The 576716-nt window shown below is 40.1% G+C and overlaps 5 protein-coding genes and 5 long non-coding RNA genes across 53 annotated transcripts; 6 read left to right on the forward strand and 4 right to left on the reverse strand.

Annotated features, from left to right (window-relative positions):
• The first annotated feature begins 45997 nt into the window (after positions 1 to 45997).
• On the forward strand, positions 45998 to 60747 carry LOC101157897 (uncharacterized). 2 transcript variants are annotated; one of them, XR_002292759.3, is made up of 7 exons: positions 45998 to 48591; positions 49112 to 49213; positions 54249 to 54305; positions 55680 to 55759; positions 57533 to 57625; positions 58131 to 58316; positions 59339 to 60747. XR_002292759.3 is itself a non-coding variant. In XM_004081662.5 (6 exons), the coding sequence occupies exons 1-6, from the start codon at positions 46252 to 46254 to the stop codon at positions 59465 to 59467; spliced, it is 2907 nt and encodes a 968-aa protein (XP_004081710.2). In that variant the 5' UTR covers positions 45998 to 46251; the 3' UTR covers positions 59468 to 60747. The 2 variants fall into 2 exon arrangements, 1 of the variants encoding a protein (XP_004081710.2); XM_004081662.5 differs by lacking the exon at positions 55680 to 55759.
• Positions 60709 to 123060, reverse strand: obsl1b (obscurin like cytoskeletal adaptor 1b). Of its 30 annotated transcripts, none has more exons than XR_013652638.1 (36): positions 122682 to 123060; positions 112134 to 113250; positions 109386 to 109655; positions 106240 to 106500; positions 105799 to 106110; positions 105444 to 105710; positions 104990 to 105265; positions 104559 to 104834; positions 104065 to 104340; positions 103131 to 103388; positions 101143 to 101409; positions 100966 to 101040; positions 99086 to 100336; positions 98388 to 98669; positions 97603 to 97878; positions 95726 to 96004; positions 95292 to 95567; positions 94789 to 95064; positions 82458 to 82733; positions 82088 to 82360; positions 81717 to 81992; positions 81360 to 81635; positions 79924 to 80199; positions 79563 to 79838; positions 76811 to 77080; positions 76454 to 76720; positions 76108 to 76377; positions 74277 to 74543; positions 73136 to 73402; positions 71910 to 72000; positions 71681 to 71834; positions 69773 to 69934; positions 69568 to 69672; positions 66871 to 67137; positions 63923 to 64192; positions 60709 to 61565 (listed from the first exon to the last, which is right to left on the reverse strand). XR_013652638.1 is itself a non-coding variant. In XM_020713079.3 (36 exons), exons 2-36 carry the CDS (start codon positions 113146 to 113148, stop codon positions 61555 to 61557), a joined length of 10269 nt encoding a protein of 3422 aa, XP_020568738.1. In that variant the 5' UTR covers positions 113149 to 113250; positions 122682 to 123060; the 3' UTR covers positions 60709 to 61554. The 30 variants fall into 30 exon arrangements, 26 of the variants coding, with proteins under 26 accessions (XP_020568738.1, XP_078795445.1, XP_078795454.1 ...); XM_020713079.3 differs by having other exon boundaries at positions 71910 to 72022; XR_013652636.1 differs by lacking the exon at positions 63923 to 64192 and adding an exon at positions 66104 to 66241 and having other exon boundaries at positions 61432 to 61565; positions 71910 to 72022.
• A 24981-nt stretch (positions 123061 to 148041) lies between these two features.
• Positions 148042 to 268421, forward strand: col18a1a (collagen type XVIII alpha 1 chain a). Of its 6 annotated transcripts, XM_023950666.2 has the most exons (43): positions 148042 to 148214; positions 148291 to 148355; positions 212845 to 213386; positions 215139 to 215222; positions 220907 to 220978; positions 230257 to 230341; positions 231960 to 232022; positions 234073 to 234203; positions 236266 to 236292; positions 236462 to 236659; positions 236766 to 236792; positions 237195 to 237257; positions 237365 to 237442; positions 238395 to 238445; positions 238549 to 238671; positions 238795 to 238848; positions 245030 to 245074; positions 246045 to 246176; positions 246570 to 246638; positions 246945 to 246971; positions 247130 to 247228; positions 247691 to 247726; positions 248139 to 248228; positions 248347 to 248379; positions 248957 to 248992; positions 249694 to 249753; positions 249839 to 249916; positions 250012 to 250047; positions 250139 to 250192; positions 250315 to 250380; positions 253468 to 253542; positions 253664 to 253694; positions 254650 to 254691; positions 254763 to 254797; positions 254885 to 255004; positions 256677 to 256836; positions 256945 to 257009; positions 257092 to 257220; positions 261168 to 261200; positions 261290 to 261595; positions 264361 to 264558; positions 266933 to 267048; positions 267148 to 268421. In XM_023950666.2, exons 1-43 carry the CDS (start codon positions 148210 to 148212, stop codon positions 267356 to 267358), a joined length of 4050 nt encoding a protein of 1349 aa, XP_023806434.1. In that variant the 5' UTR covers positions 148042 to 148209; the 3' UTR covers positions 267359 to 268421. The 6 variants fall into 6 exon arrangements, with proteins under 6 accessions (XP_023806434.1, XP_078795472.1, XP_078795469.1 ...); XM_078939346.1 differs by lacking the exon at positions 231960 to 232022; XM_078939343.1 differs by lacking the exons at positions 148042 to 148214; positions 148291 to 148355 and adding an exon at positions 203973 to 204449.
• Positions 268422 to 286713: 18292 nt separating this feature from the next.
• pcbp3 (poly(rC) binding protein 3) lies at positions 286714 to 423993 on the forward strand. 9 transcript variants are annotated; one of them, XM_078939349.1, is made up of 15 exons: positions 286714 to 287099; positions 342006 to 342126; positions 378679 to 378835; positions 381079 to 381102; positions 381196 to 381228; positions 382104 to 382220; positions 382424 to 382555; positions 386624 to 386752; positions 407457 to 407531; positions 410153 to 410194; positions 411710 to 411788; positions 419115 to 419167; positions 419972 to 420141; positions 422259 to 422329; positions 423830 to 423993. In XM_078939349.1, exons 3-14 carry the CDS (start codon positions 378761 to 378763, stop codon positions 422311 to 422313), a joined length of 984 nt encoding a protein of 327 aa, XP_078795475.1. In that variant the 5' UTR covers positions 286714 to 287099; positions 342006 to 342126; positions 378679 to 378760; the 3' UTR covers positions 422314 to 422329; positions 423830 to 423993. The 9 variants fall into 9 exon arrangements, with proteins under 9 accessions (XP_078795475.1, XP_011487856.1, XP_078795477.1 ...); XM_011489554.3 differs by having other exon boundaries at positions 422259 to 423993; XM_078939351.1 differs by lacking the exon at positions 422259 to 422329.
• LOC144988672 (uncharacterized) lies at positions 288364 to 291037 on the reverse strand. The gene is made up of 2 exons (XR_013652643.1): positions 290868 to 291037; positions 288364 to 290767 (listed from the first exon to the last, which is right to left on the reverse strand). It is a non-coding gene; the product is annotated as an uncharacterized LOC144988672 (long non-coding RNA).
• On the reverse strand, positions 375254 to 378413 carry LOC144988671 (uncharacterized). The gene is made up of 4 exons (XR_013652642.1): positions 377734 to 378413; positions 376425 to 376574; positions 376252 to 376344; positions 375254 to 376147 (listed from the first exon to the last, which is right to left on the reverse strand). It is a non-coding gene; the product is annotated as an uncharacterized LOC144988671 (long non-coding RNA).
• An 8386-nt stretch (positions 423994 to 432379) lies between the features above and the next one.
• On the forward strand, positions 432380 to 433349 carry LOC101171884 (uncharacterized). Its single transcript, XR_013652644.1, has 3 exons — positions 432380 to 432580; positions 432647 to 432760; positions 432856 to 433349. It is a non-coding gene; the product is annotated as an uncharacterized LOC101171884 (long non-coding RNA).
• Positions 433350 to 462961: 29612 nt separating this feature from the next.
• On the reverse strand, positions 462962 to 464102 carry LOC144988673 (uncharacterized). Its single transcript, XR_013652645.1, has 2 exons — positions 463964 to 464102; positions 462962 to 463539 (listed from the first exon to the last, which is right to left on the reverse strand). It is a non-coding gene; the product is annotated as an uncharacterized LOC144988673 (long non-coding RNA).
• An 11516-nt stretch (positions 464103 to 475618) lies between these two features.
• On the forward strand, positions 475619 to 480523 carry LOC110017403 (uncharacterized). The gene is made up of 4 exons (XR_002872567.2): positions 475619 to 476654; positions 477244 to 477392; positions 477810 to 477899; positions 479871 to 480523. It is a non-coding gene; the product is annotated as an uncharacterized LOC110017403 (long non-coding RNA).
• Positions 480524 to 519563: 39040 nt separating this feature from the next.
• On the forward strand, positions 519564 to 522816 carry lrrc3 (leucine rich repeat containing 3). Its single transcript, XM_011489561.4, has 2 exons — positions 519564 to 519734; positions 520946 to 522816. Exon 2 carries the CDS (start codon positions 521238 to 521240, stop codon positions 522072 to 522074), a length of 837 nt encoding a protein of 278 aa, XP_011487863.1. The 5' UTR covers positions 519564 to 519734; positions 520946 to 521237; the 3' UTR covers positions 522075 to 522816.
• The last annotated feature ends 53900 nt before the right edge of the window (positions 522817 to 576716 follow it).

Genomic DNA, 576716 nt, shown 5'->3' on the forward strand with positions numbered 1-576716 from the left:
AAAACAACACTTTTTTGAACTACAAATGAGATCTTTGCCTTTTGAGTGCGTTTTGAGGCAAACAATCATTTTGTCACTCAAAAGTGCTAAAAGTGTCAAAAAAAACATTTTGGCTAAAATTCTGATTGTTTTGACTGTACAACTTTAAACCTGACCAAAAAAACAACCCTTTTTTCAACCAAAGATGAGATCTTTGCCTTTTGAGTGCGTTTTGAGGCCAACAATCATTTTGTCACTCAAAAGTGCTAAAAGTGTCAAAAAAACATTTTGGCTCAAGATCTCACAGTTTTGACTGTTCAACTTGAAATGTGACCAAAAAACAACACTTTTTTGAAATACAGATGAGATCTTTGCCTTTTGAGTGCGTTTTGTGGCCAAAAATCCTTTTGTCACTCAAAAGTGCTAAAAGTGTCAAAAAAACATTTTGGCTCAAGATCTTACAGTTTTGACTGTTCAACTTGAAATGTGAACAAAAAAACAACCCTTTTTTTTAAATACTAATGAGATCTTAGCCTTTTGAGTGTTTTTTGTGGCCAAGGTCATTTTGTCACTCAAAAGTGCAAAAACTGTCAAAAAAGAATTTTGGCTCAAATTCTCACTGTTTTGATTGTTAAACTTGAAATGTGACCAAAAAAACAACAACACTTTTTTAACTACTAATGAGATCTTTGCCTTTTGAGTGTTTTTTGTGGCCAAAAATCCTTTTGTCACTCAAAAGTGCTAAAAGTGTCAAAAAGCATTTTGGCTCAAATTCTGACTGTTTTGACTCTTCAACTTGAAGTGTGACCAAAAGAACAACACTTTTTTGAACCACAGATGAGATCTCTGCCTTTTGAGTCCGTTTTGTGGCCAAAAATCCTTTTGTCACTCAAAGGGCTAAAGGTTATAAGAGAGCATCATGGCTCAAATTCTGATTGTTTTGACTGTACAACTTTAAACGTGACCAAAAAAACAACACTTTTTTAAACTACAAATGAGATCTTTGCCTTTAGAGTGCGTTTTGTGCTCAAAAATCCTTTTGTCACTAAAAAGTGATAAAAGTGTCAAAAAAGCATTTTGGCTCAAGATCTAACAGTTTTGAATGTTCAACCTGAAATGTGACCAAGGAAAAACACTTTTTTGAACTAGAGATGAGATCTTTGCCTTTTGAGTGCGTTTTGTGGCCAACAATTATTTTGTCACTCAAAGGGCTAAAGGTGTAAAGGAGCATTTTGGCTCAAATTCTGACTATTTTGACTGTACAACTTGAAACGTGACCAAAAAAACAACACTTTTTTAAACTACAAATGAGATTTTTGCCTTTAGAGTGCGTTTTGTGCTCAAAAATCCTTTTGTCACTCAAAAGTGCTAAAAGTTTCAAAAAAATATTTTGGCTCAAGATCTAACAGTTTTGAATGTTCAACCTGAAATGTGCCAAGGAAAAACACTTTTTTGAACCAGAGATGAGATCTTTGCCTTTTGAGTGCGTTTTGTGGCCAACAATTATTTTGTCACTCAAAGGGCTAAAGGTGTAAAGGAGCATTTTGGCTCAAATTCTGACTATTTTGACTGTACAACTTGAAACGTGACCAAAAAACAACACTTTTTTAAACTACAAATGAGATGTTTGCCTTTTGAATTTCTTTGTGCTCAAAAATCCTTTTGTCACTCAAAAGTGCTAAAAGTGTCAAAAAAACATTTTGGCTCAAGATCTTACAGTTTTGACTGTTCAACTTGAAATGTGAACAAAAAAACAACCCTTTTTTTTAAATACTAATGAGATCTTAGCCTTTTAAGTGTTTTTTGTGGCCAAGGTCATTTTGTCACTCAAAAGTGCAAAAAGTGTCAAAAAATAATTTTGGTTCAAATTCTCACTGTTTTGACTGTACAACTTGAAACGTGACCAAAAAACAACACTTTTTTGAACTACAAATGAGATCTTTGCCCTTTGAATTTCTTTGTGCTCAAAAATCCTTTTGTCACTCAAAAGTGCTAAAAGTGTCAAAAGAGCATTTTGGCTCAAATTCTGACAGTTCTGACTCTTCAACTTCAAATGTGACCAAGAAAAACAACACTTTTTTGAACTACAAATGAGATCTTTGCCTTTTGAGTGCGTTTTGAGGCAAACAATCATTTTGTCACTCAAAAGTGCTAAAAGTGTCAAAAAAAACATTTTGGCTAAAATTCTGATTGTTTTGACTGTACAACTTTAAACCTGACCAAAAAAACAACCCTTTTTTCAACCAAAGATGAGATCTTTGCCTTTTGAGTGCGTTTTGAGGCCAACAATCATTTTGTCACTCAAAAGTGCTAAAAGTGTCAAAAAAAAAACATTTTGGCTCAAGATCTCACAGTTTTGACTGTTCAACTTGAAATGTGACCAAAAAACAACACTTTTTTGAAATACAGATGAGATCTTTGCCTTTTGAGTGCGTTTTGTGGCCAAAAATCCTTTTGTCACTCAAAAGTGCTAAAAGTGTCAAAAAAACATTTTGGCTCAAGATCTTACAGTTTTGACTGTTCAACTTGAAATGTGAACAAAAAAACAACCCTTTTTTTTAAATACTAATGAGATCTTAGCCTTTTGAGTGTTTTTTGTGGCCAAGGTCATTTTGTCACTCAAAAGTGCAAAAAGTGTCAAAAAAGAATTTTGGTTCAAATTCTCACTGTTTTGACTGTACAACTTGAAACGTGACCAAAAAACAACACTTTTTTGAACTACAAATGAGATCTTTGCCCTTTGAATTTCTTTGTGCTCAAAAATCCTTTTGTCACTCAAAAGTGCTAAAAGTGTCAAAAGAGCATTTTGGCTCAAATTCTGACAGTTCTGACTCTTCAACTTGAAATGTGACCAAGAAAAACAACACTTTTTTGAACTACAAATGAGATCTTTGCCTTTTGAGTGCGTTTTGAGGCAAACAATCATTTTGTCACTCAAAAGTGCTAAAAGTGTCAAAAAAAACATTTTGGCTAAAATTCTGATTGTTTTGACTGTACAACTTTAAACCTGACCAAAAAAACAACCCTTTTTTCAACCAAAGATGAGATCTTTGCCTTTTGAGTGCGTTTTGAGGCCAACAATCATTTTGTCACTCAAAAGTGCTAAAATTGTCAAAAAAAAAACATTTTGGCTCAAGATCTCACAGTTTTGACTGTTCAACTTGAAATGTGACCAAAAAACAACACTTTTTTGAAATACAGATGAGATCTTTGCCTTTTGAGTGCGTTTTGTGGCCAAAAATCCTTTTGTCACTCAAAAGTGCTAAAAGTGTCAAAAAAGCATTCTGGCTCAAATTCTGACTGTTTTGACTCTTCAACTAGAAGTGTGACCAAAAAAAAAAAAAACACTTTTTTGAACCACAGATGAATTCTCTGCCTTTAGAGTGCGTTTTGTGGCCAAAAATCCTTTTGTCACTCAAAAGTGCTAAAAGTGTCAAAAAAACATTTTGGCTCAAGATCTCACAGTTTTGACTGTTCAACTTGAAATGTGAACAAAAAAACAACACTTTTTTTTTTAATTACTAATGAGATCTTAGCCTTTTGAGTGTTTTTTGTGGCCAAGGTCATTTTGTCACTCAAAAGTGCAAAAAGTGTCAAAAAAGCATTTTGGCTCAAATTCTGACTATTTTGACTGTACAACTTTAAACCTGACCCAAAAACAACACGTTTTTGAACCAAAGATGAGATATTTTGCCTTTTTAGTGCGTTTTGAGGCCAACAATCATTTTGTCACTCAAAAGTGCTAAAAGTGTCAAAAAAACATTTTGGCTCAAATTCTCACTGTTTTGATTGTTCAACTTGAAATGTGACCAAAAAAACACTTTTTTTTAACTACTAATGAGATCTTTGCCTTTTGAGTGCGTTTTGTGGCCAAAAATCGTTTTGTCACTCAAAAGTGCTAAAAGTGTCAAAAAGCATTTTGGCTCAAATTCTGACTGTTTTGACTCTTCAACTAGAAGTGTGACCAAAAAAGAAAAAAACACTTTTTTGAACCACAGATGAAATCTCTGCCTTTTGAGTCCGTTTTGTGGCCAAAAATCCTTTTGTCACTCAAAGGGCTAAAGGTTATAAAAGAGCTTTATGGCTCAAATTCTGATTGTTTTAACTGTACAACTTGAAACGTGACCAAAAAACAACACTTTTTGAAACTACAAATGAGATCTTTGCCTTTAGAGTGCGTTTTGTGCTCAAAAATCCTTTTGTCACTCAAAAGTGCTAAAAGTGTCAAAAAAATTTTTTGGCTCAAGATCTCACAGTTTTGACTGTTCAACTTGAAATGTGAACAAAAAAACAACACTTTTTTTAACTACTAATGAGATCTTTGCCTTTAGAGTGTTTTTTGTGGCCAAGGTCATTTTGTCACTCAAAAGTGCAAAAACTGTCAAAAAAGAATTTTGGCTCAAATTCAAACTGTTTTGATTGTTAAACTTGAAATGTGACCAAAAAAACAACAACACTTTTTTAAACTACAAATGATATCTTTGCCTTTAGAGTGTGTTTTGTGCTCAATCTACTTTTGTCACTCAAAAGTGCTAAAAGTGTCAAAAAAAACATTTTGGCTCAAGATCTAACAGTTTTGAATGTTCAACCTGAAATGTGACCAAGGAAAAACACTTTTTTGAACTAGAGATGAGATCTTTACCTTTTGAGTGCGTTTTGTGGCCAACAATTATTTTGTCACTCAAAGGGCTAAAAGTGTAAAGGAGCATTTTGGCTAAAATTCTGACTGTTTTGACTGTACAACTTGAAACGTGAACAAAAAAACAACACTTTTTTAAACTACAAATGAGATCTTTAACTGTAGAGTGCGTTTTGTGCTCAAAAATCCTTTTGTCACTCAAAAGTGCTAAAAGTGTCAAAAAAACATTTTGGCTCAAGATCTCACAGTTTTGACTGTTCAACTTGAAATGTGAACAAAAAAACAACACTTTTTTGAACTACAAATGAGATCTTTGCCCTTTGAATGCGTTTTGTGGCCAAAAATCCTTTTGTCACTCAAAAGTGCTAAAAGTGTCAAAAGAGCATTTTGGCTAAAATTCTGATTGTTTTGACTGTACAACTTTAAACGTGACCAAAAAACCACCCTTTTTTCAACCAAAGATGTGATCTTTGCCTTTTGAGTGCGTTTTGAGGCCAACAATCATTTTGTCACTCAAAAGTGCTAAAAGTGTCAAAAAAGCATTTTGGCTCAAGATCTAACAGTTTTGAATGTTCAACCTGAGATGTGACCAAGGAAAAACACTTCTTTTAACCACAGATGAGATCTTTGCCTTTTGAGTCCGTTTTGTGGCCAAAAATCCTTTTGTCACTCAAAGGGCTGAATGTTATAAAAGAACTTTATGGCTCGAATTCTAATTGTTTTGACTGTACAACTTTAAACGTGACCAAAAAAACAACACTTTTTTAAACTACAAATGAGATCTTTGCCTTTAGAGTGCGTTTTGTGCTCAAAAATCCTTTTGTCACTCAAAAGTGCTAAAAGTGTCAAAAAAGCATTTTGGCTAAAATTCTGATTGTTTTGACTGTACAACTTTAAACGTGACCAAAAAACAACACTTTTTTAAACTACAAATGAGATCTTTGCCTTTAGAGTGCGTTTTGTGCTCAAAAATCCTTTTGTCACTAAAAAGTGATAAAAGTGTCAAAAAAGCATTTTGGCTCAAGATCTAACAGTTTTGAATGTTCAACCTGAAATGTGACCAAGGAAAAACACTTTTTTGAACTAGAGATGAGATCTTTGCCTTTTGAGTGCGTTTTGTGGCCAACAATTATTTTGTCACTCAAAGGGCTAAAGGTGTAAAGGAGCATTTTGGCTCAAATTCTGACTATTTTGACTGTACAACTTGAAACGTGACCAAAAAAACAACACTTTTTTAAACTACAAATGAGATTTTTGCCTTTAGAGTGCGTTTTGTGCTCAAAAATCCTTTTGTCACTCAAAAGTGCTAAAAGTTTCAAAAAAATATTTTGGCTCAAGATCTAACAGTTTTGAATGTTCAACCTGAAATGTGCCAAGGAAAAACACTTTTTTGAACCAGAGATGAGATCTTTGCCTTTTGAGTGCGTTTTGTGGCCAACAATTATTTTGTCACTCAAAGGGCTAAAGGTGTAAAGGAGCATTTTGGCTCAAATTCTGACTATTTTGACTGTACAACTTGAAATGTGACCAAAAAACAACACTTTTTTAAACTACAAATGAGATGTTTGCCTTTTGAATTTCTTTGTGCTCAAAAATCCTTTTGTCACTCAAAAGTGCTAAAAGTGTCAAAAAAACATTTTGGCTCAAGATCTTACAGTTTTGACTGTTCAACTTGAAATGTGAACAAAAAAAACAACCCTTTTTTTTAAATACTAATGAGATCTTAGCCTTTTAAGTGTTTTTTGTGGCCAAGGTCATTTTGTCACTCAAAAGTGCAAAAAGTGTCAAAAAATAATTTTGGTTCAAATTCTCACTGTTTTGACTGTACAACTTGAAACGTGACCAAAAAACAACACTTTTTTGAACTACAAATGAGATCTTTGCCCTTTGAATTTCTTTGTGCTCAAAAATCCTTTTGTCACTCAAAAGTGCTAAAAGTGTCAAAAGAGCATTTTGGCTCAAATTCTGACAGTTCTGACTCTTCAACTTCAAATGTGACCAAGAAAAACAACACTTTTTTGAACTACAAATGAGATCTTTGCCTTTTGAGTGCGTTTTGAGGCAAACAATCATTTTGTCACTCAAAAGTGCTAAAAGTGTCAAAAAAAACATTTTGGCTAAAATTCTGATTGTTTTGACTGTACAACTTTAAACCTGACCAAAAAAACAACCCTTTTTTCAACCAAAGATGAGATCTTTGCCTTTTGAGTGCGTTTTGAGGCCAACAATCATTTTGTCACTCAAAAGTGCTAAAAGTGTCAAAAAAACATTTTGGCTCAAGATCTCACAGTTTTGACTGTTCAACTTGAAATGTGACCAAAAAACAACACTTTTTTGAAATACAGATGAGATCTTTGCCTTTTGAGTGCGTTTTGTGGCCAAAAATCCTTTTGTCACTCAAAAGTGCTAAAAGTGTCAAAAAAACATTTTGGCTCAAGATCTTACAGTTTTGACTGTTCAACTTGAAATGTGAACAAAAAAACAACCCTTTTTTTTAAATACTAATGAGATCTTAGCCTTTTGAGTGTTTTTTGTGGCCAAGGTCATTTTGTCACTCAAAAGTGCAAAAAGTGTCAAAAAAGAATTTTGGTTCAAATTCTCACTGTTTTGATTGTTAAACTTGAAATGTGACCAAAAAAACAACAACACTTTTTTAACTACTAATGAGATCTTTGCCTTTTGAGTGTTTTTTGTGGCCAAAAATCCTTTTGTCACTCAAAAGTGCTAAAAGTGTCAAAAAGCATTTTGGCTCAAATTCTGACTGTTTTGACTCTTCAACTTGAAGTGTGACCAAAAGAACAACACTTTTTTGAACCACAGATGAGATCTCTGCCTTTTGAGTCCGTTTTGTGGCCAAAAATCCTTTTGTCACTCAAAGGGCTAAAGGTTATAAGAGAGCATCATGGCTCAAATTCTGATTGTTTTGACTGTACAACTTTAAACGTGACCAAAAAACAACACTTTTTTAAACTACAAATGAGATCTTTGCCTTTAGAGTGCGTTTTGTGCTCAAAAATCCTTTTGTCACTAAAAAGTGATAAAAGTGTCAAAAAAGCATTTTGGCTCAAGATCTAACAGTTTTGAATGTTCAACCTGAAATGTGACCAAGGAAAAACACTTTTTTGAACTAGAGATGAGATCTTTGCCTTTTGAGTGCGTTTTGTGGCCAACAATTATTTTGTCACTCAAAGGGCTAAAGGTGTAAAGGAGCATTTTGGCTCAAATTCTGACTATTTTGACTGTACAACTTGAAACGTGACCAAAAAAACAACACTTTTTTAAACTACAAATGAGATTTTTGCCTTTAGAGTGCGTTTTGTGCTCAAAAATCCTTTTGTCACTCAAAAGTGCTAAAAGTTTCAAAAAAATATTTTGGCTCAAGATCTAACAGTTTTGAATGTTCAACCTGAAATGTGCCAAGGAAAAACACTTTTTTGAACCAGAGATGAGATCTTTGCCTTTTGAGTGCGTTTTGTGGCCAACAATTATTTTGTCACTCAAAGGGCTAAAGGTGTAAAGGAGCATTTTGGCTCAAATTCTGACTATTTTGACTGTACAACTTGAAACGTGACCAAAAAACAACACTTTTTTAAACTACAAATGAGATGTTTGCCTTTTGAATTTCTTTGTGCTCAAAAATCCTTTTGTCACTCAAAAGTGCTAAAAGTGTCAAAAAAACATTTTGGCTCAAGATCTTACAGTTTTGACTGTTCAACTTGAAATGTGAACAAAAAAACAACCCTTTTTTTTAAATACTAATGAGATCTTAGCCTTTTAAGTGTTTTTTGTGGCCAAGGTCATTTTGTCACTCAAAAGTGCAAAAAGTGTCAAAAAATAATTTTGGTTCAAATTCTCACTGTTTTGACTGTACAACTTGAAACGTGACCAAAAAACAACACTTTTTTGAACTACAAATGAGATCTTTGCCCTTTGAATTTCTTTGTGCTCAAAAATCCTTTTGTCACTCAAAAGTGCTAAAAGTGTCAAAAGAGCATTTTGGCTCAAATTCTGACAGTTCTGACTCTTCAACTTCAAATGTGACCAAGAAAAACAACACTTTTTTGAACTACAAATGAGATCTTTGCCTTTTGAGTGCGTTTTGAGGCAAACAATCATTTTGTCACTCAAAAGTGCTAAAAGTGTCAAAAAAAACATTTTGGCTAAAATTCTGATTGTTTTGACTGTACAACTTTAAACCTGACCAAAAAAACAACCCTTTTTTCAACCAAAGATGAGATCTTTGCCTTTTGAGTGCGTTTTGAGGCCAACAATCATTTTGTCACTCAAAAGTGCTAAAAGTGTCAAAAAAAAAACATTTTGGCTCAAGATCTCACAGTTTTGACTGTTCAACTTGAAATGTGACCAAAAAACAACACTTTTTTGAAATACAGATGAGATCTTTGCCTTTTGAGTGCGTTTTGTGGCCAAAAATCCTTTTGTCACTCAAAAGTGCTAAAAGTGTCAAAAAAACATTTTGGCTCAAGATCTTACAGTTTTGACTGTTCAACTTGAAATGTGAACAAAAAAAACAACCCTTTTTTTTAAATACTAATGAGATCTTAGCCTTTTGAGTGTTTTTTGTGGCCAAGGTCATTTTGTCACTCAAAAGTGCAAAAAGTGTCAAAAAAGAATTTTGGTTCAAATTCTCACTGTTTTGACTGTACAACTTGAAACGTGACCAAAAAACAACACTTTTTTGAACTACAAATGAGATCTTTGCCCTTTGAATTTCTTTGTGCTCAAAAATCCTTTTGTCACTCAAAAGTGCTAAAAGTGTCAAAAGAGCATTTTGGCTCAAATTCTGACAGTTCTGACTCTTCAACTTGAAATGTGACCAAGAAAAACAACACTTTTTTGAACTACAAATGAGATCTTTGCCTTTTGAGTGCGTTTTGAGGCAAACAATCATTTTGTCACTCAAAAGTGCTAAAAGTGTCAAAAAAAACATTTTGGCTAAAATTCTGATTGTTTTGACTGTACAACTTTAAACCTGACCAAAAAAACAACCCTTTTTTCAACCAAAGATGAGATCTTTGCCTTTTGAGTGCGTTTTGAGGCCAACAATCATTTTGTCACTCAAAAGTGCTAAAATTGTCAAAAAAAAAACATTTTGGCTCAAGATCTCACAGTTTTGACTGTTCAACTTGAAATGTGACCAAAAAACAACACTTTTTTGAAATACAGATGAGATCTTTGCCTTTTGAGTGCGTTTTGTGGCCAAAAATCCTTTTGTCACTCAAAAGTGCTAAAAGTGTCAAAAAAGCATTCTGGCTCAAATTCTGACTGTTTTGACTCTTCAACTAGAAGTGTGACCAAAAAAAAAAAAACACTTTTTTGAACCACAGATGAATTCTCTGCCTTTAGAGTGCGTTTTGTGGCCAAAAATCCTTTTGTCACTCAAAAGTGCTAAAAGTGTCAAAAAAACATTTTGGCTCAAGATCTCACAGTTTTGACTGTTCAACTTGAAATGTGAACAAAAAAACAACACTTTTTTTTTTAATTACTAATGAGATCTTAGCCTTTTGAGTGTTTTTTGTGGCCAAGGTCATTTTGTCACTCAAAAGTGCAAAAAGTGTCAAAAAAGCATTTTGGCTCAAATTCTGACTATTTTGACTGTACAACTTTAAACCTGACCCAAAAACAACACGTTTTTGAACCAAAGATGATATATTTTGCCTTTTTAGTGCGTTTTGAGGCCAACAATCATTTTGTCACTCAAAAGTGCTAAAAGTGTCAAAAAAACATTTTGGCTCAAATTCTCACTGTTTTGATTGTTCAACTTGAAATGTGACCAAAAAAACACTTTTTTTTAACTACTAATGAGATCTTTGCCTTTTGAGTGCGTTTTGTGGCCAAAAATCGTTTTGTCACTCAAAAGTGCTAAAAGTGTCAAAAAGCATTTTGGCTCAAATTCTGACTGTTTTGACTCTTCAACTAGAAGTGTGACCAAAAAAGAAAAAAACACTTTTTTGAACCACAGATGAAATCTCTGCCTTTTGAGTCCGTTTTGTGGCCAAAAATCCTTTTGTCACTCAAAGGGCTAAAGGTTATAAAAGAGCTTTATGGCTCAAATTCTGATTGTTTTAACTGTACAACTTGAAACGTGACCAAAAAACAACACTTTTTGAAACTACAAATGAGATCTTTGCCTTTAGAGTGCGTTTTGTGCTCAAAAATCCTTTTGTCACTCAAAAGTGCTAAAAGTGTCAAAAAAATTTTTTGGCTCAAGATCTCACAGTTTTGACTGTTCAACTTGAAATGTGAACAAAAAAACAACACTTTTTTTAACTACTAATGAGATCTTTGCCTTTAGAGTGTTTTTTGTGGCCAAGGTCATTTTGTCACTCAAAAGTGCAAAAACTGTCAAAAAAGAATTTTGGCTCAAATTCAAACTGTTTTGATTGTTAAACTTGAAATGTGACCAAAAAAACAACAACACTTTTTTAAACTACAAATGAGATCTTTGCCTTTAGAGTGTGTTTTGTGCTCAATCTACTTTTGTCACTCAAAAGTGCTAAAAGTGTCAAAAAAAACATTTTGGCTCAAGATCTAACAGTTTTGAATGTTCAACCTGAAATGTGACCAAGGAAAAACACTTTTTTGAACTAGAGATGAGATCTTTACCTTTTGAGTGCGTTTTGTGGCCAACAATTATTTTGTCACTCAAAGGGCTAAAAGTGTAAAGGAGCATTTTGGCTAAAATTCTGACTGTTTTGACTGTACAACTTGAAACGTGAACAAAAAAACAACACTTTTTTAAACTACAAATGAGATCTTTAACTGTAGAGTGCGTTTTGTGCTCAAAAATCCTTTTGTCACTCAAAAGTGCTAAAAGTGTCAAAAAACATTTTGGCTCAAGATCTCACAGTTTTGACTGTTCAACTTGAAATGTGAACAAAAAAACAACACTTTTTTGAACTACAAATGAGATCTTTGCCCTTTGAATGCGTTTTGTGGCCAAAAATCCTTTTGTCACTCAAAAGTGCTAAAAGTGTCAAAAGAGCATTTTGGCTAAAATTCTGATTGTTTTGACTGTACAACTTTAAACGTGACCAAAAAACCACCCTTTTTTCAACCAAAGATGTGATCTTTGCCTTTTGAGTGCGTTTTGAGGCCAACAATCATTTTGTCACTCAAAAGTGCTAAAAGTGTCAAAAAAGCATTTTGGCTCAAGATCTAACAGTTTTGAATGTTCAACCTGAGATGTGACCAAGGAAAAACACTTCTTTTAACCACAGATGAGATCTTTGCCTTTTGAGTCCGTTTTGTGGCCAAAAATCCTTTTGTCACTCAAAGGGCTGAAGGTTATAAAAGAACTTTATGGCTCGAATTCTAATTGTTTTGACTGTACAACTTTAAACGTGACCAAAAAAACAACACTTTTTTAAACTACAAATGAGATCTTTGCCTTTAGAGTGCGTTTTGTGCTCAAAAATCCTTTTGTCACTCAAAAGTGCTAAAAGTGTCAAAAAAGCATTTTGGCTAAAATTCTGATTGTTTTGACTGTACAACTTTAAACGTGACCAAAAAACAACACTTTTTTAAACTACAAATGAGATCTTTGCCTTTAGAGTGCGTTTTGTGCTCAAAAATCCTTTTGTCACTAAAAAGTGATAAAAGTGTCAAAAAAGCATTTTGGCTCAAGATCTAACAGTTTTGAATGTTCAACCTGAAATGTGACCAAGGAAAAACACTTTTTTGAACTAGAGATGAGATCTTTGCCTTTTGAGTGCGTTTTGTGGCCAACAATTATTTTGTCACTCAAAGGGCTAAAGGTGTAAAGGAGCATTTTGGCTCAAATTCTGACTATTTTGACTGTACAACTTGAAACGTGACCAAAAAAACAACACTTTTTTAAACTACAAATGAGATTTTTGCCTTTAGAGTGCGTTTTGTGCTCAAAAATCCTTTTGTCACTCAAAAGTGCTAAAAGTTTCAAAAAAATATTTTGGCTCAAGATCTAACAGTTTTGAATGTTCAACCTGAAATGTGCCAAGGAAAAACACTTTTTTGAACCAGAGATGAGATCTTTGCCTTTTGAGTGCGTTTTGTGGCCAACAATTATTTTGTCACTCAAAGGGCTAAAGGTGTAAAGGAGCATTTTGGCTCAAATTCTGACTATTTTGACTGTACAACTTGAAATGTGACCAAAAAACAACACTTTTTTAAACTACAAATGAGATGTTTGCCTTTTGAATTTCTTTGTGCTCAAAAATCCTTTTGTCACTCAAAAGTGCTAAAAGTGTCAAAAAAACATTTTGGCTCAAGATCTTACAGTTTTGACTGTTCAACTTGAAATGTGAACAAAAAAAACAACCCTTTTTTTTAAATACTAATGAGATCTTAGCCTTTTAAGTGTTTTTTGTGGCCAAGGTCATTTTGTCACTCAAAAGTGCAAAAAGTGTCAAAAAATAATTTTGGTTCAAATTCTCACTGTTTTGACTGTACAACTTGAAACGTGACCAAAAAACAACACTTTTTTGAACTACAAATGAGATCTTTGCCCTTTGAATTTCTTTGTGCTCAAAAATCCTTTTGTCACTCAAAAGTGCTAAAAGTGTCAAAAGAGCATTTTGGCTCAAATTCTGACAGTTCTGACTCTTCAACTTCAAATGTGACCAAGAAAAACAACACTTTTTTGAACTACAAATGAGATCTTTGCCTTTTGAGTGCGTTTTGAGGCAAACAATCATTTTGTCACTCAAAAGTGCTAAAAGTGTCAAAAAAAACATTTTGGCTAAAATTCTGATTGTTTTGACTGTACAACTTTAAACCTGACCAAAAAAACAACCCTTTTTTCAACCAAAGATGAGATCTTTGCCTTTTGAGTGCGTTTTGAGGCCAACAATCATTTTGTCACTCAAAAGTGCTAAAAGTGTCAAAAAAACATTTTGGCTCAAGATCTCACAGTTTTGACTGTTCAACTTGAAATGTGACCAAAAAACAACACTTTTTTGAAATACAGATGAGATCTTTGCCTTTTGAGTGCGTTTTGTGGCCAAAAATCCTTTTGTCACTCAAAAGTGCTAAAAGTGTCAAAAAAACATTTTGGCTCAAGATCTTACAGTTTTGACTGTTCAACTTGAAATGTGAACAAAAAAACAACCCTTTTTTTTAAATACTAATGAGATCTTAGCCTTTTGAGTGTTTTTTGTGGCCAAGGTCATTTTGTCACTCAAAAGTGCAAAAACTGTCAAAAAAGAATTTTGGCTCAAATTCTCACTGTTTTGATTGTTAAACTTGAAATGTGACCAAAAAAACAACAACACTTTTTTAACTACTAATGAGATCTTTGCCTTTTGAGTGTTTTTTGTGGCCAAAAATCCTTTTGTCACTCAAAAGTGCTAAAAGTGTCAAAAAGCATTTTGGCTCAAATTCTGACTGTTTTGACTCTTCAACTTGAAGTGTGACCAAAAGAACAACACTTTTTTGAACCACAGATGAGATCTCTGCCTTTTGAGTCCGTTTTGTGGCCAAAAATCCTTTTGTCACTCAAAGGGCTAAATGTTATAAGAGAGCATCATGGCTCAAATTCTGATTGTTTTGACTGTACAACTTTAAACGTGACCAAAAAACAACACTTTTTTAAACTACAAATGAGATCTTTGCCTTTAGAGTGCGTTTTGTGCTCAAAAATCCTTTTGTCACTAAAAAGTGATAAAAGTGTCAAAAAAGCATTTTGGCTCAAGATCTAACAGTTTTGAATGTTCAACCTGAAATGTGACCAAGGAAAAACACTTTTTTGAACTAGAGATGAGATCTTTGCCTTTTGAGTGCGTTTTGTGGCCAACAATTATTTTGTCACTCAAAGGGCTAAAGGTGTAAAGGAGCATTTTGGCTCAAATTCTGACTATTTTGACTGTACAACTTGAAACGTGACCAAAAAAACAACACTTTTTTAAACTACAAATGAGATTTTTGCCTTTAGAGTGCGTTTTGTGCTCAAAAATCCTTTTGTCACTCAAAAGTGCTAAAAGTGTCAAAAAAATTTTTTGGCTCAAGATCTAACAGTTTTGAATGTTCAACCTGAAATGTGCCAAGGAAAAACACTTTTTTGAACCAGAGATGAGATCTTTGCCTTTTGAGTGCGTTTTGTGGCCAACAATTATTTTGTCACTCAAAGGGCTAAAGGTGTAAAGGAGCATTTCAGTCAGACAACTCTTGCAGAAGAACATTTATTTCACGACATCTTTAGGTTTTCACAACATCTTTAGGATGACATTCACAATTTGATTCACAACTTCGTTTTGGCATAAGGCTCCGTTCAATTCCTTGAGACAATTATTTTTCCATACACTTTCGGGTAACAACCCCCGTAACGGAGCCCACAGGTGGAAGCCGGGGAGGAGGGAGGGGCAAAGAATGAGCGCTGAAGGTAAGAGAGAATGAACAATTGTACACCTGACTTAAATAGGACGCTAAGCAGGTGGGTTAATTAACAGACCCGCCCTATGGGAGTAACCTGCAATTCTGCCGAGTGTCTGCCCGAAATGCGACGTGTCGCTTATTTCAGTCAGACAACTCTTGCAGAAGAACATTTATTTCACGACATCTTTAGGTTTTCACAACATCTTTAGGATGACATTCACAATTTGATTCACAACTTCGTTTTGGCATAAGGCTCCGTTCAATTCCTTGAGACAATTATTTTTCCATACACTTTCGGGTAACAACCCCCAACACCAAGATCATCCAGAAGAAGAAGAAAATGTGAATGTATAATGTATAATCAGTGTGTAAATAAGATGAGGTGTGTTTTCGGCAGCATTCCATTTTCACTTCATTTCATTTCATTTCATTTCATTTCATTTTCCAGTATGACTGCTATGTGTTTACCCGGCACCATTGACCGTTTGGCCGCTCCCTTCGAGAACCACTCTACGAAGGGAACATGCTATCTAGTGTATCTGCTATGTGTTTACCCGGCACCATTAACCGTTTGGCCGCTCCCTTCGAGAACCACTCTACGAAGGGAACATACTATCTAGTGTATCTGCTATGTGTTTACCCGGCACCATTGACCGTTTGGCCGCTCCCTTCGAGAACCACTCTACGAAGGGAACATGCTATCTAGTGTATCTGCTATGTGTTTACCCGGCACCATTGACCGTTTGGCCGCTCCCTTCGAGAACCACTCTACGAAGGGAACATGCTATCTAGTGTATCTGCTATGTGTTTACCCGGCACCATTGACCGTTTGGCCGCTCCCTTCGAGAACCACTCTACGAAGGGAACATTCTATCTAGTGTATCTGCTATGTGTTTACCCGGCACCATTGACCGTTTGGCCGCTCCCTTCGAGAACCACTCTACGAAGGGAACATGCTATCTAGTGTATCTGCTATGTGTTTACCCGGCACCATTGACCGTTTGGCCGCTCCCTTCGAGAACCACTCTACGAAGGGAAAATGCTATCTAGTGTATCTGCTATGTGTTTACCCGGCACCATTGACCGTTGGGCCGCTCCCGTTCACCAGGGGAGCATACTATCTGAAGAGAGAAAGAGAAAAAGAAGACTGGAGGGGAGCCAACAAGATTACACAACCTGATTCAATTTAAACACCATGCATTTTATACTCATCATTCGCGGCTTCTACTTGAGGGAGGACTTCTCTTAAGATAATTATTTTCCTTACGCTTTAGGGTAACAAAAACCCCCAACGCCAAGATCATCCAGAAGAAGAAAATGTGAATGTATAATCAGTGTGTAAATAAGATGAGGTGTGTTTTTGGCTGCATTCCATTTTCACTTCATTTCATTTCATTTTCCAGTATGACTGCTATGTGTTTACCCGGTACCATTGACCGTTGGGCCGCTCCCTCCGAGAACCACTCTACGAAGGGAACATGCTATCTAGTGTATCTGCTATGTGTTTACCCGGCACCATTGACCGTTTGGCCGATCCCTTCGAGAACCACTCTACGAAGGGAACATGGTATCTAGTGTATCTGCTATGTGTTTACCCGGCACCATTGACCGTTTGGGTCGCTCCCTTCGAGAACCACTCTACGAAGGGAACATGCTATCTAGTGTATCTGCTATGTGTTTACCCCGGCACCATTGACCGTTGGGCCGCTCCCATTCACCAGGGGAGCATACTACCTCAAAGAGAGGGGGAAAGAAATGAAATGGGAGCCGACATAAGAAGTACTCCTACCTGATCTTAGAACGTAAAGCCCTCGCCCGCAAAACGCTGTGCGGAACTATAATTCTAGCCGCCATGGACGACCCTAGGATGACACAAACTTACATCCAATACAATGCTCCCGATGACATCCTATGCCATGAATGAAATAACCCCATATTTTAAGCTTCCATCACATACTATGACGGGTTAACGGCCATAAACATTTCATCTGGCATAATATTCACACAAGCTTAGTAAAATCCATTATTCTAAGCTGCCATCACACTATGACGGGCTCGACGCCATTATATACACATTATGCATGCTACTCACGCAGGCTTAATAACTTCCATTATTACGAACTCCAACGACAATACCACAACGAGCTTAACGGCCACAAAGTTTTCTCCCATTTGGCATACCAATTAAAATGATTGAATTGATACAACTTAGAGCAACCTAAATTTTGAGGCTTCCACCTGACAAATAATTTTCTTTCAACATTCATAATCCAAGAATTTCACACTCATTCTGCAGCTGACATAGATTGATTCAAGCCAGAAGTGTCCTTGGAACGCAGAGGAGGTCCACCACCCCTTCACTTTCAGTGCAGCAATAGGTACGTTGAGCAGTCATCGTTGCAGCACCAGATCAGGGAATGCATGGGTGACATCATTTCCTGGAAACGGAGAAGCTGATCGGGGCGTGAGGGTTCGCAGGCTCAGGATGCGATGCATAGATAAAAAAACAAAGCAGTATTAGTCTTGACAAGAATATATAAATAACCCAGAAACTGATCAGTTTCAAAATGATTGAGATAAATTAAATAACAGTGCTTTTAAAAACAAATCTTAGAAAGTGAAATTTAATAGATAGTTAAGGTAAAGACCCATTGTGGATTTATCGCACCCTAGAAACCACCATAATTACAAATTCCAACAGTGAAATAATAGTGAAATATATGACCTGCACGAAATCTTAACACCAATTTTTTTTTTTTTTTATATATTCCAATGATAAAAGTAACCTTTGACAGTTTCAGAGGGACGCACCTTCAGGAGGCCATCGAGGAGTAGGAGTAGTAGATGGGAAGAGTAGCCAAGGAGATTTGTAGATGAGGAAGGTCAACATCCCACGTAGCAGAGGATTACAGCTCGGCTGGATTTGATGCCTTGTATATGATATTAATGGTTCTCAAATTTTTTATTTAGCCAAGGGCGACTGGATACTGCAAAAGAGAACTTGAGAGCCATGAGGGATCATAGGTTTTGATATTATTTTTTTTGCTAGACTGAACCTTAATCATTCAGAGGCGGAGTATAACAAGCCTCCAAATGGGGATGCATCTAGCAGAGTGCCATCTGCTTAGAAAAGGCAGACCGAAGACTGACTTGTGGACACAAGATTTAACTCTTGAACTAAGCTTGAGAGCGCAAGTGATATATTTCCTATGGTCAGGGTAGAAGTTGCTCAAAGTGTTAATTAACCAAGTCAACCGATGACACAATACTATCATTCAATATTGAAACAGCCTTAATATAATCTCCAAGGATGAAATAACCGGACGACCCCTTAAGAACCATCAGAGCTGTAGATTCTGGCGGCCGGTCAAACACAAACCACTCTTCTTAAATCCTTTTCCCCCAGACCAGAAGGCGCAGACACAGGAGAAAAAGTGGAGGAAGCCTGAAGACACAACAGTCATCACAAAACCACTCCAGGCATAGAGAGGGAAAGATCAAACGCAAAACACGAAAATCCAGAACAGGAACACGCGGCCCAGGATCGAACTACCCCCAGCCGAGAAAACAAGGCCGCGACGAGACCGACACACTCACTAATGCGGCCGACGCAAGTCCCTGAGGACAGGGCAGGACCCACTGGGGTACACAGAGCAGGGAAAAAACAGGCGGAGCAGAACGTGCGGGGGCAATGAATGAGGATCGCTGAGTGAATAAAATGAGCCATAGACGCTGCATAAGAGAGACCAATCATAAGGGAAAATGTCCATAGAGCAGAGACGGGTCCAAGAGACACTGATTCACATTCCAACTAACCAGCAGCTACAACAACGAAGAAAACAAACAGAAGAACCGCCATAATAATAAAGCCAGCATCAAATTAAAGACAATCAAGATTTACACACAGCTCCCAAAGAACAAAACAGCAATAGAAAACAAATGCTAAAAGCCACGATAAATTCAGCCAGCATGAGAAACCTGTCCAAACGAAGTCTGCCAGCCTTCACAACCACAGAAAGGACCCCACAACCCCTGCAAAAAAAAAAATAAAACAACCGGACGACGCAGAACAACGCAGCAGAAAAAGAATCAGAAGCGCATCATAAAGGACCCGGAAAAAACTACAATTCCCAGGGTCCTTAGGGGCGTGACGTCACCGAAGTAAACAGGAAGTGAGACGCAGCCATAGAAAACTACACGGGAAAAGTTCCGCATGAAGCTCACCGTGGATAATTGGGGTGACCACGGCAGACGAGAAGACCCGACTACTCCTGATCGGGGGGGGGCACGGACATCCCGAACATTGCGGAAAGCACACCCCCTGCAGATGCACGCGACCGCGGCGAAACGAACGCGCTGTGCGCCGTCAGCCGCCCGCGGATCGTCAGCCGCCCGCGGATCGTCAGCCGCCCGCGGATCGGAGGAGAAATTAAGGAGAGCAGACGCGGCGAAACCAAAACCCCACATCAGAAAGATGGGGATCATCCTTCCCAAGGACGGGGGAACACGGCAAGACGCCGAAAGAGAAGGAGACCCGCGGGCTCGGAGACCGGCAAAGAATGAGCGCTGAAGGTAAGAGAGAATGAACAATTGTACACCTGACTTAAATAGGACGCTAAGCAGGTGGGTTAATTAACAGACCCGCCCTATGGGAGTAACCTGCAATTCTGCCGAGTGTCTGCCCGAAATGCGACGTGTCGCTTATTTTGGCTCAAATTCTGACTATTTTGACTGTACAACTTGAAACGTGACCAAAAAACAACACTTTTTTAAACTACAAATGAGATGTTTGCCTTTTGAATTTCTTTGTGCTCAAAAATCCTTTTGTCACTCAAAAGTGCTAAAAGTGTCAAAAAAACATTTTGGCTCAAGATCTTACAGTTTTGACTGTTCAACTTGAAATGTGAACAAAAAAACAACCCTTTTTTTTAAATACTAATGAGATCTTAGCCTTTTAAGTGTTTTTTGTGGCCAAGGTCATTTTGTCACTCAAAAGTGCAAAAAGTGTCAAAAAATAATTTTGGTTCAAATTCTCACTGTTTTGACTGTACAACTTGAAACGTGACCAAAAAACAACACTTTTTTGAACTACAAATGAGATCTTTGCCCTTTGAATTTCTTTGTGCTCAAAAATCCTTTTGTCACTCAAAAGTGCTAAAAGTGTCAAAAGAGCATTTTGGCTCAAATTCTGACAGTTCTGACTCTTCAACTTCAAATGTGACCAAGAAAAACAACACTTTTTTGAACTACAAATGAGATCTTTGCCTTTTGAGTGCGTTTTGAGGCAAACAATCATTTTGTCACTCAAAAGTGCTAAAAGTGTCAAAAAAAACATTTTGGCTAAAATTCTGATTGTTTTGACTGTACAACTTTAAACCTGACCAAAAAAACAACCCTTTTTTCAACCAAAGATGAGATCTTTGCCTTTTGAGTGCGTTTTGAGGCCAACAATCATTTTGTCACTCAAAAGTGCTAAAAGTGTCAAAAAAAAAACATTTTGGCTCAAGATCTCACAGTTTTGACTGTTCAACTTGAAATGTGACCAAAAAACAACACTTTTTTGAACTACAAATGAGATCTTTGCCCTTTGAATTTCTTTGTGCTCAAAAATCCTTTTGTCACTCAAAAGTGCTAAAAGTGTCAAAAGAGCATTTTGGCTCAAATTCTGACAGTTCTGACTCTTCAACTTGAAATGTGACCAAGAAAAACAACACTTTTTTGAACTACAAATGAGATCTTTGCCTTTTGAGTGCGTTTTGAGGCAAACAATCATTTTGTCACTCAAAAGTGCTAAAAGTGTCAAAAAAAACATTTTGGCTAAAATTCTGATTGTTTTGACTGTACAACTTTAAACCTGACCAAAAAAACAACCCTTTTTTCAACCAAAGATGAGATCTTTGCCTTTTGAGTGCGTTTTGAGGCCAACAATCATTTTGTCACTCAAAAGTGCTAAAAGTGTCAAAAAAAAAACATTTTGGCTCAAGATCTCACAGTTTTGACTGTTCAACTTGAAATGTGACCAAAAAACAACACTTTTTTGAAATACAGATGAGATCTTTGCCTTTTGAGTGCGTTTTGTGGCCAAAAATCCTTTTGTCACTCAAAAGTGCTAAAAGTGTCAAAAAAACATTTTGGCTCAAGATCTTACAGTTTTGACTGTTCAACTTGAAATGTGAACAAAAAAAACAACCCTTTTTTTTAAATACTAATGAGATCTTAGCCTTTTGAGTGTTTTTTGTGGCCAAGGTCATTTTGTCACTCAAAAGTGCAAAAAGTGTCAAAAAAGAATTTTGGTTCAAATTCTCACTGTTTTGACTGTACAACTTGAAACGTGACCAAAAAACAACACTTTTTTGAACTACAAATGAGATCTTTGCCCTTTGAATTTCTTTGTGCTCAAAAATCCTTTTGTCACTCAAAAGTGCTAAAAGTGTCAAAAGAGCATTTTGGCTCAAATTCTGACAGTTCTGACTCTTCAACTTGAAATGTGACCAAGAAAAACAACACTTTTTTGAACTACAAATGAGATCTTTGCCTTTTGAGTGCGTTTTGAGGCAAACAATCATTTTGTCACTCAAAAGTGCTAAAAGTGTCAAAAAAAACATTTTGGCTAAAATTCTGATTGTTTTGACTGTACAACTTTAAACCTGACCAAAAAAACAACCCTTTTTTCAACCAAAGATGAGATCTTTGCCTTTTGAGTGCGTTTTGAGGCCAACAATCATTTTGTCACTCAAAAGTGCTAAAATTGTCAAAAAAAAAACATTTTGGCTCAAGATCTCACAGTTTTGACTGTTCAACTTGAAATGTGACCAAAAAACAACACTTTTTTGAAATACAGATGAGATCTTTGCCTTTTGAGTGCGTTTTGTGGCCAAAAATCCTTTTGTCACTCAAAAGTGCTAAAAGTGTCAAAAAAGCATTCTGGCTCAAATTCTGACTGTTTTGACTCTTCAACTAGAAGTGTGACCAAAAAAAAAAAAAACACTTTTTTGAACCACAGATGAATTCTCTGCCTTTAGAGTGCGTTTTGTGGCCAAAAATCCTTTTGTCACTCAAAAGTGCTAAAAGTGTCAAAAAAACATTTTGGCTCAAGATCTCACAGTTTTGACTGTTCAACTTGAAATGTGAACAAAAAAACAACACTTTTTTTTTAATTACTAATGAGATCTTAGCCTTTTGAGTGTTTTTTGTGGCCAAGGTCATTTTGTCACTCAAAAGTGCAAAAAGTGTCAAAAAAGCATTTTGGCTCAAATTCTGACTATTTTGACTGTACAACTTTAAACCTGACCCAAAAACAACACGTTTTTGAACCAAAGATGAGATATTTTGCCTTTTTAGTGCGTTTTGAGGCCAACAATCATTTTGTCACTCAAAAGTGCTAAAAGTGTCAAAAAAACATTTTGGCTCAAATTCTCACTGTTTTGATTGTTCAACTTGAAATGTGACCAAAAAAACACTTTTTTTTAACTACTAATGAGATCTTTGCCTTTTGAGTGCGTTTTGTGGCCAAAAATCGTTTTGTCACTCAAAAGTGCTAAAAGTGTCAAAAAGCATTTTGGCTCAAATTCTGACTGTTTTGACTCTTCAACTAGAAGTGTGACCAAAAAAGAAAAAAACACTTTTTTGAACCACAGATGAAATCTCTGCCTTTTGAGTCCGTTTTGTGGCCAAAAATCCTTTTGTCACTCAAAGGGCTAAAGGTTATAAAAGAGCTTTATGGCTCAAATTCTGATTGTTTTAACTGTACAACTTGAAACGTGACCAAAAAACAACACTTTTTGAAACTACAAATGAGATCTTTGCCTTTAGAGTGCGTTTTGTGCTCAAAAATCCTTTTGTCACTCAAAAGTGCTAAAAGTGTCAAAAAAATTTTTTGGCTCAAGATCTCACAGTTTTGACTGTTCAACTTGAAATGTGAACAAAAAAACAACACTTTTTTTAACTACTAATGAGGTCTTTGCCTTTAGAGTGTTTTTTGTGGCCAAGGTCATTTTGTCACTCAAAAGTGCAAAAACTGTCAAAAAAGAATTTTGGCTCAAATTCAAACTGTTTTGATTGTTAAACTTGAAATGTGACCAAAAAAACAACAACACTTTTTTAAACTACAAATGAGATCTTTGCCTTTAGAGTGTGTTTTGTGCTCAATCTACTTTTGTCACTCAAAAGTGCTAAAAGTGTCAAAAAAAACATTTTGGCTCAAGATCTAACAGTTTTGAATGTTCAACCTGAAATGTGACCAAGGAAAAACACTTTTTTGAACTAGAGATGAGATCTTTACCTTTTGAGTGCGTTTTGTGGCCAACAATTATTTTGTCACTCAAAGGGCTAAAAGTGTAAAGGAGCATTTTGGCTAAAATTCTGACTGTTTTGACTGTACAACTTGAAACGTGAACAAAAAAACAACACTTTTTTAAACTACAAATGAGATCTTTAACTGTAGAGTGCGTTTTGTGCTCAAAAATCCTTTTGTCACTCAAAAGTGCTAAAAGTGTCAAAAAAACATTTTGGCTCAAGATCTCACAGTTTTGACTGTTCAACTTGAAATGTGAACAAAAAAACAACACTTTTTTGAACTACAAATGAGATCTTTGCCCTTTGAATGCGTTTTGTGGCCAAAAATCCTTTTGTCACTCAAAAGTGCTAAAAGTGTCAAAAGAGCATTTTGGCTAAAATTCTGATTGTTTTGACTGTACAACTTTAAACGTGACCAAAAAACCACCCTTTTTTCAACCAAAGATGTGATCTTTGCCTTTTGAGTGCGTTTTGAGGCCAACAATCATTTTGTCACTCAAAAGTGCTAAAAGTGTCAAAAAAGCATTTTGGCTCAAGATCTAACAGTTTTGAATGTTCAACCTGAGATGTGACCAAGGAAAAACACTTCTTTTAACCACAGATGAGATCTTTGCCTTTTGAGTCCGTTTTGTGGCCAAAAATCCTTTTGTCACTCAAAGGGCTGAAGGTTATAAAAGAACTTTATGGCTCGAATTCTAATTGTTTTGACTGTACAACTTTAAACGTGACCAAAAAAACAACACTTTTTTAAACTACAAATGAGATCTTTGCCTTTAGAGTGCGTTTTGTGCTCAAAAATCCTTTTGTCACTCAAAAGTGCTAAAAGTGTCAAAAAAGCATTTTGGCTAAAATTCTGATTGTTTTGACTGTACAACTTTAAACGTGACCAAAAAACAACACTTTTTTAAACTACAAATGAGATCTTTGCCTTTAGAGTGCGTTTTGTGCTCAAAAATCCTTTTGTCACTAAAAAGTGATAAAAGTGTCAAAAAAGCATTTTGGCTCAAGATCTAACAGTTTTGAATGTTCAACCTGAAATGTGACCAAGGAAAAACACTTTTTTGAACTAGAGATGAGATCTTTGCCTTTTGAGTGCGTTTTGTGGCCAACAATTATTTTGTCACTCAAAGGGCTAAAGGTGTAAAGGAGCATTTTGGCTCAAATTCTGACTATTTTGACTGTACAACTTGAAACGTGACCAAAAAAACAACACTTTTTTAAACTACAAATGAGATTTTTGCCTTTAGAGTGCGTTTTGTGCTCAAAAATCCTTTTGTCACTCAAAAGTGCTAAAAGTTTCAAAAAAATATTTTGGCTCAAGATCTAACAGTTTTGAATGTTCAACCTGAAATGTGCCAAGGAAAAACACTTTTTTGAACCAGAGATGAGATCTTTGCCTTTTGAGTGCGTTTTGTGGCCAACAATTATTTTGTCACTCAAAGGGCTAAAGGTGTAAAGGAGCATTTTGGCTCAAATTCTGACTATTTTGACTGTACAACTTGAAATGTGACCAAAAAACAACACTTTTTTAAACTACAAATGAGATGTTTGCCTTTTGAATTTCTTTGTGCTCAAAAATCCTTTTGTCACTCAAAAGTGCTAAAAGTGTCAAAAAAACATTTTGGCTCAAGATCTTACAGTTTTGACTGTTCAACTTGAAATGTGAACAAAAAAAACAACCCTTTTTTTTAAATACTAATGAGATCTTAGCCTTTTAAGTGTTTTTTGTGGCCAAGGTCATTTTGTCACTCAAAAGTGCAAAAAGTGTCAAAAAATAATTTTGGTTCAAATTCTCACTGTTTTGACTGTACAACTTGAAACGTGACCAAAAAACAACACTTTTTTGAACTACAAATGAGATCTTTGCCCTTTGAATTTCTTTGTGCTCAAAAATCCTTTTGTCACTCAAAAGTGCTAAAAGTGTCAAAAGAGCATTTTGGCTCAAATTCTGACAGTTCTGACTCTTCAACTTCAAATGTGACCAAGAAAAACAACACTTTTTGAACTACAAATGAGATCTTTGCCTTTTGAGTGCGTTTTGAGGCAAACAATCATTTTGTCACTCAAAAGTGCTAAAAGTGTCAAAAAAAACATTTTGGCTAAAATTCTGATTGTTTTGACTGTACAACTTTAAACCTGACCAAAAAAACAACCCTTTTTTCAACCAAAGATGAGATCTTTGCCTTTTGAGTGCGTTTTGAGGCCAACAATCATTTTGTCACTCAAAAGTGCTAAAAGTGTCAAAAAAACATTTTGGCTCAAGATCTCACAGTTTTGACTGTTCAACTTGAAATGTGACCAAAAAACAACACTTTTTTGAAATACAGATGAGATCTTTGCCTTTTGAGTGCGTTTTGTGGCCAAAAATCCTTTTGTCACTCAAAAGTGCTAAAAGTGTCAAAAAAACATTTTGGCTCAAGATCTTACAGTTTTGACTGTTCAACTTGAAATGTGAACAAAAAAACAACCCTTTTTTTTAAATACTAATGAGATCTTAGCCTTTTGAGTGTTTTTTGTGGCCAAGGTCATTTTGTCACTCAAAAGTGCAAAAACTGTCAAAAAAGAATTTTGGCTCAAATTCTCACTGTTTTGATTGTTAAACTTGAAATGTGACCAAAAAAACAACAACACTTTTTTAACTACTAATGAGATCTTTGCCTTTTGAGTGTTTTTTGTGGCCAAAAATCCTTTTGTCACTCAAAAGTGCTAAAAGTGTCAAAAAGCATTTTGGCTCAAATTCTGACTGTTTTGACTCTTCAACTTGAAGTGTGACCAAAAGAACAACACTTTTTTGAACCACAGATGAGATCTCTGCCTTTTGAGTCCGTTTTGTGGCCAAAAATCCTTTTGTCACTCAAAGGGCTAAAGGTTATAAGAGAGCATCATGGCTCAAATTCTGATTGTTTTGACTGTACAACTTTAAACGTGACCAAAAAACAACACTTTTTTAAACTACAAATGAGATCTTTGCCTTTAGAGTGCGTTTTGTGCTCAAAAATCCTTTTGTCACTAAAAAGTGATAAAAGTGTCAAAAAAGCATTTTGGCTCAAGATCTAACAGTTTTGAATGTTCAACCTGAAATGTGACCAAGGAAAAACACTTTTTTGAACTAGAGATGAGATCTTTGCCTTTTGAGTGCGTTTTGTGGCCAACAATTATTTTGTCACTCAAAGGGCTAAAGGTGTAAAGGAGCATTTTGGCTCAAATTCTGACTATTTTGACTGTACAACTTGAAACGTGACCAAAAAAACAACACTTTTTTAAACTACAAATGAGATTTTTGCCTTTAGAGTGCGTTTTGTGCTCAAAAATCCTTTTGTCACTCAAAAGTGCTAAAAGTTTCAAAAAAATATTTTGGCTCAAGATCTAACAGTTTTGAATGTTCAACCTGAAATGTGCCAAGGAAAAACACTTTTTTGAACCAGAGATGAGATCTTTGCCTTTTGAGTGCGTTTTGTGGCCAACAATTATTTTGTCACTCAAAGGGCTAAAGGTGTAAAGGAGCATTTTGGCTCAAATTCTGACTATTTTGACTGTACAACTTGAAACGTGACCAAAAAACAACACTTTTTTAAACTACAAATGAGATGTTTGCCTTTTGAATTTCTTTGTGCTCAAAAATCCTTTTGTCACTCAAAAGTGCTAAAAGTGTCAAAAAAACATTTTGGCTCAAGATCTTACAGTTTTGACTGTTCAACTTGAAATGTGAACAAAAAAACAACCCTTTTTTTTAAATACTAATGAGATCTTAGCCTTTTAAGTGTTTTTTGTGGCCAAGGTCATTTTGTCACTCAAAAGTGCAAAAAGTGTCAAAAAATAATTTTGGTTCAAATTCTCACTGTTTTGACTGTACAACTTGAAACGTGACCAAAAAACAACACTTTTTTGAACTACAAATGAGATCTTTGCCCTTTGAATTTCTTTGTGCTCAAAAATCCTTTTGTCACTCAAAAGTGCTAAAAGTGTCAAAAGAGCATTTTGGCTCAAATTCTGACAGTTCTGACTCTTCAACTTCAAATGTGACCAAGAAAAACAACACTTTTTTGAACTACAAATGAGATCTTTGCCTTTTGAGTGCGTTTTGAGGCAAACAATCATTTTGTCACTCAAAAGTGCTAAAAGTGTCAAAAAAAACATTTTGGCTAAAATTCTGATTGTTTTGACTGTACAACTTTAAACCTGACCAAAAAAACAACCCTTTTTTCAACCAAAGATGAGATCTTTGCCTTTTGAGTGCGTTTTGAGGCCAACAATCATTTTGTCACTCAAAAGTGCTAAAATTGTCAAAAAAAAAACATTTTGGCTCAAGATCTCACAGTTTTGACTGTTCAACTTGAAATGTGACCAAAAAACAACACTTTTTTGAAATACAGATGAGATCTTTGCCTTTTGAGTGCGTTTTGTGGCCAAAAATCCTTTTGTCACTCAAAAGTGCTAAAAGTGTCAAAAAAGCATTCTGGCTCAAATTCTGACTGTTTTGACTGTATAACTTTAAACGTGACTAAAAAAAAACACTTCTTTAAACCACAGATGAGATCTTTGCCTTTTGAGTGCGTTATGTTTCCCAAAATCATTTTGTCACTCAAAGGGCTAAAGGTGTAAAGGAAAATTTTGGCTCAAATTCTAACTGTTTTGACTGTACAACTTTAAACGTGACCAAAAAACCACACTTTTTTAAACTACATATGAGATCTTTGCCTTTAGAGTGCGTTTTGTGCTCAAAAATCCTTTTGTCATTCAAAAGTGCTAAGAGTGTCAAAAAAAGCATTTTGACTCAAGATCTAACAGTTTTGAATGTTCAACCTGAAATGTGACCAAGGAAAAACACTTTTTTGAACTAGAGATGAGATCTTTACCTTTTGAGTGCGTTTTGTGGCCAACAATTATTTTGTAACTCAAAGGGCTAAAGGTTATAAAAGAGCATTATGGCTCAAATTCTGATTGTTTTGACTGTACAACTTTAAACGTGACTAAAAAACAACACTTCTTTGAACCACAGATGAGATCTTTGCCTTTTGAGTGCGTTTTGTTTCCAAAAATATTTTTGTCACTCAAAGGGCTAAAGGTGTCAAAATAGCATTTTCCCTCAATTTCAGACTGTTTTGACTGTACAACTTAAAACGTGACCATTAAACAACATTTCTTTGAACCACAGATGAGATCTTTGCCTTTTGAGTGCATTTTGTTTCCAAAAATCATTTTGTCACTCAAAAGTGCTAAAAGTGTCAAAAAGCATTTTGGCTCAAATTCTAACTGTTTTATCTGTTCAACTTGAAATGTGACCAAAAAACATCACTTTTTTGAACCACAGATGAGATCTTTACCTTTTGAGTGCGTTTTGAGCTAAAAAATCATTTTGTCACTCAAAGGGCTAAAGGTGTAATGGAGCATTTTGGCTCAAATTCTGACTGTTTTGACTGTACAACTTGAAATGTGACCAAAAAACATCACTTTTTTCAACCACAGATGAGATTTTTACCTTTTGAGTGCGTTTTGAGCTAAAAAATCATTTTGTCGACCACCGGGGGACAGTCTACCAGCTGTCCCCAACTTACCCCCTTCCTCATATAACCTCATATTAGGGTGAGGGGGTGGGGGGTCTAGCCTGCGATGCGCCTTGGGGGGGGGCTACTTGGCAGTGGCCCCCCTCCTATGGTTGCCGTATGGAGTGGGCCCCCCCTCTTTCGGTTTTATGTGCACCTTAGACATGTAGGGTCCTTGGTAGGGGGGGGTGCTTGGACATCACTGCAAGCAAGCAGCAGATGTCCTCCTGGCACCCTACCAGCCAATTTTAACCGCACCTTAGACATTTAGGGCCGCTTGGTGTGGAGGGTAAGGGGACATCACTGTGAGTAATCAGGAGATGTCCCCTTAGTGCCCTACTCGCCAATTTTAACTGCACCCCCCTTAGTACACACACCCCTCCCCCTTTAATATATACATTCAAACATCGCGGCGGTCCTGCTGGCCCTGGCCTGGGTGGCGGTCTTGGTCGCCCGGGGGGCGGTTGTTCCCTGCCTGTTCCCGTATGGCGTTGGGGGAATTCCGGCTGCCGCTGCTGCTGCGGCGGGGGTCTGTGTGTGTGGGTGGCTGGGCGCTCCTCCTCCTTCTTTTCACATTCCACCATCCATTTTAGAAGAACATAAACACTCACTTGAGCACAGGTGTTAGCTCACCTTTGCACTAATAGTTTGCATGATTGAATGAATGAAAGATTTCACACTAGTTGGTTTAAAGGCATAGGTATGCGTTCGTGAACACTATCTGTTTTGTGTACATGTTGACATGTGGACATTCTTGCAGCTAGCAGGTGTGTTGATAATATTTGAGTGTGTGTGAACAGGCCCCGCCCTTTTTGTACTACATTTGTACCGTACCATAATGATTAATAACCAGTAAACTTGTTGCTTTATGCTGCTTCATGGTCTTACCCCCCTTCCCCTCCTATTATCACCCTCCTACCCCCCCCTCTCTCTCTAACGTCCCTCTCTCTTCTTCCCCTCTTTCTTTTTCCGTCCGGTCCAACACCAAAGATTTTCAAACATGATTGAAATTAATAAAGTTTGGCCTCAATTACAAAAGGGGTTTATTCAGACATACCTTTGGTTTGTCTGAAGATTAATAACCCCTCTTGTTAAAATAAAATATGTCCAACACAAGAGGCCCTCAGCTCTCATCTGTTTGCCTAGCTGTTGGACAGGACAAGTTTAAAAAATAAAAAAATAAAAATCATTTTGTCACTCAAAGGGCTAAAGGTGTAAAGGAGCATTTTGGCTCAAATTCTGACTGTTTTGATAGTACAACTTGAAACGTGACCAAAAAACAACATTTTTTTGAACTACAAATGAGATCTTTGCCTTTAGAGTGCGTTTTGTGGCCAACAATTATTTTGTAACTCAAAGGGCTAAAGGTGTCAAAATAGCATTTTCCGTCAATTTATGACTGTTTTGACAGTATAACTTTAAACGTGACCATTAAACAACCTTTCTTTGAACCACAGATGAGATCTTTGCCTTTTGAGTGTATTTTGTTTCCAAAAATCCTTTTGTCACTGAAAAGTGCTAAAAGTGTCAAAAAAGCATTTTGGCTCAAATTCTAACTGTTTAGTCTGTTCAACTTGAAATGTGACCAAAAAACATCACTTCTTTGAACCACAGATGAGATCTTTGCCTTTTGAGTGTGTTTTGTTTCCAAAAATCATTTTGTCACTCAAAAGTGCTAAAAGTGTCCAAAAAGCATTTTGGCTCAAATTGTAACATATTTGACTGTTCAACTTGAAATGTGACCAAAAAACAACAATTTTTTGAACTACAAATAAGAATTTTGCCTTTTGAGTGTGTTTTGGGCTCAAAAATAATTTTTTCACTCAAAAGTGCCAAAAGTGTCAAAACGGCATTTTGGCTTAAATTCTAACTGTGTTGACTTTTCAACTTGAAATATGACGAAGCTCCAGTCCACCAGGCTCGTCAAAACTTTGCTCAGGGAGTGCTCGATCCTCTCGATCAACAGCGCGGGTCCCAGCGTCTCCGAGTACGCTCTTAGCAGGATGTTTTTCTTCATCCCCTCAAGGCAGCAGCTCGCTCCCGGGGTGAAGCTCAGGAAATTTGGGCTTGAAGCACATTGCCAGGGAGCTAAGCCAGCCTTTTGTCCCGAGAGCAGAGGAAGGCTCCAATCGTGTTGACCCTGAGGCTCCCTGAGTGGCGAAACTCGGCGTCCGTTCCCCTGATCCAAGCGGTTGCACCCCTGTGCCTGCTCAGCTTGAACCGCCTGGGGGTGAGTGACAGCTAACTCTGCAGCTCTCGGCCAAGTTGCCCAGGAGAGCGTACAGGTTTAGGCTGTAACCCTTGTCCTATCCTAGGCATTTTAACATTGCGAGTTGGGTCATCTAGACCCACTAGACAGTGCGCTAAACCTTTTTTCTTCAAGGATTTGTGATCTTCACTGGTGTCCATGGATTACATTAAATCTTTCCACCTTTATCCACTTTTGTCACGGTAGGGAGAACACGTCAGAGTAAGGGTGGGGTCATCTAAGGGGTATTCGCACATGGGAACTGGAGAAAGCATCTTTTGCCACCTCAACCGCAGGAAAAAACTCTCTGAGCTGGTGCGAGTGGTTGAGAGATACCGTCTAGATATAGTCGGGCTCGCCTCCACACATAGCCTGGGCTCTGAAACTCAGTCCTCAGAGAGGGGTTGGACTCACAACCACTCCGGAGTTGCTCATGGTGAGATGCGGCCGGCTGGTGTGGGCTTACTTGTGAACCCCCAGCTCAGCCACCAAGTGTTGGAGTTCACCCCGGTGGACGAGACGGTCATGTCCCTCTGCCTACGGGTGGGGACAGGTCTCTCACTGTGTTTTCGGCTTACAGGCTGAACAGCATTTTGGAGTACCCGGGCATCTTTGTTTCTCTCAAGGGGGTACTGGAAGTGCCCCAGCGGGGGACTCCATTGTCCTCCTGGGGGACTTCAATGCCCACGTGGGCAATGACAGTGGCACCTGGAGGGGCGTGATTGGTGTAAATGGCCCCCCTCATCTCAACCCGAGTGGTGTTTTGTTATTAGACTTCTGTGCTCATTGTAGTTTTTCCATAACGAACACCTTGTTCGAGCACAAGGGTGTCCATAAATACACCTGGCATCAGGACACCCTAGGCAGCAGGTCAATGATCAACTTTGTAGTTGTTTCAGGCGAACTTCTGCCCTGTGTCTTGGACACTCGGGTAAAGAGAGGGACAGAGCTGTCCACCGATCACTACCTGGTGGTGGGTTGGATGGCAGGGAAGGAGGCCAGGAAGACTTGGAAAACCCAAATGCACTATGAAGGTCTGCTGGGAACGTCTGGCTGAGGGAAGTCTTTAACTCCCACATCAGGGAGAACTTCAAACAGGTACAGAGGAAGGTTGGGGACATTGAGTCTGAGTGGACCATGTTCTCCACTTCCATTATCTCTGCTGCTGCTCGGAGCTGTGGCCACAAGGTCTCTGGTGCCTGTCGGCGCGGTAACCCCCGAACCCAGTGTTGGACACCGCAAGTAAGGGATGCCGTCAAGCTGAAGAAAGAGTCCTGCCAGGCCTGACTGGTTTGTGGGACTCCAGAGGCAGCTGACAGGGCTGCAGCACGGACTGTTGCGGAGACAGAAACTCGGTGTTGTGTGAGGAGTTCGGCGAGGCCATGGAGAAGGACTCTCTTCGGTTGACCTCGAAGAGATTCTGGCAAACCATCCGGCGCCTCAGGAGGGGAAAGCAGTTCTCAACAGGCACCGTTTTCAGTGCAGGTTGGGAGCTGTTGACTTTGACTGGGGACATTGTCGGGCAGTGGAAGGAATAGTTCAAGGATCTCCTCAATCCCATTGACACGCCTTCTTTTGAAGAAGCAGAGAATGAGGACTTTGGGGTGAGGCTTCTATTACCCAGGCTGAAGTCACTAAGGTAGTCAACGAGCTCCTCGGTGGAAAGGCTCTAGGAGTGGATGAAGTCCGCCCTGAGTACCTCAAGTCTCTGGATGCGGTAAGAGTGTCTGACACGTCTCTGTAGCATCGCGTGGCAGTCGGGAACTGTACCACTGGACTGGCAGTTAGATGACCCCACCCTTACATTGACATGTTCTCCCTACCATGACAAAGGCGGATAAAGGTGGAAAGATTTAATGTAATCCGTGGACATCAGTGAGGTTCCCAAATCATTGAAGAAAAAAGGTTCAGCACACTGTCTAGTGGGTCTAGATGACCCAACTCCCAATGTTAAAGTGACTAGGATAGCACAAGGGTTACTCATGCCTTTGTTTCTCCACGGCTAGACTACTGTCACAGTCTGTTTTCCTGTCTGAATAAAAAGGATCTGTCTTGCCTGCATTTGATCCAGAACTCTGCTGCAAGACAGATCCTGACTCGCGCTAAGAGAAGGGATCACATCTCCCCTATCCCCAAAGGTCTTCATTGGCTCCCGGTTGCTTACCGCTTTCAATATAAAATCTTTGTTTTGACTTTTAGGACCCTCTATTGTCAAGCCCCTCCAAATGTCTGTGATTTGTTCGTCCCCTACATCTGGTGCACTGAGGTCTGTGGTTTAGAACCTGTTGATGGTCCCTCGCAGCCTTCCAGGCTTATGTTCCTATACTCTGGAATGAGCTACTGTTGTCCCTGCTTTGTCACAAAAAAGTTACAACAGAGTTATTACTGCGTTATAACACTTCATAAAATTTCTTGAAATTTTTTTGTGACTACACTTATTTCTGGGTTATAACACTGTCAATTATCTTGAAATGTCTTGTTATTGCACTGTTATTACAGGGTCAGAACAATTTGCCTTTTTCTCAGAAATTTTAGTTTTGACACTGTTATTACTGCATTATAACACTCTGTTAATTTTCTTGAAATTCTTTGTCACTACACTGGTATTACTGCATTATTACTGCGGTCCCAGGGGTGTTTTTTCTTTCTTTCACTCATTTATTCATTTACTTTTGTTGCTGTTTTCAGTTGTTTTTGTTCCTGAATGGTTGATTGTTTTGGTTTGTACTTTATTACTTGTTTTTGTATTTAACAAAAAAAATGTTTTACATGTTTTTTACAGTTGGTCACATGTTTGTAGTGGATCAAATGTTTTTAACACTTTCACAGCTGCATTTATTTAATATATATTTATTTATTTAATATGAATGTCATTTTTGATATTCTTTTTTTATGTTATTTCTGAATGTCATTGTTGCTGCCAGAGACATATGAATTTCGCTACCATGGGATTAATACAGTCATCTAATCTAATCTAATTATTAAACTTTGTCCCCTTATCTAAGAAATGTTTTACCACACTGTTATTACTGCTTTGTAACACTTTATTTTCTAAAAATTATTTGTGATTGCTCTAATTGCTGCATTATTACATTTTCAAGTTTTCTTTTTTTTTTGCCAATTAAAAAAAAAAACTTTTTCAAAATTGAATTTCTCATTTAATTTTCTTGAATGTCTAAAGAAAAGAAAAACTCTCCTTAACCTGCTGATCCCACTTCTGACACCATTGTGTGGTGGACAGAGCAGTACAAGGCAAGGACAGCAAATAAATTTGTCAAAAAATATTTATATTTATTTTTCAAAACATGTAGTTGGTAGTGATGGGTCTGGCAACACCGACCTATCAGTTAACCTGTCGAGCTCATAAAGTGAAACCCTGTGTTGGTGCGTTTATCATTTCAGGAGAAGTCACGTGACCGATTCAGCCACTGTGTGTGTCACAGATGAGCCAAACAAGGAAGCTTGTCTACCAGCAGTGTTGCCATATTATGCAGATTTTCACCACATTGGCTGGGTTTGATTTGTTTTTTCTGAGAAAATTTAATTTGGGTGGTTTTCGTGTCAATTTTGCGGTTTTAGTTATTTTATTATGAGTCTCTAAGCAATCTTTTATTTTGAAAGATATTTTATTTTGAAAAATACCAGATCTTCTTGGTTACATTACTGTCACTTGGGTGCTAAATATGTCTAGCGCTGAGTTTAACAGAGTTGGTGGAAAAAAAACAATTTTTGATGCCTCGGATGCACGCCCAGCTTCCAGCTGTTAAATGATTCTCGCGCTTTTGGAGAGCCACAGAGTTTGGCATAAATTTTACAGTCTTCCACCCAGGTTCCTTAAAAGGTTCCCAGCTTTTTCAAGTGACGCGCTCTTCTGGCGATGTCAGCTATCTTTAAGTGAGGTTGTCATTCATGCAAACGTTGGTTCCTTCAGATTTCTTTTTCGCTACAATAAAGCTGCTTTGTGTTTCCGATTAACAGACTTTGCTGGTTTGTTGGTCTCTCTTCTCCTGGGGAGCAGTCAGCACTACTCCATATTGTTTGTGTCCAGACTTTAAGAACTCCTCCACCTATTTTTCAACAGAGCACGTCTCCTGGTTGTTTGATTCATCATCATCCCGGTGGTCACTGCGTGCACATATAACGGGGTTTGATTTTCAATGTGGTGATAATCATATCGTTAGATCTGGAGTTTTGCTCTTGGTTGTCCATTCGTTTTTCGATTATGTCCATCCTGTTGAAACACTGCTCCTGCATAGCCTGGACCTGCTTCACCTCTTGGAGTGCGTCCAAAGCTTCAGTCCATTTCATGAAATATTCTTGGATGACGAGGACCTATAGATTTTTTTGATCAGTCTCATTTAGTGGTCCCATAAGGTCTAGTGCAATACATTCCATAGGGGCTCCGACCCTGACAGTTACCATGGGAGCTTGAGGCGTCTTCTGGCCGTGCATGCACAGCTGGTGCAGGTCTGGTGCCACAGAACCACATCCTCTCTCATGGGGTACCAACAGTATCTGCTTTGCAGCGTGACCACTGCCAGAATGCCCCCCAACTGGCCCCTCATCTGCTGCATGATTCAGGCTGTAGCTTGCGTGGCAAGACTATCTGTGGGTAGAACTGGGTGTCATTCAGACAGAATGCCAAGTCCAGGTGCTGGACTTGATACCCTCCTTGAAGTACAATCTTTTCCACTGGCTCCAGTATGTTTTAGTGGCTGGGCTGTGTGGGGAAACTATGGTCCAAGAAGGGCACTCAGTGTTGGCCTCCAACCACACTCAAATCGGTGCAATATCTAGATCAGTGGCTTGGTGAGTGTGAGTGTAGCATCACTGGCATTTGTAGCATAGAGGTGCGGTACGGGTGCATTGCACAACCCATAAGGCATTCAATTCCATTCAAAAAGACCATTTCGAGTGCAAAAGGCAGCGACATGGTGGGCTTGTGGTGAGGGTTCAACTTGCCAGTATCCTGAGGGGAGATCCAAGGTGCTGAACCACTTTGCAGCAGCAAGCGTGTCCAGGGTGTCTTGGATGCACGGCAAGGTATGCATCTTTGATGGTGCAGTCATTGAGGGCCCTGTAATCAACACACAAACGATAACTCCCATATCTCTTACCCACCATTACTATGGGGGCGCCCAGCTGCTGTGGCTGCGGTTAGCAAGACCACTTTGTAGACTCTTGCTGATCTGTTGGTCTGCACACTGTTGTTGTCACCAGCCATCCAGCAAGGAGGTTACTTGATTGAAGCACCAGGCCATGTTATGATGTCATGCTGAATAAGGCTGGTGCAGCCCAAATCATTCAGCCCCATAGAAATAAACACATCCATGTTCACATCACAAGTCTGTTAGCTGGACTTTTTCATTGTCATCAAGATGGAGGGAACTCTGGGCATAAATCTCCCGGAGATGCCCTGGGACTGCAGACAGTTCCTCTGTCCTCCACTGGACGGAGGAACAGTCTCCGCTGGCTGGAGAAGGCCTGCAATGGCACCTCCTTTAATAGTCACAGGTTCGTTGTCAGGGTTAAAGAGGTGCAGTGGCACAACTTTGGTGGGCTGCGCATCAACTACGACCCTAGCAAAGAGAACTTTATACTTTTCCACATTCTTTGGTGGGTCTGAGCATCATGACCCCTTTTTTAACGTGTCCAAACTTTACAGTCCCCTTGAACAAATACTCTTGGCCAGGCTCTACCACCACAGTTCAAGATATTCTCGCAGCACATGACATCGGGGTAGCATTTTGTTGAAAGTAAGGCACCTCCTCACCAAACAAAAATAATGCGGTGCTTACCAAAATCAAGGCGGGCTTCGGCTTGAGTGACGAAGGGGTGAAGGTGTTGAAGTCTGTCTGCAAATTGTACCTGGACAGAGGAGGCTTCATTTTCCTTTACAGGCGTTCTTAAATTGGTGGTTTTACAGCCACCACCCTTTGCTGTGTCTTTTTAGGAACAACAGGAATCGGCTTCTTCTTTTCACCCAGTTTAGTAGGTTCATCAGTTGTTGCTGTCAGGGAGACAACTGACCCAGCCACGTTGACTATGAGAGACAGCAGCTCCCTGCTAAGGCTGCCTAACAGAATCTAACTAATGAAAGGAAATAAACAAAGTCGGCAAATAAAGATTACCAAGGTCCAACCCCAAACTTAAATAACAAAACCCAGCAGTATGAGACTGCTGAGGGCCAACAGGGAAGAAAAAGAGAAAAAGAAAACCAACCAGCACAGCTCCAACTCAAAACCCAAAATGCTCCTCAGCCTCCTGAGGGGCTGTAAGCTGATGGGAAAAAGTTTAAACAAAGGGATGATGGGATAACAGCCGAGGCCTACTTCCATGCCAATGGTCCTGCCCACAACGCAGAGGTGAATTTTTTGCCAACTCCTGTGGCATTGCACAAACTTTGTCCAAGAAAATTAGACGTTTTTTTTAATGTTGTTTTTAATTTCACTTGCTCTGTTTGGAGGACAAAGAATACGGAGTACCATCCCAAGACCACCATCCCTACTGTGAAGCATGGGGGTGGGAGCACCATGCTATGGGATGTTTTTCTGCACATTACTGCACCATATTAAGGAGAGGATGACCAGCAAAAAAAGGATACAATATAATCAATATAAATTAAGCTTAGCCTAAATTCCAAAAGAGGTTTATACAAGAATAAAATTTGCATTTCAGAAGATTCATAACCCCCTATTGTAACAGCAAAATATGTCCAACACAAGAGGCCTTCAGCTCATCACTTTGCTCAGCTGTTGACCGAACTATTAAAAAAAAGATAGATTGACACTTTTTAGTAAATGCTGGGGATACAATGATTTATCTAACTGCTCTTTTGTTATACATTAAATGCATCAACAACTGAAATTGGAAAGCTAACAAAAGTTTGTAAAATCTATCTATAATGCAGGATTATAGTGAAAAATTAAGATCATTAAGCCCTTACACCATATTTCAATTCTCATTATTGTAATTATATACATGGTTCATTAAAAAAATATACAATGATGTTGAAAAATGGATTTAATTATTGAGTAACTGTCTGATTATGTTGCAGAAAAAAGTGGATCTGCATTTTGAAGCTACTTGTTTTAGCTTATAAATGTTAGCCACATAATATGGTATGACAAACATGTAATGACAAAAATTAATTTTTAAATTGTTTTGTGTGTGTGCGTGCATGCGTGTGTGTGTGTGTGTGTGTGTGTGTGTAATGCAAATGTAAACCATAAGGTGGTGATGTTGTTCAGTTAACAGTAAAAGTATAAAGAGACAAATTCTAATGTGGCTAAATTGAGCAATTTAGGAGCATAATTACTAGCTAGCTGTAATTTTTTTATCAACTGCACAAAATGTTTTAATACACCTAGCTGTTTTTTTTTTTTTTTATTTAGTACAACTTTAGCCTTAACTCTCATTTGCAAGACTCTGATCTCCCAGCATTGCCATCCAGAACTTTCCATGCCAACATTGTGAGGAGACACAAGGGTAGTTGTCACAGTGTGGCAGCTATCAGACGTCACACCGGCTAAAAGTCTGTTGCAAGGTCCTTATTCTCCACGTTTGGATGAAAATAGAAGCAGCCTTTGCATGAAAGGGTCCCAGAAAAGTCTGCTTTCAGCTAAGTGGGCTGAAAAATGCGGACGTGGTGTGAGATCTGCCTTTTGCCTTTCTGTAATGCTGTAACCTCATTTTTATTGGCTGAGCTTCTTGGATTGGGAAGTGTGAGGCTTGTTTTGGCAAAGTTTGCAGCTCACTGTTGTGCTGTCCAGAAATAGTAGTCTATGTGATGAAAAAAAAGAATGTGGGTTGACTCAATGGAAGCATTTTTGTTGCATAACTAAAAATAAAAGTAAATACCAGAAATACTTTTTATTTTCAAAATGAAGAAGCATTTTCTGACTCAAAATTAAATTGAAAAAGCAATGAAAGATGAACCAGGTTGAGCTACGACCAATCAGAGACTCAAATTTGGTGGTGATGTATGGATGGCATCTTATTTAATTAATGGAAGTGCCAACTGTTGATAATTATTCATGGAGGAGAAATTACCATAATAATTGCAGTTTGTGCCTGACTGGAATTATGTGACACCAATCTTTCATATATCAGAATAAAGCTGTGAAAGAAAAAGCCTGGAGCGAGATTTGTACCACTTCAACATTTTGCACCAAGCCTCTTCCAACTGTAGATGGCAGACTAGTACAAGAAGAAGAAGCTCCTCCCTGCTTTTTTACTGTGTTAACACCATGGGCTAAAATAAAAGCACGTTCAAGAACCCACGTTTATTACGTTCTTGAAAAGTGTGTATTCGTAGCTTTACTCTGTGAACTCACCTGGCTTCAATTTATTAACATTTTTACAAATTATAGTAACTAAAACACTATTTTGAAATTTGCTTTAATTCAGAGTCCTCACCTTCTCGTATACATAGACTCGGAAGTAATTCAGCAGAAATATCAAATTTGCAAAGAGATGTTATTGTGTCTTAGCCAGTGAAAATTGCTGAAGATGTTCAAATTCTTGTATTACTGTGAATAGATTACACATCAATTCAAAAAGAAAAGAATCAACAGATATTTGTCCTGGCAGACCTGGATCTGGTCTGCCAGGACAAATATAATAAATTGTGGAGGCCATCAAGGCTGCTGACAAAGCTCATCAGTTCAAAACCAAAAAAGAATTTCTGAAATAAAAACTGCAAAGGGAATGTCCACTGAATACTAAAGTCAAAGTTCATGCGTTTGCTTTGCGTATTATAACTTTGAAAATTAAGAGTGAATATTTCCTTGTTGCATGACTGTGTATGACTGGTCTAAAAACAAACAAAAATGGCTCAAATCAGAAGAAAACTGCACAGTTAAAGAAAATGCAAAAAAGTCAGTCTAATTTCAATCAAATGTAAAATGGCTAAACTTGACAAAAAAACAACAAAACCTTCAAAAATATACAGGAAAACACAGTTGCCCTTTTTTTTTGCTCATTTTTGTGAACCTTGGCATTTTCCTATCTTTTTTAATTTTGTACTCAAAATGGAGTAAAGCCTTTTGATTGAAAAGCAATACTTAGCCTTAAGAATGTCTAAGTTTGTTCCAATGGTTAACGAAAGCGTCCCGCCTCCTTACCCATTTTTAGACAGGTAAGGGTTTGTTGAAATCCTGTCTTGCTGAGGTTAGGATCATTTTGAGATGGAAAAAAAAAACAGAAAAGTTTTGGCCCAGTTCAAGCCAAAAGATAACTTTTTTTTTTTTTAATTTTAAAATCAAAGGAATAAGCTAATTAAAATTTTGTGTGTACAGTGGTGGACATAATTCTTGGTACCCCTCAGTTAAAGAGAGAAAGTCCACAATGCTCACTGAAATGACTTGAAATGTTCAAAAGTAACAATAGATTAAAATTTGTTGAAAATTAAATCATCAAAATCAGCCATTATTTTGAGTTGTTGATTACCAGAATGATTTAAAAAAACAAACTCATGACATAGGGCTGAACAAAAATGATGGTACCCATAACTTAATATTTTGTTGCACAACCTTTTGAGGCAATAACTGCAATTTAACAGATTCTGTATTTGTCAATAAGCCTTCTGCACCTGTCGACAGGTATTTTGGCCCACTCCTCATGAGTAAACTGCTCCAGTTGTCTCAGGTTTGACGGGTGTTTTCTCCAAATTGCATGTTTCAGCTCCTTTCACAGATGTTCAATGGGATTCAGATCTGGGCTCATAGAAGGCCACTTCAGAATAGTCCAACGCTTTTCTCCTAGCTATTCTTGGGTGTTTTTGGCAGTGTGTTTTGGAACGTTGTCCTGTTGGAAGACCTGCGACTGAGACCAAGCTTTCTGACACTAGGCACCACATGTCTATCCAGAATGCCTTGACAATCTTGAGATTTCATTTGACCTTGCACAACCTCAAGACACCCTGTGCCAGATGCAGCAAAGCAGCCCCAAAACAGAATTGAGCCTCCTCCATGTTTCACAGTAGGGACAGTGTTCTTTTCGTTGTATGATTCATTTTTGAGTCTACGAACATAGAGCTGATGTGCCTTATCAAAAAACTCCAGTTTTGTCTCATCTGTCCAAAGGACATTTTCCCAGAAGCTTTGTGGCTTGTCAACATGCATTTTTGCAAATTCCAGTCTCACTTTTTTATGATTTTCTTTCAACATTGGTGTCCTCCTTGGTCGTCTCCCATGAAGTCCACTGGCTTTAACAATGACGAATGGTGCGATCTGACACTGATGTACCTGGTGGTTTTATAGCATTTACCTTTACGATGTTTGTCTATAATTTTGTTTCTAATGTCCTGGGACAATTCTCTCCTTCGCTTTCTGTTGTCCATGTTCATTGTGGTGCACACCTTTTCACCAAACAGCAACGTGACTATTTGACCCCCTTTAAATAGGCAGACTGACTGATTATATGTTTTTTTTTTGTTTTTAACTTGTCCTGTCCAACAGCTAGGCAGGCAGATGAGAGCTGAGGGCCTCTTGTGTTGGACATATTTTACTTTAACAAGAGGGGTTATTAATCTTCAGACAATACCAAAGGTATGACTGAATCAACCCCTTTTGTAATTGAGGCCAAACTTTATTCATTTCAACCATGTTTGAAAATCTTTGGTGTTGGACCGGACGGAAAAGGAAAGAAGGGAAGAAGAGAGAGGTTGTTAGAGAGGGGGGGGGGTGATAGTGAGAGGGGGGGGTAAGACCATGAAGCAGCATAGAGCAGACAGGTTTATTGGTTGTTTATCATTACGGTACGGTTCAAATGTAGTACAAAAAGGGCGGGGCCTGTTCGCACACACTCAAATGTTATCAACACACCTGCTAGCTGCAAAAAATGTTCACATATCAACATGTACACAAAACAGATAGTGTTCACGAACGCATACCTATGCCTTTAAACCAACTAGTGTGAAATCTTTCATTCATTCAATCATGCAAACTATAAGTGCAAAGGTGAGCTAACACCTGTGCTCAGGTGAGTGTTTATGTTCTTCTAAAATGGATGGTGGAATGTGAAAAGAAGGAGGAGGAGCGCCCAGCCACCCCCACACCCAGACCCCCGCCGCAGCAGCAGCGGCAGCCGGAATTCCCCCAACGCCACACGGGAACAGGCAGGGAACAACCGCCCGCCGGGCGACCAAGACCGCCACCCAGGCCAGGGCCAGCAGGACCGCCGCGAGGCCCACAGAGCCAGAGAGCAGGGAGGCGCGGAGGGAAAGAGAGCGCCGCCCCAGCCCAGCCAGGAAAGCTGCCCCCCCGCCGCGCCGGAAGAGCCCAACGCAGGGCCCCACCGGAGAAGGACGCCCACAGCCCCAGACTGACTGATTATATGTTTGAAAACAGCTGTGATGTCAATTAAAGGACATACCTGAATTCATCATGACCCCCTGGGCAATTAGTTCTCAGTCTTTTATGGAGGTACCATCATTTTTGTCCAGCCCTATTTCATTAGTTTTATTTTATTTTAATAATTCTGTTAATCAATAACTCAAAAGTAATGGGTGATTTTGATTATTTAATTTCAACACATTTCAATTTATTGTTACTTTTGAACATTTCAATTAATTTCAGTGAGCATTGTGGACTTTCTTTCTTTAACTGAGGGGTACCAACAATTTTGTACACCACTGTATGCTATAACGGTTACATATAGCTGTATTGCAATAGAGATGTTACAAAAAATAATTTGACTCGAACCACAAATAATGAACAGAGGTTTTGGATCTTCTTGTTTGAATGGATGTTAGATTTGAATCAAGCCAGATCTAAACGTCAGCGGCTGTCAGGAGCTGTTCTGGTCGTCTATTTTAAGTACTCTGATGTGTTATATGAGAGGAAGGATTTCACTGGGCATCGTGATATGGTTTTTAAACTGGCTTCAAGCCACATGCTTCACCTGCCCAGTTCCTTCACATATGCTTTGCTCATAACCAGAAAGTTATGTCCTTACAAGCACAGCCTGGCCTCACCATAATAAACAGCCTGTAGCGCCGCAGGGCACTTTCAGCGCCAGCTGAATAAAACAGTCAACAGGCAGGAGCCAAAGGGAATATCGCCCGAAATAGGTCAAACGGATGCTGAGCCTCATAATGAGGTCATAAAAGTTAAGTTTAAAATAGATGTTCCACATCAGAGAAGTCTTGGGCTTCAAAATTATTTGCAATGTTTTACAAAAGTAGTGCACACATAAACTGTTTTTCTTTTAAGCTTTAAAACAATATAAGTATTACCAAATCTTAAAAGATGAATTTAGGTGCCACACTTTTGGCCAATAAAGTTCTTGCACAAGCTGAGAAACAACACTGACCAGCAGAAACTGGTGGTAGTAAAAGTAAGTTTGTTGTGCTGACACATCCAGACCAGTTTGCCAAAAAATGTGAACTCTGCTAAGCAAGAAAGCCAAAACCCACAACAGGCACTTTCAAATTCCTTCTTCATTTACAATTATAACAAGTGTGCAACCATGATCCACCCAGTAGCCTGTAGTGAAGACACAGATTTAGTTTTGTGTGAGAGGCACACTAAAGTCAGAGCTGACAGCTTTGACTGCCCATCACAGCTGACCTGATCTGCATGAGTTTTCTCTTTCTTTCAGAACATTGGCGCTCATCACTCAGGTGCCAGCTGATGTGATGTTATCTCCTGTGAACTAGCGGCTGTTCTCACTTTAATTTGTGATGTCCTCAACAAGTTCAAGTTTTTTTTAATGTGAGGGTTCAGTTTGTAATGGATTTTACGAAAGCATTCAACAAATGTGTACATTATTTACTGTACATTGGCATTGAACAGGGCTGACAACTGTGGTCATGTTTGTTCATGGCAAAAGAAAAAGTGTGCAATTGGGGGTGTAACAATTAATCGACTTAATCAATGAATCGATTTGTATTTCTTACTTCTAACTAAATCAGTCTGTCTGAGACAAGTTGTTAATCAAATCAGCTTATACTGTTATAAAATTGTTTCAAAATGAAATTAATCAATTATATCAATCTTGGTAAATACCATTTGGATTGAGACATGGTAGATTTATGTTACCATACCGTAAATTGACCAAGTGCATCACAGCGGACAACATGATCAAACCACCATTTCAGTCCAATGTGTAAACACTTTGAATTTAGCAAAGACATGTGACCACACAGTGTAGTAGAATGGAAAAACAACAGTGGGTTGAACTTTATGAAACTAAAATGTGAATGGATTTGCCATTAATTCTTGTTTACTTGTTTGTTTGTAAACGTATTTAATTTACACCTAATTATTCTTTAAGTAAAAACAGTTTAAACATTTTCACTCAACTAAATTATTATCATAAATGATAACTCATATTGGTAGATAGAACAGATAAATTATATTTGAATTATATTTGACTCTAAACAGAACATGACCAAAAATTAGGAAACAAAACTGACAAAAACAAGTCCTCACACATATGCAAATAAGTAAGCAATCAGCATTGAAGAGCCTGAACTGCTTCTCAAATGGCAATCTCAATTTGTTGCTGAGCCGCTCTGAAGTTAGAATAGAATGTTCATTTCTCACAAAAACAACCCCAAAGTTGTATTTTAATTTGTTCGTGCATTTCTGAGCCTTCCTCTAAAAACCAGCCCTCTGAGCACCAGTCCCTCCCAACCCACTAAAACAAGCGAGTTCTCACATTATGATGTAGATAAGTGAGGAACAGCCCCTTCAAGGAAGGACCCAACTCCCAATGTTAAAGACCCTAGGATAGCACAAGGGTTACATTAAACGATTCCATATTCTTAGTTTTCCTACTTATTTTCAATGTGGTTTTTGTTTTAGTGTGGTGATTTTTCTAGTGGTATCAGTCTGTTTTTTGCAAGTTGTAAACAAGGTTTGAAGTTACGTATGTAACTATGTGAATATGATAAATAAGGTGTCACAAACAAGTTCCAGAGTCACTGTGAATGCAGTTGATAAAGTCTGACTTTGCTGACTTATTTCCCATCCTATTGTCTCACTTAATTGAGCTTATTGTTCAATGCAGCTTATATATGACATGATTTTGAAAATGCATCATTCATTGACGGTGCACCTTACAATCGGGTGTGCCCTATGCTACAGTACCACAGATGTACACTTAGGGGGAAAAAAAAAGTAAAAAATTTGTGTTCACTCTTAAACTCTCTTTCATGAAAACTTCAGTTAGATTATCTTAAAAAACAAACTTCTATAGGCTCTGCTCTTTTCTGAGTCACAGAGACAGACCTACACTTATTGTCCAAAACAAGCTTCTCCTGCTAAAAGAAATTTTTTTAACAAAAGTTTAAAATCCTTTAATATTTTTTATCATTACAGTTTCTGTCGGACGACATGTTGTCAGTTGCTTGAAACGTGTTTTCTAGGCTCCCAGCTTTTCATGCGTCCTAAAGTATCTTTCCAGGATTGTAACAAATAGCGGTGACGAAAAGTACTCTATGTTCAGACATCAATCATGGAGTTACAGGACACCGTAAGGACCATAGGAACAGCTACCACAGGCATGGTTACAGAGTAAGACAAATGACACTAAATGCTCCAAGTTCAAGGGCAGGCAGCACGCAGAAAGAAAACAAAATGTTGTATGAGTAGTTATGAGAATCCTGTGTGTTTTTTTCAGTCAATACTATGTAAAAAACATAAAAACCAATTTTTGTTGGAAATTATAGAACACAAAATAATAAGTTAAAACAATGAAGTGCACAATTTCACAAACACTTGTCCAGAACAAACCTCATGTTTTCTGGGAAAACAACATATCTTCTGACAGCTTTGGTCTGAGGAGATCAAATGTCAAAAGGTTCTCAAGTGTCCGTTTCAGATTTATGCCTGAGTTCAGCGTTTCTTAGAGATCTGATATTCCAGAAGTTATTTATCACATCTTTCCAAGCCCCCAAAATAAGTTGCACAGTGTCTGGCAAAGGGAGGGGCGAGTCAAGTGCTAGTCTCACTTTTGGTTGTGACAACCTGTCATGTCAACATGCATATGCTTCTCCTGTTGCTGCTGCTCTCTGGGGCGTGCTGTGATCTCACTTTCTTCCCCCCTCCAGCTCCGTGAACAACTCTCCCTTAATGGATCTGACAGTTACCTGCCGTTTGGACTCAGGCATACCAATGCATGGAGTAAAGACGAGTTAACAGTTTTGTCCTGACTGAACATCAGCTTCGGAAATGTATCTGGAAAGTTCTGAGCAAGGTAAAGTCTCTGGAGAAGGAGAGCTGTCTGCTGAAGCCATCCTTGCTGAACAATGTGTGATTCCCAAACCAACAGAGGCTACTGTTTTCAGTGGTCCTTCAAAGGACCGCACTGACTTGGGCATTAAGGTCCTAATGGCATACACCGACCAGATTTTCAACGGAGAAATGGACCGTCCTCTCATTTGTGAGAAAAATGGCAATTTAATCACAGCAGAAGTTGACTCTGGCATGTACTGTAACAGACAATCTGAGAACTTCATACAGCATCCAGCAAGCAATGGGTGTTTTGAATCTGGACAGACTCTCAATGAGAGGCCTGTGGAGCTATGCCAGCCATTTCACAAACGTGCTCAACACTGTGAGTCCTCTGATAACTGTGCTAATCATAGTTTAGCCTCTGAATGCAGCCTTTGCTGTCCAGATCACCTCCAGTTATTCCAGCAATGTGACCCTGATAATCAACAGACTTCTGTTGGTGAGTCGGATGAACTGGAAGAGAGTTGTGAAAACTTTAATTTCGGAAAGTCCAGTGTAACTCCTGAATGCACAGATGACTTGGAGTTGCTACAATACGAGCCCTTAGATCAGCAGGGTGACTCCTATGAGCAAGACACATCAACAGAGGATTTAGAAGAGGGCTATGGACTGAGCTCTGACTCACTGGAGTCATTGGACATGGGCAATGTGTTGTGGGATTGTGAAAAATCTCAGGCTGAAGTTGAATATAAAAATAACGATGGGGACGAAGATAACGAGAGCTGTGAATCAGAACAAAATGAAGAGAAAAACAGCAATGAAGACTTTTACAAACTACCTGAGGACACCTCCATCCAGGATTTTGATGATTTTGCCACCTTTGTGAGAGACTTTTCTGAGACATGCATGTACTCAGAAGAAAGCTACCAACCAGGTTCCACAACAGAAATGCTGAGCAAGAGTGGAGATGATCTAAACCCAATTGATCAGAGTGACTGTGAGAGCAACAGTGAAATCTGCGCCGATGAAGAGGATTGCTTCCAGGACAGTGCTCTTTCATCTGACTCTATCTGGGATTCATCTGAGGCATCTGGTAAAGGAGCTAAGGAAGTTTCTAGCAAGGAGCAGGATGAAGAAAACCTGCAAATCAACACCAAAGAAACCAACGGGGAAAAAAATAACCCAACCTGTGCCAATGTCATCACTGAATTCTTTTTTGACTTGTTCGACAGAGCAGACTCTTACGGACACATGTTCGCGCAAAAGCATCACTACATCTCGTGCTTCGAAGGGGGGGACATTCACCACCGTTTGCATCTTGAAGAAGACTCTCAAAGATGTGAAGTCAAAGCTGCATGTGTCGATGATCCAGACAATGAAAGTAAAACTGAATTAGATGATGGAGTTGATGAAGTTAATCCTAGAGGTCAAGAAAAATTGGAATTAAGTGATTCGGAGAATCAGTTTGATGACTGGAATGAAAAAACAGATTTAGCAGAAGAAGTTGAGGAAAATGAAGATGAAACCTTCGCAACTAACTCAGAGAACACTGAGGATGAAGAGGAGAATGACATCTTGGATAAAGATGAAGCTAGCAAGTTTGATGAATGTGCGTCAGACCTATATGATGATGAACCTGAGGTCTGTCTGGACCACGAAGAGAAAATGTTTGCACCATGTGCCAAAGAAATCTCCATAGAAGGAGAAGTTTACAAGGTCTCAGAGAGTCTAAATCACAAGTCCTACGTTGAGGCTTCCTTCATCACAGATAAAACGGAGACAAGTCCTGATCAGAAGGATAGCGATAAACCAGAGCTTGACGATAGTTTTTATCCAACATGTTCAGAAATGGAGCCATACTGGGCGTTACTGGATGATGAGGAAATTTGCGAGCCAGACGTGGAGGAATACTTTGCATATCAGATCAAAAGTTTGCAGACATCTGGGAAACAAACTCTCTATGGATTTATTTTAGAGACCAAGGGTGAAAAAAATAGCACTTCTTATGATAAGACTGATGAGGTATTTTTATCTTTAAGAAAAACGGAATCTCGTGATTCATTGATCTCAGATGAGCACGGATCAGACCGATTTGAAATTAGTGATGTACTGGAGTGGAGCTCCTGCCTTGAAGAAGAATCCCCTCAAGAATCAGATGATGAGTGTGAGCTGAGTGACATTTCTGGGGAAATAAACCCCCCGCTCGATATTATTCACAGCGTTGTCCTAAAGCATGCTTATGAGTCCACACAAAGCATGGATACAGAAGAGGAGCAGAGTGATGATGACTCCTATGACAACTGTGAATGCGAACACTGCATTCCCTCAACACAACAGGTATAATCCACCTCTAAACATCAAGCCATTCTTCATCAAACCCGCATCTGTTTGCTACACCATGACCATGGCTGTAAATGATAGCCACGTTCCCGTCAAATGATGTTGACTCCACAACGACAAACATATACCGGTACATCCTCATCAAGCAGCCTGTTTGGTAATGCCAGCTTGCTTTTAGAAGCAGAATTGCATTCATTAGCCATGCTCACACACCACTTGTTGAAGGATAACACTCGATGGGGTGATACTTACATAGTCCATCAACATGGCAGCAGCTGTAGCATCCAGGGTTTCTTGTAAGCATTCACCCAAACAACACAACACAATTCAGAGACTCAAAGTGGCCGTTAACACACACTCACAAGCATGCATACATGAGCTGCACATTTCTGAACACATATTGAAAGTTACATTTACCCCTGATCATGCTACAAGTTTCCAATCTTCTAAACAGGCAAAATTGGTTTAGTTAAGACAAACAATTTCCACAGCAGATCCTTACTGTGTTTGTCTTTAGGTTGAAGCCAAACCGCTCCTTCCGCAAATGGAATCAAGTGATGCAGGGAAGATCTGTGTGGTCATTGATCTCGATGAAACTCTGGTACACAGCTCATTCAAGGTAAGTTGTATCCTTTTTATTTCCTGAAGACACAAAAGTTTTTTAGGTAAAACCAAATAAGTTGTTATGAGTAGTTTTTATTGTTGATTAAGGATATCATTAAATCCAGAGAGAAGTTGTCAAAATCTGGGTGCAAAGAAGAGAGGTATTGCTCAAAAATATTTTAATTGTAGTAACCTTTGACCCAGTGAAATTTTGTCACTCATTTTGGGAAGGATTGTCAGTAAATATATTTATTTATTTAACTATTTATTTAACTATTTATTTATTTATTTGTTTGTTTGTCTGTTTTTCTGTTTGTAGATTATGTATGAATTGCATTCTGTTAGGTAACTTGTGAAATATTGCTCGTTGTTGGCTAAAAGGTTTGCTCAACATGACTTTTGTGTACCTAAGCACACTTAATGATGATAAAGTGACCTTCCTTGACCTTTGCTCAAAGGCCATCTCAAAGCTACATGGAGTAGACGTTCATGGTGTACCAAGTCTACAAAGATTAACTTCATTTAGACAAGAAAATGACTTTTTTTTTGTTTTTAAACTGCATGAAAAATATTTTGACTTCCCTAACTTCAATTGATTTTTTAAAATTCTTTTTAAAACGTTTGAACTCGCTAGAAAGGGAAAAATATGCACACGGCTATTTATAAATTTTTAATTTATGTGTTGAAAGCCTGAAAAACCTGGTACACATCTGATGCACAGATTAGTTTTAAGACCAAAAAGGATGTAGTTCATTTGCACAAAAATGTACACAAGTTCAAATGTTTCTTCATTAGACAAAATGTTAATAATTAATCCATCTAAAAATACTGCAATAAGAATGTGGATTAGCCCACACTATGATACTACCACCCATTTGAACATAGTGTAGCTTTTTTCTAGAATATGGATGGCCCTCTTTTCAAAAAATTTACCACTTCAAATTCAAACTGTAATGCTCTTTTGTTATATATCAATGAAATATGTTTAGGCAAGGGAGACTGTAAGGGTTCTGTGGTTTTGTTTGGTTTTTGGTCATGTTCTAAGTTGCCCTCAGTCAGACTGTTTCCCAGTTCATCATGATCCACAGTCATTTTAGTTATTTGACCTCAGTCTATTGAAGTGTCTGGTTTTCAGTTATTCCGTATCAGGTCATCTGCTTTTTTCTACTTTGCCACCTTTTTGTTGCTCCTTTTTGTCATGTTTCAGTTTGTTTAATGTTTTATTTTCTGTCACCAAGCCTGGTCTCCTGCATTTTGGGTGGTCCACCACCAGTTCTTGACACAGACGCGTGATAGTAGCACGATGCTGACTAGTTTGCTAGCCCTGTCATGCATCAGATTATTGTTTGAAATTTAGGATTACCAGTTCTAATTGATTGCAGTTTAGTTTTTAATTGATGAAAAATGTTCACTCAAATTTGCTCTAACAAAAAAAAAAAAATCATATAATTGTGGTTGAAAACAGTAAATTGGGTTTGATTTCATATTAAAATTAGATTTTGTTGATTACTTTTTGCAGAAATGTGCAGAATTTCCCAGGTTTAATATTCTAATTAACACAGTTCTGGTATTTGTTTGGAAAAAAGCAATAGAGTTATCTTTTATGCTAACCAAGATAGATCCATAAAATATGAAATTGTTTATTTTAAGAACAGAAAATCCTACACTTGTAATAACCCTTTGTATTTATAAAGCCATGACTGTGCATATTTTGCAAATGAAAAATATTTTAAAAAAAACTTTATTTTTTTATTTTTTTGATTTCTTTGGATCAGTTTGGTTCTCCTTAAGTATCCTCCAGCAAGTGAAGTAATTGATGCAAAAGGCAAAAATCCTGTCTCATAGCGAATAGTGAGCAACGTGGATCAGATGAAAAATATTATTTAACCCTGGTGCTATGTTAGATGACCCCACCCTTGCATTGACGTGTTCTCCCTACCATGACAAAGGTGGATAAAGGTGGAAAGATTTCATGTAATCCATGGACACCAGTGAAGTTCACAAATCATTGAAGAAAAAAGGTTCAGCTCACTGTCTAGTGGGTCTAGATGACCCAACTCCCAATGTTAAAGTGCCTAGGATAGCACAAGGGTTAATATTGCACAGGTTCCTAACTTCATGATTATTTAAATTTGTTTTTTTTGAGCGGGTCTCCCTTGGGGGGTCCTGGCTCGTACCTGGGGTTGGGAAAGGGGGATGCCCAGAACTCCTGGGCGGTGATGAGGTGCTTGTCTCGGGCTGTGGACACCCTTCCCGGGTGGAGCCCACCGTTGGGCCCTCCTGGCGCGGCTCTCCTGGTTGGGCTGGGGCAGCACTCTCTTTTCATCCATGCCTCCCTGCTCTCTGGCTCTGGGGGCCTCGCGGCAGTCCTGCTGGTCCTGGCCTGGGTGGTGGATGTGATCGCCCGGGTGGCGGTTGTTCTCTGCCTGCTGCCGTGTGGCTTTGGGGGTTCTGGCTGCCGCGGCTGCCGTGGCTGCTGCGGCGGGGGGTCTTGGTGTGGGGGTGGCTGGGCACTCTCCCTCCTTCTTTTCACATGCCACCATCCATTTTAGAAGAACATAAACACTCACTTGAGCACAGGTGTTAGCTCACCTTTGCACTTATAGTTTGGGTGATTGATTGACTGAAATATTTCACACTAGTTGGTTTGAAAGCATAAGTATCCATGTGTGAACACTATCTGTATTGTGTACATGTTGACATTTTTGCAGCTAGCAGGTGTGTTTATAACATTTGAGTGTGTGTGGACAGGCCCCGCCCTTTGAGATTGGTATTACATCTGAACCTTACCGTAATGATAAAGATCCAGTAGCTTGTTGCTTTGTGCTGCTTCATGGTTTTATCCCCCCCCCCCCCCCCCCCTCCTATGATCACCCTCCCCCCCCCCTAACATCCCACTCTCTTCTTCCTTTCTTTCCTTTTCCGTCCGGTCCAACACAAAAGATTTTCAAATATGATTAAAATGAATAAAGTTTGGCCTTGATTACAAAAGGGGTTTATTCAGACATACCTCTGGTTTGTCTGAAGATTAATAACCCCTGTTGTTAAAGTAAAATGTGTCCAACACAAGAGGCCTTCAGCTCTCATCTCTCTGCCCAGCTGTTGAACAGGACAAGTTTTTTAAAAAAAGTGTTTTTTTTGTTTAATAAAAATATTTAGGTAACGTCAACACTTTTTTTTTCTGTTTTGTTTTTTAAATTACATGAAAGGAGGTACCAGCCAGAATTGTATTTACTTTAACAGAGATTTGACATTTTATTGAATTTATTGAAGTTCAGACATTTGAAGTAATTTCAGATTGCCAATGAAAATAAAAGTAGACGTTTAAGGTCCTCTATGTTTTTGTTAATGCTAAATCTGCCCACTTAGGAGAGTTCAATACATAGAGTTCTGTTATATGATGTTGTAATGTATTCATACATTGAAAAAAGAAAAAGATTATGTGTTCATTTTAAAAAAGTAAAATAAAACAGTTTTACATTGATAATGAGGCTTCACAACAGTCAAGCTTTAAATGCCTGTTGTTTACTTTAACACTACTATTCATTTAAAGACACCCCCAAAACGCCAAAAAGGTTAAATGATTTTAACCTTACTTTCAAAAGGCAATGAAACACAGTGAGGAAGCAACTGACTCAGGTGGTAAAGTAGTTCGTCAAGTAACCGAAGAGTTGGCGGCTCGATCCCCGCTCTCCCCAGCCAGCTGTCATCTCCTGAGCGTGGCTCGTCTGCAGCTCACTGCTCCCTCAGGAGATGGGTCAAATGGGGAGAGCAAATTTCCCCATTGTGGGACAAACGAAAGTAAACTTTTTTTTTTAGTGGATATTTTTTTTGATGAGGAGAGAAAAATGCTAAATAAGGAGACCACATTGAAACCATGGTGCTTGCAGAATGTTGTTCTCTTTGGCTTGCTGTGTATATGGGGCCTGCTGTATGTATATGTGCCAGTTTGCCACATGTTTGTTCTGTTTCTACTTGTATTCAAATTAGACACAGGGGGGTTTATAAATCTATTTTATAGATTAAATAGTGAAATAAAAGGATTTAAAAGATAGTTCAGGTATTTAGACATAACACTTCTACTTTAAGCCAAACCTAAAACTAACAGAGGAGAGTCTTCTGGGCAGCGACCTCACTGGGCAGCGACCTCACTGGCTGAGGGCTGGGGCTGAGCCTGTCTGGAAGATGGTATTTTGAGGACAAGCCAGAGACTCAGAGGAAGTGACACCTTATTCACTGGACCTGACCAGTGAAAGACGAGACTGAACCCTTCCTTTTACAAAGCTATATTTTCTAGTTTTCAGGACACAGGTCAGCCACAATAGACTTTCCATAAGCCCTGGTAGATCCACAATATGAAGCATGAGCTTCCTAAAATCAACCCTTGAGGGGTCAGAAACACAGAACACAGTGTTCTCAAAAGTTAGACCTAATAGTTCACCTTTTTTTTTGGTTTAACATGAACCAGACCCCCTTGTATTTGATGTAGGGGGTTAAGGGGGGGGGGCAAACACCCTGGCTGCATGCTAATATAAAGTTGCTGAGTTGTTGGGACAGAAAGATACCTCCCATAGTAGATTATGAGAATAGAAAGAGTGGAAGTGTCCCGCAGGGTCAAATAACTGATGTGAGAATCTAACATCTATTTACTTGTAACACACTCTAGATGTTTTTATCATTTGAGAAGCATATTTCAAATGTTGAGAAACCCTTCGAATATATCTGATATTTTAGCCTTGTAATTTTCTGTAATGCTCGGGTTTCATTTACACCATGTGGAATCTTTTCATCTTTTAAATCTTCTTTTTGATACATGCATTTGGGTACCAAATGAACAACTGTTGTTAATGAAGATGCTAATCCATCTCATCTGATAAAACTATAAAGATTTCAGGCCTGGTTGGGTTTATAATTATTTGGAAAATTATCACTGATTTTATTTTGATAAATGTGTACAGGCTTGCATAATGTAAGGCACACTGCTGTAAATTTTAAGATGTTTATGCAAAATGGTAACGTGAATTTTCTGTCTCCGCTTTTTTCTCCCACAGCCGATGAATAATCCAGATTTTATCATTCCAGTGGAAATAGAAGGAAAACTACATCAGGTAGGCTGTTGATGTTTTTTTTTTGTGCTGACTCTCTACACCTTACAGAAAGTGTGGGGTTTCTCTTTCTCGAAAAACGCTTAGTCACTCATTTGAACTAGATGAACCCCTAAAACATAAAAGGTACATCAGTGAGATTCTTGGTCTAGCGGCCTGACAGAACCGCAGTCATCTCTGTTGATGGTTCCTAGCAGCAGGTGCCTATTTCAGTGGCCCGGTGGTATAAGGAGACCCTGGCAGTCTTCTCATGAACTATCAATCTCAGCCTGCAATGTATATCATGCCATCACAATATCACTCATTGACCATGGAACCAACTTAGCCTCAGAACGTTTTCAAAGATCCACTTCAATTAAATTCAGATTTGTAACATGTTCTTGTGGGATTTTTCATGAAGATGGAGGACTACATTTCTAAATATTTCTTTATTCAGATTATTGTGAAGCAGTAGCAGATGAAAAACGCTGTAAAAAAAAGCTTGTAACTGGAATGGAGAAGCTACAATGAGCGGCCACAAGCTCCCTGCTCCGCGCCATTCCAATGCATCCACATGTAGACGCATTGACTGCAAAAACAATGGACGAATCAAGGTGTGACATCACCCATGGAAAACCCCTTTCCTGCAGCTCTTGCGATATGAGGCAAAATCCCTCACCATTGCTTCCTGATACGGGCGCCGCCATGTTGAAACCAGTCGACAGTGATTGTCCCAGTCACTCTGAGTCATCGTATCTATAACAATAGTCGAAGTTGTTTGCTATAGATACAATGACTCAGAGCGACTCGGACAATCACTGTCAACTGGTTTTAACATGGCAGCATGTTAAAACCAGGAAGCAATGGTACTTCTTATTTGGGCACACGAGAAGGGAGTGGTTGAGCTGTCAATTGTTTTCACAATCAATGTGTAGACAACTAGATCCATTAAGGTCTTTCTTTTTCTTGTTGGAGCTGGATAGCTCCAATATCGCCATTTTTTGTTGCACTGGTAATGTTAGGTTGGGAGTTTGGGGGGCTGTAAACTAGAGGGAGAGCATCTAAACAGATGGATGACGGGAAGTGGGGGTTTGACTTCCCTAACTCCAATTGAGTTAGGGAACATTCCCACCCTCAACTCAGATGCAAATTTTTAATAAACTCCTGCTGCATGGCAGATACTATGTCCTAGAAAATGACACAGGTTTTTTGATTTTGGCAAAAAATGTCATAATCATAATTAAACGACCACTGGGAACACTTTGAAAATAGATTGCACTTAAATTACAGAACTGGACTGTTCAGTAGAGACTTTTTGTTGGAACGTCTGGAGGAGGTGTTTTGATCCAAAGACCCGGTGTCCATTTCTTTGTAATTTTGTTTGTGTTTGTGCAACAGCTGAGAAAACAGATAGAAGCTGAGAGCATCTTGTGTTGGACAGTTTTTAGAGCGACAACAGTGATGACCAACTCCTTGAGGTAACAAGGCTTATACCTTGGTAATCCCTTCTGTGTTTAAGTATCAAACTGATGAAATATATATAGTCTAATGCTTTTAAGCTCTGGAGCGTAAAGAAGAGACAGAAGATGATTTGAGTGGAGGGTGTACCCTGTTGAGTGGAATGGGGCAATTATATATAAAGGGGCTGGGGTAAAAAACAGAGCAGAAAAAGAGAACTAAAGAACAATTTAGACAACAAAAGTTGCTTGAGGCTTGGGTCTGTTTCAAGTACTCCAGGATAGGCTTGTGAAAGTGGAGGGGCCTATTCAGGATGACTTGGTTCAGAAACAAGGCTGCCAGCCTCTTCATAGAAATAACAGTAGTCAGGAACCGAACAGGAATGCATGGGGTGCAGTGGTTAGCCCTCTTGCCTCACTGCTAGATGACTTCAAATCCTGGCTGTGACCTTTCTGTGTGGCGTTTGCATGTTTTCCCCAGGTTTCATCTGGGCAATGCTGCCATCCTCCCCCAGTCCCAAAAAATGCTTCAAAGGTTGATTGGTGACTCTAAGTTGCTTCTAGATGTGTGTGGTTTTGTGACCTTGTTACAGACTGGCAACTGGGGTACGCCCTGTCCACACGCTCCAGCAGCCCCGTGACCCCAAAAGGGATAAGAAAGGTTAAGAATGTTAAGGTTTAGAAAATAAATGGATGGAACAGAATTGTATCAAATGGCATCAGTTTCCCGAAGTGAAGTCTTTTCACACTGCCCCTCCGGATCACTTCAGTACCCTTTTTCCTTGCTGTTCTCAGTGAAAGAAGTCCTACAGCTGCAAATGCTATCATTTCTTTATACCATTGAGTTGTAGTCACAGAGCCTAGACAGGATCTGTGTGATTTGGGTATCAGTATCATACACTACCACATCAACGTATGATTAAATATACATTAAGAACTCGTCTTACCTCTTGATACTGGGAAAAACTGGTCTGAGTGGCCATGTAGACAAAATAAATTATTCCGTCTCCATCTGTTAGTCTTTCCGTATTTCTTCTTTTCTCATTTAACCCTTGTGCTATCCTAGGCACAAGTCATCTAGACCCACTAAACAGTGCGCTGAACCTTTTTTCTTCAATGTGAACCAGTGTGAACCTCACTGGTGTCCGTGGATTATATGAAATCTTTCCTCCTTTATCCACCTTTGTCATGGTAGATAACACGTCAATGCAAGGGTGGGGTCATCTAAGATAGCACAAGGTTACTCAGTATTCTTCCATCACCAAATTAGTATTTTGCACTTATGTACAAACCTGTATTTTATCTGGGCTGGGGACTGGGACAGGCAGACCCTGCCTTAGGGTCCTCTTGTGACTACATTGTTAGGCAGTGGCGTGAAGGACCCACACTATATCAAAGACCTCCTGGAAATTGAGCCCTGGTTTCCTATGTGCCAGTCATACGTGCAACTGAGCTATCCAGCTGTTAACTGATGTCCCTTTTGCTGCCTTTTTTTGGGAAACATAAAAATCAATTCTCTCCAATCTGATCAAGTTGATTTCTAGCAGGAAGTGGGGAGTGCGTACAAAGGATGCAGATTCTCTTCATCTCTGCTTGTATCCGTAGAATTTAGTTTGTGACTCACAAAAACTCTCCAGTGGTCACATGTTTTGGACATTTATCAACACACAAAATGGTGAAATGGAGACTTTTGGGTAAATGGGCAAGGAGGGTGGATTTTTTTCCTATTTAATTTCGGTATAAATAATTGGAAAATATTTAACCTGTTAATGTTGTTTCCTGTCTGTTGTGCAGGTGTATGTCCTTAAGAGGCCACATGTCGATGAGTTCCTCAAGAGGATGGGAGAACTGTTTGAGTGCATTCTGTTCACTGCAAGCTTATCTAAGGTCTGTCCTCTATCGCTTGTGACGGTATATTTTGTGGAGGTTACAGGCTATGCATATGGTTGCTTCTACCTAATATCAATTGCAGTCTTAAAGCGCAAAGGCACTTGCTATCCCGTGTATTGAGTTTAGAGGGGGCTGACACACTAATAGTGTGACAGCAGCCACACTATTAGTTGATTGGCCTTGGGATTTGAACCCTAGATAAACACATATGTCCTTGGGTAAGACATTAAACCCCACATTAAGTCCCTTTAGATATTATATGTGAAAATACTGTTATAATCTCACATCTCAACTAACCTAAAGGTTTTCTCATTCCTACATGTCTTGTCTCTGAACTTTCACCTAAAAGTGTGCTTGACTCAAAGAGTCAAGACAGCTTTGCAGACATTTAGATCTGTTTATCCTCCACAAGTTGGCTTGTTTTTCAACAGCACCCCTTTCACTGGGGACAATTTAGTCAAAAATGTAACATGCTAACCTTTTGCTTCACCGTTCCTTGTAGTATGCAGACCCTGTGTCAGACATGCTGGATAAATGTGGAACCTTCAAGAATCGTCTCTTCCGAGAAGCATGCGTCTTTCATAAAGGGAACTATGTGAAAGACCTGAGCCGTTTGGGACGGGACCTAAACAGGGTTATCATCATAGACAACTCCCCAGCTTCCTACATATTCCACCCTGAAAACGCGGTATGCAAATTACATACGGTTTTCATTACAACACTGCGTGTATACACTTATTGGGTGTACGGTTATGACCTTAAGCTACGTTCACACCGCCATCAGCAGCGCACTACCACTTATCACTACGCAATTGTTTTTGGGCCCTACGTACAAAACTCGCATCCATTGAACACAAGTTGAAAGTTAAAAATTTGAAATTTGACCAGTCAGGGAATTGGAGTTGGTGATCATGTATGGATATTGTCCCTTTGGCAATCGTATGAACCATGTGAAATTGATCATGAAGGAGAAAGTAATAATTGCTGTATGACACAAACTTTTTAATATATCAGAATAGAGCTGTGAAAGAAAAAACCTGGAGCAAGTTTCATGAGATTTGCACTGCTTAGACATTTCACACCAAGCCTCTTCCAACTTTAGGTGGAGGACGTGCACTAAAAAAACAGTAGCAAAATAATAAGAAGCCCTCCCTGCTCATCCAGTGTGAACTTTTGTGAACACGTGTCACGCGCCAGGTGTGAACATAGCTTAAGTGTAACCACCACTCATTAATTCCTCAACGTGACACCTGTTAGTGAATGGGGATTTGCCAACAGCAACAAATACAATTAAAAAAAAACAAAATACGGGGAAAATATTGATAATGATGTTGGTTCCTAAAGAAGTGTCAGATCTTCTCAGTGCATTGCAAGTTTGTGTAAAAACCCGGATCGGTCAGGGTATCTATACTATCTCAGCAGTGGCCACATATGTCACTGACCTTAGTCACATGTGGCACCAGGTTTAACTATAAAGGGGAGGGAGGCAAGCTGACTGATGCAGTGCAGCTCTTTGGGGTGATGTTCTTTTGGAAAAGCGTGGATGCAGCTGCTCATAATTTGTCATAATTTAGCTTCCTCCTGACACTGTTGTGCTGCTTTTAATGGAAATAGAATTTCCTATTGTCTGTTGTATATTTTAGGATAATAAGTTCTTTCAGATATTGGTGGGGGTAACAATAATGAGTTTGAGGTGTTTTTGGTTTGCAGGTTCCTGTCGAGTCCTGGTTTGATGACATGTCAGACACTGAGCTCCTGGATCTCATCCCCTTCTTTGAGAAGCTTAGCAAAGAAGGGGGCATCTATGATATTTTGAGGGAGCAGAGGATTTCCAGTTAACAGACGGAGAACACTTGGAGGAAGAAGATCCCCATTTAAAGACATCACAGGGCCATGGAGGCTGTAGAGCCACAGGCTCCATAGTGCTTCCCATTACAAGGACCACATTAAAAATAACAATAGAAAAGAAATGTGTGAGATCATGTTTTTAGATACATTTTTTAATTGTTTGGAATGCAAGATCTGTACTTTAACATGAAGCTAAAGAGCAAGTGTGGAATTGTTTTGCCGTAATAGCATAGTGATATAGCAAGTATGGTGATGTTGCAGTTGTCGTAACAATGGGAAAAGTCTACTGCAAAGCTAGCTTTGAATAGGATATTTGTATAGCTACACTACTTTAGGTCTTTAAAACCCTTGTGCTATCTTAGAAGACCCCACCCTTATTTTGACATGTTCTCCCTACCATGACAAAGGTGGATAAAAGTGGAAAGATTTCATGTAATCCATGGACACCAGTGAAGATCACAAATCATTGAAGAAAAAAGGTTTAGCGCACTGTCTAGTGGGTCTAGATGACCCAACTCGCAATGTTAAAATGCCTGGGATAGCACAAGGGTTACAAGCAAACAAGCACATGCAAAAACAAAACTGTCACTCTGGAGACCTAATAATCTATCTAAATGTGGAATTTTGCTAAATCTGGCAACATGGTTTTACTACATGTTTTTTAAAAATCAAATCTAGTTTGTAAACCGCATCAAAAAATGTTACAAATTGTTAAACAAATTTTTTTTCCCTGTTAGATCAACAACAAAATGTTAAGCATGGTTGCCTGTGGTTATGTAGCGCTTTCGAAATAAGAGCGACACAAAATGTTTCTGGCGTGACTGGATTTTTCACATGCAAATGTGTCTCTGCGGAAAAGCGGAAGCTTGTATTTCTATGTACATATCCAACTATTTAGTTGTTGTTCTGAATTATTTCTTTTTGTTTTGGACTGTCGGAATCATTTCATGCTTTTACTTGTTGGTTGTATTGCCAACCCAGTATGGAGTAACAATGCTTCCTGAGCTCAGACGGAGGCTGTGAGGTTTCGAGTCTTGACTTAATGTCTTTAGTTTGTAGCCGATATTCTTTAGTTACAGTTTATGGACATATTAAGTGTGAACAAATGACTTGTTAAAAAAATAAATAAAAGAATGTTGCATTTTCTACTGTTATTTTGACTTAAATCAAGGATACTATAGCTGGAATAAGTGAATGCTGTGACTGGGGTAAAAAAAAGGCAACGTGAAACATTTCTTCTGCACAAATAAAGCATGATTTATTACAACCCATTTCATTACAGTATTTATTTTCCCAACCAGGGGGACCTTAAAATGAGACAAAATGAAAAAAAGGAACATTGAACGGATGTCATCTCATCCCAGAAAGACCTGTGTTCACTCAGCAAAGAACAGCCATGCAATATTTCCTGATTTGGAAACACTTAACCCACACTTATTGTCCTTGATAAAGTCTATTTTTGGCCCAATGTACTTGACAAGCATAGCGCAGCAAAAGTCCTCATTCAAACCTCACCAAAAATTAAAAAATACCTCTATACAGTTAGTTAACAGAAAATTGATGAATATCTTCCAGTAAAATATACAAGACTGGGTATTTGGAGGTGAGATTTAAAAATACTTATGTAAAGTACTGGCATTTATTTAGAGTAAATAAAAAGACACAGATGTGCTATTTTTGCTTTGCAATAGGACTTGTACATAAAAATCCAGATCTCTCCTTGTGGGTTGTAATTAAAGTTTAGTAAAGCTCCAAATGTTGTTGTATCCACCCAAACATTATTTTTTTCAGTATCTCTTGCAATTCACATATATTTTAATCGATAAAAGTAAAAAAAAATGTCACTCTGAAAATTGTTACATTTATGATGCAGTTAGTTAGTGAAAAAACTATGTTGAAATACTTAAACATGCTTTGACAAATTTCATCCAAAAACAGAGGAAAAGACGAGACACTTCATCACAACCCTGTTTAATCCAGTTTTAAAAATGGTGGATATGAACAATTACAATGTTAGGAAATCATCAGTACAATCACACATCTGTGCCAAATGGGTGACAGACCTAAAAGGGCTTCTTTCAGGGACCACCTGTAAAATTGGAGGGGAAAAAAGCTTTATTAGAATTACACAACCATGCAAAAGTGTATATTTTATGAAGCACAACTGACGGTAAAAAACTATTTCAACCCAACTTTGATCCAAGACTTACATTTTATCATTCTTGTTAAAGGGTAGTTTTATTTAATTCTGTTTATTTTATTGTAGGAATGTATGTACCATAAAGCATTTGGACCTTTGCAACTGTACTGCTGACAGCGTAAATGGCGTAATCCTCTCTTCTTGGTTTAAGAATCTTCTTCTGGAAAAGTCCAGTTTCCAGTTTTTCAATGTCTCATACTATAATGACACTATGTTGACTCACTAAAAGACTTAGTTTTTCCTTATTTGAGAGACAAATGCTGAAGAATTAACTGCTTACAATGTATGTAACTCACACTGAAATATTATATTGTTTTTTTTGGTGTTGTTTATATTTTTCTTATTAAACACAGTTTTGCCACATAAATGTATGACTTTAACCTCAACTTTAATTCTCAATTTTACTATCTTAAAATATTCACTGTTTTACTCATAATTTGAGTTTATTCTTGTAAAGATTTAGAGGCAGATTTGCGTTGGCTGCCTCTCTTTCGCCCCGCGGCGAATTCTTTGCTTGTTGTCTGTCCAAAAATGGGTTCCTGAGTTTGACGCAGAGGGCGCATGAGGGAGGAGCTTCCAAATTAATGTTTTTAGCCTGATTGCCACATGTAGCGGTGTCTGTGTTTATCTCATTTACAATGCAAGGAAGACACAGATGATGTTGAGAGATCAGGTTTATTTATTATGAAAAGCTCTGCAAAAACATCACTAATCCCGTCTCCATGTCTGGGTTCATCACATCCAGACCTTCGCGGTGTAACCTTCGCTCAAATCACGCCTCAGATCCTGTCTGTAGCATTGACTTAACATCTGCCACGCAAATCGCGTTCAGTGAGAATGCTGGTTAAGACTTTTTTCTCATAAAACTAAAATAAATTTTTTCTTAATTTTACATCTTCTTTATGTCATCTTACAAATTCTTGTGAATTTATTATTATTTTTTATTTTTATAGTGGCCCTAATACTCCATCACCTAGTAAGATCAAAACTTTTGTTACTCATTCAAACACATTTGATTATGCTTAAACCCATGAGCTCTGACTGAACTGCACAAGACGCTCAGTTTAAAGGCATGTTAACTCACAACAGGTTCACTTTGTGGGTCAGATGGTTAAATCACACCCTCTTTCATTTTAAGCCAACATAATAAACCAAATATAGTTTACTCCATTGCACTTCAGGGCCCTGCGGTCCCCCGCTCCCTGTGACCTACATACTTATTAACAGTGTGACCGTAAACACCCTTACATTATTTAACGTATGCACAGCTATTGTCAACACATGCACTGCAAAGTCCTTTAACAAAATTTCCTGTCAGAACACCATGCATGGGTGCTTTGTTTTTGTTCCCTTAACAACTATCACAGATCTGTTGAAAATTGCAGAAAGTTAGGGTTAGGGTTACATCTATTAAGAAAGCACAAAAGCAAGAGTCTGAGCCACATTAATGTTTTTAAAATAATATGAACAAATTAAAAATATTTAGATGAAAAAAAGTTAAGCTAAGTTTATTTTTGCTTGCAGTTTCATTCAAATTTCTAGGATTAAAGTGACATTCATATTACTTTATTAACATTTTTTTAAACAATGCTGACACTAAATAGAATTTTGCATCAAAATTGACAGAAAAAGTTATTTTTGTCATGCAGATAATTATAAAAATTATTGCAAACGATTTAAAAGCTTATCAGTTTACATCCTCATTGAAATAAATTTAAATTATTTCAATCTCCTGCTGCCCAACAGATTAGATTCATTACATCCTAAACCGTTGTGGTTGGGTTTGATTTAAATGGATTCCTATATATGGTGGAGTGTTTTAATTCATAAAAAAACAACCACTATTTTATCTTTTTAGTTTTTTTGCAACCTGGACTTCCAATGGCATGGGTTGCACTTTGTTTTGTAATGTTGCTCCCTAGTGGTTAAGGTTTAAACCACTAGATGGTAAAATAAATTGTAAATAAAATTGAAGAATGTTTTTTTCAGATAATTAAAAAAATGTTTATAATATATTTCTTAATCTTTATACATTAGAAGAACATATGAGGCTTCCTTGATTTGTTGGGGTGCTTCTTGTCTCATTTTGTGAAGGTTGTTTTATATTAACTTCACGTAATCTCCTGAGCAAGCTTGCGAAGAACTACAGATTTTTTGTTCTTGAACATAAGACATAAGTCTTATCCTTGATTAAATTACAAGTAAAACTAGATGTGGATGAAAAAGAAAAATCTGCTTCAACGTACTCATGACTTGAAGTTGGGCTCTGCTTTTTGCTTTCCCAGATGTAAACTCCACCCTGCCGCTCATGTCTGGCGAGGTTAGCCGCAGGGTCAGCCTGTGGACTGTGCCCATCTTCTCCATGCGCACGTGAGAACTCGGTTGCAGGGCCTCCCCATTCAGACTCCAAATTGGGGATTTCAGGACCGGGACTGAGACCTCACATTCGAAGCAAGCTTCACCAGGAGCCACCACCTCCACATCTCCCAGCTCTCTGACCAACATTAAAGACTGGGCTGTGCGAGGTCACAGAAGACAGGGAGGGGCATTAGCCATCCATGTAAACTCATTCAACCTCCTTTGCTACAGAGCTCACACATCAAGCAGTTTTGCAATGTTCTAATCCTAGACTGTTTTCCAGTGTCATGACCCCTGGTCCTGGCTGCATGTTTGTGTGTGTATGTGTACATGTGCTTTAGTTTTAGCCCCTGCAGAGGCCCAGCCCTGCACAGCTGCTGACTCCGCCCCTCTTGCAGACCTGATTGAGGCTGCCACTTTCCACAAATCGCCTGGCTGGGAGGAAGTTTAAAAGCTCCCAGGAACTTCTGATTCCAGTGGCGACTGAATTCCTGTCAGGAATGTGTTCTTCAGCTTGCCCCTCCTGTCTGCCTGGCCTCAGCCTGTGAAAGCCTCTGGTTTTCCTCTTAGTTTTATTCTGGCTACGTCAAGACTGTAGCTAAAACTCTGATGTTAAAGGGTTAAACAAATAATGTTCTTTTCCCCTCACTTTTTTTTTTCTGAAAAAGAATTCCCACTCAATGTGGCTTTTATGAACCCACATGAACAACACTAAGCCCACTATAAAATATGTAGATCTTCACATCAACACCACTGACAAGTCCGCTGCCTCTGGGTCTCTCAGGGCATTCTGGGTAACATAGTCATACCACAGGTTTTAGTGGTCAAACCGTCCCTGCCTATCAGGTTTAGAGCACTCAGACATATGGTATACAGACATGTGTGGGTTATATAGGTTATTTAGGCGAAACATGAACTTTTTTATGTTATAAAGGTGTGAAGAATAGTTAGAAACTGCCTTTAACTTTTATTACACTAATTGTTTAAACTTAATTCACTAAGCATGTATTGTCATCTCGAAATTGTATTACATTTGAAGACAGCACAGCCAAGCTATTGTTCTCAGTTTATTCTCATACTCCCTTTTTTCTGTGCATGTGTGATCTGCTGAGCAGGCCTCAGAATTATCGTCACTTTAGCCTTGGAGCTCCTCTCCAGCAGCGACCTGTGGGCGTGATTTCACACAGGGTCCATCGGACGATCTTCTGAATATGCAAATGCAGGGTTTTTATACAAAGCCCATCTCTGAGCTCATTGGTTCGGACTTTGAATGCACGATGTTCATCTGTCTGTCCCCTTCGTGTTTGTACGAAGTAAAACCTCCACAAAAGCTAATTTTTGTGTCCGAGTCATTATATGATTTATTTCTGTGTGCAAGAAACTGACGGGGTACGAACCTAATGATATTTAAAACAGTCCTTTCTAGAGAATCCAGTTTTTTCACAAAAGGAAAGTAAGTCAAAACAATAAAAGACATACTAGTTATGTCCGAATTCTCTCCCTTCTCACCAACCCCTAAAAGACTATAGCGTGCAGGACTATCTAGTGGCCTGGATTTGCTATTTAAACACCATGGTCACTATTTTATTTATTTTCGACAGCAAATATGATGTCACCCATTTGAACATTTTATAAAGACTATTTATAAATCCACTGTGTTCTTAGGATTAAACTTTATTAAAAAATGATTGAGATTGATGAGAATTGGGACACACTGGTTTTTCTCAGGGACTTCTGGTACATTTTCAGGGTTCTGGATTTTTGAATTGTGGAATCCAACAAAATGCCTTATATAGTGCCCTATATAGTGTAATAGATAATTATTTGTTATGTACACAAAAGCACTCAAAATACAATTTAGAGTGAGGCAAAAAAGTATTCAGTCAGCCACCAATTGGGCAAGTTCTCCCACTTAAAAAGACGAAAGAGGCCTGTAATTTTCATCATAGGTATACTTCAACTATGATAGACAAAATTAGAAATAAAAATCCAGAAAATCACATTGTCTGATTTTTAACCCTTGTGCTATCACAATGGGGTCAAGATGACTATTAAAATGTTCTCCATACCATGACAAAGGTGGATAAAGGTGGAGAGGATTTCATGTAATCCATGGAAACCAGTGAAGATCACAAATCATTGTAGAAAAAGTTCAGCGCACTGTCTTGTGGGGTCTGGAAGACCTCACTCCAAACTTGTCAAAGTGCCTAGGATAGCACAAGGGTTAGATAATTTTTTTGCTAATTATGGTGAAACATAAGTATTTGGTCACCTATAAGCAAGATTTCTGGCTCTCACAGGGCTGTAACTTCCTCTGTAAGAGGATCCTCTGTCCTCCACTCATTACCTGTATTAATGGCACCTGTTTGAACTCATTATCTTTATAAAAAAAAGTCACACTTCAAATTGCACTATCACCAAAAGAGGCCCTATTATTTATTAGATATTTATTAAGGGAGATGTTTTCCTCTCTCATATTAGCCAATCACATGCTTCCACCCTGTCCTCCTCACTTCAACCATGAGCTTCCTTTATCATTTGTTCTCTCTACATCCGTTCTGGATGCTGTAAGGATCATTAGTCCTAAATAAAAAAAGATGTTAGAAAATCAATTGCTTACTTTTGACAATAGAGGATCGATTCAGCATCGATTCAACTAAGCAGAGTTTAATTCTATTGGTTTTAACCTTTAACCTTAGTGTCTGCGACTTTGTTGAGCAGCGAATAGAAAATTCTTTTTTGTTGGTTTATTTTCTAATAAGCTTGAAATAGATAACAAACAATGGCAATGTAGAAAACGTACCATACAGACCAACAGAATAAAACAGGTTCTTACCTTCTACAGTTAGTGTGGCAGAGCATGTATATTCCCCAACCTGCACACTGTACTGGCCCTCATCATCCAGCACCACTTGCTGGATGATCAGTTTACGGTAACAGCCTTCACTGCTGATCTCAAAGTGCTCTGAGGGCAGGATGACGTTGCTGCCTTTGTACCAGCGAATGCTACACCTTGGGTTAGAGACTGCACAGTCCAGGACCACTCGGCTCTTCTCCAGAACAGTTTTATCCTGGAGAGGTTTTACAATGCTCACAGGCAGCTCTGGAAAGAAAAGAGAAAACGTTTAATACAATGTTAAAAGACTCAGCTGATAAATAAGAAAAACATTTTAAAAAATAACTGGTGATCTTGTTATTATTTTGAAAACAAATTGCAAGAAAAAAAAGTCAAAGGAAGAATTGCGACTCTGACTATTTTTTTTCTAAGATTGTGATCATCTCTGAAATTGGAATTTAATCCTATAATTCTGACTATTTCTATTTTTCTTTCCAAATTTGAGATTTTGGTTCTAAAATCTCTGACTTCAAATTAAGATATCTGACTTTCTTCTAAGATGGAACTTAGATGTTTTTTGAACATTCTAACCCAGATTAAAACTTTTACATTTTTACAAACGTTTGTTCAAAGTTTTGACATTTTCCCAGAATTCTTAATTTGTCTCAGAGTACCATAATTTCTGGACTACAAGCCACTACTTTTTTCCTGCGCTTACAGTCCTGCGGCTTAATGAGGCGGCCAATTTATGGATTTAATTGGCAGCCGCATGTACATACTTTCAGACTCAGTGAATGGTTTGAATTCTCTTTTTAAACCAAACAACAAGTCATTTGATTTTCAACACACCTCTGACCAGCCAAACAGCATGGAGTTGACTTCAGGTCTTAGACACTTCAGTCATGGTTCAACAAAACGAAACACGCATGCCCGGCCGCATCCCAGAATCCTTTGGTGCCATTAGACCCAACGTGCACGTGATTGCCAATACAATATGATGAAGCTTTCAACTTAAAAGCAATCGTTAAAAGCAGCGTGAAAAAATCCACCATCACCAACGGGTTTGGAAAAGCCGGTTAGCTGCGTGACGGAGAGAACAGCGCATGCTCCGGAGTGAATTTACCTATGAGTCATAGTGACTCGGCTGGCTGCACGTAAATATGTGGGAATAACTTCAGCCTTTATTTTGTCGGGACACGACTGGAAACACAAATCGACGTGATCATTTTTACGGTTTCTGAGGACTGAGCGGAATTTTGCATTGAAAAGCTCACACCAACCCACAGCCGCCGTGTGAGCTGGGGACATGTTCTGCTGCTCGTCGTTCACATAGAGCTGCAGGGCCGATGGCAGTCTGATGGCTCCCACACGTAACAACGCATCCGCCCCTCATCCACAAAACGTTCAGTATTAAGTCCGATTGCTCTGCACAGACACGATTTGCTCCGTCCAGCGCAGAATGGGGACGAACCGTTTTCCCCTGGAGCCGCCCTGGCCAGGGGTGTCGGAGAAAATAGGAAGGGGAGACAAGGAGCGCGCGGGGCGGGCGCGGAGCACAGAGGCGTCCGCGGAGCAACTGTGTTTGTTGTGGAAGGAAACTTCTGACACGCGCGCCGCGCAGAGGCGCTGTTACTCCCATAACGCTGCCGGAAGGAGCGTTATGGGAGTGGAGCGGAAGGAGAGCTGTTCCCGTTCACCCCACCATGCACTGCTGATGCTTGCTCATTCTTAAACACGTACAACAGTGCTGCGAGCCGGGCGTTGGCCCCGCCCTTAGCCCCTAAGACTCATGGGAAATGGGGAATCGGGGATGTAAATTTCTTCATCATAACTGAGGGATGCAATGTTGATTATATGGTTACTGTTTGTTTGATACCTAGATTGTCAATAAGTAAAAAAATAATAATAATAAAAAAAACCATAACTGAGGAACTTGTGAACAGAATAGAGGTGCATGCTGTTTGGCAGATGTAGGTGTACTCAAATACATGATTTTGAGGAAAAGCTGACTCCACCCACAGTGTGCTAATGACTTACACTTATTCTGGGAATCAGGATGTGGATTGTCAGGATGACAATGTTGCCTGGTACATGCGGCTTGTACTCCGACGCGGCTTGTGTATGTACAAAAGTAGTTAAACACGTGAAAATGGGTGGGTGCGGCTAGTAATCGGGTGCGCTTTGTAGTCCGGAATTTACGGTATATTGTCCTGTATTGAGGAAAACTGAATTTTCCAATCATCTATTTTAAATGAACAATTATTGAACAGCTTTTATGTAATTATATCATACTTTTTTGTTGTAAATTTTGTAGGTTTTTGTAATTTTGTATATATGATATTTCAATTAAGTCATTGTTAATCCACCTAATATTCAAATAAATTATAAACATTTTTTGTAAGTTGGAGATCTAAAAATCATATCATTAGGCTTTTATTTTAAAAATCATGAAAATCGAAATGGTAGTTATTTTTTTTAACAAGTTTTACCAGTAAAATCTCTTTCAAAAGACCAAAAAAAATACACCTTACAAAGGAATACTATTAATATTAATCAAATGTTAAGCCAAAAGGCATGAACAGTATATTTAACCCAATGTGATGATCAGGGCAATCAGCTAACTCAATGTTTAAACAGAAAATTAAATATTGAAAAGGGAACTTCACTTGTTTTTATTACATTGCAAAAGTAAAATACCTTTCACTTTTAGATGAGCAACAGATTCTGCATTTCTAGCAACAAACATGATTTCTCCAGAGTCCTCTGCTCGCACATTACACATGAGAAGAAAATGCTTTGTTCCTGAAAATTAAAAGAAAAAAACACAGCAACAGATGCATACACTATAAATATTTAGGATTTTTAAACAAAAACAAATCCTTGCATCTGTTTTCAAGCTGACCTTCTTGGCGGATCTTTATGGTGCTTGTTGGATTTATCTGCTCCCCATTTTTGAACCACTCTCCTGGCACATCCTCCACAGAGACCTCACAAACAAACACAGCATTCTGATCCTCCTGGATATCCAGATCTTCAAGACCCTGGAGGACCACCAGCTCACGCTCTGTAGGTTGGACAGAAACACATTAAAGAAAAAATAATCCATCAAAATTTATTTATTTTCATTTTATTGGGAGTTGCTGTTAGTAAGGCATATATTTTCAAAACTGACAGACACAGAAAAGACAGTTAAGGAAAATTGGTTTATTATTGTGTATTGTTCTTTTGAGCAATACTTTAATGTTACCTACAGATGGCAGTGTAGAGCGGTTTTTCAGCTATGTTCACTTAGCCTGAATATAAAAACATAAGATACTTTCAGTTTTCAGTATTATATTACAGACAACTGTTTATGTAGTGAATGTCACCACAAATTAGGCTCACACACTGAGCATCTGACCGACTAAGAAAAGTAAATAAAAAAAAGACTCTTTAATATTCTTTTTTTTTTTTTTAGATGTACAGGCCTCAAATCTGTTTGAGCATAAAATTATGAAACCATTTGCAGTTTAAAAAAAAGGTGCCACCATTCTTTAATCATAGTGTGTTTTAGCCCGCTGTAAATTTTGGTTTGATCCAACCATGCAAAGTCAGCAGGGACTGGTTGTCGTTTGTGAGACGCTGTACAGCAACATCACTGAAAGACTCACATGCACCACAGTGCTAAACTTGGATCTGCATTGCATTGTGGGAGTGTAGCAGCCTGTTGTTTCTTGTCTGCACGTTGAGTTAACTGACTTCAAATTACTCATTTTTGCTTACCCTTTCTTTTGTAACTCGTTTGGGCTTTGCTAAAGCTGGATAGCATAGGTGTTGTCATAGTAAATTTGACCAGAGCCTCATTTATGTTAAAAGATAATTGTGTAAGAAAAACAAACCCATTATTTTTTAAATGATTATAATGATGTGGTGCCACAAACTTTCAAGTTAGTTTTAAAAATATTATGAATTATTGCAAGTTTTAATGCTGTTGTCATATATATGTTGCTTATATGGTTCTTTTATTTCAGTACAATAGGTGGAAGAGATATAAATTATAATAGTAATAAACACAATCTTATTAGTATTTGTTCCAGTTGGGTTTTTATAAAACACATTTATAAAACACATAATAAATCTAATTTTAAAGTAAGTTGTCAAAGGAGAAGTGTCTTGTAATGTGTTAACAAATGGTTTATTTAAATTTTTTTAAGGTTTAAATGATTTCTAAATACTATAGTTTTAAATCAGCAAGATATATAAGTGATCAGATGTGAGATATATAAATATCTGCTTAAACAAAGTTCATATAATTTCTTTTTTTGTGTTAAAAAGCCCATTTTGGTTCATCTTTTGGCCTTCTTTTTCTAAACAATAACTAATACACATTATATCAATCTTTTTAAGGGACTTTTCTGAACAGATATTGTAAATATGTCATTAATTTCAAGTTAATTTGCAGCTGTTTTACCTACATCTAATATGCAGTCCCATCTTGCCTGCAGCCAGGTCCTCCTTGCTCGGATGAGGAAAACAAAGATGTACATAAATCTAGTCACCTACAAGTGGATGCATCAGAATAAAGCGGAGCATGGAGCTTGTGGCCTGCGAATTTTTTCTACGTTACAAATATGATATTTTTCCAACTGTATTTTTGTGTCTACTCCTGATTCTCAAGGATTTGAATAAAGAAATATTCAGAAATGCAATAGTGAACTAAATTTTCTTAATATAGGTCCTCCACCATTTTAAAAAAATGCCACATGAACTGATTAAAACACTTGCGTTGGAGAGGATCTATAAGACAGATGTTTCATTTGCAGTATCTTACCATACACTTCCACTGTGCAGGATGTGCTGGCATCTCCAGCATCACAGGTGTACAAGCCAGAGTCGGTTACATGACATCTCATGATCTGGAGAAACCTCTTCCGTCCCATCGCATAAATGCGTAAATCTTTATTTGGCTTCACTTCTACTCCATCCTAAGAGAACATTTTATGCTATTATTTTAAATTATGCTTTATGGGTAACGCACAAGTAACAGAAAAATTCCTTACTTTTATCCATTTCACATCGATGTTGTGCCTTGAGAGTTCACACTCAATGGAGACCACTGACCCATCGGGAAATTTCTGGCTCTGTAGTTTCCTGAAAATGGTCACCGGAGGCTCTGGTGAAGAAATGTGTTGGTTAAACACCCAAAACCCCCTGCCTTAATTTTTCTGGTGACTTATTTATAGTGGGTGACGTGCATGGCTAATGCAATGACATTTTAATTCGAATGTCATCTTGCCTATTTCATCTGCAGCTCAAAGGGGTTAATGCATGCTGACTGATGGGCACGGAGTGGATTACTTTTTTTAAGATGAGATCAAACTCGCACCTGCCTGAAAATACTGAGTGGAGCTACTGCTTTTCTTTGCACTAGTCAAGGCTATTGTGTTTGAAATATGAGCCTGGATAAGAGAAATTGCAGCAGAACCTTCTGCTAGGAGTTAACATAGTCACAGTAATGTTTGTTTTATGCTGTGTCAGTCTGTTTTTCACTTATTGCAAACAAGGGAGGAGTTACAGGAATTGTGAATACGCTAAAAGGGCCATCATGAATGTCAGATTCTTTTTATTTTTTTCTTTAAACTTGTTACCGACAAGGTTGAGAGTTAGCGTGGTTATAGTATTGTTTGTCTTAGCAGTGTCTGTTTTTTATGTGTTCCAAACAAGGTTGGAAGTTACAGGTATTGTGAACACTTCTAACATGACTAATGTGTTGCTGTGTTGGACTGCTTTTTTTTCTTACATGTTACTAAAATGTTTTGTAGTTATCATAACCAAAGTCATGTTTGTTATTCATCTGTTTGTTACTTGTTGCAAGCAAGGAAAAACGTTACAGGTGTTGTGACTTCGCTAACATGTAGTTGTGTCAGACTGTTTTTTTTTTCTGTGTTATTAACAAGGTTGGGAGTTATCATAGTGAAAGTACTGTTTGTTTTAACACTATCAGTCTGTTAATTTACATGTATCAAACAAGGTTGAGAGTATAGTGTGTCTAACATGTAGCGTGTTACAAACATGTTCTACAGTTACTGTATATGCAGTTGAAAAAAATCTGACTGACTGACAGATTTACCTCTGATTCTTTTATCTTGCTTATTTTGTATAAAAGGTATGGACACCTTATATACAAAATAAGCTTAAGAATAGACCATTTATTGATGATGTGCCTTATTTGCAGTGCACTCGATAGTGTGCCGAATATGGTAAGTGTTCTTCTGCATTCACTTACCCTTCACCACAAGTCGTGCAGATGTCTTCAGATTTTCCACACAGAACACAAAGGTGCCGGTGTCCTCCACAGACAGGTTATAGATGGTCAGGCTGTGGACTTGCCCTTTAGCACTCATGCGGAAGTGATTTGTCGGCTTAAGCTGAATTCCATTTCTGACCCAGGTACCCGGGACGTTGGGGTGGGACAGCTCCACCTCAAAAGAAGCCGTTTCCCTTTCAGTGGTTTTTATGTCGACCAGCCCCTTCTTGATGGCAATTTTCCGAGCTACAGAGCAACAATGAACAAGCAAAAAAATATGTTTACACAATTGAAGCCAGAAAAAAAAGCCTTTGTAAGTTTCCTGTGAAGCTCCAGTTGTTTTTCTCACACTTTCCACAACAGATGTGGAATCAGTTTTGTTAAATATTTGCAAGCTACAACACATTGACAAGCTGCTTTTATGCCTCTGAGTTCTTGGCTTTAGACAAAACCATGTTTTGAAATTACCAACATTTCTTCGCTTATTCTAACAAGCACTGCTGATGGAAAAAGGGAGTGTTTATTTTGGAGACATGATGACAACAACCTTAGTTTTGAAGGCCAGAGTGTAAATTTAGATGCAATGAGAGGAGATCCAAATTCATAGGAGGTGCCAACAGAAGCCTGAAGTCCTGACTTTCCCCCTGCCCACCAACACTAGTGTTGAAAGAAGAGCCTTTAATTCACTCACTCCCATGTGGGTCACAGGTTTCAGATATATATGCATAAAAAAACACACAAGTAAGTTTTAATCACTGTAAACTTTTTGTGTGATACAGTATTACTGGTGCCATTCTCTTTTTAAATGTACTTTGCTATCAACAACAGCCTGTTGGCTCTCGTCCAGGAAACTGACAATCCTGATCTTTAATGAAATCAGAGATTTGCTCCTGCGTCAAGAGAGTGCACCTAGCCGACCAGAGAGATCACTTGTCGGTTACCATCATAGCCCAGTTTAGGTGCCGCCTCACTCTCCATTTGCCAGAATTGCTCCTACTCCATTAATTGAGGCTTGACCTCACAAGAATCAGTGCAGTTGGGCATTAGCCGGAGGAGGAGTTGTTGGTAGCAGAGGTAAACAAACAACACCAAGGCATAGTGAGAGGACGTGCACACTCACGCTGCACTGTGAGCTGGGCTTGTGTGCGGTCGTGGAGGCTTTCACAGCTGTAGGTGCCCCGGTCAGACACGGCCAGTTTGTGGATAGTGAGGCTTCGTTTTTGGCCCTTGTTTTTCAGGCTATATTTGGCGCAAGGGTGGATCAGGACACCTTGTCTCACCCACTGCACCTCTCCTGAATCCAGATTCAACTCAACCTCTAGAGTTGCCTCACTATATTCTTCAGCTACAACGGGGGTCATTTTCTTGCTGAACAGCACCTGTTGCTCTTATAGTTATTAGAGAAGAGCAGAAATAGTTTCAGTGACTTTTTGCTCATAAATTGTCTTCCCTTTCAAATTCAGATCTACAGTTTTTATCAGACCATATTGCAATCAGTAAAATAAGTAAAAACCAAAAGCTCCAATTGCCTTTGGAACAGCACCTTTAAAGTCCCTCTCCCATCATCGTTTGATCTATTGTAAAGTCGTTACCAGTGTTCTTTTATTTACGAGTGCAGTATTTTTACCCCCCCCCCCAAAAAAAAGAAACCTGTGTCGATTTTTAGAACGTAGTTTCTGCAGATATTTCACCACAAATTCGCCTAAAAGTTGAGGGCGGAAGTGTTGGCGTGGAGTGAGCCTGTCTTTATTTCCCATCATCCCTTTGTTTAGATGGAGTGGAGACCTTGTTCACTGACTGTAGCAATATCATAGCTACAGGTTTTTTCAAGTGACATTTCTTTGCCTGCTCTTGATTCCCAATGATTTGAATACAGAAATCCTCAGAAATTTTTATATATCTTCTCTGTCATGAGAAAAATGCCACAAGAACATATTAATAACACTTTTTATTGGAGTGGGTCTTTAAAAATGCCAGTGCAAAGGGCATCCAGTAAAGGGGGTAATCACAATAGGACAGTCTAAATAAAACTATTAGATGATCTTAAAGCACACGTGTCAAACTCAAAGCCCGCGGGCCCAATGTGGCCCTTCATATCATTCTATGTGGCCCGCGAGAACATAAAAGTTTTTAATTTCTTAAAATAAAAAATAAAAATTGGTGTGTTTTCATTCATATCTAGGGGGAATTGGACTTGAAATATCAGATTGGGCAACTATACTTCAGGACTTAAACACTGTCCATATAACCTAACCTGACAGAATCAAAATTAAAAGGATTTCTGCTAGAGTTACAAGCAAACACATGTTTTCTGTGCAACTGTAACTGTCACTTTAAAAAGTTATAGTAAATAAATAATGAGTTACTTAACATTAAACAGTAGTTACATTCACTTTTCATTGCATTTAGTTACATGTATAAGTTATATCTGACCCTTTATGGACAGCCACTATGCTGATGTGGCCCTCGGCGAAAATGAGTTTGACACCCCTGTCTTAAAGGCTTGTTATATTTCCCTTAAAATTCTGCTTTTTTGACTTTTTAATTTCTCTTTGTTATAGAATTGAATTTCATAAGAATTTCTTTTCCCAGCCAGTTTTTAATCAGTAAAGTTCCTCTCCTTTTCTTGGGTTTTCCCTGAAAATTTGTTGACAAATCATGTAAGAAGCTTGTCCTTTCAACTTCATCTATATTTATATGATAGATCTACTAGAGCTCTTCAAACGCACCTAAAATAACAAAACTATATTTTAAGGACGTAAAAAGATAAACAAACAAAGTGATGAGTACATTTGATTTTTATTTTCAAAAAAATGGATTTAAGATATATTTTGTTTGTCGAAAGATGACTTAAAATAACCTTAACTGGCACTTTTATGCAAAGTGCATCTAATAGTTAAATGATGTGGTGATAAATGCTTAGATATAGTGGAACGGCACAAGCCACTCACCTTGAACTTGAAGTTCTGCCTCTGATACCAATCCCTCTGCATCAGCTGTCACTCTGCAACTGTCTGAAACTATGCAGTTGCTGATACACAGCATGTGGCACAGTCCATTGCGGGAAATAACAGTGCGCTCATTCAGGGCAACTTGTTTTCCAGTAAGGTTCCACACCAGCTTAGTGTCCGCTGGGGAAACCACACACTTAAAAACAGCATCCTCTCCTTCACGAATGGTTACATCTCGAAGTTCTGCTATGAATTCTACTACTCGTGGGGCTGAAAAAAAAAATTCTGTTTATTATTGATTATTGTGCTTAAAATATTTTAAAAGTCCAAAATAAAAGGGACTTACTTTTTACTGTCACTGTGGCTGACGTCTTGTCGTCAGTGGACTCACAAGAGTATTCTCCAGCATCTTCTTCCAACAGCTGCTGGATGCTCAAACTCCTTTCTCTGCCTTGTGCCCGGATTGTGTACTTACGGCTGGGAGAGATTTCCTTGCCATCTTTGAGCCACTGGACATCTGCTTTTGGCTTGTTGACCTCACATTGTAAGGTCAGGCTCCCAGCCTTCAGAAACACCACATCTTCCAGCTGTTTTATAAATTTCACTTTCATTTCTCATGGAAAGACAAACCAAAAATGTCAAATGTAACATCAAAAACAAAAAAAATTAAAAATAAATTTGAAAACACGAGTCCTATTTTTACCTTTGACCGTAAGACTGAAAGACATTTCATCTGTGTTTATGTCACAAACATAGTCTCCAGAGTCGGAGAGCCGAAGGGGATTAATGGTGAGCTTATGAGTGTTACCCTCACTGGAGATATGAATGTTGTTCTCATTCAGTAGCTGGCCGTCTTTAAGCCAACGAACCTTTGCTTGTTCTTTGCTTACAAAAGCACACATGGTAGCGCTCTCATTTTCATGAGCAGTAATGTTATTTTTTGATGTTTTATTTAAAAACTTGGCTGGTGGATCTGAGAAGGAAAACAAAAAATCTTAATGTAAAAGTTGCCTATATTTCCCATGTCATGGTAAATGCTAAGTGTTGTATACTTGTATGGTTCTTTACTAGTTTTCTTGAAGGTTCAAAGCGCTTTACAGTGCCATTCATCCATGTACATACACATTCACACACTGATGCCGACTCCACTGCTAAACACTAGCGCCAAACAACCACCAGGAGAAATGTATGGTTTAGTGTCTAGCCTAAGGACACTTTGGCTGCATTTACACTGCAGGTCTTCATGCCCAAATCCGATTTTCTGACTATATCCGATTTTTTTGACGACCCGCTTACATCATCTTTTAAAAGTGACCCGTATCCGATTTTTGCATTTACACTATACAATGCTGAAACTATCAAACGTAGACGTTCTGAGGACTACTTAGCAGCATTTCCACCTTCCGCGGACCTCCTTCGGACTTTTGTGACTGCAGTTGACATGGAGGCGACGAAGGAGGCGTTGCCTTGGGCGCTCCAGAGGGGAGAGGAAAAAGGAGGGCTGCTCGGCCGGCTTATGTGCTCTCTCTGAGTTTTGAATGACGTGCTGTACTAACAGTTTGATCCAAGTGTTGTACCTTTCCTGCGCGATGACTTCTCTTTTTCCGACCGTGGTCAGAAACGCACGGGAGGTTTTCTCCAGGGCCGAAGGCAGATTCTCCTTCGGGGTTCACTTTCCCGTTCAAAATCCTCAGCCTCCAGAGTGGGTTAAGAAAGAATCCAAAACTTTTGGGGGAGACACCTTATTTTTAATTTACGGTTTTCCGACACGTTTTGGAAGGTCATGTCCGACCTCAACTTGGAAACTTGGGTATCAGAATTATGTTTGAGTTTTCCATTGGAAATTACGACAAAACGGGGTCGTTTGTGCAAACTTGACCTCGAATCGATTAGTATTTACGTAAATCGCGCAGCTGCACAGAAAGGCTGGATAATGTAAGAAAGAAAAAAAATTCAGCCCTAACATCCTCCAAACTTACCTTGTGATTGATGTTTAAATTCTTCATGTTTTTCCTTCTTTCTTTTTTTAGCGCCTGATGGATAAAGTCTCTGTGGCATGATGTTCTCTTGTTGTCGCCATGATCAGTGTGACAAAATGACCTAGTTTTTTTTTTCTTTCTCCCAACTTTATTGAAACAAAATGCGCTCGTAAATGCACACTGTGCCAGGCTCAGATGCAATGATGTTGACCAATTGTTGCTAAGATTGGCGTAACGTCATTATTTGGGTTGCTAGATTGGTACAGGTGTGTTGAAGAGGGGGCGGGGGGGGATCATTAAAGTGCTGGCAACTTTCCTTTCCAAAACATTCAGAGCGCACGTAGGTACGGACGTGCAATTAAATGTGTTCCCAGATTAGGGTATTTTTTTATTCTATTTTTTTTCGCCACTACGGGGCCCTGGTGGTGACGGGGGCCCTACGCGGCTGCGTAATTCGCATATAGGGAGGGCCGGCCATGCCCTCTCCTCTCCTTACACACATACACAACACGCACGGTCCCCATCATACACGCCCCCACTCCGCAACACAAGCAAAGAAATAAACGGCTTCTAGCCTGTTCCATAGCAACGGTGTCCAGCTTGATTAGTTACCGTTTGCGTCCCGACCGGGACCAGACCGGAAATAACAGCGGTTTCCGGCCACGGTCTAAAGCCTGAGGCTGAAAAGTAACACGCTGACAGCAAAATCAGTGCACCAAAGCACTTTAATAAGTCATATGATCTCAGTTGGTGGTGTCCTGAGTTGACGTCACTGACGTATGACTCGCATTTACTGGGGAATATCCGATTTGTCTGCTTACATGGCACAGGCAAAGGCACGTATCAGATTCTTATCCGATTTATTTCCACATATGAGTGAGGCCTGTATCCGATCTGAGAAAATCGGAATCCATGCGCTTTTTTCCTGCTTACACCCTCACCGGTCATATCCAAACTGTGCCACATGAGATGAAAAAAATCGGAATTTGGTCACTTGAACCATGTAGTGTAAATGCGGCCTTTGACACATAAGCGGGCAACCGAAACTCAGTGTATCATGAAGTACTTGTAAGGATGGTTTAAGCTGTGCACTTATGATGCATGAGTGATGCTATAGTACATTGCCCTTACTGCACACCACACTTGTCGTTAGTAAATTTGTCACAACTGCCCTATAGCTAGATACGAGTTGTCTGTGAACCTAAAATAAGGGAAACCTGTACAGGGCAGACAAGGAGCACACAGTTATAACGAGAACAGAACTCACTGGCCCCTTGTGCGGTCCATAGGATTTGGGGGGGATGTCAAAAAAAGAAAAAATTGTACGATACATCTCACCTACTTCACCAATACCTACTCTTGAATGTTGTGTAAATGTTCGCTGCAACCAGTCATTCGCAGAATGCATGTCGAAATAAATGTGCTATTGTGTGCCCTGTATGGGTTTGCCACTTTTTTGGCTGCAGAAGACATTACCTTGAACCTCCACAACCGTTGTTAACTTGTCATCAGTTGCATTGCAGATGTATTCTCCAGAGTCTGAAGGTTGAAGTTTAAACACAACCAGCTTCCTGAGGACTTTATGGCTGTCAATTTTCACCCGATCGCTTGCTGTGAGCACTTTTCCATTTTGCAACCAATTCACAATTGCATTTGGTCGGGATACTTCACACTCCAAAACCAGGTCATCTCCTGTCACCAGAATATGATGCTCTGGGATGCCAGAGTTTCCAATAATCTGCACAGGAGGCTCTGGACATAAACAGAATGATATCAATCATTTTTCTTTTGGACGAAGAAAAAACTCAACACCAGCAATCTGGCAGTAAGACTGTACCTTTAACAGTAATATAAAAGGTCATATTATCATCCACTACGTCACAGGTGTACTCCCCTGAATCTTCAACTCCAGCATTTAGAACAACCAGGGATCGGAATACTCCTTGCTCCTCACAGCAGTATCTCTCAGTTTCGTCAATCAGTTGTTTATCTTTGTACCAGTGGGCTGTGGCATTGGCTCGCGAGAGTTCGCACACTAGAATAATATCGTCTGACACTAAAAATTGCTTCTCGGTTTTTGCATCTGTTTTGCCAACAATTTTTACAGGCAATTCTGTAAATAAAGCAATGGAGAAAACCTTTTTAAAGAGGAACACACTCTTGGTTTCTTGTAAGTAAAAAACGGAAAATTAGGTTAGGTTCAAAGAAGGAACTACATTTGAATGTGGGAATGTTTTTTTTGAGTAATTCAGTTAAAATATTAAAATTAAACTTTAATTTTAGTCTTCTAAATATGTACAGTATTCCCCCCATGTTTGCAAGGGTTAGGGACTAGAGACACTCAATACGCAGAATCCACGAATACAGAGAACCACCCCCCGCCGAAGAATCTCTGTCACCGATCCTTACTCATCAAAACCCTTCTGAAAAATTTGAGATGCTTTGTAGAACATTTATTAAAGAACATTGGAATAATGCTTCAAAACTTTAAAAACATAATGATTTTTTTTTTTTATTCAGAGCAATTGATTGTGTTTCATCCTTCATCAAAAACTACGCTTGGTAGCAATTCAGGAACGCGTGGATATAGTTGGAAAATATTCCTTAGCCGCCGGCAAGGAAAGCGTCGGGCCGGTGTGCTTTTCATCTTCACTCCCCTCCTCAGAAATCCCCCCGCAGGACCTCCTTCAGATGCAAAAGTCTCATGTTGTTGGGATCCTGTGGGCATGCTCTCCTCCAGTGCCTGAGCCACACATGCACCTCGTCCTAGACGCGCAACTTCTCCTCATCTGCTCCTCATCAGCCACTCTACATAAACTTCACATGGACCTCCAGCCGACGCCAGACTATTGTTCACCTCTGGTAACAATATTGGCAACAGAGCTAAAGTAATTTTATGTATCCTAATCGTCCTGTTTCTCCCTCCCAAGATCCTGCCTGCCAGCCAATCTGTCTATCTACCTGCCTGCCTGCCCGTTAGCCATCCTGTCTGCCTTCCTCTTTGCCTGCCTGCAAAACTGCTAACCCGCCATCTTCACTCTGTTCAAAATAAAACTCAGAACCAGAGGATGTGAACCGGATTATGTGACAGAAATACATGAAATTGCAAATGTTGAAACCCGAATAAGCGGGGGAACACTGTACTTATGAAGTAGGTAGATATTTTATAGAAAGAGCGTCAAATATAGTTCTGTTTTATTGACTTTGGAAGGCAGTAAAGTAGCATTTGAAGGGATTTTTTTTCAATTTTTTGCATTCAAATAAACTGCCTACCTTGCACTTTTACATTGAAATCCATTACATCGTCTTTAGCATCACAAATATACTGGCCGGCATCCTCCATTGTTAACGAGTGAATGGTCAGTTGACGTAATACACCGTCGTCAAATATGGTTATATTTCTAGAGTCTTCAACTTCCTCTCCATTCTTTTTCCAGGTGACTTTGGCATTTGATCTTGAAACCTCACAGTCAAGAATCAGAGTTTCTCCTCTCATTTTCTCTACCTTACTGGCTGTCTTGCGGGGACGAATGAAGCGAACAGGAGGTTCTATGTATAAAAAAAAAAACTTTTGTTAATTTGTCAGTCAAGAGAATCTTTTTTTTCTTACTTTCTTGAGTCTTTTTTTACCTGCTATATTTACAAAATATGTCATGGAATCGTCTCCTGTGTCGCATACATATTCTGCTGAATCTTTGACAGTAGTCTCAGGTATAATAAGTCTTCTATAGACCCCGTCCACTTCTAAAAGAAGGTTCTCATTCTCCTCCACCTCAAGTCCATCTCGATACCAACGCACCACTGCATTGGGTCGTGAGATCTCACAGCTAAGTACCATCCTCTCAGATGTCTGCTGGCACAGCTCCATTTGTGACTGACTTGGAGATAATATTTGCACTGGAGGCTCTGGAATCAGAGTATACAGTACTTGTTTGCACACTGAAGACTAAAAACGGAATAGTACTTAATGCACAGCACCAAAATGTTGGATTGACTTTTACCTGTAATACTCAGGTGAAAGAAGATTGAGTCATCGTTGGCATCACAGACATATTCTCCTGAATCTTCCACTCGACTAGACAGAATCTTCAGTCGTCGATAAGGGCCCTCAACCTTGAGCTTGATGTTCTCGCTCTCTTGGAGTTTTTGACCATCTTTAAACCAACTGGCAACTCCATTGACACGAGAAAGTTCGCAACTCAAGATAATTTCCTCAGGAACATGACGGTCAAGATGCACATCTTCCTTGGGATAAACGATCATCACAGGAGGTTCTTTGAGAGAAATATACAAAGTTGAAACATAATTTCTGTAGTCGGAACATCGTTCAAAGTTACAATCACCAAAAAACAGGAAGTATTTTTGAATTACCTCGTACATTTACTTTAAAGCTTAAAATGCTGTCTCCAGCTCGGCATGTGTAGGTGCCTGTATCTGAAATACGAGCTGAATTAATTGTCAAACTTCTCTTGATGCTCTCTGCTTGAAGTGTTACATTATTGCTTGTTTGTATTTCAGCTCCATCCTTGTACCAATGGACAACACCGTCAGCCCTTGAAACTTCGCAGGACAAAGTAAGCTGCTCTTGTTCCACCACGCTCTGAAAAAGGTCTTTCTCTTGGATATCTGCAAATGTTACCGGTGGCGCTGAAACAAATGGAACAAACAAAGAAATTGGTTGTTGTTTGATGGAAGATCTTCCTATTTCTGCACATGCTTGAAACAGCGGGTGGAATATAAAGTTTTACAAAGGTTCAACATGCCAATCTCAAAACTTGTTGCAGAACTTCTTATTAGCACACAGTATGACGGGTGTTAATCATCATTGAAAACAAAGTAAGAATATTTATTTGAAGAAACAAACTAATGTAATGCTGGAACAATTTACACCAAAAGCCACTTATGAGAGTTATACTATAAAGAACTAGGCGGTATGTGAAGATATTCATTATACTGTTCTGTAAACATGAAGTCATTAAGGTGAGACCGATGAATGAAAATGTCTTTTTTCAAGAAAACGCTTGGTATATCACCTTTCACCTCCTTACAGAAATCGTTGGGATACGCATCATCAGCTTTACAAACCCAAACCCCAGAGCATGAAGACGGGGTTGACTTCATGATCACTTCTCCCGTTTTGCTCTTTGACTGGACCTTTACACTTGATTCTGGTAAGACTTTTACTCCATCGCCATAGCAGCTCCTCTGGATTGAAGCGTCAGAGGTTTCACAATGTAGTATAACCAAGCTGTCTACTTCAACAGACTTGCTCCTCTTAGCCTCTGGAAGAGCTGAGAATCAGACCCATACTATAGGAGTTTCAGTTTGACATGAATAAAAAGGTGATCAAGAAAAAGCGGATATTATGTCCTACATATGTTACGATGTGCCAAGTAAGTCAGCAAAGAGGCAAGCATCAAATTTAGCATGTGTTGTAAAATAACTATAATGTTCTAAGATTGTCCTGCTGCCTTTAACATGTGTGAGCGGGCAGCAGGAAGAGAGCAGCGGAGGGGGTGTGTCTGCGGCTCTGAACGTGGACCAGAGTGTGTTTTGGGATAGAAATTCTTCAAAAAAATGTGTTGAATGAGAAGTGAATAAAAGGCTCATCATGCAGAACCTCTCAAGGTTGTCTGTTGACCAGCTGTTGTAATTTTGTGAGCAGGTCCAAACCAGGAGCGCGTCGGAACCAGGCGAGCTGCTCGTCCCAAGAGCAGCAAGCAGTAAACAGGAAAGATTTATAAAAATGATTTTAAAAAACAAAGGTTGCGTGTTAGGTTTTAAAAAAAAAACAAATGTAGACATTTTCTAATTAAAGTTCTTTGTGACCATCGACCTGCGTCACCGCCACGACTCCCGCCAGCGTGAAATCCCAACAATGTTCCGACCCAGGTAGGACAACAATGGAGAACTTTGAGAAAATCGAAGTTCTTGAAGAAAACAGTACGTTTAATTGTACCTGGGCATATATGTTTGCCTTCAACAACTTTACCAGTATGATTAAATTGTAATGAGGAATTAGCGAACAACAAAGTCTCAAATGTGGGGAGACATCCCAGAATAAGCATGCAGCTTTTGCCCAAAAACATTCTGATGGAGTTGATGAGGAAAAAAGTTGTTAATGGCATTTCATCGCTGCCATTAATTAAACAAGGGCAAAAATAATTGAGTGGGTGTATTCAGGAACTGAGTGAGCAAACCTTACAACCGCGCTGGCGCACTTCTAACCGAGTGACAACTGCACGCCTACAACTGCGGTGAAGTTAGTTTGAGGTTGGATATTCGACAGACATTCAGCACGGATCTCCAGTGAGGAGTCTTAGGGACCGTCAACAAATTATTACAATTTCACAGGTTTGCATATGAAAGTTGGCCAATTTTTCAATAGCTCCCAAACCAACTGAGCCAAAGATATTATATCTGTGCTGAATTGTTGCACTGACATCCCAACATCAGACACACCTCTTTATTTTGTAATCAAAGATGTTATATATTTTAAATACATTTTTATATGAAAATTCCATATGTTTGCATATGAAAGTTGCTCATTTTTTCAATAGCTCCCAAACCGTACGACCCAAAGATATAAAACCTTTGCCGAATTGTTGTACGGACATCCCAACATCAGACACACCCCTTTGTTTTGTAATCAATAATGTGAAATATTTTATATGAATTTTTATATGAAAATTCCAGAGATTTGGATATGAAATTTGGTCAATTTTTTCAATAGCTCCCAAACCGTACAATCCAAAGACATTAAAACAATGCAGAATTGTTGTTAGGATATCCCAACATCAGATAAATCTCTTTGTTTTGTAATCAAAGATGTTATATATTTAATATAAATTTTTACATGAAAATTCCAGAGGTTTGCATATGAAAGTTGGTCATTCATGTGCAAACCTATGGATTTTTCATATAAAGATTTATATAAAATATATAACATCTTTAATTAAAAAACAAAGAAGTGTGTCTGATGTTGGGATGTCCGTACAACAATTCAGCATAATTTTATATCTTTGGGCCGTATGGTTTGGGAGCTATTGAAAAAAATTGACCAACTTTTATATGAAAAACCTCTGGAACTTTGATATAAAATTCATATAAAATATATAACATCTTTGATTAAAAAACAAAGAGGTGTGTGTGATGTTGGGATGTCCTAACAACAATTCGGCATAGGTTTCATTTCTTTGGGCCGTAATGCAGCCTGTCTTTTACTATAGACTGGGCATGTCTTTTGGGCTTTGTACCCTTCCTTTGAGGGCTTTTTGGAGCTTTTTGGGGTTTTTGTCGTCATTTTTGCTATTACAATTCTGACTTTTTTGCGGTGGTGTTGTGTGTGTGTGTATATTTTGGTTGCGTTACACAATTGTCATGTTGTTTTGTGCTTTGGGCGATTTTTGACCTGTTTTTTTGGCATTTTGAACCTTTTTGAGTGTTTGACCCTCGTAGCAGTTACAATATGGTCCCTGCAGTCTGTCACTGCTGCGGGCCATAAATATATTTTATTCCATTACACCATTAAGTGATGTCCAACACAAATAAAATTTAAAATAAAAAATGCTTCTATTCTTACTTATAGATTAGTCTCTGTATTCTTTGAAAATCTTTCGAACACAAGGTTAATATCAAACAGCTGTGAGGATGGAGAGAAAGACGAGGAGAGAAAAAGAATCAGGACAGAAGGAGGAAAGAAACAGGTTGGTCTTATGGTGGACGTTCAGGGCAAAGCCAGTTCATACCAAATCAGTCATATTTAATAGTATTCTTAATTGAAAAAAATGTGCATTAGCAAGATGTTAAATATATTTAAAACGTGAAATAATTGTTGCTTAGCCATATGATTTAGTGGACAAGAACACAGACAAGAGGTGAAGAAGACAGACATGAGGTTGGTGATGGATCTGATAGAAAAGAGAGCAGAGATGATTTCAAGTAGGAATAATAAAACCATTAAAGTCACCAACACCTAGATGTTCATTCTGGTTTAAACTTCTGCTGACCACCTGTTCACTTATTTTGGGAAAACAAGTGCAGACATACAAGACAAGTCAGTCCCAACAGAGAAGAACGAGGAGAGAGGTTCAGATGAAGATAATGATAAAGAGAGACGATCAGCTGATGCTGAAGACGGTGAAGAACAGAGTTACAGAGGGGAGGGCTGGGGCAAGGCATTACTCAGAAAATTCTTTTGAATTCCTTCACCACACAAATTGAGGCAATACGGTTGAAGATGGCTCACAAAAATGGTCCTACTGGGCCATTCAAAATAAGTAATTAGATTTTTACATCTAAACAATAAAAGTGTTGTGTGGGTGTTTAGATAGATTTAGGAAGGGTAGATGGGACATTTTTTTAATGTGCATTTATGTGTGTGTGTGTGGGGGGGGGATCAATGAGGCGCATTCCCCTATAAAATTAGGTAGTTGCGCCCTTGCGCGCAGTGGTAAGAGGGCGTTTTTTTTCACTTGGGGGCGTTACATTTCCTTTTTTGGTCTGATTGGCCGAAATTTGCATGTCAACTCCAGCGAGGCAGTTGGGCGGGACTTTCATTTTTTAGAGCCGGGGGTGGCTTACAGGCTGCTCTTGACCTGCATGCGGCTCTCTGCTTCTTATCATATTTTCCATATACCGTACTTTCACAATCATAAGGCGAACATAAAAGTCTTAAATTTTCCCCAAAACGCACGAAGCGGCCCCAATATGTTGTTGTGTGACTTTCGGTAAAGAGGACCTACAAGAGAACAGCATGAGAACGGTACGGAGAGAGGTGAGGACGTGAGAGAAGATCCCTCCCATAGTACAAAAGTGCAGATATGTGCATAATGTAGAACAACTTCGTTTTTGAAACCCTGGAAGGAGACACGATTAAGAAGCACAGTTTAAACTGCATGCTATCAGCTACACGGAGGAACATGCGAATAGAACAGCTGCAGTTCGGTTAAGTTAGATCTTTACAGATTCAGACTTCCTGCTTCAATAACTCTTCTAACTTAACTGAACTGCAGCTGCCAGAGATTTCAAAATAATGAATCCATGGTTCGCAAGTGAGGACGCTGGAATACAAACTCCGACAAGACAAGAAGACGCAGCAGCAGCTGAGTTTCCGCGGAAACAACGCGAGGTTGCCTGTGTTGGAAGATCGAGTAGAGTACAGCAACTTCCAGCAGATTACAAGGAAAAGCTGTCCATCCTCCGCTCCTTTTACTGGGATGCTGTGCCAGGAGAGTTACACCACACTTTTGGACTGTAGAACTTGAGCTTGGGGTAACCTATCTGCTTGAACTGTTCTTTGAGCTTTGGAGCTGCACAGCTGTAACAGACCACCCTCTACTCTGTGAGGGGATGTCACAACGCCGTCCTACGGCAGGGGCATCGAATATCCTGTCAATCTGCACATTAGTATTGACAACAAAAATCACAAATAGCCGCTTGTTTGTGCAGCCGTGTAAATGTATTAACTTTTTTATCAATTAAGCATCACATTCATCCTCAATGTACAAAAACCCGATTTCCCGAAGTCCATAATATTCACAAAACCAAAGTGTAATCCCGCAGTCTGAAGAGAAAAGAAAAAAAAAATGTTCGACAGTCTCAAGCGTTTGGAGGGAGGCTGATCCGCCTCACTCGCTGGAACACACTTCCACCTGTCAAAGAGCCAGCCGCTGATCCTCGTACTGGAACGATCCGAGTCTTTTGGGAAACAATACTCCGCCAGGAATTGTAATGTCTGGGGTAATCCACAATGTAGCCAGAAAGGTAATCCACCGTACGAGACTCGCTTGCTCCTCCGCACTCCTGGTCTGCCATCAGCTGTCCCATTTCGCGCACCCGAGTCACTTAGAAAAAAAGGTGTGTCACCCTGTCACCTAGCTGTCATTTGTCAGCTGGTCCCGTTCATCCAATGGGATGACGACAGACAAAACATGACCACAAATGTCAACTTGAATAAGAACCTGTTAGATAAATTCACATGTTTTCAAGCTTGCTGTCATGGATAGAAACAATTATTTTTGGTGGTAACCATTACACAGCAACGAGACGGACTCTGACGACGACAAAAGTGAACCTGGCGTGTTCGATAGAAATTTAGCCCGGCTTCATCTCAGATACAGAAGATGAGAACGTTGATGGACTTCTGGATGCTGATTGATGACTGAAAAAATAAATAAATAAATCACAACCAACTCAGTTTTGCGTTCACTGCTGACATGGTGCCTAATTAACTGCCTCCTCCCCCTTCCTGCTCTGCCTTGGACGCGACCAGCTGGTTCCATTCACCTCTTCATCTTCCCCACCTTCTTAAGGAGATCCAGGACCTATCTTCGACGCCAGTTCGTTGTTCCTCCCACGGTGCTTATGTCTGGCCAGCTCATGCTTTGTACCTTGTCTAAGCTTAGCTTCGCTAACTGTTCCTCTCTGCTCCGCTCTCAGGAATCATCATCATCACGAGTAAACCTCGGGTCGCAGTCCTCCGCTCTCGCTCCTCATCCATCTCCTCGGATCCAGCCGAAATCACGCTCTCTGGTTCATCCTGCCACAAACCTCCAGTCAGCCACCACGCCGCATCAAGAATTCTGTTCTATACTCACCTCCTGTGAATTAAACCATCTAAACTCACCTTAAGTCTCCAAGTGTTCTTGCAGTTGCAGCGTTTGGGTCGGTCTGAGAATCCCACGAGACCATGACAGAACGAATTGGCCAAATTCCCGACCCAGCTGACCCGGAAGTACTTCGCCACGCCATTACGCTCCAAGGTAATGCCAAGCGGACGCTCTCGCTCAAATGTCCGCGGCTCAGCAAGATCTTTTTCGCCATCTCGATAGTATTACACATACTCTCACGGGATTAACCGGACAAACTTCTAATGTCACAGTCACAGCTCAAGCTCCTACTTCCGGCAAAAACCTCACTTCCGCTTCCGCCTTCACTCCCGAAAACTTCCGCCTTCAACCGGAACCATTCAGCGGTGATGTCGAGGCCTGCGGAGGATTTCTCCTACAATGCCAGCTCATCTTCCAGCAGGAGGCCAGACACTACCAAACGGATCATAGCAGAATTTCATTAATTGTGAATTCTCCCAGAAACAAAGCACTCCAGTGGGCCCAAGCTTTTCTGGCTGCAGATCCTATGTCTCATCTGCCCTTCGACCGATTCATAGGAGAGTTCCGTCTAGTGTTTGACCAGCCTCGTAAGCAGGAGGAAGCCACCCGGCGGTTGCTCAATCTAAAACAAGGCAACCGTTCGGTAAGTGAACATCTGATTGACTTCCGTATTTTAGCCGTGGAAGCTGGCTGGCCTGACCCTGCTCTCAAGGGGATTTTCTATCAATCCCTGAGTGAAAGAATCAAGGATCATTTATGTTCACAACCCGGAGCTAACACCATTGAAGAGCCTGTCTCCGCAGCCCTCAGATCTGATGTGCGGCTACGAGAACGTCACGTTGAACGGAGCTGTAGACCTCCGGGCCTCTCCTAAAACCCATTTTCTTCAAGCTATGTGGTCCCGCTATCTGTTCACGAGCCATCAGCTCCTGCGCCAGACGAACCCATGCAAGTAGGTCATTCAAAACTCACTGCTGAAGAACGACAGAAACGACATGAAGAGGGGTTATGCTTTTATTGTGGTCATCCCGGTCACCTTGTTTCTCAGTGCAGACAACGTTTAAACTCCAGAACCCCCCGTTAGATGACAGGCCACGGGGGGATGTCAAGCAAACCAAGTTTGTACCTGTCAAAGTAGCTCACCAAAACCTAGTCCACGAATTAAATGCACTCATAGATTCTAGCGCCGAACGTAGTCTCATCGACTTACAACTGGTTAATCATCTCTCGTTACCTGTAGAACCCCTCGACTCCCCCATTAATGCCGCTGGCTTAGGTGGCAAACAACTTTTCTGTATCACATCACGTACTAAACCGGTCCTCATTCTTACTTCCGGTAATCATAGGGAATACCACCAGTTTTTTGTCACTCATTGCCCCCAGACTCCCATCATTATGGGATTTTGCTGGCTTCAAATTCACAACCCTCAAATTGACTGGGCTGTTCCCTGCATCACCAACTGGACTACTTACTGCATGGCCAATTGCCTTCACTCCGCTATTCCGTCTGCTATAGCCTCTACTCCCACATCAGTTAAAGAAATCGACCTGTCCAAGGTGCCCTCTTGCTACCACGACCTCAAAGCTGTTTTTTGTAAATTTAAAGCCAGTGCTTTAACTCCTCATAGGCCTTATGATTGCGCCATAGAGCTTCTTAACTGCGCTCCTCTTCCTAAGGGCAAATTATTCAATTTATCCGGCCCTGAGAAAAACGGCATGGAAAAATGCATTCAGGAGGCTTTGTCTCCTGGTCACATCCATCCCTCCACTTCTCCGGTCGGTGCAGGTTTCTTCTTCGTGGTGAAGAAAGACAAAAACGTGAGTTGAACCAGATTACTGTTAATGATAAAAATTCTCTCCCATTAATCGAATCTGTTTTTGACTCTGTCCAACAGGCTACCATTTTCTCTAAATTAGATCTGAGAAACGGTTATCATTTGGTTCGCATTCGTGAGGGAGACGAATGGAAAACAGCCTTCAACACACCTCTGGGCCATTATGAATATCTGGTCATGCCGTTCGGCCTCACTAATGTTTTTCAACGGCTTGTTAATGATGTCCTACGTGACTTCCTTAATAGGTTTGTTTTTTTTACCTTGATGATATTTTAATTTATTCATCTAACCTAACTCAACATGACCATCACGTTCGTCTCATCCTTGAACGACTGTTAGAAAACCAACTATACGTAAAAGCAGAAAAATGTGAATTTCATACCTCCACCGTACCATTCCTTGGGTATATCATTGAAGCCGCCAACATACGACCGGATCCGGCCAAAATTGAAGCGGTTACTCAATGGGAAACTCCACAGACCCGTAAGAAGCTACAACAATTCCTGGGCTTCGCGAACTTTTACAGGAGGTTTATTCGTAACTACAGCAGCATAGCAGCACCCCGCACGCAGATTACATCTATTAACAAACCCTATGTCTGGACCCCGGCTGCCGATATGGCGTTCAAGAAACTCAAATAACTTTTTGTCACAGCTCCCATTCTCATTCAACCGGACATCATGAAACAGTTCGTCGTAGAAGTGGATGCCTCCGATTCTGGGGTCGCCGCTGTTCTTTCTCAGCGTGAAGAATCCTCCAGCAAGTTAAAGCCCTGCGCTTATTTTTCCCGCAAACTGAGCCCTGCGGAGCGGAATTATAATGTGGGTAACCGAGAGCTTTTGGCCATCAAATTAGCTTTGGATGAGTGGCGCCACTGGCTGGAGGGGCCGAGCTACCCTTTATTGTATGGACAGACCATAAGAATCTCGCATATCTACGCAGTGCAAAAAGATTAAATTCCCACTGGTGCCTGTTTTTTGACCGGTTTAACTTCTATATCACCTACCGTCCAGGCAGCCGCAACATCAAGCCGGACGCCTTGTCCAGGAAATACACCATCTCTGAAACCCCCTCCGACTCTACTATCCTCCTCAACTCCTGTTTTGTATTTACTCTCACCTGGGAGATCGAGAACAAGATCCAGCAGGCCCAGGGTGAGATACCTGATCACGTTTACTGTCGACCTGGAACTCTGTATGTGCCTAACTCTCTCAGGTCCGAGGTGCTTACATAGGGGCATGCTTCCCGGATTGCCTGTCACGGAGGGGTTGGCAGGACTATCAATTTACTTCTTCAACGGTTTTTCTGGCCCTCTGGAAAAAGATGTTCGTGAGTACGTGGCAACTTGTACCATCTGTGCCCGTTCGAAGAACTCTAATTCACCCCCCTCTGGTTTCCTGCTGCCTCTGCCTATACCCAGTCGCCCATGGTCGCACATCGCTCTGGATTTTGTTACTGGGTTGCCTCCATTCCAAGGGCACACAGTTATTCTTACTATCATTGATCGTTTTTCCAAGGCCTTTCATTTAATTCCCTTGACCCAGCTCCCCTCCGCCTCCGACACCGCGGAGATCCTAGTCCATCATGTATTTCGCTACCATGGAATACTCTTGCCTCACAGCAAGAAGGCCCCTGGTTCAAGTCCCGGCTGGGGGACACGAAAAATACATCAATTGGGGACCTTTCTGTGTGGAGTTTGCATGTTCTCCCCGTGTATGCGTGGGTTCTCTCCGGGATCTCCGGCTTCCTCCCACTGTCCAAAAACATGCTTCATAGGTTAATTGGCAACTCTAAATTGTCCATAGGTGTGAGTGTGAGTGTGAGAGTGCATGGGTGTGTGATTGTGGACGTTCTACCCTGCGACAGACTGGCGACCTGTCCAGGGCATCCCCTGCCTACGCCCAAGTAGCCGGGATAGGTTCCGGCAGCCCCGTGACCCCGAAAGGGACAAAGCGGTACAGAAAATGAAAGAGAAAATGAATGGAATACCCTGTGACATCGTGTCTGACCGTGGACCCCAATTCACGTCCCAAGTGTGGAAATCGTTCTGTTCCGCCCTCGGGGCCATGGTCAGCCTCAGCTCAGGATACCATCCCCAGTCCAATAGGCAAGCTGAAAGGGCGAACCAGGAGTTGGAGGCGGCTCTCAGGTGCCTGGCAGCTCAGAACGAATCGGACTGGTCCAAGTTTCTCATCTGGGTTGAGTACGCCCACAACATTCACCCCTCCTCCGCTACTGGCATATCTCCCTTCGAATCCTCGTTAGGGTACTCACCACCCCTGTTTCCTTCTCAGGAACTCGATCTGGCAGTGCCCTCGGTTCAGCTCCATCTACAACGGTGCCAGGACATTTGGCGTCCAAATGGTGTGTCAAGCCAGGGCAGCTCTCCTGCGCACCAGGGAGAGCAACTGCCAGATCGCTAATCGTCACAGGGTGGTGGGTCCGGAGTACCGTCCTGGGCAGAAGGTATGGCCATCGTCTCGCAACATCCCCATTCAGGCGTCATCACGTAAGATGGCTCCCAGATACATCGGCCCTTACGTGATTGACCGCATCATCAACCCCTGCTGTGTTCCTGCTCTGCCTTGGACGCGACCAGCTGGTTCCACTCACCTCTTCATCTTCCCCGCCTTCTTAAGGAGATCCAGGACCTATCTCCGACGCCAGTTCGTTGTTCCTTCTACGGTGCTTATGTCTGGCCAGCTCATGCTTTGTACCTTGTCTAAGCTTAGCTTCGCTAACTGTTCCTCTCTGCTCCGCTCTCAGGAATCATCAACATCACAAGTGAAACCCAGGTTGCAGTCCTCCGCTCTCGCTCCTCATCCATCTCCTTGCAGCTCTCTGGTTCATCCTGCCACAAACCTCCAGTCAGCCGCCACGCCGCATCAAGAATCCTGTTCTATACTCACCTCCTGTGAATTAAACCATCTAAATTCACCTTACGTCTCCAAGTGTTCTTGCAGTTGCAGCGTTTGGGTCGGTCTGAGAATCCCACGAGACCATGAGAGCTGCCTTTTTTAAGCACACATTAGCATGCATTTTTTACCGGTATGTGTAAACGTTAAATACAGAAAAAAACACAACTGAAACTGCGCCCTTTAATCCACTGCTGTTGTATTGTGAGGATAGGAATTTGTTATGGGAAACAATAGGTTTATATTATAATAAATAATGGGCTTTAATTGGGTGTTTGTGTGTGTATGCCTGGCAGGTCAGTGCGTGGTGTGTCTCATTGAATATCACAGTTAAAAATTTCAGCTCTTTATTTGAAACTTGTTCGCCACCCATGTTTTAGAGGCTTTTATATAAAAAACGGTGGATGTACCATGGATTAAAACGTTAACCAACAACTCAAGATCAAGGTAAGAAAGTGCAGCGGGTTTTTTTGTGCTGTAATTTTTTTCTCATGTGAAAATCCCTGCATTTGTTACGGTTATAATCCACGTTTCATCCGCCGTTTTTTTTTCTAATAAAGCTTCTAAAAGAAAGTCCCGCCCCACTGCCTCGCCGTCCTTCTTCTTAAGTTCTGATTTTGATGCAGTTTTCCACTGCACTTTTGCTTGCTCAGTATGGGATTACACAAAAATATGCCTTTAATGTAACTTGTTGGTCACTTATATTGGCCATCAAATATAGTGTAAGAGGTGTGTAATGATTCATTTTACAAACTTATCTTAACAATGGTTCAATTCATATCAAAATTTGTGATTGCTGATATGATTCATAGTCAATTTAGGTTTATTTTGAACAATCTGGTTCGATCCAATTCACTGATCTAAAATCGATACAGGACATCTTGATCCAAAGATTCAACCAGTGTGACTCAGAGATAAATACCTGAGTACTGAACAGTGCAGGTGAAGTTTTTCAAATTGCTTGTATTTCTTTCAAGATAATCAAGTTTAAATTGAATATATGTACACCAAAATTTTGGAATACAAACAATCATAATTAATAATGATTTGTAAGGTTTTTTTGTTGCTTTTTGCCTGGACAACCTTGTTTGTAAACTGGTCCTTTATAAATAAACACAATTGAATTGCACATTATGAGAATATTTTCCATGTCAAAGTGCCTGCTTTTAGTCTTACACTCTTTTCTTCAAAAGCTGTGCCAAAAACATTGCTTTATGTTAGCAGATACTTAAGTAAAGATTAGTTTCTAATTGTTAAAATATGTCGTAACCTAAACTAAATGAATGGAAACATATCAACTAATGGTTAGTAAATCTAACGGAACTCAAAGTATGTAGATCACCTGCAATATCCATCTTGATTTCTAAATGGTCATTTGTAGCCTCACAGCTGTAAAGCCCAGACAGTTTGCCTTCTGCCGGTTCAATAACCAGGGCTCTTACTTTTTCTTTTGTTTGGACTCCATAATCACTTGTTGGAGGCAGTGGGTCTCCATCTTTATGCCAGTAGACTTGGGCAGGTGGTTCTGACACCTTACACTGCATTTTAACTTGGCAGCCTGCTTCAACAAATGTGTTTCTTGTAATATCTGGCAGTGCTGAAAACGTCACTGGAGCAGCTGAAGGTGTTATAAAATCAATAACAGTTGCAGACCTCTTTTCAGTTCAGATAATATGGCTCAACAGTGTTAACAACAGAAGAGAGGTTTGGCTGTTGTGCCACTGACAGGTTTGGAGTCTGTTTTTTTTTTTTTTTTTACGGTTCCTAAATCCATTTCTTAACTCAATTAACGTAAAAACTTCCAAAAATGCTTTAGAAAATATTTGTAATAGAAAATATAATCACCTTCGACATCCACATGATATGTCACAGTGTCATCAAGGAGCCTACAGTTGTAGATACCAGAGTCACAGGCTTTAGCTGAGTGTATCATTAACTTCCTCAGCCTGCCATGCCTTTTCATGTCAAAGCCTGTTTTGCTAAAAAGCTCAGTGCCATCTTTGCACCAGGAAACCTGTGCGGCAGGGTCTGAGACCTCACACTGCAAGATAATCGGACAACCGAATCCAACCACCTTGTGCTTTTCTGATGGTAGAATTGGCATTATCTGTGGGATTTGGCCTAGAAGAGGAAAAATAAACAAAATTTTACAAACATTTGGACAAAAGACACATATGGTCAGACATTACACGTATTCAGTGCAAATTGGCATTGAACAAATCAGAGAAAAAGAAGGATGACATAGATAAACAAAGACAGTGAAGAGAAAGAAAAATCACCTTTTATGCTCACATGAAAAGTGATAGTGTCATCTGACGTTGAACATTCATATACACCAGAATGTATCTTTTGAGCAGAGGGGATGAAAAAGGTCCTTGTCAGACCATCCGACTGCATTTCCATGTTTTTCTCAGGTAGGACTTTAACCCCATCTTTTGACCAGCTGACAGTAGTTGAGGGATCATAAGAAAGTTCACAGCTCAAAACAAGAGGATGGCCTTCTTGGACAGATGTCTTTCTTGCATTTTCTTGCACTTCCAAGAACTTCACAGAGGGCGCTACAGATTTAAATATTACAGAGAAAGATGTCCCAAAGTATTAACAGGTTTTAAAGACAACATAAATAACAAGCTGCATATTCAAAATGACAGCGACAAGCTTCTTACAACACTGCAAAAGACAAAAAACATAGAAAACAGCATATTAAGAAGAGACACTCATGTGACTGACTACGTTCACACTGCAGGCTGAAACGACCCAATTCCGATTTTTTTGTCCCTATGCGACCTGTATCTGATCTTTTCATGACAGACAGTTTCATCACAGATCCGATCTTTTGAAATGCGACCTCCGTCTGAATGGACAGGCCACATGTATCCGACCTGTACGTCATTGATAAACTACAAACTTCATCATTCTGCGTTGAAGTAGGTGCGAACTAGATTATAAACATCAACCATGGCGGACGATGCTACTGAGACCAGTCAGTGGAAGGGAAGCGTGGTCACCGATTTGATTAATATTTGGGGTGACAACTCTATTAAGGCCAAACTCAAGGGCTCTTATCGCAACCGGGCGTTTTTAAAAAAAATTTCCAGCTTAATGGCCGAGTGTGGTGTTGAACCTTTCCCGCGATGACTTTTTTTCCTTTCCGACCATAGTCAGAAGAAGCGCGGGGGAGACCTTTCCCAGGGCTGAAGGCGGATCCCCGTTCGGACCCTCAGATTTTCCAGAGCGGGGTTAATAAAGAGTCGATAGCAGTTCTTCTGGGGGAAGCCTTCTTTTATTATCGTTCTCCTTCCTTCGTAACGCACAACAAGAATGCGCGCTCCCAACACACCTTTGCTGCCCCCTCTCACTCCCTCCTGCGCTGCACATGCTCTCTCCTCTCTCTTAAACACACGCGCGAGGCCCCAGAAAATACACATCCACAACAGTGGGTACAGACGATCCTGGCTCCAATGCCTTCTTAAAATGAGAAGATTGTAATTGTGCTGGCTCCTTTGTGAAAATAAATTGAATATTGCAACACTGTTGTTGACATCCATTGTTGAGAATGGCTATTTCCGCAAACAACAAGCGACGTCGTTCACCGTTGAGTACTCTTCTGCGCATGCGGGTCACTTCTGGGTCATTTCACGTTCACACAGGAGATAACAAAAGTTCGCATTTACCTGGAAATGTGAACGGCCTTGCAAAAAAATCTGAATTGAGCAATAAGCCCTGCAGTGTGAACATGGCCTTAAATGCCTAATTATAATTTTGACGAACAAAAAACACAAATAAGACAAGAAAAGTAATGGCAACTTTTTTGTTTATACAGCAGAGGGTGTAGACTTTTACTTTCACAGACTTAGACTCAATGCTATCCCAATTATTCCTAAAGGCACACAAACTCTTTAGTGAAGCAAAAGTTAACATTAAAATAAAGATTAAAACTAAAATCATCCTGATTTTTTTGCATTGTTTTTGGTAAGATTTCTGGTTAGTTTATAATAATTTTGAGGTAAAATTTGGTCTATTTATTAAAAAAGTATATCAAAGAAAACAGGAAATCAAGCTCCTTTTTGTTAGGTTTTGGACAAGATTAGCATAAATGCCTGCTGTTAGTGCAGTAGGAAAACTGTAAAAGCACCAACAAGTTTTTGTGCTTCACCTTTTACTTCCACAGTGAAGTGGACGTCGTCATCCTTCGACTCACAACGGTAAACACCTGTGTGAGCTTGCTCTGCAGAAGGGACCACTAGGCTTCTTAAATTCCCAAGTGACTGGATGTCAACTCCACTTTCAGAAAAGAGTTTTGTTCCATCCTTGTACCAACAGACTTGTCCAGAGGGGTCTGACAGCTCACATTGTAGGGCTATAGGAGAACCAGCTGTCACTGTTATTTTTTGTTCAGCCTCAGGTATAGCTCCAAATGTCGGAGGAGGAGCTACAGGATGGAACGTGAAATGCATTTGATCAATGTAACCATTTTGATGTTTACCAGTTGTGTTGTGATACTGAACTAGCTTCTCGAAATTGCTGTGGCTAAAAGTTACCATACATTTCTTTAACAAATTATGCAAAACTTTTTTTTACTGCTTCTACATACAGCATTCACATGAATCTTTCTAAAGGTTTAACTACATATTGTTGAGACTGGGAATAATTGGCATTGAATATTTTTGTAACAATTGAGTGTATGGCTGCCCTCTTTAGGAAAGATGTTGGATTTTTCTTGTGTACTTTTCTGAAAGACGGGATCCTTACATACATAGTACATCCATGCCAAATTTGGTGCTTGTACCACAAAATGCATTATTTGTCTGAGAAATTAACCTAACCGGCTCTGCTATAATCGTAATAAATTGCAAGGGTGGGTTTATATTAGCTAATAAATCTTCATGATCCAATCAACTTTAATCTATGTTTACATCAAAAGAAAACAACTTGTTTCACCTTTGACATCCACATGAAACTGGACCGCATCGTTTGTTGTCTTGCAGCTGTAAACCCCAGCATGAGAGATCATTGCTGCTTGAATAGCCAATGTTCTCATGGAACCATCTTCCAGCAGTTTAAGCCAAGCTTCATCATGGAGTCTTATTCCATCCTTAAACCAACTTGCTTGAGTGTCAGGATCTGATAGTTCACACTGTAGCACTATGGGCTGACCAACTTCAACAGACTTGGTCCTCTTAGCCTCACAAAGTACGGTAATTCCCACAGGAGATGGGGATGCTTGAGGCAACATCGAGAGAAAGTATCACTTTAGCTGAAAGCTACAGAAATCTTGACATCAAAATTACAAAACATCAAAATCAAGATTAGTCATGCCAATGAAATCTGTCAATAAAATTAAACAAATAATTTCCTGATTATTAGTTCTTCAAAAGAATAATATTTGGTTAGGCTGGAAATAACTGAGCATTCAAGTTAGGACATACTACTGATAAAGTTTCTCTTTTGTTCCTTAAAAATCCTTCCATCCCACCAAAGCTCCCTTTTCTTTTAATTGTTAAAGAAGTTTTAGAGCAGGGGAAATACATAAATAGATGTAAAAATGGTCAAAATACCCAAAACTCTAATCTTTTCATTTTACATAATGTGAACATCCATCCATGTCTTTATTTGATAATGCTAACCATTTAAATCACCTTTAACAGCCACCTTATTTGTAGTGACAGTGTCACCCCAGTGACTGTCACACATCCTTGACAGATAAATCTCCTCTGACTGGAGAGTAGACACGTCCTTGGTGTGGAAAAGGTCTGTCAAGTGTTTGGATGATCTTTCAGCACAGTTAACCATCCTCTCCTCTTGATCTTTTGCAGTCTTCATAAGGTGATGACACTCTGAATGAACTGTTGCCTCCTGACGTGACTTACACAGCAACTGCGACCGATTAGAAGGTGTCTGTCTTGTATGATGGAGGCCATCCACTTTGATAGATGGAACCACATTGTAATGTTCTACGTGGAAAGTATCTACTTCTTCAGTTTTTGATTTGTCCTTTTGTTGAAGAGTTGCAACATTTGAATGGTCAAAGAGTTTTTCAGAGAAGGCGGTAGATTTCTGCAAGTGTCTGTCTATGTTTTCTGTTTGGTCACTTACAAATTCCAGCATTTCGTACGGGCTCATTGGAACTAGACGTTCAGTTTGGGAATGATCTAGAGAATCTTCTGACATGTGCTTAGATCCAGATTGCCCCTCTGACAGAACGGAAATTCCCAATAAAGAGTCAAACTTCTCCATTGACAAAGACGTTTCAAAGTTTGAGGAGCCACACATCTTTTCTGGTTGAAACACTGATAGCTCCGAGATGTTAGTATAATGCGTTGAAATGCTAGCAGAAGTCTGTTGGGGTTCCCATTGTTGTGATTGTGCTGATTGCATCTTTAATGTACTTTGAGCTTCTTCTGAATGAGGCCTTCGTTTTTGGAGAGTGGACTCATCTGAGTTGTTAGGACTACTCATACAGCTACAACACTCATCTCTCTTTCCAGCTGTTTCCAGTGAATAATGAAGTTCCTCCGATTGGACGTCTCTGAGCTCTTTAGAGTAAACAAATTCCTCACCTTGTGGCTTTGTGGGCATGTTAACAAGACGGCGTGACTCATGCTCTGTTGCTGATTTCATTACTGAGGGACATTGAAGTAAAGACTGGGGGGTTATTTTTTGTTGGCTTCCATAAATCTCCAGTTCTGCAGAAGTGTAGTCATTCATGAAATCATATGCCGAACAAGGAGTTGAAAAAGGTCCAGTAAGGTCATCGAGTGCATCTCCATCCTTTGCAGCACAGATTCCAGAATTGCATTTTGAGGACATCTGGATATCTTGAACACAATAAGCCTCTTCTGTTGTGGATCTGTTCCTTTCTTGGTCAGAGGAGAGCCTTGGCGATGCAACTATAAGCATTATGACGTACACAGAGAAAGGTTTTCAGTTGTTGGTGGTTTCAATACTTCTTCTCACAACAGAATTTTACAGCAGTGTTGGTTAGCATGAAGTTATGGGAGACTCCATTGCAAAGACAAATAAAAGGATCGACCAGGATTGGTCTGAAAGTAAACTTCAATATGTCCCCCTTTAAAAATGACTGTGTCTACATCAGTCTGTGCGGAAGCTTCTATAACCTAAACAGCTCACCAATTACACCTTAGAGCTTCATTGTCATTGCAACTGGGAGAATTTCAGGGCAGCAATATGAATGAGAGGATCTGGAGATGATAAAGATTTAAGATGGTCTTTAAGAGTTGCAAGTTTCAAGCAAGGAAGGCTGTTAAAATGAAGAATGAATGGACAAACACAACAATTATATTAGTGTGACCAACAGCAGAACATGTAACAAACACTCATGTTCGGTTAAAAGCCAAACAGCAGAAAAAAGGGGACCTTAAAATAGGGATGACAGTGTGATACAAAGCAACTTTAGAGATTTGCAGATGATTGAGATAACGGTGGAATACACCACTATTGTTAGTGGCATGTATGTGTTGTGTTAACACAAATTGCCAATGTTGAAATATCAAATCACCTTTGATATCCACTCTGTATTGGGCTGATGCATCAGCTAACTCACCAATTTCGTCACAGAAGTGACAGTATCCTGCTGTTTGGACGAAGCCAGAGAAAAAAATAAGCTGAGACATGGCGTCACGTCTGAAATTTGGTCTCAACTCTTAAATATGTAGGTAAAGCAAAATAACAACACCTTTTATGTTCTCATTTATCTGTGCTTCATCAGATCTGTCACAGTCATTCCTGCTATCACCAGACATGCACTGTGACTGGGGCGGCGAGGTGTGGTTGCTCTGGGATATGCTGTCACCTTTCCTTTTTGGATATATCTGTGTTCCGTCTTTGTACCAACAGGCTTTGGCAATGGGGTCTGAAATCTCAAACTGCCGAACTATTGGGAAGCTCTTGTCAACAGACTTGGTCATCTCTTCAGGGTTAAGGACATATGTTGGAGGTGGCACTATAAACATTGATTGGGGAGGGGATCATTTTAGTGCACATTATTTTACAGTTTAGATAAATATCTGAGTTGTACAAAAAGCTTTCACGTAAATGTAGAGTTCAGGTCAAAGTTTTTACTTTCTATAGAGGTATGCAAAATTTCACTAAAAGGGTTATCAACACTAATATTATCATAAGACTTGTTAATAGTCCAAACATTCACAAAATTTGATATTTTCCTATTCGGTAGTAGATATTAATTTTCTGTTTTCTTTGTTTTAAAAGAATCATTATCAGTCAGTTTTTTTAAACTTTTGGTAAAGTCCTCGACCAATGGATGATAGTATCGGCATAAAATCGCATTGGTCAAAAATAACACCAAAGCCAAATGTCACTATTGGCACACGTGATTTTGCAGATATTTTCATCTAAATATAGCTTTGCTTTGACCTTTCAGCAATGATGACCAAAAACACATGAACTTGCCTTCAAAAGACTTTTTACCCCACCCAAAGCTGACCTACTAGGCCAGTATTTGGGCTTAGTTTTTGGTGGTGTACTAAGCCCTGCTTGCTTACAGAGCAATAAATGCCTTAAGTGTAGCAAAGCGAAAACTCCAAGCCTGTTGTTTGCATGGAAAAACAGTGGTTAAAGTTGAGGCAAATCAAAGAAAAAATTAGTCTTCATATATTAAGCCTAGATTTAACCGCATCGAAGACTGGATTACCTAGCAGGTACCAAAAAATGGCTCTTTGCCTGATTGCCCTTAGCGTCTTTGTAAGACCTTTTTAAATGTAAACCTTGAGTCTTCTGTGGACTGTTTTCGTGATAAAATTTTTTGTTTTTCTTTTTGTTTCATTGTAAAAGAGAATTTACTTCTGAATTATCGTTTTGATGCCTTGCGTTTTTGAGCATGCCATTTTACAAATCTATTCCTAAAATCTAGGTCAGGGGTCTGCAACCTGAGGCTGCTGAGCCATCCGTGGCTCTTTTATCCCTCCAATTTGGCTTTTTGAGGAAAATGCTAATGATCTAGTAAATAATAGGTTTGTTAGTTTAATTTGGCTTTTATATTAGATTTACATGAGTAAAACTTGACTTTTTTTGTTATATAAATCTGACATTACAGAGAAACAAGAGGCATTAAGAGCTTTACCATTCCTCCAAAATGCACAGAATCAGATAAATTAGCAAAATTCTGATAAAAGGTTTAATTTATTGTCAGAGTGGTTTATTATTAGAATACTAGATTTTATCTGACACAGGATCTATTTGATATTGAAATGAATCAATCAATAATTGTAAATATTTACAAGTTACATTTTATAAATTAATGGCTTTTTTCCACAAGAATATAGTGTATTTTTCTAAATGGTTAAGTGGGCCTTTGCACCTTTCACTCTGTTTACGTAAGTAACAATTTGACCAAAAGGGCTTTTTTAGCTTTAAACAGTGCAGAACCCTGATTTAGGTAGACATTGTCATCATACTGTCAACAAAATGTCACAACTCAAGAAAAAACACGTTTTTTTGCAGTACTATTATGCTATTTATTTGGTGTAAAACTGTTTTTTTTAATTAAACAAATGTCCTTCTAGTTTTGAGACTTTTCCATGGAAATTAAAAAAATAAATTGAAGTTTCAATAACTTTGACCTTAACTGTACATAGATAAAACTGAGCTAAAGAGTGAGTAAGCGATAACTAAAACACAAAGTACATTTGTTTAAAAAACAATCACCTTGATTTTTAACTATTAGCCGAGCAACATCCTCTGCTGTTGCACAGTAGTATGTCCCAGTGTTTGATGGATGAGTTGGTTCAATAACAAGTTTCTCCTTGATAACTTCCATTTCATAATCAGACTTTCTTTTATAACACAACTCTGTTTTTCTCTGACAACACTCCTGCAGAGCAGGGTCTGTGGTTGCACAGGTGAGCCAGTTTGCTTTGAGTGATTTTATCTCCACCACCTCTGGAGAGAGCTGCACCAAAGGAGCTAAAGATAACAATTCATAATGTAACTGAGCTGTAAAGTGCAAATTATAACTCTTGGTAAGTAGAGATTAATTTTACAAACATTTCAGACATACACATGTCAAAGCTTAAAGACAGACATAATTGAATATTATGAGTCAGTCAACTATAGTCTCCAGAGAGCTCTGAGATTGGTACTTTGAGTAAATACATATCCTTTATGTATATCAACAGTGAAACAAATGAAGTCATCACATGGTTCACTGCTGTGTACCCCAAATGGGCAAAGCTTTTTAACCATCTTTAAACCAACAGACAAAGAAGAGTTTGCAACCTCATATTCCAGCATCAGGCTTTATGTTTCTTGGCCCTGTCAGCTTCACTATATAGTAGAGTGTTTCACTAGTAGAGCTAGCTTTGGTAATATAAGACAGTTATATAAGCTCAAGGCTGTGGAAGTAGATGCCTCACAAAATACAATGCTGAGCAGCAGATAAAAGGGGCTTTGGAGACTTTCAATTCAAAGAGTCAATACTAGTCACCAAACAACTGAATATAAGCCAGTTCATTAAAGGTTCTTAGAGGTTATGTCAATAAATCAGTCTTGTATGGTTGAAGCAGGGATTGTTAGTGGCACCTGGAAAGAGTGGCTGGAGTTACAAAGAAAAGAAGGTGTAAGAGAAGAAGTGCAAAGTCACCTTTAATCTCTACTTGAAATTCGATGGCATCATCTTGTGTGGTGCATCTGTACAAACCAGAGTGATGCAGCTCTGCAGACTGAATGATTAATGTCCTTGCATTGCCATCTGAGAGCATTTCTAATCCAGAGTCGGCCGTGAGTTGCATTTCTTCCTTGTACCAGTAAACACAGGCACCAGGGTCTGACACTACACACTGGAGGACTACTGGGCAGCCAGCTTCAATGTCCTTGGTCCTCATGTCTTCAGGAACAGCTGAGAACTTCAACGGTGAGGCTATAGATATGTTCAAATTTTGTGTCAGTCGTAGGTAAACTTCATGTCAGCCACAATCTGACATCTAAGCTTCAAACATGCTGTGATAGTGTAAACAGGTGAGAATTCAGCATGGAAAAAGTGCCAAGCAGACAAATTGCATGGACAAAAAACTAGAACATCACAAGTGGTATCTGCTTTGCTGAAGAGGAAATTCACATCACGCAAGGTAAAATCACCTTTGATGTCCACACTGAACGTGATGGTGTCACCTTTTGTTCTGCAGCAAAACAAGCCAGAATGGGCAACTTCTGCAGAATGGACAACCAGTTTCCTCACCAAGCTGTCAGCTATAATATCTATTCCATTTTGAGGAAGGAGCTTTGACCCATCTTTGTACCAGTGCACCTGGGCAGAAGAATCTGAGACCTCACATTGCAGAACAATGGGAAAGCCAGTTTGAATGGTTTTGTTTCTCTCAGCATCCGGAATTCCTGCAAACCTCACAGGTGGGGCTACAAATTTACATATTACAATGATTTGTTATGACAGTTTTTCCAGGTGTAAATTAAGGTATGTTTACATTTAAACATATTTAATGTGTGCATACAAAACAGTAAGATGATATGGTTTAATAAATAATTATGAAAATAAAAATTAAGACTCTCACCTTCTACTTCCACATTGAACCTGATGACATCGTCAATGGCATCACAGCAGTACACTCCTGAATGTGAGAACTCTGCTGATTGAATGACTATTCGTCTCATAGTGCCTTCTGATTGGATGTGAAGGCCCTCTATTGTTTGTAATTCCACCCCATTTTTGTACCAATGGACTGGAGCTGTAGGGTCAGAAAGCTCACAGTATAGAACTATGGGGTTCCCAACTTCCACAAATTTGTTCCGATCCATTTCAGATAGTGGAGAAAACTTCACCAATGGAGCTGTAAGTGTGAGAAAAAGACCTTTTGTCATTGTCTTTTTCTGTTAACAAGGGTGCTAGTGTAGTACATTGTCTTTTTTATTTTTTATTTTAGCTAGGCAAATCCTCAATCAAAACAATATTTGTCAAGAAAGCCTCATATATACTAAAGAAAAAAAATCACATCAAGCAGTATGTACCTTGAATGTAAAGTGCTGCTGAATCACGAATACCATAGGCAATAAAAGTTATCTCGGCCCCATTGTCTGTGTCCCGTACTCCTCGTATGCGAAGAGACTGGTGTGTTCTTGACCGACGCATGGAATAACGCTCATCCTCCTGGAGCTGTGTCCCATTTAAAAACCATGTTCCAATAACCGATGCAGAAAGTTCAATTGAGAAGGCAGCATCTTGGCCTTCTGGTACCAAGGCATCCTGCAATGGAGCTTGTATTCTCGCCACAGGAACTGGAAAAGAAAGTTTTGATTTATCAAGTTATACTGCCAACTAAGAAAAGACAAAAAAATAACAGCATGGTGTTTTTTACTTGGTTACCTAAGTGAACAGTTTTTGGAAACTCAACATTGTTGCTTTTCCCATATTTGTTCACACTGCAAATTCGAAAGCGATAGTCAGCTTCACATGGGACACTGTCACCAAGGATCTCCACAGAGGTGGCAGAGTCGGTGGTCAGACACTGTACCCACTCCTGTGAACCAGTGCCAACTTCCTGCCGTTCAAGCACGTATCCAGAGGGAGGGTTCTTTCTGGAATCTGGGGCAGGAACCCATGAGAGGAGAGCTGCGTTTGCACGCTCTGTGTTCATCTGCACTCCCACTGGACAACTTGGTGGACTGTGCCTGGCGGCTAGAACAAGATCACAGCTTGAAAACTCTACATTTTGAAATTTCTAATTCTAACTTGTTTCTAAAACTTTCTGATGAACTGTCAAAATACATTCTTCTACCAAAGACTGTCAGGGTTTGTGGAACTTACCTTTCACTCTTAACTGAGATGAAGTCTTGGATCTGCCAACAAGGAAAGTCACGAGACCAGAGTCTTCAGGCATTGTGTTAACAAAGACCAGGATGTGAGTGCGACCAAAAGACTTGAGAATTGTTTGGTGGGTTTCACGAAGCTCTATGCCATCTTTGTACCAGTGTATGTCCATTTCTTCTTTTTCGACCTCCACACAAAAGGCAGCATTCTCACCTTCCAAGACATCAACTTTTCTTGGAAGTTTCCTCATAATTGTACCTGCAGTAGATACAGTAACAATTTTGTTGCATTCCGTCTTGTTCTGAATGATTCTTTGATATTTTAAAGAGAAGCCGATATTTTTATTGTTTCTCATAGCATTTTGCAGTCTTAACACTGTTCTGTCAATAGTTTTTAACAATGTATGTCTGCCGGGAATCTTTCTTTCTTTCTTAAGGATAGATTCCACATTCTTTGGAAAGCACTGTTGTAAAAATCTATACACATATGCTTTATAAAATTACATAAACTTCCAGGTCCTAGTTGTGTTTTCCAACATGGTTGCTGTTAGGCCTGGGCGAAAAATCGATTGAATGAATTAATTCGAATTTTTGTTAGGGGCGATTTCAAAAATAACTAAATCAAGTTTTTGTGTAATGCCGCATTTTGGGCTCCCCAGAGCTTCCGTAGAATTATTTTCACACGGCGTTGTGGAAAGCGACAAACAACAACATCATAGCACACACGAAACAGCAAACGACAGCATTGCTATCGGTGAGAGTGGCAAGTTTGTTCCCAAGAAAGGAATAAAATCATCTGTTGTTTGGAACTGGTATGGGCTTGCTGCCACAGACGTGGAGAAAGAGACCCCACGCTGCAACATTTGCCTAAAGCCCATCGTAGTCAAAGGCTAGCACTCACTCTCCCGTGGCACGCGCTCAGTCCTCTTACACACGCAGCGGCCCGACACACATATACATACTCATTCTAAAACGCTTTTATAGTTAGTTTATTAGTTAGATAGTTAGTTGTTACTGTTATTTGTTAATAAAGAATACTGCGTTGTAATTATTACTTGTTTTTTTTTTCCACTTTCGGCTTCTCCCATCAGGGGTTGCCACAGCGAACAAGTCGCATGGTAAATTTGGCAATGTTTTACGCCGGATGCCCTTCCTGACGCAACCTTCTCAAACCGGGCTTGGAACCGGCAGAGGTAGAGAAGGGAACAGGGAGCAGCCTGGAGTTGAACCCGGGTTTCACGGACGGAAGGCGCCGCAAACCAGCACGAGCTAAACTGGCTCCCTCCGTTGTAATTATTACTTGTACCGGTATTCAATTGCGACGCGGCAGCCGGAGGATTTTGTGTTCGGCGGGGGTGGGGGGGGTTTACCGCGACTCCTGATGTGAAGACGGGGTTTCTTAGTTTAATTAAAACCTTAGACCCCAGATTTGAGCTGTATTGTTAATCCTTTAGAAAATGGTGCTAGTCTCAAGGTGAATGTTTGTCTCCTTTTAGTCTAGACTACAAAGTGTGACTTAAAACACAGCTGGGACTTTAAGTAAGTAAGTAACCTTTATATTTTGGACAAGTGAAAACAAGTGTACATAATAACAAAATAACAAAAAAAGACAAAAACAAGACAACAATTATATAGAACAAGACAAGACAAAATTTCATAAACAACACAAGTCCAAAAGGGAGTGAGAAGAAGAAAAATCTTATACTTAACATTGATTCCAAGAGAGTGTTTATTTGTTTATTATTTATCCCAGATATTACATTACATTTGTCTTGAATTTGATTAAATAAAAGCAAAATTTGCTTTAAGTGTTCTGCCCTTTGTACTTTTTGCTTTCATTAAGTAGGGGGGAGGGGGATTGGGAAAAAATAGGAAATCGAATTTAAAACAATTTAAATCGAAGATTTTATTTTTAGGCCATATCGCCCAGCCCTAGTTGCTGATCTTATTTAGGTTTTGTGGATACAATAGAAGTTTAATATAATATTTAAGGCGACCGTGGTGCAGAGCTAGAGTGGTCAACCTCTGATCTGATTACTGCAGGTATGGTTCCCGCCTTGCCCACCCATATGTTGAATTGTCCTGGGGCAAAACACTGAACCCTTCATTGATCTTGGTGGTTCTAGAGAGGCGCCAGTGTTTGTCCACTATCAGTGTGTAAATATATGTTTGCATTGGTTAATTGGACTGTGACTGTTAAGCGCTGTGGGCCTTCTCAGAAGGTAGTAAAGCACTATACAAGTATAAACCACCTACCATAGGTATAGTAAAGTGATATGTAGGTATACACCATATACCTTCTGGTTGGTAAATGTATATCTAGCATTAAGCCTCAGTTCCACAGATGTCCAACAGTTTTTTAGTGCCACATGCACCATTGTGCAGTCCCATTGAAAAGTATGGGACTCCACAATGGTGTTAACACTTTGACTTACTTTTAGATGTCATGAGTGGAACAAATATCAGGGGTACAATCTGTCTCGAAAACACTGCCAAGCATTCAGAAAGTCTTGTACCTTTGTAATATTTGTCCTGGACATTGTTTAAACCTATCACTCCAGGGGCAGTGATGCATTAGGCAGGTACACATTGTGATTGGGGTTTCCTCTATCTAAATCAACCATGTGCTTGGGCAGGACAAAACAAAGAGGATGTTTTTGAGTCCATCTGCCAGCCAATCAAAAAAAGTTGACCAATTTATTTTGGTCCCAACACAAGTCCCTTCATAAGTTTCATGGGGTATAAAACTCTGCTGTCTGGATAACATCTCAAATGTCTTTACTGAACACATAACTGCTGTCCTTAAACAGCTTTCTTTGTTCACAGTCCATTTTAATTCCACAATCATTCCCCTCACTTTGAAAACTCTCCACAACCTGCCCCCTTTCTGTCTCTCTGCTGTCTTCATTGCCTTTTTATCCATCATGAGGTCAAGAACAATGACCTTCAGTTTGCTTCAGTTCTCTGTTCAGTTTGTGAATTTTACTTCCCTCTCACTTTAACTGAGATTTTGAAGTTGTTTATACTGTGTTATCTTACACAAGGTGACAAGTGCTTATAAATGTATTTTTAAATTTGTTATTATCATATAAACTTTTTACAACAATGTTACTCTTTAAAATGCTTTTACAAAAAATGACTTACCTTTAACAGCTACTTCTGCTATGCTTCGACCACCATCAGGCATCTCACATAGATAGATCCCATCATCATCGATCCCTATGTCACGGATCGTTAGCCGCCGTTTTGTTCCCCATTCTTCCATTCCATATTTGGCCCCTGGCTGCAGTCGTCTATCCTCCAAATACCATGTGATCGGAACAGAGTCTTCTGGAACTTCGCACTCAAGAACAGCTAAATCTCGTTCCCATACTTCAAGGTCAATGAGAGGCTGCTTAAATCTTACCGGCGGCTCTGGGATCAGAGGCAGAACACACATTGTTTAAGCTAATGTGACGTATTCTAATACAATTAAAAGAAATTGAAATATGAGTACTTGTCTCTTTTATTATAATCTATCTATAGATGCATTTCAGAAACAGAGTACAGTGATCCCTCGCTATAACACGGTTTACTTTTCACGGTTTCGCTACTTCACGGATTTGCATCGTGCATTGTGTTCTGCATTCTGATTGGCTAAAAAGTCACTCCGCTTCTTCTCTACCTGTGTGTCAATAACGTTGCAGTTTAATATGTACACGTACGTAAAACAGCTTGCCAAATTTACATTACGTACGTGTAAGTTCTCTCGCAATTTCGAGTTTCTCTAAAACCCATAGAAAAAAGAGCGACAACAACTGCCTATCACTATGTTCTTCTCCTGAACAAACACAGCTGCACTGCGGGCTTCAAAAGAAGAAAACACTGCAGAGCGGAGTCAGGATGCAGCGGCTCAGTCTGAAGAACAGTGAAATACACCTGCGTCACTATTTGTCCGACTGTACTTTGTATTTTTTTTATAATCATTCTAAATTTTCTCCCGTTTAATCCAATTACTCTCAGGTCGCGGCTAATCTCCGCGATTTGAAGCTTTCTGTTCACATTGATGATTAAAATTATTATTTGACAGTGCAGTACAGAAGATATTTGTTGAAAAAAAACTTTTCTAAAGTACTTTTATTTTTAAAACAAATGCTTGAGCCTGTAAAATGGTTTGTTCTATCTTTTCAATGTATAATAGAGTTTTCAATTGTATAATACTTGTTAAAAATGTAGAGGTTTCTACTTCACGGATTTTGCCTGTCACGGGTTCTTTTTGGAACGTAACTCCCGCGAAAAACAAGGGTTTACTGTAATACGTTCACACCAGGCTCAGAAACACTCGTTCCAGTGACCGCTTCTAATAGAAAGACAATTTAAACAATCACCTATGCACTTTTTGTCTTTTGCGTGCAAAACTCTCGCTTTCATGCATTGCTACGCAAGTTTTTAAATCAGCTTTGAGCTCTATGTACAAAATGCAGGGCAACAGAACATATTTTAAAAGTTAAACCAGTTGAAGTTTGAACAATTAGGGATTTGGATTTGGTAATCACGTATGGCTAGTGTACTTTTCAAAATACAGAATTACCAACTGTTTGAAAATAGATTATGAAGGAGAAATTGTAAATTGTTGTTTGTGCTCGGCCGGAATTATATGAAATCAAGTTTTTCATATATCGGAATAGAGCTGTGAAAGCAGAAACCTAGAGCAAGACTCACAGGATTTGTACCACTTCGTCATTTTGCACCAAGGTTCTTCAAACTGAGCTTACATGGACTAGTATCTATCAGATAGCGACAGACTTGCATTAACACCATACGCTGAAAGCGCGTTCAAGAACCCATTCTGTGTAATCTTGAAAGTGACGTACATGCCCGATGTATAGCTTAATAGTTTAAGTAAGTTGAGCTTTGTAAACTCACTGTACAAATATTTCCTTGTACTGTATGATGCTAAATTGAAACATGCTTACATGAAATGTAAGTTATATAAATAAGATGAGGAAAATCATGACACACAAGACATTTTGAGTTGAGGAATTGGATGGTTATTAACACATTGGGGTGTTGGATAAAAAATAAACGGTCTGTAAGTGATACCATCAGACAGTACCAGACAGCTGTAAACAACTAATTGTGTACTGAACTTGATGGTATGTATGCAAAGCTCACCACTTCCTTAACTTGCAAATGTTCTAAGGAAAGGCCAGTTACCCATAGAGCTTACCACTGACACACAAATTAAATTTCTTCATTCAAATTGTTTGTGCATTAACACACCGTCTATCTCTGGAGGTTACAACAGTTTTTTCGTCCTGCGGGTTTGGACTCCTCTGAGTCATGTGAGAAACATGAACCTCTACTAAAATTCTTCTATCACATAGACACACCTTAAATCCCATTGCAAGGAGGAACTATGCAGACATTACACTACATCTTCAAACCATTTGATTAGATTGTAGACCCAAGTTAAACTGATTACTGATATCACTTACTCAGACCAGCTGAGGATGCAAATACTTTAAACTAAGTCGAGCTAAAAAGATATACCTAAAGCAAAGTGTCAAACTGTAAAAAGAGTAATTCTGTAGTTATTTTAGCAACTCTTGATTTTTTGAATTGCAATAAAATGCTTGCGTTCACACATTTCATTATCCCTTGTGTCTTTGGATCTCCTACAAGAAATGATCTCAGTTCCTATCTTAGACTTACTGACATCATCCATGCTTCACATGAACAGAAACCAGATCCAACAACACACCATTACCTACTCAGTCACTTACTCACATAAAAAGGGATTGCAGGCTTGAGCTGTGCTGCATTTACTCATCACAAAAGGTCAGCTCTCTTAACTTCACATTTCTTGTTCATAACAGTCTTAGACAAATAAAAATGATACTTTTCACTTACCCTTGACAGAGAGGTGTACAGCACTAAGGGTTTGCCCAGCAGTGTTTGATGCAGCACACACATAGACTCCGTTATCCTTTTGCTTACAGTACAGTACTTTAAGGGTAAAGTATCCTTCTCTGTCCTCATATAACAAGTAACGCCTTCCAGACAGTATGAGCCTGCCATCTTTTCTCCAGATTATTTCTGGTTTGGGTTTGCCAGTCACAAAGCAACGGAATTTGGCATGTTTGCCTTCAGTCACAGCAAACATCTTCACCTTTGTTGACTTGGTTATTGTTTCGTCTTTTAGTCTGTTTAGGACTTGTTTACCACTCCTTGTTTTCCCTTGGTGGACTTTCCAGTGGCCATTTGTATAACCATTACGGTTCCCTTCCTCTTCATGTCCAGGACCTGCATCAACAAGCAACACAGCTCCTGCTAGTGCTTCCCCAAATTCATTCCTTGCTTTGCAGGTATATACACCACCATCTGGAGCACGGGTCTTAAAAATTTTGAGCTGGAACCATCCACCATCCTGGCAACCCACATTGAAATGCGTGGTCTCAAATATATCATTGAGTTTTCTTCCATCCTTTTCCCAGACAATCTCTGGTTTTGGGTTTCCCCAAAGCTTACAAGAGAATACGGCATCTTCCCCACGGCCGACACGAGTGGATAGTGGCTTGATAAGGAACCGTGGCTTGTTCTCCTCTCGTAGCTCCATCTCCTGTGCCTCACCTTCGACTTTTAATGTGGCTGCAGCGTATGTCTCCCCAATACAGTTCTTTGCTTTACAAATGTACTGGCCACTATCTTCGATAGTTACGGCGGAAATTATAAGGTTGTATACATTGCCGTCCTCAAAGACCCTGTATCGTCCTTGTGGGTCAATCTTTTCATTGTTTCGCTCCCAGATGACAGCAGGCCTTGGATCACCACCAATTTGACACTTCAGGACTGCATCAGTTCCACTTTGCACGATGACAGGTCTTGGATAAGCTAGAAAACGTGGAGCACCGCCAAACACATCCATCTCTGCTTGCACAGATCCTCTTCACCAAAAGTCGTCTTGGAGGTTAGTAAATGTTTTTTTTTTTCAGTAGGGCAAGACAGACCACTCTCCGACCACAAGGTTCTGGGGATAAAAAGAAAGTAATAACTTCCTTTGGCATAAAACAAAAAGATTAGGAATGGAAAAAACATCATATTAATTTAAAAATGCAGAATTAGTATAGATTTTGAAAATATTTCCACATTCCATTCATTTTTGTTCCGACCCGGCTTAACTGTTTTCTATCGGAGTTAACCCCGTCATTTGGAAACTAAAATATGACTTCTGTCATGTCAATGTTCACCCTTTGCCCCCTTTCAGTGCATGTGTTTCAGCACAAGCAGATGGTATGAATATTAGGCCTAATTGAATTACTTAGCTCTATCTGCATGAGAGGAAAGCATGGCACGGTGAGTTGGAAGAAGTAGCCCTGTGCTGTTGCAACAGGAGCAACAACACCTAGCCAGTACAGCTGGTGCTGTATTTCAGTGGGAAAGGGCTTAGTATAGTAAACCCTAAAAAAAGATCTGTGAAAGAATGTGTGTCATGTATCACAAAGATGGCTGAGAAACCAGAATTTTCACAAAATATATCAGCCAAAAATGATGTGGAAGTCTCCAAAGAAGAACTTTTTTGTCTTCAAAGTAAGTGTCTTGTTCAACATTTATTGGGATTGCAGTGTTTGGTTGTTTTCGCTAAATAGGACTTAAAAGATTTTTGATTTGTGTATCACTATCCAAGGCTAGTGAATGGATTAGTGATTACATGTGTTTAGCTCAAAACAAAAGGGCTCCCAGATCCTGCTTTTCTGATGGGCTCTTCATGTGGGAAGGTAGTAAGCCCTCTAATGAGATTGTGGGTATTCTCTGGTTTCAACTCACTCTTGAAAGCATGTTCATGAGGTAACTGTCTGGTCAACATTCAGGTAGAGGAGACCACATGTTTGCTTGCGACATGACCAGGAAGATCTGAACTTTTAAAATTTTGGTAACCAAGCATAAAAGCATTGTTTCTAAATCTGTTATAGTTGGCCATTTTGGGGTCATAAAATTATACAAATAAACTTCACAGGACAAACAGAAAAATATCAAATCTTGCAGTATTTTATCAAGCCCCATTTTAGTAAATATCTAGTAACAGAATGTAACATCGATATCTACCTCATGGTTGTTTAAATAGCAGCCAAATGCTATCTGATACATGTTGATAGAGTGTATCAGATTTTTTTGTTTTATTATGTTTACCTATTTGCTTCTTATATTAGTTGTTTTGGTTTTGTCTTGCTATGGCCCGCAGCAGCAGTCACTAACTGCAAGGACCATATTGTTTTCACATTTGGAGAGATTTTCAGCGAAAATTTGACCCCTGCCGCCTACTCGAAAAGTCACCAAAATGTGCACACACCCAGGAAAAATTGAAAATAAATTTTCCACAAAGTCAACGTCACCCCCCCAAAGACGATGACATCACGGCGAGCGATTCCATGAAAAAACCTAATGGGCCAAAAATTGCGTAAGGGGCCGAACATGTTTTTTTCCAAAATACAGTTAAAAAAAAAAAAAAACACACGTGTTGGGGATATCCCAAGAAAGTGTTGAAATCGTTATGGGACGGCCACACTCTGAGAATTGGTGATTTTTTTGTTTTTCCACAATATGGAAAAACAACACTTTTGTTTGAGCGATGTTCACGAAATTGCACACACGGGCTGGCAGCTCCAGTCTACAAACACCACAGAAGTGTCATTGACCTTTGGCCTTGGGAAAAAAAAGCATGTTTATCGACCGGTAACCAACTCTTCCTAGGGATTTTTCTCAGGCATCCATATCAAGGTCATGTGGACAAAATGTTGGAATTACAACGACGTGTCCATGGCGAATTCACAACCGCTGCGATCTTAGCTAGCTCGCACAGTTTTTATCGGAATGTCGTGAAAATGAAAAGTGCGATCCCCTGGCCCGGGCTGAACAAAACGATGTAACATACGACAACATCGATAAAGGAATGTAGGCGTGGTGAGAAAAAAAACGTTGCAAAAAAATGTTTGACTGAAAAAAAAAAAATCTGAATATTTTCGGCTAACGAAACCGATATAACCTATTCGGGGATATCCAAATAAAGTTTTGAAATCATTACAAGATGGCGACATGACCTATGTGCAAAAAACCACGAGTTCGCCATTTTCGCGTTTTTACACAGCATGGAAAAATGAACTTTTTTTTCAAGCGATTTTCATGAAATTTCACACACATGTTGCTAGCCTAAATCTACAACCGCCTCTGAAATGTCGTTAAGATTTGACTTTGGAAAAAGGCAGCCACCTTTATTTACGGATTCAAACGAATACTTGTCATTGGGATTTTTATCAATCACCTTGAAACTTCTTTGGCATCAATGCCAAGCTACTGTGGAAAAATTGTTGGAATTAGAAGTTGTAGATTTTGAATGGCGTTTGCGTGGCGCGCTAGCAAATGTGGCGCGCTGTTATAACTCCCATGTCTTTCAATGAGAAACTGTGAAAATTGAATGCTTGCATCCATAGTTGGAACTGAACATAATAAAAAAACACTGGATATGGACTTATAAGAAATGTGGGCGTGGTTATCATTAAACCTCTGTTGCTAAGGACAACCAAAACTTTACTTTTCCAGTTCATCTGAAACTGACGTTGATCTGTTCATCATTCCGAGGCGACAAATATGTAAATCATTCTTCTTCTTCTTTCTCTTTCGGCTTTTCCCATCAGGGGTCGCCACAGCGAATCATCCTTTTCCACCTCACTCTATCATGGACATCTTCTACCCTAACATTAGCCAACTTCATGTCCTCTGTTAAGACATCCATGTATCTCCTCTTTGGCCGTCCTCTTGCCCTCCTGCCAGGCAGCTCCATCTCCAACATCCTTCTACCAATATATCCACTATCCCTCCTCTGAACATGTCCAAACCATCTCAGTCTGGCTTCTCTGACTTTGTCGCTAACACAGGCAACATGAGCCGTCCCTCTGATGTACTCGTTCCTTATCCTGTCTAACATGGTCACTCCTAAGGAGAACCTCAACATCTTCATCTCCGCTACCTCCATCTCAGCCTCTTGTCTCTGTCTCACTGCTACCGTCTCTAACCCATAGAGCAGAGCTGGTCTCACCACTGTCTTGTACACCTTTCCTTTGAGTCTTGCTGGCACTCTTCTGTCACACAACACTCCTGACACTTTCCTCCAACCGCTCCAACCTGCCTGCACTCGCCTCTTCACCTCTTTTCCACACTCCCCATCACACTGAACTGTTGACCCCAAGTACTTAAACTCCTGCACCTTCTTCACCTCAGCCCCCTGTAACCTAACGCTTCTACCTTGATCCCTCTCGTTCAGACACATGTATTCTGTCTTACTACGACTGATCTTCATGCCTCTTCTTTCCAGAGCAAACCTCCACCTCTCTAGCTGTTCCTCCACCTGCTCTCTACTCTCACTGCAAATTACAATGTCATCCGCAAACATCATTGTCCAGGGAGATTCCTGTCTTACCTCATCTGTCAGCCTGTCCATCAGCATAGCAAACAAAAAAGGACTCAAAGCTGATCCTTGGTGTAGTCCCACCTCCACCTTGAACTCCTCTGTCTGACCAACAGCACATCTCACCACCGTCATACTTCTCTCATACATGTCCTGAACTACTCTGACATACTTCTCTGCCACTCCAGACGACCTCATACAGTACCACAGCTCCTCCCTCGGCACCCTGTCATACGCCTTCTCTAAATCTACGAACACACAATGCAGCTCCTTCTGACCTTCTCTGTACTTTTCCATCAACATTCTCAAAGCAAAAATGGCATCTGTGGTGCTCTTACGGGGCATGAAACCATACTGCTGCTCACAGATCTCCACCTTCTTCCTAAGCCTGGCTTCCACTACTCTTTCCCACAGCTTCATTGTGTGGCTCATCGACTTTATTCCTCTATAGTTGCTGCAGTTCTGCGTGTCACCCTTGTTCTTAAAGATCGGAACCAGAACGCTTCTCCTCCATTCCTCAGGCATCTTCTCACTCTCTAAAATCCTATTGAACAACCTTGTTAGAAATTCCACTGCTGCCTCTCCTAAGCACTTCCATACCTCCACAGGAACGTCATCAGGACCAACGGCCTTTCCGCTCTTCATCCTTTTCAGAGCCTTCCTAACCTCATCCTTTCCAATCTCTGCTACTTCCTGCTCCACAACAACCACATCTTCCTCCCTTCTTTCCCTGTCATTTTCCACGTTCATCAGCTCCTCAAAATACTCCTTCCATCTTTTCTGTACACTCTCCTGGGTTGTTAGCACCTTTCCATCTCTGTCCTTAATCACCCTTATCTGTTGCACGTCCTTCCCATCTCTGTCTCTCTGTCTGGCTAGCCTGTACAAGTCCTTCTCTCCTTCCTTTGTGTCTAACCTGTCATATAGCTCATCGTAAGCCTTCTGTTTGGCCTTTGCCACCTCTCTCTTCACTCTACGCTGCGCTTCCTTGTACTCCTGTCTACCTTCCTCAGTCCTTTCTACATCCCACTTCTTTTTAGCCAACCTCTTCCTCTGGACGCATTCCTGTACTTCCTCATTCCACCACCAAGTCTCTTTACCGTCTTTCCTCTTTCCAGATGACACACCTAGCACCTTCCTACCTGTTTCCCTGATAATTTCTGCTGTAGTTTCCCAGTCATCTGGAAGCTCATCCTGACCACCCAGACCCTGTCTCAACTTCTGCCTAAATTCCTCACAAGTTTCTTCATTCTGTAGCTTCCACCACTTGGTCTTCTTTTCTGTTTTCCCTCTCTTCTTCTTCCTGACCTCCAGAGTCATCTTACACACCACCATGCGGTGCTGTCTGGCTACACTCTCTCCTACCACCACTTTGCAGTCAATAACCTCTCTCAAATGACCTCGTCTACATAGGATGTAGTCCACCTGGGTACTCCTACCTCCACTTCTGTATGTCACTCTATGTTCCTCTCTCTTCTGGAAGTAAGTGTTGACTACAGCCATTTCCATCCTCTTCGCAAAGTCCACCACCATCTGTCCCTCCAGATTCCTTTCCTTCACACCAAACCTGCCCATCACCTCCTCATCACCTCTATTGCCCTCACCAACATGCCCATTAAAGTCTGCTCCAATAACAACTCTCTCTCCTCTGGGGAAACTCTGTATGACCTCATCCAACTCACTCCAGAATCTCTCCTTCACTTCTAACTCACAGCCAACCTGTGGCGCATACCCACTGACTACATTCACCATCACCCCTTCGATTTCTAACTTTAAGCTCATCATCCTGTCTGAGACTCTTTTCACCTCTAGAACACTGTTTACAAACTCCCCCTTCAGAATCACTCCTACCCCGTTTCTCTTCCTATCAACACCATGATAGAACAGTTTGTATCCTCCTCCAATACTACGTGCCTTGCTGCCCTTCCACCTTGTCTCCTGCACACACAGTACATCTACCTTCCTTCTCTCCATCATGTCTGCCAGCTCTCTGCCTTTCCCTGTCATTGTGCCAACGTTAAGAGTCCCTATTCTCAAACCTATGTTCCTGCCTTTTCCCTTCTCTCTCTGGCCACGGGCCCTTCTGCCTCCCCTCTTTCTTCGACCAACAGTAGTCAAATTTCCACCGACACCCTGTAGGTTAACAGCATCGGTGGCGGTCGTTGTTAACCCGGGCCTCGACCGATCCGGTATGTCTAAAGTGTTGTGGATGATTCGCATGGTTATTTTGGCAATTTTTACGCCGGATGCCCTTCCTGACGCAACCCTCTCTATTTATCCGGGCTTGGGACCGGCACAGAGGCAACTGGCTTGCAACCCCTGTGGCTAGATTAAATATGTAAATCATTGCTATGCAGATAAAATCAACAGAAAAGCCGCCATTTTGAAAAAAGTGGATTCTTTATCAACTTATCACGTGTAGCTCTTACCAATGGAGCAATGTGTCTTTCTGTGTGAGTTGATGATGCTCAGTGCAATGCTAGCACTTTTAGCCACATTAGCATAACTAGCATAGTTAGCATTAATAGCATCTTAAGCAATGCGTTTTTCTGAGTGACTTGATGATGCTGATCGCAATGCTAGCACTTTTAGCCACATTAGCATAGTTAGCATTTTTAGTATATGCAGCTTTGACTAGCTTTGATCCAAGGTAGGCGGTGAGGGCGGGGGTGCTGCATAGAGGTGGGCAGCGAGAGCAGGTGGTGCGTAGAGGCGGGTGGCGGGGGCGAGTTGCGCCTGCAGGCCATACAACGCCGCTTGCGACTTTGATTTTAAATTTGAGTTGCTCCTTGTGAAAAGTGCCATATAAATACAGATTTACTTACCTACTTACAGTTAACAATGTGGTGCATTAAGTAAGAAAAAAATGTCAGAGATAAGTCCATCAGTCAGTCAGACTTTAACTGCATTCACAGAAATTCCAGAACTTGTTTGTAGCACGCTACACGTTAGCCAGCGTTTGAAAGAAGCGGTTATCCGGTTGTCCGAGACAACCAGATTTCACGGAGGACAACCAAAATGAGCCTGATGGTTGTCCGTGTGACAACCTGGTCTTTTATTCAACATTTTGGTACTTTTTGACTATTTTCCAAGTTTCAAAGATTAGTTTTTGGCAACCACTGAATTGAGACGTATGCAGCAAATTCTTTCCACTGACAAACGAAGTGCGTGCATGCTAGCGAATCCTTTCTGTTTCTACATGTGAACTTTTCAATAAAGATTGTTCAAATTAACGTGTTGAACGACAGTACCTGGCGCGACCGCTAGATGTCTCCAAAAACACGCTAAAAGATTTAAAACACATTCATAAAACACTACAACTTTCACTCATAACAGAACAGACTGACATGAGCAGAAAAAAACCTTTTTCCATGAGATTGATATGATATTCTAAATGTTTACATCAGTCTTTTTATTTTATGTTCTTCAAGCAACAATTATCAAAAGCAAAGAAAAAAAAAGAACCAATACATTTAAATCTGTGTAAAGATACTACTTATAAAAGATCTGATCTATAGATCTATATTAGTTATAATTATATTAGATTCAAGTTTTTGGCAATAGTTTGTGTAACCAGATGCTTCAATATTTAGTAAAATGTTTGTTTTTAATATTTAAAGAGTTTTTTAAATGTTCATCATAAGAGGCAGTTGATATTAGATGTATAGAAGAAATAAAGATTTAAGTACTGACATCTGAGTAGGTTTCATTGCTGTTGAATATTGGTATTGAAAGACAACCAAAAATTGGGGAGGACAACTAAGTTTACTTGCCAGGTACAACCATTTTTCCCCCTTATTTCTAACACTGTTAGCCATATTAAAAGCATTAGCAATAGCATATTTACAATATCTGTAACTGCCAACCTTGTTGCTAACATGTAAAAAACAGACTAATGCTTCTAAAAGAAAAACGTTACTGTGACTATGCTAACTTACAACCTTGTAAGGTTGTAATTGCTGTGACATCAGTGAACACAACCATAATTAATCTATATAAGACACTCCGGTTAAGAAGGCGCACTGTCATTTTTTGAAAAAAAAGGAAGGCTTTTAAGTGTGCCTTAAAATGTAAAAAGTATTTGTACATGTAAGTAAAAAGAAACCTCCTCAGGCTTTAGAGGTTTACTGGGGCGAGGATTTAATAGTGTCTAAGAAAGACTAAAATGAAAAAGAAAAATTATGTATGGTGAATTTTTACAATGCTGTGAAATTGCACAAATTGGATTTGGGATACTAAATTTGCTTAATGGGAACATGTCATTTAAAAAAAAATTGAATTTTTCGCAAAAGGTTTTTGCGCTTTGAGGAGGTGGTTTTTGAGGCGTATCAAAATTGACACATCTCTGTAGAAAAAATAACACTAGCGAACAAAAGCGAATTAAATGAGTCACATGACCAACAACTCTGCACCAGATTGCAGTCGTGGTTTTAGGCACGAGTTGTACTGGCAATCGCGCGGGGCGCAAATTTAAAGCAGACGGCGGCTCATAGCTTGGGAAAAAAAAAAAAAAAGACTGCGCCACTATTGGTTTTCTATTATCTGTTATATAACAGAGTTTGGAACGACTTGAAACCTGCTTGGGCCACCTGCCAGCCAGTGTAGCTGGAGCAATGGCATATGCTGCGCTGGAACCCAGCATAGCGCATCTGCTGTGGCAACCAGCCAGCCATTTAGGCCTCCTAATTCTTACGATATATTTCTTATTTTCATCAAGACAGCTGTAAAAAGATCCTTTCGTTTGATTCTTGTTTTTATTTTTCCCCTCTCAAACTAATGTGGGCCACAAAGACATGAAAGTAGTGACGGAAAGTGGCTTAAATGCAGCGAGAGGGAAGCTAACTATACAAGAAGAGACTCTGAATGATCTCGAAAAGCAATTTTAATCTGTAACCCTTGTGCTATCCTAAGTATTTTAACATTGGGAGTGGGGTCATCTAGACCCCACAAGACAGTGTGCTGAACCTTTTTTCTTCAATGATTTGTGATCTCCATTGGTGTCCATGGATTACATGAAATCCTCTTCACCTTTGTTCACCTTTGTAATGGGAGGCATAACACGTCAATGTAAGGGTGGGGTCATAGGTTAGCACAAGGGTTAATCTTTCTTTATATATGTCCTCTATCATCACAAAAATGCTACAAAAACATAAAAAAAAAAAACAACACAATTTACATATTTAAAGATGCCAGTAATGCTGCCTATTATCCTGTTAAAGGAGTGTAAAGCCTTTTCTGTTGCACACATTCATTGCCATTCCTAACCCAGACTGAACATCCCAGCGAGTTACCTTTAGGTCAAGCTGTGCATCCTAGAAAAACTGAGGACCCAAGAGCAAAACTTTAATATGTTGCAGTTTTCCTACTAAAATGCAAAATATTTAAGTTCTGTATTAAAAAATTTTTCTCAACAACCAAAATAATTAGGAGAGTATTTTAGTAAGAAAACATTCAAGATATTTGAAGAAATGCTTAAAGATATTTCTAATTTTGCCAAATATGTAACTAAACAGGAAAATAGCACCTTGTGTTCTTTTTAGAAAAAAATTCCCAGATAATACAACATAAATAAGGGATTGGTATAGTTTTTAGTTTTTGCTGGGTTACTGGTACTTCACTACTGAACTACTACTGAGGTGGAAGAATGATGATGTGGCCTTTTAATCAGAGGAGGACCAGGCAAGCACATTCCTGCTTATCAAGCAGGCTGATCAAAATCTTAAAACATGAACTTGCTGTGAGTCAGACTCAAATCATATCAGTGGAAGTTTTTCTTAACAGATCAACATCATGAAAAATGTACATTTTTACAAGTTGCACAAAAATGAATTCACTGTCTGACACGTTTCACTCACAGTGCTGAGACAATGTGCTTAAAATGTCTCCGGTATTCCCTGTGGTGCTTTAAAGATATACGTTTAACCCCTGTGTTAGCTTGTGTGGTTTAATCGGAAAGACCTCTGCCCCTTATGGAGTGATGAACCCCTACGTACCCTTACCTCGCTTCAGCCGCCAGGAACAACCATCAACATACATTCCGCAATAGCGATCGAAGTCCGAGTTAAGGAGCAATGCCAACCGTTTCTTGAAAGCCAAGTAGTGTTCCCAGTTGACTTTGGATTTAGACACATGCTATGCTCAAATGTCCAGAGCTCTTTTCCTATTCCCCCTCATTGATGTTTCTTAGTGGAACAAACCAAAAAAAGTCCAAATTCTACACCAAATGAACTAGAGTGGAGTGATTCCCACAAACTCCCTGTCGTTCAGACCTGAGACACCCCAAGTGTCATTGTTCATGGAATACTGTTAAATGCTTATGCAGCTGCTGCTGTCTTCTAAAAATACTGGCTGTCTTGATGACAGCAGTGAGGATAAGTCAGGCAGTTCCATTCACTTGCCAGCAGAGGGGCTAAAGATAGTTCTGCAGGCTTGTCCAGAGCAGACCCATTAGCCTGCTTTAGGGTTTGTAATAAATATCTTAGAAGAGCACATTTTGTCCTTGATATTCATCACTGATTTTTGTTGAACTAAAAGCATGTCTTTTTGATGTAAACTTACTACTCTTGGAAGTTTTTCACTTCAGACTATTTCGACAAAGGTACTCTACCTGAAACAATTCGAACATAGAACCACAGAGTAAACAGAACTCTAGCTATAAGCACAGATTTGTTTGATAGTATATATCATACACAAAATCAATTTGTAAAGTTGTCAAAACTGAAGAAACATTCAAAATTCTTGCTTTACTTCTACTTCTTTGTTGACTTTTTTACTGAACTCTGTTTATTTAAAATTCTGTGTTGTTGCTCTAATACATAATATGATAATGAGAAGAGATACAGCCTGAACATGTGTTAAGCTTAAAATAAGTACATGTATTGTGTTGCTTTGCAACTCCTTTGTGTGCAAAGGAGCAAGTGCAGAGCAGCAAGTGTTGTGTCCTGAAATTCCCCTTCTCCATGCAGCTTCTCGAAGTGTTCCTTTAGTTTTCCCGGTGTGAGGCTAGAGTTGCTCAACTTGGCATTGCAAATCATGCAGATAGGATGCTGACCCCCATCCCGTTCTGTGATACATGAGAATCCATTTTGTACATATTCGTCTGACCACTTTCTTTTTTTGCTTGACATAGTTAGTATGGATAAAAATATGAAGAAAGTAATTACACTGCGTATTACGAAGATATTCACATGTTGGATCACTCCTGAGTGCTCTTAAGTCCTCGCAGCACTGATTGGCCAAGAAATGTCACGTGATCATTTGCAGCCAGTGATGGCCAAGCGGGGCATACCATCGCTTAAAGCAGGGGTCTCAAACTCAATTTACCTGGGGGCCACTGAAGGCAGGATCTAGCCGAGGCAGGGCCGCAACTTTAACGCACAAACACACGCAACTTGTGAGTGTTTGACAGCCAGTAAATTTTTATGGAACACATATCAACATATTAACTATACTCTATTAGTGACTGTTTCCTGTACAAAATTTACTTATTCTCATTCAAAAGAAATAAAATAGGTAACTAAAAAAAGTAAATAAATCAGTAATACATTTCTTTTTAATTAAACTTCTCCATCTGCTGTTTTCTGATTTAAACATCCGTATTAACACAGTTCAGTTAACACTGTTGAATTATAACTATTAAACCCAAAAGAAGACTCATATTTTACAGTTCTGTCTCTATCAATGGGTTCTTCTGAACACAGCTTCTCTTGTCTACTTCTTACTGCTGGACACTTGGCAGCTCTTCCTCCCAAACAGCTGAGACCCTCAGTATGATTGAAGATGATTGTCAGTAAATCTGGACTGTACTTGCACCTATTGAAATTTAAGGTGGAGAAGTCAGAGAGTATGTGCTCCGATTTTTGAGTCTGTGTTGAATGTTTTTTTTTTTAAGTTGACTTTTTAAACCAAAAATCAGTAAAGGAGAAACAAAATTCAGTAACCATTTTTGGATTTGCGTTCTTATGACTTATTGCACATTTAAACCCTGGTCACAAGTTATTGAGCAGCCGGTTGAATTCAAACTGTGGTTAATAAAAGCACGGGTGTTGTTCACTGGAGATCAGAACAATCGTTACAGATACCTGAGATCATAAGCGTGTTTGAGATCATGCAAGTGAACGCAACGCTGCACAGATCACCTGGTGTGTGACGTATGTTTTTGCTCCAACATCACATGTCAATCATCTCCTAAATATAACCAGAAAGGCAAAGGGGCGGGAGCAAGGCCCCAACCTACGCCAATGCAGCTGGAAATTTAGTACTGCACTGACTGCAATCTGCCCATTGACAACAAAACAATGCATTATGGGAAATGTGTCCTGATGGTTTTTGTAGTGGAGTGATCAATTAAAATAATTAAAAATACCTATTGATTAAAAAAAGGCTACCAGTACATACATCACAAAACATTAAAATAGATATAAAATATATAATAACACAGATCATACTGAGGGGGAGAGGCACATTTAACTAAATTGAATGTTAAGGACAACTCCAACTTCCTGTTCTCCTTCAGTCTTGCTGCAGCTTCGCCTTCAGCTGTTTAGTGGCCCCATTTTCGACACTCCCACATCCCTCATTTCAGCTGTTGGAAGTAATCTGATATACATCAGACCCTTTAGGGAAATGTTTTTGTCAAAGGCTGAGGCACAACTTAAAGACCCACTTTGAGAAAATTGTGTTTTTATGTTTTTAACATGTTCTTGTGGCATTTTTCCAATGATGGAGGACTTTTATAAAAAAAAAAATATGAGCTTCAAATTGAATTTCTGAGTCTTTGTTCAAATCTTTGTGAATCAGCACCAGACAAAAAAAGGTCATTTGTGATGTGGAAACTACATTGGGTGGGCCACATGCATTTTGCTTCACTCCATTCTGATGCATCCACTTGCATACAAATAGATCAATGTTCATCTTTGTTTTCCTCGCCTGAGCTGGCATCTGGCTCAAAACTGTATGACTGGATAGCTCCAATACTGCTTGCCATTTTTGTTGCACTGATAATGTGGTAATGCTTTCTTATACAGTACAGTACTTACAGTGTACTTAAGTGGTATTTACATGGTATTTATGTGACTACTGGGTATTTTCAGGGTATTTACATGGTACATTTTAGGGAATTTACTGGGTACTTACAGGGTGTTTACATGGTACTTTCTATGGGACTTACTAGGTACTTGCATGGTATTTTTTGTGTCTACTCTGTACTTACATGGTACTTGCTGTGAATTTATGTGGTACTATTTGGTTCATACTTATGTGGTACATACTGGGTATTTTTAATATACTTACTGGGTATTTACATGTTATGCAAAGGTGTCTTTTGTGGTACTTACCACATGCAAGAACAAGGTAAGTACAAATAAAGTCCCTTGACCTTTAGGTCTGCACTGGCTGTATGTTTCATGGTATTTACCATGAATTTACCACAGAAACTACCCCTTAAGTACAATGAAACTGGACTGTAAAAAAAGTCGGCCCTATTTACACTCTATTACATGGTACTTTCAGTACCAAATACTGGGTATGTTCACGTATTACCTTTCTGTACAGTGTACATACACACTTGGTCTTCTGACCTTACCAAATGAGACAATGCTAACTTGTTGGTAAAGGTGAAGTAACTGCATTGGAAAAACATATTCCGGCCTGATTACTTCTTGTAACATGTGGTAAATATGAGAAACAAGACAGGAGTGAAAACAACAATCTTTAATATGATACACTTCTGCAGCATACAAAGTGTCATCACAATGAAATTTGTTTTAAGTACAAAACAATTAAAAGCAGCATTCCGAAGAACAGATTTTTTTTCAATATTATTTATCTTTTCTTCCAGAGTTTTGTGTTGTTCCAGGAATGATTCACACTCTTTTGCATAGTTCATGAGTTTGTCACCCTCTGTGAAAACAGGAAATGGCCCCAGATCTTCACCTTTTCCAGCCAATGTCATTTCTGCAATTGTTGCAGTCAAATCTATTGTATTTTTGTCTATATTACAATGGCGACATGTTTGGTCGGACTTTTTGTTCGTCGAAATTCCTTCAGCAGAGTTTTGTAATGGTGCACGACTTCTTCAGGGTTTATAACTGCAAGAGAAATCACAATACAAGCTCAAATGAACATAAAAAGCATAAAGACTTTGATGAAGTATAAAGTATATTTTAATTATTTAATCATTTCTTTTTGCCACATTCTTTTTATTGAATTTTCAAAGTCATAAAAAAAATTCAGAAACATGATTTACAATTATAAATTTCACTCGCGTTAACAAAAATTACAACTTTATCAACAGTTTTTAGGTAATGCTTTCTCTTATTCACAGTCTTATTTTAACACCCCCCTCCCCACCCCAAGAACAAGAGTGCCTCTCCTTAGATATTGACAAAATAAAGAATATAAACTTAACACACTTAAAATTGGGAGAAGAAAATAATAATAATAAATAAAAATTAACAAATTAAAAAACAGGTCTGTTGTACCATCCAAAATTAACAAACAACATTCTATTCCAGAGGATCCATATTCTTTACAAAGTGTATAAAAGGTTGCCGTATATTTTCAAATTCTTCTACTTTGTCTTTCAAAATATATGTAATTCTTTCTAAAGAGACCCCTGACAGGATTTGTTGGAACCATTGGTTTATGCTTGTACTGTGAGTGTTTTTCCAGCGTTTGGCAATACACATTTTAGCATGAATCAAGCTGAGATTTATAAACGCCCTCTCACCTTTGTTGTAGTGATGTATTTTTGGAAATATACCTAATAAGAAAAACTTTGGCTCCAGTGGGATCGGTTTTAAAGTAATTTTCTCTATTATGACTTTCACCACTTGGCAAAATGTTTGTATACATTTGCATTCCCAAGTACAGTGGAAGAATGTTCCTTTCATTCCCATACATTTGGAGCAAACATCTGGTATATTTCTGTTGTACATATTTAAATCCGCTGGTGTTACATATGTAGGCATTAACCATTTGTATTGTGTTAATTTTAGTCTCGAGTTAATTGACACCTTTTGAGCTGCAGCACAAGCACCCTCCCATTCCTCATTTGCAATTTGTTTTTGGAGCTCTTCTTTCCAAGCATTTACTTTGTATTGTGAACTTTCTTTTGAATTAGACAAAAACAGATCATAAAACTCAGAAATGGCACCTTTTTTGGTACTGTCTCTCACCATGAACTTTTCTAAAATTGAGCTTGCTGGTTTATTGAGGGTCTTCTGTGTTTTCCTTACAAAGTTTCTGACCTGGAGAAATTCATAAAAATGTTTTTTGCTCAACTCATATTTATTTTTTAATTCTTCAAATGACATCATGATATCAGAATCTGGAGAATATAAGTCCAGGATGGCGGAAAGACCCTTTGCTGCCCATATTTTAAAGGTGGCATCCGCTCTACCTGGGGTGAAGAATTTGTTCCCCCAGATTGGGCTGTATTGTGTTAATGGTTGAGTTTGGTTCATGTAATTTCAAGACTCTGAACCATATTTGTATCATGTGTTTAAGAATTGGGTTCTTTCTTCTAACCCTAACCCTAACGTCAGACGGAGTCTTGCTTTTTTGTTGTTCCATATGAACCTGGCGAAAAGTTTCTTTAGTTTTGAAAATAAGTCTAGAGGTGGTGGCAGAGGTATGTTTTGAAACAGATAAATTAGTTTTGGGAGTACATTCATCTTTAATATATTTATTCTTCCCATTATTGAAATTGGTAGTGTTATCCATTTCTCTATGGAACTGTTTATCTTTTCCATTAAAGGATCATAATTTGATTCTACTACCTGTTCTAGTCTTGGTCTGATATTGATTCCCAGATATTTGAAATTGTCAACTACATTAAATTGGATAATTTCAGAATTTGGATTTTTTCTTTCTTCTTCATTAAGTAATAAAATAGAGGATTTTGTTTGGTTTACCCTGTATCCAGAGAGATCTCCATATTTTCTGATTATTTCCATTAAAGAAGGTATTGACTTTCTTAATTGAGAGAGAAACACAATCACATCATCTGCACATAAAGCTATTTTGTGTTCAACTGAACCCACCGTGATTCCATGTAGCCCAGTATGGGATCGTATTGCTACTGCTAGAGGTTCGATTGCCATTGTGAATAGCAAAGGTGACAATGGACACCCCTGCCTGCAGCCTTTTGTTATGTCTATTGACTGTGAAGTGTTCCTGTTAGTCAAGATTTTTGCCTTGGCGTTTTTGTAAATGATCTGGACCCACATTTTAAAGTTGGTTCCACATCCAAATTTGTCCATAACCTGTTACGGTTTCTGTTTCTTTGCCCTTGTGCCTTGTTTCCTTTTTGTTCTGTGATGTTTTGAGTTACACTTCCTGTTTTATTTTGTAGTATTTCCTGTTCCGTTGTTGTTTCGAATTTGACCTTGCCCCATCAGTCCTGAGTGTTTCCACCTGTGTCTTGTTGCCTTGTCTGTATTTAAGTCCTGTCTTTTCCTTCCTCCTGTGCTGTTCCATAGGTTAATGTTTCCCCGTTCCTGTGTATTTCGAGATTCGAGTTTGAGTGTTTCTAGCCTGCTATGCAGTGGTTTTGGTTTTGTCTTTAGTTTTTGTTATTAAACCCCGTTCCCCTGCAACCTCCTGCCTCCTCTCCTCTCTGCGCCTGGGTACTTCCCTTTCCCCCCGTAACATTATGGAGCAGCCTTACCAGTACCCAGCAGAGGGGACCTGTCTCTGGTGGACCTCTGGCTCTTCCCAGGTCTACAGGGACTTCAAGGGGAGTCGCCTGGCCGTAAGGGGGGGTCGACCACGTCACCGCCGCCCTCACCGCAAGCCCTCCCCAAACTCCTGGATGGAGCTGGACATTCTCCAGCCACGGGCCTTCCTGGACCCTCTGGACCAGGACCTGTGGCTGTGGGAGGACCCTTACCTGGAGGAGGTGGGGGTCGAGCCCCAGTGGACTTTGGAGGGTCAGCCCCCAGCCTCCTTCTTCAATGGGAGTCGACTGGCTGTAAGAGGGGGCCGCCGTCATCGCCGCCGCCCTTCTCGGCGTCCCGCCCTGGTCCCGGAGGTGAACCCGGAGGCACCCCGTCCCGTTCCGGCTCCTAGGAGGGTCCCGGAGGCACCCCGTCCCGTTCCGGCTCCTAGGAGGGTCCCGAAGGCACCCCGTCCCGTTCCGGCTCCTAGGAGGGTCCCGGAGGCACCCCGTCCCGTTCCGGCTCCTAGGAGGGTCCCGGAGGCACCCCGTCCCGTTCCGGCTCCGAGGACTGTGCTGGGCCCACCACGACCCGTTCCGGCTCCGAGGAGGTTGCTGGATGCAACTCCTCCAGTTCCGGCTCCTAGGAGGGTCCCAGTCGCACCTCGACCCGTTCCGGTTCCGAGGAGGTTGCTGGACGCAACTCCTCCAGTTCCTGCTCCGAGGAGGGTGTCGGATCGTCCACGACCGGTTCCGGCTCCGAGGAGGTCGCCGGACGCCACCCCTTCCGTTCCTGCCGCGGACCCCCAATCCGAGCCGCCTGCAGCGGACCCCCAATCCGAGCCGCCTGCAGCGGACCCCCAATCCGAGCCGCCTGCAGCGGACCCCCAATCCGAGCCGCCTGCAGCGGACCCTGACTCAGAGCCGCCTGCTGCGGACCCGGAGCCGCTTGCAGCGGACCCTGAGCCGCTTGCACTTGCAGCGGACCCTGAGCCGCTTGCAGCGGACCCTGAACCCGAGCTGCCCGCCGCGGACCCCGAGCCGATGCCGCCTGCCGCGGACCCCGAGCCGCTTGCAGCGGACCCTGAACCCGAGCCGCTTGCAGCGGACCCTGAACCCGAGCCGCTTGCAGCGGACCCTGAACCCGAGCCGCTTGCAGCGGACCCTGAACCCGAGCCGCTTGCAGCGGACCCTGAACCCGAGCTGCCCGCCGCGGACCCCGAGCCGATGCCGCCTGCCGCGGACCCCGAGCCGCTTGCAGCGGACCCTGAACCCGAGCCGCTTGCAGCGGACCCTGAACCCGAGCTGCCCGCCGCGGACCCCGAGCCGCTGCCGCCCGCCGCGGACCCCGAGCCGCTGACGAGCGCCGCGGACCCCCAGCCGCCTGCCGCGGATCCAGAGCCCGAGCCGCCAGCCGTTTGCTGGTTAGACTGTCGTTGCTGGTTGGCGCTGCCTCCCGGCCGCCCTCCGGATCCGCTTCGCCGGACAGGGCGATCTCCGGGCCGCCCCCCGGACCCGCCTCGCCGGACTGAACGGCCTCCCGGCCGCCCCCCGGACCCGCCTCGCCGGACTGAACGGCCTCCCGGCCGCCCCCCGGACCCTGCTGCATGTGGCAGTGTGTTCTCTGGACCCCCTCCTCGTGGGCTTCGTTGAGGAACCTCGGTGCGGTTCCTTGAGGGGGGGGTGATGTTAAGGTTTCTGTTTCTTTGCCCTTGTGCCTTGTTTCCTTTTTGTTCTGTGATGTTTTGAGTTACACTTCCTGTTTTATTTTGTAGTATTTCCTGTTCCGTTGTTGTTTCGAATTTGACCTTGCCCCATCAGTCCTGAGTGTTTCCACCTGTGTCTTGTTGCCTTGTCTGTATTTAAGTCCTGTCTTTTCCTTCCTCCTGTGCTGTTCCATAGGTTAATGTTTCCCCGTTCCTGTGTATTTCGAGTTTCGAGTTTGAGTGTTTCTAGCCTGCTATGCAGTGGTTTTGGTTTTGTCTTTAGTTTTTGTTATTAAACCCCGTTCCCCTGCAACCTCCTGCCTCCTCTCCTCTCTGCGCCTGGGTACTTCCCTTTCCCCCCGTAACATAACCTTAAAGAGAAAAGGCCAATGGACCTTATCAAAGGCCTTTTCAGCGTCTAGTGCCAATAAACCTGTTTCTGCTTTATTTGTGTTATAATGAATAATATTTAAAACCCTTCTCACGTTGTGAAATCCTTGCCTTCCAGATATAAAGCCATTTTGGTCTCTATCAATAATGCTTGGCAACGTATTCTGTAGTCGTGTTGCCAAGAGTTTACAGATTGTTTTAAGGTCAGCATTTCACAAACTTATTGGTCTAAAATTTTCACATTTATTTGAGGGTTTTCCTGGTTTAGGTAATAGAATTATCAACGCACTGTTCATTGATGGGGGCAGATTGTTATTTCTAAATGCTTCTTGGAGCACTTCTAATATGGGTGTTATTAGTTTATTTTTAAATTCTTTATACAAATCAACTGGGAGGCCATCTGGACCTGCTTTTTTTCCTGATTTGAGACCATCAATAGCATGTCCAATCTCCTCTTTGCTGATTTCCAGATTTAAAGCCTCTCTTTTGTCATCAGATATAGGTGGAATGGTTAACTGATCTAAGAAATTGTTTATGTTTTCAGTATTTGTTTTCTCTTCTGCATTGTATAACTCACTATAGTATTCTCTAAATGCTTCATTAATTTCAGTGGGATTTACAAGAGTTGTGTCATTTGATTTAATAGATGTTATTGGTGTTTAAACTCCAATTGTTTTATCTACCAAGCCAGCAGTTTGCCTGCCTTGTCACCTTGATCGTAGAAGGATTGTTTCAGCCTTAAGAGACTTGCTGCTGTTCGACCAGCTGATTGTTTATTATATTCTGCTCTTAAAGTTGCTAACTCGTTTATCAGTTGAAAATTATTTTCTTTGTTGACCTTTTCCTGAAGCGTTTTAATCTTGTGTTCCAACTGTTGTCTCTCCCCTCTCCACTTTTTTGATTTTGAACCTGTATAGCTAATGATGTGACCTCTAAGAACCGCTTTGAAAGCTTCCCATCTTATACATGCAGATGTCTGGGCCGTGTTTAATTTGAAATACTCATCAATATGTTTTCCTATATATTTGATAAATTCTTTGTCCTGTAACCATTTATGCTGGAAATGCCACAGGGGTGGGTCTTTAATAATATTTTTATCCATATATACTAAACAACATGGAGCATGGTCTGAGATCACAATGGAGTCATAAAAACAACTGTTAATTTTATGACATAATTCTAAAGAGATTAGGAAATAATCAATCCTGGAAAATGTCTTATATTTACTAGAGTAGCAGGAGTAGCCCTTATCATTGAGATTTAATTCTCTCCATATGTCTAGTAGGTTCAATTCTTTAATGTAACCTTGAATAACCGTTCTGCATTTATTGTGTGATTGATCTGTTCCTGTTGATCTGTCTATTTTAGGGTCTAGAGTACAGTTAAAGTCACCTGCTATGATATATTGTCCTGTGAGTGACGCAATTGTAAGAAAAACATCCTCAAAAAATTTAGCACCATCTATGTTAGGGCCATAAACATTTACAAAACATAAATCCTCTGAAAGTAATTGACCTTGAATGATTAGATATCTTCCCCATTTATCTTTTATTACTTTTTTTACTTGAAAAGGAACTGTATTACGGAATAATATCATAACTCCTCTTGGATTAGAGGAAAATGGGGCTGTAGATACACTGCCTTGCCATCTTCTTTTAATACTTTTCAAATCTTTATCAAGAAGATGAGTTCCTGCAGAAATACCACCTGACCATCCATATCTTTTATTCTGTTCATGACCTGTTTAACTTTGTTTGGATTTTGAAGACCTCTGCAGTTCCAAGAAACAAACTTAATTTTTACTTCTTGTGTCATTTTCAACTATGACATACATATTAACTTGACACTTTTTTGTAGAGAGGCACAAAAAACCCTGGATGCTTAACATTGCATCAAAACAAATCCCCTTTCCCTTTGTTTAAATAAGAAAACACTCCCCCTCCGCCCTGAAAGTCGTCTTCCGTTATCGCCTTTGACCGTTCCACGCCTGCGAGGATTGGTCCCTCCGCTCATCGTCTTTGTTTGAACACTTGTGCTATCTTTTGTAGTAACACTCCATGCTCTATCTTGAAAGATTAAACAGATTTATTCACTGATTATTTTTCACTTATCTTCCACATAAACTTTCCTTCCTCCGTTTAACTGTTGCCACAAACTTTAAAGGTATCCCCGATATTACTTGCTTATTCACTAAGTAATAATACACATATGACATCTCCGTGGGTTTATATTTATGCTGTGTCCTCCTGGATATTCTCGACAAACTTCTGTGCTTCAGCTGGACTTTTGAAGGTATGGGTGCGATCTTTATAGGTCACCAGCAGTTTTGCAGGATGAATCAGCCCGTGCCGAATGCCCCGGTTACGCAGCTCCCGGCGCACCGGGTCAAACTGCTTCCTCAGTTGGTGAAGCCCCGTGGCTAAATCCAGAAAACAACGAACCTGTTTTCCTTTATATTTTATGTCTTTGCTGGTTTTTGCTGCCACCGCGACCGCTTGCTTCTCCCTGTAATCGGCTAACTTCATTATTAATGTTCTCGGTGGCGCTCCAGGTTCCCTCGCCGGCTCGCTCAATCTTCACCGTCCCTCCTCGCGCCTGCATATTCAATGCCTCCGGGATCCACTTCTCCAGGAATGTGTACGGGTCTTCTCCTTTGGCCGTCTCCGGCAGCCCGACCAGCCTCAGATTATTTTGTCTGGATCTGGTTTCCAAGTCCAGGAGTTTGTCTTCCATCCCTCTTTGTTTGGACTCCAGGGCACTCACTGTGGCCTGTAGGCCGGCGACATCCTCTTCTGCACGTGATGTGCGCATCTCCACTTGCAAGATTCGTTCTGTGAACTCATTCATTTCTTTTTTTATATCTCCGTTTGCGGTCCCGATTCCATCAAAACGAGTTGTGAACTTATCCCTCATAGCTCCAATGGCAGCCAGGATCTCATCCGCTTTGGATCTCTCCAACTCCAGGTTCCGTACTCCTTTACCTTCAGCTATGTTGTCAGCCTTCAAATCAAATCAAATCAAGCCTCAGTTCTTTGGGATCTGCTCCTAGTTTGAAAGTCCGTCAGCTTTGGCTGGTTGTTAGTCTCCGGCCTTTGTTTGTTGCCCCTCTGCATTCCTTTTATGTTCTCAAGCCCCTTTACCTAAGTTTTGGGGGAGATTGGAGTATTTTCGCAGGATTTAAGTGTCGGGATAGCAGAGCAGTGAGTATTGCGTCTCATCAGGTGGTCGCCATAACCGGAAGTCCTATTTAATCATTTCTGTTTTGAGTTTGATAAATCTCTGTCAATTCTTTATTGCTTTGACTACAATGATTGAAATCAATCAATTATCCTCATTTATAAACATGATAGATTATTCACAAATTTACTTTTTTGATGAAGTACAAAGTTAGTTTAGTTACATTAAACAAAAACAACAAAAGGGAAAATAAAGGAAAAAAATCAAAATTGCCATCAAAAAAATCTAATTGCTTAGACAAAGAATTACAAAAGTAATGTTTTAATAGGCAATTGCTGTAAATTTCTTCTTTATAAATATTATTTGAACCTACAATTCACATTAGCACAAAACACATGGCAGTGTAAAAAGAAAAAAAAAAAGAAATAAAGAGGCAATTTCATCACAGTTACTCACAAAAATATGTTTTAAACTTTCAAACAGTTACCTTCACTGTTGGGTGGTATTGTTGTCTCCATCATATTTGAAAAAAAAAAAATGAAATTAAAATTAAAAGGAGAAAGAAAAGAAAACGGGAAAAGGCAGTTAAACTGTTCAATCTTGTGAATAATATGTCCACTTGGTGGATTTAGCATACTTTTGCTTACTTTGTGGCTTCTTGGATTCCTGTAATCCATCGTTAAAGGGCCAGCTTTTGTCTGTGCCCAGCCTGTGGACTGCAACAAAGTGATTTTGCGCACCCAGGTGATATGTTATGGCCACCGGCTCAAACCTGTGTAAGCAAATACAATAGTACAACCCAGTATAGAAATAGAAAAATGTTAAGGAATTGAAAATAAAATTTCCCCCAAAATTTCAGGAACAGGACCTGGTCTAAGGTGGACTCAGTGCATAAAATGCAATAAAAATCAACCTATTTCACATTTTCACAAATCAGAGGAAGGTTCCACAAATCAGAAACTGTGTTTCATGTGTTCTTTAGTATTTAATGCATAATTTAATCCAGGTTTGAGCAGTTTAGGTCCTGTGGTTTTTGAACAGGACCCGGTATTAGGTGATCGTAGAGCGAAAAATGCAGCAGAATGTTCCTTTAGTGCCCTCGCGAATCTGAAGCTGTGAATCAGAAGCCAATTTCAGCATCGTCACTCAGGGTGCATTCAGTTTTAAAAGTAAATATTTAACCTTGTTGTTTTACATCTTTTCCCGACATTATATTAAAATAAGTTCATGTTTGGAACAATAGTTACAAAAAAAAGTGAAGTTGTGAATAATCTATCATGTTTATAAGTAAGGGTTAATTGCAGACGAAGTGTGCGGTTACTACTTTTTAACTCACGCCGTGGAAGCCTGAACCGTCCGACGCGAAGCGCGGATTGCGTTAAAAAGTAGTAACCGCACACTTCGAAGGCCATTAACCCGCTTATACCATGGTCATTTACAAAAAAAAAAAAATTTCAATCAGTTTTAGTACTTTATTCTTGTTTTTTGTTCAGTTTAGATCACTTTTTCACAAAAAGAGGACTATTTTTTATGTGTTGCTGCGCGTTGTCATGACTACAAGTTCAGGTGCGGAGCCTGCACTGTAGCGGAAAAATGTAGGATCATATGGTGATCGTCATGATAAAATAATCAAAGCGTCATTGTGCACCTTACCGCTAGTTATTGTCCAGATGATGAAGCAAAGCGTGTTAAAGAAACAAATACACAAGTAGCTTCCAAGATTTTATTATAAGAAATCTCTAACAATAAAGCTGAACATTAGCTGTCAACAACAACAACAAAAACGGTTTTATTAATTAATAAGTTATTTTACATCGAGCCTGTTAACTTTGAACCGAACAAAAAAGTCGGCTTTAGGAAGACAGAATTATTTATTTAAAATTAAATTCAACATTGGCATTAATCGTAAAATTTGACAGAGATACTGGCATGTCCATCATATTGCTGTTCGAAGGACCAATATTTAGTTTTTGTGGACCCTGACCACTGCTTGTGGCGACGTTGCGGGACGACAAAATGTTGCTCCATTCTCTCCTCTCCTGGAGTGACGGAGCCCAGTAAGCCTGCAGGCTGCTTTCACAGCGGTGCCCCGTCACAGACATGATTTGGCGTGATTCCAGACCGGCGTCTGAGAGTCGACCCACAGCCGTGCTCCGCAGGCTGTGGTTTGTGTAAATCTGCGACAGACCCACCTTAAAAAAAAACAATCATAAACATGCAGGCAATTTACAAAAGAGGAAGAGAGGTTTGACAAAACAGGGCTATGTAGATGCACAGACCTCTTCACTAATTTTTTTTAGCATTGCTCCCAGGTAGTTGACACCCATCGGTTCCCTGGAGTACCAAACCTCAGCTGCTGCAGTGACGGAGCGCTTCGGATGCAGATAAAAAGATTTTGCATCTGGGGGACATTTAGAGATGTATTTCTTGAAACTTTGTATTGGGCACAGAGGATCCCCGGGTCTTGCAAACATAAAACCTCTTAGGTTTTGCTTGTGTGGGTCGTTTGGAGTTTTGTGGTTTTTAGTGTCCGGATTATGTGATAGGCTGAGGTATTCCGCGCCTGCCTCGTCTCTGTGGATGCTGAAAGATGCCATGGTCAGCTCACGGCACCCCTCCCTCCCACGTCGAGCCAAACACAGCTGGATGTCAAACCACACCTTTCTGACGAGGCCGAGGGGCGTGTCGGGAGACAGCGCAGATGAGCATCTGATTTTCTCCAGGTCCGACTCAGGAATACGAGGATGGTGGGAGCTGGTGTCTTTCCCACTCTTTCTGTAGCGCTTCATTATTGCCTTAAAAACCGCATTGCTGCTCTTAAACACGGTGTCGCTGATGATGTTGACGTCTCTTAGGTGGCGATTGATGCCGGCTCTCAAGCTCCTCAGACTGGCAACACTGTACTCTCCTTCTTCCTTAGTGGACTGAACAGACGCATATAAAGCCGCAGACTCTCATTGAGAGTGGTGGCAGTGTAGTTTTCAAAGTTAATATCCATGTTTTTTTGAGCCGGGAATTCTTGAAATATATTAACTGCCCATTTCGTGATTTTCTTTGTGTTTACCTCATCCTTGTCATCTTCCAAATAGTTCAATTCTTCCGGTGACACTTTTTTGTGTCTCCTCTCCCTCTTTTGATGTTCTTGTCTCTCTTTCTCTGTGGCTGCATCCCAGTCATCAAAATTATCAAATTCACCGAACAAGTTAAAAGAAACAACAAAATCACTCATGTCTTTTGCTGTGTTGTTGTAAAATTTGAAATAACGTCTTTTAACGTATGTTTTAAGTTTATTCTAGCGCAGTGATATGTGACCGGAACTTCTTTTTTCACCGTGCGGTTATCAGGTTTTAACGCATACCCAGCAGCCAATCAGAATCGAGTATTCACCCGGACCATGGTATAAATGAGGATAATTGATTGACTTCAAGCATTGCAGTCAAAGCAATAAATAATTCACACAGATTTATACAACTCAATTTTATGGTGCCTGTCAGTCTCCTCCCCCTCCCCCTCCTGCTCTGCTCCTGACTCCACCAGCTGGGACCTATTCACCTCATCACCTGCTTCTGCTCTTAAGGAGATCCAGACGCATTAGCCAACGCCAGTTTGTTGCCCTTTATGGTGACTATACCTGGTCTCAAGTCTAGTTCATGGTTCCGTGTTCAAGTCTGGCCTCGTGTTTAACTTGCCTCTCCCTGTCTCAGGATTCCAGCCTCCAAGTGTCCCCAGTGTGGATGTCAGTCCGGTGGAAACCTCAAGCTTTGCCAAGCCACGCTATTACCTCCAGCCAAATCCTCTCCAGCTGCCATCCAAGCCACACCAAGTTTCCTGGAAGGAAAATAAAACTCATTACTTACCTTTCACCAATCCTTGTCCTCATTCTGGGTTTCAGCGTCTGGGTCTGTCAATCCTTCAAGTCATGACACTCAATACAGAAATGATGAAATAACTAAAATATACTTTGTACTTCATCAAAGTCTTAATTGTTTGAATGCTGTAAAGCATTCAACCCTTTGTTTTTCTCTTATGCTATCTTCCGCCGTTTTTCGACACTTAACTACTACATTTTTTAACCATTCAACTTTTAAAATGTTCAGCTCTTTCAGCTCATATCGCTATGACTTTTGTTTTTTTCAAATCCTTCAACTTTTTAAGATATTCCAGTTTTCCAGGATTTTTTGCCCTATTAAAATACATAGGAAGTTATGGTGCATGATGTCCCCGGTTCAAGACTTTTCAAGGTTTTCCAGGATTTTTCTCAATTAAAATACATGGAGAATCCTTGAAACCTTTGTTTCTTTCAACCATTATAACTTTAACATGCCTTTAGTTAGAAACACCGTTCAAACATTAAACTGCTCACAAGACTTTGGACTTCAATATAAGTTTTGAAATTATTATGGGATGGCAACGCCAACTACAGTTTGACGGCCATTTTGTGCCTAAAAGTGAGGCGATTTTAAACTTCAGTTTTTACTTATTTTAACCATTTTACTATTACAATGTTCAGATCTTTTAGCTTAATCCTTTCAGCTATTACTTTTGGTCTTTCAAATCCTTGAACCTTTCAAGATATTCCAGGATATTCCAGGATTTTCCAAGATTTGTGCACCATTGAAATACATGGAGAATCCTTGTAAACTTTTGTTTCTTTCAACCATTATAACTTCAACATACTTGTAGCTAAAGACACCGTTCAAACATTAAAATGATCACATGGCTTTGGACACAACATAAGTTTAGAAATTATTATGGGATGGCGACACAACCTACGGTTTGGCGTAATCAGAGGCAAAGGTTGCGTTTAACTGCATCCATACCTGGAACTGAACATATTGAAATACATTGGAAATGAACATTTAAGAAATATGGGCGTGGTTAAATGACCTCTGTTGCTAAGGACGTTGAAAAGTTTACTTTTTTCGATTCGTCTAAACTTGACGTTTATTTGTTCGTCATGCCCAGGCGACCTAAACATAAAATGGTTGCTATGGAGACAAAATCAATAGAAAAGCCGCCATTTTGACAAAAGTGGATTTTCTATCAACTTATAACATGCAGCTTTTACCAATATGATACTCTCAAACAATATGTTTTTTTTGAGTCAGTTGATGAAGCTGATTCCAATGCTAGCACTTTTAGCCATTTTAGCAACATCTTCACATTTTCAACAGTTCAGCCATTTTTCAACAATTTCAGCTTTCAAAAGCTGAAATTGTCTCGAAAAGTCCCGTCCCTTTAACTGTCTCCACCAATCATTCTTGAAGGCTTAATCACATGTCATCAGTCTGACCAATCAGAAGTGCTTAAAGTCTTCACTTCCTTGTTCTTAATTCTGCTGATAAAGTCGCTCAGTTCTAACAAAAATACCGGCTAAAGCTCTTCTTTAGCGGTGTAGCTTTCCACAGAGTCCGGTGTCAGACCGTGAAACAAGTGGACAATACAATAAATCTCAGAGACGCCAGTCTTTCTGCAAGTTTTCGGCACTTTTCACACTACATCTCCCATGATGCATTGGCTTAAATAGCCAGTGTCCCAGCGCACAATGAGTTGTCCTTGCGAAACGCCTTGAAACCCCAACAAACAAACAGTTTCTAAATTTTCTAATTTAACTTTCATTTCATCTCTTAGAAAAAACAGCCGCAACTTCCTGCTTTTCCGGCCACAATTATCACAAAAATACACGTGAGATTGCGGGCGGGCGGGGGGGGGGGGGGGGGGGCTGTCGATCAATACAGACCATGAATTTCTGTTTTTTTTTTTTTTTGGATGCTGGTGTGCCGCGGGATTTTTGTCAAGGTTAAAGTGTGCCGTGGCTCAAAAAAGGTTGAAAAACACTGCTCTAGAAGACCACGATTATTGTTAAAATGTATAAAAATAAATGTTAACATCTAAAACCAAATTGTAAATATGTAGATTTGATATTTATATGAAAATCCTTTTGAGATTGTTAAAAATAGCTCAGATTAAAATAATACAGTCAACAGTTTTTAGGTAATGCTTTCTCTTATTCAGTCTTATTTTAATACCCCACCCCCCCACCCCACGAACAAGAGTGCCTGTCCTTATTTATTGACAAAATGAAGAATATAAACTCAACAAACTTAAAATCAAGAGGAGAAAAAATAATAATAAAAGAAATTAAAAAACAGAGGTCTGTTGTAGCATCCACAATTAACAATCAACATTCTATTCCAGAGGATCCATATTCTTTACAAAGTATATGAAAGGTTGCCATATATTTTCAAATTCTTCTACTTTGTCTTTCAAAATATATGTAATTCTTTCTAAAGGGTCCCCTGACAGGATTTGTTGGAACCATTGGTTTATGCTTGGACTGTAAGTGTTTTTCCAGCGTTTGGCAATACACATTTTGGCATGAATCAAGCTGAGATTTATAAATGCCCTCTCACCTTTGGTGTAGTGATGTATTTTTGGAAATATACCTAATAAGAAAAACTTTGGCTCCAGTGGGATCGGTTTTAAAGTAATTTTCTCTATTATGACTTTCACCACTTGCCAAAATGTTTGTATACATTTGCATTCCCAAGTACAGTGGAAGTATGTTCCTTTCATTTCCATACATTTGGAGCAAACATCTGGTATATTTCTGTTATACATATTTAAATCCGCTGGCGTTACATATGTACGTATTAACCATTTGTATTGTGTTAATTTTAGTCTCGAGTTAATTGACACCTTTTGAGCTGCAGCACAAGCACCCTCCCATTCCTCATTTGCAATTTGTTTTTGGAGATCTTCTTTCCAAGCATTTACTTTGTATTGTGAACTTTCATTTGAATTAGACAAAAACAGATTATAAAATTTAGAAATGGCGACTTTTATGGTACTAAAGACCCTTTGCTGCCCTTATTTAAAAGGTGGCATCTGCTCTACGGGAGCCAAGCTGTCAACAAGTTGAACTGTCAGTCACGTGGCTGCGCTGGAGATTCCCAAACACCAAATGATTTCGTACAGTCACAAAGACGAGGAGGAAGAGAGTGAAGCTGAGAGCACAGCCTCCTTTTCAGCATAACAAGCCCCATATATTTTGAACACGCAACACATTGAACATTGCACAGAGGTCATCAACCTCTCCCCCTTCCACATTCACGGTGCAACAAAAAGAAACAAACATAACAGGAAGAATAAACTAAGGTGGAACAACAAAACTGTTATATGAAAAGAAACGTGGGCAAACAGAAACGCTACTGCTGAGCCCTAATTAGATCAGGAGACCAACTCCCATAATCCCATGCTGCTAACAGACCTAAAATGCACATGACCCCCACTACAATGTTACATTTCAATATTTCTGTCAACGGAGATTTCCGTCATAGCCTGCGACACATGTTACTACCAGCAGGGCAGCGGACCGCTAGGCAGGTGGCTGATATAAATCGAACCACCGTCAGTTCTGTCCAGGGGTGACGTTTTCCGTTACTTTGTCGTCTGTTTCGAACACGGGGAAACACACGTGAAAAGCAAAGACTGAACTGCCCGCAACTGGAAGATACTGAGAAGCTCGAAAAGCTGCACTTTTTGGTGGGTATGACTGTGAAAAGCCACCTAAACAGCTGAATGAAAGTCTCCAGGCGCCGCAAATGCTTGAAGCTGTTTTGTCATTCGAGCGCAAGCTGACTGTCATGGGGCATGCACGTTCCATTTTATTGTTTTTTGTTCGAATCCTCAAAATAAAAATGATATATGATAGCTAACATAGATACATATTGCATGTGTTGCCTTCATTATTGGGCTTAAATAGGGCTTTTAATATTTTGCGGCTCCAGACATTTTTTTTTGTTTTTTGATTTTTTTCGTCCAATTTGGCTCTTTCAACATTTTGGTTGCCGACCCCTGTTCTATGCCTTACTATTTAACACACTTAAAAAAACAAAACAAAATTAACACACTAAAGTGTGCTGTATGGAACAGGACTAGTTCCAGCAGAATGTAACTTCAGCACATTGTAAGGAAAATATATTTAACTATGAATTGCATTAACATTCAAAAAATTTGCATGCAATCATAAATATTTATATTTTTTTTTGTAGTAGCCTAGTCATTTTCATTAGATGTCCATAAAAAACAATGAACAGCACCGGTGATCAAGGGCAGCCCTGCCGAAGTCCAAATTGCACCGGGAACAAGTCTGACTTACTGCTGGCTATGCGAACCAAGCTCTTGCTCCAGTCATACAGAGACCGGACAGCCCTCAGTAAGGCTCCCCGGAACCCATACTCCCAGAGCACCCTCCACAGGATACCATGGGGGACGTGGTGGAACGCCTTCTCCTAATCCACAAAACACAAATAGACTGGATGAACTCCCACAAACCCTCCAGCACCCTAAAGAGGCTGTGGAGCTGGTCCACTGTTCCACGACTAGGACGAAAACCGCACTGTTGTTCTTGGATCTGAGGTTCGACTATCGGACGGACTCACCTCTCCAGTACCCTTGCATAGTCTTTCCGAGGGAGGCTGAGGAGTGTGATTCCCCAGTAGTTGGAACACACTCTCCGGTCCCCCTTTTTAAAAGGGGAACCACCACCTCTGTCTGCCAGTCCAGTGGTACAGTTCCCGACTGCCACACCATGCTGCAGAACGTGTCAGCCAAGACACTCCCACAGCATCCAGAGACTTGAGGTTCTCAGGGCGGACTTCTTCCACTCCCGAGGCCTGCCACTGATTGACTACCTCAGTGACTTCAGCCTGGGTGATAGACAGCCTCACCCCAAACTCCTCATTCTCTGCTTCCTCCGCTGGACAGTTTGCCAGAATCTCTTCGAGGCCAACTGATAGTCCTTCTCATGGCTTCCCCGGACTCCTCCCAGGACCAAGGTATGGGGAACAGTAATAAAAAAAAAAGTTTCCTCTAAAGAAACAGAGACTGGTTCTTTTTATGAACCCGCTCTGGAAGCTCTGAGGGTCCAAACGGGGTGTTAACCTGCCTGCGTCTCAACACCCCATGGTGCCTTTTGTATGTGTCAACGACTGAAAAATCACCCATAACTGAGACCCCGCCTTATAACCCAGAACCTCACGACACAAGAACAGTTTTGTTCCCTCTGCAGTCAGACTCATGAACACTTTTTAACTCCTCCCCCCTTAAACTTTTCACTTGTATGTCCAGTTACCAGTCCACTACCTCCACCTTCGTCATCCTCAGTTTGCACTATTGTACTTCTATTTATTTTTATATTTTGCTTACTGATGTTTATTTTTGTTATTCTCAAGTGTTTTATGACGCACATTAGCACCGCAGCAAATTCCTATTCTGTGAATCTGCCCTGTTCACTGAAAATGGCAATAACTACTCCTTGAATCCTTGAATAACTTTAAAAAGATCATGCACGATTGGTTTTATATAATATCCCTTTCTGTTAGAAGCTATGTCTCTACTTTATTTGTTGTGTTTTTGGATGAATGCGGTGTGGCACAGACAACACTTCAGACTGAGCTGAGCTCAGTGCATTGCCTAAGTATGCTGTGGTTGATTGAATAAATGAGAGTCAGCATCCAGAAAGAGTGTTTAGAACTCTGGAGACAGTTCCTGCTGGTGACCAGAGGAGGAGACAGAATTCTGACTTCTGACAATTACATACTTTGTGTTACTTTCGTTTATTTGTTTATAAGTTTACCTTTTTTTTGTCATGTCCAACAGCTGAGCAAACATATAAGAGATGAGGGCCTCTTGTGTTGGACATATTTTATTTTTACAACAGGGATGAATCTTCTGAATTACTAGAGGTATGTCTGAATAAACCCCTTTTGTAATCTAGACCAAACTTTATTCATCTTAATCATATTTGTAACATTTTGTTGTTAGACCGGACGGAAAAGGAAAAGAGGGAAGAAGGGATAGGGATGTTAGAGAGGGTGGGTAGGAGGAGTGTTTATGTTCTTCTAAAGTGGATGATGGAATGTTTTTTGATTTTAAATGGTTTATTTTAAGCAATCAAATAGGAATAATACACAAAAGCAATACAATCATCAGTTATACATTCGTACAATAAGTAATCAAACTTTGGATAATTAGACATATTAATAAATATTGCTTGAAAGGGAGTGGAAGGAAGTGATGGGAAGGAAGTGAAACATATATATATATATATATATATATATATATATATATATATATATATATATATATATATATATATATATATATATAAATAAATCCCACCCCTGTTCTACCGTAACCATTTTATTACATGATTTATCAATATCCGGTTCCAAACTTTTATCAGACAGAATTAAGAATCTTGAAATATCAATAAAGCACATGACAAAGATGAATTACTTAAATTATTTTGTAAAAAATAACTTTTAGAAATCAACATGGCAATGAAGTACCCAAAATATATGCAAATTATATTACTTATAAAAGTCATTGATATGATTAGAAAATAATATTATATCAGTAAAATAAACATAACACTGTTTAAGGAATTTTCATAGCAAAATTTGTATCAAAAGTTAAAAATATGTGCAAAACTATGCTACATTAGGAAAAATCATGAATTTATTTATCAATTTTTTTGGAGCAAGTGAAGTAATATCATTAAAAGTCAACCAATTTAACCATTTTCAAATTTTTTTTAATCATTTGTTTTGTTTTATTTTTTGTATTTTTATTTTTTTAATTTTTTTATGATAAAGTAATGCTGTGAAGTAAAATAAGAAGGGTCCATATTCTGTCGATTGTCCAAGGTTGGAATTTCTTCTTCTGCTGATTAACAGCTGTTCTTCTTGGTTTTAAACAGTTTATAGTTCTCTTCAATGTTATGTCTGCAGACATTAGACTCAAGTCCATATCCTTCTTCAGCTGATAACAGCGGCGCCTAAGAGTTGAGGTCAAGTTGTCTGCAGGTCAGAGCTGTGCTGTTAAATTAGGTCACTTCAAACTTTTGGAGAAAATGATGAATCTAGGCGTCATATTTCTTGAATTTATTTGGCTCTTTGATTTATTCCTTCATGTTGGTTCAGACGAACGTGAACAAACACTTCTCAAAGTCCTTCATGGTGTTCACAACCTGGACCTTGGACCGGTCCGGTGGACCAAGTGGTTTGACGTAAATCCTGCAGCCTTAACCCAGAGGTGAAATTAAGCCGGAACGGTCCGGAGCGGCGTTCCGTTAAAAGATTTCGAGGCGGAACGCCGTTCTAGTTGGGAGGAGATCCGCTGTGTTCCTGTTTTCACTTCATAACACATGACAGAAGCATTTTTTTATTTGGCGTATCGACCGATAAAATGCTCTGGATCTCTTTCCCGGTCTGCCTCGTAGCTTTCGCTCTCGCTTCGGTAAACAAGCCTAATGCGCATGCGTGGAAACGTGGTACGTTTGATTTTTTGTTGGGGGACATTCAATTCGATCAGCCAACTGAGCATTAATGTTTATGCCACACGGAGGAGCAACGGGACGCGAAAAACAATAAATGAATCAAACTTCACGTCACTAATGTGATTGGTCAGTTTAAATTCAATATAAATTTAGTTCACGATAGACAAAGGAAATCTTGATATGGAAAAATAACGCAGCACGTTATTTAAAAGAAAAAGCAAAAAAAGAAGAGCATGCAGAGAAAAATAAATCAGATATTTAAGAGGAAATTCCAAAGTGAGGATGAAGATGTGCAGACAAACACTTCTGAAGGAGAGGATGAAAAAGTGAAAAGTCGAAATGCAAATTGCATTGAAGAACCCACTGAGACACCAGGGCCATCAAGTCAGTAAGATGCATTTCTTTTTTCGTTGTATCCATGAACAATTTGTCACATTTTGTTTTATACACCTGGAAGGTTTAAGCTAACGAGAAGGGATGTAGATCATTCAGTAGAATGTCTGTATTTTATACCCTTACAGGACACCGTAGAAAAGTTTAGTTCTGTTGCTGGATGTATGATGGCTGCATGCTCGACATTAAAGCAGTGTTCTAGCTGCATCTAGTGTGATCCTTGACGCACACAAACATACAGAGATTTGAGAGAAATCTACAGTCTCTATTTGATATCTAATGTCAGCAAAGCCACGCGGATATCGCTGAAATATGTCACCTCTCTGACTGGCACACCGCTGAGCGGGTATCGAGGAATAAGAGTCGATTTCCATGGATGAGCCAATGAGCGTTTAGATCCCGCCCACTTTCACTGATTGACAGACTCATTCTCCTGAAAAAGCTCTTTATGAAATAAATCAGTCATTGTGAAAAACAGCAACATGAAATAAAAACAAAGCTACTTTGGAAAATATTGATTTTGAAATACGAGCTTCTGAAAAAAGACAGTATTAAAAAGATATTCAACATGATTAAAAATGAATATTTTAAAATGATGTTTTAAAATAATGAACAGGTTTTTAAAGTAAAATGAAATATATTGAATAATATTATGGCTTATTTAAAAGCAGTGTGCAGGTTTTTCACAATTTCATGATCTTTTTATATATTTATGAGATATTTATTGGTTGATTGTGTATTTGCATGAGGCCATATTTATTTATTTAATTAAATATTTATTTATTTAATTATGAACAGTATAGGACTCCATTGATTTCACCAGGCTACAAAAAGATAAAAAGTGTATGAAAATACAAGCCTGAACTCTAGTGGTCGGTTTTGGTACGTGCACCTGACTCCATCTGTAGTGTGTGGGATGTAAGTGGTACATAACTACAAAGGGTTTTCAGGTCTCAAATTACATCACTCTTTTTGACTTTGATGTGCAACTTTTAAGTGTTGTTGTTAGAAAACATCTGAACGGTGTTACACATATTATTAAATGAAACATCTTGTAATATATCAAATTTTTTTTCATTTGCAAAACCGTTGTTTTTTGTCAGATCAGTCAGATAAACTGGAGCAGAGCAGACTGCAGTCACGTTCGTCATCTGACGTGTGTTCTCGTGAACGCACCAGAGGCCCAGCAAAATGCTATGCCCCTTTGCTTTTTTTTGTCAATATTATTGTCAAAGATGAGGAAATAAACAATACAAACTTTTTTAAGCATTAGTAATGGCATGTCAGCCAAAAGAACTGCTGTTTTAATGCTAATAACAATATTAAACTGAAGAATGTGATCCTTTCTTTTTTACCAGCCATCCACTCTGTTCTTCCTTATTTACCACCTTTCCAAAGTTTTCTACCCTTCTCTTCCCCTCCCGTATGTTCCAACTCTGCCTCTGTCCCCAGCTTGTGACAAAGGAGGAATACTTGACATTAGATCCAGGATGCTCTTGGGTTTCAATGATAAGGCTCCTATGGGAGTTTCATTGACTTTAATAAAGTTGTGATTTTCTTTAAAAAAATTATTGATTTAATTATAAAAATGTGCGCAAAAAAGTGAGGATCCCTTTTAGGACCTGACGGAATTCCCTGTTGTGAAGCACCGAAGGTCGTTTCTCCCCTTCTTCCCTCCTCCTTCTTCCCCCCTCCACTGAGGCTCCAGCGGAGCGCCGCGTCCTCATCAGCTGTTCCGACGGCGTGCAGCGGTGTCGCACCGAGAGCTGTCCTTCAGCATTCCCCCCCATTTCCTGTGCCCTTTCCCTCCCGGAGAAGCCCATGTGACTCCAGCCGCTTTTAGAAAGAAGAAGATAAAGATGAGGTATGCTTGCATCTTTGTGAATTTTTTGCCAACTTTGCGCGTGAAGGAGCCTTGACGTTGCTGTTGGCCTCCGCAGGTGGAATGAACGCCTCGTTTGCTGCGTCCTGCTGTTCGTGGTGCCCGCTGCGCTGCAGTGGCCAGGTAAGACAGTGCTGCCAAAAACTCAATAAATAAATAAATAAACGAATAAAATTAACATAATAAGACATACAACAAAAATGCATGCGACAAATATTGCCTCAAGAAACACCATCAATCATACCTCCAGTTAACTCCGTAATTACGCGCAACCGATGATGATCCATGATCTGGTTTGAGGCTATACCTGCGCGTTTTCTTCGGGTATAAAGTCAGAACTGTGCTAAAAAGAAACAAAGTAAAAAGTTCCTAGCAGTAAAATCAGTGTCTGTTACTCAACATGTAATTTGTTGCACTAGAGCAAAACTTTGGGATCATTTTCACATTTCTTTGGTGTGTGAGCTAACAGATTCGTTGCGCTTCATAATTGCTTTCTTGTTAAAAACGTTGCTGGTACATTTATACTATGTTTAATCCTGGGAAAATATCTGTGTAGCTGCAACAAAATATGTTCCCTGCAGTTTATAGTGTCTTTCTAACCACAGTTTGCATTCCTTGTATTTGTTCCACTTCGCATCAAATCAAAGATACAACTGTTTCCCTTTAAGTTTAAAAGCTTTTATTCTGCACTCTGGATAAGACAAGGTCAACTTTTGCCTTTTTTCATCCAAGGCTTTCATCTGTGTTCTTAAATAATATAAATTTGAATTTCACTCATGTTGTGCATTTCATTTGGTAACTATTTCTTAGCCCACGTCAAGGGATATTTGAGATGACGATCATTAATATTTGATTAAGCAGGAGTCTTCAAGACTTTCAGAGATCTGGGAGAATATCCATCCTGGATTTTCAGATAAATGCACCCCCACTACAATGATAGAAACTGAATTGAACAAACATCTTGACAGTCATTTTTCTCATTTTGACCCCTTTTCACTACAATAGTATTAACATTCCAGATCTTGCAATTGAAAAGGCCCACCACTCTATCTTAAGAGCAGAGCTTTGGCTGTTATGTGCTTGAATTAGGTCTAATTCATTCTCAGACCCGAGCTGGGTCAGGAATCCCTATTGTCATGTGATCTTTGACATGCACCCAGCATGGTTTGGCCCTGAGGGGAGCGGTTTGAAGCCGGGGGAGGGGAGCGACCTTAGGTTTACCCTCTCTCTCGCGGCTCCACTTGTCCCTCTAACTCCTGCTGAGCCACTTAAGCGCTGAATTAGTCGTAACGGTAAGAATCACTGCTAGTTCGGTTTCTCGCAGAGTCATGGCAGTCAGAGGGACAGGACGGAGGGGAATGCGGCTTCATTTAAGACTAAATGCAGTAATCGCAGCCAAAACGCAGATTTCCTTAGCATTTGCTTTTGTCAATGATAAACAGGGATTAATAACTACATTTTGAAAAATTGATATATGTAATGGTTATAAAGTCATTTTATAAGTTTTCAGTCAAATTAAGACACAATTTGCTTTTGAGCAGAAGGCTCTATGTTCCTTTTTTTAGAAAAAATTACGACCAAGGTTCAACACTTTTGACTTCCTATTTGAAGTACAGACGTAAATAAAAGTAACTGGAGGCAGTTCACCTGCAAACCACTTGGCGGTTTCTTTCAAAAAAGAGTAATTACATCCACAGGAGAAGTGTGCACACTTAGTTGTCAGTTTTTTTTTAAAACCAGCCAGTTCAGTGACCTAGTAGAAGAGTGTCCACCCTAATATTGTGGGTTCAAATCCCTGGTTGGGTCATGCTACTAAGCTTGGTCTCGCTCTCTTGTCTAATTATGGAAAGACTGGTGTTCTGTGACAGGTACTTCATCTAAAATGACTACGACTACTTACCTGACAAACTGCCTCAATTCAAACCATTGACTTTATTGACAACTGGACCAAGTGAGTGTGACATCACCCATACAAAATGACTTACGTCCGTGAATTCAGGCGGAACTTGATCTTGTTAGTAAGCAGTGATTGGTCCGAGTCGATCTGACGCAAAATCCCTATGGCAACCACCCTCTCCAATCAGGAGTGAGCTTGTTAGAAGGCCAAACCCCTAACACTTGAAAGCGGGCTTGAGAGAATCAGTCCATCAAATGTTTTGAACGTTTAGCGGGAGACCACACACTTTTGAGGCATCTGATTGGCAAGTTTATACCTTGAATAAGGAATCAGGAAATATCACTTCCATCAAGTCATCTCTGTTTCTGTGACTTTCCTGAAGTATTACGTTTCTTTCCTTTTCTGAATATTTGCAAGTATCAACTAGGGCTGCACGATATGAGGAAAACTCGCGATATGCGATATTTAAGATTAATATTGCGATAATTTGCGGTATACAAACAAATAACAAAATAACCAAAAAAACATCATTCCCATTTCATTGCAACAGTTTAAAAATTATACTCCAAATGACCCTCGTTGACATAGTAGACAAACATCTAACAAAATAGGCCTCCATCCGATTGGTCAACAAGGTGAAGGCGTCCATCCGATTGGTCAAATGCATAAAGGGATTTATTTGATTTGTTAAATGCTTCAAGCTGCCTTAAGGTTGTATTAACACATTTAAGGTTTACGATTTATTGCGATTTTCACTGTCTTTTGCGATCTGCATATTGCAGAGCTGGATATTGCGATAACGATAAATTTGCGGTATATTGTGCAGGCCTAGTATCAACTCACTCTTAAATATCAATTTCTTTCCCTCTTTCCTTCCTTATGTTGTGCATTTATTGTTTGTCAGGCATTTTGTTATAAGTTTTCTGTCAAAACACTGACATAAGTTTTTGGCCCCTATATGCTTCACTTTTTTAATGAACATCTCAGTTTGTCTGTACTTCCTCCAAATCAAACTGTAAGCATGTCACATTCTGCCACATTTGGTGTAGAATTATTTCACATCAACAGTTTTTCTGTTCATTTCCATTGTATCAAATGACAGCTTTTTTTTGCCAGGGCTATGTTTTCTCATATCAGGTTTACTCAACTCCATGAGCACTCTTTGAAGCAGCAGTTTAAATGTTCACAATTTACATTTTTAGACCAATAGGCATTAATTAAAAATCTTTTTATTTTTGTTTTTATTACCCATCTGTTCTTCTTCCATTTATCTTGATCTCACACTTGGGTCACACTCTTTCAATCTTTATTAAAAAAGTAATGAAAAAAAAGGTTACATGAGAATTAGAAAAAATAAGGTATTAACGTTTGAACCAGTTGAAATTACCAGAACTGTATTCTTATGTAGAAAGCAATCAACCCTTCAAAAAGTGTAGTTAAGCTTTCTGTTTTTAATGGCTGTTAAATTTAAAGTCCCACTACGATCATCTTTTAATCTGTTTTCAAAGCATTCCCAGTGGTCTTTTGATTCTGATTATGCTGTTTTTTTTCTAAATAAAACCTATTGTTTTCTAGGACATAGTTTCCGCAGAGCGGCAGGAATTCATTAGAAATTTGTCTCTCAGTTGTGGGACCGTTAGTGCAGAGCATTTCCGACATCCTTCCCCTCCATGTTGCAGAGTGGAGCTTGTGGCTCACCCAGTATATTTTCTATGTCACAAATAAGCCCTTTTTTCAAACAAAATGTTTTCATCTGCTGCTGATGTAACCCTTGTGCTATCCTAGGCACTTTGACATTGGGAGTTGGGTCATCTAGACCCACTAGACAGTGCGCTGAACTTTTTTTTTCTTTAATGATTTGTGATCTTCACTGGTGTCCATGGATTACATGAAACCTTTCCACCTTTATCCACCTTTGTCATGGTGTAGGAATAACACGTGAATGTAAGGGTGGGGTCATCTAAGATAGCACAAGGGTTAAAAAAAGAGAAGCTGGACAAGCAGGGAAGACTTTCTTATTCTTTTCTGCCTGAACTAGTGCATGCCTGCCACCTACAGTTGGAAGAGGCTTGGTATAAAATCTCGAAGTGGTACAAATCTAGCAAATCTTGCCCCAGGCTTTTTCTTTCTTAGCTCTATTCTAATATATGAGAGACTTGTTTCGACCCCTGACAGGATATGCTGAAAGGTGAACAACAGTGGTCGTATAATTTCATCTGGGCACAAACCACAATTATTAATTTCTCCTCCATGATCAATTTTCAAACAGTTGGCACTTCTATGACTTAGGAGGGACAAAACCAAGCCTGTCTGTTCTGGAAGAGGATCCGACCTTTATGTGGACATCCCTGAGGTTTCTGCTTTTTTTCCCGTAATTTTTTTTTTTAGTTTTTTCTCAACAAGGAGGAGGGTCTAAGGCACATGTGTCAAACTCAAGGCCCGGGGGGCCAAATGTGGCCCTTCATGTCATTTTATGTAGCCCGCAAGAGCATAAAAGTTTTTAATTTCTTCAAATAAAATATAAAAATTGGTGTGTATTTATTCATATCTAGGGGGGAATCAGACTTGAAATATCGGATTGGGCAACTATACTTTAGGACTTAAACACTGCCAAAATAACCTAACCTGTCGACGAGTAATTTAACATTAAGGACTAGTTAAAATTTATTTTTGATTACATTTAGTTACATGTACATACCTGTGTGTACATTTTATCTGGCCCTTTGAGGACAACCACTATGCTGATGTGGCCCTCGGTGAAAATGAGTTTGACACCCTTGGTAAGGGCAGGGATGTCTGGGGTCTGTCTAGTTTAGTTTAGCAATTAGCTAATGTTAATTTTTTTATGATTGATTCTATGTTTTTTGTACAATTATTGGTGTGAAGCCCATTGAGACAACTGTGTTGTGATACTGGGCTGTATAAAGAAAATCAAATCAAATCAATCTGACCAGGTTTAGCTTTCAACACATGTTCAATAGCCACGTGTTTTGTACGCAGAGCCCCAAAAATGGTCTTTAAAATGTGCGTAGCTTTGTGGGAAACTCTGGAGTTTTAAACCCAGAAGCCCGAAACACTAATTTCTTTAAGTTTACATAGACTTTTCATTGTAAGTGGCCGCCTGAGAGTGATGTGAAGACAGCTTCAGAGCTAAGTCAGCCAGATTTATTAACTGCGTTCACAGCAACTCCCAACCTTGTTTGCAACACTTAAAAAACAAAACTTACTGTGATTATGCTAACTCCCAACCTTCATAGTAAAATGTGAAAAAAAACACAGTCCAACATGCTACATGTCAGCTGTTATTAGCATATTTACAATACAACCCAATCATTTAAGCAACTTGTACAAAATAACAGACTGAAATTTTGACAGAACGCCTCGTACCTCTCCAAATTGCTTCCATATCAGTAAGCACAACCAAAAAAAATCCATGTATAAAACACTCTGGATTATAGGGGCACATTGTTTTTTTGTGAAAAAATTAGGGCCTGTGTGTTTTTTTAGTGCAGAAAATACAGTACTCAGAAATGCAATTTTGAGTTTCATTTCACGATATATGCTCTCCATCATAAGAAAACTGCCACAAGAAGATGTTAAAATGACCAAAAACAAAATTTTAATCAGAGTGGGTCTTTAAATGAAATACGTAGATAGACTTTGTACCGATTCTTTTGACTATGTTGACTCAAAGCGATGTCTAATCCCTGGATTTTCTGGCAAATGAATCCATTTCAGTTAATATCAGCATCCATAGAAGTGTCTCAAGTTCCACCTAGCATTTATGTCATTGAATCCTGTCAGTGGCTGGTTTATGTCTGTCAGAAGGGTTTGTGTGGTCTTGGCTTAGTGAGCTTATGTTTGTTTGTAAGATTTGTGGGTGGAAGTCAGCAAGAAAGTCAAGTGAGGTTTTTATTTATTGTTATGTGCATGGGAGTTTTCTTTATTTTGAAAAGCTCATACCGTTTAGTGACTGCTGTGATTCCACAGAAATCTATGACATGATGTTGTAGGGCTCGCACAGGGGATACAGGGAGGGGATACAGACCTCTTCTTGTAGTTAAGGCAAGAAAAAGTAAAAAAAAAAGAAGAAAAGTGCACTGGTCACATCCTGCTCTGAGAGCCTCAATGAATACATCTAGATCATGTTGGGAATCAGAGGATTTGTGTATTTACACACAGGACAAACAGAAAAACACAGTGCATTTGAGGTTGACTCAGATGTTTTGCTTTTTGAAGAAAAGGCCTGGAAACATTGGAGAAACATACCCTTTTTTATCTGGATTACTGTCATTTATGCAGATTTTAATGAGTTTGTGGAGCATAAAAAATAAAATAAATAAACGGGTGTTTATTCAACCCACTTCAATCAAATAGAGTTTTTATGATGTGTAGTTTGTGTAAAAAGTCACCAAAATGGCTGTGGTGGGGAAAAAATGTATGAGACACCGTCTTTTTTTCTTTCTTTTTTTTTTTTTTTTTACAGCAAACAGATGTATTTCTAGCCATCCTGCACAGTTTTTGTACTTGCAATCCATTTACCATCTTGCTTTTCATCCATTTAAAAGTTGCTGACAGCTGTTATTTGCATTTTTTTTATGTCCCTTGGACTCCTCAGCGTTTCACATTGCATTTAGCTGGTCTTTCATGCTGTCCCTGTTGTTGGGTTGACAGCAGCAAAAATAGAGGGTCACGTTAATTGCTGCTTATGTTCTAAAAGCAGGGGATTTGTAGGACTTCTCGCTCTGTATACCCAACTGTCTCTGCAACTAATGGTACACTCAGAGCTCTCCCACCTTTCAGCACGTCTTTCCTGTTTGAGGTGAAACCCTCACTTATTTACTTGTCTTTCCCAAGTAATCTGGGTTTCAGTTATTGAAAGGTGTGGATGCCCGCAAATTACAGGAACCTAGTGCTTTATGTTAGTTTTTGTATTAAAGATGGAAGCGTAAAATTATTAGGGCCTGTACATTGGGATTGTTCTAAAGCCTTTTTTTCTTTAACAACTCCCTGACTGGACAAATAAAACTGCTGCCATGTTGACCTGGATGATGCCATTGACTTGAATTATGCTTAAGTCTCAACTGCCCTTATGGGTGGATACAGAATGTCTGCGGGCAAAAAATGGCCAAACCTGTACAGGACATGCAAGTGGGTCTCTCAAAATATCACAGTTGTAGACTGCTACATCAGCCAGTTGGGCAAAAATGTTCATGCCCATTTTTCACTACTGGCATGCTGTCGGGGACAGGTTGTAGCAAACGCTTAACACGCAGAGGTAGGTGAAGTTGAAGTAGGTGAGATCCAGGCGTGTTGTACAGATTTTTCATTCTTGCAGCAATTCTTAGCAAGGAGCCAGTGCGTGAACATCACTAATGTGTTGCGTAAGGGGACCATTCAACAGCATCACCTATACATCATAAGTGTCATAAGTGTGTGTAACGTAAAATATCCTCACGAAAACACTTACCTCACACAGAACAATGGTACGTTCCACTTTCATGACGTCCCTTGAGGTGGCCACATGAGCCTCAAAGCAGCTGTAAGTAACACTTACAGTCCCTTTAAGATGCGACTCCACCTGTCTATGACCATCTGCACCTTTACAGGTCAACCCCCCATGACTAAGGCATTAGAAAAGTCCATTCTATCATCTAGCACTTTTTTGTTTTGTGTACAGAAATGTTCTTTGTCTTAATTAATAAATTTCTCAAATGTTTAACATACTTCTGACCCTTATAAAGGATCACAAAGTTTGTAATTTTGGTAAAAGTATGACAAAATGTTGAAATTGTTTGGGAAGTTATTTTTGATTTTGAGAAAATTACTTGAGAAGCAAATTTAACATCAGTTAATTCAACTATTTAAGCTTGTGAAGCAAACTGTTCTTTTTTCTAAATCTTTACATCTCAAGTAAGTCAAACAATACTCTTAATAGGCCAGTTTTGTCATTGCTGCTGGCTGCAGTCTGGATGAAAACTGGTTTCCACGGCAACCAGGTGCAGATTCTTTTTTATCCTCCACAAAGCCGTATTTGGCTGTTGCGGAGAAACCGGATCTTTGTACCTGGCACTTTGTCCCAGTCTTCAGCCTTATGTAGTGTTCACTAGTCCTTACTGACAGCCTGCTGAACACAGAGACATGAAACCAGAGACCCCCCCCCCCCCCCCACACACACACACACACACACTCCATTTACTCTCCTTATTTGAGGAAATGCTATCTATATCATCAACGTTTTAGTCTTTGTTATCCATGGCTAACTTACAGACTATAGGGTATAATAAATTAAACATCCCTGCTGATCTGGGTAAGAAACAACATGTGAACATTGTTCACCTAAACACTAGGTACAACCTAAAGTATTTTTCCTCTTTTTTTTTCTTGTCCAGTGAATAGACCATTCAGCACAAGGCCTCTCTTAGGAATGCCATTGTGTGTCTTAAACCTCACTTTGCTCCTATATTCCTCTTTTTTTCTTTCTCTTCACATCTTCTTATCTTTTGAGTGACTCTCATGATGTGTAGTTCGCTTTTCAGGGCCTTTTTGAATTCCTCTCATTCTCCTGTCCCCTAAGAGCTGCCATGTCTGCAGACACACCACACCAATCTCACACCATGGGGGTGTGAACGGCGAGGGGGGGGCTTCCTACGGGACAGGGAGATTTCCATCAAACTGGAGCTTATGGGACAAAAGAGGAATTTTACGAAGTCTTTTGCTTTCTTTACTAAAGAGCCCTTCTTGGACATATGGAATTCAATGACTTTCACTGTCTTCAACATATGTCAGAAAATGATGGATAGCAGATAGATAACAAGATACAGTTTTTGTTATCACTCTCTTCCTGTCTTTTTGTGCATGTGTGTTTAGTGTCTCCAAACAAACTATTAGGGACCGGATTCTGAAAAAAAAGGTTTACTCGCTTTCCCAGTGGATCACATAACCATAAAACACAACTACCTTACAACATTTTGCAGGTAACAACATTAAAGGTTTAACCGGTCAGGAGGACATACATTTGTCGCATCTCCAGGAGTTTGGATAAGCTCCACAGAAACCTGGTTCTCTACAGGCTCAATGTCCTCTCTTGGGTCAATATGGTAGTCACAATGAAGTTCGGTTTTAAGTTTCTTATGATGTTCCAAGACCCGTTTCTTTTGATGGTTCACTGTTTTGGGTTGTAGTCAGCTTTTGGATTACATGTTTGGTTTACACATTTCCCCATTTAGAGACACCAAATGTTATTACACCATCCAACCACTTCTCTCCTCCCCTGTAGTTTCTCACTAACACGTTCTGACCCACCAAAAAAGATGCAACAGGCCAGGTTAGAGAGCACTGAGGAACTTCAGGTTTCAGTAGTGACATCTTGTGCAAACCTGTCTTTTTAAAAACAGTTCTGCTGGTGTTTTCGTGGTCACAGTGTGTGGCATAGTTAGATAACTGTAAAGAAAGAAAGAAACACAATCTTGAAGAGACTTACCACCAGCAGCCTTACTTTTGGCTAAGGACCTTTTGAAATTTTGGACCAGCCTTTCAGCCATCCCATTTGATGCACGATGATAAGCTGGACTTTTAATGTGTTTCACTGCATTTAGGGTCAGAAATGACTCAAACTCACTGGATGTAAATTGTAGAAATTAACTGGGTTACCAGTTCCTTTGGTAACCCATAGGATGCAAACCGGCCCTTAAAAAACTTCAATAGTCTTGCTAGCAGTGGTAGTGTAGTGGTGTATTATCTCTAGGCAGCATGCATAAGCATCCATAACAACCAGAAATGTCTACTTATGAGCCTCTGCAAAATTAACATGTATTCTTTCCCACATAGCTGAAGCACCCCTGCACGTGTGAACTGGTGCAGTGGCTAACAGATGTCACACTGGGGTGTTTCCCTTTCAGTGTCCTCATCGAGCGTAGGCCACCAAAACAACCTTCTAGATAGCGACTTCATTTGACTATTACCCAATGACTTTTATTTATCTCTGACAATAGCCTGTTTTGTAGTTTTTCTGGAATAACTACACTGAATCCCCAGTGTACACAATCTCGTTCCACTGTCAAGTCAAACTTCTGTTTCACATAAGGCTGAAACGTTTCATTTGAGACATGCTTAGGCCAACCTGCTCTCACAAAATATTTCACTTTTGAGAGTACTGGGTCTCTGTCTGTTTCATTGGCCATGTCTTTTGCAGTTATCTGCAAACTGTCCAAATAAGACACTCTGAAACCTGGTTTTGACCGAGGAAAACCCTGCTCCGCTACCGGCAGGCAAACAACACATCGTGACAATGCAAAGTATCTCATATGTGTAAGCTTCCAATATCAGAGCCCATCTCTGCATTCTAGCTGCTGCTAAGGGAGCTACACCTGTTTTTGGACCTAAGATTTTTAGCAAAGGCTTGTGGTCTGTAATTAAAGTACACCTAAGACCATACAGGTACTCATGGAATTTCGTCACTCTGAAATCTAAGCCCAAAGCCTCTTTTTCAATCTGGGAATAGTTTTCTTCAGTGGCAACCCAGAGTGGCAACTCTGGGTTATAATGAACAAGCACTTTACTTGACTTAGCTTCCTCGAATGCTTTCTGGCAGGAGACTGGCCACTTTACATCTTTTTGCAAAAGTTCCGTCATCGGTGCAATGATAGTAGAAAAATTTGGAATAAACTTGCCACAATACTTAATAATGACAAGAATGACTTAAGCTCTGTGACTGTAGTGGGCACAGATGCATTTGCTAAAGCTTTGCATTTGTCTTGCATGGGGTGAAATCCCTCTGCATCAATGACATGTTCTAAATAAGACACACTGTGCTGAAAAAACTAACCTTTTTCTCTAAGGTTGTGAGCTTTAAAGTCAATGCGTGCGAGCAACAACATTTAGCCTTGGACACACTTAAAATACGTGCATATCAGAAAAGACACATTATTAAGAACCTCTGGCAATAATCCTGACTTTAAAATATTGATTAGTTGATTTTAAATCTAATCTTTCTTTAGAAAAGAAACAGAAAATCTATAAATTAAGTATTTTCACAAAGTATTTCTGTGTTTTTTTTTAAGTAAGTTAGTTTTTATTTTAAGAGGGTGGCTGTGGATTTTTAAAAAGTCAAAACAAATGTCTTAAATTAACCTAAGATTGGGCCTAAACAAAAAATAAAACAAAAATTTGCACTAAAGGCAGATTATAATTTATAATTATTAGATTATAATAAAAAAAAAAGCTTTTTGAAAAACATTGTATTTGTTACGTAGAAATTACTATGGGCGGGCCATAAGCTCCCTGCTCCACTCCATTCTGATGCTTCCACTTGCAGACGACAAGATCCGTGTACGTCTTTGTCTTCCTCCTCCAAGCTGGAACCTGGCTCTAAAATGTACTACTTGATAGCTCCAATATTGCTCGCCATTTCTGTAATGTTAGTTTGGGGTTGTAAGTAGCTGTAAGCTAGCAGGCGAGCATCTAAACAGATAAGTGATGGAAAGTGGGGGCAGGCTTACTCTCTACTCTGCTCACCACTCAGAGGCAAATTTCTAATCAACTGCTTTTATTCTAAACATTTAATGAGTGTTGCAGTCTATTATTTCCTGTAATGATCTTACACTATCCAATATACATATAAATGTGTATGTGCTAGGCCAACCAGACATGTAATGTGAAGTTTTTTCGTACGCCAGGTCCTTAATTAGATTTAAATCAATAATAAAAAGATCTTAAATCTGTCGACACACTGAAAAATTCATAAATATATAATGAACCCTTCTCTTTTTTGCAAAAACGTTTCTTTAGTTTTGAGAAATGTTTTTTACAATGAAAATGAATTAATTCTTGAATTGAATAATAGTAATCTGACCATGTTTCTACACACTCCAAAGAGTTATATGTGCACAAGATTAAAAAAAGTACATGAGAGGATATGTCATTGAATAGGGGCAGGGTAGAAAATCATCACGTGCAATATGTTTCAGTGCACCAGTCATCATTACAGTCTGTCTTTCACTCTCAGCATTTATGAGCTTTGGATTTATTCTCTACCATTGTGCACTCATACCTCTGAGCTTGTTGGATGCAGTGAACGCTGCCCAGACACGACTGACACACGCTCAAGGATTTTGTCTGAACACATCCATCCTTCATTAATCAGGGGAGTGAGCTGCTCAGGTCTGTTTAAGAATCACATTTGTGGGCTTTCTGTGCAACTTTTTTAAGTCCCATTATAGAATGTTATGAAAAAGTTTAGAAGTTGGAGAAATGAAACAGATGTGAAAAAAAAACAATATTAGCATAAATGGACCAGGAAGATTTACCGATAAAATGTGGTGACGGCATAGAAGATGACTGAATTTACAAAGTTGCCACCTTAGATAAAATACGTACTATATGCAAAAAAGTACAGCTGACTTCTCTGCAACTCGATACTGTGATCCAATGGAAAATGTATTGTACAACTGTTGTGCTTAGTGATGGGTATGGCAACACCGACGCAGCGGCTCACGTGTCGAGGTCATAAAGTGAAACCCCATATCACTTCATGAGAAGTCACGTGACCGATACAGCCACTGTGTGTGTCACAGATTAGCAAAACATGGAAGCGCGTCTACCAGCAGTGTTGCCAGGTTAAGCAGTTTTTCACCCAATTAGGTGGGTTTGATTTTGATTTGTGCGGTTTTCGCTTCAACTTGGTGGGTTGTAGTTAGTTTTATTATGAGTATAAGCTATCTTTTATTTTGAAAGATATTTTATTTTGAAAAATTACTTGATTTTCTCTGTTACATTATATTGTTTTGTTCAGCACTGGCTAGGGAAACGCATAACCATTTTTTACAGCAGTCCAATAAAAAATATGCAAGCTAGCTAAGATCACAACAGTTGGGAATTCGCCAGGCGCACGCCGTTAAAAATCTACAACTTCTAATTGCAACATTTTTTCCACAGTGGCTTGCCATTGATGCCCGAGAAGTTTCGAGACGATCTACAAAAAAATCACTAGGATGAGTTTTCGTCTGTATTTGGTACTAAAGGTGCTTTTTTTTTTTTAGTCAAGATGGCGGCCTTTTCCCAAGATTAAAGGTCAACGACACTTCTGTGGTTTTTGTAGACTCGAGCTGGCGGCATGTTTGTGCAATTTCATGAAAATCCTACAAACAAAGGTGTCATCTTCCCAAATTGTCGAAAAACACGAAAATGGACAATTCTCAGAGTTCGCCACAATATGGCCGCCATACCGTTGGTTGTGTGTTAACTTAAACTTTTGACCCCCCCCCCCCAAAAAAAAAAAATATGGCCAGAAAAATAATAGGATCACAAACAATGAAAACCTAAACAACAAACACTGACCAAAAAAATAAACGTAACACTTTTGTTATTGCTCCCATTTCTTATGGTATGAACTCAAAGATGTGAAACATTTTCCACATACAGAAAATAACCTGTTCTCTGAAATATTGTTCACAAATCTGTCTAAATCTGTGATAGTGAACACTTCTCCTTTGCCAAGACAATCCATTCCACCTCACAGGTGTGCCATATCAAGATGCTGATTAGACAGCATGATTATTGCACAGGTGGTCCTTAGACTGGCCACAAGAAAAGGCCACTCTGAAATCTTCAGTTTTGTTTTATTGAGGGGGTCAGGGGACTCAGACAACCAGTCAGTATCTGGTGTGACCACCATTTGCCTCATGAAGTGCGACACATCTCCTTCGCATGGAGTTGATCAGGTTGTCTATTGTGGCCTGTGGAATGTTTGTCCACTCTTCTTCAATGGCTGTGCGAAGTTGCTGGATATTGGCAGGAACTGGAACACGCTGCCGTATACGCCGATCCAGAGCATCCCAAACATGCTCAATGGGTGACATGTCCGCTGAGTATGCTGGCCATGCAAAAACTGGGATGTTTTCAGCTTCCAAGAATTGTGTACAGACCCTTGCAACATGGGGCCGTGCATTATCCTGCTGCAACACAAGGTGATGTTGTTGGATGTACGGGACAACAATGGGCCCCAGTATCTCGTCACGGTATCTCTGTGCATTGAAAATGCCATCAATGAAATGCACCTGTGTTCTTCGCCCATAACCCCACCACCAACATGGGCTACTCGATCCACAACATTGACATCAGAAAACCGCTCACCCACACGACGCCACACACGCTGTCTGCCATCTGCCCTGAACAGTGTAAACCAGGATTCATCCGTGAAGAGAACACCTCTCCAACATGCCAGACGCCATCGCATGTGAGCATTTGCCCACTCAAGTCGGTTACGATGTCCAACTGGAGTGAGGTCGAGACCTCAATGAGGACGACGAGCATGCAGTTGAGCTTCCCTGAGACGGTTTCTGACAGTTCGTGCAGAAATTCTGTGGTTATGCAAACCGATTGTTTCAGCAGCTGTCCAGGTGGCTGGTCTCAGACGATCTTGGAGGTGGACACACTGGATGTGGAGGTCTTGGGCTGGTGTGGTTACTCGTGGTCTGCAGTTGTGAGGCCGGTTGGATGTGCTGCCAAATTCTCGGAAACGCCTTTAAAGACGGCTTATGGTGGAGAAATGGACATTCAATTTCCTAGCAACAGGTCTGGTGGACATTTCTGCTATCAGCTTGCCAATTGCACACTCCCTCAAAACTTGCGACATCTGTGGCATTGGGCTGTGTGATACAACTGAAGATTTCAGAGTGGCCTTTTCTTGTGGGCAGTCTAAGGCACACCTGTGCAATAATCATGCTGTATAATCAGCATCTTCATATGGCACACCTGTGAGGTGGGATGGATTGTCTTGGCAAAGAAGAAGTGTTCACTATCACAGATTTAGACAGATTTGTGAACAATATTTCAGAGAACTGGTTATTTTGTGTATGTGGAAAATGTTTCACATCTTTGAGTTCATACCAAAAAAAATGGGAGCAATAACAAAAGTGTTGCGTTTATATTTTTGGTCAGTGTAGAAATATGTAGACTAATGTAATCATTAGAAACAAAGATCAGCTGGGACGATTGCAAATTCAAACCAGGCGTGATAATGACGGAGGAGCAGAAACAGAGTATGACCTAAGAGGAGACTGAACTAATTAACCCAAAATTGAGTATATCCAACGAAAGTAATCAAACCAAATCCAAAACAAAATTGTTCTAAATAAAGTTGTTTAAATATGCATCGGCATGTGCCATAGCAGCTAACATGTAGCGCTGTTTTAATTTTATGTGATTAACAAGTTTGGGAGTTTGTGTACCGTAGTAATGTTTTTTTTTTAATCTGTTTCTGTTTTTAGCGTTATCTGTTTTGTTACATTTGCACAGTAACAAAGTTGGGACTTACAGAGATTGCAAGGACACTAACGTGACTAACACTGCTAATGTTACAAATGTTAGCAAACCACACATACCACGTTAGCGTGTTACAAACAAGTTCTAGAGTTACTGTGGGTGTATTAATAAAGTCTGATTGACAGTCTTATCTCTGACTCTGTCGTTTTGCTTAATATGCCTTAACTTTTGGTGTGCCTTATGTATGACATAAGTTCAAAAATAGATCATTCATTGACGGTGCACCTCATAATGTGGTGCACCTTATAGTGAAGAAAATACAGTAATTTATCTCCACGTTTTGGATCAAAATATGTTTCATCAGAAAGCTGGTTCACTTGGTTCACTTGATTTAAATCAGGTTGGCACACTGGCTCACCAAATCCTCATCACGCGGATTATAACATACTTGTGCTTCGCTTAAGCTGAAACAGAGGAAGACCGTGACCTAAGGGCTGTTTGTGCTGAAGTGGCTGGTGAGAAAACAATGAGCGCTGGCACCCTGGACTGTAGTCTGCCCTGCACTAATGAAGGCCCTGATATTGTCTTGTAGACAAAAGCCTCCCTTGTGCTGCATACTTTGTTCTCTTCATCTAGGTCTTTTGCCTAGGTCTCTGATATAACCACAGACATAACGTCATTTCTCCATTCATTGCGGAGGATAAGAGTGTCAGCTGAAGTTGCAATATAAACCAGGATAATTGACCTGAAGGGGGTTTAAAAGTGTTGTGACACGTTAGGTAAGGTTTATGCCTTCAACCGCACTCTTCCAAGTATATGAACATCTTTTTGAGGAATATAGTAGAGCCCTGCGCGGGACTGTTTTCTTCATCCCGCTACCGCCCGCCTGAATTTCTGACCATAACCGCCCACTCCCAAAACTTATGTGTTACACTCCCACCCGCTCACACAATATGTCTGTCCACTCCTGCCCGCACCCGCAAAACTCGGAGAATTTACTCCCACAAAATAATAGAGATGCATTGATTTTGTGTCTTTTCCTGTCCCGCAGGAAAAAAAACACGTTTTTGTATTGATATCTTTAAAGAGATTCAGGGCTGCACGGTGGCGCAGTGGTTAGCGCTCTTACCTCACAGCAAGAAGGCCTCCGGTTCAAGTCCCAGCTGGGGGATGTGAAAAACTACATCAACAGGGGACCTTTCTGTGTGGAGTTTGCATGTTCTCCCCGTGCATGTGTGGGTTCTCTCCGGGGTCTCCAGCTTCCTCCCACCGTCCAAAAACATGCTTCATAGGTTAATTGGCAACTCTAAATTGTCCCTAGGTGTGAGTGTGAGAGTGAATGGGTGTGTGTTTGTGGACATTCTACCCTGCGACAGACTGGCGACCTGTCCAGGGTGTCCCCTGCCTTCGCCCACAAGTGGCCGGGATAGGCTCCGGCAGCCCCGTGACCCCGAAAGGGAAAAGCGGTTAAGAAAATGAATGAATGAATAAAGAAATTCATGGGGTTGTTTTTTTTCAATTTTTTTTTTTTTCCGTTTCTCTGGCCTGCATGTAAAAAAAACAAACAACAATTGAGAAACGTCTCCAAACGTCAAACTTCCCTTGCTTAGCTTTTGTCCCCAACCTTTATTGCGGCACGGACTAATTTACTAATTTTGCTAGCTCTTGGGTTTTATTTTAGCAGAATCCTATCACATGACCGAGAAGAGGGAATTGGCCTGCGTCAAAAGTAACATAGACGGATGGAACACAGATTCTGGCAATTTTTCAAAATAAAACATCTTTCAGATTCTGAAATAAATAAAACGGAAGTAATGTAAGTTATTTCATTTTTTCTGTGCGCCCCGAAACCAAATGACCCACGGATCGGTACTGGTTCGTGGCCCGGGGATTGGGGACCGATGCTGTAAATACTTTTTTGAGGTTCTTTTCTACATCATCTATTGACATCTTCTCCATCATGTTGCAAGGCAACCTCCCTAATCCCGCAGTGTTTTTTTTTAGCAGGACAATCCCGCCCGCAGCAAAATTCAAACCGCTCGCTCCCGCAAGATTTGCGTTGGGTCTCGCGGGACCCAATCCCAATGCAGCCCTCTAGAATGTAGGACATAATCTGCTGCTTTCAACTTTTTTTATCCGTTTTGACAAGCGAGCCATAAACATCCAATCAAATATGTTTATTTGAATTTATTTGAAATGTATTTCCAGTCTGAAATTTCATTTCTAATGAAATAGATTGGGAAAAATAACAATGATGAGCTTTTAGTGTAAGCTTTGAGCCCATCCCAAATCATTTCAATCATTTGTGGATTTGAACATAAAAGGAATTGGAGCCATTTTTTGTTTTCGAGTTACCATGGCTTCTTACACAAGACTGTTCCCTTTCACTCCAATGTAATATAGTTCAATTCACAACGGCGAAAAACAAACTTCTGGTTCCAAATTTTTTTTAAATTTTACTTTTGCAGTTAAAAATCCAGAACAACTGTCCTTGGCAAAGCAGATTTTGCTGAGACAGCTGATGGTTGAATCCTCAGTCTGCCTCACCAAAGATGACAACAGTGTTTGATTTTTGTAAGCATTGCATCTTGAGTTGTTAGATCTTTTATTCTGTTTGCACCCGCTATCTATTGCACAATCACTCACAGGCTGAGCTGCAAATCCAAAACAAACAGCATGTGGAATCTATTTACCCATCATGCAATGTTGTAGTGTTTTTTTAAGGAATTTCTAAACTAATTTTATATTTGATTTTATTATGACATTTATTCAGGGAAGATGGTTCCATTGGTTTGACAAAAACCTAGATGTCTGGGATGCTATTGATCACCTTGTAAACTACAAGAGTTCATGACCCAATCTGATGAAAACCGTGTTTATGGTGCTTTTAACATGTTCTTGTGGCATTTTTCCGATGATGGAGGACATGTATGAAGAAAATTAGGCTCAAAATTTGCATTTCTGAGTATGTCTTTAATCAATTCATTTTGAATCAGGAACAGATACCTTAGCATATATAGGTATTAGCTGGAAATAGTCAATTCCAGAGATGCAAAAACAATACCAGTCTGATGCATTCACGAGCAGACAAATAGATCCATATATGTCTTCATCTTCCTTGTCTGAGCTGGAATCTGGCTCCAAAGTGCAAGGCTTGATAGCTCTAATATTGCTCACCACTTTTGTTGCACCAGTAATTTTAGTTTGGGGGATGTGAGAGGTTGCAAGATAGCGGATAAGAATTTTAAAAGAGAGCTTTCAGTAATGAAGGGGAAGGGGGGTGGGCTTGCTCTGTGTCAACTTTCCTGTCTACAACTCACAACTCAGATGTAGATTTAGAACATCTGTCGCTCTGCAGAAACTTTGTTCTAGAAAATGATACAGATTTTGGATATTGGCTAAAACAGCGTTATTACTGTATGTTCAAAAGACCACTGGGACCACTTTTAAAATAGATTAAAATATGATTGGTGGGAGTGGGAATTTAAATTCAATTTCAGAACTTTTTGAAACTGAGTCAAAATGAGTTGCTGGGAAAGGTTTCCTGTGCTGCAAATACCTCTCAAGTCAGTACAGGTTTAGAGGGCAGAATGGTACTTTTGTAAATTTCAGTAAAAAGTCAACACAGCAAAAATGAATGTGAGTAACAGAAAGATCCCATATTTAGCAAAAATGTGTACAAAAATACAAAGGATCTGAATCAAAGTACATTTATAAAATACAGCTTTCCAGTGTTGGTAAACCAAACTTTGCATTCAGTTTGAAGGGCTGTTTTAGAGGTTTTCAGTCTGAGATGAATGGAAGAGAGGAAGGCCTGACACTGGGATCTGTCAGTAAGCAAGAATGTCTGTCATGCTCAGAGGCCCCATAGTGGAGGGGCATACACCATACTGAACCTTAATTACCTGTCTAACATCCAACTTTAATCTCAGTGAAAATTCACAATACACACATCTGAAATAACCTTTAGGAATATACATACAAGAAAGGTTCAGTGGGTTGTGGGGGAATGCACCTTTAAAAAGCTGTAGGCAAGCATACTGATCCAACATCCCCTTCAAGCAGCCCAACTAATGAAGAAAAGAGACTTGTGATCATATTCTTTCTATATGAAGCCCACAGATTCCGTGGGAGATGCTATTTACTTATGCATTCAGTTGGTACAACAAGGAAAAGCTCAAAAATGCTCACATTAGCTGCTTGTTAAAAAGTGACCTGGCAAAACACGTACAATTACGATAGTTAGTGAAAGTGGAGACATACTAGAGTTTACCTTTTTGTTTTTTTTTCTTTCCTCTATTTTATACTAATTGAACACATGTAAAAAAATCTAAAATGTCTCCTCAATAACACTTTGCAAAAGTTTGTTATTTCTGTGCACTAATCAGCTTAGGATCACTATAGATAGGTAAATTGGATCTTTGACCCCCTATCTTGCAAGCAAACATCAGCTGTTGTTGCTACTCTTAATTGTTTAAGATTGGAGTTATTTCTTTTTATGCATGAGTAATTTTTACATTTCATCAAGCAACAGACCCAGTATACTAATTGCTGTAACTTAATTTTTTATTTTAAGTTTAAAAACAATTAAAAGGAGGGGCTCAGTTCTTTGAAAATAACTCAAATGTTGCTGATACTGAATTGCTCCATATTGCTGTGTGCCTCAAAGGATTGAGACTTTGTATCAAGGCTGTTAGTTGGTCATTCAAATGTGTCTTATATGACTGACTTGAGAATTTGAAGAATGTTAAAAAGCGGGGAAAATTTGTCTGTGGACCTTCAGCACACTGAAGAGTTGGGCCTCTGTTTTGTTAAATACGAGCGTGTCTTGGAATGTGACCATAGTGCTGCCTTTTGACTGAGCTTTAAGTCCCTAAGCTCTTTATCATAGAAATAATTTTATTTATGATCTGATTGTTTACTTGATACATTTTACATCTTACTTGTTTTTCAACCAGTGTGCCGAGATGGTCATGTGCCGTGGAAAATTATCCATTTTCACTGAAACTATAAAGAATCTATGAAGATTTACCATTGCCAAGGATATCAGCTTTGTGTTCATCCAAACAGGCCCTGATAAAACACTAAGTAGTTAGGAATATGAAAGATCAATAAAATACTTTTTCCTTTGTGCTTATTTGATTCTATTAAAGACACTTTGATAAGAATGACGTTACCGCGATAAAGCCGCAGCTTCAGCTCTGTTTTCGGGAAAAGTCCCACCCCTTTAACTGTCTCTGCCAGTCATTCTTGGACCCCTAATCATATGTCATCAGTCTGACCAATCAGAAGTGGTTAAAGTCCTCACTTCCTTGTTCCGATTTAGCTCATAAAGTCTGTCAGTTCCATCAAAAATACCAGCTAAAGCTCGTCTATGGCAGTGTAGCTTTCCGTGGGATCCGGTGTCAGACCGTGGAAAAAGTGAACAAAACAATGAGGCTCAGAGAAGCGAGTCTTTCTGGCATCACTCCATCTCCCATGATGCATTGTGTTAAAGTGACAGCATCTGTGCGCTACAATGAGTCTTCCCTGTTAAAACGTCTTGAAACCACAACGAACAAACAAACATCAAACAGTTTTTGAATATTCTTGATGAAACCAGGAGAACAGTTTACTTCTCCTTCAAGGTTTGTATTTATTAACAGCCAGACATCCCAGAGTTTGGTCCAAGTCATCTTTCTAACTGAAACACTTTTCTTATAATGTCTGGATTGAAGGACAAATTCGCTTTCAGACTCCAGTCACTTTTGAAAAATGAAAAGTTAAGCTTAAGTAAAAGTAGTAAAACCATTTAAGAAACAGGATTAAGGAGAAGTGGCCAACAGAAACAATTAAATTAAATTGAAACAATTTAATCATCTAAAAAGAAATAAAAAATTACATTTTACAAAGTTACATACAATTGCATGTTAATAAACTGGAGGGAAAAAACAACTACCAGGTTAAATTTCAAACAGTTTAGTTGAAATGTATTACTGAAAACTAACTTAACTTTTATTACAACTTTTATAAAAAACAGCAGCAACTTCCAGCTTTTTCTGCCACAATTATCACAAAAATGCACGTGAGATTGCGGGGGAACTGTATATCAATAAAGACTATGAATTTCTACTTTTTAAATTTTTGGATGCTGGTGTTCCGCGGGATTTTTTTCAAGGATAAAGTGTGCCTTGGCTCAAAAAAGGTTGAAAAACGCTGGTCTTACTAACTAAACTCAGGTGTTTAATCACATGGCAGGTCCACAGGCTCTTCAGTCAACACTTTCCACTGGAAGACATCAAGTGCACAAGACGTACATTTGTTTTAGTATTTCAAGCCAGTGTGACAAAAACCCCCAGAGTTTGACTGGCAAAGTTGGATTTCTCCTAAAGCCTTTTTTTAATGTGTTGGTTATGCCTTGTCCACTATTTTTCTCATGATGAAGGACACATCTAAGAAAATTCAACATAAAAACTGCATTTCTTTCTGAAAAGAATTCTATTTGAAAAAGCACTTTTTTGTGATGCAGCAACTGAAATGCATCAAAACCTCTCTGCTCCACTCCATTCTGATGCATCCACTTGCAGTCAAATACATTAGTGTACGTCTTTGTTTACCTTATCTGAGCTGGCATGTGGCTTCAAACTGTACAGCTGGATAGCTCCAATGTTGCTCATCATTTTTGTCTATTTTTTGAAAAGAGGTGTGTTAGAATTGAAATTGTCTAAAATCAGCGGATGAGAGAGCAGTGTGTATATATTTATCCTGTAGAGACAGTTATTTCCCCATTGCTTGTATTTAATTTACTTAGATCATTGGTTTACACAACCTGATGTGTCTTTACAAGTTCTGACATCCTGTCAACATATTCAGACTGAAAAAAAAACTATAAAAAGAGTCCACTTTTGCTTCAGTTAATGCTTGAAATTCAAGGCACTCACTGCATACCAACAGTTCAGGTGCATGTTGATGCAAATATCTTATCAGCTTATCAGAGGGCAACCGGTCAGTGTGTTTGTCATAAAGATATGGTCAAGCATACACACTGCAGTTCAAACAGATTAACAAAAAAATGATTAAAAGTGACTGAATGAAGAATGGTTGCTGTGCTCTCAGAGATAGCTTCCTGCATGCCTTTGATGATTTATTGTTATCTTGTTGTCTTGTCTTTTTTGAGCTATTATGGCTTTTTTTTCTCTGACAACCAGCACCAAACACGGAACTGTTATCAAACAGTACATTGGATTTTTTCTTTTCTTTTTGTATTCTTCCAAATTTTTCACACTATAAAGCGCACTTAAAAGCACTAATCTTTTTGAAAAATGTGTTCCTAATGATACGGCGCACCTTGGATTCTGTTTACCCATGTTGAAGCTTGTATTGGGCAGAATGCGCTATACACAGTTTCATGAACGCGCATTTAGCTTGTAATGTTCACGCAGAAAACGACGGGGAGGGGCTTCTTCTTCTTTGTTTTTCTACTGTTTGCTAGCTCTTGTCTGCTGCCTACAGTTGAAAGAGGCTTGGTGCAAAATGTCAAAGTGATGAAAACTTGCAAATCTAGTTCCTGGCTTTTTCTTTCAGCAGCTCTATTCTGATATATGAAAGACATGGTGTCATATAATTCCAGCCAGGCAAAAACCCCAGATAATAATTCCTCCTCTTAGATCATGTTTAAAACAGTTGGTACTTCCATGTTTGGTAAAGGACACAGATCAGAGTCCCTGATTGTTTATAGTTCAGCTGTTCCATGTTCAATCAGTCAAAAGTTCATCTGGTTGAACTTTCAACATGCGTTCCAGAACACCCGGTTTGTAAGTAGAGCCCATGAACAGACTTAAAAACTTGCGCAGCGACACATAAACGCAAGGGGTTTGAAAGCAAAAGCTTGGAAGGCTGGTTTACAGGCGTTTACATAGGCTTTTCATTGAAAGTGGAAACGAGTTGCCATGGCAGGTGTGAATGTAGCTTCACTAACAAGGTTGGGAGTTAGTGTACTCGCAGTAACATTTGTTTTAGCGATGTCAGTCTGTTTTTTTTATGTGTTGCAAACAAGGTCAGGAGTTACAGGTAATGCGAATGCTAACAGCAAACTTTCTAAAGTGCAGCATGTTACAAACAAGTTCTAGGATTACTGTGAACACAGTAAATAAAGTCTGACTGACGGACTTATCTCTGACTCTTTTTTCACACTTAATGCGCCTTATAGTTTGTTGCACCTGTTATATGACAAAAGTTTGAAAATAGACCAGTCATTGACTGTGCACCTTTTAATCTGGTGCACCCTGTGGTGAAGAAAATACAGTATGTAAAAAAAAAAACACCTGTAGATTTCTTCCCCAATTCTGATATCTAAATGTATCTGAATGGTACCATTTGATGGGTAGATGTTTTTGTCGCAGTTGAGTTAAACATGATGAGCATTTTTTGGAAGCAATTTTAAAGACAAATTTGAATACTTACAAGTTGGTTTTTTGATTATGGTTTTTTACCTATAAAGTTTGGGCTAAATGTCTTCTACTTGTTTGTCTGCAAATAATAAAATACATACATGTCAAGAGGTTTTTACATATCCAATCCAATGGAGTAGATATTCTTTTTGTGGTGGTACCACAAGTGGAAACATTTTCACTCTCTGTGCAATGCTGGTTTTGAAGCATGGTCATTTTGCAGGATTCAACTTGCTCACACAGCCACCACTGCATGCTTAAGTCTTATGCTGTTTGATTAATGCAACTTCTTATCGCAGCTGTCTCCCTCCAGCTGCAGGAGTGGATTTTATGTGAGGTCTTGTTTTTTTTTTTTTTTCTACAGTTGTGACTGTAAATGTGAGTGTACATGTTGTTGCACTGACAAGACTTAATCAGGGATTTGAGGTTTGTGTTTGAGCAGATAGACAAGTTCAAGAACACGAGATGATTGTGGCATAATATGGTGCATAGAGCATAACTCCTTCGCCTCAGGGTTTTTTATTTTTTGTTGAGAAAATGTAAAGGTGGAGCTTGCATTGAACAAGTTCAGTATAGGCCATTGTTTGCTTTGTTTGAGCCGTGTCACCAAAAATAAATAAAAAAAAGATAAAGTCTTTGGATATGTTGGCTTCCATTAGGTGTGTTTTTCTCCGCTTTATTCGGCTTACCTTGCCAGTTCATTTCTTTAGCATTCTCTGTAGACTTTTCTGTGCATTCTGACTTTGCATACCATAGCTAGGCTCATATGCCATGCTATTGAGTTACTGCTGAGTTATCCAATAGGTCTGATGTGAGCTCAAAGGGTCATCGTTGTAAGCTGAGAATGATGAAGGTGGCTTCTCTCAGTAAATTTGGGATGTAGTAGCTCAAACACTTTAAGTAATGTCCCACTAAACCAGAGCTGGTCTTGTTTCTAAAGCACTTTTTAGCCCCAAGCCTTAATTTCAAAGTGTCATTGCAAGCTTATTATTGCTAATAAACTACCAGCAAAAAAAATATGGTCTTTTATTTCTATTTAAGAAGTGGACTGATTGGTGTTCTTTGGGGCAATAGTCCCCAACCCCTGGGCCATGGAATGGTCTGGGGGACAGTTGGTACCAGGTCGCAGAGAAAAAATAAAGCATGGCCTAGATTTTTTCAAATGTTAATTCCCAACCTTGTTAAAAGAGTACAGTTTGAGGCTTCTACACGTTTGCAAATTGACAGTAAGAGCTTGTTTGCAACTTGTAAAAACTTTGCTGGAGCGCTGTGTACTTCTCAAAATTGCTTCACATAAGTAAGCACAGCCAGAATTAATCCATGTATAAGGTGCCCCGGATTCTAAGGAATATTGTTGTTAACTGAAAAAATTGGGCTTTAAGGTTCACCTTATAATGTGGAAAAATATGGTTATCTGATTCTTAAGAACGTTTTTCCTTATTGGAAATTCTCCATACCACATCCGAATCATTTTTGACACATGTTAAGTCACTCACTTTGTCAGGTGCAGAAAATACATCTGCTGCTTTCTTAAAGTGGCTGGGCTGACTGCTTAGTTGAAGCTAGCAAAGTTAACAAAAAAAACAAATGTGGTTGGAAAGTTTTTTTTTCCACAAAAAAGTGTCAGTGAGGAAACAGAAGAAGCGCCTTCGACTTCAAAGAAAAATGAAATCTGCATTTAACAGACAAAAAACCTGGAGTCTTTACTCCAAATAGGGATTTTTTGCATCAGTTGCTCCCACACACAGCAACTGGCCCTCTAATTTTATGAAGACGCTGCTAATACAATTGTTCAAACTGTGGATTTACACTTATTATAATATTGAGAACATACCAGTTTTAGTCACTTTTTAAACGTTTTTTTGTATTCATCCGTTGCAACTTAAAGTACAAATACTTTAATACTTAGTACAAATAAAGTTTAAACCAGGTGTGGATATTTTACAGAGGATGAAGATAAACTTTAACCCCAAATGTTAAGGGAAACTGGAAGCAAGGGGTGCATTCAGACTGGACACATTCAGTTGGCTTAAGTGAACAACAAATATTCAATCTGAATACATCCAACTGGACCTTGGTCCGGGACCAGGAACTGCTCTTGGACCCATCTCTGGAGGTGGTTGGTTTCCAATCGGACTGAGTTTCAGTTTGCTCTGAGATTCCTCAGTCTGAATATAATCCATTCCCGGAGCGGAACAACTGAACCAAAGCGACATAAACAGAGTAGGAATGTAGCAACAGATGAGCCGCAGATAAATGTAAAGCAACAATTGCTGTGTTATCAAACAGAAAAAAGAGTCCAACTGTTAACTTGTTAGAACGTTTATTTTAACACTGCTGAAAACGCTTCTTACATAGTTTTCTGCATCTCGTTATGTGGCATGGGCCCGACAGGCACTGCTGTGATGTCACCCTAAAAGCTATGTTGTAGTTCCTTAATGGTACTCTCTTACAATGCGGTAACTCCACAATAATGAAACACAGCAACTTATTGAAATGTTATGGGATGAATTCAGACTAATCAAAACAACTTTTAATGTGATACACATTGCTGATCACTGTTTTCCCGACAATCTATAGTCATAAATACTTATCAGCCTACCTTCACACCGGAAAATCCTTTTTTACAAGGATTGGTCTAGAACGGAATGGTCTGCTTGATGCCAGTATGAATACAGACCAAACACAAGGTTCGGGACTTGATCCGGAACAAATTAAGCAGACTAAATCCGGAACAAAGGATTTTTCCAGTCTGAATACAACCAAAAAAAAAAAATTGGCCTCCCACTACATTCTTGTACAGTCCGGTCCGTAAAAGATTGTCTGACAATAATCTGGTCCTTGGCCTGATAAAGAATGGGAACCAGCACTTTAGGTTAGATCTAAAGTGTGGCCTTAGCTATGCTTGCTTTACTGTTTACCGGTAGTTAACCTTTAGTCCTGAGTACCAGATGTTGCGCATGAAGAGATGTAAAACTAAATACACTGCTCCATAATGCATCTAAATTTAAAACTAAATACACTGTGTATTTAAAACTAAATACACTGCTCCATAATGCATTCCAGCTCAGAGCATGCGTTTCTGGGGATATGGTGTCTTCTCCTATGACTTCATGAAATTCAACCTCTGAATACCCTTTCTGCAACAATTTGTATCTGCTGCAATGCACATTTTGCCGTTTTTCTCACAGGTGAATGGTGCATTGTTTGACAGATTAAGAAAAACAGGCCACACATACACACGAGCTTCAGGAACTGCACCAAATTGCAGGCTTAATCATCTGGCATTTCTTGTATGGAAGCATTTCTGTAGCATAATTTAAAAAAAAAAAAATCAATACCAGAAATGCCGTTTCATTTTCAAAATGAAGCTGCATTGGTTGACTAAGAATGTAAAAGAAAAAGCAGTCGGCAAACCGCTTTTTCTTCTTCTTCAACATCGCTAATTCTGTCAGCTAATCAAAATGATAAAAACTGGTATTTGTCATGTCATTTTTTAAAAAGTTCTCTACTAAATGTGTAGCAAAATTAAATTATAAATATCTAATTTGATGGATTGACAGAAAGGCTTTTTCATTCTCACAATGTAACTGCATCAAATGACTCAAATATCAAAATGACCAAAAAAAAAAAAAAAAAATTCAACCCTCCAAAATGCTCTTTCACCTTCTACTTAAACACTGCCCAGTCCGTGACATAATTAAAGTGAAAATGCAAAGATGGGATTGCATTTTTTTTACGTCCACCGTGCAAAAAGTGCAGCATAATTCATTTCCAGGAATTAGGCGGGGCGATGACAGCAGTGCGTTGTTGGTCCTACCAGCCATCGAGAAAAGTTTAGCATTGCGAAATCTGTGCTAGAGCTGTTGAGGGAGGCTGCAGGTGTCCTCGAACAACAAAATCAGCAGGAAGCTGCAGGAGACGATCTTCTAAATGTGCTTTTATTTTATTTATGATTATTATTAAAGTCCTGTTCCCTCATAATTGTTTAAGTCTGTGAGTCCAGTGCTATATTCTTGGCTGCAAGGACCTGGAAGACGGGTTAGCATTAGGCTTATACATGCTAATAACATCTTGAATGTCAATATGTGGGAATAACATCGGCCTTTATTTAGTCTGGACACCATTGGCAACACAAATTTACATGATTGTTTATAAGGTTTCTCAGGTCTGCGTTGCAGCATTTCTGCCTTCTGCAGTTTGGAGCTTCAGAGTCCGGCTTCGGACTAGCTTCGTGTTAGCTGGCAGGGGAGGGTGCTTTGTTATGCTGTGCACTCCGTCCAAAGACGAAGCTAGTTCAGGGGGAGCTTTAGACCTCATTGTGTCCAGCTGTGATTCAAAGCTCCGGACCGCAGAAGGCGGAAATGCTGCTGCGCAGACCTGTGAAACCGTGTAAACACTTAGGAGCGCACAGCGTAACACAGTCCTCCCGAAGCTATGAGCCTGGCCGCACTGCTCCTAGACATGGTGGTGTGTCGGCCACACCCAGTTAGCACTGATGTCATCCCCCCACCTCCCACCTGGAAATTAAAGGTAATATCCGAAATTCGGGTCGAGTCGGGCACTAAATGACAATCATTACGTTCGGGTCGGGTCGGGCCGGGCCTCTCTCTCGCTGACTTTTTTAATAAATATATTGTAATGGCTGCAAAGAAGTTCCTTAGGCGGGCGGGTGTCAAACATCTCTTTATTAATCATGTATGTCAGAACGGTTACAACACGAACCGAAAGGCACAGCCAGCTTCTTCTTACTCAGAGGGAGAACGTTCACCGAACACACACACACACACAGGTAGACCCCGCCCCCTCTATCCCACCAGTCACCAGCCCACCATTGATTGACATACACTGTTGTCCAGCAACTGGCAGAAAGAGGGGGGCGCCGGCCACCCGCAGCTCTGTCCAAACTCTGGGTCGTTACAAAGTCGTTACTAAAGTCGTTACTAAACTCAGGAATACTTGTTATAAATAAATAATTAGGTTAAAACAGAGACGGCGCTGTAAGGTCATTGCTATATGCCTACTACTAAACAAGCGCAGATGCAAAGCCAGGGCACGCTTTGCGCACGTGTCGTGAATGTAATCTTCCCTCCGCAAGTCCGCATCTATTTTGTTTAGGTATCCCCGATATGGAGCAACTGGAAGTCAAGGATAAACTTAAGATATTGGAACTGAAAAGGCAAACACGCACCGCCGCGGCTGCAGTATTTCTCCGCATAATTAAGCGAGTGCGCATCAAGATCTCTCTTTCACTCTCTTTGTCTGGCCTCTTATTCTGTGTTCCAGCGTTATTTCGTTGTGCAAATGCATTTATCATCATAAAAATATGTAGATATTTCAACCTTAAGAAATTTTGCGTTTTTTTCTGCTAAAAATACTATGGGATAAATTGAAATTTCGGGTTTCCTTCGGGCTCGGGCCTGCAAATCAAGTTAATTGGTCAGGTTCAGGCCGGGTTCGGCTTTAATGCCCGCGGGCCTGTGTTGGGTCGGGCTGGATCTTTTAGGCCCGATCTTACCTCTACTGGAAATGTAACTGGAATTGAATTTAGGGGAGTCCTATATGAATCTATGCCATACTTTTTGAACAGTGGATTTGAAAACGAAAAAGCAATCCCCTCCATTTTCGCTTCAATTACGTCACAGATTGACAGTTTTTTTTTAAAAAAAAGGAAAAAATCATTTAGGAGGTTTGATTTATTTTATTTTATTTTTGAGTCAATTGATGACGTTACATTGTGAGAATGAAAAAGCATTTCTGTTAATCCATTTTAACTGTCAAATTAGATATTTCTAACCCTTTCTCCATTTTCATTATCATTTTAAATAACTGAGAATGAGCGGTGTTGAAGAAGAAAAAGAAAAAGCGGTTTGGCTGATTGCTTGTTCATTTTAATTTTGAGTCAACAAATCCAGCTTCATTTTGAGTGTGTGGGTGTGTGTGTATGTGTGTGTGTATAAAGCTACAAAGTTCTCGCACAATGAAATGCTTCCTTACCTCTTTTCTGACACCATCTGTGAATGTTGACCTGATTTTTTTTCTCTCCTGTTCATTCCGTCAATGAGTCTAAATAGGTTAAGCTCAATGGCTTCAGTTAGAGTGAGAGAGGACATGCCCTCACTGACTGGCACAGGCACAGAAAGGGTCTCCCTGGTGAAAAGTCACAGCGCATTTGGAATGTGGGGAAAACAATAGGGATGTATCCTTACTTCACTGAAACACTGGAACATCCTTTGAAATTCCGCCGCACCTTTAATCAGAATTATTTTTTACTTAGAACTGAGTTCGTTTTTGCTAAAAAATGATCAAATAAATAAATAGATAAACATTAAGTAAAACATTTATGACAAAAAGTCTTAATTTTGCGTGAAAAAAGTAGTAAATGAATAAAAGAAAAATTTACGAGAATAAATGTGTAAAAGTTTGAGAAAAAATTCATAATATAAACAACAACAAAGATAAAACTAGTACAGTGTGAGACGTAGAGGGCATCGTCCTCGATTCAGCATTGGTGTCCCAAATAAGGAAGTACTAAGTCTTTCACTAGCTGCGTTTCCATTACACATATGCGCAAAACTTTATCATAGTTCTAGAAATGTCGAAAAACACAATTTTGCAATTGAACGGTTTCCATCAAATCATAATATCAATTTCGTTACCCCTCAAAAACCACCTCCTTCAAGCGCAAAACCTTTTTTTCAATGAATACCAGTTATTTTTAATTGTCATGTTTTCATTAGGCCAATTTATTAACACAAATCCAATTTGTGCTAGGGCTGGGTTGATAAAATCGATTAATCTATCGATTAATCTAGATAAATCCAAGCTTAATAGATCAATTATTTGATCCATAAAAGTGGAGATCGATCTGTTATGGCTTTCCTTTTGCTGTGACCTAATGCATAACAGCAGTAAAGCTAAAGTCCTCTAGCTTTATTCTAACTAGGGGTGTTAGAAAAGAATCGATTTGGCCCTATATCGCGATAGTTCATTTGGCAATACTTGCATCGATTCAAAATACTGTCAGGACGATATTTATTTAATTATTTAAGAGCATCCTTCAGTGTCTGACTCTTGTTTTCCACTTTAACCTCCGACCGCTAATTAGCAGCAGAGCACACAGAGCCTCTTTGAGCAGCTCTACACCACACAAAACAACAGGAAGACTTCAGCTAGAGGCAGCTTTTTTCGTTACGAGACATGAGTTACTTAGTTTTTTTTCTAAGACTAAAAAAAACAGTCCATGCCATGAAATGGCCTCGGCAGCATTTCTGCATTTCGTCCACAAAAACAAACAACATCTTAAGTTTTGCAAAGATGGATATACATATTGTCCATATTAAAGGGAAGCATTTTGCCAAACACCACTAGCTCCGCAGAGAAAGTGAGTGTGTGTTAGCCTGAGGGCAGTGCTGGCAGTCCAGACTCTTTGTGGAAGAGGCTGTTCTCACTGGTCTACGTCAGCTCGTGAGAACCCGCTTGTTTTTGTGGGTTGGGAGGGACTGATGCTTAGAGCGCAGGTTTTTAAACAAATACTCAGAAATGCGTGCGTGGATCAAAATACCGCTTTGAGGGTCCTTTTCATGATGAATGAACATTACGCTACACTTAAAAGCTCCAAAGGTTTATTTTGCATGGCTAGAGACCCTTTTAAAGTCCATCAATGAAGAAAAAGTCTACTAACCCAGTTTTAACTGCGACAGAACCACGGTTAAATATTATAAAATGTTTTACAAGGAATCCTGATGGATTGCTCAAAACTCTTAGTATGATTACTAAGAGTTATGTCAAATTTTATGCTTTAGCGCCTATAGCTCCTAAAATGATTCTGGAGCCATTCACTGACACATCTGATTTAAGCCAATGGTGACGGAAACCCCTGAAAGACTGAAGCCCACGTTAACCCATTTGGAAAAAAAAATTCTGCCACAACCTCTGCCTCTGTCTGTCTATCCCTCCTTTCACCTACACTGATGGGTCATTAAAGTGTTCCACTTGGGAAGCTAATCACATGTGGATTCAAAGCGCTGTGTCTTATTTTTTCCCCAAAATAATTTGCCAAATGTTGACAATTAAGTTCCTCCCCTGCTGGTTAAAGAAACAGAAATGCTTTAATTGACCTCATATTCATATCTCTTTATGATAGTATTCCTGGTATTGTCATGTAAAAAAAAGGTTCAGTAGATAACACGCCTTTAACAAATTTAAAGCCCCAAAAACTTGGGCTTTTAGTGATTTGGGGAAAATGATTTGGGAAAAATTGAGAGAATTTGAGCTGAGTCAGTTTTGGTACTGTTTGTCTCTTTTTTCTTTGTGAAGTATAAAGACTCCACAGACATTTTGTTTTGTTTTTGCAAGACATGTTCGGTTTTTTGCTTTTTGTTTTTTTATGTCAGATTTATTATCTTTTTGTGCTTTATTGTCATGTTTTTACTAATGGAATGTTTTTCTTTCGGAATTTCCACCTCCAGGCTCTGAGGAATGAAAATATGGACAAATGTTATTTAATCTGTGCTTCTGCTGTGGGCTATGTCAGACTGGTCCTTGGGATAAATGAAAATATTGAAACATCTAAAATATGTCTTGCTACTTTTGTTATTTGGGATAAAATTTTAAGCACTGAATTAGAATTGAATGTTGTCCAGTTTTCCTTAATGAAGAAAAAAGTCTAGCAAAAAAGTATATGGATTCATTTTGAGAGGTACACAGCGCTCAGTGTAAATGTCTGGGTTTTTTACGAGTCGGATGCTCGGATGTTATTGTGGCTAACGTGTAGCAGTGTAGTACTGTGTGCGTTCTTTTATGTGTTGCTAGCAAGGTTGGGAATTACAGGTATTGTGAATGCGCTAACGTGGAACAGTGTTGGACTGTATCTTTATATGTTACTAACAAAGTTTGGAGTTTTTTAGTCACAGTAATGTTTTTCTTTAGCAGCATGATTCTGTTTTTTATGTGTTGCAACAAGGTTGGGAGTTACGCGGCTAACGTTTGTAATGTAGCTAATGTTTAGCATGTTACAAACAGGTTCTGAAGTTACTTTGATTTGAAATGGTTTATTTCAAGCAATCAAATAAGAATAATACACAATCAGTGGTTATACATTCATACAATGACCTATCAAACTGAGGATCATTAGACATATTAATGAATATTGCTTGAAAGGGAGTGGAAAGAAGCAAACTTATGTAATCCCACACCATTATACCGTAACCATTTTACTACGTGATTTATCATTATCAGGGTTATAACTTTTATCAGACAGAATTAAGTATCATTAGGTATCAATAAAGCACATGACAAAGTTGAATTACTTAATTATTATGTTAAAATAACTATTTTAGAAATCAACGTAGCAAATGCAGATCAGTTATTCAAAATATATGCAGATTATGTTACTTATAAAAGTCATTTATATGATAAAAAAATAATACCATATCGGTAAAATAGACACGGTCTTCGTAGTCATGATTTTTGTCAGGGGCCATGGTCAGCTCTCTTTTTTTGGAGAAAATCAACTTTTAAATCACTTGAAGATAGTTGTGTAGCTGCCGTGAGCCACACGCGTCCGTGCTGTAACCCGCAACCGGAAAAAACTTACTTTGAACGCAGTTTAGAAAGTCTGACTCATAGTCTGACTCTTTTGGCTTGCTCAATGTGCCTTATAGTTCAGTGCGCCTTATAAGTTTGAAAATAGACCATTTGTTGACGGTGGGTCTTATAATTTGCTGTACCCTATAGTGTGGGTAAAATACGGTAGATCTAAAGAACTAGGACTTTTACTTTGGCATGTCAGTATAAACACATACCAAGTGCATCCAACAGTATGCTTGTTTCCTTAAACAGAAAGTTTAGGAAACAGGTGAATAACAATGTCAAACTAAAAAACTCGTAGTAATACTGTACCTTTTAAATTCGATTCAGTGCAGTATAAAGTGGAAACATAATCTGTTTTGAGCTATACTTTTTTTAATTTTTTAAAAAGAAAATAAAAAGCTAAGACATTTTGTCCGTCCATCAAAGATATCTAACTTTTTCAGTTTTGATCAGTTTTTGTTGGAAAAGGTTCAAAATATTTTTCTTTAAATGTACCTTAAACTTATCTTCGTTTTCATCCCGTGTGATGCTGGTTTAAAATTCGGACTAGGTTCCTTTTGTGTGGAGTTTGCATGTTCTCCTTGTGCATGCATGGATTTTCTCCAGGCACTCCGATTTCTTCCTACAGTCCAAAAAAACAGGTTTGGTTGGTTGGTGACTCTAAATTGTCCCTTAGGAGGGAATGTGTGTGTGTGGCCCTGCAAAGAGCTGGTAAAGTGTTCAGGGTGTACCACGCCTTTGCTCTGAAGGAGCTTGGATAGGCTCCAGCCACCCCCATGATCCCGCACAGGGGTGGCTGGAGCAGTTCGAAGAGAGATTGATGAAGCCCTGTAGCGTTTCCAGCTCTTTAAAACTTTGTCAGTCTGACCAGGAAAACCTCACGAAAAAGTATCATCACCTCCCCTAATGTGTTGTTTTAATGCAGGGGTCCCATGTGTTTGGATTACAAGGTTAAGAAAACAATCCATTCAAAAGCAATTTATTCCATTTTTATATTTAATCACTAAAAATATGATTAAACAGAAAAGAAAACTAAGCATAGTGTACAAATTACAACCCCCACCTGTTCGGGATAGTAAGCAGTTTTAATATGCCAACAGGAAAAAGCCACTTTGCAATTCACTTATCTCATCAGCTTACACAACTAGTGTTATATTTGTGAGCATAGAATAAATATTTGTGAAAATGCAAGTTCCCCCCTGTCTGGTCCTGGATTCGTCTGGTTTTCCCCTCCATCTGTTAGAAGGTTGGGGGAGCTTCAAGTCCTCCTCTGCTTATCCTGAGTCATTTCCCTCAAACCCCACAAAGAGGTTTTGCTCACTTTAGAATGACTCACTTAGCGGAAATCAACCCACCCTGGGGCTATAAGTCTGTGATCGTATACAGAGCCCCCTTGTTTTGCTTGACTTGGAGTACGTATAACATGACAATGAACTTTTAATTTAATCCTGCTGCGCTGTGGACACTTCAGGAGGGGGAAAGTCACTCGATAGAAGTGTACGTTTTTTGTCTGAATTTTGGGAAGAAAACCTAATGAAAAGAGGGATAGTTCTGTTACCTCAAGGCTTAGAGCATCTCCATTATTTCTGGTTACACCGGATCTTTAGCATACTTTGAATTAATGTAGCTCTTAAATTGTTTAAATTAACATAATTCCAATGGATTTGTCAAAATCGTTTCAGGCTTCTGTGTTCATAACTCTTGCTTTTACGCCTAGCTACGCAAGCTTTTAAGTCAATTTTCAACCTCTACCTGCAAATGCGCATCCATTAAACAAGTCTTAAAAGATAAACCAGGTTCAAATATTACCAATCAGGGACTCAAAATTGGTAGTGACATATGGATGGAGTCTTGTTTATTTCATGGTACCAACCATTTGTAAGCAATCTGATTACAGAGGAGAAATGAATATTGCGATTTGCACCCGGACAGAATGATATGACACCACGTCTTTCATAGGTCAGAATAGAGCTGTAAAAGATAAAGTCTGGAGCAGGATTTGCTTGATTTACACAACATATCACATCAAGCCTCATCTAACTGCATGTGATGGATGTGCACTAGTAAACACTAGAAATGCACGTTCAAGAATTTGCGTTACATGCCCAGTTAGTTTAAACGCAGCATGAGAGTTGCAATAGCTCAAAGAATGTGTTAAAGGTGTCGCTGGCGACATCTCCGGTTTAAAGGGTTAAAGGGCGTTGCTTAGTTTTCCATTAAAGCCACCATTCTGACTTTTATTGTTTGATGACTTATCAAGTTGTAAAACCTTTCCAAGAGCATTAAACAACAACAAAAAATGAAAACACACCCAACATTTTTCCTTCTCTTTATTTATTTTTTCAACGAGAAAGAAATTATCATCACAAACGTTGACCTCCTACAAGCATCAATGCTCTAAATTAGTCAAAGATGAAAGCTGGTTGTTACAGTTTTGTAATTTATTTTGATAAACAGTTGTTTACTGGGTATCAGAAAGCTGTTTACATTTTTTTTTCTTGTCTCTTCAAACAGCTTCTATGCTGAGTTTACTCTTTGGCAGGAACTCCCAGGACCCACATTCCTCGCCTCATGTGGGAAAGAGTTTTGGGAAAGACAACACTAACCAAACGCACAAACAATTATATACAAGGACAAATCTTCAGGGGACAAATTAAGTGTGTACTTAGGCATCCCCGGGCTGACTTAAACATGATACAGAGCAGCAGTATTGGTGGGAGAAAACGACAAGGTCAAAAAAATAAAAATAATATATAATGATATATAACATATTATTTGTTTTAATTATACAGGAAATATTTCTTTCCATTCATTCATGAAACGCTTAATTTGTTCATAAGCCTGAAGCTAAGTTTACGATGCCTTTGGCAACGCACGTTCAAGCGAATGATAAGTCTATGTAAACGCATGTGTAAGCGTGTTTGAGGCTTCCACGTTCAAAACTTCAGTGTTCACGGGTGGCTATGCAAGTTTTTATGACCCTGTTCTTGCTCAACATCCAAGACACATAGATCGAACGTTAAAAGTTAAAGTTAGACTTTAACCAATGACGGACTCGGGTTTGGTAGTGATGTCATGGCATCCCCTTTTCATTCACTGAAGTGCCAACCGTTTGAAAATTGATCATAGAGAAGAAATTAATAATTCCGGTGTGTGCCCGGCTGGAATTATTTGATACTGAGTCTTTATAACAGAATAAAGCTGAGAAAGAAAAAGCCTGGAAGCCAGATTTGCAAGATTTGTACCGCTTCAACATTTCGCACCAACCCTCTCTTAACTGTAGGTGGTGGACATTCACTAGTCCAGTGTGAACACCATGCGCTAACCGCTATCCAGGTGTACAGTTTTGAGACAGATGCCAGCTCGGATAAGGAAAACAACGACGTAGATGCTCCCCCCCAGTCAACCATCATTGTGTCCATTGGCAAGACACTTCTCCCTCCTTGCCTGCAGTGTTGCTCCACTGGTGTGTGAATGCGTATAAATGTCCCGTACTGGCAGCCACGCTTCTGACAGTCTGCCTCAGGGCAGCTGTGGCTACACAAGTTTTTCACCATCACCAAGTATGAATAAATAATGGACACATTGTGATCGTTTTGAGCATCTAGAAAAGCGCAGATAAATCCAATCCATTATTATTATTATTATTCGTCTCTAAATGGATGCATCAGAATAGAGCGGTGCAGGAGCTAGTGTATTTTCTATGTAACGAATGCAATCTTTTTCAAACTGCATGTTTTTTCTTCTGCTGAATTACAATTTGAATAAAGAAATGCTCAGAAATTATACTTTGAGTCTGTCAACGATTATAATAATAATAATAAGTATACATTTTATTTAAAAGCACCTTTTGAAACACCAAAGGACACTGTACAGATTCAAAAGAAAAACACGATAACATCACAAGATGTTAAAAACAAGAGATGAGAGTTGAACTCATTAATTAAATCGGATAGCAGAAGATGAAAAATTAGGATCTGGAAAAGCCCATTTAAATAGATAAGTTTTGAGTCTGGATTTAAAAATTGAAAAGGAGTCAATGCTACGGAGGTCTGGGGGGAGAGTACCAGAGTTTGAGCGGCTGAAGGCGCGTCTTCCCATGGTGACCGTACTGGCTGGAGGGCCGGAAAGCTGAAGGGTAGGAAGAACAGAGAGAGTGAGAGGAAGTGTTAATATGGTGGAGATTAGATAGATAAGGAGCCAGGTTATGGAGGCCTTTGAACGTGTAGAGGAGAGGTTTGAATTTAAACTTGAAAGCTACTGGAAACCAGTGAAGCTGCTGGAGAACGGGAGTGATGTGATGGAAGGAAGGAGTTCAGGTGATGATGCGGGCAGCTGAATTCTGGACCAATTGAAGTTTATTCAGACTTTTATTGGGAAGACCAGAGAGAAGTGCATTGCAATAATCGAGGTGAGAAGTGACTAGACTATGAACTAAAATAATAATAATGGATTAGATTTATCTGCGCTTACAATGTCTACATTATTCATTCACTTCTCATGTATAATTGGTGATGGTAGAGGCGTGGCTGCCAGTTCGCGCCTACAGTTCCTCTGACCATCACCAGGATTTTCATTTACACACCAGTGGAGCCACAATGGAGGCAGGGAGGGTGAAGTGTCTTGCCCAAGGACACAACGACAGTTGACTGGGGGGAGCGGGGATCAAACCGCCGACCCTTCAATCATTGGACAACCTGCTTAACCTCCTGAGCCACTGCCACAAAAAAAAATGGGAGCGGGGTGGACGGTGAGGGAGGGGCGGAGACGATTGATATTGTGTAGATGAAAGTAGGCAGACAAAGTAATGCTATTGATGTGAGATTGAAAGGATAATGTCACAAAAACATGTTAAAAACACCAAAAACACACTTTTTTTATGAGAGCAAGTCTTTAAAACTTTGTCAGAGCAACTTAAGATAGACACTGACACTATCAGTTTCTGAATGTAATATCTTTAAAAACAAATTTTGTCTTGGTGTTTCACTCCAAAGTGGGCTCTTTGGTCCTCGGCATCAAGCGTCTGTGGAAAGAAGCAGTTCAGACTTGTCGAGGCCGGTATTCAGAGCAAGGGAAAAAAAAAGAACAGCTGGTATGTGTTTCTAACCTCTCCACCTTCTGACTCGCCTCAACAGTTTTCTCCTTCATTTTTTCTTCTTCTTCTATTTTTTAGCAGAAAATCGTTTGATCAGACGGTCTGGATTTGGTGCATTATAGCAGATGTATGTTATGAGGAGGATGGTCATGCAACCTAACAATGCTTGCTATGAGGCAAGAGCGCAGAGTTCGTTCATTCATTCTTTTGCAAGAAAATGGCTTTCTTTTTCAAAAGACACACTTTATACTTATATTGATTACTTTTTTTGTGTAATATGAGATCCATAGAAACTTTGTGGTAAATGTATCACTACTTTGAATGGGACACTTTCAACTCTATGACCTTGAAACCCAGCCCATATTAGACAAGCTGGGTCTGGATTCCAGGAGTGGGAGAGTCTCTCTCATTCCTTTCAGGTTTAGAATCAGGTAAATGATTTGTCAGAGCAGACAGACGCTACCTTCAGGTTAACTCCTCAGCTCCCTTGGCTGTGCTTAAAGATCTAGTCATGTGTTTTCAACATGTTCTTGTGGCTTTTTTTAATGATGGGGGACAGAGATAAAATAAAATACGCTTAAAATCTGCATTTCTAAGTATTTCTTTACTGAAATCATTGTAAATCAGGAGTAGACGAAATAATGCAGGTAGAAAAAATTGTGACGTAGCCATGTACATCTTTATTTTCCTCCATCGAGCGAATGTATGGCTCAAAACTGTACGGTTGGATAGCCCCAGTATTCCTCACCGTTTTTGTTGTAATGTTGGGTTGGAGGTGTGAGGGGTTGTAAACTGGCAGGAGACTGATAACAGAGAGGTCTTAGCAGCAAAAAGGGAAGGGGGGCAGGAGTTGCTCCACGCCACAGTCTCACTCACAACTTGGAGACAAATTTTTAATGAACTCCTGCCGCTGTGCAAAAACGATATCCTAGAAAACAGCAAAAGTTTGGGGATTTTTGCTAAAAACAGTTTGATTATGATAAAATAAGACCACTGGGAATGATTTGAAAATAGATCAAAAGATGATTGGACTTGGAGTTAATGACATTAACTGTCATTTCCTGTTAATGTGAAAGGATTACTCACCTATTTCGATAAAATATTTTTAATGCAATGACCTAACAGTGGTAATTCATTAACGTTTGTTGGCAGAGTTTCTTAAAAATGCTTCATTATGTCAATGAGGATAAAGGCAGCACAGTTTGCCACATTCCCTTTCATCTTATTTCCTGCTTTTATTCTTGGCATCATTGTCCTGCTGCATGACCTGTCCTCTGCTAGCTATCAGACAGGTGGCGCTCCATTTAAGTTGTTTCCCTTACAAATATTTTTTTTAAACGTGAAAGTTTAAAAGAAAGTGACCCAAAAGGAATCATCCTGTGATGTTGTTTGGATGTCAAGCTCGGGTAGATGTCCTCTCACCTCACGCACAGAGGTGTGATCTATGTATCATCATTGGGAGAAAGATAATCGCTGGGATCACACGTTTGCGGTTTCTCTGTGTGCTGCCACATCAACACTGCAGGTGTGTTTCAGGAGCTCTGCCGAAGGCGGTGCTGCAGCGCTATTGTCACATGAAAAAAAAAAGAAACGCTTTGTGATTACTTCATTATCTCCGTGAGCATCAATCATAGCGGCATATGTGCGAAACATGACCGCACCGCCTCACCTTCAAGCATTGCCCGTCATGTAAATGCTTTTTTTTGTGGGTTGGGGTTTATCTTCCATGAGGGGCTGTCAGCTGTTGACAGGTCGTATGGTCACTGTGTTTGACTTTCCACAGTTGTGTTTTTTCCATAGACAGCACGAATTAAGTAGTTTGCTTCTCCTAATACAGTGATGTTTGCAGGATGTTTCGCCTAAAAATGCCTTAGATTTAATAATCTCTTATTTTAAAGAAAACATTTTCTATCTAATATACATCTAAATATCAGCTTATATGTACTTGGTTTTACAAACTGCCGCTCAATAGTCTTATTTGGGGTTTTATTTGAGTTGCAGTTCACGTTTCTGACAACAGAGTGAGCTCTTTTTTAATTTTTATAGCTGTAATGTATGGTTGTTCAGTTGCAAATGTACTCATAAATCAAAATTTTGAAAAAAAGAATTTAAATTGGCCAAACCTTCTTGTTATCTGGTTACAACAGGTAATGACAAAGTATTAATGTTTTTTTTATATCAAACTTTAATAAAAATGCATCCTAAATAAAGATATGTGATGCTTGACAACTAAGTTCAGCAAAGTAAAACATAGATGCTTGGTATTCTAATTTATGGTTATTTCCTGAGTAGGTTGATGTAACACTTTTGTTTTGGTAAAAACAATTTGTTTTGAGGTTGTGCTATAGGCAGTGTGGATTCCCTCACAGGTCACACAAATTATAGCAGGCAGAACTGCCATAATTTCGTTGAAACAGATAAAAACATAAAATGTAACTGGACTTTTGGAGAAGATTAATAATGTAAGCACAGTTTATAAAGCAGAAAATGTTGTTCTTTTAAATTCACAGATGAGATTAGGGGCAACCTTTACTTTGAAGGGTCAAAACAGGAAGTTGTGTTTCTCTTCTTTGTGTTAATGGATAAATATTAGTAAAGAGGACCATGTCAATGCTGTTATGGACTGAATAAAGTTGTTGTTTTTTGCTTTGCTAATATTTTATTAAAAGTAAAACAGTTCTAGCAGAAAAAAAACTATTGACTAAACCAGGGGTGTTGAAACGTTTTGCAAAGAGGGACAGATTTGGTGAGATGAAAACGTGTGAGGGCCAACCATTCAGCCCTTATTTTTGAATTCTTATCGAACATTAAATGCAAAAGAGCTACAATATAAAAATGTTATTGCAATGGAATACTTTTTGTCACATAAAATAGAAGAACATCTAAATACAGTTGTACTCAAATTACTTTCATATTTAAAGAAAAAAAAGTTTGACAACATTAAATCTGGGTACATATGAAATATCACATATTTTCACTATTAAATGCTCACTATAAACTTCTAAATTTACATCACGTGAACACAAAAATGAAAAATCTTATAGAGAAACGAACTTGATCACAGAAACACATGAATCTGTTCTTCCCATTTCGATCTGAAGGCTCTAAAGGTCAAGTAGCTATAGGTTTTTGCCACTGGTTTACAACAGTTAAATACAGACTGTAACCAATCACAATCAAAAATCATACAAATTCCTTAGACAATCATGGGGGCCACTAATTTTATGACAGGACTTTGTGGGCTGATGGAAATTTGAGCGTGGGCCAGACTTTGGACATGACTGGACCCAACATGTTCCATTTAAAGACTTATCACCTGAGGAGAATTTGGCACAGATTTGATATATAATGCATTCAAAAATGTTTTTATTCGCTTTTTTTCAAGTAATTTTGGTTTGAGTCAATTTTCTCTTGCTTTTCTTAATTTCTCTTCAGACATTCTTTGGATCCTCCCCCCCGAAGAAAACAGCTATTAATGTTCATGCTTTATTAATGTAATGCTTTAGAGTTACACAACTGTCAATTAAAAACGATCTAATTAAATATTTATCTTATAAGATATGCACAATTATTGCTCGTTTATGAGTCACAGTTCCGAAAATAAACGTCTTAAATCTTAAGCCTAAAAATAAAAATTAACAAAGGAGCTCTTAAACTCCTCCGGGGATTTTGTAGTATTTTCTGCAGTTTTCTCAACAGAATTTATGCACAGAGAAAAAAGAAATTAAACCTTGATCCGCTGTTCTGAAGTGATATCTATACCAACTGTTGTGCTTTTAACTGATTTAAAACATCTTTTATCCCGTATTTAGAAAGGCTCTTACCAGTACTGTAGGCATTGTTTAGACACCGCAGGGTCTATATTTTCCCTGTTGGGATGGAATGTGCCTTATTGAGAATGACAGCCAGTTGTTTCTGCTTGCCTGAGCAGGACTGTGAGGAACCCTGCAGGGATCAGTCGGCTTGTCTGTCTCTATCTGTGAGATACTGAGCCGTTCTGCAAAGACACTGAGCTGAAGAAGCCAAAAATAAATGCTTGTATATAAAAGTGCAGTTTATAAAATTTCCTTCAACGTGTAGCATAGAGACTGCAGATCAAAAAGTGTTAGCGCTATATTATGTAATGCAGCAGTCAATGACCATATTGTTTTCACAATTCCTCTGTCTTATTTTGCCTTTAAGAAAATATTTCACCAGCACCACAACTTCAAAAACTCACCTAAATCTGCACACATTTTGCACACAGTTACAAAATTTGAACATAAGTATGACACCCCCCAAATGTTGATGACATCACAGCAGGAAAACCTGTCAAAAAAAATGAATGGAGCCAAAATGTCTAATGGGGCTCAAAATAAAATGTCAAAATCCACTAAAAAAACCAAAACACACATGTTGGGGCTTAGTGGGCATTTGGTGACAGTGTAAAATTTGGCATTTTTCACACTTTTGCACAATTTGGGGAAAAAAATCTTTTTTTCGAGCAATCTTCAAAAAAATTTCACACACAAACCATCAGCTTAAATCTACAACTACAACCAACATTTTGTTGACCTTTGACCTCAGAAAGGAGCTCAGTGACTTCCAACGTGGAACTGTCATAGGATGCCACCTGAGCTACAAATCCAGTGGGGAAATCTCATCGCTCCTAAAAATTCCACAGTCAAGTCTTGGCTCTATCATATCAAAATGGAGGAGTTTGGGAACAACAGTCATGTCAACTGACAGAGAGGGGTCAGCAGATGCTAAAGCACAGAGGTCGCCGACTTTCTCCATAGTCAATTGCTACAGAGCTTCAAAATTGGTTTTGGAGGTTGCCAGGGGAACAGTACATTTTGGACTGCATTGTGCCGAGTGTGAAATTTGGTGGAGGAGAAATTATAGTGTGGGGTTGTTTTTCAGGACTTGGGTTTGGCCTCTTTGTTCCTGTGAAAGGAACTCTGAATGCTTTAGGATACCAAAACATTGTGGACAATTCCATGTCCTAACATTGTGGGAACAGTTTGGAGCGGGCCCCTTCCTCTTCCAACATGACCGTGCACCAGAGCACAAAGCAAGGTCCATAAATACATGGATGAAAGAGTCTGGTGTGATGAATTTGATGGGCCAGCACAGAGTCCTGACATGAACCATATAGAACACCTTTGGGATGATTTGAGCAGAGACTGAGAGCCAGGCCTTCTCAACCTAAATCAGTGTATGACCTCATTATGCTTTTGGAAGAATGGTAAAAAATTACTATGAACACACTCCTCAACTTTGTGGACAGCCTTCTCAGAAGAGTTGAACCTGTAATCGGTCTGACAGCATGTTGAATGAACTTTGTGGGCTAGGAATGGCATGGCACTTCAATTCCTACGTGAGTCAAGGCAGGTGAGTGAATACCATTGGGAATATAGTGTAATTCTCTAACCAGGGTGGCAGAGACAGATGGGGAGACTAAAAACTGTGAAACAGCCACTTAGCCAGTTAGGGCAGGTAAAAAGGGAGTAATGGGAGGGGTAGTGCCTGCAGGCCATAACACACAGCTTGCAGCTTTAATTAATTTTCAAATCTACCAGAATACTTTTGTAGTCAGTGCCAGAGTTTATACCAATAGCAAAGCTTTGGTGAAGTGTTTGCTCTATAATTAGTGGGTTTAAGATGTCCTTGCCCATGTCTTTGATGCTTTGTGTACCTTTTTTGTTAATGCATAAGCAACCAGAACAGTTCACAGCTTAATGTTTGAAGGAGAGGCATTCACCCTCCGGCAGATCTTGGACCTGCTCCTGCAGGCCACTTTAGCCCTTTGATAAGTCCCTATCTGTGGGAAACAGGACCCCTTTCCCCTCCTTATGTGATAAATGTGACCCCCTGACCTTTATTCTGTTGGCTGACTCCCCCCCTCCTGGTTCTCATTCTTTGGCTGTCCCACGGTGATGAACGTTTGCTGGTCACAGATCAAGAGAGGAAGTCGTCAGGATTAGGCTGTTTGAATGTGAGCCAATCTGCTAGAAACTGTGGCTTGTCCGACTTAGCCGCAAAGTTTGCTGTTTTACTGTTTCTCTGCTGCCAGGGCAACAGTAGGATTGTGCGTTGAGGTTTGTGTTTTTATTAACGTTTAAATGCGCTTACAACCGTCCGTCATTGCAGTTTTCCTTTCATGTTGCTTTTTTAAAGACCCACTCTGATCATCTTTTAAATACTTCGAAAAGCGTTCCCAGTGGTCTTTAAACTATTATTACATCGTTTTTAGACAAAAACCTGTCGTTTTTTAAGACATAGCTTCTGCAGATCAGCAGTAGTATATTAGAAATGTACTTCCAAGTTGTGGGCAGGATTGTTGGTGCAGAGCAACCCCGCCACAGGGCTACAGGCTCCCTCCCATACTGAGAGTTTAGAGCAGGGAGCCTGTGGCCTGCCCAGCGTATTTTCTAAGTAAAAAAAAGCTCTTTTACAACCAGCATTTTTGTCTGCTCATGATTCACAACAATTTGAATAATGAAATACCATATTTTCCGCATTTTTGGGCATGCCGGATTATAAGGCATCCATGATTGGATTATTTTTTGAAATTATGTCCACTATAAGGCACATTGAGCGAGTGCTCAACCAGAATTAACATCCATTAATATGGCGCTCCAGATTATAAGGCGCACTGCTGTTCATAGAAAAAAATTAAGGCTTTTAAGTGTGCCTTATAGTGTGGAAGTACGGCACTCTGAAAACAATTCTGAGCTTAATTTTCTTAACACATGTCCTCCGTCATCAGAAAAAACCCACAAGAACATGTTAAAAACACCAAAAACACAGTTTTCATTGGAGTGGGACTCTTTCATGTCTGCACATCATGAAGTCCAACAGCTGTACTTGCTGAAACAACATCAAGTGTGTTTTTGTGGAAGATGAGGTAGTTCGCCGAAAGGCTCTCCAGCTGCTCTTAAAGTTTTTTTTCCAGCTGTGCAGATGTAGGACTTCTTTTGCAAAGTCCTACATCTATTTTTCCGCTCTTACATTAGTTACGGTTCAATACAAAGTGTTTTCTAAAAGCTTTTCCCCAAATGATTGTGATAGAACGAGTTCTTGTAGATAAAGAGGTTAAATGTGATTCTTTTGAATGGATATTCTCTGCTTTTGTAAATCACCTACAAAGCGTAACGTATAAACGGCTCCTCCGCGTTCGATATCTGGACAGCATTTACGTGAAGCAGAGATCCAGGTCCCAACAGGAGATAATTAGATGCTGTCGGACCCTCCTGGATTATGTTTAGGAGCTTTTGTTGGTGTTTTAATTAGTCGAGCATTCACCTCTCACTGATGGCCTCAGCATTCAGCCTCATTCCTGGCGTAGGATTACCTGCTTTTGTTAGGATATTGTAAAGACCAACGCAAAGTGAGGTGGGGGATATAGGCCTGGAATGTCAGGTCTTCTACCTTTCAACATATATCAGGATTCAACAGAAACATAGAAATTTTTGGTGAGTTAATTTTTGTGCAGTCCCACACTTTAGGCAAAGCTTACTTTGTTTGCAGGACAGGCACAGAGCCAAAAATAACTCCCTAATTTAGATTTTTTTCTTAAAAATATTCAGGTTTTTATTCTTAGATTTCTTTTTAGTTGCGGATCAGGTTGTAAAGAGAACTTTCCAAAGTTTAAAAGAGGTGCTAATAAAACTAACATATACCTTATGTACCACCTGGAAAGTAAAAATATATATATAATAAGCAAGAAGCTTATGTTCAGCCTGCAGAAAGATTATGTTTAAGTTGTTCTGCCTTAAATTAAATTACAGGTGGAGGAAACAAATTCCTTCATGCAGTTCCCCTTTTTTCCATAAACATACGGCACAAACTTTTGAACTCCTATTACTGTAATTACGTCTTCAACCCTGCTCCTTGAAACAGGAAATGTTCTAACTGTGCCGTGGACCTGCCGCATAGATTGTACTTAGAAAAGTGAGGATGTCCTCCTGGGATTACAGACGATGAAGAATGTCTTGTGCAGGTGATTCATTTCACACTTTATATATTGATGTAGCTTGGTTTGTAGTGCAGGACAAGAGACATTTTTGCTCTATGTATACATTATATATATATATATTTTGCACTATATATATGACTTCATTATGTTTGTTTGGGCTGCACGCGGGCGCAGTGGTTAGCACTCTTGCCTCACAGCAAGAAGGCCCCTGGTTCAAGTCCCGGCTGGGGGACATGAAAAACAACATCAATAGGGGACATTTCTGTGTGGAGTTTGCATGTTCTCCCTGTGTATGCGTGGGTTTTCTCCGGGATCTCAGGCTTCCTCCCACTGTCCAAAAACATGCTTCATAGGTTAATTGGCAACTCTAAATTGTCCATTGGGTGTGAGTGTGAGAGTGAATGGGTGTGTGATTGTGGACATTCTACCCTGCGACAGACTGCAACCTGTCCAGGGTGTCCTCTTCCTTCGCCCACAAGTGGCCGGGATAGGCTCCGGCAACCCCGTGACCCCGAAAGGGAATAAACGGAATAGAAAATGGATGGATGTTTGTTTTTTACTTTTAAAAGAAGCATATAGGCAGAAAATGTGACATTAAAAAATAGAAATTTAAAGAATAAAATTAATTAATTAAATTAATTAAAATTAATTTGAAGGGATGCATTTTAGCCCTTAAAGTCCAACTCCGATCATCTTTTGATGTAGTGTAAAAACATTCCAAGTGGTCTTTTACTTATAATAATGCAGTTTTTAGGCAAGAAACCTGTGTGGTTTTCCAGGACATAGTTCCTGCAGAGCGGCAAGAGTTTATTAGAAATTCACCTGAGTTAGTTGCCTATTGGTACGGGACCTTGGAGGTTAGGTGGGTTGGGGTCTCTGCTGAGGCAATCAGCAGTTGCCCCGGCCGGTTGGCTGCCTCTGTCCTGTCGAGGCTCAACCAGAGTTCTCCCATGGGTGGCGCCTGGGGGCGGGGGCCTGGGCTTACTCCGGGGGGGGGGCACTTTCCTGGCCCCTTTCCCTTTGTGGGGGGTGGGGGGCCTGGGGGTTTGGCGCTTTAGGGGATGGGACCCCTGGGCTGAGGAGACCTGAGCCTAGTGCTCTGGGGGGCTGGGGGTCAGCTGTTTCCCCACCGGGGGACAGTCAACCAGCTGTCCCCAACTTACCCTCTTCCTCCTATAATCAATTATTAGGGTGATGTGGGGGTGGATTGTTAGCCTGCTATGCACCTTGGGGGGAAGAGCTACTTGGCAGTGGTCCCCCTCCTTAGGTTGCAGTATGGAAACAGGCCCCTCCCCACTGAGTTTTAATTGCACCTTAGACATGTAGGACCCTTGGTAGTGGGGGTGCTTAAAAATCCCTCCCAGCAAGCAGCAGATGTCCTGTCAGTGCCCTACCGGCTAATTTTACCTGCAGCTTAGACATTTAGGGCCCCTTGGTGTGGAGGGTGTTTGGACATCACTGTGAGTAATCAAGAGATGTCCTCTCAGTGCCCTGAACGTCAATCTTAACTGCACCCTTTAGTACACACACCCTTTACCCCTATACTCTCCAACACACACACATGCACGCACACACACATGCTTACAAACACACATACATTTCACAAGGAAGGTGGGACCTCGGACCATCTGTCGCTTACCACATCCATGGCGGAGGGTAACAGGCCCTCGGCAACGGTGGCCGTGTCCCATGTGTGGCAGCTTCCTGGGCCACGCAGGGAGAGGGATCCCTGAGTTCTTTGGCAGTGATGAATGTCTTCCGGGAATTCCCAGACATCCGGGTTTCTGCGCAAACCGATCGTATCTTCCCGGAAATAAAGACCCGATCTCTACGGACAAATCACTTTCCGGATGAAAAAAATGTCTGAAATCGGCAAATTTTAGCTTTATTTTCCATATTTCTGGATATTTTCGATATTTTGGATCGCTTTCTCTAGGGGCGCGGCTATCTTGTCTTCGTCTTCCCGGCCTACTTGACCAATGACGGGACGTTTTAGTTGCTTTCGGATGAGAAATGAACTTTCTCTCTGAACTGATGCTTTATTCAACCCATCGGGACGATCAGCATATATATATCGCCGAATCTTGACTGCAGCGGTGGTGCGCCGACTATATGTTACGTGCATCACGTAACATATAGTCCGCTTTTTGTGAGAAAAGCGATCCAAATCGGAAAAAAACAAGAATTAAGGACTTAAACCTGGTTAATAAGTATTGCTTTTGTAACTGACCATGGTATAAAACATGCTTACAGTATACGTTGAAATTGCCATTTATGTCAAGTCTGTGAATGGTTTGTATGTACCGTTTGTAGTAGTTTGTTAAATCTGGTCTGGGATCTTCTTCTTCTTTATTTCTTTGATCAGTGCCTCATTGACCAGGAGAACCCCCTTTATAGATTTTCTTGATCTGGCTGCAGAATAACTGACCACATTGATCAAAACTGAAACATTTGAATACATTTCTCTATCTAATATATTTGTATTTCTTAATTACCATGATTTAGTTCAGTTTTGCTCAAAAACATTTTTGACATTAATTATAATTATAGGTATTTTGTGGTTTGGACCCCAACTCTCTTAAAAAAGAATGTTTACAGAGTTTAGTTTTGTTTGTATGTTTGTTTTGATATTTCCCAGATTACTAAGTATTGGTGTTAAAGAATTGATGAATTATGTTATAGAAAGATAGTTTAAAGCAGATCCCATATTTTGATGTAATTATAGTTTGAGAAAACAGTATTTCTAAAGCAGAAATCGTTCAAATAAATTAGGTACTTTCATAGAATATCATAGTTACTGGTGTTTTTGCCATTTGGGGCTTTGATGTTACTATGTTTTAGCAATTGTGTGTTTTGCAGCTTTTAGGAAAAGGTTAGATTGTAGGATTGTGTTACTTTTAGCAATTATCCAAATTCTTTTTTAGGACCAGCAAGTCCTTAATGGCAGGTCAAATTAGGGGTTTGAATGAAAAATCATGATGCTCCAATAAGTCTTAGTTTCTTGATTAAGAAGTGAATAACAAGCTGCCAGAATGTACCAGAATGCATCCAAGACCATGTATTTTTCAAAAATTTCGCTCCGCGCCCGCCATATCGCTCAAAGGAAAGTTCAGGGATTTTTTCCTTTCCTGACTTTCATCACTGTTTGGGAAAACCATGAGCTGGGAATCACATAGCATCTGACCCTGGGGTTGTCCATGTCCCTGTGGTGTGGGTTCAGGTCCTTGCCTTCGTGCGCCGGCCTTCTCCAAAATTCCAACTATGGGTGAGTCTGGTCGGGCCATGTTTACAACACTCCTTGTGGACCCCCAGTTCTCATGGGCATCCTCCTCCTGGGCAGGGGTGGCTGGCTGATGTGATTGCCCGGCGTTTTCCTCTATCTGCCACGGTGCAGATGCTGGGGGGGGTCCTGACTGCCGATGCTGCTGCGGCGGGGGTCTTGGTCTGGGGATGTCTGGGCACACTCCCTCCTTCTTTTTACATTCCATCATCCAACTTAGAAGAAACATAAACACTCACTCACTCAAGCACAGGTGCTCTCACCTTTGCACATATAGTTTGCGTAAAATTTTTCTCACTAGTTAGTCTGAATACATAAGTATGCGTGTGTGAACATTAATTGTATTGTGTACGTGTTGACGTGAACATTTTTGGAGTCACCCGTAGGTTTATAAAATTTGAGTGTGTGTGGACAGGCCCCGCCCCTTTTAGATTTGTTCTATTTCTAAACTTAACCGTAATGATTATAAACATCCAGCAACTTGTTGCTTTATGCTGCTTTGGACATTAAAATGAATAATGTTTGGACTAGATTACAAAGGGCGGTTTATTCAGAAATACCTCTGGTAATTCAGAAGACTTGGGACAACCATAATTTGATTGTTTATGCAAAGTATTTCCAGTGGATTTTGAAGTGGAGAAAAGCAGCCTAGCACTGATATGCAACACTTAACTGTAATATAGTGTTTAATAAATCAACATAAATCAGCTTATTTTGAAAAGCGACCTTTTGCCGTTATGCAACACTTCACGATAAGAAAGTGTCATGTAACGGTGCGAAGCCGATATGAAAAGCTGCTTTTTTCTACGTCAAATTTAACTGATTCACGTTGATAGAATCAGAATCAGAATCAGAGATACTTTATTGATCCCACACATGGGAAATTTGTTTGTCACCATAGCAACTGACAGCAGAGGGAAAAAAGACTTAGAATTAAGTAAAAAAAAGCAAGAACAAGAAAATGTAGCATTAATACAGACATCAAGGTATTATAATTTAAAAAGCTATTTACAGAACAGTGCAAGTAAAAAGATGTGCAAAAGAAATGTGCAAAATAGAAAACAACTAAATAAAGAGATAATAAAAAAAATGTGCAAAGGTTATCTTTTGCATTGTGTGTTGTTGTACAGGGTTATTGCATTGGGTATGAATGACTTTTGATACCGGGCAGTATTGGAGCGGAGCTGTCTGAGCCTCCTAGAGAAGGAGCTCCGCTTTTTGTTCAGAAGAGGGTGGAGAGGATGCTCAGGGTTGTCCATGATTGAAAGGAGTCTGTTCAGGGACCTCCTCTCCATCACTGCTTCAAATGTGTCCTGTTTGCAGCCAATGACAGAACCCGCCTTCCTGATCAGCTTGTTCAGTCTGTTGGTGTCACTGACTGCAATGCTGCTTCCCCAGCAGACCACGGAGGAGAACAGGTTGCTGGCTACCACAGACTGGTAGAAGATCCCCAGCATCTTGCTGCACACATTAAATGACCTCAGCTTCCTTAGGAAGTAGAGTCTGCTGCAGGCCTTCTTGTACACAGCAGTGCTGTGGCTCCTCCAGCTCAGTCTGCTGTCGATAGTCACACCCAGATATTTATACTCCTCGACCGATACCGTTAACAATCAAAGATTTCTGTGTGTCAAAGAGGATGTTTTATTTAGGTGTCGCTGGCAACAACTCCAGTGTTATAGGGTTCACAGACACAATCATTCAATTTAAAATCCAATCCAACATATTTTGCCATGTGCTATCAGGTTTGGACATAATTTTCTCAAATCTTCTGTAAAACAGGTCCACCATGTAAACAAAATATGCTAAAGTCTGCATAACCTTGCATTGACCCGACGGGCCTTTTTTCTCCCCTTAAACTTGGAGAGTGTGAGTTCACGTGCAGAGTTGGGTCATACCAAATAGTCTAAAGAAGGGAACCAATGCTTTTTGGATGATAACGAGCATAAGGGTTAAATAGGGGAGGCGGGGGAGTTCACCACCAAATGGTTCCTGAATGCAGTTGTGTTTGCACAACACCGCTCCTGCAGGGGAAGGGTCAAATGCAAAGAAGGAATATTAGGTGTGACAACATATGGTACTTTAACTTTAATTTTGAAAACTATCTATTTTCAGGGACATTCGTTGCAAATTTTTACATTTTTACTTGCATATTTGCACAATATTGAGAGAAATAGTTGCAATGTCCTAAAAAGAAGTAGAAACCTCTGCAAAATCCAAGTGTTTTTTAAATTTCATTAGCCGATTTTTATTTAGTATTTTTTATCTCCTGTAATCAAGGTGAAGAAAGTGGCATCATTCTTTTTTTTTTTTCATTTTTTAACTTGTTCTGTCCAACAACTGAGCAAACAGATTAGAGCTGAAGGCTTTTTGTGTTGGACAGGTTTTACTATCACAAAAAGAGGTTATATAGCTTCGAGAAACTAGAGTGTAATAAACCCCTCTTGTCGTATTATTTTTTATTTATTTGTTACATTTAGTGTGTGTGGGGAGGGAGAGGGGAAGAATGTGAGGGGAGGGTGGAAGAGAGTAAAAGGAAGAAAGGTGAAAAGGTGGGGGATACAAGCACTGATTTGAATAAGTTATTATTTTAAGCTGTAACAATTATACCAGATCTGCTGGAAAGACGAATGTTACATCAAAGGTGAAAATCTGACACTAAGATGAGTGAAAAAAAAAAATCTGTCCATCAATACACTGTGGGTAAGGAGGAGGGATGAAGCAGAAAGGGAGCAGTGTGGCAGTGTGCACGTGCACGTGGGGGTGGACATACATGCATGCTGGCGACGTGAACCGTGTGTTCATAAGGGGAATCAGATCCTACCCAGCCAGACCAGCCAGACCAGGAGAGGGGAGGAGAGCCCCCCAGGCCAGAAGCCCCCCCAGCACCCGGACCCAGGCAACCCGGGAGGGGAGGAGGAGGGGACCGCCCACCCCACCAGCCAGGCACAGAGAGGGCCCTCCTACAGGGGCCCCCCCAATGCCCAGAGGCACAAGCGAACCCAGTGTCCGGCCCCCAGGCCACGAGACAGGAGCGCTTAGCCGTACCAGGCGGCAGCCATGGGGGCCACCGGGCGCCGGACACCGAGACAAAGGCCAGGGACGAAGCCAGGGCCCCCGGGACCCATGAGTCGGCCACCCCCCGACCGGCGCCCCGTCTCCGCAAGCCAGCCCAGGCACGCGACCTAAGCAACCCAGGGATCGCCACGCACCCACAACCACCCCCCATAACCCTACAACCCTACACACTACACCCCCCCCCCCCCCGCCATAATATCTGAGCCCCCCTCCCCAACCCTGTCAGTGCCCTCCCCTCTCTGTGATGGGGAGGGAAAGCCCCAGAGGGTCCCAGCGAGCCAGCCCCCACGTCCGTCCTACCCATGCACTCACGCACACATACTCACAATCATCTGGTTACCCTCCCTCCCCCCGAAAGTGGCATCATTCACCAAACAAGTGGTATTGATGGGATTCCCCACATTAGAGGGAAACTTTAGAACAGTGGAGCTCTGTACAGCAGATGGAGCATTCGGGTGGAAATGTGCTGCTTGATTTTAATCCAAAACATGAGCACAAACCCTGAAGCAATCAGACTTAATAGAACTCATCTGTTTTCACTGTAGCAGGAGGGGTTTCGCTTTATGTGGAAGTTAAATAAGATCCATCACAAAACAGTTTATTTAAAGTACGTTTGTCAAACAATGTCCATGCCATATACACCGTGTTTATTTGCTTGAAAGAATAAATTAAAGACAGAGAAAAGTTCCCACCACACTAAGGTTGTCGGGTAACCAATGTCATGTACCATGTTTTCTGTGCTATGAGCATGCCATAGTGGAGCCTCTGCTAAAAAAGTCCAATCTGGACCCATCAGTCTTCCAGAATTATGGACCCATCTCAAAGACTCCATTTATCTCAAAGATTCTGGAAAAAGTAGTATCTGAACAATTGTCAGAGTTCTTGGATAAAAGGAGTATCTATGACACTTTTCAGTCAGGTTTTCGTAAACATCATTCCACAGAGACAGCCCTGCTGAAAGTGTCTAGTGATATTTTAATGTCTGCTGATTCTGGCAAATACACAGTCCTCGTCTTACTAGATCTTTCATCAGCCTTTGACACGGTTGACCACCAGATCTTATTGGACAGATTGAGGTACCTGATTGGTTTTTCAGGGTCAGTTCTCCACTGGTTTTCCTCTTACTTATCTGGTCGGAATTTCAGTGTCATGGCTAACCACATAATGTCTCAGTCAGCAGACTTACTCTGGGGGGGGGGGGATTTCAGCTATGTTTCCTACCATTTCTTTGCTGATGATATCCAGCTTTATTGCTCTTTTAAGCCCTTGTTGCAGATAAAACAATGGCTCTGTAAAAACTCTCTAGAGCTAAACTCAAAGAAAACAGAAACCTTAGTTATTGCCCCTAATGATGCCATACCAGGGATTAAGCTGCACTTGGGTTCTCTTGGCCATGCTGTCAAACCCAGCCTAAGAAATTTGGGTGTCATTTTTGACAAAGATATGTCACTGGAGCAGCACTCCAAACAGCTGATCAGGGACTGTTTCTTTCAGTTGAGGAATATTTCTAAACTACAGAAAATGGTGTCATATGAAGATCTAGAACTTATTATTCATGCCTTTGTTTCCACACGGCTAGACTACGGTAACGGTCTGTTTTCCTGTCTGAATAAGAAGGAGCTGTCTCGCCTGCAGCTGATCCAGAACTCTGCTGCGAGGATCTTGATCCGCACCAAGAGAAGAGATCACATCTCCCCTATCCTCAAAAGTCTTCATTGGCTCCCAGTTGCTTACCGTTATCAGTACAAAATCTTAGTTTTGACTTTTAGGGCCCTTCATTCTCAAGCTCCTCCATATGTTTCTGACTTGATCGCCCCATACAGACCATCTCGTGCACTGAGGTCTGCGGATAAGAACCTGTTGATGGTCTCTCGCACACGGTTCCGAACTAGAACTATATCACAATAATCCAAAGGGAACATTATTAGAACATTCCATCACACGTTGTGGTCACATGTCTTTGCTAAATTCAAAGGGTTTCCACACATTGGATTGGAATGATGGTTTGATCATCTTTTGCTGCTATCACACGTGTTGTTCGCTGTGATGCACTCAGTCGTTTTTTCATTACAGTAAAATAAACCCATGCGCCTTAATCCAAATCGTGTTTTTTCATTATCAATTTATATCATTTCAAAACAATTTTTTAATTGTATCAGTTAATCTGATTTAATTAACAAATTGCCAGAAACAGATTGATCTGGTTGGATCATTGGAATATAAGTCAATGCATTAATTCATTGATAAATTGTTTAAGCCCTAGTATTTGGAGTATAAAAATTGCGACAGCTTTAGTTTTTCAAATGGAGATCAAAATCCCTAATTAATTTAATATGTTCTGAAAATAATTCAGTGAATAAGCACTTCACTCCTGTGTTTGTTCCAACCACCAGTTCTGCAAATAAAAACACAGACCTCCCCCCTATTTTTTTCTTTTATCACTTCACACCCATTTGTTTGCTGTTGAGGGTCTTTGTCAAGCGGTCCTGCAGGCAGGGAAGAAGGCCAGTCAGGACAAGAACGCCAGCTCTGGATTACTCTGTAATCTCAGGGCATTTAGAGGGACTTCTACACTGCAATGGAAATCTGAACAGTAAATGGGAGCAGGAGACAATTGATTCAATTGTTAATTAAAATCCAGACTTTTTGAGATTAAAAAATACAAATATTCCTGAATGATCTACATCAAACCATTGTTGATGTTGAAAGATAAATCCACTTTGTGTTTTACTGAAATTTTTATTACCCTATGTAATTTTGCCAGAAAGTTTAAGTATAACTTTTTTATGATAACTGCAGTATTTCATTTCCTTAATTTCTGAAAGGCCTTTGCCATGTTTTGCATTTTACAACTGTCCACAGCACATAGTTTTGTGGATACTATTGTGATATTTTAGCAGAAACCTCTAACAGAGAGGAAAAATTACCCCCTCAATGTAGAACACTTACAAAAAAAAATCAGTTTTGTACACTGACAAATAGAACCATGGTTATTCTGAAGTATCAGACAGCAGGAGAGATCACTTTTCACTGCTTTGACAAAGGGAGAGGGAGGAGTTAAGAGAATAAATATTGCCACAGCAGCCAATACGAGAGCACTGTTCCTTCTGCCACCCCCCTTTCCTCTTTTCAATGGGGAGCATTTCTTCATTTGTCCTCCCTGCCTGGTAGAGTGTGTGGAGACAGACATGTGCTGAGTGTGTGGATGTGGGAACTTGTCCAAGTTCCTCACTGGAGCCTGATCAAGAGTTTAGATGCACTTATAAGCTGACGCCATGCCTGCAACAAAGACAAAGTTTGGACTTTTGCTTTTTCTTACCCAGTGGGTGGTCTACTCTGAGGCTTGGTTTTGGTCCTGGAGTGGTACTACGACAAGGCTTCCACAAACACTGGAATATGAGGGGTCGGGCAGTCCAACTGGGAGTGGAGAACTCCCATCGGAGATCACTACAAAGGCAGAAGGAGATATGGTTCATGAAGGACACGGGACTCCAAACATTAAGCAGACTTGGGTTTTGACCACTGAGGATCCTCAAATGAGCACTGTAACACCTGCAACACTAAGAGAGACAGATGATGCATCAGAAAGTGTCACTGCAAGGATTCCGCCACAAAGTACATCTGGTAATGGCACCTCTACATTAACGGCCCTGGGGTCTGATCCTTCCAGGATTCTAAAAAATGCTTCCAAAATTGAATCTGAAGTTGAGCTTGCAGTGGAATTAGACTCTAAACATGGTGGTTTTTCAAGTTCTGGACTCTTACCTGTTGCAGAAAATATGGCAAGTTTGGTATATGAGGATGGAGCAGTGAAGCAGGCAGACCGCAGAGGCTTAGATAATGCAAGTGGTGCAGCATTTCATGTCAAAAAGGTAGGATTAAGGCTTTCAGAAAGAGTTTCTACCATTGCCAGCAGAGTAGATGAGGAGCAGGATCTTCTCGGAACACAATCAGAGTCTTTCTCTAGTGCTAGCAACAAGCAAAATGTAGACTTCGCGTCGAATGCCTTCAATGGGAATTCCCATAAAAACCTAAAGGGTTTACTGACACTAATTTTAGGCAACGGTGATCACACAGTTGCAAAATCTCAAGGTGTCCTGGATGCAACAGCTGCTCATCAAAACATTTTAGGTTTGCAGAGTAGGAATGCCCACAGGATTTTGTCCACAATGGAAACCTCAGTTATGACACCAAAACCAATTTTTGGCCAGACAAAAATATACAATGAGAACCCAAAAACCAAGGTGGTCACCATAGCTACCCAACCACACAGTGGTTGCACTTTAGATGCTCCTCTGCCATTAAAAGGTAAACAAGAGTTTAGCAAAGCATCTGTGAGGGCAGTTGGAATAGGTAAAGGTATCCACGCCCAAACTGAAAATGCGTCTTCCATATCGTGTTTAGTGCTTGACGCTGCTCTTCCTTTCTGCTCCTCAAAGTTTGGGGAGACCTTTGCCGTCCCCAATTACTTTAACCACAGCAGCTTGGAGGAAGTCCAGGCATTGCTGAAAGAGTGGGCATGGCTGTTGGAGTCACGATGCCACCATAGCTTGGAGTGGTTTTTCTGTCTTCTCTTGGTGCCAAAGTGTGACCCAGCGACCCCAATGTTGACGCTGCCTTGCCGGAGTTTCTGTGAAGTGTTGCTGGACAGTTGCTGGGCACTCCTGGAAGGGCAACATCTGCCGGTGGAATGCCACACTCTGCCAGATGCGAGCCATGGGTATCAGTGCTTGTCAGTTTGTAACCAGAACGGTAATCTGTGGTTCAAAATGCAACGTGCAATTCATTTTGATCCAGTTCTAAAGCCTCCTCCCCCACTCCTCCCAAACTGCTTGGTTTTCCCATCCCACCTCAACGCAGTTAACTTCCAGCAAATAATTAACAGTATACAGAATAATTGTCTATAGGATATTGTGGCTTCAGGCTAACCAGCATGGTCCTCCCAGTGCTTGTGTTCAAATTGTTGCATGTGTGTGTGTTCCTTAATCATTTGATTAAATTCAACATCCCTTGTTTAATTATAACAAGGGCTTACATTGAAAAATTCCAACAACACAGATCTTACAAAGTTCTAAAAGAAAACAAAAACAATCAAATTGCGGTAAAAGTGTAACTGCAGAATTGGAAGTTATGGTGTGTTTATCAGTAAGTTCTGAGTGAGATTGTCTTTTTTCTTAATGGCTGTTCCTTTTCTCAGACACTTTTCTTGACAGACATAAGTGGACATCTGTTTCTTCTTCCATTATCTGGTTCAGGAAGGTTTTTTCTGGAACTTCAGACACTACAGTGATATTTAGACATCCTTGAGAAAGCAACTTGGAACTTGGACTTCATGGAAACCAAAAGAAACAGTGCTTTTTCAACCCCTGAGGGTGTTTTTTTAGAGACTTCCACAAAGGGCTTTTAGCTGGTTAAAAAAAGTTTAAAGGGTTATTTGGGGCTCTTGGGTAATAAAAGTAAGTCACAAATCATTTCAGTGGAAAATCATCTGAAATGTTTATATCCACAGTGATTTGAGGCCATACGGTTTTGAGCTAAATATTAGGGGAAAAAAACTGTAAGACTTACTTTTGGTTTACTCTTCAAATGAAGAATGTCATGGCCAATGAAGGTTTTTAGGCAACTTTGTGAAAATTTGTGTGATTTTTAGATAAAAGATATTTTATCAGATATATTTATCCATCCCAATATTGTCCAAGAATCGAAACTGATGTTTTCTGTAGAAAAGGTCCTCTGCCATTGGTGACATTAGAGTCGCAGTCGCTTTTGTCCTAAGCTATGAATAACAGCTCAATGGAGATTATTGAAGAGTTGTTCCATGGTTATCAACGTCTTCTTGAAGGATGATCTTTTATTTAAATCCTCAAATGCGCTACTAAATCACATGGAAGAAAGAAAACAACTTTTTTTCTCTGTTTCTATATTAGCTTTCTGTTCGATAACTGCGTTTAGAGTTACCAAATTTTCCGCACTTAAAACCTTTTTTTTTTCTTCAAAAAATGACAGTGTGCCTTAAAATCCACAGTGGCTTATAATGTCGAAGTGATTTTGCGAGGTAAACAGCGCTCTGCCAAAATGTCAGTGTTTTTTTTTTTTTTTTTATGAATTGCAAGCAATTCTTATTATAAAAACACTAATGCAGCTAACATCTAGCTGTTTCGGAATGTGTTTTATTTATCTTTAGTTTTTGGCGTTATCAGTCTTAGTTTTTTTTTGTATTACAAACAAGTTTGGGTACTACAGGTATTGGGAACTCGTAAGCGCAGCTAATGTGTCGTGGTGTCGTACTGTGTTTCTTTACATATTACTAGCATGGTTGGAAAATAGCGTAGTCACAGTAACATTTGTTTAATGCTATTAGTCTGTTTTCTCAAGTTTTTCAAACTAAGTTGGGAATTATAGGTATTGTGAATACGCTAACGCTGCTGATGAGTACAGGTATCGTGTGTGTTGTTGTTTTTTTACGTTACTAACAAGGTTGGGTGTTAGCGTAGTCACAGTAACATTTATTTTAGCAATATCATTGTTTTTTTACAAGTTGCTTACAAATATGGGAATGATAGGTTTTGTGAATGCGCCGACACGGCTAGCATTGTTGTAGCGTTGTTTTTTTTACATTACTAACAAGGTTGGGAGTTAGATCAGTCACAGTAGCATTTGTTTTAGCAGCATCAGTCTGGCTCATTTTATGCATTTAGTTTATTTTTATTTTTAACAGTTTCATTCTTTCAAGGAAAAACAGATTTCACTGAGTTGAGAGTGATATTGTGTCTTATGACCGGAAGACTTTGAGCTTGTTTCAGCTCCTGAGGTCTGTTCTTGCCTGGACATCATTTCAACTTTCCTATCCAATTAAAAGCACATTGTGGTCTCACTGCTGTGCTGCCAGAAACCCATTATCCCCTTTGGTTTGTGTTGTACTGCAACACAATGACGAGTGGTGAGACTCCTCCAAAGGCACAGCATGAAATCACTGGGATGCTATGAACAGAGTAATGCCCCACATTTTGCGGCAGTTTTTAAGACAGTAGGCAAGTGTTTAAAGTTATCCAAGTTTTGCTGTTTATTTAAATATTGCACTAATTTTAGTTTCCAAGGTTAAAAGCAAGTTTTTTTTATTTTAATTTTTTTCCTGATATGCAGATCCTACACAGTTTTGCATTTATAGCTACATCTTATAATTTTCTGAATAAAATATCTTTCCTGGTGTTGTTTACTATTAAAAAAAATGCAAATTATAACAGAGATCAGCAGAAAATGCAAAACCTTAATCAAGCTTAATCGTAAATGGAATTGGCAGTGAAAATGAGCCCATGCATTTCCATTCATTATTTTTCATGACATTTCTTGCAAGATCAGAAAGTTGCTGAACTTTGAGCCACAAATGGACAATTTCTTAATCAGTGAATGAATTATGTTGGTCAGTGCACAATTTTCATTGCACAATACTTTTCGATCAGTCTCAAACCTAACATCCTATTTAGTATTGAAATAGACTTTTTGAGAATGTGCCTAGCAAGGTAAACATGTAAATCTGCAAACGGACAAATGTTACGAAGATTCGATGCAGGGGCCAGCAGGCACCACCTACTTTAATTGAGACATTATTGGTCAGTATATAACTTAAATAACTTGCAATAAAGAAAAATATCATAAAGGAAAAAACCAGGAAACAAAGGAAGAATTGTTGTTCTGACAAATATGGTGACTCAGTAATAACTTTTCATTTCTCTATAGAAGTCTATGGGATTTTAGCTTCTTTTTGTTTGGAACGCAAGGGGGGAAGGGTCACTCAATCCAGTTTTCATATACAGTTTATGTTTAAATCTACTTTATTTGACTTTGTAGGATGCTATATATCTACAAGCTGCATGCACAGTATCACATTGTATACAGCAATATCAACAGGCCAAGCCAAAGTGTGGCAGTCGGTCGTGGAATGTTAGACAAAGACAAAGAGCTGTTCCTCCTGGTCAGTAAGCAGACGGCTTGACAATACGAACTGGGACCATAAACTTTGCACCACTCCATTCATCATCAGCTCTTTTTTTAATGCCCAACTGACCTTGAAGTTGTCAGCATGCAGCAAAGACCGTTAAGGGAACCCGCACTGATATTGCACGCAAAATGATAACGATGATGCTTTTGTGTCGCCAAGAGCTTTTGATCTACAATCAGAAGAGATTTGCTGGCCCAAAACTGACACAGAAAAAAAAAAGCTTCCAAAAATTCATTAAAGGGAAATATTAAAAATAACACAAACCTTCCAAGTATTTGGAAAGCTTCTTTTGAAATACCAGTCTCAATGTGATCATTTAGCATAATGTACCAGAGACTCTCAATAAAAAGTGAATACCTACCATCTGGCTGACAAATAGAGAAAAAAAAAAAAAAAAAAACTTAAATACAAAGAAATACCATTGTAGTCTTTGTTAAAAAATGTTGGAATGATCAAATGCTTTGGTAAATAATTTATTTTATTGTGTAGTCCTCCTCTTATTATGTTTTGCATCAAAAACAATTTTAATTATTTTTTAAAGAAAAAACAGAATAAAATTCAGTCATGTATTAGAAGATAAATATGCTTTTTTTAATGTAGTTTATTTAAAGGAAGTAATGGGAGAATTGATGGCTTTTCACCTTCCTGTGGTAGAAACCAAAGACATCAAAAGTGCCACATTCAAACATGTCAGGACAGGCCCAGCGACGAACCCTCAGGGTTCCCCATTCTTACTTTATCAGTGTAAACATCTGGTTGGCTTGGCGCAAATGAAAGTTTATTGCTAACAACCTTTCGTGCAAGCAGGGGTGCTAAACAAATCTGGATCATAGCATTCTTAGATCATTTATGGCTAAAGCAGAAGACGTTTTATTTCCGGGCGCTGTATGTGAGACATTTGGAAGTTTGAAAAAATAGATCATGCTATAGTCCAGGGATATTTTTTTTTAAAAGGGACCGTTATTGTGGCTGTAAACATGACCTAATTCTTTTTTTGTCATTTAGCTAAAAAATATACAACTACTCCTTGTATTTCTGTGATTTACATTACTTTACAGTTTTGTGATGCAATATAGGCGCACAGAACTATAAGCTGCACTAAGCAAGATAAAAGTGTCAGAGATAATTGTCAGTTAGACTTTAACTGTGTTTACAGTAATTTTAGAAGTTGTTTGTAACACGGTATACCAGGGGTGGGCCGTCAGGGCCTTCAAGGCCTTTTCTGAAGGCCTTAAATATATCTCAATCATGTGTTACTTATTTTGTCTATGCATGCTCTTTAAATCATTCCAAATCAGTCCATTCTCTTTTATTATGTTCATGATGGTTATGCTGCTTCCAGACAGACGTATTTTCTCATTGGACTTTTTAACCAATCGCATTTCAGCTGTCCTTTGTTGCCAGGCATGGTTAAGGCCTTCACTCTCTGTTCTGAAGGTTCTGTGATATAAAATCAATGTCGTTCATTCATTTCTTTCAACCAATTAGATTTGGGGTTTTTCACAATACCTGTAACTCCCAGTCTTGTTTACAGCATGTAAATAAACAGACTGATGCCACTAAAACAAGTGTTGCTGTGACTACTTTGTTTGCAACACAAAAAAACAACAAAAAAAACATTTAGCATATTAACAAAATGTGTAACTCTATTCCAATACATAAGAAAACAGACTGATGCCACTAAAACATACATTAATGTGACAACGCACATAAAAAATGTAGGCTATGTCCAAATTCCTTCACTACTTACTATATAGTGCACAGTGCTTTTGCTACTTTGTAGTGTTGTCCAAATCAACAATTCCAAAATCGAGTGCCTTAGAAATTTCCCAGAAGTCTCTGCGAAAAAATCAGTGTGTATCGATGCTGACTAGGCAAATATAGACCACAATCCATTGTATTTGAACAATTTTTACAAAGAAAATGTATTTATTTTTTAAAAAATAAAATATTAACGTTTACACCTTCAGAGCACAGAGGCTTTATAAATGGTCGTTGCAAAATGGTCATATCAATAAAGTTTTCACTTTGTGAAATCAATGACGTCATATTTGCCGTTTAAAAAAAAAAGTAGTGAGCATGGTGCCCAAATTGCTTTTAAAATCCAGGGCACTAGATTAGTAAGTTCTTCACCTTTTTTTCAGGGGTTGCTATGTATAAGGCCCTTTGGAATATAAGGCACAATTTCTAGGAAAAAAAAGGGCTTTTAAGTGCGCCTTATAGTGCGGAAAAACAGTACACTTTATATTTGTGTGGCTTCACATGAATGCTTTTACTTATGGTAATATGCAAAGTACCATAAGTAAACATAATGCCTCAGACAGCATTATGCACTCACAGTGGAATCACTGCAGAAGATTCTTGCAGAAAGCATCTACCTACAGGAATGTACGGTACTTTTATTGCCATCCTGAGCACCAATGTCCTGGGCGGTCTGATTCAAAGAAAGCATTGTGGACACCATGGGTGACTTTTATGGTTGCAAGGCAACCTTTTAGCTTTGTCTGACAACGTGTCATAGTCCTTCGCAAAAAATAACAAAAACGCTGTTTGTGTTGAACTGCTACAGCCATTGGAGTGGGAAGACTTTGAACTGGCTAAAAAAGCACACAGCAGGTGGCAAATCAAAGTGTTTTCTTCAAAGAACCCTCCCAAAAATGTTCATGTGTTTTCCAAAAACAGTCATTTCTGTGATTCTTTATTCAGTGCAAGCAAAATAGAAGAACTAACCCTCCAGAAAATTGATGAAAGCTCAAAGGTTTACATCAAAATCTGTGTTCCCCATATGAGTAACACATGTTCATGTAAGCCTAGACTTTCCTAAACATATCTAATTAATTCAGCGTCCCAGCCAGTGTCACCCAGGGTGATGGAAGAGGATGGAGAGATATGTCAGAGGCCCTTATTCGCCTCCAAGCAGTGACATTTAGGAGCTTTGGCTCTTTTATTTTTAGCATCCTCTGGAATGTGATATATAAAGATATAGCTGTTCTTGAATGCGCGGAATTTGATCAAAAGTCAAAGTTCTAAAAGAGGAAGATTGTATTTAGACTCACAAAGAAGAGATAACTCATTGGATGTTGAGCTATTTTTAATTTTCTCTCATCATGATGCAGAAAAATGTGCGTTTCACAATAATATGCTTCCCTTTGTGATAAATTGGGGGCTTTATTTTGGGAGATGCAGTAAAAGATAATGGACTGTGAAATAGATTTTTCCATAAAAATTGAAAATAAACTTGGAAAGATGAATTTTTTTATTTTATTTATGAAGCTTTCTCTTTATATATTACTATGTATACTGCAAAATAGCTCCTTAGAAATAAGTCAAAAATTCTTAAAATAAAAAAAATTGTATTTTAATAAGCAAAAATTTCTCTATTGGGGTGATAAAAATGGTTTTAAAACAGATTCTTATTTTAAGAAGAAAATTCCAACTGAATTTATTCAACTATCATTTTGAGTGTATTTTTCTTGCAAGATAGAATATCTTAAAACAAGTTTTTTTTTTTTTTTACTAAACTGGATTTGTCCCTTTTACCGGTATTTGAAGAGTAGGATGATCATGTCTTGCTCCTTTAAAGACTCAGTGCTATGAAAATATTGTTTGGTGTTTTTTACATGCTCTTATGGCATTTTTCTGATGATGGAGGACATATATAAAAAAATTAGATCATAATTTTATGTATGTATTGTATGTAAACTAGAAATGACAGTTTTTTTTATTTTGCATAAAAATAAATCATAAGACCACTGGGAATACTTTTAAAATAGATCAAAAGGTGATCACTGCTTTTTAAACCAGTTTGTGTTTTACTTGTGAAAACTTCCTGTTCATATGTCTTTCAAAACATGTTTAAAATGCTGTTTGGTCTAAACACCAGATGTTTAGACCACAAGAGTCCTGTTTACATTTGCTCATCCACCTGCTCACCACTTCTAACAACTGCAGCCCCAGCTAACCTCATGCATGTTCTATCCATCCATCTGTGTTTCTGATGTGTAATCTCTTCTTCTCCAGAAGACAATGGAGTCTCCCTTCTACAACTGATCGGGGATCCTCCACCGAGTGAAATCAGCCAAGTCTATGGACCGGACAACGCCATCGGCTACGTCTTCGGCCCAGATGCCAAAATGGGCCAGCTGGCTGTCGCTCACTTCCCTACGCCCTTCTACAGAGACTTCTCACTCAATTTCCACCTGAAACCAACCTCGAACGAGGGAGGTGTTGTCTTCTCAATCACAGACTCGTCCCAGCAGGTCATTGTAGTGGGGGTAAAACTTTCAACTGTGGAGAGGCAAACCCAAGATGTCATTTTCTATTACTCCGAGACCGGCTCGGAGCAGTCCTATGAAGCAGCCAGGTTCCAAGTGACCTCAATGACAGACACCTGGACCCGTTTTTCTATCTCTGTACGAGATGACAAGGTGGCATTCTATTTCAACTGTGACCTGAGCCCTGTAGTGAAGCGCTTTGAGAGATCCCCTGATGACATGGAACTGGAAAGGGGTTCAGGGGTATTTGTTGGGCAGACCGGAGGGCCCGATCCTGAAAGATTCCTGGTATGTATTTGCTTTCACCCAACTCAGCCAAACGTTGTTTTCTACACACAGTGCCACCGCACTACAGATTTCTCCAAGTGGAACTTGGGTGATGGAGAACTCCTGCTTTAATTTACTTTGGCAAAGAAAAAGTTATTTTTTTTGGGGCTCATGTGAAACCCTTTCAGCTGATTCTCATTTGATTTGTTTGTTCTAATTGGTTTATCCTAAAGTCACAACAAATATGTCAGCGTCACCTCTCCATCCTCCACAAAAAACTCCCTAAAACTCCTTAACTTAAATATTATTAACATTTATCAGTTGACATGAGCAGTTAAGTTGTGTTCAAACTGAATGCGATTCACGTGTCAAATCGTGTCCACTGTCTCTCTCTTAAGACATGTCAAATTTGCTGCTGGACACTTGTCCAAACATGTTTAAAGTGTACGTTCTTATATGCGTGTTTAGCATATGGTGTTCACACCAAACCGTCACTGCCCGATACTAGCGCATGTCCACCACTAATAACAGTTAGAAAATGCTTGGTACGAAATGTTGAAGCTTGAAAATGTCTCCAATTTTGCTCCGGGTTTTTTCTTTCACAGCTCTACTCTGATAGTTGTCAGACTTGGTGTCATAGATTTCCAGCAGGGCACAAAGTGCAGTTATTAATTTCTTCTGCATGATCAATTTTCAAATAGTTGGCACTCCCTTGAAGGAAAAGGGACGCCATCAATGTCACTAGCAAATCTGAGTCCCTGATTGCTAAAAGCTCAACCTGGTTTAACTTTCATTCAGTGGACGTGAGTTTTGTATGTAGAGCCCAAAAACAGTCTTATAAATATGCTTAGCGATGCATGAATGTAAAGATTTTGATCGCTGAAGCCTGAAATGCACATTTCCACGCATTTACATAGACTTTTCATTGAAAGCAGCAGCTTGAATGCTTATTGCAGAGGCCGGTGTTAATGTAGCTTAAGACTTATAAAAAAAATAAAATAATAATGAATTAAAATGTACAAATTATTTACCGGTATATTGTTTGTTTAAGAAAAAGTTTTTTATCTTTAAGGTTTGCCAACATATACCAGAGTTTGAAGTTTCAGAACCCTAAAATACGGTTTTCATCAGTGTCTTTATCATGTAAGCCTTTGACTTGGCTTCTCTGAAACTGTTTATATTATCTATTCATAAGAAAGCAACGACACCCAGCTTTAGAAGTATAATGCCTCTCATGAAAGCAAAGATATAACATGAAAATCTTGCACTTAGGACATAAAAGAAAGATGGCCAAATTCTGGAAACATGAAACATTTTGAAGACAACCATTAAAAGTCTTTGTTAGGACAAGGTTAAAATGTCAACAAGCCATTTATCTTCAAAGTTCTCTTGGAGTAGTCATTACGACTTTTTGCTCCAGACATAAATATGCAGCAAAGACCTGTCTTCAAATAGCGCAGCAAGCAGAGCGATGGGCTCTACATGCACAGCTAATGGCCCCTGATAGGCAGGAAGATTGCGTTCATGTTATCAGTTCGAGTATCCAGTGTGGGAGAATGGAACACAGCATTTTTGGCAGACAGTGGCTCTGCATGGAGGCCAAAATGACACCCATTAACAGGCCTACGGGTTTATCAGAGGCGGGGGGGGGTATTCCCAGGAAATGTTCACAGACAAACATTCAGACTGATGTGTTAGAAGTAACTCTATTTCAGCTTGTGGGATGTGATCATGCATGCCATCGAACTTCAAAAGAATACTTTTTCATAACAGGGTGTGATCAGTGAGCTGAGGGTAGTGGGAGACCCCCGCGCTGCAGAGACTTTCTGTGATGAAGATGGAGATGACTCAGATATGGTGAGTGACATCACAATTTAGGGATAAATTAATAGTTTGTCCTTATTACAGAAGACATGCAAAATCTCAATTAATTTGAAATTTCATCAAAAAATCAACCAATGTTTACTTGTAATGTACTTTGTTATTTATTACGATTGGAGCAAGAAAAACTTTTTTACCAACAAGGCAAACCTGGCATTTCTACTGAAAACAATAGTGAAAGTTTTCACTTTTTATAGGCCTGTCAAAAATAAAGGCTTAATTTTAGGTATACTGATTGTAAATAAAATAGTTTTGCTTTTTAAATGAACTCACGGGTTTCACCATGGTTTTGTGAAATATTTGTGAGCTACAATGTAAAGTCTGAGTTTTCATGTGTACGCTGGAAAAAAAGCTGCTGTTGCTTCATAAAAAAAGCACATTCTTCAAAAAAAAAAAAGTATGATCTCAATCATGTTATCTGTACGACGGAGTGTTAGGACCACCATAAAAATAAAACAGTTGTAACTTCACAAGAACAAAGTTGTAAAATTATTAGAAAAAATTGTCATACACACATACCGGTAACGTGCATGCTGGTGTGTGTTTAAAAAAGGCAGCGAGCGCAAAACTGAGTTGGTTGTGATTTATTTTTTCAGTCATCAATCAGCATTTACAATCCATCAAAGTCCTCATCTTCTGTATCTGGAACAGCTGGACTACATCTCTATCAAACACGCCGGCTTCCCTTTCCTCATCATCAGCGTCCGTCTCTTTGCTATGCGGCTCCAAAGAACAGTGACAACAGACACCTCAGGCCAAGTTTAAGTCCTGCAGTCCCAATGTGTGGCGTAACTCGCCCGTTGCTGCGTCCCGGTAAGGGGGAAGGATGGACAGCTTTTCACGGTCATCTGCTGGAAGTAGCAGCGCTGAGCCTCAAGTCGATCTTCCAACACAGGCCTTTCCTTTTCCGCGGAAACTCAGCTGCTGCTGCGTCTTCTTGTCTTGTCGGATTTGGTTTGCCAGCGTCCTCACTTGTGAACCATGGATTCATCATTTTAAATTCTCTGGCAGCTGAGGTTCGATAAGTTAGAAAGATCTTCACAGATTCAGACTTCCTGCTTCAATAACTCTTCTGATCAACGTTCAAATGTGTCAGCAAGTATCTCAATCCTTTTGTATTAACACAGAGAGTGAACCACAAATGCATTTCTGAAGAAAAAAGATCGTTTTTGCCTTTTAATCAGAATTGTTCGCTTTAAGCTGTGAATGCAGACATGCAGCAGCCGGCTGCCAAGGGACCGTCAACAAAGTGCAACCTCTGTGAACTGTGAAACACCACTGTGTAAAAATAAATAATCTTACAAAAAAATCATAAAACTATTATAAAGCATATTCTTGTTACAATACATATTTTTTAGGAAAGTCCATCTTTATTTTATCTTGTTTCATATACTTTTTCAAATTTTAATAGATATGAATCATGACTAAAGTTATAAGTAACTTGACATGACCTTATTGTCATACTAAAATAAAGAATGTCAATAGTTCACTTTGTTTATTTATAGGATTTTTTCACAATTACAAATGGATCAGATTTGGTCAAACATCCTGAATAGCTCTGAAGGTGCCAAAAATTTTTTTTTTTTGCATAATTTTTATTTTAGTAGGAAAATCAGGTCATGATTAGTCAGTACAGGAGGTTTGGTGACAGAAGCTTTAGTATCTTCAGAGCTATTGAGCATTTATGTTATGATTCATATCTCTATTAAATTTTAAGAACTATAAGAAATAAAATAGACGTTGACTTTCTAACAAAATTTAGTATAATAAATAATAATGAAGTATGACTATGCTGACGAGTCTTCATTACCAGTTCATATAAATATAGACATTTATTCGCTTTTTAAAAGTTCACTGATTTTTACAGAATGGTGTTTCACAGAGGTTGCACTTTGTTGACGGTCTCTTGGCAGCCGGCTCGCTGCTCTGTTTGCATTCACAGCTTAAAACGAACAATTCTGATTAAAAGGCAATAAAAACGAACTTTTTTCTTTAAAAATGCTTTTGTAGTTCACTCTCTGTGTTAATACAAAACGAGTGAGATACTTGCTGACACATTTGAACGTTGATCAGAAGAGTTATTGAAGCAGGAAGTCCGAATCTGTGAAGATCTAATTTAACCGAACCACAGCTGCTCTATTCCCGTGTTCCTCCGCGTAGCTGATAGCTTGCAGTTTAAACTATGCCTCATAATCGTGTATCTTTGCATTTCCAGGGTTTCCAAAACGAAGTAGTTCTGCATTGTGCTCATATCTGCTCTTTTCTTCCTCTCCTCTCTCCGTCTACCGTCATCATGCTGTTCTCTCCTAGATCCTCTTTACGGAAGTAACGCAATAACACATTAGGGCTGCTCTGTACATTTTGGAGAAAATATGTATGACTTTCACCTTATGGTTGTGAAAGTAGTGGATATAGAAAATATGATAAAAGGCAGAGAGCTGCATGCAGCTCAAGAGCCGCCTGTTAACCCCCCCCCCCCCCCCCCCGCACTGAAAAATGAAGGTCCCGCCCCTCTGCCTCGCCGATAAGCCATGCAAATTTCAGCCAATCAGATCAACCAGAAAGGTTCCTGCCTCAAAAGTGACAAAAAATGCCCCCTTAACACTGAGCGTAAATCCACATGAGCGCGCAAAAAGGAATTGACCGCGCAAGATCACTTCTCAGTTAGAATTGCGCCTGCGCGGTTTTAAGGTTCACTCACTCAGTTCCTAAATACACCCACTTAGTTGTCTTTACGCCCTTTCAGTTTATGGCAGAAACGTAATTCCATAGTCAGCAGTCTAAGCAAAGATGCCCAGACTCTTCTCTCCCCAGCCACTTCCTCCAGCTCCTCTAGGGCAGTGTTTTTCAACCTTTATTGAGCCACGGCACACTTTAACCTTGACAAAAATCCCGCGGCACACCAGCATCCCCAAAAAAAAAAAAAAAAAGCAGAAACTCATAGTCTGTTTTGATCTACAGCCCCCCCCCCGGCAATCTGACGTGCATTTTTGTGATAATTGTGGCAGAAAAAGCAGGAAGTTGCAGATGTTTTTCTAAAAGATGTAATAAAAGTTAAGTTACATACAAACTGTATGTTCGTTGTGTTTTCAAGACGCTGTCCCTTTAAGCCAATGCATCATGGGAGATGTAGTGTGAAAACTGCGAGAAAACGGCAGAAAGACTCGCGTCTCTGAGCTTCATGGTTTTGTTCACTTGTTCCACGGTCTGATACCGGATTCTGTGGAAAGCTACACCACTAAAAACGAGCTTTAGCTGGTGTTTTTGTCGGAACTGACTGAGTTATGAGCTAAATTGGAACAAGGAAGTGGAGACTTTAACCACTTCTGATTGGTCAGACTGATGACATGTGATTAAGCCTTCAAGAATGATTGGTGGAGTCGTGGAGACAGTAAAAGCTGCGGGACTTTTCCTTACACAGTTATAGCTGCAGCTATTTCGCGTTACCATCATTCTTATCAAAATGTCTTTAATAGAATCAAATAAACACAAAGAAAAAAGGATTTTATGATCGTTTATATTCCTAACTACTCAGTGTTTTATCAGGACCTGTTTGGATGAACAAAGAGCTGATTTCCTGGAGATGGGAAATGCTTTTAGATCAGTTAATGAGGGCAATTTTCCACGGCACACTTGACCATCTCCCACGGCACACTAGTGTGCCGCGGCACACTGGTTGAAAAACACTGCTCTAGGGGACCCTAAGACGTTTCCAGGCCAGCCGAAAGACGTAGCCTCTCCAGTGTGGGACATGCCCGGGACACCTCCCCAGGGAGGTCTCTAGTCCGGACAGTGAAAATGGAAATTAGCTGCTGTAAATGTTCTACTAAATAACAGCCAAGAGCTAAAGGTGGGCCGCAGAGAGTAGAGGTAAGATCGGGCCTAAAAATCCAGCCTGACCCGACCCAGGCCCGCGGGCATTAAAGCCCAACCCAGCCCAAGCCCAACCAATTAACTTAATTTGCAGGCCCGAGCTCGAAGGAAACCCGAAATTTCAATTTATCCAATTGTATTTTTGGCAGAAAAATGCAATATTTCTTAAGGTTAAAATAATCTGCATATGTTTATGATCATGATAAATGCATTTGCAAAACGAAATAATGCTGGAACACAGAATAAGAGGCCAGACAAAGAGAGTGAAATAAAGATCTTGATGCGCACTCGCTTAATTACGCAGAGAAATACTGCAGCCCAGCGTCTGCGCTTCTTGTTTAGTAGTAGTCATATAGAAATTACCTTACAGCGCCTTCTCTGTTTTAACCAAATTATTTATTTATAACAAGTATTCCTTAGTTTAGTATCCACACATTGTTTTAGTATACATTCTTATAAACATATATTTATTAAAAAAGTCAGCGAGAGAGAAGCCCGACCCGACCCGAACGTAATGATTGTCATTTTAGTCCCCGACCCGGCCCGGCTCGGGCTTAAGATCTTACCTCTAGCAGAGAGACCCACCTGTGTTTATGTGCAGGTGAGCAGAAAAATAAATATTATTCTCCGGCTAAAACAAAACATGTAGTGATATTCATCGAAATCTAACAGTGCGCGTTCATGTTTAGTGTTACAGAGTGAAGGAGAACAGTAATAACCGCCCCCCAACACAAAATCCTCCGGAGGGCGGCCGTGCTCACTCAAGAACGCACGCAGTTTGTAATGGAAATTAATACAATGGAAATTAATAATTAAAACGCAGTCAATTTGTCATATTTCCTCGCGAGAGGGAAACTTCTGTCATAGAATGAGGATGTGTGCTTCTGAAACCAAGAGCGTGTGTGTAAGTAGAGGGAGCGTGCCGCATGCAGCGCAAAGGCAGTGAGAGCCGCGCGCCAACGAGAGGGAGTGACAGGCGCAGTGCAGGGAGTGAAGGAGACAACAGTCTGAAAGAAAGAAGAAAGAGAAAGTTTTGAATACAGGACCAGAAGAAAAAGTAAATTATCAGCAAAGATGAATGTGTTTGTGTTTATTATAGTTCCAACCACGCACCATATGCAGAACTTAAAAAAAACAAAAAAAACGTTAAAGAAAAAGTACTGTGATCCGATGATGAGGTTAGCGTCACACCCCTAGTTCATACTGTTGATTAAGGTTCTCGTTCATCCAGGTGACTTTGTCTTGAAGTCGAGTTTGTTCCTGCTTTCGTTTTTCTGTTTCCTAATCTTTTTGCTGCCTTAGGTACTCATTCAGAGCCATCTTTTTGATATGTCGCTGGATCTTTGTTGTTTCCTCTTAGATAGAAGCTCTGGCTGTGCTGCTTTCCTCATGGTTCCCCTGTGGGACTTAACATCTGCTTTGTGGCTTTACTCTAATTTTGGGATGCAAATCTGCGTCTTTGAGATTCATTTGATAGATCTTACCTTGCAATTGAATATGTTAATGACTGTAAAGCATGTATTCATATAGCATTATGTAAAGTCCTATAAGGCTTCCATATATAAATGTGTGTATACATTTTCACACACAAACGTCTTTTATGTGTTTTTATTTTATTTGATAGTTTACTGGTGTATTTAACTTAAAAAAAATTTGGTACTTCACAAAGTCGTGAACTCATGGGTTTGTTTCTGCCTCTTTGATGTTTTTAAGACATGTCTGTACATTTTGTGAGTTTAAAAATGCATTGTAAGCTTGAACTGTAAACTTGTAATTGATCTCCTCAGGCATCGGGGGAAGGAAGTGGCTACGAAGAAACCAGACCGCAAAAGCAAAACATGGACAGAAACAGATTCTCGGTATGAAAGAAAAATGCATAAAAGTGTTTTACATCTTGTACTTACGTACTATTGTCTGTTGAGCCCATTATAAATATGTTACAGTAGTTGTCACCTTTTTTTTTGCATGTGATCAGTTACTGCTAAGATTTCCTGTGGAAAACGTAACACCAAAGTCTCAGAAGATATTTAGGAGGGATGAATGTTAAATGCTAAAATAAGAGCAGCTCATGAGAGCAAATGTGATCCCAGCTGGGTTTTTGCTGTTTGACCTACTCTCTTTATGAGTTAAAGTGAAAGAGTAATGCAACATTACAATCTCAGCGGTTATGATGTCGTTAAGCTTTCTATGTTCAAAAAAATATCAAAATTTAAAGAAATTCTCACCAAAATGCTCAAACTTTTTGCTACTTCTGCTAGCTTTAATGCACAGCAGATCTTCCGCATTAATGACGCAGATGTACATTGCAGTTTTGAGATGTAAAATGTGATTAATAATCTAATATTTATTTCTATTTTTGTCTATGTGCTTTTACCTTCTACCTGCACATTTCCACTTGTTTTTCTTTTCATTTAAACATTTGTGGTTGTTTTTATGAGCCCCTCTTTTCTAGATGCCATCTTTTTACACAAATTATGTTCTAGTATCAACTCTTCCCATCCTTAAAGGTCCTCAGTTGCACTAAGGGTGTATTCAGACTGGATTTAGACAAATCATTAAAATTTTATATGATGAATTAAGACTCATCAAAACATCTTTTAACGGGACAAACATTGCTTTTCACAGTTTATTTCTATATGTCATAAACACAGTGATGAAAGTCAGCCAAGGAAAAAATCCTTGAACTTTCCTTTGAGCGATATGGTGGGCGTGGAGCGAAATTTTTGAAAAATACATGGTCTTAGATGAATTCTGGTACATTCTGGCAGCTAGTTATTCACTTCTTAATCAAGACACTAAGACTAATTGGAGTATCATGATTCGTCATTCAAACCCCTAGTTTGACTTGCCATTAAGGACTTGCTGGTCCTAAAAAGGAATTTGGATAATTGCTAAAAGTAATGCAATCCTACAATTTAAGCTTTTCCTTAAAGCTGCAAAACACACACACAATTGCTAAAACATAGTAACATCAAAGCCCCAAATGGCAAAAAGAACACCAGTAACTATGATATTCTATGAAAGTACCTCATTTATTTGAACGATTTCTGCTTTAGAAATACTGTTTTCTCAAACTATAATTACATCAAAATATGGGATCTGCTTTAAACTATCTTTCTATAACATAATACATCAATTCTTTAACACCAATATTAAGTAATCTGGGAAATATCAAAACAAACATACAGACAAAATTAAACATTGTAAACATTCTTTTTTAAGGGAGTGTGGGTCCAAACCACCAAATACTTATAATTATAATTAATGTCAATAATGTTTTTGAGCAAAACTGAACTAAATCATGGTAATTAGGAAATACAAATAAATTAGATAGAGAAATTTATTCAAATGTTTCAGTTTTGATCAATGTGGTCGGTTATTCTGCAGTCAGATCAAGAAAATCTACAGGGGGGGGGGGGGGGGGGGTCCTGGTCAACTACTACAAACGGTACATATAAACCATTCACAGACTTGACATAAATGGCAATTTCAAACAATGTATAAGCATATTTTATACCATGGTTGAATACTCGATTCTGATTGGCTGCTGGGTGTGCATTAAAACCTGATAACCGCACGGTGAAAAAAGAAGTTCCGGTCACCTACCTTAAATGTTTCGTATCACTGTGCCGGCTTCTTTTAAACAAACTTTTGCTTCATCATTTGGACAAAAACAAACGGTAAGACGTGAACTTTCCCTCTGAACTGATGCTTTATTCAACCCATCAGGACGATCAGCATATATTTATCGCCGAATCTTGACTGCAGCAGTGGTGCTGCGCGACGGACTATGTATTACGTGATGCGGCGCGATATAGTCCGCTTTTTGTGAGAAAAGCGATCCAAATCGGGAAAAAAAAACAGTTAAGGACTAAAAACTGGTTGATATGTATTGCTTTTGTAAGTGACCATGGTATAAGCGGGTAATGGCCTTCGAAGTGTGCGTTATTACTTTTTAGCACACTTCGCGGAAGCAACCGTCCGACGCGAAAAATGTAATAACGCACACCATTACCCTTACTTAATCTATGCATAATTTCCACCGTAACTAATTGTATTAAAACGGAGAGTGAAATTCTGAACAACAACAATTGTACTCACCTCCAAGAAAATCGCCATATTTGTCTTTTTTTTCCAGCCAAGACCACTTAAATTTGTTTTTTATCTTCTTCTCACAACTGAGGTCGTGACCACGCACAATAATGACGATGCCCGCCATTATTTTAACAAAAATTTGATCGCAAACTCTTCAGATTTGTTTGTGAATGTTCAGCGTGGGTCCGCCAGTTTTGGTCTCTAGGGAATCCGTCACCCTGACCAAGTGGTACAGACAGAGCCAATCAGAGCCGTCGACGCATCTGAAAACAACTTAAATGTCCCGTCATTGGTCAATTAGGCCGGGAAGACGAAGACAAGATAGCCGCGCCCATAGAGAAAGCGATCCATGGAGAAATATAGAAAATAAAGCTAAAATTCGCCAATTTTTTCATTGGGAAAGCGATTTGTCCGTAGAGATCAGGTCTTTATTTCCCGGAAGATACGATCGGTTTGCTCAAAAACCCGGATTTCTGGGAATTCCCGGAAGACTTTCATCACTGTAAACACTTATCAGTATACCTCCTCAGCTGTCTTCTTGTCTTCCAGAATGAGGGCTAGCGCTAGCAATGAAGGTAGAGCTTGCTGGCGCGCTAGCAATGACGGCAGCTTCATATTATTTCCACACATCGCGGTTGGGAATTTTTAAATAGCATGTGAGATTTGTGGTGTTTCGGCTTGACCTTTTCCCCTCTTTGTGACACTTATGTTGAAAATATTTTGCCAACATGGGTGAGAGCTATGCCATGTTTCAGACAGAGGTCTCAAGCGCAGGTGCTGAGAGATGACGTATCCTACATGCTACAGAAGCTTGCAGGATCTATTTTTGGTTATAGTTTGATTATGACAGTTAACCTTCTCTTCAGATTTCTTCTCCATTTTCTGTTCATTTAGACACCTAGGTTGTTCTTATGAGCCCTCTTTTCTAGATTTTATCCCTTTTTGTACAATCGTGTTTTAATATCAACTATTCATTTACTGAGCTGCAACATCCAGACTTATCCAGCTTTCACTGTGCTCGCATGTAATCGCAATTACAGTCACAAGTACCAGATGTTAATTTGGATTCATTCAGATTTAAATCTGAGGCCCCCTTTTGCCTCGAGGGTTTTGTTTTTCTGTGTGCTTTTTCAGTTATTTGAATTTTTTTGGCAATAGCATTTTAATTAACAGATTATGCAGTTAATATGACCGTTTTTTCATTTTTTTTTACCTTTTAAGCATTGTTGTTTGTAAGCTAACAGAGCATTTTGTCACTAATTTGGCAGTTTTAGCAGTAACTATGTAGCTGATAAGACAGTCTTTTTTGGATGTTTTTAAGATTTAAAGGCATTTTAAACATGTATAGCTTGCTTTAAAAGTTATAAAGTTCAAATATCAAAGTAAATTAGATGTTTTAGACATTCTAACTATTGTTTAACTTTTATTATGTTCCAAAGGATTTATTGATTAATTTCTTCATTTACCTGATTTAGCTTTTAGCTTTCACAAAAGCAATCAAATATATCTTATTATTACTGTTTTACTTTGTGTTACCACTAACAAAATGATCATAATGCAGAAAAAAAAGTTTAACATTTTTCATTTAAAGTAAAAAAGGTGGTTTTTGCTGACAAAATGTCATTTTTTTTACTAGAATTTTGGTTGTCAGGTCCCCTTTTTACCCCAAAATGTCTAAATTCCTGTAACAAGGAACAATCCCTTCCTATCAATGATGTTGTAAAGCGTTTTACTCTTTGGCTAACTGCTTAAAGGCATACTTTGATTTCAGTATTTGATACTTTAGGGGAGGAGTAAGTTGGCCTGCTATCTATCACCATGAATTCCAGGATGACAAAATGGAGGGTCTCAGCCAAACTCTCGCTCTCTGGCTCGTCTGTGTCCAGACTTGCCTAAATTGCATTGGTTGGACTATTTTTTGCAGAACGCAAATTACACTATTCGCACAGATCATCACTAGATGGAAACACACTGGCAGGTGGACATTAAATACCAGGTGTTTTCTTTTATATTACATTACACATTACATGCTGCTAATAAATGCCTACTGAGCGGATGGAAAAGCTCCCTTGAAAAAACCAGATCAAAGAGGTTAAAAAAGGTCAGTTATGATACAGAAACTTCTAACTTGCCACGACTTTCTGTCAGTTCAGGAGAGCAGTTGATTGAAAAAGCAGACAAAAAAAAAACAAAATCCTCAAGGCAAAAGGGACCTCAGATTTAAATCTGAATGAATCCAAATTATAACATTCATTTTTTTGCGACTGTAATTGCGATTACATGCAAGCACAGTGAAAGCTGGATAAATCTGGATGTTGCAGCTCAGTAAATCTGGAATAGTTGGTATTAAAACACGATTGTGCAAAAAGAGATAAATTCTAGAAAAGAGGGCTCATAAGAACAACCACAGGTGTCTAAATGAACAGAGAATGGAGAGAAAATGTGAAGGGAGAAGGTTAACTGTTATAATCAAGTGGCTATATGCAAAAATAGATCCTGCAAGCTTCTGTAGCATGTAGGATACGTTATCTCACAGCTCCTGCGCTTGAGACCTCTGTCTGCAACATGGCGCAGCACTCACCCATGTGGGCCTGTTTAAACGTGTCTGAGACCAAAGACTCACTCGCCGGTATGTTAAATGCGTTCGAAATAAGTGTCATAAAGAGGGGAAAATGTGAAGCTTAAACACCACAAATCTCACAAGCTCTTTTAACGGAAAGAATATGAAGCTGCCGTCATTGCTAGCAAGCGCTACCGTCATTGCTAGCACTAGCACTCACTCTGGAAAAAAACAAACTGAGGGGCTTGCATGGAAATAGCTGTCAGCACCCTGCACCAGTATTGATAGTTAGCGTTTTTCTTTTCTTCTGCATCAAATGTGCTGGATGAAAAAATCAACAGCTAACCTGTCAGAAATATGTTCCTTGTTGTCAGAAAAATCTCCCATTGATCCAAACCTCAGTTAAAAACAAAGAACGAAATGTAATTTTTGTCGTTTATTTCTTTTTGTCATTCTGTGTTCTGACAATTGAAAAGCACTTTCTCTGTTCTAAGATGTATGACAGACTGAAAAGGCTAATAAAGTGTTTGTAAAATCTGTTGTTAAATTTATTTGCAGGTAAAACTAGTTCTGCAAATTTGTTGAGCCGTTCTTTGTACTTGCTAATTTTTTTTTATCATTTAAAGTATTTTAAAAATCATGGTTGAGTATCGGTATCGGCCACAAGAGGCAAGAAAATATTGGGTATCGGTTGTAAAAAGTCATTATCGTGCGTCACTACATTTTAGATCTCAAAACTTTGATTTACATCTGCGTCAATAATGCCAAAGATCTGCTGTGCACTAAAACTAAAAGAAGTAGCAAAGGTTTTTAACATTTTGGTGAGAATTTCTATATATTTTGTGTTTTGTGAATAAAGAAAGTTTAACAACATCATAACTCCTTAGATTGTGATGTTGTCCTATCTTAAGTTTTTTTTCTTTTTTTGCGACAAAACACATTTTCAAAAACTAAAAGTATGCTGGAAGTTTTGTGTACTAAAAAGAAAGTCTCAGTAATTCTGAATTGGCAATTATATAAGTATTTTAACATGGCCAATAATTAATCTCATTCTTTTGCTTTTTTCTATCTTTAACTTTGCTTTCTGTTTTTATTTTGCACTGCACGAAACATGAATTTTTATCAAATCAAATTTGAGTCCACTCGGTTGCTAAAGAGGTGTAAGAGAGCCAAACCTGGCTTTCTTCATTTTATTAGCAGCTGCTTTATTTTTCCTTCCCACTGGTGCCAACCCCTGTTCCACTGCTGTGGAAGTGGAATATGTCCGTTGCCGAGGGGAGCCACATACCTGGCTTTTCCATTCAGGGTGCAGCGTTGTACAAATCCATCAACGCGGCGTTTTAAGGATATGAGCCTCCCACCCTAAGTGAATGATTGATTGACAAAAGGAGGGAACAAACGGGGTATTCTTTACCACGTTAATTCATAAATCACCTTACAGTGTTCAATTATGGGCTGGCCAAATTTTGGCTTAGCTAGTGCCGCGGAACCCAGCGGTTTCTTTCACAGAGAGAAGGGCTTAATTATCAACAGCAGGATCACATTTGGAGCCTCCAACTTCCCCTCCCACATATATTTCTTCCCACTTTTGCACTCGAATTCCACAGGTGACAATTTAGAGTTATTCACTGGTTGAGAATGACAAAAGGAGGGGGGAGTCATTTTCTGTGTTCCTTTTTTCTTTTAGCCTGAAGGCAGATTTAAAGCAGGTGGAATGACCTCATCTCACCAACTCCTTTGTTTTTTTGGTCCACAAAATTTAACTACAATCTAATTTCAAATGTATATGCAAATTTAGCAGATTAAATTAAATTACAATAATGAATCTGTGTAAGGGCCTTTAGGCTAACTTTAAGGAATTGAGTATTGCAGCAGAGTATTTACCTTATTTGTAAAAAGACCTTAAAAGCGTGGTGTCACGTTTAGATTTATATGTAGAGTTTTTTTTTTTAATTGACTGAATGGTTTTGGAGCCAGCTATCAAGAATGACAAAGTCGAACCATTTAATTAGACAATTACAGCTATTTTAGTGTGATAGTTAACGTTCCACTCCGATCATCTTTTGATCCTTTTTCTAACCATTTCCAGTTGTCTTTTAATTATGGCTTTTGTTATTTTTAAGGAAAATCTAAAAACCTTGTCCTTTTCTAGGACATAGTTTCTGCAGAGCAGCATTGGCTGCTTTTACATGGGCAAAAGTAATCGGAAAGAATGCCTGATCGGAAGGAAAATGCGTCATGTAAACACGCCGTTCGGAATAGTCTGCCCCGATCAGACTCATTCGGATTAAAATTTCTTTCCGATCGAGATAGGTGGGTTATGCCGATTGTTGATCCGATCGTTGTTGATGTAAACGGTTCATTCCGTTCGTGTGTCACTTTTGCTCTGGTTTAACGTTAAGATAGACGGTGTTTCGCTCCAGAGAAAGCTTTGGAGCTCAAACAGGACCGACCAGCTGCTCTGCGGAGGCCCGGTACGAAGCGCCGCTCCGCTCTCGCCGCTCCGCTCTCGCCGCTCCGCTCTCGCCGCTCCGCTCTCGCCCCTCTGGCTCTCCGCCTCTCCCCTCTCTTACACCCCTCACGAGGGGCTTGCCGGGGAGGAGGGCTTCGTGACGTCTGGACCCTGCGTGGTCCTGGCTCGTGTGCCGGTGGACCGAACGAACTGTGTCTCTGAGCAGAGCAGCTGGATTAATAACTTTGTGTTTTAGGGGAGGGAGGATGCTTTGTTACGTGTGCATTTTGTTGTGTGTTTGTGTGTGACTGCGATCCATCGCAGGTTAGCAGCTTCCGGACGCAGGAGAACCGTGTGTTCGAGCACAGCTCGGACTTCCAGCTCACAGCGGCTTTGGGGCGGTGTGCGAACTTTTCATATCAGAATGTCACTCAGTCCTTAGAAACCGTTCAAACAATCACATGGATTTGTGTTTCCAGTCATGTCCCGACTAAATAAAAGCTGATGTTATTCCCACATATTTACGTGCAGCCAAGATGCAGATTGCGGCATATCCCGCATGAGTTTATGTTCATCACACAAGGCTAATGTTGTTAGCGCGTGTTAGCCTCTCCTGGGAGCTCCGTTCTTCCACAAAAAAAAGCACTGACCACACGGATTAAAAATAAAATGATGAGCGAACAGGCGCTTCATAATATTCATAACATTATTAAAAACACGGTTGGAAGATCATCTCGTATATTACCGAGCTATGCATAAATGTATATGACAGCAAGGTTTGTTTACAACGGGACTCATTTCCTTTTTCCAGTATTTTCAGCACTACTGCGCATGCCCAAATGATTTATTCCGACCGAAAGTGAGACCATGTGAACGTTTGTTCTAATCGGAAAAAGTTTTTCTGGGCCCATTTGCACGGTTGAATTTCAATCCGACCTATTAATCCGATCAACATATTTTGCCCATATAACCGCGGCTAGTAGTCTATTAGAAATTCATCTCTGAGTTTTGGGCGGGACTGTTGGCACAAAACAACCCCCCCCCCACTCTTGTTGAGAACTCTCTGTTTACGCCCTTTTCCCATAGCTTAAAGCCCTTCACAACTCCAACCTAACATCACTGGTGCAACAAAAAATGGTGAGCAATATTGGAGCTATCCGGCCGAGGGATCTACTCGTCCAAAAGTGGATGGAATGATGAAAGGAGCAGAGTAGGGAGCTTGTGGCCAAGCCATTGCATTTTTTACATCACAAATATGTTCTTTTTCTAACAGCATTTTTTTCTGATTCTGATTCACAACAATTTAAATTAAGAGTTACTAAGAAATGAAATTTTGGGTCTAATTTTCTTTCTTTATGTCCTCCATGAAGAAAACAATGACACAAAAAGCATCTTACAACACGAAAAGGTTTTATCTAATTCTTTCCACTGTTGTCTTCGATAGATCCCATTATGTTTACTTACTGTTTGCAGGTTTTTGCCTAAACAGTAAAAGATATTTGTTTTATCAGTGAAAAAGATGGTCAAATCAAAAGTTAACACATACAAATAGAAACTAGTCTATGCCCACACTAAAACGCCATGCATTTTGCCTTTTGTCTTAAGGAAAGTCACTATAAATTGTTTTCTTTTATAAATTTTGCTTTTTGTTTTCTTTAACTTAAGAGAAATAAAAACCTACCAATGTCTGCATCCAATTAATCCTGGACAAGGCCTGGGCATATGATTCCCCACTTTTTTCCACAAACAGATGCCAGCGCTCCCAGGTTTTTGGTCTATCCTGCCTGTTGGTTCGATTATTTGTTGAAAGGGTTTGGTGCTGAAATTCTTGGTAATCTGGTGTCGATCTTTGTTCACATTTTTATCTTTAAAGCTATAAAGAAACGTGAGTCATCTTGTCCTGTGATTATTGTTCACAATCTATTATGCTTTATACAGTTATAGAGCTGTGGGATGCAGAAATAAAGTCGTCAACCAAATGTGAGGTCACTGACACTTTGAAAATGTCTGTCTCTGCTGTTTGTCTGCAGACTGCTCCTCCATTTCCATCTTTTATGTCCATCCAAAAGCCCCCACTGGCCACAAGTGGTGAAGAGGCTGTTGTTAGAGATACTGGTGAGATTATTTATTTATTCTATTATAATGATTCTATTAGGCAAGAGTCTGTTTTGTGACCATTCTAGACCTTATTTTGTGGGGAATGGTAAATTTAAGTGGCTCATCCTGTTGCAGTATTCTTCTTCCTGTTGTGTTGAACATGTGCAAGTTGAAACTGATAGCTCCATCTAGTGGTCAAGAGAAAACAATTTGCATTACAGTAAAACTGTTTGAAATTCAGGGTGGAATAAACAAACTCATTATCTCTTCGCCTCATTGAATGATCATCAGCATCAACAAGTACTGATAAAAATAAGGAAGAAGCATGCTGGCACTGAAATGTTGTGAGATATAATGAAATGCTATGCAATGTTAAAAAAAAAAAAAAAAAATTAAAGTCCCCATCTGATGAGATTCATGTTTTTCTTCATGTGGCATTTTGCTATGAAAGAGAACAAATGTAAAAAGAAATCATTTCATTTCTGCATTTCTAAATAATTCCCATTTTAAATTGCTGCCAGTCAAACTGTTGCAAACACACTTGGTTTATTATTGAGCCTTTGTGATGTCACAATGACCCAGTAGCGCATGTGCAAGCTCCCTGATCTGCCTCGCCCAGGGTGCACAAGCTCAGGTGTGGGAGAAGAGAAGATGGCACATTGCTGCATTCCCACACATATTTAAAATTAATCTTGAAGTCCCAAATGTATTCTCCGCATTTGTGTTCTCTCTCTGACCGGTTTTGAAGGGTTGCTGTCCCGCATTAACCAGAAACGGGACAAAAAAAAGAATAAAATCAGGGGACCTTTTTGATTATTGCCTCTACGAAAATAAGAAAATATCAAGTTCAGGAGGCTCAAGCAGGCTGGCTCCTCATCCCGCAGCGGGTCTCTGTCTGGCCTCCAGCTCGCCTCCATGGAGCTGACATAGGGATCGTGATCGCTCCAGCGGCCCTCAGACAGACTGTCCAGGGTGTACGCGCCTTTGCCAACAGCAGCCGTAGGCTCCGGAAACCTTGCCGCCGTCAGAGGAATACAGTGGGTTAAGAAAATGGATGGAAGTTCAGGAGAACTATCGGATCGATCACCATATTGGATGTGTTTATTACCCGCTGTCATTCAAAAAATCACATTCTCAAAGTTGAGTCTCTGATTGGTTGAAACGAAGTGGCAACCTCTACAAAATCCCGAGTTTTTAACTCTGGCCCACCCTGGCACGCCAGCCAAATCATGCTGTGCTGAACTTGTGATGTTGCCAAACCTTTGCTCAAATCGTACCGCAGGACCTCAGATGGCGTCTGTCATTTTAGAAACAAAGGCTTCAGATAGACATGAAAAATGGCTTTTTAGGACATTTAGGTTGTGGGATTTAAAAAAAAAAAACTTCATAATCACAATTAAAATGCCACTGGGAAAGTTTTTATAAAAAATTAAAAAATTGTCAGGGAGGACTTTAAGTGCAGAAAAAAGACAAGTAATCCATCAAAATCAATTTAGCATCATGCTGTTTACATGTAGTCAGAGCTCTTTTTTATTATTTAAACTTATCTCCTTTCACTGTGTAACTTGTAGTTTTCTCCTTTACAGATCCACCTTACCTCTGTTACTCATTTTCTTTTACTCTTACATGTTTTCAGCCATCAAATCAGAGCACATGTCAGTTTTTGTGGAGTCTGGATCCAGACTTCATGGGTCAGCAGGTGGGGTTTTAAAAAAAAGACATCATAAATTCTTTTCTATTTCAGATGCTGCTTTTTTTCTCTTTTTTATGCTTCTCCCAGCATGCTTATACAGATTTAAAAAACAAGCGTTGGATTTGTTTTTCTGCTTTGTGTTTCTTTTTTTTTTTTACACAACATATTCATTTACCTGCTATGGTTCTGGGATGCTGGGCATTTTGGGCATTTTCAAATGTAATCGTCTAAAAAGTTACATTTATCTGCTGTTTAAAGAGAAGCATGTTTAGGAAAATTCAGACTTTCTGTATTTATATTCTAAATACCTGTTTGCATGTTTGCATAAGCTAATGTAAAAACATAAGCCCTGATTTACCAAGGTTACTAGAATCTTTGATTTGAAACATATAACACTGCAAAAAAGGAAAAAAGGTGACCTTTAATACTGACTTTTCACCCTATTAACACAAGAGAAGTTGTTGTGACACCTAAATAACACACTCTTCGACATACTGTAAATCTTTGATCGTTTACGAGATCAACATCAATCTGCTGATGCTGTCAAGGAGACAAGTGGCTTTTTGTATCTGCATTGCATCGATATGCAGCATTTTATAACCTGCAAAGAAGCTTTACTCTGCTTCAGAATCTGCTGAATCATGTTAATTGCGTAAACGGTTGAAGAGTTACGACAGTCAAAATAACGTCAACACTGGAGCTAAAGTTCTGGTGTTAAACTGTTAATGATCACCCTAAATGGTTACACATCCACCCACCATTTGTGAAACCCTTTGAAAGCTAAAATGTCGCCAGTACGTCTGTGACGACTGGAACTTTTCAAATATTTACGCAATTTAAGTAATTCCAATAGATTCTGACGAGGAAAAAAAACACGTCACATTCGTCGGAATTACATTGATTGCGTAAAGAGTGGAAGAGTTATGGCAGTCGAAAGAATGTCAAAACTGAAACCAGAGCGCTGATCTTAACCCTTGTGCTATCCTATGACCCCACATACATTGACATGTTATCCCTACCATGACAAAGGTGGATAAAGGTGAAGAGGATTTCATGTAATCCATGGACACTATTGAAGATCACAAATCATTGACGAAAAAAAGGTTTAGCGCAGTCTTGTGGGGTTAAAAGATAGATGACCAAACTCCCAACATTAAAGTGCTTAGGATAGCACAGGGGTTACGTTACATTGATGCATTGATCTATTTTCATCTACTCCTCACATTTGTTTTGCCTTCTCAGCCACAAACACATAAAGTTGAAAAATTGTTTTATTTTCTTTTCGTGCATGATTTATAGACGCAATCCTCTCTACATTGGGTTAACCTGTTAACACCGGAGCTCCTGTTCCAGTGATAACATTCTTTTCGACTACACGTAACTCTTCAACCGTTTATGCAATTTACCTAACTCCAACAGATTCTGAAATGGAGAAAAACAGCTTTTGAGCTGATATGTAACACATTACAGCAATGGAGTTCTAAAGGGAGCAACGTAAATCAGCTGATTAATTCTCCGGGACTGAATCAGCTGATTTATGTTGAACACGTAAATGGTCAAAGAGCGTGGGGTATCTCTGGTGTTAAAAAGTTAGGCACATTACGGTCACATGATTTTACTGCTGAAATAGGGTTGGTGTACATCTCTACACACCTTTAAATGAGGTCATGTATACATTCTGAAGATTCCTGAGGACTCACTGAAGAGCATCATGCCAGTCGTTTGGTTCTAAATGTCATCATCTTCTACTACAAGAAATTAGCAGCACAGTGGATTGCAGTGAAAGTGACGCTAAATGGGGTCACTTGTAAATGGGATGCTGGTGCATGCAGGTGTGCATGAAGGGGAATCCTCCTGCCACCTTGAAATCTTCATAGCTTGGAATTTTGTAGCAGTGTGTGAAAAAAATTAAAAAGGCAAGAAGGCATTTCATTTTCCTCAGCTCTCTTGTACTGAAGGCGGAGAAAGTTCTGTTTTGTTGTTTGGGAAAATGGTAATTAATCATCAATGAAAGGTTTTCATGAGAATAATAATAACTTAGATAATGCTTTTTCAGGGGCAGTGGGAGCTAAAGGAGAAAAGGGGGAGCGAGGGGAAAGAGGAGAGAAAGGAGACAGGGGCCCTGCAGGCCCAAAGGGAGACTCAGGCCCTGGCTCTAGCTCCGCCTCGGGCTCCCGTGGAGAAAAGGTTTGGACAAATCAATTGAACGCACTGGTTTTTGATGAAACAATATTTAATGTAAACATCTTTGCATTAGCAAATAAGAATAAAATACTTTAGAGGAACACTAGATGGCGCTGATCCGCTTAACTTAATCTACCAGCCATCTAAGAGACATTCTGTGTTTTCTAGTATTTATTTTTTATGTGCACTTTTTCTAGTTTAATATAAAACTGGACTCATGATTTCCTTTTTTCCTTTTTTTATTTAATTAGTTTCAAACATGTAATTAATTAGAATGCAATCTATATGGTACTTATTTATAGAGATGATAATAGTAATAACAACAACAACAACGATATCATAATCAAAACAATGCAAAAGGAGCAGGCAGTATAACTTATTGAAGCTATTGTTGAGATTTTAGTTGATTTGTTTATTTCAAGCAATTTCATCAAGAAACAGGGGAAGAAAACAAAGAAAAAGAATATTCACATATATATGTAAAAAAAACACCCCTCTCACCTTCTGCAGTTGGCTTCTCACCCAAGCTCGGGTCCTCTACCAGAGGCCTTGGAGCTTGAGGGCACTGCGTAGGATCTTAGCTGTTCCTAGCACTGCGCTTTTCTAAACTGAGATGCTTGAGGTCTTTCCAGGGATCTGCTGTAGCCAGGGTTACTGCCCCATATATACACAAACATGCCTGTTTATGATTGGGGCCAATTACTGATATGATGTCAAGAAAATAGCATTATTCACTTTTCTAATTTATATATTATATATAATAATATATATAATATAATATAAATAATATATATATATATATATTCTAATCAATTTGTAAAGTACTTCCTTGACAACATATCACTAATTGGCCCTAATCTTAAACAGGCATGTTTGTACTTATACACAGAGTACAAACACACAACACATTAATTCTATAAAATATAATGATTGTCAAATGATTGCTATAATCTGGTTCTAAACATCTATTTAAAATTAAAAATTCAAATTATTGCAGATTATTTAACAGGTTACAAAGAGGAAGTTCCTATCGACTATCATCAGAGAATATTATTGCACTATTGCCGAAATTCTTTGTTACACATCATGTAACTCATTGATTAACATCAGAAAAACAATGATTACTATTATCAGAAATCAGTATTAAGAATCCTTATCAGAACTTATATCTACTGTGGTCATAGGGTTAAAGTCAGCGGTTGTCTTTTTATAGTTAAGGCCTTAAAACTTCCTCATAAACAACGTTTTTGAGTATTATGCCTATGACAACTGCACTAACAAAGTGTCTGGAACGTCTTTTTTAAAGTGACATAATTCTTTGGGAGATTTCAGTCAATTTATTGAGAAAAATTACCTATAAAAATGTACTGACACAAAAAAAAACCTAGTCATGTGCATTTCTTTTAAAGACTATCGGATATGGAACAAATGTACGTAATTAAATGTTGCAGTAAAGTCAACACTCACTCACTTAAAAATATTTGTCTGTGTATAAAAACTGCATTTTTACCTGTTGTTTTGAGCACAATAACTGCAAAAACTTGTGGATATTTTGTGATATGCATTTATAACTAGCAAAATTATAACATTTAATAATTCAATTGATAAATTTGAACAAATACAGGGTTGTTATGCTGCATGGGTTATTCAATGCACTGACTGGGTTCAACATTATAATTATTACTGTCATGTCCTATAAGAGCTTCCGGTCACAAATATATAAGATATATATTTAATAGCTTCACATTTTTTAACCAATTTTTCATTTATTTATAAAAAAATGTTTTGAGTTTTTATTGAAAACATTTTTTAATTAAAACTTAGAACTTTCTAAAAACAGCTGTGGTTACAATCTATTATGTTTATCTATTCGAATAGACTTTAAACTTTTCCAAATTTCTTGAGAAGCTGTTTTTTTTATTGTCTAAACATAACTAAGAAATCCTCACCAACAAAACGGAGAGGTTTAAAACAGGAATGAAACTGTTTCCCCTAAAATATACAGCAAAAGAATCCAAATATTTATGTACATCACTTATTAAACCGATTTTTAATTTGTTTGCAGGGAGAACCTGGTGAAAAGGGAACAAAGGTAAGCCACAGATGATGTCTTTCAAGGGGTTTTTGTCTCTTGCACAGATCTGTTTATCAGTGTTCACCCCAGATTGTGATCATTATTAATATTCTTGCAGCTAGGACTGATGCAAATACATTTTGACACACAGCCAGACAGTTAACACAAATGAGCATTCACTCCCCAGGGTAGTGCTGGCTTTGGATATCAAGGCAAAAAGGGTGATCCTGGCCAACCTGGACCTCCGGGACCCCCCGGCCCTCCAGGACCGTCAACAGAGTATGTACCTTCCAGTGACGGCACAGTTGTTTCTAAAGTTCAAGGACCCAGAGGACCACCTGGACCACCAGGCCCCCAAGGACAACCAGGAGAGGATGGAGAGCCGGTATGCAGATGGTTTCACTGTCAACACACTTTCTTTTTAAAAAAACATCACATTTTCAATAAAGTTTTTAGGTTTTGAACAAAATGCATTTATTTTATCCTCCCAGGGAGATCCTGGAGAAGACGGAAAAACTGTAAGTTTTTTTTTTTTTTGGTAATTTTCAAACATGTGTTCGCAATGAATGGTTTTTGAAGGGTTCTGCTCTTTAAGATGACATTGACACATTTCTAGCTGTTAAAAAGCTGATTGAACTTTTATGGTTCCAAACATGATTTTGTAAAACATACATATTTATGAGATTCTCAGCCCCCTTGAGTTAAATTGACTTTGGCTTTTTTTTAAAGTGCCTACAAAGTTACCCTCAAAACCTGTGAAAAAATAGTTCTCCATCTATTTTCTTTTTTCGCTGGATTGTTACATCTGCTTAAAGCTAAGCAAAAAGAAATAGTTCTGAACTACCACTAGGACTTCTTTAGCCAAAAAAATCCTGTGATACATTGTATTAACAACTAAACTTTTACATTTTTACATCTAGGGTTCTCCAGGTCCCCAAGGTTTCCCAGGAACACCTGGTGACCCTGGAAGAAAAGGAGATAAGGTACTGGATGTTGACAAACAAACAAAAGTTTTACAGAATAGCTAATAAAAGAAATGTTCATTTAGACAGACATTTCCACCTTTTCTCAATTATATTTGCACTTAAAGGGGGACAGAGGAGAGGGTCAACCTGGCCCCAGAGGGGCCCCAGGACCACCAGGACCCCCAGGACCAGGAATGAGATCTGTAAGCTTGCGCCATCTTGACCTTTGAGTTATCTAGACATGTTTGTTTGCGCTGCATCCACCTGCCAATTCAAACTAATTACTTTAAATTGTTAAAAAAAATAGGAAACACAAAACATCACAATCTGGTTGCAAGATAGGAGCCATTTCTAGAACATACACAATACTGCTTTGGCCATAACATACAGTATCTTAGTGGAAGAGGACAGGGGGGCAAAAATGCAAAATTCTTAGCTTTTTGACATCTCAGTGTGACAAAAAACAGAAAAATAATCCCAGGAATGTTACAGTCTCTTTATTTCAGTTATGACTTATTTTTATAATGGAAGAGAAAAGCAGCTACAAACTTTTGTTTTGAAAAGAAACAAAATTAAAATGATTGCAAAACTGTTCTTTAAATTTAAAAGAAAGATGTGTTAGCTCTGAGTTACTACATACAGTTTGGTATTCCCAATGTTTTCCTAGTACTGACGATGCCAGCTAATATTAGTGAGTGTCACAATCTTAGTCTTTTTTCATGAGAATAACATGGATAGACAATTTTACATTAAAATCAGATAAAAAGAAGGAGGAAAATTTAAAAAAAATGTAGCCATTTTTTCATCCACGATTCTCATTAAAGACCCACTCGGATCCTCTTATGAATTATTTTAAATGCGTTCCCAGTGGTCTTTAATTGTTGTTAGACCGATTTGTGCCTAAATAAAAAAAAAACTGTCATTCTCTTGGACATAGTTTCTGCAAAGCAGCAAAAACTCTTGAGTTGTGGGCAGTACGGTGGACACGTAGCAACCTTTCCCCCCTTCCCCTCCTCGTTGCTGAGAGCTCTCTGTTTCCAAAGATTCCCAGTAAAAGAACATACGTTCTTTGTGCAAATCAAAATTTGTAAGCTACACCTAAAAAGTACAAATGCACGTTTTTCACATCATCTGACTTTCAATAAAATGTTGCAGACCTTCGTAGATATGGAGGGCTCTGGATTCCCTGATCTGGAATCTCTTCGGGTGAGAGGAATCTGATCCTGATTTCCATTCAAAAGTTGCATTTCTATCTTTAAAGATTCTGAGGTGATAGTCGATGCTGAATGTTTCCTTCCTTCTGATGTAGGGACTTCCTGGACCACCTGGTCCCCCAGGCCCTCCTGGTCCTCCTGGTAGTTCCGTGACGGGCCCAGCAATGGGCTCTGGAGCATTCGGGCCCCCAGGCAGGGATGGAGCTGCCGGTCAACCTGTATGTATTGCAGTTCTTGTTTTTTGCACTTGTAATTGAGTATTTTGCTATGAATACAAATAGTTTGCAACAAAAAGTTACAAACTTATTGACCTAATCAACTTCAATCAACCAAATCTTCAGGGCTTGCCTGGTACTGATGGCCTTCCTGGAGCTCCTGGTCCTAAGGGAGATAAGGTATTACCCGCTGTTCCATTGGTGTCTAATTTAAACCTCACTACCTCATTACAGTCATTCTCTCTTTGTTGATTGGTTTTAAACCAGATTTTTGCAGTCACTTTTAGTTATTGATCAAGATTTTTTAACTCTAGTTTTCACTTTGATTCTGGAATCATCTGCCCATTTTCTTCCAATAAATTGAATATAAGTACTTGTATTTAAGGCCTTGGTCACAGCTGCTCTTACGGGTGGATATGGGCTGTCTCCACGTGTACGAGGCATGCTCACTTGGTGAGCCTGTAGACCAGGGGTGCTCACACTTTTTTGGCGTGTGAGCTACTTTTGAATCGACAATTTCTTGAAGATCTACCTATAAAATATGTATGTATGTATATATATATATATATATATATATATATATATATATATATATATATATATATATATATATATATATATATATATATACACCGTAATTTCCGGGTTATAGAGCGCACCCGATCACAAGCCGCACCCACTCGTTTTCACGAATAAAGTTTGCTTTTTACATACATAAGCCGCGTCAGTGTACTAGCCGCATGCATTACGCAACGCCGTCAGCCCGATAAAGCAAGTCCTAACTCCCAGATTGGGTACAAATGTGGGAGGAAATAGCGTTGCGTCAGCTCATGAACGTGAATACACCCACATCTGCCAAACAGCATGGATGTTACTTCTGTTCACAAGTTCCTCAGTTATGTTTTTTTTAGTTGTTTTTTTTACTTATTGACAATAGAGGTATCATACATAAAACTACAAACAGTAATCATATAATCAACATTACATCCCTCAGTTATGATGAGGAAATTTACCTTCGCGATTCCCCATTTCCCATGAGTCTTAGGGGCTAAAGGCGGGGCCAACGCCCGGGTCGTCACACTGTTGTACGTGTTTAAAAATGAGCAAGGAGCAGCAGTAGATGGAGGGGTGAATAGGAACAGCTCTCCTTCCGCTTGTGTCGCGGCAGCATTAGGGTATTAACAGGGCTGGTCAAAAAAACACACCAGTAAAATAAAGCAGTGGCGACTGAAAAGCGCACGCCTCAGCGCGATACGCGCGCCTCAGCGCGGCACGTGCGTCAGAAGTTTCCTTCCACAATAAACACCGTTGCTCCGCGGACGCCTATGAGCTCCGCGCTCGCCCCGCGCGCTCCTTGTTTCCCCTTCCTATTTTCTCCGACACCCCTGGCCAGGGCGGCTCCAGGGAGGAGCGCTTCGTCCCCATTGCACCGGTGGACGGAGCAAATCGTGTCTGTGCAGAGCTATCGGACTTAATACTGTACGTTTTGTGAATGAGGGGAGGATGTTTTGTTACATGTGGGAGCCATCAGACTGCCATCGGTCCTGCAGCTCAATGTGAAGGAGCAGCAGGAGAACATGTCTCCAGTTCACACGGAGGCTGTGGGTCGGTGTGAGCTTTTCAAAGTAAAATTCCGCTTAGTCCTTAGAAACCGTTAAAACGATCACGTCAATTTGTGTTTCCAGTCTTGTCCCGACAAAATAAAGGCTGATGTTATTCCCACATATTTACGTGCAGCCAATCTGCAGATTGCAGCTTTTCCCGCATCGAGTCATGTTCATCCAGGCTAAATATTGTTATTGCATGTTAGCCTTCACCTAACCGTACTTCCGGCTTCGTTCTGCCAGAAAAAAGCACTGACCACAAAGATTAAAAATAAAATGAGCGAACAGACGCTTCATAATAACCATAACATAACAATAACAAACGTATGTTTAAAAGATCATCTCGTATATTACGGAGCTGCTAATAGATGGGCTAGTGTCACTGTGACTCCGAGGTAAATTCACTCCTGAGCATGCGCTGTTCTCTCCGTCACGCAGCTGACCAGCTTTTTCAAACCTGTTGGTGATGGTGGATTTTTTCACGCTGTTTTTAACGATTGCTTTTAACTTGAAAGCCGCGTCATATTGTGCATCGTGCACATTGGGTCTAATGGCCAAAGGATTCTGGGATGCGGCTGGTCATGCGTGTTTCTTTTTTGTTGAACCATGACTGAAGTGTCTAAGACCTGAAGTGAGGTGCATGCTTTTTGGCTGCTGATAGGTGTGTTCAAAAACAAATGCTTGGAGTTGGATTAATCATCCAACCCGTGCTCTGAAACTGAAAATACGTTCATGGCGGCCACCAAATAAAACCGTAAATTAGCCGCGTCACTGAATAAGCCGCGGGGCTGTGAGCGCAGGACAAAAGTATAGCGGCTTATAGTCCGGAAATTACGGTATATATGTATAAAAAAAAAACTCTCACCCTCCGCGGGTGGTTTCTCCTCCAAGCTCGGGTCTTCTACCAGAGGCCTGGGAGCTTGAGGGTCCTGCGCAGTATCTTAGCTGTTCCTAGCACTGCGCTTTTCTGGACTGAGAGCTCTGAGGTCTTTCCAGGTATCTGTTGTAGCCACTCCTCCAGCTTGAGGGTTACTGCCCCGAGTGCTCCAATTACCACAGGCACCACTGTCACCTTCACTTTCCATGGTTTCTCCAGTTCTTCTCTGAGTCCCTGGTATTTCTCCAGTTTCTCATGTTCCTTCTTCTTGATGTTTCCATAGCTTGGCACTGCCACATCCACAACAACGGCTTTCCTCTGTTCTTTATCCACCACTACAATGTCTGATAGGTTCGCCATTACCATCCTATCAGTCTGGATCTGGAAGTCCCACAGGATCTTTGCCCTCTCATTCTCTACCACCTTCGGAGGTGTTTCCTATTTTGACCTTGGGGTTTCCAGTCAATATTTTGCACACATGTTCCTGTATATTTTTTCCAGCCACTTGATTGTGGTGCTCCATGTATGCTTTCCCTGCCAGCATCTTACACCCTGCAGTTATGTGCTGGATTGTTTCAGGCGCCTCTTTGCACAGCCTACACTTTGGGTCTTATCTGGGATGGTAGATCTGTTCCTCTATCGCTCTGGTGCTCAGGGCTTGTTCCTGGGCTGCCAGGATGAGCGCTTCGGTGCTGTCCTGTAGGCCAGCCCTTTCTAGCCATTGGTAGGATTTCTTGATATCAGCCACTTCAGTTATGGTCCGGTGGAACATCCCATGCAGGGGTTTGTCCTCCCATGAGGATCTGTCCTCCAGCACTGCATCCCCTGCTCTCCATTGCCTGAGACATTCACTGAGCACACTGTCAGTTGGGGGCTTGAGCTTGATGTACTCATGTACTTGGATGTTTCATCCTGGATAGTGGTTTCTACGAGTTGGGTCACCTAGACCCACTAGACGGTGCGCTGAACCTTTTTTCTTTAATGATTTGTAAACTTCACTGGTGTCCATGGATTACATGAAATCTTTCCACCTTTATCCACCTTTGTCATGGTAGGGAGAACACGTCAATGTAAGGGTGGGGTCACCTAAGATAGCACAAGGGTTAAAGTTGTGGGATTGGAAGTAAGCCTTTCCCGCTAGCTTACAGCCCCTCACAACCTCAACAAAGTATTTTTTATATGTCCTCCATCATGAATAAAATGCTACAAGAACATTCCATTAATGATCTAAATGCAATTTTATGACCTAATCCATTTCATTGGACCCAATCTTAAGGCCTTAGCTGGCTTAAAAGATGGATCCACACTTCTTCACTTGCAGAGACAAACTGGGAAATTACATGTCAGTCCATTCCTTACTAGTAAGGTCATTGAGACCATTTGCAGCAATGGCAGCAGTTTGCTTTGTTTATGGTCAGTGATATGACTATTTCTGGAGCATCTCTGACATTTTAGCAAAGATAAAATTCAAAGTAGGGGCAGAGGCTTTATATGGAGGTTAGGATGGTTAGCCGTACACGTTGGTAAGGTAAACATCAAGCAAAGTAGGATTACGAATCCAGCACTGGGCTTTACCAGTTTTTCTCATTGTCGCTTTGCCATAACAACCAGCTCTAAAGAGCATCTGTGCAGACCCCCCCACCCCCACCCCCCAAGCACTAATCATAAAGATGCAGTTATAAAGGAGCAGCTGTGGTTCAGGTGTTTTGCAGGGTTTGCTGAGGTGGCAGCAAACGTAGCCACCTTGAACAGTTAAAATGCACCGCTGTTTTTGAGGCTTACCAACCGCAAAATGGTTGATTGATGAGATGTGGTCATGTGACTGGAGCTTCATAAATGGCGTTGGAGAAAAACCATGCTTTTTCTGCTGTGTCAAAGTCAATGTGAAGAACACACTGGCCTACTTTTCAAAATAACCAAGTTTTGAAAATGTGAGACAAAAAAAAGCACAGAAGCACTCGTTATCTGTTAAGTTTGTTTTTGACGTGTAGTGAAAACTAAATGAACCAATATAGTTCTTAGAATAATGCAGCTCTTCAGTTTTAATACAGCCTAACTTGATTGAAAATTAACTACATGTAAAGAAAGAAAAAGTTGATAGTACATTCCATACTTTTTGTTCTGGAGCCAAAAAACGCACAATGAAGAAAAAAAATGTATGTATCGGTCGCACTTTGGGAGAAATTTATTTATCAAAGTACAGGACCAAGAACCATAATTTGATCTTGAAAGACAAATCATAAAAACAGAACAATAATAGAATAAATATATGCAAGCTTCATTACTAACCATATTTATGAAACATAGGAGGAATGTAGTTTATTAGTGCAACCATTGCATAAAGAACATGCTAACAAGTAAGCTAAATACTTTCTATCACTTTAAATCACTAAATCAATTGAACTCATATCACTAGAGGAGACACGCCCGCCTGGGAAGCCTGGCCAACTCTGGCGGAGCGCGACGCCATCTTGGTGAGGTCGTCAGTGCCCTCATTACAATGCTTTCTATAGCCTTTGGTGGCATCCAAGTAGCTTTTATTTAATTTATATATATATATATATATACACACACACACACATCAATTGTTGTTGTCAAATAAGAGAAACAGTCATCCTTAAAAGCTCAAACTTTAATGAATTTTTTTTCTTCCAAATAATTTTTAAGAATTATTTCTAAACATTTAGAGGTTTTAGACCTCTTTGACATGTAATTTAAATTATTTAGAAAATCCCAACAATAAGTAAAGACAAGTTATTAATAATAATGAATAATAATAATAATAAATCAATAAGTCAATAAATAATAATACATCAACAATAAGTCAATTAATAATAATAGTAATAATAAATAAATAATGAGTCAACAATAAGTCCTAAAGTCAACAAAAGATTTACCCTAACAAATACAAAAAAACAAAGGAAAACAATAGATTCACTGATGATATGGTACCGGGTTTCAAGCAAAAAGTCTGGCCAGTCTTATCAAAATCTGGTTCCACAGTGATCCATCTGGGTTAGCTCTTTTTATTTCTAAGGCCCACTTTTTCCCAAAAGTCTGAATCCATTGAAACCTGCAAGAAAAGTTCAGTCACTTGGTCAGAAATGTATAAATCTATATTACTATAATAGCATAGTCCTAGTATACTGTATATAGGTTTAACAAAATAAAGTTTACATTTATGTCAGCAGCAGGTATTATGTACATCATGCAGCATGTTGATAATAGTAGCCCTGCTGCATCATACATGTCAACATGTGTACTATTAATGAAGCCCCTGCAGCATTAAAAGGAAAGAATTATAGTACTTACCTGTGAAATGTTATGCCTTCCTCCTTCGTGGACTTATTTCTCAGATTTTGGCAGTTGGAACCCGCAAAATAAACTGGCATTTTGCAAAAAATGTGTTAACATGCATGAACTGCAGCAGTGACTTGACCTCACCAAGATGGCGGTGCTCTCCTCCCATGAGGAATCAGGTGATGTCTCCTCTAGCGATAAAACTCATTAATTGAACTCTTCATCCTCTGTGCCGCTTTGGAACAATTCTGCTTTGTAAGACTTCTATGTTGCTCTCAGTGGCACATACTGATGCATACACATACAGTGCCATCTAGTGGTTATTATTATATTGCTTTAAATCACAAATAAATCACACCTGAGTATAAGTCAAATAGCTTAGCAATGCAAAAAAATAAATAAATAAAATAACGCGTTTTATACTCCAAAAATATGGTGTTTTTGGCAAACATGTGGATGAGATTTTTTTTACTCTTTTTTTGCACTTTTTTTTCTATCTTTAAATTTTCTTTTTTTATTATGATTTGGAGTGTAGGTTGTATAAATGTCTTTCTTCATTTTTATTCTTTCTCATCATTAGGGAGATGCAGGAGATCTTGGTCTTCCAGGAGCAATTGGAGAAAAGGTGCAGATTCATAATTTTTCTGCTTTTGATTTGATTTGATTTATTGGTTTATTCAAGTATTAATTGTAGACAATAAAAAAATCACACAGATATATTAAACTCTTTTCAGAAATATAATATATATATATATTATATTTTTATAAAATATTTTTATATATTATATTATATTTTTTATATTCTGAATATATATATATATATATATATATATATATATATATATAAATACATTGATTAAAAACAAAGTAAATTTGATGTAAATGTAAGGAAAAAAACGCAATTGCTCATAATCATAAATAGATATTTTTTCAGAAGTGCATGCAATACGCACTTAGGTTACATTAGATTAATTAAATGTTGTGATTATTACCTAAAGCCAAGTAGAGTTTGATGTATTGCTATAATAGGAGTGGAAAGAAGAGAACTTAGATAATGTAACCCTTACTGATTTTTTTTTATTATTATTATTTGTCTTCTTAATTCTTAACTAAGCCTCAGATTCATTGTAAAACATTTTCACACATTACTAATCTATTCCTTCTGGTGTGCCTGATTTTAAATACATTTCTTTATTTCGTTTTAAGTAATTATTGTAAAGTTAGTGGCGTGCTTTAATATTTAACAACAATAACGACAACTGCATCAAATTAAGCTACAGCTTTTTTAAACCATTTCCAAACATTTACATTTATCTCCGTCTCCTCAAACCCTTCCTAAATGCTGATGGCTGGACTGTTTGAGCAGTGTTTGAGCAGTGGTTGAGCAGAATTTGCATCTTTGAGCTGAATTCGGAGGTGTAACAATTTTATTATATTTAAAGTGTGTTTCATACCAAACCAAAAAATATCAAATGCCTAATTAAAAAATAAAAACTGCATTAGGACATACAAAAGACGTTTTGAGTGAACCTTCACATCCCGACAGGGAAATAAAACTATGTGAATAAAAATGATGACATTTTGATTTCTCACAGGGAGACCGTGGTGAACCTGGCTTACCAGGATCTCCAGGAGAGTCTGGACTGGCTGGCCTACCAGGACCTATGGGACCAGTTGGACCTCCCGGACCACCGGGACCTCCAGGAAGTAATTATCGAGTCGGATTTGTGAGTTTCTTCATTGTTATTTTAAAAAAATTAATGTAGTTTCATACAAAACTTAATAACTTGAATTGTATGAAATGTGTTTGGTTGTAATCTGCCTCTTGGCCAGGACTCCCTTAATTCTGCAGACATCAAAGGAACTTTCCTAGTTAAATAATAGTTGAAAAAAATAATACATAAGAAATTAAATGATAAAACAGAGTGATAGTAAATATTTTTTCTTCAATCTACAAACCTTTTCTTTGTAATCATTAATCTTCTTAATCATTTTATTGAAATCAGGTGACCTCATTTGCATTATTGTTGATTAAAAAAATGTGATTGACCTTAAAAAGTTACCAAGAGAATTTTATTTTCTTTCTGTATGTTTTTACATTTTTCATTTTCTTTTTAAAGGATGACGTTGAGGCGTCTGGGGGTCGCTTTACCAGTGGTCTTGGTATCAGAGGACCACAGGGTGCACAGGTATCGGCATATTCATTCTCTATGGGACAAAACATTGTTTCTGGGATATAAAAATGAATTTAAAAATCATATAAACAAAGTTTATATCAAATGAAGTAATACAATTTTTAATAGACCGGATCTGGTTCATAAAACAAAACCATCTCAAAAGTATTTTTACCAAAGATGTTTACGATATTGAATTATTTATCAAACCAACGACAAAAGGACAATATTACAAAGATTTTTGAAGTTTAGCTGTTGTGTGTTTAGTTGTGATATTTCTCAGTGTGAGTACATAACCAAAATAAGTACCATGCTTTTCAGGGTCCTCCTGGATTACCTGGAAATCCAGTAAGTAAAGTAAAAAATACAATGTGACATTTATTTACATATTTTTTTAAGTTTAATTTTTTTGGATTGTTTGAAATGCACAGACTGTTGACTGTAAAAATTTTACATTTTTTGCACCGAATGCAAATATGAATGCAAATGTGAATTTATCTCTAAAGGGTAGACCGGGGCTTCCTGGCGTACAAGGTCAAAAGGGCAGAGAGGGCCCCCCAGGTAGAGATGGACAACCAGGCCTAGACGGATTCCCTGGAACTCCAGTAAGGAAAACGTTTTTTCTAGAAAAAAAAAGAGAGAGATTAGATTAAGGCAATTTAGCATACTCTTGATTATTTTTAAGATAAATATTCAGAATATAACGTTTTTATGTCACTGAAAGTACAAGTTTGTTTGGGGAGGCCATATCATTCTACTTAAAGGCAATTATACATAATCTTATTAACACAGCATTCTTTTTTCTTTTTTTTTATAAAATGAAAAAAAAAAACAGTTTTCATAGATCCTGTTAATATTTTTCTTCGTCTAAAACCTTTTGCAGTGGATGATTAGTCTCTTTTCTGATTGGCTGTCATATAATTTTATGTCTTCTTTAATGCCTGTTTTGGTGGGCTCTAAAGGAGTTAAAGTTCATTCTGGTTTCAGTTATCAGGGCATCGTTTTTGTTAAAGTTGTTTTTTTATTTTGTGCTTCAAAGTAAAGTTTTCCTTTTATCTTTTTTTTAGGGACAAAAGGGTGAAAGAGGAGATAAAGGAGATAGAGTGAGTATAACTTCTGATCCTTCAATCCTTTTATCCATCCACCCATCCACCCATCCATCCATCCATCCGATTCCATTTGCATGTTTTTGTTCAAAAACAACATTTTTCCATATAATCTGGAGCGCCTTTAGCCTTTTTGTGTTTACTGATGTCAAAGCGATTTTGAGAGCAATGCAGCGCTCTGTCAAAATAATTACTTGGGTGTTATTGTGAATATGCTAACACGACTAACATGTTGAACTGTGTTTTTTTTATTTTTTACGCATTACTTATAAGATCGGTAGTAAGCAAAGTCACAGTGACGCTTGTTTTGGTGATAGGCTATTACTACGTTTTTTTACATGTTGCAAACGAGGTTGAGAGTTGGAGGTATTTAACAGAATATGGATTTATTTTTTATATACAATGATAGGGTGAAGCCGGTCGAGACGGAGCTGGGCTTCCAGGTCCACCGGGTCCTCCTGGACCGCCTGGGCAAATATTCTATCAGCCATCTGACAATGTGAGTCCCAAACAGCTCACACAGTAACACCGTCCACAAGTCATAACTGGTGACTGAATGTGTGTTAGCTGTCGCTCCAGTGTTTAGTGATACTTATCTTTATGTGACTGCTCTACAGTTTGATGCTGCTTTCGGCAGAGCCGGCCCTCAGGCAAGTATTCAAACTTAATATTTGATTGTAATAACAAAGAATTATTTTATATATTATATATATCTATATATATCTATATATATCTATATCTATATATCTATATATATAGATATATATATATCTATATATATAGATATATATAGATATAGATATAGATATACATACACATTTTAAGTTAAGGTTAAGGTTTGTGAAATCATTTACATACTCGTAATTGACACATTCATAACGTCCAAGTTGTTCATTTCTTCAAGTCAAATCAAACTTTATTTATAAAAAAAACACTTTTTGAGCTATAAGCAGCTAAAAGTGATTTACAATTACAAAGAAAAGCAAGTATTAGGTCAAGTATTTAGAAGAATCCATTGTCACCACCATGGTATACAACAAACTTCTACATTCCTGTCATAAATTCAATTAATCATTTATTAGATGTTTACACCTATTTTACACTTAGATGTTATATTGTTGTGTTGTATATGTGGCTAATGTTTTATTATCTTTTGCAAAGGAAAAAAACGTTTTTTCTAAAGTATTTTCATGTTTAAATTAGACATAATTTTGTTTCTTTGTTCAGGGTGGGCCTGGTTTACCTGGTCAAGCTGGGTTTCCTGTAAGTCTCAAAAATCTTACATAATAGTGAGAAAGAAAATTGATTTGGGATTTTTTTTAATGGGAAGTGGGTATTAGAATCCTGCTATTTAGTTTTCTCTTCTTTCTACAAAATTCAAAATTTAAATTGTTTTTAGTTTTTGGGGTATCCTTAAAATAATTTTCTTTCAGTCCATAGTTTTGCGTTTTACTATTTACACACTTCTTCAAAATAGTGTCTGCTATTGACTGGCAGTAAACTCTACAACATATGAGGATTCTTTGGGTCATTCATTTTTTAGAACATGATATAGTCATATACTAGAGATAAAGATGAACAAATAAAAAAATGAACACTTTAAATTTAGTTTATTCTGATTAGATTCTATCGTGTGGTCAAGAAGTAAGTGTAGTCTTACTGCTGTGATTTTGGAGCTCAGCGTTTAATTTCCTGTGTAAAGAAAATTGTTCAAAGTAGTGATTTTTTTAAAGTCTGATGTAATTTTTTGTGTGTGTATGAATTTGTGTATATGCTTGTGTGACAGAGAAATCATTAGGATAACTGAGGAATATGGGACCTCAGGACACCAAACGAGACAAGAGACCATTAAACTTAAACACGCACACACACATGCGCATGCTCATACCCACACAAACACGCTCATACACACACACAAACAAAAAAACTTTTTATCATTGTTTATCATTTAATTCTTTTTTCAGGGTCCTGTTGGGCCAAAGGGGGATACTGGTAACCCCGGTCTACCAGGTTTAGGAGTGAAGGTCATTTTCTATTATTTCACTTTTTCAAGTGTTGATCCTCATTCATGCAGTGACGTTTTTCTCACACCTACTGCTGTGTGTTCAGGGGGAGAAAGGGGAGCCAGGATTGATCATTGGACCTGATGGAAATCCACTATATCTGGGAGGGCTCACTGGTCAGAAGGTGAGTCTCATCTAACTTCATTTCAGTCAATTTGTTGGCATCACATTGATCTTTTTTCAAACCAACTTCATTTAACTCCAACTTCATTCATCCAGGGAGACATAGGGCCTCAGGGACCCGCAGGACCCATGGTGAATATATTTTCACAATAAATGTAGTTGGTTTTTTGGTGCTAATTTTTAAGTTCTTGAGTCTTTAATTTTTAAACCGCTATTGTTTTAGGGCCCTCAGGGGCCTCCTGGATTAAAGGGTGAAATTGGAATGCCTGGAAGACCAGTAAGTATACATCAGAATGTATATTCTTTAAAGCTTTTCTTAGATATCCAACAGTGGTTGTTGTATTGTCTGTCATTGCGTTATAACATTTAACTTAATGGTGGATGTCTTCGCTCCCACAGGGACGTCCTGGTGTTAATGGATACAAGGGGGAAAAAGGAGAACCAAGTGGAGGTTTAGGCCATGGAGTAAGTCTTCACAGCTCTACTAATTTCTTTCATTGTCGCACTTGGCTGGGGCAGAAGGGTTACAATAAATTATTGCTTTTTATGTTTATTTGTATTTATTTCAAACTGGTAAAATAAACAATAACCATTGTAAAAACAAGTAAAAAAGGTAAATGACTATATGTAAAGTTCATAAAGGGCTTCGGATAAAGTTTGACAAATTATCAAAATTCAAGTTCGTTTTTAGTCCAAAATTTAATTCATACAAATGTATCACAAGAAAAAAACACAAACACAAACATTGAAAACAGCTTTTCTTCTTAATAAAACAAAAACAAATCAATAAATCTTTTTGACCTTTACATCTTATTATTATATTACTAAATTAATAAATGTTTATAGAACTGTCAGGTAGGGGGGGTTGACGAAGGACTAGAAATGCAGAGACGGGAGGCAGGTGGTTCCAAGAGAAAAGGGTTTAATACTTAAGAAGCGCTGCTGAGCAGGGTAGCCTAACAAAACTAACTGTAGACAAGCCAAGTATACAGGGAAAAGACGGTCAGGGATATGACGATATGGACCAGCACAAGAGGAAGGCAGAGACAAGACATATATAAAAACAGGACTGACGAAACACAGGTGAAAGATCAGTAGAGATTGGGACCAGGGAAGTAAAACTCAAAACTAAAACATACAGGAAACCTTCAAAATAAAACAGGAAGCAAAACTCAAACATGACAGAAGCACAATAGAAGCAAAAACTAAGGCAAAGAAACCCAAACCATGACAGGAACATGAAATCAAATCAAATTGTGTAAAGAATCTAGCATAAATGTGACTCCCCCCAACTATTCCTATCATTATTGCCTTATATAATCGTAATACAGTGTTCCCACGTTCATCGTGGGGATTACGTTATAAAAATAACCCCCAATCACTGAAATCCGCTAATACACTTAATAAACTGTTGTCAGACAGACATGAAAGTTTTCCCACGTTTCTCTCTTGTTTAAAATCTTAGAGTTCAAACGTTCATAAAAATAGGTTCAGTATTATAGAGTAAAAAATCTGCTTGCAATGAAGATGCATGTTGATTTGGAAAGCTGAATGCATTCTGTAGTGTTTATAGCCAATCAGGCTGCAGAAAACAGTGCACCATAATAAAAAAGAAAAGAATTTAAACATTTTAAGTTGAACTCTGAAAATGAAAATCAGTAAAACAGAAAGATTGCAAAAGAGGAACTGTAATGTACAGAGCCCGTGTCCTGACATTAAAAAACTAAAATATATCTCGTTCCCACAGATTAATATCCTTTTCCCACAAGATGATATTCCGTTCCCTCGAAATAATTAATTTGTGCGAACGAAATGATTAATTTGTGTGAACGGAATAATTATTCACGTCATAAGTCATTCATAAACACGATATGCTCTCCGTCCGGCCGTAAAAACTGCTTTCAGCGGTAACTTCCGTGTCTTTGTGACCCACATTCGTTCAAGAAAGGAAAAAGAAAAACAAGAATGATCAATTTATTATTGTCTCAATGAATATAAGAAAAATATCATAAGATTTATGATACCTAGGCTTGCTGCTTTGCCATACAATTCACCGGACCTAGCTCCGGCGCGGAGCTCTTTTGCTTGTCATGCCGGCATTCGGGCAGCTGGCTGGCAGGTAGACAGACAGCCAGCTGAAATTAGGGTCAAATAGGAATTAATAATATTCAGGACTTGTCTTTTATTAACATACTCTTTAGCAGTCGCTTTACATTCGAAGGCTAGTAGACTACATACTAACTACTAGCCGATCATTTATTCTGTTATTCATAGACACTGATGTGAGTAATAGTTGGATTTACAGCAGATACTGTGCCTTCACATTACTGTCTGCATTGAAGACACGGAGGATGTTTAGAGATCTGATTTATTTATTTTAAAAAGCATTAAAAAAATTGATCAGTAAACACGTTCATTCACATGATCCTCTGGTACGCTCTCCCTCCATCTTGCTGCAAAAGCCGCTTTCTGCCGCTACTTCCGTGAACGAATGTGGGTCAGAGAGACTTGGACGTTACCGCATTTACCGCATTACCGTATTTCGTTCGCACAAATTAATTATTTCAAGGGAACAAAATAGTATTTTGAGGGAACGGAATTTTATCTTGTGGGAACGGAATATTATCTTGTGGGAAGAAGATGTTAATATGTGGGAGCAAGATATTAATCTGTGGGAACGAGACATATTTTAGTTTTTTAATGTCAGTACACGGGCTCCGTACTAATGTAGTGAGGGACACTATAGATTTTTAATCATTTGAACTAAGTCTGTTTAATCATATTTTCGAACAAGCTTAAAAAAGATTGACAGAAGCTTACAAAATTAGACAAGATTGTTTTTTTTAAGAGACATTTGGATTATATTTTACATTTTAAAAGGTTTCTTATGCCAAGCGGTTTTCCCTAAGAGGTCACCCTTTTTTTTGTATTTTATATTTATTGATCAATGCAGTTTTTTTGGCAAATAAAAAAAATATATAAACTGGAGTCACTGCTGCTTGGTATGTAAATTGACTGGGAATAAGACATGAGTCTGCCAGCCTAAAACACTCTCCTAATCATGCTAAATAAACAAATGAATTTATTACTGTTAAAACATGTAGAATTAGCCATCAGTTAACTGATTACATTTAATTTCGTAGATAGATCTTAATAAACTCAAGTAGCTTGGTACACTTTATGAAAGGCACATCTGAAATACTTTCAATAGCATGTCTGAGTAATATGTGATTGTTTTAGGTTTAAGGGATTTCTTTTGCATGAACACATCATCTGTCTGTTAATCAATTCATGCAGTATCAGTACATCAAAACACCCTTAAAATCAAAATAATGTTGTCTGAGGAGTTTAGACAAAGAGTTTCTGTTATAAATTGAAGTGAGAGTCACAACGAACACTGATTCTAGCCTTAAAACTACATTTATTGAAAGAGGATTGCATTTTTTTTAGCTTTGTTAAAACCCTTTGAATGTCAAATATTCTTAAACAATGTTTTTTAATAATAATGATGTAGTCATTTTGCCAGAAACACATGATTTTGCTTTTATTTAGGGTGTTCCAGGTCCTCCAGGACCACCTGGTCCCCCCGGACCTCCTGGGCCACCATTTGCAATAGATCGCTTCAATGTGAGTATCTAGATGTGGAATAGCATCCACACTTTGGGTCTTCAGTGTCTAAACATCATGTCAATAATCCAATCTGTTCTACTCTGTAGCTCTGATATTTCTGTTCTTTTTCATGTGACAGCGCTATGATGACATTTCAAGGAATTACCCAGGTATAACATTCCAACTGGGAATTTTTAAAATGTTTCTATAATGTTAGACAACACCGTTAAAAGGTTACAATCCGGTGGATCTACATGTTTTCTTATATTTAGAAAGTATTCGTTTTTTGATGGTTTTATCAATTTATTTTGTTGCAATTTATTGTTTTTTAACCATATCTTAAAAGTCAGATAAGTCTGACTTTGGCATCCAGTTTTCAGCATTTACTTACAGTAAATGATAAAGTTAACGGCTAATCAATAACACATTTTAATGGGCCTTCACAAAATCTAATGTACAAAGAAAGTTTAAACAGAGCATTAAAATGTACTTCACCCTCAAAACTTAAACAAAACTGGAAGCTAAAAATATTAGACGCATTATGCTTGATGATTGTACCTCCCCACCACCGCCTCTGTAATCATCCTCCAGATTTCCTTAACCCCCCTTTCCTCTGTGCCCTTAACCTCTCCCTTATTTCCTCTTCTTCTTTACCATGCAGTCCAACAAAAAAAATAAAAAAGATACAAATGTAATCAAAATATATAACGTTGAACCTAAATTACAAAAGGGGGGGTTAAAAATACACACCTTGTGTGTCAGATGATCCTGATTCCCCGGTTGTAACAGTTAAATATGCCCAACACAAGAGGCTTCAGCTCCTTTCTGAGTGCTCAGCTGTAGGACAAGACAAGTTAAAAATAAACAAAATATTTAAAATTTAGCCCCGTATAGGCTGGTCTTTGAAAATGTTGTCAGACATTTAACCAGTCCATGGTTTAAAAAAGGTTAGGCACGATTAATGAAAACTGTTCAAATACAAAGTTTTCAGAATAAACTAAGTTATCCTATCTTGTTTTACAAGTTAAGATATCAAATTTATATTGACATCAGAGATAGGAGATGCCCAATTCCACTTCCACTAAAATTAGTGCACTCTTTTAAATAAGTTGTCTGTGGTTGCAGTGAAAGGGGAAAAAGGAGAACGCGGTGATCCAGGATTTCCAGGTACGTTTTTAGAATAAGGAAAAGCATTTATGTTTCTGCAAAGTTACTAAATTCACATCTTGTTTTCTTAGGAACAGCCTCTGATTTTGACATTTACACACTAAAGGTAGCCATCTCATCAGTGCAACAGTCTTTGCTTTTTAGAGAGAATGCAGAAAAAAGCAAATAAGTATATTTTTAACCATCTCATCAGAATCAGTGGAAAGGAGAGCGTGGAGACCCAGGTGTTAAAGGAGAAAAGGGAGAGCCTGGAGCTGGACATGATCCCCAATATGGAGCACTACAGGGCCCTTTGGGACCACCGGGCCTACCGGTAAGTTCTAAAACTATATATGCTTTTTTATGTACAGAATAACTTGGTGTGATTTCTACTCAGATCATCTTTTGATCTATTTTCAAAGCAATCCAGTGGTCTTTTACATTATGATTAAGCCGTTTTTAGCCAAAATCATTTTCTAGGACATAGTTTCTGCAGAGCAGCAGGAGTTCTTGAGTTGTGGGCGGGACCATCGTCTGCTACTGTTTCTCAACAATTTGAATAAAGAAATACTCATAAATTCAATTTTAGCTTAATTTTCTTTATACACTGGTATGAGAAAGTTTGGGCACCCCTAATAATTTTCAAGATTTTTCTTCATAAATCATTGGTTGTTCGGATCATCAATTTCACTTAAATATATCATATAGCAGATGAACACAGTGATATTTGAGAAGTGAAAGGAAGTTTATTGGATTTAAAGAAACTGTGCAATAATTACTTAAACTAAAATAGGCAGGTGTGTAAATTTGGGCACCCCAACAGAAACATGCCATCAATGTTTAGGAGATCCTACTTTTACAGAAATGACAGCCTCCTATCGCTTCCTATAGCTTCCAATAAGGGCCTGGATTCTGGTTGAAGGTATTTTGCAAACATCTCCAGTATCTTTGCAAAACATCTCCAGTTCAGTCAGATTTGATGGCTTCCGAGCATGGACAGCCCGCTTTAAATCACACCACAGATTTTCAATAATATTCAGGTCTGGGGACTGAGATGGCCATTCCAGAACATTGTACTTGTTCCTCTGCATGAATGCCTTTGTAGAATTAGAGTAGTGTTTGGGGTCATTGTGTTGTTGAAGAATCCAGCCCCAGCGCAACTTCAACTTTGTCACTGATTCTTGAACATTGTTTGTAAGAATCTACTGATACTGACTGGAATCTATGCGACCTTCAACTTTGACAAGATTTCCAGTACCTGCACTGGCCACACAGCCTCAAATCATAATGGAACCGCCACCAAATGTTTGTGGGTAGTAAGTGTTTGTCTTGGAATGCTGTGTTCTTTGTTCGCCAAGCATACCGCCCCTTGTTATGTCAAAATAACTTCAGTTTAGTTTCATCAGTCCACAGCACCTTATTTCCAAATAAAGCTGCTTTATCCAAATGTGCTTTAACATCTACTCTGTTTGTGGCATGTGCACAGAAAATGCTTCTTCCGCATTACTCTTCCATACAGCATCTCCTTGTGCAATGTGCACTGAATGAACTGAATTGATCGATGCACAGTGACACCATCTGCAGCCAGATCATGTTGTAGGTCTTTGGAGTTGCTCTGTGGGTTGAGTTTGATTGTTCTCACCATCCTTCGCCTTCGCCTATCTGAGATTTCTCTGGGCCGGCCATTCCGGGCCTTTGCTTGAACTGTGCCTGTGGTCTTCCATTTACTCACTATATTCCTCACAGTGGAAATTGACACTATATGATATATTTAAATGAAATTGATGATCGAACAACCAAAGAGTTATACATAAAAATCTTGAGAATTATCAGGGGTGCCCAAACTTTCTCATACCACTGTATATGTCCTCTATCATAAGGAAAACACATCAAGAACATGTTAAAAACACAATTTTCATCACAGTGGGTGTTTCAAGAGACACAAACTGCATAATATTTTTAGAACAAGGTGATCAAATGTTACCTGTTTTTATGTTTTAATAAAGGGCCCAAAGGGAGATTCTATAATGGGTCCCCCAGGACCCCAAGGACCTCCAGGATCACCAGGGATCGGTTATGATGGTCGTCCTGGTCCTCCAGGTCCCCCTGGACCACCAGGTCCCCCATGGTCCCAGACATTACCTGAATCATACAAGCCGAATTATCGTATGTATACAAATTTACATCCATCCTGAAAAAAAAAAACAGTTGATATCAAGACTATCTGATTAAACCCAGTTAAGCTATTTTAAAAGTTAACTTTCAAATGTTTAGCTGTCAGTGTCCCTGGACCTCCTGGGCCTCCTGGGCCTCCCGGTCATCCCGGCCATTCCTCTGGGGTAAGAATCCTGACGGCAGATCTAATCCTTCAACACCATTTTAAATATTTGTTTTTGTTTTCTCTGCCGTTTGTCTCCACAGGTTATGGTTTTGAGGTCATATGACACTTTGATTGCTACCGCCAGAAGTCAAGAGGAGGGAAGTCTCATTTACATCTTAGACAAAGCTGACCTTTATTTGAGAGTGCGAGATGGACTACGGCAAGTTATGGTACGTTCATCCTCATCGGGCCACAGCTAAACATGCCAAAAACCAAGATTATACAATGGTTTTACATTAATTTGAATGACTTGGATCTCTTTATTTACAGTAACAGGAACTTCCTGTAGAGGAGGCTTTAATGTTGTTGTTTCAAGGGTTGGATAAACCAGACACATACACTGACCAAAAATATAAACGTAACACTTTTGTTATTGCTCCCATTTTTTATGGTATGAACTCAAAGATGTGAAACATTTTCCACATACACAAAATAACCAGTTCTCTGAAATATTGTTCACAAATCTGTCTAAATCTGTGATAGTGAGCACTTCTCCTTTGCCAAGACAATCCATCCCACCTCGCAGGTGTGCCATATCAAGATGCTGATTAGACAGCATGATTATTGCACAGGTGTGCCTTAGACTGGCCACAAGAAAAGGTCACTCTGAAATCTTCAGTTGTATCACACAGCACAATGCCACAGATGTCGCAAGTTTTGAAGGAGCGTGCAATTGGCATGCTGATATTGAGTTGAATGTCCATTTCTCCACCATAAGCTGTCTCCAAAGGCGTTTCCGAGAATTTGGCAGCACATCCAACCGGTCTCACAACCGCAGACCACGTGTAACCACACCAGCCCAAGACCTCCACATCCAGCATGTCCACCTCCAAGATCTTCTGAGACCATCTACTCGGACAGCTGCTGAAACAATCGGTTTGCATAACCACAGAATTTCTGCACAAACTGTCAGAAACCGTCTCAGGGAAGCTCATCTGCATGCTCGTCGTCCTCATCGAGGTCTCAACCTCACTCCAGTTCGTCGTCGTAACCGACTTGAGTGGGCAAATGCTCACATGCGATGGCGTCTGGCACGTTGGAGAGGTGTTCTCTTCACGGATGAATCCCGGTTTACACTGTTCAGGGCAGATGGCAGACAGCGTGTGTGGCGTCGTGTGGGTGCGCGGTTTTCTGATGTCAATGTTGTGGATCGAGTAGCCCATGGTCGTGGTGGGGTTATGGTATGGGCAGGCATACTGTATGTTATGGGCGACAAACACAGGTGCAATTTCATTGATGGCATTTTGAATGCACAGAGATGCCGTGACGAGACCCTGGGGCCCATTGTTGTGCCGTACATCCAACTGCATCACCTCATGTTGTCATGGTTTGAGTTTGTTGTGTCTTGTTCTTCGTTTTAGTTCTTGTTCTGTCTTGTTGGTTCTGTTTCCTGTTTTATTTTGAAAGGTTTCCTGTCTTGTCTTGTTTGTTGAGTTTTACTTCCTTTGGTCCCCATCTGCCCTGATCGTGTTCACCTGTGTCTTGTCTGCCCTGTCTGTATTTAAGTCTTGTCTCTGCCTTCCTCCTGTGCTGGTCCATTAGTTTAGTCATTGTGTTTTTTTGTCTTCCTGTCGTCATGCCATGTTCCATGTTTTTGCCACGCTCATGTTTCCATGTCCCTCGCCACGCCACGCCACAGTAAGTTTTTGTTTGTTCTGAAATCCTGCTCTGCAGCGCTTTTTGTTCATTAAACCCTCTAGTCCCTGGACTCCGTGCCTCCGCCTCTGCATCTGGGTCTTACTGGCTCTCGAGCCAACCCCTCACCTTGACACATGTTTCAGCATGATAATGCACGGCCCCATGTTGCAAGGATCTGTACACAATTCTTGGAAGCTGAAAACATCCCAGTTCTTGCATGGGCAGCATACTCACTGGACATGTCACCCTTTGAGCATGTTTGGGATGCTCTGGATTGGCGTATACGACAGCATGTTCCAGTTCCTGCCAATATCCAGCAAATTCACACAGCCATTGAAGAAGAGTGGACCAACATTCCACAGGCCACAACAGACAACCTGATCAACTCCATGCGAAGGAGATGTGTCGCACTTCATGAGGCAAATGGTGGTCACACCAGATACTGACTGGTTGTCTGAGTCCCCTGACCCCCTCAATAAAACAAAACTGAAGATTTCAGAGTGGCCTTTTCTTGTGGCCAGTCTAAGGCACACCTGTGCAATAATCATGCTGTCAAATCAGCATCTTGATATGGCACACCTTCGAGGTGGGATGGATTGTCTTGGCAAAGGAGAAGTTCTCACTATCACAGATTTAGACAGATTTGTGAACAATATTTCAGAGAACTGGTTATTTTGTGTATGTGGAAAATGTTTCACATCTTTGAGTTCATACCATAAAAAATGGGAGCAATAACAAAAGTGTTGCGTTTATATTTTTGGTCAGTGTAAGAGCTTGGTATGCAGCTGCAGCAGGGAGAGCGTTTGCTCTTTGGTTACATCTTCCTGAGGCCTTTAATTAAAACCTATTATCTGATGACATTTGAACAGTAGATCAAAGCTGTCGCACTCTGCAGATTTACTCAGACATTAAACAAAATAAAAAAAAATGTTCTTAAAAGAGACCTATTTTGCTTTTTTAAACTCTACTATTATCATTTTGGTCACCTCTGAATTATTTTGTTAGCATCCATATTTTGAAAACTGTTATTTTTATTAAATTAATTTTTCTGTGATTCTGTGAAACCCTAACAGGTTTACCACTACTCGCCGATTAAATATTTTTTTTAAGGTGGTGCCACTTGTTTTAAGGCTAGTTTGCACAAGGAGGTCAAATGAAAATTGTTAAAATGTAGAACAACAGCTTTAAAAAAATTAGTGTTGTGTCAAAAGATTTTTGTAATTAAATTTAATTTATTTTTTAAAATTATTTAGATTTATGATGTACTTTAAAAACGTTTTGTTTGTGTTGAGAATTGTGCACAAATAGGGGTGTGGCCTTTTGATAATTGAATCACTGTTTTAGAGCTTAATTTAGTGAAGCATCTGCTAAGCTTGCGCGTTCCTTCAATTTTAAAGTTCAAAATATGAGCGGAGAAAGTTGCATTTAGATCAGCCAGCTACAATCCAACAGGAGGCATCAACTCTGCTTTTGAAATCTGTGTTGTCTGATTAGTCAACTGTCGAGCATCACTCGCAGTTCAAAAAGCATTATTGATGAACCACCATTGACTCTAAATGAGAACTGGACAGAGTGAGTGTGATGTCACCCATAGAATTTGACTTGCCTCCGGGTCCAACGAAATGAAGTCAATTCAGTAGCCATTTTTACGCGATACAGCCATCGCCATGTTGGAGCCAGAAATCTTCAGTAAGCAGTGATTGGTCCGAGCCAGTCCGACTTGTCATTTCTATGCCAAGCACTCTTGCCAATCAGGAGTGAGTTTGTTGGAAGTCCACCCCTCTACCACTTGAAAACGACTCGGGAGAATCTTTCAAACGTTTTGAACATTCAACTTGAGACCACATACTTTTATTGAGGCATCTGATTGGTCAGTTTATAACTTGAATAACTTGCACTACAGAAAAAATAGGAACATGCCAAAAAAAGGTATCAGAGCAAGAATGGGTATTCTGACAAATAAAAGGACTGAGTAACAGCTGTTTTTTTCTCTAAAGAGGTCTATGGGATTTTGGCTTCTTGAAGCCAGCGGTTACTTCCTTTTTGGAACGTGAGGGGGGAGGAGTCACTCAGTCCAGTTTTCTTATACAGTCAATGCAAACCACGTTCATAAAATTATAAAATCTGTAGGTTCAAACCAGTATACGAGCTTATGAAGTATGAGCTCTGAACAGAAACTGTTAACTGTTACATAAAACAAGAGAGAAGACAGAATATTCAAATGTCTATTCCCTGGAAAAAAGAAGAATCTACTCAAATCTGTTTTTAAGATGGAGATTTTCAGGTTCTAGTTTTTAAATTGGCAGCATCTAGTTAAAATATTACATTAGTGGGACACAAGAAAGAAACAAAAACTTGTTTGACATTTTAAACTGTTTAAAAACGGATTGCGTTAACAAAGTAATTAAGTGTGAAGACTCCAGTTTTTTTGGGAAGAGCAGCTGCTTTATTTTTTAGTCATCTGTTTCTCTTTTTTCAGCTTGGAGAGTACAATCCTTTCTTCAGAGATTTCGTAAGTCTAAACCATCATCCAAATGAGGCTAAGAGTGTGTCAATTTTAGCGTCTGGTAAATGTTTGATTTTATTTTTTTCCCTGTGAAGGACAACGAGGTGGCAGAAGCTCAGCCCCCACCTGTGGTTCTTTACCCACATTCTCCAGACCACTCACAGAATAACGGGGCAAGCCAGTACTCTCAAGGTGGTTCTGTTATACGACCCATTGAAACTCCACCCCCTGTGGAGCGCAGATATCCTCCCCAGTACGAGCCCAGGTTTCCTGACCAGCAACGCCCGAGTCAGACTGATGGGAGATTAATCAACCAGCCCAGTGATGGCAAATATGCTGTCACTCCACAGCGCCGGCCCAACCCACCAGTACCAGGGCCTGTAGAAACATCAACGTTAGGGGTGAGTGGGGCCATGGTAAGGGGTTGTTAGTCACATATCATGAAACAAAGCACTTTTAGTTGTCCAAAATCTATATGAGCTTTAGAGGTTTTTGTTCATTCTCCTAAAGATGTTTCTTACAGATATTGCATAAAATCAGCTTTATGTACCAAAAGTTGACTTTAGTGGACTCTGAAGCTGTGGACACATCAGTGAATGCGCTAAACGTGGGTTCTTGAAAGTGCTTTAAGCCCTTGGTGTTTACACCGGACAAGAAGAGAGGGGTGTCCTCTTGTCCTACTGTTTTAGTAGTGCATGTATGTCTCCTACAGTTGGAGGAGGCTTGGTACGAAATGTAAAAGTGTTGTATATCTTGTGAATTTTTCTCCAGAATTTTTCTTTACAGCTCTATTTCAATATTTGAAAGATATTGACACCAATGATATGACACCAATTTTTGGTGTCATAATTCTGGCCGGACACATACTGCAATTATTCTTTTCTCCTCCATGATCAATTTTCAAATGGTTGGCACTTCCGTGAATTATAGGGCACGCCATCCATACTACCAAATCAGAAGTCCCTGATTGGCCAAAGTTTGACTCAATTCAGTGCGTGTTCAGAAGAGCCCAAAAACAGTCATAGAAACTTGTGTAGCCAGGCGAAAGTTTTCCATGCAGATGCCTGAAACGCACACTTACATGCATAGACTTTTCAGTGGAAACGGCAGCTTGAACAGAGGGTGATGTGAAAGTAGCTCCACAAACACTTTATGCAAATGTTAGACATATAGAAGGACAAATGATTCCGATGGCTGACATATTTGGATATGAATACTGTCATCTAGTGTAGTATCGATGGTTACACCTCTGGCCCAAGGCCAAACAGTCAAATGTAATTCATAGCGTAGTATTGTTGCCATAGTCACAACTACCCTTACAGGTAGATACTGGGTGTCTGTGTTTGATAATAGGCAAACCTGTACGCAGCACACAGGTGGCCAGCTCTAATTTTTTAGATTGTAATAATTATAATAATATTACAAATTATGGATTGGATTTATCTGTTCAAACGCTCAAAGCGCTTACAATGTCTAAGCGCATTTATTCATTCACTCCTCATTCTTATTTGGTGATGGTAAATTACTGATTTATCCAAAGCTGCCCTGGGGCAGACTTGGCTGCCATTACTCGCCTATGGCCCCTCTGACCATAACCGAAACATTCATACTCATTCACACACCAGAGGTACACTGGAGGCAGGGAGGGTCTTACCCAAGGACACAACAACAGTTGACAGAAGGGACCGGGGATCGAACCACCGATGCTTCGATCAGTGGTCACTGCCGGAGCCACTGCTGCCCGACAACTTGTAGACAAGTCGGTAAAGCCAGTAGAGCGAAAATGTTTGCTACAGGCATGCTGCGGGTGACAGCTCGTAGCGAACTCTTATACAATACAAAAGGGTAAGTAAGAGGGAAGTAGATGAAATGCAGGCACATTGTCAGGATTTTTCACTTTTTTACAACAGCATCACCTGTACATCATAAGTGCGTGCAACTGACATTATCCTTACAAATACTTAATAATACTCTTACTGCAAGCACAACAATGGTACGTTCCATTTTCATAATGTCCCTGAAGGTTGCTATATGAGCCTCAAGGGAACTAATAACTCTGCGCTCTCCTGAAAATCTGATCGCTCATTTCCATGACTCTCCACGGGTCTGGACATCCCAAAAAACCGCAGGACCCGTACAGGTCATCCCACCCGTTTGGGTGCATGTGACTAAGGCCTCAGGAACAGCTACATACAAGCTGCTAACATATACTATCAAAAATAATAATAATAATAAAAAAATGTCATGGGAACTAATATTGTTTTTGATTGTTTTAAATGTAAAGTTCAAAAATTATTTTTTAGAAAAAAAAACGAATTCTCAAGTGTTAATGTTTCCTATCTCTGATGCAACTTATAAAAACTAGAGCAGTAATTCTTCTCACATTGGACTATTCATATTATGTTTTAATTTAATAAATTGACTTTAGGAATTCTTTAATATCATTGCATGGATTTAACTCAAGAATGAGCTTCAAAGCTTCTTTAATTTTAAGAGACCAAAATAAAGCTTTGAAAATTTCTTTTTGAGCATTATAATTATTAGATTTAAATTGGGCATTTATGGTCAAGCATGTTGAATAATTAAAAGAATAAATATATCATCCCCTAGGAAATTATATCAGGTTTACCATTTTCAAAGATTTTAAAAAGAAAAGTTATGTAATGTTTTTAAAGAATCACATGTTTGCACAGTTTGTCCTATATAAAATATTTTTTCCAGCACAATATGATATTTATGTTATGTCTAGACAAACTTAAAAGGCTGCGTGGCTGAAGCTTCTGCTTATTACAAAGATAATCTGTGCAGCGTTTATTCTTAGACACAAATGTTAAGTAATTTTTGATTTGGTCTGTCAGCAACATTACAAAAAGGGTTATAAAATAAGAGGGACCCTCCTAAGAACAGTCTATAGGTGTTTTTACAGTCAGTGGAACTAACCTGTACAAACATTGATATGAATTATTCTCTTTAAAACAGAGAAATACATGAAATAAATGTGCACTTTTTTTCAAAAAAATTAGATGAACAAATAATTGTAAATTTTGATTCATGTTAGAAAATCTTTTTAGCATAAAAATCCTTGAGGGCCTGCCATTTGGTATTCATTGCCTTTAGATGAAAGTAAGGTTTGCTCTTAACAGAGATGTGTTCTTCTTCTCATCAGTTGCGTCTTATTGCGTTGAACACCCCTCAAAGTGGTAACATGAAAGGAATCCGTGGGCCAGACTACCTTTGCTTCGAGCAGGCTCGTGCTGCAGGTCTGAGGGGAACCTTCAGAGCCTTCCTGTCCTCCAAGGTCCAGGACCTCCACACCATCGTCCGCCACTCAGACCGAGAAAAGCCTCCCATTGTCAACCTCAAGGTAAGACGCTGTTGCTTGTGAAATTGCAGGAACCACTGCAGTGCTGCTTCTGTGTTGGAATTGGGGATGTCCCAATCAGGTACTTTTGTAACACATTAAAAACAAGAATGAATGTAATGAACAGATCCAGGCTGTCGCCTATTGTTATTTTATCAATATTTTATCTTTTAACACTCAAACAGAGCACTTATGTGACGCAGCTTCAGATCTATTAAACGTTTTTTATCTTGATTCAAATCTCCATTAAACATTCCTAACAAAATTGTTCAATTGTTGTTGTATTATGAATATGATGATGAATCTTCATGTGACCATTTATTATTATTATTATTTTTTTTTTAAATATTTTGTGTGTGTTTTGCTTAAAACAATGGTTTCTTTGAACTGGCGCTTTGGCGACGGTCCCTTGGCAGTCATTTCACTGCCGTATCTCTGTTTAATTCTCATTTAAATGGATACATATACTATATATAAATGTGTTCTCACATCTAGTCCATTTCCATCAGTCACCTCCTCTACATGGAGGACATTAAGCTATATGCTAAGAGCGAGCGTGACATTGACTCCCCGATCCACACCACCAGGATCTACAGTACTGACATTGGGAAGTCATTCAGGCTCAAGAAATGCAGCCGGATGGTGACAAAGAGAGGCAAGGTAGTTCCCACAGGAGGGGTCTCACTCCCAGAAGGAACAATAGCAGACATTCACGACAGTTACAAGTACCTTGGAATTACGCAGGCAAATGGCAACCTGGAGCAGGCAACAAGGAGAGCTGCAACAGCTAAATACCTCCAACGAGTAAGGCAAGTCCTTAGAAGCCAGCTCAATGGCAAAAATAAGACAATTGCAATACACAGCTATGCACTACCAGTTATCAGATACCCTGCATAAGATGGCCAAAGGAAGAGATATAGAACACAGATGTTAAGACACAAAAGTTCCTCACCATGCATAGAGGGTTCCATCCCAAATCCAGCACCCCGAGACTGTATGCTAGCTGCAAGAAAGGAGGCAGAGGACTAGTGAGCGTAGAAGCCACTATCTAGGATGGAAAAACAACCAAGATGCATGAGTACATCAAGCTCAAGGCCCCAGTTGACAGTGTGCTCAGTGAATGTCTCAGAGAATGGAGAGCAGAGGATACAGTGCTGGAGGACAGACCCTCATGGGAGGACAAACCCCTGCATGGGATGTACCACCGGACCATAACTGAAGTGGCTGATATCAAGAATTCCTACCAATGGCTAGAAAGGGCTGGCCTACAGGACAGCACTGAAGCACTCATCCTGGCAGCTCAGGAACAAGCCCTGAGCACCAGAGGCTCAGATCTACCACACCAGACAAGACACAAGGTGTAGGCTGTGCAAAGAGGGGCCTGAAACAATTCAGCACATAACTGCAGGATGTAAGATGTTGGCAGTTAAAGCATACATGGAGCGCCACAATCAAGTGGCTGGAATAATATACAGGAGCATGTGTGCAGAATATGGACTGGAAACCCTAGGTCAAAATGGGAAACACCCCCGAAGGTGGTAGAGAATGAAAGGGCAAAGATCCTGTGGGACTTCCAGATCCAGACTGATAGGATGGTAATGGGGAACCAACCAGACATTGTAGTGGTGGACAAAGAACAGAGGAAAGCCGTTGTGGTGGATGTGGCAGTGCCAAGCGATGGAAACATCAGGAAGAAGGAACATGAGAAACTGGAGAAATACCAGGGACTCAGAGAAGAAATGGAGAAAGCATGGAAAGTGAAGGTGACAGTGGTGCCTGTGGTAATTGGAGCACTCAGGGCAGTAACCCCAAAGCTGGAGGAGTGGCTACAACAGATACCTGGAAAGACCTCAGACCTCTCAGCTAAGATACTGCACAGGACTCTCAAGCTCCCAGGCCTCTTGTAGAGGACCCGAGCTTGGGTGAGAAACCACCCGCGGAAGGGTGAGAGGGGCGTTTTATTATATATATATATAGAGAGAGAGAGAGAGAGAGAGAGAGAAAGACACCTGCTGTAAGGTCAAAATATTTACTATAAGATTTAATGAGCCCAGAAGTCTAAATTTGTGAAACTCTCGGTCAATTTACCGAATAGTTTTGTGCTCAAACTGATGCCGTATTCTGGTGCGCTTTCCAACGATAAAATGTTGTGATCTGTTCATGATATGCATCTTCTAGTAGGGTATTTATCTTTATAAATAGGCGAAACGATGTGATCAGGCCTGATTTCCAATAATGTGATTGGACCGGGACATCTTTAGCTGGAATGTTTTGTTTGAAACAACAAAACATTCTGTTGTTTGAAACATTCTGTTGATGATTTCTGTTTTCTTGTCAAGAATTTTTTCCACAAGTAAAAAATGTTTATTTCCTTTAGAACCAAGTGTTGTTTGACAGTTGGCAGTCAATCTTTGGTGAGAGTGTCAGCAAAATGAGGAAGAATGTCCCCATCTACTCCTTTGATGGTAGAGACATCCTCAGGGACAGCGCATGGTGGGTTTTATACAAGCCTTTTTATATTTTTACAAGTAATTACTGAAATGCCAAATAACTGAAAAAAAGTAAATTTTAAATGGTTTGGTTCACTCACAGGCCTGAGAAAATGGTGTGGCATGGGTCAAGTAAAAAGGGCCACCGGCAAACCGACCAGTACTGTGAAGCATGGCGGGCGGGTGACCAAGCTGTGACCGGTCTGGCATCGTCACTGCAGAGTAGCCACCTCCTACAGCAAACCCCCACCAGCTGCTCAAGAGCCTGCATCGTCCTCTGCATCGAGAACGCCATGGTTTCACCCTCGAAATAATCTAGAATCTTTTCTCTGTATTTTGGGCCTTAGTTAACATGTTTTTATATCCAAGCACACCCTTTTTTTTAACAAAAAAAAATTGTGAAAAAAAAAATAACTTTCAATTATGCAGCTTGTAAATTTGTGCCTCCAATGAACTGGCCCAGTGGCAAATTTACCTGGCAGGTACACTCTACCACTGTCTGCCCTTTCCCTCCATTAATGCCAAAGAGATGGGTCAATCAGAGGGGTGTTGGTCCTTGTTCTCGGGAGCATTGGCACATATTTTTGTCAAGGGGTGCAACAAGATGACAGCATTCTTAAGTTTATTCCTTTTTCAGTTGCTAGCTCTGTATATTACATTTGTCCGTTGTTGTGGGGAGTTTTTTTTATGTTACCATATTTTGCCTTTTAAAAAAATCTGTATACAAGTTTTTTTGTTGTTTTGTTTTATAGGTTGTTTTCTATCTTCACTTGATCAATTCCACATTTCTTTTTTCCCATTTCATTGGAGAGGATAAGCTTGTGATGTCAAACAGCAAACATTTTTAGGACTATTTTTACAATTAAAAGAGATATTTATTTTTAAATGAAGTTTTGCAAGGGCGAAAAATGAAAAAAAAAAGTTTTCTGAAACACCTTTGTTTTTAATTTACTATCTGCTATCTATAGGAGACTTTTATCATAAATTGTGCCTTATTAAACAGAAAACAAATATTGTGTGCATTATTCTACAGATACAAAAGAATGTCCTTTTTTTCTACCTAAAACTGCATAAACTAAAAGTAAATTTTTAAACTAAAACAATGATTCCACAGCAATATGGAAAGATGCCTTTAAAAATGAAACTTTCTCCTGTTTGAAGTGACGATCAAGTTAATCCGTTTGTTATTTTGTAATATTTCTTTTGGTGTTAGGGACAGCCAAGTAATTAATGAAATGTTTCCCCCAATCAGTCTTTGATTCATAAATTTGTCTGACATGTACAAAAAAATATTAAAAATGTCAAATGCTTGTTTTCACTATAACATTTGCTGTATTGTTTCACCCCTTGCACTGAAATAAAAATGTTCATAGAAAATTGAGTCCTCTCATGAAAACATCTGTGAAGGTTAGTGTTTGAAGCTCTGACCGGTTTTTGTGTTGCTTTCATGTGTCATTACACAATTTATAGAATCCACACACAAAAGTTGCAGGTTAGCTAACACTGTATTAACTTTGAATGTCATGCTCTATAGAAAGAACTCTCATACAACACCTCTGAAAACAAATGTTTTATTTCATTTATTGTCAATTCTTCTGAATTGTGGCCACAAAATGCTCATATGTGAGCACAAAATGCACATTTGTGACCATAAAATACTAATTTTTGCACACAGAATGCTAATTTGTGGCCATAAAATGGTCATTTCTGACCTCAAAATACAACTTTTGCACACAATTTGCTAATTCGTGACCATGAAATACTCATTTTTGCACTAAAAATGCAGTTTTGTGACGATCAGATACAAATTTGTGCACACACAATTCTAATTTGTAATTTTGGAGCACAAATTGCTAATTTGTAGCCACAAAATACTTATTTGTCCGCTTATAATGCTAATATGTGGGGTGATAAAAATGAAAATTTCCCATAAAAATTAAAATTAGCCATGCTGAAATGTGAGCACATAATGCTAATTTGTGGCCACAAAATACTTATTTGTGGCCATAAAATGATCATTTGTAGCCAATAAATGTTAGTTTGTTTGTCTGCAACTTTTTTGCATTCAAAATGCATTTATGTGCACACAAAATGCTAATTTGTAGCCAATAAATACTAGTTTGTTTGATGGAAATGCTAACTCTCTGCAACAATATAATATTCTAGCGCAAAAATACTTAATTTTGGCCACAAATTCTGAATTTGTGAGCTCTAATTTGTGACCAAAAATTATAAATTTAAGGATAAGATTTTTTTGTTTTGTTACATGTCGAGTCCAGGGTTCTGTGCAGGGTTAGTTTAAAAACATAGGAAACATGGAAAAAATAGAAACATAAGACACAACAAAGTTTTTTGTCATTTTACTCTTTATGACCACATTGGCCCAAAAAGATGGAACATTTAACCCTTGTGCTATGCTAGGCACTTTAACGTTGGGAGTTGAGTCATCTAGACCCACTAGACAGTGCGCTGAACCTTTTTTCTTCAATGATTTGTGAACCTGAAGAAAAAAGGTTCAGCTGTTGACAGCTGTTGTTTTTTTTTGTTTTTTGTTTTTTTTTCTTCAATGATTTGTGAACCTCGCACACACATTTTGCAAGGAAGGTGGGACCTGGGTCCATCTGTCCCCTGCCTCTTCCCTGGTGGGGGGTACGGGCCCCTTTGCAACGGCGGCCGTGTCCCCGGGGTGCCGGCTTCCTGGGCCCGGCGGCGCTCTCTCCGCGCGGTGGGGGGGTTCACATTACATCTGAGCCGGGGGTGTCTGGTCCCTGGGGGGTGGGTTCTGGTCCTTGCTCCTGAGTGCTGGGCCCCGCCAAATTTCCAAATGTGGCCGAGCCTGGTCGGGCCATATTTACAACACCCCTTGTGGGCCCTCTTTTTTCCCCGGGGTTCCCCCCTCCTGGGCGGGGGCGGCGGGCCCCTGCCTCGCTCCTCCCTGGACCAACCGTGGGCCGGGCGGATGGCTGCCTGGAGTGCGGAGCGGGTCTCCCTTGGGGGGTCCTGGCTCGTACCTGGGGTTGGGGCGGGGGGATGCCCGGAACTCCTGGGTGGTGGTGGGGTGCTCGTTTGGGGCTGTGGGCGTCCTTCTCCGGTGGGGCCCTGCGTTGGGTTCTCCCGGCGTGGCGGGGGGGCTGCTCTCCTGGTTGGGCTGGGGCGGCGCTCTCTTTCCCTCCGTGCCTCCCTGGCCTCTGGCTCTGGGGGCCTTGCGGCGGCCCTGCTGGCCCCGGCCTGGGTGGCGGGCTTGGTCGCCCGGGCGACGGTTGTTCCCTGCCAGTTCCCGTGTGGCGTTGGGGGGATTCCGGCTGACGCTGCTGCTGCGATGGGGGTCTTGGGGTGGGGATGGCTGGGCACTCTCCCTCCTTCTTTTCACGTTCCACCATCCATTTTAGAAGAACATAAACACTCACCTGAGCACTGGTGTTAGCTCACCTTTGCACTAACAGTTTGCATGACTGAATGACTGAAATATTTCACACTAGTTGTTTTAAGGCATAAGTATGCGTGTGAACACTATCTGTTTTGTGTACATGTCGACAGGTGGACATTTTTGCAGCTAGCAGGTGTGTTTATAACATTTGAGTGTGTGTGTGGACAGGCTCCACCCTTTTTTTTTTTTTTACTACATTTGAACCTTACCATAATGATTAACAACCAGTAAACTTGTTGCTTTATGCTGCTTCATGGTCTTATCCCCCTTCCCCTCCTATTATCACCCCCTACCCCCCCTCTCTCTAACGTCCCTCTCTCTTCTTCCCCTCTTTCCTTTTCCGTCCGGTCCAACACCAAAGATTTTCAGACATGATTGAAATTAATAAAGATTGGCCTCAATTACAAAAGGGGTTTATTCAGACATACCTTTGGTTTGTCTGAAGATTAATAACCCCTCTTGTTAAAGTAAAATATGTCCAACACAAGAGGCCCTCAGCTCTCATCTGTCTGCCCAGCTGTTGGACAGGACAAGTTGAAAAAAAAAAAAAGATTTGTGAACCTCACTGTTGTCCATGGATTACATGAAATCCTATTCACCTTTATCCACATTTTTCATGGTAGGGATAACACGTTAACCCTTGTGCTATGCTAGGCACTTAAACGTTAGGAGTTGGGTCATCTAGACCCACTAGACAGTGCGCTGAACCTTTTTTCTTCAATGATTTGTGATCTTCACTGGTGTCAATAGAATACATGAAATTTTTCCACCTTTATCCGCCTTTGTCATGGTAAGGAGAACACGTCAATGTAAGGGTGGGGTCATCTAAGATACCACAAGGGTTAATGTAAGGGTAGGGTCAGATCGAATGTTTGATTGATAGATTTTGTGTAGCCCACTATCACGTGGTCTCCAAAAAGCTCATTCCTAATTGGTGATTAGGTTGCCATAAAAACGATGAATCAGACCGACTCAGCTTACTGAATCGTTCTGACATGGTAAAATAAGTGGTAAAATAAATGGAGACTTATTTAAGTCCCCCCTGTTATGTCATGGATCAAATTGACCTGTTTTAAGGTTTGAACATCTAGGAAAAATAGTTAAAAGTATTTTTTCCGCATGAAACTTCTTCTGCTTCCCTTAATTAGCATAACCAACATATATTATGAAAATGGTTCATCTCACATATTTGCAACCACCCCCCGCATGTTTATATCACATAGATACTGTTCGGGTGAATTTGACCCAGCAGTCAAACTGGAGGAACAAGGATGTCTTATTATTATTAGTATTCTTTTATTTGCAGCTGTGAGTCATATTTCACCCCAATCACAGACATACACACACACACACACACACACACAGGTGAATAGGTGGTATGACTTTTGACAGGAACCATTTATGTTCTCGCGGGAAAACTCAACCCACACTCATTGGACACTCAACAGGGGTGGCGCAAAACATATAAAAGATTCTCTGCATGGGAGTCCTTCCAACATTACACAGGCAGACCTTTACAAAATGAGCAGCAGAAGCAGAAAGATTACTGTCCAGGAGGTACTGGAAGTCTTCACTGATCATGATCAGAAGAAGACTGTCTTGAGCTTAATTCTGTTTCTAATGATTCTGATTTTGAACCAGATGAGGGAATTGCTATTCTTGTTCCTCCAAGCAAGACATTCATATCAAAGAATGGTGAAATACATTGGTCTTCATCCTCAAATATGCGTCAGACAAACCTGTCTGCAGAAAACATATAAAGACAGTGCCAGGGCCCACTAGGATGGCAGTGACTTATGTGACCATGTCAATTCAATTCAATTTTATTTATATAGCCCAAATTTGGCGGGGTGCTCCCTTAGAGATAGGGTGAGAAGCTCGGCCACCCGCGGAGGGCTCGGAGTAGAGCCGCTTCTACTCCTCATCGAAAGGAGCCAGTTGAGGTAGCTCGGGCATCTAGTCCGGATGCCTCCTGGACGCCTCCCTGGAGAGGTGTTCCGGGCATGTCCCACTGGGCGGAGGCCCCGGGGAAGACCCAGGACACGCTGGAGAGACTACGTCTCTCGGCTGGCCTGGGAACGTCTCGGGGTCCCCCAGAGGAGCTGGAGGAAGTGGCTGGGGCGAGGGAAGTCTGGGCATCTCTGCTTAGACTGCTGCCCCCGCGACCCGGTCCCGGATAAGCGGAGGAAGATGGATGGATGGATGGATGGATAGCCCAAATTTACAACAACAGTCGTCTTGATGGGCTTCATATGAGTAATTGAAAAAGTTAAACATAAAATCAAAAGGATCATGACTACATAGAATTCAATTGGAAAATTCTAAATTGAAGTAACTAAACAGACTAAACTAAACTGTCATCCCTTCCCTTAGACCCCCCTTTGCAGTAAGGAAAAACTCCTAATAAAAAAACGGATTCCGCAAAAAACGAAGAAACCTCAGGGGTGTACACATGAAGGCGGACTCCTCTCCCAGGGTAGGCAATTAACCAGAACTCAGAGAGAAGAATTCATTTATCTAACCCTACAACTACATATTTAAAGTCCAGCAGACGAGCTTCATCCAGATGGAGTTGGGGGGACAGTCGGGGGCGTGAGTCGAGCCGGAGACAGGATCCAGGTCAAGACAAGCATGACCTGTGCGAAATGTGCAAAATTAATTTGCACAAACCACAGTGTAATGACTGGTCACTCTTGTGCTGTGTATATGTACAGAAACACACACAACTTCATATTGCAATTGCTTGTCTGTTGTATTGTGATTTTGTTTTTTTCTGGTTCACAGTGCATGTGTAAAAAACAAAATTTCAAGATTTTGTTTCAATGTTATGTAAAACTATTGTATTTTATATAGTGTTTCAAAAGTAATAGTCGTTAAAAATTTAAAAAAAGTTTGAACATTTATATTTTTAAGAAAAACGAGTGAATTATCTAATAATTGAACCACTACCTGTTAAGGAACACCATTTCACTAAGTTTTGTTAGAATTATTAATGGAGTTAGTAATGATGTATTCACCCTGCTTGTAAGGATTTTTGGGGTTTCAGACATTTTTTAATTAATAAAACATGCACCATGTCAAATTGACCCAGGAACATCATCTCTGTTCCTCACAAATGAACATAACTTGAGGGTTACGTTTTTTTTGGCTGGAACCGGAAGCAAACCATTTTCTATGGGGGAAATCACACTCACTCGGTCCAGTTTTCATTTACAGTCAATGGAATTAACTAATCACTCGGACACAGTGACTGTAAACCTTATATTGTATGCAGCATGTTAAATTGGGACAGAACTGCCAGTTCTCATATACAATTAATGGTTGAGAAACACAGACTAGTCTACGGATGGAGCCATAAAATGATCAGGAATTAATGACATCAGTCCGGCAGCTCTTGCAATATATACCGTTAGTGCACATGAGGCGTTACGATGTTACAAAAATTACAAATGCAACATGACAACATGATTTACTATGTAAAATGGCTAATATGAACTCGACGTTGACCTAATTTAAGTAATCTAATTTCAGTAAATATGCTTTATTGAGTTGTAATGGACTAACGCAGCGTTGTCACTCTGCCTGACACTCAGCATTAAGGGATGAATTGAGGGTGGGGGGCTGAAACAGCTTAAAGATCATAGAGCACAGTTGTGGTTGCAGCTCATCAATCCTCCAGAAGTTGGGTCGAATCAGGAGAACAACTGGAGAGAATGCAAACTCAATATGAAAACACAGGAAGGACATGACAAATCTCCGCAGTGCCAGGCATCCCCAGATAGAGGTAAATCCACAGCAATGCAGGGCAGAGAAACTGCTAACATAGAGCATCCTCTGAAGGGTGAACCTCCCCCTTCAGGAAAGAGGGCAAATTGGCCTGAGCGGCCCTGGTATGTTTTAGTCTAAACCACTGCAAAAATTAGAGATTGAAAGGCAGGTCAATACCAGAAAGTGATGACTAACAAACCAAATATCTAGACTCAAACATGACAAAGAACAAGACAATGTTACGGCTGGTCAGAGAGGATAAACCCAGAAGCAGGAAGACTGAAACAAATCCATAAAGTTTTAAGCTTTTACTTGGCCCAAACAAGACCCAAACAGAGAAGATGCTCCAACACAAAACACAGAGAGAACAAAACTTAAATAGGAAGCAACATGATTGCAGGCAGCTGTGATCAATTAGTGAGGGACCACAGCTAACCTGCCAGACATGCAACCAAAAGAAACACCACTAGAGGGCAACCATAACATAACCCCCCACACTAAGTCCGGCTTCTAGACGGACGACATGGTTGATCAGGATGGTCCCGATGAAAGCGATCAATTAGATCCTGGTCCAGAACATGACGTCCCGGAACCCACTGTCGATCGGCAGGACCGTACCCCTCCCAATCCACGAGGTATTGAATTCCCCGACCAACCCTTCTGGAGGCGAGAAGACTGCTGATGGTATAGACTGGTCCCCCATCCACAAAACGGGGGGCTGGAGGAGACGGAACAGTGGAGTGGAGGGAACTGTCTCTCACAGGTTTCAGCTTGCTCACGTGGAAGACCGGGTGGATCCGCAAGCTGCTCGGAAGGTCCAATTTTACTGCCACAGGGTTGACGATCCGGGTGATGGGGAAAGGACCAATGTACCGGGGATGTAATTTCCGAGCTTCCCCTTTCAACGGCACATCGGATGAAGAAAGCCACACCCTGTCCCCCACCTTGTATTCAGGAGCTGCCGATCTGCGTCGGTTGGCCACTGCAGTAAACCGTTCCTGATTCTGCAGAAGTATGTGACGATATCTGCTCCATGTACGTCGACAACGCCTCACAAAAGCAGCGGGACCCGAGGTTGAAGCCGATTGTTCCTGGTGGGGAAAAAGAGGTAGCTGATAGCCATAGGCAGCTTGAAAAGGGGAAAAACCAGAGGAATCTTGAAGGGTGTTGTGTGAATACTCAGCCCAGGGCAGCTGAGAAGACCAAGTGCTTTGGTTCTTGGCACACATGGCTCGTAAGGTTGTTTCCAAGTCCTGGTTGTAACGCTCTACCTGGCCGTTGGTTTGGGGGTGGAAACCTGAACTTAGGCTGACCTTAATCCCAAGGAGTTTGCAGAAATCTTTCCAGAAGGCGGCAACAAACTGCGGTCCTCGATCAGAAGTAATGTTCTGCGGAAGGCCATGTAAACGAAACACATGCTTGGAGACAATAACAGCCAACTCCTTGGCTGACGGCAACTTCCGCAGAGGCACAGCATGGACCAGTTTGGAGAACCTGTCAATGATGGTGAGGATGACAACATTACCCTTAGAATTGGGTAACCCAGTAATGAAGTCCATAGAGATGTGGGACCAAGGTCTGGAGGGCACAGGTAGAGGTTGTAGGAAACCGGCGGGTGGTTTTCTGGGTACCTTGACGCTGGCACACACAGGACATGAGGATACGAAAGCCCGAATGTCTGAGGACACTGTGGGCCACCAAAACCGCTGGGCCACCAGAAACGCAGTCCTTGTGACTCCAGGATGGCAAGCCAACCGGGAGGAGTGCCCCCACTTGAGAACTGCTGGGCGAAGAGAGGGAGGAACAAACAGGCAGTTAGCAGGACATCCAGTAGGAATGGTAGTCACATCAGGGACTGAAGATTTGACCCTGCGCTCCAAGGCCCATCGAGACGCTCCCAGCACTAGATGCGGAGGAACAATAGTGGCAGCTGGCGTAGAACCCTCGGATTCCTCCTCCCGCTGAAATTGGCGTGAAAGAGCGTCCGCCTTGATGTTCTTACTGCCAGGCCGATAGGAGATGGAGAAATTGAATCTGTCAAAAAACAGGGCCCATCTGGCCTGGCGTGGGTTAAGTCTTTTGGCTGCTCGAATGTACTCCAGGTTTTTATGATCTGTCCAAACTAGAAACGGTTGATCAGACCCCTCCAACAGGTGACGCCACTCCTCCAAGGCTAACTTCACAGCTAGCAGCTCTCTGTTCCCTATGTCGTAGTTTCTCTCTGCAGGAGTGAGCTTGCAGGACAAATACGCGCAGGGATGGACTTTGTTATCAGACGCCCTCTGGGACAAAACAGCCCCCACCCCAGACTCAGACGCATCTACCTCCACAATGAATTGTTTAGAGGTGTCCGGCTGAGTCAGGATAGGCGCTGCAGAGAAACGTCTTTTTAGCCCGTCAAACGCTTTATCAGCTCCCTCATCCCAGACAAAACGTACCTTAGCCGAGGTGAGTCTGTGAAGAGGTGCAGCCACGCCACTGAAACCTCGGATGAAACGCCTGTAAAAATTGGCAAACCCCAGGAACCGCTGTAACTGCTTTCGTCCAGAAGGAACTGGCCACTCAAGAACAGCCTTAACCTTGGCATTGTCCATCTGAACAGACCCTGGGGTTATCACATGCCCGAGAAACTTAGTCCGAGTAGTGTGGAACTCACATTTCTCTGCCTTGCAATACAGCTGATTCTCGAGGAGGCGTTGTAAAACGGCTCTGACGTGCTGCACGTGGGTGTTAAGGTCTGGGGAAAAAACTAAAATATCGTCAAGGTATACAAACACAAATCTGTTAATCATGTCCTTGAGTATGTCATTAATAAGAGACTGAAAAACTGCGGGAGCATTTGTAAGTCCAAAGGGCATAACAAGGTACTCGAAATGTCCACTGGGAGTGTTAAATGCAGTTTTCCATTCATCCCCCTCCCGTATGCGAACCAGATGGTATGCACTCCGCAGGTCTAGTTTAGTGAAGATCTGGGACCCCTTAACCAGATCAAAAGCGGACTGTAACAGAGGGAGGGGGTAAATGTTCCGGACAGTAATGTTATTCAACCCCCTGTAATCAATGCAAGGTCGTAGTCCTCCATCCTGCTTTCCCACGAAAAAGAACCCAGCCCCTGCTGGAGAGGAGGAGGGACGGATGATTCCAGCCTGAAGACTCTCCTGTAGATACTCCTCCATGGCCTCCCGTTCAGGTAGAGACACAGGGTAGATGTGACCTTTAGGTGGTTGAGTCCCTGGTAGGAGGTCTATTGCACAGTCATAGGGGCGGTGGGGAGGCAGGGACTTGGCGCGAACCTTACTGAATACCACACTCAGGTCATGATATTCAGAAGGAACCATACATAGGTCTAGAGGTTCAGGAAGCGGTTGCCTATCAACAGAAGATCGTACAGCTGCCGCAACCAAACAATTTAACATGCAAAAGGAACTCCAGGACAATACACGTCCGGAAACCCAGTCAATGTGAGGATTATGTTTACACAACCAAGGAAAACCTAAAATAATCAGGGGCTTCAAAGAGTCCACCACATAAAACCACATGAGTTCATTGTGGTTCCCTGAGACAGTCACATTTATATTTACAGTACGTGCAGAAACTCTGTACGTGATTGAGCCATTTATGGCATGAATTAACAACACAGTAGACAGAGGCTCGACAGGAATGGACAGTTTGTTCACCAAGTCTTGTGAAATCAAATTACCATCAGAACCGGGGTCGATCAGGGTCTCGAACTCCTCCCTCGCTCCTGCATGAGCCACTAGGACCTTTAAGGATGGCCGTGATGGTGGGGTAAAGGAGGAAACACGACTCACCAGATCCCTCCTATACTCAGGGCGTCCCAAACAGTTCCGGAGGAAATGCCCGGACTTTCCACAGTACAAACAAAGCCCCGCCTCCATACGCCTCCTTCGTTCAGCTGGGGAGAGAGGTCCTGAACGCGGGGGGAATGCAGAAGGGGCACCTGCAGCGTGGGCACCTGCAGCGTGGGCTTCTGCAGCGTGGGCTTCTGCAGCGTGGGCACCTGCAGCGTGGGCACCTGCAGCGTGGGCTTCTGCACGTCCTCGCTCCCTCATTCTTCGATCAATGCGAACCGCTAAGTCGATCAGCTTCTCCAGCTCGTCTGGTACCTCCCTCGCCGCCAGCTCGTCTTTGAGTGCGCAGGAGAGACCCTGAAGAAAAACGTCCACCAGCGCTTCGTCCGACCAGCGGGTGCTGGCGGCCAAAGTCCGGAATTCCACCACGTAATCCATGACACTACGAGAGTCTTGCTGGAGACGGAGAAGCTCCGCGGCGGCTGTTCGATGGGGCGTGGTCGGATTGAACACTGAGAGCAGGTGAGAGGAAAAAACTCGAAAAGAGCTGCAAAACTCGGCACGTCTGTCCCACTCTGCCAAACCCCAGCGCTTTGCCCGACCGGTCAGGAAACTCAGAGCAAAAACCACTTTGCTCTGCTCAGAGGGGAACTCACTTGGTCTAAACACAAAATGGAGCCGACAGGAGGACAAAAATGCTTCACAATCCTCATCTGTCCCATCAAATGGCTCAGGAGATCCCAGCTGGATCTGGTCGGAAGAAGATGGGGAAATGTGCTCTAATGTCGAGAGACGGTCACGGAGTGTCTGTAATCCGGCTTTATATCCCTGCAGTTCTTGGTACAGAGCAGCAGAGTCCAGATCTGCAGATGGCTGGGGTAAGTTTCTGTTCTCCATATTTCCCGCTGGGTTTAACATGGTTGGAGCATAATGTTACGGCTGGTCAGAGAGGATAAACCCAGAAGCAGGAAGACTCAAACAAATCCATAAAGTTTTAAGCTTTTACTTGGCCCAAACAAGACCCAAACAGAGAAGATGCTCCAACACAAAACACAGAGAGAACAGAACTTAAATAGGAAGCAACATGATTGCAGGCAGCTGTGATCAATTAGTGAGGGACCACAGCTAACCTGCCAGAAATGCAACCAAAAGAAACACCACTAGAGGGCAACCATAACAGACTCAACAAGCTTCAAACTGAAGATAAACACATGAAGAGAAGGTGTAGGGAATCCTAACTCAAACACAAAACAATTACAGAAGACAAAAGTAACCCTTTGATGCCTATTGATGCAAACATGCATTAAAACACTTCGGCTTTGGCTTCATCATGGCTGGCACCAAATTTAGGCATCAAGGGTTTAATGCAGAACTAAAAACTTAGCATAAACTAATCCACATACTTTAAACTAAACTAAAAGTTAGCACTTCAAAGTGTTTCTTACTGGGATGGGAAATAAATGTTATTTTTGCTTTTCATTGTGCAACAAGAAAAGTAACCATTTAGGCCAACACCCCCCTTACTCCTCATGCAACAGAAGGCACCCCTCACCCAGAAAGGAAATGATGAAGCCAAACCTGATCCCCTCGTGGGGGGCTGGAGAGGGGAAACCCCATCCCACCCACAGGGCTGTTGAAGCAAAAGGAGCCCATCACTTTATGCAGACAAACCCCCCCCCCCCCCCCCCATGATGGGCAGTCACGGCCCCTTAGGGAGGTATTATTTTTGTTTAATAAACCAAAGAAATCTTGAATCTTTCTGATTGTTCTTTTATGATCAATATATTTAAAATGTTTTGATTGAATTGTAAGATTCAGGGAAAAAAATATAGTTAAAATCCTGTAAGAACTTTTATTTTGGACATACAGCGGCTGGGTAGTTCAGTTGATAAGGTGAAGGGTTGCCACGCAGGAATCCAGGTGAAAATGAGCAAGCATTGGTAGCCATGCCTCTGTCAGTCTGCCCCAGGGCAGCTATGGCTACAACAATAGCTCACTGTTACCAAGTATGAATGAGGAGTGAATGAAAAATGCACACACTGTAAGTGCTTTGATTGTCTGGAAAAGCACAGATAAATCCAATGCATTATTATTTATTATAAAACCCTGGAGCCTGAGGGTTATACTGTAAAAGATGTAGCCAAACTAATCAGATAAAACAGAAAAAACGTTTTTCTTTCTGTTTTTTAAACAAAAAAAAAGGGAAAAAGAAACTCAGAGTTTCAAAAAAATAGAGATCCAAACTACTAGAGGCCTTCATTGGTTCAGACAAAGTCTGTACTTGTACATTTTGTAAAGTTTAGGCAAAAAAACTTCCAGATGTCCTTCGAAGAAATAAAAATAAACCCTTAATTATGTTAAGGTTTAGTATTAGGAGCTTCAAGGCAACATCCTTAGTGGGACGTCAATCAAGAAGCCCCAAATTCCTCCATGTGCTCATGCATGATAAACAGCAGGATAACCCAGAATCATCCAGAAACGCTGTCATTTCCCACTCAGACCCATCACATATGCGTCTTAAGTGATGCAGCATTACCAGAAATACAAGGCCTATAATAATAACCACATAAATTAAATGGGGGTGGGGGGGCAGAGTTGTGGCAGTGTCACTACACTGGCACGTGCACACACACATGGATGTTCCTTAGACAAAGGCTTGAGCTGGTGGGTGGTGATTGGACCCGCAGCTGCAAAGCTGGATCACACAACCAGCCCCGAGGACAGCTATACTGTGTGGGTGCTAAGTAATAACTAAGTACTGTGAAAAGATCCAGCCGTTGTTAGTGATACAACAAGGTGGCAATTAGATGTTGGGCGACCTAATTACTACTGGGGTGAAAGCTAAGTGTAGCAGTTGTCAGGTCTTTAGGCTGCATTTAGTCAGTGGTGATTAATTTGAACACAAAGCCAACAAAGTCTTTATAGCATTTTTCACACAGATGCTTTAAGTTAAATAAAAAAACAAAAAGAATTAAAGTCATGAGTGGCGTTGTGCACTGCACACCCCCACCTTTGACCCGCCCTCACTGGCTGAGCAGCCACTACATGCCCCTCAGTGTCCGCTTCTGCCCCTGCCACCCTGGTCAGAGTAACACATGAAAGAGTAATTAAAAACACTTGTTTAAAATGGCAACGTTTTGTTAGTTTTATCTTCGTGGCAGCCATTTAATTTTTTGGTCACCTGGTGTTTATGAACAGGTCTAAGAAATTTTTAAAAAACTCTTCAAAAGTAAACTTTTGAGTTTCCTTGGCATCAGTTTTTTTGTTAACCATGCCCACATTTCTAATATGTTCATCCATCCATCTTCCTCCATTCGTCCAGTCTAAGCAAAGATGCCCAAACTTCCCAAGCCTCAGCCTTTTCCTCCAGCTCCTCTGGAGGGGCCCCAAGACGTTCCCAGGCCAGACAAGAGACAAGCAAAGAAGTCCAACAACAAAACACTGATTGGGTTCAGATCAGGGAGGCCATTCCTACCAATCATGTCCCTCCAGGTGCCACTGTCATTGCTCATGTGGGCATTGAAGTCCCCCAGGAGGTCAATGGAGACCCCCGTTGGGGCACTTTTCAGTACCCCTTCGAGAGACACCAAGAAGGCTGGGTACTTCAAACTGCTGTTTGGTCTGTAAGCTGAAACCACAGTCAGGGACCTGTCCACTCACCAAAGGCGGAGGGACATGACCCTCTCGTCCACCTGGGTGAACTCCAACACTGGTCGGGGTTGAACGCCGCCGCGCGCCTAACCGTAACCATAATGCTCCTCCGGGTCCATGCGAGCCAGAAACAAGTTCAGCAACCACTGCATGGATTTGGAAAATTACGGGCGCATAAATACGTTCTAAAAAGGAAAGTAAGGAACTCCTTAATGTGGTCTGGGGAAGGGCTGTCAGGTTTAATGTTTTCCTGCTTTCAAGCCCGGTAAATGTCGTTCGCGGTAAGGAAAAACTCCCAAAAAAAACAACAAAGAAACCTCAGGGGGTGCCCACATGAAGGAGGGATCTTTCCCGAGGTCAAAGGTAAATGAAATTTCTGTGATGGTCGTAGACTTTACCTGGTAGAAATTTCATGAAGATTGCTTGAACAGAAGTTTTGCACAGTATTCCCATATTAAAAATATGACACATTTAGCCTCAAAATAGACACCAAGCCAAAGGTCCTGTGGCCCTCCCATAATAAGTTTAAAACTTCCTTGGGATCTTACCCACAAGTGTGTTTATTCCTAACAAGTGTGTTCTACTTTTGTTAATGGATTTTGAAAAAAAAAATTTTTTAGCCTCATAAAACAGTTTGGCCCCATTCATTTTTTGATAGCTTCTCCCACTGTGATGTCATCACAGGCCTTTTAAAAAAGTCAAAATTGTTCTGTTTAAAAAAATTTCTTTACCTAAACATAAAAAATCCAGCAATGTGGTAAAAAATGTTTTACTGAGAATTCTTAGTTAAAGGAAAAACAATTCTAATCAGTAAGATGTTTTCTCTTTTGCTATTGAAAATCTTAATTGATATGACTAAAGACAGTTTTCTTTGCAGTGTGAAAATGAACTGCTCTGCTTTTCATCACAGATCAAACTACAAAAAGACTAAAAGCAATATTCAGGGATTATCTAAAGTAATTAAAGAACTATTTAAAGCTTTTCACTTTCACAGATATTACCGGATAAGTAGCAAAACTTCCCCGTTTTTAAATCCTTTTTAAGAATTCACCTGCACCTAAGACTGGATCCTTTTTTCCATCCCGTCTTTAAATATTTGATAAGGGGGAGGTTATCAGGCGTGGATAATTCCAGAAATAGGGAGACAGACCTAAACCACTTTATTATACCTGGTATTTTTTTCATTTTTATTCTGTATGTCAGCCATGTGATTCTCTTGTCTCCTCTGAAGTAAAATCTGAAAAAGATGATCAAATCACATAAGTGAAAGCTGCCACAATTCTTGCAGAAGTTACAGCTTAGAAAATCTTCCACCATGACAAAAGTGGTTCTTGCCTTTGGGTTTGGTTTAATTTAAAAGAAATCCAAAACATTTCTAAATGCATAAAATAAAAAAATCCTAAAAATCCCCAGCCACACATTTTCGTCATGTTGAACAAGATGCTGTTGATATTGTCATTTAGAATTCATCCAGGTCAAGTCTGCGGCATTCAGTTTGAGGCTAACCTCCATCTTCACATGGCTCACATGGCTGGTCGTCAGTGCAGCTGGTTACATATTCAATGTGACAATTCCTTCCATTTTCTTATGAATTTTTTATACCCCCCCTCTCTTCCCATCTCTCACACACCCATGCATCTTGCCAGCCTTACCCTGTTCTGTACAGTGTCTTAGTAAATTTCACTTTTACCTTTCAGCGGGATGGTGTCATTGCTTTTACTGTTCTGATGCTCCTAAATAGATTTTTCCAGTGCAAAATGTGTTTTTCTTTTTTTTTTTTACAATCAATGCTAATAAAAGATGTCAAGACAAGTCTAAAAGAAATATACAAAAAAAGTAATTATGCATGCATATAACTGGCCCTGAATTGCAAATCCCAACAACAAATCACTCAAAGCAAAGAGATATTAAAGATCACAACAACAATTAAAAAAAAAAAAAAACAGCATAACATTTTAGAGATCAAAACAAAATTCCAAAAATTGAAAGAAAAAAAAGAAATGGTACGGAAAAAACATTAAATTCCAGAAATCTAAATGAAACCTAATTTTTTTATGTCTATCCAACTCAACAATTGTTTATACAACTCAAATTTACATATTTATCTAACTAAATGTCATAATACTCCAATTCAATTAAATGTTTTTACATCTTAATTAATTGCACTTCTTGAACTCTCATATGTCTAAGTTAGAGGCTGCAGATTTTCTCATTTTATAAAATCAAAATAAATGATACAGTGTTGATTTACAATATATACCATGCAATTGCTTCACATGACTCTGACTGACTTCACTTCTCATACTTTTTATTACACTAGGGGTGCTAAATAATCTCATTATCCTCTCCTTCCCTCTCACTTATGGTGCAGAAAGAATTAAACATAACAGGGTAAAATAACTTGGCAAAACACAGTAAAACAGCTACAACTAAACATGTGTAACCCTTGTGCTATCCTAGGCACTTTAACATTGGGAGTTGGGTCATCTAGACCCTCTAGACAGTGCGCTGAAACTTTTTTCTTCAATGATTTGTGATCTTCATTGGTGTCAATGGATTACATGAAATCCTCTTCACCTTTATCCACCTTTGTCATGGTAGGGATAACACGTCAATGTAAGGGTGGGGTCCTAGGATAGCACAAGGGTTAGACAAAAACCTACACTTGTACCCTAATCCGTCCAGACAGGCAAAGGGAATGGTAACCTACAATTCCTTGCGCTGCGGATCTAACAGCATCACCACAGTAACACCTACTTAATTGAATTAATTTGAATGAAATTAAAACAAAAGTCTGATAACTACATGTTATTTTTGAGTTGACTACACTCAAAAAATATTTATCTTAACCGAAGCAAATAATTAAGTTAGATCAATGTAAAAAAGCTTAACTCTACAACATCGGTACATGGTCTTATCACCCTCTCACAGGGGAAAAAGCATTATCTGAGCTTCTTCATCCACTAAATCATCTTCAAATGGACATGCCATGCTGCTTCACCTCTCTGAAAACAAAGTAACCTTCAACTAAACCTGCTCCAGACCAAGTTATGTTCAGAGCATGAGTTGCTATAGGAACTAAGTATACCCTGAAACATACCTCTGTTTTTGGAACCGTAAACTGAGGTTATCTGCTTCCTGCAAAACATGAGCTTCAGATGCACATGCTACCAACTTAGTCATCAAGCTATCTTTAAAGTAACTGAGTTTTGTTACTTTCATAAATCTACAAAACTGCCTCCTTTATGTATACCATTAACAGTGTATGACCTTTTTAGGAGAAACCAAGTTGAAATTATCCCAACCACAGAATTTTTTTTTAAAATAACTCAAAACTCAGTTATTTTTTATGTGTTTGTATGTCTCTACATTATACAGCTTCTACCAAACATGTGATTCATTTAGAACACCTGCAAGCAGGACCGGAGTCAGCACTGCTCTGGCATTTCCCAGATCAAAAGCCGCATGAACTTTTTGGAGGGTTCCAGCACTTTCTTTTCACAAATCCTTCATGAATTTTTGTTCTTTGTTTCCTTTGTATTTATAAAAAAAAATTTTCTCACTTTATTTGCAAATTTAAAAGCAACCCAATTAAAATCAACAGCTTCTATCAAGAAGCCTCAGTCACAACTGGCCTTACAGGTGAATAAGGGCTATCTGCATGCGAAAAATGGGCAAATCTCCAGGGGACACCTAGGTGACCTGGACAAAATGTCAAGATTGTAGACCAATTGTAGCCCATAGAGTAAACATGTTTAGGCAAGACGTAGGCGCACCTTACCAACAACTAGAGGATGGCGTAAGGACACCATGCGACAGCATCACAGTATAATTTGCATGTAATTGACATTATCTTGCCACATGCACAAAAGATAACTTCCATTTTTATGACTTGGCCTTTTGAGCCAGGGAACTGCAAGACATACCTGTGCACCTGTACCGGGGGGAAACCCCTGTACGGGTCTACTGGTGACCCCAAAGTACAACTTCTGCTACCACCAAGGTGCCTTAGTGTGGTTGAAATTCATTAAAACAGGTCAAATTTCGACCACTGACTGTGAATAAGAACTGGGCCATGTTATTTTGACGTCACCCATACAAAATAGCTCACCTTTGGCCTGCAACCAAACAAAGTCTATTGTGTCGCCATTTTTTCGTGAAACAGACGTTTTTATGTTGGAGCAAGATGACAGCAGAGATTGGTTCGAGTTGGTCTGAGTGATCGTTTCTATGGCAACCACTCTCGACAATCAGTAGCTTGTTGGAAGTCCACACCCCACTTAAAAGTGGGCTCATGTCAAATTTTATGAACTTTTGACACAAGACCACTTCCTTTATTGAGCCATCTAATTGGTCAGTTTATAACTTGAATAGTTTGCACTACTAGAAAACAGACTTGGAAAAAAAAACTGGCTTTAGCAAGAACATGTACAAAATAAGGTAGCAGATCAAGAATGTTTATTCTGACAAATATAGTGACTGAGTAATAGCTGTTTCTTTCTCCATAGAAGTCTATGGGATTTTGGATAATTGAAGCTAGCGGATACTTCCTGTTTGGTGAACGAGGAGAGAAAAGTCACTCAGTCCAGTTCTCATGTACGGTCAATGGTTTCCATAAATGTAATTAGATTCCACGTTTTCCCTTTGTTGTGAAGATCTCTCAGGTTGTAAGAGGCTCTGCATCCTGACACTTCTGCAGGACTTGCGCTGTTCTTCTGCACAGTATGCCTCTTTGACCGCATATGTTGACTGAAGCTTGCTGCACGGATGGGCTGCAGAGTCAAGTGTTACGGTCTAATCATGGTAATGTTGCTGGCAACCTTGAATCACAATCATCGGCAAAAGCATATTTTGCTGCCTGTCCCTCAGAATAAAGGCTTTGCATGACTCCTTCCATGCTGTAATTATTCCAATTGGAGATGAGCTATTGCACTTATTGGCTGGGGTAGAGTGCCGGCTGTCGCCGCCCCCATTGGCTGCGCACTACCTCTCTTCTGCATTCCCATTGGTCAGTTGGAAGAAGGTGGGAGGAGGGAGAGGACACCATCCTCCCTCCTGTGGCTGAGCTTGTAAATGTTAAGTCTTTTTCTGCCTGTTATCTGAGTGGCTGTGGCTTTTGGTGTGTGCCTCTCAAGCGCCTGTTAGACTGTGTGAATGCCGGAGCAAGAAAGAAGAGCAAGCAGAAAGAAAGCAAGAAAGAATGGGAGGGAGGAGCAAGCGGTGTTAAATCTCCCCCCCCTTTAGCCTCCCCATCTCCTTGTAATTCCATTCTTCCTTCCCTCCCTTGGACCACCCCACAACCCCATTTCAAGCCGAGCTAGGACCCCCCCATAGACCACCCCAGGACCCTTTGACTCTCCTCACTTCTCCGTCCCACCAAATACCACCTCTGAGCGGGTAAGAATCTGTGTCATTCTCATGCACTAAGAGTGAAACTTGCGACTTTTCATTATTTTTTTCAAAACAGAATACTTTAATAATGAAACCGGTGTAAAATTGGTTATGTTTACATTATTTATCTGTCCAGTTTGCCTTTTGTTGTTTGCATGTTTGAAGTTCTTCAGCAAAGTCTCCCACTTACAGTAGATGCTATCAGTGAGGTCACTATCGTTGATATTCTGCCTTGATATCTACTTACTCCTCCCTTTTCCTCATGTCTGTTACACTCTCATACCCTACAGCTTTTACGCAAATCCCCCAAAAAACCCACATTTATAAACCTAACCACAGAGGGGGAAAATAGGTTCTGGAAAAACACATTCATAATTGATTTCTGAAATAGTCTTTATGTTGGTCAGTAAGCGCTATTTATAGGCCGTGGCGTGTCAAGGCTCACATGCTTTTGTTAAGCTTGATGCCGCTGCAGAACACAGAACTGACTCCAGAACACATGACAGTGCACAAAGTGTAATGACTTTATAAGGCGGCCTCCTGCCTGATTGAATCTAGCAATCTTTCTGGCAGCAGAACGCCAATATTAACATGGTCCATAAAGCATCCCTGGCAACAGCAGCAGGGAGAAAAACTGCTTAGTTCTTCACATCCTGTACTCCACCAGGAAGGGGAAGTGAAGTGGAGTGTGTGTGTGTGTGTGTGTGTGTGTACATTCAAGACAGAGATAAGACAGAGATAATGCTGAAATCCTCCGGACATCAATACTGTTGGCCAATAGGTTTTAAAACCACTTTATCCATTCAGGAAATTGGATGTAAGCAACAAAAAATTCTTCCACGGAGCGTTTGTGTGACTTTCAAAACAAAAAAAGCTGATCATCAACTTTGTTGCTCAACTGTATTTTTTGTTCTACTTTCAGAAACAACAAATAACTATTAGTCATATAGACTTTCTCCAATTGTATCCTGTTGTGAGCTTGTCGGAAATCTTGATTGCCTGTAGCAGAGAAGAAAGGAAAGCAGCAGTCTTTTGGGAGTTTTTGCTTGGATACTCAAAGCAGCACTGTGAGTGCTCCACAGCAGAACAAATAAAGAAAAAAGAGAAGACACAATTCATTGAGGATAAATAGTAAATTGCTGAAATCTATACTATACACTTACCCTTACTTTACCTGCTTCCGCCACTCTGTTACAGAGATATAGAAAGTATAAAATATGATACGTTAGGTAGTTTAATACAACAACAAGGTTAGCAAAAGATGACAAAATATTGTTCAATTCAGTTTTATTTATACAGCCCAATATTGCAACAATAGTCATCTCAATGGACTTCATACTGGTAATTGTATAATGGACATAAAATCATAAACAACATGAATTCAGGGAATTCATTAAGTAATGGCTAAACTAAACTAAAGAGGGTAAATTTAACTGGGTATCCCCACCCTTAGACTCTCCTTTGCGGTAAGGAAAAAATAATTTTGCATTCTATTAATAGAGCAAAAGATCATTTAAAAAAAAAGAATAACAATCAACGAGTTATTCTCAATTTAATGTTTTAAATAATTAGCTAAACCGTTCCCGCGAAACATGAAATTAAAAGGGAGCAGCATTTTAAAATGGGGAGGAAAAAAAAAACTTCGACTGCCCCTAGTGCCCTAGTGGAGTGATGGTAAAATACAGGGCAGAAGACATGGACAAAGATATATCCAATGGGTTTTTCAGGTAGGTTTGGATCATGTTAACGTATGGAGCCCGTGACCTGATATGGGTAAATCAATAAATATCTTAAACCCACAAATTAATATCTTGTTCCCATAAATTAATATCTCGTTCCCACACATAAATATCCTGTTCCCACGCAATAATTAAGTTGTGCGAACAAAATAATATCTTGTTCCCACAAAATAATATCTTGTTCCCACAAAATAATATTCTGTTCCCACGCATTATTTAATTTGTCCAAACGAAATAATTATTCACGTCACAAGTCATTCATAAAGATGGATATGAGCACTATTTGAATTTACAGCAGATACTTTTACATTTCTGTCTGTGTGTGTGTCTCATTACATTCATGGAAGACACGGAGGATGTTTAGAGATCAAATTTATTTATTTTAAAAAGCACAAAAGCATCGGTAATCTGGTCTCCAAGTCTGGATTCATTTACATCACTCCATTCTGCTGCAAAAGCCGCTACCTCCGTGTCTCTGTGACCCACATTCGAATGTTCAAGAGGGGAAAAATAAAAAAAAAGAATGATCAATTTGTTATTGTCTCGATGAAAATAAGAAAAATATAAGATTTAGGATGCCCTAGGTTGCTGCTTCACCATACCGGACATAGCTCCTACGAGCTCCAGCCCGCCGCAGAGCTCTTTTGCTTGTCATGCCGGCATTTGGGCAGCTGGATGGCCGGTAGACGGACAGCCAGCGGATACTGTAATAGTAGTTTAGGGTTTGCATTTTAGGGTCGCATAGGAAAAATAATATTCATGCTACGTAGCCTATCATACACCCTTTTGTATTTTAATGCACCACAGTTACAGGGACACGGTGATTGGTCGAGATGCATTATGGGATATGTGCGATGCATTGTGGGATACGTGGCATGTAGCCTACTTGCCTTCAGATGTAAATTGACTGTTGACGAGTATAATAAAAGACAAGTCCTGAATATATGTTTTTATTTTATTTTCTGTTTTTTTGCGGCATTATGTTGGGGTACCTTGTTATGCTTCACTTTGAACTTTGTTTTGGCTGTTTTTGTTTGCGGTTATTGCAGGGGCGGAGCTATGGTGGTGGGGGTGTCATCAGTACAAGTTTATTAATACATACGTATTTTTTATGTATACATATTTTGGATCCTTTCATTTATAATGGCATTCCATTTTGCTGTGCTCGTTTGCCATGCTTTTGAGGTCTTCTCTTCTTCAGCTCTTCAGGTCATAGGTACCATTTCACCAAATGTGTAACATCTTGAAATTAAATGAAACAGTTCCAGGAGTTGATGCTAAACAGCTCAGTTTTTGCCTCATTAAGCCACAATAATTTCACTCAAACCTCCCACCGGTGGTTCAGATGTTCATTGCCAAATTATTATTACCAAGACCCAGAAGTCATGTTTGTTTTCGGCATTACCAACCAATTGTAAACATAAATTGGAATGTGTTTTTATGGACGTTCATTTTTTGGTTTGTCTCACAGCTTAAATGAACAATATAACCAAAATGATAGTTAGATAGTCTGCAGGCAAACATGCAAGTTAAGATCTATTCTCCTTCCCCCACATATTAACGTTTAATGGTTAACACAAACCTCATAACAATAAGCTCCTAAACTAGGAAACTCCGTGCATTCACTGCAGTTGTCTGCTCGTGTCTGGATGTTTACAGAGAAAGTCACTTTCTGTTCATTCCCTGCATATCTTCATCGCACTACCTGACAGGCGTTGGTTAAACTCGCATCAACACTCTGTCAAAGATCTCCCATCAGCCGAGCATGTAGCCAATCCACTTACAGTACCGTGAAATCCCTTGTAGAATGAGATATTTATGAGTTCACTTGCCTAAGTCTGTGCTTTAAGGGTAATGTTGTTAAAGCAAGTTGTGAGTCCGACCCGTCATTGTCATGACTGTATGTGTGGTTGTCTCTCCAGATTATGGGTTCAGCTGAAAGATACAGAAACATTTAGAAAAAATGTGAATTAAACCAATTGGTAGATTAACTGTAAGCATGTTTCTTTGGTATGTTGTCAGCTGAAATACACACCCACAAAAGAAACTGTGTCAACCGTTTCATTCGGTAAGCCCCACTTGCTCCAAAAGCAGAGCTCTGTGCTGTGAGCAGCTGGCCCTTTGTGGCTTGGCCCTTCTGAGCCATTCCGGTTCTCCTGCTGGTCTGGCTCAGGTCACCCAGCATGCCAGGAGTTGCTGGGTAGGAGCTTTGGTAAATGGGGGAAAAAAGGAAAGAATAAGGCCTTTGTCACAAAATGTCACAATTCAATATTAATTCAATTCAATTTTATTTATATAGCCCAATGTCAGATCAACAGTCATCTCAATGGGCTTCGTACCGGTAGTTGTATAGTAAAGATAAAATAAAAAAGATCATTAATACATAGAATTCAATAGGAAAATTCTAAAATGAACAAACTAAACCAAACTGGAAATCCCTACCCTTAGACCCTCCTTTGCGGTAAGGAAAATCTCCTCAAAAGGAAAAACCCCAGGGGTGTCCACATGAAAGAGGGATCCTCCCCCAGGACGGACAGGCAATGTACCAGAACTCTTAGAGAAGAATTAACTTATCTAACTCTACAACTACATGTTTAAAAAGTCCAGCAAATGGGCTTCATCCAGATGGAGTTGGGGGACATAATGGAAGTTGTTTTCACACGGAGCTGTCTTATTCTAGGACAGCCTTTTTTTTTTCTTGGGCCAGAATTACGTTTGTAAAGTATCAGTGAGTAAGAGAGTATCTTTGTTACATTTGTATGGGTCAAATAAAGACTTTTTATTATGTAAAATTACTATTATATTTTTACACTTCAATAATTATTAAAATATTACACAATGACAGAAATATGTGCAGCATGATCGTTTTGGTGCCAGATAAAGATCCTTTGATGATTCCAAGTTCTTTGTTTTTACTTTTTTACTTTATTTCAATCTTTTTATAAAATTTCACTTGACAGCATTGTGACTTTAAACTACAAAACCAGCTTGGCAGTCGAGCTGACAAACAAGTTACAAACACAGTTTACACACACACACACACACACACACACACACACATATATGGTGTCGGATTCCACAACATTGGGATGTCACCGAAACACATGCTGTCTCTGCCTGGTTTAGTGTAGACCTCCAAACAGTGTTAAAGTATTCCCTCCTGTGACAGAAACATTAACTGTAAAAATCTGTTATTATTCGTGATTGTTTAAAAATGTAAATATCAGCTCAGAATATATATTATTATTTGACTTTTTAAATATAATTTTAAAAGATAGAACACACATGTATTTTTGTCATGTATAATTCTTTAAATGAAAGTGTGTATATATATCTATAAATATATAGACATATATATCTATATGTCTATATATATAGATATATATATATATATCTATATATATAGCTATTTTTTTTCTGATTATTTTTCTAAAATGTATTTTATCTTATTAAACCTTTATTTTACCAGGAGAATCAGCTGAGAACAATTTCTCAATTCTAATGATGACCTGGGGCCTGTTGCACAAAAGTAGAATTAAGACATCCGGGATAAATGACTGAGCTGAGCTCAATGAATCCAAAACATGTGCGTCCAGGCTTAATTGGTTGCACAAAGACCAAGCCAGGATGAGCAGACACGGATTCATCAAGCCAGGTGTAACCAATCCTGGATAGGTGCGCGCTCACAGCTCACTCAAATAGACCCCGCCACAGATCACAGATAAACTGATTTACCATGGAAACTAGAGCCGCGTACCTTTCCCCGTCGGAAGCACAAATCCTCATCGAGGAGGTAAAAGATATAATTAAGAAGAAAGGCAACACCGCCACAGTGATAAAGCACACTCAAGTTTTTTTTCAAATTAAATTACCAGCCAATTAATTTTATGAAAATGTAACTTGTCATTTCAACCAGAAAATGTTATGTTTGTAAATCTTACGTGAATGAATCATGTCGATCGTACATAAAAATAATCCATTTAAAAGTTACTAATTTCAATCATGTTGATCCAACATGATACCGTTAAATTGGATACATTAGTAATCGCAAGGAATTGTGGGATTCCATTTTCTTTGTCTATCTGGGCAGATTGGGGTCTAAGTGTGAGTTTTTGTCCATGGGTTTTATTGTCTAGCTGTTTTACTCTGTTTTTACTAGTGATTTAAACTGATATGTTTATTTCTTTTCTGCACCATGAGTTAGAGTGTGGGAGAGGATGATGACCAACCCCCTTGTGCGGTAAACTGTTCATGTAACTTAATACAGAATTCGCATTATTTGAACTCCTGTCTTGCGATGTAGGACATAACTGCATATTTCATGTCTTTGATGAGTAAATTAAAAGACCCATTGGTTGAAACTTTGGAAAACTTTATCAATGTCAGATGTATAAATAAAATCAAGGCAAAAAATTAAGTTATATCAACATAAATTGTGTTAGGTAGTCATACAAATTTAAGTTGAATAAACTTAATTTAATGAGGTGTGACCAAGTGATTCAATTAAGTTGGATCAACTTTTATCTTTTGAGAGTGAGCAACAATATTAATTTAAAGTTGGGTCCAACTGCAGTATTTAGATTGAATCAACTTAAATTTATTAGTTTGAACCTAAATACATTAAGAAGGACCAATATGATTCATTTTTGTTCAAGTAACGCTATCTAATCATGTGGAAATCATTTCCATAATTTTTTTAAGTTCATTCAAAGTGAACGTTTTTTGAGTGTAGTTTACCTGCTTTTAATGGAATGTGTATTATTTTACATGACAGAGTACTAGGGCCCACTAAGGAAAAAAGGATAAAGTCATAAATTTATGAGGCTGGTTCTTTCTGCAGAAAAGCAACATATTCTTTTTACAGTTTTGATAGTTATGACAATGTGATACTTCATATTCTGGCACATCAGCATGTCTTCGTTTATGAAACCATAGTGAAGGACAATTTCACGAAATGCCCCACATCTGTCATTTTAACAACTGTCCTCCTTTAAAACAACTGGTTACAATATTATGACTTGTATTTTGTTCCCCTCTGTGGCCCTAATATTCTATCATTTTATATATAGCCTTATAGTTTATGGGACACTGTAAATTATCTAATGATAGCAACATCGTCTAAAACTTATTATTTATCCAAAATGATTGAAATTAATGATCACGGACGTTTAAATAATGACAGTGGGTCTAGTTATATGTGATAACAATGTATAGTGAGCAGTGAAATAACTATTGGTTTCCATTTGTGGCGACTGCTGACTTACATTAGGGATGAGATTAAATAGATCCTGGAATTTAGCCTGGTCTGGAGCAGGCTAGCTCCACAGAATAAATCTCCATGGTAATTTATACCATAACATATCCTCCTGCCCCCTATCCAGCTTTAGTGCAACCGGATTGGGGATCAATTGAGCCAGGATCACCAAGATATCCTGGCTTAATCCCTTATCCTACTTTTGTGCAACAGGCCCCTGGTAATTTATTAAACCACACTTTCTTTTGTTTGTTTTTGTTTTGTCATGTTTGAGTTCAAATATTGTTTTTATAATCATTTTTTTATTTCATTTATCACTTAACAATAAAATAATTAAAATGGAAGCAAAATATACAAAGATGCTGAATATGATGGATGGTTGCCAAAAACATACAAGGGGCTTAACATCTGGCAACCCCCATAGTAAGCCTATCAGCTCCTATTAAAGAATACTGTAAAGTAAAAGAGTCGCCATATGAAAAAGTACAGTTATTCAGGAGAGACCTTTTTAGAGCTTTTTTAACCGAGTTTGTCAAAAGTCTTTAAAGGAGGAAGGAAGACTGTTCCAAATTTTACGTCCTCTTTAGAAGACACTAAACTATGACTGAGTTGTAAGAAAGGTGCTCTGATGAGACAGCCTCCCTGAGTTGGGTATTCATGAAATTCATTATTAAAATTTATTGGTGAAATGTTGAGGAAGAAATTTTCCAATGGAATTGAAAACAGAACAAACAAATTTGAAGTGGGTTAACATGATAAATACTCAGGAAACTGGCCTGACAAAACAAAGATTGAGATAAATGTCGATGTCCTACATTAAATTGTCTGCAAATGATATTTTAGAAAGTTTGACTGATGCATTAGGTAGATCATTAACATTTAGTAAAAATGACAAAGGACCCAAAATGTAACTTTGAGATAAACCACATTATAGGAAGGACTGTGGACTCTAATCCATTGTAGTTTTTAGTTTGATATCAATCAGTAAAATAACTTGTAAACCAAAGTAAAGATTTGTTTTTGATGCCAAGGAGTGCAAGCTGATCCAAAAGAATAGTGTGGTTAACAGTGTCAAATGCCTTTGACAAATCTAGAAATATACCAACTGTGTTCTCTTCTCTATTTTTTGCTTTATAGACTTAGTAATTAAATGCGCCAGTGCCATGTAGGTGGACTTTTTTTTAACCTAAAACCATACTGATAAGGGTATAATATGTTATTGTTTTCAAGATGATACATTAATCTTTGATAGACAGTTTTTTAAAGAATTTTAGAAACAGCTGGTAAGACAGAAATTGGTCTAAATTGAAGTGGGTTGAATAATCATCTTTATAAACTGGAGTAACCTTTGCTCTCTTTAGCTCAATAGGTACAATACCTTGGACCAGAGAGAGATTAACCGTTGTGCTATCTTAGATTCAATTCAATTCAATTCAATTTTATTTGTATAGCCCAAAATCACAACAACAGTCATCTCAATGGGCTTCAAAGTAAAACATGAACTCAAAAGGATCATGAATACAAAGAGTTCAATAGGAAAATACTAAAATGAACTAACAAACTGACTAAGCTATACTGGCATCCCTGCCCTTAGACCCCCCTTCGCGGTAAAAAAACTCCTAAAAGAACGGATTCCGGAAAAAACGAAGAAACCTCAGGGGTGCCCACATGAAGGAGGGATCCTCCCCCAGGACGGACAGGCGATTTACCAGAACTCTTAGAGAAGAATTAACTTATCTAAATCTACGACTACATATATAAAGTCCAGCAGACGAGCTTCATCCAGCTGTGGTTGGGGGGACAGTCAGGGGCGCGAATCGAGCCTGAGACAGAGACCACATGATAAATGATGATAAATGATAAATGATGATCAAAAATAGAGGAGAGGAAGGGCAGAAGTAGATGAGAAAAGAGGACAGAACCCCAGTGCACCATAGTTACCCCAGCTTCAACTACTAGCAGCCTTTTAAAACAAATAGTTGTTGTTATTAAGTTTAATTTAAACACATTAACATTAAGTTAAATAATCTCTGATTACTAACTAGTCTGACAATAAGCCTGTCCAAAGAGGAATGTTTTCAGTCTAACTTTGAAAGTAGAAACTGAATCGGCCTCTCTTACATGAGCTGGGAGTTTATTCCATAAAACAGGGGCTTGGTGGCTAAACGCTCTACCTCCAACCGTACTTTTACTAATTCTAGGAACCACAAGCAGTCCTGCATTTTGCGAGCGAAGTGTTTTTATTGGATGATAAGGGACTATGAGGTCCTTAATATAGGACGGGGCCAGTCCATGTAAGGCCTTATAGGTTAACAGGAGGATCTTGAACTTGATTCTAGAATCAACTGGGAGCCAATGGAGCGAAACCAACACAGGAGTGATGTGATCTCTTCTGCTGGTTCCAGCTAACAATCTAGCTGCTGCGTTCTGAACAAGCTGGAGACTTCTTAAGGAACTCTTAGGACACGCTGCTAACAAGGAGTTACAGTAATCCAGCCTCGACGTAACAAATGCATGGATGAGTTTTTCAGCATCACTCTTAGAAAGTATATTTCTGATCTTAGCAATATTCCGCAGGTGAAAAAAGGCAGTTCTAGACGCCTGAGATATATGAGCCTTAACTGATAAGTCCTGGTCAAATAAAACCCCAAAGTTTCTAACTGTGGAATTGGGGGCTATACTTACACCATCCAGAGAGACTATCTGATCAGACAGAGCATTTCTGAGGTTTTTAGGACCTAGTATAATGACCTCAGTTTTTCTGGGTTCAAGAGGAGGTAATTAATTGTCATCCAGGTCTTGATGTCTCTGATGCAGGCATTCAGTTTCTCTATATCGTCATTCTGGTCAGGTTTCATGGATAAATACAACTGTGTGTCGTCGGCATAACAATGAAAATTAATGCTGTGTTTCCTGATTATGGTTTTCCTAGGGGTAGCATATAAAGCGTAAACAGGATGGGTCCTAAGACTGAGCCCTGTGGGACTCCATAGTTAACTCGAGTGCACTGAGAGGAATGTCCATTTACATTAACGAACTGATACCTATCGGACAGATAGGATTTAAACCACTGGAGTGCAGATCCTCTTATCCCTATGTCCTGCTCTAATCTGTGGAGTAAAATATCATGGTCGATAGTGTCAAAGGCTGCACTGAGGTCTAACAGGACCAGAAAAGAAAGTAGTCCATTTTCTTAGGCCAATAACAAGTCATTAGAGAATCTAACTAGGGCAGTTTCCGTGCTGTGGTGGGGTCTAAACCCCGACTGAAAGTCTTCAAAGTGGCTGTTGTCCTGTAGGTGGCAGTAAAGCTGCCTAACTACAACTCTTTCTAGGATTTTAGAAATAAAGGGGAGGCTTGATATTGGTCTATAGTTGGCCAAGATGCTAGGATCCAAACTGGGCTTTTTCAGAAGAGGTTTAACAACTGCATATTTAAAAGACTTTGGCAAGTAACCCGTTTCCAGAGAGGTATTTATCATTGTCAATATGGAATCATTAATTAGGGGAAACGTTTCTTCAAAAAGTCTAGTGGGAGTTGGGTCTAACAGACAAGTTGAGGATTTGGAGGACGTAATAATTGATGCAATTTCCACTTGATCCACAATAGTGAAGCAGTCTAATGTTACAGAGGTTTCTATGGATGCCTCCACTTCTACCGCTTCAGCCTGCTCTGGGCTGATAGTGGGAATAACTTGATTTAACTTATGTCTAATATTTGAGATTTTACTATTGAAAAATGTAAGAAAATCATCAGAGCTGAGAGAAACAGGAACATGTGGTTCTAATGAGCTCTGACTGCGAGTTAATTTAGCAATAGTGCTAAAAAGAAATCTTGGATTATTTCCATTCTCTGATATTAATGTTGAATAGTACTGGCCTCTAGCTCTACCCAGAGCTTTTTTATAATTTGCTATGTTTCCAGGTATTCAGAGACTGCTCTGAACCGGAGCGGCGCCATTCTCTTTCCAACTTACGGGTTTCTTATTTAAGAGAACGTGTATCAGCGTTAAACCACGGTGCTACTCGGTTTTGTCTAACGAACTTAGGTTTCAGGGGGGCAACAACATCAAGTGTACTCCTGAGGGCTTGTAAGGCATCATTGACAAACTGGTCATTTATACTAGGACTGATGCTATGGGAGCTGGACTCAGAGTATTTTCTTAGAAATTCACTAAGTACTGGCTGAACTGTGTGTTTAAACTCAGACACAGAACGGTCAGTTAATGTTCTTTTAGGCTGTTTCTTACTCACTGGGGCAGCAGCATGTTCTAATATAAACTGGAAGTTAATCAGAAAGTGATCAGAAAATGATGGGGTTAAGAGGAAGGACACTCAGCTGGCTGATCTCTATACCATGGGTTAAAACAAGGTCCAGGGTGTGCTTATGACAGTGAGTGGGTTCGTTTACACTTTGGGTGAAACCAACATCATCTAATAAAGCTGCAAAAGCATTTCCTAGACAGTCACTTGGGTCATCAACATGAATATTAAAATCCTCTATTATTATAGTGTGATCAGAATCTAAGACAATAGTCGATAGGAAGTCGGAAAACTCAGTTAAAAATTCTGAATATGGGCCGGGGGGGCGATAAATAATTATGAATGAAACAGGTTTTCGAGTCTTCCTGTTTGGGTGATTTATAAACAATATGATGCTTTCAAATGAATTATAAGCATTTTTAACTTTAGGACTGAGAAGTAAGCTAGACTGTGATATTGCTGCCAAACCACCTCCTTTCCCTGAAATCCTGGATTCCTGATAGTTAGCATAAGTGGGGGGGGTTGCTTCGTTCAATCTAACATAGTCATCCTGTTGGAGCCAAGTTTATGTTAAGGCTAGAAGACCCCACCCTTACATTGACGTGTTCTCCCTACCATGACAAAGGTGGATAAAGGTGGAAAGATTTCATGTTATCCATGGACACCAGTGAGGTTCACAAATCATTGAAAAAAAAAGGTTTAGCGCACTGTCTAGTGGGTCTACATGACCCAATTCCCAATGTTAAAGTGCCTAGGATAGCACAAGGGTTAAAAACATGTGTCACTGGTTTACTAATAAAGAAATAAATTGATTTTAACAAATTACCATCAATATTGTCATAACCAGGTGAAGTGTATTTTAAGTTAAATATAATATCTTACTTAATTCTTGGTTGTTAGTAATAACTTAAATTCCTTAGTAATGGAATAGTATAGATCAGGGGTCGGCAACCTTTTTTACTCAAAGAGCCATTTGGGACCGCCCCTAATGAAAAGAAAGCATCCGGATGTGTTTATCAATGCATGGTAGACACTGATAATGTGGAGAGATCAGGTTTATTATTTTGAAGAATTCAACTTGGTAATCATGTTTCCATGTTTGAGTTCATAAAATCATCCCAGGGAAAGTCTCTGCTTCAACTCCCGCAGGGAAAGCTGCGTCTCAATCTGACGCCCGTGTTTCCATCTCTCTGACAAGAGTTTGAAGCCAAAGCCCCTCCTCCGCCTCTTTACCTGCTTTTCCTCTCTACCTGTTCACCTGTTCACATCCTCTGCAGCTTAGATTTGTTTCCCCCGCGCTCCTCAGTGTGTCCTACACAGAGAGCGCAAAATACGGTAGTCGGGGCGCTCCAGCGCAGCACAAGGATGAAAGAGCAGGACGCAGGATATAGCAGGGATAGAGTGGGTTGAGCAAATGAATGGAAGAAGGCGGCCCGCTGAAGAAATATTCAATATTGTACACATTTTATTATTAGTCTGAACTATATTTTATTTAGAAAAATATTTTATTTTGCTAAATCAGTCCAGTGCGAAAAAAAACATCAACAAAAGTTGTGTTGGGCGGTTTTTGGCTGGGTCTGGCGGTTTTCAGATGACTTTTGGGCTGGAAAACTGTGACTCTATCTGGCAACACTGGCGCAAACTCTCTGTCATGAGCGAGTTGCTCTCTGCCCCGCGGCACGTCAAGTTCCGGCAGAAGATCACTCCGGACCGCGTGTGTACTCCTGCTATCAGCTCTGCAGTTCTCGCCCGATAAATACGAGCTCATTAAGAAAGCTGGTCTTGACGTGGTACGCGCTTCTGCTGGCTCCAGCAGATGAACAAACTAAAATAAAATTTAATTATTATACAATACTCATTATTTTCCAAAGTCACAGGGAGCCACAACAAAAGGATGAAAGAGCCACATGTGGCTCCGGAGCCATGGGTTGCCGACCCCTAGTATAGATACTCCAATGGTTTCTGTTGACTAGGTGGAATCCTTGAAGCCAGAGGAGGGCCTATCTCAGACAAAAAAGGAGTTGAATTTTGCAGCAATTTGGTGAGGGTCAGAAACAAAATGATCATAAACCTGAAATTCATTGGATAGCTGTTTTTTAGTAGTGTTTTTATTCAATATGGTTTTGATAGTTTTCCAAAGGCAGGCAACATTGTTTTTGTGGTGGGCTAACTTTGTATTATAAAAGGGAACCTTTGCTCCTCTTATGATGTGGTTTAACTTGTTTCTATATTTTTGGAATTCTAAGTGATTATACGGTGTTGGACAAGTCAGGTATTTTTATATAACTTGTGTTTGGTCTGTAACCCTTGTGCTATCCTAGGCACTTTAACATTGGGTGTTGTGTCATCTAGACCCACTAGACAGTGCGCTGAACCTTTTTTTCTTCAATGATTTGTGATCTTCACTGGTGTCCATGGATTACTGTACATGAAATCTTTCCACCTTTATCCACCTTTGTCATGGTAGGGAGAACACGTCAATGTAAGGGTCAGGTCATAGGATACCACAAGGGTTAAAAAATAGGGCAGTCAGCCACGTCCAAGCACAACACCCCAGGTTTTATAGTTTGATCTAGTATGTTAGTGAAGATGATATCTATATGGGTTGCTCAATTATTTGTCACTCTAGCAGGGACTGGAATCATTGGACAAAAACTATGAGAATACATAATGTTAAGAAATTCTTTGATTGCTAAATTTGCCTCATAATTAAACAGATTAATATTAAAATCACCCATTAAATAACATTTCTCTCCCTCTTTAGAAACTATGTCCAATACATTAGAAATATTAGCAACAAACTCACTACAATTTGGTAGTCTATAAAGACAAATGATTATGGAAACTTTGTTTCTATACAACTTCTGTTTCAAACTCAAAAAGCTCCTTAATGTCACATCTTTTTTTAAATTGTGAGCCAGGGGTTGAAAATAAAGGAAACTCCTCCTCCTTTCCTGCCTTCTCTACATCTATAAACATGTACTTAATTCATGATGTTAAAGGTATCTGCAATATTGTCAGTAAGCCAAGTTTCTGTCAATTCAATCACATCAAATTGAAATCAAGATTTACAAGAAAAGCAGATAATAATTAATAATTGCAGTTGCAGTTTTTGCTGTTGCAAAAGAGTTAATGCCATTTTTAAATGCGCTTTCACAGTAATATTTAGAAGTACCAAAGTTATTTTCTTTAATCTAAGAAAAAAGGTTTTGGTCTGGGTCATGCTTCAGTAGAAAACTCAGTGCAGAGGAGCCCCAAAATTCATTGTCATGGGCAGTTGACATGTACAGGATAAGACAGATAAAAACGTAATCCTCAGAGGTAGGTTTATTCTGGCAGAATAAGACAGTTTGAACAATGCTGTTAGCTTCCGTCTGATGTTGTTAATGGGGTTTAACTATGAGTTTATTATAGCTAAGGAAAGCAAAGTTTCCTCTCTCTCTGGCCTGCTTCATAGCAGGTGGTAGCTCAGCTGTCTTCTTCCTGATACGATCAGAGAAATCCTCATTGACATATATGCCAGAATTTTTCAGGTGAGCCTTAGCCTTCGCAAGGGTAAGTTCTATATCTTTGTCTCTCAATAATTTTACCACAATGGGCCTCCTTTTTCCAGCATTTTGTTTGGGATTTCTGATGTGATTGGCTCTTTCTATTTCAATAGTTTTTGAGTCAATTTTCAGCATGTTGCTCATGAATTCTTTTCAGAATCTAACCAGGATTCAAAGCCAGCATCTTGAGCCAGTCCATCAATTATAACATTGTTTTGTCTACTGTGGTTTTGTAATGAGTCAATTTGGGTAAAAATATCAGAAATGTCAGTCTTGTCAGCGCACTGGGTAGACAGTTGTTGCAATTGAGATTCACATGAGTCAACCTTTTCCTCCATTCCCCTCAGATCATCACTTTGACCCTTGGAAAATTGAATGCTGCTCTTCAACTCCTGCACATCTTTTACTACGCCATCAATTCTGGTATTGACAGTATCCAAAATCATTTTCGTAAATGACAGGAAGTTTGACTCTTGTTTGTTCATTATTTTAACATAAAATGTTTTTTCTTGTTCCAACATGTCTTTAAAACCTCCATAGTGACGAACTCCTCTTTTTTCTGAGGCAACATTTTAGACTTATTGCGTGAAAGTACCTGCTTCACTTGATGTTCCAAGGTTGTAGAAGGTGTCGAGCTTGGGAGATCACACACAAAAAGGGGGAAGGCCCAGGCTGTTTGAATCCATCAAATATCAGCAATCAAGAGAACTACTGGATATCCATTGTTTAAAATTTGCTGTGTGAAAATACATGTAAAATCCAACAGGCCAAAACCCAGCACCAGCCCAGCAGTACTGCAGCCCAGGTTGGGGACGCGCTTACAGCAATGAGACCGGGGGTTTGATCCTGGGCGGTGAAGCCTTTGTGCTTCTCAGGGTGGTGGTGGTGGTGGTGTTCTGGCTGCTGCTGCTGCCGCGGGGGGATATTGGTGTGTGGATGGCTTGGTACTCTCCCTCCTTCTTTTTACATTCCAACATCCACTTTAGAAGAACATAAAGAACCACTCGAGCACAGGTGCTATCTCACCTTTGCACAAATAGTTTGAGTGATTAAACCTTGTGTGGTGTTCATATTGTTGTTACTCAGCCAGTGTTCGTGGGTCTGGTGGACCCGTTGCATGTTGTGGTTTTTAATGCCTCACAATCAAACACTTTGATGTTAAAATACTCGACATATGTTTACCTCATCCAATTACAATCAGTTTATTTGGTTAATATTTGCCCTTTACCTTTGTTAGATCACATTCATAACTCATTATTTAAAACGTGATAAAGAAAATCAATTAAAATCAAGATATGATTGGAAACAAATTTTCAAGTGAAGCAATGGTTTTCAAAACTACTTACTTTTATTTATTTGAACACAGAAACTGAACCCATTCAGGTGCACAACACAAGCTGAACACAGAGTAAACCTATTGTCAAGACAACACATCAGCCCTATGGCCTTCTAGCCACTAGCCTCTACAACACATGGTCCTGGCTGCTGACAGCCTGGTCCTGGCTGATGGCTTTGTTTTGGAACTGGCTGATGCTCAATCTAAATGGTATGGCTTATACTTATATAGCGTCTTTCTTCCTACAAGGACCAAGCGCTTTACAGTCACGGACCCATTCACCCAGTCACACACACATTCACTCACACATTCAGACACTGGTGGCGGCCCCGCTGCCAAACACAGGCGCCCGCCTACCACCAGAGGCAAGGTGGGGTTCCGTGTCTTGCCCAAGGACACTTTGACTCATGGGCCTGCAAGGCGGGAATTGAACCTGCAATCTTATGATCAGGGGTCGACCACCCTACCGCTGCACCACGGCCGCCCCAATCTAATCATCTTCTGAATCGTCTCCCTCTACATCATCCTCAAAAACGTCTCTCTCTTCTAAAATCAATTCCAGGGCCCTCTGCGCAGAAAGTCTTTTGGCCATTTTGATCAGTTGTGATAAGAAACCACACTGGCAAAGCTATATTTATAGTGTCCTGCCTCCAATCTGCTATGTGAGATATTAAAGATTCCCGCAAGAAAGTCAAATGATCAAATGTGCGGGAGAACGAGAGCAAACAGAGTTGATGCTTGAATTATTCTAAAAATGTTGCAACCTTGTGCGGGAACCGCAGGTGCAGAAACAGAACTCACATTTACAGTGAATATTTCTCTCTCTGCCACTCTCTCTCTCTCTTTCTCACTGGTCACACACACACACACACACACACACCCACACACACACAGCAGGCCCAGACAGGTGGAGGACAGAGTGTAGGTACATAAAAACATCAATTTCCACACTTCTATTAGCCCTGGGTCCAGTGGACCCGAACATCTTATATGTAATAGAAATGTGTTGGGGGGGGTATACGGTGTGTGGTCATTAAAATGTATTCTGATATATGTTCTTCACAGAAAATGAGCCAAGGCCAGTGAGTCTGAGTTTGAAAAATTAATTAATTGTATTATTTTTCTTTTGATTAAAAATGAAAACGGGTCCCACAGACCCGAACACCACATAAGGGTTAAAGGAAATATTTCACATGGGTTGGTCCGAATGAATACGTATGGGAGTGTGAACATCAGTTGTATAGTGTACATGTTGACATGTTTTGTATGTGCGCATTTTGGAGCGCATTTTGGAGCCCACAGGTATGTTTGTGGCATTTGGGTGTGTGTGGACAGGCCCCACCCCCTTTTGGATTTATATTACTTTTAAACCTGACTGTAATAATTACCGGTACAAACATCTAGCAACTTGTTGCATAATGCCGCTTCATGGTTCTGCCCTCCCTCCTCTTTAATCACCCCTCCTACACCTAGACATCCTTCTCTCTTTTCTTTTCCGTCCGGTCCAACAAAATACTGTTACAGATATGAGAAAGATGAATAAAGTTTGGCCTAAATTACAAAAGGGGTTTGTTTAAACATACACCTAGTGTGTCAAATGTTTCATAACCCCTATTGTAACAGTAAAATATGTTCAACACAAGAGGCTTTCAGCTCTCATCTGTCTGCTCAGCTATTGGACAAGACAAGTTAAAAAAAAGACTTCAAAACACTGCTGTGGGTGTGTCCATTTGTGTCTATTTATTTAATTAGGTTTTAAGATAGATTCTTGATCATTGATTGTATAAGAGAACTGGACTGAGTGATCCTTCTACCTTGAGTTCCAAATAGGAAGTACTGTTTTTTTTGCACTAGAAGGTCCGCTTAAGACCAATGTTTTTTTTCAAAAAACAAAAATATAATCAGGAGCTCTTTGTGGATTATATTACAGCGTCTATATTACAGCGCCTATATGGATTAAACCAAAATTGGGTGTTATTGTGAATACGCTAACGAGTAAATGTGTTGGACTGTTTTTTTTAATGTGCTACTAACAAGGTTAGGAGTTACAGGAAAAACTGGCCAATCACATGCATCAATAAAAGTAGGTGGTCTCATTGTTCAAAATGTTCGAAAGTTCGAAATGACAGATTTCAGACCAATCACTGCTTACTAGCTTCATTTGGCTTCAACATGGCGGCATCCATATCGCAAAATAATGGCAATTGAATAGACTAAATTTAGGTGGAGCTAGACGTAAACTCAGTTCTTAGATAGATGTCACACTCACTTGGTCCAATTTTCATTCACAGCTCTTGACTATTCTCTTGAGTATACCCATAGGAAACGATGTGTGGATTTGGTTTTTAGTCATGAAAAATTCCAATTTCTACTGAAATGTAGTAGCTAATGCAAAAAATGTGTGAGTTATTCACATTTTAACATCTCTTTAGGTTGTTAACTCCTTACTGTATTTTTTTAAATTTGTATCAAAAAAGGCCAAAAAGGCAACGTTTTTAAGTTTTAGACAACACTGTTGTCCACAAAAAACAGAAAATGTTGATGTTTAGAGTGAGAGTTAGATCCCCATCAGTGACACCATATTTTATTTAGGTAGTGTAAAAACACGTTTTATGAATTAATGTTGGAGTGACCTTCTTAGACCCTTTATGCAGGAACCACAGCATAGAGGTAGCTGTGGAAAACGGACAAAGCAAACAGTACAAAACAGAAAATGCACCAAGACAGCCGTTGGACTGTTATTTACCTCTCATTCAATCCTGCACACTCAGTTGACAGCTAAGCAATTCTCTATCACTGACCTAAGCAATAAACTTAAAAACCGTCTGTCCCTGGTCATAATTCAAAACGGAATGTTGGGGTGTGAAGCGGCGCTGAGATTGAACATGCCATTTTCTCAAAGTTGAGGCCGTTGGAGGAAAATGATGGTCTGAGAGACCTGCGGGCAGGTCTCCTAGAGGCCCCCGGTTGATGTAATTGAAGCTCAGATTTAGGATCAATCATACAAAAAGATGGAGACGTGGAAAAAAGGATGATAGAACAGGCTTGATTAAAGGAGCGAGAGGAGGTGCATTTAGCGGGGCTTCAGTTCTTCCTGCTTTACTAGCTGGTGAGCAGTGGTCATAAACAGACTGGTCCCTCTAACCTGTGGTATTTGTGTGCTTACTAATACAAGACTGTGATTGCAAGTGGGGGGGGGGGGGTGATCAAGTGGGGTCAGGATAAGAAAATATTGTCCTTAGCATGGATTGTGGACAGAGGACGCATTTTCAGAACTATGATGGGATGTTGTGTTGGTTTTTAATTTGACTGCAGCTTCCGACTAGAATGTTCTTTGACGAGTGAAAATGATTTTATGGATGCTCAATTTCCAAACTGTGTTTCACAAATCCTCTGTTAATCAAGCCACAGTCTAGCTGTTTTATTTATTTATTTTAATTTGCTTTCTACTATTATTTTAAGAGTCTAATGGTTAAATGAGATTAGTATGGAAACGTAATGACTGCAATACTCCAATTTATAATTTATAGTTATATTGTTAATGTATAATATCTATATTTTTAAATATATAAATCCTATAATCTGTTTTCCTTAATTTTCTTTTTTCTTATATATATATACATACTGTATATATATATATACATACTGTATATATATATAAATGTGTATATATATATATATATATATATATATATATATATATATATATATATATATATATATATATATATATATATATACATACTGTATATATATATAAATGTGTATATATATATATATATATATATATATATATATATATATATATATATATATATATATATATATATATATAGCACCTCAGCTCGGAGACGGTCGGCATGTCTCCAGACGTCAACGATCCGTCGTCCACGATATATATATAAAAAGTATTATTAAAGTACATTATACAGGCTTAAGGAACCAACAAATTTTAGTAAAGAAACATTAAATTTTCATAAAGGACATAATGATGTGCAGTGAAACACAATTCTTTATTTGTAAACCTAACATAAATTATTCAGACGTAAGTTCAGGTTTGTGTTTAAATCCGTACATCCACCTGCTGACTCTGAATTTCTTAGGACTCCCCACAGAGCGTCAGACCTCCCTGCAGCTTCAAGCGACTCAACCAATGTCTTTTATTTACTAATGTCCATTCCTAACGGTGCACAGTTTTCTAATTGTGACTTCCTTGCTCCTCAGAGATATACAGGGAAAAAAATTGAATATCAATCATTTTATTTGTAGAGCACCTTTTATCAACATGCACAGGGCATAAGGTGCTTGACATAAAAATGATAAAACTCAACAAACTAAAAACAACAATTAAAAGACGAAGATAAAATGGAAGGAAATACTGTGGCTAATACTTTTTGTTTTTAAGGTTTTAAGGTTTTATTGCCATTTGCACATACAGTACATCGGAATTTCTCTTTGCCATCTCGGTCAGGGTGAATATAGAAAAGACAATTTAAAAAGAGAATAAAGATAACAAAAGTACAAAGTATAAAATATAAAAAAATATGAATATTGCAGCATCCCAACCTTTCAGAAGAATTATTGCACTTATGTGGAGTTAAATTGTTTATTGCACTTAGTGGCCCAGCTGGATGGCTTGTCGTGTTGTATGATTCAGTTCAGTCCAGTCTTCCCTCTCTGATGTCCTGTGCCAGCATTCTGATTGCTGCTGGGAAGAAGCTGTTGCGGAAGCGTGTGGTGTGTGCATGGATGCTTTCAGGCCTGTGACCTCTTCACCACCTGTGGTCTGTCAGTGAGAAAGTCCAGTATCCAGTTTCAGGTGGGTGTTGGTATTCCCAGTTCTGCGAGTTTTGCAGTCAGCTTCAGGGGCCTGATGGTGTTGAAGGAAGAGCTATAGTCCAGGAACAGTTACCGGGCGTACGTGTTCTTTGTGTCCAGATGTTGCAGGGTGCGGTGAATTGCCAGGGCCACCGCGTCGTCTGCTGATCGGTTGGGGCGATAGGCAAACTGCTGGGGGTCTACTGTTTCGTCGACCAGGGAGTTGATATGTGACAGAACCAACTTTTCCAGGCATGTCATTGATGCAGGAGTGAGAGCCACGGGTCTCAGGTCATTCATTGTTGTGACGTTTTTTTTTCCGGGATCGGCACGATCACTGAGGACTTGAAGATTCGGAGCACCGAAGGTTGAAGATGTCTGTGTATACCTATCCGCCCAGGCTTTCAAGACTCTTGGTGATACGTGGTCCAGTCCTGCCGCCTTGTGCGGGTTCACCTGCTTCAGGGCCCTGAGGACCTGTGTGTAAGACACCTGCAGTATAGCCTCTTCTGGGGCCCTGGAGGTCTGTTGGGGGACCTCTTTGTTGTACTGGTCGAATCTTGTGTAGAAGCTGTTTAGGCTGTCTGGCGGGATGTTATTCTGGAACTCTGATCTCCTGGTGTTTGTTCTGTTGTTGGTGATTGTTTTGATCCCCTGCCACAGGCTTCTTGTTTTGATTTCCCTGTGGCAGCTCTCAATTTTCTGGCTGTAGCTTCTTTTGGCAGCCTTGATGGATTTCTGGAGGTCAAAGCAAGCGTGTTTGTACGCTGTGCTGTCTCCTGACTTGAAGGTTGCACGCCGTTTGTTGATTTTTTTTGGGGTACGTCTGCACATGTGACAGCTGACTATCATTGCCGGACGGTGGAAAATCTTGAAGATTGGTTCAGTATGACCTATTAGTAACTGATGAAATTAAAAACTGATTCCTGGCTAAAGGTGTACAAGGTTAAAATAAAACAGCCTTAAAACATCATGGTAATTGCTCTAACCATGACTGACAACTTAAAGCATGAAACCTCACCTACAATGAATGTCTATACACATTAAACATAATAGGTTCTTTCTTCAGGTACATGAAACATCTGCAGCTCTTAGTAATGCCAGGAAAAAGTGTAACAGATATTCCAGAGCTCATTGCTCTTGGCTCTCTCCACTGCCTCTCAGCGTTTTTGCTTGATTAAAAGCACCCAGGAGTGAGTTAGCACGTGGTAGGTGCGAGCGCACACCCTGACAGCTTAACATACTGATTATTCAAGCCTCTTAGGATAAGCCACGGCACAGGAGTGACGAGCGTCAACTCCCCTCTCTCCTTCGAACAGCTTCCCGCTCTCTTCATGTTTCACTTGGGAGAGAAGGAAGCCATTGACGGCTCCTAGGAACTCTGCCATGTTTCAGTTCAGATAGACTCGTGTTGAGCTTACGTTTTGTATGAAAGCTGGTGTCAGAGATTTCAAAAAAAAGTCTTGATTTCATCGTGTCACTGATTCAATACAGAAACGCAGCAAAACTATGTAGACTTTCAAACTGCAGAAAGAAATATAGAAAAGAATAAAATGTGGATTACAATAAGAAAATGAAAGCCGCGAACTGCATTGTGGCCTGAGGGTGCTACTCAACCTCGCCACCCCCTTTTGACCCAACCTCACTGGCTTAGTGGCATCTACACGCCCCTCACTCTCCCCTTCTGCCCCTGCCACCCTGGTCAAGCTGCATGTCACACATTTGTTAAAAAAAAAACAACAACATTATTTTCTAAATGGTGGCTTCCTGTTAGTTCTATCTCTATATCAACCATTTAATTTTTGGTCGCTTGGGCATGATGAAGGGGTCTTTGTAATTTCTAAGTGAATAGGCAAAAGTAAAATTTTATATTCCTATTGTGTTTATATTGTATATCACATGGTTGTGTTCAGCTTGAGCCAATTATACCGTATTAACATTTTCCAGTGTTCTGGTAAAAATATGCCAGCAACAAAGAAAACGCTCGTTAAGTGGCACATTAACGCTGTTCAAAATCTAAAAACTTCTAAAACCAACAGTTTTTCTCAAATAGCTTCGCAGTGATGCTCCAGAAGTTAGGATCCGATAGATTAAAATCCCTAGGAGGAGTTTAAATTTGTAGAAGGTACTAAAGGGGATTTTTTTTATTTAAGAGGCGGTCTCTTCCCAACGTTAAAGGTTAATCAAAGGTTAGTGTCACGGTGAGGTGGCTCGAGAGCCGGTTGGACCCAGATGCAGAGGCAGGAGGCAAGGATCAGGGCTAGTGGGTTTTAATGCACAAAAAGAACAAACAAAAAGCGCTGCAGAACAGGATGACAAAAACCAAACGAAAACTCACTGTGGCGTGGCGAGGGACAAGGAACGAGGAAAAGGGCATGACATGGCATGAACACCAGAACAGGAATACTAATGGACCAACACAGGAGGAAGGCAGAGACAAGACTTAAATACAGACAGGGCAGACAAGACACAGGTGAACACGATCAGGGCAGATGGGGACCAAAGGAAGTAAAACTGAAGAAACCAGACAAGACAGGAGACTTTTAAAATAAAACAGGAAACAGAAACTAGACAGAACAAGGACCAAAAACAAGACACAACAAACTGAAACCATGACAGTACCCCCCCCCCCCCTCAAGGAACCGCTCCGAGGTTCCAAAAGTCACATGAGGGGGGGGCCCCGGAGGATAAACCTCGACGGGCACAAGAGTCCAGAGGACGGCCGGGGGTCCGCGCCGTCCGGCGAGGCAGGTCCGGAGGACGGCCGGGGGTCCGAGCGGTCCGGCGAGGCAGGTCCGGAGGACGGCCGGGGGGCCGAGCGGTCCGGCGAGGCAGGTCCGGAGGACGGCCGGGGGGCCGAGCGGTCCGGCGAGGCAGGTCCGGAGGACGGCCGGGGGGCCGAGCGGTCCGGCGAGGCAGGTCCGGCATGAGATCCGTGGAGTCGTCAGGCGTGGAGTCGTCAGGCGTGGAGTCGTCAGGCGTGGAGTCGTCAGGCGTGGAGTCGTCAGGCGTGGAGTCGTCAGGCGTGGAGTCGTCAGGCGTGGAGTCGTCAGGCGTGGAGTCGTCAGGCGTGGAGTCGTCAGGCGTGGAGTCGTCAGGCGTGGAGTCGTCAGGCATGGAGTCAGGCATGGAGTCAGGCATGGAGTCAGGCATGGAGTCAGGCATGGAGTCAGGCATGGAGTCAGGCATGGAGTCAGGCATGGAGTCAGGCATGGAGTCAGGCATGGAGTCAGGCTCTGGCGGGTCGGGCCAGCAGTCAGGCTCTGGCGGGTCGGGCCAGCAGTCAGGCTCTGGCGGGTCGGGCCAGCAGTCAGGCTCTGGCGGGTCGGGCCAGCAGTCAGGCTCTGGCGGGTCGGGCCAGCAGTCAGGCTCTGGCGGGTCGGGCCAGCAGTCAGGCTCTGGCGGGTCGGGCCAGCAGTCAGGCTCTGGCGGGTCGGGCCAGCAGTCAGGCTCTGGCGGGTCGGGCAAGCAGTCAGGCTCTGGCGGGTCGGGCCAGCAGTCAGGCTCTGGCGGGTCAGGCGTGGAGCCGAGCTCAGGCGGGTCAGGCGTGGAGCCGAGCTCAGGCGGGTCAGGCGTGGAGCCGAGCTCAGGCGGGTCAGGCGTGGAGCCGAGCTCAGGCGGGTCAGGCGTGGAGCCGAGCTCAGGCGGGTCAGGCGTGGAGCCGAGCTCAGGCGGGTCAGGCGTGGCAGTGGAACCGGGGAACCGTCGGGGCGCAGGCGGCACCCCCCTGGGAGCCGGGACGGGTCAGGGCGCAGGCGGCACCCCCCTGGGAGCAGGAACGGGTCGGGGCGCAGGCGGCACCCCCCTGGGAGCAGGAACGGGTCGGGGTGCGTCCGGGACCACCACTGAACGTGGTTGTGGTGCATCCGGGACCACCACCGGAACATGACGGGGATGGGGTGCATCTGGCACCACCACTGGAAAGCGATGTGGTGCGTGCCGGACCACCTCTGGAACAGGAAGGGGACGGCGGGGACGACGGCGACGACCCCCCCTCAGGGCAAGACGGCTCCCTGTGAAGTCCAGGTGGCTCCCACTCCAGGCATACGAGGCAAACTGGGCCTGGTCAAAAACCCAGTAAGACCTCGTGCGCTCGGCTTCCTGGCAGTAAGCCTCTAGGAGCTGCATGTCCCGCTCTGCTGGGTCCAAAAAATATGGTTGGTCCATTCTGTCACGGTGAGGTGGCTCGAGAGCCGGTTGGACCCAGATGCAGAGGCAGGAGGCAAGGATCAGGGCTAGTGGGTTTTAATGCACAAAAAGAACAAACAAAAAGCGCTGCAGAACAGGATGACAAAAACCAAACGAAAACTCACTGTGGCGTGGCGAGGGACAAGGAACGAGGAAAAGGGCATGACATGGCATGAACACCAGAACAGGAATACTAATGGACCAACACAGGAGGAAGGCAGAGACAAGACTTAAATACAGACAGGGCAGACAAGACACAGGTGAACACGATCAGGGCAGATGGGGACCAAAGGAAGTAAAACTGAAGAAACCAGACAAGACAGGAGACTTTCAAAATAAAACAGGAAACAGAAACTAGACAGAACAAGGACCAAAAACAAGACACAACAAACTGAAACCATGACAGTTAGACTTAACCTGGCAGTGTGTAGGTGTTAGATTTTGTGAAGATCGGCCAAACAAAAATGTACTTTTTCCATATTGTGGGAAAATGGAAAAATTGCCAAATTTCACAATGACTGCCAAGCCACACCTCCTGTAGCCATCCCATAATAATTTCAAAATGTCTTCCTGAAACAAGTGTCTTGGTTTTGTTAGTAGATTTTGAAATATTTTTTGAGCCCCATAAGAGTTTTTGGCCCGATTCAGATTGTTGACATTTTCAGCTGCTGTGATGTCATGGTTCACTATCCCTAAAATTCCTTTTTATTGGGTACTAAGCGATTGTCTGACTTCATAGAGGGTTGTAGAGAGAAGCGCAGGAGTATCTGTAGGGTGGACATGTGGCCTATGGCGACATAAAGCCAGCCTAAAATATGGATCAGTGGATGGATAAAGCAGAAACAGATAGATTAAATAGGTTACCATCCATCAAAGTGGAAGCTTCTCGGTGTTGAAGCAAAACATCAAAGGTCCATCAAAGCTAGAAGATGAAAAAAGTGCAGAAACATTTTTTTCAAATAAAGGACGTGAATAATTACTGCACAAAGCAGTCACTGTTATCACTGCACAAACCTTTAGAATGTTTTCAAATAAAACACTACACTTTGCAAACATGTCTTTTTGCATTGTAACGGCATGGCAATAGACAACATCCTTGTGTCTCTGTGCTGACTGCACCCTCAGCTTGCTAGCAAGATCACGGCTGGTCCCACTGAGCCACATCTGACCAACAGATTGGTCTCAGCTGGAGGCTGAGGACTCTGAACCCACTTTGGATCCCTAATCCAGCTGAAATGCTTGTGCGCAGCCCAAAGAAACGATAATATCTATCTTTTCAATCAAATTTTACATTTTTTTCTGAACGTTTTTTTGTTTCATGCTTAACTGTGCAAGAAAACAAAAAACTTAAACAGTCAGCTTTTATTGATTAATTTTTTTTTCTGCTATCGTGTTTGCACAATATTAAATGTTGCTGACATTATTTTTCTTTTTGCAGAACCAACAATAACTAATCACTGACCTTTTTTGTAGCGATAATAATTCATTCATTCATTTTCTAATCTGTTTTATCCCTTTCGGGGTCACGGGGCTGCTGGAGTCTATCCCGGCCTCTTGAGGGCAAAGGCAGGGGATACCTTGGACAGGTCGCCAGTCTGTCGCAGGGCCACAATCACACATCCATGCACTCTCACATTCACAACTATGGACTATTTTAGAGTCGCAATTAGCCTATGAAGCATGTTTTTGGAGTCCCCGGAGAAAACCCACGCATGCAACGGGAAAACATGCAAAAACCACACAGAAAAGTCCCCCATTGGTGTTCTCTTTCAGATCCTACAGCTGGGACTTGAACCAGAGGCTTCTTGCTGTGAGGCAAGAGCGCTAACCACTGCACCACCATGCAGCAACACAAATCCTATCATAACAATGACCAAAGTCACAAACAACTGTGTTCATATTGATCTATATATAATCCTTAATCCAAAACAGTAAAAAATGTTATATCCCAAAAGCAAATGGTTTTAAAAGAACAACTTAGAACAACTCAGCTACAACAATAAACAAAAATCTGCTGCTTTTTTGTGAAATTCAAGTAATTTGATACATGTTCAACATCTGTCTTGAGTGACTGGTTGAATTGTCCAAGGTGTACCATACCTTTACCTGGCAGTAGCTAGGTAGTAGAGTATCCATTACCTTAAACAGGATTAAGCAACTTTAAAAGATGGACGGGATAAATTACCTATTTTTTTTTATTTTGTGATCACTTTTTCAAACAGTTTTTTCCCTTTAAAGTCCCACTCCGATCATTCTTTGATCTATTGTAAAAGCGTTCCCAGTGGTCCAATATTTATGATTAAGCCAAAATCAAAACAGTCTCTTTCTAGGACACAGTTTTTGCAGTGTAGCAGTAATTCATTAGAAATTCACTTTTGAGTTGTCAGCGAGACCGTTGGCATGGTGCAACCCCACCTCCCTTCCCCATTGCTGAGAGCTTACTGTTTGTGTGCTCTCACACTATCTTACAGCCACTCACAACCCCAAACTAACATTAGCAGTGCAACAAAAATGTTAGGTTAGCAATATTGGAGCTATCTAGCTGAACAGTTATGAGTCAGATTCCAGCTCAGACTAGGAAATCAAACACAAACACGGATCTACTCATCTGCAAGTGGATGCATCAGAATTAAGCAGAATAGGGGGCTTGTGGGCCGCCCAGCGTATATTCTACGTAAGAAATATGATCTTTTTCAAACGTCCTTTTTTGTCTGCTCCTGATTCACAGCTATTTGATTTAAAAAAAATACTCAAATGCTGTTTTACACTTAATTTTCTATATGTCCTCCATCATCATAAAAACGCTATTAGAACATGTTAAAAACACAAAAAACACAATTTTTATCGGAGTAGGTCTTTAACCTCACCTGTGGACTTAAATGTGGTCTCTTTTGTATTTTTTAAACCAGATACTCTTTGTTTTCTGTTTCTCCCTTTTTTTCTTCTTTTCTGTAACACATTTGTTTTGTGCAGCACCAAAGCATCTGCAGAGGAAGCTGCTGAGTCAGCAACAATGCAGCCAAGCAAGTTTTAACAGATGGTTCAAATATATTTTATATTTATATATATATTTATATTATAGTAACATAATAATAGAAAGAATCAGGTAAGCACTTCAGACATGCTGCTTCAACTGTGCACTCTGCGTCTTAATGGTGGGTTTGTTGAGGGCGTTGAGGCTTGATGAAACTGGGGGGGGGGGGGGGGGGGGGGGGGGGGTACAGATCTGAAAATTGAAAGCTTAAAACCACATTAGCCCATCCTGCGCTTTAGCTCTCCTTAAGATCAGCATAATTTATTAATCAGAGTAAAAATTCTAAGATCCCCCCCAGAGGAAACGTTTAAGTACTCCATCACTCTTTTAGAGGAGAAACGTTTGGATCCCACTAAAATTCCCTTGAAAATCTGCAGTTTCTTTTTCTGATTAGATTTGCTCACAAACACTCATTGTTTTATACTTTTGGCCTTCTACTTGATGCTTCTTTTGCTACTAAAAAGCTTGTTCCAAACCATATTGTTGTCCTTTACATGGAATGTTTTAGTCAACTTTTCTTACGTGCCGTAGAATTTGTTTGCAACAATGGAGTTTGGGCTTTTCGCTTTTGAGACCCACTCCAATGAAAATGGTGTTTTTAGCGTTTTATACATGTTCTTGTGGAATTTTTTCTCTCATAACGGAGGACATATTTAAAGAAAATTAAGCTTAAAATTGCATTTCTGATTATTTCTTTATTTAAATCATTGTGAATCAGACGGAAAAATGCTGTTTGAAAAAGGGGTATTTGTTATGTAGAAGATACAATGTGTGGACCACAGTCTTACAGACAAATAGATCCACATCTGTAAACAGAGAGGGAGGGGAAGGGGACGGGGTTGCTCTGTGCCAATGGTTCTTTCCATAGAAAACAACACATTTGTTTTACATTTAGGCTAAAACTGCCTAATCATAAATAAAAGACCACAGGGCACGCTTTTACAATAAATTAAAAGACAATCAGAGTGGGACTTTAGAGAAATGCACCGGACTTTGCAATTTTTGTGCTTTTGTTCTGAATTATATGTCAAATTTTGCAAATGATACTTCAAAATGCAACCCCCTCAAGCTTTCTGCTGACACTCTTTCAATCTTCCACCAGTCTCCTTTTAGCACAGCAGAAGTGGAGGATCTCTCCTCTGCCCGCGTCTTCATTCTCACAGATTTCATGATCCTCAAACCATGGGTTCGTTCGCTTCCTTAACCCTTGTGCTATCTTAGATGACCCCACCCTTACTTTGGCGTGTTCTCCCTACATGACAAAGATGGATAAAGGTGGAAAGATTTCATGTAATCCATGGACACCAGTGAAGATCACAAATCATTGAAGAAAAAAGGTTCAGAGCACTGTCTAGTGGGTTTAGATTCAATTCAATTCAATTCAATTTTATTTGTATAGCCCAAAATCACACCAACAGTCGTCTCGATGGGCTTCGAAGTAAAACATGAACTCAAAAGGATCACGAATACAAAGAGTTCAATAGAAAAATACTAAAATGAACTAACAAACTGACTAAGCTATACTGGCATCCCTGCCCTTAGACCCCCCTTCGCGGTAAGGAAAAACTCCCAAAAAAAACGGATTCCGGAAAAAACGAAGAAACCTCAGGGGTGCCCACATGAAGGAGGGATCCTCCCCCAGGACGGACAGGCGATTTACCAGAAATCTTAGAGAAGAATTAACTTATCTAAATCTACAACTACATATATAAAAGTCCAGCAGACGAGCTTCATCCATTTAGATGACCCAACTCCCAATGTTAAAGTGCCTAGGATAGCACAAGGGTTAAATCTGCGAGTTGTGTGACATTGCCCCTCTGTGGGGCTCGAGTCACATGTGTCGATTGTCGGGGAAATTCTTTTCAAAGATCTTTGCATTTCGTAAATTGAACTGAGGTTGATGTTAAGCCAGCAAAAGCACCCTAAACATATTTTTTTAAAACATGATAGCTAAACAAAACTACACACATTGAAATCTAGGAGGTTCTTAAAATCCCATACCCCAACACTCCCTTCTCTCCAACACCCCCACTCGGATTAAGTAGTTAAAGAGTGGAACATCAAAGCGTTTCAGTGTCGTCTTCACATCAAGGAAAAGCTCTGTACTGGAGTGCGAGGATGTCAAATGCTGCTTAACAAAACAGGATGTTAGGCTTCCCCTGACACGCACACACACACAAAAACCCACAAACACTGAAGAGATAAGACAGAGACACACATTTGGAGTGCCCATTCAAAGCCTGTGTAGTTTGTCACTGCTCCTCTTTTGGGAGGGTACATTGGGTACAGGTTACCACTTTGAAACTACACTAGCGCTACATTGTGTGTAAGTCTCACACATTAAACCTTTTCTTGGGGTGGCAGACTGCAGCATTGAGGTTTTAAGATGGTTTAATGCCGCCGAGTTGCTTCACTCGTCTGCATCAGAGCACCAATGCTGTCCAGAGGTTCTCTGAGCCACTGACCTCATTACCGTGGCGACATCAAAAACCCTTTTATCAGATTCTTGTTACCATTTAGCAGCTGGGTTCTTAGCCATCCTCCATTCCCTCCTTCTTCTCCTGCTTGAAATGGATATAAAAAGAATTACAGTATTTTTCGTACTATGAGTCGCTACGTAGTATACGTCGCAGATGCCCAAAAACCCACAATGAAGTAGAAAAAAATCATGTTGAAGTTGTACGTTTGTATTGTATTTTGGCTAAAGCAAATTGTTACAGTAGTCAAAGAAATGTAAACACTAGAGGTAAAGAGCCGGTGTCAAAGGGTTAAAACTATCAGTTGTCATTCCTAATGTTTGCTTGTCATAGAATCGACGTGGACAACAAACTGCAAAGTTTTTATTAAACTAAACGGTCCACCTGAACAGGCAAAAGTCATCGCAATCAGAGAAATAGAAGGATCAATTTTGATAGAAAATGGCAAAAGTACAGTCCCCTCTAACAGGAATAGAAAATAATACACAACTATAGACGTAGACATTGACCCAGATACCAATTTCTTTGAATTTGAGAAGAACCACTGAAGTTATTATACAGAAGAAGAATACAATAGAAACACAAATCCTAATCACAAACTCTCAATTATACATTTCAACAAGAGAAGCTTATATGAGATATGACCAAACCATTGAAGAATACTTGCAACAATTTAACAAACCTTTCAAAATAATTGAATTGGTTATTTCAAAAGGGGCCCAAGTCCACAATTTTTCAAAAGAGAGATATTATATATTGTATGGTCTTCAAGGGAAAAGCTATAGATTATAACAATATCGCCTTATCGTGATAGTATCGTTATCGTGAGCAATGTATCGCAAATCGTTTCGTATCGTGATGTACCCAGTTATTCCCAGCCCTACAGCAGACCCAACATGCACGTGACCATCGCCCTCTGCTGCAAGACTCTTGAGTCCCCACCTCTTTGCGGTAGTCTTTGGAACATACCAAGTCAAAAAATTGGAGGGGGGGGGGGGGGGGCAACTCACCGGTGGCTGGGTGAATCACACTAACAGGTGATTGGGAATCTTTTTCAGTCTAACAACTCATCTCTAGGCCGCAGCTGCGTCAGAAGGAGGGAAGGGGAGGGGTGGTGGGAGCAGACAGAGGAGCACAGCCTACATTATGCAACACCTGGATCATCTATGCCGTTGGATCACTCAGCAGCTCATGTTAATAATGTCATTATTAACCAACTATTGTAGATGTTTTTATTACGTGTCTTTCCTGTCGTTTAGTTGTTGTCAGTATTTCACATAGAGACAGCAGATAATGCAGGAAAACAGCTGCACTTTATGAGATCATAAATAAACTATAGATCATTTTTCATGGATTGAGGTTTTTTTGAGGATTTCTACTATTGGTGTTGCACAAAATTAGGGAAATGCCAAATATTTTGGAAGTAATCCCACTGATGAGTTATATGGTTTAGTTTTTAAGGTTTTATAAGACCTAAAAATTATATTCACAATAAGTTTTTTTAGACCCAATCCCTCTGATATGTTTCACAAAGACAGTGTTATGCTTTCAAGTTAAACTGTTGGTTGACAGAACAGCAGGTTTTCATCAGTTTAAAGATAGTAAGGCAAGGCAAGGCAAGTTTATTTGTATAGCACAATTCATACACAAAGTAATTCAAGGTGCTTCACAAAACAGAAAAATGCATTAAAATCACAATACATCATAGAAATAATCAACGTAAAATTTACTTTAAAAGAAAAAAAAATATTGAAAATTGATTTAAAAATAAAGGAAGAAAGGGAAAGAAAAGTGCAGGTAGGACCTTTCAGTCATATACACGGCTAAACAAAAATGTTTTAAGTCTAGATTTGAACATGAACACAGAAGAGGCCTGTCTTACGACTTCAGGGAGGCTGTTCCAGATTTTAGCTGCAGAATATTGAAACGCTGATTCCCCTTGTTTAGTTCTGACTCTGGGCATCAACAGGAGGCCGGCCCCTGAGGTCCTCAGAGTACGAGATGGTAAAAATGAGTTACAAGAGTTCAAATGACGCTAAATCAGATCAAATAAGTCATGTACATTGTTCTTATAGTTTATTTCAAAAGAACTGATTAAAAAGAAAATCTGAGACCTTTTATTAGAAATTTTGATAATAATAATAATAATAATAATAATAATAATAATAATACATTTTATTTATAAGGCGCCTTTCTGGGCACTCAAGGTGATAAATAGTAATTTAGCAGGATCTAAATGCTGGTGAATCAGCTAATTTGCTAATACAAAGAACTATCAAGTAGATTAGTTCTAGACTTGCTTATTTGTTTATTTAACAGGAAAAGGTAAAAAAAAATATTTGGCCTGATTCGGTGTAAGGCAGTTTCTCAGCAGTTTTCTGCTTTAAAAAGCAGATTCTCAGACATACATTATACATGACAAAAAACAGGAATCATACAATCATAACAGTATAAAGAGAAGCAGTGTAACCCTTGTGCTATCTTAGATCAGTGTTTTTCAACCTTTTTTGAGCCACGGCACACTTTAACCTTGACAAAAATCCCGCGGCACACCAGCATCCCAAAAAAAAAAAAAAAAGCAGAAAGTCATAGTCTGTTTTGATCTACAGCCCCCCCCGGCAATCTGACGTGCATTTTTGTGATAATTATGGCAGAAAAAGCAGGAAGTTGCAGATGTTTTTCTAAAAGATGTAATAAAAGTTAAGTTACATACAAACTGTATGTTCGTTGTGTTTTCAAGACGTGTAAGAAGGACGATTCATTAAGCCAATGCATCATGGGAGATGTACTGTGAAAACTGCGACAAAATGGCAGAAAGACTCGCGTCTCTGAGCTTCATGGTTTTGTTCTCTTGTTCCACGGTCTGATACCGGATTCTGTGGAAAGCTACACCGCTAAAGACGAGCTTTAGCTGGTGTTTTTGTCGGAACTGACTGAGTTATGAGCTAAATTGGAACAAGGAAGTGGAGACTTTAACCACTTCTGATTGGTCAGACTGATGACATGTGATTAAGCCTTCAAGAATGATTGGTGGAGTCGTGGAGACAGTAAAAGCTGCGGGACTTTTCCTTACACAGTTATAGCTGCAGCTATTTCGCGTAACCGTCATTCTTATCAAAATGTCTTTAATAGAATCAAATAAACACAAAGAAAAAAGTATTTTATGATCGTTTATATTCCTAACTACTCAGTGTTTTATCAGGACTTGTTTGGATGAACAAAGAGCTGATTTCCTGGAGATGGGAAATGCTTTTAGATCAGTTAATGAGGGCAATTTTCCACGGCACACTAGTGTGCCGTGGCACACTGGTTGAAAAACACTGTCTGAGATGACCCCACCCTTACATTGTTCTCCCTGTCATGGTGTTCTCCCTACCATGACAAAGGTGGAAAAAGGTGAAAAGATTTCATGTAATCCATGGACACCAGTGAAAATCACAAATCATTGAAGAAAAAAGGTTCACCGCACTGTCTAGTGGGTCTAGATGACCCCACTCCCAATGTTAAGGTGCCTAGGATAGCACAAGGGTTAAGAGTTTTGAAATCATTCCACTCGTTACTCCATTCATCAATGAATGCATGAATGAATGGACTATTTCTTTATGGGAAACTGCAAATATAGAAAATGTTCCTGTCAAAGGTTTTATTTGAACCTGGAATATTTTACTGAGTGTGCTGTATTCAGACTTTAAGTTCAGGTTAAAGGGTATATATACATCAAGTCTGTTATTTTTTATGTTGTGTTAACTGATGAAGAAAGGCGACAGAAAGCCATGAGAATGCAAACACAACGATAATCATGTTTTTTGAGAATTGTACTGTTAGTATTTAAAGCTGTGTTTCAGGGTTCCTCCGACAGATGTCACATGGGATGAAGTGATTAGAATAACAACACTGAAAGATAATTTCTGAAACAGCGTAAGCAGCCCAGAAACACCCTAGAAAATCCTCCTGACAAGTTTCTGTCTGCTTCAGTGTTTGTCTTTTGTCACTTTGATTAGTCAAACCGGTGAAACATTTCGGATTTGAGCGTTCACAAGGAAACAAGGATATTTTACAACTATTAACCTTTTTTGTGGAACAATGCAACTGTGAATGTCATGATAATAATTTGTCATTTAGTAAAAATGTATTTTGTTTTTTACCGTTTGTTTTTTCATTTGCTTTACTGCTTATTGTGCCTTCTTAACTTTAAAGTCAAAATATATTTTAAAAGTTTATGTAATCAGTGTTTTTTTTATTAAATATACTATTGAACTGAAAAAACATCTACAAACATTTTTAGCAAACATGGCAGCACCTTTTGTGGGGGGATTATGATTTGTTTTTGCAGCTTGATAGGAGAAAAAGAGCGTTCAATAAGTTACTCTAATGTTGGCACAATATTATTTGATACTATATAATTAACGTTTGGATGCAATTCACATTCTTTTGGTCACAGCGAATAGTTGCTGCTTAATTAATAATTTTACAGAAGGTTGCAATTATCAGCTAATTGAGCAACTCACATAAAAGGGCACTCTGGTCAGTTTAATAACATTTACACTAACAGGTTTGTGTTGCTAAATCAAATATTTTGCTTTGACTATACATAAAATGGTACATTTATGTTTTTTATGTCATGACATTTTTTTAAAGATGTTAAATAGAATGAGATTCATTGAAAGGCTTCGTTCTTTTACTACTCTCCTCATTTTTCTGCAAGATATTAAATTCAAGTCGACTTATTTTGACCTCTTTTGTCCCCTCATGTCACTACAAATGTATGTATATAAGAACTAGACTTAGTGACTTATCCCCCTCGTGTTCCAAACAGGGACAGCCTTCCGGCTTTAATAAGCCAAAATCCCATAGACTTGTATAGATAAACAAACATCTATTACTGAGTTATTCTATTAGTTAGAATAAGTATAATGTTATGACATGATCACTTATTCCAGTCATCATATACAGTCAATGATCTCTATACAAAAATGAACAAAATAAATCTGCATTAAAAAAAAAGCTATCATACTGTGTATGTGTGCATTTAAGAAAGATAACAGAGACAGAAAGGTTGGCAGTTCAACACTTAATTGTGATCATGCTATAAAGCAAATATTAACGCCCTTTACAGCATATCGTCTCTTCAATCAGTTTCATAACTATGTCCATAACATCTTAAATTACATAGTCTGCGGCATGCATTTGGTCCTTATATTGAGCCAGTAGAATGCACAAAGTTCACCACCGGACAGCTTCTGTGATGAGCAGGCGGAATAGCAGACCTCCTTGGACATAAATATGTCAAGCCTTAAGACATACGATACGCTATTCCACCATGAGTGAAACCTTTGTCGATTTTTTTGTGCTGCTTCTAAAGCAACTCGTGCAAACTTGAAGACCAGGATGCAGCAAAAAGTAATCTGCAAACAGGAAGCGAAGCCCTCACCGTATTAAAATAACGCAAAAAAATAGGTAAAGGTAAATAATAAAAAAAGAAAGTAAAGAAAAGGTTTTCCATGAAAAGTCATGCTAACTGAATTCTGAAATATTTCGGTTTCCATCTGAAAAGATTTCTGAGCTGAACTTGCCTTTTGTGGACTTGATATTTCAAAGAGGGCTTGTGAATCGTAAATGCAGAGACTTTGGAGGATAATGAGAACTGTTGTCTTTTGTTTTGTGCATTTAAAATGTTCTATTAATTTGCAGTTTTATTTCAAACGTTGTCTTTGTCTGTATTTTTTCTTTGTATTTTTTTTGTTATCTGAAAGTATTTACTTTATTCAGTATTTAGTTAGATGGGTTTAGCACACACACACACGCACACACACATACACACACACACACACCCACACCCACACCCCTACACGTACACACACACATCTATATATATATATATATATATATATATATATATATATATATATATATATATATATATATATATATATATATATATATATATATTAGGTATAATATGTATCATATCTAATATATATATATATATATATATATATATATATATATATATTAGGTATAATATGTATCATATTTTGCAAGTTTCTTTTACTTGGCCATCATGTATCACCCCGGACATTGTTTACAGTGTAGAGTTTTTAAAATTTATTTATTTTTGAAACTTTGACCTCAGTATCAAGGCGAACGTTCATTTGAACATTTGAAATACAGTTTTAGTTGTGATATTTAGTTGGTCTGATTTTAGCTCAAGTGGACTGTTGGGACTTGGGTTGCTTGGTTATGTGGTGGTAGCATGATGCTGTGGGCCGTATTTTCTGTAAAGAAACCTCATGCCGTAGGTGCTGCAAGTTTTTGGGTTATCTGGCCTAGAGGGTTGTAAAGTGGAGGGGCTGCATCTTAAGAGGAGCACAGGTGTGTTGTGCCGTTCTCTTCAGGGTCGTGTGTCCATCTCATAAAAATGGAACGTACGATTGTTGTGCGTGTGATAAGTGTACTGTGAAGTATTTGTAATCATAATGTAACGCACACTAATTGGTAATACTGTAGTTTCTAAGGTGACTGGCCCCTTACTGAACGCACCAACTTACTAACGCAAAAGCTGCACGCACAGGTGAGCAGGTCATAAATTAGTGCCTGTAGGATGACCATAGGATGTCCACACAAACTACACACGGCTTTTCACCTTTCTAACATCAACAAATGCTCAAGGATCATGCACCTTTCACTTGAACAGCACTAACACATTCCCTAATAAAAATGCTGATAATTGGAATAAATAATGTGTTTGTAAATTTGCTTTATTTTTTTTTTTTTCATTTTCATCATTGAAAAAGTGGCAGTGTTTAGATTTCTAATATGTAAAAAATGATGGAAATTTTTTTAATATTTTTTTCAATAGAATAAACTTAAAACTAATTTTCTTATCCTCTCCTGCACAACAGTGTCTAGTTGCTGTGCAAACACAGCGTTTTTAAGTATATTTTTGCATTTATTTACAGAATTTTTTAATTAAAAAAAAAGATTCTACACCAATCCTATCATGCTAATATTCAATAATAATAGGATACAAAGGATAAAGGCTCACTTAAGGTATAGTTATAGAAAATTCCTTGTTTGACATTTTTATTTCAATTCAATGTACTACTTACAGCAAGAGGATTGCTTTAGACAAGGTGTATTCTATTTTGAAATTAACTTGCTGCTGTCAGAAGGAAAATAAATTGAATTTGTTATAAATTGGGGAAAAAACTCTTATAACTGTAATAATACACTTATAATAAATATTTAAAAGCTACACTTTATTTAAAAAAAGGCTTTTTCTAAACAGTGACATTGCTGCTCTCACTGGGTTTTGGTCTGTAAGAAACTGGACCAAATGGCTCTTTTACGGTTAAAGGTTGCAGACCCCAAGTCTACACCATTTCCATGTGATGAGGCTAAGCATTTGTCATCACAATCTGTGTGCTTGGTTGTAAGAAAACAAAAAACACCTAGAGAGCAAAATTCCTGAAAATGCAACAGTGGAAATACAGACTTGCAGATAAATGCAGCATGACTAATCCCTGCTCAAAAATGGCAAGGCCTGACTTGTGCACACTAATTTCATAGCATAGCGTTTTCTCAAACTCATATTTGAATGACAGAACTGTGAATTCCTCTGATGTTACGTGAAGAGGCTTTTTTTTTAGTGAGGCGGCATTTACTCCGAAGATCCTAAGCTTCAGAAATGTGTCCTTTGTGTATGAAATTGACCACTTAAGCACTGTCCAGCCTCTCCTAAGTGTGTTTGTTGGCCTAAGCATTTCCTGTCAGGTTTTTGCCCTGCTCGCACTGAGTCTGAGTGTCCTTCAGAATGTTGCCGTTCACACTCCGTGGTGCATTTAAGTAATGCTGCATAAGAGCCAGGGACTAAATATGTTTACCTTTTATCTTAGGCTGCATGAATAGATGTTTTTCCAGATGTCCAAACCCCCCACAGGGCAGTAACGTCTATTTTGAAGACGTTTATAGAGGGTGGAGTTCACCCAGGTCAAATTTCTAGTTTATCACAGAACTACAAAGACAAAGTCAACCATGAGAAAACGCTTTTGGAGATAGAAGATTAGATAAGAGAAACATATAAGGCTTTTATTTGTACCATAGTCAGAGAATATCCAAAAAGTGCAAAATAAAACATGCAAAGTAGACCACAAATAAAGTATATATTTAAATAAAAAGTGGCAAAAGGAGACTTCGATGCAACTTAAACCCAAGTATCTATGACTTTTAAAAAATGTCCTTTAATGTCCAACAACATCTAAATTCAAATTCAACTTTATTTATCCCTTGTGCTATCCTAAGCACTTTAACATTGGGAGTGGGGTCATCTAGACCCCACAAGACAGTGCTGAACCTTTTTTTTCAATGATTTGTGATCTTCAATGGTGTCCATGGATCACGTGAAATCCTCTTCACCTTTATCCACCTTTGTCATGGTAGGGATAACATGTCATTGTAAGGGTAGGGTCATACGATAGCACAAGTGTTAAACAACACTTTTCCTTCTATAGAATACCTCAAAGTGCTTTATATAAAATAAATATATAATAAAAATAACACTAAAAATATAAATCATAATAAAAGCCCCAACACACATACATAGTCTATACACAGGTAAAAGGTAAATCAAGTTAAAACATGAATAAATATAAAAAATACTAAAATGTCTAAGCGAAAAAAGATATGTTTGAAGTTTTTTCTTTAAAGCCTCTATACCAGATGAAGCCCTCACATACCTACCAAGCTGTTCCGTGTGAAATAGCATAACTGTTTTTTTACGCGATGAACAACAACAAGCTGATTCTGATAGATAGAAAAGTGGCTTTTCTTTTCAGCTTACGCCAACACATAACTAATGTAAAGTGTTGCCGGCACAAGGCTCCTTTTCTCCGCTTCAGAATCCGCTAGAATTACATTAGTCGCGAAAATGGTTGAAGAGTTACAACATGAATGTCAATACTGGAGCTAAATCTCCGGTGTTAAAGGGTTAATAAAATGACCACATTTAGGTAAAAAAGCACATTCACAGTTAATAATGCAAAAATTCAACATGCAAAAGCTGTAGGACAAAAATACCAAAAGAAAGGCAAAAGTTCTATTTTCATCTGATGAACACAGTAGGTTGCAACAGTCTGCTGTGACTGGACTTGGATGAATTGCTGACTTTACAAATCTCCTTCAGGCTAGTGAAAAGTGGCAAAATCTTATTGTTAACACTACAATGATACTATTTAAAATAATGTTAAGGAAGCTCACACTTACATCAGTTACCGAGTCCTGTTTAAACTACAGTATATTCCCCTGTATGTTATTGGAGGTGGGGGGTTTGCATCCAGAGACTTCAGGTAGCAGGTCTTCCTTGATCCAAACATGAACTTTTGTTGTATAACTTCTGTTTTAATTGTAGTTTGTTAACATTGAAATAACTTTATATGTGCTCCCAAGGCAGGAGGTCGATGATAGACTTTATAGTTATTTCATCTAAGCTTTTGGCGTAGTCACAACTGACCTTATGGTTGGATACGGGCTGTCTCCAGGTAAAAAATGGGCAAACCTGTACGGACAAACAAGTGGCCTGCATGAAAAATCAAAGTTATAGACCGCTTGGTAAACTTGTAAGATCTTCATGCACAGTTGTTTTTGCGTGTGTAGTTTGCGTGTAACATGCGTATGATTTTCATTACTTCATTTGCAAGCGACTGATCGCAGTGAACATCTTTACAACACCTAAGGGTAAGTAAGGGTTAAGTAGGTGAGACACGGGCAAGTAATACAAATTTTTCCTTTTTTCAGCCACCCCAAACCCTGCACACTAAAAGAGTAAAAAGAGTTATAAAAGAGTAAATTAGACAATCAGAGCATAGTTTGAGTTGGCATCCTAAAGGCCCGTACACACCGGGACGAATATTCGCCAGGCGTTATTCGCCAGCGTTTTTCGCCACGTTTTTTTTGTTCACACCCAGGCGATTTTCGCTGACGATGAGCCGAGCGAACATGCAATTTCATTCCCTGAAATTAGATGGCGCTTAATGAAAACAGAAATACTCCTGTAGACAAGGTGGCGCTGCGCAACTTTACGCTTCTTAAAGTCGCTTTTCACTCAGAAGCAGAGAGCAAGTATTTACGCGCTTGTCAGAATCATACAAAGAAAAGATGAATATTTTAGAATGTCCTTCATTATTTCTTCGCGGCAGTGTAGACGCTACTTGGCGTCTATCTTCTTCGCTGGTATGTGTGCTCAGCAAGGCAGTTTTGTGTTTGAGCGCCCCCAAGTAGTGTTTCACTGTAACTTAAGAAGCTCCAGACACGTGTGCAAAAGCGCCATTCTCATTAGTCGAATAGATTTCGACGCCGCGCATCAAACCAAAAAAACGAACCCAAGGCGTTTTTTAAAAAGTGACTCTTTGACGTGTGGCGTTTTTTCGCGTCGGTGTGCACACTCACATTGGTGCCCTTTGTTTAGTCACGAGGCGTTAAACGTCGGCGAAAATCGCCGGCGAAATTCGTCCCGGTGTGAACAGGCCTTAAGGGTGGCCTGCAAGCACTTCCAACATTCCTTGAGGTGGCCGCACAAATCTCAGCCAAGCCTGTTCGCCCTGAGAGGGTTCTATGACCTTGACCTTGGTCTTATTGAGTTTGGCTACCTTGTGGTCAACACTCTAAGCAGCATGCCGTGCGGTCATTTGCAGAGGCCAAAACTCAAGACTGGGAGAGCTTGAGGAGAACCTGAATACCCCAAGTCATTGTATGTTATGGGGCTGACTTGCCACCCATCTTTGTAACATTGTAAGTCGGGGACTGAGCCTTTTTCACTAGCAGACTGCAGATGGTGTTTCTCTATTGGTTTCATTGAAACAGGACCATCAATGTGCACTGGTGCAGTTCACAAATGACTGTGAACCAGCTAGATGGAGAGTTAGCATCTCCAAATCGGAGGCCATGCTTCTCCAGCTGAATCAAGGTAGTTTGTCCCCTCCCTTGGTGGAGAGTTCCTACCCAAGTGGAGGAGTTTCAGTACATTGGGCTCTTGTTCAAAAGTCAGGGAAAGATGGAGCAAGGGAAGGATGTAGATTGACAGTTAGATGCAGTTTGTACAATATTGCGGTTGCAGTATCGATCTGTTGTTGCACATAAGGAGTTGAGCAAAGCAATAATCTCAATATGTTATTCCCACCCCCAACTATTGTCATGAACTTTGGGCTAACACTGAAGGGATAAGATACAAGCAGCAAAAAACAAAATATTTCCACAGGGTGGCTGGGTGATCCCTCATGCTATGTTCACACCAGGTTCGGAAACAAACGTACAAGTGTGTCTGTTTCCAGTAAAAGTCTATGTAAATGCACACATATGTGCGTTTCAGACTTCCACATTTTGAACTCTGGCGTTCATGTGTCGCTACAAAAGTTTAAGTTAAACCAGTTGAACTTTGACCAATCAAGGACTCGGATTTGGTAGAGACGTATGGCTAGCGTCCTTTTTAAATCACATTTAAGTAAAGGTGTCGGAACCAGTGAGGGTGGTTCTGGCACATTTTTCTGATGATGGCTGAAAGCCTTTTTGAAGAGATACACTGAAATAACTCCCACTGGGAGGATAAAGACACAAGACATGCAGGACGTTCTGAGTCATTGCTGGTCTGGGAGCGCCTTATGGTTCCCTCAGCATAAATGGACGTTGTTTGTGTATCGTGGAAGGTCTGGACGAGTGTTATTAGTTTGCTGTGATGTGCGCACTGAGTCAGATAGCAGTCATGAGAGGAAGTACTCCGTCACTTTTCAGGGCGCTGCAGATATGAATTTAGGTAAGCAGATTTCTTATGTTCAATGGAAGAAAATCCCTCAAATGTAAAATGATGCTACAACTCAGGCTCTCATGGCAGATATTTGACTTAAAATTAAATGTTACAATCATTCTGTGATACTATCTTGGTCTGAATTACAAAAAAAAGCTGAAACAATATTTGGAAAAGTGATTCACCACATTTTTGCCTAAGAAAACTAATAAAACTGTCTAAAAGAAAATTTCAGTTCTGGTCAAACTGTAATGGTGAAATACAAGAGAATGTGAACCCCTACTGCAGGTGCATAAGAAAGTGCAAAAAGCTGGGGAAAGAAATCAACTTGGTAGCTAAACCATTAAAATAAAATCCTTTTGTCAGTTATTTATTATTCATTATAGTTCGTAGAGATGATAAAGTGTTCATTCTGAAATTGAGACATTTTGACATTTTATATAACATGCAGCAACTCAACAAAGCTGCACAAACACCTTATACAAACACCACCATACAAATGCAATCACATTATTGATTTCTTTCATCCACATCCATCATCATGGGCAGATTTTCTTTAAACCAAATAAAATGGCATTGGGGTAAGACAATTGGTCTTACCAAGAATTCTTTTTTTTCTTTTTCAAAGTAAGATTATTTTGCAATTAAACAACTTTTCTGATAAGATTATTTTTTGTGCAAGACAGAAAATAAGACAATTCTTCCTAAAACATTTTTTTGCAGTAAAAATGTTTCAATATATTTGAAACTTCTCTTTTAAAGGAATTAATATGCTAACTAACTATTGCCTCTATGCATCAGAAAGTTGGAACATTGCAACCCTAAATTACCCTTTCAAGTGAGAGTAGGATGAAATCAAATGTTAGATTTTGACAGATGGTTAGTATGCCCCTTTTCACTGTCTGCACAGTCAGGAAAGTCAATTTATGAAAACATTAAAAAGTAAAACAAAAAAAAGTCAACATCAATTTTTTTAAGCTGACATGCCATTTTTTCTGCCAGTTTTATGTGGTAAACCAGCTGTGATGATGATGAAAACCTGAGCTGGTAAATTTGTTTCCTGTCATAAAACTAGGTCAAAATCTTAACGGACCTTACCGAGAACAGGATCGATAAGCAAATTGATGCAGTTTAAAAAAAAAAAGTCACAGATTTCCATTGCTTCCGGTTTTAGGAGTCACCATTGCTGCCATCTCTTATATGTAAATAGGATTCTAATGTTAAAAAAAGCTTTTTCTTTTTTTGATCTTTGGTTTGGTTTTTACAGTTGTGTGTCAAGCACAACAACAAAAACGGCTACATTTGCTTTCATTAATACAGTAAAAAGCCATCTGTTTTGTTTCACTTTAATCCTTGAGATTAAACCATGGGACTGCTACATTTTTAGAACATCTATTGTTAGGCTGCTCAGTTAAATTTCGCTGACAGCTTTTTTTCTTTTAAAATATGAATTACACAATAATGACAGCCACAAAAAAAAGTAAGTATTTTGCCTTATAGAGGGTACCAAAAACAGCTGTTGAGCTGTGGACAGTCAAACAAGATTTTAATTTTTTATCTTTTTAGAGTTAATATAATGCATTTTGGACAAAAAAGACCAAATATTTTTGATTGATTTGCACAAATCTTTTTAAACACCAATTCCAATTATAATAGTACGTTTGGTGTTTTTAAAATGTTCTTATGGTGTTTTTCTGATCATGGAAGAAATGTACAAAGAAAATTAGGTGTAAAATTGAATTTCTGAGTATTTCTTCATTCATATCATTGTGAATCAGGAGGAGACACAAAAATACCATTTGAAAAAGAGATTATTTGTGATGTAGAAACTACAATGAGTGGACCACAGACTCCCTGCTTTGCTCCATTCTGATTTATTCATTTACAGACAACATTTTCATTTTCCTTGACTGGGCAAAACTACATTTCGATAGCTCCAGTATTGCACCGGTAATGTTAGGTTGGGGTAGTAAGGAGCTGCACACTTGAGGGTGAGCACGTGAACAGATGGATTACGGGAAATGGGGGTGGGGTTACTCTACGCCAAGGGTCCTGCCAACAACTCAGAGGCGATTTTATAATTAACTACTGCCCCTCTGGAAAAAATATGTCCTAGAACAGGATACTGTTGTTTTTTTTGTGGCCAAAATCAAAAAATTAAAAGGCCCCTGTCAACACTTTAAAAATACATTATAAATAGATCGAAGTGGATCTTTAAAGAATAAAAAAAATCTGATTTAGAGGATAAAAAATTAAGTATGATTTAATGATATGTGCAACCTCCCAAATCTGTTTCTACAAAGTAGCTTTTCTGCAGGCCTATTTTTCATCAAACGTACTCACTTAAGCGAGAGCAAAAGAAAGCAATAAGCTGAACTGAAGATCAGTGAAGGGTGAGTTCTGTGGTAGATGACGTTAGTGCTCTAATCTGAGGAAGTGATGACATTGTGAAGATATTTAATGAGAGGACAAGAGTCAAAGTGAGGGGAAGGGGGAATTAGCCCTTTTTAGATATCATGAAACATTAATACCGTCGGGGGACTAGAGCACACTGGGGCCCCTTTTTCATTGACTTTCATGCTGTTAGCTAATAGAATTTCACCTCTGGGGACCTGCACCCCCTCCACCAAGTGCAGAAGGTCGATCAGATCACCACCCTGCTTCTGAGGATGAGATTAATCCAGGGTGAATGTGCTTTTTAGGGCACATGAATTACCTGTAGCTAAAAAAGCTGAAATTAAAGAGAAAGAAGTTGTGAAGACTTATTTACCCGATCAATTGTTGGTCTCATCAAGCTCCAGCAGAGGGTAGCAAAGCCCTGTCGAAAGGGAATATTCTAGGCTGTTAATGTATGTGTTTGGTTTGTTGCTGCAAATATTTGAAACAACCCTTTCGATAAAGAACAGAGAAAAAAGGGAAATAAAATGAATTACTTTCCTTTGCAGGATTTCTGCTTGGGTCCTTAAGGCAGGGCTTTTAGTGCCTTTCTCAACATAAAACAAAAACATTTGCATTTCCAGCTAATGAACCATTAAATAGATCAAAATGTGCTTTATCTTCAAAACTGAACCCTCTAAAAACCCCTCGTTCTGCTGGAGTCATTTTATTTATTTTACATCAGGTACATGAGGTTTTTAAATATTCAGCACTGGCCCTTGGATGATTAACTTCATGCTTTTATTTTTTATATATTTTTGTTCCCCCAACAGATATTCTGAGCCCAGTTGCCAAAGTTGATTTCATCTAGATTCACTGCAGGGGAATAAGTAAGTCGATAGAACAGAACTTTGGTGATCTGTATTCTCTCTGCAGAACACTGCACTGTCTGCATTTAAGGGGAATTTCATTCAAAAACTTTATTGCAGCTGTCAAAAAAAGAAAATGAAGTGTATTTCCAAAAGTGTTCTGACATTTGACTTCACACAAATGAGTTAAGGTAGTTCATCAGGATTAAAAATCCGTTGGTATGACACCTCTTATTAATGAGAAAGTTATCCCCAGTGCATTGTGAGATTGTTTGATTGTTCTTCCAGAGGTGCATCTGGGAAGTCAGACACTGCTGTTAGACAAGAAAGTCAGACACTGCTGTTAGACATGAAAACTGATGATCCAGCATTCAAGCAGCATTTAACCCTTGTGCTATCTTAGATGACCCCACCCTTACTTTGACGTGTTGTACCTACCATGACAAAGGTGGATAAAGGTGGAAAGATTTAATGTAATCCATGGACACCAGTGAAGATCACAAATCATTAAAGAAAAAAGGTTCAGAGCACTGTCTAGTGGGTCTAGATGAGCTAACTCCCAATGTTAAAGTGCCTAGGGTAGCACAAGGGTTAAATGCGCCATCTATATCCAAGTCTGAAGACGTGAAAGGAGTCTCACAACCCCACGTGCACTTGTAATTCTTTTCTGTGTGTATGTATCAGACAATTGCTGTTTACCTTAAAGAAGCTAAAAGTTATGCCAAAAATGTTCCATATGAGTTTCAAATCAAGTGTTACGCACACGCAGGGTGTGGATGTGACATGGAAGAGTCTGAAAGACACCCAAAGGATTCCCACACAAACTACACTATGATTTTATATTTCCTAATTCAGGCAGGCTGCACAAACTATACAGTCCATCTGTCCACACTTGTCACTTGAACTGCACTTATGGGTTCCTTGCACAGTGTGCTGCATGCTTGGGTCTCACCCACTGCCCACTTATCTACATTTGCATGTTGTTTAAGTGTTCGCTACAACCTGTAACTTGCCCGTAGAAAAATTGTGCGCTAACATTTACACTTTAAGGGATCATTGAGCAATTTACAACCTTCAAATGTTGTGTGGGCCACCTGCGTGCCCCGTACAGGTTTGCCCATTTTCCACTCTCTGAATCCCAGTATCCACCAGTAAGGGCAGTTGTTACTGAGGCTTTAGCAGTTCTCCTCTTCATGGCTAAGTTGGTGTCATTCCTACTTGCTTGTACTGTTGACAGTTGGTTGAGGAACACTTTGCAGTGTAGAAATTTCCTGTTGGACTTGCCGCTCAGATGGCATCCAATTACACAAGTACCCTGGACATTACTGAGCTCCTGAGAACGATGCATGTCAAGAGGCACAGGACTTTACACAAATGTAACATCTGAGTTTCCATTAACTTAATAGGGTGAGCCAACAGTTTCAGTACTAGAGTAACTTAGTAACAGTTCTTGACCAGAACTGTTTTAGAACTGGTGCCCGATGTCAGCATAGTTTAAATCATATTGAAGGTGTAACAATGATGTGATCAACACAGAAATGCCTGCAGCAGTGATATAGTTATACAAAATGAAAACATTTCATTTAGATTGCATGAGTAACGTGGCTGAACTTTTTATGTGTACATTTTAAAAGTCCCATTAAATAAAAGTCTCCCTTAAATAAATGTAATTGGCAGCTGTGATATAATTATGTCTTTCCGTCTTTGCACTGCACTGTCATCAATGCAGCCCAGCATCAAGGAAAAACATTTGCTTTTATGAATATTTCTGTGCTTTTTGAAGATCAAATAATAAAGTGTGCTTGATTAACAGCCCTCAGCTGCCATGTACCTTTTCAAAAATAAATAAAAGCAAAACACAAAAGAAAATAAATCATCTTTTTCAAACAGTTCTGAAAGTTTTATTAATAAAAAAAAAGGAATAAAGGGTATGTCATTTAAAAGAGGAAATCTACTTTAGAACTTTGGTTGCTTTTATGTTTTCACTATACTTTTTAATTGTTTTCTCTCTCATATTGGTTTAACTACCAGTTTTCTCACAATATGAAAAAAATGATCTAACAACATCCTTCAATCTAAAATAAATAAATAAGATGTTTAATTAAATACAAATAAAAAAACAAAACAAGAATTTTGTTTTATGTAGGAACTATAAAACTTGATGAATTTCTGACTTTAAACATGACTTTACTTCAGTTTTTGTACATTATGCTGAAGAGGTTGGACACAGTTGCTTTCTGAAAAGTTACTCTGGAGATTTGAGATATGAATGCGGGTTCCTGAATGCGCTTTTCGGTGATCACATTGGACTGTGATTACCTTATACTAGTGCATGTACTCACAGTTGGAAGAGGCTTGGTGGGAGATATCAAAGTGGTGGAAATCTCGTGAATCTTGCTCCAGGGTTTTTCTTTCACAGCTTTATTCAGATATTTGGTGTCATATAATGCCAGTCGGACAGAAACCGCAAATATTAATTTCTCCTCCATGATCACTTTTCAAACAGTTGGCTCTGGAAAAGTACCCTACCCATACATCACTACAAAATTTAGTCCCTAATTTGTCAAAGTTCAACTGATTTTAACTTTTAATGCTTATTTTATGGCCATGCGTTTGCAACCTAGAGCCCGAAAATGGGCTAAAAAACGTAGCAGCATCTGAACAAACGAGTTTTCAATACGGAAGCCTGAAATGTGTATTTACCTGCATTTACACATTTCATTGGAAATGGTGTCTTGAACGCGCGTTTCCAAGCCTGGTGTGAACGTAGCATAGCTGCTTTAACTAGGTTATTACCATTTACCGCATAAAAGCGTAAATATTGAGAAAAGCATGCCACCCAAAAAACAGTGTCGGAGGACTTGAGGAAGATGTTTGATTTTGTGCTGGAAAAGATCAAAGCTATAAAGATTGTTCACAGACAAATTCTGGATGCAATCGAAGAGGGGAAGCAGGTCCGGGCTCTGCAGGAGCAGTGTTTCAACAGGATAGATATAATCGAAAAACGAATGGATGACCAAGAGCAGATCTCCAGATCTAACGACGGGATAATCACCGGATTGAAAATCAAACCCCGGTCATACGCACACGCAGTGACCGCCGGTAACGTTGAGGAATTCGACGAGCAGGACACGAGCTCTGTGGAAAAACAGCTGGAGGAGTTTGTAAAGTCCAATGGAATTTCTCTGGACACAAAAATTGTGGAGATCTGCAGACCGCTTTCAAGGAGCAGAGACACAGACAAACCAGCAATCGTCTTAAAGTTTGTCAATCGGAAGCAAGGAAGAAATCTGAAGGGAACCAACATTTTCATGAATGACTATCTCACTAAAAGGAATGCCGACATCGCCAGAAGAGCACGTTACTTGAAAAAGCTGGGAAAAATTCAAGGAACCTGGGTAAAAGACTGTAAAGTTTATGCCAAACTCTGTGGCTCCCCTGAGCAGTCCAAGGTTTTTTTTTTATCAGAAGCATGCAAGATTTGGAAAAATATTTACCCACTATAGTCTAAACAAGAGATACGTGAAGATGCTGGTCTTACGAGATGAGGAGATGAACTCCACTATCCATGGCTTCTAGAAAAAACAACACTTTTCCTTCAACAGTCACCTGCAACCAGACGACTTTCAGAGATCTAAATGGTGAGCAAACCGACCTTAAAGTGTTCAGTGATATTGACAACAACCTTCAAGACATCGAACCTGATCAATTCTTTTCCACTGTTAATATGGACTGCAAATATTACAGATGACATTAAAAACTCTATTAACCCAGAAGGAAGACTGTCAATCATTCACTTTAACAGCAGAAGCATGTATACCAACTTAAAGACATCAAGGACTATTTATGAAATATTTGAAACTTGGTTCAGCCGCGACAAGGACGCTGACTTTGAACTGGAAAACTACGAACTTAACTATGTGAACAGAGTAAACAAAAAAGGTAGAGGAGTCGCAACATATGTGAAAAAAAATACAAAGTTTACAGTAAATGATAAATTGTCAGTTGCAGTTGATGGAATACTGGTATGTCTTACAATTGAACTATGTAACGATTCAGGGAAAAATGTCATTATAAGCTGTGTTTATAGGTCGCCAGGGTCAAGCCTAGAATTCTTCAGTGAATGCGTACCTCTCTAAATAGCAAAATATTATACATCTGTGGAGATTTCAATATCGATCTGATAAACCCCAGCAAACTAAAAGCCACCGACAACTTTATCAGCAGAATGTATGCAATGAATTTATATCCAACAATAACAAGACCCAGCAGAATCACTTCTCAAAGTGCTACTCTTATTGATAACATATTTACAAATAATATGGAATACACTCATATGATTGGACCAATGACATGTGACATAAGTGATCATTTACAAGTTTTTGCACTATTTGACATCAATGTGAAGACAAAGAAAACTATAAAAGAACCAGTCTACAAAGGTTAAGAAATTACAAAACTATGAATTCTTTTAATAATGACTTATCCAGACAAAACTGGAACTCTGTGTACAGAGAGAAATATGTGGACATTACTTATAAATGTTTTTTAGAAATATTTAGCTCACTTTACAAAAAGAATTGCCCAATTTATAAATTTAAGAACAAATTTGCCAAGTGCCCTTGGTTAACCACCGGTCTACAAAATGGTTTTAAAAAGAAAAATAACCTCAATAAATATTCTTAAAAAAAGAGGACAAGAGAAACTAAACAAAGATACAAGTCATATCAATATAAACTAACTGAAACAACACGGCACAGTAAAAAAGTGTACTTCAATAATCTACTGAATGAAAATAAAAACAACGTAAAGCGAGTTTGGGAAATATTAAATAACATCATTAAAAATGGGACAAGAAAGCGAACACACCCAGATTACTTTACAAAAGAGAAGGGTCAAAGCTATAACATCAATGAAGCAGCAAACGGCCTCAATAACTATTTTGTAAACGTGGGTCCAGAGTTGGCAGCAGAAATTCCAAAATGCAAAACCAGACAATAATCCTCCCATCAAAAGGATCCCACACTCAATCTTTCTCTCTGATGTGAACCAAAAATGAGCTGATATCAATTTTAAATTAATTCAAGAGTAAAAACTCAAAAGATTGTGAGGATGTAGATATGACAGTGGTGTAAAAGGTAATTAATAGTATCTCTAAGCCTCTAACGTACATATGTAAGTTATTACAAACAGGGATATTCCCAAACCAAATGAAAATTGCAAAAGTGATTCCTATCTATAAGAGTGAAGACAAACACCGTTTTACAAACTATAGACCTGTTTCTCTTCTTCCACAATTCTCAAAAATTCTAGAAAAAATATTCAATGATAAATTAGTTACATTTATTGATAAATATAACATTATAAATGAAAACCAATACGGTTTTAGAGAAAACAGAACAACCTCATTGGCTATCATTGATGCTGTGGAGGAAATCACAAATGCTCTGGATAAAAAGAAAAATGCAGCTGGAATTTTCATTGATTTAAAAAAAAGCATTTGACACTCTCAATCATGACACTTGACAAACTGGAAGTATATGGGACAAGAGGATTAAGATAAGATAAGATAAGATAAGATATTCCTTTATTAGTCCCACGATGGGGAAATTTCCTTATTGCGGCAGCAGTACAGGAACAGAGAGCAGTATATAAAAGAAAAAGACTATGGAGTAAGTATAAACACCTATATACACAATATACATTCCAAAATATTGCACAGGATGAATATATGATCGGTTATTGCACAGGGTAAGATAAGACCGAGTCGATGATGTTGTTTGACGTGGTTCACTGGGAGCAGCTAAGGTTGTAAAGTCTGATGGCAGAAGGTAGAAACGACCTGCGGTGTCGCTCCTTTAGACAGGATGGATGTCTAGGATGTCTCAGTCTGACGCTGAAGGAGTGAGGACACAGACTCATACGTGGGGTGGGCGTCGTTCTCCATCAAGGATGATAGCTTAGCTATCATCCTCCTCTCTCCCACCTCCTGTATTGAGTCCAAAGGCAGCCCCAGAACGGAGCTGGCTTCTTCACCAGCTTCTCCAGTCGCTTCCTGTCCACTGCCGAGATGCCGCTTCCTGTCCGCTGCCGAGATGCAGCTGCACCAGCACAGCACCGACCACAGAGTCGTAAAAGGTCTTTAGGAGTGGTCCCTGCACTCCAAAAGACCTCAGTCTCCTCAGCAGAAATAGCCTACTCTGTCCTTTTTTGTACAGTTCTTCTGTATTGTGTGACCAGTCCAGTTTATTGTTGAGGTGAACACCCAAGTACTTGTATGAGTCCACTCTCTCAATGTCCCTTCCTTGGATGTTCACCGGTGCTAATGCAGAGTGAGTGTGCCTGCGAAAGTCCACCACCAGCTCCTTGGTTTTCCCTGCATTAATCTGGAGGTAGTTCCGCTGGCACCAGTCCACAAAGATCTTAATCAGCTCTCTATACTCTCTGTCATTGTCATCTTGATTAGTCCGACAACGGCAGAGTCATCCGAGAACTTCTGCAGGTGACAAGATGCTGAGCTGGACATGAAGTCTGCGGTGTAGACAGTGAACAGGAACGGAGCCAGAACTGTTCCCTGCGGTGCTCCTGTGTTACAGACGATCATATCTGACTCACAGTGGCGAGACCTCACATACTGCAGTCGGTTTGAGAGATAGTCCAGCATCCATGCAGACAGATGCTGGTCCACGCCCATGTGTACCAACTTGTCCCTCAGCAGCAGCGGTTGAATGGTGTTGAAAGCGCTGGAGAAGTCGAAAAACATGACTCTCACAGAGCTTCCAGTCTGGTCCAGGTGTGACAGAGCTCTGTCCAGGAGGAAGATGACAGCATCCTCAACTCCGATACCGGGCTGGTAGGCGAACTGCAGCGGGTCCATCGACTGGCTGACCATGGGACGAAGATGTGTGAGCACCAGCCTCTCCATCGTCTTCATCAGATGAGAGGTCAGCGCCACCGGTCTGTAGTCCTTGAAGTCAGTCGGCCGGGATGTCTTCGGAACCGGAACGGATTAGCGCTGACTTGGCTCATAAGCTATCTAACGGGAAGAAAACAATTTGTCAAGATTGATGAATTTACATCAGAAACCATAGAGATATGTTGTGGTGACCCACAAGGATAAATTCTGGGCCCGCTCCAATTTAATATATACATAAATGATATATTCAATGTTTCAAAGCTTATGAAACTCATATTATTTGCTGATGATACAAGCATATTCTATTCTACAGACAATCAGAGGTAACACAGAGTTAAACAAAATAAAATTGTGGATGGATTACAAAAAATTATGTTTGAACCTTGATAAAACCAAAATGATGCTTTTTGGTAACTACAAAGCCAAAACCGAGTTCTCAATTGAAACTATTACAGAAATCAAATTCTTAGGGGTTGTTATCGATGACAAATTAAATTGGAAGCAACACATCAGACACATACAAACTAAAGTCTCAAAAAGTATTTCAAACATAAATAATTCTAAATATATATTAGAAAACAACAGTAGATATTTATTGTACTGCTTCTTAATATTACCGTATTTGACCTACTGTATAGAAATTTGGGGGAACAATAAGAGCTCACTACATCCACTCTTTTTACTTCAAAAACGAGCCATCAGAATTGTACACAAATTGGGATATGTTGATCATACAAACAATTTATTTTATCAATAGGCTTTTAAAACTGCATGACCTTGTTGATTTTTACACTGCCCAACTTTTATACAGAGTGAGTGGGAAATCGTTACCATTGAACATCCAAAAGCAGTTCTTGGAAAATGAAGGAGGTTATAAAATGAGGAGATGTGGGAACTTCAAGATCAAACTGATAAGAACCACAAAGAAAAGTTTCTGTGTGTCGGTGTGTGGCACTAAACTTTGCAACTGGTTTAGTAATGAGCTATAAAAATGTTCAAATATCCAAATATTCAAGAAAAGGTATAAAGAAACTCTGATTTCACAATATGAAGATGAGAGGAGTGCTTGAAATGAATCAATAAATCAAATCAAACTATGCTGTACAGCAGATTAGCATGATTTTCCAGCATTAATGTACAAGTTCACCATATTTTCTTTAGGGCGCACCAGATTGTAAGATGCACAGTAATGGGTAAGTAACTTGTGTCATTTATAAGGCTCACTAAGTGAGACGAATGACTTAAGATAAGTCTGTCAGTCAGTTAGACTTTATTAACTGCGTTCACAGTAGCTCTAGAACTTGTTTCTAACATGCTTCACGTTAGCTGCGTTAGCGTGTTCACAGTACTCCAAACCCCGCTTGCAACGCATAAAAAAGAAGACTGACACAGCCAAAATAAACACTACTGTGACAACGCTAACTTCCAACATTTAGGAAAAAAACAAAAAAAACAGTATGAAACCGCTAACGTCAGCCGTGTTAGCATGTTCACTGTATCATCCAACCACTCATTTCGACAGGGCGCTGTGCACCTCTCTTAATCCATATATAAGGTGCTCCGGACTGCAAGTCTTGTTTTTGGAAAAACAAAGGCTTTGAAGTGCGCCTTCATAGTGCTGTAAAATTAGCTGCGTATTATTATTATCAAACTTTCTTCTTTATAAATAATGTAACCCTTGTGCTATCCTAGGCACTTTAAGGTTGGGAGTTGGGTCATCTAGACCCATTAGACAGTGCTCTGAACCTTTTTTCTTCAATGATTTGTGATCTTCACTGGTGTCCATGGATTACATGAAATCTTTCCACCTTTGTCATGGTAGGGAGAACACGTCAAAATAAGGGTGGGGTCATCTAAGATAGCACAAGGGTTATGCTCTGTACTTTTCTACAACCATCTATTTTTCTACTTAGAAGCAAGAAGAGTCCAGGTGTTTTTGATGGAGTTTAAGATGAGGAGTATTTCTGCTTAATTCCATAATAACCCCAGCACACTCTGCCTTACAGACACACTTGACTTATCTCACTTATTGTATCTGATTGTAGCTTGTAAGTCAGGTCAGGTGCAGTGTCACAGGGCTGATAAATCAAAACATTTTCATTTCCAGGTGCCTGGCCATGATCCCCCACTGTCGTATTTTTGTGAAGCAAAAGGACTCTGCTTTACTGTCACTTCTAGGCACCCAGGATACTTCTGGGATCTCATTTGGTCAGACATACTACTGTTGCTGTGGCTTGATTGCTCTACAGAATATATAACGTCTTTTCTGTTTTTATCGTTTTTGCATGTCTGTCTCCTTAGCATGGGCCAACCATCAGTCTGAGGGGAATCCAAGGGCTGATGAGCTGATCTGACTCTGCGAGAGAACACGCTGTAGTCTCATCCTGTATGCCCTGAGAACACAACACCCAGAGCGACTCCAGTGAGTAACCGGACTAATTTGATCTGTCCTCGATAAATTGATGGGTTTTGCTTCCTCCAGTAATCAAGACACTTAAGCTTGCAGGTGTCCTTTGCAAGAAGCACTTGACTAAATTAGGGTTATTAAAATATTATAAGTCTGTAAATGTCAGTGGCAGTGCCTCTCAGTCATGATGGCACCACAAACTTTTTTTGTCCAAACTATGTAAATTTCTAATTTATTACAACAAAATTTATTTAAAAAACTAACATTCCAACTTGTTTTTGGCATGTGAAGGTTTGACAAATTTGTATAAAAGCTACAAAAGGCCTGACTGTTTTATTTTTTTAATAACTGATGCATTTTTCACAACAGAAAAATAATAAGCTCTTTGAGCTTGAAGGTGATTCCTAAAATTAGGTCTGAGAAAATCTCATTGGGTACAACTTATTAGACCTTCTTTCTTAACTACTTTATTCTGAAAAGATGTGTACAAGAAATTCCTCAAAACTAGCTTCCTTACATGCTAAAAATTAAAAGTTTTCACACTAAAAAGCTCACATCATTGCCCTGACCAAAACACACACACACACACACACACACACATACATGTGTGTGTACATATATAATTTTTTTTTTTTTTAAACGCCCCTCTCACCCTTCCGTGGGTGGCTACTCACACAAGCTTGGATCCTCTACCAGAGGCCTGGGAGCTTGAGGGTCCTGCTCAGTATCTTAGCTGTTCCTAGCACTGCACTTTTCTGGACTTAGAGCTCTTCCAGGTATCTGTTGTAGCCACTTCTGCATCTTTGGGGTTACTGCCCCGAGTGCTGCAATTACCACAGGCACCACTGTCACCTTCACTTTCCAGGCTTTCTTCAGTTCTTCTCTGAGTCCCTGGTATTTTTCCAGTTTCTCATGTTCCTTCTTCCTGATGTTCCCATCTCTTGGCACTGCCACATCCACCGCAACGGACAACCTCTGTCCTTTGTCCACCACTACAATGTCTGGTTGGTTCGCCATTACCATTCTAATGGTCTGGATCTGGAAGTCCCACAGGATCTTTGCCCTCTCATTCTCTACCACCTTCGGATGTGTTTCCCATTTTGACCTTGGGGTTTCCAGTTCATATTTTGCACACATGTTCCTGTATATGATTCCAGCCACTTGATTGTGGTGCTCCATGTATGCTTTCCCTGTCAGCAGCTTACACCCTGCAGTTATGTGCTGGATTGTTTCAGGCGCCTCTTTGCACAGCCTACACCTTGGGTCTTGTCTGGTGTGGTAGATCTGAGCCTCTTTCACTCTGGTGCTCAGGGCTTGTTCCTGAGCTGCCAGGATGAGTGCTTCAGTGCTGTCCTGTTGGCCAGCCCTTTCTAGCCATTGGTAGGACTTATTGATATCAGCCACTTCAGTTATGGTCCGGTGGTACATCCCATGCAGGTGTTTGTACTCCCATGAGGATCCTCCTCCTGCACTGTATCCTCTGGTCTCCATTGCCTGAGACATTCACTGAGCAACACTGTCAGTTGGGGCCTTGAGCTTGATGTACTCATGCATCTTGGATGTTTCCTCCTGGATAGTGGCTTCCATGCTTACTAGTCCTCGGCCTCCATCCTTGAGGCTAGCATACAGTCTGAGGCTGCTGAATTTGGGATGGAACCCTCCATGCATGGTGAGGAGCTTTTGTGTCTTAACATCCGTGGTCTGTATCTCTTCCTATGGCCATCTAATTATTCCTGCAGGGTATCTGATAACTGGCAGTGCGTAGCGGTTTATTGCCCGGGTCTTATTCTTGCCATTGGGCTTGCTTCTCAGGACTTGCCTTACTCGGAGGTATTTAGCTGTTGCAGCTTTCCATGTTGCCTGCCCCAGGTTGCCATTTGCCTGGGGAATTCCAAGGTATTTGCAGCTGTCCTCAATGTCTGTTCCTACTGGGAGTGAGACCCCTCCTGTGTGGACTACCTTGCCTCTCTTTGTCACCTTCCGGCTGCATTTCTCGAGCCCGAATGACATCCCAATGTCGTTGCGCCGGTGGATGGAGCAAATCTTCGTTGGTTCAGGGTTGTGACGAGAAATTATGGAAACGATGACGAACAACACAACTGGTCTGCTTGTACGTTGGTGCTGCGAGATGGTACGGCAAGTCATAAAGGACAATTATATTGCGCAACAATTACTCTGCCAGCTTTTTTAAGGGGGGCAGCGCATCTACTATGAAGAACATACAATGTGACATATTTTCAGTTGTTTCACATTTTTTTGTTATGTATATAATTCCACTTGTGTTAATTCACAGTTTTGATGCCTTCGGTGTGACTCTACAATTTTCATAGTCATGAAAATAAAGAAAACTCTTTGAATGAGAAGGTGTGTCCAAACTTTTGATCTGTACTGTATGTATGTATATATAGATATAGATGTTGATATATAGATATAGATATATTGGAAACCAGGGCCCTTGGGAAAGCCCCTATCGCTACTGCCTACCTCATAACCCATAAGAGACAATGATGCACAGGGGGCTACTGGAATACAGTTTGATGAAAATAGACTAGTAGTGGGAACAAGGTTCTGTTAGAATGCTACTACTCAAGCAATCCCACCCAGAGAAGTTACATGCAGAGAATGTTGAATGAATGGATGCTTTGAAACCCACAATCAAGGCTAACTGCGAAGCAACTGGTAGCTCAATGTTCTAACATCCACAAACGGCAACTCCAATCCTAACTTGAGATTGAAGCAAAACATCACAATTGCAATACCATGGGAGAGCCAGAACACCAGGTCAGAAGGGAAGCTCTACTAGACCCCCAACCTAAACTTGGGTACACAGCCCCAACAACCACAGATACGCTGAGCGAGGCAGCAACTGACCTGGAACATCATGTCTAGAATGAACACTAGGCAACCCCAACACCAGCTACAATGGTTAAGTGATGTTCCACATGAAAGTCTCCTGGAGTCTCCTGTGAATGAAGCATTGAGGGCAATTCCTACCACAACAATCACAGAAACCAATGAACTGGTGTACACTTCAGCAGCAGTGATCCTTGAGATGCTTGGCTATAAGAGCATTGATGGGAAATTACAATACCCACCATGGAAGCAACGGTTGGAGGCCAAAATCAAGGCAGCTCGGAGGGTTGTGAGTCAGCTGACAGAGTGCTTCAAAGAGGTACAATGAGAAAGCAATTACCTAAGAGATGCAGCCAGATGCCCATACCTAAGGCAATGGAAACTGCCAAACAAAGAATCCTGCCCTTGAGCAGCCGCCTAAAGAGTCACACAAGAGAAAATAAAGCCAGATGGATGAACAGGCTGTTTGCAACTCAAGCTGCAAAAATGTATGCTCAGTGGCAGGGTCAAAACAACCGAGCAGACCCACCAAGGCTAGAAAATGAACAGTTTTTTTTTAAAGAAGACACAAATGGCTAATGATCTTTATCCAGAAGGATCCCTTAAAGGGTGCAGTCCCATTCAACTACCGGCAAATAACCTGTCTCTCCACAACATGGAAGCTCATGTCAGGCATCATTGCAACGAAGATAAATAGACACATGGATCAATACATGAGCAACACACAGAAGGGCATTGGTAGAGACTTCAGAGGAGCCAAAGACCAACTCCTGGCTGATAGAACAGTCGCTCAAGGCTGCAGGTCACGACACACCAACCTGTGCACAGCCTTGGATTGAGTACAAAAAAGCCTATGACTCAATGCCACACACATGGATCCCTGAATAGTTGGAGCTGTACAACATCAACAGGACTCTAAGAGCCTTCATAAGAAACTCGATGAAGCCATGGAAAACCACCCTTGAAGCCAAAGGTAAGCCCTTTGCACAGGTGTCCATTAAATGTGGGATATTCCAAGGTGATGCACTTCTGCATGGGTCTGAACCCACTCAGCCACATAATCAACAAGACTGGCTATGGCTACCGACTCAGATACCGACTCAGAAATGGGGCCAACATCAGTCATCTCCTCTATGTGGAGAGCTAGCCTGACATTGACTCCCTGATCCACACCACCAGGTTCTACAGTAGTGACATTAGGATGTCATTCGGGCTCGAGAAACGCAGCCGAATGGTGACAAAGAGAGGCAAGGTAGTCCACACAGGAGGGGTCTCACTCACAGAAGGAACAATAGCAGACATTGAGGACAGTTACAAGTACCTTGAAATTCCCCAGGCAAATGGCAACCTGGGGCAGGCAACATGGAAAGCTGCGACAGCTAAATACCTCCAACGAGTAAGGCAAGTCCTGAGAAGCCAGCTCAATGGCAAAAATAAGACCCGGGCAATAAACAGCTACGCACTGCCAGTTATCAGATACCCTGCAGGAATAATAAGATGGCCAAAGGAAGAGATGCAGACCACGGATGTGAAGACACGAAAGCTCCTCACCATGCATGGAAAGTTCCATCCCAAATCCAGCAGTCTGAATATGCTGGCCATAAGGAAGGAGGCCAAGGACTAGTGAGCATGGAAGCCACTAACTCAGTAAATGTCTCAGGCAATGGAAAGCAGAGGATACAGGATGGATCCTCATGGGAGGACAAACCCCTGCATGGGATGTATCACCAGACAATAACTAAAGTGGCTGATATCAAGTCCTACCAATGGCTAGAAAGGGCTGGCAACAGGACAGCACTGAAGCACTCATCCTGGCAGCTCAGGAACAAGCACCAGAGCAATAGAGGATCAGATCTAAAACACCCTACAAGACCCAAGGTGTAAGCTGTGCAAAGAGGCGCCTGAAACAATCCAGCACATAACTGCAGGGTGTAAGATGCTGGCAGGTAAAGCATACATGGAGCGCCACAATTAAGTGGCTGGAATAATATACAGGAACATGTGTGCAGAATATGGACTGGAAACCCCAAGGTCAGCAAATGGGAAACACCTCTGAAGGTGGTAGAGAATGAGAGAGCAAAGATCCTGTGTGACTTCCAAATCCAGACTGATAGGATGGTAATGGCAAACCAACCAGACATTGTAGTGGTGGACAAAGAACAGAGAAAAGCCGTTGTGGTGGATGTGGTAGTGCCAAGCGATGGGAACATCAGGAAGAAGGAACATTAGAAACTGGAGGGACTCAGAGAAGAACTGGAGAAAGCATAGAAAGTAAATGATACAGTGGTGCCCGTGGTAATTGTAGTACTCGGTGCAGTAAGTCCAAGCTGGAGGAGTGGCTACAACAGATCCCTGGAAAGAGAAGAGACACAGCGCTTTGCCTTCTTTCCGAACCTCTGAATAAAACGGCACAGAGAGCTGTAGAAGCGCGCGCCCACGCCGACTGCAAACAGTGGATCGTCCTCCATCTGCTGCAGCCGGGTATCAGACGTCACATGATGCACGGTGAAACGCCTTGTGACCAGCAGAACTTGGTCCGCTTCTTCAGCCAGCCGGCTGACAGGCAAGGAGAGTTGGCAAAAGCCGCACGCGAAAGCTGCAGCAAAAAATGTGTAGGAAAAGAAAACTGCCTTCATCCGAGCCAAGCAGCGAGAGCATCTTTCTTTCTCTTTCGGCTTTTCCAATCAGGGGTCGCCACAGCGAATCATCTTTTTCCACCTCACTCTATCATGAACATCTTCTACCCTAACATTAGCCAACTTCATGTCCTCTGTTAAGACATCCATATATCTCCTCTTTGGCCGTCCTCTTTCCCTCCTGCCAGGCAGCCAGGCAACATCCTTCTTCCAAGTACTTAAACTCCTGCACCTTCTTCACCTCAGCCCCCTGTAACCTAACGCTTCTCCCTGGATCCCTCTCGTTCAGACACATGTATTCTGTCTTACTACGACTGACCTTCATGCCTATTCTTTCCAGAGCAAACCTTCACCTCTCTAGCTGTTCCTCCACCTGCTCTCTACTCTCACTGCAAATCACTGCAAATTACAATGTCATCCCCAAACATCATTGTCCAGGGAGATTCCTGTCTTACCTCGTCTGTCAGCCTGTCCATCAGCATAGCAAACAAAAAGGTACTCAAAGGTGATCCTTGGTTTAGTCCCATCTCCACCTTGAACTCCTCTGTCTGACCTACAGCACATCTCACCACTGTCATACTTCTCTCATACATGTCCTGAACTACTCTGACATACTTCTCTGCCACTCCAGACGACCTCATACAGTACCACAGCTCCTCCCTCTGCACCCTGTCATACGCCTTCTCTAAATCTACGAACACACAACGCAGCTCCTTCTGACCATCTCTGTACTTTTCCATCAACATTCTCAAAGCAAAAATGGCATCAGTGGTGCTCTTACGGGGCATGAAACCATACTGCTGCTCACAAATCTCCACCTTCTTCCTAAGCCTGGCTTCCACTACTCTTTCCCACAGCTTCATTGTGTGCCTCATCAACTTTATTCTTCTTTAGCTGCTGCAGTTTTGCGTGTCACCCTTGTTCTTAAAGATCGGGATCAGAACGCTTCTCCTCCATTCCTCAGGCATCTTCTCACTGTCTAGAATCCTATTGAACAAACTTGTTAGAAATTCCACTGCTGTCTCTCCTAAGCACTTCCATACCTCCACAGGTATGTCATCAGGACCAACAGCCTTTCCGCTCTTCATCCTTTTCAGAGCCTTCCTAACCTCATCCTTTCCAATCTCTGCTACTTCCTGCTCCACAACAACCACATCTTCCTCTCTTCTTTCCCTGTCATTTTCCTCGTTCATCAGCTCCTCAGAATACTCGTTCCATCTTTTCTGTACACTCTCCTGGGTTGTTAGCACCTTTCCATCTCTGTCCTTAATCACCCTTATCTGTTGCACGTCCTTCCCATCTCTGTCTTTCTGTCTGGCTAGTCTGTACAAGTCCTTCTCTCCTTCCTTTGTGTCTAACCTGTCATATTTCTCAAGCCCGAATGACATCCCAATGTCAGTACTGTAGATCCTGGTGATGTGGATCAGGGAGTCAATGTCACGCTCGCTCTTAGCATATAGCTTGATGTCATCCATGTACAGGAGATGACTCATTTTGGCCCTATTTCTGAGACTGTATCCATAGCCAGTCTTGTTGATTATTTGGCTGAGGGGGTTCAGACCTATGCAGAACAGCAGTGGGGACAGAGCATCACCTTGGTATATCCCACATTTGTTGGACACTTGGTCAAGTGGCTTCCCATTGGCTTCAAGGGTGGTTTTCCACAGCTTCACTGAGTTTCCTATGAAGGCTTTCTGTCTCTCTTTCTTTCTTTCTTTCTTTCTTTCTTTCTTTCTTTCTTGCACTGCATGCTGGGAGATTGGTAGCGGCGTCAGCATGGACGGTGTGGGTGAGTGAGTGAGTTTGAGAGTTTGACAGAAAGTTTGTGTGGTTTAGTGCTCCTTTGTTCGTTTTCTATTTTGAGTTATTTACTGTTTTTAACGACTTTCACTGGTGAGTTTGGGGGATCAGCGATTCACCCGCCTCGCCGGGATGGCGTCTCAGACGCCGTCCTTGTCCCTGAGGCATGGGGTCCGCGTCCAACCCGACCCACAGGTGTCTGTGGAGACAATTCTCCTTGCCGTGGGAGACTTAGTTGGTCACGCCAACATTACTTATGCTTCTCGGATGAACAAAGGAGTGATAGTTTTTCTGACGGAGGAGCGTTTGGTATCTGACTTGATCGCGTGTGGCGTCACTGTGGGCGGGGAGTTCCTGCAGGTGTCCCCGCTCGCGGTGCCGTCGACGCGTGTCATTGTTTCGGGGGTTCCCCCGTTCATTCCCAACGACGCTCTGGAAAAAGAGCTGCAGCGTTACGGAAAGTTTGCTAGCGGTTTCCGAACTGTAGGTTTGGGCTGCAGGAGTGAGAAGCTGAGACATGTTCAGTCCTTCCGCAGACAGGTTTTCATGTTTCTTAGCTCTTCTGCTCAGACTCTGGGCGTGTCCTTCCGCGTGAAGCACGGGGATGGCAATTATTTGGTCTATGCCAGCACGGGAATTCTGAAGTGCTTTGAGTGCGGGAACGCTGGGCATAAGCGCGCCGCCTGCCCTCACAGGGCAGCTGAAGGGCGGCCTGATGAGGCCGCTCCGGCCGCTCAGGTGGAGCAGGGGCTCGCCGCTGCAGACTGTGTGGGTGTGGGGGACCCCGCCCTTCTAACTGGTACAGATCCTGGTGAGGGTTGCAGCTCTGAAGCTGTTCAGAGCAGCAATAGTGAGGTTAATGTTAGAGACAACACTGTTGCTCCTGCCTCAGAGCTTCAGGAGGAGTCTGAAGGTGGTGTGAGTGTCAGTGTTGAGAATGTTGGCGGTATTTCTGACCATTCTAGTGGTGATAAAATGGGCACAGGGGTGACTGGTGAAGGGGTTGAGTGTGCAGATGGACAGTCTGCTGTTACTGATGATTTTTCTGCTGTGATTCCTCCTCCTTTCACCACAGACATGGAGCTGGATTCAGACTCTGACTGTGTCTCTCTGGCAGAGTCCCAGATATCGTCCGATGACATTTATTCACTTGAGGAAATCAATCACTTCCTAGAAGATTCATTTGGTAGACCAGTTAAAGTGGCTGATTATTTTCCAGCTTTGGAGATGTAGAAGATCTGATTTTGTTTCTGTTAGCCAGTGGTGGGAGGTGGGTAAAGCACAAATACGGGTTTTCTGTCAGCAGTATACGAGCCATTCCACAGTCGCAACTAAGAGAGCAATATCTGCTTTGGAAAAAGAAATTTCTGGGCTAGAAAACACTTGTTCAACTCATAGTGCTTCACAAGGTCAATTACTTAAGAGCAGACGGGGTGAACTGAGTTCATTTCTCCGTGAAAGGGCTAAGGGAGCTTTAGTTCGAGCTCGGTTTACCACCATCAGAGACATGGATGCTCCCACGTCGTTCTTTTTCAACCTGGAGAAATCTGTTTCTAGGAAGAAACAGATGGTCTGTCTGCGCCTTCTTGATGGGACTGTTACTACGAGTCCGGCTGCCACGAGAACTCTTGCGGTGGATTTTTATAGCGGCTTATTCGGAAAAGAGGACTGCGACAGCGACTGTGTGGATCAGCTGATGGAGGGACTCCCACGACTGAGTGACGCAGACAGGGATCTTTTGGACTCTACAATCTCCATGGAGGAATTGACTGCTGCTGTGGGTCAGATGGCGCTCGGGAGGTCTCCTGGTTTGGATGGGCTGCCGGCGGATTTTTATAAACACTTCTGGAAGTGCCTGGGCCCGGATCTACTAGAGGTGTTCAAGGATTGCTCACAGACTGGATTGTTACCTTTCTCATGCCGTCATGCTGTTCTCTCTCTTCTTCCTAAGAAAGGAGACTTAACTCTCCTGAAGAACTGGAGACCGCTTGCCTTGCTCTGTACAGACTATAAGTTGCTCTCTAAGGTCCTGTCCAATAGACTTAAGAATGTTTTAGGTGTAATCATTCACAGAGATCAGTCCTATTGTGTGCCTGACCGATCTATTATGGACAATCTTTTTCTTGTACGTGATTTATTTGATGTTTGCAAACACTGTGACACCTCAGTTGGACTATTATCCTTGGATCAGGAGAAGGCCTTCGATAGGGTTGATCATATTTATTTATTTTCTGCTTTGAGAGTTTTTGGTTTTGGAGAGTTTTTTACGTCTTTGTTGGCTCTTTTGTATAAGGAGGCTTTTTGTTTAGTCAAGATTGGTGGCGGACTGAGCAGACCTGTTATGGTTCAGAGAGGGATTAGACAGGGATGTCCACTTTCTGGACAACTGTACGCTATTGCCATTGAACCTTTTCTCCATAGGCTACGTACTCTGCTTACAGGATTGATGTTACCAGAAATGTCCCACAAACCGTCTCTTGTGGTGTCTGCATATGCAGATGACGTAACGGTTTTTGTTCGACATCAGGCAGATATTGATTCTCTGTGCAATGTTCTGGATCTTTTCCAAAGGGCTTCTTCGGCTAAGGTGAACTGGGGTAAGAGCACCGCTCTATTGTTGGGACGTTGGTCGGGCTCCACGTTGCCTCTTTTGCCTGGGAATCTTGATTGGGGAACGGAGGGGATGAAGTTTTTAGGAGTTTATTTGGGCAGTGACGTTTTTCAGAAAAAGAATTGGGAGGGTGTCATGGAGAGAGTGTGTGCCAGACTGTCTAAATGGAAATACCTGCTGCTTCAGCTTTCCTTCAAAAGACCGTGGTGGATTTCTTTTGGTCTGGTCATCATTGGCTAAGAGCTGCCATTCTCTACCTGCCGGTTGAGGAGGGCGGTCAGGGACTGATTGATATTTCGGCCCGTGTAGCCGCTTTTAGACTGCGGACAGCGCAGCGTCTGCTCCACGGTTTTGGACTGCCGTGGTTGGATACTGCATGTGTGCTGCTGAGGAAAGCTGGGGGTTATGGATTTGACAAACATTTGTTTCTGCCCCAGCTTCATACCTTGGACCTGACTGGACTTTCACCTTTCTACTGCTCTGTCCTACAAGCCTGGCGACTGTTGCTCTGCAAAAGGGAAATAGTTTCAACACCTGGAATATGGCTGTTCGAAGAACCCATTTTTGGAAACGACCTCCTCAACTCACAGATTCTGGTTTCTGCTACCATGAGGTCGAAGTTGAGAGATGCGGGCTGTGTGAAGCTTGGACATCTCCTAATGACTCCTGCTCCTGAGCTTTCTGCTTTTACCGGAATAAGATCTCTCAGAACATTGGAAAATCTCGTTAAGGAGATTTGTCTCTCCTTGCCTGTGTCCTATCAAACCTATGTGATGGATCCTACTGCATCTAGCCAGTGGGTGGATGGTGTGGATTTCATCTTTCCTCCTCTGCAGGTTTCTCCGGCCTGCGAGGGATGGCAGGAGGACGGAACTAAACTCCTGTCCTGGACTACTCCTCAAATAGGAACTTTTGAAACGATTGGGAAGAAGGCTTTATATCTTTTATGTGTTAAAGTTTTGAACTTGTTCTCCTTGATGGACGTCAGAGTGTCGAGGTGGGCTGAGTTGTTTGGCACGGGGTCTTCCCCGAGGGGCTGTTGGAGATCCCTGTACAAAGCTCCTGTTGAGAAACGGGTAGGTGACCTCCAGTGGAGGGTCGTACACGGGATCATAGCCACGAACAGATATCTGGTGCACCTTAATCCTGGCGCGGGGGATGGGTGTCCGTTCTGTTCTGTTGCAGAAACTGTGGAACATCTTTTTTTGCAGTGTCAACGTCTGACTGGACTTTTTTCTCTTCTTCGTTCTTTTTTTGAGGGGCTGGGAGAACAGTTTTCATCTGTGTGTTTCATTTATGGGCCAAAATATTTGGCCAGAAAGCGGAGAGTCCATGTTTTGTTAAATTTTCTTTCCGGTGAAGCCAAGTTGGCGGTATGGTTGACGAGGAAAAATCGGATACGGGGAGTTGGGTCTGACGATGTCCTGTTTCTTTTTAAAAGACTTTTGGTGGCAAGGTTGAACGTCGAATTTGGTTTTTATAGGCTCACACATGCACTTGATGTTTTTGAAAATATTTGGGCTGTACAAAATGTTTTGTGTTTCGTCAAGGATGACTCTTTAGTGGTAAATTTTTGAGTTTGTTTCTTTGTTTTTGTGTTTTTCTTTAATTTTTTGATGTGAATATTTTATTTGTTGATTGATGATTGGTCATTAAAGGTGTTTTGAAACTCAAAACTCTTTCTTTCTTTCTTTCTTTCTTTCTTTCTTTCTTTCTTTCTTTCTTTCTTTCTTTCTTGCACTGCATGCTGGGAGATTGGTAGTGGCGGCAGCATGGACGGTGTGGGTGAGTGAGTTTGAGAGTTTGACAGAAAGTTTGTGCGTTTCAGTGCTCCTTTTTTTTGTTTTCTATTTGGAGTTATTTACTGATTTTTAACGACTTTCACTGGTGGTTTTGGGGGATCCGTGGTTCACCCGCCTCGCGGCAGACGCCGTCTTTGTCCCTGAGGCATGGGTCCTGCTTCCAACCCGACCCGCAGGTGTCTGTGGAGACAGTTCTTCTTGCCGTGGGAGACTTAGTTGGTCACGCAAACATCACTTATGCTTCTCGGATGAACAAAGGAGTGATTGTTTTTTTGACGGAGGAGCGTTTGGTGTCTGACTTGATCGCGGGTGGCATCACTGTGGGCGGGGAGTTCCTGCAGGTGTCCCCGCTCGCGGTGCCGTCGACGCGGGTCATTGTTTCGGGTGTTCCCCCGTTCATTCCCAACGACGCTCTGGAGAAAGAGCTGCAGCGTTATGGAAAGTTTGCTAGCGGTTTCCGAACTGTAGGTTTAGGGTGCAGGAGTGAGAAACTGAAGTATGTTCAGTCTTTCCGTAGACAGGTTTTCATGTTTCTGAGCTCTTCTGCTCAGACTCTGGACGTGTCCTTCCGCGTGAAGCACGGGGATGGCAATTATTTGATCTAAGCCAGCACGGGTAGCCTGAAGTGCTTTGGGTGCGGAAACGCTGGGCATAAGCGCGCCGCCTGCCCTCGCAGGGCGGCTGACGAGCAGCCTGATGAGGCCGCTCCGGCCGCTCAGGTGGAGCAGGGGCTCGCCGCTGCAGACTCTGTGGGTGTGGGGGGCCCTTCCCTTCTAACTGGTACAGATCCTGGTGAAGGTTGCAGCTCTGAAGCTGTTCAGAGCAGCAATGGTGAGGTTAATGTTAGTGACATTACTGTTGCTCCTGCCTCAGAGCTTCAGGAGGAGTCTGAAGGTGGTGTAAGTGTCAGTATAGAGAATGTTGGCGGTATTTCTGACCGTTCTAGTGGTGATAAAATGGGCACAGGGGTGACTGATGAAGGGGTTGTGTGTGCAGATGGACAGTCTGCTGTCACTGATGATATCGTCTGATGACATTTATTCACTTGAGGAAATCAATCACTTCCTAGATGATTCCTTTGGTAGACCAGTTAAAGTGGCTGATTATTTTCCAGATTTGGAGAAGTTCATTCTGACGTCACTAACTTTGCAAAGATTGGTTGACTTTAATATACTTGACGAAAAGAAACGGTTTCGATTAAAGAAACATGTCACTACCGTTCGTAAACAGTTGAAGGCTTTTGTTACGGCTGTGGCCGTATTTGATTTTGTTTTGTTTGTTTGTTCTGTGTTTTGTGTATTTTTGTATCAGAGTGGGACTTCTGTGTTTTTGTGCATCTTTGTTTCTGCTAGTTTGTTATTATTTGCAGGTGTGGTTCATGAAGGTGTGGCCTCCAATTGGACCAAAGCTGGAGGAGGCAGCCTTAAATCACCCCATGGACCTCCACACTGTGGGAAGGGAGCCTTGCTGCAACAGTCTCCACTGCAGCTTGGCACTCTTCTCCATTTTGTTTTTGATTTCACCTCTTGTTTAGTTGTGTGTTGCACTTTTGTATTTTGTATTCGTAGTCCTTTGTAGTTTTGTCTGTGCCCACTCTGATTAGTACTGAGCCCGTGTCCTGACATTAAGATATAAAAGTATATCCTGTTCCCACAGATTAATATCTTGTTCCCACAGGTTATTATGTCGTTCGCACGAAATACTATTCCGTTCCCACAAGATACTATTCCGTTCCCACAAGATACCATTGCGTTCCCACAAGATACTATTGCGTTCCCTCAAAATACTATTCCGTTCCCTCGAAATGATTAACTCGTGCGAACGCAATAATTATGTCGTTCGAACGCAATAATTAATCCGTTCGAACGCAGTAATTATTCACGTCATAAGTCATACACGCTGATATGCTCTCTGTACGCCGGCAAAATTAAGCCGCTTTCAGCGGTAACTTCCGTGTCTCTGTGACCCATATTCGTTCAAAAAAGGAACATGAAAAACAAAAATGATCACTTTATTACCGTCTCAATGAATATAAGAAAAATATCAATAGATTTATGATAACTAGGCTGCTTTGTCATACGATAGCTCCTGCTAGGCTACTACTAGCTCCGCCGCAGAGCTCTTTGATGTATGCCGGCATTTGGGCAACTGGCTGGTCGGTTGACAGACAGCTGATATTGTAGTTTAGGGTCAAATAGGAATAATAATATTCAGGACTTGTCTTTTATTAACTTTAGCAGTCAGTCGCTTTACATTCGAAGGCTATATAAGGATACATGCAAACTGACTAGCCGATCATTGATGATCCTGTTATTAATTTACGTCATAGATTTACAGCAGATACCTTCACATTTCTGTCTGTGTGTGTCTCATTACATTGCATTGAAGACACGGAGGATGTTTAGAGAACAGATTTATTTATTTCAAAAAGCACAAAGCATCCATCATATTCACGTTCATTCACATGATGATGATCTGTGGTACGCCCTCAGTCATCTTGCTGCAAAAGCCGCTTCCTGCCGCTACTTCCGTGTCTCTGTGAGCATTCAATAGTTGTAAAAATAAAAGCAAGAATGGTCGATCTGTTATTGTCTCGATGAAAATCTGAAAAATATCATATTAAGCTGGCTGCTTCGCCTAAAGCACTTACCTTTAGCTTGTAGCATAACAACAATAGCAGTACGTCACGTTTCCCAGAATGCTTTGCGGCCAATCATTGGTCTTGTTGTTAGACCTTGGTCACAGGGACACGGTGATTGGCCAATGATTGGCAGCAAAGCATTCTGGGAAACATGACGTACTGCTATTGTTGTTATGCTACGAGCTAAAGGTAAGTGCTTTAGGCTTTAGCACCCAGCTTAATATGATATTTTTCAGATTTTCATCGAGACAATAACAGATCGACCATTCTTGCTTTTATTTTTACCACTATTGAATGCTCACAGAGACACGGAAGTAGCGGCAGGAAGCGGCTTTTGCAGCAAGATGACCGGAGGGCGTACCAGATCATGATGTGAATGTGAATACGATGGATGCTTTTGTGCTTTTTAAAATAAATAAATCTGTTCTCTAAACATCCTGCGTGTCTTCAATGCAATGTAATGAGACACACACAGACAGAAATGTGAAGGTATCTGCTGTAAATCTATGACGTAAATTAATAACAGGATCAATGATCGGCTAGTCAGTTAGCATGTATCCTGATAGCCTTCGAATGTAAAGCGACTGACTGCTAAAGTTAATAAAAGAAAAGTCCTGAATATTATTATTCCTATTCGACCCTAAACTACAATATCAGCTGTCTGTCAACCGACCAGCCAGTTGTCCAAATGCCGGCATACATCAAAGAGCTCTGCGGCGGAGCTAGTAGTAGCCTAGCAGGAGCTATCGTATGACAAAGCAGCCTAGTTATCATAAATCTTTTGATATTTTTCTTATATTCATTGAGACAGTAATAAAGTGATAATTTTTGTTTTTCATGTTCCTTTTTTGAACGAATATGGGTCACAGAGACACGGAAGTTACCGCTGAAAGCGGCTTAGTTTTGCCGGCGTACAGAGAGCATATCCGCGTGTATGACTTATGACGTGAATAATTACTGCGTTCGAACGACATAATTATTGCGTTCGCACGAGTTAATCATTTCGAGGGAACGGAATAGTATTTTGAGGGAACGCAATAGTATTTCGTGCGAACGACATAATAACCTGTGGGAACAAGATATTAATCTGTGGGAACAAGATATATTTTTATATCTTAATGTCAGGACACGGGCTCCGTAGATTAGTCTTTTGGTTTATAGTTATTTGTTAAGTGAAGCTGTAGGGGTGAACTGCCATTTTCTTTAGTACATGTTTTCTCCTGTTTTTGTTAGGTTAAGGAGGTTAGTTTTTGTCTTTATTTTCCTTTTCCTTTGTACAGGTAAGATTATATGTTTCAGTTAGTTGGGGTTTTGTTTGTTATTTTGGCCTGGGTTCACCCTGAAGCCTTTTAGCTTCACTTTTAGTTCTTGTTGGTTGTTTATTTGTAAATAATTTTGTCATATTTTTATGGAGACATTCATTTGGTGTTTTTGTTACAGTTAAATTATTAGCCAAAACTTTACTTTTTTTATGTTATGCCGCCTCGGTGCCCCTAGACACAAAGGGGGCGTAACACTTTGAAGGGTAAAAGCTCCAGAAGGTTGAAAATGAAGAAAAAGGGTGAAACACTGATGTAGTTATGACTGTGTGTGCGTGGATGATCCTTTTCCTGTTATTTCCTTCGTTTTTCCTTCTTCACTCTATATTTACATTTAAGGCAGGCTCTTTAAACATTAATGGTGGGAGGGATGCGGAAAAGAGGGCAATTATTAAAGATATTTTTGAAGATAAAGCTTTGGATATTTTGTTTTTTCAGGAGACACATAGTGATGTAACAACTGAAGCAGAATGGGCTCTGTGGTGGAGGGGTCAGTCTTTCTTTTCTCACGGTACAGTTTTCTCTGCTGGGGTGACAATTGTTTTCTCACCTAGGCTGAGTTTTAATATCTTATCCGTTAGTGAGGTGGCCGCAGGCAGGTTCCTTGCTGTGAGGGTTGAACTGAACGGGTTTAATTTTTGTTTGATTAACTTTTATGCACCTGCAGAAGGTGCTCACAGAATCCCTTTTTTCCTCACTTTAGAGGTTTTTTTGAAAAACTGTGATCCAGGGGATGTTATAGTGATGGGCGGTGACTGGAACTGCACGTTAGATTTTACTTTAGATAGAACGGGCGCAGAACCTCATTTCCAGTCATCCTCGGTTTTATCAAAGATTGTTTCTGACTCTTCTTTGGTTGACGTGTGGCGGCTTAATAATCCCCAAACCAGACAATACACGTGGGCCAGGAATGTGGGTGGGAAATTGAGCCTCGCTAGACTGGACATATTTTATATCACAGACAGTTTTAGAAACAGGGTTTATGGATGTTCCATTTATCCAGTTGTGTTTAGTGATCATCATATGATAACCCTAGAATTACACCTTGGATCTTCTACAAAAGGAAGTTCATACTGGCATTTTAATGTGAAGCTTCTACTAGATAGAGTTTTTTGTGAGAAATTTGAGTTTTTTTGGGAGCTTTGGAGATGTACACTGTAAACCCGAATAGTCCAATGAGCTCAAAAGTTTTATAATCACTGAACTCAAAAGTAACAAACAAGTTGAGTCAGCTTAAAACCTATAAGCCGATTCAACTTTTGCCACAGTTATATCTTTATTGGACTGAAACATTTTGAGTAAATGAAACCTTGGAGTCAAAACTTATGAGTAATGAGACGTGATGACGTCATAACGTACGCCCATGAACGTGAACTCAGCCACAGAAGTCTTCAAGATGGCGGAGGTCTGATGCGAGTGTCAACTGGCCCAAGTTGATAACGCACATACATCTAGGTAAGTCGTATTATTTTATTTTTTATTATATTTTATGACTTTCGCCTCTGTATTATATATTTGTTGCTTCTTTTGATGTTCCTTCTAGTATATCCTTTGTATTCATGACGTGCTCCACGAGTTTGTATGTATCTTCGAATAATATTTGTTCTGAATTAAACAATTATGTATGTTTTGCAGTATCATGTCATCAGAGAATTATTGCTTGTGGTTAAAAGAAGTTGTTGGGGCAAAGTTTCAAGTTTTACGTTTACCGAGTTGGTTGGCGCACATTTTAAATTATCTAACCGTTACTACTAGCTAACCGTTACTACTAGCTAACCGCTAGCTAGCCCTGGCAGAGCGGCTGCCACAGCCACATATACGACTCGGTGGGAATTGCCTTTTTTTCTACTACATTTTACCACAGGCTCTGTGATTTGGTAATCGTTATGTTTTTCTGTAACTTGTATTTCACGTAGTAACCTAATAAATGCAAATGTGGGCTAAGCTAGCTGCCTTACGCTAACTTGTTCTCGTATCTTATTTTTAGTGAACCGGCGGTGCGTTTGAAAAATAAGAGCGGAGGTAAGTTTGGATTGTAGTTAACATGGCTGCAATATTTAAGACACGGGCAGCTCTCAGTCCAATGAATCCTCCTGGAGAACATTTGACCTTATTGACAAATTAAATTAATTATGAATAAGTAAAAATGTCCAACCTAAGTTAATGTTATGTAGCAGTTATAACTTTGTCCTGAATTGGGCTCGAGTTAAAGTACTAAATGTATGATATAGTTTGCTTAAGACTCAAAAAACGGTATTTTGGCCCCTGGTTTGGTTGTGATTTGTGTTTCACAATATCAAATATTTTAATATAACAGTTTTGTCTCTTCCTAAAACATCCATAAAATATTAATATGCATCCTAGATTACATATTGTGGACAGAGTATTGAGGCTATTGTAAAATGCAGCAGTTTTTCCAAGCTACCAGTAGCTTGAAAAAGCTTTAAATTGTGTTTAACATTTTATTATTTTTTTTTTTTTTGTAGATGTGAGCTGAGTTTCATCGCATCACAAATGTCAACCTGCGAAAACAGTTTTATTTTGACCTGGACAGACAGACGCCACGGATGCTGATCTTTTTGAGACAGAAGGCAGCATGAACCGGAAGGCTCTATGCGACATTCTGCACCTCTATGATAAACAGGTGAGGTATAACTGCATGGCATGATCAACATTATGCATTAGTATAGCTAAAAGAAGGGGCTGACTTGGATCGGTTCATATTAATCACTGAGCGTTTCTAATTCAGTGAATGACTGTAAATGTTTGCTTCACTGGAGAAAAAAACATCAACGTTGATCCCAATGCATTTGTAAATATGAATGTAATGTCATCTTATGTTTGGTGTATTTTTGAAATAACTGTACAATTTTAAGATAATTAAAAAGACTAAATGAACTGATCTGAGCCAGACCAAAGGGTGCAGTCATTTGAAATATGTTTGCCATATTAATTTGTATTTGTCTCTGTTCAGCAAGAACAGACTGCTGATGTTAATTCCTGTCCTGTACTGGCTTCCCATATACAAACGTGAGGAGGACCCACAGTTCTTCAAAGTTTGGAATGTAGGTACTTTATGATGGATAATGTTTTATTCACTAAATAGTACCAGTGACAGTGTGCTGGTTAATACTCCAGCTGTGTGGGTAATATAACTTAACCAGAAAGTCATGCCAAAGCAATGTTGTGAGGTAAAGCACATAGTCTCCTAAAATATTGCACTCCAGCTCATCTGTGCTCCTGTACCTGACCGTGGACCTCGCCTCTGACTCGTCTCGGGCCCACAGCCGTCCCCTATTTCATCTGGATGACGCCAATCTGCTGGACTTTAAAAATGCAGTTGTTGAGCTAGAAAATGTAATTCTTCTCTAAGAGTTCTGGAACATCGCCTTTCCGTCCTGGGGGAGGAGTCTTTTTTTATTTATTTTTTTAAAGGAGTTTTCCTTACTGTGTAAGAGGGATCTAATGGCAGGGATGCCCAGTTTAGTTTAGTCTGTTTAGTTTAGCCAATACCTAATGTATTATGATTTCATGTTCTTGTACAATTGCCGGTATGAAGCCCATGGAGACGACTTTTGTTGTGACATAGGACTATATAAATAAAATTGAACTGAATCTTTGCTCTTAAGTTGCATTGGCAAGAAGGGGATTCTTTCCAGCAGGTTGTGTCATTGTTATGGAGATGTTCTGAGCTGTAGTTGAAAAACTGCCCAATAACAAAGACACAACCTGGTGGAGAGTTACGAGTGCTAACTGTGAGAGCATGACATCAGGAAAGAGTTCCAGAGGGTGAATACTAGGTAAGCAGCTGGGTCGGATGGAATTCCTGGACGTGTCCTGAAAGGTGCTGACCATCCAGCACAAGCTGAGAGTTATGTTGGTAAAACTGGTTAGGTGGAGGGAGGGGTGAATAAATGTGATCCTATTTTCAGATTGTCATGTTACAAAAGCTTTTGTTTATTTTTTTGTGTACAGTGCCTTATGGAATCATGATGATTCTTACATATAGTCTTATTTTGATTTCATTTGATTTTGTATTATATAAGCTCTGTTCTTCCAGATCCTTTTCAAGCAATGAATCAATCTCTACATGACTTTAGTTAAAGATCACTGTATTGAATTAAGCAAATGTGATTTAAGTGACGTTTTTGTTTTATTTTCTGTCTTTTTAATCAATGCATTTCATCATTTCTGTAATGAGTTTGATAAATGTTTAAATTATTTATTGCTTTGACTACAATGCTTGAAATCATTAATTTAAATCAACTTTAATAATTTTCCTGATGTGTAATTTCTGACCTTCTCTTAAAATGTCAATTTCAGGTTGTAGTTTTTGCATAAAGTTTTCTTCCCTCAAGAGCAGCATCAATTTAGTATTTTCTTATTGAATTCTATGTATTCATGATCCTTTTGATATTATGTTTAACTTTTTCAATTACCTATACGAAAACCCATTGAGACGACTGTTGTTGTGAATTTGGGCTATACAAGTGAAATTGAATTGAATTGAATTGAATAAAAATGGTGCTCAACAAACTTAACTGTATCGGGTCCGTGTTTGTGTGCACCTTCTTGGATGGCTTTCCTTAGTCCGTAGATGACCACAGAGGGAGATGGGCTGTTCACGAACACATGCACCCGCATTCTATCGTCAATGATCTCTTCGGACATATCATTGTCTCTGTGCCACAAAAATCTGAGGTAGTTCCGGTGATCACTGCGAACAAAGAAGCAGTGGAAGATCTGCTGAATATCTGCAACTGCAGTCACTTGCTCTTTGCGAAAACAGACCAAGACCCCCACAAGAGAGTTGTGATCTGGGGCTTTGAAGAGAGCATTGTTAAGAGACATCCCTGAATGCTTTGGGCTGGAGTCAAACACCACATGTATGTTATCTGGTTTCTGTGAGTGAAAAACTCAGAAAGTCGGCAGATACCAGCACTCCTCATTTTCTCCCAGTGGTGGAGCAACCTCTGCGTGATTGTTCTGAAACATCTTATCTATAAACTCAAAAAACTGATCTTTGACCTTTGGTTTTCTTTCTAAAGTTTTTTGCAGTGAAAAAACTCGAGACAGGGCGTACTAACGTTTTTTAGAGAGAAGCTGGTGCTGTGGTCGGAAAGGAAGGGGTGCCATCCTTGAACATATCTGCATCCATTAACTGCAAGAAGACTGTGTCTTCTATTGATGGGTCGGGTTTGTTGTCCGAAACTGTGTCGTTGAAAACGCTCTTTTTTAAAGTTACAATTGATGCATTGTTGAGTTTTCTCCATTCCTTCCCGCCTTGGCAGGCATTTTCAGTCAGCCTGATAGAGCTGTTGCAGGATGTAGATAGAGATGGGCGTCCGTTTTCCAAAACATTGGTTCTGTATGTGCTTATGATTGGTTTATGCGAGTTTCCCAGACAAACATCTCCAATCAAAACCCATCCTAGATCCAGTCTCTGGGCGAAAGGAGCATTGTGGGGGCCGTTTACTTGCTGGCGGACTCTCAAAATGTCCCTTCCCATAAAGATCAGGATTTCTGCTTTGGGGTCAAGATCTGGTATGTACGTTGATATCTTTTCCAGGTGTGGGTGACAGCAGGCAGCCTCTGGCGTGGGGATTTCTGAGCGGTCATTCAGTATCTCATTGCATTCAGTAGCCGGGGTTACATGGGCAAAATATCTTGATCGGATCAATGGTCAGGTTAAAATTCAACCGTGGGCACAGAAAACCTTTTTCCTATTAGAACAAACGTTTACATGGGTCACACTTTCGGTCAGAATAAATCATTTGGGCATGCGCAGTAGTGTTGTAAATACCGTAAGCGGAAATGAGTCCCGTTGTAAACAAACAGCTGCCACATACATTTTATGCAGCAGCTCGGTAATATACGAGACAATCTTCTAAACGTGGTTTTAGAAAGAAATTATTAATGTAATGAATATTATTAACCGCCTGTTTGCTCATCGTTTTATTTTTAATCCGTATGGTCAGTGGTTTTTTTGTGGAAGAAGAACGGAGCTGGAAGAAGCCCGTGTTAGGAGAGGCTAACAAGCGCTCACAACATTTAGCCTATCTATGAACAAAAAATGTAATCCATGCGAGAAAAGCTGCAATCTACATCTTGGCTGAACGTAAATATGTGGGAATAACATCAGCCTTTATTTTGTCGGGGCACAACTGGAAACACAAATCCACATGATTTTTCGAACAGTTTCTAAGGACTGAGCGACATTTCTGCTTTGAAAAGTTCACACACCGCCCCAAAGCCGCTGTGTGTGCTGGTGGTTCTCCTCAAGCCGGCAGCTGCTAATCCAGAGCGGCGGGTCGGCTAGCAGTCCGAATTCTCACACATAACAAAACAACAAAACGCACACGTAACAAAGCACCCTCCCCTCAAACACAAATCAATAAATCCGGCAGCTCTGCTCAGAGAGGTTCACTCGGTCCACTGGCAACCGAGCCCGAACGCAGAGCTCGGGTGCCGGGTCCAAACGTCCGTGGGCACGAAGTGCTCCTCCTCTGCATCCCCCTCGTGAGGGGTGAAAGAGAGGGGAGAGCCAGGGGGGCGAAAGCGGAGAGGTGCTTTGCGCGGTGGCTCCGCAGAGCAGCTGGTCGGTCCTGTATGCTCTGCAAAGCTTTCTCTCAGCGAAACACCGTCTATGCATGACGTAAACAAGAGCACTAGTGACACACGATCGGAATCAACCATTTACATGCACAACAATCGGATCAACAATCGGCATAACCCACCTATCTTGATCGGAAAGAAATTTTGAACCGAATATTCTGATCGGGGCAGAGTATTCCGAACGGCGCTTTTACATGACGCATTTTTCTTCCAATCAGGCATTGTTTCCGATAACTTTTGCTCATGTAAAGGCGGCTAATGAGTTACCGTAGTGGGAGAACTACTTTTCCATCAAGAAATTCAATCTGAAAACCTTCTGTTTTGCATCTGGACGTTTCCCACAGCCCAGCGCTCGTTTTCAATCTGCATTGGATAAACTGGCTTTTGAGGTTAAACAGTTCAAAAAGTCTGAGGGGACCAGTGAACGATTACTTTGGTCATCCAGAATCACACACATGTTGGCTGCTTTTTCACGTTGACCTTGTTGATAAACTCTGACCAGACAAATCTTAGAGCAGGAGCTACCCGTTTGCCCAGGTCCACAAACTTGAGTGCACTGTGAACTTACAGTCGCATTGGTGATGGTTTGCTTCTCCTCCCCGCCGTTGTTTGTTGGGGGAGTAAGCCTTGTAGAGACTTGAGGCAGCGTGCTAGCATGCATTGCGGTGTGGTGGCGGTCACTGTTGCACTCTGAGCATTTTAGCAGGGTTCTGCAGTCCTTTGCTAGATGACTGGTTGAGGTGCAGGGAGTGCAGCTCCGGCCCAACCAGGAGAGCAGCCCCCCCGCCGCGCTGGGAGGGCCCAACGCGGGGCCCCGCCCCAGAAACGCACCCACAGCCCCAGACGAGCACCTCATCACCACCCAGGAGTTCTGGGCATCCCCCAACCCCAGGTACGAGCCAGGACCCCCCAAGGGAGACCCACCCCGCGCTCCAGGCAGCCACCCACCCGGCCCATTATCGGTCCAGGAAGGAGCAAGGCTGGGGCCAGCCATCCCCACCCAGGAGGAGGACACCAAGGGGAAGAGGGGGTCCACAATATGTGTTGTAAACATGGCCCGACCAGGCTGGCCCACAGTTGGAAATGTGGCGAGGCCCAGCGCTTTAGGGGCAAGGACCAGAACCCACACCGCAGGGACTCGGACATCCCCCGGTCAGATGCGATGTGATCCCAAGCTCTTGACCCTGCCAGAAAGCTCAGGGATCCCTCTCCCTGCAGGGAGAGAGGGCTGCCGGGCCCAGAAAGCCAGCACCCAGGGAACACGGCCGCCGTTGCCAAGGGCCCAGTACCCCCTACCAGGGATGGGGTAGGGGACAGATGGTCCGAGGTCCCACCTTCCTTGCAAAATGCATGTGTGTGAGAGTGTGTGTGTGTGCATGTATGTGTGTTTATATTGGAGTGTATATTTTGAGGGATAAAGGGTATGTGTACTAAGAGGATGCAGTTAAAATTGGCTGGTAGGGTACTGAGAGGACATCTCCCGATTACTCACAGTGATGTCCAATCACCCTCCCCACCAAGGGGCCCTAAATGTCTATGGTGCAAATAAAACCGGGGGGGGGGGGGGGGGGGGGGCTATTCCAAATGGCAACCCTGGGAGGGGGTTTTTATGTTTGTGTCCTGTTTGCTTTTCAGTAATGGGGTGTGGTTTAGCTGCACCAGTTCTGATAAATTGGGGGAAAAATAGATTTTTGATATTCCCTGATTTGACTGGTATCGAGAGTCTGTTCAGTGTTAATAACACAGTTTTATTCCATTAATTGAGTAGTCTGATATGGAGGAGAATTCATTAATAACTGTTGTTGTTTCATTTAAAGAACACGAGTTAATTAAAAAGAGTAATATGTCATCTGCATGGAGATACATTTTATTCTCTGTGCTAGTGCTTTGGAAATTATTTTTAAGTCTGCGTTGTTTAATGAAATGGGGCGATAGCTTGAAGGACTTGTGGGATCTTTGTCTGGTCTTAGCAGAAGGATTATGTTGGCTGAGTTCATGTTAGGTGGTAGTGATTGGCTTTCCTTGATAAATGTGACCATTTTATAAAACGTTGGTGCCAGCTGTTCCCAGAATCCTTTATAAAATTCAGCAGGAAAGCCATCAGGACCTGGAGCTTTGCTATTAGGCATAAGTAACGGAGCTTCATGAAGTTCAGACGATGAGAGTGGTGAGACTAAGTTTGTGGTTTGATCCACATTTAACCTGGGTAGGTTTACATTATTAAGAAATCTTTAAACACATTTTTAATGGAGCAGACATTTCCTGTTTGGTCCGTGAAAGATGTGATTGTTGATTTTTCTTTATTAATTTTAAGCTGATTAGATAGAAATTTGCCATATTTATTTGAGTTTTCAAATCTTTCAAGTTGTAGAATTTGAACTTTGTAACTTTTGAACTATTATGGGTCGTATTCTCACTGTATATTTTGTTGAGACCACCACGGGGCAGACTAATGTAAAAGAGTAAAATGAGTGTTAGCAGATAACAAAACGTAAAATAAAACGTTTTCAGTTGGCGTTACAGTTAATTAATCTTTAGAGTTTGCTCAGAATGGTTCTGTTTATGCTCTGTGACAAACCCAGGAAAGCAGACTATGAAACAGCAGTCAGATTGGCACCCTGTTAATGTGCTGCTGCGACAAATCATATCTTGCTGCAGCCTTGTTGAGTTTTCCGGTGAGGAATGAAATGAAAGTGCACACATTTTATTTCAGTTTGGCCTGCATGCATACATTAGTGATTGCGTTTTGCCTCTTTGTAGTTAAACCCTTTGAGCGTGTTTGTAAGTTTGTGTTTGTACAGAAATGTGCATGTTTGACAATTTAATACTTGCAGCAAAGCTTTGTAGATGCTCCTCGGCAAAGAAAAAAAAAGCAGATGAATCTGAGCTGGCTGTCTCCACACAGGACTGCTTTAGAGTGATAGAGACTAAGTCAGCAGATCCTGGCTTCCTGTCACAACCCTACAGGGGGAAAACTGTTCTTTTTTGTTATCTTAAAACATGCAATAAAACTGCAGCATTGACTTTACAAAGAAGCAGCAAATCCAGGAATATATAATTTGGTGTAACACGATTATCAGAACACTGAACTGTACTTTGGATTTTTTTTTATATGAAATTACATTGAGGTGATGTGAACTGAATAGAAAAGAAAAGATTAATTTATCTTCAATTAATTTATTAGCGCTATTAAAGTTTAAAATTGATCAAACCAAAACCGCTTGAGATTAGCTAAAATGTCTGTCTTTTTTTAAAGTGTTTTGTAAGAAAAATAATAGTTTTATGCATGTAAGTAATCACATATTCAATGTGTTTGCTTTTTTTAAAAGACCCACTCCAATTAAAAACCAAAAAAAGCGATGCATCTAAGAAAACGGCTGCCAATTAAAGGATAGCCACGAAAGTGACGCCACAACAGTTAGTTTGCCGATGGTACACCAGAAGTGGATTGGCCTTTAGTATACACACCGCTGCGAAAAGTAGGAGAAATACAGGAGTACGAATCAGAAAACGAATGAGAAAGTGAAGTAAGTGGCTTTATCTTTTATTTGCAGCCGTTTTCTTAGATGCGTTGCTTTTTTTGTGATTGCATTTCTTTTCTTTTTTTTTATCGCTTTTTTTTTCTTTTTTGCTGTGATGGCATTTATTATTTGCAGCGTTTATTTTTTATTTGCATTTCCTTTTTTTGCTCCTTTTTTGCTGCAATGGCAGTTCTTCTTTTTTGTATTATTTTTTTATTAGTAATCAATACTTTCATGAAGAAGTTAATAACCAAATTGGGGATGTATGTATGCTTTGTAATTCAATACCTTTGTATACTCCCATTACCACTGGTTGGGATGCTATGTGACCTTTACTGTAAACCATGCGCTTGCATCGCAGATAGCAGACGGATGTGGGCCACTTTTGGCTGAATTACAGCAAAGGTGTCATTTGTCTGGGCCAGACAAAGTAGAGGTAAACCTCAAGCGGCCCAAACTCGTTATGAACTACACAGGTCAACTTAAAAACTTATGTTGACCAGATGTAGCAAATGTATGGCAAAGCTTCCTGAAGGCACATAGATATTACACAATAGTGTCCCAATAGGTGGAAAAAGGTATTAGCCACAATCATGTTCCAAATGTGTGCCACGTTTGACAAACATGTGGCAGTAAATTCTTTAAAAAAATCATAAAATACGCTAAATATAGATCCATAAAATAAATTCTTTGATACTGAATATGCAACTGATTTTGCATGTTTAAATTGACTCTACTGCAGTAGAGTACAGACCTGAAGGAGGGTCTGTGTTTGGCAAAAGTAGGAGAAAGTAGGCGAAACTAAAACATAAAGAAGCCCCTGTCAGATAAAACCAAGGTACATAGACATTGTAAGAGACAACAGAGTCATCTAGAACAGGGGTGTCAAACTAATTTTGGTTTGGGGACCACATTCAACCCGTCTGATCTCAAGTGGGCCGGACCAGTAACGTAAAGGCAAAATAACAGCTTTGTTTTAGTTTTTTTTTACTTAATTGGAAAACATGCCTCAACCAACATGGTAGCCTAATCATTTCTTATTGCACATTCTTTCACAGAGGCCAATGGATCTTAAATAAAATTAATTTCACTTAAAAAAAAGGTCTATTCAATTTTATACAGACTGCATATTTTACATCTGACACTGAAGCAATCCCGATAATAAACACAAGAGGGGCAACGGAAAAAAAATGAAACACCTGCCTAAAATGTAAATTTCCAAACCATTAAAAAATTACACTAAATTAAACTTGCAAACATTTGTGAACATAAGAGTTTGGAGTTAACCTCCTTTCTCTCCTGAAACTTCACCTGGCCATCAATATCAGGATTCAAATCCTGTGCAGCAACACACTTACTGTCATTCAAGTGTGCAAAACACAGTGGCAACACCTTCCTACATCCTGACCTTTAATGGGGCACCATGAGTGACCAAACTGACGTCACATGACCAGTTCACTAGGGTTGGGCGATGTCCCTTAAATTGGCCGTTGACGATGTTTGCTGTCAACCATCGGGATGGACGATGACATCGTCGGGGGGGGGGGGGGGGGGGTATTAATTTCCCAACTAATGACTAATCCACGATGATCCAGTATAAACTGAGGGAAGTGACTTTAACAAAAAAAGTTACAAACAAAATAGAAAAGAAGTAGTCCGCTCCCGCATTTCACTAGTGAAGTGGACCGGTGGAGCGCGGACTTACAGCTTTGTGTTTGAGGGGAAGGGGGGGGGGGTGCTTTGTTACATGAGCGGTATGTGGGAGATTTAAGACTGCGATCCGTCCCGCAGCTCTAGGGGTACAAGCAACCGAACTCAGAACCGGGTCTAAAAGTGTGTGTCAGAGCACAGGTCGGATCCTCAGCACACAGAGCGATTTGAGCTTCAAAGCAGAAATGTCGCTCAGTCCTGTGTTTCCAGTCGTGTCCCGACTAAATAAAGGCTAATGTTATTCTTACATGTTTACGTGCAGCCAGCAAGCAGCACCACCCAAAGCTAATGTTGTTAGCATACTGCTAATCCTGGCTTCGTTCAGAAAAAGCACTGACCACACGGATTAAAATTCAAATGATGAGCGAACAGGTGTTTCATAATAACCGTAACATTATTAAAAGCACGTTTAGAAGATCATCTCGTATTTTACCGAGCTGACATGTCAATGTAAATAGCCGCTCGGCACTGTTTAACATTGTTTTGTATTGAATTGTTACATTCAATAAAGTTTGGGAAAAAAAAGCCGCTCGGCGGAATTTATATTCTTCCGGTTTTCAAACCCTACTGCGCATGTGCGAATGATTTATTCTGACGGAAAGTGTGACTTTAGTGAACGTTTTTATATTCTGAAAACATTTTTCTGGGCCCATGTACACGGTTGGATTCTAATCCGACCATTGATCCCATCAAGATATTTTGTACATGTAACCGTGGCTTATGGTGTCGACGCGCAACGTGGCGGGGGCGTGGCATCACGATGGTGGTCTCTCCATCGGGATGTCAGTCACCCATCACGATGGATGATGATATCGTCCATCGGCACAACCCTACAGTTCACTCCAACATTGTCCAGCACAGTAACTAGAGAGCTGACTATGTCATCAGCAGTTGTTGTGTCCATCAACTCCAGAAACTTCGCTCTGACGTCGCTTCAACACATCTAATAAATATGCACAGCTGTATATATCTGTGATGTCTGTGCTTTCATCAATAGCGACAGAAAATGAAATAAATGACTGGATTCCTTCATTTGGCGCCCAAGTCTCCTCAGAGATGTTGTATCTGTAATCGTAATCTTTGACAGACTTATGCTAGCAAAGGTCGACTGCTTTTTGGGATACAACCTTTCTGTAGCCTTCAGCATTTTTTAACAAGTTCACCATCTGAAAATGGTTTGGATGTTTGCACCAACTTGTTTGCAATAAGGTAGCTAGGTGTCACTGCTCCATCACTGACATCACGGCTTCAGTAAATGCAGACAGTTATCAATCCAGGTAATAGTTGATAAATCTTGTGTTTTCTTAACTGCAAATGGTGAAACTCTTCTCTATGGTGAGTCTCATTGTGGTGCTGAAAGTTATATTCCCTGAGGACTGTGACCTGTTGATGACATACTAAGCATGTAGGTTTTGAATTCAGCTCTGTGAACAAATTAAACTGTCAATTTTTCCTGGAAAGCTCAGGACTTCACTTCAACCTTTTTTTCTTTTTGCCAACATTTTGGACATTAGGGTGTCACTACTGATCATTCTTATAGCAACGTAACATTGGTGAGGCTCACAACTGAACTATTGCCTACCCAGACACAGGGCTTTGCTTTCGGCACATGCAGAGATGTGCTGTTTCTCCTGTTTTGCTTTTCCTTTGCTCCCCCTAATGGTGGAATTGCGCATTTCGGTTATTTCTTTAAAAAATCATAACTCGCCACAGGAATGGACTAGAAACGTGCTTTCTTTTTTAAACATCGTTTTGATTTTTACTCTTCATGTCTGGGGCAGACTAAAGCACCTGGCAGTCCGGACACGTATGTTTGACACCCCTGATCTAGAGCGATGTTGGGTATTTTTTTTTGATATACATTAAAGATAACCTCTTTTTGTGTCCAGGCTGTCCCTGCATATTTTATGCATCCCTTCTCTGCAAGCTTCCTTGCAGGGGCGGCCGTGGAGCAGCGATAGGGCGGTCGACCCATGATCATAATATTGCAGGTTCGCAGGTTGCACACCCATGTGTCGAAGTGTCCTTGGGCAAGACACTGAACCCCACCTTGCCTCTGGTGTTAGGTTGGCGCTTTACAGTCTGTGACTGTAAAGTGCTTTGTGCCTTGTAGGTAGAAAAGCACTTTATAAGTATACACCATTTACCATTTCCTGTATTTCACTCAACCAGAAAAAAAAAACCTTATTTTTAAAGTAAAAGATACTCAAACTGCAGAGAAAGCAGTTGCATATTTTACCCGTCATATGCATCTAAACAAAGCGTACTTGACACATCCCGGGCCTCATCCAGGACTGGCACACGTGTGATGTTACTGCAAGGGGCCTGTAGGAGCAGTTGATATAACAGTGGTACGGAAGGGTCGGTTTGCTGCTTTTTGCATCAAAATGGGTCAAACTGAAAGTTTGTGTGGAAATTTCGATCATGGCTATTTCTAATAAACCTGTGGAACTTAAAGGGTCCATAATGTCCTGTAGTTTGAGCTAAAAATGTGAAATTCTGTTTGTTTGATCAAGCAAATACTTTCACAATAATCGAGCAACCAAATATTTTTCTTGTATTTATACTCTTGTAATAGTCTCTCCACTTAATTACCACAAATTAAAAAATAAAGGGAATTTGAAAAAAATAACCCCAGAAATTCACACAATTATTTTCTTTTTAGTTTTACAAAAGAATGTGATAAAGAGCTTGTAAAAAGAGAAGTCATCCAGGGTAACATATTTTGATACAACATTTAATAGATAAATGGTTTGTAAAGGCTGAATGTGAATAAAAAGTTCAGTCAATGCTCTGGGCATTTTAACCTAAAAAAACAAGATTGGGCTATTTGCAGAGCTCATTCTGTTGCTGTGTGCTTATTTTCATTTTTCTTGCTGGCATTCTTTATAATTTGTTTGCTCAGTCAACTGATCTCTGCTATTCATCTTTGAAAGGGCTATAAAGAAGAAAAAAAAGGTTCATTAAATTTGAAATTCTATTTTGTGCCATAACATTTGTTATCCTGTAAAAACTTATGAGATATTGAGCAAATTATTGCACCTAATACTGTTTCCTCAGTAAATATTTAGTTTTCATGTGATTAAGTGATAATTTTAAATTTATGAGCACCAAACTGATTTATCTATATCTATATCTATATATATATGCTTAGAAGTGATACCTTTAAGTTACTACTTCAGTTATTATTAAGTTTCTTTTTTTTTTTTTTAAGCTCATTTTGCTTTGGTTCTACCTAAATATTTCTGAATATATTGCTCTATTTGCATAAAGCTTGTTTGATTTGAGTTTTATCAAAAATATTTCTTAACATATGAACTGCAAAGTTAAACAGATGTGTAAAGCACCGCAAAATTTTGAGATGAAATTATGTACAAAAAATATACAAATATTACATAAATGTAAGGGTTTTTGAAGGTTAGAGATAAAATGGCATTTAAAAAAAAACAACAAAGATTGACTTGAATGTCTCATCCAAACACACTATTCATCTAACATCCTTCTTGAACACCCACAAGTACATTTTTGATTTGAACTCTAGGTCATACAATAAGATTTTTCTAAAGAGGATAGAATTAGACCCATCTTTAACTCACTAACATTTGGATTTATATTGAATTTGCACAAAACTAGATGAAAACATTTGGTCAAAATGTCATTTTATTGCATGCATTTCATTAGGTATAGGACAAAAATTCCACAATGCATGCCTTTTAGCTTGAATGTTAATATTTTAGGTTATTGTGCATCAGTGTCCTGCCATCCTGTGTTGGTCCAAATCTAAGCCGAACCTAATTACAATTAAAAAGCAATCACAAGGAAACTAGGGTGTAACCCAAACCCTGACCCCACTAATGTGTCAATTAGAATAACGCTAATGATAACAGACGGGTGCTAATGCACAAAGACCATTTATTTAGTACCATTGCTCAACTGCCCATGGAAGCATAAAGCTGTATTGTCTTTCAGTTTGAAATGTTTCATTTATTTATGTTTTAGACAGGTAAAATTAAGAACTGAATAAATTATTCCACCATAAGTAAAATGTCCCACTTCCTTTAGCTACCTAATGTTAGCTGAGGATAAGAACAGCAAAATACTGTGTATCAGGCTGGGATATTTAGGCTGACAAAAACATGTTAGTGTGTTTTTGGAAACTAAACATAAACATTCAAGAAGATAAACATTTTTAATGTATTACTTGCACTAAAGCTAAATGTTAGCTCCTAACATTTAAAAATGGCAGGGATTTATTGAAGACATGACTTTAGCAGATCAAAATTGTAGGCCACTCTACTATTTATCTTTGTACCATGCAATTAAAGCTTTTCTTGCAGAAAAAGTGGTACATGCCATGCTGCTGCTGTCAGGCTCACATTATAGAAGCCTAGAACAAACAACTACAAGAGATTCTCTACACAAATTATGCTAGAGAATGTTAAAAAAAACCTTAATGTTCTATTTTATGTGTTTTTAAATGTATTTTTACATATTCATGGTGTGTTTTAAAGTGTGTGGAAGAATTACATTAAGTGAGATAAACACAGACACCGCTCCATGTAGTGATCCAGGTAAAAACATTAGCTGGTAGCTCCCCCAACACACAGCCTGATGCCTTCACGAAGCTCCAGTGCTTAGAAGCTTAGCAGAACTCCAACAGCCACACAGCCTAACGTAGTCTGCTACTACATTACCATGAAAAAATAAAAAAACGCAGAATCGACTCTAAAATCGCCCAAATTATGCCTACCCGCCCAAAGCCAATTTTACCCGCAAATCTAGAACCTAAACCGCCCAATCTTGGAACACTGTTTGCCGGTAGGGCTAACAGCGCAGTAGAACAGTGAGCACTGACGTCATCGCTCCACCTCCCTCCTGCAAATGCTGACTGGAAGTGAATTATGCTACACTTTTCGCATGGTGGATGTGAAAAAGAAAATGCAGTCCCCTCTTTGCATTTTCGCTCTAATCGTGTCACAGTATGTGCAATGTTATATAGAAAAAGCATTTCTGTTAATCCATTTTAATTGTCAAATTAGACATTTCGAATTGAATTTTGCAACACATTTACTAGAGAACTTTTTGAAAAAAAAATGTCAAATACCATTTTCTTTATTTTCTTTCAATTAAGTGACAGAATGATCAGTGTTGAAGAAGAGGAAAAAAAAAGCGGTTTGGCTGATTGATTTTTCATTTTAATTTTGAGTCAACAAATGCAGCTTCAATTTGAAAATGAAAAAGCATTTCTGGTATTGACTTTTTTTTTTAATTATGCTACAGAAACGCTTCCATACACTCTAAAGAAAAATACACTGGGCCAACTTTAAACAATTGAGGTAACAATTTGCATTGATCTTTTTGAGTTATCCCAACTCTAGTCAGTATTGAGTAAATTAAATTTGACTTTTTGAGTTTGATTAACTCAATTTTATTTTGTCCCACAAACACAAATTATTTTTTATTTTTAAGTAAAAGCTTCTGGTGAATTTAAGTTAGCAAGTTATTGAATTTAAGCTAATTCAACTTATTTGTTTTCTTTTACTTTTACTCAAAAAAGTCCATACAATTTGTTACCTTAATTCTTTCAGCATTCTAAACTTAATTCAATCAGTTGAGACAACTCCACCATTCTCGTTTTTGCTTCAATTGTTTATTATGAAAAGAAACAGTATTTTTCAAACATACACCATCCAATACTTCACAAAATTAAGAAACGATAATCCGCCTTTAATACTCATTTCTCGTTGCTTCTCAAAAATTAAAGATTCAAAAGAATGTAAAGATTGGTAGTGACTAACAATATTTAATCTCCTGCATTTTGTACAAAGTAAAAGAAATACTTCTGTGACAAATAAAACCTTCAAAAGTCAAAAATAAAACATTTTTGTTAGGCTTACAATTGAAACTGCTTAAAGGTGTAGCTGCTACATGCACATCTGCAACAAAAAATTAACAGCACAATAACAGATTTCAAAGCACAGGTGTAAATATTCCAGGCAAAAGGGCTGATGCCCTGCTGGTTTTCCAGGTGTCCTTGTTGTACTTCCTTTTAATCACCTGGTCACGTGTGTTCAGCCAATCAGAGGCAGAAAAGAGGATGTTGGTGGAAACAAAGAAACTGAGGCTCTCACTTCCTCCAAATGTCCTCTTTTTTTCTCATTCTTGCTGGACACACCAGACTAGGTGAAAATGATGCAGAAAGATCTGGAAAACCAGCAGGACGTCGGCCCTCCGGGCATGAAGTTTGACACCACTGTTTTAGAACACTTACTGCCAAGTAGTTCTTCACCCTTTCAGGGCATTAAGCTCAAAGAAAACTTTCTGAAAGACCTGCAAGGTGTTCTTTAGACTTTTTGATTTACTGATGTTCAGGGCATATATCAGTCCAATAAGCAAGGTACAGGCTCTGGGTACATCCAGGTCTCCAAGGACTTCTGTTTCCTCGATCACCACTCCTGCATGAATTGGTGTAATCCGTCTTGCGATGGAAATTTTCAAGACTTCCCTGGTGATATCAGCATCTTCATCCTAAAAATAATTTTAAAATAAAAACAATGTTTGAAGTCCAAAGAAAAAGGGATCCCTTTTTCTTTGGACTTCAAAGAAAAAGGTGTCTTAAGTCCTCTACCTACCACCAGTTCTTTGAAAAGATCTTCTTCCTTTTCATTTAGGTAGACAACCAAGGAATGAATAGCAGCCCCCCTTTTCCTTTCAATGGAATGATCCTGTAGAGAGAAGAGGAAGACTTAATGTGTATGAACTGATTAAAACTTACAGTGTCAAGTGGCAACTAACATGTTTTTACCTCTTCCACCATAGTCTTAATATGCTGAAAGTCCATTTTTGTGGCTCCTCCTCTTGTGGAAACCAGGGACATTATTTTTGAAGAGTAATGGTCTACTTTTGTCATGGATGTTGCCCCCATAGTGGTGATGCGTTTAAATCCTTCATTAATCTGTTTAGAAATAAGTAAAACATGAAAAGTTACAATTCACTTTTGTACATTCATCTACACAGTAAATGCTTTAAGTAAAATATTTCCATGAGCAGCACTAAAAAGAGCATGCCATATGTCTCTGACATTACTGACTGGTGGTTCTTATTCTTAAATTAATTTACATAAACATCACTGTTGATAATTAGGATTACAGGTTAGACCTGAAAAACTATAAGAAAACTGTTTACAAAAATAAAAACGGTTAACATTTTATTTAAACTGGTTTACAAAGGAGACAAAAAACCTTAAAATAAAACTTGGAGCAGCTTTTTAAATGCTAAACTATAGGGTAAAAAATGTATTTCCAACTAAAGCTGGGGTGAAGAGTAAAAACAGAACAACAATTTTCCAACTGTTCAAGAATGATCCTTCCTTATTTTTCCTTTTTTCAAGTGAGTAAACTTTCTTGCCAAATATATTCGTCTATGTTTTAAGATAAAATTAGGGTTTGCAGGAAAGGTGCGGATAAGGGAGGAGCTGGACTTTCTCGATAAACGTTTTCTATCTGCTAAAAATGTATAATGTATCACTGATATAGCTGCCTTAGTTGGAGAACAAATAAACTGTAAATATTTAACCTACAGAAAAGCAATGTTCCAGATATGACTCATTATGCAGTTAATCTTAAGAGGAAACTGATTAACAGAGTGAAGTAAAACATTCAAACTTACAAAATGTCTCTCTCTTACAGGCAAATAACACCAGAACTGGATAAATAACCCCACCGAGCTGTATTTGCGACACCTGACGCAGACAAAGCCGTTAGTGTTTCTCCCGCCAGGAATATTCAAATGCTAACGTTGTGTGTTTGCAACAGTGAGACAACATGTCAGAAAAACTCTGCGAGAAGGCAGTTTATTCTTGCCGTTTATTCAGTTGAACTTGAGACCAAAATGACACAGAATACTTGGTTATAGTCTTGTTAAAATATAACATAGTCCCCCCCCCAGCACCCTATGAATTCAGTTGCTAGCTAAAAGTCGACGTTAGCAAGAAAACAACATCATGGCAGCTGTAGTTAGGTGTTTTCTTCCTGCACCTCTTGCGACACAGTTGAAAGATAATATTTTTTTTTAATTAGATTGGCCAAAAACAAATTTTAAAAATGAGAACTTACCAGAGAGGACAGTCCTTCATTGAGCTGCTTCGTGCTTGCTCCGTTTCTCCTCGAAGGCGTGGCCTGTCTTTCCGGTGTTGTTGCACTAGCTTTTTAAGAATGCTCAACATAAAATCAAGTTTCACCAACTTAATATTTTGTTGTTGTTGAGTGAACACAAAATTGATGGTTAAAAATGTGCAATATATTAAGTTCTGACCACTTTAATACAATTTGAGTTCAACTCACTTCTTTAAATAAGTTAACAACTTACTATTATAACTTTATCGAGCAAACTTAAATATTTGTGCTTAAAATTTTGTTTTTTTTAAGTTCTACATACTAACCCCATGAATCATTTGTTAGAGTGTATAAAGCAGGATGTTAACAGTGTGCCATACAGCAGACTGTGGTAGGGATTTCAAATTAAGAGCTGGAACATTTTTTTTTTAATTTTTGGCCAAATACAAGGCGAGGAAATCAGAGTGACATCACACGCAAACACCTGGAATGGTACGCAGCTTTAAGGGGCCTATACCATACTTTTCTTAAGCTTTTTATAGTAAACAATATCCATGTATATATTAATATATTACCTTTGGCACACAAAACAACACAGTTTTTGAGTTCTTTTCCAGAAGAAGACTCAATCTCTGAGGCTCCGTCTTTCGATCCGTGTGGGTGTCGTGATGATTTCATGATGTCAAAGAGTCAGCCTCTACAGTGTGTCTGCTTTTCACCTAAAAAAACAAACAACATCCAAACTTGTGCAAAAATGGATTGGCATATCGTGCATATCAAAGAAAAGAGTTTAGTCGATCACTGCTAGCTCCACAGAGAAAGTGCCTGTGCATGGGGTCGGTATGCATGAATATTTTGTATGACATTGGCCCTTTAACCGTGTTTCTAGATACGCTGTTGAGTGTTAATAGACATTTTTCTGTGATCTGGATTTTTTTTTTTCAGGTGACTGGCTGGGTGGAAGACAGATATTCTCCTCCTGCTTTTGAAAAACTCCCTTCACAGGACGGCTCTCACAATCCTCACCATGGAGTCCACCAAAGTCCAGTCAGAAGGAGGCCTCAATGTCACACTCACCATACGTCTCCTTATGCATGGAAAAGTAAGCAGATAAACAACATTCTAGATAATGTACAACTTATTCTGTTTTTAAAAGCATGAGGATCATCCCCCTTTATTAAAGTTTGCATGTTATTTACAGTTACTATTCCCAATTTTTTGATATACTTTTTTATTTCAAAAACAAAGAAAAAAACTGTTTTGTTTTTCTAAACTAATGCAAAGTGTATTATTTGAAAGAGGATGTAGATGGTGCATGGACTGAGTCAGGTACTTGAAATTAAATTTAGATTTTCAGAGAGAAAATGGACATGTACACAAATATTGCAAATATTAATTTGCAATCAAAAACATGAAATTCTGCCTTTTCTGTAGTTTGATTTATTTAGCAAAATTCAAAACATTCAAACTTCCACTAGCTTGCTCAATATTTTTTGAAAATCAGATAATCTTAAAATTTGACATTCTTTTGGAACTCAAAATAAATGTTTAAGTAGTTATCAAACTAAATAGCAAAAGTAAAATAAATTAACTTTTTTTTCTTTCCAAATGTTCAGTTTTAGTTTCAGCACTCTGTCCAATGGTTAAACAGACAAACTTTCCTGAGGTCAGAGGTCTTCCAGAGAACACACTCCCCTCACACAGAAAGATGCTGTCTGCCATGTTTTCTTCACTGCTTAATGTGTTCATGTCTGCCTTTCATGTTTTTAGATTTCCCAAGGCATATATAGAAGCACTGAAATATTCTCAGAAACAGTCATCGAGTATTCTGAGAATGTTTTCAAGGTTCTTAAAAATATCCTGTTCATTCTACTAATTTTTTTTAACTTGTGGTGAGTTGGATCAATTCTTAACACATTTTAATAAAATGTTTACTCTATTTATTTCAACAAATGGGTTAATGTTAAAATGGAATTATGGAAAAACAATCAGGTAAATGAGTTTGGCAACTACCAATATTTCTCTGACTAAAGGTCGCCTTCAGAGTATAATTCGCACTTTTGGGATAAATTTGTGTGACAAAATAAGTTAAAAAGAACAGAAATACCAAGACTGTCACATTTCATAATAGAGCTCTGAAAGAAAATGCCTGGAGCCAGATTCGTGAGATTTGTACAGCTTTAGCATTTCACACCAAGACCGAGCTGGGCGGTTCCCCTTCCTTAAAACATGTGCAAGAGTGGAACTCATATTAGAACATCAGTTACTTAGTTTCACCATCCCAACAAGTTGAGACTCTCTTTTGACATCAGCTTTGCTCAGTTGGCTTGTGCTGACTTTTGGTCCATTACAAGTGAGTCCACCAGCTGCTCCTGCTGATGAATGTTGCAGCATTTGTGCTGCCAGGCAAGACCTTTGCCACCACTGTCACGGGGGAGGCCTTTGGCAGTGAGATTCAGTCCCTTCTTCCAATCCCTCCTTCCGTGCTGGATCTGTCTCTTTTCAACACAAGACCCCTAAAGCAAAACATTGTTTGTCAGAGCATTCAAATCAACTTTTTCTGTACTAATAGTTTGAATGTACTTAGACATGTTTCCTTTAATTGATATGTGTTTTTTTTTCTCTAGCTGAAGCATGTTAAGCTATGGACACATCTAGCTTTTGTAGCGCGTTCAAGAAGGCACTGAACATGGGTTTTTGTACACGCTTTATATGGTATTCACACAGGTCTGTCTCTACTCAATACTAGCGCATGTAATCGCAGTTGAAAGAGGCTTAAATATCAAAGAGATGATAATCGTAAGAATCTTGCTTCAGGTTTTTTCTTTCACAGATCTATTGCAATATAATATATTTGACCTGTTGTCATATAATTTCGGTGGGGGACAATCTACAAATTTTGATTTAATTTGATTTAATTTGTGTAGACAATACAATAAAAAATCACACAGATATATCTAACTTATGCAAGAAAAAAACTGGATTGAATTCAAAGAAATAAAAAATTCTCCTCCATTATTCATTTTCAGATGATTGTTTGTGCCGTGTTTTGAAAAGGATGCTACCCATACATCACTACCAAATCTGAGTCCCTAATTGGTCAAAGTTCAACTGATGTTCAATGACCGCGTGTTTGACTTTTCATGCCGTCTTTCGCATTTTCAAGACCTGTGTGAACATAGCAACAGGTTCTCCTTTTAAAAACTTCTTCATACTTTCTTTCTTAAAGGAGGAATCAATGTGGAATTCTGTTTCAGAACTTGCATAAGCAGCTCTGAATTGACTTCTATTATGAAACTTCAAGTAGATTTTCCCTTCCTCTAAATCTTTCTGTTTTCATTGTAGGAAGTTGGAAGTATAATCGGTAAGGTAAGTGTTTTATTTATTTACCCTACCCCTGCATGTTAAATTTTCTCCCCTTTTTAAAAATGTAAATGTAGTATTGTTTTGCTATTTTTCCAGAAAGGAGAAACAGTGAAAAAAATGAGAGAAGAGGTACGTTTTAAGTGAAAGTTTCATTCCTGTCTTTACATAAATGAATGTATTCTCTTAAAAAAAGTTTTCTAAATTAGCATCTATTCAAAAATAAATTGATTTTATGATGTTTTGACTTATATTTACACCACCCTTTTCTTTAGGTTTGTTGTGATTTATTACACCACTGTGCCAACAACACTTTCACTTTAAAAATACTTTTAGCGAAAGTGAACACACAGAGAGCAGTGAAGGTGCCACCAGGAAACTTTTAGCTTGTAGCTTGCTGCTTGTACATATATGTAGTAATACTATTGCATTATAAATATTAATGCAGTTTTTTGTGATTTTATTCCATACAGTGAAATATGGTTTAGTATGAGCTGATTTTTTTTACTGTAGAAACGGAAATTACTGTGATAAAATCACGTTAAATCACGTTCAGATATTGGAAAAGAGGTAAAATCATCTCTTGATTTAAGGATGTCGTGCTCGATAGCTAAGGTTTTTTTTAAACAATAAAAAAAAAAAATTTAAAAATTGGAGTCCGGACAGCTATATCCCAATTTTGATTTGGGGGGAAAATATTCCGAGTTGTGTTTCCCAGGACTATACCCTACACACAGGTTTGTTAGGCTTTGTGGTGGCCTGTGCTCCGGCAAGGCTGCAATCCAGCTGAAGTTGATGCAGTAGAAACCACAGCCTGGAACATTCTTAGAAAGTATTGCGCAATATGCAACAACACAAAAAACAATCCTAAGAAAAGACCATGCAGGATTGTGAAATTTGATTTTTTCCAAAAAGAGGCCATCACAAGGTTTGATGACAAATAGAAAGTATAGATATGACATTTAATTGTCTTGATCACGCAAGAACATGCATGCTTTCCTCCACAGAGTGGAGCACGGATCAATATTTCAGAAGGAAATTGTCCAGAGAGGATTGTTACCATCACTGGACCAACAGACACAATCTTCAAGGCTTTTGCTATGATTGCCTACAAATTTGAAGAGGTATGATTGTCATCCTTGAAGGTATATGTGGAAGGAACAACTTCTTTAAAGTTATTCCTTCCAAATGTTTGAAAAAAATATTTTGTTTATACTTTTTTCGCCTATAATGATTCATAATGATACTTTTATTCAACCTAACTGAAGTTCATTATTGGTTGGAGTCTCATCACTCAAGCAAAACAATGTGTGTTGTTGTGTTTTAGGACATAATCAATTCCATGAGTAACAGCCCAGCAACCAGCAAGCCTCCTGTAACCTTAAGACTTGTTGTGCCAGCCAGCCAGTGTGGCTCCCTTATCGGGAAAGGAGGCTCCAAAATCAAAGAGATGAGAGAAGTATTTCAAGCTTGTTATAAAAAGTTTACATTTAATGTTTATTTCTCCTTCCTATTTAAAGCAACAATGATAAATGTAAATTACAAATGTGGAGAAAATGCTTTAGTTACAGTATTTTCTGCACTATAAAGCCCACTTGAAGCCCACATTTTTTTCAAAAAACAAAAGTGCACCTTCAAATCCAGAGGGCCTTAGAAATGGATTAATTCTGGTTGTGCTTCTGATGTCGAAGTGTGTAGCAATGTGGGATAATGTGTATTTTTAGATAGATAGATAGATAGATGACTTTATTAATCCCACAATGGGGAAATTTCATTTCTGTGGCAGCAACACGACATTCAGAAATAATCTATATAATATAACATCAATAAAGGACATCACAAATGACATTTATATTAGATAATTAAAAATATTACTAAAATTATTATGAAAAATTATTATCAAAAATTAGATTCTTATTAAATAAAAAAATGAATATTAAATATTAAATAAATACAACTGCAAAAGTGTAAAAAACATGCGGTCTGCAAAACATGTAAACTGTAAAAAAACATTACAATTCTTTTCAAAATACAGAAATAACTAATGAAGTTCACACCAAAAACAAAAACAAACAACTGTTCAGGAACAAAAAACAATTTAAAAAATTGAAAAACAACAACTACAACAAAAGTAAATGAATCAATGACTAAACAGAAAAACACCCCTGGGACCGTGGAGTGTCACTTTGACACGGTGTTGTACAGTCTGATGGCTGTGGGGAGGAATGAACTGCGGTAGCGCTCCTTCTTACACTGAGGGTGCAACAGTCTTGTGCTGAAGGAGCTGGTCAGCGCCTCTACAGTTTGGTGTAGGGGGTGGGAGGGGTTATCCATGATGGATGTCAGCTTAGCTAACATCAACATCAGCTAACATCATCAGCTAACATCATCATCATCATCATCAGCTAACATCATCAACATCAGCTAACATCATCATCATTTAACATGTTAACTATAACGTGATATATATTTGAACACTCTGCAAACAAAACTTTCTAAGTAGCAAATTAAATTATTAAATATTTGCTTTCAGAAACTATTTTTTTGCTTTAAAAGTTTGTGCCATCAAACAGCACCGACTTAGACTGCAGCAGCAAAGGAAAGCCATATATATGCTGATCGTCAATATTGGTTAAAAAAAGCATCAGTTCAGAGAGAAAATTTACCTCCTACTGCTTGTTTTTGTCCAGATGATGAAGCAAAAGGTTGTTGTAACCCTTGTGCTATCCTAGGCACTTTAACATTGGGAGTTGGGTCATCTAGACCCACTAGACAGGGCTCTGAAACTTTTTTCTTCAATGATTTGTGATCTTCACTGGTGTCCATGGATTACATGAAATCTTTCCACCTTTATCCAACTTTGTCATGGTAGGGAGAACACGTCAAAGAGGTGAGGTCATCTAAGATAGCACAAGGGTTAAAGAAGCTAGCGCAGTGGTATAGAATGTTTAAGCTATGTGACCGACTGGCCGACCGACCGACAGATCGATAGATAGGTGCCCAAAATCTGGACAATGTCCGTTGTTTGGCCACCTTCTCCACTGTGGCCAGCTTCAGTCCCACAACAGAGCTAGCCCTCTTGATGATCTTGCTTAATCGGGTAAGGTTTCTCTTGCTTGTGCCGCACCAGCACACCACAGCGTACAGCAGAGCACTTTCAATGACTGTTTGATAAAACATACTTTTTAATCCACACCCAGCAGCCAATTAAAATCAAGTATTTACCATGCACATTATAGTTTGGTGTGCCTCATATATGATGCAAGTTTGGAAAAGACCATTCATTCATTCATTGACAGTGTGCCTAAAAATGTGGTCCCCTTATAGTTCGGAAAATACAGTAGATAAACAGTAAATATTAACAGGATCAATATCAATAGATAACACATCTGCTTTACTATTTTAGCATTTTTGTCATCAGTTTTGTTTCTATAATGTCTTTTGTAGCCGTACACCACTCAAGTGCACCTATTTTGAAACCTTTTCAAACAATTCTAAAGCCAAAATGCATGCTACTCTCAGAGGGGAAGCACATTTCTCACAGACGAGTGTAAGATTCGCAGATGAAGTTGGTCGGATCTACTATTGGAAAAAAAAGTGCTTTATGTGGACTTAAGACATGAATGGGACTTTATACTGTCCCTGCACATTCAAAGTTGCTTGATAAAGCTGACAACTGTCCTATTTTACAGTTTATGCAGAGGTTTGTATGTTACCATGACAGAACATTCTGTAATAACACAACTGCTCAACCCTAAACACAAAATACATTCAAATATAATTCTGTTTTTATGAAAAACTTGATGAAAATAGACTTCTTTTCAAAAAAAATACACAATATGTTAAAATACGCTGAATGAAAAACAGCAGTTTTACATTTATTAGCCAAATGTTGCAGGTCTTCTGTTTGAAAAATACAAATAAGAAGAAAAATATTCAAACTTAGGCAGCCTGCTCAATAACACTGGCATCATAACGCCTCTTTGCAATGAGGGGCTGTGATCAAAAAAACAACATTAATAAATAACATAAAATAAACAACGTTAACAAATGAATTTAACAAATGAATCACTTTTCAATATTGCTGTAGAGGAAGAGAATGTTGCTGGATGACTGCGGTCCCAATCCTGTGAGTCCCTCTTCCAAGATGCGCCCACAGATACTAAAGGCACTATGACACTAAAGATACTAAAGATAAAACGTGCCAGCTTTGATAGCGCTGGGAAGCGGTCTTTGTTGAACTTCCACCATTGAAGCACGCTGCCTTGGTATGGGTTGTCAGAGAGCCGGGAGCTGAGATATTCAGCCATTTCATCATCTAGCTTGGTGTTTGCGGGCAGGGGAGGGTGCTTTGTTACGTTATGCGATCTGGAGGAGGCTTCAGACCGCAGTCTGTGTGGCTGCCCTGCGTGAGCGAGCTGCCGAAGTCAGGAGAACCGTGTCTCCCGGGAGAACTGTGTCTCCGAGCAGAGGAGCGGTGTGGGAACTGGCAGAGGCCGCTTTCAATGCAGAAATGCCGCGCAGTCCTTAGAAGCCATGTAAACAATAAGGTGGATGTGTGTTACCAGTCATGTCCAGACAAAATAAAAGTTGGTGTTATTTCCACATATCTACGTGCAGCCAGGATGCACATTGCGGCATTGACTGAATGAATTTTAACTGCACCCAAGGCTAAATGTTGTTCATTCCTGTCATAAAGCACGTATCCTAATCCTAACTCTTCTTCCCAGTCAGTTCTGCCAAGAATAAAGAACTGGCCTCATATATTTAAAAATTATAACAGGCACATAACCACAACAATAAAAGCACGTTTAGAAGATCATCTCACTCTATGCCGCAGCTTTGTTTGTTTACAACAGAACTCGCTATTTCTTCTTCTACGGCCAGGAATAGACCTACTGTCACGGTGAGGGGGGCTCGAGAGCAGGTAGGACCCAGATGCAGAGGCGGGAGGCAAACGGTTCCAAGACCAGAGGGTTTAATAGGACAAACAAAAGGCGCTGCAGAGCAGGATCACAAAACAAAACAAAACTCACTGTGGCGTGGCGTGAAACATGGAAAAGACAGTCTGGGACGAAGAGGCATGAAGACGTTAATGGACCAGCACAAGAGGAAGGCAGAGACAAGACTCATATACAAACAGGGCAGACAAGACACAGGTGAACATGATCAGGACAGATAGGGACAAGGAAGTAAAACTCAGGAACATGACAACACAGAACACCTTTCAAAAGAAAACAGGAAACAGAACCAAACATGACAGAACAAGAAATAGAACAAAACCCAAGACAAAACAAACTCAAACCATGACACCTACCTTACTATCTGCTGATTTAGAGGTTTTTTTTAGTCCTTCAGAGTCTACTGATTCAAGTGAGCAACAACATCCGGGAAAAAAACAGAACAAAAGCAGACAAGTAGATCTTGTGGACCAGCATACTATAGATAAGCTCTGCTGTCTTATATGTGGTGCAGATTGTCATTGTTAACAAGTTCTTGTCCCTCACAGTTACTTCATCTTCTCTAGTCAACAGGGGCCCAGGTTCAGGTGGCGGGTGACATGCTTCCCAACTCCACAGAGCGCGCAGTGACAATCTCTGGCACCCCAGAAGCAATTATTCAGTGTGTCAAACAAATTTGTGTGGTCATGCTGGAGGTATGTTGAAAGCAAAAATATTTGTCTTTCTTATTGTCCTTAAGAAAAGTCCTTAGCTAACTGAACCCATCTATAGCAAATAATATGTATTATCCTCCTGAGACCTGAGCTTTTGTTTTGAGTGCAATTTTTATTTCTCTAAGCTATTTGTCCACGTTTGTACACACGGGCTCTCAGGAGGTTAAACCTATTTTTGTATTATACTTTAGAATTTTATTGCCAGTACTATTGAGCTTGCATTTTTATCTTGTATTCCAAGATCTTTGAGGGCATAAAAACAACACAACTCTGGCTGTTGGATTTTGCACTCTGGTTTAGCCACAGTGTAAATGTAGACAGACTTGTTTGGGGCAACACCACCTCTAAATGAAGAACAGTTGTAAGTCCAGATGGCTATATAGGCAGATTGGTCTCCCCAAAAAAGTTGATGTCAAAGAAATACTGCTTTTCCTTCCTAAAGAAACTGAGTATGCAGATTTGTCGTGGCCCACATGTTCCTGCAGGGTTTCCAGTTAAGTCCTTACACCTCTGAACTTGCAGTTAATTTGAATTTACGGTTGCCTACATTTATCATTAAACAGGGAACTGAGTTTGTAGTATACCTAGATGAAAATTTTGTAAAATACACTGTGGTATGGTAAAATAATAGGTTTTACCAAAATGACGTTGCCATTTTGTGTTTGACCCTAAATCAAATCAACTCAATGGAAAGCATTTAGTCATGATACGACACATCATCAATATAAAATTTAAAAAAAAGTGTTTTTTGTGTGGTTGGACCTGACGACATACCTGTAAAGGTATGGAAGTGTTTAGGGGAGGTGGCAGTAGAGTTTCTGACTGGACTGTTGAACAAGATCTTTGAAAGTAAGAGAATGAATGAAGAATAGAAGAGAAGTGTTCGGGTTCCCTTTTTGAAGAGAAGAAAGATACGCAGAGTTGTGGAAACTATGGATGAAACTGTTGAGTTAAACAAATAAGTTATGGGAAAGGGTAGTAGAAGTTAGACTGGGATCAGAAATCAAAAATATGTTTTCATGCCAAGGAAGAGAAGCACAGTTGAAATATTTGGAGTGAGGATACTTCTGGAGAAGAACAGAGAAGGTCAGAATAAGCAGCATTGTATTTTTGTAGATCTAGATCAGTGCTTCTCAAATAGTGGGGCGCGCAGTAGTAGCGGTTTTAGGCACAGGTAATACAGGCAATTACCCGGGGCCCAAATTTAAGGGGACACGGTGGTGACAGCGGCAGCCTGAAACCTGTAAACTGCTGTCCCTGCAGCTGCACCCGTCTCCTGTCACAGCTGCGCGTGTGAGAAGGAGAGAGGAGGGATAGTGAGCTCAGGCTGCGAGGTGGAACAGCGCACGTGGAGCGCTAGATTGCGCAACACCAGGATCATCACGTGCCATCTGATTACTCAGCTCATGCTAATAATGTCTTTCTTTATCAACCAGTGTAGACATTTTTATGACGTCTCCTTATTTCCATATATATTGTCACCGCGTGAATGTGTGTATGTGTGTGTGTGTGTGTGTGTGTGGGGGGGGGGGTTAAGGGGGCGCAAAACATTTTCTTTTTCATAGGGGGTACCTTGCAAAAAATAATTGAGAAGCACTGATCTAAATAAAGCCTATGACACAATACAGAGAAAAAAGCTGTGGTTTGCATCTGGAGTGGCACAGACAGGGCTCACACTACATACAAAAGAAAAAACGCAACAGCATTACCCGAAGCACAACAAAATTACCCGCAACACAACAACATAACCGCAGCAATAGCATTAATCTCAGCACTATGGAAATGAGGAGTTTTTTTTTTCCTTCCGGCGGAAAAAAACAATTCAGTTTCAAACTATTCGGCGCTCCTGATAGCTACGTGATATTTGGAAAAGATTAGGGTGTTTTCTTACTAGATAACATAATTTCGTACAAATATACCGTACGTTTGTCTATAACGTTTGTCTGTTATTATAAATTTACCCAGCTCTCCACATAGTGACATCTGCATCTAATGCTCTTTGCCTTTTTTTTTTTAATTACGACATTTAAATCGTAAACTTACAAGAAAAAAGTCATCGATTAACGAGGAAAAAAACACCAAAGTTTTCAGTTTATCGGAGCCTAGCTGGAAGATGAAATATGCGGAGCCTTTTGTGAAGCTTTATTTCCGGATAGGTTCATCTGTAAAATAAGGAGCTCAGAGACACGTTTGGGTGTAGAGGACCGCTGCAGCCTTTATTCTCCTTTTCATTCACACACCCTGAAGTTCATTTGTCACCGAACCTGTCATCCGAACACCAACGCGAAAGTAAACAGTGTTACATACGCCCCCTCCTCCAGATGAAACGTCCCGTTTTAACATAAAACAATAAAGAGGAATGAAAATGGTCTGTTATATTAGCATTAGAACGTTGACAATCCCAAAAAATGCTGCTTCTTCTCAGGCGGAAGCGTCACACAGACGTAGAGATCTTGTTTTTAATGGAGGAAGAAAGGATTCAAGTGGACAGGTGCAGGGACACCGACACCGTCAGCGACAACTTCATCGGGCTGCAGAAATCCTGCAAGCCACCCATCAATAAATAAAACAGGAATAAATCGTAAATCAAACAAATGAGCTTCCAAACATTGGGAACGTTATCAATAAACATTCAGTTTACCTTTTCAACTAAGTTTAGTCTGTCTGCTCTGCTGCTGCGTTTATTTGCTGCTGCACTGTATGCTCACCTCCACTTAAATCTCGTAAATTTACGATTTTTTTTCCGTACACCCACTTACGGAAGAGGATTAGGGATATGGAGAAAGAAAGAAAAAGGTCACAGATAATTCTGACATTTTTCTCAGAATTCTAAGACTCTGTTGCACCGAATAGATGGAAACTGAATTTTTTTTTCCGCCGGTAGGAAAAAACAAAGTCCTCATTGCCGTTGTTCTGAGGTTAACGCTATTGCTGCGGTTATGTCGTTGTGCTTCGGGTAATTTCGTTGTGCTTCGGATAATGCCATTGCGTTTTTTCTTTTGTATGTAGTGTGAGCCCTTTCGGCCACCTGACTCAGCAATTCATTGAAGATTAGGAATTAATAAATCAGAGGAATAGCGCATGTTAGATGTTTTAAAGATCAATGTAGGGAAGAAGTTTGAGATGGTTTGTACACAATTGGAGGAAGAACAGTAAAGATTTTAGTAAAGGTTAGCTGTAGTAACACCAAGTAGGAGGTTCATGAGTGATGGAGGATATGAGGGTAGTTCTTATGCCACTGTCACACGGAGCATGTGACGCAGGTTCAGCAATGCACTTTTAGCACATGGTGTTCACATTGGACAAAAAGGGAGGGGCTTCTTTTTTTTCATTTGCTATGTTGTTGCATGTCCACCAACCTACAGTTGGAAAAGGGTTGGTGCAAAATGTCAAAGTGGTGGAAATCTCTTAAATCTGGCTCCACATTTTTTCTTTCACAGCTCTATTCCGACATATGAAAGACTTGGTGTCATAGAATTCCGGCCAGCCACAAACTGCAATTATTGATTTCTCCTCCATGATCAATTTTCAAAATTTTCTTTTGTGAATTAAAAGGGATAACATCCATACAATGGTACAAAATCCAACTCACTTATTCGTCAAAGTTTGACTTGGTTTAATCATGGCCCGCAGCAGCAGTCACTAACTGCAAGGACCATATTGTTTTTCGCAGTTGGAACGACTTCGCCGCCTTTCAGCGAAAATGTGACCCCCGCCGCATACACGAAAAGTCACCAAAATGGGCACACACCTGGGATAAATTGCAAATGAATTTTCCACAAAGTCAACGTCACACCCCCCAAGACGATGACATCACGGCCAGCGATCCCGTCAAAAAAACATCAAAATACAGTTACGAAACCGAAACACACGTGTTGGGGATATCCCAAAGAAGTTTTGAAATCATTATGGGACAGCCACACGACCTACAGCTTGGCGGCCATCTTGTGGCAAACTCTGAAAATTGGCGATTTTTGTGTTTTCCCACGATATGAGAAAACAACACTTTTGTTTGAGCGATTTTCACGCAATTGCACACATGCTGCCAGGTCCAGTCTACAAACACCACAGAAGTGTCGTTGATCTTTGACCTTGGGAAAAGGCCGCCATCCTGCATTTTAAAAAAAGCCCCTTTAGTGCCACATACAAACGAAAACTCGTCCTAGGGATTTTTTGCCATTGTCTTGTAACTTCTCAGGCATCCATAGCAAGGTAATGTGGACAAAATGTTGGAATAAGAAATTGTAGATTTAGAACAGCGTGTGCGTGGCGAATTCCCAACCGTTGCCATCTTAGCCAGCTCGCACATTTTTTATTGGAATGTCGTGAAGAGGAAATATGCGATTCTCTGGCCCATGCTGACCAAAACGATGTTACGCACGACAAGATCGATAAAGGAATGTGGCCGTGGTAAGCAAAAATCTGTCGCAAAAAAATGTGATGACTCTGCAAAAACGACAAAATTCGCAACTGTTTTTTGGGGAGAATAGACTAACGAAACCAATGTACCCTTGACCGCGATATCCAAAGGAAGTTTTGAAGTCATTACGGGATGGCAACACCACCTACGGTTTGGCTGCCATTTTGTGCCAAAGTCTGCAATCTCGCCATTTTCACGTTTTTACACAATATGAAAAAATGAACATTTCTTTTCAAGAAATTTCACACACATGTTGCTAGAGTTCACAACTACCTCTTCGTCAACCTTTGACCTCGGGAAAAGGCAGCCATCTTGAATTTTCTATATTTTATCTATTTTACCACTGGATTCAAACGTAAACTTGTCGTTGCGATTTTCAGCGATCGTCTCGAAACTTTTTGGGCATTCAACGCCATCTACTCTGGATAAAATGTTGCAATTAGAAGTTGTAGATTTTGATAGGGGGGCCGTGTGGCGAGCTACCAAAGCTACCACTGTTATAACTCTTGTGTTTTTCAATGTAATACTGGGACATTTGAATGCATGCATTCATGCCTGAAACTGAATACATTGAAAAACACTGGAACATATAAGGATTGTGGGCGTGGTAAGCATAAAACCACTGTTGCCAAGGACAACAAAAAGTTTACTTTTAAGATTCGTCTGAAACTGAAGTCGATCTATTCCTCCTCCCGTTGCGACCAAAACACAAAATGGTTGCTATGGAGATAAAATCAACAGAAAAGCCGCCATTTTGAAAAAAGAGTTTTTTTTTTTTACTAACTTATGACATATAGCTCTCACCAATGGAGTAATGTGTTTTTCTGAGTCAGTTGATGATGCTAAGCTAAGCTAGCACTTTTAGCCATGTTAGCATAACTAGCATAGTTAGCATAATTAGCATCTTAAACAAGAGGGCTGCACGGTTAGCGCTCTTGCCTCACAGCAAGAAGGCCCCGGTTCAAGTCCCAGCTGGGGGACCTGAAACAGAACATCAATGGGGGACCTTACTGTGTTGAGTTTGCATGTTCTCCCCGTGCATGCGTGGGTTTTCTCCGGGGTCTCCGGCTTCCTCCCACCGTCCAAAAACATGCTTCATAGGTTAATTGGTCAATCTAAATAGTCCCTAGGTGTGAATGTGAGAGTGCATGGGTGTGTGATTGCAGACACTCTACCCTGCGAAAGACTGGCAAACTGTACAGGGTGTCCCCTGCCTTCGCCCACAAGTGGGCGGGATAGGCTCCAGCAGCCCCATGACCCCGAAAGGGACAAACGGATAAGAAGATGAAAATAAAAAAATGAATGAGCATCTTAAACAATGTGTTTTTCTAAGTCAGTTGATGATACTGATCGCTATGCTAGCACTTTTAGCTACATTAGCATAGCTAGCATAGTTAGCACAATTCGCATTTCAGGTAATGTGTTTTCTGAGAGAGTTGGTGATGCTAATCGCAATACTAGCACTTTTAACTACATTAGCATAGCTAGCATAGTTAGCATAATTAGCATTTTGAGCAATGTGTTTTTCTGAGAGAGTTGATGATGCTGATCGCAATGCTAGCACTTTTAGCGACATTAGCATATATGGCATAATTAGCAAATGCAGCTTTGACTTGCCTTGATCAAAGGTGGGCGGTGAGGGCGGTGAAGGTGGTGAGGGCGGTGCGGGCAGCAGTGGTGCCATACAACGCCGCTTGCGGCTTTAATTTTTAATGTGCATTCCATGGCAGTGCATTTTGTACGTAAAACCCGAAAATGATCATTGAAAATTTGTACCTAGGCGTAAATGTAAGAGTTTTGAATACAGAAGCCTGAAATGCACATATACATGCGTTTAAAGATTTTTCATTGGAAATGGTCGCTTGGACAAGCGTTGCATAGGACGGTGTAGACAAAACTTAATAGAGTAGTTGAACAACAAATAGGAAGTACGCACTTTGAGATGGATTACTCTGATGTCAGGCAATGAATCAACAAAATGGTTCATTGTAAAATAAAAAATCTCAGAACACAAAGAATAACAGCATTTAGAACTATTGTGTCAGAGCATCCTTTTTTACTTCCTTTACTTTATTGTTTATCCAAGTGCCTGTCTTCCTTCTCTCTGCTTATTTGACACCTTTCATTCAATGAAATTTGGAGTACTTTATCAAAAAGCACAAGTTTACTATTCAATGTTCAATACATTCTTTTTCCAACTACTTTGTACCAGCGTGATGATCGCCCTCCAGCGGCTGGCCGTGAAATAGCCCAACAGTAACTAAGCTTATTCTAAAATCAGTACTTAAACCAGGGATGTCAAACTCATTTTGGTGCGGGGGCCGCATTCGAGGCGTCTGATCCCAAGTGGGCCGGACCAGTAAGATAAAAGCAAAAAACTGTTTTTTCTGTTTTTTTTTTTTTTACTCAGTTGGAAAAAATGCCTCAGCCAACATGGTAGCCTAATCTCTTATTATTACACATTCATACTCATTCACAGAGGCCAATGGATGTAAAATAAAATGCATTTCACTTTATCAGTTTTTTCAGTTTATTTAATTTTATTCAGACTGAATATTGGACATTTGACACTGAATCAATCCTTATAATAAACTCAAGAAGGGCTATGGAAAAAATGAAACATCTGCCTAAAATGTAAATGTGCAAATCAATGAATAATTAAACTAAATTAAACAAGAATTTGGAGACAACCTCCGTTCTCTCCTCAAACTTCAGCCAGCCATTAATATCAGGATTCAGATCCTGAGCAGAAACATATTTACTGTCATTCAAGTGTGCAAAACACAATGAAGTGTCCAAGAATCTTTTCCTGGTTTCTGCCTGAATTTTGTGGCAACACCTGCCTTCTTCCTGACCTTTAATGGACGCCATCAGTGACCAGACTGACATCACGTGACCAGTTCACTCCAACATAGTCCAGTATTGTAACAAGAGAACTGACTATGTCATCAGCTGTTGTTGGGTCCATCAACTCAAGAAACTCAGCTATGACGGTCTCTTCAGCACCTCTGAGAAATATGCACCGTTTTGCAATATCTGTATCTGTGCTTTCATCAATAGTGACCGAAAATACAATAAATGATTGGATTCCTTAATATGGCGCCCAAGTCTCCTCAGAGATGTTGTATCTGCAATCATAATCCTTGACAGACTGCTTTTTAGGGAACAAGACTTCTGCAGCATGAAGCATTTTTCAATAGGTTCAGCATCTGAAAATGGTTTGGATGTTTGCTCCAACTTGTCTGCAATCAGGTGTCTGTCACTGCTCCATCACTGACATCACGCTGCAGTAAATGCAGACATTTTTTTTTTCAGGACAGGTTTTAGTTGGTAAATCCTCTCTTTTCTTAACTGCAAATGGTGAAACTTTTCTCAGTGTCTCATAGTGGTGCTGAATATTATAGTCTTTGAGCACTGCTACCTGTTGATGACATAACAAGCACGCAGGTTTTGCATTCAACTCTGTGAACAAATAAAACTTTGTCCATTTTTCCTGGAAAGCTCAGCACTTCACTTCAACCCTTTTATTCTTTTTGACAACATCTTGGTCATAAGGGAGTCACTACTGATCATTCTTATGACAATGTAACAGCAGTGGGGCTTGCGGGGAACCAAACTACATCTTATTCAGACACAGAGCCGTTAGGTTTCACTTTTGGCAGGTGCAAAGATATGCATTTTCACCTGTTTTGCTTTAGCCTTTCCTTCTCCTAGTGGCGGAATTGCGCATTTCGTTTTTTTCTTTAAAAAATCATAACTTGCCACAGGAATGGACTAGAAACGTGCTTGTTTTTTTAAACATTCTTATAATTTTTTACTCTTCATGACTGGGCCGGATTGAACCATCTGGCGGGCCGCATACGGCCCGCGGGCCGTATGTTTGACACCCCTGACTTAAACGAAAATTATCAGGGTAAAGAAAATAATCTAGCCACAGGGGTTGCAAGCCAGTTACTTCTGTGCCGGTCCCAAGCCCGGATAAATAAAGAGGGTTGCGTCAGGAAAGGCATCCGGTGTAAAAATTGCCAAAAGAACCATGCGAATCATCCACAACACTTTAGACGTACCGGATCGGTCGAGGCCTAGGGTTAACAAAGACCGCCACCGATGCTATTAACCTACAGGGTGTCGGCGGAAATTTGACTACTGTTGGTCGAAGAAAGAGGGGAGGCACAAGGGTCCGTGGTCAGAGAGAGAAGGGAAATGGCAGGAACATAGGTTTGACAATAGGGACTCTTAACATTGGCACAATGACAGGGAAAGGCAGAGAGCTGGCAGACATGATGGAGAGAAGGAAGGTAGATGTACTGTGTGTGCAGGAGACAAGGTGGAAGGGCAGCAAGGCACGTAGTATTGGAGGAGGATACAAACTGTTCTATCATGGTGTTGATAGGAAGAGAAACAGGGTAGGAGTGATTCTGAAGGGGGAGTTTGTAAACAGTGTTCTAGAGGTGAAAAGAGTCTCAGACAGGATGATGAGCCTAAAGTCAGAAATTGAAGGGGTGATGGTGAATGTAGTCAGTGGGTATGCGCCACAGGTTGGCTGTGAGTTAGAAGTGAAGGAGAGATTTTGGAGTGAGTTGGATGAGGTCATAGAGAGTATCCCCAGAGGAGAGAGAGTTGTTATTGGAGCAGACTTTAATGGGCATGTTGGTGAGGGCAACAGAGGTGATGAGGAGGTGATGGGCAGGTTTGGTGTGAAGGAAAGGAATCTGGAGGGACAGATGGTGGTGGACTTTGCGAAGAGGATGGAAATGGCTGTAGTCAACACTTACTTCCAGAAGAGAGAGGAACATAGAGTGACATACAGAAGTGGAGGTAGGAGTACTCAGGTGGACTACATCCTATGTAGACGAGGTAATTTGAGAGAGGTTAACGACTCCAAAGTTTTGGTAAGGAGAGAGTGTAGCCAGACAGCACCGAATGGTGGTGTGTAAGATGACTCTGGAGATCAGGAAGAAGAAGAGAGGGAAAACAGAAAAGAAGACCAAGTGGTGGAAGCTACAGAATGGAGAAACTTGTGAGGAATTTAGGCAGAAGTTGAAACAGGTCCTGGGTGGTCAGGATGAGCTTCCAGATGACTGGGAAACTACAGCAGAGATAATCAGGGAAACAGGTAGGAAGGCGCTAGTTGTGACATCTGGAAAGAGGAAAGACGGTAAAGACACTTGGTGGTGGAATGAGGAAGTACAGGAATGCGTCCAGAGGAAGAGGTTGGCTAAAAGGAAGTGGGATGTAGAAAGGACTGAGGAAGGTAGACAGTAGTACAAGGAAGCGCAGCGTAGAGTGAAGAGAGAGGTGGCAAAGGCAAAACAGAAAGCTTACGATGAGCTATATGACAGGTTAGACACAAAGGAAGGAGAGAAGGACTTGTACAGACTAGCCGGACAGAGAGACAAAGATGGGAAGGATGTGCAACAGATAAGGGTGATTAAGGACAGAGATGGAAAGGTGCCAACAACCCAGGAGAGTGTACAGAAAAGATGGAACGAGTATTTTGAGGCGCTAATGAACGAGGAAAATGACAGAGAAAGAAGGGAGGAAGATGTGGTTGTTGTGGAGCAGGAAGTAGCAGAGATTGGAAAGGATGAGTTTAGGAAGGCTCTGAAAAGGATGAAAAGCAGAAAGGCCGTTGGTCCTGATGAGGTACCTGTGGTGGTATGGAAGTGCTTAGGAGAGACAGCAGTGGAATTTCTAATGAGTTTTTACAATATGATTCTAGAGAGTGAGAAGATGCCTGAGGAATGGAGGAGAAGCGTTCTGATCCCGATCTTTAAGAACAAGGGTGACACGCAGAACTGCAGCAACTGTAGAGGAATAAAGTTGATGAGGCACACAATGAAGCTGTGGGAAAGAGTAGTGGAAGCCAGGCTTAGGAAGAAGGTGGAGATTTGTGAGCAGCAGTATGGTTTCATGCCCCGTAAGAGCACCACTGATGCCATTTTTGCTTTGAGAATGTTGATGGAAAAGTACAGAAATGGTCAGAAGGAGCTGCGTTGTGTGTTCGTAGATTTAGAGAAGGCGTATGACAGGGTGCCGAGGGAGGAGCTGTGGTACTGTATGAGGTCGTCTGGAGTGGCAGAGAAGTATGTCAGAGTAGTTCAGGACATGTATGAGAGAAGGATGAAGGTGGTGAGATGTGCTGTAGGTCAGACAGAGGAGTTCAAGTTGGAGGTGGGACTACACCAAGGATCAGATTTGAGTCCCTTTTTGTTTGCTATGCTGATGGACAGGCTGACAGACGAGGTAAGACAGGAATCTCCCTGGACAATGATGTTTGAGGATGACATTGTAATTTGTGGTGAGAGTAGAGAGCAGGTGGAGGAACAGCTAGAGAGGTGAAGGTTTGGTCTGGAAAGAAGAGGCATGAAGGTCAGTCGTAGTAAGACAGAATACATGTGTCTGAACGAGAGGGATCAAGGTAGAAGCGTTAGGTTACAGGGGGCTGAGGTGAAGAAGGTGCAGGAGTTTAAGTACTTGGGGTCAACAGTTCAGTGTGATGGGGAGTGTGGAAAAGAGGTGAAGAGGCGAGTGCAGGCTGGTTGGAGCGGGTGGAGGAAAGTGTCATGAGTGTTGTGTGACAGAAGAGTGTCAGCAAGACTCAAAGGAAAGGTGTACAAGACAGTGGTGAGACCAGCTCTGCTCTATGGGTTAGAGACGGTACCAGTGAGACAGAGACAAGAGGCTGATGTGGAGGTCAGATGAAGATGTTGAGGTTCTCCTTAGGAGTGACCAGGTTAGACAGGATATTGAACGAGTACATCAGAGGGACGGCTCATGTTGCCTGTGTTAGCGACAAAGTCAGAGAAGCCATACTGAGATGGTTTGGACATGTTCAGAGGAAGTATAGTGGATATATTGGTAGAAGGATGTTGGAGATGGAGCTGCCTGGCAGGAGGGAAAGAGGACGGCCAAAGAGGAGATATATGGATGTCTTAACAGAGGACATGAAGTTGGCTAATGTTAGGGTAGAAGATGTTCATGATAGAGTGAGGTGGAAAATGATGATTCGCTGTGGCGACCCCTGATGGGAAAAGCCGAAATAGAAAGAAGAAGAAAGAAGATCAGGGTAAAGAAAATATATAAAACAACATAAATAATTTGATGACTTCCGGTTGAGTGAACGCTGGCGCGTTTTGGCTGCAGCTGCTCCCTGGACTCTATGCCACTTTAAGGCTCTACTTGCCCCTGTGGACTATGTCTTTTGCTACTAATGTGACTTTTCCTCACTCATCACCTTCTCGCAGCTATCTGCAGTTTGTCACCTGGATCAGTGTACGTTAACGTTTGAGCTCGGATCACCATACACGCACTGTGAGAGCTAGCTTACCTGCTGCTTACTCCCAAGGCTGCCACAATGTGGATCAACTGTGTTTGGATTTTAGTCGCCTGGATCATCCTGTCATTTCTCAAGCATCCTCTGACAGCCCTGCTCCAATACTCTGTCGCTGACTTTGCCAAGCTTCGCTCTTCTCCACTCGATTCACCTCCACCAGTGCTGCTCTAGCACCCGGACATCATATTCCAGCCTCTTCGGAGATACATTCACTGCGGCTCGCGTCGGATCATCCGTGATGAGAACTCCAACTCCAACTCCATCAAGTCATTTTGGTCCGCCAGTCGCCATCTGCCGAGAATCTTTGGTCGCCGCGCTAATCAAACCTTCCTAGCCCGTCTACCTCGGTCACCTAACGATCCGGCCGCCAAACTCTCCGCCAACTTTGGTCTTCTGAACATACGCTCTCTCACGAGCAAGGGTCATCTCATCCAAGATCTCCTCCTCGACCACAAGTTGGATTTTATGTGCCAAACAGAAACATGGCAGCAGCCAAATGACTTCACCTCACTGAATGATGTTACCCCTCCGGGGTTTGTTTACATCGCGCAACCACGTGGCTCCGGCCGCGGAGGGGGGCTTGCGATGATCTATCGCGAGAGTTGGAGGATAACGCCTGTGACTGTCCCTGCTTATGAGACTTAGGAGGCAAGTGTATGTCAACTCTCTGGCCCTGTACCAACTATTGTTGCTGCATTTTACAGACCCCCAAGATCAGTCAAAAATTTTATTATTGACTTTTCTGCTCTTTTAACTCTCCTTTCCACTCTTTCACCGAGAATAAAAATTTTAGGGGATTTTAATATTCACATGGACAGTGACACCAACTCCCTCACCAAAGACTTTGTTTCCTGTCTGGACAGCTTTGGTCTCAATCAATATGTCAACTTTCCCACCCATATTAAGGGTCATGTATTGGACCTTGTTTGCTGCTCGGGTGTTACACCTGTGGACTGTAAACCAGACCCTCTCCCGTATTCTGATCATATGCTGTTATCTTTTCATGTCAACCTCTCTGTTTCTAAATCCAATCTTCCACGCACCATTAGCTTTCGTAAAATTACGGACATTAACCTGGACAATTTATCCTCACTCATCCATAGCATGCCCAGTCCTGACAGTGCCTCCCCTCCCGAGGAACTGATCTCCCACTACAATTATAACCTCCATAATTTTCTAGACATTATCGCCCCACTCAAAACAAGGTCTATCTCGTTCAACGTCTCTGCACCTTGGTTTACTCCATTCCTCAGACAACTCAAAGCTAAAGGTCGCCAACTAGAACGACTCTAAAAGAAAACTGGGCTCACTATTCATAAAGACATGTTTTGTAACCATATCATCCAATACAAAGACTCCATCTCCAAGACCAAAACAGAATCTTTCTCTGGTTTGATAAATTCCACTAATGGCAACTCAAAGGTCCTATTTTCTATCCTCTCACATACAAAAACCTGCCAGAATTCACTTCCTCCTCATTTGTACTCCTCTGACTTCTGTAACACCCTAGCGTCTTATTTCTCTTCAAAAATCCATGACATTCACCAGCAACTTCAATCCAACTCAAGTCAAAATGTAACGGCACCAGCTCTTCTCTCCCCACATCAGCTATTCTCATCATTTAATCTACCATCAGTTGAGCAAATCACAGAACTCATTAACAAATCCAAAACCACCTCCTGCCAACTTGACCCAATTCCCACTGCTCTGGTCAAGGCTACTCTCCCCTCTTTATCCCCCCTCATTACTAGCATCATTCACGCCTCCCTTAAGACTGGAACTGTTCCTCCTGCTCTCAAAACCGCAGCTGTCACCCCCATACTGAAAAAAACAGGTTCTGATCCCACCAGTCTCAATAACTACCGCCCAATCTCTAATGTTCCACTCATTGCAAAAATCCTTGAAAAAACTGTCACCCCACAACTACAAACCCACCTCTCTTCCAATAATTTATATGAACAATTCCAGTCTGGCTTCCGTCAGTTTCACAGTACAGAAACAGCCCTCCTTAAAATTACTAACGACCTTCTACTCGCCGCTGACTCTGGTTTAGCCTCCATCCTCCTTTTACTCGATCTGACTGCTGCATTTGATACAATCTCACACCCCATCCTTCTGGAAAGACTTTCAACCATTGGCATCACTGACTTACCCCTCAGCTGGTTCCAGTCCTATCTTTCAGGCCGCACACAATTCATACAATTAAAGTCATTCACCTCTCCCACAGTTCCAGTTACCACAGGTGTGCCCCAAGGCTCTGTCCTAGGGCCCCTGCTATTCATCATTTACTTTCTTCCCCTTGGTTATATCTTCCGTAAACACAACATCCACTTTCACTGTTATGCAGATGATACCCAGCTCTACCTCTCCTCCAAGCCTGACTCCACTCTTCCACCTGCCTCCCTCTCCAAATGCCTTCTTGAAATAAAATCCTGGTTCTCTGCAAACTTCCTTAAATTAAATAGTAACAAAACTGAACTCCTCATCGTAGGAACAAAGACCACCCTAAATAAACTCCCTAACTTCTCCATTTCCTTCGATAACTGCTCCATCCTTCCCTCCCCACAAGTTAAGAGTCTGGGTGTCATCCTTGACAGCACTCTCTCCTTTACTGCCCACATAAATAGCATCACCCGGATGGCCTATTTCCACCTCCGAAACATCCGCCGTCTCCGCCCCTCTCTCAGTCCTCACCCCATGGCCATTCTAGTCCACAGTCTCATCACCTCTCGTCTGGACTACTGCAACTCCCTTTTATCCGGACTCCCTTACAAAACCATTCACAAACTACAACTGCTCCAAAACTCTGCTGCCCGGATCATAACACAAACCCCTTCAACTATGCATATCACACCTGTTCTACAAAAGCTTCACTGGCTACCAGTGTCTTTTCAGATTAACTATAAAATCCTTATCTTGACCTACAAAGCCCTCCATAACCTTGCCCCCCCCATATCTGTCTGACCTTATCCATGTTGCCATTCCCACCCGCTCCCTTAGGTCTGCCTCTTCACTCCAGCTTGCTACACCCACCGCTCGGCTCGTCACTATGGGGGGCAGAGCATTCAGCCGCTCTGCCCCCCAGCTCTGGAACTCACTTCCCCCAGGTCTGCGGAACATGAACTCACTCCCACAGTTTGCTAAAAATCTGAAAATCCACCTCTTCAGAAAAGCATACCCACCCTAATTAATTTTATGATTACAATGTCTTGTTTGTTTTTAACTAATGTGTCTTTTTTTTAACTGTATTTTATTGCTCTCTATCTGTAAGGCGACCTTGGGTGACTAGAAAGGCGCCATATAAATAAAATTCATTATTATTATTATTATTATAAAGACTATAAAAAAAATAGTGGTGTCTTTTCTTTTCTGACCCACTACATTCTTATCACAGATCTAAAAACAAGCATCACAAAATCTACTTATTTTTCTTGACTTGTTGCTTGATGTGTGCCTTTTAACTATTGTTCTATCCTAGGCACTTTAACATTGGGAGTTGGGTCATTTAGACCCCACAAGAAAGTGCGCTGAACCTTTTTTCTTCAATGCCGCCACCAGTGTGTGAATGTGTGAGTGAATGTGTGTGTGACTGGGTGAATGGGTCTGTGACTGTAAAGCGCTTTGTCCTTGTAGGAAGAAAGGCGCTATGTAAGTATACGCCACTTACCAATCCATCCATCCATCCATCTTCCTCCGCTTATCCGGGACCGGGTCGCGGGGGCAGCATCCTTGCCATCCTTCCCCGGGGCCTCCGCCCAGTGGGACATGCCCTGAACACCTCTACAGGGAGGCGTCCAGGGGGCATCCGGACTAGATGCCCGAGCCACCTCAGCTGGCTCCTTTCGATGTGGAGGAGAAGGGGTTCTACTTCGAGCTCCCCGCAGGTGACCGAGCTTCTCACCCTATCTCTAAGGGAGCGCCCAGCCACCCTACGGAGGAAGCTCATTTCAGCCGCTTGTATTCGGGACCTCGTTCTTTCGGTCATGACCCATAGCTCATGACCATAGGTGAGTATTCGAACGAAGATCGACCGGTAAATTGAGAGCTTTACTTTTCGGCTCAGCTCTCTCTTCACCACGACGGACCGATAGAGCGACCGCATAACTACGGACGCCGCTCCGATCCGCCTGTCAATCTCATGCTCGATCTTCCCTCACTCGTGAACAAGACCCCAAGGTATTTAAACTCCTCAACCTGGGGCAAAGACACTCCACCCACCGAGAGATGGCAAACTACCTTACTCCGGTCAAGGACCTGGCCTCAGATTTAGCGGTGCTGACCCTCATCCCAGCCGCTTCACACTCGGCCGCAAATCGCCCCAATGTACGCTGGAGGATCCGGTTTGATGAAACCAACAGGACAACATCATCCGCAAAAAGCAGAGAGGAAATCCTGTGGTCCCCAAACCAGATCCCTTCCGGCCCCTGGCTGCGCCTAGAAATTCTGTCCATAAAAACTATGAACAGATCCGGTGATAAAGGGCAGTCCTGCCGGAGTCCAACGTGGACCGGGAACAGGTCTGACTTACTGCCGGCTATGCGAACCAAGCTCCTACTCCGGTCATACAGAGACCGGACAGCCCTCAGTAAGGCTCCCCGGACTCCCAGAGCACCCCCCACAGGATGCCACGGGGGACGCGGTCGAACGCCTTCTCCAAATCCACAAAACACATATGGACTGGATGAGCGAACTCCCACAATCCCTCCAGCACCCTAGATAGGGTGTAGAGCTGGTCCACTGTTCCACGACCAGGACGGAAACCGCACTGTTGTTCCTGAATCCGAGGTTCGACTATCAGACGGACTCTCCTCTCCAGTACCCTGGCATAGACTTTCCCAGGGAGGCTGAGGAGTGTAATTCTCCTATGATTGGAACACACCCTCCCGTCCCCCTTCTTAAAGAGGGGAACCACCACCCCTGTCTGCCAGTCCAGTGGTACGGTTCCCGACCGCCACGCGATGCTGCAGAGACGTGTCAGCCAAGACACTCCCACAGCATCCAGAGACTTGAGGTGCTCAGGGCGGACTTCATCCACCCCCGGGGCCTTGCCACCGAGGAGCTCGTTGACTACCTCAGTGACTTCCTCAGTGACTTCAGCCCGGGTAATAGACAGCCCCACCCCAAAGTCCTCACTCTCCGCTTCTTCAAAAGAAGACGTGTCAATGGGATTGAGGAGATCCTCGAAGTACTCCTTCCACCGCCCGACAATGTCCCCAGTCGAAGTCAACAGCTCCCCACCTGCACTGAAAACGGTGCCTGTGAAGAACTGCTTTCCCCTCCTGAGTCGCCGGATGGTTTGCCAGAATTTCTTCGAGGCCAACCGATAGTCCTTCTCCATGGCCTCACCGAACTCCTCCCAGGACCGAGTTTTCGCCTTTGCAACAGTCCGGGCAGCAGCTCGCTTAGACTGCCGGTATCTGTCAGCTGCCTCTGGAGTCCCGCAGGCCAGCCAGGCCTGGTAGGACTCCTTCTTCAGCTTGACGGCATCCCTTACTTCCGGTGTCCACCACCGGGTTCGGGGGTTACCGCCGCGACAGGCACCAGAGACCTTGCGACCAAAGCTCCGAGCAGCAGCAGAGACAATGGAGGTGGAAAACATGGTCCACTCGGACTCAATGTCCCCAACCTCCCTCGGTACCTGTTTGAAGTTCTCCCGGATGTGGGAGTTAAAGACTTCCCTGACGGAGGGCTCAGCCAGACGTTCCCAGCAGACCTTCACAGTACGTTTGGGTCTTCCAAGTCTTTCCGGCCTCCTTCCCCGCCAGCGAATCCAACTCACCACCAGGTAGTGATCGGTGGACAGCTCCGCCCCTCTCTTCACCCGAGTGTCCAAAACACAGGGCCGAAGGTCGCCTGAAACAACTACAAAGTCGATCATTGACCTCCTGCCTAGGGTGTCCTGATGCCAGGTGTATTGATGGACACCCTTGTGCTCGAACATGGTGTTTGTTATGGACAAACTATGACGAGCACAGAAGTCCAATAACAAAACACCACTCGGGTTCAGATCAGGGGGGGCATTCCTTCCAATCACACCCCTCCAGGTTCCACTGTCATTGCCCACGTGGCCATTGAAGTCCCCCAGGAAGACAATGGAGTCCCCCGTTGGGGCACTTTCCAGTACCCCTTCGAGAGACACCAAGAAGGCCTGGTGCTCCGAACTGCTGTTCGACCCGTAAGCCGAAACCACAGTTAGAGACCTGTCCCCCACCCGGAGGCGGAGGGACATGACCCCTCTCGTCCACCGGGGTGAACTCCAACACTCCAACACGCCTCTCACCTTGGGCAACTCCAGAGTGGTAGAGAGTCCAACCCCTCTCTAAGGACTGAGTTTCAGAGCCCAGGCTATGTGTGGAGGTGAGTCCTATTTCATGGGCACCAAGTGATATGAAGGGCGCCACTAAAAACCTCCTAGCCCCCCCCCAAAAAAAAAAAAAAACACAATTTGAGGACTTCCTTTTGTGTGCCCTATTTTTATTTGCTCATTTTACACACAAAAACATGCATGAATTTTCTAGACTCGTATTACAGGGGGGGGTCAAACTCAGTTGCAGAGGGAGCCTAATTTCAAAACAGACTTTAGGTTGCAGCCGAACAAGATAAATATTTATTGAACACACTAAAGCTAAACTTTTAAACCTTTAAAACTTTAACTTAATTTTAACTTTTTAAACATAAATGTAAATAAAAACAGACAGGAATATTAATCCTCACATTAATGGATTACTCAACCACCTCAACCTATTCTCAAAATCTTTACATTACATGAATCATAAGAATGTCCAGAAATTGTGTAATTTATTTGATCTATTTAAACTTTTGTAATAGACCCTTACTTTTAGTGATTATTTTTTAAGTTATATTTGTTTACATATTTGGGTTTTCTTTGTCTACCTTTATCTCAGAATTGATATTGTTGTCATTGACAGACATGCGGTGGTTGTTTGTTGAATATTTGCTTCAATAAAAAAAAAAAAAAAAAGATTTTTTTTGGGTGCATCCCCTGCGGGCGCCACAAGGGGTGCTCGCGGGCGCCCTGGCGCCCGCGGGCACAGGGTTGGTGACCCCTGATCTAGACGGTATCTCTCAACCTCTCGCACCAGCTTAGGCTCCTTCCCTCCCAGAGAGGTGACATTCCATGTCCCAAAAGCCAGGTTCCATGATTGGGGTTTGGGCCGCCGAGGCACCCGCCCTCGACTGCCACCCAAACCACATTGCACCGGCCCCTTTTGAGGTCTCCTACGGGTGGTGGGCCCATGGGAGAGTGGTCCCACGTCGCTCCTTCGGGCTGTGCCCGACCGGGGCCCGTGGGAAGAGCCCCGGCCACCAGGCGCTCGCCTGCGAGCCCCGACCCTGGGCCTGGCTCCAGAGCGGGGCCCCGGTGACGCCAATCCGGGCGACGTAATCGGGTCCTTGTTCTTTCTTATCATAAGGGGGTTATGAACCGCTCTTTGTCTGGCTCGTCACCCAGGACCTGTCTGCCATGGGAGACCCTACCAGGGGCTTAAGCCCCAGACAGCTTAGCTCCTGGGATCACCCGAGCTCTCAAACTCCCCCACCACGTTAAGGTGGCGGTTCACGGGGGAGCCATTTACCAATGATTTGTGATTTTCACAGGTGTCCATGGATTACATGAAATCCTCCTTTCCTTTTATCACCTGTGTCATGCTAGGGATAACAAGTCAATGTAAGGGTGGGGTTCATAGGATAGCACAAGGGTTAACTTGATGGTCTTAGGCCACACCATAGTTTTTCCTATGCTTCTTTATTCAAAATGATCGTACTGTGACTTAAACTTATAGCAGACCTATTTTTAAGAAAATGATAAAAATGATTACCTTTATATCTGAAAAAACTGGATAAAAAAACAAAACAGAAAGCTCATCATGTATAGTTGATGTGAGGAAGTAATCAATGTTTTAGGTAGAATTTTCTCTGACAGTAAATATGTCATATTAAGTGCTTTCCACTCCTTGAAGAAGAGTGTGGAAGTGTCATTTTTCCAAACCGGTGCTGCACGTCTTTTCATTGAAGCAACTTTGTTTCACACTCAAAAATTACTAACAGAAAGAAAACAAAGTGAAACAAATTAAACATGGATAATTCTTGCAGTGAAATAATCTAGGTGGAGTTGTTTTATTCTATTCTTCTCTCATTGAATAGAAATTGTTATAAATTTCAAGCTTCAGTGCAGTGTTGTTTTCTAAACTGAATTGACCCAGTATGTTTTTTATTTTATTTTATTTTTTTATTTTATTTATTTATAAAGAGGTGAATTGATATTTTTTATCCGTGTCTGTAGGATTTGGCTAACTGTTAGCTTGATTAGGCCAACATCTGACATTTACACGTGTTCTGAGTGATTCTTATTCTCTGTATTTTCATATTTGACTAATTTTACTTTTAGGCAATAGTTTACATTCAACATCCACTTTGCAAAACTGTCCTGGGGTCAAATCAGGATCAGCTTAAAGTGAACAACGGCTGCTGTCTCTACCATCCAGTCCCGGATGAGCAGAATAAGATGGATGGATGAAAATTTACAATTTTCAAATTTACTATCTGTTTTCTTCACTCACTTTAAGCTGATCCTGATTTAACCTTTATCGTTCATGGTTTCAATTATTGTGAAAAATACAGTATATTGTATCGAAAGCTGTAAAAACAAACATAGGTTTACCCCAACTGGATTCCTTTTCTCTGCTGTGAGGTTTGCCACCCCTCCTATTGGAAACGTTTTAGCGCATCTGAAGGAGATTCAGGGTGTGTGACGCATGAAAGTTACTCAAGACACGAGAACAGAAGTCAGCTCGCCTTCGATTTAAGCTCTTTACACTGACATAGATGAATGAGAATGTCCAACAACGTTTTGCTGACAAAAGCCGTATACTTTTGCCTGACTCTGTCTTTTTTTCTCTCTTATTTTGCAGTCCCCACCAAAAGGTGCCACTATTCCTTATCGACCAAAGCCTGCCTCCACCCCAGTGATTTTTTCTGGTGGTCAGGTAAGCGCTGAGCTTGCGTTGGCTAATAAATTAATCCCCTCTAGCTAAATTGAGACATTTCCTGCTATATCAACGTCTGCCTGCAACTTATATATTTTCATCTTGGTTCTTTTGCCATTATCTGTTGGATGAGATTCAAATATGTGTGGAGATAAGGAGTTGTCCTTTTAGTGGTGGAGAAATCCAATTCTGATAACTTGGGTTGATAACTTTAAAAGCTTTTCTAGAACACAGGAAAGGCAGTATATTCACAAGATTTAGGGCAATCTTTAAAACATTTATAATTAAATTTCTGCTTTGCTAAACTGTTATATTATGCTTCAAAACATTCAGTGCTCAGTCAAAGAGGCACTCTCAATAGGGTCAATTAAGGGTAAAAAATAAAAAAGATTTTTTTTTTGTAGTTGAATAGCTCTTTTTTTATTAGGTTTGAAAAAACTGCAACCTATAAGGAAATACTTAATTAATTAATTTTTTTGTAGATACAAAACTTTTATTGCTTAGTTTCAGTTCAAAATGTGAAATTTTAAAACCATTTTTACTAATATAGTAAATAAACATTTTAATATACTAAGAAAGCGTAAAAAATTATATATATATATATGTATATCTATCTATCTATCTATCTATCTATCTATCTATCTATCTATCTATCTATCTATCTATCTATCTATCTATCTATCTATCTATCTATCTATCTATCTATCTATCTATCTATCTATCTATCTATCTATCTATCTATCTATCTATCTATCTATCTATCTATATATATAAATAAATATATACATACTTGTATGTATGTATATATATAACACATTTTTATAAGCTCTGTGCATGTCTACACAAAATAATGAGTAGTACATTTAATGTGTATGCATAAGATAGAGTGACAACAAAAATTTTTTAAAGTAACACTGAATTCACTTTTTTTAAATCTATTTTCAAAGTGTTCTCAGTGTCAGCCTGTGTTATTTTTTAGGACACAGTTTTTGTAGAGTTCTGGGCAGGACTGTTGGCGCAGAGTAAGCATGTGTTTATTTCCCATCGTGCCTTTGTTTACACTTTCTCCCACTAGCTCAAAACCACTCTCACCCCCAATCTAACATTACTGATGCAACAAAAATGGTGAGCATTATTGGACCTATGCAGTTGTACAGTTTTAGCCAGATACCTGCTCAGACGAGGAAAAAAAAGATGATAATGACGACGATTTGAATAAAGGAATGCTGAATAATGCAATTTTAATCTTACTTTTCTTCATATATGCCACCCATTATGAGGAAAATGCTATGAGAACAAGTTAAAAACAACAAAAATTCAATTTTCATTGTAGTGAAAAAGTAAAAAGGGGTTGAATGTTGACTTTTTATGACAATATGCACAAGATATCCCAAAATATCTAACTTTAGACTCATTTGTTACAGTGCAACCATTGATTGTAAATAAGAACTGGACTGAGTGAGTGTAACGTCATTCATAGAAAATCATTTTACTTCCAGCTAAAATAAAATGACGTCAATTCAGTCGCCATTCTTTCCACAATAAGGACTTTGCCATGTTCGAAGCAGACAATGTCAGTAAGCAGTGATTGGTCTGAGTCAGTCTGAGACTTGTTTCTGTAATAACCAGTCTTGCCCATCAGAAGTGAGCTTGTTGGAAGTCCACACCCCTACCACATGTCAATCGAGTGTTTCAAACATTGGATGTGGCGGCCAGCAGCAACCACATGCTTTTATTAAGGCTTCTGGTTGGACAGTTTTTAACTTGAATAATTTGCACTACAGAAAAAAATATAAAGAAAAAATAGGATCATAAAGTAAATGTTAAAAAAAGTAACAGAGCAAGAATTGTTATTCTGACATAGCATGAATAAGTAATAGCTGTTATTTCTCGGTAGAAGTTGATGGAATTTTGGTTTCTTGGAACCAGCAGGTAATTCCTGTTTGGAGCGCCATGGGGGAGCAGTCAGTCAGTCCAGTTCTCTGATATAGTTAATGAGTGGTATCAAACACATCACACAACCACCTTATAAAACAAACATACAGTACAAGAACCATAATGCCATTTTTTTAAATAACTCAAAAACTCTGCAAAACAAAACAAAATTAATGCTTTCCAGATTATTCTGTTGAAGGTTTTAGATTTTATTTTAATTTGAAGAGCTGTTGAATAGGAATGGTTTAACACACTAAGGACATTTGTGGCAAACTGCAGAAAGGTGCTTGTAATGACTCTAATACTTGAATTTATCCTTCATTATATATAAAAAAAAGCCTTCAAAGTTTGACTGGGCAGGCACAAAGATCATCATAAATCATCAGATATTTTCCACTTGGACATTGTTGACCTGATCCCAGATGCTAAATTTTAGAGAATAAGACTTTGGTCTGAAAGATTGTTTAATATATTCTGGGATAAAAGCAAAAATAAAAAATTGTAGCGATTTGGGTTTGATTTAACTTATTTATGCACATGGCTTACTCATGTTTACATTCAGTGATATTATATTGCTAATGTAAAGATGGTTAATATAGCTCCATAAAAATATTCGATTACTTTAGTTTTTTTCTGGCACTAAACTATATTTTTCTGCAATGTTTTATCCTTTCTGTTCCTCCCAGGCCTATACGATTCAGGGACAGTATGCCATCCCACATCCAGATGTAAGTTTTAATTTTTTTCAATGAAGCTTTACTTTCAATTGTGCCTTTTTTCAATAGCAAATTCTTGCTTGGACACATTTGCTCTTTTTAGTAATTTAAAGGCAAGGCATACATGACTCATACAACAGCCCTCGCAGCTTTAGTTTGTGGCTGAAATTGAAGGTTGAACTTGCAAAATAATGAATCCCCGGTGTTAATCATAAAGGCAAAGCAGTGAGGGCAGTTTTGATGTATACAACCCCTTTTATTTTCACTGGATCACATAGTCTCCATTAATAATCTGCCATCATCCGTCCTTGTCTTAGCAAATCTTAAGAGCTAACTTGGAGCCGGAACCACTAATTCAAAGTTGGTGGATGATTGATGCCAAAGCGAGAGGTCGCTGACGGTCCAATAGCTCAAGCACATAATTTACATGCAGTTTCACCCTCATTAAAGCTCTACTAAAAGGGAGACGATGCCTTTAAAGCATCTGTATTGCCTAATTCCAGATGGAAGTACACAGCAGGGGATGAATCCTGTAACCATGTCCTGGGGATGGCATCTGTCGTTGACAGACATTTAAAAGCAGAGGTTCGTTGGTGTGAGTCTGAGGTTCCAAACTAAAACTGAAGCAAATTTAAAACATTAGGCAACAGGAAAAATTTAAGAGAAAACTATATAACTCTGTATAAACATTAGTATAATGTCTGATACACGCATTTCTGAGACCACCATCTCAAAATTCACCTCCAAATTTTCCCTAAAAACCCATAGTGTATCAACTTGGTCCATGTTTTCTGCCCCGTAGTCCATCATCATTCCACCAGGGGCAGTAGAAGACCTTTACCTGGTTATTTCAAAATGGATGCTTCCATGAAATCTCAATAACACTTTTGGGCGGGAAAAAGTTTAGCTAATTTGTAAAACTTTATAGAAAGGGGCAACTCATTTTTTAAGTATGACTATTTTCTGAATTGAAATACTGCACAATTTGTTGATAGTTGTTTCTTTATAATACAGTTACAGCATGTTAAAAATGTGAGGATCAATTTTGAGACAGTGGGTACATAATCTTCCTGAAAATGCATGTCATTTTGTTGCATCTTAATTAACATTGTTATAGCAAAAACTTACTTAATCACCCACTGTCTCATAATTGACACTATATCTCTAAAAAAATTACATTGATTTTTTTTTTTTTGGAATTCATCAAAGGGTTAAAAAATCAAACTAATTCTGAAAAAATTGAATTTTCTGTCAATTATTTGATGTAGTGTACGGAGCCCATGTCAGGTTATGCGTTCAGTTGTAGTGGAATTTACAGGGTTAAAATAGTTTGCAGTTGAACCTCCAAGACAAAAAAATCCTGTTTTCTCTGTATCTCTTTTTCTCTTACATTTTGTCCTCCACCTCCCTGTGTCATTGGCCTCCTCCTCACTGTTTCTTCACTCTAGTTTTGGTTGGCTTCATTTCTTAGTGTAACCTGTGTAACAGTAACTGTTTTTAGTTTTACTTTCCCTCCTAACCCTTCAGCAGTTGACCAAGCTCCACCAGTTGGCTATGCAGCAAACCCCCTTTACCCCTCTTGGACAGACCACCCCTGCTTTCCCTGGTACGTACCCACAAGGCCCTATAGATTTCTCAGTAAACATATGTTTAGTCTCTTTCCCTACCTGGCACCTCATCTATTTGACACAGCATGCCTTGACCCTTGTGGTTGCTATCCTTCATTTACTTTCATTTTTATATATTTTTTTCTCTTGTTTCTGTTGGGATCAAAAAAAGGAAAAAACTGTACTTGATTAAAAAATGGTTCAGAATTGCATCACTTGGCAATCAGATGTTTGTCAGGTTTGTTTTAAATCTCCAGTGGATACTTTTTGAATAGTGTGCACCTTTTTTCAAAAAGATTTACTTGGTTAAAATAGTAGATAAGACTGAAAACATAACATAGCTCCTTATTCGTCAGAAAATAGTACAAAGACAACAAATAATGAGGAAAAATGCTAACAATTTTTGTGCAAAGGTAACAAAAGTCAAATGCCAAACTAGAAGGAGCTGCATTTCCAGAAGAAAATGCAGGGTTGAATGCTGTATTGCTGTTGAATGCTGTATTGCTGAATGAAAGCTGAATTTACTAAAGAAATGGCTGAACGGAGCTGAAAGAGCTCAACATTTTAAAAGTAGAATGGTCAAAGTGGGGGGTAGGGAGGGTAACCAGATGATTGTGAGTATGTGTGTGTGAGTACATGGGTAGGACCGACCTGGGGGCTGGCTCGCTGGGGCCCTTCTGGGGCTCTCCCTCCCCATCACAGAGAGGGGAGGGCACTGAGAGGGTTGGGGAGGGGGGGTCAGATATTATGGCGGGGGGGGGGGGGGGGTTGTAGTGCGTAGGGTTTTAGGGGGGTGGCTGTGGCTGTGGGTGCGTGGCGATCCCTGGGTTGCTAGGGTCGCGTGCCTGGGCTGGCTTGCGGGGACGGGGCGCCGGTCGGGTGGTGGCCGGCTCATGGGTTCCGGGGGGCCTGGCTTCGTCCCTGGCCTTTGTCTCGGTGTCCGGCGCCCGGTGGCCCCCATGGCTGCCGCCTGGTACGGCTAAGCGCTCCTGTCTTGTGGCCTGGGGGCCGGACACTAGGTTCGCTTGTGCCTCTGGGCATTGGGGGGGCCCCTGTAGGGGGGCCCTCTCTGTGCCTGGCTGGTGGGGTGGGCGGTCCCCTCCTCCTCCCCTCCCGGGCTGCCTGGGTCCGGATGCTGGGGGGGCTTCTGGCCTGGGGGGCTCTCCTCCCCTCTCCTGGTCTGGCTGGTCTGGCTGGGTAGGATCTGGCTCCCTTTATGAACACACGGTTCACGTCGGCAGCATGCATGTATCTCCACCCCCACGTGCACGTGCACACTGCCACACTGCTCCCTGTCTGCTTCATCCCTCCTCCTTACCTACAGTGTATTGATGGACAGTTTTTTTTTTTTTTTTCGCTCATCTTAGTGTCAGATTTTCACTTTTGATGTAACATTCGTCTTTCCAGCAGATCTGGTATAATTGTTACAGCTTAAATTAATAACTTAGTCAAATCAGTGCTTGTATCCCCCACCTTTTCACCTTTCTTCCTTTTACTCTCTTCCACCCTCCCCTCACATTCTTCCCCTCTCCCTCCCCCCACACACTAAATGTAACAAATAAATAAAAAATAATACGACAAAAAGGGGTTTATACAAATCTACACTCTAGTTTCTCGAAGCTATATAACCTCTTTTTGTGATAGTAAAACCTGTCCAACACAAAAAGCCTTCAGCTCTAATCTGTTTGCTCAGCTGTTGGACAGAACAAGTTAAAAAGGAAAGAAAGAAAAAAAAAAAAAAAACAAAGTGGGTAAAAACTGTAAAAGAAGTTAAGCGATAAGATTTCCTATGTATTTTAATGAAGCAAAAATCCTGGAAAATCCTGGAATATCGTTAGAAGTTAAAAGATTTGGGAAAAAAAAGTCATAGCAGAAATAAGCTGAAAAAGTTGAACATTGTAATAGTAGAATGGCTAAAATAGGTCAAAATTTGTAGAAGGAGTTAAGCATTAAAGCTGAGATTGTTGAAAAAATGGCTGAACTGTTGAAAATTTGAAGATGTTGCTAAAATGGCTAAAAGTGCTAGCATTGGAATCAGCATCATCAGCTGACTCCAAAAAACACATTTTTTGAGAGTATCATATTGGTAAAAGCTACATGTTCTAAGTTGATAGAAAATCAACTTTTTTGCAAAATGGCGGCTTTTCTATTAATTTTTTCTCCATAGCAACCATTTTATGTTTGGATCGCCTGGGGATGATGAACAAATCAACGTCAGTTTCAGACGAATCGGAAAAAGTAAACCTTTGGACGTCCTTAGCAACGAAGTTTGTTTGTTAACCATGCCCAGATTCCTTATATGTCCAAATCCAGTGAATTTCAATATGTTCAGTTACAGCCATGGATGAAGTTTATTGCAATATTTGCTTCAGATTTTGTCAAAAAATGGCCACCAAACAGTAGGTTGTGTCGACATCCCATAATGATTTCTAAACGTATTTTATAGTCCAAAGCTTTGTGATTATTTTAATGTTCGAACGGTGTCTCTAGCTACAAGTATGTTGAAGTTATAATGGTTGAAAGAAACAAAGGTTTGCAAGGATTTTCAATGTATTTCAATGAAACAAAAATCTTGGAAAATCATGGAAAATTCTGGAATATCTTAAAAGGTTCAAGGATTTGAAAGACCAAAAGTAATAGCTGAAAGGATTAAGCTGAAAGATCTTAACATTGTAACAGTAAAATGGTTAAAATAGGTAAAAACTGAAGTTTAAAATCGCCTCATATTTAGGCACAAAATGGCCGCAAAACCGTAGTTGGTGTTGCCATCCCATAATAATTTCAAAACTTATATTGAAGTTCAAAGTTTTGTGAGCACTTTAATGTTTGAACGGTGTTTCTAGCTAAAGGCATGTTAAAGTTATAATGGTTGAAAGAAACAAAGGTTTCAAGGATTCTCCATGTATTTTAATGGTGCAAAAAACTTGGAAAATCCTGGAATATCTTGAAAAGTTCAAGGATTTGAAGGACCAAAAGTAATAACTGTAATAAGTTGAAAGAGCTGAACATTTTAATAGATGAATGGTTGAAAAATTTGAAGTGTCTGAACCGGGTCTCGAACCGGCAACCTCATGCACCATAACTTCCCTATGTATTTTAATAGGGCAAAAAATTCTGGAAAGTCCTTGAATATCTTAAAAAGTTGAAGGATTTGAAAAACCAAAAGTTATAGCAGGAATAAGCTGAAAGAGCTGAACATTTTAAAAGTTGAATGGTTAAAATAGCTTAAAAATTGTAGAAGGAGTTAAGTGCCGAAAAACGGCGGAAGATAGCATAAGAGGAAAACAAAGGGTTGAATGCTTTACAGCATTCAACCAATAATGCTATGTATGTGCAACAAGTCAGTAATTTGCTTTGGTAGAAAAACAGCACTGAAATTTGGGAAACAAATTTGAGGTTGCAAGGCTGCAGATCATTTAGACATCACACCTAAAAATAAACCAGGTGTTACCATGTACATTTAAAACCAACAATTTTTTTCAAATAAAATACATGTGCTTTTTTCCCTTAAAATCCTTAAAGGATCTACAGTATATCATGCAAAATCAACCTTTTGAGCTTTAAGGTGTATTATAATGTTAATTCCTCACGAAAAACAACCCCAAAGCGGTATTTTGATCCATTCTCACATCTCTGAGCATTCCTCCCTAACCCTGGTCTCTAAGCACCAGCCCCTCCCAATCCCAGAGAATGATAAGGTCCTTGATCTGGCCCTTCTATTTTTTATCATAAAACATCATTGCAGCTTATAATTCAAAGTGCCTTATATATATGGATTAATTGTTATTGTGCTTATTGGCATCAAAGCGATTTTGAGAGCTACAGACAGGGTACATGAATTTGCTAAACAGCTAACGCAGCAGTGTCAGCACTTTTTGTTTGTGGAGTTTGGAGTTAGCGTAGTCATAGTAATGTTTGTTCTAGCGCAGGACTGGCCAGCTCTGGTCCTCAAGAGCATCAACGCTGACTTGTTGAGGCAGGTCTTATTTCTCCCTGCACTGTTTGATGCTGACAACCTAAATCAGGTGTGTTTAGGAAATCAGGATGTGGAATTACTTGAGTCATCGTATCAGCAACAAGCTGATCAGGGAAGACTGGAAAAAAAGACAGGATTGCGGCTCCCGAGGACCAGGGTTGACTAGCCTTGGTTTAGCATGTCACAAGTTATAGAGTTACTGTTAATGCAGTTAATAAAGTCTGATTGATGGACTTCTCTGTGACTCTTTTGTCTTACTTAATGTGTTTTATAGACCCTTTGTTGACACTTATAATCTGGTATGCCCTATAGTACAAACAAATAACTTCAACTGTCACCTCTCAGCGATAAGTCTCTGGTTAAGATTCCAGCTGAGTCTTTCCAATATGGAGTTTGCATGTTCTCCCTGTGCTTGTGTGGGTCTTCGCCGGAGTCTCGGGCAAAAACATGTAAAATTAATGGCGACTCTGAATTATCCCTTGAGATTGAATGTGAGTGTGTCCTTCTGTGTGTGGCTCTGTACTGCCTGGCCAACTGTCCAGGGAGTACCCACCTTTGCCCTGAAGTAGTGTGAAATAACTCTAGCGTCCCTTCTGACCCTGCACTGGGAAAAGAAGAGTGCATCATAAACCGACTGCCAGACCCAGAAACTTTTTTGTTTACAATGCTCTGAACATTTGTCCCGTTTATCATTACTGAAGTAAAGGAAATATAAAGCTAGAATACACATAATAACCATAAAACATCAAAGACAAGCGTGGTTGAATTTTATTTATATGGCTATGTCATTTTAAATTGAGGGATTTTTTTTCTTTTTTTGTAAAAGTTTTTTCTTTCTTTCTAATTTTTAGAGATTTTAGTCTGTAAAGCACTTTTAATTACATGAAAAGTGCTTTAATAACAAAGTTCTATTTGATAGAAGTCATAAAATCCTGTTTGTTGTAGGATTAAGGGCATCCACAAAGTGATGGCAAAAAATCGAATAGAATTGAAATGAATAGAATACTTTTACTGTCATTATGACATGTAACATCCACAACACAATTACAGTGTAATTCAGTCGCTATTCAGAAAAATAAACAAGACAACAAGAGATTTGCAGTTTTTGGCACTACTGTTACGAGTTTAATAGTGTCACAGGAAATCTTAGTAGTTAGGTCTGAACAGTCTAAATTTAAATATAATCAAACTAAAAATAAAAACACTAGTGCTTTATTAGTTTTGGAGTATTTTGTCTAATTATTGCAGTTGTTTCACTTTTTGAACTGAAATGCCAAAATAATCAGGTCTGTTTTTCCAAAACAATGTTGTCTTTCCACTATTTTAATCTGTGCTATCCTGAGGTTCACACTGGCTCACAACAAGGAAAGATTTTTTGTTTTATTCCAAGTGTCTATTCGCACATAGCCCTGAACATTTTTCTTGGCCACAACGATCCAGAGAAAGGGTTAAAGTTAGGATTATGGTTGCGGTAAGGGTTAAAGCAGCAAATAGTTCCTGAGCGTGGCTGTTTCTGCGGCTCACTGCTCCCTTCAGAATATGGATCATGCAGTGGGACTTTAACTTGAATTTTAAATATGTGTGGTCAACAACAAAATGCAACCTTGGACTCACTTAAAATATGTGCGGGCAATGCGCATCTTGGCTGCACGTATTACGTGAGGCCGACATGAATTTCCTCAACTTTTTTTGCTGGTCGCATCCTTTTTTTAAGTTTTTCTAGCTTTCTCCTACACTTGACACTAAAATAATATTTTACTGACAGTCAAAACTTAAAATGGGTTGGTCCAAAAATTTGTAGCGTTTATGACATCTGCTTGACATACAAATGTTTCCAGTTTAACCTCTATGTTATGATTTTATAAACGATCATAATATATAAAAGACAATGAAAAATTAAATGTTCTAATTATTTTCTCATTGTGCTTTTTATAGTCTTTCTCAATTTCTGACAGGTACTGAACAGCATTTGGATCCTATTTAATCAACTAATTTTAAGAGAAAACATTTTTGCATTAAAATAATAAATAAATAAAAATCTTGGTGTAGTTGACTTTTGTCTTTTGCATAAAATTATACACCACTTAACAGTGCATACAATAGGAAAGCAACCAGCCTGGACAGAAATCAAAGCATCTTTAAAGTGAAAAGCTACTTCTAGAGACAAAGGATCTCCCTTGTTGGAATAGATGCCATTGTTAGTCAAGTTTAAACTGGAATTTTGGGCTGAATTCAAATTGCTTCCCTACCCCTAAGGCTTTTTCCTTTCCCCGCATTTATCCCTCCAAGCAGAGAGATATGGAAAAACTAGTATCATCCCATGTGAAATACAAAAGAACATCGGTTTTATAACTTTATAAAAGTCATGCAAAAACTCAATACTTACATTTAAATGTAAACTTCTGTGCTTCAGAGCACACCTACCTGAAGAAATGAGTTTTTCCTCCACGCCACATCACCCTACCGCATCGGATTATAAGATGCAATGTCAATAAATGGTTTACTTTTGACCTTTTGTGATACAAGGTGCACCAAACTACAATGCGAATGAGCAAACCAAGAGTCAGAGATAGGCCTGTCAGTCAGACTTTAGTAACTGCGTTAACAGTCATTCTGGGGCTGAATCCGAATTGCTTCCCTACCTCTACGGGTTCTCCGTATTCCTACATTTATCCCTCCGAGTGGAAAGAGATGGAAAAAAATAGTATCTTCAAATTCAGATGATACTACAGCTTCATGACATCATAAATTGTCATCGGCCATGCATTTCTCCTCCGCACTACAAGACCAACACAGATCACCCCACTAGTGGAGGGATAGCCAGCCCCAAGTCGCTTTGGCTCCTCTTATAAAAAAACTTGCGGAAATCACTACAGCTTAAATGCCACTAAAATTGGAGCAATAGAGAGGAGCCAGAGGGGTAGGGAAGCAATTTAGGTTTGGCCTTAGTTTACTGCGTAAATGACTAACTTTTAGGTGAGACTTACAATTTTCTATTATTTCTATTAAACTAGCTAGATTAAACCATTTTCTATCATTAAAATATGACTTTACTTGCAGATTTATCAACAGTAGTTCAATTCAATTCAATTCAATTTTATTTGTATAGCCCAAAATCACAACAACAGTCGTCTCGATGGGCTTCGAAGTAAAACATGAACTCAAAAGGATCATGAATACAAAGAGTTCAATAGGAAAATACTAAAATGAACTAACAAACTGACTAAGCTATACTGGCATCCCTGCCCTTAGACCCCCCTTCGTGAGTAGTGAAGTAGAGACAGAGACAGAAGTATATTTAGTTAAATAAATGTGACGTTGTATTTACCACAGTTTTTCCTCAACCCAGGTTTGGATGCCGCTCCCCCTGCCAGCACCCATGAACTCACTATTCCTAATGATGTAAGTCAACCTCCAGAAGCATCAGCAGATTAGTTTTTTAATTATTCATTTCAGTATATGTAATTCGAAGCCAGTTTAGCTCGTGCTGGTTTGCGGCGCCTTCCGTCCGTGAATCCAGGGTTTGAAACCGGGCTGCTCCCTATTCCCTTCTCTTCTTCTGCGCCAGTCCCAAGCCTGGATAAATTGAGAGGGTTGCATCAGGAAGGGCATCCAGCGTAAAACATTGCCAAGTTAACCATGCGACTCCTCCTCGAAAGTGAGGTTGTTTCGCTGTGGCGACCCCTGATGGGAAAAGCCGAAAGACAAAGAAGATTTCAGTATGTGTAATTCAAGTAAGAATGTCCTAAAAAGTGAAATATGTTTGTTTACACTGCCTCGCCAGCTTAAAGCCCCTCACGACCCCAAGCTGACATTAGCTGTTTAGCAAAAATGGCAAGCAATATTGGATCTATCCAGCTGTACAGTTCTGAGCCAGATGCCAGCTCAGACAAGGAAAACGAAGACATACGACACAAACCTATTTGTCCTGAGGTGGATGCATCAGAATAGAACAGAGCCAAACCATTTCAGTTGCGTGACAAAGGAGAACTTATTTAAGTAGCATTTTATTTTTGTCTGCTCCTGATTCACAACAATCTGAATAAAGAAAAACACAGAAATGCAATTCTAATTGTATATGCCCTCCTTCATGAGAAAAATGCCACAAGAACACGTTAAAAAAAACACCAATTTTCTTTGGTGTTTTTAAGTCCTTAAAATAATTTTTTTGTTTTTCAAGTTCTTAACTTGTGCTTTTTCCTTTAGTTAATAGGTTGCATTATTGGACGTCAAGGAACCAAAATAAATGAGATTCGACAAATGTCCGGGGCGCAGATCAAAATTGCCAATGCAATGGAGGGCTCGTCAGAGCGCCAAATCACCATCACCGGGACCCCCGCAAACATCAGCCTTGCACAGTACCTTATCAATGCCAGGTAACTTTGTTTTTTTTACTCCAAATCCTTTGAGTTTCATTACCATCTTAAGCTTTCCCAGAATTAAATCATCTGCTTCCTGATTGGCTCCTTTTAGTCAGCACACCTTTCCATAATTGGTGAAGTCCATAATTATTGGATGTAATTAGGAATTGTTACTGTGGTGTTTAATACTATCTAGATGGAACTGGGTCTGCATGGTGGAGTGAGTCAGAACAATAACACTTTTTTTTAGATCTGATGTTGCTCAGAAGTTATTAGACTAAAAAAATAAAGACCAAGTCTCCTTAAAACCAATAAACTAAAGAAAGTTAACAGGAACTTGTTTGCTAATGAACTAATCATGTGCAGTTTTAGCATTTGTTTGCATGCTCTCATAAACCCTAGTTTTTCTCCTCTAAGACTGCTCAGTCATTGAGACCAGTAAAGCTAAAAATGACTTCCACAGCCTTTCTACGATCCAGAGTATGGAAGCGATTCTGTAGCATATTTAAAAATAAAATTCAAAACCAGAAAAGCTTTTTCATTTTCAAAATGAAGCTGCATTTTTTTGACTCAAAATGAAAATGAAAAAGCAATCCGCCAAAATGCTTTTTCATTTTCTTCTTCAACACCGCTTATTCTGTCACTTAATTAAAATGTTAAAGAAAATGGTATTTGACATTTCATTTTCCAAAAGTTCTCTGGTAAATGTCTAGCTAAATTCATTTAGAAATGTCTAATTTGACAATTAAAATGGATGATGATTGTACACAGCTTCTCAGGACTATGTTGGAGGACCGCTTAAATATTTACATATTTATTTGCAGCTTTGCGCTGATTTTGCTGTTCGATGACAGCTGGAGCCCCATCAACAGCTATAGCAGATATCACCATGCCAAACGTTTGCTGGTTGGACCAACATGCACTCAGCACGAAGCTGAGTGCATGTTGGTCCAGCCATCTATCTTCTAAATGTGCTTTTATTGCAGTTATGATTGTTATTAAGGGCCTGCTCGCTCATGTTTTTTTTTAATCCGTACGGTTAGTGCTTTTTTTTTCGCTGCAAGGAGGACCCAAAAGACAGGTTAGCATTAGGCTAATATGTGCTTCAAACATTAGCCGTGGAGGTACTTAAAACTCTGAATGGGCAATGAGCATCTTGGATGTAAATATGCGGGAATTACATCAGCCTTTATTTTGTTCTGGACACCACTGGAAACACAAATTCATATGATGGTTTCTCAGATCGTAGCAGCATTTCCGCCTTCGGCAATCGGGGGCTTTTTAGCTGCCGGTCCGAAGAAAAAAAGCTTTTCCGCGGTGCGTCCGAAGGAGGACCGCAGAAGGCAGAAATGCTAATAAATAGTCCTGAGATGCTGTGTAAAATCATCAGAAGTTCACAACCATCACAAAGCCCTCTCCTCTGCCGCTAACACAAAGCTCCACTGCTCTTAGCATATCTGTGTTTCTTAGCAGCCGGACACACGGAGATAGCACTGACGTCATCGCCCCGCCTCTCCGCTGGAAATGCTTAATCGAATTGAATAATGCAACACTATTCGCAGGGTGGATGTTAAAATGAAAATGCAATCCTCACTTTGCATTTTCGTTTTAATTATGATACAGAATAAGCGGTTTTCAAGTAGAAATGAAAAAGCATTTTGAAGTATTGATTTTTCATTTGAATTTTGAGTCATTTAATGCAGTTACATTTTGAAAATTAAAATTTATTTCTGTTAAATCCATTTTAATTTTCAAATTAGACATTTTTAAATGAATTTAGCTAGACATTTACCAGAGAACTTTTTGAAAATGAAATGTCAAATACCATTTTCTTTATCATTTTAATTAAGTGACAGAATAAGCGGTGTTGAAGAAGAAAATGAAAAAGCATTTTGGTGGATTGCTTTTTCATTTTACTTTTGAGTCAAAAAATGCTTCTTCATTTTTAATTTTTTAATTATGCTACAGAATCGCTTCCATACCAGAGGCTACTTCCATCTTACAATTAAATGTTCAGCTGTGGGACACCAAATGCTCTGTAGGACTTTGTGTTTTTGATTTCTTTGAGGGCATTTCAGACCCTACTTACCAAAAGACTAATGGCTGCTGCTTTCCCACAATTCCAATGGCAGGTTCAGGGACGTGACTGCTATGTGGACTGACCCCTCATCCATGACTACACCCTGAAGTCCATCCGAATCTGGTTATTACATCAAAAGCAGCTTTATGCTACTTTGTTTAACCTCCACAAACACAAGTGGCGACACATATTCCTTTAAAAAAAGACATACATTTTCAACCAGTGTGATAACTAAATAAAAGGAATAGTGTGACAAAAATACTTTTAGTCCCTCTTTAAAAATGTAATGGGTGCGGCTTATAATCAGGTGCGCTCTATAGTCCAAGAAATTACGGTAATTTAAATTGATTCAATTGTTTTACTGATGATTTCAATTGATGAAAAATTTGATTGTTAGTCTAACATTTAAAATTAACTAAACTAAAACATGCTAGAATTTCTAGAATTTCATTATTAAAGATGATTATGGATTTGAGAACCCCTTTTACACTTTCTGAGTAAAGGTAGATTTGCTTTAACCATCAGCTATTGTGTTTTAAAACCGATTTCATAACTTGTACAATTAGTGAAACCTGTTGAGACAACTGTGTTGTAATATTGGGCTATATAAATAAAAATGAATTGAATTGATTGGTTTAATATATTTTTAAACCCCTAGAGTGTGGAAGTAACCTGAGTCAGCTGGATCTGAACCAACCCAGCTACAAATCTTTCCACCGTTAAAAATCTTCATTTAGCATGTGTAGTAGAATGATCATGTTTGGTTATATTGTAAAAAGCGTTCCTAGTGGTCTTTTAATTAATATCATGCCGTTTTAGCCAAAATCTAAAAATCTATATCATTTTCTAGAACATAGTTTCTGCAGAGTGGAAGGAGTTAATTAGAAATTTGACGGAATGTTGGTGCGGTCACCCATGACTGAGAGCTTTCTGTTAAGATGATAAAAAAGCCAAGCTAATATGAGTGGTGCCACATAACCGGCAAGAAATATTGGAGTTATACAGCTGTACAGTGTTGAACCAGATTCCAGCTCAGACGAGGAAAGCAAAGATGTAAATGGATCTAGTCGTCTGCAAGTGAATGCATCAGAATGGAGCGAAGCAGGGAGCTTGTGGCACGCCCACCTTATTTTCTACGTCACAAATCTTTTTCAAAAATCAGTTTTTTCATCTGCTCTTGATTCAAATTAACTTGGATAAAGAAATACTCAAATATACAAATTAAAGCTAAATTTTCTTTATATTTGTCTCATCAACGTAAAATGCTACATGAACCTGTAAAAACACATTTTTCAAAGGGTATTCAAATAAGTATTTATTTATATTCCTATAAACATATAACAAATCTGACACTTAGCAAACATTTTACTGACTTTATCTGCTCAGGATTGCAACTGTTTTAATAAACTGTATTTATCGCAGTAGTGCTGTATAGTCTCTACGAAGTGGGGTGGGGGGCTGTGTCTCTGCATTGTCAAACAACCATGTCTGCAAAACTGTTTCATGTGAAAAGTGTGGAAAATGATTGTGTTTGTGCAGTGTTTCAGCCATATTAATTCCACTTGTAACCAAAAGTTCGTCTTTCACAAGTGTTTTATTTATTTATCTACCCCCCTCCTTTAGGCTGACGTCTGAAGTCACTGGAATGGGCACACTCTAATTTCTACCCATCCTTCCTCACGTCACCACGTGCGCCTAGTTTGTTTATCCTGGTGTTTGACCAGCCTGGTGTTTCAGTAGCCTGAACTTTTCAAACAATAAACTTCTGCAACGTTGATGACTCCTCAGATGTCTGTTGTTTTTGACCCTGGAAATCATTGGAAAGCTCCACTATTCTGACTCTATGCTACACACAAAGACATTCTTCTTTGTGCTCACTTTTTCATGCTATACTTTCAATTTTTCCCCCCAAATTGGTTTAAACTTTAACTCAAATTTCCAATTTTTTTTTTTGTAAAGGCAACTTTATAAATTCGACAACCTTGGATTCTTCTTGACGAAGTATAGCCAAAAAGAACTGTTCAACAAGCAACTATACATGGGAAGTCGGATGCTGTGTGACTGATTCTATCCTTTTGTGCCGGTGCCGTGCACTGTGGAATCCCACATTTCTTACTCTGGGGTTCATTTTAAAATCAGACAAGTGGAAAAAAAAAGGATATGTGACAGATTTGTTTCTGTATTCAGCTGTGGCTGTGTAAGCATGGTGGCACATAAAAACCTGCACTAATGAACAAACATCAGTTCTCTGAGTTTGGTATCACACCCAACAAAAGAAGAGAAAGTGTAAACCAAAGGTTTTCTTTGAAATTGACTTGAAAAGGGACTAAAATTGTGCCCTGTGTCATCAATAAATCCTGTTTTATTTATCTGTATCCCACAGCAATGACATATTATATTGATGCTGTTGTTTCGTAGTGCTGGTGCATACATGTTTGGGATCATATGGAAAACTCTGATTACAAACTCTTCAAAAGTTTTCCTTTGTGGGTTGCCCATTCAAATTTACAGAACATTTTCACGAAAGCTAAATTGGTTCTGGGTAACACATTTTTCTTCATAATGATTTTACAATTCTTACTGCAGGAAAACTATTCCACACCTTTTTAAATATTACAGTTTTTGCGTTTCAAATACATGAAACACAGGAGATAGTAGATCTCATAACTTGCTTTTGTTTATCAATTATTTTATAGGAAGGTACGTTTGAGAACATAAAAATCTAATTAACTTTAATTCAATTCAATTCAATTCTTTATTTGATGACCATATATGTATATATATATATATATATATATATATGTGTGTATATATATATATATATATATATATGTATTTTGTTTTTATTTTTATTTTTTACATTCGACTATTAACAGCGACTGTGCAGTTACACCACCTGCCTATTTGGGGGCTTTCACACCCCCTTTCATAGAAGAAGCCATTGACTATATATGAGAACATGAGTGAGTGATTTCCCAGAAGTCCCTGTCGCTGTTTAAAAAAAAAAAAGTAGTGAGTATCATGTCCAAATTGATTTTAAACTCCAGGGCACTACATAGTCCCGCACTATATAGTTTTTTTAGTATTTAGGGAGTAGGGTGGGAATTTGGACATAGCCTCTGTGATTCTGTTTGTTAGAATTACCATTCTTGCTCCAATACCGTTTCTTATACCGTTTGTTTTTGTTAATCCTAATTTTTTTTTCACTTTTTTTCTATAGTGCAAGTTTTTTTAGGTTAAAAACGGACCAATAAGATGCCCAAATAAAAGTATGTGCTCTCACATTGAATGTTTTTAAAAATCTGATTGACAGATACCCCTGAGCCTACTTTCAAGTGGAAGGGGTGTGGACTTCCAGCAAGTTCGCTCCTGAATAGTCAGAGTGGTTGCCATAGAAATGTTAATTTATACTGACTCGGACAATTTACAGCTTAATGGCAATTTCTGGTTCCAACATGGCAACATATGTATCGCGAAAAAGTTTTGTTGGAACTGGAAGTAAGCCATGTCCTAAAGGTGATGTCATACTCGCTTGGCCCATTTCTCAAACACAGTTGATGAAAGTTATTTTGCAGTGTATTTCGATTGTTTCTTTTGGCTGTTTTCTCCTTACTAAAATTGAGCAGTATTAAGAAAACCTAGTTTATTTCCTCCCTTCTATACACTGAATTGTTAGTTTATATTTTTCTGCAGGGAACCGCAGCGGGGTCACACCAGCCAACAAAAGTCCCAATACCCTCAAATGAGTCTTGACTGCAGTTACACAGCTGTGGGGATTTAAAGGCAGGGGGTTATCAGTCACAGCAGTACACCTGGATCCACATGGTTCATAGGAAAAATACAGATACATGAACGGTTTTCTTTTCTTTTCTTTTAATGACTGCAACCACGAAGTATGACATATAAATGACAAGCAGGTACAGAAAATTCCATTTTGTGAATAAATTAGCTTGTACACATTTTATATATTAATTACATAAGTTGAAAAGGCTGTTGTTAGATCTTAAAAACAAGTCAACCCATAAACACCGGAACACCAAAATCGGCTAAGAGGGACTGCACAACTAATTCCTGAATTGACCATTTTTAGTGGAGTTGGGACTTCTGGCTCCCTTTTTTTTCTGGTTTATTTCGTTCAGCATCTCAAACTAACTGGTTTTAACCTACCAGCCAAGCTTAGGGACATTGAGATTGTAAAGTGGGATCTGGATTTATTTGCATTATCATTCACTTATCCAGCTAATTCGGAGAAGGTGTCTGGCCTTTTTGTTATGTTTTGACAGGAACAAATTTGCTTGTTTTTGAGTGTTACAGTGTTGACAGACACAGTATATATTTGTATGCAATAAAACTAAAAAATTGTGCCTTTTTTAGTAATGTTGCTGTTGTTTTTTAAAGATTACTTTAGGCAGTGGTCAGCTTTTGTTTATCAGTGTCTTGCTTTCCCCAGTGATCACACCTGTTTTTAGCTGTTGATTATCTACAGTTGATTCTGTTTCTACCAATCATTCCTCAATTTATTAGGGAGCCCTGGATATGACATTAAATTTTTTCCACTCAATTTTACATTTTATAGCTGCAAATTAGTACTTTGTGCGCACAAATGGCTATTTTCAGCTAACTTTTTTTTTAAATGTCATGTCCAGGGTTCCATAGTTTATCAGCCTTGGTTTTTAAGTGTGTCACTGTTTAATTCTTTAACATTTAAGTTAGTTCAGTTAAGATTTTAAGTTTCTCCCACAACATTGTAACCCATCATATCTGTTTGTACTAAAACTATGATCTCACACTGCTGTAAAAACATGTGGGTTATGAACATTTTTGTAATGATTTTTTAGTTTTTTTATATTAGATAAAAAAGTAGAATATTACATAGTAACATTTAAAAAATGGTGAAAACATAATATTAAAAAAAAAATGTTTTTGTGCTGAAAAAAATACTCAAGTTCTTTCCCTCATTTCCAGGAAAGTTTGTCTTCCTGACCAATTTTAGAAGCATTTCTTTTAGTCTTTTTCTTGTTGCAACACTGGCTGTTAACAGTTCAATCCCAAAAAGACAAGCATTTTTTTTGTGTAGACAAAATGTAAAACTAATTTTAAACTCCTGTGAAAATGTTTTGGCCTAAAATTAGAGTGAAAAAAACAGCAACTGTTCAAAAAATCTCAGAAATAAACTGCAACTCATGAGTACCTTTAAATTTGGCCGTTGGGAACATGCTAACACCAATTGTAGCAACATTTACTGTCAATTCAAACTATAAGCTCAATTTGCTGTATTAAGGATGAAGGGCAATACCACTTTGGTGCAGCATTCTTTTTATTTTATTTATTTTTTTTTATCAACTCCAAAAGCGAGGGTAGAAAATCCATAGTAAATCAGTTGGAATAAAAAGGAAAATAGAAAAAAAAAGCCTGTCTCCTACTTTTTATCTGCTTCTTTGAAAGAAAAGGTCACACATGCATTATTATTTGTTGTAAACATCTACTGACCTCCAGAACATGACCCCTGTGAAACGCTTTAACAGCATGAACCTGACTTTATTTGTTTTGCTGTCAGGATCAAACCGATTTTTTATTTTGAAATAAGAGTATCAAAATTTTACTTTTGACACTAAGTTGGAATGTTATTTATTTTGTTTGCTACTTCAAATTCAAGGTTTCTTGTAATAACTTAGGTTGTTTCTATAATGTTTTGTATGAGGTGATGATAAAACTTTTTTTTTCTCTTGTATTGACTTTTTCGTTTCATGTCTAATAAACAAAATATTAATTTTTGAGAACTTAATATTTGGTGTTTTTCTCTTTCTTTGCCAGCGCATACTTTATCAAGGGTTTCAACAACTAAACTTTTCCTTTTTGCAAAAAATAGAAGAAGTAAAATTTGAATTCTACAGTCATGGCCAAAAGTCTTGAGAAACAAATATTAGTTTTTACAAAGTTTGCTGCTAAACTGCTTTTAAATCTTTGCTTCAGTTGTTTTTAATTACAAGCACTTCCCACGTTTCAAAGGCTTTTATTGACAATTACATTACATTTATGCAGAGAGTCGGTATTTGCAGTGTTGGCCCTTCTTTTTCAGGACCTCTGCAATTCGAATGGGCATGCTGTCAATCAACTTCTGGGCCGAATTCTGACTGACAGCAACCGATTCTTTCATAATCATTTCTTAGAGTTTGTCCGAATTAGTGTTTTTTTTTGTCCACCCGCCACTTGAGGATTGACCATAAATTCTCAATAGGATTAAGAACTGGGGTGATTTGGAACCATTTTTTATTTATGTATGTATGTATGGATGGATGGATGGATGGATGGATGGATGGATGGATGGATGGATGGATGGATGGATGGATGGATGGATGGATGGATGATAGATAGATAGATAGATAGATAGATAGATAGATAGATAGATAGATAGATAGATAGATAGATAGATAGATAGATAGATAGATAGATAGATAGATAGATAGATAGATAGATAGATAGATAGATAGATAGATAGATGACTTTATTAATCCCACAATGGGGAAACTTCATTTATCTGTGGCAGCAAAAACGACATTCAGAAATAATATATATAATATAACATCAAAAAAGGACATCACAAATGACATTCATATTAAATAATAAAAAATCATTATGAAAATTATTATCAAAAATGAGATTTTTATTAAATAAATAAATACACATTAAATATTAAATAAATACAGCTGCAAAAGTGTAAAAAACATGTGGTCTGCAAAACATGTGATCAACTGTAAAAAAACATGTAAAAAATACAGAAATAAGTAATGAAGTTCACACCAAAAACAAACAACTGTTCAGGAACAAAAACAATTAAAAATTGAAAAACCACAAACACAACAAAAGAAAATAAATAAATGAGTGAATAAAAAAAACACTTGTGGGACCCCAGTGTGTCATTGTAAAACGGTGTTGTATAGTCTGATGGCTGTGGGGAGGAATGACCTGCGGTAGCGCTCCTTCTTGCACTGTGGGTGCAACAGTCTGGTACTGAAGGAGCTGGTCAGCGCCTCTACAGTTTGGTGCAGGGGGTGGGAGGGGTTATCCATGATGGATGTTAACTTAGCTAACATCCTCCTGTCCGCCACCTCCTCGATGGACTCAAGTGTGCAGCCCAGGAAAGAGCCGGCCTTCCTGACCAGTTTGTTAAGCCTCCTCATGTCTCTGCCTGTACTGCCCCCCATCCAGCACACAACTCCATAAAGGACCACTGAGGCCACCACAGTGTCGTAATAGGTCCTCAGCAGCTGTCTGCACACGCCGAACAACCTCAGTCTCCTCAGCAGGTGAAGGCGACTCTGACCCCTCCTGTACAGAGCATCCGTGTTGTTGGACCAGTCCAGTCTGTTGTTCAGGTGAACACCCAGGTATTTAAGTGTCCACGACCTCAATGTCTGAACCCTGGATGTTCACTGGTGATTGTGGTGGTGAGGACCTCCTGAAGTCCAGGACCAGGGGCCTCATTTATAAACGTTGCGTACGCACAAAAGAAGGCGTATGCCACTCTCTACGCAATAATCAATATTTATAAAAAGCAAACTTGACGGGAAAATGTGCGGTCCTTCACGGAAGCTCTGACCCAGGCGTGCGCACAAAAACGGGTGAAATGAGAAATGGCGACACCGTGGGCAGATGGAAGAAACACGTGAAAATGACAATACTGCCTCTCATAAATAACATGAAGACTTCTCAAAGCAAGTCTTACAATTAACAGCATACACAAACACCTGTTGGATCAATCAGCAGTGAAACAAACAAAAATCAAATGAAAATTACAACAGAAATTCAAATAAACACATATTTGCAAAAAGAAAAGTGAAACATGTCCTGCAATATTGGCATGTTGTGCAATTCATCCTCATAAATAATAGAGTTATCGCTGTGTTGGCCCCGAACCTGAGCCCCATCCCCTCGCATTTGGGCCAAAGGCTGCTGCTGTGCGCCAGCGTTTGGAAGTGATGCATCGCTTGTAAAAAACAACAAAAGGTGTGGAAAATATTATTTATTCAAGAATTCCCTCATCGTGCAGTTTATTTCAGTCAGGGCAGTCTTGATTTCGCCCAACTCCTTGGCCACCTCTCTGAACTAATGACTTCCCTCTGCATTTCAAGGACTGCATTGGTGAGGACACGTCCACTGCTGGAGGGTTGAGAGCCGCGTGCCGTGGAGACGCTGGGTCCAGAGGGCTGCTCAGCTGCAGCATCGTAACCACTGGCCCCGCTGGAACACCCAGCAACTAAAATAAAATTGTGACTTGACTGCATTCATTTTAATCATTTCTCTTACTTGTGTCACCTGGTGCATCTGGGGCGTCGGTGTCCCCCTCCGCCTCAGTCACCACTCCACTTAAAAAGGATCTACCTGCAGCATCGGGCCTGATATGCAAACTGCAGCCAGTGCTGAGCTCACCTGGGTGCGGAGATGGCTGAGGATGATCCTCTCCATAGTCTTCATCAGGTGGGAGGTTAAGGCGACAGGTCTGAAGTGGTTCGGTTCCATAGGACAACGTACTTTTGGAACCGGAACCAGACAGGAAGTCCTCCAGAGGTCTGGTACCTTCTCCAGTCTGAGGCTCAAATTAAATATGAACATCATCACCTCACAGAGCTGGTAAGAGGAGCCTGTAGGTGATGTTGTCAGGCTTTGTGACCGAACGCCCTCTTAAATTTGCACCCCAAAAGGAGACTGGATTTGATAGGTTAAAAATATACAATTTATTAAAAACTTGACACAAGTTCCATAAAAGAGAAGGTTAAAATAAACTCGGACAGTTGGACCGCACTCCAACACTGCTTGAGGGCAGCTGCCTCCAGGATCGCCCCAGCCCCACTGCACCGGTGGGTAGCCACAAACACCACCAAGGGAGATCTCCGATCCTGATACCTGCTCAGGGCCTAAATGCACACAAAAACACATCACAACCCAAACAGAGATTAAAAGAAAATACAAAAACCAAAGAGGTGCACCTGAGCAGGACACCACTAATTTATGGGCCGAAAACAGGGGGGTCCCCCTTACACAATACCATGTGTGGCACCCACCAGCTACCATAAGGATAAAAGGAGGAGGCAGCCACCTTCAGCCAGGTCCAACCACCAAGATACTAAAATGAGCAGAAAACAGTTTAAAAATGGATAAAAGCAAGGGTGTCAGGGTTGGTTAAAACATTAAAAACAATGACTAAAAACACTATAAGCAAAACAGCAGTGGCAACTCTGCTGGAAAAAGAAAAAGTAGGGATGGCCCGTTTGACACGGGGCTTCGGCGCGCGGTTCACCTTCATGAAACAGAGTGTTTCGACACAATGTTTCGAAGCGTGTGTCAACCAGCGCAGATCACGTGATTGATGACGTATGACGCGCCAAATGCATGACTCACCTGAACCAGGTTTCAGATCTCAGGTGTGTTTGATCAGAAGGGCGCGCTGTTGTCTATAAATACAGATGAATCCCAAACAACGTTTCCCGACCAGTTCTGTTGTTTCCCGTGTATCGTAAGAATCAACGTCATGGCACCCGGTAAAAAACGTTCTGTGGCTTGGGATCATTTCAACTTGATTTCTCCAAATAAGGTAATACACTATTAACGTTATTTTATTAGTAGCCATTGCTGATTATGTCAGTTTTATAGGTATGTCTGTCAGTTGAAAGGAATCATTTTTATTCTTTCCATTTCTTTTTTAGGTGAAATGTTTGATTTGCAAACATGAATTTGCATTTAATGATAGTACATCCTCCATGATGCGACATCTCCGCTCCGTTCATCATGTTGAAACTCCGCAGTCGGCAAATCAAGCCTTCAATCCACCTCATATTGGTAATAAGAATAAATCTAACTAATGGCACACTAAATAAGAACTAAAACAGATAGCTCAGTGGAAAAATCAGTGACATGAGAATGCTGAGGTTGTGGGTTTGAGGCTCAGCTTCTACAATTAATGTTTTTTTTTTCTTCATATGTATATTTTGCAGTGTCAAGAAAGCAAGAAATTGATTCTGCATTGGTGGATATGATTGTAATGGATGCACAACCATTTTCAATTGTTGAAGACAAAGGCTTCAAGGTAAGGTGGCTAATATTATATAGCATTTACATTATTTATGTTTTTGTGTACATAATAGGCTGTATTTTATTTGTCACTATTAGGCGTTTGTCAACCTTTTGGACCCATCCTACATAATTCCTAATAGGAAGGCCTTGAGGACAATGGTGGAGGAGAAGTACAAAGCCAAAAAGGAGAAGGCTTTAGATGTGGTTAGCAGGGCCTCTGCTGTCAGCCTTACAGCAGATATGTGGACATCCATTAACATGGACGCTTACTTGGCTGTAACATGCCATTTTATCACCGAGGAGGTAGATATCCCCTGCTTTGTGCAATGCTTTGGTTTATGTATCTCAGTTTGATTTTGTTCATTCTAGGTGGAGCTGGCCTCTGTGGTCTTGGGGGTTCTGAAGTTTCCCCAAACCCACACTGCAGCTCACTTGGCTGAGGCCAAAAATCTTCTCATGGAAGAATGGGGAATTAAAGGGAAGGTGCGAGCCAGATCAATAAAGTACAAGATCATTCATCACTATGGCCTCCCACTACCTAATATACATGATTTGTGAACATGTAATCTTTCTTCCAGGTGACAGGCCTGGTTACAGACTGTGCTCCCAACATGGTTGCATGTGCTAATATATTACTGCTTCGGCACATAATGTGTTTTGCACATATGCTTAATTTGGTGGTGAAAAAGTCCCTTGCCCAAACCCCTGAACTAGAGGACATCCGAAGTAAGGGGCGTAGGATTGTCGGTCTTTTTAAATCCAGCACCACAGCGAAGGAGAAGCTGTCAGAGATGCAGCGACAGCTGGCCAGGCCAGAGCACAAATTAATACAAGAGGTGAAACATTTTCTTTTTTTTTATCTAAGATTTCACATGTTTTTGCAGTTGTTTATTGTGTTACTTTCTTCTCTCCTTTAAAACGTGCTTGCTGTCTTATCTTCAATTCAATTCAATTCAATTTATTTGTATAGCCCAAAATCACAACAACAGTCGTCTCGATGGGCTTCGAAGTAAAACATGAAATCAAAAGGATCACGAATACAAAGAGTTCAATAGAAAAATACTAAAATGAACTAACAAACTGACTAAGCTATACTGGCATATCTGCCCTTAGACCCCCCTTCGCGGTAAGGAAAAACTCCCAAAAAAACCGGATTCCGGAAAAAACGAAGAAACCTCAGGGGTGCCCACATGAAGGAGGGATCCTCCCCCAGGACGGACAGGCGATTTACCAGAACTCTTAGAGAAGAATTAACTTATCTAAATCTACAACTACATATATAAAAGTCCAGCAGACGAGCTTCATCCAGCCGTGGTTGTGGGGACAGTCAAAGGCGCGAGTCGAGCCGGAGACAGGAACCACAGCCAGGTGTAGGAGCAGGAGCAGAGACGAGGTACTCGGTCAGGTACAGAGCAGAAACGAGCCAGAGATGAGCCAGAGGCAGGATCCACAGCCAAGTGTAGGAGCAGGAGCAAAGGCGAGGTAAACGGTCAGGAACTGGAGCACGGATGAAACAACTTGAGTCTGGAAGCACTCCCTCTCCCCAGGAGGAGAGAGGAAAAGAGGGACAATACATGAATCGCACTGTACCAGACAGAGGCATGGAGAACTAAATGATAAATTATGATCAAGAATAGAGGAGAGGAAGGGTAGAAGTAGAAAAGAAAAGAGGACAGAACCCCAGTGCACCATAGTTACCCCAGCTTCAACTTCTAGCAGCCTTTTAAAAGAAATAGTTATTATTAAGTTTAATTTAAACAAATTAACATTAAGTTAAATAATCTCTGAATACTAACTAGTCTGACAATAAGCCTGTCCAAATAGGAATGTTTTCAGTCTAACTTTGAATGTAGAAACTGAGTCGGCCTCTCTTACATGAGCTGGGAGTTTATTCCATAAGACAGGGGCTTGGTGACTAAACGCTCTACCTCCAACCGTACTTTTACTAATTCTAGGAACCACAAGCAGTCCTGCATTTTGCGAGCGAAGTGTTCTCATTGGATGGTGAGGAACTATGAGGTCCTTAATATAGGACGGGGCCATTCCATGTAAGGCCTTATAGGTTAACAGGAGGATCTTGAACTTGATTCTGGAATCAACTGGGAGCCAATGGAGCGAAACTAACACAGGAGTGATGTGATCTCTTCTGCTGGTTCCAGCTAACAATCTAGCTGCTGCGTTCTGAACAAGCTGGAGACTTCTTAAGGAACTCTTAGGACACGCTGCTAACAAGGAGTTACAGTAATCCAGCCTCGACTTAACAAATGCATGGATGAGTTTTTCAGCATCACTCTTAGAAAGTAGATTTCTGATCTTAGCAATATTCCGCAGGTGAAAAAAGGCAGTTCTACATGCCTGAGATATATGAGCCTTAAATGATAAGTCCTGGTCAAATAAAACCCCAAGGTTTCTAACTGTGGAATTGGGGGCTATACTTATGCCATCTAAGGAGACTATCTGAGCAGACAGAGCATCTCTGAGGTTTTTAGGACCAAGTATAATGACCTCAGTTTTTTCTGGGTTCAAAAGGAGGTAATTAATTGTCATCCAGGTCTTGATGTCACTGATGCAGGCGTTCAGTTTCTCTATCTGGTCATTCTGGTCAGGCTTCACGGATAGATACAACTGCGTATCGTCGGCATAACAATGAAAATTAAAGCTGTGTTTCCTGATTATGTTTCCTAGGGGTAGCATATAAAGCGTAAACAGGATCGGTCCCAAGACTGAGCCCTGTGGGACTCCATAGTTGACTCGAGTGCACTGAGAGGAATGGCCATTTACATTAACGAACTGATACCTATTGGACAGATAGGATTTAAACCACTGGAGAGCAGATCCTCTGATCCCCATGTCCTGCTCTAATCTATGGAGTAAAATACCGTGGTCGATAGTGTCAAAGGCTGCACTGAGGTCCAACAGGACCAGAATAGAAAGTAGTCCCTTTTCTGAGGCCAATAACAAGTCATTAGAGACTCTAACTAGTTCAGTTTCCGTACTGTGGTGAGGTCTAAACCCCGACTGAAAGTCTTCAAAGTGGCTGTTGTCCTGTAGGTGGCAGTAAAGCTGCTTAACTACAACTCTTTCTAGGATTTTAGAAATAAAGGGGATGTTTGATATTGGTCTATAGTTGGCCAACATGCAAGGATCCAAACTGGGCTTTTTCAGAAGAGGTTTAACAACTGCATATTTAAAAGACTGTGGCACGTAACCCGTTTCCAGAGAGGCATTTATCATTGTTAATATGGGCTCATTAATTAGGGGAAAAGTTTCTTTAAAAAGTCTAGTGGGAATTGGGTCTAACAGACACGTTGAGGATTTGGAGGACGTAATAATTGATGTTATTTCCGCTTGATCCACAGCAGTGAAGCAGTCTAATGTTACAGAGGTTTCTATGGATGCCTCCATTACTACCGCTTCAGCCTGTTCTGGGCTGATAGTAGGAATAACTTGATTTAACTTATGTCTAATATTTGAGATTTTACTATCGAAAAATGTCAGAAAATCATCAGAGCTGAGAGAAACAGGAACATGTGGTTCTACTGAGCTCTGACTGCGAGTTAATTTAGCTATAGTGCTAAAAAGAAATCTTGGATTATTTCCATTCTCTGATATTAAGGTTGAATAGTACTGGCTTCTAGCTCTACGCAGAGCTTTTTTATAATTTAATAGGCTATGTTTCCAGATATCCAGAGACTGCTCTGAACCGGAGCGGCGCCATTCTCTTTCCAACTTACGGGTTTCTTGTTTAAGAGAACGTGTTTCAGCGTTAAACCACGGTGCTACTCGGTTTTGTCTGACGAACTTAGGTTTCAGGGGGGCAACAACATCGAGTGTACTCCTGAGGGCTTGTAAGGCATCATTAACAAAGTGGTCATTTATACTAGGACTGATACTATGGGAGCTGGACTCAGAGTATTTTCTCAGAATTTCACTAAGTACTGGCTGAACTGTGTGTTTAAACTCAGACACAGAACGGTCAGTTAAGGTTCTTCTAAGCTGTTTCTTATTCACTGGGGCAGAAGGATGTTCCAGTGTAAACTGGAAGGTAATCATAAAGTGATCAGAAATGATGGGGTTAAGAGGAAGGACACTCAGCTGGCTGATCTCTATCCCATGGGTTAGAACAAGATTCAGGGTGTGCTTATGACAGTGAGTGGGTTCATTCACACTTTGGGTGAAACCAACATCATCTAATAAAGCTGCAAAAGCCTTTCCTAGGCAGTCACTGGGGTCATCAACGTGAATATTAAAATCCCCTAATATTATAATTTGATCAGAATCTAAGACAATAGTCGATAGGAAGTCGGAAAACTCAGTTAAAAATTCTGAATATGGGCCGGGGGGGCGATAAATAATTATGAGTAAAACAGGTTTTCGAGTTTTCCTGTTTGGGTGATTTATAGATAATATGATGCTTTCAAATGAATTATAAGCATTTTTAACTTTAGGGTTGAGAAGTAAGCTAGACTGTGATATTACTGCCAAACCACCTCCGTCTTAGGTGGAAACAAGATGGAACAGCACATTTAATATGTTGGAAAGGCTGTTCAAGGAGAGAGAGCCACTGGGGGCAGCTCTGGCCACCCTCCATACAGACCTTCCTCCACTCACCTCAGAGGACTACCAGGCCATACACCACTGCTTGAGCGTTCTTTCACCATTTCAAGAGGCCACAGTTGAGCTTTCGACAGAAAAACGAGTGTCAGCATCCAAAGTCATTCCCATGGTCAAAATGCTGAAACATTACATCTCAAGCAGGTGTGGTCAGATCACACACCCACTTGGTGAAAAACTGGCCACTAACTTGAAGAACAATCTCCATGAGAGGTTTTCAGCTCTGGAGGTCACTGCTCTGTCAATGGCAACCTTGTTGGACCCAAGGTTTAAAGAGCTGGGGTTCTGCAGCCAAGGCTCTGCCCACACGGCCATAGAGCGACTCACTAAAGAGTGTGCTGCAACAATGCAGGCGCTACTTCCAGAGGCACAGCCACAGTCGACACCTAGAGAAGGTCCTTCAAGTCAGCAGGAAGATGGTGGTCTCTGGGCCCTGCTGGACAGGCATGTGGGGGTTCAACAGCAGGTGACCAGCACAACTGCCAGTGCAACAGTGGAGGTTCAGAGGTACAGTAAAGATTAGAATCCTCATCATAACTTCTGCTCATTTTAGACTGGTGCATGACAATAGGCTATTAATTTCCTTCTAGGTACTTAAAGGAACCTCACATCCCAAGGACTCAGGACCCACTGAGATACTGGGTTACCCACAAGGTTTTATACCCACATCTCTACAAGCTGGCAATGAAGTTTTATGCACACCAGCTTCATCTGTGCCTTGTGAGAGGATCTTCTCCAAGGCTGGCGAAATCGTCAGCCAAAGACGAAACAGGCTGAAGCCCAGCACAGTGCAGAAAATTCTGTTTTTAAATAAAAATCTATAACATGTATTCCACCCAGTCATGTTAGACCCTGGTTCACAATCACTCATTCACACTTTATACATGGCATTCACAATGTAACACAAGCACTTCTCACAAATCTTCAAACATTGTCTTTGTTTTATTTCCACACTGAAGTGTTACAAGGGCAAGGAACTTAGTGGAGTAGATGATATACGGCCTGTCTGCCACCAGATGCCGCTGTTCTGTGTGGTTTCGAAGCCCCAAATGCTTCGTTCATTTTTCTGGCACTTTTACACGAAGCCCCATGAGAGCTTCATGGGGCTTCGATTCCCATCCCTAAGAAAAAGTTAGTTTTCCCTGGGACAAACACGTGTTTACAAACCCTTTTGTTACCTCTCATGCCCCAGGGTTAGAACTCATGCCACCACCTGTTAATATAAATAGAATTTAAAATATTGCAAATTCAAATGCTTAAAAACGTTACTAAAAGGACTCAAATGATTAAAAGCTTTAGTAAAAAAAGTCCACATGTCAAGCTCACCCACCAAGGCCAACCCAGGAAACCAGCATCTAGTTGGAACTCCCACAGCTGCTATTTATCAGCCTTGTGAGCCAATCACAGCTCAGCAGACAGGTGCTGGCGATGAATATTAACCTATGGAACACCATGAGGGATAAACTACCACCCACAGCCCTTTCTGCCACAAGAGCCTGTTGCCTTTCTGGCCTTTGTTCTCCTTAACTCCATCCTAACCTGATTCAGGGTGAGGCAGAGGGGGGTTGGAGGGTGGCTGGTCTGGTGCTGTGAGTCGTTGGGGGTGTCCCTTTGCTTCTGTTGGAAGAAGGGCAGAGTGGACCGCTTGGTGCTGAGGTGGTAACAGCTGGAGCTGGGAGGAGACGCCTGAGCTGGAAAGGTGTGAAGAGGGGGCCGTGTGGGTGGAGACTGGGGGCTGGGCAGAATCAAATCTTTCCTATCTATCCTTTGTGCTATCCTATGACCCCACCCTTACATTGTTATCCCTACCATGACAAAAGTGGATAAAGGTGAAGAGGATTTCATGTAATCCATAGACACCAGTGAAGATCTCAAATCATTGAAGAAAAAAGGTTCAGCGCACTTGTGGGGTCTAGATGACCCAACTCCCAATGTTAAAGTGCCTTGGATAGCACAATGTTTAAGGGAGTGTTTCTGGGCAAAATTGTGAGTGAGCCCACTTCCTCGGATGAGGAGCAACCCCAAACACATACAGTATGGTCTCCGGATGCTTTACTAATGGCATGACTCAGGACTGAAGGTAGCGCTCACCTTTTCTTCTACGGACAAGCCTTTTTCCAGATGCTCCAAACAATCGGAAAGAGGCTTCATCGGAGAATATGACTTTGCCCCAGTCCTCAGCAGTCCATTCGCCATAGTTTTTGCAGAAGATCAATTTGTCCCTGATAGGGGTGTAACAATACACATAGTTGAACCAAACCGTTTCGATACTGCAGTTTCGGTTTGGTTCAGTTCTGTACCGTTTTGGTACGTTCTTTCCCGCACATGAATTGTAACGACCGAGCTTCTTTGTCACTCATGGCAGGGAAACGAGAGCCGAGCTGCTAATTAACTACCTGCGTTGACTGTCCTTGCCTCATACTCCACACACCCTCAAACAGTCTCAGAAAGAGAGGAGACAGAGAATAGATAGATAGGTTGCTCCTTCTCCTTTCCAGCACTAAAACCCAATTTTTACGAACACACACAAACAGTGTAACAACATAAACCTCACTTCTCTTCACAGCTCTCTTAGTGATGGTGAAAGATTCAACACACAAGATTTCAAACTTCCCATGAATCTTTGTGGCTATAGGCGGGGCTAACCCCAAGATCCCCACAGTATTAAGTTTGCGGAAGTAATATTAACCGTGAGTTTCCTCCGAGACGATTTTAGGTGACGAACAGTAAGCATGTCAACATATGGCTTATGCAGACGCGAGGCGAGAAATGAGGACCCCCCCCCCCATCTCCTTTCCTTCTCCTGTGTGGGAACACTTCGGCTTTGTTGTCAACATCCATGAAGGGAAAAGACAATTGGATAAGTCGAATGCTGTGTGTTGACATTATTACACAAAGATAGCATATGCCACAGTAACACATCTTATCTGTTAACAAACTTAAAATGGCATCACCCGACTGTAACAATCAGGTCTACAAAAAAATAAATGTGCAAGTTAAAAGGTTTTTTTGTTTCAGGCCAGTGTTAGGTATCCAAAGTTTTTGGTTCCTGGCAGCTAATAGTTTTTCTTATTTTATTAAGCAGAACACCTACATAGGTCAATTTTATTTATTGTTATGTAAAATCAATAAATGCATCTTGTCAGTAATTTTTTTCTGTCTTAGTCTTTTGTACCGAAAAAAATACCGAAAATAGATCAATAGATAAAGACTTTATTAATCTCCCAAAGGGAGAATTTTCAGGTGTCCGGCAGCAAAACATACACAATAAATAACGCTAAAATAACAGTTCATAAAATAGCTATTCATATCAGGCAGATTTGTTAAATAACAGTACCGAACTGAAATGTACCGAACTGAGCCCCATGAAATTCTGAATCAAACCGAATTGAGATTGAGCTAACCCTTACACCAATAGGCCCAGATGTGTTTTTGGGGGGAGAAGTGGCTTCTTTGCTGCCCTTCTTGACACCACCAGGCAATCTTCCAAAAGTCTTGGCCTCAGTGCAGATGTGCTCACACCTGCCTGCTGCAATTCCTGAACAAGCTCTGCACTGGTGGCACTCCAATACTGCAATTAAATCCTCTTTATGAGACGATCCTGGCGCTTGCTGGACTTTCTTGGAAGCCCTCAAATCTTCTTACCAACAATTGAACCTCTTTCCTTGAAGTTATTGATGATCCTATAAACTGTTGATTTAGGTGCAATCTAAGTAGCCACATAATCCTTGCCTGTGAAGCCCTTTTTATGCAACGCAATGATGGCTGCACATGTTTCGTTGCAGGTCACCATGCATCTCCTTTAACATTTTAAGTCTGCCATTCTAACCCAATCAGCCTGACATAAAGATCTCCAGCATTGTGCTCGTCAACATTCTCACATGAGTTAACAAGACAATTACTGAAATGATTTTAGCAGCTCCTTTAATGACAGCAATGAAATGCACGTCAACGTTTTTTTTTATGAGACTAAGTTAATTTTCATGGCAAAAAAGGACTATGTAATTCATCTGATCACTCTTCATAACATTCTGGAGTATACTCAAATTGCTAATATAAAAACTTAAGCAGCAACTTTTCCAGTTTTTTTTATTTACCTATGCAATTCTCAAAACTTGTAATCTTTGTTTGACATACATTTTCTTTATTACTTTAAGTTTGCATTCTGTTTATAATACCATACAATCTTTTTTTAGAGCTCCTAAATTGTCTGTGCAGACCCAAAGAGCTGTACAGTTATGAAGACAAAAGAATACAAAAGCAATAAACAAAATGTACTAAGATCAACATAGAATAATTTAAATATTACCTTGTTACATTGCCAAAAAAGACAGACATTACATAATATATAAAATAGAATCATTTACCATGCAGAGGACTAAAAGAAAAAAAAGCCCATTCACTCCTTTTACAATCTTTTAGTCTGATGCTACATTCACACCGGGCACGTGTTGCGCATTCCAGGATGTGCTATAATATTAATAATCGATACTTTATTTATACCACAATGGAAAAATTCTTCTCTGCATTTTGACCCATCCCCTGGGGGGGAGCAGTGAGCTGCAGCCTCGCTCAGGGCGCGACAGCTGGCTGGGGAGCGCAAGGATCGATCCGCCAACCCTTCGGTTGTTGGACGACCTGCTCTACCGCCTGAGCTTAATTGCCACCTATATACAGTTTCAGAAACGCGCACTTAGCCCGAGGTGTTCAGCCACACCAGCACCAGACAAACAAGAAGGGGCTTTTTCTTCTTTTGATTTTCCACTGTTTACTAGCACTTGTCTGTTATCTGCAGTTAGAAAAGAATTGGTATGAAATGTCAAAGCAGTGCTATCTCCTGAATCTTACTACAGGCTTTTCCTTTTCCCTTTCTATTCTGAAAAAAAGACTTGGACTCACATAATTACGGCCATGCACAGTCCGCAGATATATATTTCTTGTCCATGTTTATGTTTAAAACCGGCTGGCGCTTCCACCATTCAAAAAGGACGGCACCCATACATTATTGCCAAATCAGAGTCCAAGATTTGTCACAGTTCAGCTGTTTTGCGATTTAGCAGTAAACTGGTTCTACTCGGAGCAATGAATGAACGCCCAATTTGTATGTAGAGCCCGAGAAAAGACATAAAAATGCGTAGCGAGGGATGATTGGAGAGTTCTAAACGTGGAAGCCTGAAACACGTTTCCGTGCATTTACATACTGTAGACTTTTCATTGAAAGTGGCCGCTTAAATGTGAGTTGCTAAGCCGGTGCGAATGTAGACTCAAGATTCCTGTGCAGCCATTATCAATGTCCTCATACATTTATTTGTCTTTGTGATTCTTCTTAATGGGAAAGAGTTTAGAAAGAGGAAATGGTTTTTATTTACTGTAAAAGTTTGTCAAATCGGTTCCAATACGACTATTTGCACTGTTTTCTGACATTAGATCAATGCATTCTCATATATCTGGGAAACTTTAGCCTCAGCAAGTTAGCATTATATGGAGAATGCAGCTGTGTCTCCCATTCAACTAAATCCTGTGTAATCCTGGATGATCTCAGCTAACGCACCTTGATAACCGTGAAGTGAAGCAGCGGCTGCAGTCAATCTTTCAAATTGTAGATCACATTTGAAACAACTAAAGGTTTTTCAAGCGTATGAACTCAGTCTCCTACGATAGCAAGCATATAAATGAAATTAACTTTGTGAACATAAAAAGTTTAAAAAAAAATCTAATAGGAATCATTTTGAATTTAATTTTTTTTTTTTCTATACAAATTTCCTTGCGTGGGTTTTTGGTGCAAAACTATTAAACATCAGGGACTTTAGGTATAATGAAACAACAGACAGTGAAATTGACACTTATGATCATTTATAGCATAAGCATCTTTCCAGAAGGTTTTCAAGCTGTTATTTTTTCCAAAATATTTGTTGTCATAAACATCATTAAAAGTGTCAATTTTCTTCCTCTTTTCTAAAAATACTAAGTGTCACATTGAACTCATTATTACTTTGTCTACCAAATAAAATGAAATCCCCCCACATCATTTGACCTAATAGCGGGAAAGAAATGCCAAAATGTGTCATTGTTATTGTTAATTCATGCTAAAAAAAAGTCACTGCTGGTAATTAGCTGTGGCTGTGCTCTGACCTTCAGTCATGGAGTGCACACCAGAGGCCGAACCACAGGAGACGCCTTTGTCCACAGGCATGGTCCAAATTAACAGGATCCCTCTTCGGGGCCCAAGAGGTCACCTTGCAAAGAACCCGACCCATCAGCCCTCATCAAATGTGAGGTTTTAGTTTAAAAATTCTTAGTTTCAAGCAGCTTTTGACTGAAGTCCCAGAGCCCCCGATTGCATTTAGTCACACATTAACCCTTTCTCAATAAGGACAGATAATCCTCCAACCAAACAAACAACAACCTTGACGGGAGAAGACACCGTGCCAGATAGGTTTGTGTCGTCCCTGCATTTTTACATCAATAATTTTATCAGATCATGGGATGTTTTATTTCACTCAAAAAGGTGATTAAACTTTGATCAAAAATTAATTTAGCAAACCTTTAGGGGCATTTAAAAAAATATACAAGATACTTAAAATATTTTTAATGATATATGTAATAGTCAATTTTACTGCTGTTCATTGAGATCCGGGGTGTACACACTTTTTGCAAAGAGGGACAGATTTTGTGAGGTGAAAATATGTGAAGGCGAACCAAGTGGCCATTAGTTTTTTAACCCTTTTAATGGCATTAAACGCAACATTATTATTTCATAATAATGTTTATGCAATGGGATAGTTTTTATTTCTTAACATAGACTGAAAATAAACGCAAACACATTTTTAACTTAATTACTTTGAAATTCGTATTGAAAAAAACAAAATGGTCTTTCTGGAAAAAACAAAAAAACTTTTGTCAACATTAAAACTGGGTTCACATGAAATGTACTATATTGTTCACAATTAAATGCTTACTATAAACATCCACAATTTTCAAAATCACGTGAACAGGGTTTTAAAAGTAAAAATCACAGTGGCTCCACAACAGCGTTGCCACAGGTTTACAATGGCTGATTATGAAATATAGCCAATCACATTTAAGACATTGTAAACACAGTTTTTATAATGGCCTAGGGGTTGCATTTTGTATATCCCTTTAACTAACCCACCAAGAAAAAAGCTATCAAAAAATTATTTGTTTGCATTTCTTATTGCTTTAGGCAAGTAATGACCACAATCTGTTTAGTTTTTTTTTAACTGACCTTTTAGGTTTTTAAATAATGTCCTCTACCAAACGGTTGAGATGTCCTTTAATGGTAAAAGTGCAAAATTTCATACAGATACAACAAATATTTGAAAAAATCATGTAAACCAATTCATTTAGACATTATTAATACTAAATATTAAGGGCATTTGTCTCCATTCTTTTTATCATGCCTCAAACATTGAACTTTTTAAAACAAAGCAAATTTTGACCTATATTTCCTAGAAGTTGTTTGACACTACAACAATTTTGGATATTGACTCACTTTTGATGGTATTTCATAAATAGATTCTTGGTTTGGAATGAAACACAGAAAAAAATTATATTTCTGACATCTTGTCCCAGCTTGTCAGAAGAAGAGGCGCTGTACCATGTTGTCGTAGTGCACACTGTTGTTTTGGTCGTGATGGTCTTGGTGTGTGGCCTTTCCACATCTGTGGTAGAGAGCTCAATGATGGTCGGCCAACTTTGGTTGCTTGCTTGTTGATCTTATTTAAACTGTGTGCAACAGCCAGGCAGAACCTTTTGAGTAACACTGGTTTTTGCTTCAGTAGGTCCCTCTTGTAGACCAGCCATGAATTAGTGACACACAAGTCGATGATGTATCCAAACAGGGGACTGTACCGTCACCTAGATTTAATTGTACAGGTCTTGTACAGGTGCACCAGCATATCAAAGAGATCTATTTAGCTTTGTAGATTTGTATCATAAGCAATATGCTCAATCATTTCATCAGTGAAAAGCATTTTTAAGTATTGGAAGGGTGTGTGTACATCCTCAGGAGGCTCAAATCTTGATTCTGGAACCTTGAATTCCTCAATGTCCTCATGCTTCCATATTCTTCTTATGGTTTTGCTTGGGTTAGAGGGGGATATTGAGTCAGGAGAATAGCCTGTCTCCTCCAACAAAATTGGAGGAGACAGGCTATTCTTGGTGGGGTAAATTGGCGTGTGTTTGCTTTTTCAGTTCTTCTTATGAGGTGGCAGTGTAGATGATCTGCTGGTTGAAAGAGATTCTTCTTCATCCAGGGAATCAAAAGAACTGTCACCAATGCCCTTTGCATGTGTGGATTGATAATCAGGATCCTCTGTTGGGTCATCATCACTGTCATACAGATCTGCATCTGATTCATGTGGATTTTGTTGTGGTCTAGCACTGTAGAATGTTTTACTGTCTATCTACTAGTTGTAGAACAAAAGAAAATGATAGAAAACTTTTGTAAATGTTGTTAATATTATTATTGCAGCTTTTTTTGTTTAGTTTTAAATGAATTGGTTGTAATAATCTTGATTTTTTTATTTATTTACACACCAGCTGATATAAACTCAAAAATAGACAAAACTATACAGTATTATGTATTTTAAATTATTATTTATGATGTGTTAATGAATATTTTTTAGTAATGGATGATTTAGAAGGTTGTTTTAACTGACTTTATGACAAACAGTCCCTTTATTTAACATTGGCTTAATTTTGCTACTTATACCATAAAGTGACAAATCAACCGTTTGGTAGAGCATGTTTTTAAAAAATTATTACAAACAGAAATTTGTTTATTTTTGTTTATCTAAGAACATATTTCTGTTGATTAACGCCTTTACTAGTAATACCAAGTAAGAAAAATATTCCTACCTTTCAAATTTTCATAAAAAGGAAGAAAATGTGTATGATCATTTTCAAGTTGTGACTTGCTTGTCAGTCAAAGACGTTGGGCAAGTAACCACTGACTGACACAGTGCCATCTGTTGGTTTTCTTTAGCTTTGCATGCTTCTACCAATTGGTTGAGATGGCTAAATCAGTTTGAGTTAAGTTAGAAACTTCCCTAATAAAAATATGGTGATATATATATATATATATATATATATATATTAATTACCAAATTGACACTTATGATCATTTATAGCATGAGCATCTTTTCAGAAGGTTTTCAAGCTGTTATTTTTTCCAAAATATTTGTTGTCATAAACATCATTAAAAGTGTCAATTTTCTTCCTCTTTTCTAAAAATACTAAGTGTTACCATAACAATGACGGGCAATTAACATCACCCAGTGAGGGTCCTTGGGCAAGACCCTTAACGCTACCGCCTACCTCACAACATGAGAGACAATGAACCACATGTCATGCCGGCTCAGACGTCGCGCGGCCAAACAAGGTCTGCGTTAGGTGCTGAGGGACCAGAGCACCCTGATGGAAAGTGGGCTACTGGAACAAGACGGAAATGGACTAGATGTGAGAACAAGGTTCTGTTAGAATGCTACTACTCAAGTAATCCCACCCAGAGGGGTTACATGCAGAGAATGTGGAATGAATGGATGCTTCGAAACCCACAATCAGGGCTAACTGCCAAACAACTGGTAGCCCAGTGCTCTAACATCCACAAACGGCAACTCCTTTCACAACTTGAGATTGATGCAATACAATACAGTGCCATGGGAGAGCCAGAACAACAGGTCAGAGAGAACGTTATACCACACTCCCACCCTGAGATTGGGTACACAGCCCCAACAACCACAATTACACTGAGCGAGGCAGCAACTGACCTGAAAGACAACATCATGTCTACAATGAACACTAGGCAACCCCGACACCAGCTACAACGGTTAAGTGATGTACCGCCTGAAAGTCTACTGGAAACAGTGAATGAAGCATTGAGGGCAATTCCTACCACAACCATCACAGAAACCAATGAACTGGTTTACACTTCAGCAGCAGTGATCCTTGAGATGCTTGGCTATAAGAGCAACCATGGAAGAAAACAGTACCCACCATGGAAGCAACGGTTAGAGGCCAAAATCAAGGCAACTCGGAAGGATGTGAGTAAGCTGACAGAGGCTCAAAGAGGTACAATGAGAAAGCAAGTACCTAAGAGATACAGCCAGATGTCCATACCTGAAGCACTGGAAACTGCCAAACAAAGGCCTAGCCTAGCCTTGAGCAGCCGCCTAAAGAGGTACACAAGAGACAATGAAGCCAGACGAATAAACAGGCTCTTCGCAACTCAACCTGCAAAAGTGTACGCTCAGTGGCAGGGTCAAAACAGCCGAGCAGACCCACCAAGGCTGGAAACTGAACAGTACTGGAAAAGTATATGGGAGAAAGAGACAGCACATAACAGCAATGCCCAGTGGCTGGTCTCTCTGAGAAAAGAACATAGCAACCTCCCTGAACAGAATCCAGTAACCATCACAGTGGCTGACATCCAAGAAGGGTCTTAGGTATTTGATTTGATTTGAAATGGTTTATTTTAAGCAATCAAATAGAAATAATACACAAAAGCAATATAATCATCAGTTATACATTCATACAGTAACTAATCAAACTTAGGATAATTAGACATAATTAATAAATATTGCTTGAAAGGGAGTGGAAGGAAGCAAACTTATATAATCCCACCCCGTTATACTATAACCATTTTATTACATGATTTATCAATATCCGGTTCCTAGGTTTTATCAGACAGAATTAACAATCATAAGGTATGAAGAACTGGACAGCACCGGGCCCTGACATGATACATGCCTACTGGCTAAAGAAGCTTACCGCACTCCACGAGCGCCTGGCAGCACAAATGAACCAGCTGCTTAGAGATGGGACTCACCCCGAATGGCTAACGGAAGGGCGAACAATACTGATCCAGAAGGATCCCTCAAAGGGTGCAATCCCATCCAACTACCGGCCAATAACCTGTCTGTCCACAACATGGAAGCTCATGTTAGGCATCATTGCAACCAAGATAAACACGCACATGGATCAATTCATGAGTAACACACAGAAGGGCATTGGTAGAGACTCCAGAGGAGCCAAACACTAACTCCTGGTCGACAGAACAGTCGCCCAAGACTGCAAGTCACGACACACCAACCTGTGCACAGCCTGGATTGATTACAAAAAGGCCTATGACTCAATGCCACACACATGGATCACTGAATGCTTGGAGCTGTACAACATCAACAGGACTCTAAGAGCCTTCATAGGAAACTCGATGAAGCTGTGGAAAACCACCCTTGAAGCCAATGGGAAGCCACTTGCACAAGTGTCCATCAAATGTGGGATATACCAAGGTGATACTCTGTCCCCACTGCTGTTCTGCATAGGTCTGAACCCCCTCAGCCAAATAATCAACAAGACTGGCTATGGATACCGACTCAGAAATGGGGCCAACATCAGTCACCTCCTTTTACATGGATGACATCAAGCTATATGCTAAGAGCGAGCGTGACATTGACTCCCTGATCCACACCACCAGGATCTACAGTACTGACATTGGGATGTCATTCGGGCTCGAGAAATGCAGCCGGATGGTGACAAAGAGAGGCAAGGTAGTCCACACAGGAGGGGTCTCACTCCCAGAAGGAACAATAACAGACATCGAGGACAGTTACAAGTACCTTGGAATTCCCCAGGCAAATGGCAACCTGGAGCAGGCAACAAGGAAAGCTGCAACAGCTAAATACCTCCAACGAGTAAGGCAAGTCCTGAGAAGCCAGCTCAATGGCAAAAATAAGACCCGGGCAATAAACAGCTACGCACTGCCAGTTATCAGATACCCTGCAGGAATAATAAGATGGCCAAAGGAAGAGATACAGACCACGGATGTTAAAACACGAAAGCTCCTCACCATGCATGGAGGGTTCCATCCCAAATCCAGCACACTGAGACTGTATGCTAGCCGCAAGGAAGGAGGCCGAGGACTAGTGAGTGTAGAAGCCACTATCCAGGATGAAACATCCAAGATGCATGAGTACATCAAGCTCAAGGCCCCAAATGACAGTGTGCTCAGTGAATGTCTCAGGCAATGGAGAGCAGAGGACACAGTGCTGGAGGACAAATCCTCATGGGAGGACAAACCCCTGCATGGGATGTACCACCGGACCATAACTGAAGTGGCTGATATCAAGAAATCCTACCAATGGCTAGAAAGGGCTGGCCTACAGGACAGTACTGAAGCGCTCATCCTGGCAGCTCAGGAACAAGCCCTGAGCACCAGAGCGATAGAGGCTCAGATCTACCACACCAGACAAGACCCAAGGTGTAGGCTGTGCAAAGAGGCCCCTGAAACAATCCAGCACATAACTGCAGGATGTAAGATGCTGGCAGGTAAAGCATACATGGAGGGCCACAATCAAGTGGCTGGAATAATATACAGGAACATGTGTGCAGAATATGAACTGGAAACCCCAAGGTCAAAATGGGAAACGCCTCCGAAGGTGGTAGAGAATGAGAGGGCAAAGATCCTGTGGGACTTCCAGATCCAGACTGATAGGATGGTAATGGCAAACCAACCAGACATTGTAGTGGTGGATAAAGAACAGAGGAAAGCCGTTGTGGTGGATGTGGCAGTGCCAAGCGATGGGAACATCAGGAAGAAGGAACATGAGAAACTGGAGAAATACCAGGGACTCAGAGAAGAACTGGAGAAAGCATGGAAAGTGAAGGTGACAGTGGTGCCTGTGGTAATTGGAGCACTCGGGGCAGTAACCCCCAAGCTGGAGGAGTGGCTACAACAGATACCTGGCAAGACCTCAGACCTCTCAGTCCAGAAAAGCGCAGTGCTAGGAACAGCTAAGATACTGCGCCGGACCCTCAAGCTCCCAGGCCTCTGGTAGAGGACCCGAGCTTGGAGGAGAAACCACCCGCGGAGGGTGAGAGGGGCGTTTTTTTTATACACATATGGAACAAGACGGAAATGGGCTAAATGTGAGAACAAGGCTCTGTTAGAATGCTACTACTCAAGTAATCCCACCCAGAGGGGTTACATACAGAGAATGTGGAATGAATGGATGCTTCGAAACCCACAATCAAGGCTAACTGCGAAGCAACTGGTAGCTCAATGTTCTAACATCCACAAGCAGCAACTCATGTAACAACTTGAAATTGAAGCGCTACAATACAATGGCAATACCACGGGAGAGCCAGAACAACAGGTCAGAGAGGAGGCTATACCACACTCCCACCCTGAGATTGGGTACACAGCCCCAACCACAGATACGCTGAGCGAGGCAGCAACTGACCTGAAAGACAACATCATGTCTAGAATGAACACTAGGCAACCCCGACAACAGCTGCAACGGTTAAGTGATGTACCGCCTGAAAGTCTACTGGAAACTGTGAATGAAGCATTGAGGGGAATTCCTACCACAACCATCACAGAAACCAATGAACTGGTCTACACTTCAGCAGCAGTGATCCTTGAGATGCTTGGCTATAAGAGTAACCATGGGAGAAAACAGTACCCACCATAGAAGCAACGGTTACAGGCCAAAATCAAGGCAACTCGGAAGGATGTGAGTTAGCTGACAGAGGCTCAAAGAGGTACAATGAGAAAGAAAGTACCTAAGAGATACAGCCAGATGCCTATACCTGAAGCACTGGAAACTGCCAAACAAAGGCTCCTAGCCTTGAGCAGCCGCCTAAAGAGGTACACAATAGACAATGAAACCAGACGAATAAACAGGCTGTTCGCAACTCAACCTGCGAAAGTGTACGCTCAATGGCAAGGTCAAAACAGCCAAGTAGACCCACCAAGGCTGGAAACTGAACAGTACTGGAAAAGTACACTGAACAAAAATATAAAAGCACCACTTCTGTTATTGCTCCCATTTTTTATGGTGTGAACTCAAAGATGTGAAACGTTTTCCACATACACTAAATAACCAGTTCTCTGAAATTTTGTTCACAAATCTGTCTAAATCCGTGATAGTGAGCACTTCTCCTTTGCCAAGACAATCCATCCCACCTCACAGGTGTGCCATATCAAGATGCTGATTAGACAGCATGATTATTGCACAGGTGTGCCTTTGACTGGCAAGACAATTGACAACTGACAAGAAAAGGCCACTCTGAAATCTTCAGCTTTGTTTTATTGAGGGGGTCAGGGGACCCAGACAACCAGTCAGTATCTGGTGTTACCACCATTTGCTTCATGAAGTGCAACACATCTCCTTTGCATAGAGATGATCTATGATGGAGAGCAGAGGATACAGTGCTGGAGGACAGATCCTCATGGGAGGACAAACCCCTGCATGGGATGTACCACCGAACCATAACTGAAGTGGCTGATATCAAGAAATCCTACCAATGGCTAGAAAGGGCTGGCCTACAGGACAGCCCTGAAGCACTCATCCTTGCAGCTCAGGAACAAGCCCTCAGCACCAGAGCCATAGAGGCTCAGATCTACCACCCCAGACAAGACCCAAAGTGTAGGCTGTGCAAAGAGGCGCCTGAAACAATCCAGCGCATAACTGCAGGGTGTAAGATGCTGGCAGGGAAAGCATACATGGAGGGCCACAATCAAGTGGCTGGAAAAATATACAGGAGCATGTGTGCAGAATATGGACTGGAAACCCTAGGTCAAAATGGGAAACACCTCCGAAGGTAGTAGAAAATGAGAGGGAAAAGATCCTGTGGGACTTCCAGATCCAGACGGATAAGATGGTAATGGCGAACCAACCAGACATTGTAGTGGTGGACAAAGACCAGAGGAAAGCCGTTGTGGTGGATGTGGCAGTGCCAAGCGATGGGAACATCAGGAAGAAGGAACATGAGAAACTGGAGAAATACCAGGGACTCAGAGAAGAATTGGAGAAAGCCTAGAAAATGAAGGTGGCAGTGGTGCCTGTGGTAGTTGGAGCACTCGCGGCAGTAACCCCCAAGCTGGGGGAGTGGCTACAACAGATACCTGAAAAGACCTCAGACCTCTCAGTCCAGAAAAGTGCAGTGCTAGGAACAGCTAAGATACTGCGCAGGACCCTCAAGCTCCCAGGCCTTTGTTAGAAGACCCGAGCTCGGAGGAGAAACCACCCGTGGAGGGTGAGAGGGGCGTTTTTTTGTTGTTTTTTATATACCTGTACAGGTTTGTCCACTGCAGACAGCCTGTCTCCAACCGTAAGGACAGTTGTGATCATAGTCTTATCTTGGAAAACAGCCTCTTCAGATTTATTATGGTGCAAAACTATTTTACACTAAGATTTGGGGCAAAAAAAAGGATGAAGTTGGTAGGAAAGATGCCTTGTCTTTGACAAATTTGCTTCTTTGCTTCTCTTGTTTCTAGCTTTTAGCAGAAAAAAAAAATGAGAAGCAGTTTCAGAAGCGTTAATAGAGTAGACGCTAAGTCCTGGCAGGATTGATAATGCTTTTCTTTTTTTTTTTTTTCATACAGTAATACGCCAACATATTTCTTCTGCGTAAATATGGAAGGAGCTCCCTTTTTCCATTACAGCTTACATTAATAGCTCTAATTAGACTTTGACAGAGAATAAATAAGTAACACAGATTTCATCATCAGACAATATGGATTCTGCTTAACCCTCTAGCACTGGTGACACCTAAATATTGCATGTTCTTTTGCAAATTGTAACTGTTTGACCGTTAACGCAACAACGTTAATCAGCTGATTATGACACAGAGTAAAGGGGCTTTTCATATCAGCTTTATGCAACACTTTACATGCAGAAAAAATAGTGAACTTTAATAATAAGGGCTGCTTAAAACATGCTACACAAACATGCTTTGCTGCACAACACAATCAGTTGATTGATGTTGATTGCTTAAACATTTTCTTTCTGTAAAATGTTGCATGTAAGCACAAGACTATCTCTCTGCTTCAGATTCCGATGGAATTACTTTAATTGCGTTAACAGTTGAAGAGTTACATTAGTCAAAAGAATGTAAACACACTAACTAAATGTGAAGCTAGTTAAATCTAAAGCTATTAAAGGGTTAAAACAATATAAATTGATGTTTGTGTATATCCTTCACATATTAAGGATTTTCAGAAATGTCAACATGTAACATGTTCATATGATGTGAACCGAAGAATTTTGAACACAGAAGACCAAAGCGTGCTTTATATAGACTTTTTTTGGAAAGTGGCTGGTTGAATATGTTGATGAGGGTGGTGTGAACGTAGCTTAACATTATTTTTAAGTAAAACTCAACTTCCTACAGTTTTGAGACTGACAATTGGATTAAAATAGGCATTTATGGGTAATTATGTAAACCTAGAAAGTTCATAATATTTAGGTATGCTTGAAGATGGTTAACTCTAGTTTGGTCATTTTTAGTGATATTTCGTTGGTTGTAGTCATATCCCCCTTTCACAGTCATACAAAGTTTAGGGTAACGATCCATAGCTGTTGTCATTTCTGTTAATTGTCTTCAGCATATTTGAGTGCCTGAGTGTTCTGTCAACCTTTTTTTTTTGTTTGTTTTGCTCCCTTGGGGGTTCTTTTTATGTTCAAATGTACAAGATGTTTCTGACATCAAGCCTTGTGTTCTGTAAATTGGGTCCCACACCACCTGACAGTCATGAACTTTAAGTGATGAGCATTATGGTCATATACTACCTTATATTGATTGTCATAAGAGCCCTCTTTTTTTTTAAAAAGACTAAATTGATTAGGAATGGGCAAATGAAGCTTCAAAAAGCATTAAAGCCTTTCATCCAATAGGTTCAGGGTCCAGCACAAAGCTTTTTGAAGCTTCATTTGTGTCATGGTATGGCTAGGAAGCAGAGTCACCCAGATGCTGAAAACCGGTAGGAGACTCAGACTAGGAGGAAAGTTCAGGAGTTTTAATTTGGCTGAAGGTGAGTAATGGCGTTTTCCTAGAGGGATGAGCGTCGGCTGGCTGGAGGAGTCTTGCAGAGGGAGTACAGGAGCGCAGCACGTGAGAACAGAAGATCGCGACCAGAACTGGATAATCCTGAGGCAGAGCGAGAGGAGCAATTAATAACATGAAACATGACAACACACAGGAACTAGACGTGGCCAGACTAAGCACCGTTGGAGGAACAACGAACTGGCATCGACTGATGATCCACAGGATCCTTATGAAGGCAGAGGCAATGATGAGGTGAGTGAGATCAGCTGGTCGCATCCAAAGCAGAAGAGGCGGGGGAGGGGGAGAGTAACTGACAAGCCACCATGACAATTAGCTCTCTATTAGATGCAAAAAATATTAGTTGGTGTGAATTTTTGGTATGCATTTTACAGAAAGCCTTTGAATAAAACTGTCAGCCAAAGAAGAAGTGTGTAAAATATAAGTACTGTAGTATATCCTGCAAATGTGTGTGTGTAGCTCTCTACATCTTTTACTGGTAGTATGTAAAATGATATTTTTGAAATGATCAACATGATCAATGTGGTAAATGTGGTGAGTCTATGGACAACATGTAACGTTGAGATATTGCCAGTGATTATTTTTTGGAGACACATTATTGCTTTTGTTTGGTTTTTTTGGGCTGCACGGTGCAGTGGTTAGCGCTCTTGCCTCACAGCAAAAAAGCCCCTGGTTCAAGTCCTGGCTGGAGAACCTTTCTGTTTGAAGTTTGCATGTTCTCCCCACTCCGGCCTCCTCCCAAAAACATGCCTCATAGGTTATTTGGTCACCCCAAATTTTCAATAGGTGTGACTGTGAGTATGCATGGGTGTATGATATGTGTGACCCTGCGACAGACTGGCGACCTGTCCATGATGTCCCTTGCCTTCGCCTGCAAGTGACCAGGACAGGCTCCGGCAGCCCTGTGACCCCGTAAGGCAGAGGTGTCAAATTCATTTTCGCCAAGGGCCACATCAGCACAGTGGCCTCAAAGGGGCAGATATAACTTATACATGTAACTAAATGTAATAAAAAATAAATGTAACTACCACTTAATGTTAAATAACTGATTATTTATTTACTATAATTTTTTAAAGTGACAAATATAGTTGAGAAATACAAAACATATATTTGCTTGTTACTTTAGCATAAATCCTTTTACATTTGATTCTGTCAGGTTAGGTTATATGGACAGTGTTTAAGTCCTAATGTATAGTTGCCCAATCCAGTATTTCAATTCTGATTCCTCCTAGATATGAATAAATACACACCAATTTTTATTTTTTATTTTAAGAAATTAAAAACCTTTATGCTTTCGTGGGCCACATAAAATGACATGGCGGGTCAGATTTTGCCCGCGGCCCTTGAGTTTGACACATGTGCCATAGGGGATAAAACGAACTAGAAAATGAACATCATTGGTTTTTATTTAAAAACAATTGCATCTGATTATCTCTATCCAAACTGTTGCCAAGCTTTCACTGACCACAACTCTCCATCAAACACCTACATTGTAAATGGCACCTGAAGGGTTTACATTGCTATCAAAACCCATGGAAAATTCTGAACCTCTTTCTGCATCAGTCGCGCGGCACAGCTGGGCAGCGAGGCTTTGGACGTCATCATTGTCAGCTCCTCCCCTAAATAAAGCAAGCCTTGAAATTCACATCGTGGAAATGCCCCCTCCGCTACTTGACTCATTCCTCCAAGCCTTGAACATTACATAACTAATGTTGGCATATAGCAGTGCTTCTCAATTATTTTTTGCCAGGCCCCCCCTAGGAAAAGAAAATGTTTCGCGCCCCCCCTGACCCCCCCCCCCCCCCATAACCCCCCCCCACACACACACACACACACAGACACACTCGCGCGGTGACAATACATCAGGTCAGTATCTATAAAATTTGTATACCTAAAATTGTATCTTTTAACACTAACAAAAGAAAAAAGCAAAATAAATCCACTTTCAACAAATATTAACTTTATTTAGCCACAGAAACCCTGTTCTAGTCTAAAACAAAAAAGAAGCTGAAAGTACCTGAAATAAAAAAAATCTGTCATTCCTTATTTAAACTAGAAACATTTTGACCAACTGAACCATTTGATGCTGAAAAAAATAATTCAATCAATAAATAATATTAAATCTAAATTGATCTGAAACATTAACACAGCAGCACCAATATATTTAACGTTTTTAGTCTGAAGAAATAGGTAAAAACGTGCTGATTTTTTTTTTCTAAATGACGGATTGTTTATTTCTGATCTCATAAAAGTGCAGCTGTTTTCCTGCATTACCTGCTGTCTTTATGTCTGTCTGACACCAACTAAACCACAGGCAGACAAAGAAAACATGGATGGAAAATAAAGACACGTCATCAAAATGTCTACAATAGTTCATAAAGAATGACATTGTTAGCATGAGCTTAGGAATCTAAGGGCAGCGGTGATCTTGGGCAACAGGCAGCGGTAGCAGTGGTCCGCGTGCCCCGATTCCCCTGGCAGACAGGGCCCACACCACCCCTCCCCTTTCGTTCTCACTCGCGCAGCCGCGGACAGACAGAACAGACAATAGGAACCGAATAGTGGACCAGATTATTTTCCAAGCACTGAGCCGCTGTCACCGCTGCCCCCACGTTAAATTTGCGCACCGGACAAACCTGTGCCTAAAACCGCCACCACCGCGCGCCCCCCCTGGCATCGCTTCGTGCCCCCCCCTGGGGGCGCGCCCCACTATTTGAGAAGCACTGGCATATAGTATGCTTGGCAACAGTGACAACTTGAATCTGCTGACCAACCTTTTTAAATTTACAGAAATACCTGAAGCACTTGTGGAGAGAAAACATACGATTTTGAAATTTAAGTTATTTTTGGGCTAATGTGATCTATGAAGTTTCAAAATTTATTTGAGAACAAAGTATAAAACTTATTCCCCATAAAGGTCTGATGTATATTCCTATACACTGAACTTTTTTAATATTTATTTCAAATGTGTCTTAAGTTTTAGCTTTTTTTGTTCATGATTTAAGAATATATGTGTTGTAATAATTTCGACACATTTTTACACCATACCACTGCCCTCTAAGCCTCTCACTTTTGAACCATACACAGTTCGAGCTGTTTGTCCTGCTGTAAGATCAATAAAGCTTGATGTAATAATTTATTATCTTCTTTCATAAAATGTCAGGAGCTTGTGGCTGTGATGACTGTTTGCTCATATTCTCCTCTTTTAAGACTAGCTTGCTCCTCCTTGGGTTTGGAAAGCACATGTTATTTACAGGTTATTAAACACAATTTATATGTTTAAGACTTTGCACATCATTAATTGGATTCCTTATCTGCCCAGTCTCTTTTAAATTATTAACTTGTTAGTGTTAAAAAATATATATATTTTCACATTTAGCCCTTGTGCTATCCTAGGCACTTTAACATTGGGAGTTGGGTCATCTAGACCAGTGTTTTTCAACCAGTGTGCCGCGGCACACTAGTGTGCCGTGGGAGATGATCAAGTGTGCCGTGGAAAATTGCCCTCATTAACTGATCTAAAAACATTTCCCATCTCCAGGAAATCAGCTCTTTGTTCATCCAAACAGACCCTGATAAAACACTGAGAAGTTAAGAATATAAACGATCATAAAATACTTTTTTCTTTGTGTTTATTTGATTCTATTAAAGACATTTTGATAAGAATGACGGTAACGCGAAATAGGTGCAGCTATAACTGTGTAAGGGAAAGTCCCGCAGCTTTTACTGTCTCCACGACTCCACCAATCATTCTTGAAGGCTTAATCACATGTCATCAGTCTGACCAATCAGAAGTGGTTAAAGTCTCCACTTCCTTGTTCCAATTTAGCTCATAGCTCACTCAGTTCCAACAAAAACACCAGCTAAAGCTCCTCTTTAGCGGTGTAGCTTTCCACAGAATCCGGTATCAGACCGTGGAACAAGTGAACAAAACCATGAAGCTCAGAGACGCGAGTCTTTCTGCCGTTTTTTCGCAGTTTTCACACTACATCTCCCATGATGCATTGGCTTAAAGGGACAGCGCCTCGGGGGGGGGCTGTAGATCAAAACAGACTATGAGTTTCTGCATTTTTTTTTTTTTTTGGGATGCTGGTGTGCCGCGGGATTTTTGTCAAGGTTAAAGTGTGCCGTGGCTCAAAAACGGTTGAAAAACACTGATCTAGACCCCACAAGTGCGCTGAACCTTTTTTCTTCAATGATTTGTGATCTTCACTGGTGTCCATGGATTACATGAAATCCTCTTCACCTTTATCCACCTTTGTCATGATAGGGATAACACGTCAATGTAAGGGTGAGGTCATAGGATAGCACAAGTGTTAAATTGTATTTATTGCATGCAAGTTGTTTAAAGTTAAAACAGTAAGTGAGAAGGAACATCATGATATGTCTCTTGGAAAAAAAATTATAACTCCACAGAGGATACATATTTTACTGGGTAACCACAGCAACTTTCATGTAACACAAGTAAATGCTGTTTGTTTTATTTAAATATATTTATTTTAAAAATATGTATCTACATTTAATTGACCTAACATACAATGTTTTAATAGTTTCACCTATAAACTCCAGTTATCCAAAATAAATTAGTTTAATTAAGGGGGCATGCTGTGCGCATGTGCTGTGGCTGCAACAGAATTGAGGCACTATTTTTACATGTACAGGGTCATTCTTCGGTGATTATTCTTTTATTGGTTGAATGCTGTTTTCCTGTTTCTCTTAATTTATTCTTCTTATAGTGTTTTCTGCAGTTTTTCAGCTACAATTTTTCACCTATTTTAACTATTCAACTATTAAAATGATCAGCTCTTTCGTCTATTACCTGCTATGATTTTTGGTCCTTCAAATCCTTCGACTTTTCGTAGAGAGAAAACTTTCGTTCGTGTTTTTCCACGTAAAAAAACGTACTGTGGCTTGGAATCATTTCAACTTGGTTTCCCCCAAAAAGGTTATACAAGACGAACCTCATTTATAGAGAAAATGGTTCTATGTGATTATACTGGCAAGTAGTTGCAGAAGAGTTAGCTCAGTGGATTAGTCAATGCCATCTACATGCCAAGTTTCTGGGTTTGAGACTGGTGCCACACAATGTTTTTTGCCTTGCCTTCTTTTGCAGTAAGTAAGTAAGTTTCATTAAGTTAATGGATTTCTTTCTGTTTGGCTTTTTGTGATAAAATTGAGTTCGACTAACTCAATTATATTTCATTACATGGAAGAATTTTCTTTGAGTTGGGGCTACTCATATTTATTGGATGGAAATCCTGCCCACAGTTAAATTGAGTTCATCCAATGAGTTATTTTTTTGAGTGTAAAAGCGGTTGAATGAGGGCTCAATTATGAAAGCTGCAAAACAACAAACACATTTCATTCAAGTTTACTTTTTCCGCCATTTGTCTTTCATGCCTAACATAATACAGTTTTAGCTCTCTGAAAAGCAGATGACAAGGCATGCTGGGAAGGGTTTAATCCACTCTTGAGTGTAAATTTGTTCTTAGTTGGAGTTTTTTGGTTAAAGTGTGACAAATGGGGAGCAGAGGCAATCAAATAAATGACCTATGGAGTCACATGGTGGTTCAATTTTGCTTCCTGCACAGTTTTGTGTTTGCATTTTTACTAAAACATAATATTAATATTGAGGATTCATGCACACTGTACTCAAACATCAACAAACAGGAAAAGCAAGATGTTGGCTTTTTTTTTTGGTAAATGTGTATTTGCTGCGTTTTCCCCAGTTATAATCTGGGAGATTAATGGGAACTCCTATCCCCCCATGGATCCAAAAAACCCAGCTGACAATGCTCAGCACTCTATGCACCTGCTCTCACTCCTGTTACTGCAATCCACTGGACTTATTTACAAAGTCGTTTAAATGATTGAATGCTTTACAAAAATAAAAATTTACAAAAAAACAAACAAAAAACAATACATAAACCTTTTAAACCTTTATAGAATAGTATTTCTGTAATCCTCATCATAAGTACATCTTGCTGCAGGTTTTTATTTTTTTAATAAATAACTTGCAGTCATGAGGCTGCAATCCCATTCTGCTGACCTTGAAGAACTAGATATATGGTTGTCATATTTTCAGCAGTGACCTTATAGGCAGGAACCGCATAGACGGCAGTGGTGGGGGGGGGTTGTATGTTCAGGGGACACAAGTCGTTCATCATTTTCTATTTTATTTTATTTTTTTCATATTCTGGTGCTCCAGGTTGCACTTCAGGAGGACACCTGGGGCCTCATTTATAAACGTTGCGTACGCACAAAAGAAGGCGTACGCCACTCTCTACACAATAATTGATATTCATCAAAAGCAAACTTGGAGGGGAAATGTGCTGCCCTTCACGCAAGCTCTGACCCAGGCGTACGCACAAAAACGGGTGAAATGAGAAATGGCAACACCGTCGGCAGATGGAAGAAACACGTGAAAGTGAAAGTGACAATACTGCCTCTCATGAATAACATGAAGACTTCACAAAGCAAGTCTTACAATTAACAGCCTACACGAACACCCGTTTGATTGATCAGCAGTGAAACAAGCAAAAAAAATCAAACGAAAATTACAACAGAAAGTCAAATAAACACATATTTGCTAAAAGAAAAGTGAAATATGTTCTGCAATATTGGCATGTTGTGCAATTCATCCTCATAAATAATATAGTTAACAGAACGAAATAATGTACAAAACTGATATTCTCGTCAATGTGTCCGTCTGGCGGAGCAGATATAGGTGCAATTAGATAGATAGATAGATAGATAGATAGATAGATAGATAGATAGATAGATAGATAGATAGATAGATAGATAGATAGATAGATAGATAGATAGATAGATAGATAGATAGATAGATAGATAGATAGATAGATAGATAGATAGATAGATAGATAGATAGATAGATAGATAGATAGATAGATAGATAGATAGATAGATAGATAGATAGATAGATTAATTGTCCACTGGGGAAAGTTGTTTTCATAGTAAAATATTTCTTCATAAGCTACGGAATTATGGTATTCATGCATATGCCTTTAGTTTGTTTTATTTTTGATAAAACAATGTATGGGGTATGTCTCAACCATTGAGAAAGCAACAAGAAATTACATTTGCGCTGAACAAGTTCCCATTTCCACTGCGATTATTACCGACATCTGTAGCTTGTCAGATTCAATTAAATGGATGGAAATAAAATGCCCCATCACAATACGTAATGACGCACAATGCCTGATCTTGCGCTCTTATAAGATGTGGCAAATGGAAGAATTCGGAGTGAACGCATCTTTAGACAGCAAGAAGCCTTGCTGGCAAACGAGGACGAGTGGCTTATGTACGGTGGCCCTGAAGTGCAAACCATTCAACAAATCACTCGATACAAAAACATTTTTAAGATCACAGCAACAATTTAAAAAGCAGTATTACATTTTAGAAAACAAAACAAAATTTCAGAAACCAAAACATAAAAAAGAAAAAAGAAAAAAAAAAAAAGATTTCAGAAAACAAAATTAATTTCCAGAAAAAAAAAGAAGTATTACAAAATGAAAACATTTCAGAAAAAACATTAATTTCCAGAAAGCAAAAATGAAATACAAATAAATGAAAACATTTCAGAAAAACAAATGAAATATTAAAAAATGAAAAACATTTCAGAAAAAAAAATGAAATATTAAAAAATGAAAAACATTTCAGAACACAGAATTAATTTCCAGAAAACAAAACGAAATCTTCAAAAATGAAAAACATTTCCAAACCAGAAGAAGCAGGTACTATGGGACAACGCTGATTGGATGATGATCTTTGTCAATCATTTGAACTGAAAAGTATTTTAAATGAAGCGATGACGGATTTTATCGTCCAAACAACAATGTACTATAATAATCCACGTATTTCCCATTTACATATTAAATCAAAAATGCAGCAAACAGATAATGAAGGTTTAAATTATTTTTTGAATATTTCGTCTGAAGCAGAACGGTCACCTGGAAGTAGTTTTTGTGGATGACGTCCGTTCTGCAGGTAAACAAAGAAAGGGACGGTAAAACGTTAACATAAACGTTAATCTTTGAATATTTAGCGGATGTGATGACAGAACGCACGCAGAAATATCAACACCAACCAGGTTTACAAATGTTTCAAAATGTCGTGAGAGGATTCTGTCTAAAGCAGCAGCTGCGAAGAAACGGGTGTTAAAGACGGCGCACATCAGGAAACGCAGTCCCGCCATCCACAGATAAGGTATGGAGGCACATTTGTTTGATCTAATAAATGTAGCGTTAAACGTGATTTCTAGGTGGGTGTTTACAGACAGATCCAAGATCCTTCAGTCATACGTCAATGACAGGTTACCTCATCAGCTGGAGAGGGGGGTCACGTGGGCAGGATTCTCAGACAGGTGTACCAGCAGCATAAATCAGCAAAGCTGTCAGGTAAACTGCAGCAGTTTGTGTCTCAGAATAACATTTATGAATGCTTCTTATTCACACTATTAAGATCTGTGACTTTAGAGTGTGTCAGTGCATAGAAACATGACAGTAAATGACTGGATGTGCACATCATCAGACACGTCCAGGTGTGTAACTAAAGGTGGCAAAGTCTGTAGTGTAAAATAAATCTTTAAAAAAAACGTTTTAGTCTTTCAGGCAGAGGAGGAATACCAAATTGTTTTAGAATGTATTTTTTATAAGACTGAAATAATGTATTTTATTCTGAGTTTGGTGTTTTGACCCCTCCCTAATGAATTTCTGGTTTAACCCATTTTCTCCTCATTTTGATGAACTCAACTTTTTCCTGAATGAAAGATGAACGGCAGGTGATGTTTTTCTGTCAGGGATTTTTAATTTATTAATTTATCTCTGTCAGGGATTTCAATGGAGCTGGAGTCCAGTGCAGAGGAAGCTGCAAGCATGTACGAGCAGGAACTGGGGTCCCCTTACCTGTGCATCTTCCTCTGGATGTGATGCTGAGCAGCAATGTGGACAAAACTTCCCTGACATGACTCTTTTTGATATAGTTGTTAAGCACAAACAGACTTTTCCCAGATGCATTTTTTCCTCTAATAAATGTGACTGACAGGTACGCTGAGTAAATGCTGAATGTAAACGTAACATTTGATTGACTGCATGAAGAAGCATAAAGGAAAATCCACAACTGTTTCTTTGTTTCTGTTATTGAATAAAGTATTCATGTTAAGTTTTCAATAAATATACTATATTGCTATGAAACAAATTTGTTTATTTTCATATCCATTATTACAATCCTCATGTCAGCATTCAGTTTTTTCATTGACAAAGAAACATTTCTAAACAACAGCTTTGAAAATCAAACATCATCTTAGCTTTAAAACCTAAAATGGTAAACATGGAAAAACTCCTAAATGAAGCAAGTCTAATATGAACATTTTAAACTGGAGTTTTGCTTAAAGGAACATTTAGTTGTTCGGAGTTGTACAAGTGTTTGATGCGATTCCTCAGATGTGATTTCCAGATCATCAGCCCGACGCTAAAGCCAGGAATTGTGCTTCGTTTTTCACTCCCCACTGCATCATTTACAAATAATCAGGCTTTTGCAGCAGGTTAAAGACTTTTTTTAAAGGACCTGCAATTTAAAAAAAAAATAGATATTAAGGTTAAATAATATTTATTGATTACATTGCACATAAATCATGGTGACTTGCCTGTACACTGCACAGTGATATGAATGACTTTAGTCTTCTTGTATTCCCATGTAGAGCTGCCATCTGTTCTTCTGCAGCACAAACCTTTCTGGAACTTCGCTTTGAGAAACTTCACCTGCAGAAATATTACATGTTAATTCAATTAAGTATTTTATAAACTTTTAAAGTTCATTTTTAAGTTTCAGTATATGTGTATATGCATGGTTCAAAAATATACAATGCACTTAAATATTATTTCCCATAAGAACTTGTTTACTGATTTCAGTCTTAAAGTCGATTTTAAGCAACACTGATGCCATATAATTACTGTAATTACTGTATAAATCACAGAATCAGGCTGGCTCGGAGCTTTTTCTCTCATGTTGTCACCGAAAACGGGAACGGCTCATGTGAAGACGGTTCGTCTCCATCGGGTTCCTTTTGCGCATGCGCAAGATAAAAAGAAATTATCTTTTCAAAGCAGCACTTTAACATCCTAAAATTAACATCCTTAGAGACATGTGACTGACAAAAGAAAAGATCACAGAATTGATTCTTACCTAAAGATGATTGACAGCGTGAACCTCGCAGCCGTAGACATTAGCGCACAGCGTTCAAAGTAAAAGTGCTCACAAACTACTTCCGGGTGACCGTGTGTCAGGCGAAATGTTAAAAAAATAATTTTAAAGTTCATTAACAGTTTGCTGCATTTTTTATTTGATATATAAATGGGAAATATGTGGATTATTATGGTACATTGTTGTTTGGACGATAAAATCCGGCATCGCTTCTGTTTTGGCTTTGCCATAATGTTTTTATGTGCCCTTCCCCTTTAAGACGGGCTGTTCTCATATGCTAAGGGTTTTGTGTGCACTGCCCCTTTAAGAAGCACATTAGCATGCTCCGCTCAGAGCACGAGGAGCACAGCAGAGTCGAAGTCCCGACAGAGGAGCAGAAAACAGTTGAAGCCACGCCAGACAAGTTGCTGTGTTTTGGTTATGTTTTAAGTTTAAGAAGGCATTCCCTGTAAGTGTATATTTCGTCTAAAAACAGACTTATTTTGAAGTTGTACATTTTTCTAACATTTTGAAAATGTCCTGTATTCATACAGTTTCACACCTGCCATATATAAACGGAAGAAAACCCATCTTGGCGTCTGTCATTCCTTGTGTGGAGGTGTTTAACTGACTGGATAGTGGGCAAGGCTTCCATGAGTCCAGAACAGCTTCATTTAAAATACTTTTCAGTTCAAATGATTGACAAAAATCATCATCCAATCAGCGTTGTCCCATAGTACCTGCCTCTTCCGGTTTGGAAATGTTTTTCATTTTTGAAGATTTCGTTTTGTTTTCTGGAAATTAATTCTGTGTTCTGAAATGTTTTTCATTTTTTAATATTTCATTTTTTTTCTGAAATGTTTTTCATTTTTTAATATTTCATTTTTTTTCTGGAATTTTTTTTTTTCTGAAATGTTTTCATTTTTTAATATTTCTTTTTTTTCTGGAAATTAATTTTGTTTTCTGAAATGTTTTTTTTTGTTGTCATTTTTGTTTTTCAAGTTTTGGTTTCTGAAATTTTGTTTTGTTTTTTCTAAAATGTAATGCTGCTTTTAAATTTTATTTTATTTTTTTTAATTGTTGTTGTGATCTTAAAAATGTTTTTGTATCGAGTGATTTGTTGAATGCTTTGCACTTCAGGGCCACCATACTTATGAGCCGGTTCTGACTTCCTCGAGCCGTCCTGTTGGACCTCTGCGGGCTTTTGGGCCCGGCGTTACAGAGGAGCACTTGGAGGAACCACGCCGTGCCTGTGTCACCCGGTGCATCTGGCGCGTCGGTGTCCCCCTCTGCCTCAGTCACCACTCCACTGAATAGGGATTCCCCAATAATTGCCGCCAGTCTCTCATCAAGAGGGGTCAGCTCCGGTGTCCCCTTTCCCCTACCCGTGCCTCGACTTTGATGTCTGACCATTTCTTTTTTATATCGGCCACGGTCCGAGGTTGTGAGGCTACAGCATTTACGGCGTCTGCCACCGTGTGCCACTCAAGTGGCTTTTTGGCATTAGTAATGCCCACACTGTGCCCTCCAAACAACATTTTTCTCCTCTTTTCCACCTCGCCAACGATAACTTCTACTTCACATTGAGCGATGTTACGTTTTTTTGATTTCCTCTCTGTGTTTGCCATGATTTCGCAATCAATGAATATTAACTTGTGGGTGTTTCACGGACTATTTATGGGCAACTATGGGTGTGTCATGAAGCCGCAAAAGATGCACTACATTTAGAATTGATTGTGATTTATTAAGGGAAAGATGCGTAGGATGTGCGTGCGCACGGTTTTATAAATCCGAATATTTATGTGCGTACACACATCCTATGTTTCATCCATACGCCACTTCTGATGCAAATCCTACGCAAAGTTTTATAAATGAGGCCCCTGGACCGTGTCTGTAAACCTTAATGATCTGCTCATCAGTCATGTGACTGGCTGAGTGAAAACATTTAGAAAGCATTTTTGTCAGCTACAGTTCACCTACAAAAATGATCTTTAACAGTTGGATCGGTGGCGCTAGTGTTTGTCAGACCCCGACATCAATGAAGAGATGGCGTTTTAGGGTTTGGGCTGTTAGATAGCAGGATAAATAGGTGTTTAAACAGATGGAGGACGGGAAGAAGGTGCAGACTTACTCCACACCAGCAATCCCACTCAGAGACAATTTTCTAATGAACTCCTGCCACTCTGCAGAAACTTTGTCCCAGAAAACAACTCATTTTTTTTTTACATTTTGGCTAAAAAAATGGCTTGGATCAAAAGATGATTAGAATGGGTCTTTAAAGAACAAACATGTGGGAATGACTTGTGCAAAAAGCGAAAGGGTACAGAAAAAACATAAAAAAAGCATGAAAACTAAGTGTTTTTTAGAAGCCAGAGTGTAGATTTGTATAAACCCCTTTTTGTTGAATTATTTTTTTATTTATTTGTTACATTTAGTGTGTGTGTGGGGAGGGAGAGGGGAAGAATGTTAAGGGGGGGGGGGGGGGGTGGAAGACAGTAAAAGGAAGAAAGGTGAAAAAGTGGGGGATACAAGCACTGATTTGAACAAGTTATTAATTTAAGCTGTAACAATTATACCAGATCAGCTGGAAAGACAAATATTACATCAAAGGTGAAAATCTGACACTAACATGAGTGGAAAATATCTGTCCATCAATACACTGTGGGTTAGGAGGAGGGATCAAGCAGATAGGGAGCAGTGTGCACGTGGTGGTGGATATACATGCATGCTGCCGAAGTGAACCGTGTGTTCACAAGGGAAACCAGATCCTACCCAGCCAGACCAGGAGAGGGGAGGAGAGACCCCCAGGCCAGGAGCTCCCCCAGCATCGGGACCCAGGCAGCCCGGGATGGGTGGAGGAGGGGACCGCCCACCCAACCAGCCAGGCCCAGAGAAGGCCCACCTACAGGGGCCCCCCCAATGCCCAGAGGCATAAGCGAACCCGGTGTCCAGCCCCCAGGCCACAGGACAGGAGCGCTTAGCCGTACCAGGCGGCAGCCATGGGGGCCACCGGGCGCCGGACACTGAGACAAGGGCCAGGGACGAAGCCAGGGCCCCCAGAACCCATGAACCCGGCACGCGACCTGAGCAAACCAGAGATCGCCACGCACCCACAGCCACCCCCCATAACCCTACACACTACAGCCCCCCCCGCCAAATTATCTGAGCCCCCCTCCCAACCCTGTCAGTGCCCTCCCCTCTCTGTGATGGGGAGGGAAAGCCCCAGAGGGTCCCAGCGAGCCAGCCCCCAGGTCCGTCCCACCCATGCACTCATGCACACATACTCACAATCTTCTGGTTACCCCCCAACCCTCGCCGCCACGCAGTAACCCCCTCGGCCGACCGACCCCCAGCGCCGTATGCCCGACCATCACCGCAGCCGACAGGATACCCACAAGCCTGGCCGCCCTGAGAGAACCAGGCGGGTGAAGAGTATTAGGCTTTCTTTTTTTACACCAGCATCACTTTGCAGTCCTGATTTCAGTGTTAAAAGAGGTCTTACTAAAAATGCAGATAACAACAAGGAGAACAAAGCCGAATACCTGCAGGCTTTGTGTGTTATCAGAGTGGAATATTATAAAGCGTTCCTGGAATTATTTTATTTTATTTTAATTCAGTTATAGAAAGAACAGGGTTGAACTCCAGTGCTTCTAGGTTTTTATATCTTCATGGAAACATTTCTAAGAGTATTAGCACGGTTTAAAATGACCACCAGCTTGATAAATTTTCAAAGATTATTGCCCCACATGTCCTATCAGGTGCAGTTTGCAATAGTTTGGTAAAGTCCAAATCGCAGTACATGGTAAATCCTTCATTGAAATCACTCTCATTGTAATCTTAGTTTCTGTCTCTCCTTTTTCAGACATATTAGATCCATTTTATAATAACTCACCGCATCTAGATGTTAAAATATTTTCACAGGTTAAGGAAGCTTATCTTTACTGACTGAATGGATGTCAAAAGTGTTGCAATCTTTTTTTAGTTTTTTTGAGAAAAGAGTGGCCCCAGTGTCTGTTTCACCGACTGTAAACTATGGTCTATAGATGCCCACTCATTTGCTTTGAAAGTGTTCCACAAATGGAAGCTGTACTATGTTTTGTTTATACATTTTTTAAAGATCTCCATCTTTGATTTTGTAGGTTTCGTTTTTGTTTTTTAGTTTTTCATTGTCGATTACTTTTTCTTGTTTTTTTTTTGTTTACTTGCTAAGGTCCTTAGAATCTCACCTGCTCCTTTGTGTTCATACCTGGTTTATGATAATAGTCGCTGCTTAAAAATCGTTTATTGGTCCTCAGTATGTTCAATTTTCTGGGTTTTTGTAAACTGACCTTTTGGTTCTTACTTTGGTAACGCTTTCTTTTATAGTACAGTACTTACAGTGTACTTAAGTGGTATTAACATGGATTAACATGTAACTACTGGGTACTTAAAAGGTATTTACATGGTAATTTATATGGAATTTATTGGGTACTTGCAGGGTGTTTACATGTAACTTTTATGGGACTTACTGGGTACTTACATGGTACTCTTTTGTGTCTTCTGGGTACTTACATGGTACTTGCTGTGTATTTATGTGGTACTATTTGGTTCATCCTTATGTAGTACATACTGAATATTTATAATATTCTTACTGGGTATTTACATGTTGTGCAAAGGTGTCTTTTTTGGTACTCACCACATGAAAGAACAAGGTAAGTACAAATAAAGTACCTTGACCTTTAGGTCTGCACTCGTTGTATGTTTCATGGTATTTACCATGAATTTACCACAGAAACTACCCCTTAAGTACAATGAAACTGGACTGTAAAAGAAAGTCAGCCCTATTTCCACTTTATTACTTGGTACTTTAAGTAGTAAATGCTGGGTTTGTTCACTTATTACCTTCCCGTACAGTGTACATACACATGTGGCATTCTGAACTTACCAAATGAGACAATGCTAACTTGTTGGTAAAGGTGAAGTAACTGCATTGGAAAAACATATTCCGGCCTGATTACTTCTTGTTACATGTGGCAAATTTAAAGAGAACCAAGACAGGAGTGAAAACAACAATCTTTAATATGATACACTTCTGCAGCATACAAAGTGTCATCACAATGAAATTTGTTTTAAATAAAAAACAGTAAAAAGGAGCATTCCAAAGAACACATTATTTTTCATATTATTTATAATTTCTTGCAGAGTTTTGTGTTGTTCCAGGAATGATTCACACTCTTTTGCATAGCTCATGAGTTTGTCACCCACGGTGAAAACAGGAAATGGCCCCAGATCCTCACCTTTTCTAGCCAAAGTCATTTCTGCATTAATTGCAGTCAAATCTATTGTATTTTTGTCTATATTACACTGGCGACATGTGGGGTCATGCTTTTTGTCTGTCGAAATTCCTTCAGTAGAGTTTAGTAACAGTGCACGACTTCTTCAGGGTTAGTAACTACAAGAAAAATCACAATACAAGCTTAAATGAACATAAAAAGCATAAAGACTTTGATGAAGTCAAAGTATATTTTAGTTATTTAATCATTTCTGTTTTAAGTTTAATAAATCTCTGTCAATTCTTTATTGCTTTGACTGCAATGCTTGAAATCAATCAATTATCCTCATTAATAAACATGATAGATTATTCACTTCACTTTTTGAATTAAGTACAAAGTATATTTTAGCTATATTAAACAAAAACAACAAAAAAGAAAATAAAGGAAAAAAATCAAAATAACCATAAAAAAAATGTAATTTGCCTAGACAAAGAATTACAAAAGAGATGGCTTTCCCAGTTAATTTTTTGTAAAAAACAAAAATAACATAAAAAGGGAATCGGCATGTGAGACTGGCTGTAATAGAGAAGCAGGTTGAAAATGGGGACACTACTGTATGGAAACCGACTCTCTTTTATAATGTAGTTAAGTCAAATAAAAGATAAATTATTATGGCCCGCAGCAGCAGTCACTGACTGCAAGGACCATATTGTTTTCGCAGTTGGAACAACGACTTCGCCGCCTTTCAGCGAGAATTTGACCCCCGCCGCATGCTCGAAAAGTCACCAAAACGTGCACACACCTGGGATAAATTGAAAATGAATTTTCCACAAAGTCAACGTCACCCCCCCGAAGACGATGACATCACGGCCAGCGATCCCGTCAAAAAAATGAATGGGCCGAAAATCGCGTATGGGGCCGAACAAAATGTACTTCAAAATACGGCCGCGAAACCAAGACACACGTGTCGGGGATATCCCAGAGATGTTTTGAAATCATTATGGGACGGCCACACGACCTACGGCTTGGCGGCCATTTTGTGGCGAACTCTGAGAATTGGCGATTTTCGTGTTTTCCCACAATATGGGGAAAAGACGCTTTTGTTTGAGCGATTTTCACGCAATTGCACACACTTGCTGCCAGCTCCACTCTACAAACACCCCAGAAGTGTCGTTAATGTCGTGAAGAGGAAATATGCGATTCCTTGGCCCGCGCTGAACAAAACGATGCTACGCACGACAAGATCGATAAAGGAATGTGGCCGCGGTAAGCAAAAAAACGTCGCAAAAAAATGTGCTGACTCGGCAAAAACGAAAAAATTCGGAACTTTTTTTTTGAGAATGGACTAACGAAACCAATAACCAATGTTGGGCATCAATGGCAAGCTACTGTGGAAAAAATGTTGGAATTAAAAGTTGTAGATTTTAAACGGCGTGCGCGTGGCGAGCTAGCAAAGTGGCGCACTGTTATAACTCCTATGTTTTTCAAAGGACTACTGTGAAATTTGAATGCATGCAATGATGCCTGAAACTGCATACATTGAAAAACACTGGATATGGACATATAAGGAATGTGGGCGTGGTTAGCATAAAACCGCTGTTGCTAAGGACGACAAAAAGTTTACTTTTACCGATATGTCCGAAACTGACGTCAATCTGTTCGTCCTCCTGAGGGGACCAAAACATAAAATGGTTGCTATGGAGATAAAAACAACAGAAAAGCCGCCATTTTGAAAAAAGTGTTGTTTTTTTTTACTAAATTATGACGTATAGCTCTCACCAATGGAGGAATGTGTTTTTCTGAGTCAGTTGATGATGCTGCTCGCTATGCTAGCACTTTTAGCCACATTAGCATAGCTAGCATAGTTAACATAATTAGCATTTTAGGTAATGTGTTTTTCTGAGTCAGTTAATGATGCTGATTACTATGCTAGCACTTTTAGCCATATTAGCATAGATAACATAGTTAGCATAATTAGCATTTTGAACAATGTGTTTTTCTGAGAGAGTTGATGATGCTGATCGCAATGCTAGCACTTTAAGCCACATTAGCATAGCTAGCATAGTTAGCATAATTAGCAAATGCAGCTTTGACTAGCTTTTAATTTGTGGGCTGTTAGGGCGGTGAGGTAGGCGTTGGTGAGTAGAGTTGGGCGTAGAAGGCGGGTTGCGTCTGCGGGCCATACAACGCCGCTTGCGGCTTTAATTATAATTGTTTTTATCAATGACCATGTCACAAGAAAAACTTTAGTGAATTTCAAAACAAATTTTTAGAATCTGTCTAAGAAATAAGATGCATGTATAAATAAAAAAAGCAACTTACTTATGGAGTGACGTTTGTGCCACCACGTTACACACAAAAGTCTCTAAGTTGCAAATGAAAATATTAAATATTTGCTTTCAAAAAATGTTTTTGCATTCAAAATTAATATTTTTGCTTTCAAAAACTGTTTTAATAAACAGATCTTAAAGAAAACCCAACCATTTGCTAATATTTTGCTCCGGAAGATTCACAGATTACACACAGGCCTGTTGATTTAGCGTAATGTCAGCGGAAGAAACTTTACAGTTTATTTTACAGTTTCAGGAGATCCTCAGCCATAAATTCACATATCTGACAAAATAAAAATTAATCAATGCTAAAAAAACTTTTACGGAGCCCGTGTTCTGACATTAAGATATTAAAATATATCTTGTTCCCACAGATTAATATCTTGTTCCCACAGATTATTATCTCGTTCGCATGAAATACTATTCCGTTCCCACAAGATACTATTCCGTTCCCTCAAAATACTATTCCGTTCCCTCGAAATGATTAACTCGTGCGAACGCAATAATTATTTTGTTCGAACGCAATAATTAATCCGTTCGAACGCAATAATTTTTCACATCATAAGTCATACACGCGGATATGCTCTCTGTACGCCGGCAAAAGCCGCTTTCAGCGGTAACTTCCGTGTCTCTGTGACCCACATTCGTTCAAAAAAGGAACATGAAAAACAAAAATGATCACTTTATTACTGTCTCAATGCATATAAGAAAAATATCAAAAGATTTTTGATAACTAGGCTGCTTTGTCATACGACAGCTCCTGCTAGGCTACTACTAGCTCCGCCGCAGAGCTCTTTGATGTATGCCGGCATTTAGGCAACTGGCTGGTCGGTTGACAGACAGCTGATATTGTAGTTTAGGGTCAAATAGGAATAATAATATTCAGGACTTGTCTTTTATTAACTTTCGCTTTACATTCGAAGGCTATTATTAGGCTACATGCTAACTAAGTAGCATATCATTTATCCTGTTATTAATTTACGTCATAGATTTACAGCACATACCTTCACATTTCTGTCTGTGTGTCTCATTACATTGCATTGAAGACACGGAGGATGTTTAGAGAACAGATTTATTTATTTTAAAAAGCACAAAAGCATCCATCGTATTCACGTTCATTCACATGATGATCTGGTACGCCCTCAGTCATCTTGCTGCAAAAGCCGCTTCCTGCCGCTACTTCCGTGTTTCTGTGAGCATTCAATAGGGGTAAAAATAAAAGCAAGAATAGTCGATCTGTTATTGTCTCAATGAAAATCTGAAAAATTAAGCTGGTTGCCTCGCCTAATGCACTTACCATTAGCTTGTAGCATCACAACAATAGCAGTGCGTCACATTTCCCAGCATGCTTTGCGGCCAATCATTGGTCTTGTTGTTACACCTCGGTTACAGGGACACGGTGATTGGCCAATGATTGGCTGCAAAACATGTTGGGAAACGTGACGTACTGCTATTGTTGTTATGCTACGAGCTAAAGGTAAGTGCTTTTCATTGAGACAGTAATAAAGTGATCATTTTTGTTTTTCATTTTCCTTTTTTTGAACGAATGTGGGTCACAGAGACACGGAAGTTACTGCTGAAAGCGGCTTTTGCCGGCGTACAGAGAGCATATCCACGTGTATGACTTATGACCTGAATAATTATTGCGTTCGAACAGATTAATTATTGCATTCGAACGGAATAATTATTGCGTTCGAACGAAATAATTATTGCGTTCGCATGAGTTAATCATTTCGAGGGAGCGGAATAGTATTTTGAGGGAACGGAATAGTATTTCGAGGGAACGCAATAGTATCTTGTGTGTTGTGTTCTGGTTTAGCCACTAGGAGGCGATGTAAGATATAAGGAAGAGAAGAAGGAGAAATGAGAGAGGAGGAAGTGAACTGCCTGTACTGCCGACATGTTCTGAAATGAATGGAGTAATAAAGTTCATCTTAAAAGATTGACCGTGTGATCTCTCCACGACCTCACAACATAACAAGTGGCGACGAGGATTCGAAGAGGATCTACTTGCTTACGAAATGGCTTTTGCTGCAACGCCATCTCCACCGCCCTTTCTCCCGTGCCCGGATGAGCCTAGCATACCGCTTGACACGTGGGAGAAAATGTTCCGAAATTACCTGCTGGTGCTCGCGGCGTCGGGTGATGAATAGCCAGAGGAGAGAAAGAGAGCGCTTCTTCTACACACGCTGGGGACAGAAGGTCAGCGGCTGTTTTACACACTTCCTGATCAAGGTACTACAATGGAGGCTGCCATGACGGCTTTGAAAGCTCACTTCAATCCAAAGCGGAATGCCGTTGCAGAGCGCCATGTTTTTCGAAAACGCGCCCAAAGTCGACTGAATCCATTTTGCAGTACGTGGCTTCTCTGAGTGATTTAGCTGCAACATGTGGCATTGATGATTAACAGGATGAAATGATCCGGGACCAGCTGGTTGAACATGTACGTAGTCAGCGCATACGTGAACGACTGCTGCTGGAAGCTGACTTAACATTGGATAAAGCTGTTACACTGGCCACTCAAATCGAAGCACAGACTCGTTCAGTGAACACAGTGGAACTACCGGAGGTTTAAATCCTCTATTTGAACAATTCTGAGTCTTCTGACAGGATCCGTTGCACTGCTACCATTACAACTGCATCTACTTCAGCGCCCATACAGTTTACTGTGGACTCAGGTTCATCTGTTTCTATCATCTCCAGGAGTGAGTATGAGACCCATTTCGGCAGTGATGCTTTGCAGTCTCCAGATGTTACTCTGGTTTCATACTCTCGCTCTCCTATACCTGTACTGGGATGTCTGCCTGTCACTGTGTCACGTGATGATGCTTGTTATGCAACCAAGCTGTTCTTGTGGACTCTGGTACCACTTTACTAGGCATGGATCTCATCAAAGGCCTGAGACTGCGTTTTACTGGGACTACTGTCGAAGGTGCCTGCCCTGATTTACCACCTGCTCCTGTGATGCGTCTGTCATCTCAGCCTCAACAGCCCTCTCTGGGATGTGCGACTAAGTTCGTACATAAAGTTAAAATCGCTAAAAGTGTCCCTCCAGTCAGACAGAAGCTGCGACGTTTACCTCTGTCAGTGCGAGATGCTGTGAGTAAAGAACTTGAAAAACTTTTGCAAGCTGGGGTAATGGAAAAGATCGATGCTTCTCCATGAGTTCCCCCATTGTTGTCATTCAAAAGAAATCCGGTAACATCAGGATGTGTGTGGACTTGCGAGAACCAAACAAAACTGTTGTAATAGATAGCTGTCCACTTCCACACATTGATGAAATGCTTTCCAAATTCAGAGATGCAACTGTTTTCTCTACTTTTGACTTAGAGTCTGCTTATTTTCAGCTACCTTTGCATGAAGAAAGCAGGGACCTGACTGCCTTTATCACCCATGATGGTTTGTTCAGATTTTGCAGAGTGCCGTACGGGTTGGCTTCAGCGCCTTCTGCTTTTCAGAAAATGCTAGCTACAGTGTTGGCTAGAATACCGAATATTGCACATTATCTAGATGACATTGTTCTGTGGGGTGTAACTCAAAGTGAGCATGATGCTGCTCTTGCTGCTGTACTAAAACAGTTAAAAGAGTCAGGGTTGCAACTGAACAAAGACAAATGTCAGTTTAACAGGTCCAGTTTGTGTTTCTTGGGTCACACTGTTACACCACAGGGCATTCAACCTACTGATGATCACCTCTCTGCTATCCTCAATGCACCACCCCCTTCTGATGTAGCTACACTTCGTTCCTTTTTAGGACTGGTGTCATGGTGCAATAAATTCGTGCCAAACTTTGCTACCATGGTTGAACCTTTACGTGCTTGCATTCGTCAAGGGGTTAAGTTTCAATGGTCAGAAAAGGCACAACAGAGTTTTGAGAGTGTGAAAAGAGCTCTGGTTGACAGTCCAGCTTTGGCTTTGTTTGATCCACATTTGCCTACTACTGTTTCAACCGATGCGTCTGATTATGGCTTAGGTGCTGTTCTCACTCAGGTTCATGGTAACACGGAGCGTGTGGTTGCATTTGCTTCAAGGACCTTGTCTGCTGTGGAGTGTAAATACTCCACCATTGAAAAAGAAGCTCTAGGATGCGTCTGGGCTGTGGAACGTTGGCGAACCTATTTATGGGGTCGTAGATTTACACTGGGCACTGGGCAATGGGCACTGTACTGGTGGCCTGGCATGGATGACCAAGTGACACAACATGTTAAAGGGTGTCAACTCTGTCAAAGTAGCGATAAAACTGCAGTTCCTGCTGCAGCTCCACTTGTACCAGTGTAATTTCCTTCTTCGCCATGGGACAAGGTGGCAATTGATGTTGTGGGTCCTTTTGAGACTGCTGCTTGGGACTGTAAATATGCAATTACACTGGTGGATTATCACAGTAAATGGCCAGAAGTGGGTTTTGCAGCTTCTGTTACGGCTCAGACAGTGATTTCTTTTCTTTCTTCAGTTTTCAGCAGATTTGGAAATCCAGGGACTATTATTTCAGATAACGGAAGTCAGTTTACTTCTGCTGAGTTTGCTGCGTTCCTGCTCTCCAGAGACATAAAGCATATTCGAACTTCCGTTTACCACCCTGCTGCAAATGGTGCGGTTGAAAGGTTTCACAGAGTGCTGAAGAGTTGTATTCAGTCTGCCATTCTTGAAAGCAAACCTTGGCGTCAGACTGTGACAGACTTCCTTCAAGTCTATCGTTCCACTCCTCACTCTACAACTGAGGTTGCTCCCTGTGAACTGCTTCTCGGGAGGAAAATGAGAACTCGCTTGCATGTCCTGCTCCCTGACCCTACACTCAAAAAACTGAATTATCACTGCTGTTGGATATAAATAATATTATTACGTTTGAATTACTTAAAATTGTGAGTTTCTCATATCAACTTGAATCAGTTGTGTTGTTTCAACGTAAAAATGTACGAAGCCAAGTTTACTTGACTCTTTTAGTTTCCCCAACTTAACTCTGTTATGTTAGCCTAACATCCCATGAATGTTGCGTCATCAAATTCAAAGTCACGCGAGACTTTGTGACTCCCGCCACACGTCTTCTCGTTCTAACGGAAACAGCAGACACTGTGCCAACTTTCAAAACTATTTTCATCAAAGCCACATAAAAGCGGTAAGTGACATATTTAATGCCATTAACTTTGAGAAAAAGTTGTTATACTGTTTTTTATGTCATGTTGAGGTGGAGACTGAAGTGTAATTTCATTTTAAGCTGCTAATTTATGCACCGGCGTGGACTGACGTTTTTGTATGAAATATATGATTCTGTAAGAGAAAGAAGTTGTTTTGTAAGTGTTCTGAAACGAGTATCAGGTTAAGTTTAGGGAGGACAGCTTATACAACAAAAAATACCTAACAGTCGAGTTCTATGAACGCAAATGTGAGTGCTAGCTAGCTTAAACGCAAGTTCTTTGAAGTTGCTCACAATGATTGACAGAAGTGGGGGGAGGGCGAGTTGAGCACCGACTTGTCTCTCCACCATCTTTTTTTGACTACACATGCAGCTACATGCTCCTTTTTAAAAGTATTTAAACATAAGTACGGATTTCTGATTAATTGTGAAGGAAAATAGATAAGTATTTCTGAAAATTGGGAACATCAAAGCCAAAAGGCCATCCAGCAAAAACTGTGACTTTTGTAATTTTGTTTGAGGTAACCATTTAAGCTGTCATATTTGTCTTGTGTTGTTATTTTTTTCCTAGGTAACTGTGCAGTGTTCACACGCATTACAACAATCCCACGTCATGTCTCATCTGGGACTGGACCGCTATTCTGAAAAGATGCAGTTTTCCACAAGAAAGGAGGCGCAGCTGGATCCAAAATAGCCGAAATTGTATCTGTTGCTGACCAGGTGTGTATATAGTTATTAGCAAATATTAAGTACAGTATATTGATATCCCCGCATCATCGTTGTGGTAACACAAAGAATGTAACACTGGAGTAGTCAGCTAGGTGTCTTTCATACTACCCTACACAGTTATCTTGTTTTCATAATCTTGCAATAATGTATTCAGTTTTATGTGTATTTTGTCAAATTTTATAGAATATTTATGTTTTTTAAATGTAAAACATCCTGTTTTATCCTGCATATTTCAATCGAAAATATTTGGGAACCCCAAAACATGATTATTTCCTCAATATGGGACTGCTTAAATGTCTTTGGGAGGGGGGTGATATGTAGAAAAATTATGGGGGCCTTCTTGAATTCTTTTGTCTTGTAAAAACCAGCAATATGTTTATAAAGCCTGTTTCTCATTGTACTTTGCAGAATAATTCGATTGTAAAAAGAAGTGGCATCCCCCAAGCCCTTGAAGCATATCTTAATGAGGACCCTGCCAAGCTAGTGTATGAGTATAAAGTAAGTTATTTTATGCCCTTTCTTTGTACATAAACAGCACTTTTATACTAGTACACTCACTGTAGAGATGGTATTATGGTAACCTGAGATCTGAAACAAGGTCAAAGCTTTCTTGACTTTTCAGTGCATGTACAAGGATTCATTTGGTAGCTGAATCAATTATGGTGAGTTGTATCCAGCTCAGCCTTGTGGTAGAGTGTCCGCCCTGTAACTGTAAAGTTGTAAATTCAAATCCAGGCTGAGTCATACCCAAGACTAAAAATGGGACCCAATGCCTCCCTGCTAGACTAAGCCCAGAGCGCGGCTGTGTCTGCAGCTCACCGCTCCCCCAGGGGAGGGGTCAAATGCGGAGAACAAACACATAACGTTACAGCTAATTTGACTTTAACTTTGAAATGATTTATGGTTCATGAGCTGTGTGATTTAGTTGATACTGTACGATTATGGAAGTTTTTTTATTCCATCAGATTAAGAATTTTTTTCAATCTTTTAATATTCATTCTGAAATTTCAAAGCTTTGAATTTTATTTCTGATTTTTTTTTCAAACCATTGAATTTAAAAACGGCAAAATTTTATGCTCAGAAATATTAGCTTTTATCTTTAAATCAGTGTTTTTAAATTCGAGACTCAAAACTTCGATGGTCCACAAATTCGATGGAAAAAAATTCGTAGGTTAAACATGCGCGTTTGTCCCAGTGGCACAGCTGTCTCACCAGAACAACTAATCAATCTGAGAATACCTTGATATTCAGCCAATCACATCATGACACCAACGTAACGTCAGCGTTTGCTATGTTCTATTGGAGCCCAATATGGCAGCAGAAATTGCTTTATATCTCCTGATTCTCTCCTCATTTACATAGTTTTATTGGTCACAAAACGTGTCACCTTTCTTGTAATTTAAAAAAAAAAATTTCTGAGGCATTCAGCCGTTAAAACTTTTAACTACCATATTTTCACTGGGTTATTGGGCGCAGTCTCAGTTATGGCAGATTTTTCAGTATTTGACACATACAAAAGTCGCACCAGGTGTTGGGCATGTTACACCTGTAAAACATGAATGCTATTATTGTTGAACTTTCTGACTGTGGTCGGAAAAGGCAGGGAAGATCCTCTCCAGGGCCTACGGTGGATTTTTTAGAAGGAGCAACCACGAATAACCAGATAGCAACTATCTGATGGGTTTACAAAAGAAATCACCACACTTACATTTTCATCATCCAATCACAAACACACAGAGACATACATATAGTTAGCTTTAAGATGAAAACGTAAGTGTGGTGATTTCTTTTGCACACTCGTCAACACATAAAATGCTGGTTAAAGATGAACTAGTTAAACTTTTAATGGCTGAATGCCACTGAAAGAAATATTTAAAAATTTACAGGAAAGGTGACACATTTTTAAGACCAATAAAACTATGTAAATAAGAAGAGTCATCATGCGTCATGATATGATCAGCTCGTTATCAATGTGTTCTCAGATTGATTAGTTGTTCTGGTGAGACAGCTGTGCCACTGGCACAAAAGCGCATTTTTAAGCTCTGAATTTTTTTCCATCGAATTTGTGGACCATCGAAATTTTGAGTCTCGAAATTAAGAACACTGAAATATTAAAGATAGAAAATAAAATTTCAGGGCGTTTCTGTTTTTAAATTCAAAGGTTTAAAAAACTCAGAAAGAAAATTCAAATCTTTAAAAATTCAGAAAGACTGGCGACCTGTCCAGGTTGTCCCCTGCCTTCGCCCACAAGTGGCCGGGATAGATAGATAGAAAAAAAAAAAAAAAAAAAAAAAGTGGCCGGGATAGGCTCCGGCAGCCCCGTGACCCCGAAAAGGAAAACGGTTAAGAAAATGAATGAAAAAGGATGAATATTAAAAGATTGAAAAATTTCAGAATCTGACTGAATTAAAAACTACGGTTTTAGAAAAACTTTTAATTGAAGCACCCTTTTCTCTGTATGTTTTTTAGAGCGAGAACCCTGAAGAAACAAGTGCAAAACTGGAACAGATCATGATGGGAATCTATGTGATCAAACATCCAGGTGAAGATGCTGCTCAGTAACCAGAGGACTTTGGGATCAACGTTGAAGGTGTTACAGTCCTTCATGAACTCAAAGATTGCCAGTGCTCATGCACTACCGTTTGGCCTCGTGCATGACCTTAACCTGAGCAACCCCCCTGACCTCAAGTACATTTTTGAAAATATTCAAAAGGTCCTCATGGAGCTGGAGTCACATCAGCTATTTCATCTAAAGTCCAGATGTTGAAAAATAAGCTGCTGAACTAATGTCCTACACACACAGTTTTTGTTACCCGGGACATTGTTCATTGTGGTTGGAGATTTTGGCATTTTCCTAAAACCTTTTATGTTGCTTTCTGCTGATTGGCTATACCTGTTAACTTTTTTTATAAATAGTTTTTTTTATGGAAAAGCCTGTTTTGATGATGTTGTGGTCAAACTCTAGAAGGTGCTGTTAAGACTAATTTTATTGCTGTGACCCCCCATTGTTCATTGTGCATTGGGGCATTTTCTGGCTGGACCAGTTGACTGTTTTGTAAACTGTTTAAGGAAAAGACTATTTTGCTTGTTGGCTGTCTAAATAAAAGGGATATTATGACTAATTTTGTCTATTTTCATTTCTCCCTTCCATCTTACAAGCTTTATAAATATACTGGTAGGTATTTTTTATGAAAAAGTAAAGTCAATTAAGTTCAACTTGACTGCACTAAGTTATTCTTACTTAATAACATTGTATAGCTTTAATGTATATTCATTATATTGGCTTGACTTAACCCTATCACATAAGTTCAATGTGAATGTTGAACATAAAAACAAAGCAATCCATCTAAGTAGCACCAACTTAAGAAAGCCTTGTACAACGAACTTAACTGAGATGAGTAAATCGGAAGTAAACGATTGCAGTAATACCTACTTGACAGACTTATGTGGAACCACTTGACATAACATTGTTAAGTAAAGCGAACAGCTTTTTTTTTCGAGTGTAGGGAAAATGCTGTGACTCGGTTGGCTGACTCAGTCGCTGCTAAACAACACAAGATGAAGCTTTACACAGACAAGAGACGTGGTGCTCGTGTTCCTGTTTTTCAAGAGGGAGAGTGTGTCCGTGTTCTGAAGCCGACACATGTTCCAAAAGCTCACCAGAGATTTTCAGAGCCATTACAAGTCTTAAAACAGTTATCACAGGGAACCTATTTGTTAGAAGATGGGCGGAAGTGGCATGCTTCACGTTTGAGTCGTTCCAACATTCCTGTGAAAAATGTTTCTGAAACCCCTGCATTGGATTTGCTGCATGTGGAATCACCTGTTGTGGTTCAGTCAAATACATCTGATGGAACTTCTGTCACTACAGGTCATGTAAGGAGACCCCCACGTTGGCTGGAAGATTATGTGACATAATTTATGTTATGTATCAGGGGAGTACAGGAAAAGTAAAATGTTTTTATTTTAATTGTTATGCACGTTGCATTTTATTTTGAGAAAAAAGGGAATATGTTGTGTTCTGATGTAGCCACTAGGGGGCGATGTAAGATATAAGGAGGAGAAGAAGGAGAAATGAGAGAGGAGGAAGTGAACTGCCTGTACTGCCGACATGTTCTGAAATGAATGGAGTAATAAAGTTCATCTTAAAAGATTGACCGTGTGATCTCTCCACGACCTCACAACATAACATTGTGGGAACGGGATGATAATCTGTGGGAACAAGATATATAAACTGTGGGAACAAGATATATTTTAATATCTTAATGTCAGGACACGGGCTCTGTAAAAAATAAAGAAAGTATAAGTTATTTTTAAAATAATTAAAATTGAAATTTTCTTCATCCAAAGAGACAAAATCGAGGGTAAAAAGAGCTGGTTCGGCTTCTAAGCCTCAGGCACCCTGTTAGATAAATATAGCCATTTCTACTGGTTGGAATCTAGACCAATCAGCAGGCTGTTTGATGGCAGCTTTGTCAGGCTAAACTGAAACTTATGTGAGCAAAATCAAAGATAAAAGCGAGATGATACACAACACATGCAAAACATTTGTTTTGCAAATGCAAAAATATTTTTTGAAAGCAAAAAATAAATAAATTTGAATGCAAAAACAAATTAAATAAAAAAGTTTTGACATTTAATATTTTCATTTGCAACTTAGATAGTTTTATGTGCAACTTCGTGGCATATATATCATTCCATACTTGCTTTGCCATATTCAACAATCAATAGCAGAAACAGCTGCACAGACATTAACATTTTTAACTGCTCACTGGTGAGCAAATGTACAGGCCAGTTAAAGACGAAGTGCGGGAGTCAGTCGGCTAAAATTAGAAGAGTTGTCAGGAGATGACAGTATTGTGAATTTGAGCACATTTTTTCCTTTTTATTTTTTTTTATTGAAGTTCATGTCCTCTCACCCCCTATTATCTGGAAATGTGGCATTCTCGAGGATGTTCAAACCCTGTGAATGCACATCAGGGAGGCAATGACTGAAGGCGAAGGAAACACAAGCATGCCATGTGATCATTTGCAACAGATGGCATGCATATGAGTCAACGTTCATGTTAGTATTTATGTCTCCTTGAGCTTTTTTTTGTGCATCCTCGCATCTCTTCCTCCGTGTTGTGACCACTGAACCCTTAAGGGTCACGTACGTCAGCCGTGTTTGACGTGCATCACAAACACTTGGAGTTCAATTTATTTTGAAAGAACACACAGCGGTCACAAGTTAACAAGCTGCTGCATGTCCTTGTCTCCTTTGCAATTTTGCTGTTGAAGTTGCAGCTACATTTTCGATTTTAATTATTAAAACTTCAGTCTGTGACGGAGCGCTTCTATATGTAGCCACATGCACACACAAATTATGTCACCAAACAAGTGTGTGGGGGGAACAAATTATTAATTTAGTTCTTCAATATCATTGTGTGTGGGATTTTGCGATGGAGGAATTTATTTCTAAATGGTGTGGAATTAATAGGTGTATTTTCTTTGTAAATGGTTGGCAGACATGGCCAGAATGTGGGAAAGAAAATGCATAATCTGGGATGATTGGGAGTTCAGCCTAATGGGAGGGGCTTAAACTATAAAAGAGAAAGAGGTTAGTTGCAGCGAGGCAATGAAGGATGACAGGAATGTGCTCCCCTCCTGTGTATCCTGGTGTGTATGTACTGTATATATGTATATAGTAAACTCAGGGAGGATTGAGGAATTTTGAAAAGAAATAAACCTGTTTCAACTGAAAAAAGTGGGCACGCAGGTGGTCTGCTCGAAATTTTAAGATCGAACACAATTCAGTGAGGCTGCAAAAATGTTCCTGCACATTCTTTTTAGGGGTATGATGCGAGCAAAAGGTTGCAACAACAACCGAGGTGATGCAGGTGTGTTGATTTTTCATTTTTTTAACCCGCCTGAATCCTGCGCCCCCAGCCAACCACTGTGAGGATGGCGATGATTTTTCACAAAATGGAGAGAAAATTAACAACCCGAGGTCTCCTCTGAACCTTTCGAAGAATTAATTAAATCAGTGGTACCCCGTTTATCAACTGCTTTGGTTTCAGAATTCCAAAGCAGGATGTGGTCCCTGAGATCATGGGGACTAACACAGAGTAACCCGTCTTATTGGAAAAACCAGAGGAGATTAGGAAGAAAAGTGAGAACTGAAAGACCAACATCAGAGGAAATCACTGAAGATTCCAATCGTATTCCTCTAATCAGAAAAACCAGGAGAGACTGGGAATATTAGTAAGGAGATCTCTGAACCTGAGGTGCTGCCAGACAAAGTGACAAAGACAAAGACTGAAAACAAAGCATCAGAATCTGATGTAAAAACTCCCACAGAAGCCCAACCAGAGAAACTTTCACTATGATGACGCTTTGAAAGGTTTCTCACCCCATGACATCGCCACCAGTATAAAAAACATTTGTGTTAGGCCAAACAGATTGGTTGTAAAAAAATTGTAAAGACTCCAGACTCTCAAGTGTAAAACCATGGGAAAGTCTAACTTAGACAAAGGAAATTTGAGCTAAAATGCTTTTTTTCCACCCTTATCAACATAATGTCCTCTTGTTTGTTACCCTACAACTGAGTAAGAAAACATGTCATGCAAACAGACAAATAAAATATTGAGAGGTCTGCTTTTGAAGCAACTGATAAGACCAAATATTAAAATGTAAATGCATGATGAAGGGCTTTTCACCACAGATGCAATGGCAGAGATGATTAAAACCTGTTAAGATCAGCATCTTATCAATTTCAACAGACTCCAAAGAGGTGTGTTGTAAAAATGATGCTGGGTAATTTTCTGAAAGCATAGTAAGAGCTTGTGTTAGAGTGCGATGTCTGTCATTTTAGACAATCTTTGTTTTGGAATACGTAATTGCGTCAGCATATGTAAACGTTGTTTTTTACGTGCAGTTGAAAATAAAAAGGAAGGCGGAACTCCCCACCTCAGGGAGTGAAGGAGAAGGACGAAGTGAGTGGGGCACTGCACTTCAAGTGAACAGAAATTGTTTCCTGTGTCCATTTGTGAGAGCTAAGTAGCAAACTCGGTGTGTGGGAAGAAGGATGTCTTTGACGGCTGCAGCGTCGGGAGAGAGTTCCCAGGCAGCGAGAGAGACAACGGCTGCGCGAGAGCCAACAGGTTATGGGCCCAGGCAGGCTACGAACACACACGTGTATGGACGGGGACCGCCGCCGCGATTCGACGGTGATGAAGCCAGATATCATATCTGGGAAGCAAGATTCCTGGCCTACCTAAAAACGATCGGACTCAAGGAAACCATTCTGGGAAGGGACCCATTGGATACTGGATCTGAGGAGATCGGTAGGAGGAATGAACTTGCTTATGCAGAACTGTGTGGCTGCTTGGACGATAAAACGTTAATGCTGATTCTCTATGAAGCTCCTGATGATGGGAGGAAAAGTTTGGAGATATTGAGGCGCCATTTTGAGTCGGAGGAAAAACCGAGAATCGTTAGCTTGTACACGGAGCTAACTAACGTGCTAATGGCCGACGGTGAAGATTTGGCGGACTATTTAACACGTGTTGAGAAAATAGTGGCGGCATTGAACAGAGCAAAGGAGACGCTCAGTGATGCACTTTTGGTGGCGATGGTTTTAAAAGGCCTGACGGATGATTACAACCCATTTTCAGTGCATGTGACTCAAACAAGAGAGACATTGACTTTCACAGAATTTAAAAGTCGGCTGAGAAGTTTTGAATGCACGCTAAAATACCGGAATAAAACCTGAAGTGATGAAGTCATGACAACAAAATACAAAGTCTCCAGACCAAAGCATAAAGTCAAGGAAGAGAGCTATTTCAACGGAGAATGCTTTATTTGTGAGAAGGTGGGACACAGAGCACGAGACTGCAGAAACAAAGACAAGAAGATCCATGGCAAGTACACGAAGGAGAACAAGTCTGCATGGGGCAGGAACAAGGTGGCGGCCATCTTGGAGGCTCCAAGGGACGGCACACCTGTGAGAGAAGATGCAAGACAAGCGGAGGAGGAGCAGAATTCATTCGTTCTAAAGGTGGATGGATGTGCATCTCAGTCTACACCACGGAAAGGTCTTCTGGTGGACAGCGGTGCTTCTGCACACATTGTGACAGATGAAAAGGCCTTCATAAGGTTTGACAAAACTTTTCATCCAAAGAATCACGTGATGGAGTTAGCAGATGGCACCAGGAAAACTGGGAGTGTCCTGAAGAAAGGCGACGCCCAGATCGAGTTGGTCAACGACAAAGGAAAGGTGGTGAACGTCACTCTTTCATGTGCTCTGCTGATTCCTGAATACCCACAGAACATCTTGTCTGTGGAGGCTGCAGCTTCTAAAGGCCTGTTCACACCGGGACGAATTTCGCCGGCGATTTTCGCCGACGTTTAACGCCTCGTGACTAAACAAAGGGCACCAATGAGAGTGTGCACACCGACGCGAAAAAACGCCAGGCGTTAAAGCGTCAAAAAAAAAAAAACGCCTCGGGTTCGTTTTTTTTTTTCGACGCGTCGCGTCGAAATCTACTCGACCAATGAGAACGGCGCTTTTGCTCACGTGTCTGGAGCTTCTGAAGTTACAGTAAAACACAACTTGGGGGCGCTCAAACACAAAACTGCCTTGCTGAGCACACATACCAGCGAAGAAGATAGACGCCAAGTAGCGTCTACACAGCCGCGAAGCAATAATGACGGACATTCTAAAACATCCCCGAACCAAGCACCAGTTGGAGCTACTGGTGCTTGAAATATTCATGTTTTCTTTGTTTGATTCTGACTAGCGTGTAAATACTTGCTCTCTTCTTCTGAGTGAAAAGCGACTTTGAGAAGTGTAAAGTTGCGCAGCGCCACCTTGTGTACAGGAGTATTTCTGTTTTACATTAAGCGCCATCTAATGTCAGGGAATGAAATTGCATGTTCACTCCACTCATCGTCAGCGAAAATCGCCTGGGTGTGAACACAAAAAACGTGGCGAAAAACGCTGGCGAATAACGCCTGGCGAATATTCGTCCCGGTGTGTACGGGCCTTAAGGGAGCAAAATTCCATTTTGAGAAGAGCAACAGCAAGATGATTCTTCCTGATGAAATAACATGCAGCATGAAGGTAAAAGGCAGACTGTATTACCTGAAGACTGTAGAGAAACCAGATGATGACAATAATGATGAATGTAACACCTGTTTTGATCTAAAAACCTGGCATGAAGTACTGGGTCACTGTAATTATGGTGATGTGCTTAAACTTGAGTCTGTTGTGGATGGCATGAAAATCAGAGAGAAAGCTAAGAAACCAGGTGAATGTGAGATTTGTCTACAAGGCAAATTTACTCAAACCAGAAACCGAGAAGGTGATGCCAGAGCTAAAGCTCCATTAGAACTTGTACACACGGACCTGGGGGGCCCTATTGCACCAGAGTCATTTGAGGGGTACAAGTATGCGATCACTTTCACTGATGACTTTTCAGGTGCTATTTATGTGTACTTCCTAAGAAACAAAAACAAAGCAGTTGAAGCTACGAAACAGTTTTTAGCAGACATAGCACCCTATGGTAAAGTAAAACGTCTCAGATCAGACAATGGGACTGAGTTTACTTCAGAAGAGTATCAGACACTGCTGAGAGACAATACGATAAAACATGAAAGGTCGGCTCCATACTCCCCCCATCAAAATGGGACCGCAGAGAAGAACTGGCGAACAGCGTTTGAAATGGTGAGGTGTATGCTCATTGAATCAGGCTTACCCAAAGAGTTATGGCCTTATGCAGCCAGGATGGCTACAGTGATAAGAAACCGATGTTACTGTAAAAGAACAGGGGAGACACCATATTTTCTATTCACTGGTAAAAGACCAGATCTATCCAGAATGAGAAAATTTGGCTCAGAGTGTATTGTGTACGAACAAAACAAGAAAAAGTTAGACTCTAGAGGCAAAAAGGGGATTTTTGTTGGTTTTGATCGACATTCTCCAGCAAACATGGTGTTTTTTCCAGAAACCAAGAGTGTGCAGAAACACAGACTGATACACTTCATCACAAAAGAAAAGACAGAGAGTCAGACGCAGACTGACACAGAACAAATGGGAGACTACTTTGTAGAGCACGTACCAGGACCAACCAAAGACATTCAGTCAGAAACAGAACAGATAAGGACTGAAAACCAAGAGACAGACACCGACGCCCAAACTACACGTACATCAGACAGAGTGAGAAAGAAACCCAAATATTTGGAAGACTATGAGTGTGCAGTACAGAACAGTGAACTAAGTGTTGACTACTGTTACAGGATGACTGTTGGGTTACCACAGAGCTATGAGGAGGCTGTAGCATCAGAGAAAGCAGACAGGTGGAGAAAAGCTATGATAGATGAGATGGTTTCATTCAAGGAAAATGACACCTTCACTCTTGTACCACTACCGGAGGGTAGACAGACAGTGGGGGGAAGGTGGGTTTATGCTATAAAAGAGGATGAAAAGGGGAATGAAACATACAAGGCTAGATACGTAGCAAAGGGGTACACACAAGTCGAAGGACTAGACTACTCCGAAACATTTTCTCCAACTGCTAGTCTGACATCACTACCCATGCTAATGCAATTAGCAACAGAGTATGACCTTAAACTGCATCAGTTAGACGTTAAGGCAGCATACCTACATGCACCCATCGACTTTGAACTGTACATGGAACAACCACAAGGTTTTCACGTAAAGTCTGAAAAAGGGGAACTGGTATGTAAGTTAAACAAATCAATTTATGCCTAAAACAATCTGGGAGGAACTGGAACTTGATGCTCCATGAATTTTTGACTGAAAATGAATTTGTACAGAGTCAAACCGATAACTGTGTTTACACCAAACAGTCTGACAAAGAAAGAGTAATATTGTTGGTATAGGTGGATGACATCATTGTTGCTGCGAGCAATGAGAAGGGTATGGAAGAAGTCAAGGAAAAACTGAAAAATAAGTTCAAAATGAAAGATTTGGGACAACTCTCTCATTTTATTGGCATTGAATTTACCCAAACTGCAGATACTGTCAAAATGAACCAATCCAGATAAATTGAGAAAATTCTGGAAAGATTCGGGATGTGTGATTGTAAAGCCAGAGCTACCCCCAGTGAAGCAAAATGTGATCTCACTCCAGAAGGAGATCCAACAAATCAGAGAAAACACAGGGAAATGTTGGGCAGCCTCATTTACATCATGAGCTGTACCAGACCAGACATCAGTTGGATTGTGAGTAAATTATCACAATATCTCTCAGATCCTAGAGAGAAGCACATGACAGCGGTGAAACATGTCTACAGGTATTTGAAAGGGACCAAAGGCATTGAGTTGTGTTATAAAAGAAGTGTCAACAAACTGGGACTGACTGGTTACTCTGATGCAGACAGGGCTAACGACCCAGATGACAGGAAAAGCACCACAGGTTACTGTTTCAGTTTAAATGAAGATGGTGCTGTCATTTCATGGAAAACCAAGAAACAGCAGACAGTAGCACTGTCGACATGTGAGGCAGAATACATGGCCTTAGCAGGCACAATCCAGGAAGCTCTTTACCTCACACAACTATTGAAAGATATGGACTATAGCTTTCAGGACACTACGACTAAAATTTTTGAGGACAATCAAGGAACTATTCGTCTGGCTAAGAATCCTGTTAACCGCCAGAGAAGTAAGCATGTGGACATTAAATACCACTTTATAAGGTCAACTGTATTAGAGGGAAAAGTTGAACTGGTTTATTGTCCAACAGAAAGTATGGTGGCAGACGTGTTCACAAAGTCTGCCACAAAACCCAAAATGGAAAGGTTCTGTGCATACATGTTTGGTATGTGATGTTATTGATTTGAATGACATGTAAACGTTGTTTTTTACGTGCAGTTGAAAATAAAAAGGAAGGCGGGACCCCTCATCAGGGAGTGAAGGAGAAAGACGAAGTGAGTGGGGGACTGCACTTCAAGTGAACAGAAATTGTTTCCTGTGACCATTTGTGAGAGCTAAGTAGCAATCTCGGTGTGTGGGAAGAAGGATGTCTTTGACGGCTGCAGCGTCGGGAGAGAGTTCCCAGGCAGCGAGAGAGACAACGGCTGCGCGAGAGCCAACAGCTTGTTTTTCTAAAAGAAACAATTTGAAGCTTATTGTTTCAGACTATTTGTGCTGGTTTTTTAATTGAATCCCAGCTTCAAAAGGATTGTAACAAGCTAAGACAATGAAACAAAGGAACAAAGTTTTTATGTTACCCGGCAGATCATTTCACAACTAAGTTTTTATGAATCATGGCAGAAACAGGCTATAGTAAGGTGGATAGCAGAACATGAGCCTTTCTGAACCACAGCAACAGGAAGGGAATTTCACATCATCAAACTCTAAATGGACAACTATTTTGTAATTTTCAAAATATATATATATTTTTTTAACTCAGAAAATGAAGGCTACGCTTTACTGCAGTTACAGTTGATATGTTCTAAAATGACTACAGTATTTTCTAGAATATAAGGGACACTTTAAAGTCTTGATTTTCTTCCCAAAGTGACAGTGCACCTTATAATCCTGGATTAATTCTGGTTGTGTGTATTGATTTAGAAGTGACTTTGAATGCTGTTCCTGACAACATTTTTCCAGGCTGGAGACAGGCACAAGCAGGACTCTGGATTGTACCCTAGTGAAGATTTATTTTATATTTTTTTATATATTTCTTTATCTAGCGGTAGAGCACAAAACAGAGAGCTCTCAGCAATGGAGAGGCATTTTCTTCTTATGTCTATCTGTCAATTTGTCCATTTTCTGCCTATGTCGTTAAACTTTTGTCTTCAATTTTCTTTGTGTGGGTGTTTGTGTGTGTGTGTGTTTGTTAATTTTTTTGTGGGTTTGTTTTTTGTAATTTGTACTTCGTTTGTCAGTTGTAGATTTTTGTGGGCATACACATTTAGGGGGACAGTTATAGCATTTAGAGGGCATTGCCCCCTTTGCCCATTGAAGTCATGTGAGAGTTTTTTCTTTAACATATATTGTTTTTCTCTGATAAGTTTAGTGTGCTAAAGTCTGTAAACTATGGGATTTACTATTTAATTGGGTGAAAATGTTTTTTTAATCAAATTCTTTCTTAGATTTAGACAAATTTATATTTCCCAAGAGAAGCTTACATTTGTTTAAGGTACAACTGTTACAGGCAGACTTGATGCCATTTTTTACCGCTTGTTTCAACTCAATCTCAGTGGAATTTTTCCTCTGTCTCGCTTTGACACCTTGTGATTGGTCAAATATTTGAAGTGGGTGTGGTTAAACATCTCTTTGGTGGTTCATGCAGAACTCTATCCATCAATCTTGCTCTGACCGACATTCAATTGTTTTATCTCCACACCAATTGCTTATAGAAACAACTCATTTACTTCTTTTTCAAACATGTGCTTCTCTTGCTCAGTCAATCAAAACAATTCAGAGATTTTCAGACAATGCCGTTATGCTGGGTTGTTTTAAAGACGGTCAGTGCAAATGGGCTGCAGCTCTGTCAAGACTTCAGTTCTGCTATGGAGCTTCTCCACCCCTGCTTTTTAAAGGGTAAGAACTGCCTTAAGGCTTCAAGCTAGAAAAAAATGGGGAAAAGTGAGACCCTAAATGGTTGCATCCATACTGTCTTGTTTTTTACTATGTCCCTGAATTACATTCACCTTCTGTTTCAGGAGCATCTGTTTCCAAACATATCTTAAGCTTATCAGGGAAATATGTCCAACATACTAGCCAATAGAAAAAGTTTAATTGAAGGGAACAGAACAGTGGAATTAGAAGGAAGTATTGATTGGAGTGTTTATTGTGTCAAGTACAATTAATTAAATTAAACAAGTTTAAACATAATAATTCATCTCAAAGGGGCCCCGGTGGACCTCTCTCCACACAGTGAGAGGATCCCTGAGTTCTCTTGCTAGCCGATAAGCCGGGTAGCCTAGGGGTGTCTGTCTCTGTGGTGCTAATTCTGGTCCTGCTCCTTGCCTCCAAGTGCTGACCATTCAACAAAGAGGGAGCCTGGTATTGTAACAATCAAATCTGTCCAACACATGATTACTTACTTCTCTATTAGGTGTTTGCTCAGCTGCTGGACAGGGCAAGTTAAAACAAAAATAAAATAAAATAAATAAAATGATAAATAAACTCCAAACATCTCCTGGACAACTTTTTTCTGTTCTGCAGTGTTCAACCCATTAAGTCATCATGGGCAGTCACCATAAATCTGTTGGATTTAAAAAACAACGAGTTTCTGTAAAAAGAGAGTTTTACATTTTGGAAAGCTCTTGAAAACCTGCTAAATGAACCCACCCCCACCCCCCCACCCCAAGAAAAAAAATCCTTGACTCTGGTCATCCAGTACTGTTCGTATCAAGAAATGTGGTTGATGACATTAAGGACTTTGAAGTGTTATTGTATCAATAAAGAATGACAATACCTTTATTGAGGGACCTTGCAGCTTAATTTAATTTCGCCCGATTAGCCACATACACGAGAATCAGGGGGAGGACAGGTAAAAAAGGCGATTCCTGTATCCCTCTTCGTAGGAAAGTATTTTCATTGCATGTGAGACAGATCACAACATCCCCTCTGTTTAGCTCAAGTCTAAAGAAGAAAATAATAGTTATACAAAAAAAGTGATTATGCCAAACCTCAGATCATGTAACAATAAACAATAGGACATTTTGTGTCATGTTAAAAGAAATTAAAAACTTAACATTCCAGTTCGTACTAAGGGTTTTAGGGCCAGTTTACAAAAACAAAAATGTTTTTTAAATTATGACTTTTAAGTCATAAATTTACGAGAAAGAAAGTATAAACTGTTAAATTATGAGATTTTGAGTCGTAAATTAACAAGAAAATATCTCGTAAATTTATGAGTTTTATCTCGTAAATATACTTATAAATTTACGAGTTAATGTCTCATAAATTAAAGATTTAAAATCTCATAAATTTACGAGAAAAAAGTCATAGATTAACGAGGAAAAATCCCCAAAGTTTTCCGTTTACCGGAGCCTAGCTTGAAGATGAAATATGTGGAGCATTTTGCGAAGCTTTATTTCCGGATATGTTTAAAAAACAAAGAGATCCTGAACCTTTTGGCAACTCATAATCAGATTATTTTCAGTGTAGCCGTCTTTCCGGTGTTCGGTGTCGGTAAAGCAGAGTTTCATATGTAAAATAAGGAGCTCAGAGACACGTTTAGGTGTAGAGGACCGCTGCAGCCTTTATTTTCCTTTTCATTCACATAACCTGAAGTTCATTTGTCACATTACATCATGAACCTGTCATCCGAACACCAATGGTAAAAAGTAAACGGTGTTTACATACGCCCCCACCTCCAGATAAAACGTCCCGTTTCAACACAAAACAATAAAGATGAATGAAAATAGTCTGTTATATTAGCATAAGAACATTGAAAATGCCAGAAAGTGCTCCTCCTCAGACGGAAGCGTCACACAGATGTAGAGCTCTTGTCTTTGGTGGAGGAAGAAAGGATGGAAGTGGACAGCTGCAGGGTTACGCGGAACTTCATCAATGGCTGCAGAGATCCTGCAAGCCACCCATCAATAAATAAAACCTTAATAAATCGTAAATCAAACAAATGAGCTTACAAACATTTGGAATACACATTCAGTTTACCTGTTCAATTGAGTTTAGTCGGTCTGCTCTGCTGCTGCGCGGCGTTACTTTTTGGAAAATGAGGAGAGCTGGTGATGTGGAGCCAGTTTAGCTCGTGCTGGTTTGCGGCACCTTCCGTCCGTGAAACCAGGGTTCGAATCTGGGCTGCTCCCTATTCCCTTCTCTGCTTCTGTGCTGGTCCCGAGCCGGCGTAAAACATTGCCAAGTTCACCATGCGGCTCATCCTCAAAAGAGAGGTTGTTTCGCTGTGGCGACCCCTGATGGGATAAGCCAAAAGAGAAAGGAGAGCTGGTGATGTGTTTAATTCCCCACTCCTTTGTGAACCTTTTGAAAGCTTCCCCTGTGTACAATGGCCCGTTGTCCGTCAGTATTTCATCAGGACGTCCAAACAATGACGTATATATTTGTATCTTTTGTACCACAGCATGACTTGATGTGTGCATATCATCCACCATAGGGAACTTGGAATATCTGTCCACAGTCAATAAGTACTGGCGACCATTCTCTTCAAACAGATCTGATGCTAGTGATTGCCACGGCTTGGTTGGTACCTTATGTGGATGAAAAGTTTCCTTTGGGTTTGCATCTTGGTATTCAATAAACACTGAGCAGGATCTACACATCTTCTCAATGTCGTCTTTCATCTTTGTCCAGTATACGCCTTCTCTTGCGAGGTGTCGTGTTTCTCAATTCATTGATGGCTTGAATGCAGTTTTTAAAAATAGTCTCTGTCATAGAGTCGGGAATCAGTACTTGTCTGCCTTTGAAAATGACTCATGTCTCTATGCCAAGTTCATCCATGTAAGGCCAAAAGGCACAAATATGTTTTTGCAAGTCATATATTTTTTCTGGCCATCCTTGGTGAATCACCTCCTTTAGCGCACTGAATTTGAGACCTTTGCTGGTTTCTGCACGGAGAGTGTTTTGTTTGTCAGACGAGAAGTTAATAAGTGCTTTGGTGTGAATTTCATGGTCTTCCGGTTCAAAAGTTAGTCCGTCTTCACGCTCACAGCTCTATTTCACTGCTGTTTTCTGGTTTGGGTAGTCAACTCAGGTGTCTGCGAGGACCATCTGTGATCCAGGATGGTACGCGACCTCAAAATTGTACCCCTGAACTTGTACTAGCATTCGCTGTAACCTTGATGGAGCCGCATGTAGTGGTTTTCTACACATGGTCACAAGTGGCTTGTGATCTGTGATCACTATGAGTGCTTTTCCGTACAGATATGTGTGATAGCATGGTATTCCATAGACGATGGCAAGCATTTCTCACTCAATGTTGCTATATCTGTGTTGTGTATCTGTGAGCGTTTTGGATCCAAAAGCCTTGTTTTTTTTGCACAAGGCCAACGCCCAAGCCTTTCTGGGAGGCATCTACTTGTGTTATGATCAAACTAGGATAGTATTATTTCAAACATGCATCTTCAATGATTATTTCTTTAAGGTCATCAAAACAGGTTTGTGTCCCATAACCACGGTGTATCATTTTTTTAGTAGACTTCTCAAGGTGCATTCTTTTTCTACAAACCTTGGTTTTTAGGGGGATGGTTTGAGGGTGTTCGAAAAAATAGATTCAGGAATATATCGAGATAGTTCATTTGGCGATACCTGTATCGATTCAAAATGCTGTCAGGACGATATTGTAGCGACCTGGGGCTTAGCCCCGCCTTCAGCCCCTAAGACTCAAGGGAAGTGGGGAGTCATGGTTGAAAACCATGAGTGAGAGGGCTGGAAACAGAAGTGACGTCCATGCTGTTTGGCTGTCTGTGGGTGTTCGAATAAATGGGCTTTGATGCTGAAAAGGAGACTTTGCTTTCTTCTCTCTGAGACTGTCCGGGGTCATGCGGTGTATGGGGCACGGACAGCTCTCCAATGGAGTTGCAAGACCTGTCCGCACTGACAGCAGCACTTATAAGAGCGACACTTTGGAGTGCAGGGTTCAACAGAATAGAACCAACAGCAGCTGGAGTCTCGTCACCGTAGAAACGACAAACGCTTGGGGACCTTTGCCGCTGATGTGCAGCTCTTCGCTCAGAGAGAGTCTACTTCCCCAAGGTGATGTGCACCCTGATGGTGGTGCTGCCACCGTTGCGGGGACAGTGTTTGATACTGCTGGCTGGGCACATGTCAGTAACAGATGTGTGAACCCAGCTAGCTGGGAGGAAGACTGTTACACGGTGGTGGTTGGAACCCAGAATTGTTAACTCTTCAGCCAGTGTGTTCATGTGTTTTGCTGTCTGTGTTTGGTTCTCAGCTATGTGAGGGTTGTGGTGGGACTTAACCCTCTTAGGTGGGGGCAGTGTAGCAACCTGGGGGTTTGCCCCGCCTTCAGCCCCTTAGACTCATGGGAAGTGGGGAATCATGGGTGATAACCATGAGTGAGAGGGCTGGAAAAAGAAGTTACCTCCATGCTGTTTTGTGCCTATTTTTTCTCTCTGTGAAAGTGTCTCGTTCGTGCTGTCATGCTGCTACATCATCATCACACTTTATTGTTTCTGCAAAGAATTAGTGTTTTTTTTTCCCCCCTTTATCTTTAAAGTACTATTGAGGCTCATGTTTCACGCTCCATTTAAAAGTACTGGAGAAGCTACAGTTAGCAATATTGGAAATAAACAGCCCTTTATTTCCTCAATCATACTTTAGAACCTTATTGGTTAGGGCACATTCATTTTTTTTCTTATACTAAATATATTCTGATGTGTAAATCAGACAATGTTGACTCTTACCTTTCTATATTTTAAGTTACCAAAATAAAAGCACTACAAATTTGCCTGGGTGAAAGCAACTTATATACAGATACAGTTGCAGAGACATGTAGGGCTTAACATTGTGATCATTAAATCAATAGAATTTGACAATTTTATTACAATGAAAGACATATTGAAATTCAGGTAGGGGTTTTTCTAAGTCATATTTAAGAAAAAGAAAATGAGTTTTGGTACAGTATCGGGATACGTCTTGTATCATGGGGTGTGTATCGGGATACGTATCGTATTGCCAGACTCTTGCCAATACATATCCCTAGTTTTGTTCCTTAACTGTTGGAATCCTGTGTGGGCATCGTTTTAGACTGTCAATTAGTTTTTTAGGGTTTAGGCATATCCGAAGGTTTCCATCTTTCTTGGTACTGTATGCTAGACTGGAGCATGAATCTGTGTGTACTTCTACTTTGCAGATCACATCCTGTTCCACAAGGTTATTTAATTCTTTTTTGAGCTTGTCTGTTATGTGAATACTGCATTTGTGTGAAGGGTCTTGAAATAGTTCAGCGCCGTCCTTTAGCAGAAGTTTAGAATTGTGCAAACCTCTTCTCTTGGCATCTTCGCATCAAGGCTGCATGCATTTTTCGCTGACTATGAAAGAGTGAAACTGTCTTTGACACATGTCATCTTCACTCGAGTCTGTGCATTGTATGGCATCTATTTTAGCTTTGTTTGACTTCTTGTGGTCATTCTTGTATGACTGGCTCTCATGTTTTTTTTCTGTGTTATCTGCCAATTGGCTGTGGCTGGGATTTATCTCGCTGCTTTTGGTTGGGGTATTCTGTTTTCTTCTGTTGTTTTCTTTTTCTGCAGCATTTAGCCCAGTGTCCCATGTAGCCACAAAGTTGACACATACCATTAAAAGCAGGACATTGTCGTGGCTTATGGTCTGATCCACATCTTTGGCAAAGCCTTCCCCTGCCTTTAGTAATAACATCCACTCTTTCTCTTTGCTCTGTTTTGCATACTTCAAGTTGGTGCAGTTGGAGATTTCCTGCTGTGAGAGCTTCCTCTTTTCGTCCTTTGGTCAATACTTCGGCCAGGGAACAACCTTGAGGCTCATTTCATGTAGAGCTCATTTCTGAAAGCTTCATGTGTCGTGCTGGCTATGATCAGCTCTATTAGGCGTTCATGGAGTTCTTCATCTGTGAATTGACATTTTAGTGCAAGAGTTCTCGCTCTGGTTATAAAATCATCGATACTCTTGCATAGTTTCTGTCTGTACAGCATAAGATGAAGTCTGTGAATTCTGAAGTTAACATCCAGCTTTAGTTGTCCTTCAAAAAACCTCCACAGATTCGCCGGAACTTTCTTTTCATCTGCCATTAGGCCGCTTTAGCCGCTTTAGCCCCTCATCTCTGATGCCTCTGCATATTTTCCTAGCTTGTTTAGCTCCATTTGAGATTTCCTCATCCTCTAGATTCAGGCACATTTTTTGTTTAACTAATGAAATTGCCTCATCCAGTTCATAATAGGAAGATGCAACGGTATCTCGAACCAGCAGGCTAGACGTGCAGTTAGCAGCAGCACATCACTTATCTACGGACAAGTTGTCGCTTCAGTTCGCTTTGGGAAAAATCCTTCTCTTTTCTCGTCTTTTTTAGTCAATCTCTATTTTCCGCTGCCCCCATGAAGTGTTATTGTATCAATAAAGAGTGACAATAACTTATAGAGGGACCTTGCAGCTTTATCAACCTGTGTTGAAATGCAGGCCTGGAAATGTTTAGATACAATTTTAGATGGTGATCAAGTGTTGGTTAAGTGCAGGACTGGCATGTGGTATTTGTTACGGTTTCTGTTTCATTTCTGTTTCTGTCACTTCCTGTTTTATATTGAAAGGTTCCTGTGTTTTGACCTTGGTTGTGAGTCTTAACTTTGGTTCTCCTCTGTCCTGATTGTTTCCACCTGTGTCTCGTTGTCTTGCTTGTATTTAAGTCCTGTCATTCCCTTCCTCCTGTGCTGGTCCATAGATTATATTTCGGCTGTTCCCCTGTTTCGAGTGTTTTATAATGTTTCGAGTTTACTAGCCTGCTGATGCAGTGGTTTTTTGGTTTGTAGTCTTTGTTAATATTAAAGCCCCTATCCACCTTGAACAGATGCCTCATCGTCTCTGTGCCTGGGTACTTCCCCAACCACCCGCCGTAACAGGAATACAAGGTCCTATTCCCAGGAGCCGCAATGAACTTCATCCAGCGTGGGTCCTTTATCTTACTGCCTAATTGTTCTTGTCCCCAGCCCAGATAAAATACAGGAAGTGTCAGGGAGAACATTCGACATTTAAAAAATATCTGCCAAACCACCTGTGCGACCTGTGGCAACCCCTGATAGAATATGCAGAGAGATCAACAACTCAGAGGGGCTTTTAAGGCTGAAGAGGGCGAAACAGAAATATTTCTAAAATTGTGAACTTTATTGTTTGGAGAGGTCACTGAATTTCTCATTGTTAGTAAAAATCATAATATTACAGAGGGCATCAAAGCTGCCACTCTTCATAGTCTCATAATGTACATACATTGGAAGTCTTGCAAAAGAGTGATTAAATATCTGGACATAATCAAATCTCCTGATTTAGTTCTTCTTTTTTGCAACTTTGTCATCAAACAATGTCACATCCAAACTGCTGGAGATGCATTACAGTAGTTAATCAGACAGTGCCACCCTGCATCCCCCTATCTGGATGCTATTAGCTACTAATGCTCTGTTCCATTTGACACTGATAAAGCAAAGACATGTAATTGTGATGAATTGTCTCAAAGCACAGACTCCACTCATCAGTTTCTCGGCTCACGGGGGAGATAGATTCACTTTGTCAGAGGAAATCCAAACTGATACACTTGGGTAAATAAGTGGGTGACAGCAGACTAAGCTGACTGGAAGCTGCTGACATGGGTAATTTGTCTGCTCTAAATGACACAGGGATTCACTGATGGGGGTGCAGTTGTGCAGGAGGACGAGAATCAAAACTCCTACTGGACTCCACTGGTCTCTGGGGTTTTACCCTTGCAAAGCAAATTGAACAACACAGCAAAGTTCAGATGCACACCAAATGAAGCCTCAGTCCTTCATTTTCAGCAACATCACAAACCAGTCGTGCATCAATCAGACTTTTCCCCTCAGACTTTGGATAAATGTATTTTGGAGCAGTTATCCAAGGAGGGAATAGTCAATTTAGCTCCAAACCATGTGTAATATAAATAAATGATGATCATTAGAAAACATTTTCACAGTATTAACAATAGGATAAAAATAGAATGATGTAATAAAAACCAAATCCTGGCAAAATATATTTTGGCAGAAAAAGAAGAGCATTTAATTATACTAAATTCATACAGGGGGAACTCTAGTAATGTTGTTGATTGAGATAAATGGATGCTTTCTTGTGCAACTCCAGAGTTCAGGTCTGAAGAGGCTCGTCTTTAAAATTGATTGAGAGTGGTTAGTCCATGCAAGACCTGCGCCACATCCTCTGCCAAGAAAATGTACTGAACTTCTTCTCGCCAGATGTGTTCCAAATTTTTGACCTTGTTTTATTAGCACACACCCACAGTACCGTCTGTTTTGTAACTCATTGGTTTTATGGCCTTGTGGGGAAAAAAAGAAAACGACAACCGTCACTCTACAACTGCTACTTCATCTACTGCATTTAGCTACTTCATCTACTGCATTTAACAAATTACAGGTGTAAAAGAAATGAATATTACCTTAAGTTTATACCCCATCAGGGATCATAAATGGAGGACTCAGATGTAAAATGAAAAGTTGAAATAATGTACTATTGCCTTTGAGGTTGTATAAATCTAAATTTAAAGACCCACTCCAATCATCTTTTGATATATTGTAAAAGTGTTCACAGTGGTCTTTGTATATGGTTATGGCGTTTTTTTAGCCAAAATCGAAAAACCTGTGCCATTTTCTAGATCATACCGGCAGTAGTTCATTAGAAATTCACCTCTAAGTTCTGGGTTGGATCGTTGATGCAGAGCTACCCGGCCCACCTACCTGTCCCCATGGCAGAGTGGGATGGAGCAGGCAGCTTGTGGGCTACCCTGCTTATTTTCAATGCCACAAATAGGTGATCATTTTCAAACAGCAATTTAAAGCCTAAATTTCTTTATATATGCCCTCCATCATCATAAAAAATACCAAGAGAGCATGTTAAAAGAAAATTTTTCGTAGCCATTCTTTAGGGCAAAGTGTGTCTGACCCTTGTTGTCATTTAGCCTCCCACCTAAATGACAACACAACACATTAACTTACCACACAACACATCAACTCACAACACAATAACTCACAACACATTAACTCACAACACATTAACTTACCACACAACACATTAACTCACAACACAACACAATAACTCACAACACATTAACTCACAACACAACACAATAACCACAACACAGTAACTCACAACACATTAACTCACAACACATTAACTCACAACCCAACAGATTACCTGTAGAGGGATGGAGGGAACAGCGTCTACTTCCGTGTCCTCTTTGCGTGGTGATGAAGAAACGTAGAGCCACTTTCTCTTTTGTGCATAACAGGCACATTTATTCACATGGGAAAGACGTGGTACATGCTCCTCGGATCATGGAGTCTGCCATACACACCAAACATTGCACATGCGCAGCTCTGCTGCAGAATCACCCGACATCACTGTCAACAGGTTACCGTAAAGCACCTTGTATGAACACACACATAAACACAGGTTCTAACTTTACCATAACACATTGAGTAAGGGCGCACTTTAATCTTTACATCTTAACACCCCCACTCGAACATAGCTCACTGTGTTAAATCTTGATTCACTTATCTGTTTCACATTAACACATTAAACACCAAACAAATTCTGGGAAAACCTTTGTAATTTCAGCTTTGTTGCTGGCTTAGTCATTACATCGGCTGTCATTTTATCAGTTGGACAGTAGTTTAACAAAACTTTACCACTTGTCACGATCTCTCTGATGAAATGGTATTTGATGTCAATGTGCTTGCACCTCTGTCTGTTAACAGGGTTTTTAGCTAGAGCTATGGTGCCTTGATTGTCTTCAAACACTTCAGTCTTTGCATAGCTGCATCCATCTAGGCCAGTGAGTAACTGCTCTAAGTAAATGACCTCTTGTAAAGCTGCTGCAAGAGACATGTACTCTGCTTCACATGTTGAGAGTGCCACCGTGGGCTGTCTTTTTGTTTTCCAAGAAATGAGTGAGCTTTTCTCACTCAGACTCACACAGTACCCTGAAACACTGCGCCTATCCTTTTCATTAGATGCCCAGTCAGCGTCACAGTAAACCCGGAGGCCTAAAATACCTGAAGAGTTTTTGTTAAAGCACAACTCCTTTTCCTGAGTACCTTTAAGATACCTGAGAACATGTTTAACACTGTTCCAGTGTTCTTCTGTAGGATCCCCAAAATGCTGAGTCTGCTCACAATATAACTCAGGTCCGGCCTAGTACAAGTTGACAAGTAGATTAGACTTCCTACTGCTTCCCTGTACTTCCTTACATCTGTCATTTTCTTTCCGTTGTCAGAATAGACCAGTTTCTGTTCACAAGGTGCCTCCCTTGGTTTGCAGTCTTCCATTCCAAATCTTTCTAAGATCTTATTTATGTATCTTTTCTGCGACATTTTGACTCGGTTCTCGTTTTGATGGAAATCAATACCCAAAACGTGTTTCAATCTTCCCAAATCCTTCATTTTAAATCTGTCAGTTAACATTTGCTTTAAATCACTTAGAGCCAGTTCGCTGGTTCCAGCCAGAATAATATCATCAACCCAAATCACAAGGATCACTTTTTCATCCTCCCTTTTCATAGAATAGAGACAGTGATCTGCAGGATTCTGTTCAAAACCGTTTTCCGTCAAATACTTGTGTAGCAATAAGTTCAAGTTTCGACCTGATTGTTTTAGCCCGTAAAGTGACTTATGTAGCTTACACACCAGTTTTTGACCTGATTTCATTTTCTTCTCAAAACCTTCTGGTTGATCCACAAATATTTCACAGTCTATTGGAGCATGCAAATAGGCTGTCTTTACATCCATTTGGTGTAGGATTAAACCTTCCTGTGCTGCTTTTTGCATCACTATCCTTACACTTGTCATGTCTGCAGTGGGTGAAAAATGTCCCTTCTTTTTGGTTATAGCCTTTAGCCACAAACCTTGCTTTAAATTCATTACCTCCGTCAACGTCTGTTTTAACTGCATAGACCCACCTTCCCCCCACTGCTTTTAGGTAATTTAGTAAGGGTGAAAGTCTCGTTGTCTATCAGTGACTCCATTTCTTCCTCCATAGCAATCTTCCATTGCTCTGACTCTGCTGATGCTACTGCTTCCTGGTAGGTATTGGGGAGATCACATACTGCTCTGTAACAAAAATCTACACACATTTGAAAATTGTCTTTACTTTCAGTATCATAGTCTTGGAGATAAGCCGGTTTCTTTTTGGTTCGAGTCGGATTCTTTCTTTGAGCTGTCTCCCGGGGTTTCCCCACACAGGATTGCTCTGTCTCTTCTGTGAGAGTTTCAGGAACCTCACAGTCAGTGTCAACATTTTTATCCGTTTCTTTTTCCATCTCTGTTGGATCATCATCATTTGTTTCTCTAGGAAACATTCCATCAACACACTCCAAAAATGGTTCTGTTGTTTGTGTTTCTTTTTCACTTGTAGCCCTATTAATGAACTTTACCAGCCTGTGCTTCTGGACTTTACTTTCATTCGGGTAATAGACTAGGTAAGCTGGGCTATACTTGTCATTTCAACAAAAACTCCTTCATTACATCTTGACTCAAACTTCCCTTTATCTTGTTTGTAAGCCAAACATGTGGAGGGAGGGTTAAGACAGTAGCGAGACTTTAACATGACATGAGACCAGACTAGTCACCATAGAGGTTAACGAACTGGCGTTGAACTGAGGCGTTGGGTCTCCTTTTAAGCAGCAGGTAGATGAGATGAGTGGTGTCAGCTGGAGGTGATTAGAAGGAGCATGGATGGCAGTATTGGAGGGGGAGGAGTCCAACAAGCACCATGACAGTACCCCCCCCTCAACGACCGCCCCCAGGCGGTCCGGGACGCCGATCCGGGTGAGCGCGAAAGAAGTCATCAATGAGGGAACGGTCCAGAGTGAGGGAGAGGGAGACCCAGGAGCGCTCCTCCTGACCGTAACCCTCCCAATCCACCAAGAACTGATGGCCACGACCCCGACGGCAGACATCCAGGAAACGAGAGGCCGTGTAGGCGGGGGCACCGTCGATGAGCCGGGCGGGCGGAGGGGAAGCGGAAGGCGGGCACAGCGTGCTGTCCATAACTGGCTTGATCTGCGAGACGTGGAACGAAGGGTGGACCTTGAGGGCTGCCGGGAGCCAAAGACGGACACAGGTGGGGTTAATGATTTTGTCTATGACGTAGGGCCCAATGTAACGGGGAGCCAGTTTATGAGAAGTAGCCTGATTTGGAATATTCCGTGAGGACAACCATACCCTCTGACCTGGTTGGTAGGTGGGTCCCACCACCCTGTTGCGATTGGCGAATCGGCAATAAACCTCCTTAGTACGAAGGAGGGAGGCCTTGGTGTGCTGCAAAACCTCCTGGCACCTCCGGAGATGGTCCTGCACGGAGGGTACAGCCAGATCCAGTTCGTGGGATGGAAACAAGGGTGGTGGGTACCCGAGGGCAGCCTCGAACGGAGATAGACCTGTGGCAGAGGAGGGATGGGTGTTATGAGCATATTCAACCCACACAAGGTATTTTGACCAGTCCATGGAGTTTCGATCGGCCAGACAACGGAGGGATGTCTCAAGCTCCTGATTGGCCCTTTCAGCCTGTCCATTCGATTGAGGGTGGTACCCTGAGGTGAGGCTGACAGTGGCCCCCAAGGCGGAACAGAAGGCCTTCCACACCTGGGACACGAATTGGGGCCCTCGGTCTGACACGATATCCGAGGGGATCCCATGGTGGCGGAAGACAAACTGGACCAGAACCTCAGCAGTTTCTGCGGCGGACGGGAGCTGAGACAGGGGAATGAAATGCACAAATTTAGAGAAACGGTCGAAACCGTAACGATGACGGAATTACCCTGAGAGGGGGGTAGTCCGGTGACAATATCGACCCCGATGTGAGACCACGGGCGACTAGGAGTGGACAGTGGATGGAGCAGACCAGATGGCGGAGAAGAGGAGGATTTGGAGCGAGCACAGGTGGAGCAGGCCGCGACGTACTCCTTGACGTCTTTACCCATGGAGGGCCAGAAAAAACGACGACGGAGTAGGCTGAGAGTTCTCACTATGCCTCCATGGCATGCTACTCGAGATGCATGAGCCCAAGTTATAGCCTCAGACCTGAGGGAAGAAGGTACATACAGGGTCCCAGCGGGAGGGGCAGGATGGTTTGGTTCCTCACCTTGAGCCTGTAGTACCTTGGTTTAAATGTCCCAAGTTAAGTTTCCTATGATGCAGGCGTCGGGGATGATGCTGGTGTAGGTAGTGTCCTGACTGTCAGTGGAAGAGTACATCCTGGAGAGGGCATCTGGCTTTACGTTGCGGCTTCCTGGTCTGTAGTTTATGACAAAGTTGAACCGAACGAAAAACAGACACCACCGAGCCTGGCGAGAATTTAGTCTCTTGGCAGATCGTAAGTACGCAAGGTTCCTGTGGTCCGTCCAGACGATAAAGGGATGGACCGCTCCCTCCAGCCAATGACGCCACTCCTCAATAGCCAACTTGATAGCGAGGAGTTCCCGGTTGCCAACGTCATAGTTGCGCTCTTCCGGCGTGAGTTTTTTTGAGAAGAAGGCGCATGGTTTAAGTTTGCCAGTCTTTTCCTCACGCTGCAAGAGTACGGCCCCAACGCCAGAGTCTGAAGCGTCCACCTCAACCACAAACTGTCTGGTAGAGTCCGGTTGGATGAGAATGGGGGCTGACACGAACAGTCTTTTGAGAATATCAAAAGCGCTCTGAGCCGCGTCATTCCAAACATAAGCCCTAGTAGTGGACGTGAGTTGGGTGAGGGGGGCCGCGATGGCACTATAATTCCTGATAAACCTTCGATAGAAATTGGCAAAAAAAACAAGGAACTGCTGGAGTTTTTTTACGAGAAGAGGGTGGCTCCCACGAGGAAACGGCCTCAATTTTAGCGGTATCGGGACGAATACAGCCTGCCCCGAAAATATAACCAAGGAAGGGGATGACAGAGGAGTGGAATTGACATTTCTCGGCTTTGACGAATAACTGATTTTCAGAAAGTCTCTGAAGCACCAGACGGACATGTTCCTGATGTTGAACCGGGTCTGTGGAATAAATGAGGATATCATCGAGATAATCGAAACTACACCCCATTACTGAAAAACATACAGGACGATCTAACACGCTGGACCAACCTGCCTCTGTCCCTTATGGGCAAGGTAGCCACGGTAAAAATGAAAATCTTACCCAAAGTTAATTATCTCTTTTCAATGATTCCCACACAACCGCCACTAAAATGGTTCAAAACATTAGACTCATCCATATCAAGTTTTTTATGGAACAATAAACCTGCAAGAATTAGTCTAAAAACTTTAAAATCTGCAAAAAGCTGTGGAGGATTAGAATTACCTAATTTCCACAAATACTTTCTTGCAAATAGATTACAATACATCTTAAAATGGTTAAAAAATAATCCAGAAACCAACTCATGGTTAGACTTGGAACAGGCGTTATGTGGAAAGATCAACCTGTCAGATCTTCCATTTATTAGCCAAACAGTTAAAAAACAGGATTGTTTCAAAAGTATTAATATAAACGCCACTTTAACAGCCTGGTGGGAATTTCTCAAAATATCAAAATCATCAATTCAACCGTGCAAAATGACACCCATCTGGAACAACCCAGACATCCTCATAAACAAAAAAAATATCCACTTCCCAGCTTGGCAAGCAGGGGGCATAAAACATCTAGAGCATATAATTATTGATAGAAGATTCATAACTCCCCAGGAACTTCAAGACAAACATGGAATAAATAACTTCTTGGAATATCAGCAACTTAAATCAAGTATTACTAAAAAATTTAAATACAGAGACAACGATTTAAAGCTACCAGATGTAGTTACCACTCTGATCAATTTCTCAATGAATAAAACTCTCTCCAAAATATACAAACTTTTATGTAATTTAGATAATAACATTGGCGCTTTCTGGCTCCTCTCCCTCTGTGTGGGGTGGGTGGTGCTGGGCCTGGGGTGTCGGCACCTCCGGGGGTGGGGCCCCTGGGCTGGGTGGGCCTGGCCCCCTTGCTGGGGGGGGGGGCGGGGGACAGCTGTTTGACCACCGGGGGACAGTCTACCAGCTGTCCCCAACTTACCCCCTTCCTCATATAACCTCATAATAGGGTGAGGGGGTGGGGGGCTTAGCCTGCGATGAGCTTTGGGGGGGGGGGTTTACTAGGCAGTGGCCCCCCCTCCTATGGTTGCCGTATGGAGTGGGCCCCCCCTCTTTCGGTTTTATTTGCACCTTAGACATGTAGGGCCCTTGGTAGGGGGGGTGCTTGGACATCACTGCCAGCAAGCAGCAGATGTCCTCCTGGCACCCTACCCGCCAATTTTAACCGCACCTTAGACATTTAGGGCCCCTTGGTGGGGGGGGTGAGGGGACATCACTGTGAGTAATCAGGAGATGTCCCCTTAATGCCCTACCCGCCAATTTTAACTGCACCCCCCTTAGTACACACACCCCTCCCCCCTCAATATATACATCCCAACATAAACACACACACATGCACACACACACCCTCTTAAACACACATACACGCACACACATTTTGCAAGGAAGGTGGGACCTAGGACCATCTGTCCCCTGCCTCTTCCCTGGTGGGGGGTACGGGCCCCTTTGCAACGGCGGCCGTGTCCCCGGGGTGCCGGCTTCCTGGGCCCGGCGGTGCTCTCTCCGCGCGGTGGGGGGGGTTCACATTACATCTGAGCCGGGGGGTGTTGGTGTCCCTGGGGGGTGGGTTCTGGTCCTTGCTCCTGAGCGCTGGGCCCCGCCAAATTTCCAACTGTGGCCGAGCCTGGTCGGGCCATATTTACAACACCCCTTGTGGGCCCTCTTTTTTCCCCGGGGTTCCCCCCTCCTGGGCGGGGGCGGCGGGCCCCTGCCTTGCTCCTCCCTGGACCAACCGTGGGCCGGGCGGATGGCTGCCTGGAGTGCGGAGCGGGTCTCCCTTGGGGGGTCCTGGCTCGTACCTGGGGTTGGGGCGGGGGGATGGGTGGTGGTGGGGTGGTGGTGGGGGACTCCTGGGTGGTGGTGGGGTGCTCGTCTGGGGGCTGTGGGCGTCCCTCTCCGGTGGGGCCCTGCGTTGGGTTCTCCCGGCGCGGCGGGGGGGCTGTTCTCCTGGTTGGGCTGGGGCGGCCTTCTCTTTCCCTCCGTGCCTCCCTGCTCTCTGGCTCTGGGGGCCTTGCGGCGGTCCTGCTGGCCCTGGCCTGGGTGGCGGGCTTGGTCGCCCGGGCGGTGGTTGTTTCCTGCCGGTTTCCGTGTGGCGTGGGGGGGATTCCGGCTGCCGCTGCTGCTGCGGTGGGGGTCTTGGGGTGGGGATGGCTGGGCGCTCTCCCTCCTTCTTTACACATTCCACCATCCATTTTAGAAGAACATGAGCACTCACCTGAGCACGGGTGTTGGCTCACCTTTGCACTGGCGGTTTGCGTGACTGAATGACTGAAATGTTACACACTAGTTGGTTTTAAGGCATAAGTATGCGTGTGAGCAGTATCTGTTTTGTGTACATGTCGACAGATGGACATTTTTGCAGCTAGCAGGTGTGTTTGACACTTGGGTGTGTGTGTGGACAGGCTCCGCCCTTTTTGTACTGCATTTGAGCCTTACCATGGTGATTAACAACCAGTAAACTTGTTGCTTTATGCTGCTTCATGGTCTTATCCCCCTTCCCCTCCTACTATCACCCTCCTTCCCCCCCTCTCTCTAACGTCCTTCTCTCTTCTTCCCCTCTTTCCTTTTCCGTCCGGTCCAACACCAAAGATCTTCAAACATGTATGAAATTAATAAAGTTTGGCCTCAATTACAAAAGGGGTTTATTCAGACATACCTTTGGTTTGTCTGAAGATTAATAACCCCTCTTGTTAAAGTAAAATATGTCCAACACAAGAGGCCCTCAGCTCTCATCTGTTTGCCCAGCTGTTGGACAGGACAAGGTTAGAAAAAAAAAAAAAAAAAAAAAAAAGTATACGAAGCGGTTGATGAAGTCGCGTAGTACGTCATTCACAAGGCGCTGAAAAACAGCGGGGGCGTTGGTAAGCCCAAATGGCATGACAAGGTACTCGTAATGCCCCAAGGGAGTATTGAAAGCAGTTTTCCACTCGTCTCCTTCTTTGACCCGGACGAGGTGGTAAGCGTTCCGCAAGTCTAATTTGGAGAAAATACGAGCTTCTTGAATGGAATCAAATACGGAGGATATTAGAGGAAGGGAGTATTTGTCCTTGATGGTGATCTTGTTGAGTCCACGGTAATCGTTACACGGGCGCAGGGTCTTATCTTTCTTTTGAACAAAGAAAAAACCGGCGGCAACGGGAGAGGAAGAAGGTCGAATGTGCCCGAAGAAAGTGCCTCATGGATGTAACTTTCCATAGCTGCTTTCTCGGGACCAGGGAGGTTAAACAGATTGCCTTTGGAAAGCGAGGCACCCTCCAATAAATTAATGGAGCAGTCGTACGGCCGGTAAGGAGGCAGAGAGTTAGCTTTAGCTTTGCTAAAAACAGAACGTAAATTGTGGTAGCATTCAGGTACGTGAGATAAGTCTACCTTCTCAGGCTCAATAACGGAGGGATTGCTAATAGTAGGAACGGCCGATTAAAGGCAATTAGCAAGGCAATAATCACTCCATTTTGATAGAGTGTGGCGGCTCCAATCAAATTGGGGGTTGTGTTGTTGAAGCCAAGAGGACCCCAACACGACAGAATTTTGAGGAGAGTGAGTAACAAAAAACCGAATGTTTTCTCTATGGTTGCCGGAAGTGATAAGCTGAACAGGTTCGGTGCAGTGAGTGATAATGGACAGAAGTTGACCACCCAAACCGGTAGCTTTAACGGGGGCCTGAAGTTTCTCCGTGGATAGACCTAGACGAGATACAAGGCTGTGATCTATTAAACTTTGTTCGGCCCCAGAGTCGATTAAGGCCCGTAACTCTATGATTGCGGTAACATGAACGAGCTTGACAGGTAAGTGGAGGAAGGCTTTGGAAGCAGAGTCAACATCAGCCACCCGCGGCCTATCTTCTAGCGGGGGGCCCCGGAGTTTAACCGGGCCCTACATTGATTAACCTGGTGTCCGATTTTGCCGCAATAGAAACACGCACCTTCTTCCCGACGTCTCTGTCATTCTTCAGGAGTGAGCCTGGAGTGTCCCACCTGCAAAGGTTCATCCATCTGGTTATGATGGATCTCGGGAAGGGAAGCAGAAGTGAATTGCTGTGCAGTATTCTGCGTAGGCAGGGCCGGACTCCTGCGAGATGGAAGGGGTCTTTTTTGGGTGTCGTTCCCGCAGGCGGGCGTCGGAGCGGTGGGCGGCTGTGACGAGCTCCTCAAAAGTATTGGTCTCGGGCTGCGTACACAGATGATCCTTTATGTTCTCGTTGAGGGACTGGTAGAACACTCCCTTTAGCGCTGGATCTGACCACCCGGCTTCCACCGCCAGAATTCTGAAATCAATGATATGGTCAGAAACAGGACGGTTGCGTTGTTTTAAGGCTAGTAGCTTACGTGTAGCTTCCTCCTGTTTCTTGGGTTGGTCAAAACCAGCTGGAATTCATTAATGAAACGTTCAACAGTGAGGTGAGAGATGGGGTTGACCGCTAGGAAAGCCTGAGCACACTGTAAGGCTTTGTTACGAAGTGAGTTAATGATAAGTGTTATCTTGCTGTGATCGGATTGATAGTACCTTGGCGCTTGTTGGAAGAGAAGGCGGCACTGGAGGAGGAATCCGCCACAGGCCTCCACATCGCCGAAAAACGGCTCTGGCTGTATGCGGAAGTTTTCCCGTGATGAGCCGGAGGCGGAAGTGACGATGTTACCCGGGGCCGGAAGTGATGCCGAGGTAGCCGGCGGAGCTAACTGCCCTGAAACATCCATCAAAGTTTGCGTGAGTCCGTCTAGCCGTCGAAAGAGTTCCTGCTGGGCGGCAGCGATTTGGGACAAGGCGTCGGCTTGGCGGCCCAGGGCGATGCCCTGTTGACTGACGGCGAAACGCAGTCCTTCCGGGTCAGCTGGGTCCGGGGTAAGGCCAGTTCGTTCTGTCATGATTTCCAAGCGGGAGGACCCAGATGATGGAACCCAGAGAGAGCGAGACTGGAAGTGACAGGTAAGAAGAAGTTTATTTTGATTCCTGGGAGAACTGAGGCGTAAACGTTGGTCCAGAGGCAGCTGTGGCTAGTGGCGAGGCTGGAGGTACAAACGCGGTCGGCGTGGATGACAAGGTCCGGTGGGTTGCTGTGAATGGATCCGAGGTTCCAACTGACGTCACTCGTGACAAGGGTTTCCTGGAGCAGGAGATCAGGGTTAGTGTCAAAGCGAGGGTTAAGACAGTAGCGAGTCTTTAACATGACATGAGACCAGACTAGTCACCATAGAGGTTAACGAACTGGCGTTGAACTGAGGCGTTGGGTCTCCTTTTAAGCAGCAGGTAGATGAGATGAGTGGTGTCAGCTGGAGGTGATTAGAAGGAGCATGGATGGCAGTGTTGGAGGGGGAGCAGTCCAACAGGCACCAAGACAGTGCCATTTTGATGAGGTGAGTACGGTGCAGAGCTTTCGTGTCTGATTCTGTTTTGGTCATAAGTGTCTGAAAATCTTGACCTGTGAATTCAGTGCCATTGTCAGAGCAAATGCACCTTATTTTACCGTATGGTGCTACATCAGCTATAAACTTTTCAGTTGCACAAACTGCATCACTTTCAGCTTTAAGAAAATATACAAAAACGATCCCCGTGTAGTCATCAGTAAAAGTCTGTGCGTATCTATCTGTACCCATCTAAACTAGATCTGTATGTACTAGTTGTAGTGGTTTTTTAGCCTTTACATCTGGTTCCCTGTTTCTTGTCTGAGTGGTTTTACCTTCTGTACACACTCTGCATGGGTTCACCTGTTTATGCACATCCCCTTTTACTTCCATTCCTTTCACCACACTTTGCAACTTTCTTATGTCGTCAAAATTGCAATGACCCATGATTTCATGCCAACCTTGAATATCATGAATTGCTTTACATTTGTCACTGTCATCTTCAATAGTGGGTAAATAGTACAGTTTTTCCTTTTTTATGAATATCAAACCTGCATCTGCTCTTCGTTATCAGGTGGCTTTCTCCTTTCTTGAATGTGATGGTTGTCCCCTCACTTGCTGCTCTTGCCACTGAGAAGATGTCATGGGGGTAAGTTGGCATGAAGAGGGCATCTCTCAGATATGCCCGGTGCTGCTGTCCAGTGCAGTCTACCAAGTGTATCAACGCTGTTCCTCTGTGTTGCGCTGTCCCGTTGACCTTCGTCCCATCAGCTAACTCCACTGTGTGCCTCTCTGGATTAAAGGACTCATCAAAGTCGATGAATTTCCTGATGTCATTCACGATGTGGGATGTGGCGCCTGCGTCGACCATGATGCCCTTCATCTTCACTTTGCTTGCTGGTGTCTCTGCTTTGGCCTTGAATAAGTGGTCTGTTCTTCCACTCACGTCCTCTGTCACCTTCCGGACGTCGTCTTGTCTCCCCTTTTTCTTACATATTGTCTCTTTATGTGTGTTACTTTTGCAAAAGTTGCACCACACCTTTTGTTGTCATCTTCTTGCTATGTGTCCTCGTTTTCCACATTTGTAGCATGTCACTTCAGCCTATTCTTCTTTTCTGTGGTAGGTGCGTGCTTTATTTTTCGTCTGTTCTTGTTTTGCGTAGGTTTTCATCACGTTGTCTGTTCCGTTGTTGACAACGGAAGTAAAGCTGCAATTGAAGCGTGCTTTTATTCTGAAATTTCCAGTTGGCTGAGCGGCTAACTATCTAACAGAAAGTAACGTCACAGTGAGCTGTGGAGGGAGAAGCTAGCAGCAGTGTTGCCAGATTGGTCCGCTGAAGAAATATTCAATACTGTACTCCTTTTATTAGATCAGGAAAAACAAGAATACAAAGCTTTCGTTGATTTTTTTTTCCCCCTACTGGACTGATTTAGCACCCGATCCGATGATTTTTCAAAATATTGTATAGCGATCAGACGATTACTTTAGCTCATAGCTCTGCCCACAGGCGGCCGCGGTATCAGGCCTTGCACACCCCCAACAACAGGTTAGATGACAGAGCCCGGTCCATTTAGAGTCTCTGCCGTTCATGGAGCTTCAGTACATAGAACTCCAAAAGCCACACGGCCTAACGTAGTCTGCTATTATATATTCATGAGGGAAAAAAACCCGCCGAACCGACCCTAAAACTGCCCAAATTATGCATACCTCCCACAAAGTTATTTTCGACCGCAAATTTAGAACCAAAACCGCCCAATTTGGCAACACTACTGCTAGCTTCTTTTGTAGAAAAAATATGCTCCCTCCACAGCTCATTGTGATGTTACTTTCTGTTAGCATAGTAAGCCGCTCAGCCCAGTGGAAATTTCAGACTCAACTCAACTCAACTCAAACTTTATTTATATAGCGCCTTTCATTTCAGTTAAAAACACAAAGCACTTCACATAAAAGCAGATAAAACAGTCATAAAAACTGAAGATTGTTAAAAACAGCAAACAAAGGACAATCACACAAAGATGGGACCCCTCCCTCACCCCCCAACCCCCCAACCCACCCACCCACACCCCACCTACCCAGTTCCCCCCGTAGAACCCTGAACAGAACCAAAGAACTGCAGCTTAAAGAAGGCTTGGTACTTGGTACTTGGCTTGGTACTGCTGCGAGGAAACGATATGATGGGGATCCATTTATTCCAAGGCCCAGCCCGACCACAGGGGTCAGTACCACAGCGCCCGCCCAGCACAGAGCAGCCCAGGGCCCACTCCATGGCTATTAGACCACAGAACGGGACCCCAGCCCGCCCAACGAGAACGGGCACTGCAGCAACAGCACCCCCTACAGGTCAAGCCGGTGGTGCCCCAGAAAAGTGGATCCCCAAGAGGGAACACTGGAGTTAAAAACATCAGCATACAAATTATCATAAAATAACAACAATAAAAATAGAAAAAAAGATTTAAAAAAAATAAATAAATAAATAAAATAAGATTTAACAATTTTAGTAATTAAAAAATAAAATACGTAAACTGATTAAAACATAACCTACGTATCATTGGTAAAATAACAATAAAAAGAATAGCATATTAAAAACAGAGATAATAATAGTCCTTAAAAATAAATGAATAAATACGTAAATAAATAAATTAACTAATAAATAGATAGATAAAAAATAAAAAGACATAGGAAATGTTCAAAGTCATTTAAAAGCCAGACTAAAAAGGTGGGTCTTGAGCCTCTTCTTAAAAACCTCTACAGTCTCTGCGGCCCTGAGGTTCTCTGGCAGGCCGTTGCACTTCAATTGCAGCTTTACTTCCGTTGTGAGTTAATGTGTTGTGTTGTGAGTTAATGTGTTGTGAGTTATTGAGTTGTGAGTTAATGTGTTGTGTTGTGAGTTAATGTGTTGTGTTCTGAGTTAACGTGTTTTGTTGTGAGTTATTGTGTTGTGAGTTATTGTGTTGTGAGTTAATGTGTTGTGTGGTAAATTATTGTGTTGAGGTGTGAGTTAATGTGTTTTGTTGTGAGTTATTGTGTTGGGAGTTGTTGTGTTGTGAGTTAATGTTTTTTGTGGTAAGGTATTGTGTTGTGAGTTATTGTGTTGTGTTGTGAGTTAATGTGTTTTGTTGTGAGTTATTGTGTTGGGAGTTAATGTGTTTTGTTGTGAGTTATTGTGTTGGGAGTTGTTGTGTTGTGAGTTAATGTGTTGTGTGGTAAGGTGTTGTGTTGTGAGTTAATGTGTTGTGAGTTATTGTGTTGTGTTGTGAGTTAATGTGTTGTGAGTTAATGTGTTGTGAGGTAAGTTATTGTGTTGTGTTGTGAGTTAATATGTTGTGTGGTAAGTTAATGTGTTGTTTTGTGACCCTCCTGGGCCACCGTACCCATCCACTTTCTCGATGATCTTTAACACTGTTTCTTACAACTCCCATGCAATTGCAATGGTAAAATCCTGTGGCTACATTCCCTGTTTCCATTCTCCAACAGTATAAGGAAATCTCTGTATTAGTTTCCCTAAAGGAGCCAATTTAACATCACTTGAGATATCACATGGATCTGAGGAAACTCCATTATACAAGCAGGGAAATTAATGTTTACCTCACTGCATGACCAATGGGGCCTTACCTTGCAGAGCAGATAGGTAAATTCCTAAATTCACACTTTCTTATCGAGGCACTTGCCCACTCACCGTGACAACATGAGCACCCCCCAAAAAACGCTAAGAAGAAGGAGATGGTATCACCTTTTGGCTACACAGCAATCACTTGATGTTACCCCCTTTATTTTGCTGGGCTGTCACAACAAAACTCTGAAATAGTAGTGTTAAGGTTTGATAATCTTTTGTTTTCTATATAAAAAAAATTAACTAACTATAACTGTTGGAGCCATTTGGCTGAATTTAGGTTATTTATTAGATTTAATGCATGCATGTGCCTGTCATTCTTTGGCCATGCAGCTGTTCCAGCTTCCTATTGGTTAGGTGCATTTTGGGAGCCGACGTGTCTTATGGGCAGTGGCTTTTGGATTTGAACTTGGGAAGCACAGCAGCACATTAATCTTAGACCTGTTTTTAGAACATGTTATTTTTACAGTAAGGAAGTATTCATGCTTTTGAGTATTTTTGTGGTTTGTACTTTATATTTTTACCGTTCAAGAAAATAAATGCCATAAACAGGAAGAATAACGACCCTTTTTTCTGAAGCACGCGTAAAGACGGTTCCTGCTCCCCAAGATATCCGAATGTAACCGCAACGGCAGTTACAGTAACTATTACTAACTGTAACTATTTTTCCTAGATGTTCAAACTTTAAAACGAGTCAATTTGACCCGAAACATAACAAGAGGGATATATATATATATATATATATATATATATATATATATATATATATATATATATATATATATATATATATATATATATATATATATATATATATATATATATATATATATATATCCCATATATATGGGATATATATGTATATATATGGGATGTATATATATGTACAAGCTTCAAATCTGCATCAGCACAGGAAATAACGTTCAAGGTTAAAAGTTATAGTGAGTGTGACCTCATAAAACCCACTTTATGCAATTCACCTAAAGAGTTCATTTACTAGTTCATTTACTAATTATGACAGACCTTCCAACTTAAGTCTGCTTCACACTGCTCAACATCTTTTAACGTTCCATAGATTTCCAGAAAAGTGCTTCATAATGAGTCCTACTTTATGGACACCTGTGCAGCAGGAGCAACATCTATCACAGAGGTGGGCAATTATTTTGACTCGCGGGGCACATAGGGCTCCAAAATTGGATAGAAGGGCCGGACCAGGAGCAGATTTGTCGAGTGAGAAAGAAATAACATGGAATCTGGATGAAAACATTTGAATTGAAAATTCTTTCATCTTCTTCCATTTGTCCCTTTCGGGGTCACGGGGCTGCCGGAGCCTATCCCGGCCACTTATGGGCGAAGGCAGGGGAAACCCTGGACATGTCGCCAGTCCATCGCAGGGTCACGCATATCACACACCCATGCATACTCACATTCACACCTATGGACAATTTGGAATGACCAATTAACCTATCAAGCATTTTTTTGGGCGGTGGGGGGAAACCGGAGTCCCCGGAGAAAACCCACGCATGCACGGGGAGAACATGCAAACTTCTTGCTGTGAGGCAAGAGCGCTAACCACTGCGCCACAGTGAATTGAAAATTTTATTTTAAAACAGAGCATTTTAGAGTTTTTAGGTTAAAACTTTTGTTCTCAATTTAGAGCCAGTTGCACCAATGGCTTGATGTACCTCGTGTAAAACTTAAAGAAATGCTGCGTTTCTGTGGTGTTTGAATGATATAAAGAATGAAAAAGAACAAATCTTCCAGCACCACATGGATGCTAGAGCAGGTCCCCAAAATTTTTCTTGTGAGGGCCACAATAACACTTTTCTTTAGACTTCGTTTATGTTTCTTTTATTTTAAAGCCCTATAATACAGTTTTATTAGTTCATGATCCCTTTAATAAACTAAATAACACTATTTATAAAATACAAAAAATGAACAAATAACTGAGGTCTGCAGCTCCTCACACGTCTCACAGTTTGCGCTCAAACTGAGCAGCTGTGTCCTTCACGTCTGTTTCTCATCCAGTAATAATAATAATAAAAAAAATTCTATGTTTTCTGCTGCAGCTACGGATATATCTGCATCACCTTTTCACCAGTACAGAGTTCCCTCGTTTATTGCAGGAGTTACGTTCTAAAAAAAACTTGTGAACGGTGAAATCCATGGAGTCTGATAACAGACGTTTATGGCAGTATAACTCCTCACTGCCCACTTTATGCACTTTTCTCAGACAGACATAAACATTTTCACCCTTTTTCTTTTGTTTAAATTCTCAAACCTTCATAGAAATTAGGAACAAGATCTTAGAATGAAAACAAAGATCTGATCGCGATCACAGATTTCTGTAGATCTAAAGAGCTCCGCATTTCTGTACAGGAGACACGGCACGAAGGAGATTGAATTGACAAGGCCTCCAGCCAATCAGGACACAGAACAGGGTGCGCTGTTAAAAAAAAACAAACAGCATAATCGTTGTAAAAGAATGAGATGAACAGGGAAAGATGAAACGCGAGGTAGAAAAAGGGAAGACTGTCTTCTGTTCTGGTTGACTGGATTTTAGAGAGTTTCAGGTTGGAGCACAGACTGCAAAGGGTGGAATAATATGTCAGGTTATGTACAGGTCTTGATCGTGTGGCCAGATAAAAAAAAAAAAAAAAAACGGGTCTCTGATATTCTTCAGTGGGCCGGACCAAACATGGAGGCGAGCAGGATCCAGCCCGCGGTCCGTAGCTTGCCCACCCCTGATCTACCAGCTTATTTCACAAGATCATCAGCAAAAGTGGGGCAGAAATCCCAACCTGAAAGGAACCTCCGAGTGTAGTAATATTTCTCCTGGGAGTTTATTAATAATAGTGACCCCCTTTTTTACATTAGCACACATGGTTTTGTGGCTTTGGAGAGGTTTGACTTTCACATGTCATTGCTTTGTGCTGTTAATTGCAACAGTGCTCTTGTAATTCGGCCTCTCCAAGAAAGTTGCACAAAATAAAATTTTATTGCCACATAAAAAAACACAGAAATGTAGCGGAGTGACATCATGTGCCATTTGCAGTAGAGGATCTTGCATATTTAAGATGTCTTGTCTACACTGTCTGACGTGAGGTGTAATAGTTCAGCACAACTAAGAAGTGTATCTTATCTTTTTCTCTAAACAGTCTAAATAAAAAGGGTTAGCTATGATGCTAAAGAGTGTACTCATTTTACCATAGTATTTTCAGCACAATAGGGTGCATCTGATTATAACATGGATCACCAATAAATGGTTTAGTTTTGAACTTTTGTGATACAAGGTGCACCGAACTACAATTTACATTAAGCAAAAACAAGAATCAGAGATAGGTCAGCCAGTCAGTCAGACTAGTAACTGCGTTCACAGTACTTCTAGGGCTGAATCTGAATTGCTTCCCTATCCCTACAGGTTCTCCACATTTATCCCTCCATGTGGAAAGATATAGAAAAAAATAGTATCTTCAAATTTGGAAATAACTACCGCTTCATGACATCATCTATTATCATCGACCATGCATTTCTCCTCCGCGCCACAAGAGCAACGCAGGTCACCCTACTGGCGGAGGGATAGCCAGCTCTAAATCGCTACAGCTCCTCCTTAAAAAACACTTTCAGACACTACTACAGCTTCAAATGCTTCTACAATTACAGCCAATAGAGAGGTGTGGTAAGTGTAGGGAACCAATTAATCGGGCGACAGTGGCTCAGGCAGTTGAGCAGGTTGTCCAATGATTGAAGGGTCTGTAGTTCAATCCCCCTAGTCAACTGTCGTTGTGTCATTGGGCAAGACACTTCACCTTCCCTGCCTCCAGTGTTGCTCCACTGGTGCGTGAATGCTTATGAATGTCCTGTTGATGGCCAGAGGGGCCGTAGGCGCACGCTGTGACAGGGCAGCTGTGGCAACATCAGTAGCTTACGGTCACCAAGTATGAACGAGGAGTGAATGAATAATGGACACATTGTAAGCGCTTTGAGTGTCTGGAAAAGCGCAAATAAATCCAATCCATTATTATTGTTATTAATTAGGATTCAGCCTAGAACCTTTTTGTGACATGCTAAACTTTAGAATATTCACTAAACCAGTAACTCCCAACCTTGTTTGCAATATATATAAAAAAGCAGACTGATACAGCTAAAACAAATGTTACTTTAACTACGTTAACTTTAAAAATTGCCAGTCATAACTAGAAACAGCAAAAAGTTTTGTTTTTTTTAAATCAAAGCTTTTTAATGCACTATTTATAGTGTGGAAAATACTCGCCTAGATTTGGACCGCAGTACAGACTAGCTTCATCTTTGAATGGAGCGCACACCGTATCAAAGCACCCTCCCCGGCCCGCTAACACGAAGCTAGTCCGATACTGCGGCTGCACAGAGAACATCCGGGCCGCAGAAGGCGGAAATGCTGCTCCACAGACCTGAGCAACCGTGTAAACAATCATGTGAATTTGTGTTTCCAGTGGTGTCCAGACAAAATAAAGGCTGATGTCATTCCCATTTTTGCCGTTTGCTGGTAGGGCCATGACATCATTATGATTTTTAATTTTATTTTTGAGTCATTAGATGCAGTTACATTTGTGAAAATGAAAAAGCATTTCCGTTAATCCATGTTAATTGTCAAATAAGATATTTCTAATTGAATTTTGCTACACATTTACTAGAGAACTTTTTGAAAATCAAATGTCAAATACCATTTTTTTGATCATTTTAATTAGGTGACAGAATTGGCAGTGTTGAAGAAGAAAAAGAAAAAGCGGTTTGGCGGATTGATTTCTGGTATTGACTTTTATTTTTGATTATGCTACAAGAAATGCTGATTCACAACTTGAACTTCAACTTGAACAAAGAAATACTCAGAAATGCCATTTTAATTTTATAATGAAAAATATGATGAGAAATACTCAGAAATGCTACTTTAATTGTATAATGAGAACAATGTCAGAGGAACAAGTTAAAAAGACCAAAAACACTATTTCCATTGTGAGTAGGTCTTTACCTAAGTCACTTTGACCACCATCCATTTTTCATTGTCATCAACTGAACCCTCCAATTATTTATTTTTTTATATTCTGATGAATTTGTAAGGTTGAGTCACTTCCTACTCCCCAAAAACAAGTATACTCTTAACATGTTTCATGCGTGAAAGTTAAAATAATCTTTAACATGCAGTCAAATTCACATCATTGAAAGTTACAGGTCATAACACGTATGGGTTTTTGTTCTTACCTCAAACAAATCCCATTTCTCTAATTTGCGTAAGGGGGTCGGGACAGAGTAGAGGAAACGGCTGCAGACAGACAGGAGGAGGGGGCGAGGGAGAACAGCAGCGAGAGAAACGCCCGCGCGCGCAGGCAGGACCTCTCGTAACGCGGGAGACGCGCGCTCCACAGAACAGAGGCTCGAGGTGAGCGGGACCGCTGCACCTGCTCGGACACCTGCTCGTGCATCAACAAGTGTAACCGTGGCGTTGCGAGGAACAGTGTTTGAAGACATGGACACCTTTTTCGCAGTGTGAGTCCACGTCTGAGGAACTTTATTGACGTGAAAACGTTAAAGTGTAAGTAACCTCTTGGAATTAATATTTTTTTCAGACAATATGGTGTTTTCCAGCATTTGGTTGGTGAGATTTCAACTCAAGCGCTTGCTTTGTAACTTCATTTTTTTATCTCCAGACTCATCACCTTTTTCGTTTTAACCTCTCAGAAAATGAACCTAGTCTTATATTTATCTTAATATTTTGTTTGGAACAAACTTCTCCCAGCAGCAAAAGGTGTGTGCTGACTCCCCTCTATTGTATTAAGGCACCCCCTGTTTTATTTGTGTTTCTGCCATGAAGGACTATTGCAGTCCCGTTCAGACAGTTTAAAGAACAAGAAAGTAAAGATGTATTTACATCCAGTTTTTTTATTTTTGTTTGATTGCTGTTTTTGTTTGTTTTTTCTGTCAGATTACTGAATTCTTTTTGGGAAAGCCTCACTTTACATTTGCAGTTCCAGTGTCTTTCTATTATATGGATGAAGCTGTACTTGGTATAGTGAGAGTGCCTCCACACCTCCTGCTGGGTTTTTGCTAATAACAACAGCCCTATTTAAAACCCAAGAAGGTGAGATGCTGATATATGGCTTCAAGCTATATAAATCATTTACCAAAGGAGAGGGGGAGGGGGCAGGGGAGGTAAAAAATGAGCAGATAGGGAGGTGAAGACCTCAAACACAGCCAGTGGTTATCTGCTTGATCAGCCCACCAGAGGGAGCACACTCCTGAGGTGATGGCTGTCCCACAACACAGATGGTGTCACGTTCGAGAGCTCTGGGCTGTTGGTCTCGTTCTTCTGTCTGTGGGACTGCATGTGTATGTTTATATGTGAATTTTAAGTGTTGAAGCAGTGTTAATGGTCTCTTGTTTTGTCTTTCAGTTTGGAACCTTGCAGCTCCCTAAGATCAGGAGCTAAATGATGGTCTGCATAATTAAATGAGAATAATCCAGGTTGTGACCTATTTGTATGGGCGCCTGGTGGTTTATGGGATTGTTTTTCTCCTTTTGAAATGGATTCTTCTTGGTAATCGAGTTACACATTTTGTAAACACCACATGAAAGCCATTTACTGTGCTCATTATAGAAAGATGGAGGCAAGTGGTTTAAAAAAAGACTTATGCATGCTGGAGTTTGAGATGCTTTCGGAAAACATTGTGTCCATTTCTGCATTCAAGACCATACTTTTCTTTCAAAGATTAATACTACTTTTCTTTTCTTTTTTTCTTTCTCCAGCACTTGATGTGTGGATTCCATCGTCACCCGCTTGGCTTTTTGAAGGTTTCAGCATCCTCATAATAAACGTGAGATTACAGGTTGCAGCTCAAAGATGTTGAGCGAGCGGCTCTGTATTTGGATGAGTTCTTTTGAAATATATTTCAAGAAACTGTATATAAATCCTTGGAATCAATTTTAACGGATTACTTTCAGAGATTTCCACTTCTCTGTGAACAAACTGATCGTTCTGGCACTTTGAGCTCTGGATTTCTGATTATCGTCACAAAAACGGATTGGGCTATGATTGCTAATGCCTGACAGGACTTGTAAGAGGACGCTGCTGAATATGCTGGACACAGCTGGACTCAGAACTACCAGGCAATCCTTGATGATTAGTGGCATTGTCCGGTTATGGATCTTAATGTGTGGGATGTTAACTGCAAACATGTCCATCATGGCTTGTCCCTCGAGTTGTCACTGCATAGATAAAAATGGCTTGACGGTTGTCCAGTGCATGTCTCGCAACTTGGAAAAGATTCCACCAGATCTTCCTAGAGACACAGTAGTCTTGCTTTTGGCAGCCAACCACATAACCCACATTCCCAACCATGCCTTCAGAGAACTGCACTACCTGCAGGAGCTGGACCTGTCTAGCAATGACATTGAGACTGTGGATCCTGGAGCATTTCAAGGTGTCTCTGACAGCCTCCTCATGTTGGATTTATCAAACAACCACATCCAAAGCGTACCCAAAGAGGCGTTTGCCCGCCTTCGGGCGAAGATCAGCCTCTCCAACAACCCTTGGCACTGTGAGTGTACACTGCAGGAGGTTCTGAGGGAGCTGCGGCTGGACCCTGAAACTGTCAACGAGGTGATCTGCCACACAGCGGTGCAGGAAGAGTATGCCGGAAAACCAGTCATCCATGTGCTGGACTCAGGGATCAACTTCTGCAACTTTCACCACAAGACCACTGATGTAGCCATGTTCGTCACCATGTTCGGCTGGTTCACCATGGTGATCGCGTATGTCATCTACTATGTGCGACATAATCAGGAGGACGCCAGGAGACACCTGGAGTATCTCAAGTCTCTGCCCAGCAACTCGCAGATAAGCAAGGACTTCGACACCATCAGTACGGTTCTTTAGCAGGCCGGTGCTGTGTGTGTCCAATGTAAATATCTGGAACAGTGTGTGGTTGAGGGGTTGTAAAGCAAATGTTTCCAAGCACAAAGTTATGTAAATAAGTGATTTCAGCCTTTCTTTTTTAGTTAAAAAATAATTAATTTTGTACTTTGGAGAAATGTATATTTTGGGGGGGCTATGTAGGAGCATAAGAGCTGCAGTAGCCACTGAACAGCGAAGCGAAGTAAACTAACATTTCTAGGGGTATAGATTTAGGTTGGAGAGATAAATCTACCTTCCTGCGATGTTTTGTCCACAGCATAATTGAATCTGGGCTTGGATGAACGGGTAGAAGGAAGGTGTCCCCTGCTTATTTTACATTGACTGATTTATATTTGCCACGCCATGGCGTCAAGGCGAGGGCTGTTTTACTCAATCCCCGCTAATATACAGGACGGATCATGAGGCCATCATTCAGTGTGCGTGACATACACATGACAGCCCAACCTTCAAACCACATTGAATCTGTCCCAGGGTATCATTTCAGTTTATTTGTTTCTTTTTATTCTTGTGCATCCACTGTTAAAGTGCATACTTTGTGTAAAATCTGTCTCTCATCTCATTTTCCTTTTCTATTGTTTTAAAAATAGCCAAGACATCTTCACCTAATGCAAAGCTGCAGCCCTCACTGAACACACAACTTTTTCAATTTTAGTGTGGAACTGGAATACCCAATGTTAAAATAAATGTTCTATATGTAATGGAACAGGGAAAAAAGGTATTTTTTTCATAAATTATAACATCACACAGACTGAAATTTAAAAGAATACGTCCCTTACTTCTAAAAGGTTTTTCAAAATTATTTTTTTTGAACCGATCATTTTTACAATTGAATAAAGTATAAATGAAACAACAAATGTTGATTTTGATATTTTCTTTTTAGCCACTTTAAAACGAAAACAATTATTATTAAATCCTCAATTTAGTTTTAGTCTCCACTCACAGTTTTCCAACTTTGTGGATTTGGTAACTCAACTCCGTTGGATTTGTTTTGTTTAAAGAAATGCAATTCTTAACCACGATTATCTCAGTATGATTTACAGAGAAAGCAAAGGAAAAACTATTAAAGAAAGAAAACCTCAACATCTGAGATTGTTGGAATAAACTTTATTTCATAAAGTTGTTAGACTTGTTTAAAATAGATCTGAAAACAGCTGAATGATCTGAAAATACATGGAGTGTTAAACTAAGTAGGCTTGTAGCAGTATAACTAAAAGTACAGGCCAGGGTTACACAGATCAACCATAATCATTAGTTTAATCAAAAAAGAATTTTTTTTTTAAATCCACTGGAGAGATTTTCACATCCAAAAACCGATACTTTTGGAAAATTAGCAAACACTTTAAACTGAAGTTTTTACGGGTTGATTGATCCTCATTATGAAAAGTTCTTAAAAGGACTAGTTTTCTGATGAAAAGCCGAACATTTTGACAGAGATATTGGAATATTTTTTTTAATGTTTCATAAACTTCTTTATTCCTCAATTTATCTTGAAACCATAAAAAATACTTTGTCAACACAAGTTTGGTCTGGGTTGCACACAGGTGAACATATTTACATTCCTACACAATAGGAGCTTTCTGCTCATCAAAACTTTGGCTTTTACCTTAAAAATCAGTCGAAATTGTTTTATCTTAGATTGAGACTAGCAATCACTAAAATTAAGTATAACACCAAGGAACAAGCCTATTTTTAACACTGACCCTCCCATCATTGCTCACAGCTATCACTTTATCATCATCGTTATCATGGCTAATATTAAGACTTTGTTTCACAAATGTTTTCCTCAAATCTGGAAATCAGAATAAAGACCCAAAAAGTCTAACTAATATTTTCAAATTTATTTGAATTAACAAATGAATATCACTGTTGTAGTTCTATTCTATTTTTATTCCCTTTCCTTAAAAAATTTAAATTAAATTAAAGCAATTTAATTAGTTCCATAAACCCTTTTCAATTTCAAACAGATGTTAAAATAGAAAGCAGAAATATGACCAGTTATCAGTTATGTCAATAAATACCTTTGTTAATACGTTTTTTCACAATTAGTTTCTTGTTAATTTGGGACTCGGAGCAGAGCATTAACTATATTACAGAGTGAATGTGACGTCACCAATAAAAAATTGTTTAATCCCAGCTTCAGTTAAAATGAATTAATTCATTTGCCATTTTTTGTGACATGGACACCGCTATGTTGGACCCAGGCATGGTCAGTGAGCAGGGATTGGCCCCAGTCAGTCTGAGTCTACGTTTCTTACCCCTTTTGCCAGTCAAAGGTGAGCTTCCTAGAACTCCACACCCCTAGAGGGCTACACAGTCTGGGACTTCCTGTTTCGAACACAAATTCAGTGCAGTTCTCTTAAAGTGAATGGGGCAGCATTAGTTATTTATTTATTTCTTTTACTGTACATTTTCAATGATCAATAGAAAAAAACGGTGAAGGTGCAACTTGTAACTCCAAATGTCTAGCGAAGGACTTTTGGCAGGTTCGGTTTGCAGGAAAACTGGTTGATTTGTCTCTGTGACTGACCCTCCCTGCGTTACACAGCCTCCTGCTTCATGGTGGCATAATTGCGTTAGCTCAACGCAATGCTGTGAGACTCAGTTGAAGGTCAGAATTTACAGTGGAGGTGAGGGATTTTCAATGGACTTAAAACACTTGACTAAAATGTTCATGCGATGCAACAGCACAGTTTGAATGGTTTGGACGTAAAACACACACAGGTGAGGTAACATATCAATTGCAATGCATCAGCTGGGAGATGCAGCACAAGAAAAAAGCCATTGTTAGTGATTGCAGTTTAAATGAAGTGATAACTCGAATGGCTTTTATAGATTTTTCTAAATTGAATATATTTATCAAATTTGTGCCATCTTTAACCCTTTAATACCAGAACTTTAGCTCCAGTGTTGACATTCTTTTGACTGCCATAATGATTTTAAAGCAGCCTTGCATTATCATGCAAGACTTTGCAGTAGTGAAGTTTTTATACAATCAAAGTAAATCAGCTGATTCTGTCACACAGATAAGCACTTTTGATTCGCTATTGTTGTAAATCTTATGTGCAAAGCTGCATTTCTCCACTTCAGAATCAGCTGATTCACGTTGATCGCGTAAACAGTGTAATTGTTAAGAGATGTCAAAGAGTATGTGTTATTTACACAAGACCGCTTTTCTCAGCGTCAGAATCAGCTGATTAATGTTTATGAATTGTCAAAAATTTTGGTCAAAAGCTACAGACACGCTTGGCATGTGACGCGAGTTCAGGAACACACTAATTGTGAGTTCTTGAACCCGCATTTAGTCCATGATGTTCACACTGGACAAGCAGGGAGAGGATGGTTTTTTTTAAGCGTTGACTAGCACGTCAAAGTCGTGCAAATCTTGAGAAATTTGCTCCAGATCTTATCTTTTATATAAAAGATATAGATCTTGACTTGGTGTCACACTTCTCCGGCAAAAACCACAATAATTAATTTCTCCTCCATGATCAAGGTTCAAACTGTTGGCACTTCCGTCAATTTAAAGGGACGCCATCCATACGTCACTACCAAATCCACATTTCTCTATTTGTTTAGTTTGACCTGTTTCAACTTTCAACGCATATTCAGTGGCACGCCTATTGTACATAGAGCCCAAAAATGAACTTGTAATGTAATGCAATGCAAGAGTGTAGAACGTGGAAGCCCAATGCATTTATATATACTTTTCATTAAAAGTTGCCAACTGAAACTGCGTTGCTGAGGGTGGTAGCTTAAGTCTCCAGTTTTAAAGGGTCACACTGCCAAAACAAACAAGGAGTTTCCATTGATTTTATTGCAGCGTTGCAGTTTTAGGAACATGAAACAATATTCTTTTGTTTTTTTATGTATTTTTTATTTAAGGGCTTGCTTGAAGTGCCTACTCTCTGGTGTTTCTACACTAAAGCACTGTGCACTGTGTTTGACAGCTGACTGTCACCTTTCCCTCCACCAGTGCAGACCAGTGCAGACATCAACCTTTTCAAATCTTGTTGTTTTTCCTGTGACTGTATTTGTGAGGATCCTTTGTCTGCAAGCACATACATATTAAATAGTTACCCTATTGTGGGAGGAGATCATGTTTGTGTGTGTATGTTTAGGTTTTTATTTTATTTCTATAAATGTTGCAAATATATTTGTGGTGTTTTTGAACTGTCATATAATGTGTCGAAGGAATTTGTGGGCCATATTTGTGGTTCCTTTGTAAACTGTGTCTTTGACACAAACTTCTTGAAATGTTGGGTGTCTTTTGTGGCGGGTTAGTTTCCTCGTGTTCTGTAGAGTGTTTTAATCACTGGGTTGTCTGTTTATGTCATAGTAATGGAAGGGCTCAGAATAAATTTGTGATAATCACATTTTTATGTATGTTTCTATGTTAATCTAATTTCTTAAATTTAAACGGACAGTTTTCTGGTGTTTCAGAAAAAACATCTTTCTCCTTCCTTTTTCGTTTTTGTATAATTTGAAATCAACAGCAGGTAGATCCTTTTTTTTTCAATTTCTATTTATTGAGTTTTTAACATTTTCAAAATAGACAACACTAACAGATTACAAGAACAATTTGTGGAAAGAAAAAAAATGGAATAATATAGACAAATAAATTTAAATGGACAAAAAGAAGGAACAACATTTTACTGTTTTTTGCGAACTCTTTGATAAAGGTGGACCAAACATTGAAAAATTTCCCTTCCCGTCCCTGCAGGGTGTAACAAATTTTTACTACATTTAGAAAAGACATAATGTCTCTAATCCACTGGATGTGTGTGGGGCTTTGTTTTCTTCCAACTTAAAAGTAGGATTCTGCGTTTAACTAAGCATGTGAGCTTAATTACTCTACGATGGTAAATCCCGTTTTAATCTGCATTTAAAAAAAAAAAAAGAAAACAAAAGCATATATAGGTGTTTTTGGGTTTGAATTTCTAAGGAAAACAACTCAATTAAACCAGTGTATGAGTGCCATAATTTGTTTTTACACCATAAGGAAAAATGTTGTTTTTTTCAACTCAAAACTCCGGTAAAAAAAAAAAAAAAAAAAAAAACATCTGTAAAATAAAAAGAAAATCTGAGGAGAAAATTCAAGCTGTCAGAAGTGCTCACAATAGAAGGAAGTCGAACATAGAGCAGAAATGAATTTACTGTCATTCACAGATGACTTAAAGGAGAACCCACAAGAGACTTTAAGTTGACTAATAGTTTCATTTGTGTCACGATAAAGTCTATTTTCCACGGGAAAATCTGAATATTTCAGTGCTGCAAAGGATAAAGACACTGCTCTTCAAAGCCCCATTAAACTTTTATTTGTTGATATTCTTAACATAAAAGAAGGCTCAAACGTGACCAATATTCATTTATAATAAACAAGAGTAACTTATTTATTTCATATTTTACAAAGGACAAAAAAAAGGGACTCTGAGAAAAAAGGAAAATTCCAGCGTTAGGACTTAAGGAGTTCTAGCCGAATTGGCTTTTGGGTTCTTTATTTTAACCGGAGTGGATTTGGAAATCAGAGGACTACACAACATCTTTAAGCACTGCTGGAAGAAGAATGTCATGTCCCAGCTTATCCCAGTTAATGAACTTCCACTGTTAGAACCAACAAGACCATTTGACAAAGACAAGTACCGGTACTCTTTTTGCATTGGTTGTAATCACATTACTTTTAATTACCTGCTGGGGAAACAAAGTAATGTTTAGCAATCTCTCTTTTGGATAATGAAACTTAATTATGCTCAGGGTGATGCACAATTAAGGTTGGAGCAGCTTTAGCTAAATTAGTTTTTTTATTATTTTTCTTGATTTCTTCCTTACAGAATGTTCCTGCAGGGCGGCTTATGAGCTTCATTTATTTATTTTATTTTTTTATAAAATGTTCCTACATGACTGCCCTTGTTCATATTTCTGCTCTTCTAAAATGCTGCACACTGAACGAATTTATCCTAATGTGCAGCATTCCAAAAAAAAGGAAAATGTTTCTGATACTGTCCATTCTTAAAAAAAACAGAAAATGATATTTCTTCCACCAGAATCTCAGGAAATGTTTTGTTTGCTTCATATTTTCTACTTAATCTATTTTCTTTTACTTTTAGCCAGTTTAGCTCGTGCTGGTTTGCGGCGCCTTCCGTCCGTGAAACCCGGGTTCGACTCCGGGCTGCTCCCTGTTCCCTTCTCTACCTCTGCCGGTCCCAAGCCCGGTTTGAGAAGGTTGCGTCAGGAAGGGCATCTGGCGTAAAACATTGCCAAATTTACCATGCGACTTGTTCGCTGTGGCGACCCCTGATGGGAGAAGCCGAAAGTGGAAGAAGAATCTATTTTCTTTTACTCAATGATATCAATGTGTTTATTAAACACACATTGTACAGTATAGTATGACTGGTGTTTGTGTGTCTTCATGTTGCCCTTTTACTTTATTCAAAGTTTATGATCACTATATCAACTCTAAGAGGAAACTTTTGACGTTCGTAGCTTTTTGTTGTCTCTTTCAATGTTATTGCTCATAGAAGCTAACACACTAGTCTGTGCCTATGGTGTCAGGTGTCTGTGTCTTCAGTTTGTAGAGGGCCTATTGATTCTTTAATACATTTTTTTGTTTTTGTGAGATTTCACTTCCCAAGCTTAGCATATTTTTCAGTTCTTAACACACAAAAAAATGTGTATAAAAAACACATTTTTTGTTAATATTTAATTTTTCAATATTCCATGAATAGTTTTGTCTTGAAGAGTTAAGATACAAAACAATACGCCAATTCAGAAAAAAAAAAAAAGAGTATCCCAGATAGAGTGACTTCAGTCCACAAAAGCACAATCCAGTGGTTTTGTTTCACGTCATAAATGTAAAAGGTTGTGCCAGGATGGGGATCTGACAGAACACCAAAGCCAAATCAATCAAGGGAGTCAAAATTTAAACCTTTGTGCCGCTTCGGTTGTTGCCCTGGACAACAGCGATTGCCACTGGTGCTGTTGGAAATTAGGGGCATCAGGGCTGTTGTCTTTGATCTGTGCCATAACCGATAAAAAACACAAGTTCTGTTTGTGATTCACATATTAGATTTGAACCATCCTGACACAAGCCTCTGTATTTACCTGGATTTTCGCATGACTTGTGATTGTGTGAGCCTTGATATTTGTAAGTTTAAGGGAGATAACTGCTTTTGTTATAAATATTTTACTGCTAATATGTTTTGAATTCAAACAAATGAACATGAGCCATGTTTAAGTTTATTTTGTTTTCTGACAGTTTTTAGTAATTCAAATAAATATAAATCATATGAAGCAACTTTTTAACATCCATCTGTTTGTTCATTTTCTGTACCTATTTTTTCCATTTCAGGGATGCTGGAGCCTATCTCAGGCAATGTCGAGTGAAAGTGTCAAGGAGATGACAGCCATAAACACTCACATTCACACTTAAGAGACAATTTAGTGTCACAAATTTACTTAAAAAGCATGTTTTTGGACTGTAAGAGGAATCTGGAGAGCCTGGAGAACACCCACTAATGCACAAGGAGAACATCCAAACAACACAGAAAAGATCCAGCCGGGATTTGAACCAGCATCTTCTTGTGTGAGGCAAGAGGGATTACAACTGCTTCACAACATTTTTTTTACATTCCTGACATATCATTTAAACTAATTTTTTGCAATCAAAAAAGTTTAGGCTGAATCTGAATTGCTTCTCTATGCCTATAGCTCCTCCCTTGTGCTCCATTTGTAAGGACATTTGAAGCTGTAGTGGTGTCCAAAAGTTTTTTCTTTTCTTTAACTGTCCTGTCCAACAGCTGAGCAAACAGGTAAGAGCTGAAGGCCTCTTGTGTTGGACAAATTTTACTGTTACAACAGGGGGTTATGAATCTTCTGACACACGAGGTGTATATTTGAAAAAACTCTTTTTGTAATATAGACTCAACTTTATTTATATTATTAATATTTGTAACAGTTTTTTGTTGGACCGGATGGAAAGGAAGAGAAGGGAAGAAGAGAGAGGGATGATGTGTGTGTGTGTGCTTGTGTTTGTGTGAGGGGGGTTGATTACAAAAGGGGGGGTGGTAAAATCATAGGGCAACACGTTGCTGGAAGCTTATAATCATCACTTTCAGGTGTAGATGTATAGTAGATGTAAAAGGGGTGGGGCCTGTTCACACACACACTCAAATGTAACAAACATACCTGCGGGCTCCAAAAATCTTCACGTGTAAACATGTCAGCATGTACACAGTACAACTACCGTTCACACATGCATTCTTGTGCATTCAGACTAACACACATGAAACATTTCCTTCAGTCACGCAAACAAACTATTTGTGCAAGGGTGAGCTAGCAATTTTTAAAGTTATAAAACCAATGTTGTTGTGTATTTTCCGAGCGATGGCAACTGCACGCTAACCTAGATGACCGGCGACTATTGATGAGGAAGCGGTAGGAACGTCCGAATTTGAAGACAGTGGTTATGTCCGAATTCCCACCCTATCCCCTATATAGTGCATTATAAAGTGTGTTCGCCATTTTGTAGTGCTGTCCAAATCTACAATTCCCAAATCGAGTGCCCTAGAAATTTCCCAGAAGTCTCTTTGTTTTTTGCAGTTTCTTTCTTTGCAGTTGCAGTTTTTTGCAGAAGTCTCTGCAAAAAACTAGTGTGCATTGATGCTCACTAGATCTGCAAATATAGACCACAATGCATTGCGTCGTAACAATTTTTGTCAAAAAAATGTATTTAAATGTTTTTTAATAAACCATCAAAATTTTTATCTTCAGAAGACAGTGGACTCATAAATAATTGTCTCAAATTGCTCATTTCAATTCGGTTTTAACTTCGTGAAATCAATGACATCATATCCGCCGTTTAAAAAAAGTAGTGAGCAATTGTGTCCAAATTGCATTAAAAGCTCAGGGCACCGTATAGTGCTGCACTATATAGTTTTTTAGTAATTAGGGGTTAGGGTAGGAATTCGGACGTAGCCAATATTTTTTTCCATATCTCTCCGCTTGGAGGGATAAATGAAGGGATACATTTAGGGATAGGGAGAAGGCATAGGGGTAGGGAAGCAATTCGGATTCGGCCATTTAAATAGAAGTGTGACATTAGAGATTTAAAAAATGTCCCTGTCTTCATTCATTACTGCTCCCCAAACTGTTCTTTTTTGCAAAAGGTTCAGACACTGGGGATGTAAACATAAAGGTAAGGTCAAAAAGACAAAGGAGGTTAAATTAAATTTAACTGCAATCAGGCTTATAGATATTAAGTATTTGGCATTATAATTAAACAGTTAGTTTTGCATTAAATATGCGTCTAATGAACAAATAGGCTATTTTTCAAACCTAAAAAACAATATTTCTGCTCGTATCCTTCACAAACAGTCAGAGGCAGATAGAAGATGAACAGAAGAAACCACTGATGGCTACTTGAATTATATTTAATAATTTTACCACTTTTTGTGTGGCACATAGTGAAATGTATTTTTCTGGAAAAACAAATTTTGTTACCTAATGTATCTTTAGATTTAAATTGTATGACAGTCTTACATTTTTGAGATTCAAAGGGTGTAGAACATTTTCTGATAGCTAGTACCACAACCACAAACTGACGGGTTGGATCTGTGGGGGCCAGTACAGGAACCGACGAAAACCGGTCCTTAAGGTGGTTGAAGGTGTCCTCAGCCTCCTGGTTCCATAAGAAAGGGGTCTTGGTAGATGTCAAATTAGTCAGGGGGTTCACAATGCTGCTATAATTGTGCAAAAAGCGACTGTAAAAGTTGGCAAAGCCAAGGAAGCGCTGCAGATCCTTTCGAGAAGTTGGTTGGGGCCATTCCTTAACAGCAGAGACCTTGGTAAGGTCCATATTTATGCTCCCCTTTTCAATGATGAAACCCAGGAATGAAACTCTGGGAGCATGAAATTCACATTTTTCGACTTTGACGAAAAGTTTATTTTCAGGTAGCATCTGAAGGACCAAGCGAACGTGTTGACAATGGGTCTCCAGAGAAGAGGAATATATGAGGATGTCATCCAGATAGACAAAGACAAAGCGGTTAAGGAAATGACGTAGGACAGGGGTGTCAAACTCATTTTCACTGAGGGCCACATAAGCAAAGTGGCTGTCCTCGAAGGGCCAGATATAACTTTTACATGTAACTAAATGTAATGAAAAATAAATCTAACTATTCCTTAATGTTAAATAACTCATTGTTTATGTATTATACCTTTTTAAAGTGACAATTACAGTTGCATAGAAACATATGTTTGCTTGGTACTCTAGCATAAATCCTTTTCCATTTGATTCTGTCAGGTTAGGTTATATGGACAGTGTTTAAGTCCTAATGTATAGTCGCCCAATCCGATATTTCAAGTCCAATTCCCCCTAGATATGAATAAATACACAACAATTTTTATTTTAAGAAATTAAAAAGTTTTATGCTCTTGCGGGTAGAGCTGTGACGTGTCCGACTTTTTTTTTATCACCGCGGTAATGAACCACCAGGGGGCGCTGTGTCGCGGTTAACCGCAGCCCCCCCCCAAAAGAAAAACAAAAAAATCCCCCGGCGGCCGCATCAGAAATAAAAACAATTACAACGTAGTATTATTTATTACCAAATAAAAGAAACAACTAACTACTACCTATCTAACTAATGAACTACCTATGTAGGTGTTGTAGATTGACTGTGTGTGTGAACGCGCTGCGTCGTGTGTAGGACTGGGAGGAGGGAGCGCGCACACGTGTGTTGGGGGTGCATGTTGATTCTTCTGCAGTGGACCGCTCTCTAGCTGCACGCGAGTTTCACCTTTGCTTTTTGGTACAGACATCTTCTGAGAATATTAGTTATTGCCCAGTAATAAACAGACTGCAGACACTTTGTCACCTTTCCGGTAGCCATGAAGCCTCACATCCCGGAAGAACATGGGGCAGGAGGCCTTTGTTTATACAGACACGTAACGTTGGGCTGCACAAAATAGTTACCAAACAAAACATGTAGTGATATTCATGGAAATCTAACAGTGCGCGCTCATGTTTGGTGTTCCAGAGTGACTAAGAACAGTAATAAACCCCCCCAACACAAAATCCTCCGGCGGGCGGCCGTGTCGTGCACTTAAGAACACACACAGCTTGTAACGGAAATTAATACTAATGGAAAATAATAATTAGAACACAGTAAATTTGTCGTAATTCCTCACGAGAGGAAACTTCTGTTGTAGAATGAGGATGTGTGCTTCTGAAAGCGCGCGCCTGTGTGTCTGTAAAGGGAGCCGCGTGCGACGTGCAGGAGAGACAGTGACAGGCGCGGTGGGAGAGAAGAAGAGAATAGTCTGAAAGAAAGAATGAAAGTCTGAACACAGGACTAGCAGAAACAGTAAATTATCAGCAAAAATGAACGTGTGTAATGTGTTTATTATAGTTCCAATCACGCACCATATGCTGAACTTTCAACAAAAAAAAAATAAAAAAGTGCGATGATGAGGTCATCATCACAGCCCTAATCGCGGGCCACATAAAATGACATGGCGGGCCACATTTGGCACGCGGGCCTTGAGTTTGACACATGTGACGTAGGATATCGTTGACTAGGGCCTGGAACACCGCTGGAGCATTGGTTAATCCGAAGGGCATGACCAGGTTCTCAAACTGACCCAGGGGGGTGTTGAAAGCCGTCTTCCACTCATCCTCTTGCCGTGCTCGAACCAGGTGATAGGCGTTTTGAAGATCCAACTTACTAAACACCGAAGCACCTTGAAGGTATTCAGAAGCTGAGTTAAATAAGGGTAAAGGGTATTTATTCTTGACTGTGATCTTATTAAGCTGACGGTAATCAATACAAGAACGAAGTGTCTTGTCCTTCTTCTCAACAAAGAAGAAACCCGCTCCCAGGGGAAAGGAAGACAGACGGATTATACCAGCAGAGATTCTTTAATGTAGAGTTCCATGGCCTGAAGTTCAGGTTTAGAGAGGCTGTAGAGTCGGAACGTGGGCAAAGTGGCCCCTGGAATAAGCTCAATGGGGCAGTCATACGGTCTGTGAGGAGAAAGAGCAGAAACCGTCTCTTTACTAAAGACGGTCGCAAGGTCATGATAGATGGTCATGATGGGGGGAACACCGGACAGATCTGGGAGCTCTGCAGGTGGAGAAGAAAGAGGCAGGTCAGGGCGAAGGGAGCCAAGGCAGGTGGAGTGATAGTAGGGACTCCAGCTCATTATGCTATTTGACTGCCAATCAATGTGAGGATTGTGTTGACAAAGCCATGGGCGACCCAAAATAATCTGACTGGAAGTGGTCTGAAAAACATAAAACTGCAGGGTTTCAACATGGTTGCCAGAAACACAGAAAGGAACGGGGGCAGTTTGGTGATGGATAACAGTAAGTGGACTTCCATTAGCAGCACTTACAAAGACAAAGCGGTTAAGGAAATCGTGTGGGATATCGTTGACTAGGGCCTGGAACACCGCTGGAGCATTGGTTGATCCGAACGGCAAGATGTATCACAAATGAACAACATTAAAACCTCAGAAGAAGTACGAATAAAACACGCAAAGAACACGTAGATCAACGTAAAAGCCAAATCTGGTCTCAATTTGTGCATCAATTACATCAATTTATAACAATATTTTCTACGTGTAAATTACACAAATGCGCACATAGTGGTTGTGTGACATGGCCTTACACTAGTGACGTGTTTACGCATTCAACGTAAATAAGCGGATTCTGTCTTTGAGAAAAGTGGCTGCAATGCTTTACGTGTTGCATGAGGATGCAAAGTTGATATGCAAAGTCGCTTTTTTCCAGGCCAAAATCAGCGTATTTAATTTACGTCGATCACATAAAAGGACAAAGAGTTATGGTTTGCCAAAGAGCGTGTGTCATTGAGATGTCGCCGATGACATATTAGGTGTTAAAAATTTTAAAAAAGACATTAAGAAAAGTAAAAGTTGAAATTGAGTAATTAAAAGAAAAACACTAGTTCTGCACCCACAAAAATAATGTTTTTCAGTTTATAAATATTGGATCGGATATACCAGTTTTGTCCCTGGTTAAGTGTTCTTTTTTGTGTCAGGTTTCACTATCTTTGGTTTTCTGGTGTTTTTATTTAACTTTGTGTTTGTTTAAATTATTCAAGTGAATTTGAGTCTATAGCTTAATTTTCAAGTTGATTAAGTTGATTGACTTTAGTCACTCAATTTATATTTGGAATTTAAAAAAGAAGAAAGAAGTTGATGCATGATTTTGTGTTGACTTTAATTAAACTTGCCTGATTAAATGAGATGTCTGTCCATTGTTCCGCTTATCTGCATTTTCTCTGAAATAGGAAGCTGAAACTGAAAAATTGTTAAGCTGTTATTCATTCATTCATCCTGTTCCATCTATCTGTTTTGCAGAAATGTAACTGTTTTGCAGAAATGTAAACTGTCTTTACTGTTTTTACTTTTCTGATTATGTCTAATAGTGTTGTATGCGATGGAGATGTCAATTTCCATGCGGGAACCTCCCAAATGGATAAATAAAGTTGTCTATCTATCTATATCTATCTATCTTGGATCTGTTTGTTCCCTTTTGGGGTCATGGGGCTGCCGGAGCCTATCCCACTGACTTGCGGGTGAAGGCAGGGGACATTCTGGGCAGGTCACCAGTTTGTGGGCCACAATCACTCAGCCATAGTCCTATGGACAATTTAGAGTAACCAATTAACCTCTGAAGCATGTTTTTGGACATTGGGAGGAAGCCAGAGAAGAAAACCCACTCATGCACAGGGAGAACATGCAGACTCCACACAGAAAGGCCCCCCATTGATGTTCTATTTCAGGTCCCCCAGCTGGGACTTGAACCAGGGGCCTTCTTGCTGTGAGGGAAGAGCGCTAACCACTCTGATCAGTAATTGTGGAAGAAATCAAACCTTCAACTTTCAGACGGACTCTCAGCAAAACAAAAACAATTTGACTTGCACCTTAAATGACTCCATTTTTTTCACTCTCCATTCTCACTTATCTAAATCCCTCACTTGAAGGGCAGAGGTTGCAGATGTCTCACCGAGCCTGCCAAGGAAAGTCACAGTTAGACTTCCTAAAATTTTTACTGTCGTCCTTCAACATGTCCTTGAACATGGCAAACAGCCGCATGTCTGTCTACTGTCTGCAAACGGATATATATAATGGCTCCAAGCACTTAGAAAACTTCATTTTAACGTATTATACTTGCAATTACTAATGCAAAATGTAAATTTGATAAGGCTCACGCAGAGTAGATTTGTGTCAGCTTACAGTAAGAGTGAGTGGTTGACAAACCCTGGCTTCCCACAGGTGCACCCCTCAGTGTGTCATGAATTCAGAACCTGGATGGTGTAATTGGGTAGCTATTGCATCAGCCATGTGAGGCTGGGTGAGTAAACACCCCCATTTTTTTTTGTCACAAACTTAGAATGCATATTTGTTCTTTATTCAAAATTTTATAGGATTCTGATGAAAAAATGACAGCTTTTCGACAAAATCTAAAACTTTTTCATAATGTTTTTTGTTGAAAACTATTTCAACAGGGAGACTTTTTCAAAGCCTTATTTAAAGAAAAGCCAGATTTATTTAAAGAGTAGAATATTCAGTATTCAAAGTCTTCCAAAAATAAAGTCTTTTGATGTTTAGACTGTGGATTGTCAAGGTGAAGGACATGAATGGACAGAAATGGGTGAAGGACCTAATTAATGCAATCTGGAAAGGAAATGTAGTTATGGGATCAACGCAGGAGATCAATAAATGAATGAATGAAACCATTAAACTGTGTCAAAGCTTCACTACCATCAGGGGTGATTATTTTTTTTTAAGGCTACAAACACAAGAATGTGCTGAATTGGCCTTGTGCTATCTTAGATGACCCCACCCTTGCATTGACGTGTTCTCCCTACCATGACAAAGGTGGATAAAGGTGGAAAGATTTCCTGTAATCCATGGACACCAGTGAGGTTCACAAATCATTGAAGAAAAAAGGTTTAGTGCACTGTCTAGTGGGTCTAGATGACCCAAATCCCAATGTTAAAGTGCCTAGGATAGCCCAAGGGTTACACCCGCTTTTAGCATATAGTGTTTACACTGAACTGTCGCTACCGATGCTAGCAAATGTACTTGCAGTTAGAAGAAGCTTGGTGTGAAATGTCAGTGGTGCAAATCTTGCTCCAGGTTTTTTCTTTCACAGTTCCATTCCAATATATAAAAGACTTGGTGTTGTACAATTCCAACAAGGTACAAACCGCAATTATTGATTTATCCTTCAATTATCAATTTTAAAATGGTTGGCATTTCCATGAATTGAACAGGATGATGCCCAGACGTCCAGTTTCTGATCAAAATTCAACTGGTTTAACTTTTAACGTGCGTTCAATGGCTGCCCCTTTTGTAAATAGAGTGTAATGTAAATAACCCAATACTGATGAGCTATGGTTTTCTGACCTTGCAGCTAAAAGCACCAGCAATGGTCTTGAAGTGAGCAATGGTTTGGGGCAGCTAGATGTGGACCTTATGAGAATGAGTCGCTGTGGGTGCTGTGATGATCCCTGTTTATGGAACACTCAAGGCTGTGATTCAAACTCTGGATGGACTGCAGTGTTATCAGAATCAAAACCAACGACGGACACATTAGTAGACAGGAAGGCATCTGATGTATCAAACAAATCTATTTTTTATAGTATGGAGAATGGCAACTGTCTTTTTTTTTTCATTACAGTGTTCCCTTGTTTATCACAGGAATTGCATTCTAAAAATAATTTACGATAGTGAAGTCGGATTACAGGTCTTCACTTTAGACGTTCGTTTTTTTCTGACAGACATGAAAATTTCCACACTTTTCTCTCATTTGAACTCACAAAGCTCAAACTGTCATAGAAAAATAAGTCCAGTTCTATAGAATAAACAAAAGATCTCGTAGCGACTGAAGAACTATGGTGACTGCATTCTGCGCAGGAGACATGGCATAGAGGGGATTGATTGTCCAGGTCTTCAGCCAATCAGGATGCAAAACCGTGCACTATTTAAACAATAAATAAAAAGCTTAGAAAAAAAATCAGCAAACAGCGAGACCAGGAAAGGTGGGCTGCAATATAGTGAGGGCACACTGTAGCTTAAAGTAAATCGAGAAACCCAGCACCAACCTTTCTGCTGGAAACACGATAGTATGCAGTAGTACTGCAACCACTTTGGTTTTCCCTTTCTTTTAAGATACAGATTCTGCACAAGGAGGTAGCGTAAAAATGGTAAAGGAATACTAAAATTAGGCAGAAAATCACTAGACAGTAGTAAATTGATCGGTTCATGGAGAATATCATTTTTACTTAAGAAATTTTATATACCGGTACCGTCTTTTCACGAACATAGGGCGCACTGGGTTATAGGGCACAGTCTCAGTTATGGGTGATTTTACGATATTTGACACAAAAAAAAGGCTCACCAGGTTGTAAGCCGCGGGCATGTGTGTGTTTAAAAAAGGCAGCGGGAGCAAAACTGAGTTGGTTGTGATTTTTTTTTTTCAGTCATAAAACAGCATCCAGAAATCCATCAAAGTCCTCATCTTCTGTATCTGAAATGAACAGGTGGGCTAAATTTGTATGAAACATGCCAGATTCCCCTTTGTCATTGTCAGAGTCCATCTCGTTGCCGTGCAGCTACTCATCAATGATGATGTCGGCTTTTCGGCACTTCGAAAGCAGTGCAAACAGACATATTAGCATCTACAATCCATTCACAGACTATGGCGTAACTCGCCTGGCGCTGCCTCCCACAACAGTACAAGTCGACTTCTGGTACCCCGTTCTACGTATCGCTACCGCGATGCTCCTGTTCTTGACAGCGTGACTCACCGGGATGTTAAAAGTAGCGTGACTCACCGGGATGTTAAAAGTGAGCGGTGCCCCGTCCATGTTGTTGATTCGGTCGGGCTGGATCTTTTTACTGAAGTAGGGGAGGAAGATGAACAGCTTTTTATTGGAATCCGCTGGGAGTTGCTGCAGCACCGTAATCCTTGCCCGGATGGAAAAATAATGGCGTTTCATAACACGAAACCGAAAGGTAAAACTTCCTCTGCAAGCATTACTGCACTCAGTCGAATGGTGACTGTAGAGAAGCTTCTCCCAGCTCTTCTCATTGTTAATCCATCGGTCCAATTGAATCGGTTAGTTCAAAAGGAGCCCAAGTCCAAGAAGTTTGTTTTTCCAGGAAATGACTTTAATTGCATAGCTTAAAAGGAGGCTACACCAAATGATTAATACTTTACCCAGATTTAGCACCAGTTCATAGCTTATAAATGCTATGATATGAAGCACCTCACTTTTATAATTTCAGAGGACTAGCAAACTAAAGTCTCTGGACTTGGGCCCTTCTTGAATTAAACAGGGGCGCTGCCATATTGGATAACTAGTGCTGCCATCTATGGGATAAAGCAAAACCCATGCAAGAAAGGGCCCAAGTCCAGGAATTTTGCACTAATGCATTTTAAATGTCAAGCATAGTCAATACATTACAACAGACTTGGGACTTTTTTTTGCACACAATCAGATGGCTTTTCCCTTGAAGACGATAGAACATATAACATATGTTATAAAATATCTCTATTTTGAAAAATTGTGGACTTGGGCCCCTTTTGAACCCACAAATTCAATTTTCATCCGTGCAATATGTACAAAATGTGCGTAGCGACTGTATGACACGGCCTTTACTCACGATCATCATTTTTCTGTACTTCTCAGATATGAGTGGATTAAATAAAGTCGTTTTGGTGACTCTATTCTTTAATATTTTATTTTATTGTTTTCCCCAGTTGGTTCAAAGTCTCCAGCAACTGGACTTTAAGCTGTCACTCCCCCACCACAACGATTGATCTTTTAAGTGCATGTAAATGGCACCCATGCCTGACAACCAGTAAATTTAAATTTTCTTTTTTTTTTTTTTTTTTTGCTCAGCCAATAGATTAAGTGAGCTGCTTCAGTGTGACATTCAGAAAATGCATTTTTAAAACATGGAGATTCAAGAGCCTTGTTTGTTTTATGGAAATGTGTGCTTAGTCATCATGAATCAATCATTGTTCGTCTACATGGTTTGTTGGCAAAAGATGGAATCATATGAAAGTTCCACCTTTTACATACCTGTTTTTTTTTATTTTGGAAAAAATAAAAATCTGTTTCTGTACATGCAGCTCCATATGAATAACCAGGTTAAGATTGCATGAAACACTGTATCTTGTTTTCACCTGACCCAACACCCATTTGGTGTTTAACCAAAAATTACTAAAATGGTCACAATTACCTGACATCTTTGTCAAATCAAACAAGATATTTAAAGTGTGTTTAAATGTCTTGCGTGTTTGCAGTTTATTTGGTTTCATACAGTAGTCATTCATATTTATTTAATCAAAGGAAGTTTGAAAAGGAAGTTTCAAAAAGATCATATATATCACGTCGAAAATATGATTGGCGGGCGACAAGCTCTCTGCTCCGCTTCATTCTAATGCATCCACCTATAGACGACTAGATCCATGAACGTCTTAATTTTCCTCGTCTGACATGACCTCTGGCTCTAAACTGTATGGCTGGATAGCTCTATTATTACTTGTCGGTTGTACAGTTTATGATAGATTGGTGGTGCGGGGGTTGTAAGTTGCATGAGCATGTAAACAGAAAGCTTTAAGATATGGAGGATGGGAAGCAGGGGTCGGGTTGCTCTATGCCAATGGTCCCGCCCAAAATTCATAGGTAATTTTTTTTTTTAATGAACTACTGCCACTTTGCAGAAACTATTTCCTAGAAAACAACACAGGCTTTTACAGAAAGACTGCTTGTAATACTTTGACAATAGATCAAAAAAACACCGGGATAGGGCTTCAAAGCTTTGCAACAAAATTCCTATGAAAACAAATAAAACGATATAGAATAAAAATGTTCTCTATTAAGTCTGTTTTTTGTTTATGCTAACCAACAGGCGGAAATTTCCAATGTTTTCATCGTTTAAAATAGAATTTTCAAGACAATCGGACAAGACCGATGCTGACAGATAACATTTCACTTCAGCCAGATGCAGGGCTGCTTTAGGGCATGACATTATTATTCTTAGGATGACATTGCACCATCTCACCCATGAAACACAAGTCTGACTTTCTTCTCAGTCATGTACTTGCGTCTACACTCCCCAGGGATATTTGTATGTACATACTGTCCCGGAATTTATTTTCCGTCTCAAGAACCGTCACAAGAACTAACTTAATAGCCATCAGGAAAGGAGATTTGTCGTTTTTGGCGCAATAAAAAGCGATTGTGGATACTTGCAGGACCTGACCCATTAACTTTCACCTTGAGATGATTACTACCTACCAGGTTTTTTCTTTTCTTCCAGTGGTGTCCCATTCCATAAAGGTAATGTTGGTAATGAAGGAAATGTATGTTTGGCTGCCTTTTGGCTGCCTTTCTAGAAAACTTAGCCTTTTAAGAAATGTTTTGGTTTATATTCCAAGAGAGTACTCATCAAGCAGCAGCTTGATGGAAGTGCACTGAAAAAAGTTGTTTTCTGACATTGATGGAAAAAAAACACAAAAATGAAAACACCAATGTGTATTTTCTTTTGACGGTAAATCACCTGAAGTTTTCAGATTTTTTCTTTTTCTAAAAATTCGTGAGGTTTTGGGAAATGATCCTTCTTGTTTCTGTGTGCTTTACAGATGTAAATTATTTAGTTTATGTAGCAGCATGTTTAACCCTTGTGCTATCTTATATGACCCCACCCTTCCATTGACGTGTTCTCCCTACCATGACAAAGGTGGAAAGATTTCATGTAATCCATGGACACCAGTGAGGTTCACAAATCATTGAAGAAAAAAGGTTCACCGCATTGTCTAGGGGGTCTAGATGACCCAACTCCAAATGTTAAAGTGCCTGGGATAGCACAAGGGTTACGGACACTCCGTAATCACCCTGCAGCTGGCACTCGTTTTACTGTCTTCTTTGGTTGAAAATCTGAATGAAGATACCACTTTTGAAAAAATGCAGGCCTCTGAAAAATGTTGCTTCTTGTAAACATTGAAATGATTTATTGGACACGTAGCCCTCTAAACTTTTTTCTCTACCCTGTCATCCAAAATACCACCAGAAGAAAATCTTCTACAATCATTGGTAGAAATTGAGTTTATTCCTCTCACACTTCTCAAAATTAGCCCAAGAAATGAAACCATTATAAGCTTGAGTCTACTAATGAAACTTTGTTTATATACTGACTTCAGAACAAAACTTTATTAACATGAATCTTTGACTTGGTAAAACAAGAAAAAAAATATGGCATTTGGGTGGAAACCTTTATTTTCAATTGCTGGTTAAAAAAAATTACTGTAATTTTTTTATTTTATAATCAGTCCTGTTATTTTCCAAAATTACAGACACAATGTTTGCAATCCCACAATTGCATATGTCATGTTTGTTGTTTTTTGTTTTAAATTTCTAATAAATTTAGGAGGGCAATGTTAAAAACAATTTAAAACAGAAGAGGCCATGGTCCAGAGGTAGAGAAATTAACCTCCAATCAGAGGATCAGGTGTTGGGTTCTTGCCTTGCTTACTTCAGTGTCTTTAGGCAAGGCACTGAACCCCACATTGTTCCTGGTGGTTATAGGTTAGCGTTAGTGAAATGAATAGGGGACTGTGACTGCAAAGCACTTTACGCCTTCTAAGAAGATAGTAAAGCTCTACAGAATTGTACACAATTTAGCATTTTTCCTTTCCACAAGGCTTTGGGGCCTAAAGCAGCTGCAGCTGTCTTTAATCATTCCAGAATTATGCTGTGGACAAAAGTCGCTGTTGGCTGCTGTTCACAAGTTAACATCTAGTTATGCAGAAGTAGGTCATGCGTTCTGTGTCTGCTGGATAACAGTTAGGATTTTTTGTTAACGAGGGACTTCAAATAATCGCGTAAATCACGATGAATGATTACAGACAAATCAGCGTTTTATTTTTATGATTTTCTTCTTTTTAGATCGTGTTATTATTCGATATCACGATCGTGGGCCCCTAAGTAACGGCCACAGACAGAAAAAAAATTAATATACTAACTTTGATTATTCTCTTTTTGTTTATTTTCTGATACTGAAGAAATTTTCATTTTGGAAAACTACAGGATTCGTCTGTCTTGACGCGTCACATGACCTTTAAGCAGCTGCTCGGACCGCAAAGTTAGTAGCCCAAAGCTAAAAAGCTAATGAAAAACCAAAAAAAATGTATTTGGAAAGTTTACTTTTGGAGAAAAGAGCAGTGAAGAAACAAAATGAGGGTCTTCGACTTCAAAGATAAACAATAAGCTGCTATTAACAGACAAAACCAGGAGTTTTCCTCAAAATACGGATTTATTGAGACAGTTGCTTTCACGTAAAAGAATTTCTAGAGTGGTGTTGCTGAGAGCCGGCTGCCTGTTTCTGCCTGTTTGTGGCTGTAAGAATGAACCGGCTGCTCCACACAAGCGAACCATGTCTCTGAGCAGAGCAGCTGGAGTCTCGTAACTTCGTGTTTGCAGGCAGGGAAGGTGCTTTGTTATAGTGTGCAGTCCGGAGAAGGGTTCGGACCGCAGCCCGTTCGGCTGCAATGCACTTAATAATAATAATCATAATAAAAGCACGTTTAGAAGATAATCTCACTCTATGTCTGAGCTCTGTTTGTTTACAATGGACCGCTTAGTATCTTCTTCAATGGTAGTATAGTAATTTGTTCAGACCAATCACTATCTGACACATCATCGGACCAACGGACAGTCAATCACATAATGTGATGTCAGCACTAGAGACTCCACTGCCTCTGGTAAGAAGAAAGGAGAGGGAATAATACAGTGCGTGAACGAGTGATGGTGCAATGTCTGTGTCAAGGAGTGTAGCCCAAGCGTTGAACTCTTGGTGGTCTGACAGCAGCCCTATTACAGCCTTATTACATCCGCCATCATGGTTACTTTTTACATTTCCTCATTCAGGTGATGCAGACGCCGCTAGTGACTTCATCAGCAACACCATTTCCCGGCTACAGGAACGCAACCAAATGCATTTATAATAATCACTGGGGACTTTCACCATGTTGACTCAGATGGGACTCTTTCTGAATTTACACAGTATGTGGATTGGCCCACCCGTGAAAAAAAAAAAGCCTTGATCTGCTCTATTCTAATCCACTGGGAGCATACAGCAACACAGCCCTTTCCCCTCTTGGGAGGTCAGACCACAACCTTGTTCATCTCTCTAAGTACGTTCTTATGGTCTGTCCAAAAGAAAGGTAAGAAGTGGACTCAAGAGGCTGGGGAGACCCTGCAGAACTGCTTTGAGAGCACAGACTGGGATGCTCTCTGTCTGCCCCACGGTGAGGACATCAACAGCATGAGTGAATACATTACATGAAACATATGAATACAATAAATTCTGCAAGGACACCATCATACCCTCGAAGACCTTCTGCTGTTACCCCATCAACAAGCATGGATTACAAGTGACCAAAAAGGCCCTGCAGAACGAGACGAAGAGGGCCGTCAAGGTCAGAAGATGGGGAGTGGCGGGGGGGAGGGTGGTGGGGAGGAGGGTGTAGCATCAGCTGAGACAAGTTGAGGGAATGTCAAGATCACCTACAAGTAGGGATGGGTATCGTTAAGGTTTTAACGGTACTACTTCTCTTATTGATACTGCTTATAAATCTGATATTTTAACGATACTCTTATCGTTACTTTTTGAGGACGAAAAATAAATAAATAAATAAATAACAAATTAAGAACATGAAGTGTTTTATTTCCTCATTATGCAAAATTGTTTTTTTAACAAAACATTTTACTTCATACATTTTCCAACTTCAAAAGAAAAATGCATGAAAAGTAACATACATGAAAAAATAAGAAGAAAAACAAAAAACAAAAACAGCAATGTTTTGACATATTGCTGTCATAATGTAAACAAATATAAAACAAATTAAATAAATGTTTGAGTTCATAAGATCATCCCAGAGAGTCTCTGCTTCAACTCCCGCAGTGAAAGCTGCGACTTAATCTGACGACGGTGTTTCCATCTCTCTGACAGAGTTTGAAGCCAAAGCCCCTCCCCCGCCACTCTACCTGCTTTTTCTCTCTACCTGTTCACCTGTTCCTTCCTATGCAGCAGCAATTTATTTTTTCCTGCGCCCCTCCAGTGTGTTCTACACAGAGAGCGCAAGATACCGTCATCATAGCAGCAGGTTGACACGATAGTCGGGGCGCTTTAGCGCAAAATTAAATAATTTTACACACGCGTCGCGTGCTGTCTGAACAACAGCCTTGCACACAAATAGCCAGACAGACTTCTCCTCTTCAACGAGAATTGCAAAAAAAATATCATCATTAATTAATTAATTTCGGTCCTACGGAACCGAACCACTTCAGACCTGTCGCCTTGACTTCCCACCTGATGAAGACTATGAAGAGGATCATCCTCAGCCATCTCCGCACTCAGGTGAGCTCAGCACTGGACCCGCTGCAGTTTGCATATCGACCAGGCATCGGGGTGGATGACGCCATCATCTACCTGCAGCATCGGGCCCTGTCTCACCTGGAGGCCCCTGGGAGCACTGTGAGAGTCATGTTTTTTTATTTCTCCAGTGCTTTCAACACAATTCAGCCATCACTGCTGAGGAGGATGCTGGAGGTTGCAGGTGTGGACCAACATCTGGTTGCTTGGACCATCAACTACCTAACAGACAGGCCACAGTTTGTGAGGCTGCGTGACTGTGTGTCTGATGTGGTGGTCTGCAGCACGGGGGCACCTCAAGGGACTGTGCTCTCCCCATTCCTGTTTACCCTGTACACATCAGACTTCACCTACAACTCCCACCACTGTCATCTGCAGAAGTTCTCAGATGACAGTGCCATTGTGGGCTGTGTATCAGGGGGGGATGAGCAGGAGTACAGGGGGGTCATCACTGACTTTGTTAGCTGGTGTGAAGTTAACCACCTGCTGCTTAACACCAGCAAGACAAAGGAGCTGATACTGGACTTCAAGAGGTCCTCACCATCACAGTCACCGGTGAACATCCAGGGTTCAGACATTGAGGTCGTGGACACATTTAAATATCTGGGTGTTCACCTGAACAACAGACTTGACTGGTCCAACAACACGGATGCTCTGTACAGGAGGGGCCAGAGTCGCCTTCACCTGCTGAGGAGACTGAGGTCCTTTGGCGTGTGCAGACAGCTGCTGAGGACCTTTTACGACACTGTGGTGGCCTCAGTGGTCCTTTATGGAATTGTGTGCTGGGCGGGGGGCAGTGCAGGCAGAGACTTGAAGAGGCTTAACAAACTGGTTAGGAGGGCCGGCTCTGTCCTGGGCTGCACACTTGAGTCCATCGAGGAGGTGGCGGACAGGAGGATGTTAGCTAAGCTGACATCCATCATGGATAACCCCTCCCACCCCCTGCACAAAACTGTAGAGGCGCTGACCAGCTCCTTCAGCACAAGACTGTTGCACCCTCAGTGTAAGAAGGAGCGCTACCGCAGGTCATTCCTCCCCACAGCCATCAGACTGTACAACACCGTGTCAAAGTGACACTCCACGGTCCCAGGGGTGTTTTTCTGTTTAGTCATTGATTCATTTACTTTTGTTGTAGTTGTTGTTTTTCAATTTTAAATTGTTTTTTGTTCCTGGATAAAGGATAAAGGATAAAGTATTAGCATCTATCCTGAGTGAAACATTCATTGCAAATCCCATCACCAGGAGACAGTTCTCTGCATTCAATGCCAACTGCATTCAACCACTGTTGCCTTGCTTCAAAGTCCACAAGAAAGTTGCACAAGCCAGTCATTTTTGAAGACCGAAGACAATAAACCTACAGGAGCCATGCTAAAGCTAACACGCTAACCTGCCCATCTATGAATAAAGATGGGCAGGTTAACTAATGTCACCATTGGCTAATGAATCTGTCAATCAAACTCATCAGCAAAACAGGCGTGCTCACTTTCAGCCAATTGAATGGCCTCTGAGACTTTGCTTTCACACAGGTGACGAAAAAAGCCCCGCCCATCTTTGATTCTGTACCGGTCGGTCGTTAGCGTGTTAGCTTTAGCATGGCTCCTGTAGGTTTATTGTCTTCGGTCTTCAAAAATGACTGGCTTGTGCAACTTTCTTGTGGACTTTGAAGCAAGGCAACAGTGGTTGAATGCAGTTGGCATTGAATGCAGAGAACTGTCTCCTGGTGATGGGATTTGCAATGAATGTTTCACTCAGGATAGATGCTAATACTTTATCCTTATTAGCTATGATGCTAGTCATCCAACACCAGTATATATGTTTTTAAAAAAAAAAATTATTTGTCTGAATTAAATTATTATATATCTTTTACAGAACGATTTGTGTATGTTTAGTCTGTTTTAATGTCATGAAGTTCTTTTTACAATCTTTATGCTTTGTGGTTGTTTGTGCTAAAAAGCGTCCACACTTTAGATGAGGTGCTGCAAAACAATTAATAAACTATTAACAAAGTTAATTAATACATTTGTAAAGCTTATAAGCAGTTTAGTAATATGGATTTAGAAGACAATGGTCTGACTTTAGATGTTAATAAATCTTATTAACACTTTCAGGTATTTGCAAGACATCTATAATGCTAATAAATATCGTACTAGCATCTGACACATTAATAAAGCCTATTAATTTGTTAAGTTAGTTAATAAAACTTATTAAGCTTATGAACACTTAGGCTTGTGTCAGGCGTCTATAATGCTAATAAATATCTTACTAGAACCCCAAACAAAAATACTACTTCTTAATTTGTTAACAAAGTTTGTTAATAAATCTTATTAAGCTTATTAACACTGACACATTTTTTAAGCACCTATAATATCAGTAAATGCATCATTAGCATCTTAAAAACATCCTAATAAAAATGCTTGTAAATGTGTTAACTGAGTAATTTAATAAACCTTATTAGACTTATTGTACTAATAAATGTCTTACTAACACCCTATAAATTCATTTATAATGCTTGTTAATGTGTTAACAAAGCTTGTTAAGGAATCTTAATATAAAGTGTTACCCTTTATTTAATAAGAATCTCATTTTTGATAATAATTTTTCATAATTTTAGTAATATTTTTAATTATCTAATATAAATGTAATTTGTGATGTCCTTTATTGATGTTATATTATATAGATTATTTCTGAATGTCGTGTTGCTGCCACAGATAAATGAAATTTCCCCATTGTGGGATTAATAAAGTCATCTATCTATCTATCTATCTATCTATCTATCTATCTATCTATCTATCTATCTATCTATCTATCTATCTATCTATCTATCTATCTATCTATCTATTTATCTATCTATCTATCTATCTATCTATCTATCTATCTATCTATCTATCTATCTATCTATCTATCTATCTATCTATCTATCTATCTATCTATCTATCTATCTATCTATCTAATGGAAAAATTGACTGACTTGGTGAGTTAAATATGGAAGATAACGGTTATGTCTTGTGGGACACAAAAAAAATGCGACTTCTCCAGTACCGATAGCAGAACCGTTGAGGTCAGATCTTAACGATACTTGAAGAATGTTGCCCCGGGGCTCAGTACCCATTCCTACCTACAAGGGAAAGCTGGAGGTAAAACTCCAGCAAGACAACATAAGAGAGGTGTGGTCTCGGATGAAAAAGATCACAGGTTAAACAAATTTTCTAGTAGTTGCATTTTAACTAGAAAATTTTGTTTTTTAGAAATTGGAAGTTAAAAATAAACCTTTGGCCCTGTTTGGACCGGTCCGAGAAAATTTTGTCTGAAATTAAACCGGTCCCTGGTCTGACAACGTTTGGGGACCGTTTCTGCACGTGAGTTGCTTTAAAGTAAAACTCATTTTTAGGCTTACTTGTTAGGCATTTACCTCACCCTGATGTGAACAGGGATTGGCTGCTGACTGACTTTCAGTGAGAGCACGGTGAGAATAAACAGTTGGTAGCAAAGAGAGGTGAAAATTGGGAGACACGAGTAGTCTTTATTGTGAGTGAAGAATTTGAAAAAATACCTGTTTTCTCTGCTCTTTTCCGGTTCCGGGTTACAGCGGGTTACACAAACGTGTGCGGCTCATGACGGCTATACAAATATTTTCAAGTGACTTAAAAGTTGATTTTCTCCGAAAAAAGAGAGCTGACCATAGCCCCTAAGAAAAACCAAGCAACAGGTGACTATGATGACCTTAAAAGAATGTTTGATGAGATCCAAGCTACGTTGTATCCTTTCATGGCCTGAGTTAAGGAGATCCAGGCAAAGCTAACTCCTCTCATGGAGCTAGTGGAAGAGTTCTAGCAACGAGATAACCGGGTCGACATTCTGGAGAAAAGACTGGACTATGTGGAATAACAAGCAAAGATGAATAATGTCATTCTCACTGGATAACAGATTAAACCTCAAGCAAGCTAAATGCAGATGGAGCTAGCATTACTAATGCTAATAGCGTTTGCATTCCTAGCGGTTCTTCTGAAACGGGCAGCGATGGAGTCTCCGGAATACCAAGTGGAATCATTTCTCACGTCTAAAGTGATTTCCCTAGACCTAAATACCATTGAGACCTGCCTACCGCTCCCCAGGAGAAAGGAGACGGATAAACCAGCGATCCTCATCAGGGTTGTTCATCAAAATCACAAGCTAGCTCTGATGAATCAAAGGAGGAATCTGAAGGGATCTGCTGTTTATCTAAACGACCGTCTGACCAGAAGGAATGCTGAAATCGCCATACATGCCAGGCTTCTCAGGAAGCGTAAGCAGATTGAGAACACTTGGGTTAAAGGCTGCAAGATTTACGTCAAACCACTCTGTCTACCGGATCAGTCCAAGGTTCTGGTTGTTAACACTATGAAGGACTTGGAGAAGTGTTTGATCACGGACGTTTGAGCCAACAAATGCAGTAATAAATCAAAGAGTCAAATATGATTTCAAGAAATATGTCGCCTGGGATCAGTGCTTTCTCCAAAAGTCTGAAGTGACACTGATTTTCAGCAGAGTTCTGACCTGCAGACAACTTGACCTCAACTTTCAGCGCCGCTGATAACAGCCACAGCAGGATACAGACCTTAATCTAATGTCTGCAGACATAACAGCAAAAAGAACTTAAAAACTCTGTTAAACCAAGAGGACAGCTGTTAATCAGCAGAGGAAGGAATACCATCCCTGTACAATTGACAGAATATGGGCCTTTTTTTATTTTCTTATTTTATTTTATTTTATTTTGCAGCACGACCTTGTAATAAAAACAAAAAAATTAAAAGAAAATAAAGATAAAAAGAACGCTTAATCAACTATTGAAGATGGTTTGAATGAATGATTTCTAATTATATTACTTCACTTGCTCCAAAAATTCATTCATGATTTAATAAAATATTAAATAAAATAACACAAATTACCCTGACAGCACCACAGATAAAAGTAAGATGATGTGCCTTATTTGTAAAAAGGAGTTTGTCCACCACTGAAGTGATATCTTGTGATTTCAAAGGGTCTCACCTCGTGATTTCATAGGGCTGACTTTCTTTTACAGTCCAGTTTCAGTGTACTTAAGGGGTAAGTACCAAGTAATATTCAAGTGAACATACCTAGTATTTAGTACTGAAATTACCATGTAGTTGAGTGGAAATAGGGCTGACTTTCTTTTAGAGTCCAGTTTCAGTGTACTTAAGGGGTAGTTTCTGTGGTAAATTCATGGTAAATACTATGAAACATACGAGTGCAGAATTAAATTCAAGGTACTTTATTTGTACTTACCATGTTCATACATGTGGTGAGTACCACAAAAGACACCTTTGCACAAAATGTAAATACCCAGTAAGAATATTATAAATACCCAGTATGTACCACATATGTATGAACCAAATAGTACCACATAAATACACAGTAAGTACCATGTAAGTACAGAGTAGACACAAAAAAGTATCATGTAAGTACCCAGTAAAGTCCCATAGAAAGTACCATGTAAACACACTGTAAGTACCCAGTAAATTCCATAAAAAGTACCATTTAAGTACCCTGAAAGTACCCAGTAGTTACACAATAAGTACCATGTAAATACCACTTAAGTACACTGTAAGTACTGTACTGTAAAAGAAAGCATTACCTAATATTTCATAAAGCCACTTTTAAAATTGATTGAGATCAGTATTTTGATCTTTTACTGTGTAATAAAATTTAAATAAAATAACGCTCATTAAACCAATAATTAGGTCAAATTAAAAACAGATTAATAACGACCTTTAATTAATTGATCAATTAAAAAAAACTTTTGAATAACAGCACTAGTTTTAGCCTTCAAATCCACAATAGCTGCTGTTGTAAAAAAAAAAAAAAAAAAAAACGATCAGTTTTCAGGTAAATTCTCTGTTATAAAAATTAAGATGCAACAGCATGAAATTGAGCAGATCTGCTTTTATCCTTCACGAGAATAATCTGTTTCTAGTTGTGGTTGTTCATACGCTAATGTAATAGGCAATGATTACAATGACACAAGAAATATACTGACATAAAATTTGAAGACTGCAGCCCAACCAAATCCATCTGTTTGTGCAGCTTTATTGAATTTTTTTTTTCTTTTTTGTGTGCGCATTTCCCCATAATCCAAGCACATGTTTCTGCATGTGAAAAGACCATTAATACCACAGTAAAGGCTCTTGAACATTATGACCTGGGCCTGTCCTTTTTCTCCTTGTTATTATTGGCTTAATAAATCATTACTCAGAATGAAGTACATGCCTGAGTCTATAACTCACATTAATAGGATAACTGGTTGGAGGTGAAGATGACAGAGATTGAGTTTTATCTTCCTGCTTTACAGTGACTTTGGTGATCACTCTAAAGTGCCCTCATAAGAATATTGATTTACCTGGATATAAATCCACTCATAGTCCTAAATGGCAGTTGGGCCCTCTTTTAATTTTTAAAAGAAGCAATTTTTTTCTGATTTTTTATGTCATATATACAGGAAGCACAAATTGTTGTCAAATTAAAGGGGTTTGCAGTGATGTGGTTGTAGCAGCAAACGATTAATGAACTGCAGGCTTTTAATGAATCTAACTTTAATTTTATGGTGGAATTATACATTTCAATAGCTAAAATGGGTCAGAGCAGGGTTGCTCCAAAAAAAGACAAAGGCAGCAAATAGGAAATCTATCACATTTGCAATTCACTCAGCACTTTTAATGTTCAATTCATGCTTCTATGTTGTTAACTAGTAACAACTTTTATTTTGGAAGATTTGTTGTGCTCTTTTTTCACTTTTATTTTAAGAGAATTAATTAAGACCTTAAGAGAGAAAATGCAGTTGTTATTCATTACATCCGTCCTTCAAAGAAACATCTTGTGTGTTTTGGAGTAAAGCAGCTTTTATTATTCAATGTCAGAATATCCCTATTATTCCCTAATCTTCTTAAAATTTTTTTAATTTTAATATTGGAAGTTCTACCTTTTAGGTCGCTTTAAGTCACTAGCTATGTCAAAACTGGTTTTCATAACCAAAATAAATTAGCATGAATGAAATTTATTATACTTGTGTTACATAATGAATATTAATTCTGTCCTTGGGCAAGACGCTGAACCCCTCATTGCTCCTGGTGGTTATAGGTTGGCGCCAGTGCTCAGCCAAAATCAGTATGTGATTGTGTGTGGGTGAATGGGACTGTGACTGTAAGGCACTTTGGGCCTTAGAGGAAAGATAGAAAAATGCAACACAAGTATACACCCTTTACCATTTATTAACTCAATCCTGTGCTAAAAAAAATTTCCGTTGTGATTCTCAAACTCATTAAAGACCCACTCTGTGTCACTTTAAAGCAGTGGTGTGTATTGGCAAGAGTCTCACGATACAATATGTATCACATTAGATTCCAAAACTGTATCTTAACAATTTTTCCATATTTTTTAAAGAGTATGACCTTAGAAAAAAAAAAAAGCGTTACCTGAATATTAACACACCTTTCATTTTGTAATAAAATGGTAAAACTCATTTTATTTAATAAACACAAACTGTATCTCATATACAGTCAGGACCATAAATAATTGGACAGAGAAACATTCTTTCTAATTTAGTTTCTGTACAATACCACAGTGAATTTAAAATAAAACAACTGAAGTGCAGACTTTCAGCTTTTATTCCATGGGTTGAACAAAAAGATTGCATAAAAATGTGAAAAACTAAAGCATTTTTAAACACAGTCCCTTCATTTCATGGGCTTGTAAGTAATTGGACAAATGAAATAACTGAAAACAAAATGGTCATTACTAATATTTGGTTGAAAACCCTTTGTTGGCAGTAGCCGCGGTTAAATGCGCAAAATATCTTGATTGGATCAATGGTTGGATTAGAATTCAACCGTGTACATGGGCCCAGATAAACTTTTTCCGATTAAAACGAACGTTCACATGGTCTCACTTTCAGTCGGAATAAATCATTTGGGCATGCCCAGTAGTGTTGAAAATACCAGAAGATGAAATGAGTCCCACTGTAAACAAAGTGAGTTGCCATATAAATTTATGCAGCAGCTCAGTAATAAACGAGATGATCTTCTAAATGTGCTTTTATTGATGTTATGAATATTAAAAAACGCCTGTTCGTTGATCATTTTATTTTTATCCATGCTTTTTTTTCTGGAAGAACGGAGCTGGAAGAAGCCAGGGTTAGGAGTGGGCTAACACGCGCTAACAACATAGGATGTGAACACAAAATCAATGCGGGAAATGCCACAATCTGCGTCTTGGCTGCACGTAAATATGTGGGAATAACATCAGCCTTTATTTTGTCGGGACACGAATGGAAACACAAATTCACGTGATCGTTGAATGTTTTCTAAGGACTGAGCGGCATTTCTGCTTTGAAAAGCTCACACACCGCCCCAAAGTGGGTGTGTGCAGTAGCCGAAAAAGTATGCATTATTTGCAGACTTCCTATGCGTGTTCAAAAGTCGGGAGAGTGAAACCAGGATTCGACCGTATAAAGATACACAAAGTTTTATTTCCCTAACAGAATTTCTAAAACAAATTAAAACAGATATATCTGAATTCTCAAAAGTCAAAGTCTTCAATGCACACGGATTACATGCGTCTTAGGATGCAGACAGATGAGAACAAAGGAAAAGTTCTGCAAAGAAAGTTTTTATCATGGCGGTTGGATCTCCTCCTCCCGGGCGCATGGATTCGTCGACAGCTGGGCCGCCCACTTCCTCCGGACCATATTCCATGTTCCCATCGCTTGGCACTGCCACATCCACCACAACGGCTTTCCTCTGTTCTTTATCCACCACTACAATGTCTTGTTGGCTCGACATTACCATCCTATCAGTCTGGATCTGGAAGTCCCACAGGATCTTTGCCCTCTCATTTTCTACCACCTTCGGAGGTGTTTCCCATTTTGACCTTGGGGTTTCCAGTTCATATTCTGCACACATGTTCCTGTATATTATTCCAGCCACTTGAATGTGGCGCTCCATGTTTGCTTTCCTTGCCAGCATCTTACACCCTTCAGTTATGTGCTGGATTGTTTCAGGCGCCTCTTTGCACAGCCTACACCTTGGGTCTTGTCTGGTGTGGTAGATCTGAGCCTCTATTGCTCTGGTGCTCAGGGCTTGTTCCTGGGCTGCCAGGATGGGCGCTTCGGTGCTGTCCTTGAGGCCAGCCCTTTCTAGCCAGTGGTAGGACTTCTTGATATCAGCCACTTCAGTTATGGTCCGGCGGTGCATCCCATGCAGGGGTTTGTCCTCCCATGAGGATCTGTCCTCCAGCACTGTATCCCCTGCTCTCCATTGCCTGAGACATTCACTGAGCACACTGTCAGTTGGGGCCTTGAGCTTGATGTACTCATGCATCTTGGATGTTTCATCCTGGATAGTGGCTTCTACGCTCACTAGTCCTCGGCCTCCTTCCTTGCGGCTAGCATACAGTCTGAGGGTGCTGGATTTGGGATGGAACCCTCCATGCATGGTGAGGAGCTTTCGTCTTTTAACATCTGTGGTCTGTATCTCTTCCTTTGGCCATCTTATTATTCCTGCAGGGTATCTGATAACTGGCAGTGCATAGCTGTTTATTGCCTGGTTCTTATTCTTGCCTATGTGCTGGCTTCTCAGGACTTGCCTTACTCGTTGGAGGTATTTAGCTGTTGCAGCTTTCCTTGTTGCCTGCTCCAGGTTGCCATTTGCCTGCGGAATTCCAAGGTACTTGTAACTGTCCTCGATGTCTGCTATTGTTCCTTCTGGGAGTGAGACCCCTCCTGTGTGGACTACCTTGCCTCTCTTTGTCACCATCCGGCTGCATTTCTCGAGCCCGAATGACATCCCAATGTCAGTACTGTAGATCCTGGTGGTGTGGATCAGGGAGTCAATGTCACGCTCGCTCTTAGCATATAGCTTGATGTCATCCATGTATAGGAGGTGACTGATGTTGGCCCCATTTCTGAGTCGGTATCCATAGCCAGTCTTGGTGATTATTTGGCTGAGGGGGTTCAGACCTATGCAGAACAGTAGTGGGGACAGAGCATCACCTTGGTATATCCCACATTTGATGGACACTTGTGCAAGTGGCTCGCCATTGGCTTCAAGGGTGGTTTTCCACAGCTTCATTGAGTTTCCTATAAAGGCTCTTAGAGTCCTGTTGATGTTGTACAGCTCCAAGCATTCAGTGATCCATGTGTGTGGCATTGAGTCATAGGCCTTCTTGTAATCAATCCAGGCTGTGCACAGGTTGGTGTGTCGTGACTTGCAGTCTTGAGCGACTGTTCTGTAGACCAGGAGTTGGTGTTTGGCTCCTCTGGAGTCTCTACCAATGCCCTTCTGTGTGTTACTCATGAATTGATCCATGTGCCTATTTATCTTGGTTGCAATGATGCCTGACATGAGCTTCCATGTTGTGGAGAGACAGGTTATTGATGGGACTGCACCCTTTGAGGGATCCTTCTGGATCAGGATCTTTCGCCCTTCCGTTAGTCATTCGGGGTGAGTCCCATCTCTTAGCAGCTGGTTCTTTTGTGCTGCCAGGCGCTCGTAGAGTGCGGTAAGGTTCTTTAGCCAGTAGGCATGTATCATGTCAGGGCCCGGTGCTGTCCAGTTCTTCATACCTGAGAGTCTTTCTTGGATGTCTGCCACTGTGATGGTTACTGGATTCTGTTCAGGGAGGTTGCTATGTTCTTTTCTCAGAGAGACCAGCCATATATATATATATATATATATATATGTATGTATTTATATATATATATATATATATATATATATATATATATATATATATATATATATATATATATATATATATATATATATATATATATATATATATATATATATGTATTTATATATATATATATGTAAGGGATTTCTATACCCTTATTTTCAAGATTAAAAAAACAAAACAAAAATTAACAAATTAACAAAACAAATTAAAAAACCTGTGTTGTTAAGACATAGTTTACACAAGTTGATTAGAAATCCAGCCGTACAGTTTTGAACCAGATACCAGCTCAGACAAAGAGAACAAAGACGTATGTGGGTCTATTTGTCGACAGGCGGATGAATCAGAATATAGCCGAGCAGGGAGCTTGCGTTTTTTTTTTACCTCACAAAACACTTTAAGATTATCATGAACTTTAAAATACAATATTTTCACCTTGGCTCTAATTTTTTCTATTCTTTGACAATTAATTTAAAAGGTGTTCCAGAGTTTCCTCTTCATTTTAGGATGTCTTTGGACTTGACCAAATCTGTCCTTGATGTCATTGGTACAAGAAAGACGAACATAAGCCAGGTGAATCATTCCACCAAACATTTCAAGACAATCCGGCCATTGGCCATTTAGGGTTATGACACTTGGTGTGGCTCTACTAGCTCTTACACACACAAATATTTCATTTGACAGTTTTTTCTTTTATTTTTTTTAAGACTAGTACAACTCCTATGGTGGGAGGGATTATCTCAAAGAAGAAGCTCTCTCTATCACAGATGTAGACAGTAGAGAAATTGCTATTTTGTGTTTGTAGAAAATGTTTCAAACCTTTGAGTTCATCTCATGACAAATGGGAGCAAACACAAAAGCATTATGTTTATCATTTTGTTTAGTAAAGATCAAAATATGATTGGATGATTAAAAGTTGCACCTTTGGTACAGTTTGTTGCGTCCTTTCTGTATTATTGGGAACGCTTGCTTCTCAAACTAAACTGTCACGACTGACATAACATTGTAAAAAAAAAGGACATCCGAGGTTTTGTTTTATCATAACAACAAAAATTTTTGTCATTTAATTGTAAAGTTGGGTGCTCAACAACAGCCTGGTGGGTTTGGAATGGATGCATCTATTGTATTACCTGCAGCTGACCTGTTTCTCTGCCCCATTTGGTACATCACGCATTATCTGGACCAAATAAAAAAGAAGGAAACCAGCACTTTGTGTCATAACAAACCCGCTGTCTTGCTTTGTGATTGAAGGGTAACCGTTCTTTATGCACAATCTGGGCTATTTATCAGGCTCGCCCCTCAGCCTTGAAGTGATAAACACGAGGAAACGTGCACTTGCCAAGCGCCAAGTTCTGACTAAATCAGCAATGGAGGCAAGAAAGAGTAGATGTGTCTTCACTGACCAGTATCCCCTCTGGGAAGATGAGCAGACTGTGATACCTGCAAATGTCAGCCACCGGCCCCTGCTGAGTCTGCGGAGATAGTTTTGCACGGTGTAGAATTAATCACAGCAACACTATCTGTCTCTTCTTCCACTCTTGGGCGAAGGAAAAGAAAAGGAGGCGCCAAAATAAAAAAAGGTTTATAGGGAGAGCTTTAAACCATTTCAGGTTCTTTTCATATCAGGTTCTTATTGTTGCAGTAAAAGTGAGCCTCCCTACACTGTACATACAATTATAAAAGATTGGAGATCTATTTGTGAATAAGATAAACTCACACTACCATAATCACTGAGCTTTGAAAACGATGTGCCTTGTAGGGAAAAAAATCAAACTTTTATCAACATTCTTTTCAGCTTTTTTCATTTGTGGAGGCTTTTCAAAATGTTTCCTGCAAGGATACACAAAGATGTTTGTACTGGTTACCGAATTTCACATCTGATGCTGCAAACGGTTCAATCTGCAAATGGAATTGTCTGTAGTGGGTGTGCTGCTTCCATCCGTGCCTCCCTCATTCTATCGAACTGCCACATCAGAAATGTGACTGCAAAATCTCTCACTGTCTTCTTCAAATCTTTTCTTTTTTAAATGTGTCATATTTCCAGGGGTGGCGCTACATTGGAAAAGGGGGAGGAAGCTGCCCCTAAATTTTTTGTCAATATTAGTACCATTATTGATAAAGGTTAAGAAATAATCAGTACAAGGTTCTTTAAGCACAAAAGTTGACATTTTTAATTCAATTTTGAGGCCCTCAAATTATTTGCTTCGGCCCTGTATTGTAACTATGTAGCCCCTGTGTAGGGCCCTGTCCCAGTACCCAGCCCAGATAAAATACAGGGTTTTGTCTTGAAGGGCATCTGGCGTAAAGATTTCTGCCAAACCACCTGTGTGAATCAGTGAAAGCTGATTAGGTGTGGCGATCCCTGAAGAAATATATTGAAAGGTGAACAACAACCTGTATTGTCTTACTCGACCCATCTGGGCTGTCGGCACCTTGGGCTTAGTCAAAATGTCCCAGCATTTCCATGATATGGCAAGAGCAGTGACGTGCGGTGAGGTTGATGGCTGGTGAGGTACTGACTCCTCTGGAGTCAGATTTAAAATTGCATAAACTGAATATTTCACCATTCATCAAACGGCAGCTAACAGCTTATAAAATACACACAAGAAAATATTTGTCCTATAGAGAATTTTTCTTTTATAGACATGGAAAGAACACTCTTCTTGTGTAAAAATTATTCATATATACTGTAACCAAATTGAAGTATTCAGATGTGTTCAGCACACATTTGACCCTGAGTAACTATTTCTGGTATTTTTTCAACTTCAAATTGTGGTGCTTCAATCAGTGTTATCAAATGCTGTCTGTGAAAATGATCATAAAAATAAAATAAATTATTTTAGTCTCTTCCTCTCAACGGAGAAGATGTCCTCGGTCTGTTCTGTTTCTACGGCACCAGTGTAGCTACAAAGAACCTGTCAGCTCACGTTTGCCCCCTGCTGGTGAGGCTTGCCTCCCTTATAGCCTTTTCTGCGGGCCTACAGCAGTGTTTTTTCAGCGCACGTCTCTGTTAACATTGAGCCCTGCCGTCAGACATAAGGCACAGCGCTTGAGGGCCTCACCCGGAGTTTCCACTCTGTCTGTGATCACGCAACACTCAAACTCGGCGATTTTAACCTCAGAAACTGTGGAAAACGTGTTGAGTTGACTGAAAATGTATATTTAACACAGATCAGTGGAAAATAATATTTACTTAATTTACCATTTTCTATTTTATCGTGATTATGACAGGTGAGGCTCAGCCTCACCTGACCGCACGTCACTGGCCAAGATGACAGTCTTACTTTTGGAAAAGTCATGTTTTAAGAAAATTGCTAAATATCACAAATTATAAGTACTGACAATTAAATTACTTTGTTGAATCTGAAGAATTCAGAGTTTCACTCAGTCAGTTTTTTTGTTCTGTTTGCTGCACAACAGTTTGAGTTGGGTAAAAGAATCATTCTCGTTTGCCCTTCCAAAGTCCACCCCCCACAATATAAAATGTTCTAGCTCCACCACTGGATATTTCTTATAAAAATGTGGAAAAAGATCTTTCTTCTTTGTTGCTGTAATAATTCAAAATAACCTTTACAAAACTGTATTACCATGTTCAAATAATTGACTTCAAAGCCTGGAAATCCTATGAACGCTTACACCAAGTCATCAGTTTTTATGCCACATTAGTTTGCTGGTGAAAAAAAGAAAAAGATTGGCTTGTAACTGTAGTATGAATGAAAAGGTCAATAGATTTCTGATGCAAATGCCTTCTCATGAGCTTCAAATCAGTTTTTTGTAGGTCATTAGATCTGTACTTTCAATGGCCTTTTTTCAGGGGCAGTGTGCACCACCAGCCCAGGATCTTCTCAAAGCCTAAGTGCCTTGAATGCATCTCCTCAACAGAAAAGTGGAGCACAGTACTATTTTAGAAACAAGACTTAAAAAAAATAGAAGCTTAAAAAGAATTCTGCTTCTACTCCTTCTGCAAGTCAGTTATCTGTAGGATAAGTGGTTTGGAGAATGGATGTCATGAGAGGTCAACATCTCCCAGCCTTTTAACCGAGCAAATTTGCAAGGTTATAAACCCTGTCAGACCCCAGGAGTTTTAAGGTTGCTAGTTCTATTGAAATAAAGGTTTAGTCCAAGATTTTCTAAAAGAAAATGTAGTTTGCATGAACTTCTACATTTTGTTTTCCTTCACAAATGAGAAAAAAACAAACTTTTTAGGACTAACAGTGAAGGATGGCTTTTGTGCAAAGTGCATTTACTTAAACTTTAAATTTTTAATGTTTGTAGGCAGTACTTGAAAAAAAAATATTTGCATGGTACAATGCACTCTTACTAAATGTCTTGGTTGCTTCATGCCTCTGTCAGGCTGATTCAATTCTCAGATAACAGATACAAAGTGATAAAAGTGTTTTCACAACACAATAGTCCCATAGACACAGGTTGATTCATTGGTGTGGTTTGCTTCTGAACACACAACACTCCATAGTGGACAAAGCGCCTGAAAAAGTCCCCAGTGAAATGAGACCTGATCAGGAAGGAAAAAAGTTCAAAAATTACCTTTAATGCGTTTGCATTCTCAAAATGATGTCTTTTGATGTAAATACGTTTACCTAAGCAAATAAAATGTGCACGTTCGTGAGAAAAAAAATCACTTTGCACTTGAATGAAGATTTATAACAGTATAAAGGTTTTGCTCACTTGGAAAACAAGATATTTGTCTTCAGAAATGGGTTTGCAGGTTTTCACAGCAGCAAATACGCAAGCACACGTGTTTTGTTTTGTTTTTAAGTCTTGCAAGTGCTCTCACAGATCTAGGCACATAAATTCAAGTTACATTTGCAGACTTTTGACACACCTGCATTGAACCAATCAGCATCTCTCTCCTGTCAGCAGCAAACCAGTAAACTGCTTCCTCCTTGCCATTCAAGCTACAGACACAACGGGGATATGATGCCCTCTCTACACACCGGAGCTTGAACACACTTTTATCATACAGTGTTTACACCGGAAAAGCATGGAGGGGCTGCTTCTTCTAATATTTTTTTCTGTTAACAAGCGCATGTCCGCCACCTACAGCTGGAAGAGAAATGTCAAAGTGGTGCAAATCTCATGAGTCTTGCTCCAGGCTTCTTCTCTCACAGCTCCATGAAAGACTTGGTTTCATATAAATCCGGCTGGACACAAACTATGATGAATTTCTCCTTCATGATAGGCTTAGGCGATACTGGGATGCTTAAGTTGGGTATCGATACAAGTAAATACTGTTGATATCAATGCCGATACTTTTTTTCATTAATTAAGTGTATAATAAAACACAGGACAGATACTTTTGGCAAATAAAATTGTTACCGTAATTTCCAGACTATGAGCAGCTACTTTTGTCATACGATTTCGGCCCTGCGGTTTATTCAATGATGCGGCTAATTTATGGATTTATTTGACGGATGCACTCGTGCAGTCTCGGAGCGGAGGCTGAATGCATGATCCAACTTCCAGAAACAAGCCTATTAGATTTAGACACACCTGCAACCAGCCACACAGCATGTAGCTCACTTCAGCTATGAGACACTTTAGTCATGGTGCAACAAAAAGAAACACCCATGCCCAGCCGCATCCCACAATACTTTGATGCCATTCGACCCAACGTGCATGTGACCACCACTACAATATATTTCAAGTTAAAAGCATTAAAAGCACTGTCAAAAAATCCACCATCACCAAAGGGTTTGGAAAAGCCGGTCTGCTGCGTGACGGAGAGGACAGCGCAAGCTCAGGAGTGAATTGACCTCTGAGTCAGAGTGACACTAGCCCATTTAGCAGCTCCGGAATATACGAGATGATCTTTTAAACATGCTTTTATTATTGTTATGGTTATTATGAAGCGCCTGTTCGCTTTTTATTATGGCCCGCAGCAGTCATAGACTGCAAGGACCATATTGTAACTGGTACGAGGGTCGAACACTCAAAAAGGTCCAAAACGTCAAAAAAACGCGTCAAAACGCCAAAAAATGGGGTCAAAAGTCGGCCAAAGCACACAACGACACGACAATTGTGTAACGCAACAAAAATACACACACACACGCACAACACCAACGCAAAAACGTAAAAATTGTAGTCGCAAAAATGACGACAAAAGCACAAAAAAGCCCCAAAAAGCCCTCAAAAGACAGGTATAAAGCCCAAAAGACATGCCCAGCCTATAGTAAAAGACAGGCCGCATTGAAATACATAGGCCACCTGACTGCAAAAACTTCTATATTGTTTCTGCTTCGTTTCATTATTATTATGGCCCGCAGCAGTCATAGACTGCAAGGACCATATTGTAACTGGTACGAGGGTCGAACACTCAAAAAGTCCAAAACGTCAAAAAAACGCGTCAAAACGCCAAAAAATTGGGTCAAAGGTCGCCCAAAGCACACAACGACACGACAATTGTGTAACGCAACAAAAATACACACACACACGCACAACACCAACGCAAAAACGTAAAAATTGTAGTCGCAAAAATGACGTCAAAAACACAAAAAAGCCCCAAAAAGCCCCCAAAAGACAGGTTTAAAGCCAAAAAGACATGCCCAGCCTATAGTAAAAGACAGGCCGCATTGAAATACATAGGAAATCCTAACCGCAAAAACTTCTATATTGTTTCTGCTTCGTTTCATTATTATTATTATTATGGCCCGCAGCACTCACAGAGTGCAAGGACCATATTGTAACTGCTACGAGGGTCGAACACTCAAAAAGGTCCAAAACGTCAAAAAAACGCGTTAAAACGCCAAAAAATGGGGTCAAAAGTCGCCCAAAGCACACAACGACACGACAATTGTGTAACGCAACAAAAATAGACACACACACGCACAACACCAACGCAAAAACGACAAAATTGTAGTCGCAAAAATGACGACAAAAACACGAAAAAGCCAAAAAAAGCCCCAAAAAGCCCTCAAAGAACGGGTTTAAAGCCAAAAAGACATGCCCACCCTATAGTAAAAGACAGGCCGCATTGAAATACATAGGCCACCTGACTGCAAAAACTTCTATATTGTTTTTCGAATGTTTATTATTATTATTCTTGTTTCTAACGGATCCGTTGAGCTCAAATTTGACCCCCGCCACATACCCGAAAACTCACCAAAATTGGCACACACCTGGGATAAATTGAAAATGAATTTTCGGCAAAGAGAACGTCACCCCCCCGAAGTCGATGACATCACAGCGAGCGTTCCCGTAAAAAAAATGAATGGGCCGAAAATCGCTTATGGGGCCAAAAAAAATTTTTTTGAAATACAGTTACGAAACCCAAACACTTGTGTTGGAGATATCCCAAAGAAGTTCTGAAATTATTATGGGATGGCCACACGACTTACGGCTTGGCGGCCATTTTGTGGCAAACTCAGAGAAATGGCGATTTTCGTGTTTTTTCACAATATGGGAAAACGACACTTTTGTTCAAGCGATTTTCACGAAATTGCACACACATGCCACAAACACGATTCTACAACTACCAAAGAAGTTTTGTTGACCTTTGACCTTGGCAAGGGGCGGCCATCTTGGATTTTCAAAAAAAAGCACCTTTAGTAATGGATACCATCGAAAACTCGTCCTAGGGATTTTTATCGATCTTTTTGAAACTTCTCGGGCATCAATGGCTAGCTACTGTGGACAAAATGTTGGAATTAGAAGTTGTAGATTTTGAACGGCGTGCGCGTGGCGAATTCGCAACCGTCGCTATTTTAGCTAGCTCGCACATATTTTATCGGAATAGCCTGAAACTGAAATATGCGATACCCTGGCCCACACTGAACAAAACAATGTCACATACGACAAAATCGGTAAAGGAATGTGGCCGTGGTAAACAAAAAACGGTCGCAAAAAAAAGTGCTGACTCGGCAAAAAAATTTTTTTTTTGGATTTTATTTTTAAGAATCGGCTAACGAAACCCAGATAACTTTGTCGGGTATATCCACAGAAAGTTTTGAAATCATTACGTGATGGCGACACGACCTACGGTTTGGCGGCCATTTTGTGCCAAAATCTGCCATTTTGAGTTTTTCGCGTTTTTACACAATATAGAAAAATGAACTTTTTTTCGAGCGATTTTTACGAAATTTGACGCGCATGTCCCTAGCGTAAGTCTACAATCACCTCTGGAGTTTCATCAACCTTTGACCTCGGGAAAAGGCGGCCATCTTGAATTTTCTATAAAAAACACCTTTACCACCAGATTCAAACGTAAACTTGTCGTTGGAATTTTCATCGATCATCTCGAAACTTTTTGGGCATCAATGGCAAGCTACTGTGGAAAAAATGTTGGAATTAGAAGTTGTAGATTTTGAACGGTGTGCGCGTGGCAAGCTAGCAAAGTGGCGCACTGTTATAACTACCATGCATTTCAATACAATACAGTGAAAATTGAATGCATGCAATAATGCCTGAAACAGAATACATTGAAAAACACTGGATATGGACATATAAGGAATGTGGGCGTGGTTAGCATAAAACCACTGTTGCTAAGGACAACAAAAAGTTTACTTTTACCGATTCGTCCGAAACTGACGTCAATCTGTTCGTCCTTCCGAGGGGACCAAAACATAAAATGGTTGCTATAGAGATAAAATCAACAGAAAAGCCGCCATTTTGGAAAAAGTGGGTTTTTTATCAACTTATGACATATAGCTCTCACCAATGGAGGAATGTGTTTTTCTGAGTCAGTTGATGATGCTGATCGCTATGCTAGCACTTTTAGCTATGTTAGCATAGCTAACATAGTGAGCATAATTAGCATTTTAGGTAATGTGTTTTTCTGAGTCAATTGATGATGCTGATCGCAATGCTAGCACTTTTAGCCACATTAGCATAGTTAGCATAGTTAGCATAATTAGCATTTTGAGCAATTTTGACTACCCTTTATCAACGTGGGCGGTGAGGACGGTGGTGCGTAGAGTTGGGCGTGGAAGGCGGGTTGCGTCTGCGGGCCATACAACGCCGCTTGCGGCTTTAATTATTATTATTATTACGTTTCTTCTTTCTTACTGCGTCTTTGAGCTCAAATTTGACCCCCGCCACATACTCGAAAACTCACCAAAATTGGCACACACCTAGGATAAATTCAAAATGAATTTTCGGCGAAGTGAACGCCCCCCCCCCCCAAACCCGATGACCTCACAGTCGGCAAAACCGTAAAAAAAATGAATGGTGCCGAAATCTCAAATGGAGCCAATTTTTTTTTTTTCAAGATACAGTTACGAAACCAAAACACGGGTGTTGGAGATATCCTAAAGAAGTTTTGAAATCATTATGGGATGGCCACACGACCTACGGCTTGGCGGCCATTTTGTGGCAAACTCAGAGAAATGGCGATTTTCATGTTTTTTGACAATATAGGAAAACGAAACTATTGTTAAAGGGATTTTCACGAAATTGCATACACGTGCCACTAACACGATTCTACAACTGCCAAAGAAGTTTCGTTGACCTTTGACCTTGGGAACGGGCAGCCATCTTGAATTTTCAAAAAAAGCACCTTTAGTAACGGATACAAACGAAAACTCGTCCTAGGGATTTTTTTCGATCTTTTTGAAACTTCTTGGGCATCAATGGCAAGCTACTGTGGACAAAATGTTGGAATTAGAAGTTGTAGAATTTGAAACGCGTGCGCGTGGCAAATTCGCAACCGTCGCCATTTTAGCTAGCTCGCACATATTTTATCGGAATAGCCTGAAACTGAAATATGCGATACCCTGGCCCACACTGAACGAAACTATGTCACATACGACAAAATCCATAAAGGAATGTGGCCGTGGTAAACAAAAAACGATCGCAAAAAAAAGTGCTGACTCGGCAAAAAAAAATTTTTTCGGATTTTATTTTTAAGAATCGGCTAACGAAACCCAGATAACTTTGTCGGGTATATCCAAAGAAAGTTTTGAAATCATTACGTGATGGCGACACGACCTACGGTTTGGCGGCCATTTTGTGCCAAAATCTGCCATTTTGAGTTTTTCGCGATTTTACACAATATGGAAAAATGAACTTTTTTTCGAGCGATTTTCACGAAATTTGACACGCATGTCCCTAGCGTAAGTTTACATTCACCTCTGGAGTTTCGTCGACCTTTGACCTCGGGAAAAGGCGGCCATCTTGAATTTTCTATAAAAAACACCTTTACCACCGGATTCAAACGTAAACTTGTCGTTGGAATTTTCATCAATCGTCTCAAAATTTTTTGGGCATCAATGGCAAGCTACTGTGGAAAAAATGTTGGAATTAGAAGTTGTAGATTCTGAACGGCGTGCGCGTGGCAAGCTAGCAAAGTGGCGCAGTGTTATAACTCCCATGCATTTCAATACAATACAGTGAAAATTGAATGCATGCATTAATGCCTGAAACAGAATACATTGAAAAACACTGGATATGGACATATAAGGAATGTGGGCGTGGTTAGCATAAAACCCCTGTTGCTAAGGACAACAAAAAGTTTACTTTTACCGATTTGTCCGAAACTGACGTCAATCTGTTCGTCCTCCCGAGGGGACCAAAACATAAAATGGTTGCTATGGAGATAAAATCAACAGAAAAGCCGCCATTTTGGAAAAAGTGGGTTTTTTATCAACTTATGACATATAGCTCTCACCCATGGAGGAATGTGTTTTTCTGAGTCAGTTGATGATGCAGATCGCTATGCTAGCAATTTTAGCTATGTTAGCATTTCCAGGATAGTTAGCATAATTAGCATTTTAGGTAATGTGTTTTTCTGAGTCAGTTGATGATGCAGATCGCTATGCTAGCAATTTTAGCTATGTTAGCATTTCCAGGATAGTTAGCATAATTAGCATTTTAGGTAATGTGTTTTTCTGAGTCAGTTGATGATGCTGATCTCTATGCTAGCACTTTTAGCTATGTAAGCATAACTAGCATAGTTAGCATAATTAGCATTTTTTGTAATCTGTTTTTCTGAGTCAGTTGATGATGCTGATCGCAATGCCAGCACTTTTAGCTATGTTAGCATAACTAGCATAGTTAGCATAATTAGCATTTTAGGTAATGTGTTTTTCTGAGTCAGTTGATGATGCTGATCGCTATGCTAGCACTTTTAGCCACATTAGCATAGCTAGCATAGTTAGCATAATTAGCATTTTTGGAAATGTGTTTTTCTGAGTCAGTTAATGATGCTGATCGCTATGCTAGCACTTTTACCTATGTTAGCATAACTAGCATAGTTAGCATAATTAGCATTTTAGGTAATGTGTTTTTCTGAGTCAGTTGATGATGCTGAACGCTATGCTAGCACTTTTACCTATGTTAGCATAACTAGCATAGTTAGCATAATTAGCATTTTAGGTAATGTGTTTTTCTTAGTCAGTTGATGATGCTGATCGCAATGCTAGCACTTTTAGCCACATTAGCATAGCTAGCATAGTTAGCATAATTAGCATTTTAGGAAATGTGTTTTTCTGAGTCAGTTAATGATGCTGATCCCTATGCTAGCACTTTTAGCCACATTAGCATAGCTAGCATAGTTAGCATAATTAGCAAATGCCGTTTTGACTAGCCTTTATCAAAACTGGGCAGTGAGGGCGGTGAGGGAGGCGGTGGTGCTTAGAGTTGGGCGTGGAAGGCGGGTTGCGTCTGCGGGCCATACAACGCCGCTTGCGGCTTTAATTATTATGGCCCGCAGCAGTCATAGACTGCAAGGACCATATTGTAACTGGTACGAGGGTCGAACACTCAAAAAGGTCCAAAACGTCAAAAAAACGAGTCAAAACGCCAAGAAATGGGGTCAAAAGTCGCCCAAAGCACAAAACGACACGACAATTGTGTAACGCAACAAAAATACACACACACACGCTCAACACCAACGCACAAACGTCAAAATTGTAGTCGCAAAAATGACGACAAAAACCCAAAAAAGCCCCAAAAAGCCCTCAAAAGACGGGTTTAAAGCCAAAAAGACATGCCCAGCCTATAGTAAAAGACAGGCCGCATTGAAATACATAGGCCACCTGACTGCAAAAACTTCTATATTGTTTCTGCTTCGTTTCATTATTATTATTATTCTTCTTGCACACTAACGGCGTCTTTGAGCTTAATTTTGACCCCCGCCACATACCCGAAAACTCACCAAAATTGGCACACACCTGGGATAAATTGAAAATGAATTTTCGGCAAAGAGAACGCCACCCCCCCGAAGTCGATGACATCACGGCGAGCGATCCCGTAAAAAAAATGAATGGGCCGAAAATCGCTTATGGGGCCAAAAAAAAATATTTTGAAATACAGTTACGAAACCAAAACACGCGTGTTGGAGATATCCCAAAGAAGTTATGAAATCATTATGGGATGGCCACACGACCTACGGCTTGGCGGCCATTTTGTGGCGAACTCAGAGAAATGGCGATTTTCGTGTTTTTTGACAATATGGGAAAACTACACTTTTGTTCAAGCGATTTTCACGAAATTTCATACACATGCCACAAACACGATTCTACAACTACCAAAGAAGTTTTGTTGACCTTTGACCTTGGGAAGGGGCGGCCATCTTGAATTTTCATAAAAAAGCACCTTTATTGACGGATACAAACGAAAACTCGTCCTAGGGATTTTTATCGATCTTTTTGAAACTTCTCGGGCATCAATGCCAAGCTACTGTGGACAAAATGTTGGAATTAGAAGTTGTAGAATTTGAAACGCGTGCGCGTGGCGAATTCGCAACCGTCGCCATTTTAGCTAGCTCGCACATATTTTATCGGAATAGCCTGAAACTGAAATATGCGATACCCTGGCCCACACTGAACAAAACGATGTCACGCACGACAAAATCGATAAAGGAATGTGGCCGTGGTAAACAAAAAACCGTCGCAAAAAAAAGTGCTGACTCGGCTAAAAAAAAAATTTTCGGATTTTATTTTTAAGAATCGGCTAACGAAACTCAGATAACTTTGTCGGGTATATCCAAAGAAAGTTTTGAAATCATTACGTGATGGCGACACGACCTACGGTTTGGCGGCCATTTTGTGCCAAAATCTACCATTTTGCGTTTTTCGCGTTTTTACACAATATGGAAAAATGAACTTTTTTTCGAGCGATTTTGACGAAATTTGACTCGCATGTCCCTAGCGTAAGTGTATAATCACCTCTGGAGTTTCGTCGACCTTTGACCTCGGGAAAAGGCGGCCATCTTGAATTTTCTATAAAAAACACCTTTACCACCGGATTCAAACGTAAACTTGTCGTTGGAATTTTCATCGATCGTCTCGAAACTTTTTGGGCATCAACGGCAAGCTCCTGTGGAAAAAATTTTGGAATTAGAAGTTGTAGATTTTAAACGGCGTGCGCGTGGCGAGCTAGCAAAGTGGCGCACTGTTATAACTCCCATGCATTTCAATACAATACAGTGAAAATTGAATGCATGCATTCATGCCTGAAACAGATTACATTGAAAAACACTGGATATGGACATATAAGGAATGTGGGCGTGGTTAGCATAAAACCACTGTTGCTAAGGACGACAAAAAGTTTACTTTTACCGATTTGTCCGAAACTGAAGTCAATCTGTTCGTCCTTCCGAGGGGACCAAAACATAAAATGGTTGCTATGGAGATAAAATCAACAGAAAAGCCGCCATTTTGGAAAAAGTGGGTTTTTTAGCAACTTATGACATATAACTCTTACCAATGGAGGAATGTGTTTTTCTGAGTCAGTTGATGATGCTGATCGCTATGCTAGCACTTTTAGCTATGTTAGCATAACTAGCATAGTTAGCATAATTAGCATTTTAGGTAATGTGTTTTTCTGAGTCAGTTGATGATGCTGATCGCTATGCTAGCACTTTCAGCCACATTAGCATAGTTAGCATAGTTAGCATAATTAGCATTTTAGGTAATGTATTTTTCTGAGTCAGTTGATGATGCTGATCGCTATGCTAGCACTTTTAGCCACATTAGCATAGTTAGCATAGTTAGCATAATTAGCATTTTAGGTAATGTATTTTTCTGAGTCAGTTGATGATGCTGATCGCTATGCTAGCACTTTTAGCCACATTAGCATAGCTAGCGTAGTTAGCATAATTAGCATTTTAGGTAATGTGTTTTTCTGAGTCAGTTGATGATGCTGATCGCTATGCTAGCATTTTTAGCCACATTAGCATAGCTAGCATAGTTAGCATAATTAGCATTTTAGGTAATGTGTTTTTCTGAGTCAGTTGATGATGCTGATCGCTATGCTAGCACTTTTAGCCACATTAGCATAGTTAGCATAGTTAGCATAATTAGCATTTTAGGTAATGTATTTTTCTGAGTCAGTTGATGATGCTGATCGCTATGCTAGCACTTTTAGCCACATTAGCATAGCTAGCATAGTTAGCATAATTAGCATTTTAGGTAATGTGTTTTTCTGAGTCAGTTGATGATGCTGATCGCTATGCTAGCACTTTTAGCCACATTAGCATAGCTAGCATAGTTAGCATAATTAGCATTTTAGGTAATGTGTTTTTCTGAGTCAGTTGATGATGCTGATCGCTATGCTAGCACTTTTAGCCACATTAGCATAGCTAGCATAGTTAGCATAATTAGCATTTTAGGTAATGTGTTTTTCTGAGTCAGTTGATGAAGTTGATCGCTATGCTAGCACTTTTAGCCACATTAGCATAGTTAGCATTGTTAGCATAATTAGCAAATCCAGCCTTGACTAGCTTTTAATTTGCAGGGCTGTTAGGGCGGTGAGTTCAGCGGTGGTGCGTAGAGTTGGGCGTGGAAGGCGGGTTGCGTCTGCGGGCCATACAACGCCGCTTGCGGCTTTAATTATTATTCTCGTTTCTAACGGCGTCTTTGAGCTCAAATTTGACCCCCGCCACATACCCGAAAACTCACCAAAATTGGCACACACCTGGGATAAATTGAAAATGAATTTTCGGCAAAGAGAACGTCACCCCCCCCACGACGATGACATCACGGCGAGCGTTCCCGTAAAAAAAATGAATGGGCCGAAAATCGCTTATGGGGCCAAAAAAAAATATTTTGTAATACAGTTAAAAAACCAAAACACGCGTGTTGGAGATATCCCAAAGAAGTTATGAAATCATTATGGGATGGCCACACGACCTACGGCTTGGCGGCCATTTTGTGGCGAACTCAGAGAAATGGCGATTTTCGTGTTTTTTCACAATATGGGAAAACGACACTTTTGTTCAAGCGATTTTCACGAAATTGCACACACATGCCACAAACACGATTCTACAACTACCAAAGAAGTTTTGTTGACCTTTGACCTTGGGAAGGGGCGGCCATCTTGAATTTTCATAAAAAAGCACCTTTAGTAAGGTATTCAAACGAAAACTCGTCCTAGGAATTTTCATCGATCTTTTTGAAACTTCTTGGGCATCAATGGCAATCAATTGTGGACAAAATGTTGGAATTAGAAGTTGTAGATTTTGAAACACGTGCGCGTGGCGAATTCGCAACCGTCGCCATTTTAGCTAGCTTGCACATATTTTATCGGAATGTCGTGAAAATGAAATATACGATTCCCTGGCCCACACTGAACAAAACGATGTCAGATACGACAAAATTGATAAAGGAATGTGGCCGTGGTAAACAAAAAACGATCACAAAAAAAAGTGCTGACTCGGCTAAAAAAAAAAAATTCGGATTTTTTTTTTATGAATCGGCTAGCGAAACCCAGATAACTTTGTCGGGTATATCCAAACAAAGTTTTGAAATCATTACGTGATGGCGACACGACCTACGGTTTGGCGGCCATTTTGTGCCAAAATCGGCCATTTTGAGTTTTTCGCGTTTTTACACAATATGGAAAAAGGAACTTTTTTTTGAGCGATTTTCACGAAATTTGACTCGCATGTCCGTAGCATAAGTCTACAATTACCTCTGGAGTTTCGTCGACCTTTGACCTCGGGAAAAGGCGGCCATCTTGAATTTTCTATAAAAAACACCTTTGCCACTGGATTCAAACGTAAACTTGTCGTTGGAATTTTTATTGATCGTCTGGAAACTTTTTGGGCATTAATGGCAAGCTACTGTGGAAAAAATGTTGGAATTAGAAGTTGTAGATTTTGAACGGCGTGCGCGTGGCAAGCTAGCAAAGTGGCGCACTGTTATAACTCCCATGCCTTTCAATACAATACAGTGAAAATTGAATGCATGCATTCATGCCTGAAACTGAATACATTGAAAAACACTGGATATGGACATATAAGGAATGTGGGCGTGGTTAGCATAAAACCACTGTTGCTAAGGACAACAAAAAGTTTACTTTTACCGATTTGTCCGAAACTGAAGTCAATCTGTTCGTCTTCTCAAGGGGACCAAAACATAAAATGGTTGCTATGGAGATAAAATCAACAGAATAGCCGCCATTTTGGAAAAAGTGGGGTTTTTATCTACTTATGGCATATAGCTCTCACCAATGGAGGAATGTGTTTTTCTGAATCAGTTGATGATGCTGATCGCTATGCTAGCACTTTTAGCCACATTAGCATAGCTAGCATAGTTAGCATAATTAGCATTTTAGGTAATGTGTTTTTCCGAGTGAGTTGATGATGCTGATAGCAATGCTAGCACTTTTAGCCACATTAGCATAGTTAGCATAGTTAGCATAATTAGCATTTTAGGTAATGTGTTTTTCTGAGTCAGTTGATGATGCTGATCGCAATGCTAGTACTTTTAGCCACATTAGCATAGCTAGCATAGTTAGCATAATTAGCATTTTAAGTAATGTGTTTTTCTGAGTCAGTTAATGATGTTGATCGCTAAGCTAGCACTTTTAGCCACATTAGCATAGCTAGCATAGTTAGCATAATTAGCATTTTATGTAATGTGTTTTTCTGAGTCAATTGATGATGCTGATCGCAATGCTAGTACTTTTAGCCACATTAGCATAGCTAGCATAGTTAGCATAATTAGCATTTTAAGTAATGTGTTTTTCTGAGTCAGTTAATGATGTTGATCGCTAAGCTAGCACTTTTAGCCACATTAGCATAGCTAGCATAGTTAGCATAATTAGCATTTTAGGTAATGTGTTTTTCTGAGTCAGTTGATGATGTTGATTGCAATGCTAGCACTCTTAGCCTCATTAGCATAGCTAGCATAGTTAGCATAATTAGCATTTTAGGTAATGTGTTTTTATGAGTCAGTTGATGATGCTGATCGCTATGCTAGCACTTTTAGCCACATTAGCATAGCTAGCATAGTTAGCATAATTAGCATATGCAGTTTTGACTAGCCATTATTAAAAGTGGGCAGTGAGGGCGGTGAGGGCGGTGGTGCGTAGAGTTGGGCGTGGAAGGCGGGTTGCGTCTGCGGGCCATACAACGCCGCTTGCGGCTTTAATTATTATTATTCTTCTTGTCCTATAACGGCGTCTTTGAGCTTAATTTTGACCCCCGCCACATACCCGAAAACTCACCAAAATTGGCACACACCTGGGATAAATTGAAAATGAATTTTTGGCAAAGAGAACGCCACCCCCCCGAAGTCGATGACATCACGGCGAGCGATCCCGTAAAAAAAATGAATGGGCCGAAAATCGCTTATGGGGCCAAAAAAAAATGTTTTGAAATACAGTTACGAAACCAAAACACGCGTGTTGGAGATATCCCAAAGAAGTTATGAAATCATTATGGGATGCCCACACGACCTACGGCTTGGCGGCCATTTTGTGGCGAACTCAGAGAAATGGCGATTTTCGTGTTTTTTGACAATATGGGAAAACTACACTTTTGTTAAAGCGATTTTCACGAAATTTCATACACATGCCAAAAACACGATTCTACAACTACCAAAGAAGTTTTGTTGACCTTTGACCTTGGGAAGGGGCGGCCATCTTGAATTTTCATAAAAAAGCACCTTTAGTAACGTATACAAACGAAAACTCGTCCTAGGGATTTTTATCGATCTTTTTGAAACTTCTCAGGCATCAATGGCAAGCTACTGTGGACAAAATGTTGGAATTAGAAGTTGTAGAATTTGAAACGCGTGCGCGTGGCGAATTCGCAACCGTCGCCATTTTAGCTAGCTCGCACATATTTTATCGGAATAGCCTGAAACTGAAATATGCGATACCCTGGCCCACACTGAACAAAACGATGTCACATACGACAAAATCGATAAAGGAATGTGGCCGTGGTAAGCAAAAAACCGTCGCAAAAAAAAGTGCTGACTCGGCAAAAAAAAAATTTTTCGGATTTTATTTTTAAGAATCGGCTAACAAAACCCAGATAACTTTGTCGGGTATATCCAAAGAAAGTTTTGAAATCATTACGTGATGGCCACACGACCTACGGTTTGGCGGCCATTTTGTGCCAAAATCTGCCATTTTGAGTTTTTCGCGTTTTTACACGATATGGAAAAATGAACTTTTTTTTGAGCGATTTTCACGAAATTTGACTCGCATGTCCCTAGCGTAAGTCTACAATCACCTTTGGAGTTTCGTCGACCTTTGACCTCGGGAAAAGGCGGCCATCTTGAATTTTCTATAAAAAACACCTTAACCACCAGATTCAAACGTAAACTTGTCGTTGGAATTTTCTTCGATCGTCTCAAAACTTTTTGGGCATCAATGGCAAGCTACTGTGTAAAAAATGTTGGAATTAGAAGTTGTAGATTTTGAACGGCGTGCGCGTGGCAAGCTAGCAAAGTGGCGCACTGTTATAACTCCCATGCATTTCAATACAATACAGTGAAAATTGAATGCATGCATTCATGCCTGAAACTGAATACATTGAAAAACACTGGATATGGACATATAAGGAATGTGGGCGTGGTTAGCATAAAACCACTGTTGCTAAGGACGACAAAAAGTTTACTTTTACCGATTTGTCCGAAACTGACGTCAATCTGTTCGTCCTCCCGAGGGGACCAAAACATAAAATGGTTGCTATGGAGATAAAATCAACAGAAAAGCCGCCATTTTGGAAAAAGTAGGTTTTTTATCAACTTATGACATATAACTCTCACCAATGGAGGAATGTGTTTTTCTGAGTCAGTTGATGATGCTGATCGCTATGCTAGCAATTTTAGCCACATTAGCATAGCTAGCATAGTTAGCATAATTAGCATTTTAGGAAATGTGTTTTTTTGAGTCAGTTGATGATGCTGATCGCTATGCTAGCACTTTTAGCTATGTTAGCATAGCTAGCATAGTTAGCATAATTAGCATTTTAGGTAATGTGTTTTTCTGAGTCAGTTGAAGATGCTGATTGCTATGCTAGCACTTTTAGCCACATTAGCATAGTTAGCATAGTTAGCATAATTAGCATTTTAGGTAATGTGTTTTTCTGAGTCAGTTGATGATGCTGATCGCTATGCTAGCACTTTTAGCCACATTAGCATAGCTAGCATAGTTAGCATAATTAGCATTTTAGGAAATGTGTTTTTTTGAGTCAGTTTATGATGCTAATCGCAATGCTAGCTCATTTAGGCACATTAGCATAGCTAGCATGGTTAGCATAATTAGCATTTTAGGAAATGTGTTTTTCTGAGAGAGTTGATTATGCTGATCGCTATGCTAGGACTTTTAGTCACATTAGCATAGTTAGCATAGTTAGCATTATGAGCAAATCCAGCCTTGATTAGCTTTTAATTTGTGGGCGGTGAGGGCGGAGAGGGCCGCGGTAGTGCGTAGAGTTGGGCGTGGAAGGCGGGTTGCGTCTGCGGGCCATACAACGCCGCTTGCGGCTTTAATTATGGCCCGCAGCAGTCATAGACTGCAAGGACCATATTGTAACTGCTACGAGGGTCGAACACTCAAAAAGGTCCAAAACGTCAAAAAAACGCGTCAAAACGCCAAAAAATGGGGTCAAAAGTCGCCCAAAGCACAAAACGACACGACAATTGTGTAACGCAACAAAAATACACACACACACGCACAACACCAACGCACAAACGTCAAAATTGTAGTCGCAAAAATGACGACAAAAACCCAAAAAAGCCCCAAAAAGCCCTCAAAAGACGGGTTTAAAGCCAAAAAGACATGCCCAGCCTATAGTAAAAGACAGGCCGCATTGAAATACATAGGCCACCTGACTGCAAAAACTTCTATATTGTTTCTGCTTTGTTTCATTATTACGTTTCTTCTTTCTTACGGATCCGTTGATCGCAAATTTGACCCCCGCCACATACCCGAAAACTCACCAAAATTGCCACACAGCTGGGATAAATTGAAAATGAATTTTCGGCAAAGAGAACGTCACCCACCCCATGACGATGACATCACGGCGAGCGTTCCCGTAAAAAAAATGAATGGGCCGAAAATCGCTTATGGGGCCAAAAAAAAAAATTTCAAATTAGAGCAACGAAACTAAAACACGCGTGTTGGAGATATCCCAAAGAACTTATGAAATCATTATGGGATGGCCACACGACCTACGGCTTGGCGGCCATTTTGTGGCGAACTCAGAGAAATGGCGATTTT

Source organism: Oryzias latipes, chromosome 21 (assembly GCF_053564925.1).
Source record: "Oryzias latipes strain Hd-rR chromosome 21, Olatipes_Hd-rR_3.1".
NCBI classification, from domain to species: Eukaryota; Metazoa; Chordata; class Actinopteri; order Beloniformes; family Adrianichthyidae; genus Oryzias; species Oryzias latipes.

Excerpts from the sequence above, each read along its gene's own strand:
- obsl1b (XM_020713079.3), bottom strand. The coding sequence starts at position 113,148 with ATGGATGTGTTTGGCGGTGCTCCACGTTTTCTAGCTTATCCAAGACCT. Across the intron at positions 101,410-103,130 it reads GCTAATAGTTAAAAATCAAG|TGCCACCTCCAACATATGTC; the intron begins GTGATTGTTTTT and ends CAATGTTTATAG. Across the intron at positions 76,721-76,810 it reads TTTCAGTCTTACGGTCAAAG|AAATGAAAGTGAAATTTATA; the intron begins GTAAAAATAGGA and ends TCTTTCCATGAG.
- LOC101157897 (XM_004081662.5), top strand. The coding sequence starts at position 46,252 with ATGTATCTGGAAAGTTCTGAGCAAGGTAAAGTCTCTGGAGAAGGAGAG. Across the intron at positions 49,214-54,248 it reads TGGTACACAGCTCATTCAAG|CCGATGAATAATCCAGATTT; the intron begins GTAAGTTGTATC and ends TTTCTCCCACAG. Across the intron at positions 54,306-57,532 it reads TAGAAGGAAAACTACATCAG|GTGTATGTCCTTAAGAGGCC; the intron begins GTAGGCTGTTGA and ends TCTGTTGTGCAG.
- lrrc3 (XM_011489561.4), top strand. The coding sequence starts at position 521,238 with ATGCCTGACAGGACTTGTAAGAGGACGCTGCTGAATATGCTGGACACA.
- col18a1a (XM_078939343.1), top strand. The coding sequence starts at position 204,101 with ATGCCTGCAACAAAGACAAAGTTTGGACTTTTGCTTTTTCTTACCCAG. Across the intron at positions 246,972-247,129 it reads CTGGATTACCTGGAAATCCA|GGTAGACCGGGGCTTCCTGG; the intron begins GTAAGTAAAGTA and ends TTATCTCTAAAG. Across the intron at positions 254,798-254,884 it reads TTGACATTTACACACTAAAG|AATCAGTGGAAAGGAGAGCG; the intron begins GTAGCCATCTCA and ends CCATCTCATCAG.
- pcbp3 (XM_011489554.3), top strand. The coding sequence starts at position 378,761 with ATGGAGTCCACCAAAGTCCAGTCAGAAGGAGGCCTCAATGTCACACTC. Across the intron at positions 378,836-381,078 it reads GTCTCCTTATGCATGGAAAA|GAAGTTGGAAGTATAATCGG; the intron begins GTAAGCAGATAA and ends TTTTCATTGTAG. Across the intron at positions 411,789-419,114 it reads GACCACCCCTGCTTTCCCTG|GTTTGGATGCCGCTCCCCCT; the intron begins GTACGTACCCAC and ends TCCTCAACCCAG.